This window comes from Meleagris gallopavo, chromosome 1 (assembly GCF_905368555.1).
Source record: "Meleagris gallopavo chromosome 1, MGAL_WU_HG_1.1, whole genome shotgun sequence".
NCBI classification, from domain to species: Eukaryota; Metazoa; Chordata; class Aves; order Galliformes; family Phasianidae; genus Meleagris; species Meleagris gallopavo.
The window spans coordinates 55,893,943-56,369,669 of record NC_139404.1 but is presented as its reverse complement, the minus strand read 5'-3'; the positions used below and the strand labels follow the sequence as shown (position 1 = coordinate 56,369,669).

Genomic DNA, 475,727 nt, shown 5'->3' with positions numbered 1-475,727 from the left:
TACAGCATGAGATAATAGTTTCAAGCATAAGATTTCAGAGTGAAGTTGATTATTGTGCATTACTGGAACCACCCCAGTGTCTCTTCTCCAAGAACAAACGAAGTAAGTTCAGATTCTCCTTGAAAGTGTCAATAAAAAGTGCCAATGGGCTAACTCTTCTTTCTGGATATACATTTGTCTTCTTGGGACAAAATAACAGAAGCTTGTGTTGCATTTTGTCAAAATCCTACTTTAAGGTTTCTAAATGCTCAATTATGACTAAAATCTATACATAGAATTGTCTCGCTCCAATTTATAGAAGGGAGAGGAGGTTCTTCTAATATCTGTATGCCCAGCGTGAGATTAAGAAACAACGATTCAAATGTTGGTCCAACCAGTTTATTACAGATCTTAATTAGGGAGATGGGGAAGGGGAGGATGGACACTATTATGAATGACGGTAATGGGGAAGGGAAGGAGGATGAAAAGATAGGAAAGAAGAAGCAAGGAGTCTTTATAGGAAGCAAGGAGATAGTCACCACCATGGACCCAGCATGGTTTGTAGTTCAGTCATTGATCTTCAGTAGTGGTGGGCCATCGGGCATTGTTGTTCCGTTGAACAATGATGGCCCCTTTTCAATGCTTTCAAAGTGGTCAAGTCAGCTGTCTTTGGAGTGACAGCTCAAATCCAAAGTGGTTGAGTCAGCTCTCTTTGGAGTGGCAGCTTCTGGCTCTAGGATCTTAGCAGAAACTCCTTTGTTCCTATCTTCCGGGCCTTGCCAGAAGATAAGAGGGAGCAGGGATGCCCATCTGCATCCTGTTTTTCACAGGACACAATGGTATCGTTCCCCAGTTTTCCCATACCAAGCTGGAGCTATTTAGTCACAGGCCAGATCTTCCACCAGTAAACACTCCTGAGCACTCTCTGCTGGAGGCAAACAGCTTTGGAGGAACGTGCTTTCAAATGTCCGCAAAGTGATGTCGATTGTCACACGGTAGCACGCATCACTTGCCTCCTCAACAAATCAATCAGAGTCTTATCACAAGAAATACTCAGGAAGCAAGCTTTGAGCCAAAAAACAAAGAAGGATTCTCATAAGGATGAATTAACCAGATAAGTAATTCCATACCGATCAAACAAAATAATTCCAGTCCAAATTATTACCAGCAATTTATAACAAGGTCTTCTGTGTACTTTATCACGAGCCCACTTCCTCTTTTTGCTGGTCTGCTGTGATCCACCCTGCTATTCCCTCCCTTGGTTTCTTTTTCTAATAACAGTCCCCATGCTCACAACACCCATTTTGCCTCTGAGCCCCACATCAACTCATTCTCTTTTAACTCTTTTCCAGAGTTTCAACATTTTAGCTCACCTGTCTGCCACTGATCTGCTTCTAAATAATTGCTGACGAGTCCAAACATTCTGCTCTACTTACAACAAAAACCTCGGGAGGCTCCAGCAATGCGTCCATGAAAGTCAGCTTATCAAGGCCCCTTCCTGCTGTCAACTCCTACTGCTTCCTTCCACTCCCTGTTATTATCATCCCTTAGCACGTCAAGTCTAATTTGGGCTGTGGAATCCTCAGAGCAGGGACATTTGCTTTATGAGTCCCAAAGACCCAAGGGATGCTTCCAGTACTACACAGGTATCATTAACTTGGTCTGATCAGACAGGTGGCTCTGTGCAGCAGTCTGTACAACTGGAGGCCTAGCTCTTATGCACCCCATTTCCACAGCCACCTCACTGTTCTGCACTAATACGATGGTGAATAAGCTGCACAGAGATGAAGGAGTGTAATACAAATGGCTCAGATGGGCGCCCAAGAACATCTATGGCTATGTAGGTTACAATCCAGACTGCGTTCACCTCTGCAAATTTGCAGATATGTTGAGTTGTGGCTTTGTTGCCTGTTGAATCCTTGATATACCTTTCCAAATGCATGTGTGGTGCCTTCCTGGCAAACATGCTAATCTTAGTTGTGTGCTTCTCATGCAATTCTCCTCAGAACCCCAATATTAACACTAGTGTTATAATGAACATACATACTGTGGGAGTACATTTTTATTTAAACCCCAGAGTTAATAATATTTGCATGTTTCTACACTGCTGACAAGAGGAATAACATAATTTTAAGGAAAAAAAGGCAGAAGAAACAAACTAATGCAGAGCTGTACATCTATGTTAGCCATGTTGGAGCACCACGCTTGTACAGTCAGAGGCGACAACACCGGATCTCTAAAGAATAACAGAATTAAAGGATTATAGGTGTTGAAAGGGACCTCTGGAGATAAGTGAGTCTAAATCCATGCTAAAGTGCCTGCTCCGCAGTACCTCACACAGGAAAGCGTCCAGAGGGATCTTACTTCTCCCCAGAGAAGGAGAATCTACAGCCTCTCTGGGCAGCTTGTTCCAGTGCTCCATCACTAAGAGCAAAGTTCTTCCTCCTATTTGTAAGGAAGTTCTTGTATTCCAGTTTTTATCGGTTGCTCCTGGTCCTGTCACTGAGTACAGACTGCCCCACCAATTTAACTCAAACAATTCAGATTTATAAACAGTGAGGCATTCACAGTGATTCTGTCTTTCTCAGGATGAACAGGATGAAGATATGCCGAACAGAGAGGAGCTGATAGACCTGATGTGGCCTGCGCTGGAGGACGAAACTGAGACGTTCATCCAGGGGCTCATCGACACCATCATGCTTCAATGCAGCGAGGAGGCCCACAGACTGCTGGGTCTGCAGGGCGCCCACGTGTCCGGGGCGCAGGAGGAGGGCCCTGCAGTCAGGGGGCAGGAGGACAGCCGTGCGGCCGCCCCTGGCCCCACAGCCTCCCCACAGGTGACCCCCACCTCAAGGCCCGGACTCTCTGGCAGCACTGCGACATCCCGCAGAGAGGAGCAGCCCAGCACGGCAGGGGCTGACATTCATGCGGGTCTCAGTCACGGCCCCGCTGCACACACGGCGACGGAAGCGGAGCGGCCCTGCGAGGAGATGGAGCAGGAGGCAGCAGCAGGTCCCTCTGCCCAGGGCAGCAGCCCCTCCGCTCCTGGTCACTCTCCTGAGAGGGCCCGGCGGCCCCCTAAGAGGAGCGCTGACAGTGACCAGGAACCACAGCCGCCCTGCAAGAGGCCACCGCCTCAGTGGGACTAGCAGGGTTACACTTCTCCTTTGTAATATGTAAATAAACAAATAATGATTGCAAAGAATCACAGAATCATTGTGGATTGGAAAGGCCCCAACCCTAAAGTACGTTCCCTACAGCGGGGCAGAGGGGAAGGATCAGCTCCCTCAATCTGTTTGACCTGTTTCGAGCAAAGCCTCACAGGGGTAGCAGAAGTGTCTCAGTGGAGTTTCTAAAACATATTTTACATAATATCTGTCATTTTATACGACATATTTTAGTTATTCATGTTTATATGGAATAAAATATTTTGGGATTCATTGAGTTTAAACAAGGTAATCATTGGACAGGAAAGTTGTAGGCGCTGATTAGAGAACTCACGCACCCCCCTCCGGGGCGGGATCAACACCGCGCGTGCGCAATGCCCTGAGTTCCGCTTTCCGGCCCGCTCTGCCCGCTGGTCATTGCGGGGCTGTGAGGGGTGAGCGGTTAATTGCTGCGCGGGAGATCCGCACCACGCGGAGCGCCTCCGGACACTGCAGCGTTCAAACCGTGCCCCCGCCCGAGCGAGGGGCCGCGGGGAGGAGGAGGGGCTGTGAGGGGCGGAGCGGCCGGGGCTTGCTGGGGGCTGGGCTGGGATGGCCGCGGTTCGTGGGGATAGCGCTCCCGGGGTGGGCTGTGTGTCACTGGTTGTGGGAGTGTGAGGCTGCTGTGGAGGTGGAAAGGGGTGGTTCTGGTCTGTGCTGAGCCGGAAGGAGGTGGTTTGAGGCAAGCTGGTGTGTTAGGAAGAAAAATCGTGTAGGACTAGAAATAGCAAGGCTTGCCTACCCAGCAGTGCATCAGAGTCTGAGGTCACCCCTGAGGTCACCCTGAAGCAGGGTGTTATGGAGTGTAGCCTTCACCTTCCTCATTTCTCACATGTTGGACTGGCAGTGATTAACCGAGGTCTCCAGCTCTGGTTGCACGGTCTGGATTCCTTTAGGGGTTCTCTTTTCTCTGGTGACAGGTGGCAGGACGAGGGGAAGTGGCCTCAAGGTGTTCCAGGATAAGTTTAGGGTGGATATCAGGAAACGTTTCTTTACAGAAAGGGTTGTTAAGCACTGGAATAGGCTCCCCAGGGAGGTGGTTGAGTCACCATCCCTGGTTTAAACGGTTTAAAAACCATTTGGATGTGGTGCTCAGGGACATGATTTAGCAGAGGGTTATTAGAGTTAGGCTTAGGTTGCAGTTGGACTTGATGATCATTGAGGTCTCTTCCAACCTGAGCAATTCTATGATTCTGAGTGAAAAGCAGGTCCCCAAACCACTGCTCTGCGTCATGTAGGGGCTCAAGGTATTTTAATCTTCAGGCTGCAATTGGAAGAGATTAAGCGAGCTTTGCATTTGAGTACAGTCTGGTAATACTTTCAGAGCGGTGATGTGATGTCAGTTTGGGGATGATTTGTTTTATCTCTATATGTAGGATTTAGGACTGGATTTGCTGAAATGATTGATTTAGCAAGTCAGCGATCATTCCCCTGTGTCATAGATACACAAGCTGAAGTGCCACCCTGCCGTCATTTGAAAGCTGTCTTTTTCTGTTAGGCCCGTTGCCTTATTTTGGAGGCTCTGACCTTGGCCTTCCCTTTTGTTGCTCTTGCCATTATTCTCTTTGGCTCAAAATACCTGCGTTGCTTTCGTGCTCTATTTTCTTCTTGCTCTTGTAATGCTTTGCTAACAGGAGTGACTGAAAGGAGGCAGTTGTACATCAGTACTCCAGGATAGATGTGTATAAGAGGGGTTACAAATATTTTGGATTTGTGTTATTAAGAAATAGTTCCCCATTACCATGCTAAAATGAACTTGGTCCTGTCCTGCTGATTACTGTAGTCCCAGCTCCATGCTCTCTCATTTTTTGTGCTTATCTTCTGGAATCAGCTGTGAAAACAAGAATTTAAAAATGTAAAGGAAGCATAGTGTGCATGAACAAACTCCACTTGATTTTTCTGGAGACTTATGTCGTCATTTATTCAAACAGACACAGTACAGACAGTGTACAGCTTCAAGTACAGGGTCATGGAAGTCTTATTCTTGTCCACTGCATCCCAAAAGTGAATTTTTCTAAAACTCCAGGAAAGGATTGCATTTTGTGCCTTACATCACTTTTCACAAGAGAGCTAACTAGCAGAGAGGAAACTCTTTTCCACCAGCCCTTTGAGAGACTGGGGATGCTGTCTCTGTGGGCCCAGTAACAGAGTTGCTTTTGCCTTCAGAGTGTTTCTGCTGCAAGATGTCTTTAGGTGGGAGACGGCTAAAAAGAATAAGAAGCTGCTGATGTGAGATTTTTATGGAGCAAAAAGAATTTGATGCGGAGAAATTATTTCTTTCCTTTTTTAAAATGAAAAGATGTAAGGAGATGTGCAAAGAGAATGGAGAGACAGCTGGTAGGAATAGTTGAGGAAATGGAATTGAGATGGGACAGATGTCTTTAATCAATTGGTAGTTCAGACTGATAGGGAGAAACGCTTCTTTCTTTGTGCTGGTAATAGGCTATTTTTGTAGCAGAGTTCATGCAGTGCTTTAAACAGAGTGAGAAATTTTCAAGAGCAAAACTTCCAGGCTGCTTTCCCAGTATATTTATGTTGTGCCTTGTGCTTTTGTGGCAGTCAGAAGCGTCACAGCTGGACATTGTTTTTCACAGAGTCCACTCTGTAATTGCTTCTGTGCCTAGAGTATAAAAGGTAGCCCTGAGCAGGCTGGTGAGAACTGCTGAGAAAAACTAGGCACGGTGTGAAGGTGATTCAGCATAGGTAATTCTGCAACGTCTGAGTTAGAGTGTAAAGTAGTGTTGGCATATTCTTTATACGTAAGACTGTGTGTACTGAAATTGGACCGATTTTTGTGGAAGGAATGTATTACTTCAGATGTGTGCAGTGTACAGTAAGTTGGTTTGATTGCCTTAATTATGGGATAGCTTGCAGTGCTCGATCATCTTAGAATTGTGGATCTCGTTTTTGTTTGCAGGAAGGTCCAGCTGTGTATGTGTGCCCACTCATCTTTGGGAAATGTCCAACGTTTCCAATTACGCCCTTCGAATGGCCCGTCTGAGTGCTCAGATATTTGGAGAAGTTGTCAGGCCAACTGACTCAAAATCCATGAAAGTTGTAAAGTTATTCAGTGAGCAGCCTATAGCCAGAAGGAAGGAGGTCTACAGCTGGTATCCTCCTCACAACACCTACTATGCCCTCATGAAGAAACTCCGTTTTCTTGGTCTCTACAGGTAAGTGCCCTGCTTATGGGATGGGAGCAGGACTGGAGATGGAAATGGTGGGGATGAATTCTGTTGCAATTTTTTCCTTATGGACAAGAGGAGTAGAAAAAATTCCATTTCAGAATGTGGTGCTTATGGAAATTGGCACTTGTACTGAGGGCAAGGAGAGCAAAATATATGAGTGCTGTCTAAATAACTTTTCGTGTCTGATTGATTAGAACTTCTATGAAAAAGACTTAAGATGTCACAATGGTCAACTCATTATTTAAGAAATAGTTCTAACTCTGTGTGAGGATGTCAGGAGAACTGCTCTGTAGAGAAAAGCTGGGTCTGGTTCTGAGTGTGCCAAAGCAATGTGCTTTAAAAAAGTGATAATCTTAAGATAGAAATTGCTCTGAGAAGTGTTAGCCTGTATTGATGAGTCATTCAAAAAATAAGTGAAATTTAGAAGAGAAGTCTGTGTTTGACTGGAGGAGCTTTTTATTCTTAAGTAAATTAAATTCAAATATGACTTAAGTACCCTTATTGATTTCATTTTCATCAAAAGCAGATGTGTACTTTCTTCATGAATTTCCACACTCTTGAGTTTAAAAAAAAACAAACAAACAAACTTCACTGCTAATGAACATCAGCAGGTGTCAAATGCAGTCCTTTGACTTCAGTCAGGTAGCACTGAAGAATTGCCTTTAAAAACCTGGCTACTAACCTTGTAAAATCAAAACAGATTAATTTCTATTGCTAGCGTTGCAGTTTGGCCTGTGAAGGACTGCCTCCAGGATACTCTTGGTTTTGGTGAGCACTTTATTGTGTATGGACACAGAAAGCCTAGTGACATAATAATGTACTTTTCCCTTCTTCCTTTCTAATCTCAGGGTTCCTTCTCTAGCTGCTATCTTTATAGAGAGCTTGTAAAGAATCACATTTCCTGCTTAGAAACTTGTGACAAAGGATTGTAGACTAAAAGGACCTGATAATAATTTATAAACGTTTTGTTTCTTGTTTAGAAACATTGTGTTTAAAAATAGCAGTGCAGCCATTTTAGGCCACTTTGAATGCAGTTGTCACTTTTGAAAAATAACTTTGCACAGAACAATATGGATTAAGAGATTAAATAGAATTTATTGTAACATTATTGAAGGTTAATTATCTCTGTCAGCACCTTCCTCCTCCTCTGTTTTATTTTCCCGTTAAAGTTCTACAGGAGCTGATGCTTTCTTCATAACTCATTGTTGAAGTCACCTGAGAGCGGTGTCATCTACTAATTATTGCTCCACGGGCCCCTCTCTTCTCAGAAGCTAATGACCTGAACTTAGTGTAGAGCATATAAAAGCAGTGTGCTATTGCTAGACTGCTGGGTTAGATGCTAAGAGGGAAATTCTCATCCTTGCTCATTTATTTGTTTTCCATTGTGTTTGAAGGAGTAAGTAAGAACACTGTAAGAAATGCATACGCGCTCAGGTGTGAATATGAGCACGCACACACCCTGTTTCTGGTTGAAAAGAGCAACTTTGTTAGTTCTGAAGGATGCAGAGCAATTCTTTCACATTATTTCAGTCAAAATTACTGTTAGCAGTAGCACAGTACATTGCATTGTGTTCCAGTATGGACTTTCTTGTTTGAGAAAGTTGACGTATATTTTTTTTCATTATCATGCAGTTCAAAGGAGCTTTTCCATCTAGATATTCCAAGAAATAGAGCAACTTTTTCTTTTCTTCCCCATTTAGAGATGAGCATCAAGACTTCAAAGAGGAGATGAGGCGGTTGAAAAAGCTTCGTGGAAAGGAAAAACCAAAGAAGGGCGAAGGAAAGAGAGCTCTCAAGAAGAAATAGTGCCCACTGGACAATATAACAACTGTGGAAACACTGAAGAACACCTATAACCCACAGTTTCTGTTCCTTGATGGAGGGGGCTTAGTATGTGAGCTTCGTTTGGAGCACAAGAAACATGTTGTGAAATACTGGAGTCCATCTTGGGAGTACATTTGGGTCTTAGTGTTTTGCTAGGTGTTATTAATTCCTGTATTTGAAATGTTCTGGATGCTGTAGCACATTTGTTTATCATGAGAGCCTTCCTGTACCCAAGTAGTAACAACGATAGTTGGAAAAGAAAAAAAGTCTCTGTGTTTTTCTTAGATACATCAGCAGCCATGTTCCAGTTTTTTTGGATCTGGAGAATGTCTATTTTTTCCTCTTTTACTTTCTTGCATTGCTATCAATGCCATTTTGCATTTGACCACGAAAAGAAAAAAAGTGTTTCCTACTTCTTCTGCTTACTATCTTGCCTATTAGGTTGAGTTTTGCTCCAGGTAGCTTTAACATTGATTATCTTTTTAAAGTTGCTGTTAGAATCTATGGTTCTGCACTGGATAATCCTTGATGTTCCGTTGCCTGCCTGCAGCACTCTCATTGTACCTTGAATATTTAGATACTGCCATAGAAGCAACTGAAAAACGAGGGCTGAAGCTGCTTTCAGGACCCTCTCCTAATTAAAATACATATTTAATATTTAACGTAATGTAGAAAGATTTTGAATATAGTTCAGTTGCCTATTGAACATGTGAAGTGCTTCAAAAGGTACAAAACAATTTTATAGATCTGCACTAAGTTTTGTTTTGTTTTTTTTTTTTCTTTTATAACTATGCTCCTTCAGTGTTGTTAATAATTACATGTATGTTCCATCTTTACCTGTCACTCACTGTCAGGGAACACAAAGTATAGAATGTAACTCTGCTGCTTTGTTTAGCCACACATGTATCCTGCCCGGAAGTGCCTTGAAGTTACATCTTTAATTTCCTGGCCCCAGAAACCTAGAGGAACAGCTGAACTACTGAAGGAGAGCTATTCAAATCTTAGAATGACTTGGGGCAGAAAGTTTTGCACAGTAAGCTTGAGGTGTGCTTAATTTTTGCATACGGAGTCATTCTGAAGTAGGTAACTACTAACCTGGGGCCACTTCTAAACCGAGCTTGTTGAAATGTGTTTTTAGAGGGGCTTTTCTGATGGGTGAAATTGATGGATTTACATAAATTTGTAACAGCTTCATATTTTTCCTTCACCAGTGTTATGAATTCAACTAGTGCCAATTGAATTAAAGGTTCTTGGAGATGCTGTAGGGTCAAATTAACCGTGATAGCTGTGGACTGCTGGTGCCTGTAGTAGCAGCAGCTATGTTGGCCAGGACTTGGCATCTTCAGAAATTAACCTGAAAATCAAACGTTTTCTCTGCATTTTAAAGAGGAAAACACCAACAGCAAGCTTTGTTTTCCTGTGAATGTATAAATATACACAATGAAGTGTGCACACAACAAAAATTGATTGTATTTCTGCTCCAGTAAAGTATACACAATCTTAAACTCTGGATGTGTGAGGAATCCTGTTTATTTGAGTATGATATATAAAATGCTTACGCAGCCTTCTGCTAAGTTTATCCTTCTGAATCTCCATTTAGTCTGTTTGAGGACTCAGCATCTACAGAGCCTACGGAGAGCAGTGAATGCCACAGCTGTCCTGTGTCTTTGCTAGACATAGGTGTGGATTCAGCAGTGTAATACTAATTGGAGCTGAGGATCAGATCTGTTCTTCCTTGTCTGCTCAAACCACCTGGCTACTTATGGATTGTAAGGAGCTCTTGTCATGCACAGGAAAGTGAAAGCCTTGATGGTCTAATCAGCAATAACGAGCCCTTTTGTCTGCAACCTGACAGAGAAAACCTGCCCTTGGAATCAAAGCATCACACTGGGAGTATACTTTAGGAAAAGGCAGCAAAGTATCCAAAAAGACTTGTGAAGTGAACAGCTGTGAAATAAACACAGGCAATGAATCGTTGGCGTTCATCCCCATTCCGCAGTGTTTATGAAAGCATGGTGGGTAGAGTGAAGTCATTTTAAAGAACAGTCAGAACTTTTAAAAGAAAAAGCTGTGTAAGTACAGAAGGAGTTTCCTTGCCTAATTGTTCATAATTTTTCTTCTGCAGTATTTATCTAGAACTACATCTTTTAAAAAATGGTTGTTTCCCCTCTTCTGAGACTATTGGAATAATGATGATTCAGCATTGTTGAGTTTGTTCCAGTATTAGAAAATCTCATTACTTGTTGGGAGTGCAACTATTCTGTTCCAGAACAGTTTTCTTCACTCCATGAGTGAGACAGAGATAGGCACTTTCCTAGCTAGCTTCTAACTATCACTCTATTATTTAATAATAGACATTGCCCTGAAAAGTACTACTTTTTGTGAATCACAGCACTTCCACAAATTGGAATTCAGTTTCGAAACATCGTGACAGATATTAACCCAGTGTGTGTATTTAGGAGGGGAAGTAGAGTTTTGCCCATATTCAGAGAAGTAAGGATGAGAAAACTTAACTTCTTAAAACTGTCAGTATAGTGTCATATCCGTTTTATGTACTAATAATAAAGCTCAGTTTTATTTTTATTTTCCCTTTACAATTATTCTTTTCTCCATTTGAACTCTATGTTTTGTTACAGAATTCACTCTTCTTGAGGTTATGAGCTGACTGTCCTTGGCAAATGTTTAGATGGATATTTTAATTCTCGATCGGAATAAATCCAGATAAGTGACCTCTGAGGGAGTAACTGAGAGCCCTACCCCTAACTTCTTCTGAATCCTGAACAGGTTAATTAATTGCCACTGCTGCCTTCTATTAAAGGTGAGCAAGAACAGGCAGAGGGTGTGCAAAGGCTTTAAGTTAAAAGTGGAGGCTTAGCTTAGATATTAGGGGGAAATTCTTTACTTGGAGGGTGGTGACGCACAGGAACCACAGAACAGTTGCCCAGAGAAGCTGTGGATACATCATTCCTGAGTTTTTGGGCAGCCTGATCTGGTGGGTGGTGGCCCTGCTCACAGCATGGGTTTGAGACTGGATGGGCTTTAAGGTCCCTTCCAACCCAAGCTGTTCTGTGGTTCTATGATTGCATGTTGTGTGCTCTATCTCACACGCCAGCTTAGCTCCCTCAGCTGCACTTGGTTTGTGACAGGAGTAGCAGTACTGAGTTTAGACAGGTATTGGCATTAGAAAACAAGGTATCTAAATACTAAGGTGTACTCTTCTGTATCATGTAAATAAATGCTGAAGGTTTGATTTATTTTTTAATTGTAACAGCTGGCTTTGTACTTCCTTATTTTATTGTGCTCTGTTTGTTTCTAGTTATAAAGTCTGTCTTCAGTATAGCATAGTCGTAGCTGCTGAGAACTTCCTTGATAATCAAAAGTTACTTTGTAAAAGAGCCAACCCAGTTGCTATATATCCTACAGAGAGTGCAGCTATTGCTGGACTTGTTAGTTTTGAAAGTCCTGCAGACAGCAGAAGTCAACACGTTTTATGATAGTGGAACAAACGAAAGCAGTGTTTTCTGTTACACTTAGTAGTGTGCTAAAATACAGACACGTGCTCTGCTCAGGAAAGTACTAACTTGAAGACAGTTTCTCCTAATGTGGAGTCCATTCTACCTACTAAACCAATGCACTAATTTTACTGAAATGCACCTGACTGCTACTAAGTTGTGCTGTGGTTACAATTATTAACAGTAAGACAAATGTATTGTTTTACTTGACAGCATTTCCTCAAGAGTAAATTTAGAATAATGATCACTTAGTCAGTGGTGTCATGATGGTAAGCTGCTTTTAGGATGGGAATTTACCCCAGGAGAACCCCGTGTAAAGAGCAGCTTAGTCTGGCCTTAGTAGGACTTGTGCCTCTGCATTTCAAGGCTTTCTTTCAGAGAGCTTTTTCATGAGAGTTGATGTACTTGATGACATTGTTGGCACTTGAAATAAGCTGTGGCAAATTAATGTGGTCACACAGTTTAAAAATAATTCTTCTTGAATTTAAATACTTACAAAATTTTAAAGCACGTGTGCATATTCCTCCACTACTTGAAGGCCATTTTAGCATCTTTTTTCTTAAAAGAAAGCAAACCAAACAAAAAATAACCCCACAACATTCAGTAATCTGTATGTTTTATAAAAGCTTCATGATTCTTAAAGGTTGTTTTGATAAGGGAAATGCTTTGGTTTTGGTTTTGTGGTTTGTTTTTTTTTTTAATTTTATTATTTTTTCTCTTGAAGCAGAAGGGGTAATATGCAAAGAAAACAAGTGCTATGAGGATGCCAGATTAGGTCCTTTAAAGATCAGTTCTCCTGCATAGCTATTCAGTTGTGACGTTTGTACAGTCCCTTGGGAGCAAATCATGGAAACAAAACCTGCAAGGAGACTCTCTGTCATCTTGATACTGAGACATGTGAGAGCAGAAACCTTTCCTGTTTAACCTCTGCTAGAGGCAGCTGCATTTCTTTAACCTGCCCAAACAACAATGGAAAAGTCAAGGGTTCTGATAATAAGACTTTTCCTTGAGAATGAAATAAGAATAATGATCACTTAGTCAATGGTGTCACGATGGTAAGCTGCTTTTAGGATGGGAGTTTACCCCATCCTAAAAGGGATGAGAACCCCGTGTAAAGAATAGCTTAGTCTTGCTACAGTAGGATTTGTGCCCCTGTGCATTTCAGGGTTTTCTTTCAGTGAGAATTTTCAATGAGAGAGTAGATGATATTGTTAAGATAAGACGTATTGGATATGTAAGAGGAAGCAGAAGAGGGGGGAAAAAAAAAAGCATTATCATAAATTCTAGAGGTGAGAATGAAATACTGCAAATGGGCCAGATATTTTAATTGGATCTTTCCATGCCTGCACATCTGGAATATCATGATAGCATGAAAGATATCTTACTCTTATTCTCCTCTTCAGTTTTCCTCCAATATAATAATAACGTCTTAAGAGCAGACAGGAAGGAACAGACTTGAAAACATTAGACAGAATTTTCTTATGAAGGCTCAGCAAGAGCAAAGCACAGCTCTAGTGTGCTTAAATGGTGAGGAACACTACAACAGACAGATACCTGAGGGCCATGACCAGCATAGTGGCTGAGGAATTACTTAGGGTTCTGCACGGTGCTAAATATGAAATCAACAGGATAACGATATTGACACTGAAGTATCTTTATAAATACCACGTTAAACTGTTCTGGGTGGGCTACTGCTAAAAACTCCACAAGGTAAGGTATTTGGAAAAACCTAGAGGTTCCCTAGAGGTAGGTTATGCTTTTCTTATCGGAGGCAGTCAGAGCTAGGCTGAGTGAAGTGTTACAAAACAGAGCCCAGGGACCACTTCCCTCTTGGAAGAAGAGGCAGCAGATGGGATGATCTCATACATTTTCTCATGCTGTAGCTAGATCTGTGAAAACAAATCTCACCAAGGGCTACGAAAGCATTTTGATATCCATTATGTTTTCTGCCTACACTTGAAAGTACTTTACTTCATCCTAGCACTCCTAAAGCTGTCTGTAAATATTTCATAGAGTTCAGGGGGTCTCTTGCACTTCAGTTGTTGTTTCTGCAAGGCTGATGTTTGTCTTATGGGCTCTTTCAGTAAATAGATCTTTGAATGGCATTAGGGACAAAAAAACAGCTGAGATCCAGAAAGACTGAAAAATATGACACTGCTACATGCGATGGTGTATCATTTCCAATACATAATTGGAAGTGCATCACATTCCTGAATTTTCATTGCAGTCTTGCCTGCATGAAAATGAATGTGGTCAGTTGAGCCCAGACTCAAAAGTGGATGTCTGCAATGTTATTTCAGATTCAAGCTCCAAAAGATGTGATCTAACTTTAGAAACTGTGTGAATACTATCTAACTACTACAAGATGTGCTTGCTTTTGTATAACTGCAAGGTAAATACTATGCCAGCATATAGTTGTAGTTGCCTTTTGCTTTTGATTTATAGTGGTCTCTACCAAACAGGACTGATTAAATATCTCTCTAGAGAGTCTGTCATGCCTACTAATGCAATAAATAGCTGTTTCTCCAGTGATGTTCAGTGTCGATCAGAAGCATATCAGGCTGTCTGGGCACCATACACTGACTTCCATGGAGAACTGCAGGTAGCTTAAAGAAAATCCAGTCCACTCTCAGACTGTATCAGTACAGTTGAAGAGAACTGTACTGACATCCAGGTGATGCTATCCTGCTTATCAGCAACCATTACAGAGAAAGTGCAGCAATTCTAATTTCTATAACTACGTGAAGGAGGCTATGTGTGACAAAGCAGCATCAAACTGCTGCTCAGAAAGCTTTTGGGGAAGCAGCAATCGATGACTGAGGTCATCCCAGTGGTGGAAGTGTATGCGTTCTATATGGGACTGCATGGCGTATGGAGCACATGTGTGCATGTGTACACACAGGGATTTCTGGGAGTCCAGAGTTTATGCTGACTCTGTATTTAAGAAATTGAGGTGAGGCTGCTGTTTCATCTGATGTTATTAAGCACTGTGTCTGCACAGTGTGATGCACAGGATCATCTATATGAAGATTCCAACCTGAAGCAGTATTAAGCTGGCACATTCGTATCAGAGAGGCAGTGACTGAGGCAGTGTAGAAATCACCTGGACAGAATGTGATGAATGGATGGGATGCTGGTGATACACGGGCTATGTGTGAGGTGTTGTGTATTCCTTCTTGGATTTCTAGACTCTGTCTGTTTTGGTGCAACTGACAGCAGTAAGCATTGTTGACAAGCTCTAAACTTCACAAACACTTTTAAAATTAACAACATGTACCACAAATAATTAATTGGGCTATGAAATGTTACATTTATTATTGACAGCTAGAAAGTAACACTCTGTGGCCTCTCTTTGTTTTGTTTTTTTCCTTTGGTTTTGCACTTGGTCACTTTTTAATATATACTATGATGTTCACCAAAATCCTACTCCATTGCCTGACACCAATACAGCCAACAGTGATGTCTCTGTATCTGCAAACTCAAATTGTTTGATAGTATCATCGGGTTTATTAATAAACATTAATGCCCTCTGAGGATAACAAGTAGGGTATTGACTAGGCATGCAAACCACTTAAAAATAAAAGGAAGATCTAAGCTGGATCTTTGCAGAAGTCTCCCAGAGGGGGTAGCAAAATTTGTGCTCATATTCCAAAAGAAACGTGTCTTCTGGAAACAGAAGTCATGTCATATTAAAAAGGAATAACTGTGCCCTATGGCCTTTAGCATAACCACAAGCTTTAGGCAATCCGTAGCATTAAAAACTTCAAAAAGTCACTGAATGCTGCGCCGGAATTTTTGCTTCTGGACAAGTGCACACTCACAGCAATGATGAGCATACAGCAATGCAGTTCAGAGACTGCCCTAATTCCCACAGGCTTGGAAGGCAACTCGCCTCTTTAAGAGAACCTAAATGTCTGTGAGGCTTGTAGTTTTCCAGTGGTACTGAGGATTAAAAGACAAACATGAGTTATTAACTCTGATATTCTGTCAGCAAAAGAAATTTCTGTTTAAATACCTAACTAAGATGTGTATATGTATATTCTAATGTAAGCTTTCTTTTTAAAAGGACGGCCTGTCTTGTTTGACCTATCTCAGATGAACAATAACTCCTAAAACTCATCAATGTGGGGTGTTGCCCTAGAAAAACAGGAAAGCATGAAGCCAGGATTGGGAACAGCAAAGATAGAACAATGCTAAGTTGTTTCACCTTTCTAGCAAAGGGCTTGCAATGTGTTGAGGAAATCTCAACTTGTGGTGGCGTGCTGTGGCACAAACATGTCCTGAACTCTGGATTTCTGCTGGTATTCTATGGGGAACACGGAGAGATTCTGCAGAAGAAACAACCTGCTGATGCAATGTGGCTCCTCCCTCACTGTGCTTCCCATTCACGCTCTGAAATTTAGAGCTTGTTAAAGACAGTGAAATTTCCCTGAAAAATCTGCCTTTGAAGGGTGTGTGTATTGCTTCTTTAAATCTGTAGCACCAAGGTGGGCAAGCAAGGTGCAACAACTGGGATGAGTTCAGCAATTAAACTGTTAAAAATAGAAAGGAAAGAAGGAAGAAAGGAGGAAGAAAACTTCACATTAGCATTGATTTGTGGTGTTTTTTTTTGTTGCTGTTGTTTTTTTCCCTAGTAAAAATCTATATTTACTCTCTGATAGATGGAAGAGTCTACTTGGTTTGCCGTTTTTATGCAACAACTTGTTACTCTAGAAGATTCTGATTATAAAACACGATGTGGAGAGAGGATCAGTGAGCCATCCAGAAGAAATGGTGAACTGGAAGAGAAATGCTCCCTCTCCTCCCCCAGAAATAGTAAAGGCAGTATCCAAACTGCTGCTTTAACAACCACACAGCAGCCACAGAGAAGTTCTCCCTTTCCAGCTGAGCTAGGAGAGCTTGCTGTAAAAACCACGTTCCCAGTATCTCTGATGGCAGTATTACAGAAATTCCTATTGGTAGGTCAACATATTTTCACTGTTCCCCAGCAAAGCTCTGCTCTCTATATTTGGTTCAAATAATTGATTCTGCCTTTTCAGACTCTCAAAGTTTCCTTACTCTGGGCTTGTACAAATCCTAATGGCCTTTTTTTCATCTCAGGGAAGATGCTAGACACCAAAAGAATAAACTGAGTGAGCAGGTGCATGTGCTAACTAACCTGTTATTAGATAAAAGATGTAGAGTTACCAACTTGTCTGCAAGGCATTGCAGAATCAAATTACAGCAGCTATTCAGGCTGGAAGTACTCAGCTGCCTGGGCATTATCTTAAGGCTGGAACATGATTGAATAGTCATTTTCTGAACAGCAAAATAACTTGCTTGACATGGGAGTCTTTTCTTCCTTCTCTTGGAACTCACTCAATCACATTAGCTTCTTTTGTGTCTAAATGGGATGGTTTTAGGTTATGAAATGTGATTGTTCACACTGGAATAATAACGCTAGGAATCTAAGTCTATTTAGTCTTTAAAGCTGATCAGCTTATCACTGTCCAACACAAAGGGCTCAGAAATCAGATATCTGAATGAGCTGAATACACTGAAGAAATGGTAAGAGATTCAAAGCTAACGGGATGGTCTTGACTAATTCTCTCAAACTTCAGATTTGGTCCTTCAGTAAATTATGTCAGGCAGGAAAATCAGCGTTCCCTATTCCCGTGTTTCCTAGGAGGGCAGCATCTCCTCCAGTGTCTATTTCATCTTCATTCTCCCTCCATTCGATCTTTTGTCCCATCCCTCCGTCTCCATTTTCAGTGACTGCTACTTCTGTTCTCGTAGCAGTGATTACAGGGCTCCTCTTCTCCTGTGATGATTCCTCCTCTGCTGCACCCATCAGTAGTTATGCTGCTGTTCAACAAAATGTGTCGTTTTCTCAGCTCCTCATGCCTGTATGCAAGCGAGGGCAGGAGGCCAGCAGAGAGAAAGGCAGAACACTGAGGTACATACAATTCTGGACCCTAATGTCGGCGCTAAGACAAGGAAGGAAGCAGGCTGTCATTTTGCTCTTGCAATGCTGAGCAGGATATGAAAAAGACCTGCATGCAAAGTCATTCCATTGCCCCAGTCCTCCCACCTGTCCCATGCCCCAGGCCCTCTCACACACTTGCTTCAAAGCAAAGTGTAATGACTCCATAAGAAAATATGCTAGAGTCAAATGAAAACTATGTAAATATGTCCAATATAATTACAAAAAAAAAAAAAAAGCCAAATATTTTATTTCTACACGAAAGAAAGTTTGCTATATCAACATTGCTTTTAATAGTAGGATGCAGACTGAGTTAAGAACCTTGTGGATTGGTATTTTCCTCTGCTCCTCCCTACCTTTTTTTCCTCCATTTCCACTCATCATTTCTGCTAATGTATTTCATTCAAAGGCAAAGAACCAAAAAAAGACACCAATGAAATTGTTCAGCTGCCAAATTTAAATCACCATCTGAATATAATCTGATTTTTCACTGAAGATATGAAAGCTTGAGGTTCAGCGGGGCTGTGGAATGGGAAATGTCCCAAACTAAAAGCTTGCAAGAGGCTACTAAAGGGAAAAATACATACTGTCTGTCCAGAAATAGTAAAAACATCAGCTGTGCATTCTCAGTTGCCTAATCTTGGAGCAATCAGACAGAATTCTCTTGAAATACCAAAAGATGCACAAAATATATTAAAATATAGCAGTAGCAAAATATGTTTAAATCGGTGCTAACGGCACCCATGAACAAAAATCGAGGTTCTTTCCTCAGTAAATCTTTTCAACATTCTTGTTCATTAAGTATATGTTGCTCTCAACAGTAATGAGGTAACAACAGAACTGTGGGCAATGAATGTTCTGTTTGAAATTTCCTGGCCCAGGTTACAGGGAACATGACTGCTGTCATTAGTATCTGTCTTCCATCAACATCTCTATTTTTTTTTTCTTTTTTTCTTTGTTGTTGCTGTTGTTTTGTCTGTTTTTGACATACTGTCCTCCATGAAAAGTAAATGACAAATAAGATCAGGACAAAGTTTCATCTAATAACCCTTTTGGTTATTCTTCTTTTGGGGCATCTCACTAAATGTAATGTGTTCTCGGGGGAAAGGATAATGATGTGTTCAAATGCTCCCAAGGAGATGGCTGCTGTCAGATAACGATCTGATTTTTCACTGACTCACTGAAACATTCTTTTCTGGAGGTTCAGGTGTTGATTAGATCAGAAGGATGTTCTGGAGGGCAAGGCAGCTGAACAGTCTTTGAACAGCCCTTTTTTTTTTCTGATCTGAACCAAATAATTCTGAAGATGATTAAACATCGATGCATAACTACAGAATTGATGGGAGGTGGCAGGTTTTGCATTTGCAAGTAAGAATCACTTGTTGCAACACTAGATAAACAGGCTACGCTGCATTGTAAAAGTCAACTAGACAGTGCCCTAGTGGCCTGTGAATTAGATAGCAAATAGCTTTTTAGATCTATAATGAGTTTGATTTGGATCTATGTAGGCAACAAAAACTAGTCCAGGTAAAACATTTAGATGGTATCAGTTCTCATCAGATAGGACTTCCTATCAACAAGAGATAGTCACAATTCAAAATGATTTTTCCTCCTTCACGGTGGATTAAGCATAGAGATCAAAGGTTCCGTCATGTAAAAGTGTAAGAAATTCTATTTACCATCAGGTATGGGTTCCACCAAACAAAGGAAAGCATAGAAAAAATAGAAATTTTGATAGTAACTCTTTGCCCTGGTCCTAGTTTTGGAAATCAACTTTCAATACCAGGGTTTAGAACATCAAATGTAACAACAAAGTTTAGCAAATGTGTTTTATATGAAAGCAAATCTTCTGAGAGAAAAATAAATAAATCAGAAGCTCAAGAATGAAGGGATGCAAGATTCCTAAAATCACAGGTAAAGGTACTGCAAGGTACAGGTTGATAGTAGCCTATGAATCGTACTGCTAGTTATGCTCCCCTGGACATGAACTGTTTTTGAAGAGTAAACCAAGGGATATGACTGTCATGCACATCAAGCCTAAATTATTCCTCAGTATAAATTTCACTGAAACAACAGCACTTCATTTGTTGGTTAAGCCTGATTAGTCTGTTAGCTTTTCCAATAACATTAGCAAGATGTGTACTTTGAGAGCCACTTCATATTGCCTTTGCCTTTTTTCCATGAAAAAGAGGCACTTGTCCCGAGGAAATGTGATCTCAGCACGTGTTATTTTCCTGAGTCTGTGCATGCTTTTCACTGCCATTGCTAACTCTCATCTGATAGCAAGAAGTGCTGATAATTACCCTGCTCAGTAATGTGTGTACCTGAGAGAAACTTCTCAACTTGGTGAGCTGCTAAGGTCATACATTTGGTTCTTAAAGATTTGTGCAGCCTTTTTGGTGACTGCATGGCTGGCCATGTGTCGTAAGAAATCCTAGGCTCCTTTATTAAGTGTTAACTGGATTATTTTATTTCTCATTTGAGTTCAGGATGTGTTCAGTATTGGGTAGCTCTGTGTAGGAAAGACCCACCATTAAATTCATGCCTCCTCTTCAAGACCTTGAGTATCGTAGGCTCCATGGTGTTTCTGCTGTGTCCACACATTACAAGAACGCTGCATTTATTGACCAGTCTGCACTACTGCCATTATTAAATTCAATTGTAAATGCTTTAACACACTGGTGGCCCCCGTGCAAAAGGTGAAATATAAACCTCACATCTATCATCAAGATTATTATCCTCCGTGGTTGTATGGTTAAATGTTCACAGCCGAAGCAAAACAAAGATAAGGGTGTTTGCACTTGTGTGTTCCAAGTTAGAGCAGTAATTGACTGCCACAAACTGTATCGGCTTGTGATACAACAGCCTTTACAAGCTTTGAGACTGTCCTCCTGTCTTGTAACCCGTTGGTCTGGTATTATCATAAAGACATTTTCACCAAGAGAGCGACTTGAAACGCCTGGTGGAGTTTCAGAAGCAGCATTCGATGGCTGTGGCACACAATAATAAGATATGGGGGATCGTTTTCTACTTCAGAGCACTGCCATTTTTGGGGAAGGGTCCTTGCACTCCCACCGCCACTTCGGGAGCAGCTGCTGGGCACAGCACTGCCTGCCGGCCCCGGCTCCTCAGCCGGCTGCTGGGCTGCAGGCAGTGGCATCTCCCCGCACACCACCTGCCATCCCTGCTCCTCTATCGCTGGCAGCAGAGAACAGGAGCGGCTCAGGGCACTCGCAGACCACGGCCTCGCAGCCAGACCCTCCCTCAGTTAACGCACGGTAGATAAAGCGTGAGGTGGCGGCAGGTCAAGACCCAAATACTGCCGTATTTCAGAAACAATTATTTTCACTTTAACAACGGTAGGCACGACTTTGTTGGGCGAAAATGTGACTTTTCATCCAGCAGCGGGTGTACCGGCGCAACTGTTGCTTTGTACACAGAGATCTCTCTCGAAGCCGCAGTAACATCGCCTCAGCTGAAGGAAGCGCCGGGGATACCGACGGCGGTACCCGCCGCTAGGGGGCGCTGCTGCGGCGTTGGGGCGGGGGGACGGGCCGCGAGCCCACGTCCGAGTTCCCAGGGCGACGGGCGGTCGCGCCGTGACGTCAGGGTGTTTCCCGGTGACGCCGCGGCGCAGGCGCGGCGAGCGCGGCGGCGATTCTGGGTGACGTCACGAGCCGGGCGTGACGTGCGGTGGCGCGGGCCGCCGGGAGCCGGCCGGGATCTGCGCTCGCCCCCCTCCCCCTCCCACTACGGGTCGCGGCTGGGGGCGTCCCGGCGGCGGGGACGCGGCTCCCCCCTCCCCCTCCCTCGCCCCAGCGCTTCGATCCAAGATGGCGGCGCTGAGCAGCGGCGGCAGCGCCGAGGGGGCCTCGCTCTTCAACGGGGACGCGGAGCCCGAGCCGCCGCCGCCCGTGCTGGGCGCCTGCTACGCCGGGAGCGGCAGCGGCGACCCGGCCATCCCGGAGGAGGTAAGGCCGAGCGGCGGCTGCCGCGGGTCCCCGCCCCCTCCCTCCTCGCCGGACCCGGCGGCCGCGGCCCGTACGGCGGCGGAGGGGATCCCCGCTCGGGGGAGGCCCCGGCCCTCCCCCTCCTCTCCGCTGGCGGGCAGAGCGCGGCGGTCGCGGGGCGGAGAGGCTCCGCGCCGCCGTCCCGCTCCGAGCGCTCGGGCTGGAGCTGGCTGTCGGAGCGGGGGTGGCGGGATGGGGCTTCCCCGGCCCTCGGCGGGGGCATCGCCCGGCCGACAGGCCGGCCGGTTCGGAGAAGGGCGGCGGGGGCACCGCTCCCCGTGCTGTCACACCGCGAGTTACCGACGGGATGGCGTTTGTGGAGCTATTTTGTAGTCGCTTGGCCCGGGCGATTTTGAAGCGCTTGAAAAAATAGGGTTCGGTGGGGTTTGTTGTTGGCTTGCGTCGCGATTTGTGCACGGGGAGCGTTAAGAAACGCCAACGGACAGCGGCCGTGTGGGCGCTGGGGGCGGTGGGCCCCCATCTGCGGCCCTGTGACGGGCTTCCTGTGCTGCGGGGCACCTCGCTTCGCTTCCCAACCCCGCACGGAGCAGCGCTGCCTGTTCCGCGGGGGTTAAAGCTTGAGGTGCTGGCAGTTCTGAAGCGTTTTTGGGAGGTGGGCTACGATGTGCAGTGGCAGTGCTGGCTGTTCTGCAGTTCTGAATGCTGTAGGCACCGAAGTCTCAGCTATTTGCCACATATCGTACATCAAGTCTGTTTTAGAGGTAAATACAGCTGCCGGAGACTCTGCCTCCTCGTTCGGGGCTTTGGTCGCTGAAGGCCATTTCAGCTCAGCCTTTCTGAGCGGGTTTGTGTGATCCGTACAGCTCTCTGAGCCCTGAGCAGTACTGCTGCCCTGGGACAGGCTGTTCTCTGCCCCTACCTCCGCTTGGAGAGGTGAGTAGGCCTTGGGCCTCGGCTCACCAAGAGGTCCTATTTGGCTCCAGCTCACTGGATAATAATGCCTTTTCTTTATTAATAGCGTTGTGGAATGGCGTGGAATTAATGAGTTGAGAAGTTTGGCAAGCACTAGAGCTCATGCTGAGTAGGTGGCTAGGGAGGAGAAAAGGGAAGGAGGCTTCCGCTGTTGATGCTGTTGAGAGGTAAGACTTGCCCATCTTAAGGAGCTACCTGCTCACCTTGCTGAAGGAAGGCAAAGCTCAGCACTGTGCTCATATTTTGCACCTCAACAGCAAGATGATTAAATGCTTTGTGTAATGTGAGTCCTCTCTTAACTTTCCTGAGTAAGGAGAAACTCTTTGCTGACTGAGAAAGCTAAATACCCAAAGACTGGACTTTAACAAATGCTTTCTTTTGGCAGCAAAATGAGTTTATAAAGCATCTCGCTGGCTTTTATTGCCCTGATCGTGCTGGTGCAGCTCTATGTGGAAGTGAATTGCTGTGTTATTTCCACCATAAAAAATAATGTAAATATCAGCGGAATCGTTAGAGTAACTGATTTATTTTGTGGCCCTGGATTCAGTTGTGGTAATACAGCTGAGCGGGGTAAATAAACTGCGGTGCGTGGGAGAGAAGAGAGGAAAACAGTGGCATGATAAAGGAATTATTCAAATCTATTTTTCATACCAGAAGAGATGTCACTTGAACTTCAAAACTGCTTCTGTGGGACATTAGATTTCACTCCAAATGCAAAATTACGCAGCGAGGTTTGTTTTTTTTTGTTGGTTTGTTTTTTGTTTTGTTTTTTGTTTTTCTCTTTTGTATGTTACATCTCTGTATGAAAAAGAAAATGAAGCAGCCCGCTGCCTCTCACACGTGCCAGCTAAGGGCTCAGTACCTCTCAAGTATATGGGTGCATAAAAGCACAGTTAAGGAGTGTGTGGTGGTGTTAATGTATTTTTTTTCAAGTTTTTGCTTTCTATACATTGGAAATAATGAAGCACACAGGTCTGAGGCAGAGCTCAGGTGCTAGAGTTTTTATTTTTTGATGTGGTTTTGTTCGTCAGTTAGCTAGCTCTTCCTCAAGTCGTAGGTAATTACCTTTTGTTTGCAGTATATATATTACGCCATCTAAAACCAGTTTTAATAAAGCTTAAGAGCAAATAATTGCTGATCAAGTTGAAGTGAAAACTATTCTTAATACAAAAACAAGTCAGCGTAACCATAATACAGATGCAAGGTGACATAAGTCAGAAAATTCTGAAGTACTTGTATCTGACTCATGTAAGTGTGTGTTTTGGTGTTCTGTTTCCCTTCAAGAGAATGTAAATCTAGGCTTTAAAAGTAACCTTGCTGTGAAAGCGCGTCAAGGAGCACAACTTCACGTATTTAGAGGAGGCACCTAGAAGGGTTTTAGTTCCATAGTTCCCTCTGCAGTCTTTAAGGAAACGCAGTCCTGATTTCCAGGAGGAAAACCTTCCATTCTGTGCTGTTTGTAGGTGAAAGAGGAGGGCGGACAAGGAGGATCTTTGATAGACCTTACAGCAGGAAAACACGAACGTGTCAGCTGAAATCCTATGGTAAAGGAGGTGTTCTCTGTCAAGATCATAAACGAATGTTGGTTAAGACTGCATCAGTATTGCTAACGAGTTCAAGGCTTGGAGTTCTGACAAACCAGTTTATGGCATATCATTCAGCTCGTGGCCAGTTTTGAATCGAATAATGAATCTAGTGCTTCAGGAGCTGCCCTTGCAGCATAACTGCTGATACTAAAATTCTTCAGATAATGAAGCTGTTACGTAAGAGTGTAGTAACTGCAAAGGCATTTTTTCTATATTGAATCCAAGTTTAGGAAGAATAGTTTCACACGCAGATGTAAGAACAGTATGTTTAGGAAATAAGTCCTTTGCAGGGCATAAGGATTTGATAAGAACAGGGGAAAGTGAATTGGGGGAAAGTGTCCTCTTCTGCTCACCATTCTCTGCCTGGGGGGAGCACTGGCACCCAGGGTGTGCAGCCTGGCTTTTACCCTGTGATTCTCAGGACAAGAGATTGTTTGGATGGAAAGCTTTTAGAGTGTTGTAGGGTTGTTGATACAGTAGTGTGCGTGACAGCTGGGAGAAAAGGTTCTGTTCTTGTTGCTAGAAATTATTTACACCGCTATTAAATAATTTAAATGGGATTTTCTGTACTCGGAGCTTTGTGCCCTGAAGTGCTTTTTGAAGACAAAAATGACTGAAAGTTGTGAAGTGAGGCTCTGAGCTGTTGGGCAACCGATGGCTTTCTAGGTGGCAGTGCTGGTGTTGATCCGGCATAAATATTAGTTATGTATGCAGAAACCTTAATCTGACAAAACAGATTTAAGAGGAAAAAGAAAATTTAGCATGAGAAGATACCTCTAATCTGAAATGAAATAACTGGTGGGCTCTCATGAAGCAATCCTGTTGGTACACTAAGAAAAGTCCATCTTCTTTTTCTCTCGTTGCTTTCATAGTTTTGAGAATATGTTTTCGGTTCGATCTCAGTTGTGTTTTGTTGCTTTTGTGTTCAGTGACAGATGTAACTTTATGGTAGGTGAATGGCATTCTATTTAATTGTGAGAACAGGTTAAACTTTGGCTACCAGATGCTTCATCTCCAGCCAATGTTGTGCAGGAATATATCTCAGAAGATAAGTGCGGTGGTTTTTTGCACAGCGGAAGCAAGTCCTTAGCTCAGTGTGCTGTCTGACGTTGGGCTGGAGCTTTGAGTAGATGGTGTAGCTGAGGAGAGCCTAGAGGAGGGTACCAAGGGAGATGCGAGGTCTAGCAGATCGGATCTTTGGGGAAAGACTGAAAAACAGAGGATTGTTTTTGTTTTTTTAAAGGAATGGGAATTGTCAAATTTGATGCAAAAAGGACTGCAAATAGTTTGTTCTCCAGACTCGTGGTTGTTACTGCCAGAAGTAGTGTGTTTAAATGGTGACAGAGGAGATCATTTTGAGTTACTAACACACTGTTTTCTTTACGGCTGGGGACAGAAGCATGAAAATAGACTTTCTTAGCTAACTTATACAAGTGCCATTAGTAGCTTCTGTCACCTGCGCAGGCAAATGTATTTCAGGAGTGATGGAGAATAGTTGATCCAGATGTAGGAAAGGCAGTGATTCTGATAACCTCTTCTTAGAAGATAAAAGTCTTCTTCTGTAGACTTTTATGGTTCACTCTTGGCAGGGCAGATTGAATGCTAGAATGTAACCTTGAAATACTTGAGTTTAGTGGGGATGTTAAAAAGATTTCTGCTGATGATGGGTTTTTTCCCCCCAGAAGGCAATGGGATTAACAGCTCTGTCCTGCGGTAGTTTGTTTGATTACATAGAACTTGCTTATTAGATGAGTATATTTAGAAAAGCTTTGGTGTCTCAGGGATTGCTTTCTGCCTGTGTGGATATCCACAATTTAGTTGGATACAAAGTGTGTGGCTGTGAGTATTTTTGTGAGTGTGTGTTAGTACCTGAGCTCTTAGGCTTTTTCTACTTGTAGTAGTTGTTAAACTGGAAAGTGTCTCATTTTTAATGCTGTTCTAATAATATCTTTCTTGATGCTTGTTGTAGCCAGGAAAGTCAGTTCTTTTGTTGCATGCAGTTGGCCAGATGAGAGAGCTCCCCTATTCTGCTTTGCTTTGTTATTTTTTAGCAAGCTTATAATTCAGTTTTATTAATTATTGCGTCGATAGAAAAGTTGCATGAAAGATTTGAAGGTGAATTTTGCTTAGGACGGAATACGATTTTGTATGTACTTGCAAAAGAGATAAAAGGGAGTTTCACAGTATGAAATGGATAGTTCAAGTCCAGCCTTACGTAGAAGCTACAGGTTTTTCTCAGAGACACTTTTTCAATTTTTATGTAGCACGTTTCAATCTGAACAACCTGCTTTTGAAGAGCAACGGTACAGTAGAAATGCCCTGTCAGAACGGTACTCCTGGATGACTAACGCTGCTCCCAGCGGCTGTGGTACATCAGGCAGTGCCCTGCCACCGAGAGGGGCACGCGTGGCCATTTTGTGTGCCTCCTCCCATGCGCTCAGCCAGATCCGTGCTGTGCCGCGTGAGCGCCACGTACAGCCTTCTGAAATCGATCCACTAATGCTGAAGAAAATAAGCATCGCTTTTGCTAGGTTTGTTTTCCGTAAGATTAATGAGCTCGGCAAGGCATCTGGTGAGCTCCAAGCCCCTTACAAAGGAGGTGACAAAAAGTATGTGGTTTGGTAGAAGAGTGCTAGTGTGGTGGGCTTGATTCTTGCTCCTCCCCACCTTGTTTTTTAAGGCCATCTTTGTCCCGGGAAATTACCACAGAGCGCCCTTCAGGTTTGGTTTTTGTTCTGTATATGAATGAGAACTCTCTACCTGACACCTTAAATCTTTGAGGTCTTAATTTTCCTGTTGCTCAGTTGTAACAATCTTACTTGATTTCTCTGGGTTGCTTCTGGGTGTACAGTTCATAGAAATGTATTGATGTGCCATAGTTTTCCCAGTGTGCCAACTATGTGAAGGTCCTCCATGGACTTCTTGTGTAGTAGGCATACTTTCCCTGCAAAGTTCTGGCTACACGATTTTGTTTTCTGATGTCCTTGATGGTTTTCATAATTTTTATCTGTTCACACATCTCTGTGTGCGTACACAGCTACTTTATCACAGCTAGTACAGAATATAGCAGTATGTGTACAATCAACATGTCTCTTTCTTTCAGTTGCTCTTGAGCTTTTGGGGCTTACAGTGCAATCCTCATCTATCCTCCTGCACACAGCATCTTTCCAAAATGATGAAATCTGTATTTATGCAACTGATTTCCTCTCCTGTGACCAGTACTGAAGTTATACGAGGCTGCTTGATGCAGAATTGCATGCCTTTTTTTCCTGTTTAAACTCCTTGCTGCAAGTATTGGGCTTGTTACCTCATTTAGTGTGTGTGTGTGTGTGTGTGTGTGTATTTATATTATAATTATATTTAGGCAGCAGTGACTTTTTCAGTTCTTTCTGATGACATTACATAATTGTGGCCCCTGGCAAAAGGGAAAAATGTGATGGCCTGGTCTGATTTTAACCCACCTCCGTTGTCCAAAGGTGCTGCCTGTGCAGGCAGGAGTTGTCAAGGATCAGTGCTGCCAGCTGTCAGCCTGCCTTAGGAACTCCGACCCGTATGAACAGGAAGGGTCAGAATACAGAACTTGTGCTTCCTTCAAAATGGAGCTTCTTGTACCATGCAGGTATAGTGCTTGGTGACAGTGAATTATCCACGCTATCAGGACTGTAGTTGAGATCATATGAGTGTCTTTGGGCACTGAAGGAAGTGTTTGTTCTCCTAAGTTTCATATCAAAGAGAGATACTGTCCCACTATTCTTGCACAACATATGCTATGAAAGGGAGATAGAATTTCTGTGTGAGAGTTACCAGCTTACTTGAAAATCTTGCAGGCAAGTTTGTTAGTGAACAATATTACTTACTGATTAAAACTCTGCTGCATAATGAGGTTACTAAGATGGTTTTTTCTTTCTGAAAGAAGGGGGATATCAGCAGTAATATCCTCATTGTTGTGTAGTGAGGTGCCTCAGACAGCATAGCCAGTAGTAAAGCTGCTGGTAAACCTGCTGCAAAGTTGGAAATACTTCTCAAGTGCAGTTACGTTGTGTTTAGTCGACATTTTTGGACCACTTTATTTTGGATAACAGGATTATTTTTGAGGGTAGATGTAGAATGCCTAGTTTCCTTCCCTCTTTAGCGCAAGTTACTTACTAATAATGCTTGAAAAGCACTGTAAAATCAACATGAAATAAAACGTGACTGACTTGAATAAGTTGGTAGTTGTAGGTAGGTATCTGGAAGATCTGTGTGCTTGTGGCCTCAGCCTTTGAACTGGTATTGTAAATTTACTCATTAAGTCTTAATAGGTCAAACCTTCTCTACAGTTTTTTATGTAATGTGGATTTCAATTGGAGTCTTTAGCATCATCTGAAGTAGTTTTCAGAAATAATTTCTTTCAGTATTCTCATAATTTGACTAGAATACTATTTGTTAGTGATAATAAATAATTGTGACTGATCTTAAGCTTTTGCTGCTAGTTAGAAATTGATATAACTTGTCTCAGTCTCTAGATTGAGCAGTCACAGGTTATAGATCTTGCAGCAGGTTTTATGTGATAAGTAGTTCACTGGTGTAACCAGCTAAAGTCTGACTGAATGAAATGAAAATCTTTCTGCATTTTTTCCTATTATTCTGAAGCAGACCTTTCTTTACCACTATTCCGTCACCACGTGTGTTCTATCTTGCTTATTTGTTTGTTTTTAAAACCTTCCAAACACTTTGTACAATGAATGGCACGGAGCCAATCCTATCTTGGAAGTTATTTCATTTTTCATGGTGCTGTTGGAGTTAGTAGGCAGTCTGGGCTGCTGAGCTGAACATTAAATGCCATCCAGGAAAATGTGGTTTCTATGGCAGTTTCTATTTGTGACTGTTTTCCAAGACTACGGGCAAATTACTTACACCTGTTTTGTGTTGTTTTTGTTTTGTTTTATAATTTTGATATCTGTTTAAGATAAAAACACGATGCCTCAGCTCCCTTATTGGATCACAGCCACACTTAACACAAATATACTCTAGTTTCAACTGACAATTTCAACTGTCTTTTACGTTCTCTAGCCAGCTAGTAGAAAGCACGTGCACCATGTAGTAACAGTTTAATGGTTGAATATTGTAAAGAGTATAGCAGATGATTTTTGTGGATTGATAACATGAACTTTTGAATAGGTGCTGTTTATCTTTTGTAGGCAGTCTAATGAATTGTGTGCTCTGGCAAGGAGAGAGCAGAATAGGTTCTGTAGTTCAGGAGAGACTATGTTTTGCCAGTTTAATTAATGTGACCCAGCCTGTGTAAGAGCCCTGCTTGGCTAGCATTTGCTTCTTAGATCCAATTATTGTAATTAGCTGGTTGTTGGCTGCTTGCTTTCCATCACAAATATGACTTGTCTTCAGTGCTAACATATGTGGAGCAATAGTCTGGTGGATGCACAATAGTTTAAGTTCACCGCTGTATGGGATTCTCATTTGTTGCGAGTCTGTGGTAGTTACCTTTCTAGAACAAAATTGCTTTCTTAAATTAGAATCTTAAAAATCCAGATTAGAATCATAGAATGGCCTGGGTTGAAAAGGACCACAATGATCATTTAGTTTCAACCCTCCCTGCTACGTGCAGGGTTGCCAACCAGCAGACCAGGCTGCCCAGAGCCATTAATAGATATATATAATTGTTCCCTGTGCCCCCTTTTTAATTTTAAGCCTTTGACAGTCTTGGGAGAAGTTATAAAATTCGTAAGTGTAAATACAGTGAATTGTGCTACAACTCGATCTGAGTGATCCTCATGACTACCACAAAAATACCAAGGGGAATGAATACAACTAATAGTAATTGCAGCACCGAAGTCTGCAGGAATGTGGAATAAGAGATTAAGTTTGATGAAAGACACCCAAAATTGACAGTTAACAGTTTAAATGTCGGCTACAAACACCTCTTGTTTTTCACACTCCTGTGTTCTGCTGTGGTAGAAAACATGTTGACTTTCCTTTTTGCAGTGCTTGGAGGCAAACGCTACTTAGCAGCGAGCAGCAAAGACTGTGATGTAGAAGGGGGGGACTGGCTGCGAGCTGGAGCTGAACAGGAAGGCTGCTGCTTCCTGCTAGCTCCATCCACTGACCTGTGGGTGCAGAGAGAGAAGGTAACTCTGCAGCAGCTGTAGCAGTCACAAGGTCCTCTGCCAAGCTATTTCAGCACGCTCGAGTGGCAGAAAACTTACCTCGATGCAGAGAAGAGTTGTTTTCCTCATTTAGCGTACTGAGATGGTTCAGGCATCTTGAACTCTGAATTCTTTTTGTTTAAGAGGAGGCAACCTGAAAGGGAAGGGCCTGACAGATTGAAAGGCTGCTTGTTCTGCTTTAAAAGTAGAGCTCAGTGGTAAGCGATGCCATTTGCCTTTAGAATTAAACTAAGGAAGAGACATGGAATGCCTGGATTGCAAATAAATAAGAGATGTCAGAATATTAAGTAAAAACTAAATGTTTATTATACCAGCATTTGATATGATAAAAGTTTCCTGGTAAGGAAAGAAAGTCTTTAGTGAGTGTGTTTGTCTTACAGGTGTGTAGTGGAAATGCTGAGTCAGGGCCTGAAGCAGTGATTGAGCACCTGGTGGGAAGTCAGGGCCAACCCTTGGAGCTCAGGGACATGCAGTGCACCTGAGTGAACTGAAGGGGTGGAGCCGGGATCCATCCCTTCAGAGACCTCAGGTAAGGGTTGGCAGTGGAGGCAAGGGGATCTTGCTGGAGATCTCTGTGTACCTCAGGTGTTCTAAGGGTAAGCAGATTCTTTCCTTAACTTCCGTGTCCACCGCTGCCGTGTTTGAGCATATCCTCACTTAGACCTAGGACTTTACTACTGCGCAGTCATTGCTGTGCTTACCATTGTGTTACAGCGTTACAAGGTGGAACAGTTACTCAGCAGTTCTAATGTTGATTGTTTCTTCTGTTAACTCCTCGCTAATGGTGAGACTGATACATGAGCATTAATGTGGTCAGATGTTTTCTGGGTTTTTTTGGAGCAGGGAGGGAGTTGTTGGGGGTTTGTTTACAGACATAGTGCTGTAATAAACACAGTTGGATATTTTTCCACTTTTGTGGAAAAAGAGACCTTTTCCCTTGGCTACAGTAACGTCTGTAGATATTAATGTCTGTAACTTGTTTACTGTCCTGTGAGTGTAAATTGCAACAGACTCATTCTGAACTATCTAGCTAACTGACAATTAAAATATACCGTCAAAGTTGATTTCTCAGACGTTTCATAGGAGTTACAGTGAAATAATTTGCAAATGTGAGTACTGAATTCGGTAAGATAAACTAGAAAAGGCAGTCTCTGTGTTAGCATTTGTCACTTCTATAAAATCCTATGTGAATCTCATCGCAAGATGGTTTTGATTCAGTGAATTTTTTCCTCTGCTCATGTTTTTCATCATGCTTGTTCTAGAAGATTATTTTTTTTTGCTACACCACAGAAAATATGATAAGCATAAGGAGCCGTCAGAGCAAGAAAAATGCAAAACTGAGCAGAGTGTGTGAGTTAAGAGAAGCTTCTCTTGAGAGATGGAGAAAAGCTAGAACCAGAGGGAAGATTATCTTGCCTACTCTATGTGCACGTTACATTCCGGTGTATGAGTGCAGAACATGGAAAGTGGGCTTCGTAAGAGGAAGGGAGAGTGCTGGCACTGCTCTGGGTTGATGAGTGGAGAAAAGATCTCAGGAGAAGATACCAAAATGTGAGAAAGGGGCAGCAGTGGTTTTTCATTGTCTGGGAAAATGCAAGTTCTCTTGTCGTGCACACCCTAAGGTGGGGTTCTGAGTTAGTCCCATTGCTGTGCCCCCTTGCCTGTCATACACTCCAACCCTTCATTTTCAAGCTGGTGAAGTCCAGCTAAGAATGACTTCAGACATGACAGCTTTCTAAAGCAGTTTCTGACAAAGTGAGCACTAGCCCAGCAGGCTAAACAATTGCGTGGATTCTGTGAGAAAGAAGCCTGAAGGGGCTGATTAGAACAGTACTGGATAGGTGTTAATGAATTCTGTCCTCATTGTAAAGCCATTTTGAAATCAAATTCTTCAATAGCTGCTTTGTCCCATGAAAGTAGTATCCAACATTGCTAACTGTGATAATCCAAGTGCAGGACATACCGTTTCTGTGCAAAGAATGACTTTTTTTTGTTGTTTATGGAATATATTCAAAATTCCAGGTGTCTTCTACCGAATATGGAGGATAGAGTTGGGATGTGCTGCAAGATTTGAGTTCTGATATCAGATGCAAAAGGTAGAGAAGACATTTCACTTTGTGCTTTCTCGGGCAGTGCATATTGTGACAAGCAGCAAAGAATGCAAAAATAACTTTATGGCTTATAGTCTTTCACATTGCAGAGCTGTCGCATTTGCTGAATAGAATGGATTTGGGCTCCTGCTGTATCTGACTTGCCTCTGGCTTGAAATAGGTTGTCATCTTTTCATTACATTGCAAGAGAGTGCTTATTTGTGAAATTAATGCACGGTTATCCACAATGGGCAGATACAAGCTGATGTATTCCAGAGTGTCTGGAATATCTCCAGTCTTCTATCTGTCTGTATCCCTGTCAGCCTCTGTCAGCTTCTTTCTGTCAGCAGCACTAAAAGGAGAATCAAATCTCATCTCATGATAGAGAATAACCTTAACCTAATGCTACCAAAAAAGACAGAGGCTTTAAAAAAAAAAAAAAAAATCAGGTTATCCTAGATGTAAAGGACTTTTTTGTGTGTGTGTGTGTGTGTGTGTGTGTGTAACTGTAATGAAACAGTGTGTCTGAAAAAAAAGCCATGCTGCTTCCCATGGATTGTGGCTGGACTTGTACATGGACAATACTGGGTGCACTGCAGATCTACTTCAGAATACATCAGTGTTTCTAGCAACTCTCTCTTAGGCTGGCATCAGGTTTTGTATTTCTGCAAGATACTGGGCAGTAATTTTCCTACAGTAATCCCTTTATCTGCATTTTATGCCTTCTCTCGAACTAGAAGAAAACAGCAGAAATCTGCTGGCCATTGAGAAAGAGTAGATGTTATTTTTCTCTTGCTCATGGTAAAACTCCACATCTGTGTGATATATATGCTGGGGACATGGTATGTGAAAGTCTCTTGTCTCTGACTGTGCATGATGCAGATTGAGTTGGGGCAGGATATCTGAGCAAGCAAGTTTGCGAGGAGGAAAGGAGAGTGCTGGCTGTGCAAGCACAGCCTTTAGTGGCTTAATTCCTGTGAGGAGGAAGTTTGGGGTGCTGTGTGCAGAAGCAGACATCTTGGTGTCACAGCAGGTAACTTGCACAGGGCTGAACTCCAGTCAGAGAAAGGTTTAAGTTCATTTAATTAAATTGGAGTTGTTGTAGGTCCTGCATAACAGAATGCAGTATGCATGCATGGGTGTTGAGTCTCAAGGAGAATTAGCTACCTAGATGACGGATGCTCTGGATGCAAATAACAGTATATAAATATATTCGCTGATACAGGATGCCAGAAGGTAGCTTTATGTAAGTAGTACTAGTTACCACGTGCAGGGAAGTTGTGAAGCTTGGAAATTTGCTATGTCCCATGCTCTTATGCATACCTGGTTACAGCTAGTGTATGCTGGTCAGAACGAGACTTGTGAGAGATTTTCAGCTTGTCAAAAGAGTGTTGATGTATAAGGCACTTAAGATAGGTTTTCCATTCCTGTGAGCAGCAAGTAATGATTCAGCGCTGCGGCTGACTTTGATAAATTTCAGTGTACTCCTAACTGTGAGTTTCCTTTCTAAGATAATAGAAATCCATGCTAAGTTTCCCTGCAGGATTCACTTGTGAAAGGCTCTTACTTCAGTGCTCAGGTAGGTAATACAATAGGTAATTCAGGGCACCATTTCCAGCCACTCTGAGCAATATATGTCTTAAACTTCAGCTTCTTCAGATGGTGCAGTCCAGTAGCTGGCAGGAAATTAAAAAAAAAAAAAAAAAAAAAAAAAAAAAAAAAAAAAAGAAGGAAAAAAATCATTAGTCATTAATTTTTTGCTCTTGTCCTGGTAATAATTTAACAGGAAAACTTCTGCCCTCTGTTTGAGGCTGTTGGACTTTCTTGCTGACTTCTCTTAAGTAACACACTTCCTATGTGCATTTTATTGTGGCTTTGTTACAATTATTTTTGTATTCAGTAGCTTCTCTGTGTGGGGGAACATTCTGATCATTTCACACAAAGTAGAAAATAGCCTATGAGCAAGGAAGTTGATTTTCAGTCTTCAAAAAAGGTATTTGAAAACTCATCTGCCAGGTGAAGCATCTTCTCTCCCTCTCATTACCAGACATTAAGTGTAGTAAGTTATTGATATTAAGGTATAGTAAATGTTGAGGATGACTTCTGTGGGTAGAGTTGCCGGAGTGAATAAGAAAAGTTGCATAAAATAGCAATGAACCTGTTTTCTGAAAGTAATCCTGAGATGTTTTTTCTTAGTTTGCCATAAATTTTCTGTATACACCACGAGGTTAACGGCATGTTAACATATATGCAGTAACCAAACATCAAAAACTCTTATATTGAACATGTTAATTGAAATGGGGAACTAATGCTAGCTCGTTCTCTTCACCAAGCATGTGCCTACCTCTTGCCATCTTAGGAAAAAAACATCAGCAAAATGCAAAAATTCTGCTGTTTGCTGCTGGTTAGCAATCCTAGCTTCAACATGATACACTGATTCTAAGTTGAGAAGGAGGCTGACTTCCACAGTTGCTTTAAGAGAATTTACCTACAGAGTATTTGAGTATCGCACTCTTTGTTTGATGTTCAGCTGTCCTAAATTAGGCCAGGAGTTATTCCAGACCGCGTGACATCATGCGGGAGGCTGTAAAGCCATGGGGAGTTGGCCTGGGGAGTGGCTGCTGCTAAAGGCTTGCTGGGCATCAGCCAGCAGGTGGTGAGACCTCGTGTTGCTAGCAGGCTGTTGGTTGGCAGGCAGTTCGTGTTGTTGAGCATTACCTTAATTACCCAGGTAACATATGAGTTCTGTATTTCGAGTGTCTTTGTGAACACCTCAAGCTACCTAATAAAACTTGTATTGATCCAACTTGAGTTGGACCCTGTTATTAGTACGTACTTGCATCTTCTTTTTGAAGAGGTAAGTTGTCATAATTTGTATGATCAGACCCAGTCTTGAGTATATATATATTATAATTCATGAAATAGTTATGAGTTAAACTAAAAGATATAGTAGGAATCCTTAAAATTGTTTTGGAAGAAGCACTGTATTTTTATTTTTATTTTTTTATTCTGGGTCTAATAATATTGACAATGTTTTTTTACTTTTTCTTTTTAATGAATTTTCTGACCAGCAGTAGCTGTGAGGAAGAAATCCTTCTCTTCTTCTCCCTCTTCCCCCCCCTAATAAATTTCTGAATTTGTTTGGGCTAAAATAGCTTCTTAAATATGTGTAATGTTTTGGTTTTTTGTTTTTTGTTTTACCTAATTTGAATATTGCATTGGTGCCCTTATAGGTGTTAGGATTAGAATTCATAGTGATATTTCCCTATACTAATCTCCAAGTCCTGAAATGGACTCTTTGAAGTCATTGAAAAATATGTAAAGACCTGAGTTATTTCATACTGCAATTCCATAAGTCTTCTCTGAGAACTGGAGGTAACCACCTCTTTCAAATCACATCCAAATTCTATTGGAAAAAAAAAAAAAACAACAAACAGACAACTTGCAAGGTGGAGGAATGTACAATTCACGTTATAGAAAGTGCTTATGATCAAGAAATAAAGCACTAGGTCTGGATTATGTGAATCTATTGATGCAGATTGCTTATGACTTAAAGTTTAGTGGAGTTCTTCTTTTATAACCCCACTTCTATCGTACTACAGAGTCTTGCAAGAAAAGTACTTAATATAGTTCTGATAAACAAAAAATAAAACATCAGAAATTATTTATTCAATGAATTTTGGTTTATGAATTTTAAAACCAAATTTATTTTATCAGGGAAGCAGGCTGTATGTTACTGACAGTGGGTGATCAAAATAGCATTGTACACTCTAACTGATATCCTAATATTTTTTATGGGCTTCTGTTATTAAATATGTAGGAAATATAGATTGTTTTTGTTTAGGGCTGATTCTGTAGACTGTCTATGATTTAATGAAGTTAAAATATTTAATTTTCTATTTTAGGTATGGAATATCAAACAGATGATTAAATTAACGCAGGAACATATAGAAGCGCTGTTAGACAAGTTTGGAGGAGAACATAACCCACCATCAATATATTTAGAGGTAAGTTTGTGCGCAGATGAATGCAGTTAGATTACTGGTGTGATATCTACATCTTTATATAAAGCATCCTATGTTAAATGTAAGTATAAATGTAGTGAGAGTACATTCTCCTCATCTTCTAGAAACCTAACTCTCTTTCTGTTGAAGTAGAGGGGAACTGTGTGGGATTTCTGGTATTTATCAATAAGGGAAGATCAGTACCGTGTTCTAGCAGTTATGCTTGTGTGACTGAATTGTAAGGCATCCTTTTTGGTGCGAGGGGGAAAAATTACGTGTGCTTGTGTGGTACTGACATGCATGTTCTGTTATTACAAGTCATACATGTAACTAGCAACAGGACTAGAGGGAATGGCCTCAAATTGCACTGGGGACATTTAGGTTGGATGTTAGGAATTGCTTCTCCAAGAGAGGGGTCAGGTGCTGGAGTTGCTGTCCCAGGAGGTATTCAGGAAACATTTAGATGTAATAATGAGGGACATGGTTAGTGGGAAATATTGGGCAGTGACAGGAGGACAGTTGGACTGAATGATCTTAGACGTCTTTTCCAACGTTGGTGATTCTGTGCTTTTGTACACACGTGAAGGCATAGGACTTTGCCTTTAAAGCAGTTGACTTCCTTTTTTTCCATTTGAAGTACAGTTATATAGAATCCAAAAATTGTTATTAGTAGAAGGAACCTTTCTTATAGAATTGTATGGAGGAAGAAATAGTTTTCAGCTGCACTTAATTTATAAACTAATTATAGAGTAAATCTTTTTTTTCATTACTCAAAATTCATTAAATTGTGTTGAATTTCATGACACACATGAAACAGTCCATTAAGGACCATAAAAAGCCTATTAAAGACTGTATGCACAAGTTACATCTATTAGGAAATGAATGAGTATCACTTGCTCCAAACCCTGTCCTCTTGTTTCTTTCAAGTATTGAAAGAACTGGAGGTCAAGAAGACTTACTTTGCAGTCTCTTCAATTGTAATTGCTGCCCAAAGGCACCGAGTAATTAAAGATCCCATTATTTGACATATTTCTAGCTTTTATTGTAATATGTGAGAGCAGGACAGTAACATGATTGTACAAATGTTGACAAAATGTCCTTGAAAGTTAAGGTCAAGTTAGACCCTCTGTACTCCCTTTATTTGATGTGAAATGGAAGTATTGAGTGAGTGTTAAGAGCTATTTTAACCACCCCGTGGTATGTAAATATGCTTGTTTTCACATGAACCTATTCATTCCATATCTTTAGATTCAATATTGCTGTGCATATATTGGTTTTATTTGATAATAGATCAAACTGGAGTAATAGTGAGTCTCATATCTACTAAGTCTGGATTTCAGGTATTGAAAAGATTAATTTGTTTACAGTCATTCTCTTTTTCTTGTAAAGAAATAAAAACTGAGATCCCTCTGCTGGAAGCCTTTAGATTGTTCCATAGCTCATTGATATGATAGAGGACATTTACAGTAGTAAGTCTTTACCCAGAAAATGTAGAGTCTAAGTCTGAAATGTTTCACGATAGCAAATCATCAAGCTTAAAGTAGGTTTTTGAATTCAATAGTTGCTTGTGTAGCTGAGACAAAGCTACACAGTTCAGGTTCATCAGTGGGGTATACAAACCTTGCAGAACAGGCCATGGTATTTCCTTGCCACAGTGAGTTGTGCTGGATCATGAAGTGAGTCTCATGACAAATAATGCTGGTACTTCTTCAGTTATTTTATCCCATGAAACAGCCAGTCCTATGAAAAAGAGCCTACCACCATTGAAATGAAAAGCCTTGGTTTTTCCCCAACTCTTTGTTCTATGGCTCCTCTGCTTCCTTTATTCAGATATTTGCAGTACTTAAGATATTTTGAAACAATCTAAGAGGAAAATGTTCTGGTTTTGCTGAATTTGCCAACCAGTTGTATACTGAATGTGATTATGGTGAAGTCCCATGAGTCCCAGATATGTGGTTGAAGTTAAGGGAAATCGTTTACAGCTGTGAGCCTAGAGGTGAGAGAGAGAGGAATGTAGAGGTATGGATGATCATGAATTTGGATAAAACTAGCTTCAGATTGATGGAAATGAATAGCTTTGAACGTGCAAACTAGTCATTTGTATAGTGCATAGATTTCCTGGAGTAGAACTCAAGTGTGAGGGAAGGAAAAGAAATACATTATGAGGTAATGTGATGCAGACAAACAAGATTACTGGGTGGTTGTTTTTTTTTTTTTGACAATTCATTTCAGCTGAGCAATGGTTACTTATCTGGTGTGTCCTTTCTGTGCCTTTCCAGTCTTTTTGACTGTTTTAGGCTTGACCAAGAACAAAGACTATTGCTTTTTTCAGAATTTGCTTTGCAGCCATTTATCTGAGTGTAGTCTGCTACTACTAGAGCTAATAGTTCAACTTTCTGCACTCATAACCAGACCAATCCTGGCTGCAGGATGGAAGGATGAAGTTGTATGTAAAAAGCTGTGAATGTAGTTTGATAAAGCAGTTAAGAACATGTTTCCTTCCAGAAATTGCAGAACTAAGAAAATACAGTAGTTTTTATATGCATAAAAAGAACAGGAAATTACGCAGAACACACGTGGGTAGCTTAAGCAGTTCAATTGCTAACTTATCCTTCTGACATCCATTAGAAATAGCAGACTACCTGTGCACAGAACTGCTGGGTGCTGTTGGGCTTTTTGCTCAGTTTCCATACCTGGGCATCACCACTGACTTCTGTGCGTGACTTCCACCTTCCCCCAGAGCTTCACACCTTGGACTTGTCACTGTCCAAGCATATACTCAAGTGTACGCTTCAACAGGAAGGCACTGTAACTTAAACTCTGTACAGCCTTTTCTGACTTGTTACTTATTGTTTTGCTGAAGTCTCTTTTTTTCTGTTCAACAGAATATTTACTTGCTTTCACCAAAATGTATTTGTATAATTTGTCATGTTGATGATGTCAGTTATGTTTCCTCCTACTGCTTGGATCATCTCAGTTCTTCATAAAATGTGAGCAGCCCTTAAGGACTTTGTGGGCTGTGCCTGTTGATCATCTCTGGTGGGGCTATCAGTAAAAATGTTGTCTGTTTTTCTTAGACAAAGATGGAATTATCCAAAGCTAATTGCTAGATAAGAACCTGCAACTGAACATTTCTTTCACCCACGTTGCCCGTGGTGTTGTGAACTAGATGTTTGTTATTGTATTGCTTTCTCCAAAACCATGGCTTCTTGATAGCTACTGAAGGTCTGATAGCTGATATTTTCTGATCAGTTCCATAGGATTCATTCAGTTCTTTTGAGTGCTCCTATGGCTTATCTTTTGTTTCTTATGCCTCTTAGCACCTGCTGAACTTTACAGGACTTAAAGCACCTGGTATAACGGCTCCTGGCCTGTAGCAGTACTGCCTCTATAGACCTGTCAAGTAAAGTTGTAATTGAGTCTGGTTACCAAAGAGCATTTCAGTTAAAAGAAATAAAAGGGGTAGAAAGTGGCCATAGAAAAGCTGAAGAAGGAAAGCTGAAGAATAAAAACATTCTGAAAACATACAAAGAATTTAAGTAAATTGTTTTGCATTGAATATAAGATCTACACCTTCTTTAAAAATAAAGATGAATTTGTGTTTTAGAGTTGCTCAAGAAAATAGGTGCTAATGAGATTTTAATTCTGTGCTTGTCTGAGCAAGCGAGGAGATGCACAAGAAGTGTGACAGGATTTTTTGAGTTTTACATAAGAAGATTTTAAAACTGACAGCTATTGTTGCAGCCATCACTTCAGGGTTTGTCAATTGACTATGAAAGGAGAATGGATTACCTGAAATACTGGAAGTAATTGACACTATGTTGAGTTCGGCATATATTTAATTACACCTGCAAGAGGCATACTCAGAATCACCCTGCTTTGATCTGTCACTCCTTACTGATGGAGTTAAGGAAAAAAAGGGACTCTTTGAGCACCTGGAGTAGGGCCTTCAAACCTGTGTGCATTACTCTGTGTCCAGCTGCCTGGAGTGGAAGAAATAGCCTGAAGCTCTAGGGTAGCACCTAACTTGTCTCCCTTCTCTCAGCACTGGAAAGAAGGAGCTGGGGAAGGAGAGCAAAACCAATGTGATACAGGGGTTGGGAACTAAGTGGACAGATGATAGAAAAGAATGCTCCTCATTAACCATACAATTTTCTTCTAATGGCTGTAATTAGTAATAGCTTTGGGCATCTTATCAAGGCTTTCTAGTCTGAGTACAAGAAAAACATTTCTGCTTGTTCTGGATGGAAGAAATAATTAATGGATTAAGCACTGGCTGTATTAAAAGCTAAGTATGGCTTCTGGAATGTAGATAAAATCCTTTCTTAGGTAATCATAGCTCTTAACGCCTTCCCCTGTGTGAGATGCTTCTCAGATCTTACAGACCCCTGGAAATCACTGTCAAACATTTGAAGTAACTGCTTGACTCAGTATGGGTAGAAATAGCGTTAATAACACTTTTCTTCTAGAAGAGAGGCTGTAGGGGCTCTTTCATAGATTCTACCACATTTTTGGAAGTACTCTGTATTGCAGCAGCTGAAAACATCAATGATTTTTATCTTCCCACATACTTTCTCACTGTGTTATATCTGTCCTTGAGATGATGTTTCCCAAAATATAGTTTGTGATTCACTGTGGAAAAACCCTTTTCCTAAAGATCTATCGAAGCACTGTAAATAGAGGAAATCTTTACTGCAAAGAACTCGAATACTATAACACTGGGAAGTCCTGGGTTGCAGTTGCAAACATTTTAGAACTGTGGGGTTTCACATTCTTCTGTAACGGCCATCAAATAAGCCTTTTTCATCCTTATCAACAAAATAGGGATGAAAAGGGCAACACGAGTTAGGAAAAAAAAAAATAAAGATCTGGATATTCCTAATGCTATATGAAAGTAAAAACTGTTTGTAAACTGAAACAACATACATAGATCCAAAGTGGCCAAAAGCAATTGGCTTTAATTTATAAAGGCAGGTATAGTAATTGGATAGACCAATGCAGTGAGAAAGGCATTATAACAAGGGTGTGAGGACAGAAGGACTAGTGCTATAGAAAGGTGCTATAAAGGAAGGAAAGAAAATTGCTCACCCATATCAGAAGGTTCTAGGTTCACAGGGGAAAGCTTCACCAAGGAGGGATCTCCAGAAAGAGATCCTTTCCCAGTGGCAGTCAGCCCTTAAATGAGATGTAGGAGAGGTGCAGCCAGGCTCCACCCCTTCCTGTCTCAGAGGTGAATTACCTTCACCTGTGCTCCCTGGGCTGACCTGGTCCTTTCCCCAGGTGATCAATCGGTGGTTCAGGCCGTGCCTCAACAGTTCCCACACAGAGGGAAGGAAAAGTTAACAAACAGGATTGTTCCAGACTCTCAATTATGGTTCGAGAGGCCTTATTTAAAATTCCAAAATGTCATGTCTTTCTTATCTTATTATATTTCAACATCACCTGTGACAAATTTCTCTGAGAACTTAATTTAGCAGTAGTGGCCCATTAAAATGGAAACAGCTGTTCACAAAATGAGGTCGCGTATTGTGCCTGTACTTTCCTTCAGCGCTCAGTGCAAGAGCAAGCCGCCTGACCTTCTGGCATTCAGGCGCTGTGCAAGAGAAAGCAGTGTACAAATGCATAGGTGCAATGACAGTGGTATAAAATAGGGTTCAAAGCTCAGTCAGCTTTTTAGTGTTACAGGAATTTTCTTCTTTCTTAGCCTTGCTATTAGAAGCAATTGAAAATGAGAATGATGGTACTAGAGAGGTGCTTATCTCTAACTGCTGTGGTTTTTCTAGTTTATGTCTAATACTCCAGGGAAAGTAAATTTGATCCAGAGGCCTTGCTGCTGCCATTTTTGAGAATTCAGCTGTTGAATTTTGAGAGGGTATTTCATTCCTTGTTGCTGTATTACTATAAATTTATTAAAGAAGATTGCTGATCTAAACTGTGTTTTATGCATCAGCGGACAGACACAGTCTGAAATGGATCATAACGATGACTCTGATTGATTCAAACTGCTTGTGGTATTCAAAGAAAATACTAATGCTAGGAAACTTAGTGGCTCCATGGAGAGATTCACATGAACTTTCACCAGGCTTCTAGCACAAGTTGGTCAAATATGTTAGACTCAAACTGGAGTGTCTAAAGTTAGTCTAAGAACAGATTTAGGCATCTTACTAATACAGAAATCCTGATCTACGTTGCTGTCTATCTTCAGCTCTTATTTAACTTCAGTGACATATGCATTTGATCAACAATCTAAAAGGCTGGACATCTTTTAAATAGAAATACGATCTTAGTTTCCAGAAGCCTGGAAACTGTCATTTTGACTTCTAAGATCCTTAAAATGTATGGACACTACCTAAAAAATGATTGAGGAAGAGAGAGAAAATGATAAAACCACTTGTTGTGCTTGAATTTAGACTAAATTTCTAATGATGTGGGCAGGAAGAAGGAGAAAACATGGTTTGCTGCCTGGCTTTGTCCTAGGTACATTTTTTTTTTTAAAATATTTGACTTGTTATTTTTACTTTTCTTAAATGTTTTAAATGGAATGTATAGCCTGGTTGCAGTCTGTGAAAGCAAATTTCAAACACAATATGAATAATAAGTAATGTAAAAATACTCATGTTTCTGAGGAAATCCCTTGCCTATATAATCTTGGCACAGCTGTGTATCATAATATGAATTCTGTTGAGTTCTGAAGTCAGTACTAATTCTATCAATATGTTGCAACATTTAAGTAGTAACTTCTATTTTTTTCAGCTCTGCTGCTTGTGAGCAAGCAGTTGTTATCCTATAGCACATATGTACATTGTGTATAGGAATTTCTTATGCTTCAGCTGAACTTGGCAGATTACCAGACCTGTCTACGTTTTATTTAAAGTTTCTGAAATATTCTCTCATGATTTGCATATATTCTGATACGCAATGTAATTAAAATCAACTTTTCCTTTTAGTTCAGATAACTGTAGAGTTGCTTGTAAATTTAAAAGATGCATCAATTTAAATCTAGTATTCAGCTTTTAGAATGTATCTTTTCTATAACTTAAAGAAATACTGCAAATTGGGAGCCTTCTAGTGATACAGTGCACAAACATGTTTGTTGTGGATAATATACATGATTAAAGACACTTTGTTTTTTGGAGTGAACCAACAGAATCCCAATGGCAGCAACAAGCACAACAGCAAAGATGAACTCAGAATTTTGTGCCTGGATGGAATGCCTGCATAGCACCTTTACTTCTGAAATGCCATCCCAAATTATGAGGATGTTCTGCGTAATTTTTTTTTTCTGTTGTAGATAAAATACAAAGTAACTAAATAAATTTGTATTTCAGAAACTAGTGATGTTAGAAATCAGCCTCAGGGTTGATCCGTAGGACCTTACCTGACTTGAAGACTTGATGTATGTCAGCTAATATGGCCTCTAATGTCAGTAGGTCAACTGTGTGGCACAAACTTCTTTCAAATACTTTGCCATAGATCATTTTTGCTTTTTTTACACTCCTTAAATTTAAGTCAGTCAGACAATTCTGTTTTGACTTGGTACTGTTCTCTCTGTCGTCAGCTGGTACTGATGTCTCACCAAAGTGCTTAATTTTTAAAAATGAGACACATTGGAGCTATTCTGTTTCTGCTACGTGAACTACTGCAGCTTCTATGTAAAAATAGTTGTTTTTTAAATAATAGAAAAACACATTTAAAGGCTAATAGTAGATTTCTGCTTTCTTGCTGTTCTATTGCTAGACCTTCTGCTGTGACATTGTGTTACAATATTTTGAAGAATTCACCCCCATTTAAAAAATAAAAAAAAAAAAAAGCTTTTCATGCAGAGTCCAATGGTATAGAATCCAAACCCAGTAACAGTTCCCAGTTTTCTATGCTCATTGTTTATGCATTTAAGAAAAATCATTTGACTTTTGAGTTTGCACTAGTGACAGATGAAGCTGCCGGTACCAACATTGTAGGATTGGGCATTTTGAAAGATGTGTGGAACTCTGTGAAGGAACTAAGCCCACAAGCATCCGGAAGTGGTGTAACGTTGCATGTGTTAGTTCAAACAATCTTTTGCAATGTTCATGAGAAAAGGAAGTAAGTATTTAGAAAAGTATTGGTGAAATGATAGTAGTTTATGACTCTTAATTTTTGTTTACTGAAAACAGTACTTGACACATGGAACTCTTACTGGAATTTACATGAAAAGTTGTTCCTGGAAGTAAGAGTGAGGTGCTTATGTTACTGTACTGCCAAAAAATGCCATTATTTATAATTGTGTAACTTTCAATTTACTTTTCACGGTAGGATGAAAATGTTTTGGCCTTATGTCACAGACCTTGTGGTCTATTCATGAAACTCTAGAGAATTTCAGTTCTTAAAAGGAATTGCAAGCAATTCTCAGTTTTCCTGCAACATTTAGGGTTCAGAATTGTGGTCTTCACCATTACCCTTTAAGCAGCTTTTTCTTTCTTAGTCCCCACTGTCAAATTAATGTTCTCTTTGTTAATGCAGTTGGGATTATAATGCAAATTTTGTAAGTAAGTCTATTCTGAGGGATCTTAAACCTTCTTAAAAAGAGAGAGGCCAATCACTGTTTACTTTCTATAAACTACCTGAGTTTGGTTAAAGCTGCACGTACACCCCTGGAGAAATAAATCCATAGTCAATGCAGTATTTGTGGCAGCATCGCTGAAAGTAGAAGCATAGTTATTTTTTCTCTTAAAAATAATATATTTTTTCCTGCAGGTGTTTTGGTCAGTTTAATTCTGTAACTTTAATTAGAAACAAGTTATGCACAGAGAACTGGAGGAAAGCAAGTAAATAGAAATGTACCTTACCCTGATGTAAATATCCCTTTTCACATCAGATATATGTGGCCTGACAAATCTCAGTCTTGCTGGAGGTCTATGTAGGAAATTCCCTTCATTGCTCTTCAGATATTACATTTGTGGCATCTTTGTTTCTTATCACTTATATAACATCCTCGGTTAGCACCAAAATGTTTATGTAGGATGAAACAAAAGTTTCCTAACTGATGCATGTTGTCAGATTCAGAATTTTGAAGATATGTAGGTCATTGATGGTAGTTCCTCCCATATGTTTTCGTGGAAACTACAACAGCTACAAAGAACACAATAACACTATTTGATAGAGCAAATTTGCAGCTATGAAACGCTATTTTTCAATGTAATCACCACCTTTAGTAATGCATTTTTGTCAGTGATGAGCAAGAGCTGCATGCTTATAAAAAATAATTCTGCACCAGTGGAGGTGACCCACTGTCACTGTCAGTACTGAAACATGCTTTCACTGCCTCACTGTGCTCATATCCCCTGTTTGGTTTCCAGAAATGTACAGTAAGTGTTGATGAATGTCAGTGGGTGCCATTTTTTCTGCACGGAGAAATTCATTGACACACCTTTGCTTCATGGATGCTTCTATGTCAGATGCTGTTGTGACAGTTTGCCCTTCATCTGCCATCTGTCACACAGCAACAACATGTAATGGCATTTGGTGGGAAGGTTCAGCCTCTCCTGCCATCCCACCAACCTCTGCCTCTAACGTGGGCAAAGGTCATAAACTCGGAGGCATTACCTTTGGAGCTGCCCTCGTAATACTTCTGGATACAGATTGAAATGGTCTTGTTACAAAGAAAGTTGATGGAAGCCATCTTTAAATGAAAATATCTACTCTTACAGATCTGTGTTCATGGCATATTTGTTTAAAACGTCATGGACAAATCGTGCTGAACTTTTTAAATTGATATGGACTTGCATAGACTTTACTTGTGAAAAGTCAAACTATATGTGATTATCACACATAGTTATGAAAAACAAAGCAAGGATCACTTTGACCTGTTTTTGTGCAAGTCTGTCATGGGGCAAGTTTAGTTGTTTTCTAATTTAAACATGTTTTTATACTCTGGTCAAAAAAAAAAAAAAAAAAAGGAAAGATAATGTAGTGCCAGAGGCGAATGGTGAGCAGTAAGTGAGGTAAGTTGTCAGATACTGATGGCAGAAAGCAGGCTTTTGCTTCTCTTAGTTATTGTGTTAGATGTGTTACATTCCAACAGAATGGTGCATTTAACTTCAGCTGACAACACTTGTTAAAGATTGCTGTTCTTTAAAGCAGTTCTAAATCAGACTGTACGGTGCAGGTGCTTTAAAACTATGATCTATTATTTCTTTTATTCACTCATCTGTTTCATGGATTAAAATTAGTTCAGAAAGTTTAACATGAGTTGAGAGCCATTAATTCTTTGCTTCCTGTCCTTGACCAGACAATTTTGTATTTATGAAAAGTGTGGATTAGTTCAGAATGTTTTTTGTTTCGCTTGTTCTCAGTTGACATTTCTGTTTTTATCTGAGGCTACTACATCATTAAAATAGCCATTCTTCCTTCACAGGCCTATGAAGAGTACACCAGCAAATTAGATGCTCTACAGCAGAGAGAACAGCAGTTATTGGAATCCATGGGAAATGGAACTGATTTCTCTGTCTCCAGTTCAGCTTCAACGGACACAGTTGCATCATCTTCCTCCTCTAGCCTCTCTGTAGCACCTTCATCCCTTTCAGTTTATCAAAACCCTACTGATATGTCACGGAATAACCCTAAGTCTCCACAGAAGCCTATTGTTAGAGTCTTCCTGCCCAACAAGCAAAGGACTGTGGTAAGTCAGTTTCTTTCAGCATACTTAGAACCTCAGTATTTCCTGTGTTCTTCTTCATGCAAAACTTAATTTAGTACCTGAAAAGATAGCTGTATTTGTGCTTTGCAGAACTCGGTTCTTTCGATGTGTTGGATATTTTCTACAGTGTTAATACAAAGATGTGTGCTGTATTGCAGAAGTGGACACACTTTCAGGAGTTCTGTAAGAATTGAAGCGACTCAAGTATTTGCCTAAAAACAGCTCTCTTAAATAAATAGTATTCTACCATTTTTCAACAGATAGGGGAGGCCAAGAAGCTCTGTTTCTTGTAATATGCAAAATTACTTATTGGTTTAAAAGGACAAGTTTGGGGAAGTTAATGTTTTCCGTATAGTCAAAGTTGCTAGCAACTGTGAATGCTTGATAGCTAGAAGCAACCTCTTGCAGTTAAGTAGGGCTGTGCAAAATACTCGTTGGCTTTTGTTGTCTTTTCCCTCCCAGCTCACTGTGATGAGTGCTTTATAATGGGAGCCTATCAGGTGCTGTGTAGAGAACTGACATTGGGGTGGACACTGCTGCTGTTAATAGGAGCCTGCAAGCGTTGCTGTGTTAGTGTTGCCTGCAAACTGCTCGAAAATTGCTGTTTATCAGTTTTGGCAGTGTTGCAGTGATTCCTGCAATTGCAGGAAAAGAGTTGACTTTTTGCAGGCTATCTAACTGTGCTTTTATAGGCATGATGGTTTCACAAGCACGATACCTACAGAACAGTCTCAGTATGTGCTTTTGAACAGTACGCTGACCAGCAAACAGTGATACATGACTGTCAGCAGTTTCTAAGCTCTTTTTTGCAAGTCCTTCCACTTACAAGGGAAGCTGTGGTCCCAGTAGAAGTGGAAATTGAGATGACTGCACAGCCAGTGTCTATGTGAAACCAGTGCTTTTCATAGCAGCCAGAAATTGGCTATCACTGAACTGTGACGGCACGTGGAAATTCATTGCCAGCAAAGAGGTGAAAACACAAATGACACTGGAAGACATGTTCTATCCCTCCCCTGCTACTTTCCCTTCTTCCCTCCCACAAAGCAAGAGAAATCAGACTTACTTTTTTTTTTTTTTAAAGGATAGCTTAATAATGCAGGATATTGCTAAAGCGTGAAAGTAGTTTTTGATTTTTTTAACCTGGAGAGAGGGGGATTTAATATAAACTACAGCCACTTTGTTGCACAGTGAAGATGTATACTGTTAAACAAGATGATTTTGTTGTGTGTATCAGCTTTGGCACCTAGTGCTACCTATATTTGAAATTTGGAGAGAAGATAGTGGACTTCGAAGGGACCCTGGTTTCTTCTTTGCGTGTTCTGTCCTAGTCTGTCTGGCTGTTAAAGCCCCAAACCCTGTGATCAAGCTGTCCATAAGTATATCATTTCCTGCATTATTCTGTGCATTTCTTCTTCCTGCATGTTCTTTTCTTCTTCTTCTGTAAGCTGTATAGAATGTTTCTACTCATTTTTTTCTCCTCACATGCAGTATTCTTCTGCTCTTTTCCTCCTCCTCTTTTTTAACTTCCTCCTCAATCCTTTTATTGGAGGAGTATTTTAAGGCTTTTTAAGTTTGAACTATTTTGCTTTTAAAGCAATCATTTCGTATGAAGAAGAGTCTATAGTTATGCAATACACTGCAGCAGTCTTGTAGGCATGTGTCATTTTTTTCTGTCTTTTATAAATATGTATTTCACCAAGTTTGAGTTAGACTACAAGTAGAATCACCAGAGAGTATTGTTGGCCTTTCTTTTAGGTGTCCTGTTTGCACAAACAAGTTCAGTCACTGTCTGAATCTGTGAATCTGATTACAGTTGAGGAATAAGAGGTATCACATAGCCCATACTGAAATTCAGTTACAAGCAGTTATTTAGGCCAGTACAGAAGTATCTTGCCTCATCTGAGAATGCGTTATGTGTGTTGCTAGCCCACTCTAATCAAAGTAAAATGAGCTGTCTTAAACCAATGCATCTTTAAGGTTTTAAGTAACAGTAGCAGACTAGCATGGCATGCTCTGGAGCACGTGAGACTCTTCTTCCTCAGACTCCTCTCACTTTAATCCCTAAGCTTTGAGTTTTATGATGAATGTAGTGATTCGGCAGTATTGGCCATGCTCATTTGGAGCTTACAGACTTAATTGCCCTAGTTAAGTGATCAAATTCAAGAATACCAGCTTGTCTATGACAATGTCTTAACCAGGAATTAACTTTCTAGCTTGAAGATGTGCTGTTGTTTGAGGGAATTGTGACCAGAACTTAGCAGTAATGCTCAGGAGAAGAAAAGCTTTTTCAGCACTGAACCTAAGTGCTTTTTCTGGTTATTGGAGGCAAATGAGGTTTAAGTTGGATATTTAATCAGGGAGAGGCCCTTGTTCTTATTTCCTGCTCTCTACTGGAGTCTAAGCACCATTTGCATTCCCAGAGTTGTTTTCAGCTTGCCAGCTGTGGGGCACTCAGCATAGAGCTTCATGAAAATGTGTAGTCTCATGTTGTTGCAGAATTTAAAAGCAAGCAAACAACTTCCCCCCCCCCAAAAGCACCACCACACACCAGTACCAACAAAAGAACAGGAGGCAGGCAAGTGGTAAAGTGGTAAAGGGAAGGTGTAGTTTCATATCTGGTGTGTGTCAGCAACTGTGCTTATGTAAAGCAACAGACATGTGCATGCAGATGCAAAGAGGAATGAGATGCACGTGTGGATTCATTGACTGGAAGCTCAGATTGACAAGATTCAGCAGGTACTTGTAGGGCACTGTCAACAGAAGGAGGCTAGACTTGAGAAATGTAACCAGGCTTTGTCTCTTGGGAGCAGTCTGGGGTGGTCCTCTTTGGTGGCGGGACAGACTTTAGGCCAGATTGTTTCCTGCCAGGTGTCTGTGGTGCAGAGGTTTCACCCTGCTTAATATGCTGTATAGCAAGGTGGGAGTCAGCTCCTGGTCTGCTTGGAGCAACTCATTTTTGGTTGAAAAATAAGCAATTAGAAATATATGCACAGATCTGAATCGTTAATTTGCAGTATCTGCTGACCAGAGAAAGAGCTGGCTTCTTAATTCAGTTTTGCACTCTGCTTGGATCTACATAAATTACTAAGTTGAAGGTGTATTTAGTAGACATAGTGAATTCTCTGTTTTAGAACTCTTAATGCAGTTGCTCTGTTTTCAATATTTATTGATCCTACCGTCTCTACTACCAATCACATATCTAATTGTAGAACTGGGAATCCACTCTTGAGAGAGCTTGTCAGATACAAGAGAGGCTTTGTTTTCTTATACCAAGGGACACAATGACACTTCTTAAACTGACTTGATAAAAACTGACTGTGATTAAGTCTGTAATGAAGAGCCAACCTTCTTATTTATCTTCGCTTATATTTTAAAACAACAGCAGACTTCTGTTATTTGTTTAGAGCTGCGAGAAATGCAGGAAATGGTGGAGGGGAGCTGCTTACATTTCTGACTAGCAACTGCCTCAATACTGAAGATGTTTCTACATTTGTGTTTATTAGTAGTACTGTTTGTGTGTAGGATCAAGCAAATACATCTGTTTTGTTTGGCTCCGACTAGAAATACAATGAGGAAACTGACAGAGTACAAAGAAACAAGACCATGTTGACCAGCGTAAGTAGTTTGTGTAGCTGATGTGAAGTTTCTTTGTATATGTCATGGTAAAGCTGAGCATTTGACAGAACTGTTATCCCAATGCAGGAAGAGGCTTGAAGTTGCTTCATTGAAAACTTAACCAGCAAGTGATGGAACCTACTTTTGCTGATTAATTAGCAGTTGAAGTCAGCATCTTGTTTCGGCTGACAGCACAGCAGAATTAGAATAGAAAGTTTGTGAAAGCAAAAACAAGTAGCTGGGTTGGTTAGTTGGAGGGGGAGCAACGCGTATGCAAGTGTCAGAAATAAGATTGTTTTCCTGCGTAGTCAGCTTGGGAGGAGACGAAATTTCCTTCTCTGGACAATCTCTCAGAAAAGTCACCAGATTGTTTGTGATTCTCTAGAGAAAGGAAGCGCTCATCCCCTGTGATGCAGGGAGATAAATGTCGGAGTGGAAGTCCTTCAAAGAAATACACATGCTTCCTCTGCTTTAGTGGCATGGTTCAACTTGCATCTTAAATATCTTTTGGAGAAGTGCTCTGCGGAAGTGTGACCAAGATAAGTTTCTGTGGGGTTTTTTTGTTAGTTTGTTTGTTTGCTTTCTAGGCCAGAGAGAGAGGATTCTGAAGTAATAAGAACATAAGATGGTATGAGAGTACCTGACATCATCAGTTGTTTTGTAGAAAAAAAAAAAAAAAAAAAAAAAAAGAAAAAATGATGGGACTTATCCAAACTTTGTATGAGAGAATTTAGGGAAAAATGAATTTAAGCTTGTTTTGGGTTTTAAGCTGATAGGGTTTGGATAAGGAAAAAATCCCAGTTCCCATTTGTTGGAGTTGTTGCATCACTTGCCTTTCTCTGTAAAAGCTGACAACCTACAGTTGCAACTGCTTAGGAATTTCACTGAAGAGATTGTGTGGTTACTGTAGAACTTAAGTTATTAGTAAGACTTCAGACAGGATTCCAGTGACACATCAGTTGTGGCTTGCAGGAATGTGCTCCGCGACCTTGAATGGAATAAACACACTGTGCACTGGAGCCTCTGGAGTCTCCCACTTATCTACAAGAGCTGTCAGCCTTGATGGGATGATTGGAACGTGTTTCTGTGAAGGGTCACAAAGGATCTACTGCAATATTCAGGGCAGTAACAGTAGCAAAACTAGAGAAAGGAACTGTCATTCTTGAGTTTATTGTAGCTTGTGGGGTCAGACTTGTGGCATGTAGTCAGTATTAAGAGCTGTGCAGGCATAGGCTTGGCAAGTATGTCAAACCTCTGTCTAGAGCAGAAGGGGTTATTGGGGCAGAAAATTGGGATTGAGCTACGACGTAGTTGTACACTTAATTTTGCTCAAGTTGCTGTTGGTCATTTCCTAGTAGTTCTTTCAGTCTAGCAGAATGTGTCTTTTTGGAATATCTTCATGCAATATGTAAGAGCCATAAGAACGTCTATAATGCGTCAGACTCAAGGTGTAGCCCTGTTTCTTCCATCAGTGGTCACAAATGGATGCCTATGGAAGAGTACAAGAACAGAGCAGGCATGTGTAATATTCTCCTGGAATGTTCTTTTGAGTACAAACTGTTTGTCGCACAGAAATCTTTAGTTGAAGTATTCTCTGTTTGCTAAACCAGTCTCCATTAAATCTGTGCTGCAGGTCCTGGAAATTTGTCTTGTGGCAAGGAATTCCACTGGCATGCTTGCACGTTGTGTGAATAATCGTAGTTAGTGTTGGACTTGGTTGCTGCATGCAGGATCTCTAGCTTTTGCACTTCGTACTGCAGGAGGTAAAGTTTTCCCAGAAAAGTTGTTTAATACAGGACCTTGTACAACAACAAATGGCTCAAACTCATCATAACTGCAGTGAGGATAGCATTAGGTTTCTGTCAGCATTCTGAATTCTAGTAGGAAAGAAGGAACGTGGTTAGGTCAGGGCTGTCTGTAACTCAAGTGCTTTATGGAAAAGTTTTAAGTTGCTTTTAAATTAACACTTTTGACTGATCTTGATTACTGACGGAAATCTCCTCCAGTTAAATACTAGTAGTGTGAGAAGGCAGTCTGAAAGCAGTTGTGCAGTCCTGAATGGTGGTGTGCTGGAGTGTGGAAAGTTAGAAGAATTGGTATGTAGGTGTGAGAAATAATGAGTCGTTGAAGTGTCTCAGGTGATGATGGTCCTTGCTCTTAATTTGTTTGTGGCCTGTTGCTGTCTGCACACTGCTAGCTTCCAGAAGAAATGTTTGTCTCATGCTATCTGACCTCCTTGGTGGAACTGTTACAAGGACAGTAAGGAGTCTCTGCTGCTGGGCTCTGAGTTTAGAGGTGGCCTTTCATTCAGTGTCTGCTCTTCTTCTGGGAGCAGGAGCAACTTGAGCTCAGTTCTTTGGAATTTCATTTCTGCCTGTAATGGTCTGAGTAGACCCAGTGAAACTACGGGGAAAAATGGGGTTGCAGATGCTCCTCCTGCTTTCAGAAAGTGGCCGTCAAGTAATGTAGCTGTCTGTACATGGTCAGTAGAGTCAAATCAGCATGTACGTTTTACCAAACCAATGGCAGCTTCTAAACCATATTAAGTTGTTCAAAAGAGTTTCCTTTTCTTCAGTGTTGTAGAATATTGTGTGGTCTTGCTTAACCGCAATTAGAGATTATTAGTGTAAAAAGTCAGCATAAATTTGGGCCAGAAAAGATCATTTCATTATTGTCTTGGTATGTATCATAAAAGAGTCACAAGTATATACGTATCTGAAAGTTCATGAGATTTGTACTTTTAAGTCTTACAGAAATTAAGCAGGATTGTGAATGCTGTACATGATGACAACTTTTAATTCAGGTTTCTCACTCTTGTCACGCCTTCATTAATTAGAACCATCTGCCTTTTAATTAGACGAGCAATCATATAGTCTTCTCTACAGTCATAAAGACTAGGAGAATCAGATAATTTATGCTAACAATTTTGGTAAGATAAAAATAATTTATCATGCATTCACAACTGGATTCCTTTGGATGCACTGAGTACCAGATTTACAAATATAACATTTCTTTTGAGTAAAGATTTGCACCTTACTTTCTGCAGGTAGTGGTGTGTGTTTGTGCCTCAAGCTTACAGACAAGTAAGCATTGGATTTCTGTAGGCATTCAAGCTGTCCTACCAGTTTCACCTGTCAAGTATAAGGATAATTCATAGAGGAGATCTTTAGGCAGCTGAATAAACTAGTTTTTGGCTTTTAATTACACACCTGCTTTAACATGATTAGGTTCTTCTAATCAAAAACAATTACAAATTCCCATGTCTTATCAAATGCACCAAAAGCAGAGTTTATGCAGCCTATGCTGGTGAATACTTTCTTAAGCATGTAAGTGCTTTGGGATTTTACACGTCTATGAACAAACTGGTAGAATGAATCGTTGACTTTCAACTAAAAATTACTGATAATATTTTTTAAAATATTTGGATCATCAGGGAGTGCGTTTGGCCTACCTCTCCTATTACTGAAAGGCAGAATCAAATGAGACATTAAATTACTTGTTTTTATTGGGAAGTAATTAAACCATGAAAGACTTCTTTTGGGTATAAATGCAAAAATGCAACCAAAATTTTACCACTGCCCAGGAGTTAGTTAGTCCTTTGTATCTAAGGAAGACAGAAGAATGCTTCTTTGAAGCTGGTTGGTGAGGCAACGTGAGCAGAGGTACAATAGCAGATTGCACTGGCTTTAGTTGCGATGGAGCTGCTTCTGCATTGCTTGAGAGGAATGTTTTGGTGTGGTTTTTAATTTTTCTTCATTTTTCTCTTCACTGAAAGGAAAAACAACCGTCTTTATATTGACCTGTGAGTTCTCTGACTTCTATTCTAGTTCTCTTCCCCCTTCTTACCTGGAATGAGCAAGCAGGCAGCTAGGTAGCGCTTGGCTGTCTGCTGGGGTTAACCTACCATGCAAATCAAGCTGTGTTGGATAAACTCAAAGTAGTTGAATTCAAAGAGAATAACTTAATCCACTTCAATTTTATTGACACAGTCTTATATTGCAAAGGCAAAAATAAAGAAAACTTCTCATTATAAAATCGATGGCTTGTCATCATCTGAAGTGCCTCGTGCAACATCAGTCATTGCTTTTCTTGAGGGTATTCCTCAAGTATGGATTGTTTGGTGTGTGGTGACAGCTGAGTGAAAGGCCAGTTATGGAATTAAGATTTTGTACTTTAAGAGATGGGAAGTCTGTCTGAATAAAGTAAATCAATGGTAGAAAAAACACTGTTTGGAGTATTTCTTTCAGCCCACAATGTAGTAGGCAGGTGTTTGGTGAAATGGAATGAAAATGACATGTCTGAAAAAAATCAGAAATGTTTCAGTTTCATTTCTGGTTAATCATACTTAGATGTGTGGCCTCAAGTGTCATTTAAGTAAACCAATCAACCAAAGCTTTAATAGTGTATGGTAGTATATATACTACTTTGATACGGACATACTCATTTTTAGGATCTGTTACAATCAATTTAGAGAAGGATGTGATTTCTAAGCTTTCCACGCTACGATATCTTTCCATTATCTTTGAAGTATTTCAAGTTGGATTGTTCAAGACAGGATGTTAGGACAAGTGGGCTCAGGGCCTGGCCTACTAGAAAGATTTAAATAATCTGATTTGTAACTTTAAACTTCTGATGCACCTAGGTTTTGGATTTGGGCGGGCTTTTTCATCACCTGAAGAGCAGAGACCTCAGGGTCTTTGAATCTCATACAGTGGCTATGGATATTTTCCTAAATAAGAACTTCTTTTTATTAGTGAGTCACTCAGCCTTCACATCTTCAGGCGCTGGCATTCAGCCTAACACAGCTTTTAAGGTGGTGATCCAGGTGTCTGCTATGATCTTCTTAGTGAGTGTTTTGAAGGGTAAATCCCATACTGTGTTCAGAAAAAGCTTGAAAACATTATAGTTGAAGGCTGCTGTTGAGAAGACACGCTGGATCTGACTCAGTATGATTTAGGCATGGTGTACTCTTGATCAAACATTTGTGTTGACATAATTCAGTTGTGTTCTATAAATGAGTACATTCTAATAACATTAGAGGTGCGGATGCTGGTAGCAAATGTCTACACAAGTTAAGCAGGATGTGTTTGATGGAATGGTAACAGCTTTGTAAATGGGTAAATTCTGTACAACTTCACTTGGAAGCAACATGTACTGCAATGCAGTTGTCTCCCATGTGTTTTATATGCTTAATACATTTAAGATAAGTATTCCTAAATGTTTTTTTTTTCCTCTGGAAGTTAGTCAGAGCATCATGCCCTGAGGTCAAGAACAGCAGTGTTTGAAAGCCATATTTTTCACTGCATTGAGAATATTCTGTTCAGCATCATCTTAAGTCCACTTTGCTGCAGAAGGGAGTTAATCTTATCTGTTAGTGCTGTAAAAGAGGACTGGCTGATTTGGCTAAGCATTTGTCCTTCATACGTAAGAAAAGAAACTAACTGTGAAATTCAGGCTTGGCTTTTTGAGACCCTTACATGTACAAGGGGAAAACTATCATTATTTGACAGAACAATAACTTAGTTCATTTCTCACCCAACACAATTGAATACTGTGAGCATGTGGCTGACGTATAATCATAAAGATAGGTAACAAGGAAAACAAAATGTGATCTTTGAAGGTGAGATAAGTACTCTGAAGTATATTTCAAAAGCTGAAGTATTGTAGTTACTATAGCTAGTGCTCCAGCTGTTGAGAATTTTTGTGAAACTCTAAGGTGCCATAATACATAACACTTGACGGGAGTGAACTGAACTACAGTGCAAACTGAGGGGAAAAAAACTGATTTGGCAAACTAGTTTTGAGAATTATAATGCTAGATATTCAGAGCTGCCCCGCCTGCCCGCTTTCAGAGAATACCTTTATTTTGATTTTGAAGTCTTGTTGGTCTCTGTTGGTATGAAATACTGGAAGCTGCACTAGAGTAAGGAAGCATTTTTAAGTTAGTGAGATTATGCCTTGAGTTTCTGCTCTGATGTTGGGTGAATGATGTAAGAGTTATTTAAGGATGTAGCCCTGAATTTCTTACTGAGTCAGGAATGACCTGATTTAGAAATCTATTATGCATTGCTTAAATGCTTGTGGATGCAGCATTAAATACATATCAGCAATATGTTTATGAATACCTACTGTCCACAGAAGTAGTTTACATGAGGAAAATAAAGGAAATTAAGTGTTATGGTTCTGTTTCATTTCCTTATGTGGTAAAATTGGCTTTAGAATTTTTGGAGGCACCAGAGTCATTTTTGTTCATTTCCTGGGGACTTCATATTTGCAAAATTGAGCATGTTTTGATGTCTCCCTGAATCACTGCTTGCCTTGCCTTGAATTACAAGGTGCATGAGTAGATCACTTTCTCTGGTGTATTAGTAAGCTATGCAGTTAATACATATTGCAGTCCATATTGGCAGCTTCATTGCTGTACCTTAGGTTTGTATAGCCTGTGGTGTTCATTTTTGAAAAACAGTTTTGCCAAATCAGCTGTTCAGCTTTTTATTAAAATAAATAAAACCTTTTCTGATTTACAAATATTAGAAGTGTGAGTAACTTAAGAAACAGTTAAAATTTGGACTCATGTCCCCTAACTAGAACTGGTGTGATTTTGTAAGAGGTAAATGTTGTGAAACATCTTGGTTCTCTTAGTTACAAAATAAAGGGATAAAAAGATAATGAATGGATGTGGACAAAAAAGGATTTGATGTATTAAGCATTCTTTATTTGATGCAACAAAACACAAACTTTGTCCAATTTACTGGATTGCAGTAATAAGGAAGTATATATTGGAACAGATCAAAAGCTTTCCCATGGGGAACATTAAAAAAAAAAAGTGCCACTGTGATTTGGCCAAAGCAGTCTATGGGAAGCCCATCAAATCCTTGACAGAACTGGAAGCCCACTGGGGCTACTTGACTGGCATGCAGATGGCCGCCGCCGCTCCCAAACAACCACTCTGAGTTGCCTGTCTGTCCATCAGGTGAAGGAAAGAGTTCTGCTGGTTTCTTAAAGTGAGTTGTATCACTTTCATGGTACAAGACTTTTCCCATTGGAGTGTGAGAAGAGAATGGGGGGGAAGAAAGGTTTAGATGTGTGTTCTTTTGCTGGGTGAGATTTCTACTTTGCTGCAGTCTGTGGTGTGGACTGAAGGAGGGGGCTGAAGGGCTACATACACAGATGGTGATGGACCACACTGTTCCAGTCTGGGAAAATGATTAATCAATACCAGAGAGATCTTTTCAATTACCTAGTTCTTTAGCCTTCTGTTTCTTTGCTCATGAGCTCTATAAGAGAATGTTCTAAATGTTATGCTGACTCAGGATCCTGATGGTTTTAAGAGTAATTAAAACACTGTTTTCTAGCTAGATCTTCTTGTAAATGGCAGTGAAGAGAACAAATGTTCTGGCTATGATTCTGACTGCAAGATGCCTAAATATGGTTCAGAATTTAATGAAAGGAACTTGGGACAGTGATACTGTGAGGAACGGTGAATGATAAGCAAGGGAAATAGTTAATGCGTATTTTCATCATCATCCTATTACACTTGCTTGGTTGTGGGCAACTTTTATGCTTCCTGAATTTTGATAGCTTACCTTTCTTCTCTTAATGATCTCTTAAAAGGAAGTCTGTAATGTCGTAATCTTATTTTCAACTCAAATTAATAAAAAGCTGCCTGGGGTGGTATTATTTACACCAGTGTAATTTATTGATATAGTTGGAGCTCTTCAAGTTCCTGATGCAGCCCTTTGTTTCCTCAGGTGCTGTAGCATGCTGTTCTTAATGTGGGATGGTTTTTATTTCCTCCAGTGCTGGAGGAGGAAAATGTGTTCTAATGAGCAGAAGATTCCTTCCCTGTTTCTCTTCCTCCTTTCTTTAATGTTAGTTGCCCTTCTGCTGCTTGGCCTTTCCTCCTTGTCCTGCTCCAGTTCCATATCCAGGTCTGCATTTTACTACCCTGGTTTCTTCTTACGCTTATTAAATTCTTTGAGGTTCTCTGCATAAGCTAGAGTTCTCCCCCCTCCTCCTCCTCCCCTCCCATGGTTGTTTCTAATGCTTCTTGTAGGCACTTTTTTTTTTTTTTTTTTTTGCAGCTGTACTCCTTCTCCAAACTGAGCTGTCTTTTTTTTTTTCTTAATCAATCACATCATGAAAGCTGCTGCTTCTGTATGTGTTTCCCCAGCTGTTTCAACCAGCTCTTCCCTACATAGTTGTTAATCTTATTTTTGTTTCTCTCCTTTTGCTTCTTAAGCCATTCAGTCTCTCTTCCTTCCATCCTACTTAGTTGTTTCCTACCAATCTACTGATGCCAATCCCATCTCCCACTTTATACGTGCTTTTCCTGGCAAGTTTCTGAGTTGTCCTGCCTCCCTTCTTCCATTTCTCTGTCATGATCAGTTGCTTTCCTGCCTCTAGGCATTCATAGAATCATAGAATGGCCTGGGTTGAAAAGAACCACAGTGATCATCAAGTTTCAACCCCCTGCTACGTGCAGGGTCACCAACCACCAGACCAGGCTGCCCAGAGCCACATCCAGCCTGGCCTTGAATGCCTCCAGGGATGGGGGCATCCACAACCTCCTTGTGCAACCTGTTCCAGTGCGTCACCACCCTCTGAGTGAAAAACTTCCTCCTAATATCTAACCTAAACCTCCTCTGTCTCCCCATTCCCCCTTTTCCTATCACTATCCACCCTCATAAACAGATTTCCCTTTTCTCTTTGTTGATTTGTCACCCTTCTCTGTATTTGTATTTCTTCTTTGACTGCTGTGGATATTTGTGGTGAAATAAGTGCAGGCGCAGGAAATATAAACTTGAAATTTCTGTGGAACTTCTACCTCAATCCAGAAAGAGCTGTATTTGCAGGGAGAGTATCCCTGACCTGAAGAACGCTCCTTTGTTCAGTGGAGATGGTTCTTGGTTGGTCCTGTTGTGTGGGAGGCTGGAGCATGCATCTGAAATCCTCTGAGATTTTTGTGAAGAATGTTTACTCTCTATTTGTAAATATGTATGTTGGAAGCAGAGAGAAATATGTTACAAGCAGTTAGTTTCAGTGTGAACAGTTAAGTTGGTGGACATATCAGTCCTAGTCCTCTGTTGCTTAAAATGGAAAATTGTTGACGATATTGACAGTAATAGCTGCTCCCAGGCTTCCTGTTATATCTGTGCTTAGTAACATCCACTGGTACTTTATACTGGAGAAGTGACCCATTTCTACAAGTGGTTGAGAGCCATAATGTTAATTTATAGGATGGGAAGGAGTTGTTTAGATGATGTCTTAATACATGGTTTTATTAATGGTATTCATAAAGCAAAGTCAGTTGAGGTTGAATATCAAAATAACGAAGCAGTGTGTTATAGGATGGTTTTTCCAATGAGTTGGTAGAAATTTTGTTTTAAACATTTACATGTTGATCATATGGAAGGCCCAAATACCGTGTAAGAATACTGTGACATTAATGGGAGGAAGAATGTGAAGCAAAATATTCCTGTAAGTTGTCTGTTCTGAGAAAGTGTTTGTTTGAGTTCTAAGAATGCAATATATCGCGTAACTCAAATGGTATTCACAAAGCTACTTGAAATAGACTGCTGCTTTTCACTGTCATCCTTAAGTAGGACATATGGTACCTAAATACTCATGGAAATCGAAGTGCAAGGAGCAGAATCTCGGCTCTGATCCAAAGCCAGCAGAAGCTGATTAAGAGCCTTCTTTTGGCTACCAAGGTTCTGGCTTAGACTTCTCTAAGCTATAATTGAGTCTCAGGTGTTCAGGCAGACTTTTTTGATTTGTCAGATCTGTGGGCTTTTCTTCAGGTATGTCACGCTGTGCATGAGTTTAGGAAAGGCTATAGGGTGTGTATGAACTGAAGTGTTACTTTCAGTTTATAGTTTTAGAGATGGTAACTGGGGACAACTAGTTAATCACCTGATTATGTATTGCTCTGTTTTTGTGGCTTGATGATATATTATGTTAATCAGACATGTGCTTAGAAATAATGTACCCAATTCCTATGAGAGATTCTTACAACTAAGAATAGAGACAAGAAAAAATATCTTTACTTTGCATAGTTTCCACTTCTTTCTTTGGCCAGCTCTAGTGCACATCTCCATCTACCCACTATTTTCAAATAGTGAAACGGAAGAGAGGAATGCTTTTCTTCAAGTAGAATCATAGAATCACCAAGGTTGGAAAAGACCTCCAAGATCATCCAGTCCAACCATCCACCTATCACTAATATTTCCCACTAAATCATGTCCCTCAGTACAACATCTAAGCGTTTCTTGAACACCTCCAGCAATGCTGACTCCACCACTTTCCTGAGCAGCCCATTCCAGCACCTGACTGCTCTTAAGGAGAACAGGTTTTTCCTGATGTCCAACCTGAACCTCCCTTTTGCTCTCATCCTCCTCATCATCAGTAGTTACACAGCAGAAGAGGCTGACCCCCACCTCACCACAACCTCCCTTCAGATCACTGTAGAGAGCGATAAGGTCTCCCCTGAGCCTCCTCTTCTCCAGACTTAAACCCAGTTCCCTCAGCCGCTTTCCCACAGACTTGTGCTTCAGACCCCTCACAGCTCTGTCTCCCATCTTTGAACATGCTTCAGGGCTTCGATGTCTTTCTTGCAGTGAGGCACCCAAAATTGAACACAGCACTCAAGGTGCAGCCACACCAGTGCCGAGTGCGGAAGGAAGGTCACTTCCTTGCTCCTGGTGGCAACACTGGGAATAATGAAGGAAAAAAAAACAGGAAATATCTGTAGAGTTGCAAATACAGAAGTATTAGTCTGCCTATCTCGGGTGATAGCTTTATCTTATTTGCATGCTTATCTTCTTTTTTAAAAATAAAATGTTCGCATCTCATAATGTTTTTTTGGAGAGCAGTCCAAGCTGTTAGTTCTTTCACTTTAACTCCCCTTTGGCATGTTGCCCTACTTAATCTTGCAGCTTGGCCTGAATTTTTTCGTACATATACATAGTTATTAGCTGTCTGTGTGCTGTCTCCGCTTTCTTCAAGGCAAAGAGAGTTGGAAAGTCACCTTTTAGAGCTGAGTCAAGGTTTCATTCAAAGCAGTAGTACAAATACAGAGCTTGTTTTCACTTCTGGCTGAGCTAGATTGCTTATATACTAGTCACCAGTAAAACAGTATGAAGAAGGTTGAGAAACTCTTACCTAACGTTCTATAAAACATAATAAAAGTCTATTCTAGCACTTGAGCATCAAAATGTTTGCATCAGTTTAAGGAGAGAAGATGGAATTTGTTTTAATTCCTTTCTTATTTATTTGGCGTGTAGGTTCCGGCAAGATGTGGGGTGACAGTACGAGACAGCCTGAAGAAAGCTCTGATGATGAGAGGTCTTATTCCAGAATGCTGTGCTGTTTACAGAATACAGGATGGGTATGGTTTGTGTGTGGTGGTTCTTGCTCTTAAAATTTCTTGTTGAAGTTATCCAGCATGGCCGCTTCTCTCCAACTTCATTGTAACTGTTTTCAAAGTTGAGAATTATATGATACTTTGCACTAAAATAAGATGTACCTTATGAACGTGTCTGAAAAGAATGACATACTCCTTGAAAATGATTTGATCCCTTCAAGGATAAATGTAATACAGTGTAATATGTCCTTATAGACTGACAGGACTCCAATTCATGCTAGCTGAAGTATAAAAGTTTCCAAGAATTTCCAACCCTATAAATTTAGATTGTTTTACTGTGCAAAATTAGTAATCTCTTCAGAACAGGTCGTTTCACACACACTTCATTTGATAAGAAAGGTATGTCATCCTGGAATTAAGTCAGCCACTACTGAATGTAGCTGGAAAAAGAAGTGAATTTCTTTTATGATCTTTGTCCAGAGAAGATATGCTTTCCTTGGTACGTGCTGAACTTAGTGTATTGTCTTTAAAATTTCCTGCAGTTAGAGAATGGATAGTAAACTTCCAAAGACCTGCAGGGATTTGTGTGCTAATGACAACCTTATTTATGCTTCAGAGAGAAGAAGCCAATCGGCTGGGACACTGACATTTCCTGGCTAACTGGAGAGGAGTTACATGTGGAGGTCTTGGAGAATGTGCCACTCACAACACACAATTTTGTATGTACCATTTTTTAAATGAAATGTTGAGTTGAATTAAGTCAACTCAAAAACTTCTAAGTTTTTAATCACAATAGCTTGGGTTTTGTAGCTATAATTGTAATTGAAATAAATGCTGATAAAGGGTACTTGATATCCCTTAGAACTTTCAAATTTGGATGGAATATACCCTCTAAAATGTATAAGTGTAGTGATTTTAAATCAGCACTGCATTGCAGAGCTGTAATAATAATCTACTATTTTCGTATTGCTGTATCTATAAAATGTATTCTGGGCTTCCCTGCTGACTCTGCAGCAGCAATTAACTAATGAACTAACTATTCCCAGAGCAGTGCTGACATCACCAGTGATGCTAGTGCACAAATATGTTTTGACCTGATAAGGCTCCAAGTAAATGGAAGGTGCTAGACAGAATCCATCTACATCATTCTGGCTCCATGCAAATATTGAAAATAATGTTTTTCACATTGAGAAGACCGACCTTTTATTTAAATAAGTGAATAATGGAAACTCTATTTGTGCAAGCACCTTAAACTATTTTACTCAAGCTAATTTGGCTTTGGCTAGCTAGATTAAACTCTAGAACATGTAATATCTCTGAATATCCTTCTAAAATCTAGATTATTATGTGTACTAGTATGACTAGAATATGTATGTTATATGTTAAATACTGCTAAATTTGAAAATGAAACTAAAGTTTGTTGGTTTTTTTTTCCCTGTATTTTCTCCCTCTTGCAATTTTAAATGTTTTCAACAAGAAGCCGTAGCTACAAGCCATCTGTGTCTTTCCAGTGCTGTAGATGTTAGATAGAAACGTTATTTGGCTCCTGGAGAAGTTAGAGGATAATCTTTCAGCAGCTTTTGTTGCTACAGGTTGTTTCCAATTAATTCTGAATGTTTGTCTCTAGCATGATAATATAGTTTTTCTTCAGATTTGTTGCTATTTTTCCTGGGGCTACTGACGTATTAATTCCAAGAACATTTTAAATGCATGAAGATAATCTCAAGAAAGACAACTTTTTTGTTTTAATATATAAAGCTTTAGTTTCATCATCAAAAAAAAAAAAAAAAAAAAAAGAGGTCTGTATTAGGCTTACAGAAGGATTTTATTTAATTATTGTTATTTTTGACAACATAGGTAAGAAAAACATTCTTCACGTTAGCGTTCTGCGACTTCTGTCGAAAGCTGCTTTTCCAGGGATTCCGATGCCAGACGTGTGGCTACAAATTTCACCAGCGCTGTAGTACGGAAGTGCCACTGATGTGTGTTAACTATGACCAACTCGAGTAAGTCATCATATTTTGTTTTCAAGTTGAGCCATCGATTAAGCTGATAGCTCTCAGTGATTTCTTATGTTAAATCTGTAATTCTGGAAGTCAGAGGAGGTGCCTGAAAATCTATAGGAGCTCGACTGTTCTTGGGAAACTGCTTAATTCATATTCTGTCAGTGCTGGTTCAGACAACCAGGTCAGATACATATTTTTTTTTTGCTGGACTATGAAATGCTTTCTTTGAAGCATGAGTAGAGTGGCTGTGCATTTGATTGTTTGAGACAGACTTCTCATTGTTCACAGTTGTAATTCTTAATCAAAACTGGTTCTTTTTTATGGGATGGCTAGGGCCTTGTTTAAGTGTTTAGATATGGGTTTATTTTCTTCACTCCGAAAAAAAATGTTGAGAGATGTGAATTTAACTTGGTCACATTGCAGTTGAATATAAATCCACATGCAAGTTTGCCTAAATAAGAAGCATAAAAGAACATGCCTCGAACGTTCATGTGTTCTTGAATTGATTTATTGATTTGTATAAGCCTTTGACAAAGTCTGAGCAGAGGCCAATAAATCTTTTCATTTAAAGAATCACTTAAAATGCTAGTTTTTCCCTCAAATATGTATTTAATGTTTTGCTTATGTTGATATTTACAGCTGTTTCTTTGGGCACCTTTGGGCTTGGATAACATAGTTTATCCATACTTATGTTTGATTGATTGTTTTTTTTGTTTGTTTTTTTTTTCTTTGTTTTGTTTTTTGGCATCTGATTTTGGCAATGCCTCAGTGCAAACATTCAAACTAGGTCCTCAGTGTATAAGTAAGTTGCATATTCTCAAGGAACTAGATATTTAGAATTTCAAGAAAGAGACTAAAAAATTACTTTCTGAAAATATATCCTTTGATCCTTTCTCTAGTAAATAATACTTTTTTAATAACTTTCAAGGTAAGGTGTAAGCATAGACTCCATTTTTAAAAATTAGGATTTAATCAGCGCTGGATTTTAGATTTTTTTTCCAGTCTCATGAGTGTTGTGGAATCTTCTGGGTTTTGCACAAGTTCGGTTGTTTTTGTTTTGTTTTTGCCTCACAGTTTGCTGTTTGTCTCCAAGTTCTTTGAACATCACCCCATATCGCAGGAGGAGACCACCTTAGGAGAGACCACCCCGGCATCGGGATCGTACCCCTCAGTGCCCCCATCAGATTCTGTTGGGTATGACCTTATTCCTGCTCTTTAATACCATAACACTTCAGTATTGTATGCTTAGAAACTTTCAAAATACTGCTCTGCAACCATCTCTACATTTCTTTTGTAATCTGGCTTGTCATGCAAGTACATCAACTTGTGCTTAACTTCAAAGAAGTGAATGTTTTCATTCACTTGAATGACATATATTAATATACAAACTAAAAATTAAGTGTGTGCTTAAGTGTTTGTAGAATTGGGGCCTTACCTGTTAAAGAGAATTCTTTTCTATGGTAGCACAGACCTGGTCTAAACTGGAAAGATTTTATTCTTCAAATCAGTGCAAACTAAAATGCTGTCTTTACAAATTTGTTTAGTTTGTGTAATGGAATGAAAATTTATTTGCCTTGGAGTGACAAACCTCTGTTTCAGAATAAGTCACAGCACTACAAGATTGATATGCGTAGATGCCAAGTCGAGGTGCTTTTTTACATACACACTGCTTTAGTATTGTCTGGGCCAGATGTCCTCCTATTTAGATGCTGGGATGTACCAACAGTATCTGTTTGCAGATCCAGATTTTGTAAAATCAGACTTCTCGAATTGATTACAACCTCCATCCCCTGTATTCCCAACAAAGATTCAGGCACTTTTCTCTGTGGAAAGGTAATGGATCACATTTAGATTGTGATCCTAGTAATTAAGAGATCATTGACAACTAACGTTAGAGAGTGGAACAAATCTGCAGGAAAGATGAATTCAAGGATGTGTATCAAAGTCAAGAATCATGATGCAAATTTATTAAAGCACCAAAGATAAAAGCCTTCAGGAAAATGCTCCTGGGACATGTGGTACTCTGTGGAGATGAACTGAATTTGGCAGAGAAGCTATCTTGGAATGCTGAGCATTGTGCCTGACTAAAGCAGAAACACAGTTGGAAGCTGCACAAGCGCTTGAGGACTCTGATTGGAAGAAAAATTCCCTGAACAGCTGAGACTATTTTATGAAAGCTCAAATATGATACATCCCAGGAAATAGATTGACAGTGCTTCATGGAGGAACTTCATTTGGTAAGTAGAAAGAAAGACAATACTCTTATTTGTAATAAGTTGTGAAGTTTCAGAAAAATTTTGGAATTGCTCTTCTGTATAGTGAATATTGTTCTTATATACTGTAGGTTAGTACAGCAGATTGTGGGCAAGCCTGCTGAGACAGTCTTGTAAGCTAAGCATGCTTTGGCACTGTCATGATACATCTGAAATTAAAACTAAGCCAGAATTATTAATCTGTGATGAAGCTTGCTTGCACCAAATGTGCTAAACACATGTGAAGACCAAAAGGGACCATACAGCACTAGTCCTAGTATTGTTGTATATAGTAAATTTTCCTGCTTTACAGTTGCCACTGCCCTCACAATTATGATTCTTACTGGTTCATGAGGACACAACAGAATGAATTATTTTAGTTTATACATGCAGTACATGGAGCAGTCTTAGTTTTGTGAAATGAAAACTGAAAGGAAAAACTGAAACAAATGATGGTTAATACCTTAAGGTTTTGAAATGTTTTTAGTTTTCTATTTGTGAAGTTAAATAAACTTGCTGATTTAGATTATAGAGGTGTTTTGTTGTGTTTGCTTTAAGGTATTTTGTTGTTTTCCTTAAGATTAATGTATCAGTTGCAGGAGCTGTTAAAGGTTTCTAGCTCCCCACGTTTTTGGTTTCTTTCCTCCGCTCTACACTTCGTTGTTAAAACATAAAAAGACATGCAGCATGCCTTCAAATTCTTTTGAAGATAGTTTATGGTTATGAGTTGTTCAAAAAGTAGTGTGCGTCTTACAAAGGCATGCATTTTTCCCCAATCATTTGTATTGGTACTGTTTTCTTTCCAGAAGCAACTCAGACACTATTGTATGAGCATATAGCACTGTCTGTGTATTTCTCCAGTTATCTTTTTTTTTTCCTTCTTTAATAATACTTCTCTGCTTTTTTGGGATGTCATTGTGAAAAAACTAATTTCAATGATTATTTTTGAGAGTAAATAAAAGATGCTGGCCTTCTCTACAAAATCATAGACATGCTTTTTGTTAAAGAGTACAATATGGGGCAGCAGCCAAACTGGAATCAAAAAGTCTGACATTGTAAGGTTGAGTAAATTAATGAAATTATTTAGAATTGGGCAATGGGACTGAAAATATGAAAAACTAGTGCTTTATTAACGCTGTTACTAGTTTAATAACTGCTCCTTCAATTTCTCTGTTCTTGTAGCATTTTGCATGGCGCTGCCCACAGAGGAAGGGACGTTACTAATTCTTTGGTAAAGAGGAGGCAAACATCCTTCATCTTTAGCCTTGTGAAGGGATTCCAACGGCAGGAAGGTGTCCAAAGAAAGGAAGAGTTCGTGTTGCAAGACAAGCTCAAGAGTAAAGCATGTTTGACATGCTGAGAAGTGGTCAAGGGATCAAATGGAGAAGTTGCAAAGAGAAAGGGACATACAGGAAAAGAACGTTGGACATGGTGCAAAAGCTGATAAATGTGCTGGAGAACTGTGTTGCACTTTGCTCACGTGTAACATCCTAAGTCAATCCAGTCCTGTAGCCTTCCATTCCTCCAACTGTAAGCAATAGGCAGTTCCTCCAGGTGTTCCACCCCAAGATAAGGGAGCATATGTAGTCTTGCTTGCACATTTCTGAACCCTTTACAAAAATGTGTCCAGCCTCCACATCGGGTCTTCTGTTCCATTTTTGCTCTTTCAATTTGCACTATTGTGTTGTGTCCAAGCAGACAGTTATAATCTGGACTTAACTGGAAAGAACTATTAAAGTGTAGGTGTCCCTAATGATAGCCATTTGTAATAAAACTGAAGTACATAAACTGTATAATACATTGTATTCATTTTATTCATTGCACTACCATAAAGTTTCTACTGCATCTATGCTCGTAAAACATGAGCACTGAATTTGACTGAATCCAGTTCACTGGATCTTATATACATATATATATACACATATATATACACATATATATACACATATATATACACATATATATACACATATATATACACATATATATACACATATATATACACATATATATACACATATATATACATATATATACATATATATACATATATATATACATATATATATACATACACATATATATACATATATATATATATACATATACATATACATATATATATATATGAAAAGGAGAGAGATTAGCTATTCAAAATATTCCAAAGTTGTCTTTTTCTACTTCTATCCATTCTCTCAGATGTTGTGAAGTTGGGCAAAACTCAGCAACAACCCATGAGGCAGATATTATGGCAGGGTAAGTAACATGTAGAATGAGGGGATGGGGGGCTGTATGATCAGACCTGAGTAGCACAGAGGCAGGCTGGATGTGATAAAAGCTGGAAGCTTCTGCTTTGCTTGAGGTAGGATGCTGCTGGTAAGCAGTTGGCAGAATCTTTGCTCCCTGATAAACAACATTTAATCATTAATGTTCTACATTTGAAGAAGGAAGAGGGGACTGTCTGGTGCACTGTTCTTGGAGGCTTGCCAGCTCCTGCCTTAAAGCAGGCTCTAACCTATGATTAAACACCTCTGCTTTCCTTTCTGTCTTCCAAATGTTCACTGATCCTTCTGCCTCAGCTGAAGATACTTAAATGTCTAGAAAAGCTTCTGAAAAGCCAACAAAACAAAGACATGTTCTTACAAGGTTGCACTTTAATATTACCATTTTGATCTGTTTTATTGTGCAAAACAATGGTTTTTGCCACCAGACCTTTTCTAAGCCAATCCATATAGCTGTTAGCAAACTTCCTATGTTGTCAAATGTGATATGCTGCCTTGATGAGCTGGAAAGGCTTGGCATTAGAATCCTTAAACATTTCATCTTTGTTCTGTACAGCAAGTGGGGGAAACCTGTTGATCTTCAAAATTTTATTTGCAAGAGCATGGAGACCTGAGACCTGGCTTGGAGGACTAGCGACAGCTCTGTGGGTCCTCTCAATAGCCTCTTGTATATGAAGCTGTCAGAAGTTTTACAAAAACCTTGCAAAGCTCTGATTTGGACTCAAAGACAAGTATGAATGTATACCATTGTGATAATCATATTTTACACCTACAAAGTGACATGCTTGAGGACAAGTTTACCATGATATTAAGAAGTGCACTAATCCAAATGAAGTTTTGCCTGTTGAAGATCTCTCTCTTGACTGTTGCTAGTGTAGCTGAAATATCATTTTATTCCAGATCATTACATCCACAGGAACTGTTTGAAAATGGAAGTGCACAGTGCTTCTTCTAACTGTTGTAACAAAAAGCAAAGCCTGTACTGTGATGTAAATGCAGTGGTAGTCCCACATGCACTTTGGCTCGTAACAGCTTCTGGTAAGGATGCAGTCTACTAGGTGTCCTGTTCTAGTAGCAGTGCTGTCATTCCACAAGGGAAGTGGCATATACACTATGACTGAAACAATGTTAATGTGAATTTTCAGTTAGGGTCTTTGTCTAACTACAGCAAAACAAAACTTCAAACAAAAATCTCTTTTGAGGAAAAATCTTTCCTGAGTAGACCAGCTCTTAAATACCTGGAAAGCAAGTTAAAGAAAATCAAGGGTAATTTGTATTAAAATTATCTTTCATATTCTTGAAGAACACTAGCTTGTAAGTTCTAAGATATAAGAGAGATGCTGTGCATAATAACACTATATGAGTTTGTTATATGTAAAGTAGTATGGGTGGGCACTTCTGAGTTAACCTTGTTTTTACCAGTGGACCCAGTTTTGTAGGATAGCGAATCTGTGGACGTATTGACATGTGCTCTCATTGACAAAGGGTAAAAAGCTGCACCTATCTGTAATTAGTAGCCCCAGTTAGGTAATTTAGGCTTACTTTCGTCTACTGACAAAACCTCTTTGTTCCCTCTTGATAAAAAGGAAGGGAACAATGTGCTTATCCCAAATCCACGTTCTAAGGAAAAGGTACGTTCTGTCATACTGCCAAGAAAGGTTATAATTTATTTTATAAAAATTGAGATTTGACAGCTCTATTAGCTTGTTGCCTGGGAAGCTGAGACTCATTTGTTGCAGGAATGCCCACACTTAAGAAGCTGGAAGAAAGTATGGTACAACCTTTCTAATAAGTCAGAATATTGACCTTCTTATTAGGTCTCTTCTAGCAAGGGAGTTGACTGCCAGCTGCTTCAAAGGCTGCAGGAGCAGCAGAAACTCAGATCCTCGTATTTAAACTTCTCTGCTTCTCTAAGCTGTAGCCTGCTTATGGTGAGCAGTACTTTGCAGAGCTTTGTTCCAGTTATCTTTCTGGTTGTTTTCTTTTTCCCCAGTTTGTTTGCTGGCACTTAGTCCTACAGCATAGCTTGCAGATTTAGTGTCATAACTTGTCTGGAGCAGGCAGTGCCATCCTTTTATAAATTAAAATAGCCATTCCTTTTTGCTTTGTTGTCCCTTCCATTCTCCTGCAGCAGTTAAGTTAGCCCATGTAAGCATAGGCTTATGATATGTAGGAGGATCACTGTATGCCTTGTGATGATGCCTCTCCTGTAGCATAGATCAAGATACTGCCTTTGCTACACACAGGAGGAGGCTGCTGGTAATCACTACTGAGCTTGTGGTCTCAGTAGGCCACCCTTGCTAGCAAGCTTTTCTGTCTTTCTCTTCACTAGTTACCTTTTTAAAGCAATGTCCACATTTAGCAAAAAATATTCTGCATTTTAGTGAGTGTCCCAAAAATACTATACAACCAAAAACCCTGGTTGTATACATAGCGTACATCACTATGCTTTGATTCTTTTGTGTCTTTCCTCTCGGTAACAGTAGAGCCAAAAAAGAGTGCTCTTTGTCAGACTGTAGGTTTTTTCCTAAAGATCTGACCTGCCTCCAGGATTCCATGAGTAGAAGAAGATATTCAGTTTGTTTTTAAAACATGACATGATGTAGCGTGCTGTGTTAGCAGCATGGTTGGCTTGATGATCTGTGTCCAGAAATACAGGCATATTTCTGGATTCTTTTAGTAGATGACCATTTATGAATCAGAGGAAGATTTAATTGAAACAACATTTCTGAAATTGTGTGGTGTTTTTTTTTTCTCCCTTGGCTAACTCACAATCACAGCAACTTCAATTATTTCTGTTCTAGTTGCATGGCAGAGCTTAAAAATTCTCTCATAGTCAACCCTAATGCAATGATTGGGTATTTCTTGTTACGTTTTCCTTGGTTTCACTATTTCAAACTCTTCAGGAGGTTTGGGCAGAAAACTGCTGTCCTGACAATGGCAGTTCTGGGCTGGCTGAGATGATTTTTATGCTTTTCTAAATTTTTGTGTGTTCCATCTCACATACTTGCCCTGACATGCAAATATGGTATCTTGGAATATCAGCCACATCCTGTGTATGCATCTGCAGTCTACTATCTCCTGATGTGAGTTCCAGTTGCATAATTTCCTTAAAAAAAATGTTTGGGAATCTTGAAAACTTCCTCATCTTCATCAGAAAAGTTTTACTCGGTTGACTTCTGAGCATCGTTCAGAAATACTAGGATGTGGAAAACACTTCCTCAGAAATCTGTCTGTTGGCAGTTTCAATTGCTTCCCATCATCTTCACAATAAATATATCCTTATGTGCTGTTAGGTAATTACTCTCTAATTTTTTATTTAGACGTTTTTTTTTTTTAGAGGAAGACTGTATGCCTTACCAGTTCTTCCCTCTATCTTATTTCACAAACATAATCTATGTATTTTATTGCAAGGCTTACTACACTGTCACCTGAATTCATTGGCAAGTGGTGTATTTGATTGATAGTGACCTTGAGAGCGAGACCGTTGTTGATAGTGAGACTGTAGGCTGGGAAGGAAAAAATGACAGGTACTAAGAATACTGATAGCACTGAGTTCTGAAATCAGTGCCAAACTATGTAAGATCTGTAATAGCAGATAAGTAATAGCATGTCTATTTTGGAATAAATATTAGAGATGCTGTTGAAAATGTTAGTTGCCCTTGAAAATCTTTGGTGAGGCCAGAGACCATGTAAATACAGAAGACAGCACCATGGCCTCTTGCTGCAGCAGGCTGCTCTATGGTTTATTTCTGAAGTTTTTCCCTGTGGGTATTGCCTTTGTGGACATGGTAACCCATGAGTAGTTTAATAGCTGGGGGACTACTCTGTTAGGAGTTGCATTTTGTATGAATTCTAAAACCTTGTTATCAACTATGAAATATATTTTAAGTATGGTTTTTTTCTGAAGAAGGTGACAGAGATTTCTTGTTCAACTTGTATCCATTGAATTGAATGATGGGACTTAACAGTGATTAACTTTGACTTGAGTAAGAAATAAATGCCTCTTTATTTTACTTTACCAAATTAGCAAGGTAACCAAATAAGTGACATTCTGCCTTCTTATGAACAACAACAACAAAGAGAGTGTGTAGATGTTTTGTCTGTTAATGTATTGGTTAATTATACTATGTAGACTTGTATCCACATTCATGACTGATAGCAGTTGTGTTACTGCAGAAAACTTGTCTGTATGATCTGAACACTTATCTTTGAAGTGAAAACTCTTCAGTTGCCTAACTGTAGCACTTGTAAATAATGTTGGGAATGTTTCACTATTCAAACTTATTTCCTACAAGCTGAGGTGAAGAGGTGATATATTTACTTTTAATATCAATTATTTTTAATATGTTGGCCATAATATCATTTATTTATTAACTATTTAATCAGCTTTCTTCATTGCACAGTAATCCCATGCATATGATTTTTATGACATAATTTGACTTTGATATTGGCGTGAGATGCTAAACATTTTTCTTTCTCAAAAAGATGCCGTTATGAAGATTGTATTGCATTAACTTTGAAGTGAAGAAACTTAGAGAGTGTCAATATCTGCAACGCATGTTGAGCTATATTAATTGTTTCAAATCAGGATTTAATATTACTAGTTAGATACGGTGTGTTAGGATTTGTTTTGTTTTTTGAACTCGGAACACTTTGCAGCCATGTAATTAGCTAGTTTGTGCAGCAGAGAGTTGTTGCGATTGATCCTAGGGGAGCAGAGACTGTTCATTATAAATTGTTTTTATGCAGGCCATTAGACCAGCTGTTTCTTATGTATGTGTTATTATAGTTGACAAGGATTTACCACACCCGCTATGCAGCATTTGAAGCCATTTGTAGACCTAAATCCTCTTTTTCCTTGACTTTGTTTCTCAGACCACCAATTCTCCCTAGTCCTTCTCCTTCAAAATCCATTCCAATCCCACAGCCCTTCCGACCAGCAGATGAAGACCATCGGAATCAGTTTGGGCAACGCGACCGATCCTCTTCAGCTCCCAATGTTCACATCAATACAATCGAGCCAGTCAATATTGATGTAAGTATTAACATTTGGATCGTGAACAGCAGATTTGGTGTTTCTCTTATGAATATCAAGGTGTTAAATATATCATGTGCACACACAGGTACTGTATTTCGAAGCTAATCCTTGGTCTGTCAGAACCTTTGTAGATTCCAAGAAAGAATTTTTTCTATTGAGAGCTGTAGGAATACAAATAACTATCTCAATAAGCAGAAGCTGCCTTTATACAGTTCAGTCCTTTAGCTTTCAAAAAAGCATTCTACCACAAACTACTGCTGTTCTCTGTTTTATGATTAGTCTTAAGGCCCATACTGCTACTATACAGCATTAAGAATGTAAAGGCCAGCAACCATACTTACAGACCATTGTATGCATTAAGCAAATTTCTTTGCGTACAGGGTAGTTTTGTTTTTTGCTGTGGTTTTTTTTAGAGTTCACTTTACAAGCAATATTTACAAGCATTGAAGGACATTATTGGAGTTATTTGAGCTCAGATTTAGTGAGTGTTGGTTAGCATTCCATGAACCCAGTATATATTAATGTGAATGTTCAGAAGCTCTTATGCTTAACTTGTTATCCACATTTTTGGGATCTGAATGCTGAATTGTAATGCTTAACAATAATAGTTGATAATAAACATAAGAGCAGTATATTTTTCCTTTGAATCCACTCTTCAGAAATCTGTCATTTGTCAGGTGAATGGTCTTGAAGTCTGTCTGGACATTGAGACGCAAAATCTGTTCTATATGTGAGCTGAGTGAAAGGTGAAATGTTAGCTGTGTATTAAGAAAGCAGCTTACTAGACATTTGCATATGGCAGCGGTGCAGCTGAGAGACAGGACTGGTGCTTTTCAGCAGTGCAAATGTATAAAGTAATCATGCAACCATTAAAAAAAACCAAAACCTTGATGGTGAAAATGCTTCTCAGGGAAGGAAGCCACTAGAATTTTCTTGTGCTAAGAACATCATTAATGTTGGTTACTTGTAGTCTGGATATATGGTAAAAGATAGTCTCAGTTAACAGTGGATTGAAGGTGAAGGAAATCTTTTGCAGTTAGTCATTTCTGAAAAGAGCAGAGTGCATCTGGGTATGCAAATGTGGTGCGTTGGTACAAGCATGAAGCAGAACTCGTTCGACTGACTTACCTCGGTACAGGAAATTGGTGTCCCAGCTTCTGATAAGACAGTTCAAATAATTTGTATCACGAACACTGTAACCAGAATGTTTGATTTGAAACTGCTTTGTACATTTTGGCCAACTGAATGCTTAAATCAATATTTTTATATCAGTATTGATTTGGGGAGCTATGAGTTTCAGTTTACTACTGGGAGATGCCATTCTAAAGCAAATGATTTGGAAAAGTTTAATGACTCTTATAGTTTGGAGTCGCTGATGTTAGTAAGCCAGAATAGGAAACAACTTCTGTTTTGTGACCAGCATACAAGTTCATGGATTATCAATTGGATCGCTCTCAGCTGATTCTGGAATGTAAATGTTAATACTTATATACTTTTTTTTTTTAATAGGACTTGATTAGAGACCAGGGTGTACGAGGAGAGGGAGGTAAGTAGTGTTTAAACTAGCTACTGTGCTATATTTAAATATACAATTTCTCTGTCCTTTCCCTTTGTTCTACTTCCTTCTATAAAACACGGGCACAAAGGAAAATATGACTAGAATTACAAAATGAATTTGCGTTTGCTTGTCCATTAAATTAGTATTTGTCTGACAAAGATTTGAGTCATTTGCCAGTCATTCTGGGAGTGGGGGAGACAGAAGGAGAAAAAGTTTTGAAGTGTTATCTGGTCTTTTAGTATTAAAATCATCTTGCACTCTTTTTTTTCCCCTCTTTCGCTCACGTACACACGCACACATACACAGTCACTCACTCACATGGCTGCATGCAGTTATGCTACAGCTTTCCATCTCTCTCAAAGATTTTTATGCCTATTGTTACCTTCCCACCTGTGGAAACTACAGTAGTTTCCTTTGAAGGTTATCAACACAGTAGATGGACCTTCCATATGAACTGCTGTATCCTAAAGCGGCATGATGTTCTCCAGTTCTTCTCCCCCTCTACCCCTGCTGAAGATGCTGCTTTGCTATACTGCATGCCTGTGCTAATCTTGGAACCAAGTTGTTAGGACCTTAAGTTGAAGCCAGCTTCCTTTATGTTTTCTTTGGTAAAACACAACCCTAATTGACAATTAAGCCAGAACTAGTGCCAGAAGATAGATTAATTTTTCTTCTTATGTTATGCACAAGCCTGCTAAGTTACTTTTCTCACTGGTTGTCAAGTCCTGAGAGGGCTTCTTATCTGCTGTATTTATTCCTATGAATATACTACTAATAAAGGAACAGTAAGTTTTGTAGACCTGTGGCAGTTTTTCCAACTCCAGATTATTGACTCAGCCATCTACTACTTATTGTAACTTGTTTCAGCCATGAGAAAATTGAGTTACCTCACTGCGGTCCACCCCGATCTCTAATGTTTTGTACCGTGGGCTATCACTTAATTGTTTCTCCCATCCATGACTGTTCATGGGTAGGATGGGGCCTACCTACCACTTTGTGGTTGAGGGAGCTGTTTTTTCTTATGCCACTGATAGTACACTTCTTAAACAGAAATTTTCTTTAGTATCCTGCAAGCAAATTAATTTCAAGTTTCCAGTTTTAGCTATTTTTGTATGTCTCAATAGGTGTGGCTCTCCACAGTTTTGCCCATTTCGTCCAGCATTTAAGTGTTGTGGTATCATGTTGGTTTTAACTTTTGATCATAAACTGTCTGCTTGGCATCTGAAAACAATTGGCAATTCCCATTCCTGAAACAGTGTTTTTAGTAATTGACGTTTTTGTCCTTCAAAGTACAGAAGCAAACTATGAATAGGAGTCAAAGCATCCTAGTTATTTCCCATGACTTCTTTCATTTCTTCTATGTGTCTGTCTTTCTGTCTCTGCCTGCCCGTCTCTTTCTCTCTAACAGCCCCTTTGAACCAGCTGATGCGCTGTCTTCGGAAATACCAATCCCGGACTCCCAGTCCCCTCCTTCATTCTGTCCCCAGTGAAATAGTGTTTGATTTTGAGCCTGGCCCAGTGTTCAGAGGTAGTTGGGCTCTTCTTTCTTGTTTTCACCCAAACAAAATAAGTAAAACCACAGATGCTGTTTGTGCCTCACCCTCACACCGTGTGTATGTAAGTGTGTGAGTTTATCAAAACACCTCTGTTTTTTGCTTGGCCTGGCTGGAATGCTTTGAATGTGCTTTCCACACATGTTCACTTTCACGTTTATATGCTTGAAGATGACTGTGAAGTCTGACTTAAAACTTCTAAAGCAAGGAATTTCATAGTTGAGGTATTTATATGGACCAAGATGTAATTTTTTCTAAACAGAGGTCCTTGGATTGCATTGCAGTGATTTTAAAGACAAAGTGATGTCCTTAACTTAGAATTTCCTTGACTGCTCAGTTTAAGTCAGTTCAGTGCTTTAACACTTTTATGTATTTAATAATCTTTATTTTGAAAAGTAATCTAGGAAATCAAATGTGAATTACAAACATTTCCATTGATATCTTGTCAGGTCGTAAGTTTTTCACACAGTGTGCCATGTCAACTTTGCACAAGAAATGCATTTTGAGGATTTTTTTTTATATTACACTGGGGCCCTGGATGGTTTAGACTATATAATTTTTATTTAGTACATATCCAGTGAAATAATACTTGCTTGTGTCCTGAACTATGTAAAATAATACTCCTTCATTTTCACACGTCACTGACTCTTCAGTATTTCAGGCCTAAAGCTGTCAATGGATCTGTTTTATTGCACAAAATCCCCATTGGGATTTCACATGCTGGAAAAACCTACTATTAAGTTATAGCATGAAATAAAAATATTTGTGTATCTATGTATACGTGTAGAAATGAATAGTCAAGTGCATGTAGCGTAGTTTTCAAATGCTACCACCTTGGCTGTTTCAAAGACTTTTGTTGCAGAACATATCAAGAACACTAAAATTGTTCCAGAAATTTTTGTGTGGAGAGGGGTATAAGGAGGCAAGCAAACTGTGTACAGAATGGAATACATTAAATACAACTGAAGAGTCCCTGCTAATGACTTAAGTCCAGCATTATCTAAAGTATTGCACGGTACTGACAACTTGGAAAACAGGTCCACTGGTGTTATTATGAACAGATTAACTGTAATGTCCTACCATGTGCTATAACCATATCCACCAAAGGGTAAATGTTGTGCTAGTGTTGCTATATCTCAGTATTAAAATTTAAGTAGGAGATTCCAGTTACTTCTAAAGGAGACATAATGTGTTCCCTTTAATATCTTAAAGTACAACTTCAATATTTAAGAGAAAATCTGTAAGCCAGTAGAATTTTGGAAAAAAGTTCTTGTTCTGGGAACATCATACATTTAATTTGATTTTTGTTTTGTTTTCAGACAAATAATGTAGTAAAAGCACAATAATATAGTAATCATAAAATGAAATTGACAGAGAATAGGAACAAAAGTCCCTCCATTAGGTCACTGGTTTCCATCTGCTTCTAAATTTAATTAGGTACCCAGTATGCATTATTGTTGCTTTAACATGTGGGGAAAAAGTTCACAATGCTGCATTCCATTTTTGATATTATTATTATGTGCTTCCACTTCTAAACATATGGATTTTAGCTCAATGAAGGAAAGCAGCGATGGATGGATACAATCTGGTAAATCAGTGCATAGAATAGCTGAACACAAGCAACAGTCACAAAAGCTACAAAATGGATTTTGAATTCAAGTTGGCATTAGGAGTCTTCTTTGCAGGTAGGAAAGGGGGTTCTGAAATAATAGGAGGACTATTGTCCTTCGCCACTGATGTTAGAGAAAACACTGGAATGTTGGAGGCCTTGTACAATGACGTACATCATTTATTAGAGCAGGGTGAATTTAATTAACAGTTGACCCTATTTTATGTCCTTTGCACTAAGAGAGGGTCAGCATAACCTTGCTAATTAAGATGTACTTTAAAAAGCAATGTCTAGTTTAAGTGTTCTATTTGTAAAGAGGCACTGGGGCCCTGAAACACAGCTCTGTGATTTTTCTATGAAGCTTTGTTTAGACAGCATATGTGTTAGAGATAAACTGTTCTAATTTGGATTTATTGGAATATGCCTCAAATAGGTAAATTAAGTACTTGTTCCTTTGTAAGCCTTTCTGCGGTCTAATATCTACTTTTCAATAAAAGTTCTTTACTAACAGATAGCTTTAAAACAGCCAAATGGTATTGAGGTGGCGCTTGAAGACTAAGCTAGAAACCATGAATTTTTTTTTGTATTTAGACTGTTTTGATTCCAAAATACAGTATCTCAGTTATTTATTGGGTCCCTAAAACGTTAGCTACAAGAAATCTGAGAGGCAGCTGCAGCTAACTAAATGCTACTACTTGTCAAAGATGCTGGCGGAATTAAAAACAACAAAACATTTTTTTTTTCTTCTTAAACATTATCCCTCTAATTCAAGAACAAAAGGCTGAGGACTAGCTGATACGCAGGGATGTTTGCTATAGACTCGTCTCTTTCTGTTACCTAAGACTTGAGCGCTAATCTAGTATTAATACAATATTCCTGAAGTGTATGTTTATTCCTTCTTAACATTTACATTGATGTTTGGAGATACTGCATCTTAAACAAAATTCTTGCACCTGACACCAGTATGTTCTTGTAAGCTGACTTCTTAAAGATAAAAATTACCTTGTTTCTGAAATTTAGGTTCAACTGCAGGTTTGTCTGCAACACCTCCCGCATCTTTGCCTGGGTCACTTACCAATGTGAAAGCATTACAGAAATCACCGGGCCCCCAACGGGAAAGGAAATCATCCTCATCCTCAGAAGACAGAAATAGAATGGTAAGATGAGTTATTTTCACACGCAGTAGACAGTGTGGTATACTCATAGTATAGAAATACCACACATCCGTGTTTTTCTCAATTTTCTTTCATCATAGCCATGTGAATTATTTTCAAGGTGATTATGTAATGGTCAAGGATTTTAAACCAATAAATAATGGAATATTGAAATCATGAGACTAGTATATTAATCATTAGCTGTGTTCACTTTTCCTCCATTGCACCCAAGTGTCTGGGTGCACTTTATATTATAATGCAGTTTCTCTTCAAAGATTATCTTAATCTTTTTCTCACCATGTTTCACGAACAGTGAAAGTTGTCTAAATTTAACAATGGATAAAATGACTGCATTCTTTTAATTCACAGTTTAACCTTATGACTGAATAAGAATTGAAAAATTCATAAATGAGACTTTCCCTTTGGGAGGAAATTCTCCATTTTTTACTGGTTTTAATACTGCCCGAAATCTGTGGCAAATATTTCCTGTCAGGAAATTACTTGTATACTTTTTGAAATGTCACTCGCAGTATTTGGAGAAAAAATATTTTAATTACATGAAATTTTGATACTGAATCTTTAATAAAGGACGTATTTTCACAAGTATTAATTGTTTTTTCTTCTTTCTTCCTTTTTATTATTTGTGTAAATATGTAAAGAAAACCCTTGGTCGACGAGATTCAAGTGATGATTGGGAAATACCAGATGGGCAGATCACAGTCGGACAAAGGATAGGATCTGGATCATTCGGAACAGTCTACAAAGGAAAGTGGCATGGTAAGTGGCTCCCAGGGCAAACAGTTGCTCTTAAGCAAGTGGCATTGCCTGCTGGGGGCCACCCAGCTGAAAAGCAGCTTTATAGAAAAAGATCTGTAGGTCCTCGTGGATGCCAACTTGAACATGATTAAGCAACATGGCCTTGTCACAAAGAAGGTTAATGGTATCTTGGGCTGCATTATAGACAAAGCATTACCAGAAGGTGGAGGGAGGTGATCCTTCCCCTATACCTCATTACTGGTGAGACTACACCTGGAGTGGCAGTTCCAGTCCTGGGCTCCCTACTACAAGAGAGATGTGGACATATACTGGAGAGACTCCAGCAAAGGCCCTCTGCTATGAGGAAAGGCTGAGAGCTGGGACTCTTAAGCCTGGAGAAGGGAAGACTCAGAGAGAGATCTTGTCTCTCTCTCTCTCTCTCTCTCTCTCTCTCTCTCTCTCTCTCTCTCTCTCTCTCTCTCTCTCTCTCTCTCTCTCTCTTAAAATACCTGAAGTAAGGCTGGAAAGAGGATGGACTCAGGCTCTTTTCAGTGGTGCGCAGTGACTGGATTAGAGGCAATGGCTGCCAACTCAAACAAAAGAGGCTCTGTTTGAGCATGAGGAAACACTTTATTGCAGCAAGGGTGACCGAACACTGCCACAGGTTGACCAGAGAGTTTGAGGAGACTTCCTCCTTGGATATGCTCAGAAGCATTCTGGGCATCACCCTGTGTGAACAGCTATAGGTGGTGCCTGCTTGAGCAGCAGGGTTGGGTGACATAGCCCCAAGAGGTCCCAACAACCTCAACCATTCTGTCACCTATGAATGCTATTTAAATCTAAGAATCATGGGTTAAGTAAGTTACATTAGAGCTTAAGCAGAGTGGAAACTTGACTCCTATGTGTTCTTCAGAAGTAATTATTAGGGTAAAGATGAAACATAATTACTAGAAAGGCTGAAGTAGCCACCTCGCTAAGCAAGAATCTCAAATGTATGCGTACACAGAAAGTTTAGATGTGGCTGGAATTTCTCAGAGTAAAATAAGAATAATACTTGTACGTGGTTACAGAATATATACTTATTTTAATATAGTAGTGGTTTATTTCATTAAAGCTAGAAAACAGTCTAAATATTTCTGATTTTCTATATAGCATTTTCTCAATTGAGGAATCTGTGTCAATGATACTTACTAAAGATTGCTATTTTGAAGGTGACGTGGCAGTGAAAATGTTGAATGTTACAGCACCCACACCTCAACAGTTACAGGCTTTCAAAAATGAAGTAGGAGTGCTCAGGTAAGAATATTTTTGGTATGAAATAATCTGTGTAGATATATGTTTCTGTAATGATTGAGTTTCATATTTCCATTACATCACAGTGGTCTTATTTCTTAATTATGATGATTTGGGTAGAAAATACAACTTACTATTTTAAAACATTTCTTTATATCCACTGCTTTGTATCCACGTGTTTTTGTCTGTAGACTGATGTTACTGAGTATATGGTATATATCCAAGCACTCAAGACAAGTCTGTGTTTTACTGTTGTAGTACCCATAGGACAGTAAACTTACGCATGAAGTTTTGGACCTTTGCTCTCTTCCAAGTTTTGAGATTGAAGGAGCGTATAACTGATTGTTCTTTTCTAGCCATAGCTCTGCCCATGTCTTCCGTTGTTTTGTAGCAGCATTGACTCATCCCTGATTTTTTTTTTAAATGTCTATTTCATAGTCACTTCTTGATTTTATTTTCTCTTGTCTACTGCTTGAAATTTCTTAGGTAAAGTATTTGTTTTGCGTTCAGTTCTTAACAGAGAATCTATCAACACTATACCATATTTACTGGGGAAGACCATTACCATCCAATTACAATCTTGAGTATAATTCTGTTTTAAGAAGCAAAATAGAAAGGAGCTTTTTGGCTTTGGTAAATTCACATGTTGAGATGGATGCCTGTCCTGGAGAAGGGTCCACATCACATCTATCTCCATCCTTATTTGTATGCTGGCTCCATAGAGAATAAAATGTTGTTATCAAACAAAGTGCTAATTAAAAATGAAGTCTTGCCAAAGAGGTGTGTTTGTTGGTGTCTGACTTTCTGGAAGTCTGTGAGTCTGAAATTTCATTTTGAAGGTCTCCCTGATGGGCAGCAACATCTCATAGCTGAACTAGTGTTACATGCCCAGACCTGCCTTCAAACAATCACTGTCCCACGTAGACTTCGTGGTGATGGCATCTTCTGAGCATTTCTATTCTAAGCTGCTTTCAAAATCAAGAAGAAGCAGTGCTTGCTCCAAAATAGCTATTCCATGTTGATGAAGGCTAAAGACTGAAATCATTCATTAGGCTCAATATAGAAACAGATTATCCTAAGGAGATAACACTGACCAAGAACTTCAATTTGGAAAGATGCATTTAGTTCTGTCTGGTTCTTGTTGTTTGTTTGCTTTTTATCAATTTCCTCCTGAGTTTTATATATATAACACACACATACACATACACATATATATATGTATCTTATATATACGTGTGGTTTTGTTTTTTTTTCCAATAGGAAAACACGGCATGTGAATATCCTACTTTTTATGGGTTATTCAACAAAACCTCAGTTGGCTATTGTTACACAGTGGTGTGAGGGGTCCAGCTTATATCACCATCTGCACATAATTGAGACCAAATTTGAAATGATCAAACTAATTGATATTGCACGACAGACTGCACAAGGCATGGAGTAAGTATCATATGATTTGTTTGCAAATGATTGTTGGGACCCTGTCCACATACTTCCTGCATTCTAGGCTGTCTGCTCAGTCTACCAAGCCCAGAATCTTGCAGTAATCAAAGTATTTGGTGAAGTGTTTAGACCAGTGGAATAGTTTTTGTGCTCTTTTCTCTGGAACATAGAGAAATACATGCCATCAAGTAATATGGTCTCTGAAAACAAAATGAAAGCTTAACCACGCTGTGATTATCTTTAATCTTGTGAGCAAAGATTTCTGCCCAAGTCTTTATGGTCTTCACAGTGCAAACAGTCTTAGGTTAGGAGATAAGACCCAGTTTAAAAAGAAACACTGTGTGAATGAAAGGGTAGAATGAAACATAAAATGAGGTTCTTCCAGCAGGTGTATGCCACTGATTGATTAAACAGAGCCATGGGAGACTCACTGCCTAATTTAGGCTTCGTCTATGCTGTGGGACAAGTACTCTTCTGCTGGAACTCTGCACTGCATTTATCTGACATGCAGTTTGGTCAATCTCTTTTCCAGTCCTATGCTAAAGAGCAGTCAGCTTCTTTCACAGGGGACACAGGCTGGAAAGCATGTATAGGTTCCACAATTTGGAAATACCTTGCCTGAGGTTGAGACTATCCCACAAAGTGTCATGACAGTCACCGTCAAGGCTAGGAAGCATGTCAACATGTCAAAAACTACTGAAATTCTTTTGTTTTGTTTCTGAATATTGACTTAATCAACTGAAAAGCAGAAGTTGGTGTGTAATTTGTTTCATTCTTCAGTAAGACCATGGTTAAGCTGGAAATCTAAGCTTTATTTTGTTTTTATTTTCTCCTGTGACTGTTGTAGGAATTGATGTGGGTACTGAAGCTTTCATGCCAAAAGTGTGCAGTTTGAATATCTACAGAATTTGTTTCAGCAACACAATAAACTTTGAGCTGTTGATTAGTGGAATAATATCTAACCCACCTGATCTGTCATGTTCTTTTTCAGTTATTTGCATGCCAAGTCAATCATCCACAGAGACCTCAAGAGTAATAGTATCCTTTTCCACAGATGTGATTGTAGAACCAGCATTCCTGGCTGTTTTTTTTTCCTGCCAGAAATGTTCTTATTGAAAAGAACAGCTCATCATGTGTGATTATTTGTTGAGTTGAAATTTGGATGAGGAGGTGTAATATGATTATTAGGAAAGTAATGCTTACATTAATCTGTTTTAAAGAACATAATTCCTGTAGAAATAATATATTTAATATAATATAGTGGATTTCAGAATGTAACATGATTAGCCTTTTCATTTTACTTTTAAATATTCTTTTCTTTTGTAAAAACATATTTTGCTGTCTGTACATTGCATCCCTTGGTTGTTTTGTTTGAGCACTAATGTATAGCAGAATTTCTTGATTTTTTTCTTCAGCATGCCAATGAACTATTCTAAGCAAGATACTGAAAGCAATTTCAAACTTCTGTTGGGAGCTATTGCATGTTTAGAATGCCTTTGCCTGTTGAACATCTGATAAATACTACTCTTAACTGCCAAAATAGCTTATACACTGGCTGGCTCAGCTTGTGCCTACCTGATTCCAGCAGGCACAGGTAACCCGTTGAACCCCATTTGTGCTGGTGATTGGGGGCTGCAATTATTCCTCATGAACAGGGAATTCCCACCAAGTGCGAGTCACAAACTCGTATTGACTTAAGTCCCTGTATGTTGCTGTGATTCCAAGAACATAGCAAGGTTTGTTGTAGTTTCAGAAAGATTTTTTACATTGTTGATTTCTGCCTGTGATGAAAGATTTCACCAGATTGACTAGTGGAGTATTTGCAGCTCCTAGTATTCGAGCATTTGGCATTTAAAGAAAGTCATCTGGGTGACAGTCTGTTCAACACCAGCTCAGTCATTACATGTATAACCCTGAACTACCATAATCCATTATCCCAACTGCCTAGAACTTGTACTGTATGATAACTTTATTTAATGGTGGTGAATGGTTAAAACTGTTGCATTTCAAATTGCACATTTGTAGCCGTTTATTGTTTTTTGTAGGACAGGACCAGTGTGGTTTGTTTGCTTTCCCTTAACATTTATCCCTTAGATATTTTTCTTCATGAAGACCTCACAGTGAAAATAGGTGACTTTGGTCTGGCTACAGTGAAATCACGATGGAGTGGATCTCATCAATTTGAACAGTTATCTGGATCGATTCTATGGATGGTAAGTAAAGGGGAAGTGGTATATTCATTGTAACTGATTTAATTGCCTTTGGTAAAGCTTCATAAGACTATCCTTCCCGTGCGTGGACACGTGCAAGCCATCTGAGGCTGGAAAGACCAGAAACACATAGTACTAAATAAGTTCTTGTCAATTTTTCTTTAACTATGTGTTTTCCAGGAGTCAGCAAAAAACCTTCAGTGTCTACTTTCATTGTTCTGAGGGCTAAACTGACAGGACAGTTTTGCGTAAGGAAAAAGGGCACGATCAATCCAGGGCTGAGGAGGATGTTCTGTCATAGTTCAATAAGGGGATCACCAAATTAAAAAGAACCAATGGACTCATGTCAGCAGACACTTTTGTAGAGCCCAGTAATGTGAACTCTAATACAGAAACCCAGCCATGAGGGGGGGCCTTGCAGCTGTTACACTCTGGAAATGTCCATATCATGTTTCCGCTATGCAAGGTACAGTCTGACGTGGTGAAATAAAACCTAACTGTTTCCTTTTTATGATACAGGCACCAGAAGTGATCAGGATGCAAGACAAAAACCCATATAGCTTTCAGTCAGATGTGTATGCGTTTGGGATTGTGCTTTATGAACTGATGACTGGACAGTTACCATACTCAAACATCAACAACAGAGACCAGGTAAAGAGAGCATGGGCTTGGGAAGAGACTGCTTGTAATCAGCAGTGGCCTGAACCAGACTGATGTAACTCTGTGAAGTGACTATTCTGTTGTTTCGTGTACTTCATTTATTGGTTGACTCTGATGTTCTGAGATGACGTTTCTACGTTATTTTTTTTTTTAGATCCGCCTCAGCCACACAGCACCAATTTACGCACTTTTCTTGTAGTTTTTTTTTTTTTCTTTTGTTCTTTTTTACTTCAAGTATAGATTTTCATATTCTGAGCTGGTTGCCAGGATACTTATTAGGAAGAGAGCAGGTTACTTAATAGTTAGTTTAGAATAGTTCTGCAAAGGAGAAATAATTCTCCGTATGTTCAGTTATTCCTCTTTCTTTTTTTGCCTCCTGAATTGCACTGAATAATAGTTCAGGAACAGGACTGACAAAATGGATTTAACTGAATGCTTTATATTCATTTCAATCTCAAGAAATGCATGAACCATCTAATTGAATTTCAGGGTATCAACATTTCTCAAAGTCTCCTTGATGAAGTGCATGACTTTCCAGAGTGTGAATCCTGTAAGAAGATTACTTAATTGTGAACAAATCTTCTATAAGTTTAATGATACTCCACACCTATTACATGTTTCAGTAGGCTAGACGTGTTTGGGAAGGCTTGTCTGATTTATTATTTCTCTGTCTAATCTGAAAATAAGATCTATGCATCAAGACCTTTGGTGTAAGCTATTCCTTAGCTGCCTAGTGATGTATTTATGTTTTATCTGTGTCCACATCCCTTGTTTTTTCACTGTCAGTACTTGAGAATTGCAACCATAGCAACATTCATGTGTGAATGCCATTTTATAAGGCTGCTTCCATATTTGTCAGAACACTTCATTCCAATTCGTCAGATTTGGAGCGACTCCCTTTTTTCTTTTCTTTTTTCTTTTCTTTTTTCTTTTTTCTTTTTTTTTTTTTCTTTTTTCTTTTTCTCTTTTTCTCTTTTTCTCTTTTTTCCTTTTTCTCTTTTTTCTCTTTTTTCTCTTTTCTCTTTTTCTCTCTTTTTCTCTTTTTCTCTTTTTTTCTCTTTTTTTCTTCTTTTTCTCTTTTTTCTCTCTTTTTTTCTCTTTTTTTTTTTTTTTCTCTTTTTTCTCTTTTTTTTTTTCTCTTTTTTCTCTTTTTTCTCTTTCTCTTTTTTCTCTTTTTCTCTTTTTCTCTTTTTTCTTTCTTTTTTTCTCTTTTTCCTTTTTTTCTTTTTTTCCTTTTTTCCTTTTTTCCCTTTTTTTCCTTTTTTCCTTTTTTTTTTCCTTTTTTCCTTTTTTCCTTTTTTTCCTTTTTTCCTTTTTTTTCTTTTTTCCTTTTTTTCCTTTTTTTTTTCCTTTTTTCCTTTTTTCCTTTTTTTCTTTTTTCTCTTTCTCTTTCTTTTTTTCCCTTTTAAACCAAGGGAAGCATTGAGATTCCTGGCTTACATGGTTGTAACCTTCTAGAAGCAATTTTTCTTTTACCTTTTGAGTCATGAACCCAATGATATGGGTACTTGCAGTTAAGAGCTGAAACAAATTTTAAATTGCAGGTGAAGCCAACATAAAAAATGCAATCTTGTTTCTTAATTTTTTTTCTCTATCTTTAAAAGAGATGCAAACATTGACTGCTCTCTGTTGGTGCTTTTACGTAGCAGATGCTATGTCACAACTGACATTCTTAATGAGCAAAGTATCATTCTTGTTGTGCCTTCTGGAGTTTTTCTGACTTTTATAGATTTTTATAGATGGGTTAGGTCTCTTACTGTTGTGATAATCTTTTTCTGATTACTAATAAAAATAAAAAAATAATCCCTACATTACATAAGCAGTGCATCAGAAACAAAAATGGCGATAATTTCTGAATAATTTTCAGTGAGGTAGTGTAATTATGTAGAAAACTGTACCTGCTATATGACAATAATTCTCACTGCAACAAGGTGAGGGATGAGGTAGAAAAACCTTTACTATTAACGTTTGCTCTGATACTTGGGAATTCCTGATGAAACCATATGGGAGATCTGTTCTCTCTCTTAATGCAAACACAGATGCATCTGAATCAGAAAGTTGAAAAAGGACTATGGTAGTGTTAGTATAAACAGCATATATATCTTGCTTGAGATTGTTTTTTATTGTTGTTTTGTTTTTTGCCACTGTCAAGATATGAAATAGTTATACTTTGTTAAAAAATAAGGCATAATACACCTGCTGGCTCTGTCTCACTGTTCAGAAAAGGTAGTGATTATCTCCTGCAGCATGAATGGATCTTTGAGAAGCTGGTTTGAAAGGGCTTTTTAGTCAGCATGACTGTAGCACTCAAACTGCATTCGTTTTTACCGTGGTTTGACATGATGATGTTTTGTGAGTTCTTAATGTGTCCAAAAGAACATGAACCAAATTTGTACTTTGTTTTCCTGCTTGCTATTAATTTACTTCATTCTATGCTTAAATTTTATCCTTAGGTGAAATGTAAGTCTTCTGCATTAGTTACTGTAAAAAATGTAAAGCCTGTGTCTACCTGAAACATCAAATAGGCCAGTAATACTTAGTTTTTGCAAAGGAGTGGGGCAGAGTCTTTGAGGGGGAGGGAGGAGGCTAAGGAGGGGTGAGAAGTTGGTCATTATTAATAAGCTTTCATGATGGAAAAGCAAATGAAGGAATTTATTCGCAGAAGGTAAGGGCTTTTTATTTTTTAATATCTTAAGTCCATGAGTTTCTTAAAATACCTTTCAGTGTGAACTTGCAGTTTACTTTTCTAGAATCATAAAACCACAGAATGGCTTAGGTTGGAAGGGACCTTAAAAGCCACCCATCCCCAACCCCCCTGCCATGGGCAGGGCTGCCACCCACAAGCTCAGGCTGCCCAGGGCCTAATCCAACCTGGCCTTGAGCTCCTCCAAGGATGGAGTGTTCAATGAATAAAACAGACTATTTATTTTTAGGAACTGTGTTCCAACCACAGTTGCTTATTCTTGTTTTATAACAGTTTTTGACTCCGAAGAACAGTTCTTTTGATGGTTATTGCTATAAATAGTAACCATTTAATAGCGCTCATGTTTCCTATCAATCTCCCATAGAAGAGAAGGAGGAGGAGAAGTCTAATTTCTTCTCTGTGCTGAGTAGGTTAGCTAACATTACTCGAACAAACTTGGCCATTTCAATTTCAGATCCTGTTCCTTGGGAGCAGAAAATTTGCTGCTGGAAATAAAATAGTCTAGCAAAAAATGTTCATCTTTTTTTGTTGTTGTTCTTACTGTTTACCTTATGAGCTTATCTTCTTCTCTCTTCATCTTTTTTCTTCTCTAAAATAAAGATAATTTTTATGGTGGGACGAGGATATCTATCTCCAGACCTCAGTAAAGTAAGAAGTAACTGTCCAAAAGCTATGAAGAGACTAATGGCGGAATGCTTGAAAAAGAAAAGAGATGAGAGACCTCTTTTTCCACAGGTGAGGAATGTTTCCCTTTTCTCAGTAGACTTTACAATCTGAATATGAAAAATGAAGATCACTTATGATTTCACTGATTAGTGCAGGATTATTTTTTTTTTAGTGCTACACTAAGATTTCATAAGAGTTCTAGTTAGTTAGAGCTGTTTAATTAGAAATGTTCATTTACAGTTCAAAAAGCAGGTATTAATATGACTTACAATTAGCATTTATTTGCTGGAGAAAATTTCCTGGGAAATAGTGAAATTAATGATTGCAATTAGACATGTGAATTAGAACTTGTTCTCTGAAATCTGTATGCTCCCTTCCTTCATGTCTCCTAGGCTTTATGAGAGGTGGCTGACATTTTTGTGATAAAACTTTATTTATCGTGCCTGCTGGGGAATTAAAAGCTTGGAACTGAAGGACCTTATTTTGTTGTGAATGTACCAAAGCACTTTAAAAAGAAAATTGAGCTCCACCTACTGGCTTTTTGGTGAATGGTTTTAGGGAGACAGCTTCCAAAGCTGTTTATTTGCAGTAATGATGAGTATGGGTACTAGTGCATGAAGAAGGAGGCACATAAAGGATAACTATGTTCCTAGCGCTTAAAGAGGAAAATCAGAATGTCCTTTTAGAGGAGAAAGAGGCAGTTTCTTCACAAAATGTCTTTTTCAGCTTATGAGAATATAAACACCAGAGTGAAATGCAGTCATCTATTTTTTAAAGTTTCTGTTTAAATTTGTGTATAATATATATATATATATATATATATTTTTTTTTTTTTTTTCTTCATTAGTTGATAGTACGTACTGCCTTTGGTTTTAAGGTATTAGAGCAACTTGAAAACCATGGATTCAACCACTTGTTTTCTGCTTGTTTTAGATTCTTGCCTCCATTGAGCTTCTGGCCCGGTCGTTGCCAAAAATTCACCGCAGTGCATCTGAGCCGTCACTAAACCGGGCTGGCTTCCAGACCGAGGATTTTAGTCTGTATGCTTGTGCTTCTCCAAAAACGCCCATCCAAGCAGGGGGATACGGTGGGTTTCCAGTACACTGAAAAGAAATGTGAAAGAATGTGCCTGTTTGCTCATGTGCTGGTGTGTTCCTGTGTGTGCAACACATATGTACGTTCTCAGTTCCTACCAGCGACTTTTTAAGGTTTACTGAGGGAATGAAGACTCATTTCCTTACATGGGGCATTGAATGTCCAGAGCACGTCTGTGCTGGTAAGGAATGTCTCGGGAACAGCTGGCACAAGAAGAATTAGAAGGTTACTTAGAAGAGAAATGGGGAAAGTCACTTCAAAATAAGCAAAACTCTTCTAAAGATCATTGGCTGTCATTTTTTCCTGGTTTATTGATTAGAATTAGTTACTTAAGAGTATATTTATTGTTAATCTAGTCAAAAAACATATTTTTTTTCCAATTGAGGTCATTATTTATGAGCATAAGGCTTTAGATTTTTTTGTTAATAAAGCTACTCATATGTGGGAAACAGTTGGAGAACTGAACTTAGCTGCAAGGCTGAGTACAGTTTAAACTTCTTGCTGTTAGCAGAATTGAAGAGAAGCACATAGCCTCCAAAGAAAGACCTTAGTGATGTGTGACTCTTCTGAAAGTTAAGGTTTTAAAATAGAGCTGTGTAGAGAATATCTCTTCTTGTAGAGGAGTGGTGGCTTGTTTTTTTTTTTTTTTTTTTGGAGGGGGGCTGGGTTTTTTGTTTTGTTTTAGTTTTTATTTTTTTCTTAATGCTCTGACTTGTCATAGTTTAGACCATCTCAAAGTGTTCTATTACAATGCAACACAGAAGAAATTCTGAATCTCTGCTTTTGCTGAGCTGCAAGAGTATTACTGGCAATGGCCCCTCTGCCTTTCAATTAGCAAGAACTTCACTTTTGAAATTAGAAAGAAAAAAAAAATCAAGTCTGGAGCATAACCAAGTACTTCAAGAGAAAAAAGCTGCGAACACCCATAGCAGGAAAAGAAAACTTGAAAATTAGTTGTTTTCATGGAAATCAGTATTATACCATAAATTCTACTAAGTTGAAATTTTTTAATACTGTTTATAATACTACAGCACGTACTTCAGTTCAGTGATTGTTTTTTTCACTTCCATATAAAGCTGCTAGTTTGACTAGAATTGAATCAGTTAGACTAGATATCTAACTGAGAAAGCTAGAAACCTTATCAAGATCCTGTCAGCTCACTTGAAAGATTTTATTTTTCTCTGGACCATTCCTGTGGAACAGATGAATCAGAGTACTGGTTCAGGTTACATCAGTTTTTGATGTCAGATACGAAAACAAGCAGTAATGTTATTAATGACTGTGTTCTTGCATATTTTGAAATTGTGTGGTTTTGTTTGTTTGAAACTGTTAAGCTGTTCATCTTTACAGATTCTTCTGCATCAGAAACAAGCTATTGCTGCTCTTGTTAGGACTTAAATGGCCAGAAATGTTCTTAATAGCTTCTGAATTGTGTACTTACAGGGGAAGCTTGCATGTTGCTGGAAATATGTTTTTGAAATGGATCAAGAAATTCCACAAAGGTTTTCCTTTCTGCTTCTTTTTGGAAACTGAGCCTTTTGAAATGGGAGAATTAAAGAGCTTACAGCAATGTAAGCAGTCTGTACGCTTTCTGGCCATGTTCTGATGGTCTTCTTAGCTTCTACTGTTACAACAGTTTTGGAACTAACTTTTCTCTTTATGTTAGCCAAGAAAATTCATCTGTTGAAATCTATCTCTTATGGAAATAGTTCTTAAGGATGCAAGTTGTTGCTGTTTTAGTAAATTTGTTTCCCAGCTTTCTGGTAACTTTGACAAGCCTATCTTAAAATGAAAACAGGATCTTTTTTATTTTTTATTTTGTCTTCTTACTATTTTTTTTATATTAGACAGTCCAGAGGAAGACTTCTCAATCTTTGGGATGTACTATTTAGTTCAGGCTGCAATGCTTATGTTAGTAAATAGCAAGAGGAGAGCTGCTGCATCTTCTGCAAAATCTAGAAATGCAGCATCCCATTTCACCACTCTGGGAGTAATAGAAAATGCATTGCTACCCTGCCCAGTCTGAATCTTTTTGTGTATGCCAGCTCAATTCAAGCAAATTATTCCTTGGGGTAGACTTAATTGTTAAAAACAGTTCTTCATTGCAATTCATATAATTTATGTCATCTTTGGACATGTTTTGTCCAATTTTCTTCTGTGTCATCACTGCATCAGAATTCTTCCTCTGTCACTTGCTTTTGTTACACATCAAGTATGCTTTGGGATCCATGATGATAACATAACCTTAGCTTCTTACTAAGCATTTTTTGAAGCCTAAAAAAAGTCTGGTTTTGTTGGTCATTATCTCAAATATAGGCTTTTAGGCATTTAACTTACGTAGTTTATGATTCTTGCTTCAATGAAATCCTAAGACATATATAGCATAGCAATATCTAAATACACCTGTGGATTTTGGTCATTGTTCTCAGAGTTGCAACTCAGTTCAGTTATGTTGTTTAGAAATGGATACCTATTGGTCCTGAAAACAGGTCTGTAATAAACCAGACTTGCTTGAACAGGTAATTTGTTCTATGCGGGATCCCTTTCTTCTTCTTCACATTGGAGTACTGAAACAAAATCTGTCTTGCTACCTTCTAGATGGACCAGATGTCTTAAATGCTGCTGCATTTAAGCTGCACCTTGCTTCATATGCACTTCCATGTCAGACACTATTGTGTCAGAGTGCCCCTGTGCTGCCATCTGTCACATGGCAACAACATGTAATGCAATATTGGTGGGAAGTTTCAACCTCTACCGCTGTATCACCAACATAAAATTGGAGGCATTGCTTCTGAAGCAACCCTTGAAGATAGATTTGGCCATCTATGTTCCTGATCTAGAGAAAGCTGTTACTGGTACCCACATTTTATATATGTTCAATGTACATAATCCCATTATTAGATGCACATGTTACCTATTTGGTCACATATCAATTTGAGAGCAGGTTAACACCTCAGTTTTGAAAGGAGAGATTAGTTTAGCATTAGCTTGTCTCAATATTTTTTGCTAAGTCTTTATTTAAATGGGAGAAAATTCTGAAAATCAACTTTTAAAGGTACTATCCTGTCTCAAATACTTCCTGACTTCTGTTTTTCCATTGCCCTTTACTAATTAATGGTTCATCTTTTATCTTCTGAAATCCCTGTACAACTATTAAAAGCTGAATTATTACCAGAAATGGGCAGAAGGACAAGATGAGTAATGAGGGAGCAATCTCTTATTTATAAATTGATCTTTCATCAGCAGTTTAGGAAAGCAGATTGAGAAAATAAGTAGAGCATGTTTTGAAAGTGTAGCTAAGCATGAATGTCCTTCTTAAGTATTAGCCTTACTCGATACTCGATGACTTTTTTGTCCTTCTCTTAAAAGAAGAGAAGGATGGGAGGGGAAGGGAAGTACAAAAATTGAGGCACTACTACAAAATACTGTGAAGAGAATTAGGCGATTGGTGAAATGTGCCAAAGAGAAGGAAGCAACAATATCAAATAGTAAGTGTATTTTAGAGCAAGGGTTTTATGTTTTGGTAGAACAATGTGTTTTTTTTTTATTTTAAACAAAACAGAACAGGAGGAGGGAGTGGATTAGACTCATCATGAAGGTGTTTTGTCTTGTTTTTTATGCTATAATTACCACCACAGACTATTAGGACACTCAGAGCTTGAGATTCATCACGGCTCTCTTACTTCAGACCTTGGTTGCGCTCCCTTCTCATCTCCTGTGAAGCATAGGGTCCTCTCCTCTCTCCCTACTTGCTTTCTCTTGCTTATATCTGCTATAACAGCTTTTCCTGCCAGACTCATAGATTCCCTTTCTTCCCTTTCCACATACAGGCTGCTGATCGTTTTCTTGATTCCCTTCTTTATAACATAAAACATTCCTTGGAATTAATGCTGCCACTCTAAGATTTTGTCTGTAGGTATGTTTCCAGTTTGTTTCCAGTATTCAAAATGAAACTCTTGAGAAAAATGAAAATAATTGCTCTTGAAAAAAGATGGAAGGACACCAAGCTATAGAGCAGTTGTTCGGATGTGATAGTGTTGCCACACTTCTGTTGGGTCTCTTGTGTCTGTTTCAGTCCTTTATTGTTAGATCTCTGAGGAGTCCTGTCAAGAAAGGGACATAAACTAACTTAAAATTTATGTGGAACCCAGCAAGAGGAAGTGATGTGTGCATTTCTTTTAATTCCACTGTAGAGTCCTTTTGTTGAGCATCTTTGCACACCCTGTAGAATGCAATTTCTGTGGGTGGCAGGGAGATTTTTTGGCTGAAGCACAGGATTAAGGAGATTACTATTACTTCTGTTCAAGATTCTGGTAACTTCTTAAGAACCTCAGACAGCAATTTTACTCTGTGCCGTATTCCTTCATCTCTGAAATGTGACTACCAGTCTGTTCAGTAGCGTGCTGAGACTAAAACTGCAGAGTTTTGTGAGATGACTGCATGTGAAAGAAACATGTAGAATTACAGCTTACTCAATAGTTCTGAAGTGAGCACAGGATTGTTTTATTTCTTGTGCTCCCTGTTTGTTAGTGAGGCCTAATTTCTGCTCTCAGAGTAAGTAGACACTCCTCACCAGTCTTCATTTTCCCATAGCAGTTTGCTATGTTGGTCTGTGTACCAGCTTCTAGCATCCTTTAGTGTGAGTTTAATTTTAAGGCACTTTACTATATATAGTCTTTAAAGGTTAATGGGTGTGTCAAACAGTTTTTTCTACTAAACCAGCTTTATACCAGGATGGAAAGTAGTTTGCAGTCTGATGCATTTATTGCAATTGTTGCTTCTCAGGAGGATATGTGCAATAGGGAGTTGAAAGTGAAATTTAATTGACATGTTTTACTTTTAAATGCATGATGAAGTTGTCTCTGCTTGATCTTACTGCCTCTGTCCTGGGAAGAATGGGTATAGCTTGCTTTCAGGAAACTCTTTTTCAGTAAAACATGTTGGGTCTGTATTCAATGTTCTTTCTACTATGTTTCTTTTATGCTTTAATTTTAACAGTTTGCATTTTTAACATCTTTTATATTCAACCTAATGTTCAACTAGTCTGGAGAAAATCTCTGACCACCTCGTAACAGAAATCACTTTTTAAACCAAGCTCTTGTCCTCCCTCTACAGGAGAATTTGCAGCGTTCAAGTAGCCACAGCACCATGGCAGCACCCACTCTGTTATTTAAGTCTTGTGTTCCTACCGTTTCTTAACATCAAAACTCTATTCTGCTCCGACAAACCTAAAGTAATTTAGAAAAGATATCCATAAGCTTAAAAGTGGAGCGGAATGGAACTGCCAGTCCAACACAATGGGAAAAAGTACCTTTTTAGGAACCAGAATACTCCGCTGCCAGTGTTCCTCCTTCAACACAAAACACCACGTGCATTCGGATACCCGCAGTGGCTGCCTGAGCCGTTGGCATCATTCCCAGGAGAGAGGAGAGGGCGCTCATGGTTTGACTTTGGTGCTCAGGCATGAGGGGATGGAGCTGCTGCTGCAAATTAGGAGACTTGCTTTGGATGGTCTGCCGGTCAGCTTTCTCCCTCTAACAACGTATCATCAGAGGCTGAATATCTGATGAGTGCTAATTAAAAGAATCATCCTTTGTTCTTATCTCTTTTCCTGGTGTACTCACTGGTTTGTGGACAATGCAGTATCCCCTTTTCATTGTATTAGAATGTCAAACGCCTAATTTTATCTAAATTTTTGGGTTCTATTCCAGTAAAATTGAAAAGTAAGGGGTAGTGGGAGCTGGAGATGGTGTTACTTTGAAGGCGAAGAGATTCATCTGAAGGAAAAGGGGATGCTGCTGCACTTTTTTTCAGATTTACTTTATCACTTCCTCAAAAAACAAACAACAACCACCAACCTTAACCTTTTCCTTTTCCATTATGTTCTTGGTGTGTGCATATATAACATCTTTTAGAAGGGTTACGTAGATCCTTCTTTTGTTGGTCCAGCAACAAACTGAAGTTAAAAAAAAAAAAAAAATGTAGCGAGATTGTCCTTTTTTTTTCTTTGTATCATATGATACAGTATATTTATCAAAGATGCTACCGCAGCATCTGAAGTCTGTAAATTCCTGATACAGGCTGTGAATGGTGTATGTACCTACTTTAAAAGTTTTATTTTAAATGAGGGTGCAGGTTAATGCCAGGTACCTTACCAATATGTAATGTTTTCATAATTGAGGAAAAAAGTTCTCAGGTTGAATTGAATACAAATACAGAACCCCCTAGAATTAGACATTCCATAAATTGTTTTGGTACTTTCAGGAGCTGTTTTTTTTTTGTTGTTGTTGTTGGTTTGTTTTGTTTTGTTTAAAAAAAAAAAAAAAAAGGATTTTTATCCTGTTAACTAAACGTCCTCTGATAAGTGTGTGTGTAAATGTGGAGCGTCTTGTCCTCATGGCAAGTTGTGCGATCAAAACAAAACGGTACTTGCTGGATCCACGCTGGTTACTTCTCACATTGCTTCCTTCCCTGTGATCTCCTTCCCTTCCGTTTGTCTTTCCCTTTTGTACTCTTTGCAAACTAGGATGATGGTGGCGGTATCTACTTCAGAGTGTTCTGTTTTCCTGTCCTCCAGTCCTGGTTTTCAAACGGTCGGTAGCTTTCTTACAAGTTACCCAGTCAGGGAAAATAACTCATCCAATTCTGCACATTGTTTACCTCTAGTAGAATATCTTGTGATGTGATCTGTTTGCGGAGTTCTCTGGTATGTGGTATTACATGTAAATTATTTGTACAAAGGCAAGTCAGACCACATTGGAAAGAAATTCAAGCTCAGAAGTTTTCAGGACTTGATTCCCGTCTGTCCTGTACCACCCCACCTGAGGCAGGAGAACTGACCCACCTCTAGCTGGGAGGTTCCTGGGGAGAGGAGGATGTTAGTCAAAATCACGGCAAATAAATGAAGGAGTTAAATGTGTATAATGTGGTGTCCGTACTAAACTGTGTAAAGGGCGAGGACGGTGTCCTTCCCTTGCAAGGAGTTGGACTGTTCCTGTCTGCACAGCGCTGCTTCCAGGCTATGGGAGAAACACACATCTATATTGGAATGTGTTTCTAAAGCCTTGGAGTTCTGCAGCGTTGCTGGTAGTCTGTTCTTTTTGTCAGTAAATATTTACTGGGGTTATAGGGACCCAACTAATCTGAAGTGGGAATTATAACTGAAATACTGTGTATTCATATTAATTCCACAAACATTAGCAAGACAGCAATAGTAAATGACTTAATAGTCACTACAAGAATGAAGCGATTCATGTTGATACATGAATAGAATCGACTTTGTGTACAGAATGCATTTAAAAAAAAAAAAAAGAAAAAGCACAATTTTTTTCTTGTCTGCTGTGGGTCTTCAGATGCTGTAAGGCTTTTCTCCTTATTGAGATTGGCAGGAACTTCCATAGTAGCAATAGCCACTTCCCGGTGCGGAGAAGCTGCTGAGGTGAGCGATGGTGAGGAGCCCAGGTGGAAGCGATGCAGGGCCGTGTGCTCAGCAGGCCGGGAGCATGCCCAGGTGTGAGCTCCAGGAGGGCAAAGCCACCCCGTGCGTTTTGTCAGCCCTTGTGTAAGCAGTGCCTGGTTTGTAAGCGTAGGGCATACTGGAAATTGATATTCTCTTGAAAGAAATTATTATCTGAGCGACTATGTACAGGTAGTTCAAGAGTCATTTGCTTCATAGAGCTTGTTAAAAGCCCTAGTTTCCTTCCACGAGGTCACGCTAGCAGAAAACTGCTAAAATATAACTGTTAGGAATTTCTTTGCTTAAAATGAACTTATTTTTGTGGAGATTCATTACCCATTAGTCTACAGTATGCTTCTTGAGCCCATAGGAAAAGCACAAGGAAAATTGCTCTCCTTGTCCATGCAAAGCACTTTATAAGTAACAGATGGTCTTTGTCTTGTTGGTTGTTTTTCTTTCTTGGGGTTTCTTTGTTTTGTTTCTCTGTTTTGTTTGTTTTTATTTTTCCCTGAGGAATGTGCAAGTTGTTTGGCTGCTGTGTAGAGAAGTCATTGCAGGATGCGTTTCTCCTGGTTTTCATGTTTGTTTCCCCGTAGATTTTGTTTTCTCTTTAAGAGGTCCCGCGTAACACTCATGGAAACCTTTGGAAGAAATTTGGTTTGTAAATAATTGTAATTTTTTTTTTTTAAATCTTTCAAGAGTTGTAATGGATGTCTTGCATGCCATCAGAATCAGACTTAAAGTTGCCCCGAAGATGTTTAGTGAATGGAGAGATGAGTAGACAAGAACTGGGGATCCTGTGTAGCAGTGGAATGCAGGAAATAAATTGAAATGAAATGACAAATAGATTCATGCCAATTGCACCAAATTTTTTCTGCTTTTCTATGGCGTCCCAAACACGAACACGTGCCGTAGTGTGGGAAATGATAGTGTGTATTTTGTGTGCATATGTTGGGACAAACATCTAGACAGTCGCGTTGCTTTCAGCACTGCAATATCTAATAAGTTTTCAAAACTACCAGTATCCAGTCCCAGCTACTCACAGGGTCTTTATTCACCACACACACCTTTCCCTCTGCCTTTCCAAACAGTTAGAAGAGACTTGTTACATCTCCCTTTTCAGCAAATGACTGTTTCCTATGGTGTATTTGCTGGAACTGGAACACTGGCGAGGCGTAAGCCAAAAAGTATCAGCAAAAGGCCTTGTTATTTTCAAAGTAATTTCTGCATGAATTAATCCTATATGTTTTTTTTTTAATTATTCTTTAAATTCATGCATTAAAAATTCAATTCATAAATTAAACCATTAAATGAATCCCCTCTATTTTTCAATTTATGCATACCAAAAAGTCTTTTCTTGTACTGGAATGCTTTAGTAGCTGATGGTGATGCAGAACATTTGAGGCCTCACAGAGCCATCTTGTTGTGGCCTCTCAGAATTGCCTGGACTAGTATGTGCTCATTGGAGGCAGAATTTGGCCTTTATGACATAAAATGAATGAAATGCTGGCTGTTGATAAATACCATGAATTCCACAAACAAGGGAGAGGAAAGAAACACCAGAGGTTGTTCATAAATAGGATTTTTTCTGTGTGTGCCTCCAGTGTTTTGCAGAGTATTTGGAGAAGCCAGATCCTCAGAAACCCTACAATCAGCTGTATGTTAAGGTTCTGATAACTGAAGGGGCTAGATTTAGGGAAGAAGCGTGTAGACATTTCACACCTTTACCGCCTATAAATGTAATTCCTTTCTTGACTGCGAGTACAACATGCGTAGCACAAACTATCCGTAGTACTGTAGGCAACATGTCTTCTGTCTGTTGAAAAACATTTCACCGGTAGCACAATATGGCAGGCAAAGCTTGTAGGTACAATCAAGTTCACTGAAAAATCAGTTGCATAAATGGACTGCTGTGGCATCACTTTGAAGGTGCTGGGTTTTCTGTTCTTCGTTTTATGTAGAAGTTCATGAAACAAACTCTTGTTTACTGCAGCCATGTTAAATGTGTGCTTGCACTCCACGTTTGTTTTGGCAGACATTTTAAATATCTTTTGGCATTGCTTCATTACTTCTTACCTAGAAAATGAAGTCATTGAAAAAGCAGAGCAATGATGCTAACATAAAAGCTACTAAGTCAGCATGAAGACAGCACTAAATAATTATGAAATTGTAGAGGATGCTTTTTAAAAACTGCAGAATATAGAGGATGCCAAGGGCAAATTCTATTTAAAACTGGCATGTACCTTTTCTTCAGAAAATAGAGCTACCGAGACCTTCTGTTAAATGGTTTACGTAAAGATCCCCCAGAAGAGTCTTTGCAGTTTGCCAAAATGATCATGTGCCTTCGCAACCTAAAAAGTACAACAGAATGTAAACCAGGTGCTTTGTAACTGGGGCAGTGGCTTTGGTTTACTTCTGATGCAGTAGTTTTGTATATAGCTGTTAATATAGATAGGCAGTTTGGAGTTGGTAAACTTCTATAAAGGAGCAAGGAGAGCAGGGAACATTCCCAAAAATGCCTACAATCATTTCGGAGCTAGGAGCTGAAGGATAGTAACTTGGTTTCAGAGATTTGAAATCTGCTCTACTAAAAGTTAAATGAGGTTAATTTAAATTAAAAAATAAAGAAGCCCTCCTTTCCCTCCAGAGACACAAGGATCCTGTTAAAGAGAAGTAATATAAAGATTTGGAGAGGGCTGAAGTTATTATATGGTCATAGTATCTTAGAATGAGACAATAGGTGGACAATGAGAACTAAATTAGGAGAAATTGATGGCTAGTACTCATGTAATGAAATACAGTGAATTCCCTGGCCCTGAAAGTGCAACTAATTTTGTTCTATGGAATAGCAGCAGGCTTCCTTAGCTCTTCCTCAGGCCTCTTGCAGTTTCACAATGCAAAGTGTCATTGTGCAGTGATGCTGGGAGAAGATAAGGTACCTTGAAAGCTGAGGGACGGCCAGTGTGTCTGAGTCTGAGCTGTTCAGATTGCAGCCTGCTGCTCACTGAGGCTTCTGGCAGTACCTACATACTGGTGTCCTATTTGACCTGTTTGTCCGTAAGGATGAAAGAATGGATTTTGCTCTTAGTGCTTTTTCTTTTGCAGATCTTTTCCTTCTGTTTTTTTTTTTTTGGTGTCAGACTTTGGGCCTAACTGTAAGTGACAGAGTTATGTCTGAATGCACAGCCCATACAAATATCAGGCTGATTTTAACTTGTTCTTTGTTCCCTTTAGAAATCAAAGTATAATTTAAAAAAATGTTTTACTAACACTGCAGGAACTATCTGAAATTCTTTTACTGACCCCAAGTTCTGCACTAAAAGTATACGCAGAGACAGTGTTTTGTCTTTCTTAATACAAAATCACAAGGAAGTTACTTCCCTATTTTTTCCAACAGAAGGGAAATGATGGGAGCGTTCAGAACTTCTAAACTGCCTAGGTGTTTGCTTTATAGAGCGGCAGTGTGCTCAGCTCCTCCAATCCCTTTAAGAGCCAGCCGAGGCCTGTCCAGTCCTTTTGTCCAGCTTATGGCATTTGCAGCAGCTGTACTTCAGAATAAGCCTTGTGTGACATTGGCTTTGGAGTATCACAGAAAAGCAAAGGATCGTGTTCTTTTTCGTTTGGGTTTGGAAAATGCTTAATTTTTGTTTTGCTGAATGTCATTCTGTGTTGCATTTGTGTAATCACCATAGTTGAAAAGAGAATCTGTTTGTGAGCTTAATGGAACATAAGAAACGAAGCCCGCTGTCTGGGCACAGATGTTGGGTATGGGGTGCAAAATGGACCAAACTGGGGTGTTGGGTTATTTTGGGATGGTGGGGGATTGTGAGGGCATAATTTAAATTAAATTAACTCTGTCTAAAATAAAATGTAAGTGCAATAAATGTGCTTTTTTATTCAAAGCTGTGAACCTTTAGGGGTAAAAAAAAGAAAACAAAAATGCACATCATTCCTTCGTGAGCCTTGTGTCCTACCTGTCTCCTCTTCCTTCCCCACTCCACCCTTCTCAACTGACAGATACCCAGCAGCGGCCAACTTGCATGTGTTGGCAACCCAAATCACACTGCTGCTTTTCTTCCCATCTCAGCTGCTGGGACTGGGGAAAAGTCCTGCTCCCTGCTGCTTGCCACCCTTGAGACTCCTCTGGGAGCCCGTGCTGCTAGAGCAGGTCTGCAAGTGTTCAGGTAAGGGAGCCGGCCCGTCTGCTCCGCAGTCCCCCCAGCTGCCCATAGGGTTCCCCTGCCAGCCCTTTGCCCATGACTCCCCACCCTCCCGAAGCTCTCCTGGCGGCCTCCCAGGGCTGGACAGATGACACGTTAGCACCTGCAAAAAGTCATCGGTCATCAGCTGCCTCATTGGATCCCTGTTTCCCTCTGTCAAAACACAAGTGCAGACTGGCCGCTGTTGCCTTCCGTGACTCTGCCTTGTTTTGAAGGAGCAGGACCAGTTGTGCACTGGTTGCACTGTCTCTTTCTTACTTGAGCATGTGCTGCTTTTCCTAGGTTAGAAAGGTGCAGCAGTCTCGCTCGGGGTTCTGCAGGAGGCTTACTGCATACTTTTATTAAACAGGGATGGAAGGTGTTGCACTCAGTCGTTGGACCCTGTGGGGAAGTAAGAAAGGACTGGCACGTTTAAAGTTTATAGATAGAGAGATCTATATCCTTTAAACTTGATTATTTTTATATATAGTCAAGACATTGGCATTACCTCATAATACAGAGGCTTGTTTATGGGAGGCAAACTAATAAGGAGAGGAAAGGGAAAATCGTATGCAGATCTGATTTCTTTGTTTCTTAGTGCAATGAAACGTACGTCCCACCCATTTGAACTGTGCTAACACAACATTCCTTTCAGCTGTGTTTTGTTGACCACCAGAGGTTTGTGAGGGGCTTACGACGACAAAATAAAAGGTCCAGTCCAGTTACTTAAAAAAAGCAATTGTGTTAGTAGATTTCCATAGCTGCTTTTTAAAAATCTTACAATGGAGTAATTGTTTGGAAACTTGTATTTATTTTCTAATTCATAACAAAATGTTTATTTTCAGTTTTCTGTTACATAGAAGGTCATGGCAACCCCCCCTTCTTTCCCTCTCGAGTCTCCCCTGTAATTGCCAATACAACTTATTTTTCTTGTTTGTTCCTTTCCCCTCTACTTTTGTTGTCCCTTCATTTGTATTTTGGAGTTTTTTCTCATGTAAATTTGTACAATGGGAAATATTGTCCAGTTTGGTTAGAGAGCATGGAGACTTAAAACATATTAAAATTTGATAGCTGAATTCAGATTAAAGAAAACTATTTCTGTGTAAAGTTATTTAAAGAACTCTGTATTATATAAAAGGCAAAAAGTTCTATGTACTTGATGTGAATATGAGAATACTGCTATAATAAAGATTGACTGCATGGAAAAGTCTGAAGGAGATTGTTTATCGGGTCATTCTCAAGTCACTCTCTTCACGGTGTTCCACAGGTAATTTAATAGAAGTTTATTTCTGTATGGTTAGTTTGGAACATAAATCTGGCCATATATGAAGGGGGGGACCTAGAGAGTAACCCACCTCCATTTGTTTTCCTTATGTGGGGGGGACACTGAGATGATCAGAGTGCTGGAGCATCTCTCCTATGAAGAAAGGTTGAGGGAACTGGAATTGTTTAGCTTGGAGAAAAGAAGGCTCCGGGGTGACCTCATTGTGGCCTTCCAGTACTTGAAGGGAGCGTATAAATAGGAGGGGCAATGGCTGTTTACATGGGTGGATAGTGATAGGACAAGGGGGAATGGTTTTAAACTGAGACAGGGTAGGTTTAGGTTAGATACTAGGAGGAAGTTTTTCACTCAGATGTTGGTGACGCACTGGAACAGGTTGCCCAGGGAAGTTGTGGATGCCCCATCCCTGGAGGCATTCAAGGCCAGGCTGGATGTGGCTCTGGGCTGCCTGGTGTGGTGACCACGCACACAGCAGGGGGGTTGAAACTAGATGATTATCGTGGTCCTTTTCAACTCAGGCCATTCTGTGGTTCTGTGATTCCTCAAATGCTGTTTTCAGCACATTTACTTCCCAGTATTAGTGCTGGATTTCTGTTACCTGAAGGAGATTCCCTCTCAACCTAAGGAGAGCTGGGCACACCTTCTCTTCTCCCTCGGGCAGCTGCACCTGCTCCTGAAGCAACTGCTACTACAAGCCTCAAGGTTGGTTTTTACGACAAGATTTCAATAAGAAATCTTCTAGAACTGTAGAAAAACTAATTTAAAGAATTTAGTTTTGCTGCCTCTTCTAGTGGCTGGCAGACACTCAGTGGTTAAATCCTTCCCTCCTGTGCATTCATGTGAGCTGTAAGTCACTGCCTGAACAAAAATGTATCACTTCAGTTAGAGGGGCACACTTTAAACGCTTCACAAGGATTAAATAGGCTCATTTGGACTCAAACACCCCAATTCTAGAGCTCTCAAAGAGAAGGAACGTGACATTTACAGCACTCAACAACACCACAGCTCAGCATTTGTCAACAGCTCACTTTATTGAGTCCAGGACAGCAGAGCAAAGCAGCAGTTCCAGGGCCTCCTTAGTTCCACACACCTGCAAGGAACTGAGTTGACTCCCGAGAACGTTCCGGCCAGTCCCTCCCACAGCCGAGAGCAGGGAAGACCCCAGCATCACCCCGCCGCCTTCAGCTGTAGCCGTTCAACACGGCACCTGGGAGAGACGGCGAGAGCGCAAAACCCGCCCCTACCTTCACCACTGCGACTGCGGCGCCTACTCGGCGTCGTCGGGCGGGATGCCGAGCTCCTCATCCGTCCAGGCCGAGGGGTCGGGGTACGGGAAATGGCCCTGCGCCACGACACGCCCTCAGATCCCGCCCCGGGCACGGACCCACCGCTCCCCGCCGCTACGCCGGGCCTTACCAGCACGCTGTCCGAGCTGTGCCAGAAGTGCCACAGGATCCAGAACCACATGAAACCGCTCAGTAGCTCGCTCCGCACCACCTGCGACCGCGTCAGCTCCGGGAACTGCCGGTATCGCGGCTCGATGTGCACGTCGCCTCCCGCACTGCAACAAACGCGCCGCCGCCGCCTCACTCCCGGCTCAGTCGTCCTCGCCCCGGCCCCGTCGCCCCCGTCCTCCCCGTTCCGCCCCACTCACTGCCGCCTCCCGGCCGCGCCGCCGCCGACCCGCAGCAGCCGTCCCGCCGAACGCCCGAGCGACGCCAGCATGGCGGCTCCCCAATGTCACAAGCCGACCGCCCGGCAACCCCCTGACTGGTGCGCTCTGCCTTTACCTACAACGGCCTCTCCGATTGGTCTGCTTCTCCTTACCAAGCAACGGCTTCCTCGATTGGTCTGTTCCGCCCCACCAAGCAACGGCTATCCCGATCGGTCCGATCCGCCTCACACAGAGCGGCGGCATCTCGCTGTGAAGAGCTGATATCTCCCACGGGGATACGTGGGAAGGAGCGAAGGGACCCTCCAGGCTCTGCAGCGAGCGTTTCACCCGAGGAGGAGGCGGCTTGAGAAGGGAGATGAAGAAAAAGCTCGCTCTTTTTTCCCCTCCAGGCGACGCAGTTGGTGCAGCCCACGGCGTCTAGTCGCGCAGCAACGGGGAGGGGACGCTCCGGTGCGGATCTGCCCAGGTGCGGGCCGGCCGCTGTCCCGACGGCCCTCAGCTGCATCTTGCGGGGCTTCCCGCCTGCTAGGCGGCCTGGGGCGCTCCCAGCACGGCGCAGCGAGGTGTGCGAGCAGAAGCGGCAGCGCAGTGCGCACAGCTGGTGCTGCTGCTGTGCGGAGGTGAACCGTAGGGTTCCTGCTGTACCGCTGAGCCCCGCCTCGGCTGCAGGGAGTTCCTTGCTGTGACCTGGCGAAGTACGGAAATGCCCTGTCAGGGAGTTCACATCTCGCCCAGGTGAGCACTTTCACATTAAGTTGTAAAAGCAACGCTATAGAGATTTCTAAGTTTCCTGGTGAAGCGCCAGTACGTGTCCTTGTGGAGGGAAGAGAGCCCTCAGCCCATCAGCTGATCCCAGAGCTATCCATCCTCCCTCTCTTAAGCCATTTCTGTACTATTATTTCTTTATTTTTCACGTGGACTTTAAATGACTCCACTTATACCTACCTTTGTTTATGAATGGTGTAAAATTCTCTCACCTCGCTTTTAAAGTTACGGAGAAATTCAGAGCGTGAGCTCAGTGAGCAGTGGTTGCACCTTGGAGGCAGGTTGCTTTTAGGGTGGAGGTGTGGTTTGGTTTCATAATGAGGGTACAGTGAACAAATTTCACCCAGAGGATGGTGTTTTGCCAAAGAATGGCATGCTGTTGGCTCAGGGTAGCAAAAGTGAGGCTTATTGGTCCCACAATACCATCAAGTTCCCATCCCGATCATGGTATTATAAAGCCTGGCCTCAGTGTCTTCACTCCACCTTCCTTGCTGTTTCTTTGAGTCAGCACATCCAGCTCCCCGGTGTTGCCAACTCCTAATGTTGCCTAAGGAACTTCTGCAGAATGGATTCCTTGTATACCTGCATTACCCTGAGCAGATATGGCTTACCTGCGGTGTTTGGAGCCCGCCCATCTGTGTAGCTGTTTACTGATGTACTTGCAGAATAGGAGGAAATCATCAACTTCTTATGGAGAACAGGCTGTGTCCAGTGCCCACGGGGTGCTCACTGGGAGATTCTGCCTGTGAAGGAGGCAAGCAACAGATCATGGAGGAAGTTGCCAGACAAAGTGGGGGGTCCTCTCAAGTGATCATGGCCCCCCCTGCTGCTCCTGCAAAGGTACAGTGCATACTGGTTATCCCTCCTGAACCTTTATTGATGGCATTTCATCTAGCAGAACTGGAGGGGAGCTCCAGTGGCCTTATTTTGCCTGATAATTTATAAACTAAGTAAATCTGGCATCTCTGTGGTGGCATAAGGCAATATGTTGACATAGCCACCCTTCTAATTGTACACTACTTGTACCTGAAGTCTTTGTCTGAGAGGAAAGGGAACATTCCCCATAGCTTCTAAGCAAAAGGCACTGTCACAGACACTTGTGGTCAAATCCAGGTTTAACTTGGCCTAGCAGTATTTGCTTCTGCAGTGGCTCCAGGGAACTCTGCCAACCAGCACATGCAAGAAGTTGCCACTGGCAGCTGGAGGTGCCAGAGGAAAGCACAGGTGCCAGGCCTTGGTTGTATGCTTTCTTTTCTGGGTGACTTGGCAGCTTTGTCTGCCTACTCTCATTCATAGACTTCGATATTGTTTTACCTATAGGCAGGGTGGCAGAATGCCATCTTTTAATTAAATATAAAGATAATATACGGATAGTATTTTTCTAAATGAGCCAACATCCCAAGCTGCTGCATCTAACAGTCCTCAGCTGACATAACATGAGCTTACATGTGCAAATCACAAAGATTTAAGGTACGTGTAGTTATGGGACTTTTACTTCCCTGCTCGTCAGTTTTGTTACAGACTTAATATGATTTCAGCAACACTTCACAGGGAATAGTGGCAAACTATTGAACTACTGTTTTTATTTAACACTTGATTAATACAATATAAGTTTGTTACATTTTGTTTCTTTTTCACAAAAACTGAATGCTGTGATATGGAGCTCATAGTTTGATTGTCCTCACAACTTCCCTACTTCCTTCTATTTTGTCTTTCACTCTTCTCATTGTCCCTGGCACTTCGTTACCTTTGTCATCATTCTCAAACATTTCACATGCCATCCTCCTCCCCAAGCCACATCGCTCCGCTACTTGGTTTCTTAAAATCAAGACAGTTTGTGATGAGAGTACAGCTAAAACAGCATTGCATGGCAAAAGAAATGATGTGATAATTAAATCAGAGAGAAGTACCACACTGGAAAGCAATTTCCATTTTATAAGTAACGTTGCTGCTTAAGGATTTAAGTGTTATTTAAGTGTTCATATTGTGCTTCCATCTTCTTCCCACTTCCAGATAATCTCCATGCCCACCTCACATGTCCCGTGTTGTCACACAGCCAGTAAAGCTCTCTATGGCTCTGTGCTGCCAGGATGTCTGTTAACACAGTAAGTTCAAAAGCTGTCTATTAGTCACATGCAGAGAAAGAAAAAAGCTAGGAAACAAAGGCAGCTATGAGGGACGGGGGCTGGAGAGATCCCATATGGGTTTGGTTTGTTTTCATTACAGGAAGCTGCAGAACTGTTACTGGGGTCTCCTTGTATTTGCTTTCTACAGCCTTCCTGTTTGCTCATGGAACCCAGATTCTATTTGTATGTCCTTGATATCCTCAGCAAGAAGGAACTTCATTCACTCATCCCCAGAGGCTTCCAGATTTATAAGGGGGGCTCGTGTGCTGGCAAGGAGGAAAGCTGATGGCTATTACTACCTGGGCCACATCGCACAACAAGTGAAGGTAGTTATTTATTGTTCAGTGAGTCTTTTTTTCTTGCCCTTGCCATGGCTTGCCAGTTCCATAGCCCTGGTGCAGAGTTGCTCTCCTGTGATACAGCACAGTTCTCTCCCGGTATCTTATTTTCATCTTTTTTTTCTTTTTTTTCTGATGATGACGGGATATTTACTGGAAGAGTTCTGCAAGCAGAAGCAGCCTGGAAATCAATCAATTTCCTTGGTTGTGAGACAGTCAAACTAAACAAGTCCTTCATTTCCCAATTGTCTACTAGTAATAGCAATTCAAAACGTCCACCTCCAGGAACTGATTTCTCCTGACTGAATTGAGGGCTTTCATTGATCTCTTCCTTCTGTGTTTCTGTGACATGATTTAGGATACCAGATAGAAAATGTCTCCTGCAGTCTTTCTTTAAAAATCCAATTCATTTTTCCAGTTCACTGTTTAGTTAAATAAATAGTGATCCCAGTACAGGGATGGAATAGCTTTTGGCCATCAGCATGTAAATGCACCCAGATCTGCAGAGAAGGCTGAGATTTTGGCAGTAGAATCTGCCCCACACCCATTGCTGGAAGCTTAAGTGAAAGCATTCGAATTTATGGTATCTATGACACTTCCCTCATTTCTTATCCTTTTGCTTTGCTTGTCACTAGCTGCATCATACCTAGTATTTTATTTTGGCTGCTCTTCTGATAGATGATTTTCCTGGTGAGCTTCTTCCTCAGAGTGCTAACTGTGTTCTTCTGAGCCAGGTAAACCTACTAAAATCTAAGTCCCCAAAGAAAGGAAGAGAAAGGCTGTCAAGCCCCTTAAGCCACAGCTTTTTAATTACTTTTAAAATCCAGTATGGATACAGTACAGTGAAAAACCTGGTGGTTGAGGATAACTACGTTCACAGATCACATTCTGCTTCCTGGGATTTCTACTATTTCCCTTTTAGCACTTGTGTTTGGCCGTTAATTGGACCCAGATGTCTGTCTTGCAAGCTGCGTGTTTTACTCTTGTAGGGCTCCAGGGAGTGTTTTTTAATTGAATTTGACAAAAGTTGCACGCTGAAAGGCAAGGTGCAGCTTCGTATGCAGGAAACACCTCTCTACGACATTCTGCACTACGAAGATGCCTCGCAGCGGTGCCTTGCTCCAGGAGACAGAGTCTTGGCCCCATGGGAGGCTAACACTGAGCGCTTTGGCCCGGGCACTGTGCTCAAGGTTATGGAGAACAAGAAGACACCTTTAGGTATGGGGTACTGCCTTCCTTCCTAGCACTAGTCTTGCCTCAGTTGATGGCCGCTATGTAGAAAAGATGGAACAGTCTCAACTGTGAAAAATTCTCCAACTGCTTCTTGGTTTCTCTTCCCGGTTGGTTTGTGGGTATTTTTTCCAGTGGCAAACTTTTTCAGCTCCTAGCACCAGCCTTTGCTTTCTTCTGTGAATGGAAACCTAAACTGAGGGTTTTTGTTGGGAGAGGGGGGGGGTCTTGGCAACACGAGGAGAAAAATATTCCTGGCCCTTATGAGTTTCACCTGATAAGCTGTTAGTCTGGTTTCCAGCTTTTCTGGAGGCTCACTGTGGCTAGTGGGAGTTTTGCTGTTGTACATCTTTTCTTAGGAAATTCAAGAGGTCAAATTCTAAACCTCTAAGTAAAAAACTCATATAAGTTGTAACAAAACTGTCTGTAACACAGGCAGTCATTTTTATCATCTGGTTTCTAAGAAGAGACATCACACAGGTTGATATGTTTCTAACACGTTCTTTGTCTTTTCTTTCTTTCTTTTTTTTTTTTTTTTAATGTGCTCAGCACACAATAGAAAAGGAGTGCTTGTGAATTTCTGGAATGGGCAAACTAAGGAGGTATCTTCTGACCAAGCTCTGTGGATCCCTCTGCCCTTAAGTGAGCGCATCATCCTAGAACTGCAGATGCCATTGGCAGCCAGGCAGATGGTGGTGGAGTCAAGCTTGGATTATCCATACATTGTGGCACCAGGTTACAGAGCTTCAGGCTGTTACAGACAGGGCCACTCAGGGTTGGACTGCTGGCCAGAGGGGCTGTGTTCACTTCGGCCATGCACTAAGTGCAGCTGTAGGTGTACCTTAGTTCCCCACTGCTGCCTTGCAGCCTGCGAAAGCCCACAGCCTACAGAGCACAAAGTGCAGCAAGAAAATTTCTTCATCCCAGGAACATCCTTGAGTAAAGAAGAGCTCAGCAAGAAAATAGAAGAGCAGCTGTCTGAAGTGAGGATTTCCCCTTCAGGTCGTATTTCCAGAGAGGAAGAAGAAAATGAAAAGAGCTTGATGACAGAAAATCTTCCAAAAGATGCTCAGTCTTGCTTGGAAGAGGACAGTGAGGTTTTAAGCCCTAAGAAGGTAAAAGGTATTTCATACTATCTCTTAACACGTAGTCTGCTATGTGCATAATTTCTTTTTTGTTAGCTTACATTTTCTGTTCTTGGTATCAGAAAATTACTAATTTCTTTGGATGTGACCCTTATATATGCCTCCTAAAGAATGGAGACTGACTTTATTATCAGTTGTATTCCTAATCCTTTGACCTGGGAAGGAGTTAAAAGCTGTTGTTATTTGTCACTGGATGTGTGGTGTTTAGCCCAGTTCTTCCACATTCTGCCTCTGTGTGAAAGAGGCACAAAGAAGTGTCAGATGAAAAACTTCATACCAGATAAGGATTATAGTAAGGATTCCTCCATACCAGGGCAGTCCTTGGCATAATTATATGAGAATATTTCATCACCCAGGGTGCAAGTATCACTTCTGTGAATCAGAGACCAAAAGTGAATTTTGTGATGTTAGTGGCTGATTTGGTGCCTGTGAATGGAGCACGAGGTGAGGATCAGGAAGGAGGAAGCTAACGTGCACCAACTGCCAAGCTTTGCCCCATTGCTCTGTGAGAGCTGGAATGCAGCTGCCTTCCAGTCAGAGCTTCTCTGGCTTGATCTATTTTGTGCCCCTCTACACAATTCCAGGCCAACGTTTAGATTGTTTGAAGATGATGAGAAATTAATCTATTTAAGAGTTCTTTGTTTCTTTAGTGAAGAACTCTACCCCACTTGTTTTAATTCTTCCCGAACTTCAGTTGCAAGGATCTTTCACTCTAAGTTCACAAAGCTAACTTATTTCTCATCAGATCAGATCATGATTGCATTTCTTCATATTTCTAGAGTCCTCAGAGGGAGATGGCTCATGCTACAATGGTTGATACTGCTGTCAACACAGACAGCTGGTTGATGAAGTCAGTCCACAAGGAAGAAGCAGGCAGCAGACAGCAGGATGCTGGAACTGAGGCTCATTTTAAACACAAACATGGTATGAATTCATAGCTGTTTTATCCAGACATAAGGCTTTCCACACAGAATCATTGTGGGGGGCCACAATGTTCTACTGCCGTAGTTCTCAATGAGTGAAAAGAAAATGTCAATGCCATCCTAGATGTAATGGTAGTTTGGCTTGAGATGTTTTTGGTTTTTTTTCTCAGGGTGAGACTATTTCCAGATGGAAGGTGGAGTGACTTGGGTTTGGTTTTCTTTTTCTTTTTTTTTTTTTTTTTTTTTGCCTTTGAAGCTACTACAGTAGCAGTTTTGGGGTTTTCTTAACTTTTACTGTAACATTTACTACAAATGTTATTTAAAAAAATGTCTTGCTTTAAAAAGTCATCTGTAGTATTAGCTATGACTGCATGTAGCAAAATGATTTCATCAGAGTCATTGTACAGGAAACACCCCTTTTCTTATTTGTGCTGAACATTTTTGCTTCACAATGTCACTGTTGTTCCCTTCTCATTCAAAAGATTTTGGATCATGATTTCAATCGAGTTGGTACTGTTGTCATTTAAGCTACTTTTGGGATAAATGCAAGCATTTCATTGAGGTTTCTGGAGGCTTAAAGCTTTCTCCAAGTACTACAGCTTTCATAGTGCTCAGTGTCAGTGCTGTTTGAGGGAGAATGCAGTCAAACATAAGGGTGTATTTCCTCCCAGCTGATGTTCCTGCATGGTTCCATGCAATAACTGCTGTCTCAATCTACACTGTCTTTATCAGAAAGATTCAAGCAAGCTCTGTGCACGTTCTTAGTTACCCAAAAGCTAGGGAACTGTGCTAGCAGTGTTGTGCAAGTGCTGATTTCTCCTGTCTCTCAGTAGGATTCATAGCTCAGGCTTTGCACTGTCAAGATATTTATCATTTTTGGCTATTTCAGAGCACTGGCAGAAGAATCTCATGCCTGTCCACGAAGTAACGTGTAGATAAACCCTTAAACTGAGTAGCTGTAAGTGTAGTCAATTATCTTGTTTTAAAGTGATCCTATAAAAATCATGCTTGACTGCAATGGCAAGTTTGTTCTTTGGAGCACTGGGACCTGTTCTGTGGAGGCTAAGAAACATCTCGTTTTGTCAGAGGAAAAACATTGATACTTGTTATAAAAGTCTTGCTTGAACATATCTCACGTGAAAAGACTTTTTAAATCTTCTTTCTTTTTATAAGCTGCCTATAACTTGATATGTCCCTGCTCTAATTTATTTAAAAGGTCTTTTTGAATCCAGAGTGGCAGATGCTCCAGTTCAACCTTCCCAAAGGAGCACTTCTGTGGGAGCCAGTGCCTTGTGTCCTTTCCAGCGACAAAGCTTCTTTGACCAAGTGCATCAGTCACTAAAGAAAGACAGCCTGGCCATCGAATCAGCCCTGCGTGTACAGAGACCACGCAGTACCTCCAGTGCACAAGCTGGGAGATTCACAAATCTAAGTCTTCTAAAAGACAAAAGCATTTCAGTAAGTATTTGGTCCAGTAGCTTTTAGCTATTAGGACTGGGTGATTTGTTTATGTCAAGATTATACTTCCATTTCATCTCCTTCCCAAAGATTTTTGCTGCAACAGAAAATATGCACATGTAGAATAATGTTTATGCATAAGGTGAAGGGTAAGGTTTCCACTTAGGATTCAGTAGTGTACAGGAACTGGGCACTTCTGCTATTTGTGCTCAGTATTTCTGAGAGCCTCTCCTAAATAATGAGACTGGCAGGGACAGTAATAACAGGGAGGCAGTGGACATGATTTGAAGGTCTTGTAGCATTTCCTAGCTGATGATATTAGAGATGTCTCCCTCCAGTTCTTTCTGGAGAACATTTGGTTTGCAGAAGAGTGCCTAGTGGCAGAAACATGCCAATTGCTGCTCGGAGTAGAAGGCAGAAAGCATTTGAGAGTAAGTATTTTGTGTAAACTTTATTTTAGCTTTTAACAGCCATAGTGTAGCAGAAATGCTAAGTCATGGCTTGAGACAGTGATTGAGCACCTGGTGGGAAGGCAGGGCCAACCCAGGGGAGCTCAGGTGCATGTAATGTACCTGAGTGACCAGAAGGGCTGGAGCCAGGATCCACTACTTCCCAGACCTCGTGTAAGGCTTGGCAGTGGAAGTAAGGGGATCTTGCTGGAGATCCCTGCCCACTCTGCTATTATTGCTGTACTTTTCATCACATTATAGCATTACACGTAGAAATGTAAACTAGAACACGTTTGAGTTTTGGTGGTTTCCTTGCTGTTTAGCTCAGGTAGGGCATTATAAGGATAACAGAAGTAAATATTGCACTGTATCTGTGAAGAGAAGCTTTGTGAGTGTTCCTTCACACAGCACAGTGTATTTCAAAGTTCAAATTAGGAACATTGCCCAGTACTGAAATGTGGCTACTATTGAAGAAAACAGCAAGATTTCTTGACTATGGGCAGAAATCTTGGGCAACAGAGAGTTAGAGCTGCAGGAGGATTTGTGTTTGCTCAAAGGAGGCAGATATTTCTCTTTCTAACAATATCTGATAAGGAATCTGTAATACCTTTTTTTTTTTCCTTAGAAATCTGTGCGTAACAGTGCATCTCAGGAGAGGTGGGAAGAGATGGACCTCAACAAGGCCAAGATTGAGCACAAAAGGCACCAAGAGGAAGAGAGGCAGTTGAAGAGGCAGCAGCAGCAAGAGGCAGATGCTGTCCGACGTCAGCTGCACAGGAACAACCAGAGGTAATAAACCAGAGCCAACTGTTTTTTTGGAAATAAATATCAAATGGTTGACAGTGCCCACTCCCTTGCATTTTCATTCAGTCTCTGAACATGGCATGTTATGCTAGTCTCTGCAGAGTGCTCAGGGAGATTCATTAATGGGAATGAATTGGTGCATGAGTGAGTAGGTGCAAACCAGCTGTAGTCTTTAGCATTAGCTTGAGGGCAAATTCCCTTTGATCTCATCTTCAGAGCTGGAGTCCTTTTGCCTCCCCTACCCCTTGCCCTTAGCAGGTCCTTGCCCCCATGGCCTACTTCTTTCCATCTCTTTTGTTGCTCCTGTGGCACCACCAGCAATACATGAAGCTACCCAGCTGCCTGGCTTTTCCCTATAGTTTGGTCCCTATGGTCTGTTTCCTTCACTCCTGGTCTTCAGGGCCAAGAACACACATCCCTACCAGGTTATGCATTCATGTGAATGTGACTGCAGTTAGCTGACAACATCAGGCACCAGCCCATTTGGGCAGTTTGCTGCCTCTGTTTAGGATACAGGTTTAACCTTCATAACTTAACAAAGAGTCCTGGAATATTTAAATCATAGAATAGTTGAGGTTGAAGAAAATTTTAAAGGTTGTCTAGTTCCAACTCCCTGCCATGGGCAGGGCTACACCCAGCAGCTCAGGCTGCCCAGAGCCCCATCCAACCTGGCCCTGAGCACCTCCAGGGATGGGGCACTGCAGTTTCTCTGGGCAGCTGTGCCAACACTTCACCATCCTCTTAGTAAAAACTTCTTCCTACCATCTAACCAAATCTCCCCTCTTTTAGGAATGCCTTTGTCCTATCACTATCAGACTATATATAAAAAAAAAATTGATCCCACTCCTGCTTATAAGCTCCCTTCATGTATTGGAAGGCTGTGATGAGGTCTCCCGAGACCCTCCTCTTCTCCAGTCTGAAAAAGTACAATTCCTTCAACTTTCTCCATAAGAGAGGTGCTTCAGCCCTCTGAACATCTTCATAGTCCTCCTCTGGACCTGCTCCAGCAGCTCCATGTCCTTCTCGTGCTGGGGCCCTAGGCCTCAACACAGTGCTTCAGATTGGGCCTCACCAAAGCAGAGAAAGAGGGGGAAGGAGGGACACGATCACCTCTTTCTACTGGCCAGAATGTCTGCTTAACATCTTATGCACTTTTTCTTTAATTGCTTTTATTTTCTGAGAAATTGTGTTTTGTAAACAGGCAGCGATTGTATCAGAGAATGTTGCAAGGGTTGGAGAAACAGCTGGAGCACAAAAACAGAGCTTTGCAGCACATGGCACTGCTGCAAGCTGCTCAATCAGAGAGGAGCAAGAAGGAATCCTTCTTGGCAGAGGAGGAGAACAGAAAGTTAAATCAGAGGCTGCAGTTCCTGCATACACAGCGACTGCAGAGAGAGAATCTTCTTGCAGAACTCAATGAGCGGAGCTTTGAACAAGAAAAAGGAAGGCTGCTAAGGGAAATCTCAAGGAAATACTGTACTGTATTTCCAGCAGTAGCACCATCTGGGGTATTTATCTTTCTCTCCTGTATATCCAGTATAATTGTATCATTTGGAGAGACGTACGTGAAAACTATTATTTCTTTAACGTGCATAAAGATTAAAGATAGGAATTTAATCTGTATCTGTGATGGGAGTAGTCTTCCTGCATATAAAGAATTATCATAGAATCATAGAATGGTTTCGGGTGGAAAGGACCTTCAAAAGTCATCTCGATCAACTTCCTGCCATGGCAGAGACATCTCTTACTAGATCAGGTTGCTCGAAGCACCATCCAGCCTTACCTTGAATACTTCTAAAGATGGGGCATCTACAATTTCTCTGGGCAGCCTGTGTCACTGTCCCCAGGCCTGGATGCAGTGCTGCAGATTGGGCCTCACGAGGGCAGTGTAGATAAGGACAATCACCTCCCTCCCCCTGCTGCCACCCATCTTTTGATGCAGCCCAGGACACAGTTGGCTTTCCAGGCTGCAATCAGGCAGTGCAGGCTTAAGCCCAATTTTTATTCCATCAGTGTTGCCAAGTCCTCTGTAGAGCTGCTGTCAGTCTGTTCAGCCTTCAGTTTCTACTGATGTTTGGGATTGCCCTGACACAAGTGCAGCACCTTGTATTTGGACTGGTTGAACTTCAGGAGGTGCACATCAGCCTAGTTTCTGAGCCCATCCAGATCCCTTTGAAGTATCAGCTGACAAATCAGCTTGATTTCATCCGCAGACTTGCTGACCCCTATGTCATTAATAAATATAAATGAATAAATGAATCAATTATGCCATTATTGCAGTGATAACTGTGGGTGAAATTCAGACTTAAAGCTGGCTGCACAATTGCAAGTGTTGTTTTTGTTAATGTAGGATTTTTTGAGGAACAGAATGCAGTCACGACAGACAATGCTGACACAAGACTTAGAGAAGCAAGACAGGCAACAAAAGCATCACCAGGCTGCCAAAAGGAAAGTGTTCCAGAACAGAGATCATTTACATGAGAAGATGCAAAAAGAAGACCAAAGACACTGTGATCTCCAGCAATACCTCAGAGAACAGAATCTTTTGATGTTCCGAGCATCACTACTAGAGTAAGAAAACTGTAGTGGGTAAGCAGGCACTTGATCAGTTCACAAACGTGTTCTACATATTGATGTGTGTGTGTGCTGCACTTTGAGTGCAAGAATGCAGTTGTGACAAATGGAAATCATGGAGAAATCATGTATTCCCCTTCCGTTGCAGCCAGCATGCGTTTTTGCTGCTCTGTCCCATACAAGTCTTTCTTCCTGGAGTAACTGCTCTGGTCCAGCTGTCTGTGGCATAGGCTCCATCTTGGTCAGACTGTTGTTCAGTTTTAGGCATAGGCAACAACTCCACTGACAGTCCCATCTCTGCAACCAAAAGCCACGGTGGTATTTAATAGCCAGAGTGCTGCCATCCTGCCCTAAAGGCATCTGAAAAGGGCCAGTTCTGTAGGAGCCCACAGAGTCAGCATCTGTACTGTTTAGTTTTGTAGTCTAGGACTGATGGCAGTATCATGGACAATACAGAGTAGAGCTACAAAAGAGCTGGAAGTTGGCAGAGGGATGTCAGGTTGTAAGTGCTTACAAGATGCAAATGACAGAGAAAGGAATTTCTTGAGTGAGAGCGCAGGCCACACAGTTTACTAAGTGAAAAACACGAAGGTCAGAAGGAGCTCCCTGGGAATGAGTTTCTCAAGTGGTAGAAGGCACAGATACAGATTATGTCCTGCTATAGCAGCTTGTAGAGGAATTAAATACAAGCGTGGAGAGGCTTCCGCTGCTGAATTCTGAACACTTTTTGCCCTTCTGTGTTTCTTCCAGAACAGGACCAGGAGAGCACATTTCTTAAAGGTCAAGGACAGCATTAAATAGTAAGTAAAGCCATGTGGTGCTGTCATGTGACTTACTTTGCAATCTTAGTGTTTTATGACGTACAGGGAAGGAGAACTTGGAGACCAGTTGGTTGGGGGAAAAAAAAAAGTGCAGCAATGTAAATGTACATGCTGAAATACAGCATAAATTGTCCACTGCTATTTCCATTATTGCAGCTGACACTTGCAAGTGTCCCACTGCATGTGATTTGCAGAGATCCATAGGAAAGAAGTCCATACATATGATGAAGTTGGGTTACCCCCAGCAACTGCTGTAGGTCCAGAACTGCTGTAGGAGGCAGGGCAGGAATCCAGTAATGTGAGATCTGCTCCCAAAAACCTGGTAAGGCAGCTTGGAACATCCAGCTTGTACTGCAAGTGAGTGTAGGTCCTTCCACTGTCAGTATTCTTCAGAAAATGTAGGCCATTTCCCTAGAGGAAGAGTGACTTAAAGAAAACCTAAGAGAAGACACAGTTTCTAGGCATTACAGTGAGAAAAATGTTAATTTTCTGAAATACCTGTCTTTGGAGAATCAACCCAAACCCAGTGGTGGGTTCTATTTTGCTATTATCTCATTTTTTGGCCCGCTTATCTCCAAAAGCTGGAAATCTTATGTCAGAAAGATAGGCATATCTATGCAGGTAGGGCACACGATCAGAATAAATAGGCTACACCACAAATAATTAGAAGGATGCTACAAAATGGTAAATTGAAAAATGGGTGAACAAATTGTGTAAGAAACCAGGGTAGCCAGCAGCATTACGCAAGTTTCCCCATTCCCACTGCAGGGCAAAACAGAGTTACCACCTGGAGTCCAGGGTGTAACTTGCTCCTGTTGGCCTCAGTTTAAGTGCATTGCTCACTTCTGATAGTGAGGCACGTAGTGTCAGATGCTCCCATGGATAAGCTGCCATCTTTTTCCCTCTCCGGGATAGAAAAAATAGGGCACACCAAGAGACGCTGTTACACAACGTTAAGGAGAGATGAGATGAGTTTGATGCATTGTGCTCTGTTCAGTAGCAGTGCCTTCATTCACAAAAGGGAGGAGGAAGTTATGGTTGTCACCATATAAAATGCGAGCGTCAAATATAGGTGTCACAGAATGCCATTATCATCAGCTTTGGGCAGTGAAATGATTTAATTCATATGGGTATTTAGGAAAAGAGAATGGACGTGGCACAGTTTGCTGGGGCACTCAGAGCTATATTAAAGGGACTTCTTATTTATCATAAATGTGTGCTAAGATCTGAAGTAATGGGAATAAAATATGTGAGATACCTTGTTTTATGTAGCACCCAGAGCCAAACTGGACACAAAATTGAAGTGCTGCAGCCTGACATTGTGTCCACTTGGAAACACGTAACACACTTTCTGGAATATCATTCAGCCAAGAGCACAGGTATTATAAAAATTCATCCCTGTTACAGGAATACGTTTTCATTTATAGTAGTTTCTAAAAATAAAAAGGTTAAGAAATCCCTTTTGCGAGTTCTTTTCTGAAATTCTGCTTAATCTGTTGCATGGCCAACAATTTCTTATCATTAAGTTTTGGACTGTGTTCCTGCAGAGATAACTGAGGGGTATGTGCTTTGCCTTCCCCCACAGAATGAAGGTTAAGGCATCCAGGCGGTTACAAAATATTCTGAGGTGTTCGTAGCTAAAAGGAGTGTTTGTTATTTCAGGATCCATAAGCATGAACCATCCTGAGGTTTGTGTGTTTAACAAATGCAGCAGGAAACAAAGATAAAGCCTTTACTTTATATTTAGGTTTAACTTTTTGTTATTTTTTTAAGTTCTTAAACCATTTGGTTTAAGCTTTATTTCACCTCAGGATAAAGTTGGCTGATATTTGCTGTTGGTGCAAATGCGGGTGGTTGTGCCTAAGAGCTGCATAACAGATGGGGATTGAGCCCAGGCTGCAACATGCTGCAGTGCTGTGCCTGGCACTCACTGGGTACAGACACACAGTAGGGCACACACACTGCTGGGTGATGGGGTGCTGGCAGCAAGCGGAGATTATCTTCAATGTGAAGTTCAGAGGTTGCTTGTTCTGCTTTTTTTTTTAATGAAGACAGAGTTATTTACTCAAAATCATGCACTATTTAGGACAATAGCATACTTAGTTTTGAGTCTGAGCCTGCTTAGACTCAAGCAGAAAGTTTGAAAGCTACCATTAAACTCTGCTGCTGCTTTTTATCCTCAAGCATTTGGAAATGGAGTATTTCATTATGGAAGCGCATGAAATACACTGAGCAGAACTCTAAATTAATTTTTCAGACTTCATTTATGTATCATTAATCATCGTTTTATAATCACCATTAAACAGATCATCTGCATATGTGCTTTCTCTTCATTGCTTAACCAGCTGAGAACAGGCAACTGCACAGAGCCGTGTGTGGCTGCAATTTCACATGAAGCATATCTGGAAATACATTTAGCATGACAATATTTCCAATCATTCATAGACGTATCTTACCATAAAAATAAGGCCATAAAATAACATTAAGAGTTTTATTAAAATAACTGACTGTAAAAGCTATGTGATGTAGCTCATTTGTTGGCTTTAATTTGATTTAAACATTCACAGTGTTTTCCATTCTGTAGGAAAATGTTTGGACTCCTTGTTTTGCAAACTGCCCAAGGAGAAAAACCACACCTCTACATATGAGTTAAGGCTGTGAGTTGCACAGGGTGAGGGCTGGGAGGCAGGAAGGACAGCACAGCAAGGAGAAAGCCTTCTTAAGCCTTTTTTAAAGCTTCAACAAAAACTGAGACCAGTACAAGTATTCCCAAAAGTTGTTTTTATTATGGAATTAGTTTTGCTGCCATACATACATTATTGTACAGTATAGTTGAAAAAAAAAAAAATCAATATACTGGTCTGTTTTTATCATCCAAAATGACCAAGAACAGGAGCTCAGGGCACTTCTACAATAAAAGTAGAAGTACAAAAGACAAAAAGGCTTACTGGCTTTTTTCAGCCTGAATTACTTGCTTAGGTGGCATTAGAGAATCATTTTTTTTTTTTTTATACCATATTGACAGATCAGCCAGCAAATTAATATTTAACCCAATTTATTTCAAAACAAATTTGATCACTGAACATCTTAAAGACTTTTAGACAATTAAGACTGGTTTCCTCATCAGCCCACAGTGATCTTTTGCACACAGGACACATGATATGTCAGTTAAAAGGTACCAGAGCATATTAGCTCATAGAACCGCAGAATTGTAAGAGTCAGAACTCTCCATCTGTGCAAAATCTTCCTGGAAAAGAAAGGCTTCTGAAACAGACCTCATGAAGATCCCATGCCTGCTGCTTGGCTGATAGGATTCAAGGCAGGGTATGGAGGGTTACCACCACGTGGCACTTCCCCGTGACACGTGGAAATGTTCTCACCTTCAGATTCCTCCTGTCAGTTTACAGGCACCAGAGGTAACCCTGCACCATGAGAGGGCAGCAGCCACGAATGTCTATTCCAGGACAGAAGCTGCAGTTCTGATGAGCAGTGGTTTAGCTGCCTCTAGAATGTCCAGTTCAGGGTCCAGTGAACGACCAAGACCTTCCAGAACCATGATGGCAAAGATGATAGAAGCAAAATTGCTCTCGAGCTTCACCTAGAAGCACAAGAGACAGCAGACCTTCTGAGCTCATTTCACAGAGGTATGAGCTCTGGCAAAGTGGGAGAGAAGTAGGGGAGAACTTAAGCAGGTGCTCAGGGGAAGCACCCTAAGACAACCCAAGAGTTTATTTCTCATTTCCATGTAATTTTCCATACTAGAGCAGCAGAAGGTTAGGATTACTCACTACTGCTAATGTGGTTTTAAACCATGGCAGTATCCAACCTGCTTGAACACATGCAGTTAGGTAAGGGGCAGCTCACCTTTTGAAGGGCCACAAAAGAGCTCTAGATACTACAGAGGAAACAGCCCCCTGCTCTGTCTGTATACAAACAGCTCCCGGTCAGATGCTATCACTGCATGAAGGTACACCAGGAGACTAAAAAATTATAGTTAGAGTCCCCCTCCTTGTCAGTCCCTTGCAATCCCAGTACTTCTCCCTCCCCAGTGAACTTCCAGTTGAAAGCAGACTGTGACAGCTCCTCACCTTATGCGTCATCAGTAATTTAAAGACACTGGAGAGGAGATTTGCCACCTGAAGCTGGAATACAAAAGGAAAAGTTAATGGCTGAGCCACATGCACGACAGGTAGGAGTCAAAGTGTTTGTTAGCCCTTAGTCTTAGTGGTGGGACAAGACTACTGGGCTGAGGATGGCCAACAAGGTGTGATCCTTTCCACTCTGCCTAGGATAAGGAGTTCAGCTCTGACCCGTGGTTCGGTTTATTTGCCAGCCCAATAAGGCTGAAAACATCTCACAGCAATACATGATAGGCATTAATTTCCTCAATACGTCTGTACTACATTCTATGAAGTGCCAGGCTGGCCTTTACCAAAAGGATACAAGCTGTAACATCAGGTTTATACAGAATCACAGAATCACACACAATTTAGTGACTCCTCAAAAAGGACTGCAGATGTTAGAGATCTAAAGAACAGAATTAAACACACATGGTTTCGTTTTTAGTTAGAGGGAATTAAGAAGAGATTTTAAAGACTTAACTTCATCTGAGACACTAAGTAGTGCATGGTACTGATGGAATCACAGCTGGCCTTTCCATCTGGACCACTTTAAAAGCCAAGCTGCACTGAAGTACACCTACATGAGGGTAGGATATGGTTTGTGGACTTGCCTTTCCTAGGGCAATGGTGTTCCTTCGAACTTTGGTCACTAGTTCTGCCATTTCAGCTTTGAATCGCTCAATATCCTGGCATTGGTTGGCCCGAGCATGATGAAGAATCAGTTCTGCCACTTTCTCCCCCTGTAAAACAAGTGGAAAAGAAGAATCAGCGGAACTAGATCACTGTTACCAGCAGGTCTGGAGCTGGAAATCAACCCTGAAAGACATCTGCTGCAAAGGTTCCTGGAGAAGGCAAACTGCAGGGAGAACTCCCAGGGCTGCGCTCTCCCATTCCAGCAAAACACCCAAGCAACCAACAGAAGCAGGTGCAGAAAGAGCAGAATTGGGCCAAAAGTTTTAATCAATATCTGGCAGAACCTTGCTCTATTTTTCTTGTAGGGGAAGATATAACAAAGATCATCTCTCAGTCAGAAGTTTCAGGGAGGAAAAGAAAGCCAGCAGGACTACAAGAGGAGATAACGGTGTAATGAAGAGCATCCTCTAACCTTTCCCTATGGGCCAAGTTCAGCCTTCCATTTACACACTTTGGAGGAAAGTGATGATGCCAGCACATTTGGTGAGAAAAGCATGGCAAGAGCAGCATCCGAGCTTCCCTTGTGAGAGAAATTACAGTTCTTCTTGGACGAGTTGTCTCACAGCAATGGACGGAGCCAGAGGCCCCAGGTTTGGCAATGAGATTTGGTGTACAAGTTTTTTCACCTGCATATTGTTTAATACATCCAACGTGAGGCACAAGGGATGGGTAATCAAATGATCACAGCTTTGGCTTAATGGCTGAGAAGTCTGGCAGCACAAGATGGGCCTGAATGCATGGGTTCTAGCACCAGCTCCTGGGTATGCCTCAGTAGATAAACAAACTGAGGTAAAATCTGTTCCTCCTATCCACTGGTAAGCCATCCAACCCACAGCTGAGAAACAGCAACATGCCATTATGAGTACTGCTTTATCACAAAATGAACAGGACACATCAGCACTGGATTCTCTAGCCCATCTGAGAGTGTATTTCAAATAAGTGGGAAGGGGGAGTTCCTCTTCCACAGAGAGGAGCCTCAGAGAGGTCAGACCCCTCTACCTCCTTTGCTGCCTCTTCTGGCCATGCACCAACACAACAGCAAAATGGAGGGTGGCATATGAGCTTTTGCAGAGCAAGGCACAGAAAGCTGCAGAAGGGAATGTGTAGGAGATTAAGATCTTAATTCATTCCTTTATCTCCAGCAAAAATAGTCTCCAAAATGAGAGCCTGAAACTGGAAGAATTGGAGGGAACCAGCTTCAGAGCAGAGACTGGCACTGGGGAACCTATCCCAGTGAGACAAAACTAAAATCCCAGCTAAAATCCCAGTCAGAAGTGCAGTGCCCCAGTGAGAGGCAGCTCTGAAACAGCACAGGTGGAGCCAGGAAGGATGGTGGAATCCCTCCACACGTACAAAGACAGCCCTTAAGGAGCGCAAGCAACCAGGAACATGGTACCCAGGATGGACAAACAGGGCATGGTGCAGCAGTTTGCACGGCCGTTCACGCAGGCAGGGTGAGCAGGGAGGGCAAGCACTCTGTAGGCTGCAGAGGTAAGGTTTGTAGGTGGTTTCATTTGAGTCTAAGTGCAGGATTAGCACCCACTGAGAATAGAGAGCCCAGTCATGGGATCCACCTGACAGAGAGATAGACTATCTGCACTCATCAAAAAGGATGTCAAAACCCAGGCTGAACTCCGAGGTAAACATTCAGCCATCCAGCTGCACAGAGTGCCTGAGCCTCTCTGGCACCATGTGGCAGAGGTGAAAACAGTTGTGTGAGATGCAAGCACGTGAATGATTTCCTCAGCCTCACAGCAAGGCTACAAGATGAAATATATAGGTTAAAGTGTGTTTTGAGGGGAAAAAAAAAGAAAAAAAAGACAAGCTCTACCGCAGAAGAAAGCACAAGATTCGTGGCAGCATGTATCCCCTCACTGCCAGCCTGAAGACAAGAACTTAAATGAGAAGAGTGGATGGAGGCAAGTCCCTGCTTGGGGCTCCTCGCCCATTCTGCTCCCCCGCTGCCTTCATACAATAGTTATGAGGCTGTGGGGGTGGAATGTTTGTCTGTGGGTGATAACAGCCCACCTACGCTAGAGGAACCAAAACTAAAACTAGAAAAGCCTTCCTTCCCCCAGTATCAAGGCTACATCCTCAAAAAAGAGACAGGTATTAGTTGTAGGTGACTCCTCCCTGCAGGGAACTGAACGCCCAATATTTCAGGCAGACCCCCTTAGAGAAGAAGGTCTCCCTGGAGCTCAGGTAAAGGAGAGACATCACCAGGAAACTCCCTAGCCTGGTACTGCCAACAGATCATTATGCAGTACTGCTTTTCCATGTGGGGAGCGATGAAGTAGCTACACACAGTTCAAAGCCATCAAAAGGGACTTCAGGGCCTTGGGACATCAGCTAAAGGAATTGAGGGCACAGATCATCTCCTCTGCTTCCTGTACTGGGTAAGGACATTGAAAGAACTGGAACGATCCAATCCATAAAACCTGGCTTCCTGGCTGGTGCTGCCACAAAAACTTGGGGTATTTTGACAATGGGATGGCCTAGATGACCAGGCTTACAGGAACCAGTTGAGATTCACCTCTCTCAAAGGTGCAAGGCAGTCCATGGGGAGAAGCTAGCTGGGCTCATTTGCAGGGTGTTAAACTAGGTTTGAAGGGAGCATGGGGATGATAGTGAGCCTACCTGCAATAAAGCATGGGATAGGTTAGCTAGGTTAGAGGAAGACAGTGCTAGTGGGGCCCTCAACCTGCTGCCCTGAGATGTACTGGCACCATTGCAGCACAGCTGAAATCTTAACAAGCCAGGGACCACTGAGACAATAGGAGAAGGCAACAGGGAAACTCAAGGGAAATACTTCAAAGGAATTAAGGAATTATCCTCCAAGAAAGCAACAAGACCAGCTGCCCAGCTGAAGTGCCTCTAAACTAATGCACACAGCTTGGGAAACAAACAGAAGGAGCTGGAATCCACCATGCTACTAGAAAATCATGATGTAATTACTGTCATTGGAACCTGGTGGGATGATTCCCATGACTGGAGTGTGGCTATTGATGGCTACGAGTTGTTCAGTAGAGACAGGTAATGAAGGAAGGGAGGAGGCACTGTCCTCTTTATCAAGAAAGGAGTAGAGTGTGGAGACCTGTCCTTGAAGAATAGCCATGAGCAAATCAAAAGTTACGGGTGAGAGTTAGAACAACAAGGACAACAACAAAGGGAGCCTTGTGGATAGGGTCTGCTACTGGCTGCCCAATCAAGTGGAGCCTGTTGATGAAGCCTTCTTCTTCCAGCTATAGGAGGCATCACAAAACTCAAATGATTGTATGAGCAACTCCGAAGTGGCCGTAAGTGGCACCAGAAGCACTCTAAACCAAGGAGGGGCAGTGGCTGCTTTCTGTCAAACACATTCAGTCTCCTGGGCAACTAAACCATTTCAGTAGCCTGTTGCTTCAGGCATGCATCTTTGTCTGGTAGGCTTTCCAAGCTAACAAGAGTGCTCTTCCCCCCTAGGGAGGACTGTAAAGGAAAACAGAAAGAGAACTACAGTTTGGCCACTGGGCTCTCCAGCTGTCTCCATTCCCCAACCTCAACTACCTAACCCCATGACAGAAGCCTCACCTGGCCCTGCACCACAGCTGTGAAAACTGCTCTGAAGTTCTGCATGTCAGCACTCTGCAGCTCCGCCACGATCCCTGCATCCAGCAGCACCAGGCAGAGCCGTCTGAAGGGTGGCTGCACTTCCAGGACGAGGGTGTCACACACATCCACGATGGCCGTCTGCTCTTTGCAGCTGCTGCTGACGCAGGCTGTGCCTTGCACCAGGATGTTCCCAGGGTGCAGATCGGCATGGACGAAGTTGTCAACAAAGACCTAGAAGATGAGCAAGTCTTAGAGCAGCTGATTCCAAACAAACTTGCCCGCACCAAGCCCCAGGCAGACAGCATGGATTCGTGCAGTCTGTTGTTCCCTGTTGTTGTTCATGTGTGACATTCGCAACAAAGCAAATGGTTTCTGGCAAAGATCAACTGTGTCGAAAGAGTGTGAGTGCTACTCACTCTAGGAGAGTCAGCAGAGCTGCGTGAAGCAATCCTGCCCATCTGTGAGAGGTAAGGTAGAACAGCGTGGAGTTCCAGCAGGCAGCTCTCTCCAGCGATTAGCCCTACGCTCAGTGTAGGGTGGTGGGCCTTGGCAACAAGTAACACAGTTACTTTGCCATTCACTGGTATGGGAATTAGTGCATGGCTACCTTTGTCTACTCCAGCACATCAACATACATTACAGCTGTATTGAAAAGTAAGGAAAATAGGTTAAAAATAAAGAAGTTAGAAAAGGAAAGAAATGTACACAGCACTTCTCTGTCTCCGACAGCAGTTAGCAGCAGAAAGGAACAGCAAGAGGGCAAGCATAAGGCAATACCTCTCCAATAACATCCCTGGCAATCTGAGGCTGCAAGACTTTCTACCCCAAGGAGGTTATTTTGCACCTGGTAGATTTCTTCACCTATGCATTTGTCTAATTCTCATGTAAATAATTACAGCAGTGCGAAAATAAGAGGGTTTGGGGGATATTGCTTAAAAAACAACCTCTGATAATTTTATGTCCATTTCATTGTTTTAAGGAAGTACAAACAATAGGTTCATATTTACAGTCCTATACTCGCGACTCAATACATCTTTATCAGAAGCTGCTGTAATTTCTCTGCTTTTCAGAGCTAATTAAATCTAACATTAGCATAAAACTATCTACTGTAGTTCTACCACTGCTCTTCTGAATGGTAAAAGCTGTTTGAGGCTACCACACTATGTGAAGTTATAACTGCAAGCCTCCCTTTTGCCTTAGCACAATATTGCAAGAACCAGCTGAATTTTACCTGACACTTGCTGCTCACTTGCTCAGCACTGAGGTTATTTGCACCTCTTCCCTGCATTATCTTGGCCATGAAAGAACTAGATAGTCAGAAGCTGAATTAAAAGCTGTATCTGGCCAGGTTTTTTCTTTACTTCGTATTTAGTTTTTCCCTATAAAAAGATAGTTTTGGGATAGGAGTGAATAACTGAATAATCTCTCTTTTCCCAGTGATTTGCACCCACAGCCCTCTGCAGAGAACGTGGCATCTACTAATTATGTGGCACTTTTCAGCACTTGGGCAATCTGTGAATATTCATTAAATGGATCAATGGGTTTGCTAAACAATACTCTGATCACATTTCACAGTGGGACCCTACCACATGCAAGCAGATCTCCCTTCTGCAGTTAAAGGTGCTCCACATCAAAGCCTGCAGAAGTGGTGTATGTAGTCCAGGCTTTACTCAGGTCATGTTTTACATCGCATGTGAAGCACAGACCCTCCCTCTGTCAGTTCAGGAGCTGCACAGTGCACCTGGCAGCCCAAGTCCTGGGTTATCACAATACCTGACATCCATGAGCTGGCTCCAAAAGGCACTGATGTGTCTTGAGTCCAGGGGGAGAAGATGTGGGAGTAAACAGGTTCTCTCCTTAGCCACAGTGTCTTATTACCCCAATAGAAAAGACTCTGCAGGAAAATAACCTTCACTTCCAGCCTCTGTCAAGTGCCTACCATCTTTAGGAGCATGTCCATGCCCATCTTTGCGAGTCTCTGCCTCAGCTCTGTGGCAACCTCTGCGTGTAGGTAGTGCGAAATAGGCTCACTCTCCTGAAGAAGAAAAAAAAAAAAAGACCTGGAATCAAATACACCCTGTGTCCCACGTGCAATCATAACTTTACCTGCGTGCTGAGAGATAAGGAAAGGAAGTAAGAATAACCTTGAAAGGACCAGCTCATTGGGACTGTACCTAACAAGATGGTAAACATGAGAACATCAAGGATTTGTTCTTTAGAAAACGTGTGCAACACAGCTTGGGGCAGAGACACCCTTATCAGGATTGCATGCACAAAAACTAGGGCTGAGAGTAGCTTTGGTCTGTGACTCAAACATTCGCAAGGAAAGTCAGGCAAGCATCAGATAGCGTTGGGTTGCTGAACTCCGTGCTTTGACCCACCCCAGAGGAGAGCTGGAGCGTTATGCTGGCTTGCAAAGCACAGGCAAGCACATGGTGGCTGCACACACTGCTGGTCTGCTTGGTTTCAGGCCAAGAGTTCACTTCTACATAGAGTTGTCCACCATCTATCTTCTGGGATGCACTGTTTACAAACAAAGTAGAAGAGGCACTGAAGAAGGACACCCATCTCTTTAAGCAAAAAAGAGCACCCTCCTGTCTGTGACTGCTACTTCTCAAAAGATGCATCTTTAGCACTCCCCTGAGGGCCTTCTCCCTGCTGCCACTGCTCCCAGACTGTGCAATTCTTACCTCAAATGTTTCCACGAGAACATCTGTTGTCACCAAAGGGCGAACAGGAGTTGGGAACTTCACAAAATCGACATCTAGGAAATTTTGACAGAAGCGCTCCAGATTTCTGGCTTCGTAGTGCAAGTCGATCTCAAAGGAGAAAAAGGAAAAGCAGATTGGGAGTTAGATGCAATTAGATCTTTGGGACCTTTTATTAGGATATGTCTGTAGAGCGCAATATACAATACCAACAAACACGGTCAGAAAGCCAGAATTAAAATAGAGTGATGCTTCTTACAAGCTTATAGCCTCCCTCATGGGAGAACAGAGTAACACACTGAGTAATGAGTGGCACATAACCCAGCATCTCAAAAATACCTGAGAAATGCTACAGGCATATTGTCTCAGAAAAGACCAGGACTGCCTTATTTTCAAGGGTGAGAAGGAACCAAAGATTACTGTCCAAATAGCGAGGTAGGCTGGCAGGCTAGAAGAACTGCAGCCCTAGCCTCAATTAACAGATGGATGGGCAGCTGGAGCAGAAGGAAATTTAATATAACACATACAAAATAATATACTATGAGAACCCCTAGCCTCAGCCCCACTGAGGGCTAGGGTGGACAGAACTTTCTCAACCTGTTCACCACCACTGCTCGAGATGTGGGAGGAAAGATAACCTCGCCTCATTTCCCTCACTGGGCAGTGGGAAATATCCCAGACATAATTCTTGTTCTTTCAAAGGGAAATGAAAAATGACAACAGGCCAATGAGATACTCTCCTTATCCCAAGTTTTCAGAGTCCAGCAAGAGTTCTGTCCCACTAAACTAGTCCTAATGACCGTCAGTCACATCTGAATATAGTTTACATGGATTTCTATTAGTGCAAGATTTCTCGTACTAATAGAAAACAGTTCAAATTTTCAGAGTTTAAAAGACTTCAGATTGCAATATCTAAACACAAAAAATGTAATCAGCAGATAACGTTCATTTTAACAAACATTGTTTTTAAACAATTAACTCTGTAGTGAAATCTTTGTGAATTTGGCAGTAAGGATATTTCAGCACATGTTTTCAGAGCTACTTGCAAAGTTTAACTTTGCTCACGCTATCAATCTGATGATGATACAATGCAGAATAATACCTCTTTTAAAAGGGGGTTAATTATGCTATTATGTATTCCTCAAGGCTAGGAAACATGACCGGCACAACCAGATTGTAAATTTAAATGTAGGATAATAGAGAAAAACACATGAGCACTTGTTTAGAGATTCTTTTCCTCTAGAGAGGTCTTTCACCAGTGTTCATCTTTCCTTCATAATACTGCAGAAGGGACTGCAGTTATGCTAACCTGCTGCTCCAATTTGTTAGAAAATACACTTCAAGTCATAAAACAAATTTTAAGTCTCTTAAAGATTGTTAAGCTTCTTTGTAGCTTTTCTTCCTTATGCTGTGAGCACATAAGTTGTCCTACAGTAATTTTATGTGCCTGATTACAGGAGATCATAATGAAAGAACAACCAAACCTCCATCTAATCTAAAAAGTAATAACACGGATGGAGTAGGAGTCAATCAATAGCAAGAAACAGTTTTATTTCAGTACGTGGCATTGCACACACCTGCTGAAGCATAAGTTTCTCAAATTCTTCTACAATCTCTGTCAAACTGAGCCACTTGAATCCAGGGAGAAGTCCAATGATGTGACTACCCAACTTCATGAGAAACAGATCCATCTGGACTTGGTGGACTAGCCCTGGGTGCAGAACCTGCGCAAGAAGAAATGGTGGCAAGGTCAACTCCCAAAACACTGTAAAAATGACAGTCCGTTTCTATCAGCTAAAATGATGTATTTGAAATGAACAGAACCTACCCTACAAAGCTGGGAGCTAACGAGGCTTCACAAGACACTCCAAAAAATAATTCTTATTTTGCCATGAATTAAGCTGTGAAGAAACACTTCATAATTTTGAAATGGAAAATTTCTGTCCCAGAGCCTGAAGTTTCACCCAATGCCATTTTCCCTTGCTTCCATTCTTCTGCCCCCTTCCTGTCATGAGTACAGACTAGTATTTGGAACAGCTCCAACATAAAATTTCTTTTAATAAGCTTTGCTGGAAAGAACATATCTGTTCCAGATTTCTCCATATGAGGAAAGAACGGGTCTCATTTTGTGAAAGGTGAAACAATTTATATTCATTCTTTTAATACATATAGGGCCCTGGCAGTTTCTGGTATCCAGGTGCCACGTCAAATGGTGCCACAGGGAGGGTGTGTATTGGTGCTGAAAAGAGCTGGGGCCACTGCTGCCTGGATTGCAGCTGGCTGGAACCAGAGCACCAAAACAGCATACGGAGGGAAGTGAGCATTGCTCCACTTGGTCATATCCAGCCAACTCTTCTCCATCGGAACCAGAATCTTCCTTGTCTTGTCCTGCACACTCTACATTTGCAGGTCTGCCAGGAGGACGTGTGACTTACTTTAACAGCTACAGGTGTGAGGTGTCTGGCTGATGACGGATTTGCATTTGGGAGCGGTGCGGCCATCTGCTCCACGTGGGGTGTTCCACTCACAGGACCTCTCAGGGAGCAGCCGAAGGGGCTCAGCTCAGCCCCACTCCTCTCTTCCCACATCCCCTCGCTCTTCCTCCTTCTCAGCCACCAGAAGAGGCCCCTGAGGCCTGACACCTCCCATGCCTCAGAGGCAGTCTGTAACTCGGAGCTCCGTGCCAGCCCCTTGGCTGGGGGTGCAGCGACAGCCGTGAGATCAGCATAGGCTTTATACACCTGTGCCACGCAGCCTGAGCCGACCGGCTCCTGGCTGGGAAACGTAAGGATGCTCCTCCAGTCCTCACCGAAGGCCTTCCTCAAGAGCTCATCGGTGTGACCCCAGGGGTGCGGGCTCACCTCGACGTGCAGCTTGGAAAACTCATCGCAGAAGGCCTCGGAGAAGAGGTCCCTGCGAGTGCTGGCCCATTGGCCCAGCTTGATGCAGGTGGGCCCTGCGGCCTCGGCCGCTCTCCGCAGCAGCCGCAGCCACAGGGCGGCCAGGCCGGGCCGCAGGCGGCTCAGCGGGTACAGCAAAAGCAGGGGCCCGAAGCGCAGTAGCAGCACGCAGGCCCGCAAGCCCAGCCGCAGCACCAGGCACAGCCGCTTCAGCAGCCCCAGGGCCGGCCGCTCCGGGCCGAGCTCCCCAGCCCACACCGGCTGGACGGCCGCCCGCCACGGCCCCGGCCCCTCCCGCCGCCCGGCCGCGGCTGGCACCGCCAAGGCCACGGCGGCCCAGCGCCCGGCCCGCAGCCCGCCGCGGCCCGCTGCCGCCCACACGGGCAGCGCCCCCCGTGCCCCGGCGGCCCGGCCCAAGCGGGGCAGGGGGAGCAGCCGCGCGGCGCAGCCCGCCACCATCGCCCGCCCGCCACCAACGGACGCCGGGGCGGGGGGCGGGGATCGCGGGCAGGGCCGACCGATCGCTGCAGGCGGGCTGTGCCGGCCCGCCCCTTAAAGAGGCAGCGCGGGGAAAAGTGCCGCTCCCCGCTCAGCAGCGTCCCGCTGTCTGCTGGGCACCGCCGTGGGTGCCGGGCCCAAGGTGAGAACGAAAGCAGAAAATTCAGCAATGCCAAACAAAAATAGTGCTGCTGAGATGCGGTCATTCCGTAGAGCTGGTGGATTACAGAAATGTAGAATCACAGTGTTGGAAATGACCACTGAGATCACCCAGTCCAACCACCATCCCATGCCCACCATGCCCACTGCCCACGTCCCTCAGTGCCACATCCACACGGTTCTGGAACACCTCCAGGGATGGTGACTGCATTACCTCCCTGGGCAGCCTGTGCCACTGCAGCACCGCTCTTTTTGAGAAGAAATGTTTCCTGAACCTCTCTTGGTGCAACTTAAGGCCCTTTCATCCTATTGCTGTTACCTGGGAGAAGAGGCTGACCCCCAGCTTGGGTCAGAAGGGATCTCAAACACCCACCCCCCCAGTTCCAACCCCTGCCAGCAGGGTTGCCAGTACACAACCCAGTGTGGAATGTATGTTATTAACTGCACACCTACTCAGGGAAGAAATCCCTTTGTATCATTTTTAATGTACCCTCGGAACTAAAACCCTGTAGGAAAAATGCATATGCTTTCCAAACCAGCTTTTTCCCTCACTTTAGTGAGTATCACAGATGTGTGCAAGCACACCCGTGTGCCGGTAGGGAGCTGATTACAGCCCTGTGCAGGTGAACGGATCGACTCACAGAGCCAGACTCTGCAGTGGTGTGCAGTGATCTTCCAGAGAGAGACCGCCAAGATGGTGAAGGGCCTGGAGCATCTCCCTTATGATGAATGGCTGAGAGCCCTGGGACTGTTCAGCCTGGAGAGGGGAAGGCTGAGGGGGGATCTTCCCAATGCTTATAAATATCCAACGGGTGACCGAGCACTGGGACGGGCTGCCCAGAGAGGTGGTGGAGTCTGCTTCTCCAGAGATATTCAGAATGCATCTGGATGCTCTCCTGTGGAACCTGCAGTAGGAAACGTGCTTTAGCAGGGGGTTGGACTAGATGAACCTCCTAGCCCAAGGAGGTTGCGGATGCCCCATCCCTGGAGGCATTCAAGGCCAGGCTGGATGTGGCTCTGGCAGCCTGGTATTGCAGTTGGTGGCCCTGCACACAGCAGGGGGTTAAAACTCGATGATCATCGTGGTTCTTTTCAACCCAGGCCATTCTATGATTCTATGATGAACTCCAGAGCTCCTTTCCAACCCCTGCGGTTCTGTAGCTCTGTGAAGCTATTCCCGAGGACGCCCTGGCTCCCTGGGCACATCAGCATTCTAAAGCTGCCAGAGGTTCCTCCAGCAATGGGAATCTGTAGGAGTAACTGGTGCCACTTTGGTAACAAGTAGGGACTTTCCTTTCCTTTCCTTTGCGTTTCTTTGCGTATTTCTGTTCGCAATCAGAAAACTATCCCGTGGGCCCCATTTCTTTTTAATCTGCCGGCCCTTTCTTTCTTCTTGTATGACCCTAGTGGAGTCCCTTCCAACCCGGGACACTCCGTAACGCACGCTGCAACTCGCAGCCCGCTCTCTGCCCGTCGCGATTGGCGCGGCGGGGGCGGATCGGGGCGGCGCTCGGGGCGGAGGGCGGGCGGCCGGGGCCGGGCTCGGGGCTGGTGCCGGCGGCGGGGGCAGCGGCAGCGGCTCGGCGCTGCATGGCGGGGCGGGCGGGGAACCTCCAGCCTCGCGTCCGCAGGCCGCCAGCACGGCGCCGGGCAACGCCGCCATGCCGGGGCACGGCCCCCCGCCGCCGCCGAGGAAGGTAGGGGACTTGGGTGGGCGGCCTCGGGGTGCGAGTGAGCTGCCGCTGCTGCCCGCGCAGGAGATGGGTCGTTTCGCGTTTTTGTTTTTGTTTTTCCCTGAGTCACCCGAAATGCCTTTTTTTCCCTCGGTGGTTCGCAGGAAGGGCAGGAGCCGGAGGGCCGAGCCGAAGCCCTCCACCATCTTAGCGAGGGTGGGGAAGTGAGGAACGAGCGCTCGCTGGGCTTTGGGAGAAACCTGCTCTGATAAGTGGCCAAACACTCTGTAGTATTAGCGATGTCCTGTTCCCTCCATCCTCTTGACTTTGTGTACTGCTCTGCTCTCTGGACAGCCCACCTTTCTCTTGCTTTCTCTAATTTGAGAGGAACATTCACACCCCTTGTGCCTTTATCCCACTTGGGATCCATGAGAACATCTCAGGAGAGAAGCGCCTTCCCACTGGGTATGGGGCAGTGCTGCTGATGGAGAAGGCATGGAGCCTGGGGGCTGGCAGGCAGACTGTACAGCAAGAGACCGTCTGCTGCTGTGGGCGGGGGGGTGAGAAGTAGACTGAAATGTCCCCTGGACAAGGTGCAGCTGGGCCGTGTGCGGAGGTGCTGCTCCTGGTGGTCTCTGGTGGAGATGGGGCTGTCTGGGAGCAGTGAGGCCTTGGGGTGCCCTGGGCTGTGCGTGAGTCCCACAGGAGCGGGTCATAACCATTGAGCATGGCATGCTTCATCATGCGCTGGTGTTTCAGTAGGGTGTGATTTATTTCCTGGCCAGGTCAGCAAACTGTACAGACCCCATTCCTGACCCAGAGGCATTTGCTGGCACCCTTTCCCTGGCCAAGGAGCAACAGCAAGCATCTCCTGCACTGAGCTCATTTGGGGCAGTGGAGAGAAGTGGAGGGATCTCCCTGGGGCCTTTGCACGGGCTGTACAGATGTTACTGGGAAGGCACTGGTGGATTAAAAAGCTGTTTTGTTTGTTGATTGCTACTTATCAAACGCCCACTTCTTGATTTGTGGTAGCAAAGTCCTGTAAAGCATGCTGGCTCCATTTCTGAACCGCCAGAAAGGAGTCATTACTGCATCCTGCCAGAGGAGGAATGCATTTCTTCGACCCTTGCACTGTGTTCTGGATTGTTGTCATCAGCGTAGTGTTTGTGGATTTGGGTTGTTTTTGTTTTTTAAGTAATCCAAACTGCTTCGGCATGTGGGATTGGATACTAACCACCTTGGGGTAGACTTGGACGGAGCTGAAAAATGTAAGGATGAAATTGAGAGGACAGCAACAAGATGTCCCAGTGCCTCTTTGTGGGTTTGAAGAGAACACTGAAAACAAAGGGCATTGGAGCAACTCGGGATGTTTAAAGCAGGATAGAGATTTATAGCTCAGCTGGGACCACTCTCTGCCTTTGGGCTAGAAGGTTGTGTGCAGGAGCCTGGGCAAGCCATTGGCACGTCCCCTGTCCCACTCATCAGCCTGTGCACAATCCTTGCAGACAAGCACAAGTTACGTGTCCCAAAGTGCTACTTTCTGTGGTGTCCCCAGCTCCCTGCCTTGGGAAATCTTTTAGGACATTTTGTCTGCAGAGTGAACCACGTGATGCTAGTTGTTCTCCAAAAACAAGGAGGGCATTTAGATCCCTTGTCAAGCGCTTACAGTATGCTTCTCTTTCTCTCATGCCTGGTGTTTTTATGTTAGAAGTTTTCTTTTCGACAAGGAGATGATAAAGACCATATCAGCTACAAGGCTGTGTGTGTGATGTTCAGGGGTGATCTAAACTTAAACTCAGTGGAAGCTTTGTGATGAGTTACTTTGGATATTGGCCATAGCAACCAATTTATCAGGACTGTAATTAAACCTCTGTTATGCTCTGCGAACACAGAGGCAGATGCAATCCTTGCCCTACATGTATTCTCCAGTGAGGGCCAGTGTTAAGCATGGGTGGATGCTGGACGTTTCGGAAGTGCCGGGTAAGGGTTCTGTTCTTTGGGTCCTCCGTAAATGTTTCATCCAAAACAGTTAATTCTCTCTTCTAGCACCTGACACTATTTCCTGTGCTGAAGCGGCTCCGTTCTAAGTGGGGGCCAAACCAAGGGGAGAAAAGCCTCTTTAGTGCACTTAAGTCCATGAGAATGGAGAAGAACCACTCGTAAGCTCTTGTAGAAGCTCTTTGATTTTGATGATCAGCTCTCTTAGGCATCCAGAACTGGGGTATAAGCTCTTTAGGGAAGCATTTTTTAGTGGAAGGATTTAAGTACTACTGGCTGATATGTCTGTTGGCAGGATCCCAAGAGCTGGCTGGAAGAGGCCTCTACTGCGAAGGAAATGCTGAAATAAGACTTTTAATTAACTTGCATGGCAGCTCCTTAAGGGCTGAGAAGACTCCACAGGGAAGAAGCAAGTGGGATGTAGCTAGGAGGAAATTCCTTGTTAGACTTGAGCTCTGAAAGTAAATGAATGAGCATGGTTTTATCTAGGCATGGCTTAAATAACATTGCATCTGGGCATTGTTTTACTCAGACAAGACCGGAAAGGGACAGTGTTCTCTCAATTGTTGCTATGAAGTACTGTGGAAAAGATAATAGAATGCTTATCGGATTTAGAGGATTTTTCTTTTTCACCTCTGAACAGCTTTACCAAATACTGGAAATAAAAGGAAAGGCTGAAATGTGTGAATATGAATGTAATTCTTGGTGGTTTCAGCCCAGGTCTTAGTGAAGGCCAAATAGGACTGCCTTCATTCTCTGTTTCCATGGTCAGCCCAGCATACTGCATGACTGAACTCCAGGTTCTTGGCTTCAGGCTACGCTTTTGCAGTGTTGATTTCAGCAGAGGCCATGATTGATCTTGGACCTGGGCCATTTCAAGGTCTTTGTTGTTGGTACGGCACTGAAAGGCACCATCACTTTGTTAAACAAGACAGTACTAGAAGTCCCTTAGCCAGTCCTACTGACAATCTATCCCAGCCTATCACCCTTTCACCAGTTAATTGGGTCAAGCACCCGGTATCTGTAGTTATAAGACTGAAGGTGCAACTTAGAAGAGATATGTCTGCCATCCCATGAGTAACTCCTGGGTCATGTACCGGCTCACCTGGGACCAGGGCAGTTCCCTGGGCCCTTTGTATTGCAGTAAGGTCCTTCTGGGCTGGGGACGGGCAGTGTTCATGCACCAAAAGGGAGCAGAAGATGGCTTTTCCTGAGCGCTGCCTTTGCCTGTACGTATGCTGGCCCACAGCCAGGATGGAAACTCTGTCCTCGTGAGCAGAGAGAGAGCTGGGAGGGGCGAGAGGCAGTGGGGCCCAGGAGCAGAGGGGTTGAAATAAAGGCAGTGACCTACACAGAGAGCAGCCCCTGGGTGCTTCACTTGTTGCTGACACTTGGGCATGGACACAGGTCATTCCTAGATGTGTGACAGAAGATGAGAGTAGAAGGCAAAAGGAAGGATGCTGGGCGACTACATTAGGTGCTGTTTGGCTCTGCAATGCCTGAAGTGGGATCTGTGAGTTCTGGCTAGGGCTGTGCTCTGGCAGTAGTAAGGCAGATACTGCTGCATGGGCAGTCAGAGGGGCATTACTTTATTTTTAACCATGCCATCCTTCAATGAAGCAGGTGTGGGCTCCTTTGTTAGTCAGTACTGCTAATGCTGATGGAGGTTTGTTTCGTGGGTCTTGCTCCTTTCAGCAGAGAGCTATCAATCTGGTTTGGAGGTGGTAGTAAGACAGGCTCTGTGCACAGATGCTTGCAGCCATCCCCAGTTATCCTCATTAGGCATCACAGTGTGGAATTGGATTTGCTGAACAATTCGGTATTTGAGGTGCCAATCTGGTTTTGGTTTTGTCTTGGTAAGGTGTCTGTGTAGAAGACTGCATGGTGGAAAACCTTGGGGAAGCACTCAGAAGAATCCCTTCTGGCGACTGGCAGCCCACTGGAAAGGCTGTTTCAGAGGACATGGATTTACTGCTGTTAATAGCCAGAATTGTTTTAAATGGCTGGGTACTCCAGCTTTTAACTAATTTTCCCTTTAGGAATAAATATGGTGAAGTATTTCTGTGATCCTTCCACATTTAAATATTCTGTGGATGCCCCCCATTTGTTAAGTCGTTTAGACAGACGCGTAGGTCTGTGTACAAGCTTCCATCTTTCCAGCACAGCCCTTTGGCTTCCAGTGCATCGTTTTCCTGGGGGAAGTCAGAGCGGGACTGTGTGCAACACAGCCTCACATCTAATTGAAGACAGTGGACTTTGAGCATACACTTAAAATTAAACACCTGCCTAGGTGTTTTCCTCATCACAAGCGGTCTCACACACACAGTTCTATTCTGTTGGATCATTTTTTATATCAGTGATATCCTTGAACAGCACTTTCCTCTTCATATCCTGTGAGACTCCTTGCCAAGCTCTTGCTGACGAGGCACAGTCCTGCGAGCAGTTCAGGTGATGCTTTCACCGCCCTGGTATTTTGCTAGCACCGTGAATAGGCATGCATCTGCGAATGATTAAATCAACCCATCAGGGTGTCATCTGGAGAGGAACAAATGCTGAGCTTGCTTTGTGGGTGGGGGGAGGATCAGATCCCCCTCTGTATTTTCTGCTGAAAGCTCTTCCCCTCTGCAGATGTGCAGCTGCCGGCGTTCCTTGCCAAAAGGCAGCCGTGACTTACAGAGCTGGGAACATGCACACATCTGTTTGCAGAGGAGAGCGGGGAAGAGGCCTGCTTCTCCTGTCCTGGGGGATTATGTTCTCATGATAGGGAACGCCAATTTTCGTGGAGGGAAACGGCAAGTTTCTCAGGGCAGCACAAGGGCACTTCATAAATACGAGTTCTGTTGCTAGTGTCAGCCACACAACACCTTCCTAAATTAAAAAGGAACGAATTCCCAAAGACTTCTCAGACAATTGGAGCTGCTTCTTTAAAAACACTAAGCCCCCCTGAAGATAGATATGTATTCCGCACACAAAACTTGGTATTTCAGCTGTTAAACATGCTGTGAGCATAGGCTGTGTTTCCTTGTAGGTAAGAGTTGAGTCTTGGATCATCCAGAGCTCGTAGGGTCTCTTCAGAAATTAGTATCTGGCCAAAACCAGAGATGAGATATCGTTCACTGTCTACTGAAGTCAGTGGGATCTTTTCCATGAATTCAGTGAGCTTGGGATCAGCGAGCTGTAACCGAAAATCTGTTTTTCCCTGCCCTAACATGTTAGGCTGTGTGCATAGCAATTTGTGGCCTGGTTCTGCAAGCATACTGAAAAGAGATGTGTAAGGCGTTGAGCTTTTTCCAGATGATGTAAGAAACCCTGATCTTGCTGGCTGCCCTTTTTCAGCTATGTCAAACTCGGAGAAAAGTTTTCTATTGGGAGATCGACACACGCTGTAGTTGGCTTTTTTGTTGTTGTTGTTTTTGGGTTTTTTTCATCAGATTTCTCTTTCCCCTGAGATTACTTTGAGTGACTCCAAAATTTTGCCTTGGTGTCACCTCTCACGTAAAACAATCCTGTACTTGTGTTGGTGAAAGGCACTGACACTTCTTCTGTGCTTAAGCTTGTCCTGTCGGTGTCCTCGTGTTTGTGCAGCAGGAAACCTTCCTTGTAGGATGACTGGTGGGAAACAAAGGTTTCCCCTGTGAAATTCCTAAATTTCTCCATTAGACAGAAAGAGGCACTTTGGGGCATGTTTCAAGGAAAAACAAGGCTGCCTCTACAAGCCTCACATTTTGTAAAACATTCAAGATTTGATGAGGTTACTTTTAAATAATATATTCTGGTCTGTATATTGTTTAATGTTCCATTTGCATAATACTTGCTTGCTTGGGGCAAAACTATTTTTCTCATCCAAAGGAATCTAGAAGCATTGTCTGAACAAGGGACTTGCCCTGCAGGAGCAGTGAAGCACTTCAGCTCCAAAGGGAGATCACCGCAGGAGCACAGATCTCAGCTTTTCTGTGCTTCATAGAATCAGGGAATGGTTTGGGTTGGAAGGGACCTTTAAGATCATGTTGGTCCAACCCACTGCTACAGGCAGGGACACCTCCCTCTAGACCAGATTGCTCAAAGCCCCATCCAGCCTGGCTTTGAATGCTTCCAGGGAGGGAGTATCCACAACCTTTCCGGGCAACATGTTCCAGTGTCTCACCACCCTCATAGTAAAGAGTTTCTTCCTAATATCTAGTCTAAATCTACCCTCTTCCAGTTTTCCCTTTGACCTGCTGGTCACACTCGATGCTACCCAGGATGCGGTTGGCCTTCTGTGCTTTGTACCAAACTGTTCACATGTTCTGATGACCGCAGTCCTGCTAATTCACACTCCATTTGGCCCTCTATTCAGGTTGTTGGTTGTTTTTTATAAACTTCAGGTTCCATGTAAAGATATTTTTTAGAGCAATCAAGCTTGATCTTGGACTACGTTACTTAAAAATAGAAAGAAAAAAGACATTTTCAAAAAGGGGCTGGAAACAGTTCATCACCAACCCGTTCTTTTTTTGCTGAAGGGCTTAAGTAGTTCAGCTGTTGTGCTGTTTCTCTTGCACACGTAACTCATTCTTTTTTAATTTGTGAACAGTATTTTGCAATAGAGGAGCTTTTGGTACAATTACCCATGAAATACTTGAATGCAGAATTAAGCAGAAGATTGTATAATGCAAGTTTTTCTTCGGCAGTTGCTTCAGTATGTCAGCAGGACTTGGTGATAGGCTGATGAAGCACAGCAGGATGTATCTGGATGAGGTCACCAGAAAAACAAATTTTGAAAGGAGAGCTTAAATTTTCAGAATCTAGCTACATTTTGCTAAGACGTGACATTTTAAAATCAAGAACCTAACTTTGTATGCTTCCTTCAGTGTGCATCAAATGCTTCTTTGAATCTCTTTTTCTCTCTCTGGGCATGCTGTTTTGTATTGAACTTCTCAAAATCAGTTTCAGTTGATCTGAAACCATAAGAAATGTATTCACCCAGCAAATCTATTTGTAATTTCTTAGTTTTACATGATAACTGTATTCTCAAGTACCGTGCACCTCTAATATTTCCTTTGCTCAGGAAGGTATGTTAAAAAAACAAAAAAACCCAACTTCTTGCTAGCCTGTTTTACTGCTGAAATTTCCCTTCTGCCATGTTTTTCTTTTTAATACAAATGGAACGAACCCGCTAAGAGAAGCAGACGGCAGATTTTTATTAAGTGAACGCTATCCAGTATGAATGTTTGAATTACATGTGGAAGAGATGGGAAGAAGAATGCCTAGTCGAATGCCAAACATTTTTCATACCAGCCAAGAAGTAAATCAAGTATAGCTTTGCATAAGCTCTTCTAGTTGAAGAAAATGTTTGGGGAATTTCCCCTAAAACATTGACTTTGGGCTTAGTTTGCCAATAATGTCCATAGCCATAATTTTCTCGGTAAATCTGGCCATTATTGAAAGATCTGTTTTGTTCAGCCATGGATAACTGAAGTAACACCTCTGTATAAAGAAGGTGGTTCCGGAGAGAGATACCTTCCTAAGCAGCCAGTTAGTAGGGTATCTAATCTAGTGGGGTGTGTTTATTTGTTAAACTTACTGTCTTCCGCAGGGAGATTTATGGGAGAGCCTCTTTCCTGGGCAGAGCCCTTCGAGCTGAGTTTGTAAAGCTTATATTTTTGGGGAGCAAAGAAAATGGGAACTTCACAGAGGAAGCTGTGGATCACTGGGGCATTACAGTGTTGTCCTAGAATGGCCACCTCTCTCCTAGTGGTGGTTATCTGCTTTGGGAGGCCTCATCTCTTGTGCTGCAGGAAACATTTAGACTTCCTGATGCTCCAGGGAAATCTGTAGGACTTGTTTCCCCCAGTAGAGGCTTAATGGGGCTGAGCTGAGGGGGCTTTGCTGGGGCTTCTGTGGACCTGTGCATGTTGGTGAGGAGCAGAAACAAGGTGAATGTGGAGGATTGGGTGCAGTACAAGCCATACCATTCTGGGACCACATCAGTGCCTTGAGCAGGGCTGATTTCACCTCGCATTGGGCTGGAACACCAAATGTTTATGACTGAAGGTGAAAAAGAATGGTATTTACTGAATTGTACAAGGGATTGGGGCTTCTGCTAAGGGTCTGGCTCCAGAATACTCCTACTTGGTATTTTGTTTTGGGTGCTGTAAAATACACTCTTGTGAAATGCATTCGGTGCTGGCTGCTCTGAAGAGATGTGCTTTTCCTGTGCACAATAAACAGCACTGGGGCCTCATCCAGGACAACACTGAAGCATCTTGGGTGGAGTATGCCCTTGCGGTTACCCTGGAATACAAAACTTGGATGCACTTTCTCTGGGTTGGAAGATTTTATTAGAAAAGTTCGCTTCAGTCATGAGATAAATGCTTAGTGGAGGAAGTTGTGCACGGGTTTCCTGCTTGTGCTGCTTTATCAAACAGTTTGGTGCACGTGAAAGAAAGTAAACAGTAGAAATTAAAAGTCTTCTAGAATACGTAGTGCCTTTAGCACATCCCTTTGAGGAGAGCGGTGAACAATATGTGCCCATTTGAGAAATTTCCAGTTTCTAGGTTTTCTATCTTGAGAAACCAAGAAGATGCTTTCACTAATTTTTAGTGTTTTTGAACCCTGATCTCCCTGAAAGTGAAATAAATTTGGGAAGAAAATATTTTCTTTTTCTGATACTGTAGTGAGAATGTACACCATCCATCAGTATTTGCCAAGGCAGTCTTCCTGGTGGCCTCCCTGATACCTTTCACTGAACTGCTGGAGTTGTTAGGCACTGCTACAGCGGAGGAGGAACAGTGTGAATGTGTTAGAAATAGTATCATTTTGTGTTTTGCTGTAGCAGACATTTTTTACTGCCCATTTGCTGATCAGTTGGAGGGTTTTTAAAAGATGAAAGGCAAAAAATAATCTACTGGAAAAACTGACTGCCTGTGGCAAGGGGGTTGGAACCTGTTGATCCTTGAAGTCTCTTCCAACCCAAACCTCTCAATGATTCTATGAAAGGTGATCAGTAATGGTGTTTTAAAAGGGAGAGAGTTTTGCAATTTTTCTCTCGTTTGTTTGATGTTTCACAAAGAAAATGAGAGTGAATTCTTTGTTTTGCTGTCACTGATGACTGATGATCAGTGCGGGCTGGGAGAGTCTGCAGGAGGTCTCTGTTTAGCCAGCTTGCTAAAGTGGGTTCAGCTCTGTGTTCAGAGTAGGTTTCTCATGTTGGGTCTTCAGAAAACTGCAGAGTTGGAGGCTGCAGTGCTGTTTCCATGCTTTATGATCCTCCTGGTGAAAAAAAAACACTTGTCTTAGGTCAGATCTGTCTTATTTCCAGCTGTGCACGTTGTCTCTCTTCCATCATGAGAAAGAAGCACCCAAGGATGTGGTTTCATGTAATGACCTGTTCTACACCAAGCTTTGCATTACAAGGGGTAATGCGTTTAGAAGGACGTTGCAGGCTCTGGGAACCTGGGTCTCAAAGAGTTTGGGACGTGTAGACAGCAGCGCAGCTCCCACTTGGACAAGCTCAGGTGCATCACAGGGTCAGTCTCTCCCCCTGCTGAGCTGCTGGGGCATGAGCAAGTCCTTTAGACTGTGTCTAAACGAACGGCTCTTCTGGAAGTGCCTTCTTCAGGACCATGCCCTGTTATCTCAGCCATCTCCATGGCAGCAAGCTCTGCCAGCTGAACTTGGCACTGAGCTGCACAGACGTGTCGACTGAGTGCAAGAGTCCTCAAGAAATGTCAGTGCATGAAGGTGCAGACAGATGTCTTCTTGGTTTTCCAGAGGTGCTTAGGCAGTGTCTCCTGTTGCAATTGGTGAGAAAGGAGTGAGTGCTTATGGGGGCAGCAAGCCACACAGAAAGCAGCAGGGCAGAGGAGGAAGAGCTGTTCTCCCCCAGGATTTGGGGTTGGCTTTTCCCCCTTTTATTGGCCAGGAGCGCAGTGACCCACGTAAGCACAGGGCTGGGGCCAGCTCCCTCCCCCTGCTTCCTTTCCCTGGCAGGGAACAGGCGCTCAGATTTCCTCCCTAGCGCAGGCGGATGGGGATGGCGGCTCTGGGCTACATTCCTTTTGGTACAAAAGAAAAGGAAAAACTGCTCTCCATGCAGGCAGATGGCTGACTGTTTCCTGGCAGCTCCACTGCACTGTCTTTTTTCCTATTGTCCTGACGCACACACATACACAGAGAGCGGTTTTCTTCCTGGAAAGATAAATAAATGCAAGAGGTTGGTGAGGGGTTTTTTTGTGTTGTTGTTGTTTTGGGGATGCTTTTTTTTTTTTTTTTTTAAAGCTGTGCAGATTTCCTCCTCGTGATGGGTCAGCTTTGGCAGCTTACCCTACACCTGGCCTGGGCCCTGCAAGGAAGGCTGAGTGGTGTGGTGATGTGTGCTGTGCTGCGCTTGGAAGGTCTCAGTAAGAAATGGGATCTGCAGTGAGCAGATCTGCGTTTGCAATGCCTTAGGTATGCGGGAGGGAGGCGAGGGGAAGTGGGGTCTCCAGAACCAAAAGACAATCCCTAGGCAGCTCTCTGAGCTGGGAGGGTGATGCTCAGAGGTCGCAGAGCTGTGGGCAGGTTGCAGATTTGGGAAGCTCTGAGGTCTGCTGGAGCACACAGCTGGTGAGCCAAGGCCAGGGTGATGGGCGCTGCAGGAAGCTGTGTGCTGGACCCTCCTCGGGAAGGGAAGCAGTCAGCATCCTGCAGGGTGAAGGCCACCGAAGGAGAGATTTGCCGACACTCGGTTTATCTTTCCCAATGATAACTTATTTTGGAAGAATTGTGAGTTCTTCATTTTAATGCTCTCATTTCCTTTCCCAATGTGAGACAATTTGTCTTCTTGCCAGGAAACTCTTTGCATAGTTGCTCCTCGAAGGGACCTCTTTGGATCTCGTTTGTGCTAAAATATCAGAGGTTATCTCACTGCACTAAAAATTAATTCCAGTGTGGTTCATGGTCTGAACGCTCTATTTTAGGGGCAGGTTGTTTCCTAAGCTGTCAAATGTTTGAGTTTCTTACAAGCTTAACGATAACTGAATTCTTTCCAGTTCTTTTTACACTAGAAGTGAAGTGATTTACTGTCATAGTAAGACTGGTGTATTTGTAAGATCTGTAGCATTACAATCAAAGGAATGAAAGAAGCTACACCAGTTGGCTACACAGGTAGAAATGTGCTATGCCACTAGAGTTTGGTCTTTGTTGGAGATGTTTCTACTGTATCTCTTAGGAATCCTGCCTGTCCTTGTGGCTGATGGGCTCTTCTGCTGGCAGATGTTTGCTTATGTAAATCTGGTCCGTATTTCTGTTGCTTTATTCCATGTTGACTGTGGTCGTCTCGTACGTGGGTCATTTCAAAGCCAAAGAAAACAGGTATGGAGTGCTGGCTGCACTGATGTCATCAGCAAGCTTGCGTTTGCTTCAGGAACACAGGATTCACACTAATGTCTTATTCAACCTTGGCTTAATGTAATTGGATTTTCTTTTGTGAGGATGTAAAGCAAAAGTAAATATGTTCAGCCTGGAGAAGAGAAGGTTTTGGGGAGACCTGATAGTGGCCTTTCACTATCTAAAGGGAGGCTGTAAGAAGGAAGGGGACAGACTGTTTAGCAGGGTCTGTTGTGACAGAGCAAGTGGAAATGGTTTTGAAGTAAAAGACGAGATTTAGATTGGATATGAGAAAAAAACAATTATAGTGGAGATGGTGAGGCACTGGCACAGGTTGCCCAGACATGTGGTGGATGCTCCATCCCTGGAGACACTGAAGATAAGACTGGAGGGGTTCTGAGCACCCTGATCTAGCTATGGGTGACCCTGTTCATTGTAGGGGAGTTGGACTAGATGGCCTTTAAGGGTACTTTCAAGCTCAGACCATTCTGTGATTCTGTGATTATCCCACTTTGAAATGGGCAAAGTGATTCCACCGTCTTCACGGATGCTCTTATGTGAAATCTGAAGTGCACAGAGGTGGACTTGTATTGCCAAGACCTGGCACAGCAGAGTCATCCTCTACTCCTGCCTTCATCTCCCAGGGTCTTGGTTTCTCCATCCGGATTTTTTTGTTTGTTTGTTTATGATTTTATTACAGAAAGCTGAGTTTGGAACATGTCATTCCACTAAACATTGTAATTAGAATTAGTTTTAGGAGCTAGAATGGCAATCACGGAATCATTGATAAAGTTGGAAAAGACCACTGAGATCATATAGTCCAAGTGCCAACCCATCCCCACCATGCCTCCTAACCATGTCCTTCAGAGCCACATCTACATGTTTCTTGAACATCTCCAGGGACAGTGACTCCACCACCTCCCTGGGCTAAATGCCAGATTAATCTCTTCCTTTCCATGTGTAGGGAACCTGCTGTAGGAGTAAAGATGTCTCTAAGCAGCAATAGAAACCATTCTTGCCACCAGAAGAAATAACATAATTTACCATTTATACATCCAAGGCTTAACTAAATCTATGAATTAGGGAGTGTTGCTGTCATGCTAGACATGGTCCTGTCCCATCCTACTGCTACCTCTGGAAATGCTGTGTTTCCAGCTGAGGGTGTGGTTGTCTGCAGGAAACTGGAGGGATGTTGAATTCCCTGAGCCTTTGAGCTTTTCTTCTGTTTGTTATGTGTTTAAAGGGAGGAACAAAGGGAAAATAAGACAATGGGAAGTGTGGGACAAGCTTAATAATAGAGGGTGCAACTAGCCCCACCTTTAATAGAGCACAATTCGTATTCTAAGACTGTTTTCAATTTCTGCCTTTAGGTCAATTGTATCATTTCAATCTGCTGTTTCCCTTCTGAGTATTTGCCTCTGGCTGAATTGCTTTCAAGCTTGCAACCCAAATGTTTCAGCTGTTTTAGAGAGTGAAGCTAGGGAAGAAAATATATTACTTTATCTGCATTTAGAATACATCAGGATTTTCTTTTGCTACGATTAATCTTGTGCTTATTAACAGAAGTGCTATCTGTAGGTGTTTGCATCTGATGCTGTTTGTATCAGGAATGCATCCTTTGCCACTCTGTCATCTTCAAATTTCCAAGGCTCTGTGGGAAGAAGATTTCAGTTTGCACATGTGGCATGGAAGGACATGGTTTAGTGATGGGACTCACAGGGTTGTGTTGATGATTGGACTTGGTGATCTTGAAGCTGTTATCCAACCCTGATGATTACATGTTCAGCAGATTTTTTTTTATTTTTGGTAGCAGAAATCTCCAGTGCCGTCCTTCCAGCTCCTTCCAGACAGAGGTGACACTCGTGATATCCGTGATATCCCTGTGGAGCATCACCTACAATCTTCAGCAAAGGGGTGGTGGACAGAAACAGTGGGTAGGAAGTGAGAGTAGTTTGTCAGGGGTTCCGCTGCTTTACTACAGAAGAAGGATGCTTTATTACAGAACTTATGGATATAGCTTATGGATGCATTTGAGACCTGAGGTGACCCACCAACATTACCCACAGCAGCTCCTGCTCCCTCCCCTCTGAGGGTTAGCTTCCTTTCAGAGCAGAGCCTTGTGCCAATGCAGCAGCAACTGTGATCCTATAATGAAATCTCAGCCTGGGAATCATATGGTAATGGATACATAACATCTCCATTTCAGAGCCAAAAGTTGGCCTCTTAACCAGAGGTACAAAATACATTGCTGTGATTTAGTAGGACTTCCCTATAAATCTCAGTCCAGAAATGGTAAAGTAGAAATGGCAGTTACTTGTTTTTTCTGTGCTGTCAATTATCCCTCTGGCACTATAATGGAAAAGAGGTAGAAACCACTTATTTTGCTGGTATCCAGGAAAGCTGAAGCCTGGATCAGAAAGGAAGGAAAAAAGCCTTAATCTCAGTCAAAGGCAATGACTTGGGCATAAAGGTGCCATCATTCTGCTTCTAAAGAAATGCGTGCTATGCTTTGCACGCATGAATATACAGTGGGAAATAGTCATGGGCATAAGGAGGGATGGAGAAGAGCAAAGAGACTGCTGATAGTGAGATGAGCATAAGATTAGCAGAAACTGGGGCTCAAGAAGTGACCTCAGAGAGTTTAACCATGTATGTCCAAGTGGACAGTTAGGGAGCAGAGTCTGATGCTGAGTACACAAGGATGATGGTGAGGAACAAGGTCCTAGTTGAGAACATGAGAAAACTAAAGTAGGGGAAGACCAGAGTAGGCTTCTGAAATACAAGCTGAGCTTAATGGCAGAATCAGAGAATCATGGAATGATTTGGATTGTGAGGGACCTTAAAGATCATCTAGTTTCAACCCCCACTAGGTCAGGCTGCCTATGACCCCCATAGCTGCTTTCTTCCAAACCTGGAATAGAGCCTATGATTCCTGAAGCTTCTGATACATACATACAAATCCCAGCAGTGTCTGTCCTGCCATCTTCCTGCAGTGACTCTTGTCTTGGCTCTTCCACTGTGTCAGGTGGCAGAGATCTGTGTGGGCCAGAGCACTGAACCGTTTTGGTAACTCCATGCCAGTTCTACTCTGATGCCATACTGTCCGAATTCAGTGTTTTGTTTCAGTTAGCCTTTAAAACAAGCAAACCTGAAGCTGAAACTTCTTGCAGTCTCTGAACGTAGTTTCCATATATGTGAAGCTGAGCACATTTGCAGTTGTCTGAGCAGTTCCTGTGGTGTCTTCCATGCATGTAGGCCACAGCACTTGGGCACTCCAGCTTAGCCACAGGTGTTGGATGGACACATCTGCAGCCTCACTTGGCACAGAAGGGGCCCGTTCTAGAGGTTAATCAGTGGTGGAACTGGTGCATGCAGGGATTCTTTGCTTTATTTGGCAGGGAATGAGGAAAAGTGGCTGAGAACCTCCTTGCCTGCCCTTCTCAAGGCTCACCATGCCGTCAGACAGTGCTTCAGTGCTCATCTGATTTTTCATGACAAGTGACTATGTCACTACCTGAGCAGAGAACCTTTCATTTTTTGTCAGTTCAGTGAGTTGTACTAGCCCAGCAATGGCTTTACAAGCATCAGGGCTTGTACAAAGGAAGCAGGAGGAGTGTGATGGAAGGAATATGAGGGAGCACTCTTAGTCAGTGACAGCTATGAGATCTAATCAGACACATCCTTTGTCAAGGACAAGGGTGAGACCACATTGCTGGCAGCCAAAGGAGGAGCAGGGGTCCAGGGCGAAGGAGAAGTAGGGCAGTTCTTTTCACCATAGCAATCTATTGAACCAGGTCAGTGACAGTATAAGCAGGCAGTTTGTTTTGTGGGCTTAGAGGGGGAAGAAAATCAGTTGAATTGCATGATAAAATTAAGGACATACCATAACACTGCTTTTCTGTGCGCAGGCTGAATGCCAACCCTGCCAGCTTCTGCATTCCTTGAACTGCAACACTGGCCCTCTGACATGGGGGTGCTGCACAAGAAGGGCTGTGGTACTACAAATCCTTTGGGGATTTTGAAAATAGCTTGTTTTATACACATGGGATTCTCCTGACTCCCTTGTAAGCACTGTGGTAAGTTATCATAGATCAAAGGGAACAGTTAGGACAGAGTGAGGCAAGAGGGATAGGAAACTATGTGGGATCCAGCTCTGAAATGTCCTCTGCAATGTACTGTAGGAGTATATCACTTCTCAGTCATTGGGTCTTCATGTTTATGTTTACATAACTTTATCCAACTTTTTCTCTTTTGCTTTTTTTTTTTTTTTTTTAAATAAATGGCTTGAGCCTGGCAACCCACAGTTAGGATCCCATTGTGAGTATGATGAACCAACAATCCTGTTGTAAGTGCCTTCAGTCCCTTGCAGAGGGCGAGCTGCTTCTGGGGACTTCACATGGCTCCCTGCACAGCCTGGAGATGCTGCTTGGTGCTGGCACCATGCACAGGGTGCACTCAGTGGCCCCGTGTGTGTGTTCGTGCACAAGAGCGCGTTTCCAAGCTTGCCTCTTCCCCCAAAGGGAAACAGGCTCCAAACAGAGTAAGAGCTGGGGGAGGGAGCGTGCAAGGCTTTAACTCATGGCGTAGCCTTACTCACGATTTTCCTGTTAGTGTTTTGTCTTCTTGGCATCCTTCCTGTTCTTTACATATGTACATTGTATATTGTTGTCACATTGTTCCTCCATGTATGTTGCATCCTTTGTTCTGCAGAGCGCTGGGTTGGGAGCGTTGCTTGCAGGCTGTATCTGGCTGCTGCAATTCACTGGCTCGAACGCAGAAGTTGTGAAAGTAACTGGAGAGGATATTTCAGTGAGCACCAAGGGGAAGAAAATGTGCGTGGGCTTTAAACGCAGCATGGCTTTATTCCTCTTGGATGAGCGCTTGACCAGCTGCGGGTTGCTTCTGGAGATGTGAAGCCTCATTGTTTGCATGCACCACCGTGGTGGCTGCGATCCCAGCTACAGGCTCGGATCCTATTTCTATCTGAGGTGTGGTATAATTGGAGCAAAGGAGATCTTGAGACGTGGCCTGCAGCGTATTGCAAGGGTGATACCCTTCCCCAAACCACAAGCCCTGCTGAAGTATGCTTGTTTCTTTCACTATAAAGGTAATAGCAAAACAGGGAGGCCTGGAAAGCTCCCCATGACCGTTGCCTGACCTTACTGGAGACAAGACCACGTGTGAGACCCACATGTAGGCTGCATACATTTCTGGTGAGGCAAACTGCAGGGTATTGGGTGCTTCCTAGGAAGTTTAGCTCATATCCCAGTGGAAGATCCCTCTGCCCTTTGAGGGTAGCAACATGCCCGCTGTCAGTGCTTCCTCTTCTTCCCCGGTTGCTTTGGAATTATGGTGTCCAGTGCTCTGCACCAGATGGGCTCACTCCTGACTGCCTTTTGATTGGAAGTGGGGAAGAAGGCATCTGGGGGCGGAGGTGGGGAGGAAAACTTAAATTAGCAGAAAGTCTAACAGCTCTTGCTGGAGACAGATGATTACAGCTCATTTTAAGGCTGCTTCCTGCATGCCAATGATAGATCAGTAAACAAACGCCTCTTTGCAAACACAAAGCAGGCAGGAACTCTGTTTGGAAGAGAGAGGTCGGGGTAGGTCTTGCTCTGCTCAGTGGCAGGAAGCCCTATCACATGGCCCTGGGAAACATGAGGCCGGCTGTGCGGAGAAGCTTCTGCTGGGAGCTTCACATCCTTCCCAGAGCCCGCCAGCAGGTTTGGGAGCTCCCTCCTTCCTCCCCTGCCCTTCCTTCCCCAGTTTAATTTTGAGACGGTATCTGATGACGGCTTTGTTCCCCCAAACAATGAGGATTACCAAACTAATTGCAGTGATGGAGCTCTCCAAATGGATCTTGGCATCTTCTCTCCCCTTTTATGGCCTGGCTGCTACGGGATCTACATGCCGGGCGCATGGCTCTGGGCTGTTGCTGCCGTGGGTCTGTGCTTTGCATTGCATGGCAGAAAGTTTGCATGCGGTTCATGCAGAATAGCAGTGGGTCAGGAGGGACCGGCTTGGTGTATGTCAGTTCTCCTTAGGTCATCTGCAAATCAGCTCTGCCTGCATGATCAATCTGAGCAGAGAGATGGGAGGCAGGAGAAATAGGAGCTCCCTTTGCAGTGGCCTGCCATGCTAGCTCAGGGGGCCATTGGAGCCAAACCTGGAGAGGAGGTCTACCCTTCATTTCCCACCGAAGGTGATTTTCCATCACTGCTCTCCCAGTTTCCTGCCGTCAGGCTTTGGGAGTGTCTATGGGTCAGGTCTGCAAGCTGGTTCTGGTAGCCTTATTAACTAAAGTCTCAGCCCCATCCCCTTTGCATCTCATTTGGACTTGGGAGTGTCCTCATGCTAATTATCTGACCTTTGAGCTAATCAGGAGGTATCTCATTTCTGCTCTTTTGTTCCAGAGTTGATTTTTTATTTTTTTTTTTCACATCTCCCAAGGTGTTTGGATATGTATACCTGGTGGTTGTGTTCATATTGCAGCATCTGATGCCTCGTTGCTTAGGAGACTCCTGGCCTCAGTCTCAGGAGGCGTTGAAGGCCAGGCTGGATGGGGCCCTGGGCAGCCTGACCTAGTGCTTGTTGTAGCAACTGGCAATCCTGCCTGCAGCAGAGGGGTTGGATCTAGGTCATCTCTGAGGCAAAACTTGGAGAGGGGCTGTATGTCCACTGCCTGCTGTTGGGAGGTTTCTTACTGCTAATGGCGGTGCCTGGGCATACTGATAAGTGACCCAGTGGTGCAGCACCAGGGCACTGTAAGGAAGCTGTAAGCCAGGTGCTATGCAGCCTCAGTTGCTGCTTTGCAGGAATCTGCTCTGGTTGCCTGGGTGAGTCATCCTTTGGATAGAGACACGGGCGATCATTAGTTTTCCATTATTCGCAATGCATAACAGTTAATGGATGCATGAATAGATTTTGTTTCTCTGGCTGGTAAATTTTCTTGACTATTTTGTAAGGCTGCTCTGTGTCTAGAAGTGAAATGGGTGTTTGTTCCAGTTCCTAATGGGGAAGAGAAGCCAAGGGGTTTATTGTCTGGGGAAAGAGAGTCTGCTAAATGGTTAGCCATGAGCTGCCCTGAATGTGTACACACTGAGTTGACCCAGAGTTCACTCCTCATCTTAGGAACACTGCCAGTGCGGGATAAAGGGAGGGAGAGAAAACTGGGAACAAACAAGACTGATTTTTTTCTTTCTTTCTCTCTGCCCAAAATACTCGAGCAGTGGAAATGAGAGATTCTTTTGTTCTTCAGTGTTGTTGGTATGCTTTTTTTAAAAGCTGCAAGAACTGACTAAACTTCCTGAAACACTCAGTCTTCCTGCCGGGTGCTGGGCATGGCAGGGTAGCATCAGGCAGAGCAGGTGAGTGGATAGACTGGGGAAGCCACAGATTTTCCAAGCATGATATCTGAGATGGCGAGCCCCTTCCTGCCCTGAGAGGTAGAGAGGGGACCAACAGCCTGTCATGGCCCAGCGGAGGGCACACTGCAACATAACTACATGCTTCAGTGCAGTGTCTCTTGGTCATAAAATGCTGAAGGGGTTGTTGTGACAACTGGAAGAGGTTACGTCATGTGGCCTGAGCACAGTTCTTGCTAAAATCATTTTTGTTTTCTTGTTCTGTGAGTAGAAAAAGCTTAAATCCTCTGAGATTTTCACAATAATAAGAGCATTCACAAAACATGCTGCGTATTCAAATCACGGTACTGCAGTTGATACTGAGTCTAAGATTGTTCTTGTTATGAAGACTTGTTAGCTCTTCCCTGGGCTTCTAAGGGCTGGTGCTGTCACCCTTCTTCCCATTTTGCAGGTGGTGAAACTGAGGCTATCCTCTGGGAGCTGTCACATTTTGCTCCTGTTAATTCTCCTGGACTTCAGGAAGAGATGTATGTGTGTGTGTTTGTTTGCAGCAGGGGGGGAGAGCTGAGCACAGAATGACAGCTCTTCCTTGTGTCTGTCTGCAGGTGAGCTGCTGCCCAGCTGTGTGCTGACATGATGACAGCTAGCAAGGCGGCCGATGTGAGCAGCAGGTCTGAGAGCAGTGTCTGCAAGTCTGCTGAGAGGTAGGAGCTTTCCAGGTTTCAGTGCTGGGCTGCTTTGCTTTCGTTTGTTATCCCCAGTAGAAAGAAAACCAAAAGAAGAAAATATTCTTTCAGCTTAACACTACCCTTCTCTACTCACATGTTAGATCACACCCCTGTATGTCTCGGGTGGTTTCATTGCCACCTCAAGGTTGCCATGTTATGGTTTTAGCATCCTGTCAGTATGATGTCCTAGAGGTACAGTGCTAAAAGAGCTCTACCCCAGGGCAGAACCATTGTGTTGATGATACCCCAGCTGCACTTGAAATCTTCAGCATGGAGACTCCTCAGACAAGCCTTACTGCCACCACCCCTAACAGGCTTTTCCTGGTGTCCACCCTTTGTTTCTGGTGCACAGTCCAGACACCAGTGTCATTGCCAAGTCTTGCTCCCAGGGAAAGGTCCGTGATGTTCACAGTGCCAGTTCTTGCCCTAAGCATGAAGTTGTCACTGAGACAGCTGGGAGTTAAATATCTGCGAGGCTAAGGAAGAACAGCATCTGGCTCAGGTTCTCCTGCTCAGAAACCCATCCCAGACTCAATTCGCACTACAACCGAGCCTGCAATGGCTGCCAGCATTGCATAGCTCCAGGACAAAGCACAAGGCCTGCCAGCACTCAGGGTATCCAAGTGGATGTTCTAAACAGAGTGCTTAAGCTCTGGAAAAGGCGCATTGATACATTTAGGTTGACAGCAATTTACAGAGTTGAATCTCAGTGTTGATACTGTGGTTAAATGGGACTCATGGTAAGGGCTTGCATCTCTTTAACTATCTTGTGTTGTGCTGGTATTCCTTTCCAAGCCCAAGCATTGCTAAGCACTGGAAAGTACTTCAGTTCAGAAGTATTTTGTGTTGGAGTAACTATTTGTCTGTCCAGCTGGAACTTTACTGTGTTGATATAATAACTCAGTATTGAAAAGAAAAAAAAAGCACTTGGAGGTCCCCCAGGCTAAAGATATTAGGGACTTTTTGATGTGGTTTGTACTCAAACAAACGCAAATGTTGAATCCCTTGCTCTGAGAATGCTGAGCCTAGTGCTTGGGTGCTATATCACATCCTCTGCACTGAGGGAGCATGCCTGGGTGTGTGGGAGCCCAATCCCACATGTAGCCTGGGATAGTAGGGATGTAGAAATGTAGTAATAGAAGTGCATGGCTTGAACATTAATGTGCACTTGGGAATATTTGAATGAATCCAGACAGACCCTCTGAGGTGGATCTAGAGGAATGTTGTCTCTGCCACACGGTGTCTTCTCTAACAGCAGTGATTTTGCTGTTGTTTGACTGACTAAACCAAGGGTGAACAATGGCAGTGAATGTCTCTTCTCTTCTTCTCTTCGGTGTATAGGATCAAACTTGCAGATAAAAACAGTACAGCGGCTGTGAAGGAATTAGGAAGACTTCTGTGTGGATCTTCAAGTGAGAGATGTTCTGAAGGTGCCTCAGTCACCCTGAGTTTAACACCTGAAGCTGAACCAGTTTCTTGCGTGGTGAAGAACCCTCTGGGAGCCTTGGAGAACTTGATGCTCGATCCAAGGCTAGACTGCTTTCAGCAGAACATGCTGAGTCCCAAAATGATCATCAGTGACCCATCTGTGGATCTGAACGTTAAAGAAACCAGTAGAATCATCAGGAAACAGATAGGAGGTACTCAGAGTACACGGACACCTGGAAAAATTGGCTTGAGGAATAAGTCCTTCAGCATCAAGGACAAAATTTCAGAGTGGGAAGGGAAAAAGGAAATGCAGTCTGCTCCTCGTCGAGAGGAGGAGCAAGGAACTAAAGAGGAGCACAAGATACCATGTGTAGTTGAGAAGACGAGTGGAGAAGCACTGACGTCTCGGAAAGTGGAGACCAAGAGACTTAAGAACTGGGAGCTGGAGTGCAAAGGGGCAGGCAAAGAGAATGAGCGGAAGGCAGGAACTCCGAAAGGCATGGGGCAGGGAGCACAGCGGAAAGGGGAAACAGAGAAGGATGAGGAAGTGCAGTCCAGCCTTGGAAAATGCAAAGAAGTGAAAGGTGGGAAGTGGGAGGTCCAGAAGGAGAATCTTTCGGTTCTTAGTCAGGTCAAGAAGCTGGAGCAGGCTTTGAAGGATGGCTCAGCAGAGCTGCAGCCACAGTTGCCTGGTACTTACTACTCCCCACAGTGCTTGCAGGAGAAGGCAGCACAAGGACACGCTGCTCCAGAGGGCCATGAGAGCATATGTGGAACTGAGCTCAACAAAAGGCTTCTTCGTTTGGACTCTGAAATCAGCGAGCCAATTTTTGGGACTCTAGAAGAGGTAAGAACTTCTCATGTGAAATCCAAGGACTGCACTACAGAAAATGTGTACACAGAACCAGGGGTGCCAGAGAAGAAACCTTTCATCAACCCACTGCCAAAGCCCCGGCGGACTTTCAAACATGAGGGGGAAGAGGACTGGGTGCCAGCAGCTAGGAATAAAAGAAACTTGCCCCCTCTGCCATCCATTCCTCCCCCTCCTCTCCCCTCCTCTCCTCCTCCATCAGCTGTCAGCAGGAGGCTTTGGAGCGGGAAGCACAAGAACAACGCTGACCACAGGTAATTGGGCTGTGTTTCACAAAGATGTTGGTCTTAGTGGTGGAGTACTCCCCCACTTCCCATATCTCATTGGAAGAGCTGCATCTTCCTTGGTCACATGTAATCCCCAGTAAATGAGAGCCTTGCTTGCCATGATCTGCACTAAGTCATGTAAAGATGGAGCACAGCCCTGCCAAAAAGAACTTGGGGGTACTGGTGGGTGGCGAGCTGGATATGAGCCAGCAACGTGCCCTTGCAGCCCAAAAAAAACAGCCATATCCTGGGCTGCTTCAAAAGCAATGTGGCTAGCAGGGCGAGGGAGGTGATCCTGTCCCTTTTCTCTGCACTGGTGAGATTGTTGTGTCCAGGTATGGAATCTTCTGTACAGGAGAGACATAGATCTGTGGAGTACATCCAGAGGAGGAACACAAAAATGGTCCAGGGAATGGAACACCTCTCCTACAAGGACAGGCTGAGAAAGCTGGAGTTCAGCATGGAAAAGAGAAGGCTCCAAGGACACTGGAGAGTGGCCTTGCAGTATCTGAAGGGGGGCTACAGGAAAGAAGGAGTCAGACTCTTTATCAGGAGCTTCTGTGTTGAGGCAAGGAGAAATGGTCTCAAATTAAAAGGGGAGGTTTAGATTGCATTTAAGGAAGACGTTTTCACAATAAGGGTTATGAAGCACTAGAACAGGTTGCCTAGAGAGGTGGTGGAAGCTCTGTCCTTGGAGACACTCAAGGTCAGGCTGGAGGAGCTCTGAGCAACCTGACCTAGTTGTAGTGTTCATTGCAGGGAAGTTGGACTAGATGGCATTTAAAATCCCTTCCAACTCTAAGGATTCTGTGATTCTAAGGTATCTCTGAGAACTCTGAACAGTCAGCATAACTTTGTGGGGTAATTTTGAAGAGATATGTCATGGTAGATTGGGCTTTAAGGTCACTGCATTACGTTGCTTAGCCTTCAAGCCCAAGATTGAGGGGGTTGTGTTATTTTTGTGTGTTTTGTTTTGTTTTTAGCAAAAACTGTGATTGTAAAATTAATACAGCTGATCTGGAAGCAGCTCTGAGATGATAATCTCTAGACTCTTCCACAACATTTTCACTGTTAATAGTAAACTTGTTCTTCTAACTGAATCTACTGTATATGTATTTTCCTGGAACGCTTTCTTGTCTTTCATCTCTACCCTCATGATTGTAGCACATTTTTGAGGCAAGGAGAATAGAACACACAGCTGCATGAAATGTCACATCAGAATTCCTGGTTTGACTGCTGGAGGGAAACTGAAACTCTCCAGGTTTGTCAGTGGAGGACTTGTTAGTTTTTATCCTTTTTAGCACTCAACACTTGAGTACTGCTGTCCTGTACTACTGAGAGACCTGATTTTGGGAACTCCTTACTACTGGTGAGAGTGGAAACTCCTGTGTCAGGCCTGTCATGGCCTAATGGTTCTATGTAGTATTGTGAGTGAATTACAAAATGCTTTGATTTGACTGTAAAAGCTGCATCACTCTCCTCTTTGTTCCTTTCCTCTCCCATCAACGTGCAGGAAGTCATACGAGTTTGAAGACTTGCTGCAGTCGTCATCAGAGAATGGAAGGGTGGATTGGTACGCGCAGACCAAGCTGGCCCTCACACGCACTTTATCGGAGGAGAACGTCTATGAAGACATACTGGGTAGGAGCTTTGGCCAGGGAGGGATTTGACTGCGAGCACTGAATAACACAGAGGACTGGTGGACAGCCCCGCGTTGGTGGTGCTGATTGAAGTTTGTTTGTTACCCACATGCAAAACAGATTTACGCAGATCATAGTTTACACGATTTACTGGCATAGTTATAAGAAAAACGGACCAAATGTTTCAAAATTCATTGGCTTCAAAGATGAACCTGAGGCATGTGGGGACCAGCTTTTAGTTTTTGCTGGTGTCTGTCCTCTATCTTCTTTGCATCCCATGGACAAGCTCTCACACCTCTGGTTTGTGCTTTGTTGTGAGTTCGTCACCAACGAACATCATGGTAGATCTCTGAACATAGAATAGAAGCATCCCTCTTGAAAAAGCCTTCGTAAGTTTTTGTAGCTGTAGGCTGGGTTGTGTAAGGCTCTTGGCTGAGTTTAGCAGAGTAGGAATAGAGTAGCTGCATCAGTTCTGATCATGCAGCTGTTACCTACAGAGGTGGTCTGTGCTGTTCAGCATGGGAGGCAGCTGCACTTTTGCAGGAGCAATCAGGACATTATTATTTTGATACTAATAAAATCTCATCATATTTGATTAGAAGGATCTCTGAAAGAAATGCTGTTCCTTTGGGACTGTTTGCAGAAAGGGTGATGCCAAATGGAAAGCTCTTTTGTGAAGCTAAGTAGCCATTTGTCTTTATCTTCCCTCTATTTGAGGGCCAAAGATCCAGGGGATGTCTGAACAGCTGGTAATTTTTTTTCATGTGTGTGTTTTGGGGCGTGGTGGGAGGTCTCAGAAATCACTATGTAGCTGTCACCTTGTCAGCTGGAATAACAAGGATAGCATTACCGAGTGGCTGTGTATGCAAATCCATCCATCCAAACACAAGCACACCCATGTGCCCCAAGCTTGCAGAGAACTTCAATACCAGGCTGAAATTCCTCTCCCCTCCTGCGTTCAGTTGCAAAGATTAGAAGAAAACAAAGTTACAGACAATTGTCAGCTAATGGGGCATGATTTGTTTTGTTTTGTTTTTGTTTGTTTTATTACTGCATATTTAGGCTTTGCCCAAAGTCAATGATCTTTAATTGGTTCCTGCAATCCTGGTTGCTCTTACCATGGGAGCTTGGGAAAAGAGATGGACGGGGCAACTTCAAAAAAGCCAGTTTTGTTCTTCACAAGACTACGGGTGGGCACAGTCCACAGAATATAAACAAAACGTGAAAACCACACCGGTGGAGGAGTAATGGGGACTCCTGGTAGCCCAGAGAGGTGGTGGATGCCCCATCCTTGGAAACACTCAAGGTCAGACTAGACAGGGCTCTGAGCACCCTGATCTAGCTGTAGGTGTCCCTGTTTATTGCAGGGCATTTGAACTAGATGACCTTAAAATGTCCCTTTCAACTCGGATGATTCTATGATTCTGTGTTAACTGCGTGCATCCATGGGGCATAGAAGCACACATGCACACCCCGTAGACATCTGCATGACTTGGGGAGGGTTCAGCTGCTGGTGGGAGATCTGTTGCCCTTTCCAGAAAGTCACACAGATTCTTTTCATATGCATCTTTTTACCTGTTTGCCATTGCTTAGGTGGAATACTGGAAGCTGTACTGGGCAGATGAATATCGAGATTTATGTGTCAAAAAGAGGCAAAACTGGACATGCTGGCAAGCAGTTTGAGGATGAGGTTGGCAGCAGGACACAACCTCATTCTTCTTTCTCCAGTCCACCCAACATGTGTCTGCTGAAATACATCCTCAGCTGTGAAGTGTGTCATTGGATTTAGAAGGTGGAACCACTTCCAGGGACTGGGGCATTTATGCAGAAAGAATGTTAGCACAGACTTACTTTGCCAGCATCGCACAGGTTTACCTTTTCCTTCTTGGTGAATTCAGGCCCGTCACTACAGTGGAAGTATCCCTAAACAACAGGCAGAAGTCAGTGTTGAAAAGGCTTGGGTTTCTGTCCTTGTCTGAAGACTTCAGTTGCACTCCCTTCCTGGCAGGGCAATCAGGTTGGAGCACACCAAATTGACAGATCCTGGAGCCATCCACAGCTCTTGCTCCCAGATGCCTGCAGTGTCTCTGGCCTCCAGTCTTAGCTCTCAGTCAAGCATTACACGAATGCAACAGAAAGGCAGTTGCTTTGCCCAGCTGTCCACTGGGATGTCATGAAAAGGTGCTGATGGAAAGAGAAGTCTCATAACCAGTTGCCTGCACTCGAAGGTGCTTGGACTGAGACTTCGTCATTGTTTTTTTAGGATGCTCAGTTGAACATAGCACAACCTGCTTTTTCAGAATGGTGTACTTTTCTTTGAAGATGCTTATGTTAGTGTTTTCCACACTGCTGAAGATTGGGGTGTAAGAAGTTCATTATATTTAATCTTGGGTATTTAAAACTCAAACTGGTCACATACCTCAAGGACGGGACACCTCTGAGTGGTCATTCAAGCTTAAGTTTTTGAGAGGCTCTCATATAAGAATGGACCAGATCTTACTTCAAATGGCCTTTTTCTTCCCTCCTTTTCTTTTTCTCTCTTTTTAGAGAGAGAGCATCTTGGCTTTGGATGGCCTGGATTAGGTGAATCCTTTCCTCTTTCTACAGTGGGGTTTGTGGGAACTGAGGCATTCGTGAATGGCAAATGTGTTCAAAAGCCTGTATTGTGTGCCAGTCGTCCATGCTGCGACAGTCAGTCCAAGAACAGTGCTGGCTCCATTAAATGATGACCAGAGGTCTCTCTAAATGTGGGGTTCAAATGGAAAGGGGACTGTTATGCTAGCTTTTGGCTGACAGTTTCATTCAGAAATAATTTTAAGCAGAAGACTGGAAAGATGGAAATATAATTATGGACCACTGTGCATGAGAAACTCACAGATCCTCTGAAGAGAAGGAAATGAACTTGAGGACTTGCTGCATCTTTTCCATCTGTAGTTTCTGTGATATGTTCCTATGGCTGAATACATCAGTGTCAGGGTTTGGACACTGTCCAGTGAGCAGCTGGACTTCTGGGACTGTGGAGAGAATGAAGCAATGGCAGGAATGCTTGAGAACAGGTCTTTATGTCTGATGTGGGAGGTGGGAGAAGTCCAGCAGATCCCCAAACAGATTTTTATGGCAAACCTCAAGGATTTTCTGCACTTACAGTCTCTTGTTTGTGGCTTTTTACTGCAGATCCACCATCTAAGGAAAACCCTTATGAAGACATTGAGACCAACAGCCGCTGTTTGGGGAAGAAATGTGTCCTGACCTTCCCAGCATCCCCCACTTCTTCAGTACCTGGGACTCCCACTAAGGTACTTTGTTTAAGATGGCCACCTCTCTTGCTCCAGAGGTCTTTGGGTGAAATCTTGTTTCTGTGTGGGATGGTGGAGTCTTGCCTCTGACTTTTATAGTAGGATTCGCTTCCTTTTTGTCTTTACCACTGATAAGAGTATGATGTAATAGAAAAGGATGTGTTGCCCTTTAGCAAAGTAGAAACATTCCTTTGCACAAATGTTTTCTTGGCTTTCATTTTTTTTCACACCTGGGCTCCTTCCCCTGGTACTTTGCATCTGCCATGCACTAAGGAGCAATTGGCCTGAAAAGGACTGAATTATTTGTTGTTACACTGGAATTTTACACAGCTGCAATCCAAGACTGATGTGATAAAAGGATGGGAAGAAATCCTCTTCTCAATCCAATTTGTATACAAACGTGTGTCCCCAGAAATTTTTTTCTGTGTCACTGTCCTCTGAGTGATTTTTGCAACTGTATAGCTAGAAAAGAGCAACAGTTCGTGTATGCAAAGAGTTCAGCAGTGACAGCTTGTGACTTCAGTCCCTCACCACTGGGAACCTGCCTCCAGATCTTTAATGAATTCCGAGTGACAGTGAACTGAGATCTCTACTTTCCTCGGGACAAATGAGTATAGGAGCAACAGATACAAAATGGGAATCCAGAAATGGGCATGTTCATATCATGAGATTGTTTGGATTTGGGAATTATCTCTGAATCCAAAGAAAAATCCCAATATCTTTTCTAGTGAGTGTTCGACCTCACTGGCAGAAGGGCTACATTGGCAGGGATGGGAGTGAAAATGAGCTGCTGTGTTTTTGCCTACCTGTACTGGGACAAAAGTTCAGTAGTAAATTTGTTCCAGATACTAAACGATGGGAGAAGAATCTAGTGCAGAAAAGCTCCTCCTTTCCTCCTTCACAGAGGGTGTTTTAGTGCTTGGGTAATCAAGCCCTGTGGTTGTCCTGGCTCTGTATCTGTGGACAGTATGAGTCTGTTCGTGCTGATGCCAAGATATCTCTGCAGACCTTTCCTTTGGGATGCCACTTTTGATCTCTGCTTGATGGGAAGGGTTGCTGGTAACCAATGCAATACTAGACCTGGGCTTAGGGAGCCCATCCTAAAAAGATGTCCCTGCTAGCAGCGCAGCTTACAGACAGATGCCACTTTCCTCCTTGGCAGTGAAACCAAGTGGAGAGGCAAAGTGTTAGTCTGCACATCATGCTCAGAGCTCATCGAGGCCAGTCCTGAGCTGGATTGAGTGCTTCCTGTTCCCTATTTAGATTGTCCATGCCTGGAACAGAAGGGGCAGCCTGATGGCAGAAATAATGTTGGCAACAACTGGGTACATTGCAGGTAGTAGGGATATAACCCTTCAGCCCCGACTGAAGGGTTTTCTCGTGCTCTCCAAGTTGCAGCTATTATTGGCTATTTGTTGGCTATTTGTTAGCCAACATTTTGAGAAGTCAGTGCAGCACTTCTGGATGTGCTCCTCTTTTCCAACCAGCTTAGCCAGCAACTGAAGTTTTCCTTGATAACTTAATGCTTCCAAATGAAAATTGCCCTGCAGTTATGAATCCATTCTTGTTGTACTAGTTAGGTCTAGAGCAACATGAGTCTGTACATGAGTGTTGGAATGAAGTTATTTTCTGTCAGACAGCTTTGCAATCACTTGTGTACCTATTTCTCACCCATACTGTGTAAGTGGTGCTGCAGTGTTACTCAGGAATGTCTTTCACCCTAAATATGTTTCCCAGCAGGACAGTTACTGAAGAACTGAATGGAAGTAATTATGTTGCAGTGATGCTTTGACATCCCAAAGCTGTGATTTGCATCAGTCAGAGCAGAAGTATTGCTGCTCTCTTGGCAATGATCTGGCTTGCAACTGCAGTATGAATCACACTGGAGAGCGTGCCCAGGATGGAGTCTGGACAGATTTCAGTAGTGGTTTATATCACTAGAGCAGGATGAGATTGCTCAGTGCAAAGATTCTTCCAAGAGTCATTTTCATGTGTGACTTCTCTGTGGGTGGTATGCCTTTTTGTGAGTGTTCTGCAAACCATTCAGAGACACCTGAGCTAGCCTGAATGAATGTGTCAGTCTAGCTAGTAAGTCTGCTGGGTATATCTGTTGAAGTAGACAGACCATTGTGCTACCTCAGATAGTGCTGGACTGACTTGATGAGAATAAGCTTAGATACCTCTTACTTTCACTTCCCAGTTCCATGTTGAGGTAACCTTTGGTATATACAGTGCCTGAAAAAAGCATGACTTAAACTTACCATAACCACTGGGAAATAGAAGACAAAAAAAAGTTCTTACTGAGCATTCTTTCTCGTGAGAAGCAGTTTGTCCTCCTTTATCTGGAGCTGAGCTTTCTGCTTTTCTGTGCTGTTTTTGGTCAGGGACTTTAAACTTCAGTCTGGTACTGGAATATCTACTGTTACGCTCCCACTGAACTTGCTGCTGGGATTAGGGGGAAACCAATTTCCCTCATTGTCCATCAGGACTTTTCTTGCATTGTCCTCTGAAATATTTAATTCTCTGTCCTGACAGAGACAGGATATTCAGCCACACTGGCCATGCTTTTCATCTGGCCTCACTACTCCTCTCTTCCTCCTGACCTTCTGCTCCTTAGCCCATGTACTTGTGGCTTTCTGGTTGTTTACCAGCCTCTGGATTGCACACTAGAGTAAGGCTTCTTGACCAGCCTCTGAGACTGTGTTATGTTCTGGAATGAACATGGGATGGTTAAATTGCTGTCCAGATAGTCATGGCCTAGCCTAGCAGCTGGATGAATTCCTTGTGTGTGCAGGAATCTGTGAGCTTTCTCAGAAATTAGGCTATTTTACCAACTGAGTGGTGTGGACTCCCCAGTGGATTTACTACTGTGACATTGTTAGCAATGAAGCAAAAGTACATGAAGTGCTGTGTTCAGTCATTCCTCCTCTTCCCTTTCCAGTTGCTTTCCAAGCCCACTTTTTTTCGACAAAACTCAGAGCGGCGGAGTTTCAAACTGCCAGACATAAGGAAACTGAGCCGTGATGGAACCGGGTCACCATCCAAAATCAGCCCTCCCTCAACTCCCAGCAGTCCAGATGACACCTTCTTCTCCTTGGGAGATCCTCAGAATGGCAAGAGGAGAAGGAAGATTCCCAAGGTAAATCTTGGTCTTTCTCTCTTTTACTAGTTTCTTCAAGATGGAATGCAAGTATGAAAGTTTTCTTCAGTTTCCAGTGTGATATCCCTGCATTACAGCCATTGTCCTTGCAGTTGACTTGACTTGTGTTTAACTCCCTTTCTGCCTGAAGGGGAAAGCGTACAAACATCTCTGCAAGTTTTGAAGAATATATTTTTTCATCTTGCCAAATCATGAGATATGTGAAAATCTGGCATTTGATTGTGATGAAGGGCATTTTCTGGAATGACATCTCCTAGTTTGTCTTTGGGTACAGCATGATTTGATTTTGTTTCAGAACTATCAGGAATTGTATTCAATCTAAATGAGGCTTGGCAGCAGGCCATCTTTTGAATATTCCAAAAGCACAGTTATAAAAACAAAGTTGCATGTCATAGTCTTCGCAGGACAAGCAGAGACTACCGGGGCCTATGTCTGGTGATTTTTTTCCTGAACCCATAGTTTTCATTTTGGGGGAAAAAGGGACATGTTTGTTTATCCTATTTGTTTCCTGATTGCCAGATCTGTATCCATATTTGCATATATGATTTTTGAGTGCCCTCTTGGAGTACCTCAGCTCTTCAGAAATTATTCCCAGACTGTGTGCAAATGCTTGAACTGTCAGTGGGTTTGCACACACACTTGTGTCAACTGAAGGGAAAGCTATGTTGTGTATTTACTGGGCACTGCCCCTGAGCAGACTTGGAGGGCAAGTTCAGAAGTGAGATTTTACTGTGTCAATGGCAAGACCAACCTGAGGCTTGAGCTGGGCAGCTGGATGGAGCAACACTTCTACATCAGATTATCCTGCCTTGTGTTTAAAAATTTGGATTGATCACTTGACCAGGTGTGTGTGGATCAGCAGATACCTTTTTAACTCAGAGCGTAAAGATGTTTGCTCTCATCCTGCTATGCCAGCACAACTGTGCTGTTCCTATATCAGGCAGAACACAGTTACTCTGTAGGTTACTGTGCAAGGCAGATGCTGATAACCACTGATTCTGGGGCATCTAGTGAATTGTTACTGTACAGCGAGGACTGGGAAATGAAACACTTTTCCTGAAATTCTAACATTCTTTCTTGCCTGGGAAGGAATATAACCTTTTTGTTTTGTTTTGTTTGTGTTTTTGATGAGCAGCTTGTGTTGAAAATCAATGCCATTTATGAGGCACGGAGGGGAAAGAAACGTGTCAAGAGACTATCTCAGTCTACAGAGAGCAATTCAGGAAAAGGTAAAGGAACTTTGAATCTTTGCATATTTAAGACTTTTTAAGAACTTGCCATAGAGTTTAGGCTGACTTGATGTGTCATGTGATGTTTTTTTAATGCTTCTTCCAGTCTGGCCTGACGCTGTGTTGGGACTTCCACCCCTTCTTTTGGAAAGACAAAGATTGTTCTGCTGCCCAGGGGCCTTTCATGACAAGGCACTCTTTTGTTTTCTTCTGCTTCATTTTCTTTTCATGGCTTTATGTGATGACCTCCTAGGTCATACCAGAAATGTTTCCACTTCTTGCTGTTTATTTCTGAAACTGGCAATAAGCTTTGGAGAAGGGTTTTCTGTCCAAAGACTCTTGATTTGTTGTGATCAAAATATTTTGCGGGAATGTGTCACTTTAATGAACTGTCCAATAGAAGATAGTGGATTTTGAAGCAGTTCTGCTTTCTTCAGCATTCCAGTAAATAAATAGACTCAGTTGGGAATCAGGGTTTCTAGACTGTGGACCGTAGAACCATCTCCATTATCTCAAGACTGAGATTTTCAGCCTCTCACTGTCAGTCAGCAGCTCACCACAAGTGTTCAGGTACTCCAAAGCAATTATTTTTAAACATCTAATCTCTGCAAAACTTTAAATTACATCGTTCCAACACAGTATTTTTTTTTTAACACCTTAATTTCTAGTAAAAGATGGCCTACAACTTGGTTTCTTTCCCACGATTACTTGTTACTGCTTATCCTGTTCTATTTATAAACTGGATGAGTGGGTGTGTTTAGGTGAACCTTCAAGGGAAGCATCCCAGACTGGTCTTTCCATTCATTTGTTCCTACCCTTTATCCCACATGCTACTGCATATTAATCAGTGTTTTGCCCTTGTGTCATGCTTATACAAACATGGATGGAAAGACTGTTCTGGCATTTTATTCTTTATGTAACTCTAATGGCTGTGCAAAATGGATTTTGTTGCATTTTTTTTTGGTTCCCCAAATGAATGAATGGGAAAATACTGAGGGTGGTGAGTTCAGCATGGATATATGTGTCCCTGAAAAGTTAGAGGCACTTGAGATTTGTGCTGTCTTCCCCCTGAGGTTGTTAGATCTAGCTTTCTCATGTCAGTGATAGGAAATGCACTGTTACAAATAGGCTTCACTTACTTTGTCTTCCCCTTTCTTATTTCCTAGTTACAGATGAAAATAGTGAATCAGACAGTGATACTGAAGAGAAGCTGAAAGGTAAGGGAAATGTGTGAAGAGAACAAATGACTCCTCATAAGCTCTCCTATGCATTCTTGGGTCAAGATCTTTCCTCTGTGTTCTGGCTTTGGAGAAAGAGCTTCTTTCTACTCAAAACACAGTAAGAGAACAAAGATCTGAAAACTGCAGGAGAAAACACGAGGGTAAAGGGCTGTAGGAGTCTAGAATAAATGTCTGTTCCAGTTTGCTTCAAAGCTCTTTGCACTGTCATAGGAGATGGTTTATATGCTGTGGAAATAAAATGAGGTTTTTCTAAGTGCACAGGCACCAACATGAGAACAAGCTGACAGAGGCAGTATGGCAGTGGGACAGGGTGTTCAGTAGCCACACTGCAAATTGATTAAGGAAGAAAACCAACTGGCCAGTCTGGCTACGAAAGTGGAATTGCACTATGTGATTTATTGCTATAAGAAAACTCTTCTGCATTGGCTAAATTAGGGTTAAGTGCTGCTTTCCTTGTTTCACTGCAGTAGAGCTTGTATATTGTATACTGGTCTCCATAATGCTTTTGAATCTTCTTGCACTATAATTAGCCTTGTAACGTGCTGGTAGCATTACATTCTCTTGGGAATTTGTAAAGCAAATTAAAAATCTTGATGGAGTTGGAATGCAAAACTGAATTTCATTCAGAATCCAAAGTTTCTTGATTTACACCTCATTGAGGTAACAGGTCAGTTCTTAAGCTGAAAAGAGGGATAAGCAGCAGTTCCCACTCCGTGTCAGCTGTAGCGTCATGTGCTTAAGAGTGCTCATCCTTCCCCTCTTTCAGTTTATTAGAACAGAAACCTCAGTCTGAGAGGGTTGGGCTTGGCTGTGATCACCACTCCTTTCTTTTCAAATTTGTAGGCCGTGCTTAACAGACCAAACACACCAGCCAGTTATCACTGCTTACTAAGTCCTTGTACGTCAGCTGAGACCCAGTAAATCATCAGGCAGCAGTTGTGAGACTGCACATCAGAGCCATAAGTACCGACCCTTGGGAAGGAAAAACATTTAAAGACAAGCTCTGCCATGATGACAGCAGTACAATCCCGGTATCTTTAGTAGGTTGCACAGAATATAAACAATGCAGAGCTTAAGTGAGCTTTTTAGAAGCACTCAGCATTGTTGTGGCAGTTCTTGTTTTGAAGTCTCTGGTAAAACAGAGACCACTTCTGAAAGCTTTTGAAGAGTTACGGCCTTACAGCAAATCGCATAATAGCTGATGAGAGAAAGGAGTCCGAGCCATCTTTCCAGTGCTATAACTGTCCAGGGACTGTGTCACTCTCTGATTTAAGAGGCACCTCAAGATTGCTTTGAGTTGTATTGTCTGGAATAGTCCATGAGCGGCACAGCTTTACCAGACAAAAGGTCAGTAGTCTGGACTGAATATATTCCATCTCCCAGAAAGCTCTATCTCCCAAGCAGATGTCCTGTGTATGTGGAGTTTCTGCGGTATCCCTGTGGTCGTTGTTTCTGTCAAAAATGTTGCTTTACCACCCACATTAGCAAAAAGCACATTTGTGAGAATGTGCTGGAGCCTCTGCTTGTAGTTAATTCTTTCTTTTGTAGTAAGACTAAAGGAGACTCACGGAGATTTAATTTGGATGCAACTGTAAAATGAAGCAGGGGGATAGTCTTAGGGAATCTCATCTGGTCTCTTCTCAGCAGGCAGCTTTTCATTACTTTCTATGCTGGAATGTTTATTGTCCCACAGCTCAGATGTGTTGCAGTTACAGCTTGCTTGGCTGCTTCTCTTGTTTTCCCATTCTCTTGGGAGAACTTGTAGAAATGCGGTCCTGAGAGATCAGGCAGAGATGAGCCAACCCTTTTCATTTGCACTTCCCTTGTTTTTGCTGTTGGCTTGCAGCCCAGCCCATGTTACCAAACCTGGGAGTCCCAAGCATTGCTGAGCCAGGGAAGCCATAGCCGTAGCCTGATCCAAGTACCGTGGAGGTTGCTACCCACAGTTTTCATAGAATCATATCAGAATCATAGAATGGCCTGGCTTGAAAAGAACCTCAAAGATCATCTAGTTTCAACCCCCCTGCTATGTGCAGGTCACCAACCACCAGACCAGGCTGCCCAGAGCCACATCCAGCGTGGCCTTCAATACCTCCAGGGCTTTCTGAGCAAAGGTGATCAGCCACCTGACTATGTTGCCTTCAGACAGTGCATACATGAGTGTGAGGAGGAGTGCCCAGGTATTACTGTTATACTGTTTCCTATGTAGATCTCAGTTTGGGTTGTCTGCAGCTGTAAAACTGTCTGTGAAATACTTCTGCTGCCAAAGATCTTCTGTGTGATAGTACTAACAAGATTATGTCCCCATCTCTGCCAGTATTCATAGGGCATCTTCCGCAAGGTTCCCTCCTCTTGCTCAGCCACTAACAAAATAAACGCAGTGAAGCAGTTTTAAGTCTCTGCAAAGTACTGTTGGTGCTCTGTGCAAAGCACTAGACAAAATGACAATCTCTGCTCTTCCTTGTCATAGCTCACAGCCAGCGCCTTGTCCATGTGAAATCTCGCCTGAAGCAAACGCCACGGTATCAAACCTTGGAACGGGACTTGATTGAGTATCAAGAGAGGCAGCTGTTTGAGTACTTCGTCGTGGTGTCACTGCACAAGAAGCAGGCTGGAGCTGCCTACGTCCCTGAGGTTACCCAGCAGTTCCCTTTGAAGGTGTGGTGCCTCTCAGGAAGCTCTGGGTAGCGTGTCTCAGAGTGCATGGTGCACCGCATAGCTGGAGAAGCCACAGCATTTCTGTTGGCCACATGTTGAATTAGTAACCCCTCTGCTATGGCACTGTTCAGTAACATGGAAGGTAGAGGGGCTGCAGTAACCTCTTGAGAATTGTCATGGCATTCAACATGCAGTTGAAAAAGCTGCTGAGTCAGATCTTTTGCTGCTTTTGGCTATGACTTTTATGTAGCTATTACTTTCTCCTCATTTTATTTTTTTCTTTAAGGAAGAATGACACTTGGGAGAAGATCCCTTCTTAAAGGGAAGGCACATATTTTGCCAGTAGTCTAGCTGAAAATATGGAATGAGAAATAAGAGAAACAGAGAGCCAGTGTGACAGCATGTTTGTAAAGATGATGTACCCAGAGTTTCCCTAGACTTCATGTATCTGGTCCCTTGCTGGAACATGTGTCCCAGAATGAAGTCACAGTTGAGCAGGGGAAGGTGCTGCAGACACAGAACTTGGTGGAATTGAGGGTACAGAGTGACTTTAAGATATCTAAAGATTAGGTGAGCCAGAATCACAGAAATTTTAATATCTTCCAGGCAGAAGCTTAGCCTCTGTCATCACCTCTTCATTTGTCACAGGAAAAATATTTGAAGTCATTCCATCCCCACATGACTAATTGGAAACATTCCTTCTCTCTGTTCTCAACTAGCTTGAGCGCTCGTTCAAATTCATGCGTGAGGCAGAAGATCAGTTGAAAGCTATTCCCCAGTTTTGCTTTCCCGATGCGAAGGACTGGGCCCCCATCCATCAGTTTGCCAGGTAAAAGTACTGTACTTTATATTCTGATTCATGAGAAATGGATTTATGTATTGAGCTAATTAAATGTGAGAGCTGTTGTGGTAGAAGGTTTGGCAGAGCCCTGAGAGGGCGTATTGGAAATGCAAAAAGATTGTGGGTTGAATGAATTCATCTCTATGTCAGAGAGTTTCTGTGTGGGTGACGAGTATCTTCTTATTCTGGTTTCTCTTTCTGCAGTGAGACATTCTCATTTGTCCTGACCGGTGAAGATGGAAGCAGGCGTTTTGGATACTGTAGGAGGCTGCTGGTAATTATCTCTTCTTTTTCTTCTAGCAGAACAGATGCAGCCTTCTCTGGAGCCAATATTACTGTCACCTGTTGTGGAAAGTAGAAAGCTGCTGCTCTTCTCTTTAAGTGTGGAAAGGGCGGCAGCAGAACAACTTTCTTCTCTTCTGCCCTGTTCAGTGCCAAGGTCCTTCACTAAATGTCATCCTCCTCTCTAGACATAGTACTTTTGTCATTTCCTTACACCAGTGCTTAACGCTATGATCATGGACTGTTTTTTTTACCACTGAACTGAAGACAGAGTTGCTCTTCCTTAGGCTTAGATAGCTAGTGAACAGTTGTCTAGAACAGTACTGGTCCGGCAGGCTCAGAGTTGTCCCTGTGGAGCAGCTTACCTTGCCTTGGTCACTTAGGAAGGTTTGTATCATACCATGGATGTGCCCCTTTCTCCTCTGTTTATAATTTATAGATTGCCAGTGTTTAGAGCAAGACTTAAGATATTGTCATCAGCAGCCTGCTGTCAAACGTGCTGGTTTCTGAGCCAGTCAGTGAGCTGCAGAGCTAAGAGACCAGGTGCTCTGTCTCTGCAGTAGCTACAACTCTGATGTTTTCTTGTTTTTTGTGTATTTGCATTTGTCTTGAAAGCCCAGTGGGAAAGGGAAGCGCCTCCCAGAAGTTTACTGCATTGTGAGTCGCCTCGGATGCTTCAATCTCTTTTCTAAGGTGAGCGGGGAATTTGTGCAGTAGGCCAAGAGGGTCCCAAAAATGACGTCCATGCCAGAAGAATGGAAATCAGGGAAGCTGATGGCTGGAGAAACACTAAAAATGGTGTTGGCAAGGCAACTGCATGCTAATTTCAGAACCTGTTAGATACAGTTAAATTCAGTACAGTTTAAAGGAAAAATAATTTGTCAGCTGTTGCCTTGTTTGTTCAGCAGAACTACCAGAATGTGAGCACTTAACTTCCTGGAGTCCTGACTCTAAAGGTCATAGGAAGTTTGGGAGTTGTAAGCCTTCCATTGACCTTGCTGGAGTTGGATTTCTTTTGCTGAGGAAGACAAAAGGCTTTCAATGCCATGTTACTTTCTTCCTTACGAGTTGAGGCTCTGTGTCAATGCTGGGCTAGGGATATAATGTAGGTGCTGCTGCATTCAATTCCGCTGTTACCTTCTTCCTATTTTACATAGCTTTTTTGTGGTTTCTTGGTTTGATCCCAGATCTTGGATGAGGTTGAGAAGAGACGAGGCATTTCCCCAGCCTTGGTGCAGCCTCTCATGAGGAGCGTCATGGAGGCACCTTTCCCAGCTTTGGGCCGGACAATTACAGTCAAGAACTTCTTGCCAGGCTCAGGAACAGAGGTAAAAACACCAGCCTAGAGGGAAGGAGAGTTGGGCCAGCAAATGGTGGCTGAGAGTTGGGACCAGAGATGCTCATGAATGGCGGATTGTCTGGCAACTGCATGGGAGGAAGCTAAGGAGTAAGACTGGGGACTGGAGAGGATGACATGGAGAGTTTTCCAATGGTTTCAGAATAGAAAAGGAAATTGTGGTAAAACTGAAGGTGTGGATACATCAGCTGTGTTATAAAATGAAGCAAGGCACTGGCCTTGAAGCCAGGTGGCACAGACTGGCAGACTCCACGCTACACAGTGTAAACATTTGGGTCTGCTCAAGATTACCCTACATGCTTAATTTCTTGATCAATAGCGTGTGCTCCAGCATCCTTGGCAACTCTGTCCATGGCAGGGGCACTGGAACCAGATGATGTTTAAGGTCCCTTCCGACCTAAGCCATTCTGTGATCCTTAATGCAGAATCACTATTTGTGTGGGACAGAACAGAAAGTTCCAGTAAAAAGTATCTGAAATCACACAAGGGCAATGCTATAGCCTTTGAAAACAGCATTTTCACAGCATGGAGATGAGGGTACATCTTGTATCTCCCACAACGTGATATTGTTGAGGGAAGGGTTTTAAGAGTTTAGAGATCTGGGGGATTGCACTGAAGGACTGTGGACAGATGGAGGTAGCTAAACTGAATGTGATCTTGGCCATGCTTCCTGTTAAGCCCTAAATATGAGCAAGGGGAAAGAGAGCTAGTTGATGGAGGTCCTGTCTAAGGGGTAACATTCCCAGTACAGACAGTCAACTGTCTCCTCAAGCAAACAAAAACAGCTGACTCTAGTTTATCTAGCAATATAGGTATACTTGTTGCTAAAATCTAATGTAAAGAACAGTAAACCACACAAGGACCAAACCAGAAATAAACAAAGGCTAAAATGAGTTGTAGCCAGTAGAGGACAGAAAAGAAAATATGAGTATCTGCAAACAGGGAAATTAGTGAAACTTGCTTCCTCACACTCCCTCTTCTCTATATATGAAGCAGTTTCCATGCCATCTATTCTGTCAGTGTGTAAGTGCCAATGCACAGAGAAACTATTGCAAAGCAGGATGTGTACAGGCTGTGCTCTGCACTGCCCCTCTTTCTCGGCAGGGATGCTGTGCCGTATGCATGCAACTCCCCTCTGTAGGCGGCTTTTTTCTGCAGACGTGCAGAATTTAGTTGTCTTTGGGACCCCTGCTCACTGAAATGGGAAACTGGCCAGCTGGGAATTCAGAAGTTACTGCAAACCGAAGGAATTAAGTGGGAGCATGACGACTAGGAATCTAATTTCCTTTGAAACATGGGCAAATAAGAGAGGATCTCTGAATACAGTGGAAGGATGAGAAAAATGGAGAAATACTGAATGCTAACTCTGGATTCATTTCTCCTTCTTAATATGAGAAAGCCTTTAATGCTTGGCAAGTGAAGACATACTGTCATATTCTGTGTGGTTTTTTATGCTTCAGTCTTCAGAAGGAATACATTAAGGTTGGAAAAGACCTCTAAGACCCAGTCCAACCACCAGCCATCCCCACCATGCCCACTGCCCACGTCCCTCAGTGCCACATCCACACGGTTCTGGAACACCTCCAGGGATGGTGACTGCACCACCTCCCTGGGCAGCCTGTGCCACTGCAGCACCGCTCTTTTTGAGAAGAAATGTTTCCTAATACCCAACCTGAACGTCCTCTGGTGCATACTGAGGCCATTACCTCTCATTTATCACTGTTACTTGAGAGAAGAGTAACCTCACCACAACCTCCTTTCAGGTCATTGTAGAGAGCAATAAGGTCTCCCCTGAGCCTCCTCTTCTCCTGACTGAACAACTCCAGTTCCCTCAACCACTGCCCATCAGACTTGTGCTCCAGATCCCTCACAGCTCCATTGCCCTTCTCTGGACATGCTGCAGGGCCTCAATGTCTTTCTTGTGGTGAAGGGCCCAGGAAGATTATTTACAATCACATAGTTAATGCTGTTAATAATAATGAAAGGTTGGTGATGCAGGACAGAATAGGAGGAAGTTAGCTAGAGACAACTTAGTTGTTTTAGAATAATTAGGAGCTGAGGACACTCAGGGTACAGCTTTGTGAAAAACAACTGCAGTGATGTGTTTTTTACTGTGTTGCAAAAGCAGCTGTTTTGCAAGCTCTGAGATCAGCAAGTCCCAGTAGAGCAGAGAAGGGTAAGCCTTTTGTCTGCATTCAAAAGTGAGAAGGATACATGGAAATCTAACAGGGACAACCTAACTTTGACTGCTGAAAGTATGTAGGAACAAAATACATAATCAGCTTATATGTGTGTAGAGGATCATGAAGTAGTGAGAAGTAGTCATTTTGAATTTGTGAAGAGAGTTGTGTTAAACTCACATTGTTTTCATCTCTGAAGTACCTGCTCCAGATAGGAGAATGTGGAATGCTTTTTAAGGAAATGTAGGAAGGCCTTCAGCATAGCAGGACATGTTGATATTCTTGTCAGCCAAACAGAATAGTGCAGACTAAATTAAATTACTGCAGAGCATACGCATAGCTGGTTAAAAATCTGCAATTGAGGAGTAAGTTCCCAGTTGTGTGCTTGACAGTCTGAGAACATTTCAACTGTTTTGTTTCTAGGATCCATACTGCTCATTAGTTATCTTGCTGATGGCATAAGCCCATATTTGTACAATTGGTAGATGACAGCACGGAGATGGGGTGCAGGCACTTTGGAGAGTTAGGGATTAAAACTCAAAATGACTGTGCTTAATGGGAGATTTGGTCTGAAATTCAATATGGATACAAATATGGAGCAAAATGCTATGAAGAAGAAATCAGTAGTCTGATACAATGTGCAATTAAGAATGAACAGCAGTACTTCAGAAAAGGAGCTTGTGCTGTAGGGACTCATAAAATGAGCAGAAATAACAATGTGATGTTATCAAGACAGATTCCTGTGTTGTGAAAGAAAGTGAAAGAATGATTAATGAAGGAGAGTGATTTTCCTACCCTCCAGCATCCAGGGAGATTCATTTAGAGTATCGCTTTCAAAACAAATGTAAACACTAGGAGAAAGCCCCAAAGGTGTAGTTCCAATTGCTAAGTGGTTTAGAAAATACAAAGCTTCAGAGAATGGTTTGCTTTATGCAGAAAACAAAGAACATAGGGGGACAGGTGTTAATAAACAGTATCTGAGAAGTTTCCTACAGACTGGAAGGTGACCTGTTGTTCTGAGTGCTTACAGAGAGTAAGACAACAAGCACCTGGCGGTGGTTTGTCACTGAGATAGACCAATTATAGGCTTGGTGTTGGTCAGGGTTATATAGAATTAGAGGAGATTTTATTGTGGGGTTTGTAAGATATCTGGCTTTGGGGGTTTTCAAGAACAACTTAGGAAGATCTGTCTAAGACAAGGAGTATGAAGGGCCAAGGTGCTGTGACAGAAATTATTGAAGTAGTTGTGAACAAAGGAAAATACTCACAGGTTACTCTTTTCTGTAATGGTATAGAAATTTATGGTCAGTAGGTCAGACATCCAGAAATAAAAAGCATCTATAAAAATAAGAGTGAAAATGGTAAAGGCTCTGTGCAACTCTGCTGCCAGAGTGAGAAAAAGCTTGGAAACCATTCCTAGCTGGACACAGACTGGTTTTCCTCCTTATGAAGAGCTTCCTGTCCTCAGCCCAATAGGGCATACTTGTGGGTGGTCCCATGCTGTGCACATTGGGGTGGACTCTGGATGGTCCTCAGCATCATCTGGAAGAACAATTTGTGGAAGCCTTTGGAAAGTTTGTGTTTGAGGGCTGAAGACCAAGTGGTGTTTGCCAGCACAGCCAGTAATGCTTGTTAGCTGCTTACATACCTGTCAGGGCCCTGCTCCCACAGCATCAGCGGATGGTGAGAGCTGACTGGCCTGTGGTCTTTCTCTCTCCAAAAGGTCATTGAGCTGCGGCGGCCTCTTGACTCCAGGCTTGAGCACGTTGATTTTGAGTCCTTGTTTGCATCCCTCAGCGTGCGGCACCTGAGCAGGGTCTTCGCCTCCCTGCTCCTGGAAAGAAGGGTGATCTTCATCGCAGACAAGCTCAGGTACCCTCTTGCATTATTTTCAACAAAATGCTGCTAAGGAAGGGAGGCTGAGAAGGCTGCAGCGTCTCTTTGCCCTGTTCTTTTTTCTTTTCTGCTCTTTTCCAACTTATATCTGATGTAAGTAGGGCTGTAACTCCCAGGAGTGGGGTGCTCACTGTAATTTTACTTGGCAGCTTACAAGAAGTGAGCAGTTTTCCATCTACGGGGAGAAACAAATTCCCTATTCTCTGCATGGTTTCAGGGTGGTGTACTGGTACCGAGAAAGCAAAACCTGTCTTCTTGCTCCACGGTTCTGCAGCGTTCCCCACTAAGCTGTGCTGGATTTCCAGAGAGAAGGCTTCAGGCAGGAATGGCTGTCCCTTCTGCTTTGTTCCCTGATGTCACAAGATTTGTTTCTGAAATCTTTTAAACTTCAGCTTGAATTTTAATATTGTTTTTTCCCTTAAGTTCTTTCTTGTGAAGGATGAAAGTAAAAGATGCAGCAAGGGAAAATGAGACAGAGGACTTTCCCCTTCTATTTTTAAGTGTGCTCAATTTGCTATTTTATTTTTTTTTTTAATTTACTCTCTTAATTTAGAAAAATCGGTCCAGGTTTCTTTAAGATCTTGTGCAGCTGGTAGCTGGCAGCTCTCCAGCCCTTGAAGCACTTGAGGATTTAGGCAGGGGAGTTCGCCAGGGCTGGAGAAGGAAAAGCTGCTTGGATGAATAATGACACTTAGGAGTAAGCTCGGGTTTCAGGAGCATACACTGCCCCTAAGCTGACTCTTTTCACAACTTACAGCCAGCAGGCTGCAGCCTTGGGACTGAGTGCCAGGGCAAAAGATGGGGAGGATACTTCTACAGGAAAGCTAAGGGGAAAAAATCATGCTGCAGGGCTCCTCAGGGCAGAGCTCAGACAGGACGGCTGCAGAGAGGGGTGCTGGAGCATCATGGCAGCACAGCCCATTGGCAGTTTTTTGGCAGCCGTCTTGGGCTGAGGGGGGGGTGGAATTTAGTTTTTTATGATCACTGATATATTGTATGCATAGATGTTTAGTGTTCTGGGTATTTAAGCCTCATAAGATATCAGAGCATTCAGGTTTGCGTTTGAAACAGAATTTACCCACTGTATATTTCTACAGAGTGTATATGATTTATGTTATAATTTATGATGACAGGCTTTGTTTTCTGAGGTTTTTCTCCTTCACTATAGGAAAATTTTACATTCTGGGAAAATCTATTAAGGACACAGATAACATTGTGATCTCTGTGAGAGACAGGATGCTAAGACTGTATGGTAGGGTGCATAGCATTTGACATTTTGGTGGTTTTTTGCATTTTAAATCATCACTTTAAAATGAACTTTCAGTCATCAGATCTCTTTGTACTGAATGCTTTTCTGACAGCATACGGTATTCTGAGCAATCTATGGTATGCGATTTCTTTCATTCACTTCTATGGATTTGGCTTTTTCCTCTATCTTCTGTCAGTATGTACAGGATCTTTAGTAATGAATCAAGCTTCCCAGGCCTGTAAAAAAGAACAGGAGAAAGCATTGGGATCATACTTTCTAGAAGTTTCCAAATATAACACAAACTGCAGTCTTCTGTGGGGAAAAAAAAAAAAGTCATATTTTAAAGATCTTGGGTATGGTAGGCCCAAATATTGATTGCTGTCTGCAAGGCTTTTAGTAAGTGATGTGTTTGAGAAGACCTTGCTCCTAACATAAAGCAATTTGGGGATGGTCATAATTTTTATTTTCCTTTCATAAAACAAGAATTCTCTTTGATTATTGTTGTGAAGAAAACCTTGAAAATAACCCCAAAGGACTGCGAAGGCTTGAAAAACAGAAAACAAAGGAAATAACCCAGAAAATGAAGTAAACTGTTGTGTTTTTAATCCAGCCAATGGCTTGAGTACGCAGGGGTGGAGAGTCTTTCGTAACTGAGAGGTCAACAATCTGTTGTATTTGTTGGTGGAAATTCCATGTTCTGAATGTTAATAGTTCTGTCGATACGAGGTCTTCTGTCCAAATGGTGCTTTTCCTGGGACAGGAACACATTGAACTCAATGATTACTAAATTGTATTTACTTTAAGGGTGAAAATGCTAATTTCAGGGGGAAGAAAAGAAACATTTTTTGGCAATAGCTTAAGGGAAGGAAAAAAAAAAAAAACAACGATAAAAGCAGCTGCTCGAAACTGTTCAGGGGTTTGGAATGCTAGAAGTAATCCAGCTGAGATGGATCAGCGGGGAGAGTGCAGGTGACATGGCGAAAGATGCGTGATAAATGTAATTTGCAGTTCTTCATGTAGGCACTATCAATAACTATCTGTACGTGGCTGTAAGGTATGTATGAGTGTGAGCGATGGGGAAAATAATGCGTGCAATGTATTTGTTTCTCTTAATTGCTATCGAATCAGTCTCTGGGAAAGAGAGCTGAAAGGTCTTTTGCCAAATACTGTGTGAACTGTGAAATGTTTTCAAGCTGAGCCAAAAAAATGCATCTAACAAGTGTACAGCAAGTGAAATACCTTGTCTTTTCCATCTTAAGAATGAACGTTGAGTGTTTTTTAAAGACCTGTCAGTCCAATGCTTGGCAGCGGAAAAGGAAAGAATTTGGTATATTAGTTGTTTTTTTTCTCTGTTGCTATAGAGACTGGAGTATACATTCCCTTGCAACCCAGGAAAAGTGACTGTTAAAACCTTGGTCTCTGTAGCTTTCCCTGCCTTCATTTGCACTCGTGCTTGAGGCATCAAAGGGCAGCATTTCAAAGGGCGTCTTCCAAACAAAAATAGGCCAGTGTTCCAAGGTGCTGGAGCTGGGCGGCTTTCAGTGCCCGAGGGAGATGTGCTAGATTCAGAGGACTTTGTAAATTGGAGAATGTACACGGGCTTCAAATCAAGGCATCCTTTTTCCAGATCTCCTCAAAAGCCTGTTGTGGATCTGAGCAACTCGAGCAATTGCATCCGCCCCTGCCAGAAACCACAGCTGTGTCAACAACACAAAGTGGCCATTGTTATCAAAGGCAGATTTGAAGTAGAGTAGACACTTTAAATGTGGTCATCCCAAGAAAAGATTAAAAGCAGCACTTTCCATGGGCTTCAAAAGTGGTCTGATCTGTGCCTGTCAGCACAGCCTCCTGGATTTCTTGGTTTTGTGTTGTAGTTGGGGAGAAGCAGAAGCCCAAGGAGGACATCTCCATGTCAGGTAATAGCACTCTCTTCAGAGACCCTTTCTGCTTGCTTCTTTGTGTGCATTAACCTCTCTTATTAATTAATCTCTGGGAGATGGTGGCCATCCCCACCCATAGTGGGACCCAGCATCGCCCTGGTGGGTTTCTCCAAGTCACGATGCGAGGTTTGGAAGCTCCTGGGTCTCTTAAACCCAGTTGTGAACCAGTTCTGTGATCCGACATAAGTAAATCCAGATGTTACGCAGCGTCAGAAATCCAAAGGTGTTTGTAAAGTAAATCCTACTGTAGCAAAGCTTATAAAGAAATAAAAATAAGGTAATTGAGCCGTGTTAAATCACAAAATGCCAGCCTATTTCCAGCAGTTTGGCTGGTGCAGGGACCAAAGGGCTTATTGGCATTAAGCTCCAAAAGGCTGACTGATTCAATAGCACTTTTCAGAAGTCTGTTAAGTATGCCAAACCCAAGGAAAGATCAGCTGGCTGGACTTTTTAGCAGATATCCTTGCTTTCGAAGCTGAAAAACTTGTATTCAGTCTGCAATTTGGGAAGAAAATAATCAAATCATTTGCTTCCATGTGCAGTACAGAATCAGAACTTTTTGGCTGTTACTTTATAGAGCCAGGAATTGGACTCGATGTTCCTTATGGGTCCCTTCCGGCTTGGGATGTTCTATCATTCTATCAAGCTGATCAGCTAACATTCTCCTTTAGAAGCTGTTTCATGTTGTCAGTGTCTTTTTAGAGCAAGTTAACCTAGTCTTGGAGCAAGTTTCCCCAGGAGAGGAAGAAGAGTTTCTGCATGGTTGCAGCTGTTTTGTTCAGGTTCCATATTGACCACCTCCATACAAGGTGGCTACTGAGAAAAGCAGCAGCTGTGTTTGCTTTTGCAAATGCACTTCTGTGTAGGATGCTGTGTGGTGGAAGGGCTTGTTGTGTAAGCAAACAAGTTGCTGTGGTATCTTTGGTCTGATCAAGGAAGCGCTCAGCCAGGGAATATCTGAATGTCAGTCAATATCCAAATCAGCCCTGTAGGGAGAGAGTATGACGTTTTTCTTTGTGTACTTGTGTCCTTTGACATTCTTTAGCTGCTGTACAAGCAATAACTCAGTCATTGTCTCCTGCAAGCTCCTGTGCAAGGAGCACCAGAAGTACAGCTCAGCCATGATCTGACAACCTGTGAACGGTCTTGACAGTGTTCTTTAGAACACTTCTGGAGTTTGGTGGTATTTTAAGGATTTGCTGTTGAAACCAGAGGCCTTAAAAATAGAGTCTGTTCCCCATTTTGAACAACTCTTAGTGAACTTCTGCAGCCTGAAATTAGTGCATGGCACCCACCCCCCAGACCACCCTGCTATCACACTGATAGACCTTTTAACTTCTGGTGGCACCTGGAGCGCTCCAAGCCCAACACATCACCCTGGATCAGTACTATTCAAATGGCAGCAGCCCTTGTGATGGTTGTAATGTGTATGTGCTGGGATTTCAGGATTTTTGGTGGGGGTTTTAGGAGCGGCACTGTAGCTACTCTAAGGCATTGCCTACCCATTTGGTGTAAGAGCACTGGGAGAAGAAGCTGAGAGCTTACTGATTTAAATAGTGCCTTGAGTGTGTTGAACTGTCACGGTTGAGTTGAGAGACAAGCACATGGCACAAAAAGAGGCATCCAGCCTCTTGAATGGTGCCCAGAACTTCAGTGGCCTTATTCACTTTCTACACAGACAGGTATGTGCCATGTTGTGACTGTGGTGTGGTTCAGTCTCGGCTATTGCTGATGGCTGGAAAACACACACAGATGGCATAAAAGGAATTTATCAGACTGAATTCTCTTGCGTGGATCAGCAATCTTGGCATGACTTGACAATCAGTTAGTGCTTTCTCAAATATCTTATGTAGGAGGAAGAAAGAGCTTAGATTTGAGTTATTCTGAAGGTCCAAGGGGGTGCTGGGCTCCTGGCAAGCTGCAGCTCCCTGAGACTTCTCGCAGAGGTCATCTGGCTGAATCACATGCAGAAGAGATGCTTCAGTGGTACCGCTCTGTGCCCGCGTCTGAACTGCTCTGCCTCCAAGGGAGGCTCACAGACCTCAACCCCAACAGTCCTCTGCAGTGGCAATTCCTTCTGTGCTGAGAAGCGTTTCAGAGAGAGTGAAGTAGGGTTTATCCTGGAGGAGAGGAGGCAACCACAGATGGAAAGTTGGAAGGGGAAGTGATCTGTTTTGCTTCCCACAGCACGTCACATACAACTTACACAGCTCTGTGACTTTCTCTAACTGGACCTCAGCCATCTTTCCTCCCACTTAAGCTCTCACGTACCATGTGTAATCTGGAACTTGAGAGCAGGGCTGGGGGAAGAGCAAGCCACCATAAATACACTGGGAGACAGCAGGCCATAGTATCTCATTGTGCCATCAATAATCACATATCTCAGCTGCACACTGTTCTTCCCTGGAGCTGTCTGGAACAAAGGCTCTCTCATTGTTTATGTGCTGTTAAGTGCCTTGTAGGCAGGTGAATCAAATGTGTCTTCAAGATCAAGGGTTTGTGACAAGGTGAAACTTGTAACACTTCCACTGGGGTGTACATATAGCACCACCTTGAAGAAGACAGTCTTTAAAGAGTGTCATTAATCTTGGGTGCACTCCTAAGATGGAATGTCTACTTTTGCTGCCGTTCCTTTCAGGTACAGCATGCATGAAAGCTACGAGAAAAGCAATCTGCTCTGATATTGGTCCCACATTTTTTCTGTGGGTGTTGGTTTGGGTTGGCTTTAATTTAGGTTTTTTTTGTGTGTGTTTGGTTGTTACACTGGGAAGGGAAAAGGATGCTCTGACAGCTTCCTGAGCAAGGATGGGAAACTGGCTTTGATGTTCCTCTTCAAAGGCTTAGAGATACTGGTCTGTGACACCAATTTTGAAGGGTTGTCCTTTGTTTTTATAGAGTACCACTTAAGACAAAACTCTGTGAGCAGAGAGAAAGTGGTGTCTATCTTGCAAAGAGATGTCCTCAGCACACACATCCCAGGGGTCCCTCCCAGGCACCCTCTCCTTACCTGCTGCAGTCCAATTCCCATGTGAGGCACATTCCAGCCCCTCATCTGGGATTTACTTATCTCTGAAAAGCGTCATGTGGTTAATGATGTTTACTGCCTGCATTCTGCTGATGTCCCAGCAATCATAATCATGTTCTGCTGAACTGAATGTATCTGCTGAAAGCCAGCCAGCTGCAGCCACAGCACTGCACTCAGCTCGTGTTAGCATTGCTGGGCAGGGATTTGCAGTCACCAGACTTCACTGGAGCAAGAGGAGCAAGCCCACACCCATCTCCCCCCTTCCCTCTCATTTCAAGTCAGCAAAAAACTGCCAGATCCAGGTTGCTTGATGTGAGTTCCCCCGTGGAGTTTAATGCAAACCAGCTGCTGGCGTTTCCCAGCCACATGGTTCCTCTAGGCTGCACCAGCCTTCTGCCCTCCTTCAGCCTTCAGGGCCTGGATGCTAGTAAAACAAGATTATGTTAGTTACATCATTTACAGTGGTGAGCCTTCCTCCTCCCTCAATGCGTGCAAGTGCTCCCAGAGCAAGGGCAGGTGGGTCACCGGTGCCCTGCAGGCAGCTCTGTCCCTGCAGTCAGCTGCTGGGGAGTCACTGGGGCTTCTGGCCAGGCCTTCCTGGGAGTTGACCACGGAGGCATTTAAAGCAGGGCTGCTGTGAGGGTTTGAAGGAGGAAGAAGGCATATTACAGTTCCATGAGCCACATGCAGCACTGCATGGAGCCTAGCCATGTGCTCCCCTCCTTGGGTTTCACTTTCCTGTTTGCTGTGATTCTGAGCAATCTTGGCGGGCTCTGCTGGCTGCAAACCTCCGTGTCCTCCTTCCTCTTTCAATCCAGCTCGGCACTGAGAACTGTCAGTGTGCCTAGGAGAGGTAGGAAAGCATGCCATTGGCGTGTAGAGGGTTGCCCAAAGGCAAAGCAGGTGCACTGTGCAAGCTGAGGGGCAGGCTGGAGCATCCTGTTCTGGACAGTGCAGCCCCTGTGTATTCAAACGTGGCAACAGTTGCAGAGGCATGCTGTGGGAGAACAAACTCATTTCTCAAATGAAGGGCAGTGGCACAGAAGACCCCACATCTGTGGGATATTTCCTATCAAGACTCTGGAGGGGCAAGGGCAGATGTTCAGTGGGGTGTGTCTCTTGTCATGTGTGCATGGGGCACAATTGTCCTTCCTAACTTGGGCTCCTGTCACAGGTCATTGCACCTGAAGTTGAAAATTGGGAACAGAAATCTGGGAATGTGCTTAGTAAATTATGGAGCTCGCTCAGAGAACGACTGAAAGAGCCCTCATTGCCAGTGGGTGCCACTCACCTCCTGATTGATGTGCTGTTGTTCTGGGTTGTGCTTTGTCTTCCAGCACCCTCTCCAAGTGCTGCCATGCTACAGTGGCACTCCTGTACCCCTTCACCTGGCAGCACACCTACATCCCTGTGCTGCCGCCTTCCATGATCGACATTGTGTGCTCGCCCACCCCGTTCCTCATCGGCCTGCTCTCCAGCTCGCTGCCCCGCCTGAAGGAGCTCCCGGTGGAGGAGGTGAGCCATGCTTAACAATGTTTCTTCCAGCAGGCTCAGCTGTCTTCTGGCCTAGAAAGGCTGCTGAGCGTGTATGATTTTTTTTTAAATGGCAGAGCTGAGGAGAGAGGAGTGCTGGACGGGGCTGGGATGGCAGGCTCTTTTGTCCATGCTGCTCTGTGGTTAGTGGGGAAGCTGCTAGAAACCACAAGGGCTTCTCTTGGCTCACCCTGGGTGCTCCCTCCAGCTGCTGCAGTGGTTAGGAGGAGCAGGGCCAGGGCTCAAGTGTTTCCTCTAGATCAGTTGTAGATCAAGATAAACTCTGATGACGGAAATAGTGATTTACCACTTTCATTCTTTCTCTCTCATTCTTAGGTCCTTGTTGTTGACCTTGTGAATAACCGGTTTCTGAGACAGGTGAGTGGAACTATTTCACATCTTCCATCTTCTGTTTCATTTCTCCATCACACCTTACCTTGATTGGATTTGCTGACCTGCCTGTCTGGCTGAATGCTTACTTCCCACAAAAAGCAGGATGGGATTTGTGGTTAGAAGTGTTACAGTGATTGCTGTGTCCTCAGCACAGTTCCAAACCACAGATGCTGAGAACCGAATCACTGTGCTTTCTCTCTCTCTCTTTTTAAAGAGGGAAGGATGGCACTTGAGCACTGCAGATCCTTCTCTGTCATCCTGAGGGCAGAGCTGAAAAGCGTCAACTCAGTACTTGAGGCTCCCAGAAGGCCATGGCTTTCCCAGTCTGTTTCTCACAGACCCTGGCTGAGCAGAGATGCAAAATTATCACCTGATTATTTATTTGTATCATTCTTGCTCCAGGAGTCTGTGATTTCTTGCTCCAGTCCTTGTACTGGGTGAGTCACAAGTCGGAAGCCGGTAAATAGGGATCTAGCTGCATGGGCAAGATTGCCTGCTGATTTTTGCTTCTCTTTGTCATGGAGTGGAAATGGGTATTTAAGAGGAGAGGACAGACAACAGAACATGCTCCTGGCCCTAGAAACTACCTTTGACCTTGAGCTCTTCCTCAAATGGCTGAGAATCACTGGCTGCGTAGGTCTAACCTGTGCCTCAGTGGAATGGGAGGAGAGCACCTCCTGCTGCAGGAAGCAGCACGTGGGCGAAGACCACCCCTTCAGTGCAGCGTTGGCTCACCAGCTCCCTGAGCTGCAGGAACTGCGTTTGCATCCCTTCAGCTGGCAGCAGATGTGGGGTCAAATGCTCCAGCTCACACCTCTTCTTGAGAAACATAAGCTGAGTCGCATTGTGTCAGCAGGAGCTGGTGAAAGCTCACACACACGGGCAGTTCCTGGCTTCGGTTGCTCTGCGGGAATTGTTGAGCCTCCGTAACGTGATCGGTGTCTGAGCACAGTCAGGAGAGTGGCTGCGCCTGCCTGGCTGCACGCCAGCATTGTTCAGCTCAGCCTTCTTCACGGTGCTGGGAGGGCTCACAGGCAGATGGATGAGCCCTGCCGGGTAGCCTCCGGGGTTGGACATCTGAATTCTCACAGGCTAGAGCAGTATTTGGGCAGAGAGACCCTCCTCTCCTGCTTCTTCACGTTTTGACAGGAAGGTGCTTGGAAAGTGCCCAGTGTATCATGAGTTTCTCCCTTTCCTTCTCCACACCGTTTGCTTTTAGTGCTCCCCCTGCCGTGTCAGGAACTAGATAGGACGTGACCCAGGAGCCGGCCGTGTCCTGGCCTCAGGCCCTCACGAGGTGGCTGTTTCTGTTTTGCAGATGGAGGATGAGGACTCCATCCTGCCCCGAAAGCTGCAGGTCGCCTTGGAGCACATTTTGGAGCAGAGGAACGAGCTGGCAAGCGACAAAGAGGAGGGCTCTGTGAATGGCAAGCAGGGTAAGGCACAGCGCTGTTCAGGTCAAACCACTTCTCTCCCTGCTCTTTTTGTTCACTTCATTCACTTCTTAGAGGAGAGCTGCGTTCATACTGAGTTTAGCTCCACAGAAATTAGAGGTAGGTCAGGATGTTGCTTGAAGCTTTATTAAATGTTCCATCTCACTGAAAACATTTATCATTGTGCAAAGATAAACAGTGCTTATCCCCTTCCTGGCTTTGTCCTTCCTTTTCGTGTGGCTTCAGGGAACATCACTCATCCTTCCTGGTGAGGATTACACAGGCTCTCTGCTGCTGACCACATGAAGGATGCAGACTCCTCCAATGAATGGTCTGCACACACAGCACAGGGCTGAGGCAGCTGTTTGGGGGGCATTGAGGGCATATCCTAGTGAGAAGGAGCTGAGACAAAGCTGGGTGACTTCCAAGCTAATAGCAACCCAGTCTGTTTGTACCCAAGGCTGGTATGGCTTTGTAATGAGTAACAGAGAACACATTTTTTCCTAGCACGTCCTTATGGTGTTGTCTTCACTGCTGCCTCTTGCTACTCTCCTCAGAGACCAGCCCTTTGAACGAGGTGGTATCCGAGGCCTTTGTCCGTTTCTTTGTGGAGATCGTGGGCCACTACTCCCTCTTCCTGACCCCCAACGAGCGAGAGGAGCGGACTCTGCAGCGTGAGGCTTTCCGCAAGTCCGTCTCTTCCAAGAGCCTCCGGCGCTTCCTGGAGGTCTTCATGGAGACTCAGATGTTTGGGGGCTTCATCCAGGAACGGGAGCTGCGGAAGCAGGGAGTCAGAGGTAAGGGGCTCTGCCAGGGCTCTGCATTCCTGGAACCTCTGCTGTCAGTCGCAGGAGGGGCAGGAGATGCTACCAGCTCCAGCAGCATGGGCTGAGGCTGCAGTGCTTGTGCAGGGGCAGTGCCAGTTTAGGTGGTGGGAAAGCTGTTAGAGTGGGTCCAGAGGTGGGCCAAGAAGTTGATTAGAGGGCTGGAGCACCTCTCCAATGAGGGTAGGGTGAGAGAGCTGGGGCTCTTCAGTGTGAAGAAGAGAATGCTCTTGGGGGGGACCTTATAGTGGCCTTCCAGTACCTGAAGGGAGCCTACAGGAAAGCTGGGGAGGGACTTCTTATAAGGGCATGTAGCAACAGGACGAGGGAAATGGCTGTAAACTGGAAGAGGATAGATTTAGACTAGATATGAGAAAGAAAATTTTTACTATGAGGATGGTGAGATACTGGAACAGGTTGCCCAGTGAGGTTTTGAGTGCCACCTCCATGGAAGGATTCAAGGCCAGGCTGGGTAGGGCTTTGAGCAGCCTGGTCTAGAGGGATCTGTCCCTCCCTATAGCAGGGAAGTTGGAACTACATGATCTTAAAGGTCCCTTCCAACCCAAACCATTCTATGATTCCATGATTCTTTAAGTGCTGGTGCAGGCTCTGTTTGTAGCAAAGTAAATGGAGGTTTTGTCTCTCCTTTGTAAGACAGAAAAATCAGTCAGCCTTACAGTGGTGGGGAGGGCTTATGTGCTGGGAGTCCTACAGCCAAGGACCAGAGCTCCTGTCCTATGTGTGCACTCAGTGAGCTGGGGAGGCTGGGTACATTGTTCCTTTGTACAAGTGTTTTGGTTAGTTAGGAGAGTATGTTTTCAGATGCACTCTCTTTTATTTATAGGATAGCAAAGTAAAAGTTGTTGACTTCCTTTTTCCTACAGGTCTGTTTGAGGTACGGGCTCAGGAGTACCTGGAAACACTTCCCAGTGGGGAGCAGAGTGGAGTCAATCGGTTCCTGAAAGGACTTGGTAAGGAACCAGCAAGACCACTGGCTTCTCACAGAGCTTATTCTTGTTGCCTTGTGATTTGGCAGTAAAGAAGCTGCTGACGGGTAGCAGGGCTCTGTTTACAACTGAGTCCTGAAGTGATTAGTGCCCAGCCACGTATCCCAGCTTTTGATGTGCTGTTGGTCTGCCTCCAGCCTGGAGGCTAGGGAGAAATCAAAATGTAGGCTCGAGCTATGTGTGTCCTAAAGGATACAGGTGGATGTGAGGTGGAAACTGAGTAAACAGTGACTCAGGAGAGGTAGACACAGTTTCTGCTGGGATGAGCAACACAATCTCCATAGACTTCAGGTTTTCTGTGGAGGATCAGTGGTGGGAATTGCCCAGGAGCATCCTAAGGCTGAATCATAGAATCATAAAATCCTTAGAGTTGGAAGGGATCTTTAATGGCCGTCTGGTCCAACTTCCCTGCAATGAACAGGGACACCTACAGCTAGATCAGGTGGCTCAGGGCCTGATCCAGCCTCACTTTGAAAGTCTCCAGGGACAAGGCATCAACTACATCTTCGGACAGCCCATTCCAGTGCCTCTCAATCCTTGCTGTAAAAAACTTTTTCCTTATATCCAACCTAAATCTCCACTCTTTAATCTTGAAGCCATTTCCCCTTGTTCTGTCACCATAGACCCTGCTAAAGAGTCTTTCCCTTCCTTCCTGTAGCTTCCCTTTAGATACTGAAAGGCCGCTCTCAGGTCAACTCGTTGCTTCTCTTCTCCAGGCTGAAAGTCCCAGATCTCCCAGTCTGTCCTCACAGGGGTGGTATTCCATCCCTTGGATCATTTTTCTGGTCCTCCTCTGGACACTCTCCAACAGGTCCATGTCTCTCCTGTACTGAGGACTCCACATCTGGACTCAGTACTCCAGGTGAGATCTCACTTGTGCAGAGAAGAGGAGCAGGATTGCCTCCCTTGCCCTACTCGTCGCACTTCTTTTGACACAGCCCAGGATATGGTTGACTTTCTTGGCTGTGAAGGCACATTGCCAGCTCATGTTCAGCTTGCCATCCACCAGTACCCCCAGATCTTTTTTGGCAGGGCTGTGCTTAATCCTTTCATCCCCCAGCTTGTATTGGTATTGGATGTTACCTTGACCCAAGTGCAAGTTCTTGTATTTGGAATTGTTGAACTTCATGAGGTTCACCTGAGCTCAGTGCTCAAGCCTGCCTAGGTCCCTCTAGATGGCATCTCATCCCTTTGGTGTGTTGACCTCATTTCACAGCTTGGTCTCATCAGCAAACTTGCTGAGGGTGCACTTGACCCCACTGTCAGTATCACTGATGAAGATATTAAAGAGTATCAGTCCCAGCACCGATCCCAGGGGGACTCCAGTCATCACTAATCTCCATCCAGACATTGTGTAGTGGACCACCACTCCTTGCACTCAATCCTGCAGCCATTTCTTCCTACATCAAACAGTACACCGATCAAATCCATATCTTTCCAATTTGGAGAGAAGATGCTGTGGGGTACTGCTTCAGGTCTTACTGAAGTCCAGATAGATGACATTGGTGACTTTTCCCTTGTCCACTGATGCAGTGATACTATCATAGAAGGCCACTAGGTTTTAGGATTTGCCTTTGGTGAAGCCACACTAATTCTCCCACATCACCTCCCTGCCTTCCATGTGCTTTAGCATAGCTTCCATGAGGATCTCCTCCATGATCTTTCCTGACACAGAAATGAGACTGACAGGTTGGTGGTTCCCAGGGTCATCTTTTTTACCCTCTTTAAAAATGGGTGCAATGTTGCCTTTATTCCAGTCACTAGGGACTTCACCTGATTGCCACAACTTTTCAAATATCATTGATAATGGCTTAGCAACTACAGCAGCCAATTCCCTCAGGACCCTGGGATGCATCTCATCGTGATGCATAGACTTGTGGATGTTCAGGTTCCTCTGGTGGTCATGAACCTGATCTTTTCTTACAGTGGGAGGAATGTTGCTTCTTGAATCCTTTCCTACCAAACCAAACATTTAAGGGCTGTGTAACAAGCAATTATCAGAGAAGACCAAGGCAAAAGAAGTTAAGTACTTCACCCTTCTCCTTGGCTGTTGCTACCAGCTTGCCTGTGTCACTCATTAGGAGGAGTATGCCCTCCTAGACTTCCTTTTCTGGTTGAGGTATTTGTAGGTATCTTTCTTGTTCTTGGTGTCCCTTGCCAAGTGTAGTTCAAGCTGGGCAACGGCTTTCCTGACCCGATCCCTGCACAGCCTAGCATCTTCCTTATACTGTTACCGCAGTACCTGTCCCTGTTTCCACTGCTTGTGCATCTTCTTCTTGCTTGAATCCATTTTGCATTGTAGAGGAGCTCTAATAATGAGGGCTCCAGACCAAGATTAGAAGTTCTTGGTTGAATACCATGGCTAAGAGAGCTGATCCCCAGACCTCGAGTGTTTCGTGACCATTTAAGCATTGTCTGTGAGACTGGTGGCCCTGCCTCTTAAGCATGTGATTTAGCTAAGTGAGTCAGTAATACCTTCGCCTTCCAAATCTGCTGGACAAATGGGGTCTGGGTGGTGTGCTTGGAGGCCTGCAGGGCCCCAGGCTGCAGTGCTGCTCCCAGGTCATGGTCAGGGCTGTGCCCTCTGCTGCAGGTACCTGCTTCCAGCTTTGCAGGGTGCGGGGCTGTAGGTAAGTACCTGGGGCTGGCAGCCGCAGCGTTTCTCTGTACAGGTTTGCTGGGACAGTAGTGGGGAGTGACACTTATTTTGCTTGTCACTGTGGGAAACCCTTTTTCCTTTCTCCATCTATTCAGGCAGCAAAATGAAATTCCTCCACAAAAAGTAAAGAGCGAAGCACATCCTCATTTCACAGAAGAGAATGGCTTTACCATTTAACATCAACAAATCAGATGTATCCACCATTCCTATTTGACCTGCTCCTAAGGGCCCACAGCCTTGGGCAAGCTGCCCAAGCTGCGGCCAGGACGCACTCACACAGGACGATGCGACAGCAGTGGAGCTGCTGGGACAGGTCTCTGGATATCGACAGTACTATGCACTGGACCAAGCACTCTGAACTCTGCATTAGCACGTTGCAGACAGCCCAGCAGATCGGATCCCTTAGCTAGTCAGTTCTTTGTTTTGCTGTATTTTTCTATTTATATTGGGGTTGGAACAAATATTAACCAATGCCTCTCGCCCTGCCTCCTCCCTGCCTGGTGCTGCAGGATGGCGGTGGGACTGCCACAGGACTGAGCTGGCAGAGCTTGAGCACTGAGGATGGGAGGAATGGAGTTGTGTGGACATGTCTCTGCAGAGCAAAGATGCTGAGAACTGCAGGGATGAGGTGGACTGATGAGGAGGAGCTTCTGAGGGTGAGGGGTAACCACTAAACCTACTGAGGATATGATCAGCCTGCCAGCTACCAGGCTGGCTGCATCGGGTCCTGGCACGAGGAGAGGCTTTTCCTTACGCAGCATAATTAAAAGTGAGTGGTTTAAAAGGTGTGCAGCCCCTGGGGTGTGTTTGTGGTGTGTCTGCCACCTGCCTGTATGGGCTGGAGGAGACATCTAGTGGCTGAGCCCTTGGCTTGGCCATGCGTGCATGCTCTGGAACCTGATGACCTTGTACCCTCACCCAAGCTGCGTGCCTAGGGAGCCTGAGGATGATCTCAGCTGTGGGGTCTGGCTGTGAAGACCCCCGTCAGGCCAGGCAGGTTCTCCTCTGGTGGCATTAGAAAGCATTCTAACACTGGGTAAGCTGCTGAGACAAAATGAGGATGTCAGCTCCCCTAGGGAGCCAGCTGCTGCTGCTCACTCACCTTCACTGGGACTCTCCACAGGCCTGGGGCTGGCTGAAGCTGAGAGGAAAGAAATCCCTCAATGGTCCTCAATGCAGGGCTGAATGGAGATCTCCTCCTCTGCTTTGGGAGTGTCGGGGTGGGCTGTGTGCTGGCACGCCTCACTGCAGGCAGCCCTGTTCTGCATTGTGCCATGCGCGGCTGCTGGAGGATTTGGAAGTGCCTCTTCCCCACATTTGAGGGCCATGGTGACCAATTATAGGGTCAACAGAGCCTAATTCCATCGCAAAAGAGTGGAGGGGATCTGTGGGTCCTGTCACTGCTGCTTCAGAAGGCTTCAGAAGCCAAAGCTTCCTACAGCAGCAGCCCCTTTCTTTGCTGGATATAAGGACCCAGCAAACAGTGGAAATGGATTGTGGTGGTGGTGGCAGAAATGGGCAGGTGGGCAGGATGGTGGAGGGGTGAGTGTCTTGTTGGCAGCAGTAAGGAATGTGGGGCTCAAACCCAGCATACAGTATCCGGGAGCGTCTAACAGCATGAAAAGCACAAAGAACCTTTTACAGCTGTTTAATGAAGGATTGAACATGAAACTCAAGCAGGAGACGTTGGTCTCAGTGGCAGGACAGCCCCTCCAGCTTCACGCTGAGCTGCGTTTCTCCAGGACGGCGTGTCACTGGATGCTCTGCAGGAACCCCCCTGAGAAGACAAAGCCCAGAGAGCAGCCATGCTAACTGAAGCCTTGCAGCCGCACAGAAACTACACAGTACCACAGGCACCGCTCACCTCTCTGCCGGGAGACAGCCTTCAGTCCACAGGTGCCGGGCGGCCTGCAGGTGTAAAGCCCCAAGCAGCCTCCGCAGTCTGAGGGCTTCTGGCAGGGCCGGCTCTGGATGCCGCGACAGGAGTGCTGCAGGGGAGGCAGCAAGCTCATCCTAATGCCAACAGCCCGGGGAGCAGCTCGTCCCCCCGGTGCAGGTTTTCCATCACTTTACAGGTTTAAAGGAGAACAACACCCAGCAGCATCCCCTTATGACCCAAGGCTGAGCCCTGGGGACACCCTGCTCTGTTGGAGAGGTGCTGCGAGGCTTACCTGCGCCATGGGCGATGAGCAGGCATGCCCTGTGCTTACCGTGTCGCTGTTGAACTTCCCGTAGCCCTTCAGGTGATGGCTCAGCCCCAGGCTCCTGCCGCGGAAGGGCTGTGGTGGGCTCCTGCGGGGCCTGCTGGGGGGGTCCCGTGCACCGTTGCCTGTGGCTTTGCAGGGAGCCCCAGAAGTGGGGCTGTGCTCTGCCAGAGCCTCCCACACTGCTTCCTGGGGGTGACTGCCATCCGCCTGGTTGTCCCCTCCATCTCCAGCTGGCCGATGATTTTCTGTGGGTTCCCCAGCTCCGAGCTGCCTTGCTGGGAGAGCTGCCCACTCCCCCAGTGCCTGTACGTGTGCTGGGGCCAGGGAGAGCTGTGCCAGCAGCAGGGCAGCAGCTATCAGCACCCGGACCTCCATCCTCAGGATCTGGATTGGCTCGGGGATGCTCTGCTCGGTGAGGCTGGGAACAGGAGCTGAAGCTGAGGCTGCCTCACTTCCCCAGCACTGGTTGGAAGTCACTTTTATAGCACCGGCGCACAGCTCTTTTCCCCCGCCCCTGCCGTGTCCCACCTCCCCTCCTGTGAGCTAACCAGGCTGCCTGTGGGGGCCTGTCCCCCTCCCTGCACTCCCAAACAGCCCAGCACCCTCCCACCAGGCCAGATCCTCTCAGTGATGGGTACGTGTGTGTGGTGTAAGCACAGCATTTCAGCTGAGCCCTTGATAAAGGGAGGCTGCTGGTCAGTGTGTGGATCCCTTTTGTCTCCATAAAGGCATCTGCTGTATTTTTGTCTTGGATACCCTGAGAAGGTATTACTGATGTAACAGAACTTTGTCATTGCACTGTCACAGACCTCAGACCCTCTCAGCTCTTTGCCCATCCGTAGCCAAATTTGATGGAAAGGTGTCAGACTCCAAGCTGATGAGTTGTTACAAGCCTGCTGGAACGGGTCTGACAAAGGAGAAAAACCCAATGAATCCTTCATTCATTGTCTTTTAAAGCCCTCACTTGGGCATTTGTAATTGCTCAGTAGGTGTTCCCTGTGGACCAAGGGTGAGTTCTTGTGACCGCTGTCCTCACCTCTGGATGGGAATGGCTCAGCCTCAGGCAAGTTTGCTCTGCCAGCTGCTTGTCAAAAGGCAGTGGCCAGACTTCCTACCAAACTGACCCAAGTAGAGCTGTCCTTAGTAATAAAGATGCTGGAGGTCTTAAAAGCAGAGGGATTGCTGTGCAGTCCTATCCTGGAGAGGGTCACTGCTCTGTTCCTGACTTTGCCACGGACTCGCTGTGAACTCGGCACAGTCATTTGAGCTACATAGCTTGTGTGGCCATCTGTAAACAGGGGTTGTGCTTCCCCTCCTCCCTGGAAATGACCAAGAAAATGCAAAACTTGCTGGCTAGCTTGTGAAGGCCTATGAGGTTGTCATACAGCATTATGTCCCTGTCGCTGTAGCTTAACACTGGTTGTGGTCCATGAGACCTCCTGGAGAGAAACAGGAGTGAGCAGCTGCTGGAACCGCCTGAAGACATGGTCCTGGAGATATGGGAGTCAGTGACAGAGGAGCTACCATGGTAATGAACAACGGTGATGTCAGGGAGTGTAACTTCAGGGAAATGGGAGATCTGAGGATCAGAAACCACTCTTTCTTTACAAAGAAGTTCCCTGGATTGGGGCCTCCTTCCCTGATGATTTACACCAAACCAAAACAGGTGAGTGTTCCCCATAGGAATGTGAGATAAACTATTGGCAGGCAGCAGACAGAAGACCAAAGCAGTGGTTGTAACTCATGAGAGAGAGGAAGCAACAACAGAAAAACGTGAATGTGAACAGTGCAATACAAGTTGATACCAGATGCACTCCATTGGGACTTCACCTCCTAAAAAGCAGTGTGTACCAGTAGCTCAAGTCCTCTAGTCAGCTTTTGAGCTTGAAACAGAAAACGTGGCCTAATTCCTGGAGACGGTACTGCTGGGTGCGTGAGGAGGTGATGGATGAGAAAGCGATGTCAATCTAGTCCAGCTTCCATACCTTCACCTCTGGCCAGGGTTTGCTCTGGACTTGTTCCAGGCTGATGGTGGATGTGCTGATTTCTGGGGAAATGGGCTCATAGGAACAGAGAGACAAGCGTGCAGCCAGCAGGCCCATCCGGACACAGGTGTCTGTGTCATGGTTGGCAAGCATCCCTGCAGCGATTCCTGCCATTAAACTGTGGAGAGAAAGAACAGCAATTTTGAGCCCTGGGAACAGCTTTGGCCTCAGGAACATGGCTGGCCGAATACAACTCATCTGAGGGACGTGGTTAGTGGGCATGGTGGTGGTGGGTTGATGGTTGGATGCAATGATTTTTGTGGTCTTTTCCAACCTTAATGATTCTGTGAATCCAGATCAACGCTTACAGAAGCAGAGTAGGAATGAGGTGAGAACAAGTTTGTGGGGGTTTATTATATTTATTTTAAAATTTGGAGGAACAAATAATGCCATTGATTTGCATCTTATTTGCTTTTCATCTGAGAAGTTGAATTCACACCTCATTCCACCACATTTTCTTTTCTCCCCAGTTCTCCAAGACAGGCTGGAGAAAGGAAAGAGGGTCTACAGAGGGAAGAACCTATTTTTCCCTTTCTCTTTAATTATTTTGTCACTTCTCTGCTCCTTGGTGAAACCTTGTTACATTCCCCATTGGGAAGTGTAGATGGGCAGAGAGGTAAATTTCCCTATGTAATGTGAGAGGGGATGGGAAAAAAAAATCCAAAGCTGAAATGAGATTTTGGATTCAGACTTCTGCCAGCTTCATCTGTGGTTGTCCCTTTGAGATTAGCCAGTAAGAATTCTGCAAGTGCTTGAACAACAGGTGTCACCCACAGGCAGCAAGGAGGTATCAGAAGTGATGTTATCACTTGCCTGTCTTGCAGAAGACAGCTCTGCTGAGGCATGGGGACATGCAAGGTGCTGCTGGTGGTCAGCTGGGAACAGCCAGCATTTGTCTGTAGCTAAACTCAGAGTGATGCTAGGAAACTGGGGAAGGACAAAGGAGAAGGGAAGGTGAAGGAAGAAAATAATGACATTTGAGAGGAGGAAGCAAGGGCGGGAAAACATGGCAGCAGGGAGGATTAATGAGCTAATCTATGTGAAAGGGAAAACGACTGCTTTTCTGCACTCTCACTAATTACCTCAATATCATTCTTTTTTCTTTTATTTTTTTTTCTCCTTAACAAAAGATTGTGGTTTCCAAAACCATTCAATCTCTCAGCAGCTCCAGAGACTGAGAGTAAACATTTGGGGGTGCATCCCCTAGTGATGCCGTGTACAGGCAGGCAGTGTTATGTTGCCAGGGCAGCTGGGTGCAGGCAGCAAACAACCACAGAGCAGCACCTCCAAGGGCAGGAGAGCCTTGGGATCGGAGCAGGGCTGGGGCCTCCTGGATCAGCATCCTCGACACAGTGCTTTGGAAGGAGTAGGGCTCTCAAGGCTGAGCTGTGTGTCTAGCCCTGGATTGCAGCCCACTGCATGGTCCCTTGGAGGTGGCAGCAGGTCAGGCTGTTTCATCTGCTTATATGCCAAAAAGAGAGCACTTCTGGCCCATTCTGGCACTGTTCAATGCAACAGGAGCTCTGAGAAGCTGCCAAGGGCTGCCAGAAGGACGCTCCTGGACAAACAAGAGTGCTTTGAAAACTCCTGCATGAACCTGGGGACTCTGAGGAATGGGATTTCTGGAGAAGAAATCAATATGGGATTCATTTCCCAATATTCAGAGACCCCTTGAACTTCCCCCACTGCTGTGTTTGGGTCTACAGCATTGCACAATATGGCAGCCTCCTTCATAGTGCTGTGCTGAATGCAGCCAACTTGCCTTAGAAGCAGTTTGGGATATGAGGAGTAAAGAAGGATTCTGGTGTTAAATGGATGAATTAGCTTGGCAAGAAGATACTGATCGATCCTGGCTAAAATATTGAGTTATCACAAAAATGACTTTTTATTCTCCTCACCTAAATAAGAAAAAAGGAGAGGTACTGCTATGTTGAGTTACTGATAGGTAAGAGAAGAAAACTGAAAGGAAATGTCTGTCAGATGTGGCCTTTTGGTCTAGCCCAAGGCAATGAAAGGAGAGAATCAATTATTGTAGCACACAAAGCAAAATAAACAAACAAATAAATAAATAATCCACCAGAAACCTGACTGCTACATAGAGTTTGACAAGTTAACAAGGAGCATAATGAAATACTTCCCTGACAAACAGAGAATTGATCGCTGAGGCTAGGAATAGTATGTGTCATTTCCTATCCCTATGTGCAGCAGTGTGTACAGGCAGGCCAGTTGCACAGCAGACTCTTCTGAAGCACAAGCTATTGCAAGAGGTGAGTGCAGAGCTTGATGGAGTGCTTTCATAGGACAACTCCAGCTCCTGAACATCAGTCCCACTTCCACTGGAGGTAAATTAGTTAGCTGGTAAGGGTGCTTTGATGTACAGTGGTTTACTCGGCTTTCAGCAGCTCAGCCCAGAGTAATCCAGAAATACTAGATGGCCATGGAGGGCTTGGATCTTAAACAAAAGCAAAGCTAATAAGAGCAAAGCTGGCTTCAAGATGCTCAGTGAGACATTTCTAGTGAGCATTGCAAGGAATCACATAACCAGTCCTGTTCTTGTGCCTCCTCAAGCAGCAGAACATAGTTGATCTTTGTAGTAGAATTTAAAAGAAATCATGTTAGGATGGTTCCACATGTAGCTGGGGAATACAGAGAGGTTAGCAATGTACCTGTCACCAGCTCCTGAGACGTTGACTATCTCCTCCCTGCTGACAGGGATGGTGGGGTAGTGGGCGGCACAGAGGCTGGCAGCAGCAGTCTGTATGGGGAGAGAGGAAGGGCAGTGAGCACTGCTGATGTGGCCTGGTGGGGCTGGTGTCATCCAAGCATGCATAGACGCCAAAGAAGGGGGACAAAAATAAGCCAATAATCTTAATAATCTTTTTTTTCACACTTCAAAGGAAATCAGCGATTTCAGTTCCTGAAAATGAAGCTTGCAGTCATGAATATTCAGGGAAAGCACATGTAAAATGAGCTGGCTATAAGCACTGCTGCCAGGAGCCAGGACAGACAACTCAGTTTTCTTTGCTAATCCTCAGAGCTGTGCATTCCACCCACAAACACGAACATTTGCCAGCACTGATGCCATGTTTCCCAGCATCATTGCTTCACCACCAGAAATAGCAATCATGCTCTGCAGTCCCAAACAGAAGCTGCTGAGAGACCTGTGTTAGTTTTCCATGCCCTTACCTGCTCGTGGGGTGCTGGACGAAGAGAGACTCCCTCCCAGGCTCCTGCCACACAGGAGAACACCATGAGCACCGAGGGTCACGACCACACAGCACAGGTGGGGCAGCAAAGGGCGGGCCAAGGCTGCTGCCATCTTGATAATGTCCTCCAGCCTGGATGGTGCCTCTTTAGACAGAGAAGAGGAAAAGCTAGGGTGTAACTTTGAAGGATCTCAGTGGGTCCCTCTGTGGGCTGGCAGCCTGTAAATAGGAGCAGCCCACACGGTGCTCCTATTTATGAGCACGACTGAAAATGTGATATTTTTTCCTTTCATTCATGGGAAACGTGATTTTCCAGCGATTTCCATACTGTCAATCCTATGCTTCCCTGGAACTACACATGTCTATAGAGGTCAAAAACACCGTCCTGAAGCATGACTTCCATGTTTTAATGTTTTTGGGATCCCGCTTGCATACAGTATGGTATTTCATTTTCCCAAAAAATGGTAGTGTGGGGGCAGGTGCCCTCAGAACATCTTATGTCACTGAGATATTTATAAACCAGAGATTGCTTTTATTTGGGTGATAAAGTGAGGAAAACAGACCTCTTGTTTTGCAGAAGGAAACACACTAGGCTGTGCTCTTTGATTGATCATCAGTCTGGCCTGGGCCAAGCGACCCACACAGAGATGACTGAAAGGCGGGAGATGCCAAGACTGCTTATGAATTCCCGCTGTGTTATAACCCAGTGTGATTGAAATGGGAGATGGGAGGAAAATGCTCTCTCCTGATCTATGTGAAATAAGCAAAGTCAGCACGACTGACTCTTCTGAGTGTTCAATACCTGCTGGCAGAGGATTCCCAAGAGTCCGGTTTATTGCTTTTAGCTCTTGCAGGTTGGGGGAAATGTACGTGAGTGCTTTCCAGCTGTCTGAGAGGAATGGCTTAGAGGCCTTGTTCTCATCTGTTGGCTCATAGCACACTTTAAAGAAAGATTGCAATTGGTTAATTAACTGACGAACCAGTGTTTTTTTTCTGTATTTGAGCAGGACGCACTGCAGAAGGCTTAATGTGATCTGTACAGCTGGGGCTGTTTCTGCAGTGTATCAGAAACCTAAATATGATTTCCCCCACGCCGGTGTCCAGGGTTTCCCAGTTTTCCTCTTTGCTGCTCAGCAATGACAAAGTTGTTTCTGGCTCTGGAATGATATAATCAGTCTTTGGGTCTGTTACTCCCTTTTATCTGCTTTGGGAGCCTCTGCCACATATTAAGAACATCATCTCCTTCTTCTTCAGGATTTGCTCTTAAAAATGAAGGTGAAACTGCAGAGGTTTGGGAAGCCTTGTGAAGGGTCCTCAGCATGCCAGCGAGGAGCTCTGTATTTTAGGAAGTGGAAGAGAAATCCTCCCAAATGATGCTTCAGCACTTGTTCTGAGAAGAAAACTCCATCACTGCTTGGAGTGGCAGAAGCACGTACATCTGTGCTTGCCTTGAGATTAAAGGCAAAGAGAACAGCTTTTTTTGGCTTTCTGGCAGTGCCAAAGGGCTCTAGCTCCTACGTTACAGCAGATGTGACACCTGCAGAATGAGACAAACTCAGAGAAAGCAGAAGTGTTTCATCCATTTCAAATAGAGTAGCAGTGTATAGAAAGGAGCACTGGGTAACACAGCATGTCAGGCAAGAGCTGGATAACTCCAGAAGGGAGTGGAGAGTGCTTAGAGCACGTGGAGCATCCTGGTGCACATACCCATAGGAGCCATGGGGCAAGGGCTGGGCGGGTTCTCCTTACCTGCTAGCTGATGATCTCTAGCGAGTTGGCAGATGTATTGGATAGTGGAAAGAGGCACGTTTCCATCAATGCAAACCAGTGGGGCCTGGCACAGATTCTCCTTGAACTGGGACACCTAGTTAAAATCCAAGACACAGAGCAGAGGCAGGCTGAGTCATTGCAGAGAGACAAAATGATTCCTAGTCATACTCAGAATGCGGGGTTTTCACTTGTATTGCAGCTCTTAAACACAGGAATGAACAGAAAAAAGTGATTCCCTAAGGAAGCTGGATGTCTCCATTTATCTCATCTCTTCCCCTTCTTGTTCTCTGCTCCCCATCATTAAAAGGTGGACTTGACAGGCAGAGCCCCTTCTGAACAGCCCCAGAGCTAACAGCTGCAGTGAGATGAGGGCTTTTGGCCTGTAGCTCCCTTTTTAGGTGGAGGAAGACAAGTTAAGTCATTCTCTTGTGAAGGCACACAGATTGGCTGTTTATTTTTGTATCACGTTAAATTTCCTTTGGTCTGCTCGTGCCTTGTCCAATTGTATATCTAGTGGCCACAGTACTTTTCTAGACAGCAGGCTGAGGATGGAGTGAGGAGCTGCGGCTCATTCTCTTGCCTCTCTGAGGTTCACGACCACTGCCTAAACGCTAGGCCAGCACTACAGGCACTCTTGCAGCCTCCCTCCTGTGTTTCTGCTAATCCTAGCTGAAAGAAGGGCTGCCAAAATGCACTTTGCAGCAGAAGATTGGATCAGAATTTCCACTGGCCACAACTGGTTCGTAAAGCTCAGGAGAACTAATCTGTCATGTAATGGTTTACTGCGCCAGGGCTTGGGAGAGGCAGGGTGGGGATGGAAGTGGGAACAGTGACCATATTTTTCCCTCACTAAAAGCCCACCAATAAGTAAATTGCACTTAACTTTCAGGTCACTGCCAGTCAGGAAGTACAGGATTTGTTCTGTTGACAGCAGAACGAGTAGGGAGGAGGGTGCAGTGACGGGGGTTTTACCGGATCAATCTGCAATTACTGCTTCCATTAGCCCTGATGTTTCCAAGGGTTGGACGTGCTGAGGAGCAGCGCCTGTTTGTATAACTCAGCATGGAGAAACAACAGGGATGGTGGGGTGGGAGTGGAACAGGAAAACTTACTTTAGGCATTGTTCTGTCTACTTTTGGTTGTTTTATTAAAAGGGGGAAATATAATTTCTGCAGGTGGGCTGGATTTACTGCTGAACTTAAGAAGCCAAAAATGATAAGTTAATTGAAATTCATCAGTGCAGGGGATTCTGGCCTACATCTCATGAGATGATAGCAATGGTGACTTCTTATGGAACAGAAATATGAAGACGTTCCATCTTGGTAAGCAGTAACAGGTACCTCTGGTAGCTTGCCACGCTGCAATCTCAGTGGCCAATATCTGGGGTTAACTTCAGGAATTCCCATGTTCCCTCTGCACACCCACTCCCTCCTGGTACAACTTTACTAGCTGGTTTTTGTCACACCTCCACACTGCTTCTCACAAGCAGAAGGTTGCAAATCAGCTGGCATGCATACGTATTGCTCTGTTATCTGCTGGTGGATGTCCATATCTCCCAAGCCGATGCTCAGCTCCCCAGCACTGGTGATCATAGCACTGTAAGTAGCTGTGCTCTTCCCCTCTAGCTGCAGGATGGCACTCATGTCCTAAAACAGGGAGAACAGTTATAAAAGGAGCATGTTCCTCCTCTCTGTTACACTTGGCTCAACTTCAGTATTCTTTCTCTGCACCCACCCAATTTGTAGCAGTAGCCTAGCTTGCTGTTCTCCCTTCATCCTCCCTTCTCCCTTCAGACAAGCAATATTCAAGAGATATCTTGGTCTAGGCAGTGCAGGCAAATGGCTAATTATTAATATTGTAAAGCAACAGGAGCCACAGCAAAGATTTAAGAAATTGTTTAGTAAATGAGCATGACAGGCCTCTGCGATGCAGTTCAATACATCGTGTCGCTCTGCTGTGATGGCAGAGCATCCTGCAGAGCACTGCTTGCCCCAGCTATCCACTCCTACAGCTTGTGTGACACATCTGATGGCATACTGGGCACATCTTGGTGCATGGTCCAGCTAGTGCTTACAGTAGCCATCTCAGTGATTGCACAGCAGGGAGGCTGACTTTGATGGTAGCCTTAGAACCATTTTTACAACAGTTAAAGGTATAGCTGTGAGGTGTCCTTCCTCTATGGGCCTTCGAATGATCTGCTATGAGAACCCATGGCATTGCTTGGAATATACATTCCAGGATGGAGAAGTGCTTCTCCCCACTTATTTCACAGGGAATATTGAGGTTTTAAGAGCAAGGTCATCACCAACACTGTTGGTAAGGCTTCTTGCAGACCAGGATTTCTTGGCAAATAGTCCTACTCCACCTTCTCTTGAGAGGCTGTTCACTGAGATAGCTCAAATTGTTCTGTGCTCAGATAGAAGAAGGATTATAAATCTGCAGCTTTAAAGCCTCTATATACTAAAAGAGAGTTCTTGTTCTTATTGCTATTTTCATTGAGCTGCTCAAATTACCAGTACTAAGGCCTCAGGTGCTCTTTCTGTCTGTATAACAGGGCCCTGAAGGCACCAATAGGCCTTAATGGCCCTGACCAGCCTCAGCTGGGGTCTCCACCCATAGCCCTGGCCTGCCCTCAGCTCTGCCATTTTCCCAGAAGAGTGCCTGATGCTCTGGTTTGGGGTTGCTCCTGGCTTCCTGGTGTCAGAGGACAAACTGCTGCTGAAGTTGGGTATTCCTCTGGTGTACAGTTGTGTGTGTACGCAGCTGTAAGATTCTGTGCCTCCAAACCTGGGAGGTACCTAGCCTTGGCTCCCAGTTCTAGGCTTTCTCTGTCTCGTAGCCCAAATCAGGCTGGTTTTGGCATTGCTTTGTTTATCCCGAGGATCAGGCTTTGCATATTTCTGGCTGTGCTTAGGCCTTCCTACTTGTTTTTGCAGTTCCTCCTTATTTACTTCTCTTTTTCCTTCAAGCAGCGCTCCCTGGAGCTGAATTAAGACCATGTGGTTCAGACTTAAAGCTCTGTGTACATCTAGTCTGCGTTCTGGGGGTAGCTCCTTGGCTTTTAATGATGTGTATCTAAGCAACATTGAATTTTTCTTCCTCTTAGTGATGAGATGAGATGGAAGGAAGCTTTTATGTTTGCCAGGGTTACAAGTACTTTTCCCTTTACGTAATGCCATCACCTCCATGCTTCTGAAACGTACCATGTGGTGACAGTAGTGCAGGATGGATTCTGAATGTTCATCCTTCCCCACAGCTGACAGAAGGAGAGGGGTCAGCCCAAGACGGCTTAAGCAGTCTAAAAGCAAATGAAAAGACGTTCACAGGTCTGTCAGAGGAAACTTGTGCACTTCCCTGGCAACATTTCCTGTACCCATCACAAGCACTCAGGCCAGCCGACATCACTTCTGTGTGTGGCCTTGCTGTGCGGCTGTCCTGCAACACTGTTTTACTAATGGGTTCATGGGAAACCCTTCCTCTTCTCCCTTCAGGTTACCACAATTCATTCCTCAGCGAATGCATTTTTCCTCAAACGTTCCCCATCTGTGATCTGATGTGATAGCAGATTTGTGTTAAGAAGACTTGAGAAAGGTCAAAAAAACAGAGTAATCCTAAGGTCTTCAACTTATGCCCCCTGCTAATTTCAGCACTCAAACACTGGTCTGCTCCTGCCTGTGCTAAAGCACAAGGCATGCTATGGTCCTTTGCTGTTGCCAGTGACTGTAGCCCTTTCTCTCCTACAGTAACTTCTGTGCTCCAGTTCCTCTCGTCCTTGGTGCATAGTCAATCACCTTTGAATAGGTATATTCATTTAAAATCCTTCCTTGAAACATACTCCTATTGAAACCACAACCTGGCGTTAATTCAACACTGAGGACTGGGCTGTTCAGCAGTCAGTGCAGAACAGTGGTGCTTATTTAACCTCAGTTTGGGGCCACTGTGCTACAGACTAGTTAACTTCATATTTGAGGTTCTTTATTTTTCAGAGCTCTGCCTGGCTCCTTTCCTTCTCAGTTTTTGGATCATCCCTTGCCTTTTCCAGGCAGTCTGTCCCCTGATGTATTGCCTAATGTGTCCCAGATCTGAACGGTGCTCAAGAGCTTCTGCTGTTGAAGGAGTACCAAAGGACAAGTCACAGCTAGCAGGCACCCAGAGGCAAACCCAAGCACAAGGCACCTGCCAAGTTTCTTCCAACGCCGCCAAAAGTTCGTCTTACTCTTCCAGCGTTTGTCTGCCCGCCACCCTGGAGGAATAAATTATTTATAAGCAAAGTTGGAAGAGCTACTTGGTATAGATGCCATGCCTCCATTAACATCTGAAGTGAAATCGATATTGCTGAAACATACGGCAGCAAATAGAGACCATCTAGGTTTGCAAGCACTGCAAACTCCCACAGCCCATCTAAACACATCAGCTCTGGTGATAAAAAGCCCGTTGCCTAGAAGGCGAGATCATTTTGGTCTCTCCATGCATAACTATCTTGATTTTATTGACTACAACCTCTTTGAACCAAAGAGCGTTTTGGTTGAAGAGCAACCTTCTGAATTTACTTGCTCACATCAGCGCTGGGATTCTGGAGCTACTGACCCAGACCTGATGGGCTCTGGAACTGTTTTCCTGGCCACCTAGCTCCCACCTGTAAGCAATTGTTTGTTTGTTTGCTTGGTTTTATTTTTTTCACTTTGAAGATAAAACAGGTTTTGTTGCCTTTGCCAGTATTGCCTCTGCAGTACTTTATTTATTTCAACTTATTGTTCTCTTCCCACACATCTCTCTCTCCAAAAACCTTTCTCCACTTTTGTGGTTATCAGCTTCTCCTTTTTCTTGCCTCTGTCCATCTGTCACAAATGGTAGAACTGCCAGAGCACAGACAGTTCCTCGTCCCTCCTCCCAGCTCTCCTGCCAGAAGAATTACCTCAGTAAATGTCCAGATCTCTCTGGGCTTCATCACTGACTATCAAATTGCTCTAAAGCTCTTGATTCATAAAATCCTGAAACATATTTTCCATTTCTGAAGACAGCTTGCCACTGGCATTCCTAATAATCTTCTGGATAATCCAGAGCTTTTCAAGAGTAGGTTGTGACATGAAAGAAGAAAGGATAAGATGTCCTTGCAATATAAGATCTGAGAAGAAGAACAAGTTAAACAAACTTATCTTGCAGGTATATGGCAGGAGATACTAGCTTAGCACCTGCGTGTAAATCTTGTGTGCTGGACAGAACAGAGTGATAGACTTTAGAGGAGACAAAGATAGTTCTAGTTGGGCAAAACAACAAACTCTGAATCCAGGTTAGAAAGTATGTATAAACAAAGGTGGGGGGTACCTACTGGGGAGGATGAGCGTGCAATAGGTGAACTGAGACAAATATCAACCCAAGACAGTGGGGAAAGGGGGAACGGCTCACTAGCATTGGGTACAGAGATAAAAGTTTCCCCTGATAATTTGAGAGACCCCATAGGTGCATACCCCAGTGGATTCTCCCTTTGTTCAAATAAAGAAAGCTAACAACTCCTCTGTCTCTTTTTGGGATAAAGATAATGAAGCAAGCCTGTTGGAACAAAAATTTTCCCAACAAGTGTTTGGGTTGCGAGTTCTGAAGCATGTGTGTACCCACGCAGTGCTGCTCCAGGTCCAGACTCTTTGTGCCCTGTGTCACCCCAGGTGCACAAGAATACCTCTGTACATGCTCATTTTTCTTGCTTGTAAACATTCTATCCTTCCTAACCAAGCAGATGTATTGCCATCTCAGGGTACAAGATAGTCTTCCTCCCTCCTCTCACTGTTCTTGGACATTCTTTGAACTTGCATCCAAGCTGTCCAGTGACCCTTCTTCCCCTGTACTGAGCCTTGAAATTACAGACAATACATCTGTCCTTAGCACACAATACTGTCCTCATCCAGTCCTGTAACTGTAAGAGGCTGGTTTTTTTTTTTGTTTTTTTTTTTTTAAACCTCCAGGCTGCTTTTGTTTCCCTTGGCTTTCCCCAGTTGTGAAGTCTGTAAGACACACAGTGCTAATTCTCCACCCCTTTGCTCTTCTGCCTGGCAGTTCTCCAAGCCCTGAACTGTTTGGACAACCTGAGTAGAATGCCATGTAAGCAACCTATCGCCTCTGTCCACCTTTCCACTACTTGTCACTCCTCATTAACCCAAATGCCTCTCTGTTACATTTGCTTATGCTCCCCTTGAATTGCCACTGGCACTGCCAGGACTAAGGCTGTTTCCATCTGTGACAGTCTCCTACTGAGCGTTGCAGATTTCCAAAGCGCTGAGCCTATCTATTTTAGCTCTGCAACTTACTATGCATAATAGAAGAAGCCAAGTGAAAATACATATATATATTCTGAATCAAAAAGCAAGGATGCTTGTTTGGGCAAGTCAAACAATACAGCTTTGAACACGGTCCTCTATTTCAATATTAAAAGAGGATACTAACTGTCACTGGTAATGAGCACAAACCCTACTTAATGCAGCACCATCATCTATTTTTCAAAGCTGATGCCATCAGGAATGTTGAAAATACACGAGTTCCTTTCTTTGCCTGGCATGCTGCTCTTCTCTTTCGGTTTGCCCCCGCATCCCAGTGGCACAGCTTCAGGTTTTTTAAGCCCAGCTTTACCCTAACAGCGGATGTACCAGCCTGCCACGCAGGCATCCAGCCGTGGGTGCTCCCTGCTGTTGTACAACCCCACAAGATCTAAAAGAAATGAAGCTGCTAAATTACTTTAGAGTGGGTGCGATGAGAGATGAAATAGCAGCTTGCTTGTAAAGGCAAAGAGATGATGACTGTGATCACACCTTGCCAGCTCAGCTGTGCTGAGCTCAATCTGTAGCAGTACTTGAATATCTATTCTCTGTTGCATTCAGGGGAAAGAAAGATGAAAACGGGCTGAGATGGTTTGAAATATGACTGAGCTGATGCTTTCTGGCAAGGCTTCAAGGAATTGAAAGAGTTTCTAGGACCTCTTTCTGCATCCTAAGAAGCTTGAATTCCTAATGTAAAGATAACACTCTGCTCTTCCTGAAGTTGAGGATGTTCCATCCCTCGACCTGTTGAAGACCAGGCTGGATGGGGCCCTGGGCAGCCTGATGCAGTGGGTTGGAACTAGATGATCTCTGAGGTCCCTTCCAGGCCAAGCCATTCTATGATTCTTCTGGATATTCTAAAACCATTATAGCCATAGTTACTTGTCCAGCACCCTTCCCAAACCTAGGCAACTTGCATCTTTCTCTGCTGGTTACTTACTTGCAAATAGTTACTTAAAGGCACTTCACTTCTGGGTAGCCTTGAAAGCCACTTGCAAGTTAAAACTAGTACAGAATACTACTGGTTTTTTGCTAAAGGGGACATCATGTGTTGCAAGTCTCTACAACAAACACAGCATGCATAAGGGTGGGACCTGCTGGGTGCTAAGCAATTTGGAAAAATCCTTAAAAGCCAAAGCAGAGCAATAGCATTGAGCCTGCTTTCTCTTCTGTGCCTAACCATAGAGGCTGTAAGTTCCCAAATCTTCCTGCAGCTTAGCATTTGATTAGCTGCTATGATGAGCCTTCAGCTCCAGGACTCGCTACTATACAACATTAAAAATCTTCCTTTTCCCTTACCAGCTGCTCCCAATGGGGTTTGTCACTGCCCTCAGCCCCTCACCACACCACGTATGGCCCAGGGGTCTGCTGCAAACAGGTGGTTTGCCTACCTTTGATTGCACCTTGCCTTATTAGCTTAGTGCAGGGTATGTGTGCTCTCAGTTTGAGCACAGCTGAAGCTGCTGGACTTCTGATTTTGAAAGCCTGCACAGCTGACGCTACAGCACATGTCACCCTTAACCATTATGATAGTTTCATCTTTGCTTCCATATCATTTAATTTCCAACTTCCTTAGCAATAGCTTCACCAGCTGGTCTTCTATCTGACTGAGAGGTCTTCACAGGTGGCCCCATTTGAAGGCAGGAGTTTGTTACAGGTTTATTGCTTCAGCAATCAGCATAAAGATTTTAGACACTAAACAACTTACAAGCAAGCTCTACCACCTCAATCTCAATAAAATAAAATAAAATAAATTGTATAGATCATATAATGACTGCTGTTTGCAATTGGAAAGTCTGCAACTCTTTAGCTTCTTGGTCAAACCACACTGAAACGCAAAAGGTCTCGTAATGCTTAAAATGCCTATTTTTTAAAAGCAATCTTTTTTTTTTTTTTCTTGTTATGTCTTAAATTTCTTATGATTGAGGAAGATGGCTCTCATTTAGCTGTGACTGCTACTTTTCTCAAAGGCTTCTTACTACTCTGGGTACTTTGCATGTAGTCTGGCTCCTATTCAGGCTGTTAAGACAGATCTGGCTCTTATCTGGGGATTTCCTCAGTATAGGATCTAATCTTGAATTACGTATAGGTTAGCACAGTGAGGGTTTTCATCCATTGCTTCTAGCTCTTTGCATATATATTTTGTGAGTGACTTGGGCAGCACTTCTACTAAAACAGCTCTTTGGGTTTTTGGCATCAAAGAATTGCATTGAGGTACCAGTTGAGGCCAGTGATATGTGGAGGTTGTAAGGACGATATGTTGCTCTGCTCCTTGAGAGGCAGTGACTCTCAGCACGTGAACACAGCAGATCAATATGTGTGTGTCCACCTAGACAACACACCAAATACACAGCACTGCGCTTCCTGTGTGTGTGCTTGTGTATTCATACAGACACAAAGATAACATGCACTAACATCATCTTTCCCCCACCGCCCTTCTTTGGCCTGGCAATTCTGTAAAACTAGCTAGAAACGGCAGCAGTGACAAGCAAGCTACTATAGATACTATACCAGGATGACAGAGTTCTGCGCCTTGGCTATAAAGTCAACGTTGATACCTCCAATCACCACCTTTAAAAGGAAAAAAGAGGTAGAAAGTGGTTGGAAGGACATAAGGGAAAAGTTCCAATTTTCATTTGCTTTTTTTCCACCGTCTTGAAAAGCCTTCTGATTTACAGACTGAAGGCCTGTGCTTTTTTTGGCTGGCAAGACACAGGTCTGTGCACTTCCAGTCTGAAAGAATGGAAATCTCTCCTCAGCGTTGTTTTGTGAATTATACCTGCTGATGTGCAGCCCCAGCATGGCAGGCAGGACTTACGGAGTACATACAGAGGTGCTGCCAGTTTTATTGAGTGGTCACAGAGTATAACAATTTTTGACATACTAACCCTCAGAAAGATTCAAGCAGTGCTGTTTAACAGGAGTGAGAGGAAGGAAGGATAGGGAAGAAATGGATAAAAATGGGCAGAAAAACGCAGTCATGTCTTGCAAGCTCCCAGAAGAAATTATCCTAACCAGTGCAACTTCATGGATCACTGTCTTACTGTTCCACAAAGCCAGAAAAAGCAGCACAGCTCCACAAACAGAAAGTTCCCAGATTCTTTGGGGACATAGGTTACTGCCTCTGGAGTCACTGCACCCTTTTATGTTGACAAATCCTACTGCAAATGGGTTTTAGAAACTTTTTTCAGCTCTCTAAAGTCTACCTAAAATAGATTTGCTGTAAATCATGTAGCACACATGAAATCTAAGATCGTGAATGGAGTATTAGAGTTATAATGGATCATATTTGGAATAAGCGGCACATTTTGTAATTCTGGCAGTCATGAGAAGGAGGCCAAAGAAAGAAGATATTTATAAAATGTGTGTGACTCAGCAGCTCAAAATATCCTCTGCCAACACCCTCTTCCAAGTCTACTCCTGCAGTCACATAAATTCCCTGGCACTGAGAGAAACAGAGTTGAAGTTGTACATAAGGTCACAATAAAAGGTGAAAAAGTGATGAAAGTTTTAGTGGATACGATCGTCTAAGATTTAATGAGATTAGGCCATTGTCACAGTTCATCCTCTGTACGTAGAATGGGAGAGAATATTTAGCTGCAAATAATAAAAAAAATTAAAGAGTGTCTGCCAGCATAAAGGAGAACGACTGGTCTCTGGCTGAATCACCTTATGCTTTTGGAAACAGATAAAAAAACTATCTTCAGTGCTGTTAGCAAACAGGTGTTATGTGGAGGACAGCAGGGGACTCACTGGCTGAGGCAGGGCTGTGTCCCCTCTGCGAGGCAAGCTCCCCTTCCTCGTGGTTTTCCGTAGTTTGCTCAGAGCCACTGCAATGCAGCTGCCCACTCTGGCATTGTTTTGGATCAGAGCAAGGTCTGTATGGCATTTTTTGAGGAAAAGAGAAAATATCAGCATGACTGGCCCAACAGAAGCCTATGTAGGAACAGCCCAGAGGGAGAAAATAGGAAATGCATGCTGTGAGACTTGGTAGATTTGATTCCCAGAAGCCAAAATCCATTGGAACAGATATGCTGGGTTACAGTACTCTATGAGCATGCTGAAATTTTAAGTATTCACCTTCCTCTGTATCCATGGAGAGTAAAGCTAACATCTACATTTTACAGACAGAAAATAGAAGAAAAGGCCTCACAGAAGATGAGGTGAAGTGCCTAAACTGGAGCTAAGAGTGTAACAATCTTTGAGGATCTTGGCCACCTTTCCAGAACTGGATGCCTACTGAGATTTTTGCCAAGTCTCTCCATGCCCAATTTTCATTAATTCCACTGGAAGCAGAGTATCAGAGGCTTTGAAAGCCCTGTTTTGTGGCTGCATACAACTCCAGTATCCTCAAACCAGTCTGCCAGCCACGAGGTTTCCCAAGGAACTGGTAACAGAGCCTGGGGTTGAATCTATCTTTATCAGACCCTACACCAGTATCCTAGCCAGTAGATCTGCCTTCCTCTTGCCTGTGCAAGAGGATTCATGCTATACAGGAGTGTTTCTTCCAAGTTTCTCAGTGCTCTGGGAAGCCCAGACATCTTCCAGTGTACAACTCTCCTCTGAGGGCAAGAGTGTCCTGAGATTCCATCACAGAGCAGGCAAGCTCAGGGATCACATGTGAAGGATCTCTTTGACTATCTGCTGTCTGTGTTGGCATCTAATTTTTAATGCAAAAGTGGAGGACAGTAAGGATGCTACTGAAAAATCAGGATGCAGCTACTGAGCTTTCATCTGTTTGTAGGTAATGAAGTGTTTGCCCCTTGCTGAACTGTCAATAAAATGGCAGCATTTTCCAGCAAACATCATTGGAGGAGATAGGAAGTATACTATTCCTTTATTCAGTCCATTTAGTAAAAGGATACTGGAGTCCAGTGATTTCCCGTTAGTTAATTCATTGATCTTCCGTAACAAGAAAGGGGTCAGTTCTTTGCCTATAATCCCTTTGGACCTGCAAATGTAAAGAAAATTACTGAGAAAACTAAGCTGAAATGGCATCAGAGTAGAAGCACTGTTGCAAGCAGATTAATTTATCGCCATAGCCACATAGCATAAAAAGTCCTGTAAACAAGCTTCAGGTTAGATAAAACCATGGTGAAAGCCTTGTTATGGGCTCATCCACACCCAAGATTAAGCTGTGCTACAACCCCTCTAGCAGTGTCCCTGAAGTCATTTATTTCCCCAAAACTACGGAGCAAACAGAGGTTAGGGCCTAGGTTACTTCTCACCTGGCTTCGCTGAGAGCTTGCTGGATGGCATCTTCAATAAGCTGGCCTGAGGCAGCTTGCTTCTGGGGACAGGGCACTGCTATCAGCACACCGCTGCTCAGGCCTAGACCCAGAGTGCTGGCTGGGAAAAGGACAGGCAAATGGTTAGAGGAGGCCAGCAGGGACAGGGAGGTGATTGTCCCCCTCTACTCTGCTCTTGTGAGGCCCCATCTGGAGTACTGTGTCCACGTCTGGAGCCCCCAGGACAAGAAAGACAGAGAGCTGTTGGAGAGAATCCAGAGGAGAGCCACAAAGATGAACAGGGGGCTGGAGCACCTCCCCTACGAAGATAGGCTGAGGGAGCTGGGCTTGTTCAGCCTGGAGGAAAGAAGGCTACGGGGTGACCTCACTGCAGCCTTTCAGTACCTAAAGGGAGCCTACAAACAGGAGGGGAGTCAACTCTTTGAAAGGGTAGATAACTGCAGGACAAGGGGAAATGGTTTTAAGTTGAGGGAGGAAAGATTTAGGTTGGATTTAAGGGGAAGTTCTTTACTATGAGAGTGGTGAGGTGCAGGAACGGGCTGCCCAGAGAGGTTGTGGATACCCCGTCCCTGGAGGTGTTGAAGGCGAGGTTGGATGGGGCCCTGGGCCTCCTGTTCTAGAATTAGATATGGAGGTTGGTGGCCCTGGATGTGGTTGGAGATTCATGATCCTTGAGATTCATGATCCTTGAGGTCCCTTCCAACCCTGGTCATTCTGTGATTCTGTGATAGAGGTTCTCTTTGGACAAACTGAAGGCTGAAGGAGAAGGACGGAGAGTGGGTGCAGAGTATGTGAATCCACAGTGCTGGAGCTCCTGTTCTTAGCTCACCCAAGGATGGGTTCTTGTTCAGCTAGAAAGCAGCTTATATTCTCCGATTTCTTTGGAGGCTGTTTGTACAATAAGAGGCAAAGACTTTTTAAAAAAACAAACCAACCAAAAATGACTCTACTTTTTGACCCTCTGTTCCAGGGCTTACACAAGCCTTTCCCTGCTGAAACATACCAATAAGTTTAGCTGCCTCCTCTTCGTCCTGGACATGATACGGTGCCTGGAAGCCACTCTGGCTTGAGAAGAAGGCTGGGAACATCCTTGACTCTCCAAAGGCAGCCACACAGACCCCCTGAGTTTCCTGTAGTAATGGAGGTGAGGTAATCAGTGGAGGGAAATGGGACCCACAGAGAGATAAGACTTTTCCCTTCTAACCAGCTAGAAACCGTCTTTCTTTAGAATCAGAGAATTAGCACAGGGTTTGATTATTTTTGCATTTTTAATACATCCCATTCTATTCTGTTCTGTCACCAACATTTTTCAAAGCAAAGAGCCAGACATGGTAACTATTCAGACAGAATCTGGCATATTGAAACATGCGAGACACACACGTCCTTTGCTCAGAGCTGATCAAAAGCAGGGCAGCTGTCACTAGCACAATGCTGAGTCCAAGGTAACAAGCTGTGACCTGAAGTTATGCCATGAGCTGACAGGAATTTAAATGAGTTCTATTTGTGATTGGAAAGTATTGACTCTGGCTGTCACCTGAAGTACTGACCCTGGTGGTTTGCAATATAACAAACCTTAAGAATGGACCCTACTAAAAATCATATTGTTTCTTAATTTAATTATGGCTTTCTTTTAGTGTCTGCTGGATCTAGCTTGCCTGATCCATCAGTGTGGGAGCATTCTCCCAGTAGACAGAAAAGTGAGTGACTCTCAACCCGGAGAAGAGGCTGTAGCTTGGGCTGCCTTTGGCTCAGTTGGAGCAGTTGCTGCAACAGCCTGTCGGGCACAGACAGGATGATGCTGGGGGGCAGCCCAGTGCCCGAATAGTCCCAGAACTAGAGAACTGAAAAGACAGGCCTCACATCCTCTAAATAGTTATTCATCAAAATCTTAGGCTTAATAACTGCCCCAGCATCACTGGGCCCACTTAGTGCTGCTGGATGCAGTACACCAAGTACATAATCACCTGCTTTCATGCTCAGCAGCCCATGATACCTACCAGATACTCCAATGTCCTGCCAATATCAAGGATAGACTTGACTCCTGCAGATACAACGGCAACTGGAGTTCGTCCTAGCTCTGTCAAGTCAGCACTCACATCCAGAGCTGTTAAGGGACAAGCAGCTGTTGTTTGTGATAGTGCTGATGTGATCTGCCCTCTTAAAAAGCCATATCTGCCTCCTTTTGTAAACATTCTGATCCACACACAAATATTACAATTTTAAAGCATACTTTTAGGTGCTAAGGTTGTAAGAAAGACTGGAAACAAAGAAGTCGCTTGATTAAGGGCAGAGGTGCAGCCTTGCACTGACTGTCTCAGTTGTTAGTTCATGTCAGTAAATAGCGTGCAAAAATTGAGTTGGAAAAAAGAAAGGACAAAGTTCAAGAAAACGAAATATAAGAAGATTTTTATATCAATATTGACACAACTGGCAGAGAAACACCACATAAGCTTTGCTGACCTCTGGAAACCCCCAGTCTGGAATTTACACCAGAAAGAGATAGCACTCAGCGGAGTGGTGTGTTTACACTGTACTATGAGTATATATAGCTAAAAGAAAAGTATGTACTTAAAGGTCACAAGCTGCACTGCCAAAGCTGTGCCATATCCCAGGTTCCCAGAGAGCAACACGGACTAGGGCATAAACCTCATTTGTGGTGAGACCCACTTCCTCCTCAGCTCATAGCTGAACGTAGTATGTATTAATTTTCTTACTGTTCTCTCCTCCTCGATGGACACCTCCAATGCCTCCTGTCACAAACACAGGGATTCCTGCTTTGTGTGCTGCAATCATGGTTCCGGATACAGTAGTTCCACCAGACAAACCCTACATGGGAAAGCAGGTCACAGGCAGCCCCCAGTGTGACCCAGCAAATGCCACATGCAGACAGCTGTGGTTGTGTTCTGACAAACAGCAGTGTCACAACAGCCTGTTGACACAATTAAGTGAAATTCTGACACAAATATTCTTTGCAAAAAGGCAGAGGATTCATCATCCCTGCTACATAAGCTGTTCTTGGTCTGATAATAGCAAAAGCCTTCATTCTCCAGGGCTTTTCGACCAGCAGGCTTCTTGGGCAGCTAATGTGATCATTAGCACTATGTGCATACGTTGGGGTGACTTGCTGTCACATAGTTCATGTGTAACATGATGATGCCCTATCATGCCAAAATGAATATTCTTTGCTTAGCCAGCCAATCCTGAGTGAATTTTCAGGAGCCCTATTTCAGGTCTGCTATTCCCTGACTCAGATATATTTTGACTCTGGATACATGTGGTATCTCAGTGAGGCTTAAAGCTACTTGGCTTAAAGCTGGAGATCCTGTTGCTGTATTGAAAACACCACAGTAGAAAGTCTGCATATCATACCTGGCTGAGGACATAGGGAAGATCTCTCCGAGACACTTTAATTACATTTTTACTGCTTGCCAAGAACTGAAGTTCCTCATCTGTGAGTCCCACGTGGATTTGACCCCTTAAAATTCCTATAGTGGCTGGCACTGCTCCATTTCTCATTACAATTTTTTCTACCTCTCTGGCCATGCTAGAAGAAAATAGATGAGACAACAATTACAAAATTAGTGAGGCAAACAATCAGACAAGAAACCTGCCGAGATTCATGGCTGGCATTCCCAGTTTCCAGTTTTGGGCAGTTCTTGGGATTTCAGCTAAGTCCAGTTCTGCATCTCTATCTTCCTATTGGCAAACTTTACACCTGATTTTGAGCAGTGCAGAACTACTCAGAGCTCCTGTTTTAAGGACAGCAATGGATAGGCTTTATGCTTCATTTCTGAGGCAGGAGCTGTAAAATGACCTGGCTTACAGGCAAACCTATTTGTACAATGTACTACTAAATATTAAGGATCTTCTCATATTGGAACCTTTCTGTATCTAATCCTTGTTATTTCTGAGATCACAAATCTTCACAAAAACCCCGGATAATTCAATTCTACTCAAATGACCAGGATATATTTTTCACAGTATAGCAGTTAGATACGGGGTACCAACAGTATTGAAAAGCTGCAAATTGAGGATATTCTGAAGTTAAAAACTAGGCCTTTCTAAGCTTTGCAGGCTTTATACTTGATCATTTGTGGGATATTCTATCTTTTTTAGCAGGTATATTTACATATGTTAGGCAATCTCCAACTACTAAAACTGTGCATAGGGCACAGAAGGCACTGAGAGGGACCATCAGTTCTCACAGCAGCTGCTCTGAGTGGTGCCAATGAGCAGATTTCAATGTTGTGTTCCAATCCTTTTTGTATCACAAAAGGTATACCAAAAGAAACTACGTGGGAGTTTTCAGTGTCTGTCATTGTGCATCATTAATGGTAGTATCTCTGTCTTAGAGCAAATGATGACATTATCTGCTGCCACATTTCAAAAGAAGCCAGAAATGTAAGGTGTTGGGTAAGGAGATAAACAGGTATGAATATGTGTGTCCTATGATTCTGCTCTACTTAGAAAGTCCAAATACAACTTTTTTTACACCAGAGCTCAAATTCTGTATCCCTAGTAACCTGACATTTCCCCTCACTTCGTTCTTACAACTTTGTTGAACAAGGAACATAAACCTACAACCTCAGATTCTGAGGATAGGCCATGCCATGTGTAATGATGGTGCTCTCCAAGGCTACGACCGGTCTCCCCTCCATCAGGGCTTCCTGTATGGAGGGCTGAATCCTGAAATAAGCACCTGGAGATAAACATAAAGAAATCAATTATTTACAGGGGTATTTGCAGTTACTACTGAGCTATTTATAAAAGGCAATTTGTCATAATCACAATAAATTCATTCCTCTCTTCAGTTCTTCTTTTGAGAGGTTTGCAAGTAACTTCATGAAGACTAAAACTGTGTTTTATGTGATTGAACTATTTACAAAAAAAAAAAAAAGAAAGAAAGAAATTATTGTAATGAATACAAATAATGCTCCTCTTATGATCTGAATGTTACTCTCCCACTGTTATTACTGCTGCATTGCTACTGGCTCCAATAATATTTCTTTGATATTACTTTAAATTAATGTTTCTGTGAATGAACTGAGCACTGTAATTGTGCCTGAATAATGCTATATTTTAAAAGAGTGCAAGCACCAAGAGTAAATATATAATAAGACTATTGTGCATCAAAATGTCACCTATTTTTAGTATTATTATCAAACACTGATAATAGTGTTTGATAAACTGAAAGCTGAAAAAGCAGCTTTTTGCTTTGCTCCCAAAACATTGCCAGCGAGGTCTCTGCTGTGTTCAGATGAGGAAGATGCTTTCCATCCAGGGTCTGTTCTGGAATACACTACTCACCATGCAGAAATCTTCTCACCTGCGTGGTTCTATGTGCCTCAGTGGACACATGTCTTGCCAGCCTATAAGTTATCTTCGCAATCATCTTGCACAGAAGGATGGTCCTAAGATTACAAAAGTCGGGTAAAAATGGAAGTAGTAATTTAGCAATGATGTGACCATGTGAAGTTAAATCTGCCATCTCTCACCCTGATCTCGAAAAGTGAATAATCCTGGGCTTGCCCAGAAGACTGCCTGGAAAATTCTTGTGTTTCAAGCATGAGTTGGGGTACCAAATCAAAATGTTAAGCTGAAGAAATGGAGTTGAAAGAGTTCAGCTAGCCCGCTGCTGAAATCAAGGTAGAGCTGAGGAAAGGATGAGGAGTAACAAAGTAGAAAGACTTCTGAAGTTCCTATTTTGATTTCCAAAGCTACTTGTTCATGACAAATTGTAGGCTCAGCTGCTGTCACCTCCAACCCAAAAGATCACAAGGTGAAAACTGTAGGAATACTATAGAGAAATGTAACTATTTTTTGCTGGTGTCTCAGAGGAAACAAGCAGTTCTCTAAAATAAAGAAAGACGCTGAGGACTGGGAAGCCAGATTGTAACTGTAAGGAGGGAAGAGCAGCTCTTCCTAGAGCCAACAGTGCTTTATGTATGCTCATGTTACATCATCTTTTTTAGCATGAAGTGTTGGAAGCAGAGGCACAATTCAGCCCCAGCAAGAACTCCAGAACTCCTCCTGTCTCTTAGCAACTCCTATTCACTTTAATTAAATTCATTTCAGGACAGAGAAAGAGGAGGAGAGAATTGAAAACGTTAAGCTGGTCTGGTCTGGGCCCCAGGGCAGTCTCGCTCAACTCCAGGCTGCTAAACGTATTTTTGCTGGGCAATTGGCCATATCTCTCAAGCTTTCCTATTCCTCACCCCTTAACTGTGAGGAAAGGATTTATTTCTTCAGTCCTTTGTACCTATTGTTAATTTAGATAGGAAATTAATTAGAGTACAGTACTCTGTGTTACATTTCTGGCTCTGATCTCTGCACAATGTGTGGCATTACAGCCAAAGAACCACAGTACACCCAGTAAATGTGTTTTGTTTTGATTTGTTTTTCTTCAGAATCTAAAGGCTTCAGCTACATAGAGCAGTTTGGGCTATGTAACAGGGAGAGACGGGCTGATTCTGTGGGACATCTCCCAAACCATCAAGCCGTACATCATCATGACATACAATACACACCCAACCAAAACCAGGAGATTTTTTTTCTACATTCAAAATCCATTTTTAAGACAAAAATCCAAACAAAGCTTACAAAATCCTATTGTTGCACGGACATGGCACAAGCTTTGCTTCATGCTTACAGCCCCTGCTTGTGCAGTGCTAAGCTCACAGCCAGCAGCCTGAAAAGTTCATGTAAATGAAATGCTCTGCTCTCGCTGAGGGTGTGTACACACCCCTCGCTCTCTCGGCAAAATCAGCTTTGGAATCTATTCATTGAGCCACAAAGGTTACGCCGAGGATCAGTTGGGCTGCTCTAGCAGTGCTCTGAATTTTAACAAACCCCCGGACTCTGAAGCGCAGCAGCCAGGAGTGCCCAAGCCGTGCTGGGCTGTGGATACAAACCAGCTGTCCCCACCTGCAACCCTAGAGTAATGAGCCGGTGTCCGCTGGAAAGGCAGCCAGCCAGCTGGAAGTTTTGAAGCTTGGCAAGCTTAGCAGTGAGACCTGTCCGACCTTAGGCCCCGTAACAAACCTGTGCACACCCCTAGCACAGGTTTTGTACAGCTCTCACGCAGAGTGGCCTTCCTCCCACCTCCAGACGCTGCTTACCTCCCCTCACCATCGCCCCACGCACCTGCCTTGGTGCGTTACTGCCTGATGTGCCTCTTACCTCCGGGTGCTGTCGTAGCGTGTACAAGGCTGGGTGGGCTCTGGAGCTGTGCCGGGGCAGCCCTGGCAGAAGGCGTGACGGAAGGGCCGGAGCTGTGGGGCTGACAGCCATTTATTATTAACCACGGACGCGCTCAGCGCTGCGGCCACTTTGTTGCCTGGGGCAAAGGGGAGATTTAGCTGCAGGGCAAGGATTGTTTCTGGGGTTATTTTTGTTCATGTGGTGCCACATTTTTCCCTCACTCTATAATTCAGATTCTCTTGCTGCTAATTTTTTATTTTTTTTTTAATCAATGAATTCAGGAATCATTAAAACAGTGTCTCTGTAGATTGGTTTCCTTTGTACATATTCATAAAACGTAGAGAAACTGCAGTCATGCTTCCCCTGCAGGTTTGCCAAACGCAGCTCTCAGCCTCCCAGAGAAAAATCACAGAATCACAGAATGGCAGAGGTTAGAAGGGACCACAAGACATCATTGAGTCCAATTCCCTACTAAAGCAGGTATCCTACAATAGAATCACAGAATCACAGAATGAAGGGTTGGAAGGGACCTCAAGGATCATGAATCTCCAACCCCCCTGCCACATGCAGGGCCACCAACCTCCCCATTTAATACTAGACCAGGCTGCCCAGGGCCCCATCCAACCTCGCCTTCAACACCTCCAGGGACAGGGTATCCACAACCTCTCTGGGCAGCCTGTTCCAGCACCTCACCACTCTCATAGTAAAGAACTTCCCCTTAAATCCAACCTAAATCTTTCCTCCCTCAACTTAAAACCAATTTCCCTTGTCTTGCAGTTATCAAACCTTTCAAAGAATCAATTCCCCTCCTGTTTGTAGGCTCTCTTTAGATATTGAAAGGCTGTAGTGAGGTCATCCCGCAGCCTCCACAATCTGTCTGGGCAGCTTGTTCCAGTGCTGTAGGTTTCATGCTGGCAGAACTCCTCATGATGCAGAGAAATACTGAGCACAGTATAGTCTCCTACTACAAGGACATCGTATTCTAACAGATGTAGGGTGATTTCAAACAAGAACTTTGAATCTAGAAAATTTTTGTTGCATCATAAAAAGCCAAGACACTTTGAGATCTAATGCACTGACATTATGCACGTGTAGATTTTGTATTCTGCAGAAAATGTCATGTTTCAGAGCTAGATGGTTATCCCAAAAGGCACTGACTTACTGGATGGAAGGCATGATTCTATGCAACTTCCACGCATAACATAAAACTATCAAAAGCAATTAGTAACATATTTCTTTTATGTTAAAGTAAACAGTGTCTGATTTTACTGTGATCCACCAGTTTGGAAGCTGTAAAACAGAGGTTTTTAAAGCTGCGTTCATATTTTATGCTCATCCCTTTCTAAAGAAGTTTTCTGTAACTTTTATTTAGTTTGGTGATAAAGAATGACTTTATTTTCTACATGAAGAAACATACTCAGGGAGAGTTCAAAGTTTGCTAAGTTACAAACAAAATCCACCCCTGACTTCTGCTACATGGTCTACAGGGAATTCAACTGAAGGAATGGCACAACCAATGGATGCTAAGGATTTTGTGATTGGTACTGTTTTCTTGTGAGGATGGGTGGCCAGAGGTACTGAAAACCAGATGTGGAGGCAAAATTACATTTATGAAAAATACCAACAAATTCTCACAACATCATTTTAATCTCAATTAGGTGGATTTAGAAATACTGCAGTACTGTAGGAACTTATCTGGGCTATTAGCTCTTTTGGCATGCTATCAGACGAGGTGATCTGGTAATCAAGCTGGTCTCTGAGTCTTAATCTTTCCCTTAAAATCAAGATCATCTTAATATGATCTTAGGCCATGGATACCAATTTCATTCTGTGGTATCAGTAAGTCATGGTAACAGTGTGTTTCTTCAGTTTTTCTCTTCAAACAAAGTGGAAAATCAGCCCTTCAACTTGCTGGATGTCTAGCTCAGCTTTCCACTTGGAACCTGCAGATTTCAGAGACCAAATATGGCCACTCAGGCAGTTCTTTGATGGCACTCCAGGCCAGCAGTCAGGACCAAGGTGTGCAGATGATGAGGAGGAAAAGGCCACAGAGAAGTGCTGGGGAAAGCTTTTGAAACTATGGGGCTGTGCATAACATGCTCCTCTGTTTGCCATGCATTGCTGACTTTTTTAGTACTGTCCGTCTGCAGCACTCAAAGCTTCCTGCTCGTACTTCCTCCTACCAGCCTCGGGAGCAGGGGTTAATATTAAACTGGTTGCTGGGTGACATGGGAGAGGCTGGGAATACAGATAGGCATTGCAAACTCCTGCCGTCTGCTGGGAACTGCACCCTCAGGCCCCAGCCACTCTCATGCCACCCTTGCATTCTCATATGTGCTGAATTGTTCCCCATCTGGCTTTTGATGAGCAAGTAGACTACAGACAAGAAAGTCTGAAAGAAAGAGAATTAGAATGTTGTTTAAAACAAAGGTACAATTTTCTTTTACACAGCCCAACAGTTTTCTTCCTGTTCTACCAACGACATGGACTGCTTCCTCTCAAAGGTTTTCAACTTTGTTGTGGTTAAAAAGGGATACATCATGGAGGATGGGGAGGTGGGAATGCACACCACCACGTTCACCAGAATTAAAATAAATAAGTAGAATATGAAGTTAAGATCGGGTCAGGTTTTATAGATAGAATGCCTGCATACGAAGAAGTGAGTTGTAATTTTAATTTCAGCTCTGGGAGAACTGACAGTTTATTGTAACGTACTGCTGAAATACACAGGGGCAGCACCAGCAGGCTGAGCGTCTGTTGAGATAAAAACCTATGCATCATAAAATGCAGCTGTCATTTTCTTTACCAGCAGGAACTACAACAGAGGAGCAAATACATGAGGAAAGAAAAAAACAGAAATCTCCCAATCTCCTAGAGATGAAGGAGATGACCAGCAAAGCATTAGTTTTGTTAGAAGACCGCTCAGCCCGCCATCATGCCGCCCCCGCTCTCCCTTCCCCCCACGGTGGGCGGGTGAAGGCCGCACCGCGCGGCGGGAACGTTCTGGAGCGAGTGGGCGTTCCCCCGCCGGCTCCTCCAATCAGAGCCTTCGCCGGGCGGGGGGGGCGGCCCTTCTCCCGTCCCCGCCCCGCCGCCGCCCGCCCGGAAGGATGCCCTCCCGGAAGTTCCGGTGCTGTCGCCGTGTGTGGGATAAACAGTAATGGCTGAGGCGGTGGCTCTGGGAACAACGGCGGATGCCGCGGCGGCGGCGGTCCTGGGGCCGAGCGCCGCCGCGGGAGCCACGGGTACCATTTTCGGACCCGCGGCCGTGCCGCCCATCGCCCTGGGGCCGGGCGGCGGCTGGACCAAGCAGGTCACTTGCAGGTAGGCGCTGCCCACGGCGGAGGGCGGGGGCGGCGGTGGCCCTTCGTCCCCATCATCTCCTTGCATTCTCCCCGCATTCTCCCCTCCCCCTTCCTCCCCCCACGCGGCCGTTCCTCGGGTCGCCGCGCCCCTCCCCCCTCGCTCACGTAGGCACCGCGGCGCCCCGCGCCCTCTGAAGGGGGGGGCCGGGGGCGGAGGGCGGCGCGGGGCCGCGCCCTGGGCAGCCCGCGCTGCGGGGCCGGGGCGGGAGGCCCCGCGGGCAACGAGGTCGCCGCCAGGGCCCGTACTTCCGGTGCGGCCTTGCGCCGCCCTCTGGAGCCGGCCTCGCGCTGCGGCCCGCGCCCGCCTCGCCCTTGGGACTGGGCCGCGCTGTCCTCGAGGCCTGCGGGGCTCCTGAGTCACGGCGATCGCCGCGAAAAAGGCTATGGGGGAAGTGTCGGGCCATCGAGGTCGAATCGGGCTTTGGATGTCTCAATAACGCGGGTGTCGCTGAGGCCTTTCTCGGGACGCGGCCCGCCGTGACCCGTCCCCGCAGCGCCGGGAGCGCCGCTGCCCGCCTTACATCATGGCTCGGAGCGCTGCGTCATTTTGCATCTGCATTTCCCTGCAGAATGCGTTTCCGATAAATCTCTTCGCGATGAGCGTGCAGATCTTGCCGCATGTTGCAGCGCTGCCAGAGGGACTATTTTTAAACTGGGACTGCAGGCTGAAAGGAGCATAAAGCAGTTTTTGCGAAGATAAAATAGAGGAGTTCCTATGACACGGATGATCGAAGCCGAGGTTCAAGAAGCATTTCCTTTTTTTTTTTTTTTTTTTTTTTTTTTTTAAGTCTCTTAAGTCTCTATATTCCATTTAACATAACACGTTCCCGATCAAAATACTTTCCAAATCCAAAATATTTTCCGGTTTTCTTTTGGGAAGGAAAGAAGGCTCTAGATTCTAACGTGAGGTCTTTTGTACACCATTTCCCCTTGGTGCCAAGGGCGGCCCCGAGAGCCGGTGCTTGGCTCTCACGGCAGCCTGCTTGCTGCATCCCTTTGTGCTGCTGCGGGGGCCCTGCAGTGTCTGAGGCATCCCTGCTAACCCTGAGTATTGTTTGCATTGCCTCAAGTTAAGCACGTTAACGGTGCTCATCTGGAAAACACCATTTCTCAATTCTGAGTACTTCTCTGCGTGCAAAGAGCTTTTGCAGTGAATAGCCAGGTTAATGTTTGCTGCAAGGCCGTTAAGCACAGGGCGGAGATGAGGAAATGGCTGGGAATGGTGCTTAGCTCAGCTCTCCAGTGGGCTGCGAGGGCAGAGGTCGGTGCTTCTGCTTGAGTTTGCTGTGTGTTTCTGAAGACCAGAAAGCCTAATTAGGGGAAGTATGTTGATGAGCTTTGTGTACTTGCTCAGGCACAGCGAATCGCTTGATTGCAAACAGTGACTGCAGAGCAGTCGAGCTGATCTGTGCCTGTACCGGCCAGTGAGTGTGTCGAACAAATGCATTTATTTCAAAACGCTCAGGAAAGCTTGATCATCGCAGGAGAACACATTCGTGTGCTGTAATGTGAGCTTAAACAAAAATGAGATCTCAGCTTTCGACCTAATGAGCCTCTCCATTGTTCTTTTTGACTAATCCTCTTAGCTGCCCCGGTGCTTGTTTGTTCCTTTCTTTGTTTGTTTGTTTTCAGTGGGCCCCTTCCAGTTGCAGGCAGCAGAGCTTTCCTCAGGCTTTGAAGTGAAATCAATGATTCAACCTGATCTTCTGGGGCTGTGTTATAAGAATTCGGTTTTTCTAAGTTAAGTTTCAGTGGGGTGGAGTTCCTGATAGCTGGTTAAGAGAACACACTCTTGAGTCTTGTTTTACCTTTGTAAATGAGCTGGAGGATTTAACTGTGAAATGAAGGGGTTAGTAACATTTCAGAATCGAGGTGTTTTGGTTTTTTTTTTTTCACTGCAGTGTCTAAAGCAGCTTCAGTTCTGAGTAATGCTGCAGAGTTGCTTTCGTCTGTAACTTTATCTGAATCATCGTATGGGTAACAGCAGGCACTACCTGAGAAACTTCAGACAAACAGGAGTATCTTCGATATGAATACTTGCATTTCATGGTTGGTGAAGGCATACAGCTGTTTTACCAAAATGGGAAGTTGTAGAATTAGAGGATGTTCTTGCTGCTTGTTATGTCAGGGTGATGCCCTTGGCTGGGTGTCTTAAAGTGAGACACAGGGACTGAGAGGAAGGGCTTTGATTTCTCCTAGGCTTGTGGTTTTGCAATTGCTGCCCTTCTGCTTTTTCTGCAGGTTTAGTTTAGGGCTCAGGGTGAAAACGAAATTCATCTTGTTCCTCAGTAGGTTATGAGGACTTATTTCATATTCAGATCCTTTCATTATTGATAGATTTAAAATAAGAAAAAAGAACGGTAGTCCTTATCAAGTGTCTCTGTCCTTCCTGTTTTAGACAGACAGGAAACTTTACTGAGTGGTGGTATAGCTGACACTTAAACCAAAGATAATGGTGTTATCTCCAGAGAATTGAGTTTTCCAGTTCTCATGCAGCAGTACTTCAGCCCATCAAGTTGATGTAAACAGATTGCATTCAGTAACTGAACAGAAATAAAACCCTTTAGCAACTAGATGGTGTGGTTTGAGAGTTGTCTGGCGTGTGTAACTTTGCTTTTCTTTCTGAGAACCTAGGTCAGGTATTGTGTTCTTAAATGAAACAGAAAAGGGAATCTGAAGCACACAGGTAGGCCTCCTTAATTTGGTGTAACAGTAGTGATAAGGTGTGGCTCACAAGCCTCTTTAAAACCTGGACGCATTGCCCCTTTTTAGCAGCTCTCTTCTAGACACCTCCCACTACCTTCTTGCTGAAGAAGGTTATGGGAAGGAAAGGACAAGCAGGTAAATGCAATTAAGACTCGCTTTTGTCTTTTCTTTCCATTTTTATAAGGTTGCTGACTCCTGTAAAACTTTGCCAGCTGCTCATAGCTAAATATACACGTGCTGTGCTAGAGCAGCGTGCCTGGCCTCTGCTCAGCTGCTTCCCTTGTTAGGAGCTCTCAGCCTCTATTGCTCCTGAAGGAGCCAGCGGCTGCAGCTGGCTGTTCCTCAGAGGTTCCCATCTGCCAGCAATGGCAGTGCTTCTTGTTCTTGTTGGAAACTCAGCTCTGTTGCTGGGTGTAACATTCTCAATGAAACCAGTGGTTTAATAAACATATGCGGTTGACTGATAGCAATTTAAGTGGGTCTGAAGAAAAGGACAAGCCACACCTGAGAAGGCAAACTCGTTGCAACCTTCTAAAGCTGTGGGGAGAGATCTTGCATAGTGATTTCACTAGTAGGATTGTACATGCGAAGACTCATATGAAGGAGATGATCTGAAAGCAGCTAGTACATGCTAAGGTTCTAGAATGCAGCTGTCTGTGTTTTAAACTGTGTTGTTTTTTTAATGAAGTCATTATACGTGCTTTTGCTCTAGCTTATGGCAGGTAGTAGAAGTAATATCCTTCTGACAGTGGAAAACAAAATGTTTAAAAGATGCTATTTTAAGGCATCTAGCTTTATGGCCCTGGGTGATTGCTTTCTCTATGCATTTCCAAAAAAATGCCCATGAGATTCTGGTTACAGATCAGATGCTTTTTGGATGTGCAAAGCCTGATTTCACAGAATCACAGAGTTTGAAGGGACCTCAAGGATGATGAATCTCCAACCCCCCTGCCACAGGCAGGGCCACCAACCTTCACATTTAATACTGGACCAGGCTGCCCAGGGCTCCATCCAGTCTGGCCTTGAACACCTCCAGGGACGGGGAATTCTCTGGCTTTTCTAAGCACCCCATGAAAGACAGGATTTGCTGTACTGGTTAAAGGATACATAATTAGGTATTAGTTGCAATGTTTTTCAATGCTTAAATGTCACTGCCTGCAGTTAGTACCTCCTGGATGGGTTGTGCCATGTGTTAGTACAACACAGCTTTGCACAGTCTTGCAGTGAACTGAGCGGGGGGCACGTGGCATGGTCTCAACCTGTGCAGTCTCACCACTTTGTATTCCTGTATCTCAACAGAAAAGACAGTGCATTGCTGTGTGAAAGCACCCAGGGAGCATGCAGTTATTTACTTATCCTGCTCCAGTTTAACTTTTTCAGATCACGTGATGCATGTTCCCTGCGTGTTTGACAGAAAGCAAAGTTTGGATGCCCTTCTGCATGTCACTGAATGAGGCAGGTAGCCTGTCCAGTTTTCAGTTTTTAGAATCCTTTTGTCCTGTATCCAGAAACAAGAGGCTGGAATTGCTAGGATGTAATGTTACAATTATATCTGAGTGTGTAGAGAAGTTCTTCCACATTTTTACATGCCAAGCCAAAAATAAAGCACTCTGTGCTTTAACGTACCCACTTCTCAAGTATGACCAAAGCACATTTTAGCCAAATGCAGCAATTTCACATGGAAAATGTTAATTTCTTTGTGATGTTGAAGTCAAAACTTCCCTTCTTTGGGCAAGAAGTGGAGTTGGTGTAATCCTTAGAGACTTTTTCCCTCCCCTCACTTGAGTTATTGAATGGAGCTGAGCTTGCTGCATGGGAATGCAGTGCAAAAGTGATGAAAATTAAATGAAGCTCATGAGTGCTTCAGGTTTTTTTTCCCCTTCCCCTTTATAATGTACTGTCTTGATGTAATGCACTGTGGCTAGTTTCAGAATTCTAGAGGATCTGTGCTTACAAAGGAACCTCTTGATGTAGAGTTGGAAAGGGCCTTAGACTTCCATTTCCTCTGAGTAACCAGCAGTGGGAGAGCCTCGTTCCGAGGCTTCAGTATTTAGAGTAAGTTACATCGATCAGCTGCTTCTCAGCCAAAGTGCTCACTGTAGCTGTTGCCTTCCCCTTAGTTGCTTATTTCAGCCCTGTGGCTGGAGTAGCAGGGTGGTTGTGCACGGGTCTGAACCGTGATCTGAACTGCACTAAAAATAACCGCAGGGGTGGCAGAAGGAATGTCAGGTTACATCTGAGCAGCTCCTTGATCTGAGTCAGCAGGTGGCTGTGGATCTGCGTGCCCTGACACATGGGAGAAGCAGTGCTGTGCTGAAACAAGCAAAGGGTGGAGATAAATGTTCCTAGCTTGTTCTTCGGTAACTTAACAGCCTGAATTAATTTTGACTTGTTGGTGTAAATCTCATTCCTTAAAGGAATCCAGAAGTTCCAGTTAGATTCTGGTTCCATGGGTCTGTGAGTTGCTAAATCTTGGCTTTGAGGTGTTTGTGTGTGGACAAGCGTGTTGTGGTGTTTGTGTGCTTGTGGAGGAGAGGAGGATGGAATGAATTATTCTTTGTAGTGAGGAATGCTGGAGAGTTCTGGTGTAGTACCCGGTTCCTGCGGTGTGCTGGCATGGTGGTCGGTGCAGCCACCTGGCAAACCTGACTAGAGTACTGATGTCTCTGGGGAGAATAGCCTGCAGAGTGTCATCTGGTCGTTTTATTATTTATTTCTGTGCAGGATCACGTTTCTTATCAGGTTTGCTGTGTAGCCACAGTGTACAGACAGATGGTACCTTGAAAGCGAGAATTGCAGCCTGGCAGTTAGTGTCAGCTGGTGGCTTATAAAACCACTTGAGCTCTCCTGCTCTTAGTAAGTATCTTGAGTACACCACTGGCTTTGCAGGTCCTCTGTCAGCCTTCTTCAGACTTGCTTCAAGTTACAGCATTTCCCTAGTCTTGGCACTACAAATGTAGCTTTGCTTATGTAACTTGGTGAATCGTTTGCTCTGATTTATGATCCCTTACCTTACAGCAGTCTTAAGTACTTGTCCAGATTTTGACACCCTTTGTTTAGGAGTATGACTTCAAATGCTGCTCTGTGAAGAGCCCTCCTCCTCTTTGTTGGTGCTGCAGAAGATCCAGCTGTCCTTCCTGCTGGCTGCACTGCAGGATGCCTGTGCAGTCACCTCCTTGGAGGGCCTGGTTCTGCTGGCTGTGTGGGTGGCAGCGTGGAGCAGGAAGGCAGAGCTACTCCTTTCAGCAGAAGGATGGGCTTAAAGGGTATAATGGGCTTCTGAATCTTTGCTCAGGCTGTGTTTTATAGTCTACCTGAGAGTTTGTGTGAAATCTGAACTCTAACAATTTTTCTTGTGTGGTAGGTATTGATAAATTAATTCAGAGATTGTAATTTACTTTGTATTTGAGGGCCAGTGCTTCTTTCTGTAAGCTGAATTGTTGTTAAGGAGTTGTTAAGGGGGAGAAGTTGGTTAATGCTTCTCTAGTGGTCAAGTGTTCTTTAATATGTTCAGTTGTGGCTCTCATACGAAGTCAGAATAGTTATAATGCCGTGCATTTAAAGAAGTTTGCATTTTCTAGGTTAACATTTATAAGAATGGGGGGAAAAAAAATGCTTTCAGTGTTTTTTGCAGTTCATTGGGGTAGAAAAGGCTTTGTCCTTTTTCAGACTTTCTCATTTATACGTTTATACTGGGATGTGGTCCCATGAGCTGTTAGTTATGTCTTTAATTCAGCATACCTTGATTTATAAAACAACATGTCTTCTTATACTGTGCTTACAGCTTCAGTACTTTTAAATTCACAGTAATCCCCTGTATTACAGGTATTTCATGCATGGAGTCTGCAAGGAGGGAGACAACTGTCGCTACTCTCATGACCTGTCCACCAGTCAGTCTGCCATGGTGTGCAGGTATTATCAGCGTGGATGCTGTGCTTACGGAGATCACTGCAGGTAAAGAAATGCTAATCACTGTGCCGTAGGGGTAACTTCACTTAAAGTTCCTGAGTAGAGAGCTCAGAGAAAGGCAAAAGAAATCCTCCTTGCATTGAAACTTCATAATTCTACAGAAATTAGTCCATTTCACTGATGGTTTTCTCTTACTAAGAATGATAGTGTTTACTTTGTTTTGAGAACCAATAAGAAGAGGTGATGTGAAGAGAGAACCAGTCTTCAGAAAAGCAATGGTTGTCAAGGTGTGTTTTTGTTTGTGGTTTGTTTTGTTAATAGTATGAGTAGATGAAATGAAATCTGGGACTAGCTGAACTGATGACTGAGAAACAATTATGATAAAACAGGTATGATTTTTTGTATTGCATCTCTCTTCAGAAATTGCTGTTCTAACAATTAAACTGTCACTTTTGAAGAAGTAACTGGACTGTAGTCATATATTTTTAAAATGCCAGTATAAATCAGCCCTGTGTTGAGAGGACATAAATTAACCTACACTGTTGAAAAAGAGAAGAAAAACTAAAAGAACGAACAAAGGAAAGTTATGCTTTCCTAGCGTAGCAAAGCTTTATAAAGGCTTAGGGATCTTTTTTTGTCGCTGAAGTTCTCTATATTACAACTTATCAGAGTTTTAACACTGTATTGTTGTAGCTCCTATGTGTGATAAATATTTGCATCATGACCTCATGTGTAGCTATAGTTTGCTTTTTTTACATGTTTAGTATTCAGTAACTATGTATAAGATAGATAATGGAACATTAGTCTCTAGCCTTTTGTATATCTGCCAGTGCTACATTCAAGGTCATGTACATCAGTGGTCTCCAAACTTTTGTTGCTTGTAGATGGAATAAAAAAGTGACTCTTTTTAGCACACACCCCTACCAAATGTATATTTGCTGATAAATTATACAGATGTACTACTTTACTATTACATTACACACATTCTAAAACATGGATAAAATTAATCACAGAACTACAGGGGTTGGAAGGAGCCTCGAGATCAGTGAGTCCAACCCCCTGATGAAGCAGGTACTCTACAATAGGACGTACAGGTGGGTGTCCAGATGATCTTGTGGAGTCTCCTGTGAAGATATTCAACTGCTCTGGGCAACCTGAATGCTCTGTTGCTCTGATGGAAAAGAATTTCTTCTGCATGTTAGTATGAAACTTCAAGTTTTAGGCCATTACTGCTTTTCCTACCGCTACATACTGCTGAGAAGAGCATGGCCTCATCCATTTGCCTTCCACCTCCCTTTAGATATTAATAACATTAATCAGATCATCTCTCAGTCTTCTTTTCCCCAGGCTGAACAGACCCAGGTTACTCAGCTTCTCTTGGTACGGAGATGCACCAGGCCCTTTACCATCCTTGTGGCCCTCCACTGGAATCCTTCTGCGAGATCCCTGTCTTTTTAGATTGGGGGAGCCCAGAACTGGACACAGCACTCCAGATGTGGCCTCAGCCCGGAAGAGTAGAGGGGGAGGATCATCTCCCTGGACTGGCTGGCCACACTGTTTTCAGTGCACCCAGGATACCATTGGCCTTCTTGGCCACGAGGGCAACATAAGATTAGATTAAGATAAAGAATAAAATATTTTGAAAACATTGGTTTTATTTATTAACTGTACAGAAAACTTATTACTCTCACTAAAATCATAGCTTTACGGAGAGCGCTGTGGTTCCGTGTGCTTTATTGTCTTTCAAAGTTACCAGTTTAGCGCTTGGGTACGGCAACTGGAAGGTCAGGTTCCTAGTTCAGTCTGTGGGTACTTGGGCTTAATGGTTGTCCAAGTTTTTAACAAATTTAAGGCCTACTGAAAGTCTTTTGAAGTTTCAGTAGAAGATTCTTAAATGTGTTATAAAACCACTTCCAAATTTTTTTTCGATGTACGGATGCAAGAATATAGGTAACACGCTTGCGTTGTTTTTGACAACAAAATCATCTCGCAATGGTAGTGTTTCCCAACAGCCACTTACAAAATGTGATCTCCATAGCACAAGCTTCTTTCAAAAAGCAATTGCTCTTACTCCAAAAACATCATTTCTAATTTGAAGGGATTAAGTGTGCTTATTTTTTGAAAATGTGTACTGGGTAGGGTAGCATACTAGTCACAGCTACCTCTCATCACAGAATAGGTCAACAAATTTGCAGCACTTGTATTGTGAAAGAAAAGTGTGCAACTTGTCTTTTACAAGAATTGTTAAGCAATTTAACATGAAATAACCAGCAAACCACTGAGTGGTACTGAAGGTTTTCATCATCATTCTACTTCTCATTACGAAATATTGAAAGATTTTACTATTGAAATGTTTTAGTTTTATGGAGTTAACCATACTGATGATGTGGTAGCATTTTGTCTGCTTCTGGTTCCAGCTTTTTTGCTGCAGTATCTTTCCTATTTATGATGCAGTGAATGAATTTCACTTGCACTATCCCTGTAATCTTAACTGGAAATAGTTTATTATATTTAACGTAGCTGCTCCATCAGCGGTTAAACTCACCCAGCCTTTCTTGTAAGGCATTATTTTTAATGGAGAAGTCACTTACTGTTGAGAATACATCTTCTCTAGTGTATCTCCTCAGTGGCTCACAGAAATGTAGTTCATGTATTTCATTGTTGCAACATAATCTAGGGAATGCGGTAAGCTGAAGCATTGTTAGTAACATACTTCCAGTTGCCTCTGTTGTGAACCTTGAACACTGCATAGTTTGTTCTAGTACTTGTTTCTTTGAATCTTCAGCAGAGTTCTATCTCCCAGCAGTATTTGCTGACAAAGAGAAGTACTTTTGTTGCTATATTGCTTTCCATGTGTTATTTCTGCCATCAGGAAGAACAAGCGTTCTGATTTATATGTAGCTTTTTTGTCGTTTGCTATTATCTAAGAAACATCGAAGATGCTTTTCAGCATTTGTCACCAACCTTTGCACTACTCAACCCGAATTTTCCATGATCTGAAACATCTCTAGGGAAAAAAAAAAACAGCTATAGAAGTTCGTCGTCTTGCTGGGGAAGCTTAGATCAAGTCTTGTCACTGTGATGGTTTCATACTGCCATTGGCTAATATCTCAAGACATAACATACGTTTAGGGCAAGAATCACAATAGTGAATCTGTGTTTCAAATCCTCCTCTCAGTTATTTTGATTGCCTCCCTTTTCCCTCCTCCGCACTCCCCCCACAATTCCTGTCAGACCTGACTCTTCCTCAGTCTCAGCTCTTCCTCAGCCACATTACAAAGGTAAAAAACAACTACAACCTAATCAGATCTGACATTGTATCGATGTTTTTTGTTCACATTATCGGGATTCTCTTAAATCCACAATTACTTTGCAGGAATGTTGTTTAACCTCTTGTTTGTTTTGTGAGAATTTAACTTAAAACTGGATAATGTAATCTAAACTCCGTTTAGTGGGCAGATGTGAATTGCAGTATCAATGCACTGAAAGCAAACAAGCAAGGGCACTGCTGTTAATCCCTGCACATTGTGGCACACCTGCTCTTCCTTCAGGACACATTGTGTACTGTGTGTGACAGAAGACCCTTTGGCATACAGACTGAGTAAGAGCACCAACCTTGGTCCATATATTTAATATGAAAAGCTTAAGTTCTTTCTTATAATTTTAGATATGAAAAAATCCTACAGTTTTCTTCCTGAATTCTGGTGGATTATCTTGAATAATGCATGGGGTGCACGTGCCTTGCTTTGGAAACCACTGTCAAAGAGGACTGGAGGCTTGCCTTTTAATTTGTGCTTCATAGCTTCATTGAGATTTTAAAGCTGACGTTTGGTCGGGTGTGTTTCTTTCATATGCAAGATCTGTAATGCTTAATTATTTTCAACCTGACACAAGCAAGTGAATCACAGTCGCTTAAAGGTTGTATATAATCTCCAAGAATTCCCTCCTTTCATCCTTTAAATTAGTCAGCAGATATCTAAGACTTTGTGGGGGGAAATGAATTATGTCTTTTAGTGTACTAGCTGCGGGAAGGCAGATCTCTGAGAGAAATTATCTGTTGTTTGTGGGTGGCAGGGATCAATGTGTTCTGAGCATCGTTTTCCACAGTAAATTGAAGGACTTAGAAATAATTACTAAAGCCAACATAACATCTGATTGAGGCAAAGTAGGTCAGTTTAGGTCACGTTGTCTGGGACACTGTCCACTCAAGTTTTGAGTATCTGCAAGAACAGAGGTTGTGTAGCCTCTCTGGGCATCTCCTTCAGTGCTTAACTAATTTCATGGTAAACTTACGGTAATTTCCCACTTTTAGCTTGTCTGCTGGCCTTTAAATACCACTGAGTTTCTCAGAAGAGTGGCTCACTCTTTTTCTGTGCCTTCTCATTTGATGGTTGAAGACAGCAGTATCTGTCTTTAGTCTTTTTAAAGCTAAATTAACTCACTTTATTCACTAATAGTGCATGTATGTAGTAGGTATGTGAGTGATTTTGGATGTAATTGAAGTTCATTTTTTTGTAATTTAAGTGAAAATTGCACACATCACTCCATTTCTTACCAAATGGAATAGGGTTGGGTTCCTTAGGCAGTGCTGACATGTTATACAAGTGGATGCGTTTCTCTTAAAGGGTCATCTGGCATTTTCTTCCAAGCCTTTTCTTCAGTATAGTGTGTTAACATCTAAATTGGTTTGCTTCCAGTTTTTCAGGCAGTTTTGTGGAGGAGTTTTCTTGTGAGGAGTTGATATTATGTTTTTTTTCATTTGTTAGATATGAACACACCAAGCCGCTGATGCAGGAAGAAGAAGAAGAAGAAGAAGAGACTACTGTGAATCCAGCTGCAAAAATGTATCCCTCAGTATCAGACCTCGTATCACTCCCTGAAATTGTTGAAGAAGATATTATTGAGATAGAAGATGAAAATATAGATCTGGCAGCTGCTGGAGTAGGTGCTGAAGACTGGGTGAATGCTGTAGAGTTTGTTCCTGGGCAGCCATACTGCGGACGTGGTAAGCTGATCATGGGATAATGGTAAATTTCTGTCATGGGTCAACAGTTTCTGCATAGTGCATTTATTTTAATACTTCTGGTTTAGCTGAGTACAGCTGTTCGTATTTATGAATCACTTCAACTGTTCTGTTGTTCTACTTGATTTTTTTTCTGCATAAATAGTAGGATCATTTCAAATCCATTCCTACTGCTGTAACGGTGTTCTAAAACCAGGTATATATGCAGAGACTCTGAGTACTGTGAAAGATGTCTAGAGGAGGTGCTGATTCCTGTAGAATGACTTCTAACCAAGTATTTGCTTTCATGACTCCTGTAGCAATTCAGACTAGAAACTGAAGATCATTCATTCCAGTTACTTTTCTGAGACTTGATTTTATAGTACTGTGATGGCTCATGAGGGGAATGGGATTGGAAGAGCTCATTGTATGGGACCAGACAGTTTAAGTATACCATACCTATCATTTACTTTCCTTGCAGAAAGGTAGCACAAAGATATCAAAAAGTAGGTGCATACGTTTAGTCTCTCTTCAGGCTCTCTAAAACTAAAGATGTATAACCATGAATGATCAAATAATGATTGTATCAAAAACCGATATTTTTATGCCCAGAATAATTTGAAGTTTGTTACATAGTGCTCAGATTTTACTATTTAGCAGTATCTGTCTTTTACTATTAGACCTTCTGTTAATGCAAATGATTCTGATTTGGACTAAGTGTTGTGTCTTGACAGTGAGCTCAGCAAAGAAAATAGTGGCAATTCTTCAGATACTCAATTTTTGAGGTTCAGGTGCACCATGTTTCCATGTTTGTTCTGCTGCTACTGCTGCTAGATGTTCTGGAGTAACTGAAGGCAGTAGGATGGCAGAGATATAAGCAACACTGAATTGTGTTGCTCCTTTCTACTGCTATGAGAATAAAAGATGATAATTCAACTGGAAGGGATCTACAAGAATCTAGTCCAGCTGCCTTACTGCTTCAGGGCTAACCAGAGTGTGCTCAGCTTCTCATAGAACATGCCTTCCAGCCCTTTCATTAGCTTTGGTGCCCTCCTCTGGATGCATTCAAGTATCTTAACACCCCTTTTATATTGTGGAGTCCCAAACTGCACTCAGTATTTGAGGTGATGCTGCACCAATGGTGAATGCGGTGGGAGGCTGCCTTTTTTTTTGTCTGGCTGGTTAAATGAAGGCAGCCCAAAATGCAGTTTGCCTTTTGGACTACCAGATGTATGTACTTGTTAATACATCGTTCCAACGTGTAGGTAAGTATATGAATTGAAGATAATTAACTGGTCTACACTGAATTACTTTCCTTCAGTATCTTTAGAACTTCAGGCATCTGACATCTGTCTTGCAACAGTTTTTCCTAACTAATGATTTATTAGGGCATAGATCTTTTCTCTAGAGTTTTGGAAGTCTGAAATGTGTTGCATCAAGTTGAGATATACAGAAGAGAATCTTTCTATATATATCTTCCTGGGATTTTTAGGAAAGTGGTCTGGAGGACTATGGGTCTGGAGTCAAAGAGAAAAGAGGGAAAAGAAGTGGAACTCAAATATTCAGGAATGTTACTCTAGGTATTTTTTGTAAAGATTTTAATCTAAAAACATTGAGGAGAGAGGGGGGAAGGTTGAGGATGCTCTTGTTGAGTTTCGTATTAATTGCTGGATTATGTTTGGGTTTTGAGAGGTATCTACTTATATAATTCCTGCAGAGAATTGTAGAATGGTTTGGGTTGAAAGGGAACTTAACTCTCACCCAGTCCCAACCTTCTGCTGTGACAGCACTGCCACCCAGCAGCTCAGGCTGCCCAGGGCCTCATCCAGCCTGGCCCTGAGTGCCTCCACGGGTGGTATCCACAAGGGCTGATGAGGAGGTGAGTTTACCCTTTAATACCACAAGTTAGAGTTTTTGAGCAGTGTCACTAAAGGAATGGAAGATTCTGCTTTGTAGCTGGTCTAAGGCCTAATAAGTTTCTTAAATAACGATACTGTAGAGTTTAAGGATTGTCTGGAAGTGCTTATGTTCAGAGTCTCGTTGGTGTTTGAAGTGTAGTACTGGTTGTCAGACTGAATTCTTGGTTTTCCTTATTTTCTGAGGCAAGCAACACACAATTGAAACAATTCTTTTCCAATTCAGATTCTGTTTATTGAATTCCCGCAGAATGAGGACATCCTTGCTGTCTTTCATTGCCGAGAAACTTATGTTTTTCCTTGTAAATGGTGGACCTGCCAGCAGTAAGGAGTGTCTTAGTTTTATTGAAAATATCTTCTAATAGAATATTCTAATCAAATATATAGCTTTCCTGCTTTATAAATTGAAGACTGGGAAATTTTGTGTGGAAAATACTTTGTTAAACTATTTGGGTTGGATTTAAGTAGACTAGAGTGCTTTTGTTCTGTATGCCTATTAAGGGAAACAGAAGTAATCAGGATAATCCTACTGAGAGCTGAGCATTTGAATGCGGTGTAGATTGAAGCTGGAGAATGCAAGCTCTTGAAAGTAAATACTACTTACTTCATCTTGACAGAGTAGATGATATCTTAATGCCTTAATTGAGTTTTTCAGAACTTGAGATATATTCCTCAGCTCAGAAATTCTGTTATCACGCACTTCAGTAGGAGCTAGCAACCTCATTATTTTCCATATATTTGGGCTCTAAAAAGCCGTGTTATTAAAGAGTCCTTCTAAAACTTGCAACAAGTGGATCTGTTGAAACTGCTGGCAGAGGCAGCAACATTGCACTCTTCAGTGCAGCTGTTTCTTGGCTCGGTTTTCATTTTGGCTTAGCTATGGTCTGGTTCTGTGGGCTGAAAATCTCTTTGCAGCTCAAGCATCAGATGTGTTCTTAGCATTGTTCGTTTGGTCCAAAACTTGTCTGGTTCATATTTTGAGATTACTGTGTAATGAGAGCCAAATTGTGAAAAATAGGAGTTGTTTGTAGGGAGACTGTTTTCAAAGGTGCACTCCATTACATGCTAAAGTACTGAAGTGAGATTTGCATGTAGTATTGCTCTGAGTTTTGAAACTGGCTTCAGTGTTGGAAGTAGGTTGCACGCAAGTCAATGAGATGCTATATTATCTTTGTACCATAGTCATGACTTAATCCCTAGAATGATTTAGTCACCCATGTGGGCTGTGAAATGAAACTAGATGATTTTGCGGGTCCCTTCCGAGCCAAATGGAGAATGGGAAGATAGCTTTCTGGGATCTAACCTACTGAAGAGTAATGGCTTTGAAAATAGCGGGCAGAATTATAGAGAATAAGTGTTACTCTGAGGAGTGTTGGAAGTGGAACTGCTGAGGCAGTGACTGAGTTTCCACAATTGGAATTTCAGAGTTGGAGCAAAACAGTGCAGTAGGTTCAGGAGTTGCACATGTAGAGCTTCGGACTGTGGGAAAGGTAAGGCAGTAAGAAAAAATACTGATTTTGTTTTTATTTCATAGAAATATAGCTCTAGCTGAGAGGAAGTGCTGGGATAGCATGGAAGACTGAGACTGAAGAATTAGGTCAATTTCAGCATGTTCTTCCCCTCCTGTACTGTCATACTATAGAAGTGCCTGAAGTTGTTATTAAAGACTGACATTCACAGAGCTGTATCTTAATGTCTTGACCTCTAGATGACAAGAACTGGTTGTGCTTTGGACACAAGAATGGTAGTGTGGACTTAGCTAGAATTTTACTAGCTACACTGAATATTCTACTTGTTGCTTTTAGTCTTTGGTGGTGTTGCATTCTTTGTTGTTGTTTAAATAATTCAGTGTACTCGTTTTTGCCAAGATTTGAAGCTCTTCTCTCTCCTTTTGTGGCCCAGCATAGAAAATGAATGGGATTGTAAGTCAGTCTTTGGGGGATAAGACTTCAGAACCTTTATTCTCAAAAGAGCCTCAGCTAAGAAGCTCTTTGTCAAAACTTTATCAAGGAAAGGCTTTATAAAGGATATCCTTCAGAGGAGTACAGGTGACTCTGGAAACTTTCTCCGTTAAGAAAAGCTTCAAGCGTACTTCTGCTTCAAAGTATACATTTTCCAGGGATATAGGATTGCCTTGAGCAAAAGATAATCTTGCCAGCCCCATTTCAAAGAGATGCTGTATCAATAGATTCCTTTGAAACTCAGCTGCATTTATCTGGTTAGTAGACTTCTATCTGTGAATCCTGTGATCTGTTAAACTCTCCCTCCTCACAAAGCTAAAAATAATAATAATAAAAAATCTGGCAAAAATGACAACCAGGGGAATGGAAACAGACTGGTACTTTTGAGTCTTTTTTTGTTGCTGCTGTTTGAGGAGACCATGGTTGTTAAGCTCCAGAAAAAGGGGCTGGAGAGGAGGGAAGGAACTTCAATCAGTGAGTGCAGATTTTCCTATTGTGTTCAGCTGGATGGAAAACTAAGTAGGTCTAAGTAAATGGGTACTTGAGTTAGCACCAAAGAAGAGCAACTAGAACTGGTAGGGAAGAGGAGGTAATGAAGGCTTATTTCATTTTTGTTTGGGAACCTCTGAAAATCAGCACGTTAAGGGTTGGCTTGTTACTTAATCAATTACTTGCTGTTGAAAAGTATCTGAGAGCAGTGTGAGTAACCTCTGAAGTCAGATGGTTGTTCTTAAGTGGGAGCCAACAGGAAGCAGACTTGTACTCTTGAGTGCTCGTATTTTCCTGCTCTGTTTTTTCATATTCGTCTTCTCCCCTGAAACTATGAGCTTTCTAGAACGTGCTTTTTCTTTGTATCTCTAAGGGCCATTGGGCTTTAGATCCTTGCTGTGCATCTTTGCTTCGTGGGAATAAAAGCTGTGAGTGTGTGGCCCCTGATTCTTTTTTGAGAAAGTCTTTTACTGTTCCAAGTACCCTTTTAGTTGTATTTACTAGCTTCTCCAAACTTAGTGCTCAAAAGATTTATAAAGCTCCACTTTCTTATGGCACAGATGACTTCTCACTCCTCTGTCAGCTGCTGGTTATGTAAATGGAATCCAGTTGCTCTTCTTCCTTGTGCATGTTCTGGATGTAGCACTGCTTTGTCATTTTTCCGCTTTTAGTGCATCTTCCAGCTGTCTGCTTTTGTCTTGTAACATAATCATCCTGCTTGATGTCACAGCCTCAAAAGACTGTTTGGCTCATGGTGGCGCAGATGAGCGGATTTATGGGAGAAATAGAAGTCTTAAACAGAACCTGTCTGTGTCGGAAAGAGAAGCTGTACAGATTTCGGTTCAATTTAGGATTAGGTGGGGGAATTTTTTTAGTGGGATTTCTTTTTGCAAAACTGGTAGCTAGTCTAGAATGAAGTGAGAGTACCCTGAAAATGACAGATTTTCTTACCGCTGGGATTGTTCTCTTGATAAGGGCAGATTGGATGTCTGTTTTGGATGGCTTTTATTTATTTTTTTTGCAGTTGTCTAGAATAGACTTGGAGCCACGTGAAGGTATGGTCATCAACACACTGATTAACCTGCATTTGAGAAACTGCTGGTGTGGTGTTTCTGTGCTGGCATTACTTTGTGCTGGATACACCTCTATTGCTTCAGCAATGTAATTGTGGTGGGGAAAAATTGAGAATCATTTCTAGCTGGAGTGGAACTGATTCTCAAAGCAGCGAGAGATTTTTAACCTTAATTGTTGCTGAACCGTAGTTAGCATAAAAATATAGTTAGTGAGACTTTCTAGTGCAGACTGAACCTGTAAACAGAGTTTGCTTTGACTGTTGAAGCCTTTATAGCTTTAGTCTTGTCTGAATTGAATGATGAACAAATGACACTAGAAATCAGTCTTGCTTTCTTGAGTCAGTAAATAACTTAGTTCAAATTGAGGGTACGTGGAACTTGGACTGAAGTGAGCCTTATTTTCTTATAATCCATTTGAATGACTTGAGCAGGGTCACCCGAAGGGTTTTTTAAAACTTTTTTTCATTCAATCTCCTTTCTTGCTCCTTAATTTTGTACCCAGCTGCCCCTTCCTGCACTGAAGTACCCTTGGAGGAAATGGTGATTGAGGAAGAATATGAAAAGCAGGAAGTAGACGTGGAGATGAAGAAGGAGCTGTGCCCCTACGCTGCAGTGGGAGAGTGTCGTTACGGAGAAAACTGCGTGTATATCCATGGGGACATCTGTGATATGTGTGGACTGCAGGTCTTGCATCCAATTGATGCTGCACAGAGATCCCAGCACATAAAGGTAGGCAGACAGCTGTCTGGCGTTAAATAGCTTGAAGTTATTGCTTCCTAGCTCCCTGAAGTCACTTGTCATTTATTCCCTTTTATTTGAAGGTGCATGCGGGTTGGGCAGTGAATGAAATTCCTGTTGTAAAATAGACTGTTTCCTGTCAGAGCTGTATTCAGAAGCAGCTGGGCTTCCTTGTCTGCGCTGGGGGAGCAGTCTGTGTGAAGATACTAAAGCTTTGTTCTTAGCCTAGTAAAACTGGATGGTCTTCCAGATTGCCTTTCTGATGTTTAAAGCAATGTCTGAAGGAAGGAATTTGAGCTCTGAATTGATTGTTTCCCACTGTTTAAGCAACACTCTTTGAGGATAAAGACTCTGCAGCTTAATCATTTTCCATTCCTTATGTAAAATAGTAGAGTGAAACTGAGCTTAAAAACCTGTTTAGATTTCCCCAGGTGACCAGTTGTCTCTGCAGTTGTTTTCTCTTTCCTTTCCAGTCTTGCATTGAAGCTCACGAGAAGGACATGGAGCTTTCATTTGCCGTCCAGCGTAGTAAAGACATGGTGTGCGGGATATGCATGGAGGTGGTGTATGAAAAAGCTAATCCTAGTGAGCGCCGCTTTGGGATCCTCTCCAACTGCAACCACACTTACTGTCTCAAGTGCATCCGCAAGTGGAGGAGTGCTAAACAATTTGAGAGCAAGATTATAAAGTGAGACACTTTCCCATTTTGATTGTGCTTTCTTACTGTGGAAGAACTCAGTAACTTGTGACAACTTGCAACAGGCTTCCCCACTCCCCCTTTCCCCCGTGCAGAGACTTTTAATACATACTAACTTCAGTTTGGAAGCAAAATAATTGTTAGGGATGATGTTTACACCCTGATCTGGTTAATGTGGATTAAGTTTTCAAAACTCTCTTCATGGTAGAAAATGACTTTCACTTATTTAGTTGGCATGTTATCTGATGGTTACTGTTTATGTCTTGGGCGCCCAGCCAGAAATCTGATAACATATTAACCAGTTCAGAATGTATGCTGCTTAGTTCTTTGCTGCCCTAATGCATTAATCAGTTGGCAAACCATTTCTCCATTTAAAGGCTGTTATTAAAAAAAAAAAAAAAAAGCCAGTCAAATATATATAGAAATCAAACCAAAATAAATGTATTTAATTCTAAAGAAAAAGGATTATGTGTGAAGGGTTTTTTTAAGGTTTGATACAACCTTAGGTTTGATATGACCAGCTGCCATTAACATTAAGTTCTTGAAGTCATTGAGCTTAGATTATCTTTGTATTTAAGACAGAATATAGATTGAAAAGCACATATAGCAAGTATGTTCAAAATGTCTTTTAAGGTGGATATATGCCATGACTTGTTAACATAGGTGGGAGCATCCTGTAATGTGGAGTCTGTTCCTTCCCCAGGTCCTGCCCAGAGTGTCGGATCACATCTAACTTTGTCATTCCAAGTGAGTACTGGGTGGAGGAGAAGGAAGAGAAGCAGAAACTCATTCAGAAATACAAGGAGGCAATGAGGTATGAGCACTGCAGCTTTTTCTCAGGCTGTGAGGCTGGAGAAGTAACGCACACCTGGAGAAGAAGGGTATCAATGTAAAGCCTTTCCCTTTCCAGTCCAGTGTGTGATGTACTTCCTTACCTTTCCACCCACAGATGCATGCAGCCACGCAGTCACTAAGCTGCTCCTATGTACTTCGACCTCAGTCTTTCCTTTAGTACTCTGAACACTGGTGACCTAGTCATTAAGTAATACAAGCTTGTGCTGTGGAAGCCATCAGTGCACCTATGCATGCATCAGCCCACACACGTCTTGGGTATGAACGCTGTGTAATGCATCCCTTTTTTGCATAGGCATTGTGTTGACCGTCTTGACATGGTGCTTAGATCTTTTTGGTCTGTAAGTAAATGCAATTCTGAAGTCTAGTTGGATCTGCTGTGAATAAGAGTTGTGATATTTTCCTTTCCAGCAACAAGCCATGCAGGTATTTTGATGAAGGCCGTGGGAGCTGTCCATTTGGAGGGAACTGCTTTTACAAACATGCGTATCCTGATGGCCGCCAAGAGGAGCCACAGCGACCCAAAGTGGGTACAGCAAGTAGATATAGGATCAGTTTTGGATTCTGTACTTTCTGTGCAGGGAGTGCAGAAGAGAGATGTGCTTTAAGTCAGCTGCCTTGAGGATAGGGGAACTTTGTCTTTTCTAACTTCTGACAGGTCTGTATAGTAGTGAATTTGAAGGAGAGGGCGGTCTAAATTTTCTAAGTGATGGAAGCAAATAAGGAAGGAATGAATTTTTCAAACTTTTGTACCAACATACTGAGGTAAAATGCTGGGCAGCACTAATAAGAGTGTGTGAGGATAAGTTCTACTGGGAGTCAGTATATCCCTGAAGGAGAAGCACAGAAAGTACACGGGAGCTAAACTTTGTCAGCTTGTGGGAAGGCTCTTTCCTTGCACGCTTGATCACCTGGTAAATGCTCGTGTTCTGCTTGCAGGCCCAGCGGAGGAATCGGTTCTGGGAGTTCATTGAGGAGCGAGAGAATGGTGACCCATTTGAGACCGATGAGGACGAAGTGGTGACCTTTGAGCTCGGTGAGATGTTGCTCATGCTGTTGGCAGCAGGAGGTGATGATGAGCTTACGGATTCTGAGGATGAGTGGGACTTGTTTCATGATGAGCTGGAAGATTATTATGACCTGGATCTATAGCACCTGACAGTGGAGTGTGGACTGTCGTCTTGGCTTCAGGCAGTAGCTATTACTTACCTGTGGTGTTGTGGCAGTGCCTGTGTTTCTCCTAGGCAGGCCTATCAATTCCAGGTGCTGTTGTAATAACTTTTACCCAGGGTCTGTCTTCTCCCATCCCCTCCCACCCCAAGAGTGTTGTTTCTCCTCTGTTCAAACAAATAACAAGAAATCTTTAAAATCTTAGTTTTTGTAAAAATGAATTTAACTGTCAAACAGTTAGCTTAGGTTTGTTGCTTCATCTATGTACCCAACAGAGCTCACCCAGTTCCAGGGTTAAAGTGTTTACAGGACTTCCACACTCATTTTGAAGAGCCCAGATACAAAAATGAGCGGTGGCCATGCAGTGGGGATGTAAATTGGCTGATGGCCTCTTTTCTGTCTCTGTATCAATATTTCTGACGTCAGGCCAGACAAATAATCCTTTTCTGGCATCAGTTCCGTTCCAGCCCCCTCGTGTACACATCTTCATTTGTGATTTTGGACTCTTGTTTACTTGCACATTACTATTACTACTGTGTAACCAGAACCAGGTGTGAATGTTCCGGGTTTTTACTGTGTCTAGCATGAAAGGATAATGTCTTAGTGAAAGGAGAACTTTCTATGTGTATATACAGATAAATGTAGAGTTGGACCTCGAGGATGGGGAGACTCTGTGTAAGTTAAGTAACAAGGCCACCTTTATCCCCTCTTGGTGCATGAAGTCTAGCCTCCAATTGGACATGAAACTGGTTTAGTGGTCTCAGCTCAACTCCCTGATACACCAGCTCTCTGTCATGTATTTCGTTAGGGTTGTCCAGGAGCAGAAGTCCGGTTAGCTGAGTGGGGGCAGAGGAACACGAGAGGCCCCTTTAGCTGCTTTGCTCTTTAAGTTTTAGTACTTGGTGTGACCACGTAAGCCGTGAGCTTTGCTAGGAAATCTCTGTGCCTCTCAGCTGGTTCAAGGTACGTTGCCTTTCAGCATCTGAGTTGGGCAGGTTGCCTGGTCAAGCTGTTCAGCTTACGTGAGTTACTGCTTAGGAAGTTGGTCATGCAGTTTCTGGCTGTAATTTGCATTGAGAAATTACATTGCCACCAAAGCTTCAGTACAGGAATTTTAACCTTGCATTACATTATTGCTGTTTTTTTTTTTTTTATTGACTTGTGGATGCCCCGTGATCTGTTTTCCTGCTGCTCTTGTCCCCTAGACTGCCTCTCCTTTCACTTTTAATTGGAATGAGAAATTGTTCTGAGGTCTATAATGTAATGTTTTGCAGCTGCCTTTTGTAAGAAGCACTTTTCCCAAATAAAAAAATACAAAAAAATGAAAAAAACAAAAACCCCAAAAAATCAAGTGAGGTCTGTCTGTTCTTTTACGTTTGAAGCCTCTGTATTTTTTATTTCAGGAGGAGGGGGGAGTTGGGGGAGAGGGTGTTTGGTTTGTACAAAAGCATTTGTCGCTTAGCTCCTGCAGAATTGTGTCATGCTAAAAGGAGGTTTTAACTTTCTTATAACTTTTCCAACAAAGATTTTGTGATGGAAGGAACACATTCTGAATGGACAGCTGAGATGATTGAACTGCTGAAGGAACATTTGCAGGTGTTACTGGGAACAGAAGTGGCTTCCTCAGAAATTATTCCCATGCTGTGGTACTGTTTCTGTTTGTCCTCAACAGAAGTCAACTGCAGTACATTTTCTATTAAGATTCCTGTTGTAATGCTGCCTGGACAGCAAGTTTAAGCATTGCTACAGGCTGCTTTCTGGGAATCCACATGCTTATTTAAATCAGTGTTCAGAAAGAACACAGATTTCTGTCTTCTACAGAAATGCATAAAGATGGAAGTTAACTACTAGAAGCATATTTTGCCTTGCTCAGGAATATGAGAAAAGGTGAGCTGAGCAGTCTAAAATCATTGTCAGATCTTCTTTTTCCAGAGGCAAGCAGCAGAGGGAGAAATGCAAATGTAAATGAAATGGAGGTAGGGAGAACCAGTAAAAAATTAGGGCTGTGGAGTAGAACAAGGCTTCCACACAGTGAAGGTAGGTTGCCAGCTTCTTACTGGAGAGCTGTGTTCAAAGTGTAATGAAGATGTGACCCATGAAGATGGAGAATGGTAATGGGCTTAGAAGCATGTGGATCAGTTCTCCTTCCCAAAGAGTCAGAAATAGCACGCTTTGCTTTTGGTTTGCACGTGCTAGGTATTGCTGCTTCTAAACCTTGCTTGTGTATGATTTCAGGCAAGTTGGGAATATTTGAATAATTGATTTAATGAGGAGGTGGCTCTGTCCACTTGCAAGGTGACTGGTGTAATCCAGCTCATCGTGGCGAGGTGTTTTAGTTCTCTTGCTTTGAAGAGTGCTGCTGGTTCTTGCTCTGCAGGTAGAGGAGCTGCATGTGTTTGTCTTTGAGCAGCACTGTGTGTTTATTCCCGTGTGAATCCAGCTGTCGGCAGGCCTGTTCTGAAGTGTGCTGTTGTGCTGTCATTCCCTATCAAGGGGAATGACTGTAAAGTGTGGGGCCTTTGGAGTGAGTGAAGAATGGTGGTAGGCTGCTGTGGTTTTTCTTCTTAAGAACAAATAAATTTGTGAGAATGAAGATCAACCTTTAATGTGAAAACAAGGAGAGTAAAGCTTAAAAAGAAAATGTAGTACATTGTAAGTAAGTTCCCAAGATACAGAAACTGAATAGACTGAGAGAACAATGAGAGTATTCGTGGCAGTGTTGAGATGAAAAAGGTTGATGGAAATTTGTGGAGTCTTTATACAAAATCTTGATTTCAAAACCAAAATATTCAGGAGGAGAAAAAGATGCATGCTGTCATTTGAAGTGCCTTGGCTTCGGTCCCTGTGCAGGAAAATATACTTCTGATTTCATTTGAAATTTTGCATTGTATGGTAACTGTGAAATAAGTGTTTGCATGTTCTGGTTGGTCTGACAGCAATTGTAAAAGCAAAGGGCACTTCTTAACAGCTTAACTGCTGCCTCAGGGCCTCTGCTTCTTTACAGTCCTTTTAAGTGCTGCTCTTTCCTGCTTGCAACAATGTGTATTGTAATCTTGCTGCCGAGAGGCCTGGTTCATTTAAGGAAATGCTTAGTAACTCTTTCCTGTTACGGAAGGCACAACATGAATTTCTGTTTGGAGCGTGACTTGAGGTACAGAGTGTCTCTTCTTTGGAATGGAACTTGTCTACATGGCGTTATTAATGCTGCAGCAGCTTAAAGGGAGGGAATCCACGCAGTTCTTGGGATTGAGATAGAATACAGGACTGTGCTGTATGGATCAAATAGCAGCAAAGGAGCTACAAAGGCAACTTAAGTCAGCTGTAGAATTAGAGGCATTATTTAACTCTGTGTACGTGTACAATTGAGGTAAGCCTTATGTCTGGTGAGGAAATCTAGCCAGACTTGGCAGTGATAACTAATAAGCAGTAATGTTTATGGATACAGCTGTTATCAAGGAAATAAGAGTCGCAAGTATCTTAAATTTCTGCCCCTAACTTGTTGCTGTTACCCATGGGTATGCTATTTGTCATTTGCAGTCCAGCCACTGTCCACACCTCCTTGCCAGCAGCTTAATGTGATCCCATAGACAAAGCCTTTGTGGGCAGCTAAGCTGAGGCTGGTTTTCAAGCATCACTGAAGTGCAGTAAATGACTTTAAAGGACCTAACTGCCTTAAGCTAACAGCAAAATGCTCCCGTGTGCAATTCCCTATTAAAAGTTGATGTACTTCTCAGTGAAAGAGGTTCTCGTTCTGAATAAAGCAGCTCTACTTGTATATCCTAGCATTGTCTGTTGTGGTTGTGGTCCTTACGCTTGAGAGAGGTGTTGGAAAATGGCTTCAGGAGTTGGTAGAAAGGGTGCTGAGTACTAAATCTCCCTTTGCCTTGAGTTGAATGTGTTTTGCATATGTAGACCTCAACTTCATTAGTAACTCTCCTCCATATATGAGAGCTGGGGAGGAGCAGCTATGGTTAGAACACTTGCCTACTGGGGAAAGGAGGTAGAACCAGCATGCATTTGCTTCGTGAAGGGAGGCTCCAGAACAGAGTCTATTCCAGGTGTGGGCCTGAGATGTGTCTTCTTGGTCTCCTTTCCAACTATACTTAACCAGAATGATTAGGTAAGAACCTCAGCTTTTGCTATTAAGAGCCTGTACCTTATGTATGTAGAAAAGTGTGACCACACAAGCAGTGCCACATGCCTTCCACATCACTGGGTTGTAATTACGTTTATTTTTAAGCCAGTCAGCTTCTGAGGGGCTTCAGTGCATGCTCCATTTCAGAATTCTTTCAGTTCTTTGCCCTGCCACATGGGAGGTGCTGCCTGTTTCATGTGACATGGGTGTGGGTATCAGTGCAAAGAATGCACAGCAGCAAATTCAGACAGCTAAGGTTTGAATACTTCTTCCAGGTAGGTAAAAACAAATGAGCATCTCTTCCAGCTGGATGCACAGCTCTTACAACTGTGAGACAGTAGTAATTAGTAGCATAGCATTGTAAACAACATTTATAGAAGAGCTACCTTTCTACAAGCATGTTAATGATGCCATCAGGAACTACACCGGATCTGTGTAAGATGCTGGAAGAGCAAAAATGGTAACATAAGGTTCTGCAGCAGTTAACCTGTTTCTTGGTTAACTTGCATGGACAGCAGCTGCACACTTCCATTTGCTGTGATGGAGAAAGGCACTGACAAAAGCTACAAATTTAATGGTTGCTATTATACACTGTAGAACAACGGAATAAAGCTTGTTAACAGACTTAGTACCTGACAAAAAGAAAACAGTCACTCCATAATGAATTAATCTATTAATCTACACTGTGAAAAACTCAGCAACTGCTGCAGCTCACTCTAAGCTCCTTCTGTGAATGAAGAGTGACCCTGTGGGAACCATTCACTATGACTGCTTAGAGGGCTTCTGAAAGGCACCAGGCAGAAGCAACCAAAGGAGAGCACAAACTCCTGCTTGAGTTGCACAAGGGTGAATGGCAGGGTAGGTATTTTAGACCAGACTCTTGAAAAAAAGACAGGGAGGCCATTACACCCATCAAATGAAAGGGAACAGTGCAGAATAAAGCACTGCAGTTCAACTGCAAGCCTGAGCTGTGCAGCTTTCTGCTCTATTTACAGGCAGCTGAATTAACCACTGTTCTTACTGTGCGCTAGCAAAGAGCCTGGCCAGAGCAAACAATAATAATGAAATTATGTTCAAGACTAAAGCAATGATTTACTCTATTTTGTGCTTTTCAGACAAGCTTTTCCAGAAGGATTTGCTACATGTTTTTCTCCTCTTTTCAGGAACTTGTGGAACATCATAGGTAAAATGCCATCTTGTGAAGTGGCAGCTTGCCAACCCTCCCAGGGCTTCTTTCCATATAACCCAGACTGTATTTTATCATTACGGAGTATGATTTCTAGTTCAAAGCTTAAACGTTAACAGCTTCAGTGATACACTTCAGTAGGTGTGGACTGTGGCATCTGAAGGCTTCTGTATATTATTTCTTCCCCCCCTTCTCCTCCACTGTTCATATCTACTGAAAAAGTCAACAAAACTCCCACCTGCTTTCAGTTCCTGTGCATAGAATTGAGTCCTCCAGTAGCACAGCTTGCACTTGGGAGGGACGAGACAAAATCTTCCACTGCTTACGAAGATGTTTAATTATGTCTCCCAGGCAATAGCATACGTACCTGTATGCTCAACACCCATCCCTTAACTGCTCTAAGACGAGGTTGTATTATTAAACCATACTCTTTGTTGCTATTTTACACAGACTCGAATCCCTTCTTTCACACACCTTTGAAAATCTCCAGGCACACTCTACCATTGCACTTTCATGCAAACTAACAGTCAGCTTCTGATTAAAATCAGTACATCAAAAGCAAGGCAGGCTCAGGAAAGCAAAGTAGTCCTATCATCTCAGCATTAATGGAAGCTATTGTGGCCTTGGAAGCTTCAGTGCTCCTAATAACTGTGTAACAAGACAGCTCACTACTAGTTACAATTCCTATAGTTAAAGAACAAAATGAAAGACAGGAGTTCTCACTCCCAGGAGAAAATTGGGACCCTAACATATCATATTCTGCCTGCTTTGAAGCACCAAGGATGACTCCAGGTTTGCCTAGTGAGAAAACAATACAGTTGTAAAATTGCCCCCTCTTACAAATGTTGGTATTTAATAGCTTGGTACGGGTGGCTCTGTGCCTTCCATCAGGCCCTCCCCTAAATGAAAGGTAAGGCAGAAGTGGGTTAGTGCTGTCCAATCAGACATTTTAAGCTGAAGAGCTTGCACTACAACAGACTGCACATCTCAGAAGAATCAACTCAATGCAAGCTCTAGTGCAAATTTATCTCCTGACATAGCCAGAAAAATGTCTTAAAGATATAGTTAAAGGCAATCTTGGTGGTGGGTTTTTTTTTTTTTTTCCTCTTTGGTTAAGGCTGGCAACTTCCTGAGCTCTCTCAGCTTACAAGTTCATGTTAAGGTATCAGTTGCTATGCTCAAAGCAACCTGTGCTGCCAACAGCAACAGTGATCTCTGAGGATATTTACACACCAAACTGCAAGGTAGAAACATGAGAGATGGCTCGAGGCCATGTAGCAAACTTTCATCATCTGAATTAAACTGAGATCAAACATAGCCTCAGAAAAATGATGACTTCCAATTTTTTGTTCCTGAAAAGAGCATTCAACAAAGGCACTGGGTCTTCTCTGCACTTGGACTGGCAATAACTGGCTTGGAATCAAGGTAGACGCTGTTTGGAGGACTCTCTCCATGAAGCTGCAAGGTATTTCGGGCTATCAGCTCCTTAGCCATCAACACAAACACCTCTTCAACATTTTGAGCTTCTTTTGCTGACGTCTCCAACACAGCTAGGAGCCCGTGCTTCTCAGCCAGTGTGCAGGCATCTTCAAACAGGACTTGTCGCTTGTCCACTGAGTCCGATTTGTTCCCTTAAAAGAAGGCAAATTTAGTCTAATTTAGTCTCTCACATTTGTGTCTCCTTTCAGTCCAATGCATTACTTCAGTTTTGTTAAATAATAGAATTACAATGGAAACAAATTACTGGCAAAGCAAGATGTGAGCACGTCAGAGCCATCATCACGGAACATTGATCAAAACCATAGCTAATCAAATGAGTTTAAGAAAAGACCCACAAAAAACAGTATTTATCTAGTTATTTGCTCTAGATAGCAGTGCCAGAGGATTCTTTGGAAGTACACAGATGAAAACTCTACTCAAAACAACAATCATGATCTGATAGAAGTTACAAATATACAAAGATATTTTATTTTAAGTGTTTTAAGTAGTTGCAGTACCAGTCCTGGTACATGCAGTGCCTGGTTTAGACCTACCTTCTTAGCTCCAAGACAATAATTCATCACATGCAGATCTCAATACCACAGTATGTATAATCTAGCTGCCCTTCCCCTGTAAGTCACTTCTAGCTTTTCCAAAAGGGAACAAACAATATCAGCAAAGCACAAGCCCCTAAAGCTGCCTTACTTGATGTTTGTTTGCCATCTTAAAGAAGCCCTGCCCTGGCCCTTTCCTCCTCCAGTTCCAGGTGTGAAAGGTTGAAGACTCCTAACTGTCCCACTGGAAAGGTGTAGAAAATAGCTACAACTAATTCAGTGTTCCTGCTAAGGTAAGTAAAATAGCACCAGAAGAAAGTATCACACCAGCTCTTTGACAAAAGCTTGATTGTTACTAATTTCAGAGTTTAAGAGAAAAAATAAACAAAAAAGACCCCACCATACACACTAATAGATCTTGTTCTTTGCAGTCATTAAGAGAGTCAGAAAAACCCTACCACCAAGGTTTGTGGGTTGTTGTGGTTCCCTCCCCCCCCCCCCCCGCCTCTCTTCCTTTCTTCCTTCCTCCTCCCAACTCATAAGCAGGTCAGAATTTGTTGTTCTCCCTCTGAGGAAACAAACAGGAAGAACCACAACACCAGAAGCGCATAGTTTGCTAGAGGCACCAGCAGCAGCTTAAATCCCATGCCTGCTGTGCTCCAGGGCTCAGTGCTGCCTATCCTCAAAAGCCAGTTTGGGCTGCTGTGGCTGCGTGCGTTGCTCTCAGCACCGTGCTGCAGTGGAAAAGGCAGAAGCAGTGGAAAGTAGATAAAGGCTCTATCACTTGAGCATGTCAGGGCTCTCATTTGCAGCTTCTTCATTGGGGGAGGGAAAGAGCAGTAACAATCTGAAACCCAAAGGGAAAAGAACCATCCTGCTTCCTCTCATCTCCAACCTCAGCAGTTTCTACTCATTCCTTTCCACGAGAGGCAAAGTTTCTTGAATGCTAGCGGAATAAAGGAGGTAGAGAAATGCAAGCAGACTTCTTAGTGCTTTGCAGAAGCTGTGTACAGTCTTACCCAGTCAGAGTCACATTACAGAACAACGGACAGGCATTATCACAAGAACAGGGAGGAAAAACAAGAAGGAGGAGTTGTGTTGCTTTGTGCATCCCTCTTCTTCTTATCAAACTTCAGGAGCACAGGGTCAGGTTTACTGCCATTCTAACATCAATAGGGTTGTGTTTGCTTGCTAAGCTGCTAGCAAGTTCCTTGCACTATTCCTGCAGGAAAGGAACATGTGAAGAGATTTCACTGCCTGCAACAGGCCTGGTCATGCCAGGGTCAGGCTGTGACTTTCTTTTTGTTTGAAATAAACTGATATATATTTTCATTATTTTAATTAAAACTGTATTCCCTTTTAATTCATAGATTTATAGATGCTTTAAGCAGCAGTAGGGAAGTGAGGGGGATTTTACACATATATTAGAAAAGCTATATAATGTATTATTTGAATTTAGATTCCTACCAATTAACATCACGACCAAGTTTGCAGCGCCATACTTTTCAACTTCATGAATCCAGTGAGGAATAGACTCAAATGTGGACCTCCTAGTAAGGTCATAAGCAAGGATGGCTCCATGGGCACTCCTGTAATAGGACTGGGTTATTGTCCGGAAGCGCTCTTGACCAGCTGTATCCCACACTTGGATCTGCAAGAAAAAGGATTCAAGTTGTGAAGATCAGTAGAGCCAGGCTGGATGTGGCTCTGGGCAGCCTGGTCTGGTGGTTGGCGACCCTGCACATAGCAGCAGGGGTGAAACTAGGTGATCACTGTGGTCCTTTTCAACCCAGGCTGTTTTACAATTCTATGATCTGAAAAGGTACTTGTATGTATACAACCAACCTACACAGACTAAAGAGCAATCTGTTAGATTAATGCAGGCTTTATAAATAGACCAACATTCCCACTTTCAACAAGTGGACTGAGAGACAAGGAGCATGGCAGCTTTCTAATAGGAAAGGGAAAAGCAGATGAACCTGCTGCAGGACTATGCAGAGGAAAGGAGTTTGCTACCTGACCTTCCACGGAATCATTTGAGTTGGATGGGACCCTTAAAGGCCATCTAGTCCAACTGTCCTGCAATGAACAGGGACGCCCACAGCTACATCGGGGTGCTCAGAGCCCCTCCAGCCTGATCTTGAGTGTCTCCAGGGATGGGGCACCCACTATTGATCTGGGCAACCTCCTCCTGTGCCTCACTACGCTTATCATAAAACACCATTTCCTTATGCTTGGTCTAAATCTCCCCTCTTTTCGTTTGAAACCACTTCCCCTCGTCCTATCGCAGCAGACCCCACTAAAGAGCCTGTCCCCTCCTTTCTTACATCCCCTTTCACACACCACCCCGGGGTCCCCCCGGAGCCGCGCTCGCTATGCGGTAATGGAGGCACGGCCGCAGTCCCGCCCCGAGGCGCCTCCCAGCCCGCTCCCATCACCCACCTTCACTTTCTTGCCGTCGATATCCATCGAGCGCACGGTGAAGTCCACTCCGATGGTGTTCTGCTGCTTCTCGTAGAACTGCCCCGTCTTGAAGCGGTGCACCACGCACGTCTTCCCCACGTTGGAATCCCCGATCAGGATGATTTTGAAGAGATAATCGAAGGCATCGTCCGTGCTGGAGCTGGAGAACGGCATCCCGCAGCCCGGGCCTGGAGCGAGGGGAGAGCACAGGGTGAGGGACCGCGTCCCGACCCGGGGATGCCCGCACCTGCAGGGGCAGCGCGACCCGGACAAGAGCCGCCCCACCCACACCCACACCCACCTGTACGACTCACCTGCCGGCCAGGTAGCGCCGCTTTATACCCCGCCCCGCCGCCCTGGGCCCGGCGGGAAATGTAGTCCCGGCTCTTCTTCCTCCTCTTTCTCCACCCCTCGGCTTGGGGGCGGCGCTGCTCCCTTCCCTTCCTTCCCCTCTGCGCCGGCTGCGAGGCGGGATCCCTGGAAGCCTCCCCGGGGCGGGCGCTGAGCCGACTCCCGGACTACAAGTCCCGCCGTGCCCGTGGGCCGCCACCGCCGGAAGAGCCGCCCGAGCCGCCACTTCCTGAGCGCCGCGGCGGTGCGGTACGTGGGGCTGCGGGGCCGCGCCCGGGTTCTGCCCGGTGAATGGCGGCTGGGCGGGGGATGGCTTTACGTTGAAGCCTGGGGACGTTCGGGCTGGGTGTAAGGGAACGTTTCTTCTCGGTGCTGCAGTGGCACAGGCTGCCCAGGGAGGTGGCGCAGTCACCGTGCTGGAGGTGTTCCAGAACCGTGTGGATGTGGCACTGAGGGACGTGGGCAGTGGGCATGGTGGGGATGGGATGGTGGTTGGACTGGCTGATCTCAGTGCTCCTTTCTAACCTTAATGATTCTGTGATTCTATACAAAGATAATATCTCTGAGATCAGACCCAGCACTCAGCCCTACAGGCGCTGGGTGTCGTGGGTAAACAGATCTGTGTGTGTGTGTGTGCTGGCACAAGGATAGCAATAAATCTCTGTGCAGGCAGGTTGCGCGGGGAAGGAACTTCTCCCTCAGTGTTGCACAAGGTGCGGTGTGTTGCTGTCCTCTGGAGACCTCTGTTATCTGCTGCAGCATGCAGGAGAGGGAGGAGCAGCAGAGGGCTGCTGGAAAAAAATGGCACCCACTGACATTCATCGGCACTTGCTGAACGCTTGTGCAGACCACACAGTGAATGTGAGCACAGAGAGGCTGTGAGTGGTGTGTTTCAGCAGTGACATGAAGGACAAGTAGCATTCCAGACTGCTATGCACAGCTGTTGCACCACAAAGTGAAGAGTGTCTCCATCAGCTCATCCATATGAATTGGTGGATTATGACTAGGGAATGGTGTACAAAGCTGAATATCTGCTTCAGTGCGTTGGAAATGACAGTGACAACGATGGAATATTGCAATGTTTGCACAAAGTAGGTCCAGTGAATGCTGATGTGGGAGCAGAAAGAACAGCACATGCAAGTTTGTCAGGACCTATTGAACCAATATGAGGCTGAAGGTGACACTTTTCTGGATCACATCATTACCAGTGTCACCATTGTGAGCTGGAGTCAAAACAACAGTCCAAGGAGTGATGACATACAAATTCCTCATTGAAGGAAAAGCTTAAGACACAGCCCTCCGTGGATAAAGTGATGTGCACTGTCTTATGGGATAGGAAAAGGGTGATTCTTCTGGATTTTCCGGAACCCAGACAGACCATCAACTCTGACCACTGCATCACGATGCTGACTAAGCTGAAGGCTTAAGCTTCCAGAGTCAGGCCTGAGAAGAAGACAACCTTTCTCTTGCAGCACAGGGGCCATACCAATTTGAAGATTGTGGAGCACATTGCCAGTCTTGGCTGGACTGTCCTACCACAACCACTGTATAGTCCTGATTTGATGCCTTTTGTCTTCCATGTGTTCAGACCAGGGGAAGGTGAACTGCATGGCTAACAATTTTCCAGCTACAATACCATCGTAGCTGCTGTGAAATAGTAGGTCACATCAGCAAGTGTAGATCTTTATGAGTGCAGCGTGCAGGCATTTGATCATCAATGGTGAAATTGCGCAGCTAATAATGGTGACTATGTTGAAAAATAATGTTGCTGCTGACAATTTGCTCTATCAAATAGTGTTATTGTGCTCTTTGTGTCTGTTGTAGTTTCCGTGGAAATAAATAGGAGGCATTACTTTCAGAGCAACTTACGTATGACGTATGACCACTCTGTAGCCTACCAAATATGTAAATAGTGCACAGTGATCATTGACATGGGAAGAGAATCATAGAATCACAGGGTTGGAAACGACTTGCAAGATCATCTAGTCCAACAGTCCTCCCATTACCACTGCTACCACAAGCACTAAACCATCTCTCATAGCTCCTCATCCAGGTCCCTGTTGAACACTGCCAGGAACAGTGACTCCACCACCTCCCTGGGCAGGCCATTCCAGTGCTGACCACTCTCTGAGAGAAAAAGTTCTTCTTTATGTCTAACCTAAACCTCCTCTGGTACAACTTGTGGCCATTTCCTCGGGTCCTGTTCATTGCCTGGGAGAAGAGGCCAAACCCCTCCTTATCACAACCTCCTTTCAGGAAGTTGTAGAGTGCAATAAGGTCTCCTCTGAGCCTCCTCTACTCCAGACTAAATAATTCCAGCTCCCTCATAAAACTTGTAAGAGCTGCAGTTGGTAGATCCTGGAGGGACTCCTCTGGTGATGGGCACTGAGGAGTGCAAGAAAGAAGTGGGTTGGAGGATGACCACAGGGTGCTTGGAGAATGAGAATAAAAAAATGCAAGTTGTCAAGGAATGTACGGCTGCTGAGATGAATAGAAATGTGAACTGAATTGGGAAGGAATAGCAGAGTCATTCCTACTAAATTCTAGCTGTTTGGTGAACATCACTGTATTTTATACTTGTATTTTAATTCGTATCCTTTCTTCTTTTCTCCCTTCCCACCTTCTTCTTTTTAAGCAAGAAGACAAAATGACCTAAGCACCGACAAACCTTTGCTGCTTGGGCAGGAGCAGGGCCATGGCTGTGCCTGGAAGCTCACGGAGACAGCCTGCAAACAGAGGCCTGGTGTCCCATTGCACTCACCATCATGTTATTGTGTTCCTGCTGACCTTCTTCAGGTAGGCTGAGTGTCTTTCTGCAGAGAGGTGTTCGTTTCACTGAATCTGGGGGAGGTACAGAGCTTGTCTGAAGAAGGAGAGCAAAAGTAGGGAAGTACTCTTAATTTTGGCTCTGAGCCTTGAAAACAAACTCAAAAGTCAATAGTAACAGCCAATCTGGGAGTTCTGTGATAGCAAAGTGAAGTGTGCTGAGCCCTTGGGGAATCCAGCCACCAGCGGAGCTCTCAGCAAAGATGAGACTGACTGCCAGGAACTCAGCCCATGGCAGAAAGGTTGGCCTGGGTGGATACACAAGGCAGATTCTCCCCCTTTAAAATCAGTATCTGCCCATGATTTTGTGGTTCCCATTGCTAGCAACCATCTCTAAAATGTCAGTTCTCTGGTACTCAGAGCATATGTCTGAATTTTGAGCCTTACCCTTTCCCACGTGATTTGCAGAGAAGATTTGGCCAACCCGTGCTTGTGTTTTTTCTGGCAGTTATTCCTTGCTCCATGCTTCCAGAAAGACGTTCAGTAATGTCAAAGTCAGCATTTCAAGCCAGTGGACTCCATCCTGCCTAAACAGCACAACCTTTGAGCTCCGGCCAAATGAGGTAACTGTCAGGCAGTAAGAAAGATGAGTAACTTCCAGTGTGCTTGGGTTGTGGTGCTGAAGAGGCTCTTTTATTTCTTTTTGTCAGGGTTGCTTCTCTGAATATGTGTGGGAACTTCAGGTTTCTGAACTGTAGTTTTCTGGATCACCAGCTGGTGTTGAACTCTTTCCTAATGGTTCCCAGAGATAAATTTGTTAGGAAGTTGGTGTTCTGATGGAGATTGGGACACCTTCCCTGCTGATATAGCCAGCAGAACAGAGAAGGTAAGGGAGGGGGAAGGAGAGATCCTGCTTTGCAGTGCCAGAGACAATAAAAGAGAGCAGTAAATGGGATTACAGTGCTTTAATGTCCTGGCTCTGGCTTTCTGGTGCAGATTTTATTAGATCTGTACTTTTCAGTCTTTACAGATTTGTAAGTCCTCTAGAGGTTTATAATGAATTTAAACCTAGTGACTGGAGATTTGATTCTCTTATCTTTCTAAGACACTTAGTAGCTTGTGGAAGTCCAGGAATCTGTTAAAAGTTGAGATCTACTGCTGTAAGTAGGTGTTGGTGGCATCAAGTGGCAAACGTTTTTCAAGGGCTTTATTAGTTTTCTTTGACACATGAGACTTAAGCAGAAGCTGTGTTGGTTGGCCATATCGAAGTTAAGTCTCTTAAACTAAGCAGATGTGTAATTGGTGCTGTCTGTATAGGATGTTTCCTCTGGGGAGACAGAATCAAACAAAAACTGACTATAGTTGAGTTAGTTGCATTTGTAGGTCAGGTTTGGATTGTTTGCTTGTTTTTCTAATAGGGATAAAGTGTGGGGGAAGCATTGTCCTAATAAACTTTATTCATTCTTCAAGTCGTCCTCAAAGCTTGCTTTTTTTCCAGTGATGTCTCTAATGCTAGTTTGGGGACAATTAAACCTTTTCCTTTGTTTGATCATACTGAATATAGGTTAACACAAAAATGAAAGAATCAGCAACTGAAGTTCATTGTGCATAGTTTCTATCTGGTCTGTTTCTTCCCTGGCTTCCTTTTGTGTTCTCACTTTTCTGTTTGTGGTCTGTCATGCCTTATTATGGTTGCTGCCACAAAGGCTTTAAGGGAATTATTCATTTAGAGAAGACAGATATCTACAGGTGAGGCATTGCACATAAAACAGAATATGCCTTTATTGTATTATTCATTAAGATACTCATCAGTGTTTGCATGTAAGAAACTGTCTACCTGTTGTGTGCTTGTTAGAAGCAGTGTTTGTTTTCCGGTCATTTGTCTTGATCCAGGTGGAAGTTGCATTTCTCACTTGGCTTGCTATTATGTCATTTAGAAGTGAAACAAAATGGCAGTGGGCATTTTCTGCAGGGAATAATGTGAGAGTTGTTCTTGATTTGTTAATTAAAGTGTTGGAAGAATAGGAGGTTGCTGGGGCCAGATGCTTTTCTGCTTTGGAGTTGGGGTATATATCAAAAGGAATGTAGTGAGCTGTGCTTCTCCCTGTTTACCTGTTACAATTTTCTCTCTGTAGCTATGGAACAGCAACCATCTATTTCCAAATGCAGAAGAAGCAACTCTCTTCTTGGGAACATTGGACACTATTTTTTTGTTTTCCTATGCTGTGGTGAGTAAAACTAACCCAATGCTGCTTAGCTTTGGTTAAATCTGATGCACTTACGTTTGGACAGGACCTTCTTGGACTTGCCTAGCACTAATGCAGTTAAAAAGCTTGGTTCAGGAGCAGTTTTTTTTTTCTTTGGTTGTATTCATTCCGTCTATGCCTGTGTCCCTTGTGAACATGGTTGTTGACAAATGCAAGAGAAGTACTGTCACTTCAACATTTCTTATACCCTTTTCATGAGTGAGTGAGAGGAGTAGTTCGAGCTCTCCAAAAACACTGTTGAAATTTTTAAACGTAAGAAATTGAATGAACAACTTAGGAAAAGCAACTCTCTTCAAATACCTGAAAGGTGATTGCAGTGAGAGTGGGGTTGGTCTCTTGTCAGTTGTGACAGGTGATAGGATGAGGGGAAATGGCCTCAAGTCGCACCAGGGGAGGTTTAGGTTGGATATCAGGAAACACTTCTTTACAGAAAGGGTTGTTAAGCACCAGAATAGTCTCCCCAGGAAGGTGGTTGAGCCACCATCCCTGGATGTGTTTAAAAAATGCTTGGATGTGGTGCTCAGGGACATGATTTAGTGGTAGTTGTTAGTTAGGGTAATACGATTGGATTGCAGTTGGACTTGATGATCTTTAAGGTCTTTTCCAACCTGAACAATTCCATGATTTTTGGTGGCAGAAGAAGTGTTAGAACCAACCTGTAAGCTGATATAGAAGCATTTGGATCAGCTTGCCCCTTCTACTCCATTTTAATGCTGCAGATCACTAGTGCTCATTTTGTGGATTTATTTGTTGTTGTGTTTTGTTCTCAGGGTCTCTTTGTGAGTGGCATTGTTGGAGACCGCCTGAATTTACGTTGGGTTTTGTCTTTTGGCATGTGTTCATCTGCTCTGGTGGTAAGTCGGAATGTACTGGTGTGATTTAGAAATAGCTCTGTTAGGGGATCTGGATAGGGATCTATTTTAGGAGAAGAGACTATTTCTGTGTGAACCCTGCCTTGAGCTGTAGCTGTACCTCAGTGGTCTGAGTGTACTTACTGGATGACTCAGCTCTTCCTAAAATATCTATTTATGGATTCTGTGTCAGAAGGAATTTCCTATGTTTGAGGCACTGTCTAGAGACTTGATGAATAGCTTTTGTACGAAATCAGTGTATTTGGACTTTTTGGGACCACCTCGTGTTATAACGGTATTCCAAACACATGTATGTTGGCATCATTTTTTTTGGCCTGCAAATGCTGCCATCCTTAAAGGGCATACTAACAGTACTAAGCATTCATCTGCTTATTTTGTAATTGACAACAGGGTGTACGTCAAAAATGAATAACTGCATAAAACAAAACCATTCTTTGAGTTCAAGCCATTGCAGATGAGCGTGCATCAGTTTTATTTCTTTGTGGTTTTCTAGCAACTGAAGCAATGCAAACCATGTAGAGTGCTTTTGATTTACCCGTAGGCTGTGAAGCCCTCTGTGGGCTGTTGCATTTTGCAAGCACGTGATCAGAGGCAGACGTGTATCCAACACAGTGTGTTTATTTTGGCTAGTTTGGATTAGAGCTTGTGGCAATTTGAAACCTGGCTGCAATATTTATGTTAATTTTTGCAAAGATAAAGAGCTACTGGAGGCTTTGTGTTTGCATGGAGACCTGTGGTTTCAGATGTCAGTACAGTAAGAAATCAAGAGGCCGCTGGGTTTTTAGCATTGTTATTGAAAGTGTTTGTCTTTCTTTGGCTATGAATGAGTTGTTTACAAAAATAGGTCTTTTGGAGTGGAAGTGCTGAAAAGATGTTTTTCTCTCCCGAGCTGTTTGGGCTCCAGAGTCGGTGTTGTGGTGGCTCAGCAGAGGGTGCTGTTAGCTCTGAGCCATTTCTCAAACAATACCACGCCTGCCTCTGGCCTGGGCTCTGCCAGGAACCTTCCCCCTGAATTGCCTTTACTTCTCACTCTCAGCTTCCAAGAGTAGCCTCATGGTTTCTTTTCTGTTTTATTATCATCTCTTACTAATTCTACTTATTCTTCCCTAGGTATTCTTTTTTGGCACACTCACAGAGTGGTTGCATTTCTACAACAAGTGGTTCTACTGCTGTCTCTGGGTTGTGAACGGCTTGCTGCAGTCCACTGGTTGGCCCTGTGTGGTTGCTGTCATGGGCAATTGGTTTGGAAAAGCTGGGTAAGCTGAGATTCCTACAGTGACTCACTTCTCTGACCTGCTGAGTAGCTGGCTGAGCTTGAAGTCTCAAACCAAAAAGGCACAACTCTGTTTTGCCAACACAACTCTCTTTTGCCAACATTTCAGTCAGAATTAAAGTTGTGTGGGATGCCTTACTTTCTTCTGTTATCTCTTCTGGAGCCATGGAACAGTTTGGTATGAACACGTTTGTGTGTGCTAAAGACACAAGGTCAAACTTGAAAAGTTTTGTAGTGCAAAGTGACTGAATTCAATTTGTCTTGACACTGGATTACCTGGTTCTGACCACTTATCACTAAAGAGTTCATGTGGAGAGTGACTTATCTGAGTGTTGAGTCTGTCACTGGGGGATACTTGTAGCCATAGCTTGTAAGCCAGTTTATCTCTGCTGTAATGCGAGTGTTTCAGGACAGAACATTTCTTGCTTATTTATTTGGTGCCCCCAAGTTGCTCTGTGTTTTTTTTTGCTTTAAGAGACCTTTGATTCTCTTTGGAGCGGGCCAGAGAATGTTGTAACTTTATAAGTAAATTAAAGTTCATTCTAATGTTGTCTGTTTGTCTTGCTCCTAATATCACCTCTCCTGCATCCTCTCCCCCAAATTCTCTTTTATTTCTGCAGGAGAGGTTTTGTGTTTGGCCTATGGAGTGCCTGTGCATCTGTGGGAAATATCCTTGGGGCGTTCCTTGCCTCCTGTGTTCTCAAGTATGGCTATGAGGTAGGTATTGCTGTCTGGCTTCTAGCTAGGCCTGCATGTCTGATTGGGTTATGCAGAGTCAGTTTCTTGTCTTGAAAAATAATAGGAATATTTTTCTTGTTATCTGAACATCCAGTTTCATCTTCTGTACTTCTGTGGTAGGAAGCAGGGGGCAGAACAGAATGTTATTCCTTTCCTAACCCTTCAGACTTGGGAGGAATGAACTTGAGACTTCTTGGCAATGTGGTTGGTGTTTTTGAAGAGTCTTAATGCTGTAGTGTATTCTCTTCTGGTCCAAGTGGCTTAAAATACTCTTCGAATCACGTCCATCACAGGTTCTCAGTAAAGTGAGTTCATTGCTGCTAAGTAGTGGTGTAGTTTTGACAGATACAGAAATACAGCTTCTTGCTGGTAAGAGGCCAGGCGTGCTTTATATTGCTGTAATATGCCAGGCAGGCAATTGAACACAGAATCAAGGCATGTTGGAGCACATGACATGCATAGGCAAACAGGGCTGAGAAGAGAAGCCTTATTGGGCACCAAATAGCCTTTCAATGCTTGTATGGAGATTGATGAAAATCAGGATCAGGTTCTTTTCTGGGTTGCACAGTAAGAGACCAAAAAACAGCGGCTATAAAGTGAATCAGGGAAGGTGTCAACTGGAATTTGGAAAAACATTTCATTGTGAAATTAGTTAAGTACTGGAAGAGGGTCCCTGAGCCTGGGGAGTCTGCTTTTGGAGGGTTTTGAGACCCAATTGAACAGACCCCTGAACAAGCTGGTCTGAATTTGGTGTTTGCCACTGCTTCAAGCAGTGCCTACCAGTGTAGCTAGATCTGTGATTGTGTTGGGTGAGCTCCTTCCTCCATCGCCTAGATAGAACCAAATTTATTCAGGAGATGCAGAGGTCACTTGTTTCCAAGTTTTATGGATGTAGTCTGAGTTGTTGCAGCTATATTTACTCTCTGATAAGGTCAGGATGTTGAAAGATCCTTGTGGATCAAAGAAGCCCATGTGACTGAAAGCCTTTTAAAAATAATATCTTTTTTATTTATCTTCAGTATGCCTTCTTGGTGACTGCCTCAGTCCAGTTTGCTGGAGGAATAATCGTCTTCTGTGGGCTCCTAACTTCGCCAAAGGAAGTGGGTAAGTAGCAGAGGGCTGTAGTATTTCAGTTCTTTCATGGGAAGCGGATTTGCAGCTTTCCATGTAGTACTAAAAGTGCTGATTGTTCTGACAGCACACTAATCCTCAGGATTCTTACAAAATGGTGTTGCACTTTAAAATAGAAATTGCTTTTACCAAAATCACACTGAATGTCATTATGCATCATCTGTATAGAGTCTGGATATTTTTAAAGTACAAGATATAACAGCCTACCTGTAATCCTTCCATTTAGCATATGCCTAATTTTGAGTTTTTGTTCACCTGGAAAACCAATAGTTTTTTTAAGAAACCGTAAGCAAACTATTAGTGGGCTACTGTAGGAAAAAGAACTGTGGCAAGCCTTAGCTGTAGGTTAGGAAGGGAAAGTGCTTTCAGTATGTAGGCTTCCAGCAGCCAGTTAAACAGCTCTCAGACAGGATGTAGTCCTTCTCCAAGAAGATTGTAGACAAGCCAAAGTATAACAGGAAAACAAAAGACTCTTCAGGCTTTGACAGGGACATGGAGGAGGTTTCCCAGCTGCCTGTAAGGGCTGTAAAGTTGGTAGCACAAAAAGAGTCTGCATAAAAGTGTTCAGCAGCCCTGAAAGCTCAGTGCAGTTCCTAAGCACTCCATTCCAGAGGAAGCATTAACAGGCAGCAGCTGTCAGTGTAGGTGGTGGTACACTCAGCCTCCATGCACAGTGAGTGGAGGTGGTAACCAGGAGCCAGGTGAAAGGATCCCAACCACCAAATAGGAGGGAAATGCACTAATTTGGTGTATCTTCAAACTAATGGCCAGACACTCAGAGCAGACAAAGTCAATACCAGGATCAGACAGAATACTTTCAAGAGCGCTAGAAGACAAAGGCTAGAACCTGTTGACGTTGCAGGACACCATCTAGAAATGTTTCTAAGCCAAAGGAGGATGGAGGTATGGGAGATCAAGGGAACTTCTCAAAGAGAGAACTGCTTAAAAGAACAGAGTGTAGCTTTAAACTGGGGAGAGTGTGAACAGCCTGTGGTCCATTGTTCCTGTTGCATATCCCTTGTATAACTTAGGCCTTCCTGAGCTTGGAGCAGATGAAGAAGGCAGTGTTGAGGAAGATGCCAACAGACCTTTAATGGGCGATGATGATGCAGATGACGATGATGGCAATTACTCTATTCAAGCAGCTGATACTGACAGCCAGCCGAAGGCCATCAGCTTTTTCCAGGCTTGTTGTCTTCCAGGTGTAGTACTGGTGAGAACACAGATTCTTGAATGGGATCTGACTTCTTATTTTTTAAATATAAATATGGCTTTTTGTGTTGTCTGCTCTTGTTGATGTGATTGTTGATTTATTGACTGTGTATTTCAATTGCCAACATTTGATGACTTATCCTGTTAAAATCTTGGGATTGGGGTAATTATCTCTGTGTGCATGCATTGTAATACTGTCCTGATACGGGGTTGCATGTTGCTCTTCCCATTGTACTGCTGCTTCATGTAGTGAACGTGGTGAGCCAACTAGGGCCGTGGAGATCCTGCCCTTTTTGCTGGTGAATTTAGAAGGGAGGCAATGAGTAAAGCTACCTTTCTTGCTGAAGTAACCGGCCTACCCCAAGAAGTTGAATTTTTACTGCTAGCAGAGCATTACACTAAACTCTGTGATACTGATATTTGGCTGTGCTTTTTTTAGTTGCTTTGGAACAGAAGGTTGGCCTGAAAAAGCCTTAGTCAATGTGATGGTGATGTAATGAGCCAAAGTAGGTATTTTTAAAAAGATGACTGGAAACAAGGCATGGTGATGCAATTTCCCCATGTCCTCATCCTGTCCCCTGCATGAGAACTTGTACTTCTGCATCAGCAGTATTGTGCAATTCATGAATTTGATCCAGCTGAAAAAATTAAACAGCCATTAAAAATAATCTTAGTTTTCTGTGCAGGTGGACTCTGTACCCTCTGAATACTAGAGTCAGTACAGTGAAGTGCAAGGAGTGGCTGACTCACTAATAAGTGTGAACCATTTGGATTTGATCATGCAGTAGAACTACTGAAAGGGTGATACTGTCAGGTACCCTTAGTAAGGGGCTAAGCAGTTGGCTGTTGTGATTAAGGAACACAAGATCTAGAAGGAGTGAGTGGATGGATATCAGTGTTTTTGTAGCCATGGTTTCATTGGTAAGACCTTGACTGAGGGATGGCAAAAGAAAATGTAGTCCTCTTGAGTTCCTGCCTAATATGGCTGAATGCCATATAAGCTGTGGCTTGACTTTGGTGGTGCTAAGAATGGGATGGTAGAAAACAAAACCTTCATTTCTTAGCAATGGTTTTTCATTGATCAGAACATAAGGAAGCACTCTACAACTGATGTTGCTTCTGTGCTTGGGGTTTTGAGAGCATGTTGTATCTGTTAACCCAGCAGTACAAACACCTCTGAGTCTGAGTTTTATCTTATGTCAGAGTTCTATGTCAGATCAGTGAGTGAGAAAACAAATGCTGAGAGAACCTCCAGAGATCTGTTAAAATCCTACAAAGATTTCACTTGCTTTTCTGTAGTTCCTTTCTTCTCCTGCTGCGTCAAGTGGTTGGAAGAGTTTCAGCATAGACAGTTTTGCCTTGGACCTCCTGAAATCAATGTCAAATTTGTCAATCTATTTGACAGTTTCTACGCATGTTGTAATAAATACCTCTGTACAGCGTGATTCTTCACAGTCAGAGACAGAACTCTTAACATCTCTGTCTCATACATATGTGGTAAAGGTTAGTTTGTGTCCTATAAAAGAGCAGAGCTGGTAACATGACGTATTAAGAGAATTTCAGAAGAGCTGATTTTGTGTCAGAATAATCTGCTTTTTACCATTTGAGCACACATGTTCTCAAAAGCTGTGATCTGAGCAGGTAATTTTTTCCACCTTCATCCTCATTTACCTCTTCAAATGCAGATCCCTTAAACCCCTCTGTCAGTGTATATCAGGAAGTGTTACAGAAATAATGTGCCTCATCCTGCTGCATGCTGGGCCAGTGATCCCAGAGAAAGATCCTGTTCTACATAGGAAAGATCTACGGAATGAGATTTCCTGTTGGCTAAGGAGAAGTTGAGCTCAGCAGCCAAATGCAAAAGCTTGTCTCAGCTGCTGCATGTGGAGGGTTAGCTTTGGCCAAACCTTTCCTGAAATAAACCCGTCCTGGAATACTTACCTGGTAGAAACTTTATCTCTCCTGGTGCTGTAGAAAGGTGAGCCTTCTGAAGAACAAAAAGTAGCACAGAGGAACTACTTCACATAATTTTGCTCAGCAATATGTGCAGGTGACTAAATTTCAAGCTTGTTTCATGTCATATGGTTAATTCTCCTCTCCTTAGAAGGCAAATTAAATATTGAATTTCCCTTTTTTTTTTTTTTTTTTTTTTAAGGCTTGTGTCAGTTCCTCTCAAGATTGCACTGGAAGCATTTTAACCCATTGCATTTAGTGAAAAGAAAATAACCTTCTTGACAGTGATTTTTGAGTTCCCGGGTTCCCTTTGATGTTCAGCATTAAGCTTTCATGATGCTGTCTTCTTATATGAAATGCAGAAGCACTTCCCCTGAAAGCTTCTGCTAGATACAGAGCTTTATGGGAAGTAGCAGAAATGCTTTTTACTTTTCTCAAGTGCTAACTGCTTTCTGGCCCACTCTTTGTTCCAGTATTCTTTGGCCTATGCCTGCCTGAAGCTGGTGAATTACTCATTCTTCTTCTGGCTGCCCTTCTACCTCAGCAACAACTTTGGATGGAAAGAAGCAGAAGCTGACCAGCTTTCCATCTGGTATGATGTGGGAGGAATCATAGGTGAGTGAGCAAGGGAATGGTGACATCTTCTGCATCTGCCCTGCTAGCGTTTGAAAATGAAAGACAGCAAATGCAGCTCAGAGCAGTCACATTCATTGCAATCTAGCTGTTTGATGAATATATAAATTGGCTTCTTATGTATGTGTGTGCTTGGCCATTTTATAAAATGCAGAGTATATTAGCTTCCCAGATTGTTCACATATGATTTAGAGGATGCTGTTGTATTCTTGGACACTACCCCCAGCAGGTATTTCTCTTTATTTGCTCGGGCTTCCTGAAAAGTGCCAGGCACAAAAAACAGCATCCCAACTGCTTGCTGCTTCCTTTCTGACAGGAACCCTCGAGGGAGTGGTGAAGTCTGGGCTGTGAAGTGCTGTATGATACCTTCTGTCCTGTATTTATAAGAACAGACTCAGCACAAAGCTCAGTAGAGCAGGCACAGCTCTGTTATCTTCAGTGAGATAAAATGGAATGGTATTTTTTCTGCTGACTGCAAAATTTTCCTCTAACCCTCCAGAATAAAGAACCTACCGTCTTTGTGATTAGGCTTCCACACTCCTGTGTTCAATTTCTTGAACCTAGAGCCAGTTTGCTTTCCTAGAGCATACATCCTTGTTTGGGTCTTTTCAGTGTCAGTTTTTCTGCCTCTGTGCCTTCTCTAAATTAGGCTTTCTCAAACACTGTAGTTCTTACCAGTGTAGCAGTTCCTATGGAGGCAGTGGGGATGCATAGGTGATTTGTGTCAGCTAGCAACATTTGTTGCAATTAGCTGCGTCTACCCTAAGTAGGTGAGACAGCAGGGAACGTGAGCCCCCTGGGTGCTTAATACTTTCCCTGTGAAAAAGAACTGTGCTTCCAGTTAACCAGCCACAATGTTAAGCTTGCTCACGTTCAGAGCTGTGTTTGGTGCTATAGGGGAAGGAAGAGGAAAGCAGGAACACTGGCTAGTTGTGTGCTTGAGGGGGAAGAAAAAAAGTAACAAATTCTTGAGAAAGCAGCATGAGTAATTTTCCCTGCTCTTTTTGGGCCAGTTAGGTGTACTGTTGTCTCTGTGTCTGAGGTGTAAGGGCAGGAGGCATACCTTTCTGGATTGTAGAGAAAATGCACATTAATAAGAAGGCAAGAGACCACTGCACTCAGTAAAACAACTTGGTTTTGTTCAAGTGTTAGCATCCTAAGCCTGATGATGACTTATGTTTTTGCAGGTGGAACAATCCAGGGCTTGATTTCTGACATGCTACAAAAGAGAGCCCCAGTGCTAGCAATCAGCCTGCTCTTTGCTGTAGGCTCTCTCTTTGGATACAGCCGTGAGTATGGTTTGTTTGCACAGTGATTGGACATCCATTTGGTGCTTCTTAGAGAAAGACAGAGTGCCCCCTGTTCTAATTATGTTTTCTGCTCTTGAAGCTGCTCCTGAACCAGGATGGTGCCTTTTGGTGTATTTTACTTCATGTGTGGCACTGCATGGGAAGAAATCCATTATCTGATTTATGAGATGGAAGAGAATTTTCTGAGTGGTTGGATTTCTCTATGCTGACAATTTGTGGTACTAATCCCTCTCTAGTGTCAGTGAGGTTTCTGGCATTGTCAACTGTATCAAAAACCACAACTGGCAGAGCAGGAAGTGTAAGGCATGTCTCTATAGTAAGAGGAAAGAGAATCTGGGGAAGATCTGTGCTGACAAATATATATGTATATACTACAAAAAGGTAGAAACTCTTAAGCTTTACCTCTTACTTTTCTGAAAGTGCTAAAATCAAAATGTTCCTGCCTCCTTTATAGTAGATCCATCTCTTGGTGGCTGCTATTAGAAAAACTGTGTCAGGAAAATTGATATAGGCAGATCTCATTTCAGTGAAACATCTATGAAGCTCTTCTAAGAGCATTGGGTTTGTACCTTGAGATGTATTCTTTAGTGGTTCCAGAGTGCTTTGACTCACTTTTATGTCATTTCATTCCTTTGTGTTTTCCTCTAAAATGAAGTGGCATTGCAGGCCAGCTTTTATAGAGCACTTTGAGGTCTGTGGACGAAAATCACTGCCAGAGCTGGACATGACCTGTGAAGTGTACCTTTCCAGAGGCATGCTGGCTTGCTCAAATGGTCTCAAATTAAAGGCAGTGATGTATAACCATTAGATAGCAAAGATTGCATTTGGTGGAGTTGTGCCACAACTTTTGCTACCTCATTACTGTCAAAAGTGAGTTGGAAGCAAATACAGTATTATTGCTAAAGAAGTTTGAAGCTTGTACTAGATAGCAGAGCAGCCGAAAGTCCAGGTGTCTGGTGCTCAACTCAAAAAGTACAGTTGAGCAAGATATGCAGAAGTCTCAGACTTGCAACACAAAGTTATTGCAGTGATAATTACGTTTCTATCATCCAAACTGATGGAAATGTGTGTTGCACATAAGAATGATAATGGACTGAGAAAATATCAGCAGGGCTGCAACTTGTCTTACGCGTGGTAACTTAATCATGTGGGGGCTCAGAGTTGTGGTAGTGAGTAAGGAGTTCAGATTATGCCTAGAACTGAGGTTTTGGGGAAAAGAATGTCTGAGAAGCACCGAGGAATTGTGATGGAAAAGCAGCTGCGTGTACCTAATAATGCTGTTCCTGTAAAGGCATAAATAAATGATGTTCTCAAGTTCATTTGTTTTACTTAAGACTTGATCTTTCTCCTTCAGGTTCTCCTAATAGCAAACCTATCAATGCTGTGATCATGGCAATTACAGGTATTGTCTAATATGCCACTGTTATGCCAATAGACACTTATACATTTATAATGTGCGTATATATACACTGTGGAAAAATCAGGCTTAAGTAGTGGTAATGCGTTTGTTTGTGCTGTCATCTCTACTAGCTTTGCAGAAAGAATAAAATATGAGGCCCAAATTATGTTACTTTTGTAGAAAAATAGCTTAACAGAGGGAAGTATGGAATATATACTACATGGAAGAGTGGATTGGAACTATAGCGGTCTGCCTTGGCACAGTACGATGGAGCTGGATTTCTACCAAAATATCTGGCAGTGAACTGCAGTTCAGCTTTGAGGGTGTTTGCCAGGACCCCGAATGCCCTGTGTTCTGTGAAGGGTCACGAGCTTTTTGTGCACCAGATGTATGATGTTGTGTTATGGAATTAAGATCAGCCTGCATGAATAGAGCCTTTGTTTTCCAACACTCCTACTCAGAACTCGCTGTCCCATGGAGATTTTTTCTTCCATCTTTCCACCAACCCTTGGATGATGAGGCTGTAGCATGGGGGACATACCTGTGCTGTATGTACTTCATGTTGAGGGTTTGTATATGCACACTGTTAAACAGTAGCTTTTTCAATCTGTTGCATCTCGACTTCTTGCAGTGTGCCACATCTTGTGCTGTTGAATGAAGATGTGCTTGCTGACAATTTGTGTGTGCATACTCCAGGTGTGTCGGAACTGTGTTCCTCATCTGTGGTCAACTTCTACCTGCAGTTAGTCTGTGATCACTGGTCCTAGAATTAATCCTTCTCCCGAGCTGTGCCTGTTGGAATCTGTGTTTTGAAGACGTTCTGTTGAGAATCTGTCCCCTTCATTTGTACCAAGACTGTTTTCTTGGCTATTTCAGGATTTTTCGTTGGTGGCCCTTCTAACATGATCAGTTCTGCAATTTCTGCTGACCTGGGGCGTCAGGATTTGGTGAGAGGCAGCAGTGAAGCTCTGGCAACGGTCACAGGGATTGTGGATGGAACTGGCAGCATTGGTGCTGCAGTGGGCCAGGTGAGGCTACAAAGGAAAATGAGCAGTGGGAATGAGGCAGAGGGTCTGTTGTGGTTACAGATGCTAGTTCACTCCTCTGTGCATGGAGTGTGGGGGTATGTGTGTATGTATGGTATTTGTTTAACAAACAACCATGCGAATGTGTTCTGCGATCCAGTGGCTGAAGTTTAACTAAGACCCAGACTAAGTATTTCTAGCCCTATCGTTATAGCAATTTCATAAATCCAGTGAGTCTGAGACATTCATACCCTGAACTGGAAAAAGCAAGAAAAGGTCAGCTTCAAAAAGAGGGAGAAAAAAATGTTTTGAAGTTTGTTTGGGATTTTTGCTCAAATGTAATAGCAAAATCTTTGCTTACAGAAAACTTTATCTACAGGACTGAGTAAAATTAGAACACCCATTATGAATGTTACAGTGTTTACAAAGCAATTTCACTTTTGCTCTTATTTGTGGTTCCCCTTTTTATTTGCAAATGTCTCTTACACCCTGTAAATCTGGCACCACTTACTTTGATAGTCCTTACAGTCTGCTGCCAGGGGCCTGAAGAGTAGACTGCTGCAGAAGAGGAAGCAGACAGAGTGCCCACTGGGGGCATTTTTACTTCTCAAATACAAGCGTTAACTTTGTGGGAGAACACAGTGGTGCTTTGGGATGGGAGGACTTAGCAGGAGGATCGGAGCCAGTTCTATTCCAGGCATTCTGTAGTGCTGGTGAAATACCAATGGTTTAGGCAAGGCGTGCAAGTTTCTTTTCTCTGAAGAGATTTGGATTTGTACTTGTCATTTATTGCCGGATGAATACAATCGTTCTGTCTCATAGGAAAGATGCCACTTAGCTCCATTAAGCTTGGAAAATTACAAGTGCCTGGTGGGCGTATTAAAGAGCACTGCCGCACTCAGTTTTCTTACTACATTGTCTTCAGTGTTTCTGTCTTCCCCCACGCATACCGTTGGAACTTACGTCGTCATAAAAATTGGGCCTTTAGTTCTGAAAAATTCTACCTGCCTCCCATTCTAACATGGCGTTTATTTCAGCCGAAACAAGCATGATGTCATTCTGGGGGTGTGTGAGTAACAGCAAATGCACAATGAACGTGTTGGAAACTCACATCCTGCTTTGTGCTAATATGTGGTGAAGAGGGGAAGCCCTTGTGCAGCAATTGAGTATAAATCTGCTAATAGGAAATACATTTTCTTTTACACACTGTGTAGTCCTGTAGAAGAAGGATGCAGTTCAGAACAGACTCAAGTGCCTCGCCTCTGATGAAGAGTTAAGTAGTTAGTAGTTGCACAGCTCTTAAAAATGTGTCCTGTCTAATTTATAAGCCATTCTAGAGCTTTTAGCTCTTCTGAGAGTACTTACATCCACTTATGTCCTGGTGTTCTGTGCAAAAACCCTGTATTCAGCGGAGTCAATTTGTCACCCTTGAAGCTGTAGTTCATTTCTGTCTCTGTGCTGCTGTGAGTTACTGTAAAGCTTCAGGATGATGTCTCTGTTTTGCTGAGATGGGATTTTACACAGAAAGGCTGCTGTCCTGAGTCATCTATCTTGACAGGAAAAGATCAGCTGGAAGGTTTTGTGATCAGCTCTTTATGGCGTGTTAACGGCCCACAAATTCTGGAAGAGTGATGTCTGAATGTCATGCTTATCTTCCCAATTTGAATCATTTTCTCCTCTTCTGTTTCAGTATCTAGTGTCTTTGATCCAAGAGAACCTGGGATGGATGTGGGTTTTCTATTTTTTCATTCTTATGGTAAGAAAGCCCCCCTTTTTTATTCAATTTGCAATGGAAAGTTTTTATGAGAGCTGAAACATGGTGACCTAGACCTGCAGTCTACTTCTGTAGTAGCTGCAGGCTCTGATGCAGTTATCAGAATGGTCTGTGGTGTGCCTTTGCCTCAGGGTGTGTAAATCAGCTGGGTTCATTCTGGATCCTTTAAAGTCACATTGCTCAACAGGAATGGGGATTTTGGCAGACGTACAAAAATACTTACCTAAAAATACCTATATGCATTTCCCAAAGTTCATTCTGCCTGTCTGACTTCCAAGGCAGAACACTTTCCTCATTCATCTCCACGCTAGTAATTCCTAATGTTTTCAGAGAGCTGCTCTTTTGTCAGCCCTTGAAGGTTAGTGAGACAAGCAACGAGGGTCTTGAAACTAAAATTAAAATGCCTTGTCCTGATACAGCAACTGAAGACGGGACGGTTCAAACCCTGATCTCCTCAGCATTGCCACAGTGTTGAATACTGTTCGTTTCCTACTGGAAGTGGCAGGGGTTGTCTCTGCGTCTCTGCTGACAATGGAAGTTGATGGATAACTAGCAGAGAAAGCTGGGAGGAAGGCTGTTGAGGAGGTGAAGGGTTCAGCTCCTTCCTGGAAGGAAAATCATGCTAGCTGAAGTCGTAGCAGCCTCCTTGCAAACTCGGGCACTTTGCTGCGCATCTTGTTGTAGCGGCTTTTAGCTTGAATCTCTCAGTGGAGCCCTTGAGCACCCTCTGGATTGCAGGATGGCTGCAGCTATTGTTGCTCTGTGCTGATTGTCCTGGATATGCTTCTTTCCACAGACGAGTTCAACCATCCTGTTCATTTCACCATTAATAGTGAGGGAGATCAGACTGCTTCTGCACGAGTGGCGCCTGCGGATGCTGGCTGAGTGACTTCTGCTTTCCTCCAGAAGGACTGTTGTCTGGACCTGATGGCTGGGACACTAATCAGATCCCTGGGAGACTTGTTGGTTACACCTTCCAGGTTTGGACTAGTTCAAAATGGCTCTGTGAGCTGTGCTTCGCCTCCCTTTGCGAGCTCAGTGTCACAATACCAAATACCTGTCTTGAGACCATCCGCATCGTGGAGCTGCTGCTCAGAGCTGGGCAATCCGCAGGGCTGGTGGGTTGTCCCAGCTGACCAGGCTTCTCCATGCCAGCAGTCACTTCGGGGTCTGCTGTTGGGTGCTCTCGCTGCTATTCCCTTATTTATTTCTAGATGTCCTGACTACAGGTCAGGCGTTTAAAACTGACATTAGAGAGGCTGTCTCGCAATGAATTTTGATGCTTCGTTGTGCTGGTGAAAGCATACAGTGTATTTCATGGGTAGTTTCAATTTACAATCACTGTAGCTTTTAGAAAGGGCAAAAATATTTGGAATTTGTGCCGTCCATTTGTTTCAAAAATCTTGTTGCTAAATTTCTGCACAGATGGACCTCTGTTGTCCCTGGCTAATAACTGTCTCATATTCCAGCAGATTTGCATGGAGAGGTTAACTCCATATTTTATTTTCTTTTTTAGCATTTTTTATTAATAATATTACTACTAATCTCTGGGAAATGAGATTTTGTTTTTTAAATATTTAAGCAGACAAATAGTGTGCAATATTTAGGTAATATTTTACAGTGATCTCTGAGAAAAAGCCTTAACAGATCCTTTGCCTCTAAAGGAACTTTCAACGGCTTTGGGGATCAGCAATGGGACACAAATACTTTCACTACCAGGTTGTGTTTTGTACTTTGATCAATACTGACCAAAATGGGATTGTGCAGTGCCCCTCTGAAGGAAGCGAGTGTCGCTGATTGTGTCCTTATGGGGCAACTACTTTCAACTCCAGCAAGGGATAAATTGGATGAATTTAAGGGACCTGGCTGCTCTCAGACAAGGGCTTCCAGACAGAGACTGAAGCTTCCTCCAGCAGTACCAAGAAGCAAATGCAGTTGTCTCTCCTGTGCTCCCCTCCATGTGGCTGCATAGGGGAGCTTATACTCCAGGGTTCTGAAGTTGAGTTGTACGTTGGAGTTTAGATGCAAGTGAGCTCTAAAATCATGTGGCTGCACTTAGGATGGGAGAATTTGAGCATTTTGCAGTACTGCAGCCAGCAGGATGGCTGACTGACACCTCTGACATCTGATGGTGATATTCATGGGATCACTGAATAAGTTCTCAACAAATTATCTTCTGCTTTTGCCTTGGGATGTTTGTGTGGTAGATATGTGTTAACCAGCAGAACTTTGATCAAACACTCAACCTAACTGAATGGTGATGCCATGTGGGTGCCAGGGGCAGGAAAATTCTTGAAACTGGGAAGTGGGAACTGTTTTTAATGGGAAAATTGCCTTTTTAACATGTACAGTGATTTGGGTTTTTTTGTTTTTTTGTTTTTAATTTATGAATGTCAATTTTTAGTCATGTGATGATTGTAACGAGCGGAATGTGATTAGTGCCTTATGGTTTTACTGTATGGAACGGTTGCTTGGTGATTGCTGCTCTTGCAGTGACAGCTCCAGGCACAGCTTTCCTAACGCGGAAGCTCGGCTACTTCATTTTTATACTTCTTTTTAAAGTCTTTTTCTTTCTTGGTGGAGGTGATTGTTGCCTTCTTTGCTAATCCTCAAAAGGTGTCGGTGCTTGGGAAAATGATAGCATTAATCTGACGGGGGACCTGAAATTCTGTTCTTGTCTATTCTCATTCCCATTCCAATTTTGCCTGTATAATTAGAGCAGGGGACCGAGAATCTATCATCAGGCTCTCACAATTATGCCCTGGGGTTGCTGTTCACGTCCCAAGCTACTCATTAGCTCCTGTACAAATAGAATCAAAACTCCCTGAAACCGAGTTCCAAAATTGATGGTGGCACCATTTGCCCTAGCCGTGCTGTCTGAGACGCTTGGTTTCAAATTCCAGCCTGGATGGGCTCTCTGACCGCTGCCCGGGAGCAAAATAAGCTGTGATGAAAGGTGGGGTGGGAAGGGGACGTCGCCGGGGGCGGGGGGTGGCAGCCCCTGGAACAAATGGTTTCCTGTAAACAGCTCGGTCCCCTTTCCAGAAGTGACAGAAGTGCTGTGAGCAGGCACAAGCTGCCCTGCAGCTCACGTGTACGTGCGGTGCTGCTCTGAGGCCCTGCCCTTAGCAAGGCCTTCCCTTGTCTTCAGCATTTTGGTTGTAGTTGTCATCCTGCCTTTGTGTCCTGTGTATTTCTTCAAGGTGCTCAGAAGGAGAAAAGTTTTCAATCTGATAGTGCCCAAACTGATCTCTCACCAATAAACTCGCTTTGACTTGAGCTGGGCTAAGCTGTGTGTGCGCTCTGTGCCTCCCCTCTCAGCGCCATGCTCCTTTTCCTTATTACACGTGTGGATCCCACAGCTGCTGTGCACCCGGGTTGTCAGCCTTGCTGCTCCCTCATAGTTCAGCAAAGCCTCACATCCCCATGTGCTGAGCTCTGGCACTCTTCCTCCTCAATCTCGTAAGCAGCTGTGTGAGATCCCCATAGCAGAGATGCTTATAATGATGTGCTTAATGGTTTTGAGTTTAAGTTCCAGCCTCTTTATTCATGGGTTGTTTATTTATTTTTTTTCAATTATTTATTGATCAGGATGTAGAAGTCAGGTGTTCTTCCTTTGAAAAGAACCTTGCCATGTGGCAGCCGGCCCCGCTGTGCCTTCCCTTCCGTGGCTTGTTTCTTTACACACAAATCCACACCCACACTTAACTGCTTAAATGGACACAGTGGGGGATTGTGTAATTGTGTGTGTGTTTTATAGTTGACTGTAAATTGAGAGTTCAGCACAATACCCAGTTGCTGGGGAGAAAGAAAAAAAGCACACGTTTGCACATTCTGGTCGCTCAACCCCAAGTGGCTCGGGGGGCTCTGAGACTGTTCTTCAAGAAAAATAACTATTCCTATTTTACCCCTATTCTGTCTATTGATAAATTGGCTTAGAGATTTCAAACCTGCTCTGAAAATACTTTAAGAAGTAGAGTTTTCCTTGAATTTGTATTGGACACACCTGTAGCAGCAATCCCATCCCACCACCATTCCTGGGATCTTCTGATGCTGGGTAAGTGGAAAAATGGGAATTGCATTAGGAAATGATCTCTGGACATCTAGCTGTAGCCTGGGATGTGACGGACTGTCTGACCAAATTGGTTGTGAAGGAAAAGATACGCTTCAGCCCCCTGATACTTATCAGTAGCGAGGAAGGTCTTTGCAGTAGGTATCATCCAAGCAACGCTTCCAAGTTCCTGGTTTCCTCAGAAGTGTGGAACCAAATGGCAGTGAGCCTGCATGGTGGCAGTTATCACAGCAGTTATCTCCAGAGGGGGAGGAATAGGACTCTTGCCCTAAGAGCTGGACAGCAACAGAGAGCACATATCTTTGTCCAGACCAATCCCAGAGCAGCAGCAGCATTCCCTTCTGCAGGAAAACAGGAGGAGAAGCAGGGGTGTGTTCTGAGAGTTCTGTCTTTTTTCCTCTCTGACATAAAAGAACCTATTTTTAAAGAGCCCCACTTCTCTCGCAAGCGGTAGCAACTCAGGTATGTCTCAGACATGCCACTGGTCAACTATTCTTGTGTACTTTTGCCCTTTTTCCAATGGTAGCCAGACCAAGCCTATATGCAGTTTCTCCCCTTTTCTATCTAAGCGTCAACTAAAAGTGCCTCTTGGAGCATGAGAGAAGCTTTGTGACTCTTTTATTAGGCTTAAAATAACCGAAAGATAAAGAAGATTTCAGCCTGTGGTTATGGAAGTCCAGCTAAAGCTGTTTAGGGCCAACCTGTCTTTTTTCTAAATGCTTTTAAATCAGCAGTTGGCAGCTGTTGGACCTGCAGGCTAACTGGTGAAGTTTGTGCTTGGGATGCTGGTGTTCCTGCTCAGCTGTAAAGGACAGGGAATCCATCCACCAGTGCCTCTTGTCCCTGCAGACCACAGAAGTAACAATATAATCCAGGGTATACAAGTGTGAAATGATGGCAGATCAGGATAAGCTTATCCAGGTGTGTGCTATTTCAATCTTCTTATAATGTAGTAAGCAAAGTGCTGGGGATTTGGGATGGCTTGATTTCCCCAGCCTCTAGATTCCAGCATGAATGCAGAGAAATCTTACACCTGGAGACCTACATCCTCACTGTTTTCAGTTTGTCAGGTGGGACAGAAACACCCTCATCTTCTCTGGAGAGCCTGGCTGAGAAAAACAACGTTGGGCTAACCAAGGTTGTGCTTTCCTGCAGTGAATGCCAAAGGTGACAAACAAGTTGTCTCTGTTCCTCGGCCAGGAGGGTGGGAGTATCAGAGACACACAGGTGGGAGCACTGCCTGCACTCATGGGCTTGTATCAGCACTGTACCCAACATGTACCCACAGAAGCAATGCCTGTGTCAGTGTGCATCACTGAAGCATCAGGTGAGCGTGCAGTGTGTGCAGAACTGATGGCGTCTTCTGCTGGAGATGTCTTTTATCTGCTTCGTTTTGTTTCTGCGCACATCTGTGATGCTGCTGTGGGTTCCTGGTGCTATTGGGCCCCTTTTAAAAGCAGCATCTTGGTTGAGTGTGCTCAGGCAGTGCCAGGGCTGGCTTCAAGGGGGTTGGAGTAAGGTGTCAGGTGAATGCAGAGCCAGTACACCAGCAGCTGGATGTCACCCCAGTTCTTTGAGTCTGGCCTTTGCTTCCAGTCAAGAAACGTGGGTCACTTCATACTCCTGGTTCTGCTGTGCTTTGGCTGTGGTCTTGCTGTCAGCTGGATGAGGATATTTGGCAGTCTTTTGCACATCACCCATACTACCTCGGTTGTCTTCATTCCTTAGGCTAAAAGGGAGCAGGGGTTGTTTTAGGAGTTCTCTATAAAACTAGGACTTGGTTTGCCAGGCTTGCTCTTTCCTTCCTACTTCCACTGCTTCACCCCAGGTTACCTGTTCATCTTCGAATGTGCAGGACCAGATTGCTCTCTCCAGTCCCCAGTCCATTTGCTTTGCTTCTGCCTTTGTGGCAGTTTGTCCCAACAACAAGGAAGGGAGCTGGTATTTTCTGTGCTAACAAAGTGAGCATTGTTATGCAGTTGTGGAGTGGGTGGATGTGATTGCCGACAGACATATTCCTTCTGCTAGGGTGTGGATTAAAGCTCAAGGTGACTTTGTTCCTGCATAAATTCACTAACTTCCCCATGGGAACTGAAGGGGCAGGGGCGGGAGAGGAGAAGTATGATAAATGGAAGTGTCGAGAGGAAATGCACTCACGTAGCAAGTACTGCCAAAGCATAAATGTGTGCTCTGTGAGGAGCTTTCAACATAGCTTAAGGTAGCACTCCATGAATTAAACAAACAAACAAAAAATAGCCAATATTTAGCTGGGAACTTGCTCTGCAGGCCACCGTTCCGGTGTAATTGCCTGGGTTAAGTGGATTAACAAGCAGCAGTGTGGCTTGTTTGGGGTTAGGCAGACATCGAGGAGCAGCCTTTGCTGCAGGCAGCAGCCTTGTTCTCCATCAGTTGGACCTGTTTGGTGCTGAACACACTCTGGCAGAGTGCTGAGTTGTCACTGCATTCTCTCTTGGAAGGATCCCATGGAAACAGTTACTTCCAGAGCTGTGACTTGGCCCTATCTGCAGCAATGTGGGTATCGTTACAGCAAATCACATCTTGGGACACTTCTCTGCCTTTGTTGCCATGGAATCTGTCTTCTGCAGCTTTGTCGTCGGTGAAAAAAGAGAAGTATCATTACCTCCTGCTGTACATCCACCAAAATGCGCTGAGGTTGAGAAGGCTGTGGTCAGCCATGGAGCATGTGGAGCAAATTGCTTGCACCGGTGACAAGGCTGGGAGGTCCTTTGTTTTGTTTTGTCTCAAATCTCATCACAGCTCACACATAGAATCATAGAATCGTAGAATGGTTTGGGTTGAAAGGGACCTTTAGATCATGTTGTTCCAACCCCCTGCCATAGGCAGGGACAGATCCCTCTAGACCAGGCTGCTCAAAGTCCCATCCAGCCTGGCCTTGAATGCCTCGGGGGAGTGAGGGGGAGGGCATCCACAACCTCTCTGGGCAACCTGTCCCAGTGTCTCACCGCCCTCACAGTAAAGAATTTCTTTCTGATATCTCATCTAAGTCTACCTTCTTCCAGTTTAAAGCCATTTCCCCTCATTCTGTTGCCAAAAACCCTTATAAAAAGTCCCTCCCCAGCTTTCCTGTAGGCCTCCTTCAGGTACTGGTTGGCTACTATAAGGTCCCTCTGGAGCATTCTCTTTTCCAGGCTGAACAGCCTCAGCTCTCTCAGCCTGTCCCCATAGGGGAGGTGCTCCAGCCCTCTCATCATCTTCACTGCCCTCCTCTGGACCTGCTGTAACAGTCTTCTGCTGGGGGAAACATCCCTTAGGTAGTTACTATGTCTGTGTTACAGAGTGGCAATGCAAAGCAGAAAGTGAGCAGGCATCCCAGGTGGGATCCCCACTTAACCTGGGGTATCTGACCAGAGCTATCTCACCTTGCCAGTACAACAGGACTGGCACCTGTCCTACACCTACTTTACATTGCAGACAGAGGGACAGGCAGAGATAGAGGAGCTGCAGAGCCAGTCCTTCATGACTGGGAGGCGGTGGCAGCACCACCACTCCTTTGAAAGGGTGCAAAGGGTGCTGGGGAGCAGGATCCTGACCAGGGCACCTGGCACAGTCAGTGCTGTGGTTCTCCTGTAATTCATGACCAAGCCCTTAAGTCTGGTACAGAGAGAATAGAAACAGTATTTACCAAGTGAGCTTCTTTTCTTACGGGAAACATTTTGATTGCTGGAATTTTTCACCTTGCGAACGGAGCCAGGTCTCTCACTCTGGAGGTGCACTGAGGTGATGATAACAAGAAATCAGCTTGTTTTGGGGAGATGTCCTCACTTACCGTGTGTGTTGTGTCACTTCCTTTGGCCTTTGCTTGTGACTTTTCATCAGATTGTAACTGATCTCTGCTTTCGTTACAATTCTCAAGTAGGTTCCGATACCGCAGCAAAAGATTTTTATCTGTACACAACTCCTACGAAGTAAAGAACTTGTGTCATTTCCACTGTATGAATGAGGAACTGAGTCATAGGGAACTGAATGACACATCTGAGGTTACCCGAGGAGGCTGAGCGCTGCTGGGAACAGAGCCTGGGTGTTCCTGGCCCAGGCGGAGGGCTCGCCCACTGCGTGGCGGTGTTGTCCTGTGGGGCATCGCTGCGCCCTGCTCTGCCCTTTGATCTCAGCCTGGGCCCTTGGACTCTGAAACGAGTCATAAATGCAATAGTAAACCTCTTTCAAGAGGAAAGGGTGATTTATCTGGAGCCCTAAACGTTTGGCACTAGAAGAAAAAGCAGAATTTGAACTGGGTCGTGTAAACAACACTACAATTACATTCAAGTGCTTTTGCTTAGGCTTTGGTGTTTGTGGTACCGCATACCCCTGGGGAGGTGGGTGGCTATTGTGCCTGCAATTGACAAAATGTTCACATTTGTGCCTAAGCTGATGCAGGTTTTGTAGCTATTTTGAACTGTGCTGCTGTGAGCTGAGCAAAGAATCATCTTCTCCATGCTGTCATTCAAATTAAAAGTGTCTAAATGCAGGAATGTAAATGAGAAACGTGGAATTTTGGAGCAGTGAGAGAAAAACATGGCACAGTGGTTTAACCTGGGGTAGAATAAACCTCACCATTCTCTCTCAAAATGTGTGCAAGTTCTGTATTTCTCAAAATAAAAATCTCCATGTAACAAGCTGGTTTCAGTGAGTCATTCAGGAACAACTCAGTGCCGAGGAAGTTTCAATTCCTTGTCTCGTAGATGTGTTTGTGTATACCTTTTTGCATATATATGAGCTTGTATATACACGCATGAGTACATGAAATGCTCACGTTGTTTTGGCTTGAGCAGTTTTTCCATATTTCCCCATCTTTAACTGCTGATATTCAGCACAAAACCCACTTTAACTCACACACTGCTAATTTTACAGACTGGCCTTTCAGTGCCAGCCTGAAGCTGTTCTCATTGACCTCTGACCATGAATTTTCCTGAAGTTGCCAAGAATGTCACCACGAAATGCCCGGCTAACAGCAATGAGTGGCTGAGCGCAGGCAATTAATGAGTCGAAGTACAGCCACCGGAATATGCTGAGCTCAGTTCAGATTGGTGTGGCTGCCTCTGCGTCACTGCCGACTTCTTAGAAATGTTCCAGCGCACGCGGAGGATTTAGTCATCTGGCTGCAAAGAAGTGGTACAGCTCCAGCACTGTGTGAGTAACTAAAAGTCCTGTCTGCCACTGTCTGCTTACTCACCCTGGAAGGAAGCCGGTCCGAAAGCAGCAGAGAGCAAGTTGGCCTCACAACCCAAGTGAATCAGGCTGTGATGTGTTAGGAGTGAGTCACATTTTGCTCTCCGTGCCTGGTTTTCCTCAGCAGCCTCAACAACATCCTGGTCTTTATCTGCTGCCCCGCAGTCTGCACAGGAATGGGCAGTGCTCTGTGCGGGGGCTGAGGGGCTGCCTGAGATCCTCCCAGGTGCTTGGAAGGGAAGAGCCAAATCCCACAGCTCCCTTTGCCCCAGCAGGGTTGTGTCCTGGCCCACAACAGGGCTTGCACAAGGACCTGCTGCAGGGCTGGTGCTCACCTGCATTCACAACAAGGTGCAGGTCAGGAGGTCAAGACCCTGCAGGCACAAAGCCGCTTTATGGGCTCGGACTCCAGCAAAGCATTGGATGCTGCTTCCCACAGCCTCCTGGAGACACTGGCTGCTCATGGCTCAGATAGATGTGCTGTTTTGAGGGTGAAAACTGGTCATGAGTAGCATTTCCCAGGGCTCCATTGTTGGGCTGTTTTGCTTAACGCTTGTATGGTGTTCAGTGAGGCTGAATGCTGGCTGCTGCACTTGGGTCATAACAACCCCATGCAACAATTTGGGCTGGGGAAGAGCGGCAGGAAAGTGTCCAGCAGAAATGGATGTGGGGGTGGTGGCAGACTGCTGAAGATGGGCCAGTCCAGGTGCAGCAAGTCCAGGTGGCCAAGAAGGTCAATGGCATCCTAGGTTGCATCAGAAAAAGTGCATCCAGCAGACCCTTTGTAGTCAGCAATGGTTAGATCACACCTCTAGCACATTCTGTTTTGGGTCTCTCGCTACCAAAAGGACATGGAGTTGCTGGAATGTGTGCAGAGAAGACCAGTGAAACTGGTGAAGGAACTAGAAAATGAGCTGTGGGGAATGGCTGAGACAACTGGGGCTGGTTAGTCTGGAGAAGAGGAGGCTCAGGGGAGATCTCATCACTCTACAGCTACCTAAAAGGAGGATGTAGCAAGGTGGGAGACAGCCTCTTCTCCCAGGTAACAGTGACAGGACGTGAGAAAACATGTGCCAGGGAAGGTTTAGACTGGATATCAGGAATAATTTTGTAGAAAGAGTGGTGATGCATTGGAACACGCTGCCCATGGAAGTGGCAGAACTTCCATCTCTGGAGGTATTTAGGAGTCATGTGGATGTGACACTGAGGTTTGGTAGGGAGCTTGGTAGTGTTAGGTTTGAACTTGATTACGTTGAAGATCTTTTACAACCCAAATGATTCTGTGGTTTGGCTTTTCTGAAGCAGCATAGCCCAGCTTGAGCAAAACGTTCTGGAGGCCGCGGGGGTTGCAGATATTGGCCTAGCAATTAACACAGAGTATTTTATCCATTAAAGTGCTGGGCAAACATTAACTAATCCTCTCAACCCCCTTCTGGGGTAGGTAAATATTACTGTCTCGCAGGTGCAGAAACTGAGGAGGGAAAGTGATATGATTTGCTTAAAGCCACAGAGGGCACCAGGTGGGGATAAAAACAGGGGAGGTGTTTTATGGCCTGTGCCTGTGCTTAGGCTGCTTGTGCTCACTGCCTCCCGGCCAGCATTGTTTTATAAGAACTCGGTGCTGGTGTCCCCCTGCTGCCACGAGGTACAGCCAGTGATGCAGGGGCTCAGCCCAATGCATGCACAACACTAAGGGCTCAGGCAGGGCTCCCAGGAACCACACAGCAAAAGCCCTCCTGTTTTGAAGGTGATGAAGCCTGAGCCAGTGGCTTCAGGCAGGGGCGAATGCCATGAAATCTGTGTCGCGTCCAGACCCAGGGGGGCCTCTCAGGGGGCACAGCCCCAGCCTCCCTGCTTTCAGACGGGTGATAAATGTTGTCTGCAGCACTGGACTTGTTTACCTTTGGGATTTACACAGCAGATAGAGCAGCGAGGCCTGTGACACAGACCTGTGTCTGGCCAGCCTGGCTCTGCTCCTGCTGTCCAGCACCGCCTTGCCCTGGGCATGCAGGGCAGCAAAGCCACCGCCTGGCACTTCAGGACACTGCCTTCCCTTCGTGGCAGAAAGGATTTCCAGCTCCCTGGCAGCTAGGGGGGTTCTCATTGTGCCTTACTGTGCTGTTCTGCAGCACAGCAGCCCAGTTCCTTGCTCTGCCCAGGCTGAGCTGCAGACCCCAGGTGATCAGATAAAATGCAAAAGGAAAGTCTGTACGCCATGGGGCTGGGCTCTGCCCAAGATAAAGTTTGCTTCTGGCCTCCGAGGTGGTGTTGGGAGTTTCTGTCTACCTCATGTCACACCCGGTGTCTTTAATTAGAGATACGTGCTTTATTATTCAGAAGAATATGCTTTCCCAGCCGTTTGTTAGGGTCTCTCATCCAAGAGCGCAGCAGACTGTCAGCCCTAAATTAGGCCGTACTGGGCATGCTGAGCACCTCGGAGAGGGACTGGCACAGGGTGGAAGCCATTGTCCTCACCCTGCATTGTGGGAAGCCCCTTCCCAAGGCGGTCCTTTCAGTAGTGAGCCAATTCTTAAGACTGAGGTTTGTTTCTGTCTCCATCTGTTCAAACTTCATCTCATTCACAGTGCTGTAGGTATTGTATGCTGTGTTGCTTGCTTTTTTTTGTGGATGGGAAGAGACTCCCCTTTTCATGGTTCACTTATTCATTTCGTAGGTCCCCAGCTTCCTTGTCAAGTTTCCTCTTTTGTTGTATTAATTGGCCTTAAATCTACAGTCAGGTGCTGCGTGCGTGCTTCCCGTGTGCACCTTGGCCATCTGCTGCCTTTCATCTCCATGGCACCCAGGCCAAATTCCAGCTCTGGCAGTGGCTTCCCACCTCCCCATGTTCATCCTGCAGTGCTGATTGCCCCAGTGCCCATCCTACTGTACACCTCCATGTGGAGCCAGGGCCAAGATGCCTGCTGCTCCTCTGAGAGGAGCAGGCACTAGGGGTTGGAGATGTCCCCTTGGAAAGAAGGTGTATGTTAGCACCGAAAGCAGTTGCTTAGTTTTTAAAGGCAAGTGGTGAAATGTGTGCTACAGAGCCAGACTGTCCTGTCCAAAAGAAGATGACTAGCTCATGACAGAGTACATATGGATGGCATTTATATCTCCCTTACTCCTTTTGATGTGTTCATAGTAAAACCTGACTTGCTCAGTTGGTGATTGCAATGAAACTCCTGGAGTTTCACTGGGGCTTTTATGCTCAGTTCACTTTCTGCCTTGGCTCATCATACAGTCCTGTGTGCATGTTATGACATGGATTGAGGCTCTGTCACTCTTAAACATACGATAAATTTATAAAATCCCCCTGTACTCAGCACTGGTAAGGCCGCACCTTGAGTATTGTGCTCAGTTTTGGGCCCCTCACTACAGGAAAGATGTTGAGGCCCTGGAGTGTGTCCAGAGAAGGGCAATGAAACGGGTGAGGGGTCTGGAGCACAAGTCTTATGAGGAGCGGCTGAGGGAGCTGGGATTGTTTAGTCTGGAGAAGAGGAGGCTCAGGGGAGACCTTATTGCACTCTACAACTTTCTGAAGGTTGGGGTGAAGAGGGGTTTGGCCTCTTCTCCCAGGCAATGGACAGGACCCAGGGAAATGGCCGCAAGTTGTATCAGAGGAGGTTTAGGTTAGACATAAGGAAGAAATTTTTCTCTCAGAGAGTGGTCAGGCAGTGGAATGGTCTGCCCAGGGAGGTGGTGGAGTCGCTGTCCCTGGAAGTGTTCAAGAGGTGTCTGGACGAGGAGCTGCGAGATATGGTTTAGTAGCTTGTGGTAGCAGTGGTAATGAGAAGACAGTTGGACTAGATGATCTTGCAGGTCGTTTCCAAACCTTGTGATTCTATGATTCTATAAAATGAGCTACCAGCATGCTCTAGATACTGAAGCTAGGGAGAAAGACTAGTCTTCAGCACTTTGTTGTTCAAAGCAGTGCAACTAGGAATCAAGTTGGTGGTGAATAAACCTGCAGGCCTGCAACCCTTCAGACATCCCTGGAAACATTACGCATCATCTGTCTTGTGTCTAAAGGTTTCTGTGGAGATGGTGGCCCATGTGGCAAGACATGCAGCATACACACACACACAAGGGAAAGTGTCTGTCTTGGAGGATCTGGAGCTTGAGGAATCCAGATGGATGGACAAGGCAAGGAGAACAAAGGGCTGTGGGTCCTATGCCCTTCAGTGGGCTGGGAGCAGGTTGATTATGGGAGAGATCTTTTCAGTAGTATTTGGAAGCACAGAAATGCGGGGAGGTGTTCTTCCTAATAAGTTGCTTGTTGCTTACTTCACAGAATAGTCCTTGGTGCATCTCTAAGTGTCCTCGGGAGTTCAGTCTTGGATGTGCTGAACATGGGAATTCAGCACAAAGTGCCTGAGGTCAGCATGTGACAGCATCCTCCAGTTGCAAGAAGACAGGACCTCTAGATCAGCAACACGTTGGGTCAGATTTGATGGTTTGAAGTGCACGGGTTTGTTTACCAGTGCAGTGGGTTAATATTGTCATTGTGTCCCCATACCCCTGCCATAGCTGGAACAGGCTGTGGCTGCAGTGAATTTAGCCCTGCCATCAGTCCTGAGAGGTTCTCACTTTACAAGTAAATAATAACTGGAAAAAAATCTAGCAAAAAGCTTTCTCCTGAGCACTGCAAAATAAAGCATCGGTGCATGGTTAACATCAGCCCTGGGGAGGAGTGCCATGCATAACCCCAGGGGGGCTTGGGGCAGGGAGCAGTGACCCTCTGGTAAAGGATGCAGCCTGTGCCCCCTTCTCCTGTCCCGTTCCTCATTCGTGCAGATCAGAGCAGCCCTCTCCCTCTGCTGCAGCATGTCCTGGATTTATGGGAGCCATAAACCACAAAGCAGAAAGAAATAAAAATACTAAACACTTAGGTTTTTAAAAGGCCAACCGTGCATTGATGCCTTGGCGATAATTTGATCGTAAAGAAATATTATGCTTGAAATCATAATGCCAGGCTGCAGATGGAGGCTGAGATGAGAGTTGCTCCCACTCCGGCTGTAGGATGGCAATGATCACTTCACCTTGGTCATGCCATCTCCAAGGTTGCCCAGCACATGGTTGGTGGTGTGTGCAAGAAAAGCAGCTGCTGACCCCATATACATTGCATCCTAACTCCTGCTCAGCTGGCAGTCACTCAGCCACTCTGTCCCCAGCATTTGCTGGTGCTTCTGCTGCTCTTACCTAGGTGAGGAGCTCTGGGCTCCCCTTCTCGTACTTCAGGAGGCTCCTCTTGGCCCAGTGGTCAAGTTTCTCAGGGTTTGGATCCCCACATTTGCTGAAAGTATGCTCATAATACATCTAAAAGGTTTTTATCGCTCCTCAAACTACTGAGTTCAGGCAGGTTGAATCTGAAAGGCTTGTGGTAGGTGAGCAGAGCCACATAACTGTATCCAGAAGCAGGGCACTGCACCTCAGCAAAGACTTTATTAGTTAAAAAAAGGTGTTAGCAAAAACAAATGCAGAGCTGAAGCAGCCCAGCTGGAAGGGGGACTTGGAGCAGTTAACTTCTCATGCAAAGCTGCCACTTGGTGCTGCAATGATCCCTGCCCAGAGCTGCACCTGCCCTCTCTTACAGGCAGAAGGGCTTCACATGCCCTGCATCTGCCACAGAGGACTGAGGACATGTATTCAGTGCAGCTCTGTTGGGGAGAAATCGCCTTTATCTTTCACATTAATCTAGCCAACAGAATGCTCCCTCCTCTCCAGTCCTGTGCAAGATCCTCTCCAGGAGGGGGGCTCTGAGGCTATTTCTTTGGCTAGAACAGGCAGCTCATGCTCTCAGAGCAATCAGAACTTTCAGAGGCCCCTGGCTTCCCCCATCTTTTCCTTAGTGCTTCCTGAAGTGTTTCACGACATCCTTTTTGTCCATTTCCCAGAGACTGAGTTCTCCTTTGTGGTTAAGCTTTCTTCTTCCCTCCTCCACCATCGCTGAGAAGCACAGTCCTTGACAGGACTTCTCTGCTAGGAAACAAATCATTGCAATGGCCCAAACGCCCCATTGCTTCCACTTAGTGATTGCTCAAGTGCCACTCAGTTTCTCTGCATTGTATGTATCATAGAATCATAGAATGGCTTGGGTTGGAAGGGCCCTTAAAGCCCCCTCAGTCCTCCTGCCATGGGCAGGCAGCTACCATCCAACCTGGCCCTGGGTACCTCCAGGGATGGGGCACCCACAGCTTGGGTGATTTGGACAACCAAATCTACCTCTATGATTGTGAGGGAGCAGGGCTGTCCCGTCAGGCTGAAGTGCACCTGGGAAGCATGAAGGCCAAAGCTGAGCCAGAGTTGGTGTGTGCCCAGAAGGCTGCAGACAATTCTCTCTTGTAGGGTTGGCAGGAGACACTGTCACTGCCCAACCGATAGCCACCTCGTGGCTCTTTGGCACAGGGGTGCCAGCAGGGAGACAGCTGCCATTGCTGCCACCGTTCTCACTGGATGACTCCACTGTTACAAGTGCTGTGCATCAGGAGCAATGGTTTCAGTCTCAGATCACGTGGGATGCAATGCCTGCTGCCTTTCCAGATACACTTTTTGCTTTGTTTTTCTGGGCATAGCTGGGGATGTGGCTAAGGGTAGTGTCTGGTGGTCATCAGATATGCAGTGGGCTCTCTAGGCTGCTTGTTTTAGGAGTCTTCCTAGAAATTCTGTGCCACGGGCTTTGCAAATGGTCATTCCAAGAGAGCAAAACCACATGCTGAACTTTGCTCACGGGAGTGCTTCCATCAATGATTTACCTGCTGAGCTCAGCACCCTGTGGGAACCACGATCAGCCTCTGGCCAGCCCCTTGCTGCCCCACATCCTTTATTACACACTGCCTGCCTTCACCAGCCCCATTGGCTCAGTCTTTGGCTCCAAAACAGCACCATTAACCTGCTGCATAACACTGATCTTTGCCCATTCTTTTTATAGACTAAGGTGAAGGCCTTCTGTTTCACCTGGCTTTATCCAGCCTTGGAAGGTCCCATCTTGGTGGCTTTAGAGATGTCTATCACCTGGCCATGGCTGGGAGTCTCCTGTCCCCTGTGCTCACTGGGAGTGCTGCTCATAAGGTGAAGCTTCTCAGTGAAGCATAAGGCTTGAAGGAAGGAGATGATGGTGTTCAGACATCACAGTTTCTAGGATTTATTTTTAAATTGGAATTTTACAGTTGCTTCTTTAGATTTGTTTCTGAGTAATGCTTATTTAGACACCCATAGGAGCTGTTTTTGGCAACGATTGCATAGAATTTTTTTTAAATATACGTAATATAATGTAAAACAGGAAGAGAAACTGAACTTTGGATAGAGCCTTCCTCTTTAATAAGCAACTCTTACTACCAGAAAGTGTTGGGACTTTTTTTTTTTTCAAGCACAAAGCTGAAAAGTGGCATCCAGCTGGATGTATTCACCTGCCTCCTCACCACCCCTGTTCCTATAGGGACCTTCAGGCTTTGCCCAGCTTCACTAACAGCCTCAGTGCCCTAAACCCTTGCTTGGCCATTGCTGCACATCCTGGACCCAGAGCTGTCTGCAGGAGGGCAGGGACCAATGAGGGGCTGCCCCTAACAAAAGCCCTTTCTGTCCTGCTTCCAACACACTGTTGGTGCAGTTTGGGACCAGAGCAGCTCAGAAGCACAAAAGAAACCAAACAATAGGCAGGGGGAGCCTCCTGCCCCATCCAGGCAGCTTTGTTCCAGTGGCCACCTGCATGTTCCTGGCCTCCTCCACTTCCTTTGTCCCAGGGCAGGTGAGCAGCAGGGAGGGCAGATGCACAATAATAGGCTTGTCCCTGGGTGCTGGATGTGGTTGGTACATGAGGCTGCTCAGTCTTTGGGGCTGTGGATCTGGACAGGAACAGCTCTCATCTGGCTGCTCCCAGGCACAGCCAGCACAGCTCCTGCCATCCTTCCTGCCCCATGTTGTGCTTCTGGGGCGATGCCAGGGCCCCACGTCTTGCAACTGATCAGCGGGGTCAGAAATGGTTCTTTTGTGTTCTAAATAGCAGCTGTAGTTTTTACGCTTCGATTTTATGAGTGGTTGTAATGTTTGAACAAAATAAAGCCGCAGCTGGCGGGCAGATATTAGCCAAGCAGCAATCAGCCCGTGCCCTGACAAGGCTGACACTGGTACAGGGTTTGATAAGGCATATATGGGAGGGGTGTGTCTGATAATACCAGGAAAGGAAAACAGGCAGCATGCTCCATCGCGGTGACAAAGACCTTGCACACGGTGCAAACAGGATTGTTTGCATATTCATCTGCTTCCCTCTTCCCTGTCCCCCTGCACCAGCGGGGCCAGGCCCTTGGGGAGCAGCCAGGCTCTGGCAGCGGATGTGCTGGGGGGGCACAGAGGGGCCACTCGCGGGGACCAGAGCCACTGGGCTGGCTTTATGGCCAAGGGTAGGCAGCGACAGCTGAGCTCCTCCGGCTGCTTTCCCTTAGATTCTTAGCATGCAGCTCATCCCACCCTGAACCTGACATCTAAAACCACATCTAAACTGTACACCAAAGCTAAATAAAGGTCCTGGGTCTGATTTTCTTTTCTTTCTTTCTTTCTTTCTTTGAATATATTTTCTTAGCTGTCAAGGAATTAAGCTGAAGCAAGATGTGAATGGCAGTGCTTATTCCCAGCGGCCAAACGGAGGAAGGCTGAAATTAAAGATTATTCTACAGAAATAGCACTTCCTGGGCAGCAAGCTGCACCTCTTTTTTTTTTTTTTTTTTTTTTTTTTCATATTATGCAATTAAAAAAACGTATTAAGCAATTGTTGCATTTTGAGCAAGTTGCTTCTTAGACTGTTGCTACATAGTATGTTGCCTTCCTGAACAATAAAGGAAATGCTGAGAAATGGGGTGTAGAAGATTTTGTCTTTCCTTCCCATTCAGTGTTCCATCCCACTGCCATAGCTGCTATGTAAACTAGTCCCAGCTTCCAGCATAAAACCCAACTGGTTGCTTTTTGCTCCAATTACAGCCATGCTGTGTAAAAAGAAACACAAATTAGGTACGGCCTTTGGGCTCCTAACACATCTCCCGCATCGCTACCAGCACCACGGCAACTGCAAGACTGCATCTTGTGTGTGGTGATGCCCCTGCTCCATCTTCATAGAATCATAGGTTGGAAAAGACCATTAAGATCATCTTGTCCAACGCCAGCCCATCCCCACCATGCTCACTAACCATGTCCCTCAGTGCCACAGCCACACAGTTCTTCAACACCTCCAGTGGTGATGACTCCACCACCTCCCTGGCAGCCTCTGCCAGTGCTGCACCACTCTTTCTGAGAATAACTTTCTCTTAACATCCAACTTGAATATCCCCTGGTGCAACTTGAGGCCATTACCTCCCATCACCCGCCAGGCAGCTCCATACTCATCCACTAGTGCTTCCACCAGCACCACCACCAAAGGGGAAAGAGAGCTTTTCAGCAGCAGGATGGAACATAGAGACTTGCTTTTTCTTGCTAGGGCACAATGTCAGATAGGGGAAGGGGTAATTCCCCAGGTCCTGTTATGTATACAAATGTCTCCATTCTCCTACGTGCTGAGTGCCTTCAAATCCAGTGAGCCTAGCACAGGGAGAGCCAATGTCCCCATGCAGGATTAACTCTTGCAGGAAAAGAGCTCTTTGGCATCTCATAGAAATCATGGTTTAAATTTGCTACTTCATCTACGCAATGAAGTACAAGACTCATTGCTGCCTTTGCTTTGGACTCGAGCGATGTACAGTGTGTTGCAACATTTCAACACTCCTAGCTTGAGTTCTGTGGTGTTTAACATAAGCTGTGATGTTTAGTTTCAACAGAAACCTTTAAGCCTTTGCAACTTCCTGCATGGACGCTAAACCAAGTGCTGTCACAACAGGCTGGTGAATGGGTTGAGAACGCTGTCGCCGGTTTGGAATGGTGTGTGGGTGCTGCGGGGGCGAATGTTCCCTGCACCGGGTGTTTTCTAAAGGTCTCCGATGCACGAGGCATGGTTGAATGACTTGTGCTTTCTTTACGTGGTGAGGGGGTGAATCTTGAATCGTTGGGCTGCTTTTATTTTTGTTAGATGTGTGTGGGCTGACAACATGACTCAGTATTTTCTCTGCAGATGCGAAGATCATACTGCCAATTCTGGGTAGACTCTGGGCAGTTTCATGCGGAGAAATGGAACGCTTTTTATTCCAGAGCTTTGGTTTTTGGCAGCTTGCATCCTCTTGATGTGGAAATAAAGAAAAAAAAACTAGAAAGGAGTCCTCTTGCAAAATGGACAAAAATATAGTGAAAAAACGTCCGAGGATGGGGAAAGTACCTCTTACCACTGTGTTTTCCCACCAACTTATCTGATTCTTTTCTTGCTCTCTGAAAACACCATTAATGTCTGATTTCTTTTTTTGATCTTTCCTGGTCCCGACTGCTTGCAGGCTATGCTTTCATCTGCTGAAGCAGCTTCTGTGTCTGTACAGCCAGCCCAGAGTGCCACCAGCCCCCAAATGATGGGTGTGAGTTCTGTCCCCTGCTCCCAGGAGACACATGGTCTACAGAAGCATATGTATGCATGCTTCAGCCAGTACCCAGGAACGACAAAGAAGTCTTGGAAAATAGGACACCTCCCTTTTTCCCTTTCAGCAGCCTCCCTGCCCTGCTCCCTCTTCTCTATCCTCCCTGAAAGTTTCCTGTGCCACACATCCCAAGCAGTGTGTGGCACATACTTAGGGAGACATGTGAGGCCAGGCACGGACTGTGGGTGCCTGTAGTGTGTGGTGATGGATGCTCTCTCCACCCACTGGCCAAAATGTGGCGTGAAGTCACTGCCTCTGAGCATTGGAACTTGTCACCTGTCAGCGCTCACAGACGTGCTTTTAGGGTCTTTGCTGGAGTCTGGGCACGGGGCTGGGGACAGCTGGGGCTGGCTGGGTACACAGGGTGAAAGCTGGGTTTGTCTGTGGCTGTGCCAGGCACAGCACGTTCTGGTGGAGCTGAGGATAGAAGGATCAAAGAATTACAGCAAATCCTGAGTTGAAAGGATCATCAAGTCAAATTCCTGACTCCGCACAGCACCACCCAAAATCAAACACTTATGTCTGAGATCATTGTCCAAACACTGCTTGAACTCTGGCACTCAGGGCCATGCCCACCGCCCTCTGGTGCAGACCCTGTCCCTAACCCCCAGCCGCCCCTCCCCTGACACAGCTCAGTGCCGTTCCCTCGGGCCCTGTCGCTGTCACACAGAGCAGAGCTCAGCGCTGCCCTCCGCTCCCTGTGAGGAGCTGCAGCCGCCATCAGGCCTCCCCTCAGCTCCTCTGCTCTAGGCTGAGCCAACCCAAGGCCCTCAGCCATTCCTCACACACCTTGCCCTCCAGACCCTTCTTCGCAGCCCCCCTTTGGGCACTCTGTAATAGCTTTGTGTCCTGCTGATATTGTGGCACCCAAACCTGCGCCCAGTACTTGAGGTGAGGCTGCACAGCACAGAGCAGAGCAGGAAAACCCTTTCCCTCATGTTTCAGGGAGCATGCTCTAACCAGACTTATCTGATTTATGTATGTTCAAGGCTGATATTGCCATTTTTGCTTCTAAACTGTATGTAATGAGGCTACCCATATTTCTGAGAAGAATACTTATTAAAAGTGGTTTTGTAATTCTCTTTCAGTGAGTGTGTGGTCTTTTTGCTCTTCTGAACTTTTGTTGTGCCACATTCAAGTACAGCTTAATGGATTTGTGCTTGGAAAGGAATCTTGAGCAGAGAAGAGCTGACAAGAGAGGATCCGACAGGGAGCATGATGGAGCTGTTTTATGTTATGTTTTTGCAGCAGATAAAGCAGACATTCCCCACCTGCTCAAAGAGTGCCCACAGCAGACTGTGCCGCTGGTACAGCTTTCTCTGTCAGAAATCACAACAGCAAAGGGATGTTGTTTGTGGTAGCAAAGAAAGTGCTTGTTAAATATTGAGTTTAGCTCTGCGTGATTGAGGCTGTAACTTCTTCTTTCTCCCTGAAACCTGCGCTTGCTGCAGTATGCAAGGCTGGTAAAGGGAAAGTCCCTGCAGGGGACCTGCTTCATCCTGCTTCCTCATTCTTGGCACTCTCACTGCTGGACAGTCAGCACTCAACTGAAATTGAACGAAGCAACACCGGGCCAACCCTGAACAGAGGAACACAAGGCAACTCAGGCAGCCTCATGCATCTCTTGTGGGAATACCCAATGTGTGCTTTACCAAGGTGATTACAGGTTTCGTCACTTACAGAGACCTCCTGAAACACGTGTGCATTTTTATGGCCAATTTGGGTAAAGTTACCACTGCAGCTGGTGAGCTCAGCTTCAAGATAAAATTCAGCATGTGACGATTCAAGAAACAGCAACTAAGGAGCAGGGAGCTGTTTGCTTTCAGGCTGCAGTGTGGTTGTGTGTACGACTGTAAGGTGAATGGTTCCTGGAACCATAGAATGGCCTGAGTTGAAAAGGACCTCAAAGATCATCTAGTTTCAAGCCCTGCTATGTGCAGGATTGCCAACCACCAGACCAGGCTGCCCAGAGCCACATCCAGCCTGGCCTTGAATGCCTCCAGGGATGAGGTTCCATCATTCACAATCTCCTTGGACACAGTGATACAATAAGAGGTAATAGCCTTATGGCACCAGAGGAGGTTCAGGTTGGATATTAGGAAACATTTCTTCTCAGTAAGAGCAGTGCTGCAGTGGCACAGGCTGCCCAGGGAAGTGGTGCAGTTGCTGTCCTGGAGGTGTTCCAGAACCGCATGGATGTGGCACTGAGGGACGTGGGCAGTGGGCATGGTGGGGATGGGATGGTGGTTGGACTGGGTGATCTCAGTGGTTTTCTCCAGCCTTAATAATTCCATGATACTGTGAAGATGCCCTGATACATACTATTTCCAGACACCTTGAAACCACCATTTATAACTTATCAGACCTTTCAACTGCTGTTAAACTCAGTACTAGCTCTTTGGATTGGTGGTGGGTCTGTGGTTGTATTCCGAGTTGTGGAAATACAGGGACGCATTAGGAAACAGGACGGTCCCTTGCTGCTGGTTAGGGGCAGGGGAGCGACCACGGCAATGCTGTCGGCGCGGACAGTCTGTCAGGGTAAGGCACTGGCCCACTAAACCTTGACAGCACCGTCCACAGAAACCTCCGTCTCCGTGCCTAGCCTGTATGCGCTCGTACGCCTTTGAGCCTGCGCGGGCAGCCCGACCTTCGGGTGTCTTCGGCGCTGCTCGGCTACTTCCGCCGCGGTTACGTAAGAAGGGGAAGGAGGGGGGGGGAGGGAGGGAGGCGCGCGCCGTGGCCCGCGCTCTTTCTCTCCGTGTCCTCGCGGCACCCTGCCCCTCCCCCACCGCCTCCCCGCGTGACACGGCCCGGGGGAGGGGGGAGGGCCAGCGCGTGCCTCCCCTCTCCCCGCCCCCCGAGGGGAGGGGCGGGCGGGCGGCACGTGCGCTCCCCCTCCCGGCAACCAATGGGAACCCGCTCCTCGCGCACGATCAGTGGGAAGTGCGGGGCGGCCCGCGGGGCGCAGGCGCGGGGCTTGCTCCCCCCTTCTCCCCCCCCGCCCCGCGGGGGCCGGGTGACGCACGTGCGCGCGTCCCCGCGCGCTGTTGTCCGCTCGCTCCCGCGCCGCCTGCCTCTGGGCGGCGGGGCGCGCGCGGCGTGTGGGGCTGGCACGCGCGCTGTTGTTATTGGTGCCGGCGGCGGCGGGCGGGGGAGGAGCGGCGGGCGCCTCAGTCAGGGAGTTCTTTAAAGATGGCCGGAGCGGCGGCGGCCGCCGCCACCCCCGTGTACTGCGTGTGTCGGGAGCCCTACGATGTGAGTCGCTTCATGATCGAGTGCGACATCTGCAAGGACTGGTTCCACGGCAGGTAAGCGCCGGCGGGCGGCGGCGCGCGGCGGGGCGAGGCGAGGCGGCGGGCACCCCCCGCCCGGTACCGGCCGGCGGACAATGGCCACGACCCCACCGGCCCAGCCGCCCTTCGCCCCGCGGTCGGGTCGCTCCCGGCGCGGTGCCAGCACCGGGCACGCGGTGCGAGCGAGCGGCGGCGGCCGCGGGCCCCCGTCCCCAAAGTTGCGGCGGCTTGGGGGACGCGTCTCCGTGGCTCCGCACCGGGACGCGGGGGCTGCGCGCCGGGGACTGCGGCTCTCCGCGGGTTTTGTTCGCGCGGTGACGGCCGAAGCCCGGTGCCGAGCGGCCGTCTGGCGTGCGCGTGTCTGCGTGCGGATAATAGCGGGCTGCCGGCCGGGGGGGCGGCCGAACAAAGGAGCAAGTTGGGGGCCCGCTGCGCGGGGCTCGGCGGGGCCCGGCGGCCGTCCCCATTATGCGGGGAGCCCCGGCGGCGGCGTAGGAAGTGCGCGGTGATTGACAGCGGACATTTAAATACCCCGTCACAAAAACGGGCGGCTGGCGGTTGTGGCGCCCCCTGCCGGCGCGGCGCGGCACCGAGCGGGGCCCCCGCACGGAGCGGGGTCGGGAGCGGGCGGAGAGCCCCGGCTGAAGCGGGGTGCGTGCCTCGCTGCTATCGGGTTGCGGTCACCGCGCTTCGAGGCTTCCGTGCCGTAAAGAGAGAGGAGCGCTTCCAGTTTTTCGGGTGCTGACTTGCTCTGGTTGCTTTTTTGCGCTTAGGTTTCTCTCAACTTAATGCACAGTATAAGAAAATATATTCAGGCAGCTCGGTAACTGTAAAAACGGGCAAAACGCGGTTGTCACGCCTTTAAGGACAGCGTCTCGCTGTTTAGAGCTGGAAGCACAGCGGCTTGTTTGGATTATGGGAGCTCTGTGTAAGTTTGTCAGAACTTGCTCCTTGCAGTAAAGGTGCAGGTCTGAGGCTCACCATGTCTCTGTATACGTCTCTAACTCTGAACTGGCAATTGCTCTGATCGCCTGAACCAAAACGCCACTCCCATGTACTGATATCACTCAGTTCCAGCCACGCTGGTTACTGAAGTTGTTCATAGAAGAAGAGTATTGACTGTCTGATAATAAGCTGCGGTGGACCGCTCCACAGCTCTGCAATGTCTGGGGCTGCAATAAAGATCACAGCAGTCGCTGTGCTGCCGCACAGTCAGTAGGGCAGTGATACCGAGCTGCTGGGGAGCCCCAGGTGTGTGGAGGAGGCTGCTCGGAGGAGCTGGGGGCCGCCGTGCTGGGCTCTGGCTGCGTGCTGCCGGCCGGTGACAAAGGGACGGGCCGTGGGAGGTCTCTGTCCTCTCCCAGCTGCGCTCTACTCCGAGGACTCCTTCCATTGGTTGGAGCGATGGGAGGCTGCTGCCGGGTTTCTGAAGGAAAATGCCACAACCTGAGATCTTAAAGTTCTGCGTGAATTGGCTTCTTGCTCATCAATTCCAGCCTGTGCGTTGAAATTGTTGTGACTTCGTTAGGAAGCGTAAAACCATACTTGGTGGAGGCTGTGTTGTGTGGCAGTACGCACTACCGTGTTAGAGGCTCTTTGCTGCCTTCCCGTGTGTAGTCAGGAGAGTGCCTCAGTGCTGTGCAGCCCGCAGCTCTGACAGATGTGTGCCAGCCCCATTATGCTCTGTGTGATGCTGGAGCATTCATCCTGCACTGTCCATCTCCAAATGACCACTTTGGCTTACTCGTGTCCATATATTAATGCTAGCGAATGTGCGTTTCCTTTCTTCTGGCAAACGTTGTGATGCGATGTGCCTTACAAGGTTATGAGCCCGCAGTCTGGGTTTAGTTGCTTTGTATATAGGCTGAGCACTTGGCCACAACCTTGTGCAGTTACAATCTCCTGAACAGAAGACTGTAATGTGTGCTTGTGTGCTGTGTGCTTCATAGTTTCCTTGGTGCTCTGCACAAGACAGACAAACCATTAGTCCCTTTATTTTGGTATCTATCTATTCATTTGTTTTTTAAATGCCCCCCTAAGCCGCCTGTCCCTTTCTGCCTTGTATGGAATATACTCTAGCAGAAAAACTCCTTTACCTTGCTGTGTGTTCAACTTTTCCTTGAGGCTATCCAGTAGCTCCTTGCACCTGTGTAAGCTCTGGGCTTTGTCTTCTGATGTTACCCGGTGTCCTTGCCTAACCCTTGGCATTTCTCTGGATGTGGCTCTGGGCAGCCTGGTCTGGTGGTTGGCGACCCTGCGCGTAGCAGGGGGGTTGAAACTCGATGACCACTGTAGTCCTTTTCAACCCAGGCCATTCTGTGATTCTTCTCCGCCTCCAATTTTTGATGCTCTTTCACAGTTATGAAGTCAGCCATGTCCTGCCTTCTTTTTATCACAATGATATGTATTGTCTGTGTAAGGTTAAAGGTGTGTGGTGCGGGCAGGCACGTGGTCCTGATGTACAGCTAACTATTCTTAGAACGTGTCTGGACTGCGCAGAAATCCTATTGTCAGCATGGAAGTCTTTGTCCTTTTTTAACCTATCCATGACTTGTATACTCAACTAGATCTGGGGGCATCACATAGATATCACTTATTCTTGTGTACTGGGTTTGAAGTAGATCTGAATGAACTTATGTTTTTTTAAGCATGTGATGCAGCTTTTGTTTGCACAATGTAATGTTGTCTGAAATGCTTGAGAAATAAATAATCACGGAGTTAGCTTTCTGAGGCTGTGTGCTTTGTGAAGCTGCGCTGGTAGGACGCTGGCAATAACGAAGCATGGAGAAGTCAGTCAAACTGACAATTAAAAACTGTAAGTGTCTCTGTGCAGCTTTCTGTGTGGCACTTCTCCAGCGATGTTTTGTCTGTCAGCGAGCGTATGCTGAGCTTCCAACATGTCTCAGTGGCAGGTAGGGTAAGAAATTATCCAGTGATTTATGCAGTTTGCCTATTATGTCAAGTGTAGGAATCCTGCTCCCCAAACAGTCTTTGCCATTTAAAATGCATGCAACCTTTTTTGATTTTTTTTTTTAACATTAAAAATTATATTGTTTTTTTTTTTTTTAAATGAAGGGAATGTATTATTCTTCAAAGCCAGAACGGTGGGGGGAAGAGAAGGAGCATCTCTTTTGTTCAAAATTAAGAGTTCTTCTTAATACTTCATCATTATGTCAGCAGAGCCGTGCCCTCTCCAATTCCTCATGAAGAGGAAAGAAATGCCCATCTACCTTAGTGCAGCTTTACATGCATTTGGATCTTCAGTGATTTGTAAATGAAACTTGGTAGCTTAGAAATCAGCGTTTTATTTGGGCAGGTTGGGGGGGAATAAAGGAAATTCTGCTCTCAGCTATGTGTAATGTACGTATCATAGAATCACAGAATCATAGAATGGCCTGGGTTGAAAAGGACTACAGTGGTCATTGAGTTTCAATCCCCCCGCTATGTGCAGAGGCCAGAGGCCACCAGACCAGGCTGCTCAGAGCCACATCCAGCCTGGCTTTGAATGCCTCCATGGATGGGGCATCCACACCCTCCTTGGGCAACCTGTTCCAGAACATATGTATGTATGTACTTCTGTTTCTACACGAAACCCAACTGATCGCATTTCTATGTAATCATTTTTAAATTGATGATTCTTGCTCTCAAGATTAATTGTTTTGTGAGGTCGTCTTGAAAGAACTTTTTTCCCTTATCCTGGAGCAGCTCACTGATGGTAGATGTACAAGTTTGCCATTTTAGCTTTTGATGTTTTTTACAACTCTGCCATGAAGTAGCATCATTTGAAAAGTAAGGTGACTCATGTACTTTCTGAGAATGATTATTTAAATTGCAAGTACCTTGAGGTATAAATTCCTGGAGAACATAGTTTTTCTGCTGTTTGTATAGATTTGAACATGTTCGTCCTTTAGTCTCTGAAGAAACATTTCTTGGTTGCTCCTCAGCCTGATCTCCACTCCGAAGTCAGAGTTCCCTCTTGCAGCTGGTGCCACGTATCCCACTGCCCTGCTTTGTACTCCAGGGGCTGGCTGACTCCTCAAGGAAAGAAAGAAAAGTATATGCTATAGAAGCTACCTTCCCTGAATTGGTTCTTTGTTTTGAGGCTGTACACAAGGTTCTGCACGATGCGCTCCACCAACCCTTTGCTGCTCAGAGGCCGGCCTGTTCCTGACTGCCGGCTCCTGTAATTTCTCTTTTGCTGGGTCAGTGCTTGTCTGATTGCTTGATAAGTCAGCTCTGCTCAGAAAAAGTCTGCTCAGAAAACTGACCAAAACCATTCTTTTGGTGGGCTGCTGAGCACAACAGGCTCATGGTGGGCTGGGATAAGTGTCAGACAGTTACGGTGCACCGCTCAGAGCTGTGTTGCTGGAGGGGATGACAGTGGGTGAGGAGAGATGAGGCAGCTGTCCTGTTGGGATAAGTGGAACATTCGTGTGTTCTCAGTCCGCAGATGCAAGGCTGCCTTGTGATGAGCCCTGATGTGCTCGGCCCAGAACCGTGCACTCATTGACTGGGGTCCTCGGTGGGTGAAATGCCTCCTGGGCAGCTGCGGTGTGCGGCCCAGAGATCTCCCAGCTGCAGAGATGCGTGAAACTCCTGAGCCTCTCTTACAGTGGGCAAGAGATGGGTGCAGAGACTGTTACAAACGCCTTTTGGTGTGGATCTTCTGTTTAGAGAAAATTAACACCTTGTAACTGTGAGACACATCTACATGTGTTCAGGAGCTTGAGCTGAATCAACAAATCGTTGTCTGGTCACTAGAGCTTTCATCTGGCACCAGGGGCTGTTGTGCTGATTTGCTGGCTTCTATGATATGCAAGCTTTAAATTCTTCTCCTGGAGAGTAGGAGTATGTTTTAGACCTCAGGAGAAGTCAACACTCTGCTGTTCTTGTCTTTGGTTTTTGCCTTGTTTACTTACAGTGAGGTGGAGGCTTGAGCTCAAGTCCTGTGAGCTGTGTTCTCTACCAAAGAATTAAGGAATTTCAAGTGACTTTAACAGTACCAAAGCTGAAGTGGTTTGGGTTAAACTGAGAAGAAACTAGTAGTAATAAAGATCCCAGACTAGCACTTGTGTTTCAAATGCTTTTATATGCTTTTTTATTTTTTTATATGCTTTAAATGCTTTCATAGTCTTAATTTGAGTAAGCCATGTTTCCTCCCCCCTCTGTTCCCATCTGTGAAGTGGGAAAGCTTATTAATATATATTAAAGTAGATGTATTCTACCATAATAAGCACTATAAACTAGTAAGTATTCAAATTTCTTCGTTTTTGAAGCTGCAATAACATGTAGTATTATCTGTATGAAGTTTCTCCTTTCCAGTTTTCTTGCAAAACCGGCTTTGTTTGAAGTATGTGTGCATCTGCAAGTTAACGCTGCTTTCCTTTAGACCTGTAACTTGGTTTGTGTTTTTTTTGTTTGTTTGTTTGTTTTTTTATTTGATGTCCTGGGATAAAACATAGCAGCTAGTTTAGGATATGCATTCTGGCATAATAACAGGAACAGGAGAAAAAAGCAAAAAATTGTCCAATCAACATTTCTAAGAGAAATGTTGGGGGGATCCATAGCTGAGCTTTTAGAATTAGGGTTGTGACAGGATTTTAGGGAGCTTCTAAACAGTGCATAGAATGCTACTGGTTTTAATTTCCAGTGTAAAAATTCGTTGCCTATTAAATATTGTTAAATATGCAAAGATTCAGCATTTGTGACTTAAACAGTACCTTCTGATTTCTTGTAATGCTGTGGTTGATCAACATCAGCCTTACTGATACCACTGTTTTCATTTTAGCCATTCTTCATAGTGTAAACACGATCATGGTTTTGTGGTGTTTAACTAGCAAATAGTGAATTTGTATCGGTCAATTAATTGATGATGATCTTGTCTATCAGAATGTCATTTATTGATGTTTACGTAGCCCTTCTATATCTTCTTTTCCTATACTTTATTAAATACGTGCTTAATTTGACCGAGGAATTAAAATATTTCCAAAAGGCTCAGTTTTGTGACACGTATGCCTGCAAACTGCAGAGGTGAGAGAGGTGTGGGTAGGAGGCGGCTGCTTGGTGCGCTGATGTCTCTGTTCTTCTCTGTGGCACCCATCAAAAATGAAATATATTCCTTTTTCTTTCAACTTATCTCGATCTGTTGATTTGTTTATAATGCTGAGCTCTCTTAGGGAAACACAGTGGTAATAAAACGAATTAAGCCTCGCAATGGAGTTTCATTCTGTTAACTGCCAGTGGGCAAAAAAATCACATTAATTTTGTTTTCACTGTTCATTTGTGGTTTCTAGCTTTTTGTGGACGGTTACGGTATTCGTTAGCAGCTTTCATGAGCTCGGTTCAGTTTCATGTGCACTTCCTATATCATCCTTTGAAAGGCCATGCGATAATGTCTGCGCTCTGTTTGCATGACAGTTGGCACAAATTGAAGATGAACTCATACTCTTCACATAAATATTTATACTTGCCCTACATAATTTTAAAACAAAACACCATTGTCTCAGAACAGCTCTGAGTAATCAGTGAATGCTTTCACAGGTACAGCGTGCTTGCTTAAAAAACAGCAAAATGCTCCAAGCTTTACGGTTGTCTCATTGCTAAAGTATGAACATCCGATTAGCAATATCACTGTGGCCTTACTGGTAATGTAGAAGGGAGATTCTAGTGAAATGTACAGCTTTTAAAAAGGCAAAGCTATTTCTCATCTGCTAGTCCTTCCTAATGTATTGTAGCATTAGCTCATGAATGCATAGAAATAGCAGTCTGTGGGGTATGAATAGCCTTCAGAAGTCTGCTATATGTGGTGATGTGGGCTTATGTGGCTAGTTACATTTCCTCAGGTCAATTCTGCTTTTGAATGGAATTAATATTTAATACTGTTTTCTCCATTACTTCAGCATTAACTAAAGCAGAATTTAAAATTGGTCTTTCTCATTGAAAATACTGAAGTGGCTGTTGCTCAGGCAGCTGTAAATGCTGACATTTGCTACAAAAGTAAGAAAGCTTCCTTAAAACTCTTCAGCATCATTCTGTCTGAAAATCCAACCGGAGTGAGGATGACTGCTATAAATTTTTAATGTGTTGCGGTATGAAGAAGTATAATTATTTTCATTTGAGTCTGAGCTGATATCGTGCGTAGCCTGGCAAATTCATTTCATAAATTTAATTGTTTGTTCCATTTACGTTAGTGCTTTATTCACTTAAAAGCTCTTAAAGCACTTCTCATGAAAATGATGCAAGGAGAGGTGACGTTCTGAGAAATGAAGCCTTTGATATTCAGGATGTAGGATTGATCTGATCTGTCATTCTTACCAGCAATCAGGCAGTATTTTCTGAACAGACTGACATTTTCCTTTTGGGATATTGATGTTTGGGGATGGATAGACAGAGGCCAAATTGTGTAAATGAAAAGCAGCCAAACAAATTGCTGTGTCTTACTATGCCAAACCACTTGTAAAACTTCTGCTTGGCTTGCCAGTGGTATGGGTTTCTAGTTTTGTTTCAATAACATCACTCAGAGCTATTGGGTAGATGACTACATCACGCAGTTGGCTTGCAGAGTGCGGTGTTGGGAACAACAGAGGTGGGATGAGTCACTGCAGAGCCAACGTGTGCCTTGCAGGAGTGCTGGGGGCAGAGCTGTGAGCGGTGGCTTGGAGCAGCACCAGGACAGGCATGCTGATGTGATGTTGTGCCCGCGCAAATGTTGCCCCTCGACCTCTGAGGATAATGCTTTCTAACTTCACCATGGCGTGCCACGTTGGCATGCCGCAGCCTCAGGGCCAAATGAACTGTCCTTTTAGGCATTTCACTCTGCTCTGTTTATGAAGGAGAGGACCAAAAGCTTGTTAACAAAAATGATGTCTGCGTGTGATCTGTTAAATCTCAAACCGAGTTCTTACTTCAGTGCTCGTCTGCACTGAGGGTACATCAACGTGATGGGAAAATGAGCGGCAACTTGCTGCTGCTGTGCTCTCCTGTGTCAGTTTCTGGGACCTCTGGGGACACTGTTTGAAGTCTCTTAGTGCTTCAGTAAAATGTGTTGCTCTTGTAATGAGCATGAAGAAGTAGCTTTGAATGCTGCTCTTATTTTTGCTAAAAAGGTGACTTTTAGCTGTCAGTATTGAGTGATAGCAATCTTGTTGAAAAGTGGGGGTCTTAAAGAAAGCTGAAACCCTCTATAGATGTGTAAAAACTCTTACTTCTTGCTAGTTCTAGTAATGGGTACTGTACAGACTCATTTAGGTAAGAGAAGTTGAAGTTTTGTCTATTGGAGAAAGGAAGTTATCTCCGTTTGTGCCAGTGCTTGACTTGTTTATGTGAGGTACTCTTATCTGCTTCTCACAAAACTGGATACGTGCCTCTGGTGCAACTGGTATTTTTCTCAAAAGTGTCTTCCTTACATTAAGAAATAGATAGGAGAACTCTACAGTGCTGTTCCCTGCATGTCAGTGCCCTCGTGGCACTTCTTTCTTTTCCTAGTATGAGTGTCAGTGCATGTCTGTGACTTGAATGCCTGTGAACTTCATTGGTAACTGCCAAATCTTCATTTTTAATGCAGTAGCACTGCATCTAATTTCATTTTGTCTTTGATACAACCTTACCTAGTGATGTAATGTGGGAGGGGGACGAGGAAAAAAGGCAAAATCATGAGAAAGTTGTACAAGTTGGGAAATAAAGCTCTGGCTTTTAAATATGGTCCGATGATCAGTCTTGTAAATTTGAACATTACTTTCTTGATGTAAAACAAACAAAGAAAAATAACAACAACAACAACAAAACAAGAGAACCAAGCCTGTTAAAATATCTGCTACTGGGACCGAGCTCTGCTGAGTGACATGTAGAAGACCTGTTCTGTTGCAGCCATTGGGCTTGTTGATGCTGGCACAAATACGTGGTTGGGATTTTATGGCAACAATTTTAAGGTGTACAGAAAATAAGTGATGTTCAATGTGAATTTAATTTTAAACACAAATTTCTGTATCTTTACAATATAAAGTGTACTATATATACAGAATATATATTTTTGTATTCTTTCCTGTTCTGCGTGGAATCTGACCTGAACTGGCTTCATCATGTATGGTCTTAATTCTTGTGTTTTCTGAAGATGAATATTCAGTTTGAGGTTATCTTATGCAACTCAAGGTTTTAATTGCTGCAAGTAAGAAAACTTCCTTTTTGAGAAAGCTTACTCTGGGTGTATTTAAACAGATGTACAACAAATTATATTGTAAAGTTAGGGAGTTGTCACTCTTCAAACAGCTTGAAGAGTCAGGTGTTGGGCACATTTAAAATCCTTCTCACCAGTTCCTGAAATTGTTGTTTTTTTTTTTTTCTTCTCCCAACAAATGCATTCATAAATGGGATGCACTGTCCTGTACTTACAGGAAGCAAGATTAAATTGATCAATAGACTTAAGAAAAAGCATTAGTATGTTTTAGGACACAAAAAAGCTTGTGCGGTAACATGTGCTCACTTGTTTGTGTTCAAGAAGGACAGGAGCAGGACTGAAGATAATCTTGGCTATGTCTGAGTGCCCTAACCAGGGTTGTTTGGGTTACGTTACATTCTTTTCTGGCTGTAATTCTTGGACCCTTTTCTGCAGAGAAAGAGCCCTCAGTGGGGAGATAAGGTGAATCTGTAATCAAAAGTAGCCCTGAGATGACATTCCCTGGAGATGTGTGGGTTTCAGCTGTAACAACCAGAGTGAACTCTGCTGTCCACCTCTCTTGAAGGAACAAAGTAATTTGTCCCTTTCTAATCCCTAAACTGTACTCTGTAATCTTAGTGCCCCGTTGTGGGAAACTGTGCTTTGCTTGGCTTCCTTGCCAGTGTGCTTGGCGTGCACTAGCAGGTGAGTGGGAATAGACAGAGCTCTGGGAATTCTCAGGTCAAGCAGTGAAATGTGAGAGGAGTTCAGATACCTCTGCGGTTGGCTGTCCTGAATGTAGGTAGTCATTAGGGGGTCTACACCCTAACTTTGATATTGCCCTGATGCCTTCATGCAGGTATAGCCTTTTTCCCTGTTCTTACAATTTCCCCTAGTTTTTCTCTATTATGAATTTGGAAGTATTCCTTTCTTACAGCTTTTTATTCCAAGCTAAATCCTATAGCACACTTCTTTTTAACTAATCCACTATTAACATTGTGGAGCAAATCTAGCAGTCAGATTATTTTTTGGCTTAAACAGATATATAAGAGTAGTGATAGACCCAGAAAACTTGCACAGGATCACTGAACTATTGAGGTTAGAAAGAATCATCTAGTCCACCCCACTACCCAAACAAGATCAGTTAGAACAGAAAAACGTCCAGATGGATTCAGAGCATCTCCACAGCCACAGACTCCACAGCATCCTTGCTGTGGCAATGTCTTCCAGTGTTTGGCTGACCTCACAGTAACAAAGAAAAATTAAAAAATGAACAGAAAAAATAATTGTGTTCAAATGGGACCGTGTGCACTTCAGTTTGTGACTGTTGCCTCTTGTCCCATCACTGCTGTGAAAAGTCTGCCTCTTCCCTCCACGTGGTTGTTCCCCTGCACCTTCTCCTTTGTCAAAGCTGAAGATCCATAGCTCTCAGTGCTCCTCATCTGAAGGCTGACTTAGTTCTTCGCTCTCTCAGTGGCACTTGGCTGGACTTGTTTCAATGACTCTTTGTCACTCTTGTACTGAGGATCCCAGAACTGGATCCAGCCCTGCAGGTGTGGCCATGTTGGTGCTGAGCAGAGGGGAACGTTGCCTCCCTCTACCTGTGGGCAGTCAGGGTGATGCAGCCCAAGATGCTTTCAGCCCTCTGCTGCGGTTGCTTTACTGGGTCACGGTCAGCTCGCTGATTGCCAGAGCCGTGAGCTCCTTCCACAGAGCTGCATTCCAGCCCGTTGGTCTCCTGTGTATATCAGTGCAGACAAAGCTGACGACCTGTAATAACGTATGTTTTCATTCTTGAATTGCAAATACTTCATTTACTTAATTTATATCAAAACATTTTCATATAATCACTGCTTGTTGTATTGACGCCCAAGATAAAATGCTTGGATGTGTTGCTTTTTTTGGCAGACTTCCTGTCTTCTCTCACAATCAAATTAAGCAAAATTTGAGCTAGGAATCTTCTCTTGAAGAATTAACTTCTTGTTTGTTCCTCTCCTCCCCCCAGAAATAAGTGAATCTTAATGTCATTTGTAAATTTTACAGGAATAGTAAATGTCTGCACTTACTTTCAGGGGACCTCTTGTATTAGATCTCTGCTTCCTGCTTTATGTCTTCCCGTGTGCTTTTCTATTCCAATGTTATCTCAGTTTCTCCTGCTGTGAAGAAAAAGGAGGCATTATAAGAGTTATATGTATGTGTGCCAGACTAATATCTATATATGTGGTTTTTTTTTCCCCTTCTGAAGGTGTAGAACTGGGTTGCATAGACTGTGATGTAAAGATTACCTCTGAAAGTGTTTGTGTGCTAAATCTAGAGTAAAGGAGCGATTTGTCCTTTTGCAATTAATGTAGACAACTATAAATAGTTTATGATAGAGTGAAGCTGGTTTCACTAACCTGGATCTGAACTGTTTAGAGTTTTAGATTAAAATCAGTGTGTCAAATCATAACCAGAATAAAAATAATCGATGCAGATAAAATTAAACCTTAGTGTTGATGTAACTCAACTCCCAATCTCTGTTCAGCTTGCTTCTGTGCTATTTGAAGTTTCCACGTGGCCTGAAAATAACTATGCTTCATTAGATCCATCTGAGAAGGATTGAGCAGTTAGATTACTGTAGATAGAATAATGTGTAGAAACAACTTCTTGATACGTTATGGACTACACAGATGCAGTTTTGCCAGTAGGCCCCTCTGGACCTCTATAAGCAGCTGAAAATCCAATAAAGATCCCTAAATGATGGGCATTATCCAATTGATTGAAGGAGCTTATTCTACTTACAGCTCTGCCCGCCAGCCAAAGTAACATCTGATATTTAAACTCATTATTTGTGTATCTGAAACAGTTTGCTTGTATCATAGCTTAAATAGAAGTTAATGTAATCAGCTACTCCATCTGCGTTTGAAATGAGGATGGCGAGCTAGAGATGATGAGCCAGTTTGCTCTCGGATTTCTTCAGAAATGAAGCATCTGTCTCTGCTTGCTATTGACTGCAACTCTATTTGCCATGTAAAAGTCAGGTATTTCAATGCTATAGAGGACATCATATACTCTTTTGTGGCTGGAAGGTGAAGAAATGATTCTGTTAACAAAAAAGCTTGATCAAGGGACAAGAGTTCTTGGCAGTATCTGAAGAGGATTGCAGTTTGGGGGGGGGGGAGGGAGGGAGTGAATTGCACAGCTGAGAAGCAGAGGAGGTTAAAAATATCTTTAAGCCTTTTTCCTTAAAGGAAGAGAGATATTTCATGATGTAAATTTTGAAGGAAATAAATTCATTTTAGGTACAACTGCAGAGACCAAGTGTTCTGGTGAGTGTTAGGAGGCCTTTTAAAACCGATCACCATCTGTTTCAGAAACTTTAAAAGCAGTTAGGTGATATGGTGTATTCGGTTTAAGGTCCCAATTAAGAGGTGTGTAAAGCAGGCTGAAGGCAAATTTGCTGTTGCTGCCTTCTGTAAAAATAGCCACAGTAAGTAACCCAGGAAGAAGGGATTTGCAGCAGTGGAGTATTAAGGTTGTGCTAATACTGGTTAATGGTGCTAGACTGGGGGAGATAGGAGCAGGTATTGCCTCACTGCGAACTGAACGTTGTGTTCTCAAAGCATGCCTGAAATTGCCCAATGCAGGGGCACAGTTCTTGCTTCTTTTTTTTTTTTTTTGTACTTCTGTCAAAAAGTGACATTTTTGGCATTTCTGTCAGTGGCTGAGGGGAACCTTTGTGGGTTTGTTACCTATTTGCCTCCAAAACTTTTATTATGATTGAGCTTGAGAACGAGACATCTGATAGTATCTACTGACAGCATTGCTCAAGATGTTGAAAGATTTACAGAATGTGCATTGCATGAAATAACAAAGTACTGGTACTACTTGTCATGCATCACAACCTTTCTAAATAGCTCATCTTTATTAGGCAACCTGGTCTTTCTAAATACCTCATCTTCATTAGGGAAGCTGAATAACCAGGCAATGCTCTGTAGGATGTACAGCCCAGGCCCTTCATTGCTGCGGAGCAGTCAGCTCTTCTAGGTGTTGGGAAGGAAGTGGAACAGCTGAAGGTACTCCAACAGTGTCCCAAACGAATCAAAAAACACTTTTAATATGTAGTGCAGATCACCTGACTGTTGATTGGCCTGATGCCCCTTGTTAGAGGTTTGTTACATAAGGGTACAATATTACGTGATTTTTCGTGAGGCTTGGGTGTAGGTAGCTCTGGAGTTGAAAGACTGTTACAAGTGAGTGTGCAAGATCTGTTAGTTTTTGGGTTTTTTTTTTAATTCAATCTCTTGAAACAAATGAAAAACACCCCCAAGAGCCACACCTGAAGAAACAACTACAAAAACAAACAAACAAACAAAAAAAAACAAACAAACCAGTCAAACAAAGCCAGCACTTGCAGCAGCTGTTCTTGCAGCTGAACATACTGGTACCTGGAAATGTCAAGGAACTGATAAAGCTAAATATCTCTTCAAAGAAGGGGTCAGGATACCTGAGGGTAGTCAGACTGAGACCACCTTAGATGCTGTGCTGTCCAAAAAAGTTTGCTTCACCTGGCAGTCACTTTGCACCCAGCAGCAGTTTGCGCATCTCTGCACGTGATAATATCTTCTCTGTTGTGCAGAAAATATGGCTAAATTCTAGGCAGCTTTTCAGATCGATTTCAGAAGAGCATCTCTGCCTGCCATCTGGTTGTGTAAGCCGTTGGCAGTCTACTAACTCGTTCTAGTTCTGAGTGTTAGTGACTAATGAGGGCAGAGCTATGCAGCAAGCCTGACTGAGTCTGGCGACTTTCATTGTCAAACGAGGCAGTTCTGCTTCTTACAGATTACGCAGTCCCACTGCCTTTCATAGATTGCCTCTGATAGTTGTCTGACTGTGCTGCGAACTAGCTTGGTAAACAGGGACTGAACTGGTTAGGTCAGTTTCTGTCAGATAGACAGGTGAAAACAGGCGGCTTCGTCATCATGCAAGTACTGGGGCCATTGCAGAGATGGGAGAGTGTTGGAACTGAGTAAATAAATCGCCTCTTCTAGTGGCTGCCAGCTGTTAAATCAAAGCAAGCTACATCATGTCACTTCTTCCTAATTTGTCATTTTGAGCTGAACCTCAGTTTCTCTTCAAAGACTGCTTGTGATTCAACTAATTTCTCTCCTTTCTTCCTCTTCTAGTGGTCTCTCTCCTAGAACCAAATAACTGGTATGTCTGCTTGTTGTACAAAAGGGCACTGCCACTGAGCAGGAGTACTAAATGCTGCAGACTGTGCACTGTGACCACCACTGACATTTGTATTGGCTGTGCTCAAATGATTTGGACCCCTCTATTCTTAGAACTACTCTAAATTCAATGTTAAGCCTTTTTTTCCACATCACTTGTGGGGAAAATAGGATAGCTTTCATTTACTTCAGTATGTATCTAGTAGTTAAGACAGTCTGTTAAGACATTATCTAAAGATTGGGCAACTGATTTTTCCCCTTCCCTGGTGTTCCCAGCTCCTTCAGACTGGGAAAATAGTGGAGGGTGATGAGAATGTGAGCTGCAGCAGAGAGACTGAATTCCTGAGAGGAGCACTTTGCTTCACATTATTGTGCTGATTATTAGTTTTAAAGGGCTAAGGAAATTTCCTTCAGGTCAGATTGATATAGTTTTGTTGTTGTTGTTGTTGTTGTTTTTTCTTTAAATAATATGCCGTGATTTGCTTGCTGGTGTCATCCTGTTTTGTCTTAGCTAATCATTTTCACACCAAAACAAGTCCTTCAAATACAATTTCAGCTTTTAAAAGCCTTTTTCTCTCTGCTCTCACTGACACACTGTTGAGTTTTCAGGTCTGCTGTATTTAAATGTGATTTTTCTGATCTTCTTGAGGCAGCTTATTTTGATAGCAATGTACAGTAAATGGTCTAGGTTCCTTCAGACCTTCATTTCTGTAAAACAATGATTTTAGAAGGAGAGGGACAAGAAGCAATTGTAAATGTTCTTTTAAAGCAGCTTAATGCAATCAGTATAGTTGGGAAGAATAAGCAGAAACGTCAGCTTATGTAGGAAGGAGAGAGAAGTTTTGTGTGTGCTTAATGGATGATGCTAAGCAGAAGTACTTCAGTGAGGTTAACTCTGCCTTGTCATGAAACCATTACCAGCATAATTACTTCTCTCATTAAACTGCCGCATGTAATCCATGATGGTTAATGCTATTATGAATTAAACTGGACTGTGTCTGTTCCTGACACTCTTACGTGCTAGTGAGAAGGTTATTTGCCTTCCGAGGGCATTACTGAATGTAAAGCTCTTTGGATAACCTGAGCTTGGTCTTGAACTGCAGTTTGAAAAGTTATGCCCCCTCCAATTTGTATAATTTGTAGTAGTTATAATACTATGTAATAATAATATAAAATAATAGGTTTTTCACTGTGTGAAAAACCAGCTTTCCACATAACATTTTCATCATATAATTGCGCTGATTGTACCAGTTGTCAAAATAATTAGTAAAAGTAATGGTCCTTTCTCTCTTCATTCTAGGAATGTATTTAAATTCTAGCAGTCACATGGTACTGATAATTTATGTATTTGGATAAAAGTGTAGATACATTCTCAGAAACTTAGCAGCTCATGCTCCAAGTGGACTGGAATTACAGAATGAAAGAATCAAGTGCAAAAAAATATATGTCAGTGTTGTTTTCCTGAGATTTTAGATACTGCAGTGATTATATTGAATACATCCCTATATCCCTAAATGTAGGGAGGTTGTGTGTAACTCTAACTGAACCTTTAGCATTATCTAACTTACCAGCTTTGTCCCACTGCTCCTTCCTTTCTTACTAAGTTTCTTCTTTTCAGAACCCATTCTATGAAGTTGAGCTTTCAAACGCTGCTTGCGTAACTTGTGACTTCTATTTAATTTTGGCAATAGAGGCCATAGTATTTTGGCTTTTGTTGTTAAGCTTAAACAGATACAAAACTGGAAGTAGCAATGGCAGACCAACATTGTTGACAGGTAAACTGAAAAGTTTACTGCAGTACTTGCCTATTTTTTACACAGATATTTGCTCAGTATTTTAATAGAAACATCTCCCATCTGTGATTATCTGAAATTTAATAATAAGGTCTAGATACTTAGAAGGCATAACTCAGTCATCTTCTTGTATGCATGTATTGTCAGCATTAGATGGTTAAACTGACATTTTTTTTCCTGTAACGGAGCAGACATTTATAGAAAGGTAAAATAGCGTAGAAGTGAAATAAACCAAAATATTTCCAAATAATATGTTGAAAATACCACCAACTTTTATATTTGGTAAATAATTAGGTATTACTTAACTTTCTACATTTGAGCTATTCATGACTTCAGAAACCCTAACAGTAAAATCCTGCCTTAAAAAAAGTGAGTCGTGCCTGGTTGGTTTTTTTTTTTTTCTTCTTTTTCTTTTTTTCTTTTTACTGTGGTTTGACTTGCTGAGCTGATTTACCGCATGGTGCTCATGTATTAGGTCTGGTGGGAGACACGAGAGGCAGTGGTCAGGTAGGTGCAGCAGGGAGGGTGGGACATCTCTGTAGCAACAGCAACTTTGCTGAGTGGAACTGCACCCCGAGGTGTGAAGTATTTTGGAAAAGATATGTGGTGTTGTCTAATTAAACATACTATCAAGAATCCTGAGCCTTCCTTTCTGTCAGTAAAAAAAAAAAAAGTCAGTTTGGATCAGACTGTTGAAAACCAAGAGATCTTTTGGGCTGGACCTTGTATGTCCTAAGAAGAAGGTAAGAGACTTGAAGGAAAAAAACTTCTGAGCTGTAAACCTATGTGTAAGCTGTTGAGGTGACAGTAGGTATTCCTACGATGGTGCCTCTGGAATTATATACAAGCAGAGTTTTGAAGCAGAATGATCTGGGCATGGGTATCTGTAAAGAGTAATGAGGTGAAAATTAGCCAAATAGTGCTTGTCAGAGTAGGAAGAGCAATCTGAGCAGTATCAGATCTGCCACAGTTACTGGTTGAAATTAAAAAGAAAATGAGAGCACTCAAAGAAGAAGATGAGAGAATTGAATTGAACAAGATGTGAGAGGAGGCAGTAGCTAAAATTCTTTCAGGGGCATAGAGCTAATTGCAAACGTATTTCAAAACTGATTGAAGGAAAGACTTTCAAGAGTCCCTTTTGTTTAAATATACATCATTTGGCTTGAGAATTATTGGCAATTTACTGCGGGAATGAATATGCTATGGAAATGCTAAGACGTGTCAATCCAAAGCAACATGAGAGAAGAATGTATCTGTTTGTCAAAGGAGAAATCCTTCCTTGCAAGGAAGCACAAGTGAAGCTGTTTCTCTGCTTCCTCAGATTGAGAAAGGAGTGAAGGGAAGTAATGCCCCTTCAGATCCACAGATCTGCTCCACTTGAGCAACAGTGAATCTTTACAACTACAGGTACTCAGGTGAGTGTGCTCTTCTGGTAGGATTAACAGTGTGGCTGTTTGATGATAGAATGGCTCATCCCATCCCAATCCCCTGCCATGTGCAGGGCTGCCACCCAGCAGCTCAGGCTGCCCAGGGCCCCATCCAACCTGGCCTTGAGCACCTCCAGGGACGGGGCACCACAGCTTCTCTGAGCAGCTGTGTGAGTGCCTCACCACTCTGAGTGAAAAATTTTCTCCTAATGTATAATCTGAATCTCCCCTCTTTTAGTTTAGAACCATTCCCTCTTGTGCGATCACTATCAGAGTATGTAAGAAAAATGGTTTCCCTCCTGTTTTTGAGCTCCCATTAACTACTGGAAGGCCACAATGAGATCGCCCCAAAGCTTTCTCTTCTCCAGGCTGAATGAGTTCAGTTCCCTATGCCTTTCTTCACAGGGGAGGAGCTCCAGCCCTCTGATATCCTTGTAGTCCTCCTCTGGACTTCTTCTAACAGCTCCGTGTCTCTCTAGTGCTGGAGTTCTTCGGTCTGGACACAGTACTGTCAATTCAAGATGTGGATAGGTTGGACAATGTCCAAAGGCATGACACAAAGATGATCTCAAAGGGGGCTGGAGAAACTATCCTACAAGGAAAAAATGGAAGGGGGTGGATCTTTCTGCCATGGAAAAGAGAAGGCTTGGAGAGATCTCATCGTAGTATTCCAGCATCTAAAGGGCAGCTACAAAGATGACGGAGGCTCACTTCTCCAGGAGCATCATGGAGAAGACAGTGGACAGTGGGTACAAAGTTACACTGGGAGAGTTTTTGTCTGATTTAGATGATCCTTTGAGGTATCTTTCAGTGTGAACGTTGAATGAAATAATGGAGGAAAGAAATAGGAGACTGAGTCAAGGAAAATGGTGTCTTGTGTAGGAACTGGCTTTTTAATGCATTCACTCATTTTTTCCATGTTGAGGATGATCCATCTGATTTCTGCAGTCCTTTGACTAGATCATTATGAGTTGCTTGCATTTCTCAATTTAAGATTCTTATTTTCAATATGCATTGCATATAGGAAATATCAGGAGTTGTCTAGGAGGAATATCTTGCTATCAGTGGATAATCTGGACTATTAATCTCTTAATCACTTTGTGATGATTAAACTGTGCAGTTGGTCCTCTAAACTTCTTGTATCTTGACAACTGTTATCTTTGTAGTGCAGTGTTTGTATTCATTCCCATTTATATACCTGGAATTTTATATAACAGTAGTGTATATAGACTATTTGTTTTAATAAAGTGAAACAACGTTTCAAGTAATGTTGCCTTCTTAAGGATATGGAAAAATAAAGGTTTTAATCGAGAGTGCTTTGTTTTTATTTTTTCCCCTTGAACCTGGATTCTTTCAGTCAGCCCAACAGAAGCAGTTCAACACTCTCAAATATTTCACGCCCATAGGTAGTCCATCGTGCTTCCTCGCTTTCCCTTTGAAACAGAAGAAAGAGAAAATGCAGTGAAAACAGCTCATGAGTTAAGGACAGGGTGCTCATTCACCAATTACCATGACAAGTGAAACACTCAGCATAAGAGAGATTAATTTATTGCCTGGTGATAACAGACTAGAGCTGTGAGAATGAAAAGCAAAGTGAAAACACCTTCCCTTGCCCATCCTTTTCTATCTTCTCCTGAGCAGTGCAGACAAATGAGGAATGGAGGCTGCTGTCAGTCCATAATTTGTCTCCACCACTCCTTTGTGGTCACTCTATACCTGCTGTACCCTGGACTTCTCCAGAAGCTGCGCATGGACAAATGCTCTGTGTAGATCTGCTCAAGCTGCTGCTGTGGGCAGCAAAGATACAGCCTGCTCCACTGTGGTCCTCTCCTGGTCTGCAGAGAACTTCTGCTCTGGCCCGGAGCACCTCCTGCCCTCCTTCTGCATTGACCTTGCTGGCTGCAGGGCTGTTTCTCTCTTGTTTTTTCACTCCTCTCCCTGAGCTGCAGTTTGCAGCTATTTTGCCTTTTCTTTAGTCTGCTCTCCCAGAGTTGCAACCAGTGTCTCTCCATGGCTCAGCTCTAGGCACATTGGGTCCCTTTTGGAGCAGCTGGAGTTGGCTCTGATCTGACGTGGGGCAGCTGCTGGGCTGTTCTCACAGAGGCTTCCCCCTGCAGCCCCCTACTACCAAAATTTTGCTTCATAAACTCAATATAAAAATTTTTGGACTTCTGAATTGCACTAAACATAACCTAAATGTGAAGTTGTTTAATTGACATACTGAAATTATCTGTACTATCCTTATCTACCAACATCTAAATTAATAGCATTGCTGCAGTGGAAAACAGCCTTTGTAAGGGTTTTGATTTATTTATTTATTTATTTATTTATTTATTTATTTATTGTTTTCTGTGAAAGAAGAGTTCTTTTTCCTTCAAGTAAAAGCTGGCATCTGTCAGTATCTATCACATATATTAAATAGTACTCTTCTGGTTGTTTTACATGCCCACCTTCTGCATGTCTACAATTTGAAGAATCAAATGGAAACTTCAGACTAAAGCAAAACCACTTTCTCCTGAGACTGTAATCTGGAGAACTGTTTTTTTGAACTTTGAATAGCAAAGGATTTCTCCACTTGCCAGGAATGGGCATGTTGTTGTGTGTGAAAAAACATAGCACATCCCGAATTCTTGTCCTGCCTCTTGCTGACCTTGCCTTGATACTACAGGATTAGTCTGCAGCTACCCTGCAGGAGATGAGCAATTCAGAAATGAGGTAATATATACTGCAGACGGTTCAGCCCAAATGGGTGGAGAGGTGAAGGATAATAATGATACTTCATTCAGGAAAACAACCGGTGTATTGGGAGCATTGCTGGGTTTGAGTATGTTAATGCTTTCCAGGCTCTCTACCATCTCCCAGTGACCTTGCTTTGATGCAGGAGGTCCAACGTTGTACTTATCACAGTAACTGATTGTTCGCTTGTAGCTGGAATGATTTATGTCACATTTGTCTCTGTATGTTGCAGAAAGAGACTCAGGAAAGTGACTGGTAGTGGTGCTGTGTGTGATTGATAGACTCCATGGCTTTCTTTTGTCAGTGCTTGTTCTTGCAGGTGCTGGAACCTCATGTGCCCTTTGTATCAGTCAGGCATCTGCTGGTATTTCCCCTTCCTACGTCTCCGTTAGCGTTTTACCTCTCTGGTTCCGAGCTTAGAGTATAAATTGTAGACTGAAAACTTTTGCTTTCTTTATAGAGCAGTTACCAACTACTGAATTCCATTCCAGTGTCACCCATTTCTGTATGCAAAGCCTTTGGTGCTTTTATAAAAGGCTACAGGGTTAATCAAGCCAGAAAATGTGTACAGTAGTTAAAAGATTTTATCTGCTTTTATTTTCAGGTTATCTGCGATGTTTTATAAGAGAATAAAATTAGTGATGTTATGCAGAATATGACAAACAGTTGTCAGAGCTCGAAGGAACTGTTGCTGAGCTTTTCAGTGTTCTTGCCATTAGTCAGTTAATCTGGCTGAGATGACAAATGGGTTAGATAGATACCAAGACAGAGGAATAAAGGCAGTAAATGAAATTTTTGCATGGAACACTGTGTCCCATTGAACAGTTGTGCAAACTTGAGCAAAATAGATTCCAGTATGAATATTTGCAGCTGTTCAAAATTTAGCTAAAATATGGGGATTCTCTTGTATGTCTATAAACCAGCCTTCCGATTTGGGACTTTTGGAGTGTATCTTTAAAACAGTTTTCGTACAAAATTAGGATTGAGATACTGATCTCTAAAAAGAGAATAGAGTATATAAGCAGAAAGAGATGGGATGTGCATTTTTAAAGAGCGCTTTTGCCTTCGTTTCTGTTTATACATCAGCTGAATTGTCATGCAATAACAATTTCTATAGTTGTGGTCTTAAAAAGAGAAATGAAATATTGCAGGAATTACAAGGAAACTTATTTGGCAGCTGAGTTTTATATTTAGATTTTAGAACAGTGTATGTATAAAAAGCTGTGCAACTTAATTTACGTGTGGCATTTCGTGACTGGAGAAGTGGAAGAAATAGCTGAAGCTGTTGATAGAGAATTCAAAGTGCTGTACTTCTCTTTGAGAGGTACTTCTCAGATTTGACTGGCTCATTGGTACCCTTTGAATGCTTGACTTGTGTGTTGTATTAGTAGTATCTCCTGATGTTTATTGGATCTGTCAGCAGTTTTGGCACTGTGCAGCTAGAGAGAAGATTACTTGGGGATAGAGTGTTTCAAAGCTTCAGTATGTTGGCTGTCATTACACTTTTGATATGACGTGGCTACCTGAATATAGTAATGTTCAAGTTCTCACGTTTCTTGAATACTTTAAATAGAAATGTGTAAATATGGTGTAAATATTCAATGTAGTCTTGTTTTCCTATTATAAAGTCAGCAATTTTCTAAGCTTCAATTAACTTTTTAGAGAAGCAACTCTGTCAGAATTCAGATTCTACGAGTAAGTAGGGATTTTTTTTCTTGAGAGCTCTCTGCAAGAGCCTGGCTTCTCCACTTAATCTCCAGCATTTCATCTTCCAAAAGATTGTCTCTCTTCTGGCTTTAAAAGTAGTGTTGTTCAGAAAGTAGATTAGAAGTTTTATTGTGACTACTAGGGATGTCTTGAATCCCTCTTTGACTGTTTAAACAGGCAAAAATTTCACCAGAAAAAATATTACTATGAATGGTATTTTTAAAATTACAGAACTGTTACTACTGTATGATTTGTGTGATCACTCGTGTAAGTACTACCTAGTACTGGTAGGGTAGACATTTCAGGGTGCATACTAAAGTGTTATTTGGCTGTCATGGAGGTAGGAGTCAGTTAGGTACTTTTTGTAGAAAAAAGAAAAAAATATAGAAGAAAACCCTCATGATATTTTCTACAAATTGACAGCATGTAGGCTTCCTGTTTTTATGAAGAAAGAATTGATTGAGTGATTCTGTGTACACTGTTTGCTGTAATCAGGATCAAAGATTTTTGTGGGAACAGAGGGTATTGATATATATCGTGTACTCATTTTTAAAGCAACTTAATTCCTGTTTCCTTTCTGTTATTTTAAATGGCATTCTCTTTTCAGTGAAGAACAAATTATTACTCAAAATTTATGTGGCAACCCAGTAGTTGAGATAGTTTGGTAGCTCATTACGATTTTGTAAACTAAGCATGTTCTAGTAAAGACTTGAGATGTAATTATTTTTTAGCCTGAAAAAAGAAATCTTGCATGTATTCTCATTAACATTTAAAAAATATCGTTGCAGCTGTGTTGGGGTAGAGGAGCATCATGCTGTTGACATTGATCTGTACCATTGTCCCAACTGCGCAGTTCTTCATGGACCTTCTCTAAGTGAGTATGCATTATTCAGATTTTATTTTCCAGTTTTAATGTTTTCACTCCAAGTACAGTTGAAAAAAAGACCGTTCAGAGGAACATTCAAGATGAGTTTGATTATTTAGGAGTTACTGGTTCTGTGACTAACTTTGAACTGATAAAAAACAACGATGATAACAACAACAAAACCTACAAGGTGTCTTTTCTTGAGAGAGTCTCCTTGATCTAAAGATGCAGATAGAATAAAATATAAGCCACAGCTATAGATTAGAGAAATCAAAGGGTACAGAGCTAGGAGAAAGCAATCTGTACTTGGCTGAGAGAGAGACAAAAATTAGGAATTCATCATCAAAAGAAAAAAAAAAAAAAAGAAAAATCAATTGCAGGTAGTGATGCTTTCTCCTGCTGCATGTATGATATGCTATTTAAAAAAAAAAAAAGTTCCAAAAGACTGCTTAAGATTTTTGTATTTTAATCATCAAAATTCCCAGGAAGGCAACCTTGAGAAAATTAAGTTGCAAGTTAGCTTTCTTTGTTTTCTTGATGTTTAAGGGCAGTATTCCATAACAGTTCAGAGAAGTTTGAGAATTGGAGCTGGAATTGCTGTCTGTTTTTCCTTTGTGTCCTTGAGAATTACACAGCTTGTATTCCAGGTATCTGGTTTGTGAATATGATTCCCCCAAATCCCTTGTGGAATTTTATGAGTTGCCAGCAGTGAATGTGGAGTCAGGAGGGACCTCTCTGGTTCTCCTTTCAGTAGGTACCTTTGCTGAAGAGATCTGAAGTAGAAAGATTGTAAGACTGGACCTAGAAAGAAAATATTTTTGTCTTTCTGTAACTACTGAGGGATGCTTTTTTATCTGACTCCTTAGGTTTCCCCCACAACTTCAGTTCTCAAATGAAGTAACGTGATAGTGAGTTTCACCTGTCTAGTTTCTATGTTCAAACCTGAAAAATATCTTTGTATGCTTAGTGTGCCCACACACTGTGGGCATTTGTGTTTCTTTAATACATGTTTTTTCTTTGCTTGAAGACCTTGTAACAATTTATGGCCAGCAAAAGATCTAGAATTTATACAAAGCTGAATTTAGCATTTAGAAATAATAATTTTAAATCACTGCTCTATCACTGGTAGTCTTGTGGAGTATAAACAAAGTGATTTATTTCAATTATTGGCGTAATTAAAATATGTTAAATATCCTGTACGTGGGTTATATCCAGTGCCTTCAGTATTAGCTACCTTCATGTTAGGGGCTAAAAGGTAAGTTGAACACTCTTTTACATGCTTGACGTTTTAATATTTCGATTGTCTTTTTCAGTTACAAATCCGTATCTGTCTTCTGTAAATAAGAATACAGATATGAGCCATTTAGTTTTCCACCTTTCTGCCTGTTTCTTTTTGGGGGGGGAGGGGGGTAAGGGTAGGGCTGGGTGTGTATGTGTGCATGCGTATGCATATGGAATACTGGGGCTGGGAGGAACAATAAAAGGAGGGGTTCATATCGACTTAAAAAATACTAAAATTCTTGGAAGTTTGGAACTTTATCCTTTTGGTTTGGCAGAACTAGTATGGTTCATCGTCCTCTTGATGCCTGTGAATAGCCTGTCTTGTAATGCAGAGACTTTCAGCTCTCATGCTAGCTCTGTTTCACCTGTGGCAATCTGAGAGTGAAATACTGTGTTGGATGGCTTCTTCAAAAGACAAGAATCTGTAGTAAAAATTATTCTTACTACTTCATATTGCCTCAAGTGAGTAGATAGTCTAGATTTAGTAGAAAGATTGAGACATATCACTTATCTACCCGAGCAGAAGTGATATGTTGAAATATGTCTTCATCTGCAATTTCATTAATTGTACTCAGCTAGTCTGTCAGAATCAAATCTTTGATAGTTTGTGGTTTGGACATCGGCATGCTTTAGAGTTGGGAGAGGCTGATGTTTTATGACTTCAAATGCTGCAGTAATGCTTCATTGCTTGAAACGTATGAAATTATGTATGTAAGTAGAAAGCACATCTTTTATTTACTACTTCATGTTCTAGACTCTGTTTAAAGGAGTTCTGAAGAAGAACAGAATTCAGCTGTATTCAATTCAAGAGGACAAGTGCATCTATGATTTTGACAAGTATATGTGTATACAACCCAATGTAATCAGATGGCATTGTGCAAAAAAAAAAACCAACAACCTTACTAAAAACATACAAGAAACGTACATTTTATATTACCAAGTGGATTTTCATTCAGTATCGAACAAAATTAATTATGTTAGCTCCAGTAATGAAAAGAAAGCTACTGTGTGCTCCTTAAAATTTTCCACTCTTCTCATGCTAACATTTCTCTTGCCTTTTCCATTAGTGGGTTTCACATAAAGGAACTCACAAGACTGGGGCCTGGTTGTACAGATGTGAGTGCTTCTTGGTGGTTCCCTTTTCAAGTCTTTGTATGATGTCTGAGACAAACAGACAAGTGCAGGCAGGCAAGGAATAGAGTTTGCCTAAGCTAGATACAGTTATCAGCCCACTATTTTGAATGTATAAGGAACATAATTTAAAAATAAATTCCTGCTTGCTTTTCTTGAAAAATTTCCACACACCCCTATCCTTTTCTCAATCCCTCTGTAACTCTGTGGTGTGCTTTTGGTGCATATTTATAGCGTTGTCATTGCAGGTTGTGCCTCATTTTTTAGGAACACCAAGGGTTAATGCTTTCCTTCCACTAGTTTTGAGGGATTTGGGAGTGAGGGAAGGCAGTTCTTTATGTCTTTTAACAACATTTCTTTTTAATATATTTTAATGTGAGCACAGGGATTCATTCAGTTAGATATTTTTTCTTGCAACTGTTATTATAATATCTTAAGAAATTATAAAGCTGCAACATAAGAGAAAGTTTTCATTATTGTTCTATGTTTTTTAGCATTCTCTTATTTATAGAAGCATGATATATGCTACAAGTACTAAGTAGAGGAAGTTTAATTTCTGTTTTTCAAGTGTTGGAAGGTCAGACTTTAAAAAGTTTGTTTTGTGCTATAAAATCTCTTAACCAGCTGTATCATCTTACAGACTTAATGAGCTGTTACAACAGCAGTGAATTTATGAGAAGCTACTCTGTTGCAAATTAACATTAGCCACTAATTTCTTGCATTATTATTTATGAATGAGAAAATGGCTTTGAAAACTTAATAAACTTGGCTCGGTTATTTATGAAGTTTTACTGTGTTTGGATAGTTGGCTCATTAGCAGTCTCTTCAGCACTGATTGTGAGGGTAGCAAACAGCTATAAATGTCACTTTATTCTCTTAAATGTCTTCCAAGGGGTACATTTTGTCACTTTTGTGGAAAACAGCTTATCAGTAGGAATAACTGTCGTGCAGTGGCTGTAAGGTGTTAGTTATTCCTATATAAGCAACTGATATTTCTGCAGAAGCAGCATTAAAGTTTTGGGTTTTTTTCCCCCCCTTTTGAAATCCTTTGCTATTTGCTATCCTTCATTCTGTTGTTAGTTGTGTTTTTGGTATGGTGCTAACTACTTGTGAGTTTGGTTTATTGTGACTTTGATATGTTTAAGGATGAGCTCTTCTTTAACTTAAAGTTCAGATTTGTATTAATATAATTGTTTAGCTGAGGTATATTAGTGTTGCATGGTGGTTTGTACATGGCCTGCAAGAGACCATTTGTGCTGACAAATGACAATAGCTTCCTCCTCTTCTGTGTTTCTTCTGCAGATGGAAATAAATTTGCATAGTATTAGTCGTTGCATTCTAGATCTAGTCACAGTAAATATACTTGGGGTGGACTTCCAGTAGCAACCATCAGATGCTGTGGAACAGAGTTTGGCTTAATTTTGGTGGCTTATTTTGGGGAAAACCAAAACACAGCCACCTAATAATTATGTTTATTATGTTTCTTAGTGTAGTAAGTGGGGTACACTGGTAAGTCAATAGCAAAGTTGCAAGCTGAGGACTGTCAGAGATCCTTTCTGCTTAGGCATCTGTTGGGAATTTAAGAGAGCTTTTGCTAACAGATAGATGGTATGACTGAACACTTCCTTTTGAGGTAGTGAGTTTCTGTTCTTTATAGATGAAGCTATAAATTGAGTGCTTGATTGATTAAGATGAATTAATTACGTATTTGGAATGAAAGAATTTGTTATTAAACAATGGAAATTTGAAGATAGGTGGTAAATTTACCAAATCGTAAATCGCTTTTTCTTCTGGTGCACTTAAAGCCAAAAAATGCAAATGGAAAGATTCCATGGAGCCCTACTATGCTTTACAATAGCTTTTTCTTGTTTTGAGTATCTGTTGTTTTTTTTTTCAATGGGAGTCCACCACCACAGTTTTTTATGAGAACGCTGAGTTATTCATTTTCATTGGCCCTGTAAATAGAAGGAGCTGTTAAAAATGCAGTTTAGTTACTTCTGGATTATCAGACTTCCAAAATTATGATATAACATTGATTTATTATTTGTTCTTTATGGATATTTTGCCATAGTGAATAACAGCTTGAAGCAACTCAGAAGTTCATTGTTTTGGGGCATAATGCTTGCATTATAAGTATTGTACTTGCAGAGTGAAGACTGCGCCTGCTAGGATAGCTTATGCCCAAAAGTGTTATGGAAACATAAGTAGAGGATAAAAGAAAGGTGTTTTTGTTTCAAACAGATTGCAGAGGTGAATAATGGTATTATCAGATCGTATGTAAATATGTTCCTATGGTCAGATAGCACAATGAGATAAGGTCATATTAACTTTATGTTACTGCATGAGAGGAAGAAGCGTAAGGATCTTGAGGAGATAGGATTCTTCTCTTCATTTAAAAAAGTGAGATTTAGGAAATTGAAATTGTAGTTTCATTGACTTGAGATTTGGATGAATTTCAGGCTGTTACTGTATATTTTCATTATGCTGCGCTGAGTACAGAATTTTGAATCATTGTGTTTAACATGCACTGGTGTTCTCTGATGGAAGAGGCTCCAGAAGTGTAACTGATTATTATCAGGTGTTCTGAAGGTTTCATTTTTTTGCAGATGGATAGTTTCACCTGTATAAACAATAAAGTTTGTTAATCTTGTGTGATAGGGTTGAGGCATGCCTGGTTCACTGACAGAGTGACTGTTAATCTGGCCATCTGATTTAACTAATTCAAAGTTTAATCCTTTTGAAACTTGTAGTGAAAAAGAGAAGGAACTGGCACAGACATGACTACACTGAGTTGGATGATGGCTCCAAACCGGTGCAGGCTGGAACACGGACCTTTGTTAAACAGCTGCGGGCTCGCTCTTTCCCAAGGTACAGAAGCTCACTTTAACATTTTGGTGAAAAAACAAAGACCTAAGACTTCCTCCTTTAGAATTCTCCCCCTTCCACTGTTCTTATCAGTCCCTGATCCCTTCCTCAGGGCTGCTCTCCAGCCATTTCATCTCCTTGTCTATACCTGTGCCCAGCATTACTCTGTTCCAGCTGCAGCACCTGGCATTCTTCTTTGTTGAACCTCAGCTGTTGCTAGTCACCCAGTGCTCCAATTGTCAGTGTCCCTCTGCAAGGCAGAGTGGATGTGGCAGAGTGACTGGCTTTTTTTTTTTTTTTTTTTTCACCTGAAATATCAGAACATTGTCTATCTCTGTAGTCCAGGTAAGGAGAGAATGGGAAATTACTCCTCAATTGTTTCATTCCAGATAACGTAGAACACTTCTGTGTGCTAGTAGTATACCCATTCTCTCGTGCTTTAAAGGAAAGTAGAGAAACTTGTTTGTAGCAGAATCATCCCGGTCTGTTTGTGGTTGTTTTTCATGCTTATAAATATGGTAGCTTATATTTCTTGAAAGATCTTTCTGTTGTTGTTATCAAAATGTATTTTAATATTTTCTTTTTCCTCATCCTTTTAAATTACTACGTTAGATTACATAGAAATACAGTGAGTTACCAGGTTATGTGTAACACTTAATATTTCATTAGGGGGTTATATTGGTTTATTTGTCTTACAGTCAAATGTTTAATTTGATAGTAGCATGGGTTTTTGTGGGGGTTCAAATGCAGCCATTTCAACCAATCCTTGAAATTGTGACTTTTTTTTCCCAGTAGTGTTTGGAGGATGTTCTTCTGCTAATATTCCGTAATTTCTTGTTTGTTAGTGCTGATGAAGTCATTTTGAAAATGCATGGAAGCCAACTGACACAAAGATACTTGGAGAAACATGGGTTTGATGTACCTATTATGGTTCCTAAATTAGATGGCCTGGGGCTCAGACTTCCTCCACCAACTTTCTCTGTTTTAGATGTGGAACGCTATGTAGGTAAGGGTCACTGTGGAATAAGTGCAAATGATCAGCTCTGTAAAGTAAAACAAATATTTACATGATTCTAAGAGCTCCTGGGGTGCTAAATATGTATTATAAACTAAGCTCTCCTAACCAGAACAGTACAATTAAGCTACCAATTTGAATTTTGTTTATGTGGATATGTGAAGGGAGAACACCATTATTTTTCAACTTCCAAGTGTGTTGACTTGGGTGCAAGATGAATGTGGAGTGATATTTTTGTTATGCAACAGGATTGTCCATTTTGTGAGAATTGAATGAATCACCCTTCAGATTGATGAAGATGAATCATTGGTCAGAATATTACAAAACATGATGTTTTGAGCTCAGTGAATTGGCTTTTTCAAACTAAATAAATCTTTCTGGAAACCTTCCCACCATGGCCTCCTTTGGTGATAGAGCCAGAGCTCCCAACAATTTGTTTCTTGCCTGATCTCTTGATAGTCTTTAATCATTTCAACTTCATGCAAGTGTGCAGTACATAGACCAAATCATTTTGAGCATGAAGTTTGCTGTAGTAAACAGCACTGTTGAGAAGTCTGTGTATGGGTCTTTGTTCTTGTGAGAACTTCATATAATTCTGAGTACTAAAAGTAGAACGTCTGTCTATCAGAATTTTACCATGGCAACAGAATAAAGGAAATACGTAGTGTAAGAAATACTGTTGCTGTTATGATGACTATAAACAGTAATGTATTCTGCATCAAAGTGTAATTGTTGTTTTGATATTTCTGAAGCTTATCTTTTGGAAAACTGTCAGTTCAGATTCAGAGGAAAGTTTGATCATCTCATTACTATGAATGTATTTTGCCCTGCCGGGTTCTGTGTTTAGGGAAAAAGCGAAAATGCAGATTTACCTTTTTGTTACTGAAATTAAAAATAAGAATTCTGAATAAATACTATTCCAAATAGGATTTGTCAGGATTATGCTAATTTTTAATTTTAAAGTGAATGTATTTATAAACGTGCATCTAGATGCATTTCTGAATTAATTTTCAGATATGACCCCTGTATAACTAAATGCACATAATACAATTACTATTATAATTTTGTCATTACTCCTTTATTTTGGCTAAGGATTACTTCTTGCTTGTCTAGTTCTACATATTTAACTTGAAATATCTGATGTATATATTTGTGTTACCTTTGCAAATGAAGCTTGCCTTATTAATTTTATTGAATTACTAAGGCGTGTGTGCTTAAAAGCTATGTGTACGAAAGGGTGAGAGTGTAGGATGTTTTTGAGTATCTGCATAGTTTTCAACATAAAAAAGCTGTTAGTAAACTATGTCAGAAGTTCAGTGCAGCTTGCTAAAAACTACAAGCTGTGAGCAGTAAAATCTGTTATTTGTAAAGAATTCTTTGTGGTCATTGTGTTAAATATTCAATTGAGTTAAATATTCAAAATTCAAGCTCTTTGTACTGTTTTTGCTAGTGAAAGCCACAGACCCAATTGTTATTATTTTAACCAACTGCAGTGATTCTGTATTATTCCTTTTATTTTTTGTTGACCATGGGTAAAGAGGATTTATTTGTACACTGTTCTCAGTTGTGTCCTTAGTTGACAATAACAATTAAAGCTTGATTTAGTTAAAAGTTGGTTTATACCAATCTTTGTTCTGCAAGAATGCTGATAGTAGCAGAGGTTTTGTGCAGAAATACATTGATTAAAGCTAGAAAAAAGTAAAATTGCTCTTGAACACATTAAATAATTCTTTTTACCTGTGATAGGATTAAGAAAGTAATCCTATTTTTACAGGTGGTGACAAAGTGATAGATGTAATAGATGTAGCAAGACAAGCAGACAGTAAAATGAAGCTCCATAATTATATTAAATATTTCACAAATCCTGACCGACCAAAAGTGTTGAACGTGATCAGCCTGGAATTCTCGGACACAAAGTGAGTATTGACTGCAATTTCTTGAATGTAGGAAGTGGTTTTCACAAAGGTGAACAGTATGTATGCAGATGTAATGTCTTTAGCACTAAAGTTAAGAGGCTGCATATTTTATGTAGACAGTTACTGTGATGTAATATGGGTATAAAACAGTTTTACTAATTCATAAGTAATAACTTTGTAGGAAATGTGCATTTAATGCTGTTGTTTGGAAAAAAAAACAAAAACAAAAACAAAAACTAGAGGCACTTGCACTTGATCTTATTTATGTATTTATTTTTTTTCTTAAAGGATGTCTGAGTTAGTGGAAGTACCAGATATTGCCAGAAAGCTTTCATGGGTGGAAAATTATTGGCCAGATGATTCTGTCTTCCCTAAGCCTTTTGTTCAGAAGTATTGCTTGATGGGTGTCCAGGACAGCTATACTGATTTTCATATTGATTTTGGAGGAACTTCAGTTTGGTACCACGTTCTCTGGGTATGAAAGCTTTTTGGTTTATGATTGTATGAAAAAAAAAAAAAATTATTCAGTATGCAGCTTTCTGTCATGGCATTATCACCTTTTCAGAGTGAAATTCTGTACTTAGAAAGACAGGTGAGGAGTTTGAAAGTGAATTAGTGATCGTTGGTGTCTCATTTTCATGCTTCTATTTTAGCACACTGTTGGTGACTCCAGAACTATAATTGGTTTGCTGACCATTTTAATTGATTGGTGGGTTTTACAGTAAAGTTTTAGTATTTATTAAAAAATGAATTAAATGAGAATCAGTGACAGTGTTGAGTGTTTTTTACATTACAAGACGCATACCCCTTCTTCCCCTTACCCTTATTGGTTACTGTCCTATTGACTAAGCTTTTGGGCAACTACAGTTGTGAAACACTGAGTTAGGAAACACCAGTGTCCCCTAGTAGAACTATGGAATTCTACCATTTAAATGGGTGCATTTAGTGCAAATGACTCAGAGGTTGTACTGTCTGCCCAGGAGGACGTGCATTTATTTACTTGATGTTTTTGTTGAATAGGGTGAAAAGATATTCTATTTGATCAAGCCCACTGATGAAAATTTGGCTCTGTATGAGTCTTGGAGCTCATCTGTCACCCAAAGCGAAGTATATTTTGGAGACAAAGTTGACAAATGTTACAAATGTGTTGTAAAGCAAGGACACACTTTATTTGTTCCAACAGGTAAGATATTACTCTTATTGTTAGGACTTAACATGCTTAATTACCAGGAATTAAGGATATCCTAAAATGACACATTACGTTATCAATATTTGTTTTATCCTGGAATTTTGAATGGGGAAAAAAAAAACCAAACAAAAACAAACACCGTGAGAACTGGAGTATGGCATAAGACTCACTAGACGGTGCTTGTTTTAAGCAACCCTTGGTGCTGAGGCAGTAATGACAAGAGTTTATTGTTAGTTTAGTCAGTGTCTGGGGAGGTGTGCATGTGATGGAATTGAAATACACATCTTCCTTGATCCTTCATTGCAGTGATGAGTGAAAAAGTGAAACTATAATGATAAAGGCAAAATGCAGTTGGAAAAACAAGGAAGTCTTCATTGTGCTGCGCTTTGCAAAGAACAGAAATAAAAACAAAGCAAGTTATAATATTAATTAAAAACAAACAAACACAACAAAACCAACACACACCAACCCATACGTCACTTGTGCCGCTGTACTCTATAGAATGGTGTATGAAAGGCTGAAATTTCCTCCACAGGCAATATAGCAGATGTGGTGCTTACTCAGCATAATTGCTAGTTTCAGGTCTTTCTCTCTTTGTGTGGTACCCAAAAACTAAAATTGGTTGGTTTTAGCTGAATGAGGGCATGGATTTAGTGCTAGCTAGCAATATATAGTTGTGATTTGGTCTGACCTTGCATCAAGCTGAGAAGCTTTCTCAGTTTATACATGTTGCCTATTCTCAATCAAAACACAAAGTAATCTGCAAATCTGTGACCAACTGCTCTTTTGAAAGATCTGTATGCATGTTAAATAAGAACAAGTCTGTGTGCATATTTTTAGCTTATTTACATTAAAAAGCACAGTATAAATCTTCAGTGCAAATTTTTAATTAGGAAGCTAATATGTTCTTTTGTACACTTAATTGAAATTATCCAGTAGCAATCAGCTGGATTGATAGTGTAGTGTTGGTCATGCTTTGCCATATTGAATGGTAGTGTTTATAGGGACAGTATTTCAATTATGTGACAAATTAGTATTCTTAGAATATCTAGACTAAGTCTTAAATTAATCATAATTTCACTGGAATTGTGAGGGCTGTATTTATTAATAATGTATAGAACTACTTCTGGATTCTTACGGTATTACTAGATGATGGGTTTTTTTTGTGTTGTGCTAATAGTTGAGTTACGTAAGCAACATGTGAACATGAATACAATTTTTATTTGTCTTACTTTGTCTTTTGCTCAATATGGTTTTTCTATAGTAATTCCATTATTGTTTGTTGGAAGGAGAACTTTGGGGAATCTTTTACTTGAGAAATTAGTGCTGTTTTGTCCCCTCAACTTCCATCCAGTCAAAATGTCTTGAAGACCCTCTTAGGTTCACAACTCCTTTACTAAACTGCAGTTCAGCTAGATTTCTGAAACATATTGTAATCTGTATGTTGTTAAAAACAGGACTATTTGTTCCTTTTCCATCTCTTTTTCTCTTTTTTTTCCCTTTTCCCCTAACTTTTTTCTTCTTCCTCTCCCCTTCCCCCCCCCCTTTTTCCTATCTATTTTAGTATGTATGTGCAAGTATTTAAAAATAGTCTTTCTTAAAGTAATCTGTATGTATGTACTAAGTTTCTGAATCTTTTGTATCAGGCTGGATTCACGCTGTGCTCACATCTCAGGATTGTATGGCTTTTGGAGGAAACTTTTTACACAACCTCAATATTGGCATGCAGCTCAGGTTAGTCTCAACTCTTACTATACCTTTTCCTCAGTAAATAGGATATGCTTTTAATAGATATTTTTCTTTGTGCTTGTAACCAGGATCAAATGGGTACAGGCTCTCAAAGCAGACGATAATGGCATTTTCAATTAGACTGTATCCACCACATACTCTTATTTCATTTCTACAAAGTTCGTTTCAAAACTGAAGGGTATGCATAATTTAATTAAAAACAAAGTAAACCTCACCCCCCAACCCCATTACTTTGGAGGTTAATATGAATAAATAAACCAAAACTGAGCAAGCCCAGGTGTGCAACACTGAGTTGAAATGAGCATCCTCAAGTCAGCATTGCTCAAAGGGCAGCTGTGTTTAGATTTTGTCCAAGATGTGGAGCTGTCTTCTAAACATATTGTTTTTATTTATTACAGTGGAATCCTGATAAAATTCCATCTGTTAAAAGATCACACACTGGGTTTGTATCCTAGTTTTATGAAGTCCAACTTTATTCTTAGAAGTGCAGCAGTCAAACTTGATAAGGTCAGAGCCTGGATGAGACCAGAGTTGAATCTTGTCTGTGGTCTTGTTGGGGTTTAACTATGTTGTACTTGACTTTTTTTATTTAACATGGCCGTGCTTATTTTATTTTATTTTGGACATTATATCAATTTGAATAATTACATAGTTAAAAAATAAGTTGGATGACATGAATGCTTTTAGTTAATATTTCTATTTGTTCAGGTGTTATGAAATGGAGAAGAGGCTAAAAACTCCAGATCTTTTCAAATTTCCTTTCTTTGAAGCCATCTGTTGGTTTGTGGCCAAAAACTTACTGGAAACATTAAAAGGTAATCCTTGTCTTACTTTTTATGGTATACATGTGTCTGCTTTTATGTTTCATTGACAGTGGAAGAAATTATGTTGCTGCTGTTTGAACAGATTAAATGTTTTGAGCTGAAAAGCCAGATAATAATTTGTGGTGGGTTTTTTCTTGGGGGGGGAGGAAAGGGGGCAGTGGTGTTTATTTTTTTTTTTCTTCCAAGTCACATTTTTTTAAACCATATTGTAGTAAATACTGCACTGTTTCAATTGTAGATTTAACAAGTCGTAATACAGGCTTTAGTACAAGATCTTTCTGAGAATGTCTTTAGGGTTTAAAGCTTTCTAGGGTAACTAGAGCTGTGCAGAATTTGCGTTGTACAAGATGATGTGTGTAACTGGCATTTTATAGCAAGCTACTGGAACATTTAAATTGTTTATTAGTGTTTTTTTATCCAATGCTCATAGTGTATCTGACTAATGAAGATACTCTGGTAATCTAGAGTATCTGAGATTCTGGCACAGTGCAATTATAGTACCAGATAGGATTAATCTCCCATTTCCTGAAAAGACCTTGTTAAGGCAGATATGATTTCAACATTGTCACTTTTTACAGTAGACTTCTCCCATATCATTTTAGATATTCAAATATCCTTTGGAAGCCTTTCTCTCCTTTCAATAGATGACTCTCTAAGCGATGCCACTGATTTATATCCCTGGGCTGCTTCATGATGGCTTTACTGTTGAATGTAAAGGCTTTCTTGCATTTCTGTGATTTTCTTTGACCTTTTCAGTCAAGCCACCTGTTGTCTTCTGCTTCTTCTTGTCCAAGGAAAGGCATCCATAAGAGTTTTTGGAGGAAAGATGTACCAGTTCCTGTGAGCAGTGTTAAGTGACTTATATTGGTGTTTAACAGTAGACACCTCAAAAGGCACCGATTCTTGACCATTTCCAGTCCTTTCCAAACTTCTTTATCTAGTCCATTAATTTTTGTTATCTATACCCATGTGTAATTGAGCCTGAGTGCTGACCTCACCTTCTTTTTATCAAATGTCTCACCTCTCTAACTGCTCTGTTTAATCTTATTAATAAATATCATGTTTCAAATGATGTATTTCAAATAAATGTGCCTTCATAGGAGACTGCTGAATTTAGCCTCTGTTCTGGAAGAGATCACTTACATAACCTTTTTATAAGCTGAAAACAGTACTGAAAATTACCTGTTACCCTTTCAGCCATGAAATTTAGAAAGCTTTTAGAAATTTTACCAAATACAGATTTTAACTTCCAAAAAAATTTTCTTCTTGAAAGCTTTCTTTGGTAGGTCTCACATTTGTGTAATTAAAATTTACAAATGTGTCAGAAAACGTACGAGTTGTATTCCTGCTGGAAAATCAGTGGGATATATGTTCCTGAGTAACCTAGAGATAAAGCTATGTGTTTCATCTCTTCCCCTCTTTTATCATTTGACTCCTTGCTTGAGTGGGTAGACTAGGAGCCTCTTGTGACACATGGCTCTTATCTTAAGTGAGGATTATGAAGCTTTTTTCCATGTTAATTTTAATCTGTGACTTATTGTGAAAATTCAGAATTTAGTCTTTCATTGCTAGAGTGATGGTTAAGTTGGGCTTTGGCATCATGTTTCCTGTCTGCTAAATGTTTACCAGTCAGAATCCTTTATTTTTAAATGAGGATTCTGACCAGTTCCGTTGTGAAATATAATTACAAATACCAGTTTGTAATACACTGAGCACATGACTTTTAACTGTACTTTGTGAAGTTCAGGCTAGTAAGCAAAATTGGCACACTCTATCTTTCTGATTCTTTTAATGAAAGGATAACAAAAAGTCATGCAACTTTTGGTTTTGTCTTTTCATGGGCAAGGAGTATATTCTGATGCTGTGAGTTTTATGGCATTCGCCTAAATTTTTCTCTGCAGTTCTTGGGACTTAAGAAGAAGTGATTTGTCCATCAATACAGTGCTGAGTAGTTTTGATTAGTCTTATATAACACAGTCGATTTTTTCAGCTGCAGTAAAAAAATAAAAAATATTTTAAAAAATCTAGTGCTAAAAAATGTAGTGCTGCGTTGTATTCTCAAATTTTTATCAAGTCAGCCAGTAGGCAGTTGGACTCATGCTGCAGCTCAGCTCAAAGGCCTTGCTATTCTTCTCACACCCTTTAAGAAGTAGGAACTCCACTGGAGAACTGTGGTTTGGAAGTAGAACTTTGTTGTTTTTTTTTTTTTATTGAGTATTCATGCAAATACAGAATGTAGTATTGCACAATTATTTGCACAATTTTTTTTTTTTTTTTGCATTGTTGCATAATAGCAACTTTATTGGCTGAAGGATAGGTATCATTCTACTGTTTTCACTTAGTGTGTTTTTGTTGGTATCTGTGTCCTTCTTAGAACTGAGAGAAGATGGTTTTCAGCCTCCAAGCTATTTAGTGCAAGGAGTGAAGGCTTTACTTACTGCTTTAAAATTATGGATGAAAAAAGAGGTAAGTACAAGTAGTTTTATTTACTGTTTTGGTGAACTCTGACTTTGTTTAGAAGTAATTGAAGATACTTAAGATTATTTTTCTGTTAATGAGTAATGAAAGGCTATGGAGAGTATGTGCTGCTGACCTGGGGAAGAGTCATGAAAATTTTATATTGTGTGACGCTAATGATGTCTTAGCCCAGCGAGTGAGTTCTTGTATGATGGCTGGTAGAAACAGAATCTTGCTTCATCTCAGCATGGGATAAGAATTCTAGAAAGGTCATTGAGCCTTTTGTTTATAGTGTCAATTCATCCTTGTCTGAGGCAATGGAGGTATGAAATGCTGTGATATTTAGGATTTTCCATCAACGTGAGTGCTTTAGAGAGTACATCTCAGGTATATCTAAATTGCTGAAAAGTCGGTTTCGATTGAGGAGGATATTAACTTCACTAGAGTACTGTCCCTGATGAGGATTTGCTGGCTTGTAAAATCGTTAGTGTGTTGTCAACATTGGCTTTGCTGCTACTCTCTAGGAAGGCTTATTTGCTTTGGCACAGCACTGGACTCATCTTCACCAAAGCGGCGTTATCCTCATTTCTGCAATGTTTTAATACTGCCTAGAGTTACATAATGCTGAGAATAGAGATTGAGTGATGCTAAAATATTTTTACCTGTCATGTCTTGATTTGAATTCAGTTTATGAAAGGTTTTTATTGGTATATGTATCTTCTGATTTCTCTGGTGCAGAGCGTCAGTCTGCAAGTTGGTTAATATGCACAATAAAGATGATGACTTATCCAGTCATCTGATCTTTTGGATTGTAGCTCTGGCTTCCTTCCAACTTACATAAGCAACAGGCCTCAGATTCTATTTTTAAGATGTTTGATCCATGTACCAGTAAGATTATTTGGGGTAACTGTACTGTTGTGGGCTTTTTTTTTTTTTTTTTTTTTTTTTTTTTAAATAGCTCTTTATAAAATTAATTTTATTTATTTTTTTTTTTCAAAGGATTGTGTTTTTACGTTATCAGAACGCTTAACTGTGATGGTAATTTATAAATATTGGTGGATTCATGTGCCTACCAGGACTATTTGAATATATGTATATTCTTGATCACCTGTTGTTTTTTTTTTCCCCAGCATTTATAAGTGGCTCTGGGCAGCCTGGTCGAGTGGTTGGCGACCCTGCCCATGGCAGGGGGGTTGAAACTAGGTGATCCTTGGGGTCCTTTTCAACCCAGGCCATTCTGTGGTTATACGATTCTATGAAATGATTTCTTGACTTCAATGTATCGCAGTTTTTTTCCACCATTTACTTTACCTGCTTAAGTATCAGTTTGAGTTTATTGACATATTTTAAGTTGCTTGGTTGGATTTTTTTCCCATAATTATTCTGATGCAGCTTAGTAGTTAGAAAGTTTTGATGTAAAGAGATACCTTTTATAGTAGCAAACAAGTGAGCTTGCAGATGGAACTTCCCTGGCTCAAAGTACTTGCACTTTACCTGTGAAATAATCCATTTCTTCTGATACAAACTGTGTTTGCTTTAGAGAGGCTTGTCAGTATTTTTAAACCAAGTGAAACTTTCCAGTCAGTGTTTTGGAAGATTGTATCAGAGTTGCTTCCTCTTGCAGTCATCATGGACAGGAAGGCTCTTTGGGACAGTCCTTATGTTGAAAGGACTGAGTGGTCCTAAAATTATCATTAAGTTACTGGAAAACTTATCTGATGTCAGAGATGCTGTGTTCCCAAGTATGAAGCAGAATATAAAGGTGATGCACTTGAGAATGAACAGTGGTAAATAATAGCAGCAGATTTTATCTTGCCTGTAGCATTAATGATACTGAAATGAATATAATGACCTAGGAAGCCAGATGCAGTGAAGTATGTTTACAGTATCAGTTTGCTTCTAGCAATAATTGTTGAATAGCAATAATTTTTGAAGTGCCGATAGCTGAAAGTGTCTGTGGGACATTTTTCCATTTAAATAGTTAATTCAGGGGATACCAGAGTTCATGTTAGACACTCTGTTCTATGTGTGAGTGTTTTGTCTGCTTCATTTTAACTAAGTGTGTCTTGGGGCAAATTTAAACTAGATACAAAATACAAAACTTGTTTTCCTAGGTCTAAATGTAGAAACTTTGGGCTTGCTCAGATTGGTAATAAATGTATAGTAGATCTGTCTGTGCTCTGCTACTATTTCAGAGGATTAAAAGGAGCAAACTCTTACAGCTTTCCAAGTTGTTTTCATAGGGAATGATATTGAATTGCTTTCTCCAACCTACCACATTTTACACAGGCTGAGAAGGTCATTTAAAAAATGAGATATGAGGCAGATGTCTAAAATTTGCTTGTTGGTTACTCGTTCTTCATTTGCTATTTAGGATATATTATTTCATAGCGAAATTCAGTTTTTTGAAAGTCTTTAATTATTTTCCTAAGTGTGTCTCTATACTGACTGTGCTGAAAGGGAAGTAAAAAAAGTTAATTATGGAAGAAGAAAATGAAGCAACTATCAGAATGGCTTTGTATTAACACTTCTTTGGAGTTTCTTGGATAAACTGTGAGATGTCTAACCTTGAGCTCTTGTATATCTTGAACATCACACGCTGGGGAGTATCTGCTCCCTTCTAAATCTTGGACTTGAAGCTTTGGTTTGTGTATTTCTGCCCTGGCAATTTGCTGTAATAATTAAATTAATCAGGTCTCTTCCTTCAATTTCTTTTTCCTGTAGTTTTGTTTATTTTATACTACCTCTGCTTAATTAATTATCTTCATCCTTTGCATGCAGCTTGTAACAGAACATGCCTTTGAAATTCCAGACAACATTAGGCCTGGACATCTCATAAAAGAGCTCTCAAAAGTGATTCGTTCCGTAGAGGTAAGAATGGAGGCAACCCTAAACTCTGTAGAAAAGTCTTTGAATCAGGGCCTTTGCTGATTATATTCACCTTTGTATTTATCTTAATGTTCGTTTTCTAATAGAAGATTAAGAGAAAACTGTTGGAAATACCATGAAGTTTGTATTTCAGATAAAGTATGGTGAGGATGTTTTATGTAATTGTTAAAAAAGCTCACACAATCGTAATGGTGAAGTTATCTGTAAATTTGTATTTCTAAACTGAACCCACACATATTTTATTATCATAAATTTATATATTGCTTATATATTATTATAACATAGAATATATTATATAATATATATTATATATATTGCAATAATTATGGATGTTGTGAGTTCCTTTGAAATTCTGTCTGTATTCTATTCTTCCAGCCCCTTGTCTGTTACTTGTTGTCCAGCTGCCATCTCATTTTTTTATGCTTTGTCCCTGTTTGTTGTATAGTCAGTGTTTTAGGGTTTTTTGCTCCTCCTACCCTCCATTGTAGCAGAGTTTTGCTCCTTTATTCCTTAATATCAGTTCTTGAAACTACATTTGCATGTGGAAAGAGTTCTGAAAACTGAAGGCAATACTAATCTATTGGCTGTAGTACCCTGCCTTCACAAATAAAACCCTGTATGTTGGTGCTGAGTTCTGTTATGGGAAAGCTTAAAAGCCCCACGTGGGGATGAAGAAGTATATAATTAAACCTTGTACAGCAAATAATAGCAAATATATAATACTTCTCTAAAAGTTCTTAAAATTTTATTGATATAACTTGTATTTTATTAGAGGAATGGGTAGCAGCACTTAATTTTTATTTTTTATTTTTTAAATTAAAGGAGGAAAACAACAAACCAGTGAAAACTCAGGGAATTCTTGGTGTGTGTTCAGCTTCACGGTCTTCACATGAAACAGCTTCTCCTCACCACTCGAGACGAAGGGTGAGGAAACTGCGAGACCATGCTACCAAAACTCCTTCTAATCTGGATATCTTAGAACTCCACACAAGAGAGGTACTGAAAAGGCTGGAGATGTCACCGTGGGAGGAGGCAAGTATTGTGTTACATAAAAGAAAAACAAAGCCAGAATAGAATAATTTCTAACATATTTTCAAAGGGAAAAGGTTTTAATGTGCATAAAGAAAGCAGCCTACTAATCTTTGCTGTATGAGCTATGGGTAGATAGTTCTCCTCATAGAACTTTCTCTCTTCCTTGGTGCTTTTTTGTGGACCTTCCTTCAACATTTTTTCCAAAAACGCCCTGAATCCATCACCTACTACATGCATAGTTTTTGAACTAAGGCTGCTGTAACTATTAGGTGCTACTTTGAATCTGCTCTGTGCAGAAAGTGGAAAGCTTTCAAACCTTTGGTTTCAAAGGTTTGCGTCTGTGAAGCTCTGTGCCAGACCTACTTCTCTTTTAGGTGAGCTTTTAGGTAACTGTTTACTATAGTTCAGTTACTGTAATTTGATGAGCTTCATTTTTTCTTTATGTTTCTGTTTTCTCTATGACTGTGTCTTCCTTCCAGTAAGCCTAAGATTGCCTTGGTCTCTAGCGTGGTTTTAACTGATTAGTTGTATTTACAACACCATCACAGACTGTATGAGAAAGATGTAGTCTCTTGATATATTATCTTTTCAGATTTGATGGCCTCGTTTCAAAAAATAGAAGCAGAAATGGGAGAAAGAGCATGAATATGGAAATAAGTAACCTTCTGCAAGGAAATAAGTAGTTTTCTGAGAATGAGAAATGCAGACAACTGTGTCGGGACCTATTGACCTTTATAAGACAAAAACAAGAGACATACATTTAGCTCCCAAAGAAAAGAAGCTGAGCTTCAGTTTTAGCACGAATAATAGACCTGTGCATTTGTGTATTTAAAATGTTTAGGAGTATCAGTCATTGTCACTTAACATAGAAAAATACTGTTCTCGTTTTTAAAAAAAAAAACAACAAAACAAAACTATTGTCTTCATTCCTTGTTTAGTACATAAACCTGTTATTTGATTCTGTAAGAGTTTGTGTCAAACATAAATTTCTTTTGTCCTAGAAAGTTTTTCTTTAGATGGGTTACTTTCCATTATGAACGTTTTGCTGTACTCTGAGTAAATTCTGGAATACTAATTCTAGAGAACAGACAGCTAATCCAGGAGTTGCTTTATCAATTCCCAGCCCAGCTTCTCAAAAAGAAATCCAAAAAGAGTATTGTAGAGATTTTGCAGGTATTACAGATGCTTCAGGAAACTGTAGATGATTCGAGGAAAAGGAAGAAACAGCTAACTGCATCTTCTGTGTAAACATGTTTTGTCTGAGCTTTCTTCAGTTGGTTATCAGAAAAGTAGAACCATCCTGGTGTTGAGTTGAAGCTTTTGTCATGTGCAGAAAAAGTGATAGAAACTAATACTAATCAATAGTGTTTTTACTTCTTTAGGACATAGCAAACTCAAAACTGAATGGGAGATTTAACAAGCCCTTTCAACCGTCTTCTACAGTACCTGACTGGCGAACAAAGGACAACGATCTTCGCCTTGTGCTGTCAAATGGAAGAATCATTAGGTACAAATAGTTGATTGGGAATCACTTATTCCTAGTCACTATGGACCAAGAACATGCTATTTTTATAATAATAGTGTTTATTTTTTGTTTCTGTAGCTCTAGGTTTCCTTTTAAGATTCACGTGAAAAATATAGAAGAAATATGTTGACTGTTGTGTTTGCTGTCCCCTAGTGGAATCACAGTTATGGAGTGAAGAGTAGGAGATGCTTTGCAAGCTCCTTTCCTATGACGTTTCATTCAGTTGCTCAGTTGGGTCACTGTATTAGAGTAATTTTAATTAAAGATATTTTGGTGTAAAGCTTTGCACCTGGTTGTTAGTTACAATTGCCTAGGGTGCAAAACGGGAGTATATGCAGTTCAGAACCAAGAGGTGAATATAAGAGAATGTTCCTGTTATTGTCTCAGTGACGTCCTGTAAATAATTAAGTAAAAGAAAACAATTGCTTTGCATTTGTAAGAATAATATGTTATTTTTCTTGTGAGACAGAGATGAAAGACGTCCGTTTACAGATCGAAGTCTTTACACGGCAGATAGTGAAGACGAAGATGACAGGACAAGGTCGAAAAAGGTGACTGTTAAGAGAGAAGATCAGACCTCAGGATTTGAAGGAGAAGGGAACGCAGATGCCCAAAAACCACTGAACAGTAAGCTTGTCTCTAAGCCCTATCAATTCAACATTTTGATGGTCTTAAGGAGGGTCTAATATTGTGATATCTGACTGCTGTTTTACTGAAGTATAGAGAGGATAGACTAACAGATCGAATAAATTAGTATTAAAAATTGCAATAATGGGTTTATCAAGTGTTACTGGATATTTTTATTCTCCTGAAGAAGCTAACAGCAGTTGAAACAACAGTAGAGTTGAAAGCAAAGCTAATCATTTTACATTGGTGCCATTTTGGATACTTTCGTCATCTTTCAGAGTGGAGGTTTAATTGGTGTTTTAGGTATTATTTGAAAGTAAGGTATTTGTTAATGTTGGTCAGTTCCATAACGTAGGAATGCTGATTTATTTATTTATTTATTTAATCAAAATTTATCATATAATTCACTCGAGAGAATTAAAATTCATCTGGTACCAACCCCATCTTATCTTTCTTCTTTTGTGTTCCATTTGGTGGCTACTTATTTGATGGTACAATTTTGTACACTTTGCCTAATGAACAGGTTTATTCCATACAGGCAAAGAATAGAACTTAGCATTAATGAAATCTTAATGCTTTCAGTGTTTTCAGTTATGTGCAAGGTTGAGGAGGAATTCATTATTGTCCATAAAACACTCCTCTTTCCAGTACTTTGTATCTAAATCATCTATCACTAGGAGTTTGTCTTTGTTGGCCTTTCTGTAACCTCAAGTCTTTCTGCTAGGTGTTCAGCAGTGCTGATCACAAAGTCTGTTAGTGAATTACCAATAGAAAATGCCTGTTTTCTGTACTTTTTTTTCAGTAGCACTGCCTGAGTATGGTGAAAATTCAGCACTTGTTTAACTCTCTGTTTAGTTATGAAATTCACATACTTTCACTGTAGGGCTTACCAGAGGCTGAGAGGATGTGTATTATGAAACTAAGGTCAATGTTTATAAGATAAATAATTAAAAAAAAAAACAACCTCTAGAGACTTTCAGTTCCCTTGGTTTCCTGCACATCTGTAACAACGTTTATGAGTCCATTGTCAGCCTGGTAAAATATTTAATTATTTTTGCTAACAAAGTGGTTTGTAATCTCTGTGGACTTGTGAAGGGTCACAGAGGACAATGTTTAAAAATCTGCACAAGAATGAGATCCTCCTATGTACTTAAGAACAAAAAAGGCAAATGCTTATTGGGTAAAGGTTAGGCATAATGTTGCGTTTATCCACTTAAAAAAATTAAACTAAGTTTTACACTTGAATTGAAGATCAAATCATACATAGAAATGGTATATTTTCTTAAAAATTGTTGTTTTTACTTGATACCTCAATAATTTGGCAGAGGGCATCTAAATCTAAGAAACATTTAGAACTATAAGTGAATGTTGAGATTCTTCCAGAGGTTGAGCACTCAAGGCTTTCACTAGTTTGTAATTCAATGGTAAGAGTCTGCAGACCTCTCTGTTAAGAATCACCTACTTCTGGTTATGTTATTTTGCCTAACCTGAAGGCTTATAGAGAGGGAGAATTTTTTCTTCGGCTGAGAATTCCATAAATGAACTACCTGTTTCTATAAACAGGCTGCTGCCTTCCATTGTTCTTACTGGGCTTTTGGCCAAGAGATAATGTTTGTAGAGAGATGCCTTTAAATAGGTCAAGTTATACAACTTTGCGTATCATGCCAAGATTTGGGTTCTAAATGGTGACCAAGGCTTAGGAGAGATCTGGTATAGAAAACAGAAAAAAAGGAAACTAGACACTTGTTCATTGCTTTGCTCATGGCTTGCAAAATAAACAAGAGTTAGAAATGGACAGTGGTTTGGCTGCTTGTAGGTATATTTGCACAGCCAAACTGTGCAGACCAAACCTGAGACTCATACAATGTTATGTCATATATGGCAGTACCCAGCCCCAGATGAAACAGAAAATATGAGGTTCTACATTAGCATTGCTTGTCTTACATCTTACATCTTCACTATTTTGGTACTTAACTAGTTATGTGCATGTCTTGTCAAACCATTCACCTTCTCATATATTTTGGTAAAGGCTTACATTTCTTCTTAGAAGTTTTGTTGATTAAATATTAGGAATTTCGAGTTTCCTAGGATTGAAATGAGAGTAGTTCTTGAGGATCCTTTATCAGTGTTATTTTTTCTAATTGTGGCTCACTATTCACACACAAATTTTTGCCACTTCTAACTTTGGAGAAGGGTTTTTCTTGAAAAAGGCATGATATAGTATTCTAAAGGAGAATTCAGTTGAGTTGTATGATAGTGTTATTTTCTGTATTGTCTGTTTTATTACTTATCCTGGGAATCTTTTTCTTTCCTTTTTTTCCTTAGGCCAAAGGTTTAAATTATCATCAGAAATCTTCCCCTCTTCTCTTCCCTCTTTTTTGATCTACATTCATTCAGAATATGTACTTTATTGTCATATGTTGAATATTTTGGCCTAAATTCGTTTACAGTTTTGTTGCTCATTTACTGTATTGGGACATCCCTCACAGTTCTTTGTACTGCTGTTTTAAGTTTAGTTATAATTTGGTGTCAGGCTTATTCCCTTTTTGATAATCGGTCTTATTCTTAGCTTTCTTCTAACTCTTAAAATTTCAGAACTTATTACTATTCCTTGGAATATATTTGATGCCTATTTATGAGTCTTGCCACAGTCCACAGTAGAAACAAAATCCTACTGGAAATAGGTTACCAACTATCTCTCTAATGCTTGTATAATTAATTAGCTACAAAGATTGCATTCTTTTTATGTTTCATATAAGTCTGTCAAAAGAAAGACAGCATTCTAACACTACTTGTCTTTGTTTCATAGCTGATTTCTGATCTGTGTTAGTACTTAATATATGGTACTTGTTTCAGTTTCCTATCAGAGACTTTGTAAAAAGCACTTCAGAATTTTTATGCTGCTTTCTTTTCACACTACTTTCTTGACATACATTCAAAAGTTCTTGATTCTGTTATTGATACATGTCTTTTCTCCAAAACATACTTGCCAGGTAATCTGTGTATTGTAGTCTTCCGTTAATTTGTACTTAACCAAAATTTCAGCCAGCAGCCTGGATATAGATACACAGCCTTAGATGATTCTGAACCCTTAAAATTTGATATTTGGAACACAGGCTGTCCTAAGAGGTGAATGCTTCTGAGAGCATCTTAGCTTTGTATTTGAGTTCCTTCAGGATTATAAAAGTAAATCAGGTGGACTAGATGGCTGATTTAATTGATTATTTTGTCACATGCCAGTGTTTTTGATGTCTGTTTTGACAGGTCATTCTCTGATTGTACTTTATCTTACTATTAGCAAAACTTCTCCTCTTCACCCCTTTCTTTACAGATCTTGATGTGATGAAAACCAATGAAAGAACATTGTGAATCATCACAATAATATTTTAATCTTCTGTAACAAATCGTCATTGTAACCTCTGTTTGGCAGCTCTGCAGTAGCACAAAGCATTCAGAATATCTGAATTGTGATTGTAAAATTGCAAGTAACACAATGTTTTGTTGTTTTGCTTTTTTTTTTCCTTTGCCTTTGTCATTGAGTATTTTCTGACTTCTGTGAGTAGTGTTTCTCTGTGACCACTCTTATTTTTACAACAAGGAAATCTCAGGCTTAGAGTCTAAGAGTGAATTGCATCTAGTGCTAGCCTACTCCACGCTTTCTGGGACCCACTCCTGACTTTAGCATATATACAAAAGTGACAGTTGTCTGAACTGTCATTGTTGCCACCTGTGCAGTTTGTGTTCTTTGGGCAATAAAAGGTGCATGTGATTTCTGTTCCTCTGCCCTCATCCCGTGAGCCACTTTACAAGTCCGCTTGTCAACAGTGGTTGATTCAGAACTTTGAGGAAACTTGACTTGTGAACCAGATCAGTGAATAGTTATGTTTTTGTTATTGTTGAAAACAGATTGTTAACACAGAACTGTTAATTTTTTACATTCCTCATAATTGTTAAATATTCCGTTTAATAAATATTGACCTTTATATTTTAATTTTTCTCTTCACAGTGTTCTTTGAAAGTGTGAAATCAGAACTCAGGAAAGGATCCTCAGTGTACTCTGATATTTCTGATTCAGAAGAATCTGAGCCTGATTGCACTACACAGGTAGGGCTAGAAAAAGTTAACAAAGCAATTCAGGATAGTTTTGTTCACTTCAAATTTATCTGGGAAATAAAATATTTAATGCTTGTTCAAGGCAATATTTCAAACTCTACACTTTTGCCTCATTCTTAATTTATTCTTGTACTGAGGAAAGTGGCAAGATGTGCCATCTTGAGCCAAATACTATGATCTCATTTGCCATTAAGATGGGATTGGCAAAGGAGGACTCTGCTCTGGATCATACAAAGGCTGGGAAAGGATAAATAACAGTTACTGTGTTCATTTCTTCTATAATGAAGCTAAATTTAATCATTTGAGTTATGAGTGTCTGCCATGCTGTTTCATTTTAAAGCATGGTTAAATGAAAACAATCCTATAAATATCCAATTTATTTTTAATAGCCTTAAGTGGCTAACCCCTAATGAGGCATTTCAGACTACTCAAAATAAATGGAGATCCTCCTTTTGAATGCCTAGGCTTTAAATGGTATCTTTACAATTAAATTAAATACTTTATACAAGCATGTAACCACCCTTGGATCACTTTGTCATGGAATGAAATGTTTTGTATTAAATGCCACCGATTCCTTAGTTGCACTATGTTCTTCAGCTTCCTAATTTCTAATAGTATTTAATGTTTGTATTTTTTTGTTGTAATGATGTATCCAAAATGAATTATCTCAGTAGTTCCTGTAAATCTTTCAAATGTTTTTATATTGCAGAGAAGATCTTAACAAGACAGTAGCTTTCTTACTAATGTCGAATTGTAGTTATAACATCATTACCCATTTGTGTCACTTCAGAAGTGTCGAAGATTAAAGAGCTTCTTCTGAGAAAGAAGCTATTGTTTAAAAACATCCCCTGGTGATCTGCTGCATTGACTTGCAGTTATTGTGGTTGGTGGTGGCAGTCTTGAAGGGCTATGATCTTCCATTTTCTGATCTTCCACTCTGAAGCCTATTATTGAGTTATCACCTATAGTCTTTGGCTTGAATTAAAATGTGTTGTTGTCTGTACTTGTTGAAAATAATTAGTCTGAATTACTGAGCTGAATGTATCTATGGTAGCCCTTTCTTCACTTAAAGGCATGTTAAGATGCATATTGTTACTTCACCTTTGAGAAGGTTTTGCTCATACAAGCTGTAATCTCGTCAGGAGTTGACAAGCACTTTCATTCAAGAAATTAGGCTTTTCCAGTATAAGTGAGGCAACACCTGCTGTGTCCCTGTTCTTGCTGTGTTCTGGGTTTACCTGAGAGCTATCACTTGTAGATATGCTGCTGATGGAAGTTATCTTGCATTTGTGAGAGTGGGAGTGAGAAACTGTTAACTGTGGCAGCACATGTCTCATTATAAGTAGCAGGAATAATTCTGGGCTGCTCCTTGGAACTCTTGTTCCATATTTTTTTCCTCTACTTTGAATACTGAAGAAAAAATAGTAATTAGTCTTTAAAAATGAATGCTGTCATTTGTGCATGCTTTAATGTTTGTAGAGTTCTCTGTAAGAAAAAAAGTATTTGAAGATGCTTGCTGCAATATTTGGATAGATAATATCTTAGTTGTTCATTCAAGTTAACTGCATTCTGGATACTATATGTATATGTGCCTACATGTATCACATATATACACACATGTATATCAAAATGTTATACTTAGAAGCTCTAGATTGGGTGTTTTTTTGTTTTGTTTTGTTTTTTTGTTGCTTTTTTAATAAATTAAAGTAGCATCTCTATTTTAGATGGCATGATGACAATTCTGTATACTGTTTGCTTTTGTTTCAGCAAAAGGATTCCTCCACAGAGGAGTCGGAAAGCTCAGGTGATGAAGAGAAACAGGAAGTAACATCAAATTTCAAGGAGGAATCTAAGGTCATGAGAGACCTTTGTCAAACTACCCAGAAGCCATCCAGAAATGAAACTCCCAGTAAAAAGTAAGCACATTGTTGGCATTTGTTTATAAATTAGTACTGGGCTTTTTCACACTAATATTTATGTTTCTGCTTTATATGAACATAAAAACAATTCATTCAGGGAGATTTACTGTTCTATTTTGAACTGTTTCATATTTACATATTTTTCTAGGGAATGTCCTACCTCGACAAGTACAGAAGAAGAAGCTATTCAGGGCATGCTTTCTATGGCAGGATTGCACTATACCACATGTTTACCAGATCATACTCAAAGCACAGACTGCACAGATAAAAGAACCTCTCTTCAGGAACAAAGAAGCTATCCTAGAAGTAGGCATAAAGACAGACAGCCTTCTCAGAGCCACAAAACAATAGAATGTGGTAAGTATCTGAATTAATGACACCACTGCTCTCTGCTGTGTTGAAGGAACTGCTTAGAATAAGTACTCAAAGATTTAAGAACTGTAGTCAAGCTTTTAAGTAAATTGGAGCAACTTTTTAAAAGATGGGAGCTTTTAGTTTTCTTCTGCTGTAAAAGCTAAAAGTTGCTTTGTAAAGCAAGGGCAAACTTAGCTTGAGAAGTCATCAAAACACATCTTCTAAGTGTTGTCACATATAAGTTTTGTGACATTTTAATAAGAATGACAAAGTTATGGTTAGATTGACAGTGTATTCTCCTTCAAAAAAGATTGACAGAACCTACATAGTTACAGCTTTCATGACATGTGTGTTACACAGATATCCATAGGAATGTGCTTGAGTTCTTTCATGTAACTTTAGAAAGCACATTCAGGTTTACTCCTGAAATTCTGCTATGAAAGCAGTTCATTAAAGGGGATTTTAATCTTGAAGAGGAGAATTCAGAGATTTGGTGTTGTTTTTTTTTTTCCTTTATGTTTTTGTCAGAGGCATTTTAACATCTGTGGAAAACAGGCATTTGTTAAATACATTTTGGGAATGACAGACAACAGAGCATTTAACACTAATTTCCTCAGAGGAATCAAAATCAGTTTTTGAAACAGAGAGGATAGGTCAATATGTGTGAAAATTCTTTGCATGAGAATGAAATTAAAGAGGCTTATAATTGAGGAAAAAAAAAAAAAAAGAACCTCGGTAGCAAAAGGGTGCTAATTCAAAGAACTAACAGTACCTTGAGTTTGAGCACAAAACAGAAAAGCCTGGTATCATGGGCTATGTTTCAATAACTTTAGCTGTAGGTCCTTAAAAACCTACCAACCAGCCATCTAAATGAATAAAACCAAAATAAGCAAAAAAACCCCAAATAACAAAAAGAAAAACACATGCAAAAATCCTCCACCCCAGCAAACCACACAGACATACACATCACACTACAATCACTGTGCCTTTATTAAAAATGTGACCCCCTGGTTAGTTAGCATGATGGATTGACTCAGGCCTGCAGTTAAGCGTCCACGCGGCTCCTTGTTCCCTTCCCCTGCCCTGCCTGCCCTGTGGGATGGAGGAGAGAATGAGAAGAGCATAAGAGGGAGGACTCATAGGGTGGCATGAGGATAGTTTAATAAATGAAAGAAAGATGAAAAGGAACAAGTGGTACAAAGACGATCGCTCACCACCTCCCCTACACAGAATGTTGCCCAGCCAGTCTCTGAGCCACAGGTGTATTTGTATACAGCCTTCCTCCTTGCTCCCCTTCTCTGCCCCGGCCTTCATTGCCAAGCAGGATGTGATGTGATAGGGAATATCCCTTTGACCAGTTCAAGACAGCTCTTCAGGTTATATCTCCCCAATAGTCTTCTCATTGTGTGAAGGCAAAGTGGTAAAAATAGAGAACTGTGACTGTGTCCAAGCGCTGCCCAGCATAGCCAAAACTTTGATGTGCTACCAACATCATTTTAGCCACTAATCTAAAATGTAGCTCCACATAGATTTTTATGGGAAAAAAAGTTCCAGCTGACCCAATATATTATCAGACCTCACATTAAAGAAGTTAACTGTGTTGTAAATGTTTTCGATGTGGAAACTCCTACGGTAGGCCTGGTAGCTTAGACCTTGTTCCATATATTCTACCCAAGCAGCAAATCAGTGCTTAGAAAGAAAACAAAAGACAAGATTGGTGGGAGCTAAGTATAGGCAAAGTCATGGCGGAAAACTGAAAACTGTGGTGTAACAGAGAAAGTAAGATATCCTCAGTATCGGTATTTTCAAACGTGTACAGTTGTGTTTATCTGATCTTCTTATGGAGATATATGAGTCTAATTAATCCTTTTTATACTGCAAGATTGCTTTCCTGATTTTAGTATGTGGAACCAAACCAGTCTGACAATTTTTTTTTAATATCTAGGGAAAATTTTCCATTGTAGTTTTCTTTCTTTCCTGAACTCATTTTTGATGCTGCTCAAATATATAATAAATTTTATATTCCTGATTACTGATTTCAAAGTTTAAGCTTGTTGAACTTCTCTTCAGGTAGGTCTGTGAAGGAAGAAGAAAGACACTTGGGGGCTTCAGCGTGGGCTAGACACCTAAATGAAGCTTCAAGAACTACCCCTCAGGTAAAACAATCTTCTAAAACTTTTGAACACATTTTTATTAAAAAAAAAAAAAAAACACATGAAGTTGTAAGCACCTAAATGGGTAGGTGCTTACATACTGAAAATCTGATAGCAGTTCTGGTGCTGGTAACCTAGGACTGTATTTCTGTCATGCTTTTTTTTTTCCCCATTCTTTTGTTTGTTTTATTTCCTTTTGAACTCCCTGCTGTCATAGTGACTACTATTAAGATGCTTAGTGCAGTATCTTGAAAAAGAAAATATATTTTACAAAAAACGTGAATTCAGTCTGTCTGGGGAAGCACTGTATTGTTTGCTTGCTGCTTTCAATTAGAGCTCCAGAACAAATTCATTAAAAAAAAAAAAAAAAAATCCCCAAAATTTATACAGTGAAACTGATGAAAACCTTTCAATAACCAATGGTAGGAATAGCATTCCAGGTCTAGGTGGAATCCAGGAAGGAATACGTAAATGAAAAACTAATTTTCTTACTCTCTAAAGTTTTTGATGGTTTTTTGATAGGTTTGTCTCTTTCTATGCTAAATGTTTCTAATATTTTTCTAATATATAGAAATATAAAATATTTCTAACAGTTTTATATGCTAAAAATATTAGGAACAATTCAAATTACAAGATAAGTGCTGTTTAATAATTGTATAATAAATGCATGCTTTGTAGGTTTTTTTATAATAAAGTCTAACTACATTGTATTCTTTACAATGTGTGTATAACATTGCCTTTAAGTGCGTATGAATTACTCTGATTATTATATTGTATACCTGATTTCTAAGAGGAACCTGTACTCGTGGAAATGATGAAGTGGTTGAAGACTGGTGCAGTTGCATCCTCTTTTTTTAAAGATGTAGTAGTGTAATTAGAAAAACTGTAGTGAATTTGAATCCAGGAGCTATTAACTTCCACTTTTTCTTATCTTTCTCCTCCTCATTTCCACACCAGGATACGAGTAAAACACAAAAATATATCAAGAAAGAGGGTGCATCAGAGGCTAATCATAAGGTTCAGGAAAACAGGAGCATCGTCCACAGCAGTGGCTTGAGTTTTCAGCATGGCAAGTATATGCGAGACTCCAGTCTAATTCAAGGAGAGTGCCGGCTGAGCGACGGCAGCCTCAGCCCTGACAGGCCGTATGGTGAAACATCTTTGTCTGTTCCACTTCATCCAACGAAGAGGCCAGCATCAAATCCACCCCCTATCAGCAACCAGGCGACAAAAGGTACTACTTATCTCTCTTGCCCTTTTGCCGGGGAAAGAAGGCAGGGGAAAAGTTAACGATAAACACCTAAAGTAGAGGAGCCTGTAAACATCAAAGAGTGTGGAGGAGGAAGTAAGGGAGATCAGACTGGCCGCTTGGCTTTAATTGGAGTTTGTAATCAGGAGGGAGACCAACTTTTTACATGGTCTGATAGTGACAGGACAAAAGAGAATGGTTTTAAAGTAAGAGAGGGGAGATTTAGGTGAGATATTAGTGGGAACGCTTTCACTCAAGGGTTGGTGAGGCAATGGCACAGGCTGCCTGAAGAAGCTGTGAATGCTCTATGGCTGGATGCGTTCAAGGCCCTGGGCAGCTTGATCTCGTGGGTGACAACCCTGTCCACAACATGGAATGTAAATGGAAGGGCTTTAAGGTCCCTTCCAACAAGCCATTCTGTGACTGTTACCACTCCGTCTGCAGTTGTATCTGTTGTGTGTTCATCACAGGGAGCAGAACAAACTGAACCACAGCTGTACTCTGAAACAGTGGCCTGAGTCAGGTTTGTTTATCTAAGGAAAGGTTGGAAAACTGTGCCAATTGAAAAAGAGATAATTAAAAATTCTGATGACCATACTGCTTGCTAGTTTATTTTGCATTTACTCAAGGGTATGATTTATGTGAGCAGAATTCAGGGAGCTCAGCATAAGTTTTCCCCTGTCACACTCATTGCCCTGCGATAGGCCAGAACTATTTGGAAATAGTAATATCACTTTATTTATGCTAATGCTAGCCAGTGTTAAGGGAAAACAACTCCTGCTGTTGTTAGAATTCTGATGCCCCGTTTGATTGCTCCGAAGCAGATGGACGAAGAGCACTTATTGAAAAGTGTTTCCACGTGAAAATTTTACCTGCTTTCAGCTTGGAAGTTGGATTTCGTTTTTTTTTCTATGGCGACTTAAATTTTAAAAAAGAAAATTGTTTTAAAATTCCCAATTGAAGTGTTTGATTTCATTTTTCAGGCAAACGTCCAAAGAAAGGAATGGCAACTGCTAAACAGCGCCTTGGGAAGATCTTGAAGCTGAACCGCAATGGCCACGCACGCTTCTTTGTTTAATGTAGCTGCTACTTCTACTACTGCTGTCTTTCCTATACAGACCAGTATTGAGGTCGACAGAGCCTGGAGCTGCTGTTTTTCCTCTGCTTGAAGCAGACTTGCATGTACCATACAAAACACTGCCTGATGAACAAAAACAACAACAACAAAAAAAAAACCCAACCCACAACCCAATGCTGCATTTTCACTGTGCCACACCTGCTCAGCAATAACCATTTGGGAATGGGGAAATCTTCGGAGAGACGTGGACTGTGAGAATTAGTCTCTCATCAGGGCATGAATATCATTTGTTGCTGGTAGTTTCTGACCTAATCCATGAGGGGAAGATGATGAAGGTGGTTTATCAATAATTTATTTCTGATAGATTTTGACGACTTTAAAATTCATTTTAAAAACTATTTATTTGGAAGACTTTTTTTTTTTTTTTTTTGGTGGGAATTATTAATTTAGATTTAAGAATGTGAAAGCTTTTAATTGTTTTGATAATGTATGTTTGGTGCAGTGGAGAGCCACATTAATGGTGATTATTCTGGACTCCTAAACTTGTTATTCAGGTTATAGTCTTAAGTAGGAATGAGATGCATTATTAATTATTTTTAAATTAAGGCTTATGGAATCTTATTATTTTTTTTTCTGCTCTTGATAAGCTATTGTCTGGGCTTCTGTTGACTTGCAAGGTGCATATTTTCTGCCAGCTTGATTATTTTTTGATCTCTCTTTTTTATACAGATTTATTTATTTGATGGAGTAGAATAGACTGTCTAAGACACAAGATTCTTCTTATGTCAGTCCAGTAGCTAACTTGTTTTAAGCTGCACCCCTTTCCTCCAAGTTGGAGTGCATCTTTTTCCTCCTGATGTGATGTTTGATCTGTCTGTGATGATTTTCTTCTGCAAAAGCTCCCTGAAAGTTGTGTTTGCATAGGTGATTTGGAATCTGGTGCAAGGGAGGAAAACATCGTGCATCTTCTTAGAGGAAGCGGGAGCTCAGTTAAGATACATGTTTCTTCACAATTACTCAGAAATAACTCATAAGACACATTGCAGTCTTAAGATTGGACATAGTGCTTAATGTAGCATGAAAGAAGCATTAAAATATTATTGTCTTTTAAGCAGCTTAGTGAAGAATCAGGAAGGTAGGAGAATCTGTGTTACCTTTAAAGCTGGACAACCAATTGGAAGTCTTAACTGGTGCACGTACATGTGTTAAGTAGCTTACTGGTATCAGAATGGCCATTTCTGTCAGGCTACATACAGAGCCGATGGTAAATGCTGATTCTGAATTACTGTAAATAACTTTGATTTAGAATTTGTATTTTTTTCTGTAATATAAAATTAAATATTTAACTTTCGGGGTATTGGGATGAAGGCTTAAAGGGGAATACTTGATTCTGGAAAAAGGGCATTTTGCAGGGTCCAGCCAAATGTTAGTGACAACAGTATTGTGGATTTTTTTGTTTTATTTTGTTTGTGTGTTTTTTGAGTCATTTCTAAGCGTAAAATACTCAAGCATAGCTATCCAATTTGTTGATGTAACTTTCCATAACCAGTTTTTCCTTCCTCCATATTCTATACTGAAATAGTTTTCTTATATTGTAATCTAAAAGCAGGTTGACTTGGACTTTTCAGAGTATTTGTGCAGGGTTATTTTTCCTCTAGACTAGTTTATTAATATCTTTGCAAAATTATGGAAATAGTTCTGATGTCAGGTGTTTTTGATTGTTGCAGGGTCAAAACTATTCAGCACTATGTTATCCTGTTTCTGACTTGAGAAACATCAAAACATAATGCAATTGCAAATAAATCAGGTAGCTTTCATGGCCTGACTTCCTTGAAAATTTGAAAGTGACAACTTAAGTGTGTTTTGCAGCCCTGCTTTTACATTATATTGACTTGACTTCGGAGTTGTGTGTGTATGCGTGTGTGAGTGCATGTATGAATGAATTTTTTAAAAGCTTTTTTTTTGTGTGTGTGTTGTTTGCTAATTATAGTTCCACTAAAAATAGGTATCTCTCTCACACCCACCTCCAGAAAGAGAAGACCACTGGCTGCATTCAGGCTGTTCCAGGTTTTTTATTTGTTTGTTTGTTTAAATAAATAATTATTTTTTTATTTAATGCAAGCTATCAACCTTGTTTAGTAAACTGTTGGGAATGGAGATAACAGAAGATTGCTAAAAAAGCAGAAGCTATGCCAAGAGGTACTCTACGGTGCTGAAAGTGACAATAATTACTTGCTGTTCTCAGGTGCTATGTTTTCCAGATAGAAATAGTCAAAAGAGAGTATTTTAACTATCTTCTAATATGTTCTTACCAAAGTAGTAAGTGAAAGAAATAAAATATGTTGTCAATATTAGTTAAAATTGTATACCCATGTAAGTATTCCTTGTGCTTGAGCTTGAGCGAATGGATTAATGGCTGCCAAGCTCTGAAATCTGTTTTAGCTTTAGTGTATTGAACCATACTGCTTCCTTCTAGCTAGCTGTATAATTTTTAAGAACAGAAAATTCCAGTTTAGGGCAGCAAGCAGATTCAGAACAGAAAGATGAATGAGCCATCTCTCCGTGAAAGCAGATTTCTGAAAACACTAATTGGAAATACAAGTATGCCAGAATAGAATCTGGAGTAAGGAATTTTGAAATATGGAATACACATTCTTATATACATGACAGGTTTATACGAAGTCTGTTTTCTGACCACCCACATTATTTATCTTGCATCTTACTATTAGAACACAGATATGGCTGGACCCATATATATTATTTCTTCTTCTTTTTGTTCTATCTTTATTCTACTTTCAACCTTTTTTTTTTTCTTCCCAAAGTGGCTCTCCGCTGTTGTTGCTGTTGTGAGTTTATGTAATAGTCTCTTCACAGACTGTCAACAGGCAGAGGTTCATTCCCATTTTCTTCAGATATCTGTGCTTCCAACAGAAATTGTCTCTGATATTCCACCTCAGAAGAAGTATTTTAAAATTAATTGCCGTGACGATCCATGTTTAAAACAAAACAAAGTCTCCTGGTAGCTTATGAAGAGGATGTGGTGACCTCACTTGTTTTGTGTACATGTTTGTAGGGATATTTTTGTGGTGTTCTAGGTGAAAACACTACTGCACCAATCTTTTTGTAGATGGACTGAACTGTGTGTTGTAGTAGCGGAGAAAAAGCCCTGGTTTTTTTTTGTTTTTTTTTCTTTTTTTCCTTGCTATTTCACTCGAGATGGAGAAGATATGGGGAGTGGGTAGCACTGACTGAACAATTCAGAGAATTAAGCCTGGTATGATAACTTGTTCTGAAGGAGAACCTTTTTTGAAAAGTCAAAAAAGGATTTGGATTTGACATAAAACTTAATTTTCTTTTTATAGGCAGACAGAACAATAAGAAAAGAAATATTGCAGGGGTTTTCCCATTCTCTCAAGTTCTCACATTCCTACAACTAGGAAAAAACAAAACCACGAAAAGAAAACCAAAACCAAAACATGAAAATGGAAAGACCACCCGGAACTGTTAACAATGACCCTTCCAGCAACTTTCCCTTTTCTCCTCCTGCTAGACTTGTTAATAAACCCTGGCTACAAGGTAGCCTTTGATGACCTCTGAGGTAGATTACCTATGCAACCTATAATACTCTTCATGAATCCATTCTTAAATACAATTTTGAAAGGGTTAGATGTTGAGAGTTAATACTGTTGCTTTCTGATCACATGGGGGATTTTGAGGGGGTTGGGTGTTATTATTTGGTAGTTGAAGTGCTATTATTTGGTAGTTGAAGTGCTTGTGTTACCTTTAGTGGTGATGTAAGAGTACAGTGTCATCATCACCGTTTAGAAGCTTCAGCTTTACCTGGGCTTTACTATATGCCATAAGCTACCTTCATGCTCAAAGCCATAAAATTTAAAGTGTTGAAAATTTTGCAGGGCTTCAAAGTCACAGCTGGCACGAATCTTGCTGATTGCTTTCTGGCAACTGTGGACACTAAGCAGAGCTGAAGCTGAAATTACCTAGTACTACGACACTACAACTACTGCCCTATTTAGGCTTCACATGCCCAACTCTCCTTCCAGACCCCCTCACAACCTCCAAATCTAGCATCTTTTCAGAATTTCATTCTTGTAATACTTCCAGACCATTAAAAGCTGTTCGTACCTATGGGATTGAGTGAGCCTAGAGCTACTCTGTTTCACAGATGAAATATAAATGGAACCCAGGGCCTTACTACTTGTGATTAAATGAAAATAAAAGCTGCAACATCCATGTTTCCAAAAAACAACCCCCAACAAAAACCACCCTAGTAACACTCTGTGGGAGCACGAGAGTGATGAATCATGCAGTGGATGGGAAATACAAGTAGCACTGATAAGGAAATGCATCTTCCTCATAGGATGCATTTCCGTTTGGATAAAAGACTTTTTGTACTTTTAATATAAACTAAGCCATATGCGTTTCATGCTGTGGGAAGGGAACGAAAGGGATCACTTTAAGAGATTATATTGATATGTATCGTCACTTCTGCTGGGAAATGTCTATTGCTGCCAATGCTTTGGTGAATCTTTTTTTAAAAAACATGAAATTTGAGGGGAAAAAAAAAGGGGGGTGGGGGAGGGAGGGGGCTAGTTCCTGGCTATATTTACTAGTTTTGTAGTAATGTTTTGCTGGCCCGTTTGTCTCTTCCTCTCCTTTTTGTACTCTGATAGTCTAATTTCTGTCTTTCCTTCTGCTGTCTCTGAAAATACTAGCTTGTCTGCTCAGTAGGAGTCGGTGTATGTGTGTCTTCCTTTTTACAGAAACGCACTACTGTGTTAAGTATTTGGCTGGGAAAGGGATGCTGCAGCTTTAAGAGCATTTTTTCAATTCATAACAGTATTTCCCATCCTCTTTTGCCTGCAGGCAGGGAAAGTGTATGTACAGTATTTATTTTGTTTCGATTTTACGTTAAATTTGTAAGTTTCTATGAGTAGTTCACATTGATTCTTCTAGGGGAGGATAAGTGGCTTTGTTTAAATTTGTATTTGATATTCATAGTTTCCACTTTCTGTACTTTAAAATACTGAAATTAAAAACTTGTATTGCTTATGTTTTGATTTTAGCACTCTAAAGCGTTTAATTTCTTCAGACTTTTGCTCATTTGCTTCAGTGTAAATACAGAAAACAAAACAGAAAATGCTTTTCTAGGTCCAGACTCTGTGCCCTTTACTCATTGCATTTTTAAGGAGATATTTTCTGCAGAAATTTGAGATGGAATATTCTCATACTGTTCTCTAATTTTTCAAAGTGCAAATCTCGTTTCAATCAAAGTATGTTAAATGGCAACCAAATGCATTTTGTGAAGATGTGTATATTCTTCTTGGATCTTAATATAAAAGGGAGGTGGAAGTGTTCTGTGATCTGTCCTATTAGCAAATCTAGGGGCATAGATGTAAACTGTAAGCAGGATGTAAAAAGAAATGCTATTTTCCTGGTCTCCTTGCTCATGTTTTTTGTTAAGTTTTGCCTCATGCTACTGATGATTGGTTCCTGAATTTCTTTTTCCTTTAAGTGGCGTGGTGTTTCTGGAAGATTTCTCTTGCCCACGTCCACGTAGTTTGTCATACTTTCATCCTGGATTACTTCTCTGCTAACTTCTCCCTCCACATTATTTTGTGTTTCACAGTTGTTTGTGCTCCTCTTTTTTTTTTTACTGCATATGGCAGTACAGTGTTGGCATGTGGGTATTCTATCTGGGGGTTATGGAAGCATTACTGTGTTGCACTCAATGTAGTGCATTTTCTTCCCCTTCTCACAGTGCTCTGTGCTACTGAACAACTAGAACATTGTGCCTGGACAGATGCCCAGATTCCAGTGATGGTCATTTTATGAGACCCTTAGACAAATGATGCAGCAACGGGCTTGGAAAGGTCAGGTGGTAAAAGGTGTTTAGTTGTTGGCATCCTCTGCAGCTACACAAGTTTATTTCTTGAGTTGGCTTTTAGTTTACAGAGGATTTATGGTTGTCTGTGATGACTGGGAGGTCTCTTCATGGACCACATGCATGACAGGCAAAGAGCAAGAAGGCTGTTCTCATCAAACCATATCCTGCTCAAGTGTAAGACTGAAAGAGTTTTAATAAATAACACAGCTGTGTTCTGTAGCCTAACGTGTAAAACGTGGTAATCATGTAAATGTTGGGGGTAGAAACTTCTAGGCTGTTTCAAAACCAGATTTTATTTGCACTGAGTAAGAGATCACAAGGAAAAGTTATGGTTTAAGTAGAGGGTGAAAATGAAGTCCAGAAAATAGTTCCTTTTGTGTTGGCATGTCTTCTACATTTTTTTTTTAAATTAATGTGTTAAAATTCATTAACAGTTTGGTTAGCCAAAGATTTGCCAGAGATCTGAAAGAGCTGTTTCTCTGTCAGAGCAGCCACGTATTTTTTAAAGAAGCAATCTCTGTGATTGGCCAAGCACAGTGCTGCAACCCAGGCACTTCCATCAGGCACTCATCTGGACTTGTCACACACAACTCACTGCTCATACCCATGTTTTGGTATTACAGTGGTAGGTTTGAGAGGACATTAGTGGAACACAATCTTTCATATGCGTATAAGAACTTATATAAGCATGTTTACTATTTGTCCTTATGTTCTTGCCAGCTACTCCAGTGCTTTTTCCTTCGACTTCTTGACTTGTATCATGATCATAAATAGGATAATACAGTGGAAAACATTGAAATACCTCAAAAGTGCTGCTTTAAGTGATGCTAGGTAGCCTTTGGCACCTGGAAATGGATTTCCCTTATAAGTTAGGGTTACTGGTTTTCTGTTTCCTGTTTAGGGAAGATAGAGAAATACTTAATCTGGATTGTTCTTACCTAATGGACAGGTGAATGTAAAGGCTTTAATTCTACTAAATACAGCAAAAGAATTGCAAGTTAAGGAATAGGCAAGGTACCATTTCTTTGGTATCTGAAGACTGAAGATTGGTTGTGTGTGTGTGTGTGTGTGTGTGTGTGTGTGTGTGTGTGTGAGTGTGTGTGTGTCAACAGTATACTGCTGAATTTGAGGTAGAATTGTGGTGATGTAGCACCTCCTCCCCCTGTAAGGTGCCTACCAGGTTACTTTTGGGTGCACTTTGTGGAGGTCAATTCTTTCCCTGAAAGGCTTTACATCTCCTGCTCAAGTTATGAAGCTATTGTGTTAGCCAATTAGAGAACACAACCAGTCCTCCTTCTTGTTTATTTTCCACTTTGGGTTGTTAGTGGAAATGTGGGTAGTCGAACGGATATGGCGAAGTCAGTCATGCTGAGTGTTTTTTTCTTTGTGTGGGCATGTTTCTTCTGGGAGCCCATAACATGCTTTTACTGCTGGTAAGTAGTCTCAACTGTCTCAAGCCAAAAGTTAATGAAGACTGAAACTGTAAAAACAGAATGTTATTACTCATTCTGATATGACCCCGAGTTTCAAATGCCTTTGTTTCTACAGCAGCCAGTGACTGAAATGCTCACCTGCAGAAGAAGTACCTGGTGATCGAGATGGTGAATAGTTTCTCATTACCAGAGCTTGTAGTATTCCACCTAACAGGCTCGCTTTGTCTAGGCTGAGGTCTGTTCTCTCTGAAGCCAGTTATATTCACTCTTTAGAATAAGTGCTACAAACATCTAAATTGTTTGGCTTAATAGATCTACTTATCTGTGCTGATACTGCTGTATTTACTTTGGTCTTGGAAAAATATTATTTGGAACGTGTGAGTCAACTAAAAGAACAGTATACAAAGAGTCTGCTTCTTTGTGGTGCTTTGCTTGAAAGTTTTCTCATAAGGAATGTTTTATTTGCTGCAATGAATGTGAGTAAATAATAATGTTATTATTATACAATTACTATAATAATATTAATACATACTATTATATATAATTTATATACATATATAATATGTATATTATATATATATATTACAAATAATGATAATGTTCTGCTTATCGGGAAGAAACATTTGCTCTTGAACCACACACTTTGGTGGTAAGTGGTAAAGATCTAAGTCAGCTTTCTGTTCTGGAAGATGTAAAAGCCAACCAAACTGTAGGAACTGCTGCACAAGTCTGCTGAAATAGGACCCATGCTGTGGAAACGTGGTTTGATGAGGTTGCCTTTTCATACTAGTGTTTATTTGAAAATGATGGTGGGTCACATGCTTTGTTCTCAGGTTGTTGATTTGTGTTAGGGAGTTTTTGCAGTTCTACAGAGGATCTTTGAATATATAATGTTACAGTAAGTCTTGTCTTGTAAGGAACGTCTTGTGCTCAACTTACACATGTAGAAATTGTTTCACATTCTGGCATGTGGCAGGCACTGGACAGAGCCCTTTCTGTACGGTTGATGTGCTTCTCCCCAGGAGACAGCTGACTGCCTGTGGGATCATACAGACCTATGTCTACTGAGGAAGGAGGGGATTCAGAGTGAATTCCACTTGAAGAGTTGAATTTGTACAGAAAGCAGAGAGATTTCATGTTAATATCACATAGGTCCCATGTGAGTGAAATTTGTAGGGGGAATTGATCCTGTACCTGTCTAACTGATGTATTGGGAGGGTGTGAAATACATGTAGAGCAGTGCGTGTAGGACTCCTCCTCTCCTCACAGATTTTCCTGTGCTCATGTCCTCGCCCCAGGGCTGCTGCTCTGAACTGGTAACTTACAGACTGTGTTCAGCAGTGTTGCCCTCAATAGCTTTATTCTTTTAAAGTGTTTTATATGGCACTTATAGTGCCACTAATAAGTGTAGTAGAAGGAGGGGAAAAATGATGTGTTCTTTGTTTCTGTCCCACGTTTTCTCATGGCTCTGGTTCCACAGGTTTTTATACAATAGAGAAAATCGGTTACCAAACTCCAACCATGTTAGCATTTATACCGTTACTATGAGAGAAGGATTGTCCTCACAGCTCCTTTCATTATCTGTTACACATTTAATTGAGAGCAGAACAGCTCTGTCAATAGTCTTTAAATTCTTTATCATTTCCAGTTGGTTGGGACAAGCAGAGATTTCTAAAATAATATATGTTTTTGCATTCATGCCATCTCACACTGTATTTTCCAGTTCAATTTTTAATTTTACATCTTTAAGAAAAACCTGAATATCATTCTGTGCCAAACTGTTGTGACTCTTTTCAAAGAGGGTAACTGGAGGTGTCAAAGACGCTCTGTGACGATTTAGACCAAAACATGCTTTGTGGTAGAAAACAGGAAGGAAACCATACCTATAAAGGAAGGTGCTTTTTGCCTGACTAGTTAGAAGAATGCTAGATGATTATCATGGTATTCATTAAGCAAATACTTCGGTGGTAGTTGCTTCACTTGTGTGGAGGAGTTGCACCAAAGTGGGGTTGGACAAGGTGATCTGTGGAGGTCCCTTCCAACCCCTGCAATTCTGTGAATGAACTTATTACCCAAAATACCTAATCAGGCTGTCAGGTGATAGAAAAGGCTGCAAGTAATAAGACACAAATAGGGTTGACTTGCTGCTAGAAGCACTAAGGTTTTGTCTAGGGAAGAGTCTGCTTAGATTTGCACAATTTGCTTCAGTCCCATCTGTGATTTCTTAGAAGCTGGTGAACCTGCACGCACTGATTTGGTGGGGTCAGAATTAGTGCTGATGTGGTGATGCGTCCTTAAACGTGTTACAGTGTGAACGTTCTTTGGATGGTGCTGCAGGTCACTCCTTTTAGAGCCCTTCTGAAGCCTTCTAATAACTCAGAGATGCCCACAGTTGTCTCAGCAGTTGCCCAGCCCTGCTGCCTGGGAGCTGCCATCTTATGCAGGAATTCTTCCCAAGGGAAGGCCTTTGTTTTGCTGATGTGATTGAGGGCCTCTGGGGTGTCATGGTGGGGGGGAATGCCAGGTTCAGAGCAAATGGCCAGGCAGGCAGCAGAGGGAAGCACGTCCTTCAGGAGGCAGGAGGAGCAGCCTGCAGCACTGCCAAACCCTGCAAAAGGCAGAAGGGACGTCCTTGTCCCAGCTGGTTGGCATGCTGGCTGGTCTCACTACAGTTGGCTTACAGGAAGGCTCCCATCCCCATCCACTGCCCTCTGGGGGCTGCTTCCAGCAGGGGGAGGGTCTTTCAATTGCACCACTGGCATAACGTGAAACAAACATCTCCAGTTTGCAATGCAGGAAAAGCTTTTTCTAAGGAGTGTTCACTTTGCTTTATTTCATACCCGCATTGTTTCAGTAAAATGGAGTGGGATGGAGCCTTGTCTGGTGTTCCTGTCACCTAGCTCTGCTTGGAAAGCCATGTTGTTGCTGCAGTGCTTGATTATCAGCAGTCGTGTCTCTGTTATACTGGGATAGAAGAAGATTCGGGGCAGATGAACAACTTCATGTTGAATTTGAGCTAATTTGTGATTCCTCCTTCTCTTGCTTACATGGCCTCACTGAGGTTATTACTGATGATCTGTGGATGCCTTAGCTTAAATTTCTTTATCAGCTGCCAGGAAGATTGAACTGGGACATCTAGATTCTGATAACCTTTGCAAAGGATCTGACCTGGAGAATATTAAGAGAGGATCATTTTCTGACATAGAACCTGCAATTACTAATTTCTAGTACTTAATGCATCTCATAGGCATGCAGAAAGTAATAGTATGTAGATCACTCCAAAAGTAATGCCTCCTATTTATTTCCATGGGCACAACTACAAAGAGTACACTACTCTTATAGACCAAATTCTCAACTACAAAACTATTTTTCAGCCTAGTCACCACCAGTAACTGTACATTTTCAACAGTGATGAATGGAGCCTCCATGCCACATTCGTAAATATCTGCACCAGTGGAGTGACCCACTGTCAACACAACTGAAACACATCAGCCACTGCCTCACTGTGCTCATATCCACTGATTGATCTCCATGAACATTCAGCAACTGCTGATGAATGTTTGTGGGTGCCATTTTTTTATTCTGCATGAAGGAATTGAATGACACACCTTTGCCTCATACTCACTTCCATGTCAGGTGCCATCGTGTCGGAGTGCCCCTCTGCTGCCATGTGTCACACAGCAACATGTGATTGTATGGCAGGAAGGTTCAGCCTTTACTTCCATACCACCAACAGCTGTCTCTGACATTGAGAGCCAACATCATGCTTCTAAACTGAGCCTTTCTGGTGCAAGTTGCTGGGTTCAGTAGTTCTTACACGGGAGGTTTTGCCCATGTTCTGTTCTCTTACCTGGATAGCAGCATTCATGTGGAGAAAACCAAATCCATGTTACAAAGAGATGAAAAGACCCTCTGCAATGCCATAATACCATATACAAATAGCCAGCCAGAGGGGAGTAGAGACCATTGCTAGAGAACAGTATGTGCAAAAACTGTGGTACTGTGTTCTTTTCCACCTTTTGTTTTGTCTGCGTGTTACTGCTGCTGCTTTGTAATGTAACTTTTCTGAGAGAGCAGCCCTTGGGTGCTAGGTGCTTGTGCAGGTTTGGTTTTAACCAAAAATGCTGGCCTCAAGCCAGCATTAGTTACAATTTAGCTTCTGATGGGAATCTTTGTCCATTCATTTTGGGTAGAATAGAATTTTCCATTCTGCCCCAATCTCAAAAAATGATGTGGATAACTCTCCTTTCTCTTTCCCATTCCTGCCCTGCAGACCCTGTATGGAATCTGTGGAGTTTATGGACTGAGGGTGGATAGTAATAGGACAAGGAGGAATGGTTTTAAACTGAGACAGGGGAGGTTTAGGTTAGATAACAGAAGGAAATTTTTCACTCAGAGGGTGGTGACGCACTGGAACAGGTTGCCCAGGGAAGTTGTGGATGCCCCATCCCTGGAGGCATTCAAGGCCAGGCTGGATGTGGCTCTGGGCAGCCTGGTCTGGTGGTTGGTGACCCTGCACGTAGCAGGGGCATTGAGACTAGATGGTCATTGTGGTCCCTTTCAACCCAGGCCATTCTATAATTCTCTGATTCTATAAGTCTTCAGCAGACGTGAACAGGTAGGAAGGATGTCTGCTTTTGGCTGTGGGTCACAGAGTCACAGAATGGCTTGGGCTCTATCTAAGGGACCTCAAAGCCCACCCACTCCTACCTTCCTTCCATGGGCAGGGCTGCCCCCCAGCAGCTCAGGCTGCCCAGGGCCCCAAACAAGCTGGCCCTGAGCGCCTCCAGGGATGGAATACACCCAGGATGAATAAGGAAGAGTTTTCTGTTCTTCCTTTGAAGCTACAATCGAAATTATTTCTTCTGCTAAGAGGAAAATGTGCACTGCGCATGCTACGTTCCGAGTGGAACTCCTGATTTTTATAGGAAAATCAAAGCGAGGAGAAAGGATGTGTGGCTGCTTAGCCACATCTGCAACCAGCAAGGAATGCAAGATATGTGCTTTGTTTTCTGTTTAAAATTATGCTTCTTCAGGTTAAGAAGAAAGGAGCAGAACCGCGGCCAGAAGAGGTGCTTTCCCTGCGGGCTCAGGGCGCGGGAAGGTCGGTACGGCAGCAGTGACCGCCAGGCGGAGCTCACGGTGCTCCGTTGCGCTGCGAGCGGCCTCATCTGGGCAGGGAACGTGACGGTGTCAAACGCCGCTTCTGAAATCCCAGTCTTCCCTTCGCACCGAACGCGAGCTGGGCCGGAGCGAAGGCCAGCTGGCAGCCAGAAGCGGGAGCGCTCCCATGGAGCGGTGCTTTTGAAAGCCTTGCTAAAGCTCTTGACGGGCCGCTCGGTCACTGCGCTCCACCGATGTGAATGCTCTCAGCAGAACAAATTTGTAAGTAAAATGCCCGGAGTTTCATTGTGGAGGAGAGGCTGCCCTTCTGAAAGCACAGGTCCCCATCTTGCAGCTGCAGAGCTGCCCCTGCCTGGGACAAAGCGGGATGGAGACCCCAAAAGGCCGAGGAAATGATTTTAACAACTTTCATCACGACTGCAGGGTGAATTGAGAAGAACCCATCTGTCACCTCTGCGCCTATTTCTGTGCCGGCGTTCAACATCGCCCCCAGTCTGACCGGTTCCCATTTCGTTGAGGCGTGAGTCTGTAACATCTGTAACGCAGTGACTGTGGGCACATTTCTTCTTGCTCAAATAAATGAATACTGAACAGAGTCCTTTTATCACAGCTGTGCTCTTATCAGACCATCTCCTCTTCTATTCCTTCCTTCCCCAGCCATTGTGGAAGCAGACATCCTGCTTCCAGGCATCAAACCCCACAATCTGCCGCTTCTTCTACGGAGCCTCTGGATTTTTGCCAGCAGCCCCTTGAGAGGGTCCCAGATGTGACTGCTTTTCTATGCTGCCCTGAACATATCCGGTGAAAACAAAGGGCCGCACTCAGCACGGTTGCCGCTTCGGAGGCCAACACTTCCTCCACTGTCAGGGCTGTACGGTGGGAGACGTTGGTGCTGAGGTACCCCAGGGTAAGCGGGCTGAACTGGAGGGTCACACACAGCCAAAGGGATGCCCCCACTGTAGGAAGAAGCCAATCTCTTGAGTGCACCTCTCAGCTGCTCTCTGGGTTCACCGGCAATTCCCACAAAGCCGGGAGGTGGCCTGTGTGAAAAGGCGTTGGGTTTTGATGCCGCTTCTGCTTAGGGAAAAAAAGATTCCAAACAGTTATTCTACTTTTATTTTAACGTAACTCAGACTCGGGGCATTGCTTGTCTTGCTGTTTGTAAAACCAAAATGTTTTGACTAATATTTCTGGGGGAAGTTTTGGGGAGAGAGAAGGGAAGTGAAAATAGCAATCTGTTCCAGGTCTGTAGTTTTGGTTTGTGATGGTTTTGTGCTACTTGGGTAGGTTTGGGAATTTCTGGTAGTAAGATCAGAAACACAACATCACGGGCTGCCATTTTATGTAGTCGGAGATGCCTGTGAGGAGACGTGGGAATGAAGCAAACGTGCATCACTGCTGGGTTTCTTTGTGCCTTCATCTTGTAACCCTCCTCTTCTTCTTGTAGCTTAGTTCTTCAGTGTCACTTCCCTACCTTGACACACGCTGCCTAGCTGCCAGAGTTCCTGTAGCCTTTGTGCACTTTTCTGTTTTCTTAAGCATTTCTGCACACAATAAAACATTCAGAAGGGTTTTTGCCAATTCATCAGTTTTTAGGCACCGAGGGTGAGAATTCAATGTGATTTCATCTGTGAGGCTTTGCTTTGTTTGTTAAAAGCTTTACTTCAGTGTCACAGCAAAGAAAGTCTTCAAATGTCTCTCCATTGGGATCCATTTTGCAACCTGTCTTCCACTGAAATGAAGAGATTGGAGAAGAGTAAAGGGGGAAGAATAGATCTCAATAAAACACAGATTGTTCTACATCCAAGAAGAGAAGCGTGTGAAGCAGATCGAGGGAGGTGATTCTGCCCCTCTACTGTGCTCTTGTGTAGACCCCACTTGGAGTACTGCATCCAGTTCTGGAGTCCCCAACACAAGAATGACACCGAGCTGTTGGAATGGGTCCAGTGGAGAACCAAGAAGATGATCAGAGTGCTAGAGCACCTCATCTACAAGGGCAGGCTGAGAGAGCTGGGGCTGTTCAGACTGGAGAAGAGAAGGCTCCAAGGAGACCTGATAGCAGCCTTCCAGTACCTGAAGGGGGCCTGCAGGAAAGCTGGGGAGGGACTTTTTAATAAGGGTGTGTAGCAACAGGATGAGGGGAAATGGCTTTAAAGTAGAAGAAGGTGGATTTAGCCTACGTAACAGGAAGAAATTCTTCACTGTGAGGATGGTGAGACACTGGAACAGGCTGCTCAGCGAGGTTGTGGATGCTCTCCCCCTGGAAGCATTCAAGGCCAGGCTGGATGGGGCTTTGAGAAGCCTGGTCTAGAGGGATCTGTCCCTGCCTACAGCTGGGAGTTGGAACTACATGATCTTAAAGGTCCCTCCCAACCCAAACCATTCTATGATTCTGTGTTTCAGTCTGGAAAACTGCGTGCTGTTGACTTGGGCAGATCAGTTGTTACCCTTGAAGGTATTCTATTGCTATGTTGAATTAGGCAATAAAGCTCATGGGTATTTGCAGGGCAGTTCCATGTCCTGTTAGACTGTTTTTGATTTAGGTGAATTGGGACAGAAGTGGCTTTTGAAACATCCCTTCATATGTGGCAGGCACAGTGTTTTAACAAAACACAAGGACTGATAATTCATCCTTTGTGTGCAAAGCTGATGAAGAAAAGTGCCTCAGTCACTGGTGACTTGAGGTCCATTTTAAGTGGCGTTTTCTTTTTTGTTACTGTTTTCAGAAATATCCCGGCCAAGCAGATTGACAAGCAAATTTTCCTTAACAAAATATGTGACGTCAGCAGCAACCAGAAACATATCTCCCTCCGTAAGCAAGTGTCCTGAAATAAAGGGTTGAAGGAACATCAGTCCAACGTATGATGAAAACATTTGTAGGAGAAGAAGGTATGACAGGAGGATGATAACTGATGAAAACACCTGAATAGCTGCTCCATCAAGAAGGGTGTAAGTATATTCAAGACTTTTGCAAACACTGTAGTGCAAAAATCCAGTCCATCATAATTCCATGTGGCAGGGGCTGGACTCTTGTCTTGTCAGAAGGAAGACTGGAACTCACAGAATCACAGAATGGCCAAGGTTGGAAGGGACCTCAAGGATCATGAAGCTCCAACCCCCCTGCCACATGCAGGGCCATCACCCTCCCCATTTAATTCTAGACCAGGCTGCCCAGGGCCCCATCCAACCTGGCCTTGAACACCTCCAGGGATGGGGCATCCACAACCTCTCTGGGCAGTCTGTTCCAGTATCTCACCACTCTCTCTGTAAAGAACTTCCCCCTGACATCCAACCTAAATCTTCCCTCTCTCAATTTAAAACCATTTCACCTGGGGTTCTGAGCAACACTAAAATGCCACAAGGTGACCTCGTGTGCCTACTGTGTGCCTACTGTATGCCTACAGCACATTCATCTCCTAAGAAGTTTTATTGATTGGGAGTCCAGTGCTGAGGATGTCGCTTGGCTGTGTGACAGCCAGTAGCTCTTGCTAGTGTGATGCTGTGAAGTCTTCAATCTGTGAGCCTGGACCTGTGTAGCTGTGCATGAGCCTGGGTGCTTACTGATGTGAGTCCTTGAGGCACATAAAGGAAGCCGGAGCTGGCTGCAGAGATTTTTCTGTGCACAGTATGAAAAATTTATGCTGATACTTTCGGCAAGTTTGAGTAATTAGACTGTGAGAGGAAACACAGTAGAGATATTTGGCAATTGACTGCTTCTACAGAAAGTTTATTTTTCCAAGAGCAGGGAGAACATTTTGAGGAATGGCTGTGCATATAAACAGCAGTGTACTGCAATGCCGTGTCTGAGAGTGTATCATGCAGAAAGGGAGCTGGAGCACCTTGCTCTTAGGTTTCTGCCTGCAGAACCTGGCCTGCCTAGCATGTTGGTGCTGAGCTGGGTGCAGCATTCATGAAGCAAAAGCAGTGGGCAGCCCCTGGGTTTGATCGATGCAAGCCAGGCCTTTGTATATCATCATAAGGAAGCACTGTGAGGGCAGCTTTGTCTCTGTGCTCATCCTCCCACTGAATGGCAGGCGAGAGCTCAGTAAGTTTGCATCCTCCAGCGAGCTCTGGGGGTGAGGGGGTGTCTTCGCAGGGCTGAGCTCTGCGTGGCCATAAGTCATGCTGTGCCTGCAGAGCTTTCCATTGTGCTGAGCTGCTTCTTCTCTTGTTTCAGGTACTTTAGTACTGAAGGCATGCATCAGTCTGATAACTCTGAAAGCTGTAATCTCTAGGAAAGAAAATGAATCAACTTCAATTGGACTTCTTTCTGGCTTCTCTTGTTTAGACAAACACACTGTGGGGTCTATGTTAGGGGTGCTTAACCCACTGCCCATTTGTTACTGAGAACTTCTGCCAAGAAGAAACCCAGTATGTTGTTGGTTTTGTTCCCACCCCATCTAACATGCAATATTATCCCAAACCGCAGCCCAGAAGAGACGTGCTGTTGCTCTCTGCCACAAAAAGTGCCGTGCTGCAGGCAACGAAAGCAGCTGACTGCACCCCCAGATCTCCCACTTAGTAGTCTGGCTGCTGGCTCCGACTGCTGCAGTTCTAGGAAAGAGGGTGCAGCTATTGACCCCGAGCTGTTATTTGCCTATTGAAATACAGGGAACTGGGGGCTGGGTGTGAGGAACTGCAGCATGCCGCCTTTCGCCTTTCTCCATCCATCCCTGGGAGAGCTTTGCCCGCTCCACCAGTGATTTCTGGGTAGCATGGGCTCTTTTTTCTGTCAGAAAACCCAACTAGGTGTTGGGCAGATCGCAAGGGAAATGCTGTGTGCCTCATTATGGAGCTGCAATCTGTTCCTTCTCCACCCCTCCCCCGCTTATATTCTTCTCTGGGGAATTACGCTTCCTTTTCAATCTGATGGTTTAATCTCTCACTGCTCTCTGCCTGTGTCCCCCTCATTTCCTTTTCCAAAGCTACTGCTCTCACTTTCCCCTCTCCTTGCTGCCAGGATGAGGCACTCCCATGGCACTGTGCTCAGAGATGTATTTGCCCACCTCAGGCCCCTCACAGCTGGAGGAAAAGAGAGACCCTACCAGTGCATGGCAAATGCGAATGCTGCCACAAGACTGAACGCCTCCTTCCCTTCCACAGTGCTCTGTGAAGCTGGCACCCCGTGGTTTGGACAGGTACACTCTAAGTTGGGTAAGAAGCTGGCTGGAGGGCTGGGTCCAGAGAGTGCTGGTGAATGGAGTAAAATCCAGCCGCGAATGGTCATGAGTTGGTATTGGGTCCTGTCCTGTTCAATATCTTTATTGATGACCTGGATGAGGGCATTGAGTGCACCCTCAATAAGTTTGCAGATGACATCAAGTTGGGAGGAAATGTTGATCTGCCTGGGGGAAGGAAGGCACTACAGAGGGATCTGCACAAGATGGATAGTTGGGCTGAGGACAATGGGATGACAAGATCAAGGGGGCAGAATGGCCAGCAAGCAGCACGAAGGAAAATGATCTGGACATGTTAGTCGATAGTCAGCTGAATGTGAGCCAACAGTGTGATCAGCTGGCCAAGAAGGCCAAGGGCATCCTAGCTTGTATCGAAAATAGCATTGCCAGCAGGAGCTGGTTGATGATTGTCCCTCTGCAGTGGACTGAACTCTGTTCAGTTTTGGGCCTCTCACTACAAGAAAGATTCTGAGGCCCTTCAGCATGTCCAGAGAAGGGAAGTGGAACTGTGAGGGGTTTGGAGCACAAGTCTGATGGGAAGTGGCTGAGGGAACTGGGGTTGTTTTGTCTGGAGACAAGAAGCTCAGGGGAGACCTTATTGCTCTCTGCAACCTGAAAGGCAGTTGTGGCAAGGTGGAGGTTGGCCTCTTCTCCCAGGTAACAGTGATAGGACAAGAAGTAAGGGCCTCGTTTTGTACTGGGGAGGTTTGGGTTGGATACTAGGAAACATTTCTTCTCACGGGCACGGGCTGCCCAGGGAGGTGGTGGAGTCACCATCCTTGGAGATGTACAAGAACCACATGGATCTGGCACTGAGGGACATGGTCAGTGGGCATGGTGGAGATGCACTGATGGTTTTACTGGGTGAGCTTAGTGGTCTTTTCTAATGTTAATGATTCTATGATTACAAAACCCAAAGCAGCACAAGCTCTCCTTATGGGAAGGTAATGCAGTAAGCCTGTGGGTGCTGACTGTGGGCTTTTAGGAGACAACAGAGCTTGGGGACCACCATGTCTGTGCCTCCCCATGAGCCTGTGCAAGACAGCACTTCACAGCTAAGCAGAAGGATGCTTTAACCCAGAGCCTTGCTAAGTGCAGAGTCCCAGTCTGTGGCTGGAGGTCTCGTGTCCCTGAAGCCCACCTGTGCATGGCAGGGCAGCCCATAGGGCTCACCAGTGCTGTGACAGGGAGTGAGGGCTTGGCCATGGCTGCGTGGCCACTCCCTTTGGAAATGTTTTTCTGTCTCCAGAAGCAGTGTTCAGCTGGTGCAGATCGCACTGGTTCCAGTGACATGTGGAGGCTGTTGTGTGCTTACATCAAGCACAGCATGCTAGTTTATTTTCTTTGTACTTAGCTGTTTTGCAATGCCTTCACAATTCAATTGCTAATATTTTTTACATTTTACATTTGAGCAGCTGCGTTGGTATGAAATTCATACAGAGGCCCGGAGTTTTGTAACACTCTCCATCATGCAGGACACCTTTGGGAAACCACCCATACTGCAGGGAGGATCCTGCCAGCACCACTGGAAATGCCAGGGCAGCCATCTGCTGCAGGTGACCATCCTCCTCTGCTGCTAATCCCTGGTGAGCACTGCTCTCCTCATTCTCTCTGTCCTCTGAGAAGGGCTGGGGGTGTTTTGGTCAGTATGGTTTCAAGGCACCCAGGAAAGGTGCTGACCTCAGTTCTTCCATGTTCAGGATGGTGAACCTTGGTGCTGGCCAAAGGGGCCCCAAATCACAGTGCCTCTTGTGGCTATGGCCCTGTCCTGCAATGGAAGTTCCTTTCTTGTCTCTGTGTGTAAGCTACATTCATGCTGAATCACAGCAGCATTCCTTCCTTTGGGCAGCAGGCACTCAGAGCCTTGTTGGGCTGTGCGCAAAGGAAATGTCCTCCTGAGGTTCCCTGCTGGGCTCAGATCTGCTCCCGAAGTAGGAGATGTAGTGATCTCAACTTCAACACGGATAATTACCAATTGTAGTTCCTGCCCCTTCAGTGATGCAGGTCTCTATTCAACCTGACCGAGGTCTGTAACCTCTGCTGGCTGCAAGTGCTCTCAGCCACTGGGCCTGCGTGTTGTGTGAAGTGCTGTTTGTTTTTCCTTCTATTCTTGCTAATGTTACCTGCAGTGGATGATGCAACCATGCCGACAGCCTGCTGTGGATGATGCAATCAGGCTGACAACCTGCTGTGGATGATGCAATCAGGCTGACAACCTGCTGTGGATGATGCAATCAGGCTGACAAGCAGAGATCATGGAGAGGTTCTAAGTCCAGGATGGAAAAAGGAGGGAAAACCTAAAACTACAACAAAATCGAATAGTGCACCCTAAAAACAGGCAGGCACTTGTTTGGATGTGGAGCTCGGGGGCACTGTGGATGAGCTACCCATGCTGGAGCCTGCATGCTGGGGAACATCCACTTGGCACCTTTCTCTAGGCTGTAGCCTTCTGTGCTTCAGCCATCTCAGCCCACAGTTCTGCTGAGTCCGAGGGCTTCAGGGAAATGTGGAGGAGTGAGTCTCTGGAGTTGGTTTGACAAGGGATGGCAAGAAGCAATACCAAAGATAAGTAGAAGTATATCCGTGCAGGAAGACATGAAGCTGAGCTGCTATAGGTGCCCGTAGTGGCAGATGATGTGGCTGTGGATGATGGGTGGCTTGGGAGGTTCAGGGTGGAATCTGGGAGAGGATTCTTCCAGGAAGGCGGTGCAGCACTGCACCTGGAACAGAGACTCCCCATCCTTGGGGGTTTTTAAAACTGAGCTAGAGAAATCCATGGCTGATCCGAGTTAGCACTGGTAACAGCCCTGCTTCTCATGGGGCACAGGACCAGCAGTGTCCAGAGATCTGTTCCAGCTGACACTTCTGTGACTGTACTTACATTAAAACTAAATAAACATGGTCTGATGTTGACTTAACCTTCCCAGTGAGCATGTTGATCTACTGTTATTGACATGCTTCTTCCTAGAATCTGATTCTCACTAAAAATGAGTGAAAATGGGAGGTGTCCTTCACGTTACCTGGAAAGGCACACGAGTTGGGTTTTTGGTTCTGTTCTTCAGGTGGAGGGAAAGCTGGCACAGGCAGCACACTCATTCCTATGATAACTCAGTGACACAATGCCATCCCTTACCAAGATCTGTAGATGCAATTGTTGGGATAAGGTTTTTGAGAGAATGATGTCTCCTTGCAGTCATGATCTGAATGGCCCTTCAGCACATGCTTCTGATGTGCCTTTGCACTTCAGCATCTGCTTTAGCAGGCTATAGTTAGTGAATGCTTAGGGAATCTGATGCCAGATGTTCATTCCCTAAAACATAAGTTGTAATAACATATTTCTGTTTCACTGCAGTCACAAAGCAGGACCTCTGTGTGCACAGCCTGGTGGACTCCTTCCAGACCTGGGGTTAAAGCTCTGCCTGAGCTGCTTCCTGTCGTTATCCTGTCCCTTTTGGTAACCACCACCCTTAACAAGTCCTCTCCCACCCCTTGCTCCCTGTTACCTGGGATGGATGGTCAGAAACCAAAGATGTGCATTCCTGTTTCATGGGGGATGAGGTAGTGTTTCTGGTCAGAGAAATCCTACTCATGCTCCTCCGCTCCATCAGAGGCACAGGGAATGGTGAGCAATTAATCTGAAACTCTGTGCAGTAAAACACAAATCTCCATAGCTTGAGAAATTCTGGATGAAAGCCAGTAAAGTTTAACAAGGAAATGTGTTCCCTCCAGCGTAATTGTGCGTTTGGCTTCTATTTTAATAAATGAGCAACAGCTGAACAGAGGCCAAAAGGAGAGTCCCACATCCTGAGGTATGTTCGATGCAGAGTCTGGGCCATGCATGCTTCAGGTACTGCAGTGGAACAGTTAGCACAAAATACTGAGGATTAACCATCAGTTAGACAGCTACATCAAAGATGAATAGCAATCATGAGTGTGTGGATAATCCCAGTGTGAAAGATTTCCTTTTTTTTTTTATGTTTAAATTTTCTTTTGAATTTCCTCAAGACAGGAAGAGAAAGAAGAAAGCCAGGCACTGTGATAGAGCCTTAGGGGAGCTGGAGGCCTGGAGTGATAAATCAGCAGCATTTCAGTGAGATTAAGGAAGAACGTAGCATAATATACGAGGCAATATGGAAAGAGGCATTTTATTACAATCAGTCCTGGAAGGATTCAGTTCCAGATGGTTAAAGTGGGGTTAGTTCAGGAACCTCCGTCAGATGGGGCTCGCCGTCCAACAATGTGCAGCATAGCAGGAGCAGGGGAAGGTTTCCTCTGCATCAACAAAACGTCTTGAGAAGGGAGAACTGTCTCCATGGCTGGATAAAGCAGCTTGAATTAGTGGGGAATGTCCTCTTTGTGAGTGCAGGCGGTGATGAGTGGGGCCACTTTGGCATTTCATAAGATGTGTCCTGTTCTTGTAGAACATTTCTAAGAGGATTTTGATGTTGGATTGTCATCCGAAAGCAGATGGAGGATAATGGAGGATGACAGGGCTGTTGTCCTAGCACTGATGGGGACGTTGGCCTTGATGAACTGCCCCCCCCCCATAGCAGCTCCTGGGCTGTGTGGCAGTCATAGAATAGAATCACAGACTCATAAATGTTTGAGGAGACCACTGAGATCATCCAGTCCAACCATCAACCCATCACCACCACATCCACCAAACCATGTCCCTCTGTACTAGACAGCACCTCTAACCCTTATGGGGACCTGTTTCCCCAGGGAACAGCCTGCAGCTTTCTTCTGGATAATCACAGAGTAGTAGTAGGAAGGAAGAATTTTTATAGCTCCCAGCTAGGGTAGGAGGTAAAGCAAAGACTTGGTTAATGGAGAAATTTCTCCTGCAAGAGCTAGGACTAGTTCCCTGTCAAAGACAGAACAGAACTCAGACCACAGCACTGATGAAGCACAACAAATCATCAGGAAGGGCAGGAATGTTGCTGTATTTCAGGATTATTATTATTTTTTTTAATTTTGAATGGTTGAAAGGAATTCTCATTTTGGGAAAAATTGGCCATGCTTTGCTACAGCATTAGACTTTTCTGTTAGATCTCTTCTACCAGATTGAAAAATTTAGATTTATTTTTGTTTGTGTTCCATCTTACACAGCTAAGAAAACAATTTCAAATAGGACAAACTGTCTTGTTCCAGGGAGGAGGTCTGATTTGGAGAGTGAAAACAGCTTGCTACTTGGAGTGCAGACTGCAAAAGAACAAAGCTCTAAGGACTGTTCCCTATGCTGTGCCCCACAAGAGAGGTTACTGAGCCAAGACGTTGGCCTCACAGAGCATCCTGCTATGCGTGACAGTTTCCTTGTGAAATCCTTTTTATCTGTGCCCCAGAGCCTGGTTTTCTGGGTGCTGGCCCTTTGGGAATGATGGGCAGGGAGGCAAGCGTTTGGGGGTATTTACTTCTTCTGTTTGCAAGGAGTACTGTGTTAGTTCTTTCCACAGGGATGCTGGTGCATCCTTCTGATAGACTTTAATAGCTGTTGCTGTGGAAGAAGAGTAGAGTCTGTTTTAGTCAGGTGCACGTCAGTCACGTATTTATGTTTTGCATATGTCACAGGTGACATGAAAGGAAGAAATCCTCATGAGCCAATGCTCCTGCGTGACTTTCATGGGAAATTAGTTCTGGCTGCACAGAAGCATGTTTCTTGTGGCAGCTGAGTGAAGAGTTACACTCAGATGCTCAGAAAAGTGGGATGACATCATGTAATCTGTACATCTTGTGAAGATAAATCAATGCTGCTATTTATTAAAATATATGCACTTGCAATGGCCTCTTTGGCAGACTGATTGTAATAAAGAATCTTAAAGTGAAGGTCAGAAATTCTGGTAGGAAGGAGCTCTGTAACAACATGAATGTTGCTGCTCGAAAACCAGGCTCAGTTGGAATAATTTCTAGCAAAAGAGTGGAAGGGTGGGTTCAACATTTTTAGGTTCTCAATTAAAAGATGATCATCACATCAGCAACGTGTCAGACTCATCAGTCTGTTTTCCAGAAATCGTCACTCTTGTCCAAAGGACAGCAGGAAGCCCCTAAATAATGTGACAGAGGTGGTAAGTGTGACCCAGGCCAAAAACCATTTTCCTGTCAGAGCTTAACAAAATGTTTTCATTAAGAAAGGAACATGAGGACATTCCACCATTCCACACTTCTCATAGATAACTCTCAAGGCTAAATTTGTGAAATAGAGAGGAGATATTGGAAATGATCCTTATGCTTACACCTATAGCAATCACCCTGCATTTATTGCTACAGCTCAGGCTGCAAGGATGAGCTGATTTATTAACTACTGTCCCTTTGGATTTCTTATCCAGGGTGGTAAAACAGCTGTAGAAAGCTGAAAAGAAGTCTAGGCGCACATCTTGTCTTTTCAGCCAGTTTCTTGTGTTCATTATGGTCTATAAACAAATATCTCTCACGTCTCCTAAATAGATTTGCTGATCGTGTTCCCAGAACAGACCACCACCAGCCTCATTAAAGCTTATTTATGCTACTTTCATGCATGAATAAAAAAACTCCCATTCACTGCTGATTTTATTTAGTTAGATCCTGTGCCTTGTGGCAGACATTGAATCAGAGTGACATTTATTGGCTCAAATAAAAAAAAAAGCAAGAACAGTGGGACCGCAGCGAACAGTTTGACACCTCTGTCGTTCGCGATGTGAAAAGGAAGGGGTTAACCTGTTCTTGGCTGTATTGTATTGATTGAGGCCCACGCAAAGAAAATACAGCTGTAAACAGTTAGGAGTGTTCCCTGGTAGGGGCTTTTTTTTGGTAAGTCATTGAACTGGGACTTTGGAGGTAGGAACTGTTGTTTCCCAGGGATGCCACCCGCTTCCTGCATGATAGGAGAGGAGGGAGGTCACTGCTTGCTCCAGATCCCAGCTGGGGATGGTGCTTTCTCTCTCTAATTTTTCTAACTTGCTTGTTTGTGTGGATAACTTCCCAGAAGAGTGACATCTCTCTGTGTGCTCATGGCTATGGGTCCTTCTTTCAGCTGGGGCCTCTAGGAACCACTACAGATAGCAAACACGGCTTCCCCTTTACGTTGATCTCCTTCATCTCCATCCATGCTACAGTGTCTGCAAGGTAAGATTAATGGCTTGGAAAGAGAAAAATCGATAAAAACAAAGAACAACGGAGTAAACTTGCAGCAGGTAGGAAGCTGTGAGATGGCTCTGTTTTCCTCCGGTCCCACTGGCTGCTGATTTCCAGCAAAGGTATTTTTGCACGAGAAGGATGTGAGCCTGTAGTTTAAGTCACAGGGTGAACAAAAAGCAGCTTTGTGCGTTTACTTCGGGCTAAGCACACTGTGAATATTCTTAAGCATCGCAACCAGGATTAACATCCCTGCATGTTAATGTGCCTGGAATTCAGCGAGAAGCAGAGCAGGAGAGCGGGTTCCCTGGGCACACTGCTAGGTGTCTCTTTGAACTGCTGTTAAACAGCTTTCTATTACTCTTGCTTGCTTCCCCCCTCTTCCTTCTTTTTTTTTCTTCTTTTTTTTTTTCTTTCCTTCAATAGCTCCTGGAAAAAGTCCTGATAGATTTCACCTTTCTGAAATTTACTGTGCTGTTTTGTCTCCAAGTACCCCCACATGGCAATAGTATGTATATAAAGAAAAGAGAAACACCATGTGGACAGAAGTAGAGAGTTTGTTATTTACAGTGGATCATTAACCTGGTGTGCAAATTTGACTTGATCTCTCCTTTTTTTATGCTCCCCCCTCTCTGTTGAATTTCAGAGCCCGTGAGGAGCTGCTGCCTTTTGCCGCCCCGGGATCCCAGCAAGGAATGGGAATCTGATGGATTGCAAATGCGCCCGCTTGGTTTAACCCCCAGCCAACCAGATAAGTGGCCTTTTAATTTTCTCACAGTCATTCTTTAGCCATATCTGTGCACAAAACATCTCTCTTTACACTGATTTCAATTCGCCCTCACAAACGAACGCTCTGTGCTTCTCTCTTCTGCTCAGAAATCCCAATAGCAGACAGCGGTGTTCGATGCGTGCTATTAATTGCCAGGAGCTGCTGCAGCCCGGGGAGCTGCGGGTCGGTGCCAGCCCCAGCCTCGGGCAGCCCCATGATGTTGTGGGCACCGGTTCCATGGTGCTGCTGCCATGACCCATCAGCCCGTGCAGTCCTCTGGGGCTCATTAGGGGCTTAATAACCAGACTTGGCTGGCTTGATAGGAAAGATGCTTGTGCAGGCTTGGCACGATCTCAGAGAAAGCAGCTAACGCCACTGGAAGGAGAGGGCTTTGTGCATGTGCTGTTCATCTGTGTGATGGGGGCGAAGCGATAGCCCCTGCTTCTTCCAGCAGGGAGATGAGCAAGGATGTGGGGCAGAAGCCCTCAGTTACACTGGGATTGTATGGGGAATGCAGAGCGGTGTCGTGAGTGAGCAGCAGCAGGAAACGTCCCCTCAGAACTGCGGGGACAGAGAATGCGGTCTGTCAGGAAAATGACTTTGGGTTTCTGTAGGTGACTGCTGCCTGCTCACAAACATGCTGATACAATTATTAAATAAGTTAAGAAAATGAGAAGATGTGGTTCTTTTGTAAAGTCTCTCTTTGCAATAGCATACAGTCGTGAGGCTGAGACAAATGTTTGCCATAACTGTGACTGACAGCATTAGAACAAAAAAACACAGAGGCAGAGCGTGCAAGGGAGGGGATGTGTGGCAGGCAGGAGAACATGACCCAATTCACTCCATGTCTGTCTCGTCTGCTCTAGCAGGGTTGATTAGTATCATAAAACACCCCTCTTGCTGCTGGGATAACTACAAACATGCTTGCTATAGCAAATTAGGCTGTGCTACTTGATATGAATTTGCCTTACCTACCTAAGTGGTTAGAGAGTTTCCTGGGGAAGACATCAGCCCAGAACAGAGGGAAAGTGGAGAACGATTCCTGCCACAAACTGACCCTGAGCACAGCCTGTGGACTCCATGTTCTGTCACTGATAGCCTGGAAACGAGGCTCATAACACTGCTGTCCTGGCAGCCAAGGGCCACTGAGTTGTGGGGAGAACAAGGGCTGGAGGGATGGAGTGGGAGTTCGCTGCAGCACAAGAGCTGGATCAAAGTCAGCCTACTTGATCCCTGGAGTGTATGCAGTTCTCTCTTTTCTTGGAAAAGCTCCTTGTTCCTGCTGTTGTTACCCAGAAAGGTTTTCATATTAATAGTACCAAAAGCATCTCTGGTATCAGTGACTGTCTGCCCTTTATCTTGCAATTGATAGCAGTAGTTATCCTTGGCTCTTCAGTGATCTGATAATAAAAGGGCTTGACATTATATTAAGAAACACTGATGAAACAAAGGCTTTGTGGTAAAGCTGCAGTCAGGGCTTCTTCGTGCATCAAAGATGAATAGGAAATTGAAACATATCATTTGTGTACCTCAATTAACAGGGCTGTTTTTCTCCTCTGAAAAAAAGAATAACATAAAAAAAAAAAAAAAAAAAAAAAACACAAGTGATTTCCAAGGTCTTGATTGCTAAGTTTGCAACTTGAAATATCCTTTCTGCCGCTGTGCAAATATCGGTGCTCACCCAAATTAGGCCCCATTAAATCAACCTGCAGTTTGTTTGCTGGGTGGATCTTGAGGTAGAGGAGGACTCCACAGATCTTGACAAATTGCTGCAAAAAGTCTTGTCCTGAACGGAAGAGCCCCAGATCCCTCACTCTCTCCTTGTCTTACAGGTGAACCTTGAAGACGGCTGAGGCGCTCCGTATCTCCTAAATGCATGCCCTTCCCCTGGGGGTAGAAGAGCAGTCATGGGGAAAGACAAGAAAAAAGAGGAGGCTGTCTTTCTGAGGAAAAAGATAACTTTGCTGAGGGCTTTCTCGCTTCTCATCGGCAGCATGGTTGGCAGTGGCATCTTCATCTCCCCCAAAGGAGTGCTGAAAAACTCAGGCACTGTGGGGTTTTCCCTGGTGGTGTGGTTTGCCTGTGGGCTCCTCTCCATGTTCGGTGAGTGGGAAGTGGGAAGTTGGGTTGGCCTTTGCTCGAGCACCCATCAGGTGAGGGGAGACAGCAAGATTGGAAGTGTAAGAAGTTGGGAGTGGAATAGAGCAAAATTTCCCTGTTCTGAGTGCCACAGAAGTAAAGGCTTGATAAGGCCGGGGGTTACCAGCACCTCTGCTGGGGCAGGCGAATGTCTGTTTGTCTGAAATGTTTTGGGTGAGTCTGGTGCTACCTCAGAGTGAGGAGATGGAACAGATATCAGTGCTCTCTGTTTGCTCTGCTGGTGGCTTTTAATGCCAGTCTTGTCTCACAAAGGGTTGACTTTTTGATGACATGTTAATTTCAGCTCCTCTGAAATAATGTAACTCTTACAGTTACCATGCAAAAAAAAGCCGTGGCTTTTAGTTTTCTTCATTAACTGTATACAAGCACCTTCTCAGCAATCCTGCAACAGTGCTGCTGGGAGAAGTGCAAGATCTCACAGCTCTGGGGAGAAAGCTGGTATTTATTTCAGAGGGTAACTTTAAAGTTCTTCCTCTTTCACCACTCGAAAAAAAACAAAAACAAAAGAAGAAAGGAAAAATACTCCATGTGGACAAAACACCCCGGAATGAGACATTTTTAAATGTGGCATTTAGAAACTGAGATGTTCAATTATTTACCTGGGAGTGATTGTGGTTCTTTCTCTTTGCTATGCCTTCCAGTATTTCAAGTTCCATGTGCTGCTGAGCATAGGCTGCCTTTACTACACATGTGTGATACAGCTTGTGTTGATTGGGGAAAGATCTATTTTTGCCTGAAGAAAAATCACAGATGCTCTTTTAACTGAGCTGAACAAAAAGTGATCAGGTGTGTGCTGGTCATGTAGCCCAACCCCTGCATGAGGAGGCATCCTTTGGTCTCCTCTTGTGACCTGGCTGCCTCTTTGTCAAGTTGCTGCTAAATTTTGTAGCTAAATTTGTTGTTTTGTTCTTCTAGCCCAACTTCAACAAAACACTTAAACACAAGCTTGAAGCATAGGAGACCCGCTGGGTTAAATGTGAGGGTCTGTCTACACTCAAGACTTTGGGCAGGGATTTGGCACAAATTCACAGAGAGGCAGAAAAGTCTGAGGTCTTTGCCATTGGCGTGACCATGAATGATCTATGTGGGAGAGGGGGGGCACAGCTGTACAACTCTGGGGCTCCTGCAGGGCTGCCCGAGCTGGGACAAGCAGGTGGGGTATCTCACCCTGTGGGTCATACCCCGATAGCACTCAGCTCCTTCGCGTGGGCATCGTGCTCAAAGACATGAAGCATTTATGATCTCTTGTAAAACATCCCCTGTCCACCGTATAGCATAGGAGAGAGGGGGCAACACAAACCTCCAGAGGTCAAAAGGGGTCTCTTGTAGTTTAGTGCAATGGTTCTTTCTCCTACCTTTCCACATGACTTCCCTGGAAAGTTGTATCATTAAACAAATTAGCAGAAAATTTCCTTCCTCCTGACAGAAGAGTGAACTGACTTCTAAACATCGTAACACACAAAAATGTGGAAAGGAATGGTTCTGCTAAAAACTGTTTTTCTTCCTCTGCTTCACTGCTTATTTTAAGCAGACTCCTTCAGGCCCTGAAAGGCACAGAGAAAAGAGGAAATCCAAAGGATGATTTACTAAGTTCATTTATACTCTAACTTTGCCAGGTGCCTTGTGTTATGCGGAGCTTGGAACAAGGATCACCAAATCTGGAGGACATTACATCTATATTTTGGAGACCCTGGGGCCTCTGCCAAGTTTCTTGTTTCTGTGGGCAGAGTTTTTTGCTATCAGGTAAGAGATTTTGTTTGTTTGATTTTTGCTGGGTGCTCTCTAGTTTGCTGCTGTGGTTTTTTTTGGTTTGCTGTTCAGTTATGGTGCCAGGTAACAGTCTAAGTAGTTTGTAAAGGAAATGGGGAAAAAAAACCCAACCAACTGGATAACTTTAAAGGCTGTCAGTGATAAAAGGAAGAAGACAGAACGAGCAAATAGTTGCATGTGTTCATTGTGATCTGTGCTTGAGGAATCTCTTTCTTCTCTCTTGGCAGCTGGTATCCTTCAAGAGCTGTGGTATTTTTTGGCCACTGAGAGCAAATGACAAGTTAGTTTCTGATTTTCTGCTTCCACTGTGAAGCTTCTCACATTCTTCTGTGGAAAAAAAAAAAAGCTTTCTGGCTTAGTCCCAAGTTAAATACCAAGTTAGAAATTTGTAAATTGCTTTTTTTTTTTCCACCTGAAAAAGCTAATCCTCCTCTCCCAACGGCCTGTCCTCCATGTGCGCTGAGATGAAGCAGGACACATGAACCATGCAGCACTGCCGTGTGTGATTAATCTCAACTTTTGTTTTTGAGTTAAGAATTAATCTTCTTGCATCTGTGCCTCTTAACCTATTTACTGAGAAAAGCTGTGAAAAAGATGACAGGATCCGCGTGCTAGGGTGGGTCTAAGCACTACAAGGAAGCTTTGCTCCCTCTGTCCCACCATGTTGAGGCCATCCACAGAGCCAAGTGTGACCCTGCCTGGTTCCCTTCCCCAGGCCCGCCAACAGTGCTGTGGTCTCTCTGGCATTTGGTCGCTACCTGCTGGAGCCATTTTTTGCCCCCTGTGCAGCACCTGTCCCTGCTGTGAAGCTCGTCTCTCTCCTGGGCTACTGTAAGTACAACCCTCCATGCCACATCTCAGGGCCTCTCTGCCTCAGCCTTCCTATGTGGTGTTATCTTCTGGGATTGGGGCCCAAGACCTGAAGGCATTCTGTCTGCTTCTCTTGCTCCAAACACCCTCTCTGGGAAGATGCACTTTTGTCCCCACCACCCTCAACGCAAGAGCATTTCCTCCTGCATGTGCCAAGCATGGGCTGCAGCATGGTCTCCTCTCCAGACGCAGTCCTCACCCTCAATTCCTGGAGCGTCACCTGGAGCGCACGGCTGCAGACGGCCCTCTCCTTCGTCAAGCTGCTGGCCCTCATGCTCATCATCGTGCCAGGGATGATGCTGCTGGCCCAGGGTAGGTGGTGTCTGGATGTACACAGCTCAGGGCTGAGTGTGGGATACTTGGCCCACGTCTGTGGGCCTGGTGTTCCCGGCTCAGCTTTCTCAGCAGGTTTTTCACAGAATCACAGAATGGCCTGGGTTGGAAGGGACCTGAATGATCGTGAATCTCCAACCTCCCTGCCACATGCAGGGCCACCAACCTTCCCATTCAATACTAGACCAGGCTGCCCAGGGCCCCATCCAACCTGGCCTTGAACACCTCCAGGGATGGAGCATCCACAGCCTCTTGGGCAGCCTGTTCCAGCACCTCACCACTCTCATAGTAAACAACTGCCCCCTGACATCCAACCTAAATCTCCCCTCCCTCAATCTAAAACCATTTCCCCTTGTCCTGCAGTTATCTACCCTTTCAAAGAGTTGACTCCCCTCCCGTTTGTAGGCTCCCTTTATGTACTGAAAGGCTGCAATGAGGTCACCCTGCAGCCTTCCTTTCTCCAGGCTGAACAAACCCAGCTCTCTCAGCCTGTCTTCGTAGGGGAAGAGCTCCAGCCCTCTGATCATCTTTGTGGCCCTCCTCTGGACCCTCTCCAACAGCTCTCTGTCTTTCTTGTACTGGGGGCTCCAGACCTGGACACAGTACTCCAGTGTTTTTTGGGAATGAGTGGGGCTGTATGAGCCCACTTGGGCTGACAGAGGCACACTCCTCTGCTGACCCCTTCCTTTGGGGTACCCACTGTCAGCATGTCTTGAAACCCTTTCAAAGCAGTGCAGATGCCATGGACACGGGGGACATGTGACAGCATCCCCTGGTGTACTGAGCCTTTCACAGCCCTGTAAGGAGTTACCAGCCCCCAGCTGAGCCCTGGTAACTGCATTTCTACCCTTCCAATGGCTTCAGCTGATGCTTTTTACCCCCTAGTGGAAATAGGCAGTAACGTAGTAAACTTACAATGGACTTATGCACGATTGTGTGCTCATATCCAGAGGAAAAGAAAACATAAGATAAAACCTCCCAACGATATCTTCTGGGATTGATACAAGAGTACTGGCTTTAATCCAAGTCTCAGTTTATAGAAAAGCCCATGGCATTCACACTCAGGGGATGAAGCCGGCTCTGTCTCCACACTATTTCCTTCCTCTGCAGAGGAAACAACAAAGGCAGGAGGATCAACATTCATGTTTCTTTCTGATGTCTGGTGCTGGCTCCTTTGAATGCACAAAAACCCCCTTGGGCAGGCAGCACTTTTGAACTGAAGGTCTGCCCTGCAGCTAGAAATCCAGAGCCATTATTGTTAGGAATGCCTTCAAATGGCAATCTGGATCCCTGGCACAGTCTTCCAGTGAGGAGGATAAGTGCCGGTGACATCTGGAGAGAGAATCCACCGAGAGACTCCGGGATGACAGGTTGTGTTTAATGTGACTCATGGGGGACTCTAAATCACTCATTAATATATTGCAGACAATAAATCCTTTTTATGTGCCATCACTTATAAGCAGTCAGTTTAGAGTATAAAAAGACTACCCCAATAGGCTCATTCCATTTTCTACATTTGTTTTCTTCAAATCCATTTATTTTTTTTTTTAACTTCATTTTTGTTCTTGTTTTTAAATGAGTCTTCCTTGCTCCCCAGCCTCTCCCTGCTCTCTTTGCTTACACTCTTGTTCTTCCCCCTGCCATTACCCTCCCCTTCGACTGGGATTTGTTTCAAAGCCTTGCTGGACCAGTGCTCCACACCCCATGCCCAACTGAGGTGCCTCACTGGGAGGAACAACCACACAAACTTTGTGCCTCTTTCTTTTAAAGACATTTTGAAATGGAAAACAAACACAGACATGGAACCCAAACTTAGGGCCACTTGGATTTGAAAATGTTGGAAATACAACTCCTTTTGGCTATGCTCTTGCTGCTCTTCCTTCAGATAAGAGGCTGCTCCATGCTCTTGCCTGCATCTCCTTATTTTTCTGAGGTCTGATAAAATCTGCCCCATAACCAAAATCCTGACTTTGATCTGTACATTTTTTTTTTTCTTTTCTGAAGAATGGCTTTGTAAAACTGACCATTCCTCTTCCACTTCTTGGTGCTGGCCCAGATTTATTTCAAGCAGAGCACTTTTAGGAAAACTGGAGGAGCTGGTAAAATGCACTTTGATCCAATCACCTCTACTTTTTATTACTGCATTTGTTTCGCCCCCTGTGTCCCCACTTCCCCTCCTGCAGGGCCATTCCCACGCCAGTAACCCCTCTACTTGGTTCCCATGCTCTGCACAGCGTGGGGCCAGGGGAGCTGCATTAGCTGCCTTGCTGGCTGCACAACATCAAACAGAGCCAACATCCGGCTGTCAGTAGATGGGGAGACGGGTCAGCCCAGGGAATCAGAGCTGGGCTGTAAGAAAGGATGGGAGAACTCAGATTTTCTTCTCTCCATGATCTCCCACTTCCAGACAGTGCCTTTCCTGACTTATCTCTTGTAGCTGAACAGGAGAGGATAGTTTTCTTCTGTCCCTGTCTATGCCAACACAGCACTGCAAATTAAAACAATGCAACAAATCTGAATACCTGGCCCCCGTGATGTCACACACACCTCTCCCAGGTTTGGGCAGATAGTACGCAGCCCGCGGGAAGGATGTCCATATCTGATGCATCTGTTGTTTTTTTCTCCTCTGTAGGCCACACCAAAAACTTCCAGGATGCTTTTGACAGGCAGTCGCTGGTTCCAGATAAGCTGCCCTTGGCTTTTTATGCAGGCATGTTCGCATATTCAGGCTGGTAGGTGTGATGGGGGGGCAACTCACTGACGGTGCGTCACTGTCCGAGAGCTGCTTCAAAGCCTCTCCTTGTTTCTGCACAGGTTCCAGACCAGCTTTGTGCGTGAGGAGTTGGTCAGACCCGAACGGTAAGGCTGGAGAAGTAGATGGCTTCTGTGCCTCAGTCCTGGGCTACCACTGCGTCCCTAAACACCAGCAAACAAAACAGGAGGAAATAAGTCTGTGGGTTCACCAAACCAACAGCAGCTGCAGTCTACAGTAACATGATGAGAAATGAAGAGATAACAGCTTGTTCACTGCGTGTCTCTCTTCCCCTTTCTTACAGAAACATCCCCCTGGCTGTCATTGTGTCTGTGATCACCGTCATTATGGGGTATATGCTCACCAACATCTCCTATTACACTGCGCTGGGAACACAAGATGTTCTGGCTTCTCCAGCTGTGGCTGTGGTGAGTTGTCACCCTACTGATAGTTGTCTTTAGTGTGGTCGGTTTATACTGAAGGGGGTGGTGTTGACAAGGGTCTAGGAGATAGTTTTCCTCATAGAAGTCTTTTGTTTTTCTTTGTTGTTTCTCTGAATTATTGGAAAACATTATCTTCTAGTCTTTCCTAAAAGATAATGAAAAAGAACCCGCAGATAAAGGGCTGGAGGGCTGGAACACCTCTCTTAGGAAAGGTTGAAGGAGCTGGGATTGTTCAGCCTGGATAAGAGAAAGCTCCAGGAGACCTCACTGAGGCCTTCCAGTACTTGAAAGGAGCTTATAAGCAGAAGGGGAGCTGACTTCTTACATAGGCTAATAGGGATAGGACAAGGGAGAGTAGCTTTAAACTAAAAGAGCAGAGATATAGGTTAGACGTTAGGAAGAAATTCTTTACTAGAGGGCAGTGAGGCACTGGCACAGCTGCCCAGAGAAGCTGCGGTGCCCATCCCTGGATGCACTCAAAGCCAGGTTGGATGGAGCCTTGGGCAGCCTGAGCTGCTGGGTGGCAGCCCTGTCCATGACAAGGGGTTGGGGCTGGGTGGGCTTTAAGGTCCCTTCCAACCTAAGCTGTTCTATGAAGAGATAACAGTAGAAAAGGCAAGATTTTGAGTTGTATTTTACTCCTTCATTGGAGGAAGTTTTTTCTGCTTGAATCTGATCTTACCTAGAGATCACTACATGTTCCTGCAGTCATGATTGCTCTTCTTCCAGAGTTTTGTGCAGCAAGCCTGCACAAACCTTATCTCAGTGGTCCCTGTCCTCGTTGCACTGTCCTGCTTTGGCACTATGAATGGAGGAATCCTCACATTTTCAAGGTCAGATCCCGCAAAATGTATTGCATTTTGGCTTAATGTTTTGGAGGGAAGCACCAATAACCTGTGTACGTGACAATCATTTGAATGGCATTTTGTGAGAAAACCAAGGCCTTTGACTCCCAACACATAAGCTGCAGGACACTGCTGGCTGTCTAGAGGTGTCTTCCTCCCTTTCCTGGCCAGGTCTACACTCTCTCTGGGTGGCCAAAAAACCAAGATTTTTACCTGCCCCCACACTTTATACTTCAGCTTGAAGTAAAATTTCAACGTGAACTACAAGCTTTGTTGACATGGCAGCTGCTCAGTGAAGCAAAGTCATTGTCTGCTGGCTTCATCCAGCGCCTTTGCTGCAGGGCACAAGTCTGAATGTTATGAGGACCTCTGGCTAAAACAAGCGCTCCCTGGAGAACTTTGCTTTGAGTTTGGTGAAACATTATCAGGGCCAGGTCATTCCCAAAGCAATAGCTGAGGCTCAACAAGCCTTGTTGGAACAATAATAAGAACTTTGTTCCGTGGAAAAGTTATCTTGCCAACTCCACTGGCGACTATACTGTGTCCTTGGGGGAGCCTTGAAATTGGAGAGGAGGGCAGAGCTCATGGAAAAGTGCGTCCTCCTGGTCCTGAGGAGCTGAGCAAACTCTCTGGAGCCAGCTCCATTTCACAGCTTTGATTGCAAAAGGAAAGATCATTTGATATGAAAGGGATGTTTCAAAGCACAAGAGCTACTGAGTTATTTGATCTGCTACCCTCAAGCCTTGTATTAAACGTGGTGAGGAGAATCCCCCTGCTTAATGTCCCTAGCTAGTGATTTTCTTTGAGATGGGAAGTCCCTGGAGAGCGCAGAGGTTCTACATGTTTCTGTCATCCTTCTCTCCCCCTTCCTGGCATCATTAACATAATCACTGCAGAAGGGACATATAAACAGTGATGGGGCCTCCCTGGCTGATGGCCAGCCACACCCCAGCAAAACCACAGAGACAGCAATAAACCAGTTACACACTTGTGCCCCAGCTGCTTTGGGCTCTGTTCCAGCCCAGCTGATGCTCTGGCATGGTGTGTTTGTGGATATTAAGTTTATAAAATGCAATGCTCTCTCCTTAATTACCCTTTCACAATTCAGAGGAGGAATGGAGGCAAGAAGCTCTCTGCTGTTGTTTCGTAGCTTGCCCTTTTTGTACAGTCATCTCTGTAATACACAAAACTACTTTCTAACAATTGGCAAGAGACTTTCTCTGCTCTTTGAGGAACTTGTGCTTTATTTATCTCTCTCTCTAGTTTATGTATATCTCTATGTAGTTTATATTTATAGACAGAGACATATATATTATCCCTGGTATATAGCTGCTCCTGTGGCACAGCCAAGCAGGCTTTCCTTGATCTTAAGCCTAGTCTCCTTTTGGGATGAGCATCAGGACTGACAACCCCTCTTCATGAACTTGCCAACCTCGCTTCTAAAGACTTGAGGTTTGTGGCCCCTCCACTTCCTACTGGCTTGTTTCTACTTCCAGCCTCAACACATTCATTTTCATGCTGTGCTCAACTAAAGGTCACTACTAACTAGTTACCTACAGGGACACTACCAGTGGTGGGCTCTGCATCATGCCGATATAAATGGTCCTTGAAGAACTATGCAAATCTTTGGAGATTTTTTTCCCAAATCCACTGAAAAGTGATGCTAAATGCAGCACTGTGGCCTTACAGAGCAGATTTGGAAAGATGAGATCAGTCCAGCTATTGATCTTTTCATTTCTAGTGCAGATGTGGGATAGTGATGCACAGAGCTCCCTGTCTTTTCCTAGGACACTGTTTGTGGCCTCCAGGGAAGGGCAATGGCCTCCTCTCTTCTCCATGATCCACATTCGAAGACATACACCCCTTCCTGCTGTCATGCTGATGGTAAGGAGAACTGCCTATCTCACTTCTTGCAGTCTTGGCTTTCTTGTTTTACATGGCAATCTGCAGAGCCTGGAGAATCTGAGAAGTTTTAAAGGATGTTGAGACACTGTCAGTTTGCAAAAAAACAAGTCCTCTCGTGTCAGTAGTAGGACTCAAACCCACTGTCTCCACCTTGTTTTCTTGAACAAATTCTTTCAAAGTACTGTCCCTACCATCTGCCATAGTTGCCGCCTGATATTTTCTATGGGAACTTCTCGGCCAGCCTTTGGTTACTTGAAAAACTGAAATTCCTAGGTTAGTGGAAATGCAGGGAATGCACATTTGTGGAGAGGCTCTCAGATTTGGGTTGTTCCTCCTCTGCTTCATCTTTTTTTCCTAGCAATGGTCCATCATAACACTGCCTCTTGCATCTTGGTTGACCTGCTAGAAGCTTAGCAAATACTTCTGTGTGAAGCCTTTGTACCACAGGCTTTTGGGTCATGCATGTTTGAATTGCCACGCCTAGGACATAGAGCACCAACAATGCTGTTGGTCTTCATCCTTTCTGTAGCACCATAATTTTGTATTTAGAACTTTGACCAGCACTCTTCAGTCTGTGAGAGTGCTTTGCAACATGTTTGGTGACCTGTGAAATGTTGGATCTGTGAAGTAGCTACCTGTGATTGCAGGGGGCTGGAGGAGGTGATCTGTATCACCCTTCCCTGTCTGAGGACAATAGCAAGGTTTAATTGACCGTATTTCATCTTCACAATGCTCAGTTCCCTTTGGTTACTGCCATGGTGTGTATTGGAGATATCTACCATCTACTGAACTTCTTCAGCTTCTCCCGATGGCTCTTCATAGGCTTAGCCACTCTTGGGCTCATTGTCCATCGCTACCGTCACCCGGAGCTGCAAAGTCCATTCAAGGTAATTTGTGGCTTGTATCTAACAGCCTGGAACACATGCCTGTCATTTTTCTCTCTATTTATGTATCCTTTTTCAAAGAATTAGAGCATTATGTGGCTGTGATTGCCTTTAGGCTCTGAGGGCTCTAAATCCCTATTTCTCTGTAAGGCATGTAGGAAAATCCCAAGGTTGATTGATGTGCCCAAACAACTAGATGTGGTAAATTCTATTAAAACCAGTTCTACGTGGGGCCAGCAGTTGCAGCTGAAGAGTGACAGCTTGCTCCAGGGGACAAGGTAACAGGCTGGGAACTGCAGAAGGCAATTCTCATGCTCTCCTCTCTGAGGCTGCAGGGAAGGACCTTTGCCTGGGTGTGATGTCAGTATCAGGTATGTCTTAGCCCTAGTGAGGAGCGGAATGTGTCATGAGGAAAAGAGCATTGCCAGATGGAACATGGGAGCAAACCTGACTTATAGGAAATCATCTCCCAGTACAAAACTATCGTACAGTGTTAAACAGCTTGAGCACAGCTCGCTGAATCCCCTGCCACACACAGCCTCTATGGGATATTGGCTGAACTACAAGTACAGGCAGCCCAAGGGGTTTGAGAAACTGCCTCATGCATGGTGGTGCTTCCGTGTGCACAGCTCCAGCACATTTGGAATGCATGAAACCTGTGGCCATAAGCAATGAAAAGCATTAGAAGAGGACAGAGGGGAAGCGAGTAGCCGAGGGAGTTCAGTTTCCCACTCCTCAAGGGGAAGCTGGAGGACGCCCTGTCCCCTTTCTCCATTCCTGGACCTCTTTGCTGGCCGCTGGGGTCCTGCTCGTGGGGAGTGCTCAGTCCCTAAAGCTGGCATGGCTTTTAGAGCCCCTGCTCGAGGCAACTCTCCCCCTGCCAGATAATCTGCAGGCAGCATTTGGCTGGGGCCATGCACAATGTGTTCCCCTCTCCAGTCACGCCTGCATGCTGCCTCCAGCCTGTTCCTGCAGAGGAGAGGAGACCTCTGAGGCCACAGGCACTGGGCAGCTGATCAGCCAGAAACTCAGGGAAAAGAAGCACTTTCCACCACTCCCAGGGCTCCTCCCCAAGCTGAGTGAGGCCTGATGCAGAATTTGGAGTAGTTTTTCTTCTTGGTGTTTGCTAGAGACAGCATATTTAGCACAGACCTTGAGGCTTCTGAGCTTGCTCACTGGCTGACTCATGCAGTCACCCAGATTCAGATTTTTAATAAGTTTGATTTTTTTTCTTTTAAAATAGTATTCTTGGGAGAGATGTATCACTGAGTAGCGCTGGTGATGTTTTTACTTGCTAAGAATCTGTTTGAGATAGAGCTTTGAGTTTTTAATAATTCCTAAGAATGGGAGTGAGGAAGATGATGGCATTTTGGTCAGCTTGGTGGTCTCTTCCTCTCTCTCCCCATTTTTTAGGCCCACCTCAAACCCAAAGTATGGTTATCTGCAAGAGCAAAGAACAGTGCGGATGTGATGTGTGCGTGTGCTGCTCTCCAGTGGTCAGAAATATTTCTTCGTCCAACAGCAGTTTGCTTACAGAGAACAAATAATAAGATAAATATAAGAAATTGTGCTGGTACTTTTCTCCTGCAGAATTTTAGTTGAAAATGGTAAGAAAGCACCAGCAAGGGGAGAGAGCAGTCCCCTCATGCATCTTCCAGACAGATGTGCTGTGTGAATATGTGCACGTAGGAGATGCTGGCAAAGGATGCTCAGGCTGGAAAGGCAGTGAGAGCATGCAAGTTTGGCAACTGGACAGCTGCCATCACTAGAGCAACTGATCTCCCCCAGCTCAGTATGGTCAGCATCCAAAATATGATCTGTGTTACAAAGAAAAGAGATTGTCACCCTAGGTGAGGTAAGCAGCTCCTTTACTCTATCAGATGTGGTGAGGAGTAATTTGGCTGAGGTCAGATCTAAAGAAGAAGGAAATGTTTCACAGCTTCTCACTTCAGTTTTACCCTCCAAATAACACAGATGAATTGACTCACCCAAAAGAATGAGGCTGAAGCACTGAGTGCTGTTCTGGTCTTTCAGCAGAGTGTCACTGAAAACCGCATTCTTGGCACAGGTGCTGCAGAGCTGGGTGTCTGGTTTATCCTGTGTTGGTTGCCATAGGCCTCAGGCAGGCTGGAGGCAGCTCAAAGTGAGTCACGAGTGTTATGACCAAAGATCGGCTTGTTTCAAAGGGATTTTGCTCTTGGCATCAGATTTTCCATCAGCAGTTGCCACAGGTGACGAGTTTAGGGGTGTGTGTGTGTGCACATGCACACGTGCTGTACACAGAATGAGCTGCTGCAGTTGACTTCCCCCCAGCATGATGTGTGGTTGCAAATGAGGTGAGGCTTCTGTCTGTGCACATGGAGGGAGGCATGCACCTTGCAGGGCACTCTGGGCTCCAAGGGTGGCATGAGAACACTTTTGTTCTCTGCATCCTACTTGTTCACAAAAGACTGTACAGAAATAGTGTGCAGGACAGATTTTTCTCATCTTTAAAATGGATACATGACTATAGCTTGTGCTGGCTGGTACGATCAGTTTTGCCTGTGCTCTTTTCCCCAGGTCCCCCTGTTTGTTCCAGTCTCTTTTACCATCATCTGCCTCTTCACAGTGGCAATGTCTATCTACTCAGACCCTGTAAACATTGGCATTGGATGCACCATAGTTTTAAGCGGCTTTCCAGTCTACTACCTTGTAATCCATAGGAAAATGTCAAATCGCTGCCACAGACTGCTCTGTAAGTATGCTCTTGGGTTTCAGTATTCTTGACCTAAGCACGCTCAGGGGTTGGGTGGTCGCTTGGGATCATACTAATAATCCAGCCTAATCTTTGTAGAAAAGCTAGGGTTGAGGTCTAGATCCAAGCAGATTGGCACTGTCATATCTTCATCATATCTGTGGGATGAGTATTTCTATCAAATTTGGATGAAACTGAACAAAAAATCAAAAGCTGATGTGGACAGAGTGAGGGGCTGACACTGTAGCCTCTTGTAAAAACATTTCCTGAAAGGCTGGGGAGGGGAGTAGTAGGAAAAGATGGTGCAGGCTGCCTGGTGGGAGGGCCACGTGTTTAATGGTATGGGTTTAGGTTAGATGTGGGTATGGAAATGAAGTACCTTTCCTCCCATGCAGTGCATGGCACAGGCTTAGGTGTAGCTCTGGTGGCACAAGAACAGTGATTTATTCTAAAACAAGAGCCTGGTTTCGATTTTAACTTCTAATTTCAATTATGAATCTTGAATTTTTTTGATTTGGTGTTGGGCTGAGATATATTGGTAACTAGTGAACAGAAAAAAGCGTACAGCAAAAAAAAGAAAACAGATTCAGTCATCTGCTAACATAAAATACTTCATCCATCCTGTGCCAAGTTCTGATTTTTACCATAGCGTAGGATATTGTCCAGATTAAACTTTCTTTTTTTTTCCCCTTCAGATTACCTTACACACAAACTGCAGCTACTGTTGGAAGTAGTCCAACAAGAAATCAAGACGTACTGAGGAAACCATCAGAACTTACAGGAGAAGATATAATCTACTTGCTACACGCCTGATGCCTTTGATCCTTCCAAACACAAGCCATGCTCTTATTCATTTAATCACTGCAAATGAGGATGAGCCTGAGCCAAAACCTTGCTGCAAGCAGCCCTAAGCTTGCCATTTGGGATCTGATGAGCAAGTCACAGCTGCTTCTGTCCTTTTCTTTTTTAGCAGAACAATCTAATTCTCTGAAATAAGCTTTCTTTGCTTTCAGAGTGTCTTTGAAACAAAGATCCAGATTCTGCAGTCTAGCCCAATCCTCAGCAAATTATATATTATTTTTTAATTTCCTAACTTGGCAAATAGAGAGCCTACAGCAGAACTAGAAACTGGCTACATGGAAGTCAAGCACAGGATTTAAATTGAAGTCTAGGTCAGGCTGAACGGGGCTCTGAGCAATCTGATCTCACTGTAGGTGTCCTTGTTCACTGCAGGGGCATTGGACTAGATGACCTTTAAGGGTCCCCTCCAACACAAGCAATTCTATGGTTCTATGACTCTATGAAATGTGTAGCAGCCATGTGCAATGATGCTGTGGGGAAAGATTATAGAGGGAAATGGGCAAGGAGTGCAAACCGGAGGTGAAGTACATGCGGATGAAAGCAGGAGGTGGGTGGGATAAAACTTCACTCACCAGGAAGCAAAGATTTGGGTTAGTGGGAAGATATTTGAAAATCATTTGAAATTCAAATCATGAGCTAAGAAAACTCAGAATGTTTTATTTATTATTGTATAAGTGAAATAACTCTATTTTGCTTCGAAATAATACTTCAATTTTGAATTTTATTGCTTTGAAATGATATTTCAGAATGTACTGACACAGTAAAAAATATATATTAAAAAAATAGCTAAATACCCCAAAGCAGAGTTCAGAATAGGCTTTGATTCTTTCCCCAGGCCCCCACCTCACCTGGTACCACCAGTGAAGCTGGAAATTCAGCTTTTGTCCCAACAGCAGTGAAATATGATTCTCCTTTTGTTAGACAAAAGCAGTAATGAGTCGTGGGCAGATTCCTTATTAAGTGTACCTTTTGGTGCTGTAGGAAGACATGAAAGACTTCAGGTCTGAGCTTTAACTTCAAATCTACAGCTAAAAGATTTGCTGAATCAATACAGAAATGCTCATTTGAACTACTGGCATCAGAAAGGTTTCTGTTGTTGGATTACTTCAGTTTACATTATGAATATTGTGAAGTTAAAAAGATAAAAGAACAATTAGCTATTTCCAATCACTTAAGTGTTAATCTTTTCCTAAAAGATTGGAAGCAGCATCCTGAGCCTCATCTGATGGCCCTAGAGAGAGGAAGAGCAGAATGTGAAGCATTTGTAATCTACCAAGCATTCATGCACTTAGAGTAATGCCAAAGTAGCATTTATTCACCAAAACATGTAAAATGCACAGTCAAGGACTAGAAATAAATAAAGGCTTTGGTTTTTTTCTTCCTTTTCTTCTTTTTCTTCTTCTTCCTCTTCTTTTTCCTTTTTTTTCTTTTTCCATTTAAAAAAAAATCATTTTTTCTTTCCTTCCTCCCCCCCCCCTTTTTTATTTTCCTCCAAAGCAACTTAGAATTGCTTTTTCTTGTTGAGACTATTTCCTGTTATTGTGTGAAACGGAGCTGAGAGAGGAACACCATGGCTACGGGGCTCATCCTCCCCCTCTGACAAGTTAATGTACAACAGGAATTACTGGAGAAGCCATCACAGCTAGGGAAGAAGGTGCTGCCTTCAAGTGGCAGTGGGGTTTGCAGCGAGATTTGGGGTATTTTCCTGCATCATGAGGTGCTGTCAGTCTGTTCCCATGCTGTAAGCTTGCACTGTAGCATCAGTATACGCACGCCAAACCTTGGAATGGTCTGAAACTGTGACAGAGTTAATTTGTGTCTGCAGAAACACACTTAGAAAAGGTGAAACATCACTTTTTTTTTTTTTTATCTGTTTCCTCTGAAGCAAAAGCAACCATGAGACTTGAAACTTGTGGGGAGAAAATGAAGACTGTGCTTTTTTCATGTGCGTAATAAGTAAATTTCACAAATGCAGAGAAACCACGTGTGGGTGCCTCTGCTGAGCACGCAGGAAAAGGCAGAGACATGGAATGTCTATTCAGAGACCTGTCAGACCCTGGAAATGCAGACAGTTCTGGTGTCACTATTTCAGTGACAGCAGAAATCAGAGGTTCAACATCCCCCCAGCCATCATTGCAACTAAAAGTGATAAAAAGGAAAAATACAATGTCACAATGTACCAGTTTACAGTGAACGTACGTCTCCAGCTTGCGGCACGTTGTTTGTTTTATGGAGGATGCTGTCCCCAGAAAGCTATGTAAACATTCTGTACCAAGCAGAATGTTTTTCCTAAAGCTGGTATCTCTGTCTGCTGAAACTCTTGGCTTCGGTTCAGAAGAGTATTTTAGCAGAGAATTCCCATATGCAGAAATGAACCTGCGGGATCTGAGCTGATAAATCTCATCAGTCAAAGAGAGCATAAAAGTTGCACAACTATGGAGATGAGAAGCAGATATGATACGAAAGGTCAAAAGGCAGTCAGAAAGGGCCGGATAGGGAAGAAGCAAGGTTCAACTTCACACTCACAGCTCTGTTTCTTTTTTTATCCTGTATTTATAAGGAACACTCAGGAGGCAGCCTTTCCAGAAACTAGAACTGAGCTCTCTGTGGTTCTGTCACCACCGATCTGGTTTGACCAGATTATCAGAGGATAAAACTGTTCTGGGCAATTCAACTGAACATAATTTGTGCAACTAAAACAACCTACTCAAATGCAAGTATTTTATGGGTTAGTACTGCTTGACCTATCGTTAAGCTTTATGCTTCACAGCTCTTCTGGGAGACACTGTCAGTCTTCTGCGGGGCTGCAAATCAGATAGGAAATCTCATCCTGCTCCGATTTCAACAGGGAAGAGCAGAGAACAGCTTAGATTTGAAGGTAAAGGAGTAAAAAAGAGAGTAAGTAGCTCAGTGTGGGTTGATTCAGCTCTGCACTGCAGAGTCCCATGCTTGCTTTGCACTATTGTGGGTCTGTCTGTGCAACACTGCCTACTGCATTTACTAGCCCAGGTGCACGCCGAGGGGTGTGCCCACTTCATGCATTGAGATAGGGGTTTCGCTTTGCAAGGCAATGGAAGCTTTGGGTTTTCAAAGAATGATTTTCAGCAGAAGCTGAATGGCAGGAGAAGATCTGGAGCATTCCTGACCACGTGAGGGGCAGGAGGGAAAAGGTGCGAGTCAGGTGTTGGTGCCCAGTGTGAGAAGTTAAGCAAAAAGGACAAGCTATGCCGGCTCACAGGGATGTTGACTTTTCTGATACGCCTGCCAGAACCATTAGCTCCGCCTGGCTGTTCTGCTCATGCCTGGCAGATGCGCGTGCGTATGGCGCAATAACCAGAAGGAAACGCTGCTCAGCTCCACTCCTTATGGGCCTGTGGCTAGTGGGAAGGCATCCCTGACGTCCAGCAGCGGCGCTCCAGCTGGCCATTTGTATTTTATTTCTGAAGGTCTTATTGCGTGCTAGGGTCCTCTCCCATGTGGACATAGGGTTCAAAGGGCTGTGGTGACGCAGAGGCACGTGACTGACACCCGTCCGTCACGGGAGGTGGCTGGGCAGCCCGCTGGCAGCACTGTGAGTAGGGGACCCTGGGGAGGCAGCACGCGTGGGGCTCTGACACCTCTCCTGGGGTGCAGCCAAGCTGGGGAGGGAGGCGGAGGAAGTTGGGGATTTCACAGTTCGTAGGTTTTGCTTTTAGCTCTGCTGGAAGGACACCTGCTTGCTGTTAGTCAGGCCATAAACCATGGTTGTCTTCGTTAATACCTCCATTCTGAGAGCGGAGGCAATGTGGAAGGCGGTGTGAGGTTGCTTTTCATCTGTGCAGGCTATTGCTTCATGGATGTGAAGGCAAATTTATGGGGTATGCGTTACACAAGAGCAGATAGTGACATCTTCGGCAAAAGGTGGAGGACACTGAATCCTGAAAATGAAATATGTCTGTCTGCTATATTAAGAGCTTTACCTTCATTTCTTTTTCCTTGGGATTAGCTGCTGAGTGGGAAAAAAACTGTCCGGGAGCACAAGCGTTGGGAAGTGAAAGTGAAAGCAGGTCTGAAGTGCACCCTTTTGGAGAGAGGGTGGCGTTAGAGCAGAGCAGGGGTCCCAGATCTATATAGGGGTAGCAGTGGTCTGTGGAGTAGGGGGAGAGGGAACAGGGATGGGGGGAGCAGGGGGAAGAGCTGCTGGAAACTTCATCTGATTCTTCCCAGCCTCCTTGCCCATTTTCCTCTGTTGCTTCTCCACCCCCTCCAAATCCCACACTCTATCCAAGAACTCACAGTTCTGCCACGGCAGCTGCATACCGCTGTGCAGAGGGGAAAGAAGGGGCGAAAGCATCCAAAAAAAGCTCCCAGGAGCATTGGATCTCATGAATGTCCTGCAATGGGGTTTGAAAGAAAATGAATCAGGAGCGTTTTTCTAGGAAAAGCCTGGCTAGTGTTACTCTGTATAAAGAGCACAGCAGTCTGAAGACAGCAGTGGAACAAGCTAAGGCTGGGAAGGGGACTTGTGTCCTTCCTTGCTCTTTGTTCTGGCAGGCCAAGGGGCTGCCAGGCCTTTGTTCATGGGTCTTTGTACTGCAACCAACCCTAGAAGGGAACTCCTTGTTTGTTTTCCCCTGATTAGCTTGCTTTGAATAGCACCGATCCCTGCCAAAGCATGAAGGATGTCAGAACCAGATGAATGATCATTTCCCGTTTCCCCTTGCACAGCCTGTTGAAATTCCTTGGGCTGCTGTGAGCATCTCCACCACAGACCCTTGCAAATTCCACAGCAAATTCAGGTAGGCAACTCTTGGCTGCATTTGTGCGCCCTGTGATGAGGTCATGATGCAGGGGTAGAGAAAAATATTAGCTGGGCTGCAATCCAAAGCTGGGACAACCGAAGGAGGAGGAGGGAGAGTAGAAAGCAAAGGGAAATTTGTATTTGAATTGCTGGTTGCCACCTGCTGTGTCCTCAGAGGTGGCATATCTTAAGGTGGAGCATGGGACAGGCACCTTGAATTGACATGGGGAAATTCTAGGAAGAAATTATTCTCTCAGAAGGTAGCGAAGCACCAGTACAGACTGCCCAGAGAAATTGTGAATGTCCCATCCCACAGCAAGCTGTGTCTGGCATGAGGAAGCCCAGCCTCTCCTCACTGGGGCCCCTATCCTCACACAGCCCCTTTTTTCTTTCCTCATCAGTAAAGGAGGAGTGGTGCTGCTGGTGCTTTCTGAAGGCAGTGAGATTTCTACTTAACAGCCGTGTCTTGCTGCTGTTATCCAGGTGGCACCACTGACCTTCATCTAAGAAGCCAAGTTCATTGCGCCAGTTGTGTTTTCTCCCAATACATGTTTTAGAAAAAAAATGCTGACCCAAGCCACAGAACCACAGAACTCAGGGTTATTCCTCTGACACGTGACATGTCAAATATAATATAAAACATGTAAAATATATTAATATCAGTTCCTCGGTTCTGCACTTCCCAGCCCAAGATGTCTCCTTTTCTGAGATGTCATTAGACTTCATTAGACTTCTGAGATCACCAAGGATACTGTATAGATTGAAAGTTTTGGGAAAGACTGACTCTGGATTTCTCTTTCTGTGCTAGGGGTGAGGACGCAGCCAGGCACTGACCAGTTCTCCTGTGCTTGTGGTGCCTTCAGACCCTTCTGTTCATCCTCAGAATGACGTGTGCCTGGTATTGGCTTGATGACTTGGGGCAGTGGATTGAATATGGGAAAGAGGTGAGATCCATGGTTTGATGCTGAAAGCTCCTGCTCAGCCATCTTTGGAGAGTTGCTTAGGACATATTGTTTGGCAGCTGATGTGTTTTACATGTCCTGCTGGTCCATTGTAGTTCTGCTTTGATGCCCTGATGGATTTGTCTTACAAAGTGTCCATCAAAGCAGTACTGAGTCTCTGTGAAAGCTTCCATAGGACTGCCTTTAGAAATGGGTGTATTTTCCAGAGATGATGCAGGCTGAAGCTGACCTCACAGGGTAAACACTTCGGTTGCTGTTGTATCAAGCAGTTGTTCTCTGTGAGGTACCTTCCCCAAAGAACAAAATGCTGGAAGCCTTTGAGACTAGTTCCACATAGCATCTCATCACAGGGACCTGAGGAAACACTGGTATGTCCCCACAGTGCCACTTACACCGCAGGCTTATTTCTAACATGTATAATTTCCTTGTTCTATCTGTAGCACCCGATTTACCCCCGTGCCACAGTAAATTCTGCAGATCTGGAGGAGGCATTTCTAGCTGACCAGAGAGGCACTCTGACATTTTGGGCTGGTTCTCAGATATATGAATTAAACTTCAAAGGTAAAGTATTTCTTTGCTTAATGTTCATTACATTGTGTTGCTGATTCTAAGGTAGCCTTTTTCATACGAAGAATTGTCAACCTGTGGGTATCTGGATTTCTTTGAACATGCCTTTTTTCCTCCAAGCAGAGCTTGAACATTATGTACTTTTCTCTGTAGTTCTGAGATGTTCTGATCAAACTTCTAGATTTTTGCATCTGTAGTCAATGCTGTATATTGAGAATAACTGAAATAAAATACTTCATGGTATTTGACTTAGGCATTTTGGTTTATATAACTAAAGAGGAAACAAGAAAGGAAAAAAAAAAGATCAGAAAAGTCAAATGGTGAAGCAAGCTCTAGTAGACATCTTATAAGCTAGTTATGAGAAGAGAAAACGCAGTGCAGCGAAGGAAAATTATGGGCTAGTTACAGAGAAAGAGAATGGAAAAATAAGAAACGCTTATCTGTTTCTAAATTATTTGTATTTTTTTAAACCATTTTAAGGTTTCTGTTAGCTTTCGAAAATTAAAATCTGTTTCCTGGCATGAATAGAAAGTGTGATGTTTGAAGGAAGAAACAATGGCTGGTTAGCAATGTCACACCGCGTGTGCTCTGTGATACCGTTACAGGATGAAAAAGAAAAGACAGGCTTTCCTCTAAGCACCAAGTAACAATCCTGTACTGCCAGGAAAGTTAGGCTTAGGGACTCCATCACACTGAAAACCCTTCCCTGCTGCAGGCCAGACATCAGATGTGGTTTTCTCTGGCTGGCAGCCCAGGTGTGAGTACATCTGCGGGTGCAGTAGTTGGTGGTTGCCTTTGAGCTTCACAGCCCACACTAGCAGGTTGTTGACCTTGGTGATCTCCAAGCAGAAGCTGCCCAAGTAGGGACGGTCTCAAGCTATTAAGTAGGGAATGGGGTGAATGTGATAGCAAGAATGTCACCCTGCAGCATCCTCAGCTATCTGCTTTTAAAACTTTTCCTACGTGCATTCCCTGGGTAATAAATTGCATAGTAGTGAGTCATTGTGTTTTTCTTTCAAGACATGGTCCAAAGAAATGTGGTCTATTCAACTCAAAGAAAAGTTATGCGGCTGCCAAAAAATTTGTACTCTCAACGTGAGCAGGACAAAAGGTACTATACTTGCATTATTTAATAATGTAGAGACATTAGATGATGGCATTTTTCTACTAAGAAATTCCTCTTTTCTCTCTAGAGTTCAATTTTAGATTTCTTAAATTCAGTTTTAGAAATGAAATTTGCTGACTGGTTTAACATTAATTTTTGCTGTGACATTATTTGTAAATTATGCAATACTTCTGTGAAGTGTGCTTGAGGGATGTTTGGTGGCAATCTTGGCAGCCATTGGAGACTGGAGACCTCTAGGGTAGATTTGTTCCTCTGTGAGAGCAAGATCATATAGGGTTGACACGACTGTGCCAGGAATTTTTGTTCCTTGATTTATAGACCAACAGTGCTAAACCATACACAGGGCGGGAACAGGGGAGTGCCAGTCCCAAGACTGTAGATAGATGCCATTTCCTGGAGAGCTGAAATATTAAATAAAATAGAAGCAAATTCCTGTAAATGAAGTGTCCTGGATGCAATCATTTTTAGTTTGTATTTTCATAGAAGTTTGGTCTGACAGCATTTGGGCACGTTTGCTTTAAAAGTTAGTTGTGCTATTGCTTTATTTCAAAAAGAGCCATCTCGACTTTCAGAAACTTACTGGCAGGCAGTGCATAAGAAGCCAAGGGTTCAATTTAAGAGCTAGTTCAACCAAAGGCTGGCTGATTTAAAAATAAAGCAAACTGGAACTTCTGAGTTGATGGTAATGCCCCTATTGCGTGGGGCAAAACATTCATGCCAGGTGGATGAGGGAGAACTTCTGTTGGAAGTTATTAAGGACTAACTAATGCAGCATTGCATGGGGACATTACTGCCCACCCATGTCCTCTGCCAGGCTGGTCCTGGGAACAGGGAAAGTGGGCTGCTTGTCTGGCCAGTGACTTTGAGATGAGTAGGCATCTGGAGGGAAAGGGCTCTCACCCCAGCTCACTAGAGGTTCAAGCAGCTCACATGGAGGTCTATTGGAGAGCAGTTGTATAAACTATGGTAATTCTTGACTGAAGGTCTCCTATAAATGCCTGCCAAGAAATTCATTAACATCACTAGGATGTGTACAGAAATTTAAACTGGAGAGAAAGGTAACTGGAAGGTTAAAAAAAAAAAAAGAAAAAGAAAAAAAGAAAATCTGGAGATGCCTGAAAGCTGCTGTAGAGCTAGGTGAATTCTCCAGAAAGGGGATTTAGTGAGAAGAGTTGTGGATTGACTTGCTCTTTCTTCTTTTTCACAGCCTGTGTACAGAGCCATCACGTTCACTTTATCCTCTGGAATGGGACCAATCAGCACTGCCTGAAATTGGGTACAAGGTATGAGTTTTCACATCTCCAGTGGAGTGGGTGAATTGTGTTTATTTATTGGTCTATGTTTCTTGGTCTATTTGACGTAAATGTCATTTGCTGTGGTAAAATTAGAGTTGGACCTGTAAGGAAGTATCTAGAGGGACCTCAGGTATCAAATTAAGGTGAAGCTGATATTCACTCTTCTCCGCCTTGGATACTGCTGTGATTTCAGATCTAGGTTATTTCTACTTTGAAGTAGAAATAATCTAGATGCATAAGAAGTGTGTACAGTGAGGGAAGCTTGTGTTAGATTGCATTCATTTCCCTGTGCAGCAGCACCTCAGCGCCTGCGCTTCCAGCCTGGCAAGAGAGTGAAAGTGGGGATAGAATATTTGACTGGAAAGACGAAGAAGAAACTAACGATTTTAATGGTAGGGTTTTCCTTTTAATGTGAGCAAGTTGATAATGCCTTTGGAAGGACTGGGAGTTGTTACTATTAGAAATACCTTATTTCTGGTCTTTTTAAATTTTTCAGTTGGTAGATGTTGGCAACACTTCCAGTGAATATAGAAGAATTGAGAGTCTGTTTCAGAAGACAATGAAAGATTACAGCATCTGCCGGCTGCAGAGGATCCAGAACCCAACACTTTGGCAAATTTTTCAGTGGTTTGTTTCTATTTTGTTTCATTATTCCGATGGTAGCAGAGCGTATGGGTGTTTCCTGATCTATTGTCCTCCACAGTCTGTGATAGGAGTTGCCAAAGGCAGTAGCCTAACAGAGGTTCGATTGCCACGTTTCTGTGTGCACAGATCCTGCTGGTAGTGAGTTTCACAATAGGCGCATAAGCACAAACATGTGCATACACACAAAATGGGCTTTTATATATATGTACACATTCAGTTAAACAAAAAATCAATACAGACAGCACAGCACTCATGAAATGATAAATAGTGCCAACAGCCTCATGCTGTTCTCTTCTCTGGCTAATCAGGATGAAAGCCTGTTCATGGAAAATAGATACACACACACACCTGTACTTGTCTCTTCAGGGGCTGGACTTAGACACTCAGCCTACACGTATGCTGGCCATGGGATCCTCCCATCTCCAGCTGCATTCTGCACAGACATATACATGTACAAATGGATCTCTCAGTAGACTCTTATACTTCGTGCTGCCATCAGGTAGTTTTCCTGAGCCTCACTGTTCCTCTGGTAGGCAAGCTAGAAACTGTTCTCTCTGGCATCTGGCCCAGAGATATGACTGCTCTGATACCCATGTCCCAGGTTACTTGCTCTCCCACTGGCTGTCCAGCTTGACATTCACTAGCAATCATGAACTCACATGCATAACCTTCCTTGCTTCAATTGCTGTTACCCTGAGGCTCCAGTTAAATTGCGGCACTGAGATCCCTCATATGCGCTCCAGCACACTGGCTGTAGAGTTCACCATCCAGCATATGAGCTAGAAATGAAGTCTGATGAAGAGATAGGTCAGACTGCTTGGATCAGTCACAGGGCATGGCTAGACAAGCCTATGGACAAGTCAGTCACCTGTCCATGCATGATAGGGGCCTTCCTTATCTCCTTTTCCATCTGTCTTGTTATATGTGTAATCTCCAAATCATATGCCCTTCCCCTGCATCCCATAATGAGTTCTATGCTCCTGAAGGTAATACCCACCTCAGTCAACAAGCCATGCCCCAGAACCTTTTCATTGCTTGTGGTGCTAGGTGTCACCCCAGCCCCTAAGGGCCCCTTGGGATGGACTGGGGCTTCTTGCTGTCTGAGCATGTTATTGAGGATCCCTCACTTGTCACTGCCTCCACACTCCTATGCATGTGTGTAAACTAGACTTTTACCACATAACCCAACAGGTTGTACATGTGAATCTTGCTAATGTTATTCAAAAAGAAATATTCTCCTTCACTGTGACTGAGCTGTGGAATCTCAAATTTATTCTTCTCATGGGGTTTAAAAAAATATATTTTTGTTAATGTGATAAAGCTAGATGTAGAGTTTACACAGTTTTTACTGTGGCTTCATGCTGTTCATTTCATAACCATACTCATTCATTCAGGATTATACAACCTGGGAACTGGGAACAATTCCCTCTTGAGAGATGTTTGTCTCTTTACTCTCTAATGTGACATGTGAAGCTGTATGCAACATGGTCCGTGAGGATGTGAGAGCTTTCTGTTTTGCTGTAAGGAGCCAGCTGTGCTGCAGAGTACCAACAGAAGGGCACAGCAGGCAGTATCCCCACTGACAGTGGTTTGTGCCACTCTTCCTCCACAACCCCAAAATATGAGGAGTTGGGTTGGGAAGTTGTCCTCATTTGAATCAGGGCAAAATGTCATTCATTTTTTGTCACTAGGCAGAAGGAGCAGATGAAGAAGCTCCATAAATCAAACTGGGTGGATGAGCGGCTTCTGTTCCACGGGACAAACCCATCTCATGTGCCAGCCATCTGTGAGCAGAATTTTGACTGGAGGATTTGTGGCACTCATGGGACAATGTATGGAAAAGGTACAAGCACATGAGCTGGACTTGCCTCGAAATTCTTAGGGTGTTTCTAGAACTCAGGGAAAAGCCCAGCACGAGCTGTGTTTTCTACTTATCCTATTTCTTTAGACTTTCTGTTATTGGTGAAACAGCACAAAGCTGTTTCTGCTATTGGTGAGAGCAGCCACGTCAACTTATGTAGCTCTACCATGGATCCACTCCCAGCTGCGGTGGGGACTCCATAGGCAATGGCAGGCTTGGTGGGAGGGAGTTCATGGCATAGCATGACGGGCTGCACGTGTGGCCAGAGTCTGTGTGAGGTGGCTGCCCCTGATGCCCACACACCTGCCCTTAGTGCAATCTCATCTGTTCATGTCTGCATCACTGCAAGCCGTGTCAGCAGCCTTCAGGAGGGACGGAAAGCATTTCTCTTTGCCTCAAGTACTTGCTGTTTAGCAAAGCTTTTAGACAGATGGGACAGAGAGGTTGATGGAGAAATATGGCTAGCTTCTGTCGGCTTTAAAAAAAGCCCACATGAAAACACTTGATAAGGATATGTTCAGAGCTATTTGGGGCTGTTGGATCACTGGCTGCCAAAGAGCTGATAGCAGATGTTTGTTCCTTGGTTGATGCATTCTCTTACCTGTGGCTTTTCCTGGTCCTAGGAAGCTACTTCGCCAGAGATGCCAGTTATTCTCATGAGTATTGTTCCTCTAAGATCAGCCGCTACAGCATGTTTGTAGCTCAGGTTCTTGTTGGAAAATTTGTTCAAGGGGACTCTGAATACCTTCGTCCTCCACCCACACCAAACAATCGCAACAGACTTTATGACAGCTGTGTGGATAATCCAGAAAACCCTTCCATCTTTGTCATCTTTGAGAAGCTCCAAATTTACCCTGCCTATATCTTGGAGTACAGCAGTAGTTCTCTATGTGTGATCCTTTAATGAATGGCAGAATATTCTTTGTATTTACACTGAAACATTTTAATAAATCTTTTTGTTCATGTTTGTACAGTTTTAGAACTTGCTAATGCTAAAATTTCCTTTAAGATACTAAAGAACATTTTGTAATGCAAAATAGTATCAGTCTCCCAAGGCTCTTGGAGGCATAGTTTTTGTTGCAGGACCTATTCTTTTGCCAACAGAAGGTGCTAACGTTCCACCTTATCTCTTGCATAGGGTGGGATCGTACATACATACTGGGGTGGCTCTGCATACTCTAATGCAGTCGTGTTCTGATGTTGGAAGCAGCACTGCTGAATGTATGATTAACTTTGCTTTGTTTCACAATCAAGTCAGTGTTGGCACTTCTCACCCTATTCTTCCACATGCAGTCTGCCCATTCTGCCGGGGATGCCATATCTTGAGTGTCCTCATCCTATCCCCATCCTGCTGATGGTGTCCTCATCTGGTGCCCATGGGAAGAATCCCTTCCTCACTGCAAAATTTCCCTGGATTTAGGCCAGGAGAACCAGAGGTATGGCAGCTACTGGAGTCAGATCACCACCTTGCCATGACATTCACAGTGAGGAAGTTTGTGGTGAGCTGAATAATGCTGTGTGGTAGCGTACCACTGGGTCTGCAAAGGAGCCATACTATTTCAGGATTACTGTGTGCAACCCTCAGTTTATATCATTCCTAGCAGCAGTCCCACCTCCAGGTAAGGTTTGCTGCTCTTCTCCCAGTGCCAGTGCTGGTGACTACTAGGGTGAGCAGGGTCAAATGCAGTGCATTCACCTACTTGAAAGGTGACTTAACCAAAATAAACAAACAGACCACTTGAAATAAACAATTGCAAAATATCAATAAGAACAATTCCCAGTTTAGCTTGTGCCAGGACTGATAAAGAAGAGGTGAAGCTGCAGCACTGACTGGCAAAGGATGATACTTGAACCTAGAGCCCAGGCAGGGCTTTGTACAGTAAAAGATTTGGGAATACTTTGGTCAGTAAGGTGTTGAAACCACTTTTAAAAACGAAAAGCAACTCCATCTGCAAATACTTCCTCGTAGGGGTTTTTCCTTGATATTACAAATCTGCTAGAACTTCTTGCAGACCGGAAATTCCTGCTGTCTCTGGAGCACCTGCACACCTCCCAAGTTCTGCAGCTGTGAACGAAAGCATTCCTCAGTGCCCTTTCAGGTAAGAAATGCTTGCAGATAGGCAGCAGCATGTGCAGTTGTCAGCAGGCACTGAACATGGACCTGACAGGTTCGTGGGCTTTTCTTTTCTTCCCCTGGGTAAAAGACAAAAACAAAAACAAACACAAACAAACAAACAAAAAAAAGCATGAGAATTTCTCTATTCTGTTGAGAGCAGGTTAAATGACTTCTGACTCAGACACAAGTGAGTACAGCTTCAGAGTCATTGAGATAGTGATGGAGAAGGCCTGACTGGGAAACACAGTGAGTAGCCAGGTTGCTTTCTGTGGAGTTTGCTGCTTTCTGTGCCATCTGGGTTGTTGCTGGGTGGGCAAGTGTTAAGGTGGGCTTGTCCATGGTTTGTGGAGCTCACTCTGTTGATGGGTATGGAAGAAAGCTTCTCTCAGCATGAAATTAAATAATTAGTTGGGATCTCAACTAATTACTTCTTTATGTTTCCAAAACATTGCCTGTTTGCAGGATGCTGTGGGAGTACTTTACCTGTGCATGATGGAGAGGTTTACAGACCGTTGCAGAAGAGAGGAAAGGGAGAGGGCTCTGCTGAGAGGTCAGCCCATCTCATTGGGAATCTCCAAATAGGAGCTTTTGGTTTGTTTTAGGGAAAAATAAACAAATCCAAATATGCACTCACAAAACTTACCTACTTGTAAGCAAGAAGGAGGAAGCAGAGAAAAAGCAAGCTGGAAGTGCAGAGCTGCTCTTTCAGCTGGTGGCACTGGCTGTAGAGGAGAATTTAAGATGGTAGTGTCTGGGACCAGGGCTGACTCATCCACCAGGAATGGGGCAAAGGGAGACAGTTCTGACAGGAAAGGTTGGTTTTGGCGCAGGTGGCTTCTCTGCTCCACCTGGGAAATCTGAGCTGGCCTGGGCTCCATCAGGAAGGGCTGCGGGTGGTGACGTGCAGCCAGAGCTTCTTCCTCCGCCTCTGTGGGGGCACCCTGTCTTCTTCGTCTGTACTTGATCTCCTGAAGATCTCCTGTCTCTGTATTGGCATCTTCTTCAGTTATTCCTTTAACAATTGCCTTGCAGGAACCAGCAACAACTTCAGAAGAATCAATTGTTTTACACTCACATAAATAAGACACTTCTTCCACATACAGAGAAATACATACTTTTCTCTGCCTGCAAAGATATTAGTCAAGTGATTATTTCATTATAATTTATTTCTAATTGATGTCCTGGTGGTAGTGCTCTAAGGCCTTCACAGTGTCCCTGGTTTTAATATTGTTGGTTACATATTTATGCACCTGTTCCAGGCTTTCTATTAAATGACACCTCAGCAAGTTTTAAGGCCTTCTTTTAATTTAGTGATGCCAAGTTTCACTTTACAGCATTTTTTAAGAATTCTTTTAACAGTTTCAGGAGGATTTATTACAGGGTGATTAAACTATAGAAACCTAATTCTTGACTGAACATGCTGAACAGCATGTTGTTTTCCAGAGCACTTAAACTCCTAAAAGTCAATCTGAGCCCCATAACCTGGCACTACTGCTGCATGGGGGCCAGGTGGAGAAAACACAGATATTGTTCTTGGCATGACATGCTTAACAATTGCATTATTTAACAAGGCTCTTTCTGGACTGAGGGAATAACAGTCCAGAATTAATGTGTGGTTGAGGTAATGATGTGGGACCAAGGGTTTGTAGGATTGCAGAAGGCATTATCGGCTGGAAGCAGAGTTTCAGAGCTCAGGGAATAACTTTAATTGCTCCTGTTCTTTTGCAGTCCTGCTTTTTTTGATGAAGTCTGTTGTCTGATGTATTGAGTCCTAGACACAGTTTCCATTCAAACTAGCTTTCCAAAATTACTTTTACATCTAGCTTACAAATATGTGCACTAGAGAAGGCTGACCTGGACCACATCCATCTGTTCTTAATAAGTTTTGATTTTTATTCCAGATGCTTTACTGCATTTTCAAAGGACCCATTAATCAGTGTGCCAGAGCTCAACCTGTAAATACTTGGCAAGTGTCTGCATATGATATTCTAACCACTGGAGGAAGCTATGTCTTTACTCATTCCCAAAGAGAAGTATTATTTCACTGTGTGTTCTCTGAATCATTTTTCTTGGGCTGTATCTTCAGCTCTGGACTCCTAAAAATTCTTTTCCAAAATTATTTTCCCTTTACTAAGTCCAAAGAAGATGTTAGAAGTCACGTTGTTCTCTGTTTTCTTTAACATTCTGTGCACTCTTTCACTCTTGCTTTCTGTAAATCATAGAGTCATAGAAGGGCTTGGGTTGGAAGGGACCTTAAAGCCCACTCAGCAGCTCAGGCTGCCCAGGGCCCCATTCAACCTGGCCCTGAGCACCTCCAGGGACGGAGAACCCATAGCTTTTCTGGGGAGCCGTGCCAGTGCCTCACCTCTAGGACAGATTATTATTTTCTTTATCAATGACCTACATAGTGGGATCAGGGGCACCCTCAGAGAGTTTAGATGACCGCAAGCTGAGTAGTGAAGTTGATATGACTAAAAGAAGAGATACCATCGAATGGAACAGAAGGATCCAATGCACAAAACTGTAAGTACTAATCAGGTTTTGCATATGAACTCTGGGAGAATCAGGAATATTGACTTCTACAGTTGAAACATTGATAAGAACCAAATAATATTATTGCCAACTACTCGGAGTCAGGCATCTGTTCATATATGAGGGGCTGGCATGCAAGCAGCAGAAAATGGCATGTTTGGGTTCAAGCATAGCCCTGTCAAAGAAGAAAATCAAAAACCTTTTAGGACTTGTTCACTTCTGTGAGGATTTGGAAACCAGACTATTTTCTGGGCTGTGAAGTGACTACAACAGTCCAGGAATTCCTGCTGAGCCTGGGCTTCTCCCCCAAGACTACTTTTAAGCAACCTGCCAGAAGCTGATCCTTTCCTTCTCCCTTGTGTGGTTGGTTTTTTTGGTTTCTTTTTTTTTATTTAAATCAGTTCTGCACTTTTGGTCTTTCCTTACTTTCATTCATTCATGCTGGTTGGTTCTGGCTGGATGATTCTCTACATTGGACCAGGTATGGGAAGCAGGTAAAATCCATGGCAGCCCTGACACCCAGCTCCAAGTCCTAGCCCCTAGCAGAGGAAAAAGTGCTTAAACTATTAAATACTTCATTTCTGATTCTATGCTGAAAACTTACAAAGACTCTCTTTTTAAAGCATTCAGAGCAAAAGTATTAGCATGATACTTTCAAACCAAAACCTAAGTCATGATGCATGTCAAATCACGAGTAAAGTCTTGAGCAGTTGTGAAAGAGGAAAAGCGAGGAAGAAGACCAGGGTCTGCTGAGGCTGCTGTGGGAAGAGAGCTGTGTGAGAGATTCTTTTGGTTCTCCATTGCTCTGGAGTGCCTGTTCAACTACGTGGTGACATTTGAAGAAGAGAAGACCTAATCATGAACATGTACCATTTGAAGCACACACATTTGTACAGAGGAGTGGGACAGCAACAGTTGGAAAATTGCTGTCTGATGGGATCAAAAGAGGAGCCATCACAGGTGGCCAAGAGGATGTCTGCGTTGCTTATGCTGCCAGTTCAAGCAGGTGCAGAATTACAGAAAATGGCCCCATGTTGTGGAGATAATACAGTGAAAAAGCCATGGATAAGGCACTGTAGGGCTATGTTAGTATTCTTTCATATGTATGGTATGCCCTTCTGCATGGGATTGGCTGAACAGGGGCATGCCAGCGTGTCCCAGCCTGGCTCCAGTCTCCAGCAGCAGCTGGTGCTGGATCTCTGGAAAAGGAGTAGTTAGGTAGTATGGTGTGCAGCTCAGGGACTTCCTAAGCCTCAGACAACACCTTTGTATTTAACAGCCCTTGTCAGATTTCTTTTCTCCAGTGAGTTTGTTCAGCCTTACTTGAATTGCTGCAAATCTCTAACACTGGCATCATGTTGCAGCGGTGGGATCTGCGGTAGAGTGGTTATTGAATAACTGCATCCAGCAACCAGCTTCAGGGCTGGGGTGAACCTCTGCACCGAGGAACCCCAGCTCGTAGGCAATTAACCCACAAGCGCCTTCGCCCGCGCTGCACCAGGCCCCTTGGTTTCCGTGAGGAAACAGCCCCTCAGCGGCGGCCCCGCTGCGGGTCCCTAGGTGGCGGTGCCCGCCCGCGCTCGGCGGCAGCACCGGGCTGTGAGGGGCCGGGGAGGGCGGGAAGCTGCCAGAGGCTGCTCTGCCTCCTTTGTGGCTTCATTTGCCGCCTTTGTGGCTCGTGGTTGTCTCTGTGTATGTAAACAAGCCAGGGTGCATTCTTCCTTCAGTAGTTATTCCATCGGTTTTCAAACCTATATGAACTTTTGGTATCCTCGACGTCTTGTAAATATTCAGAGCTGAGCTGTAAGCCACTTGAAAGGAGAATCTCCTTTTCTTTGCTTTGAACTCATTACCTGCTGGCTTTATTTAATAAAGGTGGCTCAGGTATTCTCCCGGTGCTTTCATCTCACACATTTCTTTCAGTGTTGCTGATTTTCCCCAATGCTCCACAGAAACCTAGCTCTGTAAACAGGCTACCCTTGCAGGTGGCTGACACCTAACTCAAAAGCCCTGAGTATGTGAGAAGGGTCTGCTTTCTCAGTACTTGGGATAAAAAGGAAAGAGAGCAAGTGAAAACTGCCTGCTTTTCCCATCAAGGCCCCTGGGAACCGTCCCTTCCCATAAGCTTTCTGAGAAATAACTCAGAAGTTTGGGATCGAACCTTCTCCTTGAGAGCTGCTGTGCTCTCATCCTGGGGCATAGGAGAGAGTAGAGGTGCCAGGAGCGAGGTGGGCAGCACTGCACCACAGCAGCGCAGGCAAGTGATGGGCACAGATAGCGTGCACTGCAGGCACCTTGGAGGTAGGGAAGCGGGGTGGAAAGGGTCAGAAGAGGCCCCTTCCAGTATGCAGGGTGGAGGGGATGGCAAAGACAGAGGGAGAGCCTGGCACAATGATGGCTCTGTGATCTGACAAGTTTGTGTCACTTACTCTTCCTCGTGACTTGACAGATGCTAAATCCAGGTCTGCTAAGTATGCCGCGCCAGTGTGGCCCTGAACCCATTGCTAACAAATATTCCTCTCCACAGCACCCAGGGAGGGATGGTGCCTCTACAATTTCTGCAGATGTGGGCTTTCAAACTCACCAGGAAGGCCTGTTTGAATTTCAGCAAGGTTCGCGGAAATAAGAGAGAGATTTCAAAGGTAAAAGATCTGTGTGCTTAACTCTTGACATACTTAGAGTTAGTCCAACTGTCATGCAGTTTCTTTTCCAAAATGTCATTGTAGTACTTTTGGCTGGATGTGGCTCTGGTCAGCTTGGTCTAGTGGTTGGCAACCCTGCACATAGCAGGGGGATTAAAACTAGGTGATCTTTGAGGTCCTTCCAACCCAGACCATTCTGTGATTCTGTGATTATATGACTTTGGTACTTGAGTGCATGAGCAATGAGGGTACATTTCATGGAGTTCTAAGCAGCCACTCTTAGTACAGTAAGAAGGGGAAAGAAGTTAAACATAAGACAAAGAAAACTGAAGCAGTTTGGATAATAATTGAAACTGGAGGTGGCGCTGGTCTAAATTGCCATTTTAGAGTGACCTCTCTGTCTATACATTATACTGTGTTAAAATTGCAATACTGGAATTTTTTTTATGTATTTACAATCAGCGAATAAGGGGGTGAAATAAAGATGTAAGCACAGCCAAGGCTTTTCCAATTAGAAAACAACAACAACAAAGTAACATAAACTTTTGTGCCCACCGTCTTGAGAAGAAAGACAAGTAAGAGGAAAGTTCAGGGGCACAACAACTCAAGTTGACTATGCATTGTATGCAAGTTCCTGTGGCATACGAATGTACGGAGTCTTGATGGGAGGCAGTGCATTGCACTAGTGGAAAGCAGAAATGATGAAGATGGGCTAAGCAGAGCCCAGATCCCCAGAATACGACCACATAGTTTCGAGAGGCGTTTTTTGTGGTAAAGATCATGACATAAATGCAATGAAGAACATGATGTGTATTGCCCAACTTTAACCACACTGAGTGAGGCACAGTCAAAAAGACCTCCACAAACTTCCCAGAACTTGAACAGGCAATGCTTAAGTACCTTTGAGTATTTCCTCTGTGCTGTTACAAGAGGTTGGAGAGGAGTGGGACCCTTCTTTCAGCACCTCAAGATGATCCAGATTAGTGACGTCCAGGTCTCGGTGGGTTTGGGGACAGACCCTATTTGAAGGAAAGAAATGGTGAAATTGGGTAATGACAATAAACAACTCCTTAGCCAGCTGCTACATTGAGAAAGTTCTATGCAGATGCCTTCTGAGTGACAGTGAAGTGCCTAAAGCAGAAATGACAGGGAGCAGAACAGGGGCTTGATTCAGGGGAGTGTGAGTAATGCTAATCCCTCTGAATTGCACAATGGCATGGGCTCTCCTGGGCAGTGTTTCCAGATGGCAAAGGTCTTCTCTCTCATTCTTTGTGTGTTTGTTTTTTCTTTCAAGAAATTGTCCAGAGAAATATGAATAATTTCATGTGAAAAGTGTGAGTGCTGCAGACAGAGGCAATGAGAACCAGGACAAAGGAAGGCGTGTAATGTTAGCTTGTTATTTTCCTGCCCGTAGAAGACAATGTCTGCTCATCGAGTCCTCTGCTGTTTCAGGATGGCTCATTTATTCACTGATGCAGCTCAGGTGTGGGTAGGCTAGTTGATGAATTTGGCACTGCTGACTGGTGAAGGAAGGCACATTGCAAGGAGAATGCACCAAGGAGAAATCCTAGAGGTTTGGAGACTGCAAGGCAGCTTTTCATTTTCTGCTAATGTGAAGTTACTTTGATGTTGAAGGAAATCTGATGGAATCAGAAAAACCTTACCAGAATGGTGTTTCTAGGGTGATGTTCTACATTTTTCTCTCAAGGCTGATGGTGGTGACTATGAAACAGTGTTACACTTGAGCTTGTATAGCCTAGGGAAAACACACTTTTGCTCTGCCAAACTGACTAATAGTGAACTGGAAAGCTCAGGGAAGATGTGTTCAGTTTTGTGCCCCTTGCTACATGAAGGACATTGAATTGCTTGAATGTGTGCAGAGAAGGCTAGTGAAGCTGGAGAAGGGACTAGAAAATGCGTTATGACGAGTGGTGAGGAAACTGGGGCTGTTTAATCTGGAGAGGAGTCTTAGTGGAGACCTCCTTGCTCTACCTTGTTCTACAGCTGTCTGAAAGGAGGTTGTAATGAAGTGTGGCTTGGCCTCTTTTTCCAGGTAACAGTGATAGAATGTGAGAAAATGGTCCCAAGAAGGTTTAGATGGGATATTTGGAGGAATTTCTTCATGAAGAGAGTGGCTAGGCATTGAAACAATCTGCCCAAGGAATTCCCCATCTCTGGAGGTTTTTTGAAATGTGTGGCAGTAAGAGATATGGTTTAGTGGTGCTACTTGGTAGGTCAGGTTGATGATTGAACTTGATGATCTTAAAGGTCTTTTCCAACCTAAGTATTTCTCTGTTTCTCTGTCAGGGAAGATAGTCTGATTCCTTCTCTGATTTCCTTTCCAATAGGTTGAATTTTCTAGGGTCTTCCCATAGACATCTAGGCAAAATCAGGAAAAGGAGAGTTCTCATGGTTTCTTAGGATATCAGTAGTTACAGTGTGAACTGTTTGTGGCATTGCATGTTGGGTTTTGTTTTTTGTTTGTAGCTTATTGGCAGAAAAGGCCAATATGGCCTGGAGGTGGTAAGGAGAAGTGATACAGGGATTCTGCTTGAAAACCTGTCCTTCAGGTAGAACTATGTCAGGTTGTTGCTAGACGTGTTATAAGTATGTAGCCAAATGAAGAAGGAAAAGGTTTGTTGAATTCTTTTCGTGATGCATCTTTCTGCAGTGCATCACCATAGCATATATGGAACATCTCTACTTGTAGCTTGTGTTAGTAAGGAAGAAGAGTTGTTGTAAATTAATGAGATGCTTTTTTTCTGAGGTATCCTGAAAGGTAGTTTACATCTCATGACCAGGAAACTGTTTCATAGAAGTCCCTTAAGTCTGGTAATCTTTTTTAAACTTGCTTTAAACAGGCAATCAGATTTTGCAGACACACATCATGTTTCCTTCAGACTGGGATCATTCAGTCTGAAGGACTGAAATAGGATATGAGGTATATAACTTTTCACATCTGTTCACTCCTTTGGGAAAACTAATAGTTTTCTTGTGCTTGTGTTGAGCAAATCTAAAAGACGTGCCCAAGTCCAGGTGCCGTTTTTGTTAGTTTTCAGCCTGCAAATGTGTCACTTCAGAATGTACGGTGACAAGAGGGACAAGGATGACAGTGCAGCAGATTTTCCCAGAGGACACAGGTTTCATTAAAACTGTCCATTTATCATAGGTCGGTGCACAGAAATGTTGCTTTATCCATTGTGCTTTTGGTTTGACCCGGATTAGAGCTGATGGTCTGCAGTTTGAGCTTCAGTGCTCTCTATACACGGAGCTGTTTCTGCTTTAAAGCTCAGTCATGCTCTAGAATTTCAAGTCAAAGCATGTGCTTTAGGAGGATCATAGACTCATTTCATTTTGCTATTATGAGATTTATGTCTTGTGTATTTTTGAAACATCAGGCAGTATGATTATAAATAAAGCTGCTTTGATGGCTCACTACAGTAACGTTAGGGCTCCTCTATATGGAGGAGTTAGTGCACAAGCAAGATAATTATGCACTTTGTACTGAAGAACTACTTCATGCTCACTTTTCCACCTGGGCACCAATTCTGAAGCTCCCAGTGTTTTTGCAAAGCTTCGTTTCAGCTTGCTTAGGAGTGCAGATGCTCTCTGGGCAGAATAAACATGCTCTACAGAGAGCAGTAACTCCTTTGTATCACAGACAAGTCTTTGGAGTATGAGCTTAGGGTGCACTGGGACAGGAGTGAGAGGAGGGAAGGATTCTAAGTAAAGGAATGCTTCAGAAAATCCCAGCCTGTGATTTCACCTGTGTTGGGTTGTGGATAGGTCCTCTGGGAGAGATTAGGGAGGTGTAGCTGAAAGAGTTGTAACATGTTGGTCTCTGTTGCCTTAACATTTTTCAGCTGGTGGAAGTGAGCCATGCTGATGGCAGATACAGGGAAATTAAAGACTTATGTCAGCAGACAGTAAAAGTTATTGCATCCTTAGACTGTAGAGGATTCAGAATCTCAGAGGTCTGAACCGTTGTGAGTATGGGAATATTCCTTGTGAGTGAACTGCTCCCATTCTCTGTTTTATGATGGAAAAATAACCCAATACACGAATGGGGAGGGAGGGTGCCGAAAAGGTTAAGGTCCTGTGGAGTTAGACTTAGAATTTATATAATATTTTAAATTATTATCTGAAAAACCAACTAATTTAAAATCATTTAATTACGAGATGGCTTTTATAAATCTGGGTTCTAAATTTGGGGTTCATACAAATCTTGTTTTGTGAGTTATTTTAAAGCCATTCCATTCCATTACCTTTTTTAGGTTAAAACAATCCAGGGCATTATGATCCTGGTATATAACCGCCCTAAAGGGAGAACAACATGGGGAAGTGCTTTCTTTACTGTTTGGCTTCTCACAAAGACAATGTTTCCATTCAAAATGGAGAAGGCCAGAGTTTTGTTTTCACACAAAATCTGAGAGGTTGATTGACCACAGCTAGAGGAGAGGGTGACCTGTTTCCGCAGGATATGGGATACCTACTCTTAATCCTAAATTTGAACTGAACCTGAGGCTCCCTGTCTTGGATACTGGCCTTATCATTTCACAAATGGAGCATGAGATAAGGATCACTTGGGCTTGAATATAGTAACCAGAGATGCCAACATGAGGCTGGGGTTTTCCAATAATTAACAGCACTGAAACTGGATGTTCTTGCAAAAAAAAAAAAAAAGTGGTGATTCCAGTTGGTATTAGCATTTCTTGCAAATGCAGCAAAAACATCTAGTCAGAACTCTGATGGAGGGAACTCTTTGTCCTGTAAGTGTAACATTTCCTTGTGGTAAACACTGCTATGACTGAACAGAGCCTGAGAAAGTAGTAGCTGGGTTTAATTTAATGAGCAGGGAGGGGATGGGGGTAACAGTCTGAATGAATGTTACCCCTCTGATAGAAAGAGGAATTGAAAACTTTTCAGTGTAACTAAAGGAGTGACCGCTTCAGTTGTTCTCTGAGGATAGACGTATTGAATTTATAGACAGGGTGGTCTGCTTACTAGCCAGTGTTTTCTTAGAAAAATTGAAACCCGAGATCAAAACTTAGTGTTCACTCTCTCAGGAATTGGAGTTCAAGGATGCAGAGGAAGAGAAACAGTGCACTGGTTGGCTTGTGATCTTTTGTCTTTATCCCTCTTTGAGGTCTGAAGAGCAGCTATTTGCTAAATATCAGACTAAATTTCTGAATTTCTTGTTTTGTTCCTCTTCACCCTCACCAAGACAACCTTGTATTTCTAAAATATCTTCTGTCATACTACAAGAGTTTCTTTTAAAATTATCAGAAGTTTACTGTGAATATTTCTGTTCGTACACAGTACATGGATTCCTCTTAGCTCCAGCTCAGAATCTTCTTGATTCTTCTGCTGGTCTTGCAAGAAAGACTTAGACAGTTTTCTTAGGGTGAATGCTGGAGAAGGAAAAAGCGTGACTGGCCATAATCTGCTCAGATCAGATCTAACACCACAAAAGAAATATACGTTCCCCTTTCCATCTCCAGTCTGCATACCTTTTTTAGCAGAGCCTTGCAAAAGCAATGCTGAACAGACAGTGGTGCGGGCATTTGTCTTACCTGCCTCCCCTTGGTATGTTGAAAACCATCATGCAGTTTGTTTTCAGGTGAAAGGCTTTGTCGTGTGTTTCATTGTGCAGTGGAGGGCAGGTCATATAGTAGTACAATTTTTTTTGTTCCATCCCCCATGCTATTTGGATTTGGGTGGTAAAGGCAGGAGGCCCATAAAAACAAAAAGAGCTTGTGCATGTCATATGTGTGTACTAAGTATCTGATATGTTTTTCTGTAGGCAAAAGAGCATATGAAAAAAGCCTGAGACGGGTGGGTGAGTGGCTTCTGTTTCATGGGATGAGTCCATCCCACGTGGCAGACATCTGCATGCAAAATTTTCACTGGAGGATTTGTGGCATTCATGAGACAATGTATGGCAAAGGTACAACACATGGGCTGGACTTGCATCAAAACTCTTGGAGTGTTTCTAGAGCTGAAGGAAGAGCACAGCACAAGCTGCACTTCCTACTGTGTGGGCCTGATCCTATTTACTTAGACCTTTTGTAACCAGTGAACCAGAAAAATGCAGCAGTCAAAGCTGCCAGATCAGCCTTATGTATTAATGCTTTAAAATAAACCAATGTGGAAACACCTGGCAAGGATGTGTTTAGAGCTACCTGTGGGGAAGAGAGAGAACAAGGCACTTGAGTTGTTGGCTGCCAGATTACTGGCAGCAGATGTTTGTTCCTTTAGTTTAAATGTTTTCTTATCTGTAGCTTTTTCTCATTCCAAGGAAAATTTGCCAGAGATGCCAGTTATTGTCATAAATACTGCCCATCCAACACAGGCTACTGCACCACGTTCATAGCTCGAACTCTTGGAAAAAGTCTACCTTGCCTTCCACCCAAACCTGGGATTTCAAACAGACTTTTGAACGACTGTGTAGCTGATTGAAAAAACCCTTCCATCTTTGTCATCTTCAAGAAGCACCGGATTTACCCTGCCTGTGTCTTAGAGTATACATGCTCACCCCAGTCAGGATCCTTCAAGAGGTGACGATACCTCATACCTTGTCTAAAAATGCCACTTGAACCTCAGATATTTTTTTTTAAACTCTATGTTGCATGTAAGTACTTCGCAGCTGACTTTCAGCCACACTGCAGTTTTGTTTCGAGTTGCAAGAGTGAAACTACAAGCGTGGTAACTTAAGGAAAGGCTGGGTCCTCTATGAGTGTTGTTATCCTCCTAAACAGTCTGGTGGCAGTTAAACTGTAATAAATAATACAATCATGACAATGTGATGATGATTTGGATGTAAATGTCAAGATTTAAGTGTGCATAATGAGTATAGAACTAATTGCTTCCATGTCTAATATGGTACATAACTGGATATTGTTTAGGACACGTTTGGGGAAATGAAGACAGAAAATGAGGGAAATGGAGTACTAAAAAGCATGTTTGAGGAGTGATTCTTTGGAGTTGTTTTTCCACAGAGTGAAGATCATCAGCATCATGTCAGTATAGAAAAAGTAGACAATGGGCTCCGAGCTGTTTTTGTCCTGTGGTTTGGCTGCTTTGAGTTTTGTGGCAAAAAAAGGCCGTTAGATCATATCCTAGTGGAGGGTTACATCATGTTTCCTAATTTCTCTACTGGTCCCATTTGGTTGTCTTGCACTAAGAGTCAGAAGGGCTCCAGTTCAAGCAGAAGAAAAATGTCCTGGGTAACAGCAAAGCACATGTTTTGTTGGTCTTCCTCAGCTTGCCTTGACCATTGCTAAAGCTGGAGTAGACAACATGCTGAACATCTAGTGAAGGGACGTGTCTTCATGTAACACCTTTCAGAGAATGGATTGCTGCTAGAGGCTATACTGAAGTTCAGTCATACCACAAATCAAAACAGCAGTAATTTCATGCTCCCCTAGAAAGAGCTAAGTTGTTATTTTGAGCTGTTTGTGCCCTCCCGGACAGTGGGCTGGGCTGGTCTCTCTCTGAGGGGTTTACTTAACCTCTCAAAACTTGGAGGAGGCCTCTAAAATGTTCCTTGGATTCACACCAGAACGTCATAGTGGATTTCTACCATCTGTTTCCACACAGGTGTAGAGGAGCATGCTGTGTGCCTGGCACTCTTGTGCTGATGGCAGCACCTCTAGATGTTAAATTTGGGCTGGGAGGAGGTGGAGTGGTGATGGGATTTCAGGCAGCTGCTTCTCAGTTTTTGCTCTTGGTGAGGGAAGAGCAGGCTCTCACTTGCTCACATGGAGACTGATCTTTCCCACAGACCAGCTGGAAGCAACCTTGAGCTCTGACCTGGTGCCAGCCCTTTCTCCCTTTCTCTCAGGTGTCCTTGGTGGGCCCCTATGGGATGGGATGAGGGTCTCACAGCAGACCTGTAAGGGGGCTGAGGGTGTAGGGTGTTGAGGGTGTTTTGAACGACCTCCTCTTGTGGGAGTTCTGTCTTTGCCCAGAACTGCATGTTGGAAATGCCTGAGAGATTGTAGTGGTATCCCAGCCGTCCTTGAGGGGATACCATGAGGAGGAGTCCTGTAGCTTCTGTCAGTGGGAAATCCCTCCCTGGGGGCTGTGGGAAATCAACGGGAGTCCCATAATGAACACTGGGGATATGGTTTGCTTTGTTTCCCAATCAAGTCACTGATAGCACTTCTCACTACATTCTTCCTCATTGAGTCTGTCCATCCCACTGGTGACGCCATGACGCCATACCTTGAACGTTGTTGTCCTGTCACCAAAGGGAAACTTCCTACACTGCTGCAGAGCTTCTCTGGGTTTAGTCTGGGAGAACCAGGGGTATGGCAGCTGCTGGAGCCAGATCACCACTGTGCCATGACATTCCCAGTGAGGAAGTCTGCAGTGAGCTGAATAATGGGGTATGGCAGTGTCCCATTGGGGCTGCAGAACAAGGCTTGCAATGGTGACTGGTGTGGCAAAGGGGCTTTGCACAGCCATCTCCTTCCAACCCTGCAGACTGAACTTGGTTGTTGCTGTTTGGGATTGCGTTTTGATGCCTGGCACACTTCTCCAGGTGATTGCTAAGTGTCCAGTGATGTGTGTTCTGACTGAGACGGACAGGGATTGTTCTGACATCCCAACTTGTGGCTTACATCTGTAGGAAATCCCATAAATAAATTCAGCTCTGGAGTGAGCTGCTGCATTTGGTTTACTTCCACTTTCTTATCCTTTCGTGGGGAATAGAGGGATTTTACCAAAAGCTGAAAGTTTTCATAAGCAAACTGGTAATCTCATCAGGAGCTTCATGAACTCAGTGGATGTGGATATAGTTAGCTATGGATAAGCACAGTTTAACAAAACCAGAAGGTAAAAGATGCATTGGAAGGGGTAACACATCCAGTTAGCGCTAAGACTTTTCTTTTAACTCTCTTTCCCTTTCTCTCTCAAATTCAGATCAGTTCTGGCTCCCTCAGACCACCAGTACTGCTAGGTGTCGTTGGGATTTGCTGGGATGTATGTGCTTTTTGTTGAGCATTTGTCAAATCTCACATTCCTTAACCCTGAAGTGTTCCTGTCTGGTTAGTGAAATCTATCTGAATTAATTCTACTGATAAGACTGGGGTATGAATTTCCTCTCTGAATAACAGTCTGAGGATCTCATCTTATTGAATCACAAGTTTCTGACTTGGGAGTGGAGGCACACATGTGTGCGGGCGTCTGAGATGGACTCTTGCCATCACTGGGCATAAATATTTCCTCTATAATGCAGAATGCCCCTAAGGGTTTCAAATGAACTGCATCCTGTCTCCATCTACACATGGATACAGGGGTCTGCCATTATACCTTTTGCGGAAACCACATTTCCAATTTGCTGTTTAAAAAAAGACACAGCACATCAACTGGTTTATAACAGAGCAAACACTGTTTGTTAAATCATATGCAGGTAAACAGCTCATTTCCTTCCTGCTGTATTGTTTAACTTCGTAACCCAAAATCCGGTCGTCTTATTTCACATGTTTTTGGAGGTTGGAGGTAGGTGCCTGTTCTTTAATGTAAAAAAAATGCTATTGCTTAGAACATTTTATATTTTTGAATGCTTGCAGACTTCTTTGCTAACAAATGCTGGCAAACTGAATGTAATGTATTTTCTTGCTGTTTGCAGTGCATCTTCCTCAGCTGTCCAGCAAGCTTTCATGTCAGGGGTGCCACAAAATAAAAGCACTCTGTCTCCTTGGATAGTAAAGTTCAAAGGGAAAATCACCCTAGAACACTGCTATAAATTCATTCTTATATTTTGACTCTATTGCCATATGATAAAGGACTGTCCACTGATATGCAGTAGGAAATGAGGAAGATGGTGGACATTGATCTATACAGAGGAATTCCTACTGGCCATAGTCAGCACTGCTGGCTACAGTGCATTTACTGGAAAGAGGTTTTGGTGTCTGCCAAGTAGATGAAGTTGATGTCTAGGCATCCAAAAAGCCCCATGTGGCTTGAACTGAATACTTATTTACTCACCCCACAAACAAACAAACGGTATCCCTACATACAGGGAGAAGAGTCTGATAAATGTAGCTATTTTCACTGCATGAGATTTGTAACTCTTATGGAAAGCAATGGTTTTTGCTTCCTGCAGGTCTAGATAAGAGTTCATAGGAAGTGCTTCAATATAGCATTGGTAACTGTAGTCTGTTCTGACAGTAGGAAGCAATGGTTAATTAATACTGAATCAAAAGATGGTTATGGAAGGGCTGCTGACAATCATGTAATTTTCTAATGCATCAACATCTTTTTTTCTCTGATTGGGCCAAGCCTTCCCATTTCTTTATTAACTCGTGGGTTGAGTCAGTCCAAGTGAGTTGCATAAAATTTTGCCCAGTGAGTTTTCTAACACAATTACTTAACTGTGGTTAGCAATAGCCTTAGTATATTTTTCCTTAAAAATCATTATGTTCCAGTATGGCAGGAAGATTTTCTGTCCAAGTGAAAAGTGTTTGAAGGAAATGCTGTTGAGACATGCTAAGAACTGACTACTACATCATTGTGGAGGGAAGAGCGACAACTGGAGGAGGACCGAGTTTCTTTGGGTTAAAATCACAGATGTTATATGGGAAGGGGGGACAGAAATATTTAAGGAGGGATGAAAATGAAAGTTTGGTTTTGAGTTAGAAACCAGAGGAAGAACCGAACCTGAGGGTAAGTCTAAGGGCTGTAGTTCCAGACAGGTACTCAACTAGAAAGCCATACCACAGTAAGGCAGGCAATATCCCTTAAGGCTGCATCGTGCTCACACCAGGTTATGCAGTCAAGGTTTTTTTTGCCTTATCAGCGACTCACAAAATGAACTTCTTGTCTGTGCTGTTTTCCCCTTGCAGAGTTGCATGACTTTCTGCAGAGTCCTGCAGCTCCCGTAGGCGAGATGCCAATCTGTCTGTCTGCAGGTATTCAATGGTTTGAAAAGGAAAGAAGGACTGCTTTGTAGCTAAGTATTTAACATTAGCTCTATAACTACTTCTGCCATTGCTTTCCTGTCCTTGGCCTCAAAATAGCAGAGGTTAGTGCCCACCCAGAGCTGTGGGCATCCCACTGCCTTACAGCCTTACAACCAGCAGCTCAGATTACGTCTGTCTCCTCAAAAACTGCTAGAGCTACCAAATGCAATGCTTTCAGCTTACTTTTGGCCATGGCAAGAGTTTTCCAAGGTCTACAGACTGTCAGAAGCCCCTGTAATCCTAAAAAGCTGGCCTTTCTTTTGGAAGCGGTATGCAAAATGTTGAGCTCTAACAGAGAAAACTGCTGCCATTTAGGACCTTCGTAACTAATGCCACTTAAAACATCCCAGCTAGAAAAGCTATTGATGTGATAACTAGGAAAGACCTCTTGTCAGTACCTAAATATAAGTTGCAGTCTATTCAGCCCCAAGTTCACAGCTGAGAAAAATGTGACTCAAGAGCCCTCAATTGGCTGACAAATAATCAACACTGCTAGAACCAGGGGAGCCAGGTTGGATATGGCAACAGATGGATCAAGTGGATGGACTTGCTGATCAGTGGGGCAGCAGCAAACTCTACAACCCAACAAAAACTGTTTCCCCATCTTATTAATGAAGGATACTTAGGCATAAAATGTCAGGTGGCCTGATTTTGAATGTTAAACAGATGTTTCTCGTAGGGAAAAGTCTTTGAGAGAGTGATTTGTAGCATTTACTGACCGTAGTACAAGGTGTTCCTCACCTCCTGCCACCAGCAGTCCTAAGTTGGGAGTGTGCCACAGGGCTCGAGTTGTACTATCACTATACTGACACTGAGTATAGCTTGGGAGTTCAAAATACAGCAATTAAAATTCCTTTTGACATATTTGTGAAAAAAATGAAGGCACTTGAGGAACCAAGCAAGGCAGAATGAGAAAGGAAAAAAAAAATAGTCTTTCTATGGTTTTTGGAGTAAACTTTTCAGTCTTCAGATCACCTTCATTTACATTGTATAGCAGAGCTCAATTGCAAATCCAGATGATTAACAATTCCCTAATTATCTGTTATAGTCAAGTGGGAGCCAGAGCAAAGTAAAGGAAATTTAATCCTATTCCCTTCCATTTTTATTAAGATTGATTATCAAATACTTTATTGCATAAAACAGAATTACAACTCCAGTTCAACTCAGAGAAAGTGAACTGCTCAGGGTGAAATTAAGCTTCGCCAATAGTCTTGTACTTTATATTAAAGCATAATTCAAATCTATGAATGTTATACAGAAGGGAGCAACATTAAATCTCCTTAACCCTCTGTCCCTCAAAATCACTGGCAGCTTAGAAAACCGACTCAAATATTGCTTTTGGTTTTTTTTGTTTTTTTTTTTTCCCCACAGAGAACTGATTCAGATGAAATTTTGAAATGATAAAACCTTTGCCAGGATGCTGTTGGCGTGAGTAATAATTAGAACAAGTAGCTGCAGTTAGTGCATTATTTAACCTTTCATTTACTGGTACTAAAATGTAGGTGTGGAGATGGCCATCCCTGATAGCACCTCTATGAAAAATATTCTTTGAAGAAAAAGGCAGGATCTGGAAAAATTGAAATTTACAGAAGAAAATTTTAGATTTTTGACAACTTCTTCCCTCCTTCCCCAGTTTTCAAGAAACAAGAAATCTGATGTTTAAAAGCCAAATTTGAAAAGAAAAATATATATATATTGTGTCCAGAAATCAGAAACCATAAACATTTAGCTGCATTGTGCCTTGAAACTTAATAATTCACATTTGGTCCCCTTCAAAGGTTCTTGGAGACAGCAACTACACAAGTGTAAGCTGGGCTCTGAAGACTGAGGTACATCGGGTACATCAGTTCCTCTGCCATTTTGGTGCTTTTGGCTGTTCTTTACAAATTTGCTTTGCCATCAAATGAGTACCCCTCATGTGGATTATAGTATGAGGAAAACCCTCATACTATAATATAATATAAGGAGTAGAACCTGGGATTTGTTTAACCAGTGTGCAGGGTTGATATGAATCTCAAATCCTTTTATAATAGCTCTGGGATCTAATCATGCTTAACTTTCTTTCATACATGCATTTAGTTTTCTTTCTTCTCCCTTTTTTTTTTTTTTTTCCTGGTAGGTTTCTCTGTAATTGATGTAAATTTCTTCTGTTACTTATTCCTTTCTTGTATAGGGCACAAATGTGTCTTTTTGTACAACTTCTGCTACAGCATCCTTATTGTCAGAAGGAAAAGAAAGGACGTCAGCATACTTTTTTTTTTTTTTTTGTCAAAAGACGTCTGTGTTACTAATAAAGTATCAAATCACTTTACTTTCATGTTAGCATACACAAACATTCAGAATTCTTCAAAACTAACCCTGACTGGACAAAATACCTTTCATCCAATGAAATCAATCATTGCATTTTTTTTCCCTCATTCTAGCAGCAGAATGTTTAACAACATGTAAGCCTGAATGAGTGCCATACACAGACATCTGTCCTAATATACAACAAGTCCACCTACTGATCAAATTGCTTCTGTTGCCCCTCGTTGGTCTTCATGTTCACATTGTTTGGAGGAGCGAGCAGATGACAGCACATAGAAAGATCCCCATTTATTGTGACTGGGGATTAACATCTGGTTTTCTGCTTCCATTAGAAACTGAGCCCTAATAATAGTAGGGGTTGTGTGCGTGCTCAGAGAAAAATTGACACAGTGCTCCTTCTACAGCTGAGCAGCTAATTTTTTTTAAGTATTTTCAATTACTCAATTCCTTCTAAGAGAACCTCCATTCTTTACCTTATTAATTGCTCTTATTTTTTTTCAAAGCTGAGTGAGAACAAGTCCTGTGGCTTAGGTCATGCTCAGAAGGATCTTATTTACTAATGCTCCTGACAAACAAATTAGTGGGTGCCAGTTTACTGAATGAATTGATAAGGATTCCCAGTTCGCTATACAGTTATTGAGCTTGTGGCTATGTCTGGTTTTCTTTTATGTGCGCAGGGTTCACAGAAGTGATACCGCTGATCCGTATTCTTCCACGTGCTATTGAAACAATGCTCTGGCCACTTTGCTTACAACTCTTTTCAGCTGCTTGGCAACACGAGTCCATCAAACAGCTTTGGAGAGCACTGAAAGCTCTGTAGTTCATGCTTGGTGCCCATACCAGACATACCGTAGTTCCTACTGATGCTTCTGGTTTCAGTGAGCCTTAAAAATAGATATCTCTGTGCTTCAAAAAGACTAGCCTGTCATGCACTTAAGTGTATTTAACATGTCATGGGCATGGTTTGAATTTTAGTACTTTAGCACTCTGTGGTTCCTTTTCTTTTAGCTCTGACCATTAAAATCAGATCCTTCTTTAACTTCCCTCCCTCCCTCCCATCCTGGTTTTCAGTATTTCCTTACCTTTAAAAATACAGATTTTATTACACTGATTCTGAAGTAGTGTAGTAGGCATTTTTTTTCCTGAGTGCCTGTAAGTGGATGTTCATGAAGCTGTGCACATGTATGGTTTGCCTGTGAGTACACTGTAGTGAGGACTTTCACTGTAGCCAAATTAAACCAGAGCATCTTTGATTTTGTTTCATTATCAAAAAACACATTGTTACAAATGACATTTCAGTGTGAATGAACCTGAAAGCATTAGGGAACTTAGAATAAATCTTGAGATAAGGAGAGAAGACAGAATGCAGTGGTTAACTCATCTCTTTCAAAACCTACAAGGAAGGGACTGGAGCGTGTAATTACATGGAGACTACTTGTATATATTTTCCAAACACACTTAACGTCTTATGTTTCTCCATTTGAATAAATGAGTATCCAAAGATGAGTAAGGGATCTGTTACATCCGCTTCATCTCCTGATTTTGGAAGCTGAAAGTTTGTTTACTGCTTGGGGATACAGAAGGAGTATTTTCCATCCAGTATCCCCCTTTGCTCCTCCATCTTTCCCAGAAAATGTTGGGATTCCCAGAAGAAGTTCATAATTGTGGAGCAGCTCTCACAATGCAACCATCTGCCTGCAGCTGATTTTCTTGGTCAGAGGCTGATCTGTACAGGGGCTGTCTTTGTAGACATGCCCATCCACAGCAGTCCGGTGGAGCAGGACAGGTTACTGGAGAAAATGCAGCAAAAATCTGAACCATCACCCATCAATCCTCTGCTTTGCTTTGGGGCAGCTAATGGGGGCCTTGCAGGTATGTTTGGAAGGAAAACCCCTAGCTAATGGTTATTAGGGAAGCTGACTGAGGAAGGTTGCTTGTTCCCATACATCTTTGTGTCATTCCTACCCCAGACAGAAACCACCTCACCCTCCCTCCTGCCATTCAGTTATCTCGGTGTCTCCTCAAATCTCTGCAGCCATGGGTTTGCTTCCTGGAAGCAGGAGAAAGAGAGTGCACCGGGGGGTTGCCCTGCTGCAGTGTGTTCCATGGAAATAGATTAAGACAAAGCAGTCAACAATAATTGCAAAATAACCCTGCTCTGAAATCAGGCAATCTGCCAAAGAGCATTTATGGAAAAAAAAAAAAAAAAGAAAAAAAAAGTAGGAGAATCAGTACTCCCAAACAAGCAGCTTCCTTTCAAAGTCAGAGTCCAGTGGAGCTGCCACAAACTCAGACACGCTGCTCTTCTTCAGCAGGCTTGAGATCTCAAAGGCATGATACCCTTTTGGTGTTAGCACTGTCATTGTCACTGGCAGGACCATGAGATGGTGCAGATCTGAAATTTGGCACCGTGGGAGATGTGCTATGTTTGGGTCATTAAACTGTCTTCTCTGGGTCTGCCCTCCCAGACAAGAGGGAAGGCGATGTTATCAGGAGGTGCTGCCTGCTGGAGCACAGGGTGCCCTCTGGATGGCAGGACCTTGGCTCTACCAAACAGCCCCACACCCTCAGAACAGAAAACTCAATGTTCTGTATTCATATGGCTTGGAACAAGCAGATATTTCATCACAAACTATACATTTCTAAATGGATCTGTCTTGCACAACATCACTATGCATTCAGCAATTCACTCTAATTATCACTTTATGACATTTTACATCTGCTTCTGTTAAGGCAGTGAAGTTACTGTATGTTTTCTTTGTGTTGTTTCATTTTAAAACAAATTGTTTCTATGTCTGGCTGTCAACAGCTGCATTTCTCATTTTATGCATTTAATGTATGCTCATTTTCTGCAGTGTGTCCTAATACTACAGCTCAGCTTCTAACTTGAGACCACAGAAATCTTTCAATTAGGCTCTTCAAGGTTTTTACTCAGATTCATGGAATTTAGTCTTGATTAACAAATAATGCATCGTAACCCCTGGTAAAAGTGTTGCAGCTATTAGGGGATTTTCAGAGGATTTTCTCAGCATGCCCAAGAGCTTTGCCCAGAAGAACTGGAACCTGTGGGTGACACAGAGGTCTCCTGAGAGTCAGCTGGTGTCACGCTGTCCATCCTTTACTCAGACACTATTGTCAGCAGCCGACCTCAGGTGGGATCACAGTTGACCACAAAGTTTCTGATGTTGGTAGTTTCCAAGTTTCTTTTTCCATGGTTCATCAGCTCACTTTCTTAAGTGTGAAACTGGTGATCTCTTGTTTATTTTTCTCTCAAAGTTGTAACTCTAGTAATTTAACCTGGCCCTGGCTGCTATTGTACAGTGCTACACACCTGGACTGGCTGGCATCCTTTGACAGTGATGTGCAATGACTCAGCTGCTAAACGACTGAGCATTCTTCTATCCTCTTCTGCTGCTTTAACAACATTCAACGCAGTACTTAACAATTAGCCATATGCTGATATCTGATTGCTTCAAACATCCTGAAAAAATGCCTGGGCAACTATTATCAGTTTTGACAAAGTCAAAGCTTTAAGTACCTTGGGTAGAAAAGTTGAAATGTGTCTATGTGAAATGCTGAAGTTTTCTCACATTGCTGCATGTGCCAGCAACGTATGGCAGCTGACAGGCTGCTGCTAACAGCAGTGACTTGCTTCACCAACCAGCACCAATACAATACTCTATGCAGAAAGGCTTGTGCAAAACACCAGTAATGTGTAATTTTCAGTACCAAGGAGGACATGGGCACTTCAGTTTTAAAATTTGAGCTTGTTAAAGTATTGTTTTGAGACTAGAAACCAGCAAAGGCATATGTTGTCCTATAGAAGAGATGCAACGCTGTGAATGAATGTGGGGGTGACAAGTCATGCTGGTCCTTGAATGGTGTTGTGTCAGGAGAGCTGTGCTGACTCTGGCCCATGGTGTGGTGCGGGTTGAGCCTTGTAGGCTGTTGGTTGGAACAAAGGCTTTGTTCATGTTTTTTCTTCCTCGAAGGGAGCAAGAGAAAGAAACATAAGTAAAATGTAGCAAATACTGTTGTGAAACAAGCCGTTGCTGTTCTCTAAAAAACGAGTGGGTGAGGACTCATTTTTGGAGATCTTTTCAGAGCAGCAGCATGGTCACCAGCTCTGTTGCCCCAGGGCGGTCGCTGCCTCAGGAACACTGAGGACTGGAATCAGCTGCCTTCTTAGAAGAGGACGTGGTGCTGACCGTGTGCCACAAAACATGGCTGCTGTACAAAACCACAAGCTATTTCCCACTCAGAAGCAAAATGCTTAATAGTAGCTGTTCTTGCAGTAATTGGAAAAGTTATTCCAATTCCCGTTTTTCTGGAAAAAATATCCCTGTCTGCAACTTGTCTTCTTGAAGAGGAGTTTGGAAATCAGGCCAGCTGATCTGACAAAAGCTCAGAAGCCATTGCAATGAAACTTATTCTTCGCTCAGCTGGAGTCAGAACAACACGGTCTATTACTGAGTGCTGGTTAGCGAAAAATCAAATTATACCACTTATTCTAATTTATTATATTACACTTGAGATTTTATTGTCAAATTTTATTTCAAAGACCTCTCCCTCACCAATGGTACTAAGTGAAACACTTGGACATGTTAAGGTTGACATGAGAAATGTTACAAACTGATGTGACAAGACAAGAAACGCAACAAAATATTGTACCTGTAGCCATTATGTATATTAAATTGTGGCTAAATCTTAAAATGCTTTGTCTACAGTGCAAGAACAGATCCACTGTCATCTGAAATCTTATATAGTCATCCAAAGAAGTGGAAAAATAGATGTGTCTATTATATATTTCTGGGAAATTACCAGTGATACCTAAAAGCAGTGGCAGCAACTCCATAGTCTCCTGTGAAAGTGAGGTCTCTGCTGCTCTAGGGGCAAGAAGCACATGCAGGAAAAGAGATTTCTGGTCAAAACCTTGCAGTCTAAAGGAGTCTCCTTGTACAAATCTGCAGCAGACTCATGTCACTACAGTGGTGCAGCGTGACAGATGTTATTTGGCCAAATCACCCACTCTCTCTGCCTCCTCTGCTGTGAAGTTGTACTTTGGCAGTTCCTTTGCCAATGTCCATGAGCAGAAACCATGTGGGAGGATTGGAGGCACTGACCCGATGTCACTGTTCACTGTATGGGTAATGCAGGAGATCCCTGACCTAAAAGTTTACAAAGACAGGCCTGTAATGGGTTGAGATGAACCAGACAAAGGTGTGACATGGCAGCCATAGCATTTTTCAGCTGTATTCTCTGTCAAAACAGCAGTGGACGCAGTTGTCTGAGAGCACCGAGGAAGTTGGCCTGTACTGACTTGAGCATTGCAAAAAAGGGAACTGGGAGAAGGACGGATCGAGCCCAGAGGAGGCAAAGCAACAAGCTTCTTTTCTCTACTTTCTCTTATGGACAGTATCTACTTCCTTTTATGGACAACATCTGTTTCTTCTTATGGTCAAAAAACATCAGCTTGAGTGAAAACATCATCTTGAGTAACACTACTGGTTGAAAAACACTGATTTGAGTAATTCACCGAGGAGGAGGCATGATCGCCAGAGATCCTTGCTGAAAACTCCTGGATCTTCTAGAACACCCTAGCTGCACAGACACGAGGGGGTTGCAACCCCAAGTGTGGTCTTGGGCCAACTGCACTATGTAATGGTGAGCAGGCACATGTACCTCTGTACCACCCATAGACCCAAGACCCCTGACTCAAGACAATGCTGGATCCAAGGAGTGGCAAAATCTCTTTTTTTTCTCTTTCTTCTTTCAGTTTTCTTGTACTTCCTTTTCTTTGGTAGCTGTTGCCTAATTTTACCATAAAGTAGTTGATAAGGAAATAGCACTTGCACCAAGGTATTCTTATTTGTAACACTGTCCTAGTTTCAGCTGGGGCAGAATTTTTTTTCTTCAGAGTGTCTGGTATGATTCCATGTTTTGGTTTTAGGAGAAAAACAATGTTGATAACGCACCGATGTTTCTAATTGTTGCTGAGCAGTGTTGTACAGAGCAAAGGCCATTCCACTTTCTCAGCTGCTACTAGCAAAGGGCTGGGAGAGCCCAAGGAGCTGGGAGGGGACAGAATCAGGACAGATGACTTTAACTAGTGAAAGGAATATTCCGTACCATATGATATGATGCAGAGAGAGAGAAGGGGATTGGGAGTTCATCTCTTCCTCTTCCACTGCTTGGAGGCTAGCTGGATATTGGTCAGTTGGTGATGAGCAACTGCTAGTGCATCACTTGTTATATACATTTTATATATATATATATGTATAAATATATATGTGTGTGTGTGTGTGTATAGTCGTAACTGTTATCCTTTTTCTTTTATAGAAATTTTATAGAAATTTTATAGAAATTTTATATTAGAAAATAATTTTATCTCAACCAATGGGTTCTACTTTTTTTTTTTTTTTTGCTTTCTGATTCTCTCCCCCATCCCACTGAGTGAATGACAGCATGGTGCTTAGCTACCTGACAGGTTAAACCGCAACAAACTCTTATTGACTGTTGTTAAAAAGTTATCCAGTTTTGCCTCAAAGTTCTTGATTATTGTCAGAAAGCTCAGTAAATTGCCTTGTATTTTTTCTCAGTCATTGTTGTGACCCCATCACTCCAGCAACCCTGCTGAGTAGAGAGTGCCCAGTGGGGGGGTTCACCTCTCTCACCAGCCACTGGGTGGGACGAGAGAACAGTCAAGGCTAGATTTGCACTAATGCTTATTCCAGAGGTGCACTCGCATTGAAGAAGTTTGGTTTGTGGATTCAAACAGCTGCTAGAATTGTCAAGCTGACTTCAGAGACAACTGCAGTGCACAGAGCACTCCTTGTTGTCAGCATATGTGGGCTTGAGGAGTTCTAGAGGGTGCCTGTGATCTCAGATGTGAAAATGAACATTCATTTAGTGTCCAATTGAAATGTTAACTCCAGTTGACCAACCAAACATATCCATCAGTAGAAAACAACTGATAATGTTTTCTATGGTTCATAGCAGCAGCACTGACAAATTTCACCACAGAGAACAGTTCTGTTGATTTTGGCAGTGCTCTTTAACCATCGAGAAAGTAGTTATTGCAGTAATTTTTAGTGCTGATTTATTTTAGGGTGGTTAGTCCAATATTTTGGAGCTCAGTAGTTAAAATAGTGGGAAAAGCATGGGAGTGCACTTCTTGCAACTGGATGAACTGTATAGAACTTCGCTGTATTGCTCATACCTGCCTATGTGGTTGTTACTGCAGGTGCCTTAGCATACAGTTCCAGTGGTTTCTTACAAGAGCATCAGAACAAAATTATAAATGGAAATCAGGAAGCAATATCTGAATGTCAAATAGCCTTAAGTAAGGTCACAAAAATAATTAGGAATATGCAGAGTTACGGACTTCAGGTTTTCTTAATATGTATATATCTGTGTACATGTGTATTCTTTTATTTTATATGTATATATATATATACATACATATATACGTATGACATTGAAAGTAATGCCTCCTATTTATTTTCATGGAAATAACACATATAAAGAGCACAATAGCACTGTTTGATAGAGTGAATTCTCAACTACAAAACGCTATTTTTCAACATGGTCACCACCACTAGCTGTGCATTTTCACCAGTGATGAACAAGAGCCTGCTTGTGAAAGTCTGCACCAGTGGAGGTTACCAACTGTTGCTGTCGCTACTGCTGAAACACACCACCCACCATCTCACTGTGTTGACATGTACAGTTTGGTCTTCATAAATATTCAGCAAATGTCAGTGAATGTCAATAGGTGCCATTTTTTTCTGTGCGTGGAGGGATTTATTGATGCATCTTTGCTTCATATGCGCTTTCGTGTCATGCTCCATTCTGTTAGACTGCCCCTCCGCTGTCATCGGTCACACAGCAACATAATGTAATGTAATACTGATGGGAAGGTTCATCCTCTACTGTCATATATCCAACATCTATCTCTGACATTGCAGGCAACTAATTAAAATAGGAGGCATTAGTTCTGGAACAGTCCTTCTATACATATATACATATGTACCATAGAAAGCCACTAGAGGAAATCGTACTATGTTAATATAAATTCTGTAAGAAAATGGAGGAATTTCTGTTTTCGTATTTTGCAAAAATGTTTTTGTTAGACTGCTGCATCATATCTTTAGAAGTGACTTTTATTCTGAATGTGCCAAAGCCCATTAACTTTTCATGAGGCTTTTCAAAACAGGATTTAAATTTTTCAATCCAATTGCGACATATTTTATTTGAATGCACATGCTGAAACATAAAATGATGAAAACAATTATTCCTGGAAGGTATTAAAAGGTTGATCCATATGCATAAATTAAATTAGGGCTCTGGCAAAGGTGCATTACAAGCAAACAGATGCAGTATAAACATTCCTTCGTACTCCTCTAGCATCTAGTGCCAAGGTCCTCTAATCATTTTAAGTCTTTTCAGACTGTTGCTGTGAGATAGCCTGCCTGTACTCAATTACACAAATATTGGAAGGTTAAAGAAATCATTCAGAGTGCAAAAGTGAACGCTTGAGAAAGTCAGAAAAAGAAGGTCACCACAGAAGACAGTCAAGGCTGCAAGAGCTGTGGTCCCAGGGACTGGCTGTTTAAATGCATGAGCAACAAGGAGAAACCTTAGGGGAACTTCACTGCCAAGAAGTCTAAAGGCATTTCAACAGCACATTTGTGGAGAATAATTTTGCAAAGACTTATAAACTGATCAAATTGGGAAGGTTTTCCTGGGATTAGCAAAAGATTCAGCCTTGCCATGAAAACTGCTTCTTTGCCAGACTTGATGTTCTGCTACAAAGCATACTTTTCCTAATGGAATAAATGTTACCAGTGTTTCTTGGATATTAATGTTGTTAAATAACAACAATAACCACACCGAAACAGCTCTCCAACATGGAAAATTTCTATATTTACACAGGGCAATGCCAGCTGAAAATCAAGGTGTCAAAACAGGAGGAATGAGGCAACCCATCAGTGGTCAGCACTACCTACCTACTATGCTGTGGACATATAAGTATGTATATACTGGAGTAGGTTGCCCAGAGAAACAGTGGAAGCCCTGTCCCTGGAGACTGGATGGGAGTAGTTCTCACCCTGGTGCTCAGTCCAGCAGTACACACTCACATGTCTAAGCCTCTCCCTGAGACACCATTGGATACAGAGCTAGCTGTCCCAGGGCAGACAACAGCATGAAAACCATGCAGGGGCATCCAGCAGCAGGGACAGGCACACAGCTTTCCCTCCCATCATCTCCTCCTCTGTGATAGGCAGAGAGCACCACCACCAAACATGGGTGATAGAGCCATGAAGCTCTCATCAGTGCATGTAGGCTCTTACAGCAAATATAGGAGGAGTCTGAAGTTCTTGAGTGGGGACTCAGTGCATGTTTTGCCCAATGTTTTTGGCATCTCTCTCTGGAGCACATCCTCCACACATTTTAGAATCATTAGGTTGGAAAGAACTCTAAGATCAACCGGTCCAATCACCAACCCTCCCCCATACACATTAGTGCCACATCCACATGTTTCTTGAACACTGCTGGGGAGAGTGACTCCATCACTTCTCTGGAAAACCTGTTCCAACACCTCACCACTCTTCAAAAAGTAAATCTTTCCTAATACCCATCCTGAACCTCCCCTGGCACAACTTAAGGCCATTACATCTTGTCCTGTTGCTGTTAGCTGGGAGAAGAAGCTGTCCCACACCTTGTGACGACCTCTTTTCAGGTAAGAATCATGTCCAGAGTGCTAACTGCATGAAGAAGAAGCAGGGTGCTTGGAAACCATATGAAGATATAAACTGAACCGACAAGAAATGAGGCAAGAGAAAACATGGACAGCCTAAGTAGTGGGTGGACCGTGTGCTCTGCAAATCTGGATTGGCATAAACTAAAGCAAACAAAGGAAGCTGTGGAAAGTTAAATGTTTTAGATTTTCAAAATACAACTCTTTTATTTCTTTGTTTTGTTGTGAAACAATTTCCCCTTACGGACTCTTCCTTCATTTTAATTTGCAGAAGGCTGACAACTCATCTGATTAAAATTTTTTCCTTTTGCTGGAAATAATTTATTTTTATTTTTTGCCTAGTCCAAAGTGATCTCTCATATTCATTAAACTCATTTTAGTGTAACTTTCCCTCACCATTTCAGGGCATGACCCAGCCTAATATCTAATGGGAGTTTAGAATAAAATTTCTCCAATACGTAAATTTTCCCATAGTTGTTCCCTTTCATTATTTTTGCTGGATGACCTGATCTGATCTAACCGGTGGTTTGTGTACTTTGGGAGCGTAGGCATCCTGCTTTCTCTAGTGCTCAGGCTGTGCCCTCAGATGACACAAAGTGGAAATGGTGTCCAACTCGAGCTGCTCATCACCAAAACATGGTGCTGGAAGCAACCAGGTGAGTCACTGAGACCAGAATCCCTGTATGGGCTGGCAACATCTGCCACAGATGTTTAGTTCAAAGGACTTGGTAGACCGTGTATGCCAAAAGACTCAAAAATCTTCCCAAAGGCCTCATGACAACTCGGAGGTCTGTGGCAAAAGACCCAGCCCGGCAGCTGCTGTGTGTTATTTGAGGGCAACGAGAGGGAATGAGGGCACCAGGATGGCTGAGTCTGTGTTGGACAGAGGAAGAGGCATAGACTGAATGGCAGCAGGGGAAGATTTAGTTTAGACCTCAGAAAAAACATTTTCTACCAACTAAGCCTTGCTGCAAATCGCTGAGATTCTCAGAAATCTTGCATTTACTAATATTTCTCAGAAACTCATGGGGACCTGTGAGTTAGTGTTGCAGGAGTGGCTTCTGTAGGACACTGACATCTATGTGGTTGTTGGTGCAGGCAGGTACTGCTGTTGAACGCAGCCCTGAGAGTCTGTACAGGGGCATTACAGTGTTTGGCTATCCTGACACCAGCAAAATAAATCACTCAGAGTTAGCAATCCATCTGTGTGTGTGGCTGGGAACGGGAAAAGGAGCTAGTAAATAAGACTGGATATGTTATGGCTAGCTGTCTTTTGTTCTATTTGATTACTTGAACAGATAGATGGCTGCTTACTTTAGGCTATTAGGCATGTTTGGTATACATACAGATTCATGGGCTTTGTTATCTGATTTAAAAAAAAAATGCTAGGATTACACTGAGTATTAATTAATATTACGGGACTCTGCTTAATGGGGAATGAAAATAGAAGTGAATACCAAAGTTCCAGGCATATGCAGTCCCCTTTGCACTGTGATATGATGCTTCCTTAAATTGAAAGACAACATAGACTCACAAAAGATAAATGAGGATAAGTGAAGTGATAAAGAGAATGGCAACGTATAAGAACATACATAAAGAAATAAACATTTATAACTTTATTGTACATGAATTACCAAAGCTGAAAAGTTTCCAGACCGCTAATTGTCCTTTGAAGGATAAAACTCTTTTGTGGAGCTGTAGCACTGTAACAACATCCTCACCACCTTGTTTGGAAGAGGAAGGTTTTATTGAAGTACTGAGGGACAAGTAATTTTATTTCACAAATTACTAGAAATGCAGAAAACAACTAAATATAGGCAAGTCCTGGGAAAGAGCTCTTCTCAGTGATTGTTCAGAGACATACACTGTTCTATTCACAGGAGGTTCATACAAAACATTGCACTAACTAGCAAAATACAACTTTTAATGATGTTTACATAAGATACAGGAGATGCAAAAAAATCAGTGAAAGGAAAGAAAAAGAATGAGGTTGCTTTGCACATTAATTTCTTCTGCATAACTCTCAGCCAAGAGCTTTCAACAAGGAGCAGCTCAGAAGAGAGACTGATCCCAGCAGGACTGCAGTCTATGGGAAATTACATCAAAGCATGGTGTTCCCCGGGCAGGTGGAAAGTCCCATCTTAGTGTGCCATAGTAGTTATAAATAGGCAAGAGCAATTGCACGTGGGATCCTGGAAATGCTCTTTGGGTTTCCTGTTATAAACAGTAGGCAGTTAAAGACAAGCAAACGTTAACCCTGATTATGAACTGAAGTGCTGAAAGTAATTGTTCTGAAGGCTGCAAGAGTTGTCCAGCACAGACTGCTGTGATTTTTTTAAACTTACCACATAGCCTAAAGAAGCAGTGCGAAGAAGGCTTCAGGAGATTTTCTGAAAACTCGTTCTAGGACACAGAAAGTGTCAAGGAGATATTTTAGGGCAGGAAGAAGTGAAAACTGTGGTCTTCTATGATTTTATCTTACACTCTGCTTAAAAACTGTGGAAAAGAGAGCTGGTTAAAGAGTGGTGGAAATTACTTTTATTTTTCTTGCTGTGTTTCAAAAGACCAAATATCCATTGTCCAGATTTTTGGAAGTAAAGCCTCCATGCTTTTCTTCAGGAGAGACGTCACTTGGAAATGAGAGCCTTCCTACAACCAAAACTTCGATGTTTAATTCGCAGATCAAATAGGCTGAGGATCACGTCTCATCTCTGAACTTTCTTCTGACGCTTGTGCCCTTTGCAGGCCCTCTGAGGTTCTGCTGCCCACCAGAGCCCTAAGTGCAGCCTTAGAGACACAGATATTGCTGGACCAAAGCTTGATGCTGTGGTGGTGGACACTGCACCATCCAAAGCCTCCACACTGCAAAGCAGCCATACAGTAGTGGAACAGCTTCTACCTACTGCTCTCACACCTGCTCTCACACATCGGGTAAGATGATTTCCAAAATAACACCGAAACAGCCCACTACAGACTATGCATTCAAGCCCGCTCAAGAAACTTGGAGTGTTGAATGTTATTTATCTCAGACTTCTCTTTGTGCTTTTTATTAGCTGTCTGCTTTCATTTTTAAAACCTAAGGCAACTGCAAATTCAAAGACATCTCACCACCAAAAGCAGGGGAAGCGTGAGGGCTGTTCCTATACAATACTACCCTAAGGGCACGGATTCATTCGCTGTCTCCTGGTGCCACAGGGGCACATCCAGGGCCCTGGCCAGGCACTGGGGTTGATGCAGCCCACTCAGAGCAAGCTGCCTCCAGAGCAGCAGTAGCAGAGCTATGCAGAGGTTTCTTTCTGTAAGGCCACCCTGGGACAAACTCAATGGCTAAAGCACGCTGTTTCGGCTTCCTCCACTTGGGTAGCACGTGAAAGTTGGGGGGGATAAATTTATTTCGTAGTGATGCCTGTAAAGGGCATGATTCATTTATTATTCCTTCTGTGAATATCCCGGCCAGGTGACTAAAGCAGATATATCTACTAATGACCCAGAAGGAGTTGCGATAAATTTCACGAATAGGGGAAAGAAGAAAATGAGTCAAAAGCATATATGGACTTTTACTTTCCATGTTCACTTGTTCACATCACAGCCTGAGCTCCAGCCAACCCAGAATTTGCTTTGGGGCTTTTTTCCACCTCTTTCCTTTCTCAGGTCAGGGTAACTGAGTATAGCTGCACCTGTGACTTCTTAAATTAGCAGAACATAAGCTCCCTGTAGCCTCTGGGTCTCTCATGTGTGAGGGCTTGGGTGGCCTGTTTGCTTTCCAGTATTTTTCTTGTCCTTGTTCCAGTTCAAGCTGCTAAGGCATGGTTTTGCTGGCTTTACTACACCTTTTCATTCCCTCAGGTAAAACGTTTGCACTTTGTGCTTGCTGGGGCACAGAGGTGGAAAGAGGAAGGAGGAAAGTGCTGGCTGAAGCAAGCCCGCCTCAGAGGTATGGGCCTGCTGAGCTCCTCTGGGGGAAGACAGGAGACCTTCTGCTCCCTGCTCAGAGGATGGGCCTATGAGACTGGAGGCTGAGCTGTTTTCTGAAGAAGGGCTGGGTGACTCCAGTAGTAAAAATATCCGTTGATTTTGAAAAAAAATCTTTTGGAGACAGCCAGTAAAGCTGTGGCTAATGCAGGGCTAATGCAGAGGACTTGGGTGCACTGTTTTATTGTTTAAGCCCCACTGAGTTTCCCTGTCAGGTCGTATCTGCTGTGCAAGTCTTTGGCTACTTAGTGCTCTCTGCTTGGATGCCTGAGGGGTGCTGTGCATGTCTGTGGCAGATGAGATGTCTTCTCATCACCCTCTTGGTGATGAGCAGTGGGCCTCTGCAGAAGGCTGGATTGTGCAGTCCTAAGTGTCCTCTGCCTCCTGGCTGAAAAGCTCAAAATCTGTTTTCTTGTATTATTATGACTCTGGGCTTACCTTCTTAGAAATGTTCTTTTATTGAATGTGACTGCACAATATTAAGTCTAAGCAGCCTGTGGTCCTGGCCCCAAGCAAATCCCTCTGAGAGTTCAGTCATCTAATCCCATGCGCAGCATGCAGAGTGAGGTGGGAAAGTTCTCATTTTCCCACAGCGTTCCTGCATAGCTGCCTCAGCAGTATCAGATACAGTGGTATCGTGCACCAGCCTATATACAAGCTGCTAGGATAAAACTCCAACAACCTTATTCAGCTTGTAGCCATGAATTCTGGAGAGTGGCCCTGCATAGTTAAAAAGTCATATCTTGACTGATCTTAATGCCCTTTGATTTCTCCAAATAGTTCATCATTCCTGTACTGCGATAAAAGTTGTAAATAGAGAGGTGAATATATATCCCTAATTATATAGTTTGAAAAATGAGAATTTTGCCTCTTGCCTTACCATCCTTAAGAAGCCAGTCTTTGGAGCTCTCAGATGCCTTCCTTGGCTTCCCCACCACTGTTTTTACCCCTTTCTTTGCATTGGCTCTGCCAGAAGCTATATTCTGTGGGATATGTCTTGCCTTTACATGGAATAAAGTTAATCCTTCACAGGGTCAAAATGACTGAGAGATGTACAACATTATTTCTCATGCTTCCTCTCTCTTAAATAAGTAGAAAGTTTAGTTTGAAATTTACATTGTCTAGAACAGCCTATCAGAGTTTCCAAGGCAAAAGCTACAAGGAATAAATACTTCACATGCAATGTTCTTTTTAAGTGCTGAGTTTTAATGGAGTTGGGAAATAGCTTGGAAGAGTGACCTTTTCCTGGAAATGGTCTGTACTAAGGCCTTTTTCTTCACAGGGTGGGAAGAAAACAGAAGAATGGGAACAAGTGGCTGAGAGAGCTTTGCAGGGAGCGACTGCATGTGAAGGAAAAGTCTTGCTTGGCACGTAAGTTTCACCAAACTTGTTATTTGGGCAAGGTATAACTATTGCAAAATAAACTTGGGAAAGAGCAGAGAGTCAGGGTGGATGTGTTTTGCTGGAAAGAAGGTCAAAGGAATGAGGTTTGAAGGGGGCAAGGTTAATTACGCAAGGTCAACGGCTAACAAGAGTGCTGGAGCATTTGGGTGAAAGATACTTATTCGGTGGGTGAAAATCAATGCCTTAATTCAGACAATCAATGCCTCTGCAGCCTGTTGGGAAGAAGTGTTTGGCTACTCCAAGCTATAGAGTTTGTTTTCATTATGGTAATAACTTATAGGCATGCAGAGAACAGAGATTCACGTTTACACATACAGTGATGGACGGGGTATGTACATCATCTTTTCCAGTACACAGAATTCTCTTTGATAATATAAATGGTACTGTGTCCAAAAGAAACAGCAAAGAGAACAACTTGCATAGCATAGGAATGAGCTATAGCACAAGGGGGAGGAGGAGGGAGGAAATCTTGATTCTTTTTCTGTGGGAGTGTTTCTCAGCCAGTAGTGGGAGAGTAGAGGGAGGATTGCACTACGTATCTCCTTCTTCTCAAGTGAACACATTATATTTATCAGTTACCGAGTCCTTCCTGTTTTTGCCTTGATGAATTTCTTATGCAGTGTTGAAAAGCTTAATGTGGTCAATAGAGAAAGATCCCATCCAAAAGTTTATACAGCTTGGTAATTGAATGAGATGAGACATGTAGGTTTAAGCCTCCATAACGAACCTGACTTGCTGCATCAGTTCTGTGCTCTAACTGTTGAGTGAATGGAGCTATGATGTTGCCCTCACTCCCAGCCTTTCAGCCACCCTCTGACAACACTTTTATTGCCTCCGAGTCTTGCATGCCAAGTAGACCAATTCTTGAGCATGGGCATGAGGCTAGCAACTTGATGGTCTCTGAAGTTGGAGAGTGCTAGTTTGCCAGGGAAGATTTAGTGTTGCTTTGCTTTAAATGCTAGGCCTAGGAAAAAAAAATACAAAAATAGTAAAGCAGAAATCCTGAATGGCATGGATATTTCTAGTATGTGACAAACTAAACTGTTTACTTTCCTTCTACATTGTTTCTTCCACTCATCTTGTGATGACTATACCTCCCAGGGGACCAGAGGGCAGCACTGGCTTGTTGTCTAGGGGTATCAGTTTCTGATCTGTGACTTAAAAGAACCTTTCCAAATGTTGGAGATTCATTTTCAAAGTTTCTTAAGTACAGATCAATGAAGAACAAAGGAGAGTTCTGAAGACTAAGTGCTCTGCAAGCTTTCCCCAGGGTCTGCTCTGTCTTGGGAGGACTATGCTTGTTGGACTTAACTGTGAAAATGTAAAAGGAAGGATTTTCTTGCATCAAGAGCCTGGGGCCTCTGTTTTGTTTTCCTGTACTGATGTGAGCCTTGAGTCAGCAGAGTGACTCCTGACTTTCGTGTGCTTAAATTTTAGCAGGATCCTATCCAGTGTCTTAAGCACCCTGCACTAGCAAAGCTGCCTTTTTCTTACATACAAGGCTACTATGAAACTTGTTCTAGACCATCGTGAGTTCTCATGCCACTTGTAGTTGAGTGCAGATTTGTCCTGAAGCATTTTGACTTTGCTATATTCAGTGAATTTGGACTGATCTGAGCCCTCCATCCAGGTAATTTTGTAGTCTACAGAGCAAAAATGGAGTAGCTTTGAGTGGTGCCTTTGCTGCGTGTTTGTACACATGTGTGTTTTTATTTCCACCTCTTTCTTCGCCTTTTTTTTTTTTTTTTTTTTTTTCATTTGGTTCTGCTTTGCATTTTATTTGCAGTGTGTTGTCCTGTTGTGACTATTGCTCATGCATGTTGAGTTAAGGTTCCCTGAGGAGTCTGTCTGGCACTGAAAAATTAAAACGAACTCTTTTGGTTTTTGGACTCTCAAAGCCCTTTATAAGCTGGGGTTTTTGCTCTAGGGGAGTAGGAAGTTGGTAAGGACTAAAATATGGCACTGCTGAGAAACGATTAATAGAAAACTTGCGCTAGTACCTAACTGTGTGCTGATTACTCCACTCTAAAAGGCAAATGTGTTTTCTGTTTAGGTCATGAGTGAAATGAGCATTTTGAATCTTATTCCAACTTGTCACTTTCTTTTCCACCTTCATGTTTTCCTCTAGCTTTATGAAGTATATCCTGTTTTAGTCTTCCTTGACCTGGATTTCATTTCACTTTGCAGCTACAGGAAGAGTCACTAACTATTCAGGTTACTTATGGTAACAGCAAGTGAGTTTTTCCAGTGTATGTTTTGATCTACTCTTGCCATGTGCAATTACTATTAGAGCAGCAGAGGCTTGAGCCCCCCCATGCTTGGCTTTCTGGTTGGAGCTGAGCAGTGGGCAGCACTGAGTGATGTGATTTACACCACACAGTATGCTCAGTATGCCTCAACATGCCAGATGGGAGCAGATTGGATGTGGGGCTTGTCTTTTTTTTCTTTTTTTTTTCTCTTTCTTTTTGTGCCCTGGCTGGTGGAATGTGTTTCCCAAGCCCCCATCTGCAGGCTTGTTTATTTTCCCTCCTTTGAGCCTTTTATTTGTAGAGTAAGATGGAGAACAATGGGAATCAATGGTCTGAAACTGAGCAAAATGAAGGGAAAAACTAGGCTACACGTCAGAAGCAGTTTCATAACCAGTGGGAATGAATATGGGAGCATGTGCCCCTGGGAAGAAGCTGAATATTTGTCGTTGGATTCAAACTAGACAATGTGGAGGAGAGCCCTATTAAAATAGAGGCAGGGGAGGCAGAGGGAAAAGGGATTTGCTGGCATTGCTTGGGCCAGACAAGCTCTCACACTCCATTCTGCCTGTTCACTCAGTACAGATTGATGACCTGACTGTGGGGCTTTTCCTGAAGTCTCTCTGTCTTTACTCACATTTACAAGGTTACATGAAGGAGCTCTGTTAGAACCCAGAGCCATGCCTCAGTTTTGGGAGAGGATGTCTGGAGGGGTAGATAGCAGAGAAAAAGCCAGTATGATCATTTAAGCTGGACATTGGCTGACATTTGCAGTGTACAAAACAAGACCTGTGCCAAAGCTGGCCTGAATGTTGGCTGTGGCCAGACACCTGCATCTGGTCAGGTTACAGTGCAAAAATCTGTACAGTGCTACTGTTCGGTAGTTGAGCCTTGATAGCTCTATTTAAGGTTTGTTCTTATGAAGTAACTTAATAATGAAGCAACTGGAATAACGTTACGTGTGGTGGTTACCTGTTCCCTTTTGGCACTTTACATTTTTTGCTTGGATTTTGACCAGGCTCTCATCTCTTCTGGGTGGCAAAGCTGGGCTGTGATGGTGCTTCATCCTGCAGAGCTCCATCTGACCTTGGGTATGATGTAACACCAGAAGACTGAATGTATCTGTTCCTTCTCCTCTTAAGATCTATCCTCTCACTCTCTATGGTATAAGTATGTAATGGAATAAAATGGGAATTGTCCTTGGGTAACCTCAAGCATACAGAATATGCCTCTGCTGTCACAGCTTTATAAATGGATCTGTAAATGATATGTAAAGGCTATCACCCTATGAGGGGTCTGGCTTCTCTAGAGGCACCCACTGAACTTGTTGGGCTGGCCTGGCACGAGATCCATTTGGAAGAGCTGTCTGTTCTTTCTGGGAACTAGTGTAGCAAAGAGCTGTTCTGAAAGAATTCCATGTTGTAGGAGTTAGTTGTCATCATGCTGGTGTCCATGCTTTTGTCCATATGTTGCAGACAGCCAGGTACAAGATGGAAGGAAATGTCTAGGCTTCAAACTACTTCCTTCTGTCTTATATTTACCTCTTTCCAGGATCAGCTTGTTCTCTATGATCTCAAAGCATGGTCAAGTGTGGTATTTAACAAAGACAATATTCTCCTCATTTGAAAATTAGTTTACGAATTCAGAATATTCTTGCCTAAAAGCTAAAGGACTGCAAGTACTCCAAAGTAGAAATTTTCTTTTGTGAATCACAGTTTATGGAACAAGAAAGAAAGTTTAGGGATTTTTATTTTAAGGAGACAAGGCTTTTGCAAAGTATTTATGATAGGTTCAGGATGGCTGTAACATGCATATGCAGCATGCTGTGCAATACCATCCTTGCATAGCAGCTCACATGTAAAACCACAGGCTGGTCTGTGATTCAGTGATGCTCCTCAGCTGAGGTAGAAGGGAAATAAACGTGCTTATGTGTTTGGGCCTGAACTAGCTGAATGGAGTGTCAGCAAATACTCTGGTCAGGGTAAAATAGACTTCATTCCATTCATGAATGGGTACTTATATTCACACACGCACAGACTTGAAATCCAATTAGCTCCCTGCCTTTAACTTTTACCTGAACTGTGGAAAAAATATGATGCTGTTTTACATCTACTGAAGTAGAAACTCTTGTTTCACATTTGATGAAGAATGTGCCCTTGAATGAAGACTTTGGTTTGAATGAATAAGTTTGTTCTCGAGAGATATTCAGTTTTATTTGTTGTCAGCATTGCAAATTCAGTGTTCATGGTGTTGAAGCCTCTTAGGTCAAAAACCTACACTCATCAGCTTACACAGATCTGCTCTTCAGCATAAAAAAGCAACTCATAAGACAACAAGAGGTAGATTTCATAGTTTTAATGCTGATTTGAACAGTCTCCCAGAAAAAGGAAGCACCAAACATTGGGTTTCTTTCAGCCAAATCTCGTCTTGGATTAGGAACCTGCCTGGACGCTTTGTTTTCAGTATTCATCATTGAAGGGATATTCTGGATGGTCACGCCACCTGTGGAGAGGTCAGATTGAACAAGTGAGTCTCCTGGGATATCACCTCACTGATGTATTCATGCTGTGCTGAGCAAAGCTCTTCTCTCTCCTGAAGAGAGGAAGCCTTACTGAAAGACCATTCTGTGATTCTGATACTGTCTGCCCTGAAAATCATCCCTGCAGAGCTGACAGTACACCTGTGCATTTAAGGAGAAGATAATGAAGGACTGTTTTTTCAGGTCTATAGATCACATTTCAGATCTAGGTCTAGTTGGTCATTTCTTTGAGTGGCTGCCATATCCAGACTAAGTCTGGCTGTCCCTGTTCCTCAAAACCCACTAGCTCAGCTGAGGTGCAGATGCACTGCCGGATTAATAGCACCAGTAACAGAGTGTACGAAGAAGCTTTAGGATGACTCTTTTCAGGAATGAAAGGGATATTCATGTAGACAGTTCAGGCTCCATCTTAAATACTGCATTATCAAGGAAGATGCATGGTCCAGGAACACTATAAAAGGGAAGAGGTAAGTTCTGAGGGTAAAATGCAGGTGAAAAATAACACTGGTTGTCTGCTAATGGCCAATGCAAGAGAAAGGTATTTGAGTGAGGAAGTGTGGGTTTTAATGTTTTTTATTTTTATTTATTTTAGAAGATGGTGCTAAACCACAAGTCCTGGCTTGACAAACGTTTTCCGCTAGCAAAACCTAGAATTTCTGAAGAACTCTGTCAGGTGCACCATGGCAGCTGGGTTGCCTTGCCTTACAACAGAGCACAACAAATACTGGCATTTATCCCATACGTGAATCGTTCCAATTTGGGAAGGATACATTTCACAATATTGAATTAACTGACTGGAAGACATCAAGTATTTTGAATTGGTTGTGTCAAAACACTTCATTCTGATATTCGGCCAAGATGAATTGTTTACACATTAACAGATTGAGATGGCTCAAAAAAACACTTTATGCTGAAACCAAAACATGACAATTTGACAGTCTGTTAGCCACCACTGTCATAATATCTAGTTTCCATCTATGGAGCATGCTTTCTACTCAGATCACATATATTCAAAGATCAGAGTCCTCTTGTGTACCAAAATGATTCATTCAAAGGAGATAATGTAGCTTGGAATAACTGGTAAGGAAGAATGTCCTCCCTGTCTCTGCTATAAACAAGGTAAATTCAGCAGATTAACAAAAATCTTGTCAAAATAGTACTTCTAGATTTCTTAAGGGATGAAGAAACCATTTCAGACTAAGACTTTCTGGACTACACCTATCTCATGATTTTTTTTTCTTGCTCAGATGTCTAACTTGCTAACTCATTCCAATTTATGTAATATCCTGTTCCAATGGGCTTACTCACACCATCAGAACAAAAGGTTTGCACATGGTAGCTGATAACTGGAAGAGTTACAGGAAAGTTGTATTTTTCCATTTGCTGGTGTTTGAATTGCAACAGTGGAAGGTTTTTCACAAAGCTGGCTAACCAGAAATTTTTCTATATGTGGTTTGACCTCCTCAAATACCTATTTCTGGATGAAATAAGGCATCTGTCTAGGCTTGTAAGTCATCACTGCAGCATCAATTCCAGATGCTTTAGTTCAAGAACATATTACTGAGTAGATATAGGTTTAATTGTTCCTTACATAGCAAAGTTACTTTTCCAATAAGTTATGTTTTTGATTGAGGCCAGACTGTACTGTAGCACTTTCCCCAAACATGGCACTTCTGTGAAACAGAGAGTTGCCTGTGTCTATCCCATACATGCTGCATTCCTTGTCCTAAGTAGCCTCCTGTGACTAAATTTAGTCTAATAAAGCAAAACACTTCATTTGTTGGCTTTGGATTAGTGACCTTGTAAGATTCTCTTCCCATGGGCATTTATCTCCTCTAATTTTGCTTCTGGAAAAAGCTCTTTCTGCACCAGGGTTACTTTTAATGTATATTCTCACTAACAAAGGTTAAATGATGTTCTAACTTAACCTGGGCTTGTAAAATCAAATGATTTCCAGTACCAAAACTCGCATAAGTATTTGCTAGGCCATTTGTGAGAAGCTTTTTGGAACTAAGTGCTGCTAATTAATTGAAGGCTAATTTAAGTTGTAAGAAACTAAAGCTTCAGAGCGCATTGCAGAGCTTAAATATGAAAGATGAACTCTATTACGATGCTTTTAACTTAGTTAATATTTCCTGTTGTGTTTATCACAGTAAGTGGTTTATTTTTTCCTTTGCACATTTTCCCTATCTTTTGAGCAACAGTCAACATTTTAGAGGGCTATTGATGCTGCTCTCCTGGTTTTCATTATTATTAGTGCTTGAGCATACTGGCAAGATGTAGATAACCCAGGCTAACAAGAGAAATATATGAACATGAATTGCTTTAGTGTTTGGCTACACACTGAATGCCTTGAAAAGGGGAAAGCATAGTTTGGTCATAAATTATAAGTACACTTAAGCTCGAGGTAAAACTAATGGCCTCTTTCTCCAAAAGAGATTTGGATCAGCCTGAGCCTTCTAGGGCAGTGCAGCCTTTAGGTGGAGATAAACCACTTTTGGATTTTAAGATTTAGAGCAAGCAGCAAGAAATGAATTAGAAAGTGGCTTTCTCCTTTTCATACAAGAGGATAGAACTCAACATGAGAACAGGAGAGATGCCTGAAGACTGGAGGAAATTCAAGGCAAGGCAAAAAAGGGCAAGAAGGGGGAGCTGGGAAACTACAGGAGATTCAGCCTCACCTATGTCCTTGGTAAGGTGATAGAACAACTTATTCTGGATGTCATCTCCAAGCAAGTGGAAGAAGAAAAGGTTAAGAGTAGTAGTTAACATGGATTTGCCAAAGGGAAATCCTGCTTGACTGATCTAGTAGCCTTCTATGACACTGTGACCAGCTGGGTAGATGAGGGGAGAACAGTGGATGTTGTGTACCTTGACTTTAGCGAAGCTTTTAACTCTGTCTCCCATAACATCCTTTTAGGTAAGGTTAGGAAGTATGGGATATGAGTGAACAATGAGACGAACTGAGAATTGGCTGACTGGCAGAGCTCAGAGATTTGTGATCAATGGTTCAGAGTTTAGTTGGAGACCTATAGCTAGTGGTGTTTCCCAGGGATCAGTACTAGATCCCATCTTGTTTAACATCTTCATCAATGATCAAGATAAAGGGATAGAATGTAAACTCAGCAGCATGAAACTGGGAGGAACGGCTGACACACCAGAAGGCTGTGTGCCATTCAGCAAGACCTGGACAAGTTAGAGAGTTGGGCAGAGGATCCTTGTGAAGTTCCAAAAGTGCAATTTAGAGTCCTACACCTGGGGAGTAATAACCGTCTGCATAAGTACGGGTTGGGGCTGATCTGCTTGAAAGGATCTCTGTGGAGAATGACTTGGGTATCCTGATGGACAGCAGGTTGATCATGAGCCGATGGTGTGGTCTTATGGCCAAGAAGGCTAATGGTATCCTGGGAAGCTACTAAGGGAGAAGGAGCAGAGCTCTTCTTAAACTAGCTGTATACTGCATATTTTTATTTTTTATGGTATTGCTCTTAATTATTCTTCTCTGTATCATTTTAGGATAAATTGTCTCTGGAAACAGTAGGGCTACAATTCATAAGCAATAATACTTAAATACTTGAATGCTAGCTGAGCTCTGAGAAAGAAGCTGGGAAGGAGGAGAAGGACAAGAAAGTACTCCTATTTGAATATCAGAGCTGGTATTCACACTGGTGGTTAAAGAAGGTCAATACTACAGCTTGTGACTGACTGAGATAGCTATCATAACACATAGTGATCAAGGAGTTGTAGAGATGGAATAGCCAGAAACAGACATCATCTTTTAGGTGGGCATTTGAAATTTGAGCTTTCAGAAGTGTTGCAAGCTTATTTTTGTGAATGATCTGAGACATATTCAGACTGCATTAAAAAGCTCCTACTTCCGAGTTCTATCATAATATAAGGTTGATTATACAAAAATTAATATTAATAGAAGATTTAAAAAGAAAACGCTTCCTCAAAAAAGCAAGAATGTTTGGTGAGAACTTCAGACTCATCCTGGACTTACATTAAAAGTTCCACGTAACGAACGTTTTTGTTCAGGGCTTCAATTTCTTTCATCTCTTTCTCAGTGAGAGAGAAGTCAAAGATCTATGGGAAGGAAATGTTGAGAATGAGTTACAATATCTTGTCACAGATAACATTTAATATGCTCCAGATTTCAGAAGTCCAGAAAAATGTTTCCCCTTTCTTCTTCCCAAATCCATACCTGCTTGCATTTATATGGACATCTTGAGGACATACATAATCGAATGTGACTGAACTTATTCACTTTTCCAAGAAGAGAGAACTAGTCTGGCATGTACTGGGCCATTAGCTTTGAAAGGAATACATTGCCAGAGAAAGTGGATAGCAGTGTAGGTAGAGTGCTGCACACTCTACTACACAGGAAAAAATACTTCCACTTATTTGGAGTGGATGGAGTGGTCAAGCCAGTTGTTTTCAAATAGTATGGTTATAAGCCTTTTTGGCATGCCTGTATACAGCACTATCCCTGTGTAATTCTACCCCATAGCTGAAGATAAGTCAGAACAGGGCAGTGATCCCTGAATACCTCCAGCCAGCAATTCTTGGGCTATGGATCTAACAAATGATTTTGTTTCGCTTGTGCTGCTCAGTGCAGTAGTGGGTATCAGAATTCTTTCTCTGTTCTGCTCTGTTATTATCATACTATAGTGTTATTAAGTGATGGTGTCAAAAAGAATCAAACTAACAATGGTCAAGTTTTCCATCTATGGAAGTAGATGGGAAAACTGCCTTTTGTAGCGGCTAAATCAGAGTAAATGGATTATTTTCTGTACCATTAGAGTGCAAATTTACCTGAAAATTCTCTCTGATGCGTTGTGGATTGAAGCTTTTTGGGATGACCACCACTCCTCGCTGGATGCTGAAACGCAATGCAACCTGTGCTGCTGTCTTACTGTACTTTTTGCCAATGGCATTCAGCACGGGATCCTCCAGTAAAGGAGGGGAGGACACATTTACCCTGGAAGAGAATTGAGGAAAAACATAGTCTTGCTATTTTTTAATATTAAAACATACAAGTATCTACTCATTCATGGGCAGAATATTGCACCTTTGGATAATACTGTGAAGGATGGAAGAGAAGCTTTGACTGTCAAAGGAAACTTCCTATGTCATATCCTAACATAGGCTTATTTTCTACTTTCTCGGTGGAGACCTCCACAGCCTCTTTCTGGCAGAGGAGTTGTAAGGAGACCTCCCATACAGGCACCTGGCACTTTTGATGAAAACATGCATCAGGAATGTTATAAGTTTACATTCGCCACTGTAATATTTAGACACTCAAATTCAAAACTACTCTGAAAAGGCATTTCACACAGATCCGTCAGTGGAGATTTATTATTTCTTTCCAGGATGATGGCCCTGCTATTTGGGAAAAACATGGGCACTTACCATGTTTCATCCCTCGAGGTTCCCAATGGGCTGTACCCAACCATAACAATGTCGTGTTGCCTGCAAAATTCTAAGAGTTTGGGTTGGGTGAAATAGGGATGGCATTCAACCTACAAAAGTAACATAAAAAGAATGTTTAATCAGTAAGACTAGATATGGAAGCAGATGATGTTGCAGTATTTGTAAGTGCTACAGATTGAAGATGACTTCTTGGCTTTCATGAGAGGATATATGTATGTTAATGAATATGGGAATTTGATTACAGTACTAATGGTATACTGCTGGGTGATGGATTTTTTTTTATTTTTATTTTTTTGGTGGGCAGCAGATCAACATCTATGATTATAATTTGGTTGTAGGGCATTTGTATTGGTCTCAGTGGAAAGGTGGCAATAAGTGGGGAGGTGGAGGTGAGGGAGACTGACTAGGCTGAGAAGGCAACCCATCTCGTATGGGTCAGATCGTTGGTTCTCTGCCTTATCAGGATGACTAATCTGATGTTGTTTTTAGGGTAAGTGTTGGCAGAAGCTGTCCTGTATAGAAAGGTGAGCAGGTATATGCAAAAAGTGAGATATTTCCACAATGGGTATGATCTCATTATGAGCCCTGCCCTCTCAATATTGCAAATACTGTCCCTAATTCCTTTACAGGAAGGGATTTTCTGGAGGTGCTCTCTGTCTCTGGGAAAGGGTTATCTACAAGGTGACAGAGAAACATCTGTTTGAAAGCAGTCTGGAGCTGGCTGGCACATCTATGCTTTCTGGCTGCCTGCCGTAATCTGGGTTTAATATTTTGCCCAGTTTTTCTTGACCCCATGAAGCAGCAGGAATGCTCAGTGCGGTCCTAGGGGCACTCAGTGAGCAGCAACTGAATTTTGCAGCCACTGGAAATGTTAGTACCAATGAAGGGTGCTGGAACTTCCTCCTCTTTTAGGCTGCTCTGCCCTGTGCCATTTCCAGCCCTCCAGACCATGCACTGGGGATAGGAAGATGGTCTCAGCTGGTCTCTGACCTCTTCTCTGATACTGCTAATGTGGATGATCATCTGTGCCAGATGAGTCTGAAAAGTTTCCCAGTGACTTCTAGAAAATACAGTGAGCTGCTAAATGCCTGTCAAAGGTACTGAGCATTTGGATGGGTCACTGCCACCTCTCTCCAGCTCTGAGCCCTGCTACTATGATTAACTTGGATGTCATCTATCATCTTCATAAGCTTGTTCAGCTCCAGTTGATTGCTTTATTATTTATTTTTTTTCCCTTTTAATTCATGTTTTTCTCCAATTCTTACTGAAAATCTTACAGGAAAGGCAGAAGAGAGAAAGGAATTACGTCTAATAGCTGTTAACACGGGAAACTTAGAGTGTCCCAGAGTCTCTGAAATTTAGGGTTGTTTAGGCTTAGTGTCAGCTGAGGTAAATGTGGCTTCACTGAGGACTGGTTAACCCCAAATGGTTTGTCTTGGGAACTTTTTGGATGCAAAGTAAAGTACATGGCAGAGATTTAACCTGGCTATGGAGCTTGACATAGAAGCATGAATTTTATAATCCTGAAACAGGAACTGAGAAGAGTGGTTGCTCTAGTACCTTCAAGTTTTATCTTGAGCTTAGATAAGATGAGTAAAATTTTCAAGCTAGAAAGTGTCACTATATAGAGGGCAGCAGCTGTGGCAAAGCATCACCCTGCTGCATAGGCATCGTGTTGCCTCTATCTTCCCTACTGGGCAGTGGTACCACAGCAGGCACTGCCCTTGGCTTGAGGACATACCTGGTTGCTGACAGGCTTGTGCTTTAGTCCTGGCTTGTTCAGGATCATCTCCAGCTGCCTGCGGTTGAAATTGGATACTCCAATAGACTTTGCCAAGCCTGCGTCTTTACATGCTTCCATAGCCTGCAAAGACAGCAAAGATTAGTGGAGTCTCAAATGCTGGCTTGATTCCTTGAAGCGTGTGTTTTGGAGGAGTAGAAGCCACTCCATTCTTGAAAGTGCAGAAAACTTACAGCTGCAGAGCTAGCAGCTCTGTTATCGTGAAGGCTGGTGCTATCCCACTGTTTTAAACTTTGGTCTCATGTAGACTTGCTTTCCAGACCAAACCCTAATGTTTTCCCATGAAGGTAGAATTTGTCTGGAAAGCAGACAGGTTAATTTGAGAATACAAAGTAGGAGAAAAAGATGGAAGAAGGGAATTCTAGGTTTTGTATGTCTCAAATCCTAATAGCTGAAAAACTTTATGAATGCTGTATATATGAACACATGCTTCTTCATTCAACTTTATCTGCTAAGTTGTTAGGAGGAAAGAGGCTCCTTCCCTACAGTCTTCCTACAGTCTTCTGTTTGCTCCCAGAAACTGCTTAAAGATGATTTAGGGGCTGTTCAAAGCAGCACAGCTGGTTGCCCCTCCTGCAGGTTTTGTTATTCCTTTCTGTCTCACAGGAGCTGAAAGCAGGGAGGTAAGAGGCACCAGGTATTTGACGACCTCTACTTGGCCCCATACGCTTTGTATCACTCAGTGACAAGTCAGCAGTCATCTGGAGACATTTTTCTTGCTGACACCATGCTGAAAGAGTGAAATTTTCTGGATTGAGTTTAGCCAGGTTTATTTAGATTGAGGCTCTTATTTGCAAGCAGTCACCACTACCTATTCTTACCTCAGCCTTTTAGCTGAAAAGAGAGACCTCCTACAATATATCCTTTACAATAAAGAACCAGCTTGAAGTGTTTGGACAGCTACTGTTTTGAGCAATTATTTGTGAAAAAGAGAAATTAATCACCTCAGCCTCAGATGGGGAAATAAACAGCTAATATGGGAGTCCTCAGCCCCATGAGATTCTGCCTGGATGTCTTTGCTGCCAGAAAAGGTCCTGGGCTCTCTTCTACTCTGAACTTTTGCTCAGGATTTCATCCATTCTCTATTTATCTTCATCTACCAGACTGCGAGTAGAGCTTAACTGGGATGTGACTATTCAGTTCTGGACAGTACAAGCTGAAGTGGAATGTCGAATATCCCATGTTGACTCTCTTGGTGTGAACTGTGCTGAGTTAGCAATGCTTTTGCAGCTCATTTCGTGTGGAAGGAATGTTGAACATCTTTGGCTATGAATTAAAGGCTATTTAAGGCTTCCAAAGGCAGAAACATTAGGAAATCACCAATCTCACTTTCTGCCTCACCTGAGACCAAGTGGCAGTAGGACATCTTAACTAACACACCTCACAAAAAATTTTAGGATGCAGTCTTCTGAGGAAATGCTGTTTTCCTGCAGGCTTCTTTAGCAGAATATTCTTACGTTCTTATCTTATAACTCAATTTACAAGGGAGTGAACTTATTTTGATGGCAACTTTTAAAATTAATATAATTATTATTACATTATTATTATTTTTAATTGAGGAGCTTTAGGGAGAAATTTGGTTTATGTTGATGGAAAAACATTTCCTTTTTGAGGAAGATCCAGTTGCTTACTCCTTCAGGGCTTCAATTTTCTGCTATTGTAAGGGTCTGATAAAAAGGAGAGGCAATGGGGGGGGAGGAGAGGGGGAACTACAGGTATATCAACTAGCAAATGTGTGCTCTCTGAAAGAAGTACAGACATCAGATACCTTAATAATATTTTGTTTTGTTATAAAAATAATTAAATGATGAAAAGAAGAACTGTTTCTAGAAACAGGAGTCAAATTTATCCATGAAACTAGTAGAATTTGATTTATTTGTTCTGTCAGTATGTCTCAGCTCTGCTTATGAAGACCACAAGTAAAACTGAGAATGAGGACCTGGTTTGCTTTTTGGTGGTTTTTTTTTTTCTGTTTTTTAAGCATATATAGATATTGTGTTTGCTTACCTCCCATGTGGCACATAAATTTGTCTCGTGGTAGATAAATTTTCCATTTTCATCTCTTGGGTAGATTGCATCTCCAGGCTGAAAAGTAAAAATAGATTTCTTTTTTTATTAAAAAAAAGGGGGGGGGGGGGAAGAAGGGAGAGGAAAAAGAAAAACTTTCACTCCTCAGAGCAAAGATTTTTTTTTTTTTTCCAGTCTTTCTACCAGCAAACATACAAAAATAAGTACACTCGAAAGCTTTCTGAAACACCCGAAGTTCAACAGGTCATTCATGCTGGGCTTACCACATCCTCCACTGCGAGACAGTCCTTGGATACACTTCTGGACTGTCACATGAATGCATGCTTAGGAACTCCAGGATGGCCTTATTTTTCAATAAACTTTTGACCCTTACAGTAAGGCAAACAAAGAATGAATATGCTTCCAAAGAGCTGAGCTAGAGTGCCAGTCTGTATTCCTTCCCCCTTTCTTTCTGTCCCTTCTTTCTTCTCAGCCTTTCTCTGATCCTGTTTTTGTCCCGAGTGTCTGAGAAGGGTACCATCTCAGTCCAGCTCCAGCTGGAGTGATCGTTTCCAAGATTTACTACTTTACTATTTTATTTACTATTATAACAATCTAAGTGCACAGCTATTGTATATGCTGCACAATTTTAAGTGCATTATCTGCATTTTCTGGGGCACTCCTTGGAACTCTTCCTGTCTCTATGCTCTGCAAGCAAGATTTCAGGGATGAGTTATGAGCTGATACCTCACAATATGAGCTTTGTCTTACTTCCTGCAATTAATATTGCAGGCAATGCATTAATATCACCTTTCCTTTTGTCTGAATGTAATTCCACTTTTTTTCATGAAAGTCCTTCGGTGATGTTTAACATTTGGTCTGTCTGCAAACTGCTACATTTCTAAAGACTGAATGCAAGCTGTTGAATTATGAAAAGGATTCTTGAGTTCAAATTCAAGGCATTTCATGGGACAAGTAGCCTAAGGAAAACACAGCCTTAGATTACAGGCACCAAGTTACAATCACGAGCCTGTCTCCTTCAAATGTGCTGGCTTTCCTCAATGAATTCCCTGAAGATGACTTATTGCCTTTGTTGCTGTGTCTTGCTGGAAAAACAACTTGCCTAGAAAGAGGCAGGTGGTTATTGAAAATATTTTTCTACTTGAAGGAAAACTATTTGTCATTGTAATTTGAAATGGAGAGAATTTATTTACAAAACCATACTGATGTATTTTGGAACAGACCATTTATCCCCATGATATTCCAACAAGCTATTCACAGACTATGAGCTCAGGGCACACAGACACAATGTATGGATTTCATGGAGTTCTGGGGATGGCTCTGAATTCAAGAGTTTTTACTCTGTTTCAATCCATTAAATTCTGTTTGTCTTCTCTTACTGAAGTTCAAATTCTGTTACTTCCTTTATAGTAGTCGATATTGCATTACATATAAGAGTGAGCAATTACACTAGTTCAAACATGCAGCATTTTTCTCTATTGCTAGCCCTTGTGTTCTAAAAAGCCAACAAAGCTGGGATAAAGGTAGCTTGAAGGTTGAGTTTGGTGCCAGCTACTCTGAATTTTCACAAGAATAAATCCTTGCTTCTGCTTCCAGGGGTCTACAAAAGGTTTCTGCTCAGTAGTTTTCAGGCAGTACTTCCTCTGTCAAGCTACGTTTTTTTTAAGCAACAGGTCCCTGAATGACAGAACTGATGGATAGGGAGGGATAACATGCTGACAGCGTTTTGCAGGTAACATGATGGTGGTTGCTAAGTCTTCGAAGTCTCTCAGCAGTTTAGCATGTTTCTCACCTTGAATTCTTATGGACTATAATCACCAGTCATTGGCACAAATGTTCATCTTCTCTTGCAGTTGTCTTGGAGACAGCCACACACCTTAGACTGAATACAAGGTGGTTTTCTACCATGTTATTATGTAAGCATTGAAACAGTTGGGACAACACTGCACAACCTCTGCTGCTATGCAGTGCTCACTTAGTTCTTAAAGTCAGGGACACCCCAAAAGCTACCAGACAATTTGCATATTTAAAGCACAGCAGTTGGTAATAATGAGAGGAAAAGCCTCCTCCCATGGTAATTTCCTCACCAACACAAATGTAGGGAGACAGGTCTGCACCTCCCATCGCCTTCTCAAAATGTTCTTTGATACACGCACTTTCTCAGGAAGGCAATCTAACAAATTGTAAATGCCTACTGTGCAAACAGAAGGCCATAAGAAGTCAAGTAGCAAGCTATTAATGTTTTGATTTATTATTTTAAAATCACAAAAAGATACTTAAATTGAGCTTGTTCAATTTAAGGCTAAAATATCTCTTTTTCTGGTAGTTGGGAGGGATCTAGAGATTGTTTAGTGCATGGGTACCTGCTTACTAACCATCTGACTAGAGGCATCTGAAAAACCTTCCAGTGGATACAAGCTGCTGAGGGAGAGGGCATGTGATGACCTGGAGAAGGCCTGTGAGTGCTGGAGTGTGCCCAGAGAAGGACAGTGAAGCTTTGAGGGGTCTGGAGCACAAGTCTTATATGGGGAGAAGCTGAGGGAACTGGGGTTGTTCAAGTCTGGAGAAGAGGACTCGAGGGAGACTTCATTGCTCTCTGCAGTGACCTGAAAGGAAGTTGTGGTGAGGTGGGGGTCAGCCTCTTCTCCCAGTAATGAGAGGTAACAGCTTTAAGTGTGCCAGTGGAGGTTCAGGTTGGATATCAGGAAAAATTTCTCAGAAGGAGCGGTGATGCATTGGAACAGGCTGCCTGGTGAGGTGGTGGAGTCACCATACCTCAAGGTGTCCAAGAACTGTGTGGGACATGGTTTCATAGGGAAATATTAGTGGTAGGTGGAGGGTTGAACTAGATGATCTTAGAGGTCTTTTCCAGTCTTTATGATTCTATGGTATCTGTCTTACCAGGGAAGAGGGGCTGAGCACCACTGCTGGGCTAAGAGGAGGAAGGACAGAAGTACTGAATTGAGAATCCCTATAAGGGGGAGAACAAAAAGGAAAGGGAGACTCAGGCTCAGGCTCAGTTAATAGGTCAGTGATTAATGTTTCCCCAGATATCAGCCATTCTTGGTGCACAAGTACTGGCATAGTAGGGCTTTCTTCCTATGAGTGGTACTCTCAGCAAATAAATTCCTTTCTACCTGAAAGTCCCTGTGAGAACTTGCACCAGTTGGCTGTATCGAGGCATTTTCCTTTCTGATTTCAGAATGGGACTGTGAGTTTTGGCTCAAGTTCTTCACTGATTCCAAGGAAAAAGTAGTTTTGTTAGAAGGCATTTAAAGAGACAGATAAGTGTCAGCTTTTGCAGAGCAGGACAGAGAAGGAGTCTATTAGCATGTTATACCTGTGCAGTTCTCAGCAAAGGCAAGTGTCGCATTTGGGATGGGTGTATTTTGTGAGGGAGGTAGCAAAAAAAGGAAACATCTGGCATACTTTAAAAACGTGTATTTTTTAAGTAGAAGGTGACTTCTTTTTCAATCTCCTTTCAAAAGGGGCACGAGTAAATCTGGGACTGCTAGTCTTTTAATAGCAGAGCTTGTTGATACAAGCCTCATGGAGTCAGATGTACATTACTTTAAAGCCAGCTGTCTATATCTTTATGTTGTGAGACAATGACCTTCACTATGTGGGAGAGTGAACTACCAGAGAATACAAACACAAGAAAGGGGAAGCAGGAAATTGCAAGTGGTGGGAAATTTTTAAAAATGCACCCAAAAGGATTCCATACGTGGGACTGGATAAATAAAGTTTTGATGTGTAAGTCCAATACTGCTGTGGAGGTCTTAACAGGAAAAAGGAACTACAGGTCCAAGGTGATTGCTCCATTGCTAAATTGCTTCCTATCTCATGCTTCTGGCAATTTGGAATCTGTGATACAATATGATTTTAGTAATTAAAGAACTACCTTCCTTGCAAGAAAAAAAAAAGGTATGGCCAATTTAGCACTTTAACACCCCCACAGAAACAATTAGGTAGATAATTTCCTGGCCTTAGTCTCTTTAAGAAAAAGGGCTTACTTGGTTGAAAAATCTCTAAAAGTTTTTTGAATCTCAATTTCCTAATTTCAGTATTACTTAATTTACCTTCATGTCACGTACTTACAAGTGAAAATTTTAGAGCAAAGAGTCTGTGAAACCAGGAGATTTACAAGAGCTGGTTGCAGGGGAGGGATACAACTCTGATGTGAGCTCCTCACTTTCAAAGGTTATGTGACTGCAGGAAGAAGTTGCCAAGAGGCAGCAGAATGAAGAAATACGACGCTTTAACTTTTCAGACATTTGGGAACAAGAAATAAACAACCCTTACTTGGGGCCAGCTGTCACCTACTAAAGCAGTCTGAGAGGATCACTACATTTAAGGAGATTAAGATCACAGCTATGATTTGATCATTGGTTTTAGTGCTCCTGAGGCTGTTCTATTTTTGAGATAGAGTAAGGGACACCAGCTCTTGTCCCATCTTCTCCCTCCCCACTCCCTGCCCCTGGCTTTGTACAACACCTGTGTTACTTCACCTAAAGTAGTTCTTCAGCAAAATTAGTCTTCTACCTCAGTTAGGAGTCCTGTCCTTTCCGTGCAGAGACTTGATGCTACAGCTGTTAGTAGTGAATCTCACACACCTGTAAATCTCTCTGTGTGGGTAATGCAGAGAAATATGTGCAGGCACAGTATAAAGAACATCATCTTGTATAAGTGCTATTCTCAATGTGGACTGGAAGCTAGAAGGATGATGCTAGATGGAAACCTTGGTTCAAGCCAAACATGTACTTTGTAGGGCAATTTTTCTTTTTACCTTGAAAGCCATTGGCAGCTCAATAATGTAGAGGTCAACATAATCCAGCTGCAGGATCTTCAGGGTTTTCTCCAGTGTGGGACGTACCAGCTCTGGTGGATGGCAGGTGTTCCACAGCTGGGGAAACAAGCACAGGCTCTTTTTAGGGTGCCATGAGTGACAGTGAGCATCCTCCAGCCAATTCCCTCCATCTCACACATTCTTGTACTTCTGACACAGCTCATTATACACAGTACAAAGACATCGTGGTATACATTGCTGCAAGAAAAATGCAAAGGGCCTTATCCATCTTATGTCACGGGAATTTGTAGAAGTTAAGACAGGAATCCTTGCTCAGGACTGTCTGTGTGTTGACCCAGTAAAGCTACCTGCTTGTTACAAGACAGGTTATTCAGAGTTGTGTTTATTACAAACTCTTGCTCAATGAACTTAGGCAGATTCCTTTTGTTTTATGAGCTTTCCAAGCATATGCTTTCACTGGAAAACTTTGTTTCCACAAGAAATCTGTGGTCAGGTTTATGCTTGAAGGCTGAAGCTCAGATCATGTGAGCTGGCTATTGAATTGCCAAGCACCTGGCACAAAGAGGATCTTTTGGTTTTTTTCCTGTGGCCATGGAGTCTGAATGACTGCCGACAAAGCAAAGTTTTAACTTACTCCCCCATCCTCACTGAAAGAAGTATTATTGTTTAGTTACTGTAACACAGGTGTGATTAGTTAAAGGATAGCTTTGCAACCTCTTTAATCATAACCAGTACTATGGCCTGATGTTGCTATGGAGTGTGCTCAGTTGATTAGCTTGCAATGCTACCTCTAACAGAACTCTGCTGATGTAAATCTCTTGCAAGAATAGAACCATAGCATTGCAATTAGTAACCAAGAACTCTTTGTAAACCATTCTCTGAAGCTAAAATCTACAAAAAGTGAAATTAACATACAATTGAAGGTTAAAAGTACCATCTGGTTGCATAGAATAAGTTGGGCTATTCTATCTTTATTGGGGGAATGATGGGGAGGGCTGGGTGTTTGGTTTTTTTTTTGTTTTTCAATGCACCAAACTGACATTTGGAGTCATGTTGAGAATTTTGGCACCTTCATTGGCTGGAAAAGAACTGATGTTTGTTAGTATAGTTATTGTCTAGCCAATTCTGCTACCAGTGCAGACAGTCACAGCATGCCAAATTGTAGAATGAAACCATTTTTGAGACATGAAACACTCAAACTAAATTTTCAAAAGATAAGGATTATAGGTGTCAAGACATAGCCTGAGTAAGTTTTGAAGTATTTTAATTATTATTTACTTAGAGTGTAAACTACTTAATTGTTCCAACAAAGGCAAGAATGTTATCTTGAAGCTTAGCTGTCCTAAGAGCAGTGCATATCTTCCTGCCCTAAGCTGATGCACCAAAGTGGCACCAACACAAAGTTCACACTGGATCTTAATCCTGTTGCAAAGAATGAAGTATTTAAGATCAGTGAAATGCTGACTACATGGGTTGAGGTGTTGCACAGTACAAGGCTCAAGGTCCTGCTCTCAGTTTTAAGCTGTTATGCTGGATTTCCTGAAAGCCTTTGGTCTGGGTGCTTGTTTGGCAAATGCTGGTTTGAGCATTTGCCAATCTTTGATTTTCATTTTACAAGTAAAATGAAGTTCTTTTGAACTTCACATAGGTAAGGAAGTGAATCTTCATATCCTTCATGTGTAGTTTGTTTTGTTACTTTGATTTAGAAATTTAGTAACTGAAGGTATATTGACAGCTTGGGAGCTGTTTTTCCGAGTGCCCTTAGTAGCTCAGTGCTGTTGAACTAAGTTCTTGCCAGTGAATATCCATCACTTTTAAAAAATGCAGAGATTCTAAGGAAACAGCCTTTAGAAATAGCAAACATTTGTATTGCCTTAATACACAAATGCCATGGAAACTTAAGAGTTTCACAACTGTTTTCATGATTTGTACAAGTTATTGTATTATCTACCTAAGTAGAACCCATGTAGACATTTGAGAAGTCAAAGCTGCCAGCTGGCTTTGGCATTTCAGGACACCATATTTCCTGGAAATACTTTTATTTTAATGAAAGAAATATCCTGGGATGAAAGAGGAGACCAAAAAAGGTCTTGCTATATAAGCCAAGAGTGCTGCTGGCAATTGATAGAAAACCTCTAAAATTTCTGGATGCTGAGCTGCTGTGCCTGACCAGCCAGCCAGCAGCGAGAGCCAAATGCAAGTGCCGATGATTTCAACTGGCAGTTGCAGCATGGTTGCACCACTCACTATTCCAGTAGCACTGCCACTCAGTGGAGACATTCTTGTTAGTCCCTGCTGATTGTCCAGCCTTTGATTCGCATCATCTTTGTTTAACAAAAGGCCTGTATGAAGGAGTTGCATGTGCAGAATCTTGTATATTTATTTACAGGACTTCTGAGTCAGTGAGATTGAAAACAAGCACAACTTTTGTTGTGCCTGCTACTTTCAAGAATGTTCTATTACCACATTTTCCAGAAGATGCAACAGTTAATGTTGGTCAGTTATCTATGAAGGTCTGATGTATTTACTGGTTTGATATTCGCCTATAGTTTGTTCAGTGCATAAACGCATAAGCTACACAAAGCTATGTAAGCTCATTAGACAAAGGCCATCCAGTCCCGCTCTTTCTGGGAGGCTCAGAGTGGCTATTAAAATGTCCAGTGAAACCTGTGAAAATCCTGGACTGATGGATTGATTTTTTGCAGTATATTTTCCACTTCTGCCTTTGATCACTTTAAAGACTACAGAGGTGCTCTAATCAACATGTCCACCTAAAATTAAACCCTCATTTTGTCAAGCACAAGCAGGACACAAAAGAAAGATAAATCCATGTATCCTATCTCACAGTCACAAGGAAGGCTGGAACTACAGGCATTGACTACCACGGTACTGCAAGTTGCAACTTTGATACTAGCAGGAGACTTGCAATTTAGGGAACAACTGAACTCATAATCAAGAAACAGAAGGTGAAATTTCACAGCTCAATGTTTAAGTAGTGGATAAATATATCTAGTGAATCGATCAGACAACTGAACATAGAAAGGCTTAATAAATAAAGTTTGGATAATAAAATTTTGCCAAGAGGTGCTCTTTTGGAGATGCTGAAGGGGGAAGCAGTTGGGAAAGCAGTTATCCAGTTCTAACATTTATGTACAATTTTGTTTTTTCTTTTTAATTTGAAATATTACTAGTAATTTGCAGTAATGACACTACGAAACAATTGAAACAAAATATTTTAACTAATTGAAATAAATGTATTGGCATATGAGAAACTGAGAGATTACCCTGATCAAAGTGGAAACTCTGAGGACTTGAAGCTTTTCTCAGGATGGCACAATTGTGACTGTAACCAGTAGTGCTGAGCAGGGAACTAGGAGAAGAGTTGCATACTTCACAGACTGGAAATTGCTTTACTTGGAAGTTGCTCTATAGTTGTTGAAAATCCTCTTGGTCTGCAAACTACACAATCTAAAGCTTATTTTCCCAGATCATAAAGCTTAACTAAATTGCTCGTAGTAAAACAGGCCTTTTATCCCATCAGAACTTTCGCTCTAGGAACTGTATATTTATTTCCAAGGCTGTTGAGTAATTCCTGTGGATTACGTCTTATTTGGGAAAGGAGAAAGGGAAAATATTAGGCTATATTAGGTTATATTCAAAGAAGCATTGCCGGAAGGGGAACTTCAGGCCATAAAGTCCATTAGAAACTGGACAGGAACCTTGGACTTTCTGGGAGTCATCTGATCTTTTTTTAGAAATGTGCTTTCTCTTATGCCCACAGTCTGGTCACTGTATTTGTAGCAACTTCTATCATATGTTTTATTGGACAGCGGATTTCTTTCTTCTAGCAGAGAGCCTGCTCTTACAGCTGGGATTTTAAAACAATAACTTACTCGTGCACTACTCCAGTCTTGTTACTGTAAAGCGAAAGTGTGATGACCTCTTTTCTCCCAGTGTGTTGATTCACGATCATAGAAGTCTTTAATGACAGACGATACAGTAACTAGGGTGTAGCTTGATTAGTAATTCTTTGGCAGCAGTACCGACACAAGCACTTGCTGTTCTCCTGTACATAGACACTTGCATGAATGTGTTTGCTCCCACCCCTTTCATTGTGCAATCTCAGGGCAAATCTTTATGGGGAATTGCTCTAACAGAAAGTAACTCATTTGCAAGATCATTGTCCGGATTTGGCTCAATATGTGACTATACAAATGCTTGTGCCAGCACAACATGTGTGACAGTAACAGCCCAGGTAGCACCACTGAGTGTAGCAATGGTCTAAACTTGCAGGTACCTACAGTACCAGGCAGAATATGTACTGCATTGTTCCCATTGCTAACTCACCTTTAAACCGAGAACAGTGATTACTGTGCTTTATAGCAAATCTAATGCTGAAAATACACTGATTTCATGATAAAAAGAGGAAAGAAATACAAAGAATGTTGGATCTAGAAGTACACTGGATGTTGACCACTGGCGTTTTTAAGAAAGTCCATTCACATAAATCCCAGACTTAGTGTAAATAATATGAGCGTAACTTCTAACCTTGCCACAGTAAAAGATGTCTTCTCTCTTGATCTTTCCTTCAGCAATCTTCTCCCGGATGGCTTGTCCCACTTCATGCTCATTGTAATAGACAAAGGCACCATCGATATGGCGATAACCGGTATCAATGGCAATCTTCACTGACTCCAAACAAGTGCCTTTGGGAGTCTAGTGGGAGAAGAACAAGAATAAATATCGTTCCAGCCTCCTGCTCGCTTCTTGTGCAATGCTATATTCATCGAGATAGGCACAAAGTTTATGCTGGTGTTCACCCATTCTAATTATCCGTCTTGTTGTCTGGAACTGGCTCAGTATGTGACTATACAAATCCTTATGTCAGCACAACACGTGGGACAGTAACAGCTCAGGTAGCACCACTGAGTGTAACAATGGTCTAAACGTGCAGGTACCTACAGTATCAAGCAGAATGTGTATTGCATTGTTCCCATTGCTAACTCAGTGTTAAACTGAGAAACATAGAATCGTCAAGGTTGGAAAAGACATTCTAGTCCAGCTGCCCACCTACTACCAATATTTCCAAACTAAACCATGTCCCTAAGTACAACATTTAAACATTTCTTGAACTCCTCCAGGGACTGTGACTCAGCCACATCCCTGGCAGCCTGTTCCAGTGCCTGACCAATCTTTTGGAGATGAAATGTTTCCTAACATCCAACCTGAACCTCCCCTGGTGCAACTTGAGGCTATTCCATGTAGTCCTATTGCTAGTTACATGAGAAGAAGCTGACCCCCACCTCAGCACAACCTCCTTTCAGGTCATTGTAGAGAGCAATAAGGTCTTCTTCTGAGCCTTCTCTTCTCCAGACTGAACAATCCCAGTTCCCTCAGCCACTCCCCATAAAACTTGTGTTCCAGATCCTTCCCAGCTTTGCAGCACTTCTCTAGACAAACTCCAGGGCCTCAATGTCTTTCTTGTAGTGAGGGGCCCAAATCTGAACTGAACTGAGGTGTGGCCTCACTGAGTGAGTATAGGAACCTCCCCACTCCTGCTGGCTACACTTTCTCATACAAGCCAGGATGCCATTGGCCTTTTTGTCTATTTGGGCATACTGCTGACTCGTTTAGCTGTGTTTCAGCATCTGAACAAAAATATGCTGTGTTCTTTTCTTTAAAAATCATACATATGGAATTGGATTGGAAAAATGAGCTAGAAAAAACAGAATATTTGCTATATGTCTGGGAAAGAAAAGTATAAGAGTCTTCAGAAAGTAAGAACTAAATGTACTTCAGATATAAATTATTTCAGAATTTCTCATCTAGAGAATAAATATTTTCTTGCAACAGCTGTTTAATAAAACTCATTCCTCTAATGGAAGAAGGCTTTTTGGTTGAGCAGAGCTGGTCAGCCTTCTGTCTGGTTAGAAACTGCATGAATATCGTATGACCCAGCAGAGCAGGAAGGAGGAGTTTGGATGTGTCTTCTTTCTTTTCAAACCAATTTACCTTTAGAGGTATTACAGTTCAAAGGGTGATAGTTTAGGGGGGTTTACTGGTATTCCCAGTTGTGGATGGACAGTTGCTTTGCTGTGTGGCTAAGAATCAGCAGGCTATTTAGTGTATGTTTATATGCCTCTTGGCACATCCAAGAGACATTTCTTTATTTTGTGCTGCACTTTCGATTACTTGTCTTTGCTGAAATTCAAAGTGAGCTAGTTTTGTTGTTTTTTAAAATATTTTAAAAATATTTTCTAAAAGCTGATGTGGCAAGTAAAATATGTGCTGGGCAAAGCAAGGAAAAAAGGTAAGTGGTCACAAAAAGTATTTGACTGATCATTGGACCAAAAACCATCTTATTGTTGCCACAGTTTGCTTAATGAGTGGGCAGCTCTAAGCAGCGATGGCCAAGAGTGCTCAGTGATGCATGGCAACACTTTTCTCCCACTTTTTCATTGACATTGCTCTGGTGAGACAAGGACATCTGATTCACTTAAAGATGCCATGGGATGTTGAAGCTTCCTAGGACAATGATCTTTTTCACACCCACGGAAGAAAGGTTGATGAAGGCTTCTTGAAGACATGTGGGTTCAACATCTCTGTCTTTAAATCACAGAGCTGCAGCTGGTGGTAGGTTATTTGGGAGTAACAGGAGTGTATCCCTGTGTGCTCTCTTTGCTTCTCAGCATCCCATCCAGGCTGACTGTGTTGGATGGGACTGAGCTGGCTTCTGTTCAGATTAAGGGGGGAGCTGTCTGCCTAAACGTTACTTAAAACACAAAGCTGCTCATGCTTGCCCTTATTTACTGCAGACCTGACTGAGGACTGAGAGGCAGAAAGACACAATTTGACAAGCTAAAATAATTAGAACAGTCACGATGCAATATTGTCTGCTTAATTAAGGGAAACAACGAAACACTTGTTAGAATGCTTTGCTGCTTTCACCGTGGAAGCCCACGGGAGCATGCTCAGCCCCACCAGGGTCCTTGCCGAGCTGTTAATAGGATGTAATGAAGATCAGGGCAGCAAAAAGCCTTTCAGAATAGTCAATGGCTAGTTTTCTAATTTTCACTTGGGACATGTTAGGAGCATGAGGCATCGTGCGCTGACAACCTCCATCACATTCATTGCTTGTCCCTACCTGAACCTGATAGAGCCAGATTTGAGGAAGGTGAGAGACTAAAAGCTCCAAACCGGATGCTATGAGTCTGCAGTTACTGATGGCAGCAACATCAGGCTTGTCACAGCTATGAGCTGCATAGGGCTGGATGTATGGGTGTATGGCGTGGCTTGACCAGAAAAGCTAGCAAGCTCAGCTTAAGGCTCTTGTGAACTCATGACCAAGTAATGGGTAGTTATCCAAAACAGAAATATATTTTTTAAAGTGCAGTCTATTTTCCCTATTAAACCTGATTTTTCAAACACTATGATTTTTAGACATTTTCAGCCTATTTGACTGCTGTCATTAATGTGTGTATAAGCAGAACATTTAGAATACAGTGACACGTTACCTAAATACAGATTAAAAAGTGCCTGATTTTTGTTTGTTCGTTTGTTTGTTTGTTTTCCTCTTTGTTGAAGAGACTAAAAATGGAGTGTGGATCTGACCCCAAGATTTCCTCTCTCTTTTCTCCTTGCACTCTTATAGGATTGCACGAGCACAGCTCCCAGTTGTTTCCTCAAACTATAAACTAAACTCCACAAAGCAGGGAAATGTTGATTACTGAGTTCCATCATTTCTGAGACATCAGGGCTGTTTTGATCAGTGATGAAAGCAGAAGAAACATGGAATGAAGAGCAGAGCCTCTCAGACTGGGAAACGGTATCACTGCAGACCTGGGAGGAGAGGGTAACAAAGGGAAATGAGAAAGCTTGCAGCTACTTCAGTTGGCTTTGCCTGAATAGGCTAACTTATATTAGTGCTGAACTCCTATGTATTTCTTAGTTTTTTTGCATGGGACTTGTACACATCTGTATAAATAATCTTGTGAAATACTCCTCATCTCAAGGATTAATCTTATTCCTTGGGGACTGAAGGAGGTTTTTTTTGGATCAGGACTTGATTACCAAGGGCTGGAGATGGGTTTGCATTAAATACAAGTGTTTTCATTGCACTAGTTCATTTCATCTGATGTGGTGTATTAGCTCTGACAGATTCTGGCTTAAGGTGCTTCAGATAAAAATGCAAGGGGGAACCTAGGGAACAGTTTTTGGAAAATCCTGCCTTTATTGAATCCTCTGAGCTGAAGGCCTGGGACATCTGCGAGTCTGGAAACTTTATACCATATGTTTATTTTCGTTCTGATGGAGAAACTATCATCTCTAGCATTTCACATATCTAATCCTTCCAAATCCTGCAGTAATGAGCTGTGGTAAACTGTGCTGATGAGTTGCACAGGCTCGTCGTGTTGTGGTTTTGCCACTTTTTAGAAGCGCTGCCTTAAGTGTTGTATCTTATTCCATTGTTCCTGACAGACCGTATTAAAACAGGGTGACTCAGATCAACACTGCTCATCTGTCTTTCCAACAGAGAAGGAACAAGCTTAGATCTCTCCTTTCTACCCAGGCTGAGATGTTTTATTCTTTTCAGCCTTTCATGGAGATAAAATCCCTCACGAGAAAACACGGTGCTGTGTAAGGTCTGGCATTTACACCAGGACAGCTAGGCCTCGTTGGCCTTGCTGCAGGCAATGCAAAAAGTGGCTGTCCTATTCTCTTTAGGCAGCCCTCTATATGTTCTTCTCTATATGTTCTTGCTCCGTTTCCCTACTAAGCAGGGGTCATGCGTAGAGCAATACAAATGCATGCTGAGATACCGAAATGTCCCAGCACGCTGCTATGAACCTTTGTGCTTTGTCAGTAGTCATTCAGGAAGCACTGACCTTAAGACAAATCTTTTACTTCTTTATTACTTTTTATTTAATCGTAGATAAGAGGTGTGCTTGTCTCTTACCTGTAATTAATGCTTCAGCTTCTAATCAGTGTGCCCTGCACCCATGCTACTTTGATCAAGGGCTGTTATTTTAGAACCAGAATTTTATAACCGCTTGTACATTGTAGGTCAGATTTTATCTGTGGTGCTCTTACATTCATCACTAATGTGTGCCAAAATAGGCATTTATTTATTACATCTATTCTGATAAGAGAGGAACCAGTAAGTTGAGTAGAACCCCTCACTGTATCGCTAATAACTCCTTTAATAGCACCTAAGTTATTTTTAAAATCATACAGTTAAAAGAAATAACACACAGGTTTTTTTTTCCCTCCGTCAGTCAATAGTGTGTAAACCTACTGATTTACCAGCATGCATGAGGATTTAAACCTGCAATCACTTCCTTCAGATCCATGATAAATAAATCTGGCAGAAAGGTGAGGGAAGCAGACTCAAATCTGCAACTTCATTGAAAGAGAAAGAAGCAATTTGGCTCCTTCTCCGTAGATGAAGTAGCCAACTGGCCAGTTACCACATTTTATGAGTCTGAAAAAGCAATGTGCTTCATCAGGTCTGCCTGTCTGAAAGGGTCTGCTCTCTTTTCCTCTGAGACCATCAACTTTTTTTTTTAATGTTTGTTCCAGACACCTTCCATCACATCCCATTCTGTCAAAAGCTATTCTCCCTACCATGGAAAATGTACAGCTTCAAATTTGCTCAGGATTACATGTGATCAAACCACTGGAGAATATTCTATTGTGCAGACATACCCACAAATTTTGCTGTTGCCTGTCCAGCAGAATAGTATTTACTTAGCAGTGTTCATGGTAGTCCTACTCATTACTGCAATTTAGTCTTGCATTTCAGCTTCCTGCCATGCATTCCGCTTCTTCTATGGCATCCTTTTCTGATCAGCAATTTCCATCAGCTTTCCAGCTGTTTAAAAGGGATTACAGTTACCTCTAAAGACAAAGCTAGTGGGACACATCAGTGACAGCAATCTTGCATGCAACAGCTGCCACAAGCAGTGCTTTTAAATGTCTTAATATCGCTGTTGTAATTTATTCCTCATTAGTGCATATGGCAAAAAGTTACAGTCTGACTCAGGCTCTCACGCTCTGCTTTGCTTTGCTTCATGCATGCAGCTTTGCAGTTGCCCCAGCCTCTGCAGTGCATGGGAGCTGAGGCAGCAGCAATGAAGGGAATGAGTAATTTGCCTTAGTGCTGAATATCTCATCTGGTTAGTGGTATCCAGTCCCCCAGCTGGGACTGGTGAGCCTGGGAGGAAGAGTTGGAGGTGTTGGGAAAGAGGGCTATCTCCTGGAAAAATCTGACTTGAGCTGCAGCTGAGTTACACGAGGGATCCAAACTGTGGGCTGTGTGCTCCAGTGCTAACCTATAATTTAAGATGTGAAGCTGCTGTTTAGGAATCTTAGTCAGCTAAATACAGGAAGCAGAAAGTAGGTACATTCCTGGGCTCAGCGCCTCTGTTGCCAGAGCTCGGCACTCACACAGAGATTCTTATGCAAGTTTCTTGAAGCCCAATTGCTTATTTCCATTTGCCTGTTTTCCGGACAAGCTGGAAAAGAGGACTAGCTTAAGATGTCAGGAGGAGAGCGTAGAAAACGTGTACTGAAGGCATTACAGGAAAGCGCAGGTTGAGTTTACAAAGCCAGAGGATATAAGCCACACAAGGGTACATTCTTAGAATTGTTTAATCTTGTAAAGGAGAAGCTGTACTGTACACCTCTTTCTTGGAAAATGCAACTGCCAGCACATCTCTCTCGTACACAGGAAAATCTGGCTTTCCTCCCCCGGAAGTATTGGCAGCCACCATCCGGGAAGCAAAATTCGGAGAAGGGATCTTTGCAAAAGCAGGGCTGAGAACGGAGGCAGAGAGCACAGCTGAGAGCCAGGAGCTACTGTGTTGACCTGGGTTTGCTGTGGAAGAGAGTGCATTGCCTTAGAAAGTGGAGGGTAGCAAATGTGCCCACAGTAGATGTGGTGAACGGTGATGCTCTCTTTCTCCAGTCACACAGATGAGCATTGATGAAGGGAGCCTTTGTCTCTAGCATGATGTCCCATCAGTGGTTGGAAGCCTGAGGTCTGATTGCCCAAACAGCAGCAACTTAGATTGCATAACTACAGACTTAGCATTTCTAGAATTCCTCTGACTTTGTTATTCTGGGATTTACTCAAAGCTGTGTTCAGGAAAGCCTTATTATTGTAGCTGGCAGAGGCTGCTGGAGCTTTTCTTACCACTTGATTGCAGAATCCTCTGTTTTAGGATCGCTGCAGCTTTTCAGTTAATGCAAACCTGGGCTGAAGGGCTGCCATGCCTCAATTTTAAGCAGGTAGAGCATTAAAGCAAACCAAGCAAATGGTGTGCACACCTGGGTCCCCTGCTCTCAGCATCAATTAATTGGGTTGGGGCAATTTTCTGTAGAGCTGGAGCATACCGTATCCAAACAGCCCTAAAAAGCACATATCTAATTGCAAGGGTGGGTGCTATCAAAACACCCTTCAAACAAGAAACATGATCCCAAGGATGCGAGAGGCACAAGGGAAGGATGAAGCACCAGCTTGTGCAACAGCAGAGGGGAAAGAAAAGGTTGCCAGTAGTTCTTCCACTTCATTCCTTAGAGTTAAAGGGGAGAGGTTTCTGGCACCAGTTGGCATAAGCATTTGCAAAGGCAGATGTAAAGCTTGGGGAATTCCACCACCTAGTTAGCTGAACCAACAAAAGTTGGCGTTGTTGAAGCTTAGAGAGGCATTTTCTGCACAATGTTTTCAAGTTTTGACAAATGTGGCCTCCCAGGTCAACTGAAGACGCAGGCCAGATGTTGGCTTCCCGCGTGAACCGCAGGAACATGTTTATGCTGTTCTTCGGGGAACTGCGGGGAATCAGGGACACTTGGGAGCACACAGCACATTTAACGTATGGAGTCACTCAGGGACGTTTTAGAAAATGGAGCAGGTCTGTCTGGAAAATTGGGTTCTAAGTGTTCTTGCCAAAAAGTATATCTTTCAGTTGTGTTAATTCAGATGACTCACTTGTAGGGGTTCAGTTTTTCCATGCTCTTCAACAATGCCGGCAATTCCCTGTCTCTTCTTCCGCAGAACAGTCTTCGTAACTTTGATTTACAGTGAAGGGCTTTCCCTGAGGTACTTGAGTAGAGTTAAAAATTCAACATCTTTAGAATGCCAGAGAAAGAGGAAAAAATACTCTTTTTTTTGTCAATATTTGGGCTGCACATTATTGCATTGGTAACAGCTAACTTTGTAGTTTTTGGAAGAGGGATATATTGAAACAGCTAGTTCTCGTCGCTGCAGTGCACAGCTATGGAACGGAAAAGGTCTGCTTCCCATTTGGTTACTCTTCAAACAAATATCCTTAAGACTGTTTTTGGGTAGTGCTACTGTCCTAAAAGCTTATCTGGATTAACCTGCTATTAGATTTGCATCTGGACCTATTAAATGCAATCCCAACCTCCGTCACAGTCAGACAGCCAGCTCAGTGGGTGATATTAGCATCTGATATCCACCATCCAAAAACCATACCAGCACCCAGCCAATACTGTCATCTCTAAATGTCGCCTTGCTCCGGGAACGCTTCCCTCTGGAGCTCTCAGGCGGTGTCCAGCTCCGTGTGTGTCAGTGCTGTGTTTGGGAGCCAAGGGAAGCTGTGCCAGGCTGGCTGTGAGAGCTGGCTCCTCAGCTTGGATTACACAGGCACCGCTGCACAGGAGCCAGGAGATTATCTGGCTGTCATCAGCTCCATCAGCTGAGGTCCTCCCCTCTGCAGCAGGGGGTATGTCTCCTGCTCCTGGAGGAGCGTGGAGACGTTTTCACACAGCAGCTCTGGTGTCAGTAATGACTACAAGGCTTATCGTTTTAAGAAGGGTGTATTTAGTTTAATGCATGCTCAGGTTTGGGGCTGAGGGGTAAGCCACTCTAACTAACCAATGATACAATCTACTCATCAGGGCAAAGTAAGGAATCTACTGTTTTCTGCAACTAGCAATTTTGTGGCTGCTTTGCTCATAAATTCTTCATAGGTGGACGAACCTTGTAGCTACAAAGTTACTCCTTCATTCACCCTCATCTGTGAGGCTGGGCCCATCCTCATTGGGCATTTCACATGTTGATCATTTCAGTGAATACAGCTTCTAATGCGCCCCATATGATGAGACACTAATCGTGTTGAGAGCTAGAAACACCACTCTGCTGGCATGAAGCAGAGGTTAGTCATACTATCAATTTGTTTTCTCTTAAGCTTCATGATTCATAGAAATGAAGAGCCACAAAGATCTCAGCAGAGAAGATACAGGAAAGTAAACAGGCATCTCTGTGAATTCAGCAGTGTCTTAGAGTCACAGTTTTGTGCAAATAAAAGGCATAAGAACAAAGCTTACATCCTCAAGAAATTTGCATGCAAGAATCTTTCCTTCCACTTGATGGAGGGCGATGAATCATTTTGTCAAATCCAATCTTACCAGTAAAAGAACGGTTTCTACACAACAGATAGGAGTTTCTGAGCTTGCCACATATCAGAAAAAAAAAAAAAAAAAAAAAAGGCTTCCTTTCCTGATTACCTCTTTTTTTCTAATTACATGACTTAATTTTCTTTTCTTAATGAGTTAAAGATGCAATCTTGCATTTATGCAAGCTGTAAGCATTCCATTGTTTAACATGAGGCTACAAGGAGTTAGCAGAAACAGAGGCGTCATAAGGTGGTTGCAGACAGGGGAGGAGAGGTCATGGCTGAGCACCAAGGAGAACACGTTGAAGTCACAGAAATGCAGAAAGGCTGTTCCAGCTAGAGTTGATGTATGGCAGAGCAGGAAAGGCTCTGATTGTCTGCCAGATAAATTAACTCTGCTTTTCACTGGTGGCAAATATTGAAAGCATACATGATAGGGAACTCTAATATGTGTCATGCAACTAAGGTTTTTAGCAAAAGTTGATGATGAAAGCAGGATTTTGTTGAGAGCCATCTGATGATGGGAAGGATGAGCTGTGAAAGCAGTACCTGAAGTGTTCCTGTGGTCATCCCTCGTCCTTTGGTATACTTGCCATCTCTGTAGCAAACAGTAGGAATGGCTTCAGGCAATAATAAGAGCCAGAGTCACTGCAGCTCCTCAAAGCCTCATGCAGGCTCTTTCTCCTGTCACTTCTTACTTATGGTGCTTTTGATCGCGCTTCCAAGCCAACAGCCACTCTTCTGCCTGAGAGCCTGTTATCCTGTTGCCTGCTAAAAGCTGGCATTTGTTCCTGTCTCTGCAGCATCTGGAGACCAAATACTAAGAAATACTAAGAAGAGCCTTCATCTGCTCTTGGCAACAAGGTCTTGCCAGTGACTGTGACTTAGTTGAGGAATAAGCATTGAAATCTGAGAGACTGAGCAGCAATGGCATCATTCAGCAATTTTTTTTTTATTTTTATTTTTTTTCTGGAAGATTACTTTGCTTCTTAAATTCAGGGCATAAATACGAGGCTCTATAGCCAACTATCTCAGCTGACTCCCCCCCAGCCCCTTTTCACTCTGGATTCCCAATATCATTGTTAAGAACGAAAATGGTAACATACTTCCCTGGCCTACACCTGCTGTAGGTGGTGATTTTGTGTAGGCTCCCTGCAGACCTAACTCCAGGCTCTCAGTACTTGCTGATCTCACATACAATTCTGGGTGTAACTGTTCATATTAAGAGTACTGTGATATTTTTTATTTTTTTATAGTGTGTTGTGGGAAGTGAGCTGAGGCTGTTAGGACGTGTGCATGTTACAGCAGTTCCTTCTCATGCCTTTATTATCTCTTTCAAGTAAAATCTAGCAGCAGAGTGGGAGGTTTACCTCAGGATGAAGACCAAAGGCGGTTTGGATTTACGAAGGAGAAATTCACAGAGAGGAGATTGGCAAATGGAAGCCTTTGAGATTCAGCCCTCTCTCCAGAGCTCTCGGGTATTGCTCCTGCCTGGGATGTTCAATACCTGCTCAGTCTGATAGCTTTGGGTCAAGCCAGGTGGCTTTCCTGTGAGTCACCTGAAATCTTTGCTGTCTCCATTTGATCATGTTTCAGAAATTGGTGATGTCCGGGAGGGAAAAAAGGCAAATTAAATGGTATGTAATCCCCCATACTGCAGCTCAGGGATTTCTCTGTGGTCACAAATCAGCTGTTGCTTCTTTTGCCCTCAGGGTAGCCTATGCCCAGCAGCACTGAAGGGCAGTCTGCACCAGAGATGCACCATTAATGGTGATCATGTGCCCTTGTGTGAGGAAGTTTTGGCATAAAAGGTCCTACAAAAGCACTAGAGGCTGTTAGTACTGAACAGCAAAAGCTTACTTTGTGCAGCTTCTAGCTTGGGTGCAAAAAGCAATTCAGGGTGCCAAAACAGTATTTTTACTTATGCAAAACAGATTTTTGACGTGGTCACAAAGATAGGATGTGGGAGCCCTGGGTGATCTTCTCTCTGATTTAAAACAGCCACTTCTTTTTAAACAGAACCCGGGCTCACACCCACATGGGTGACTTTGTGGCAGGCAAGGACTTGGGGCATAGCCCTCTCCTACCTAGTAGAAATCACACAGAGCTGTACAGTAACCAAACTGTAGGATTAGTGGGAAGAGCGCTTTCCTGCAGGGCATGTGCAGTACTTCTTACTCCTCCCAGACTATCACGCATCCCCAAGATTATGTTATATCTGTGTGACATGAATTTGGTTCTCAGAGATAGAGAATAAGATCAAATCTGGTTTCCCACCACCCATGTGGGTTCCCTAACCAGTAGGGTATTCAGGCTATTTATCAGGCAACCACTACCTCCAACTACTTTAATAATCTTTTGATTCCTCAGCTTGTACTGCCAGTGCCCAAAATGAAATGCTTTGCCATTTGTTTTGCCTGAAACTGTTCCACAAAACTTCTTCCAATTCATAAATGGATTTGGCTACCTCAGAACCTCATTTTCAGCAAAGAAGTCGCAACTTGCCAGAAGCCCTCACCCAGTGCTATACTTCAGCGCTTTGCCCAATCTTATGTTTCAGAAGCAATGCCTGTTGTACAGTTTGGTTGCCACAACCTTCCCTCCAAACCCTCTCCTCCCTCAGTAAAAACAGGAAGGCAAGAGAGGGTCCGTGGCCAAGGCCCCTTGACCTTCCAGGGAGACAGTGAGAATTTATGTGGAGGCACCGTGCTGGTGATCCTAGCTGCGCTGAAAGGGATGAGTTACGAAGTGGGCGTAAGTGTAGTTTTAATGAAGTGTAGGATTTCCAGGATTTAGGAGCATTTTTCACACCTTTCTCCTCTATTCCTCTTCAGCTCCATTCCCCATTTGCTCCCTGCCGGGTTCAGATCCCGCTCACTGGCCTCACTGGGAACTGAGTTCTTGTGCAGGGGATGACTCAGCTCTGCAGCTACACAAGGTTTGCCCTATCTCTTGTATCCTTCCCTCCCCCCACACTTGGGGCTTTCCTCTCCCTCTCACCCCTCCAGCCTCTCTGTTCCCCCAGGAATTGTGTTGGCTGCCTGGGTGTCTCTGAGGAGGGAAAGAGGGATGTGCAGCCCTGGCAAAACCACTCCTGCATGTGTGGAGCTTTGTTAGGAGGATCCGCGCAGTCAGAAAGAAGCAGGATTGGCCCCACCTTGTAGAGCCTTTTGGAGGGTTTGATAGCCCAGACTCACTGGTCCCACTGTGGTTCCCTCCCAAAACCATCAAGAGAAGGGACACGGGAGAGTAAAAGAGAGAAAAGCAGGAGTCAACGATGGATTTTCCATGCTGGGATTTATTGGTAGGCAAGACTACTCATTTCCTTCCCTGTGAGAGCAGAGAAGGAGAACACAGAGCCAACCTTAATGCACTAGAATCATGCATCATCAAATACGTTGTTGATACTGATATTAGGAAACACCAATTTAAGAAGCAAAAGTGATTTCTTTCTTTCTTTCTTTCTTTCTTTCTTTCTTTCTTTCTTTCTTTCTTTCTTTCTTTCTTTCTTTCTTTCTTTCTTTCTCTCTTAATATGAACTTATCACTAGCTGTTAGAGTCAGTGAATATTCTTCACTTTTTGCTGAGAGATGTGTTGATGGCAAGTGGAGTCATTGCATTTTCCTGCTGTGCTGGGAGAATAAAATAGAAAGAATCCCCCCCTCCCCCAGACTGCCAGTCTCAAGGAATTAGCTCAACATCTGGCCAGAAGAAAAGCTCTCCTGTACCTGGGGGGAAGGAGCTTTCTGTAAAAGTAATGTGATCATCAAACAGACCCTTTCTCAGCGATGCAGTGCTGCTGCAGCCAAGCGATGTGCTTCACTGAATCAGTAAACTTACACACAGGACCGAATACTGGCCAAAGATTTTTTTTTTTTTTTTTTTTTTTTTTTGCTTGATGTTTCACAACTGCAGAAGTGTGACTTATCTTCCAAAAGAGTATTTATGAGAACAATAAAGTCATTTAAGATGAGTGAGGCGAGCTGCTGACACATTTCAATTCTGAAGGCACTGCTGTGCAGTGCAGTTTATCCAAACAAAGCCTGAAACACGAAAGCTGTCCTCCTGCCCATTTTCTTATGACTGGCTGTCGGAAGAGCCCATTTCCCCACTCTGTGGCTAATGAGATACGCCTGGTTTGCTCAACCAGTGTAAGCACTCCTGCACTTCAGGAAGGGCGCTCTGGGCTCATTACAAGCTACAAGGCTGCGGCTCAAGATTGAGAAAACAGATTTATTTTGGACCAGGCAGTTTGACACAGAGGTGCCAGGGTGAATAACCTTTGGAAGAAGTCTGCCTCCAAGAGCAAGATGAATAAGCTGACAAGCAAGCGGCTCCGCGCTCTGTATCAAAGCACAGAACTGCAGCGTGTCACAGAGATCTGACTCACAAGCAGAAATAGCATGCTGATTACCACTGGCACCATCGCTGCCACCCGCTGCCTGCCTCCGCTGCAGTGAGCTGGTGGCTCAGAGGCTGCTGCTTAAGTAATTCAGCCAGGAAAGGCTGCAGCTGAGTATTTTAAGGGAGATGCTCCAGTGCTAGCTCATAGCCTTGCTTGCTAAGGTAAATCCTGTGGGGTTCCTCACTGCCACAGCTCCTTTCAGCTCTCTAAGCAGGAGGCACAGGATGGGAGCACAACTAGGCACCCCGCTGGAAGCTGTGCTGGGCACAATCAGAGCTTAGCAGAGCAGCTTGTCCCAGCTCAGCCACACTTCATCACTGTGGCAGGATGCTGACAGGAGCCCTACTACCAGCAAGGCAGCCTTTTTGAGCCACGACCCTACGCTCAGCAGCTGCAAACACTTCTGCAGCACATCCTGTGGCACCCTGCTACTGCGCTTCCCCAGCTGCCCTCCCTGGCACCTTCCCATGTCCAACACCCTATCCCAACCCTGGCGCCAGGCTGCAGCCCAGCACTGTGGATCAGCGTGTCGTGCTTCACCTGGTCTGCTGGGAAAGTGGGTTTTCTGCAATGCCTTAGCATCTCCTACTCCCACCCATAACTTTCTATCGTGTTTATCCCGTGCAAAGATACAGCTCAGAGAATCAAACTCCTACAAGTGCCGGGGAAGGGAGAATGGGTGCTGGGATGCACCCCCATCCCCCACCGGAAGTGCAGCCACCAGCAGCTGCAATTGCTCCAAATGGGGCTTGCCATAGCAGTGCCCTGCTTTGTTGTCCCAACCCTCATTCTGCCATGAAGGCACGTGCAAAAAGCCAGCACTCTGGGGCTGGAACCCCCTTACCTACAAATGATTCATTTGCCGGCTCTGCTGGGGCACCTCTCCTGCCAGCAGCCTCACCCATCAGCTTCAAACCCACAAGACTGCAAGCGTAGGGCTTGGGGGTATGCCGATGCGCAGGACTGGAGCCAGATGCTTTAAGTTTACTCAGAGCTATTTTGTCACCAAATTATGCAACATGCTCCTCTGCTACACAAAAGCTCCCGCTGGAGAGCTTAATTTTGTTTCGCTAACCCTTGTTCAAGGAACACCACTTGCTAAAAATATCCCCAGAAACCTCAGGGATGCAGGGGAAGAATGGTGCCCAGCGTCTGAAATCACAGACTCCCACTGGTTCTCCCCGTGTGAGCCCGTGGTGCTCAGCGGGGAAATCGGCAGCTCTGGGACCTCTCACAGCCCTCTGCTCCACTCCTGCGCTGCCTGCAGCAGTTTTTGTTGAATCCTCTGACATTATTGGTAACGCACAACGGTGTGTTTACTTGTTGCTGATTAAGAGCTGTCTTTAGGAAGGCATTTTTAAATACACTGCGGCGTGTGGAGTCACACAGAATATTGCATCTCGACGCTGGTACTGTTACACAAGAAGGGCTCTGGCCAGGCTCACTGTTTCTACTCTTTAAACAAAGAAACAAACAGAAGGGAACGAAAGGCTCGATCCTTCGGAAGCGAGACAAGCGAGCTGCCTTCATGCTCCCAGGTGCGAAGAGGGAAGAAGCATCAGGTGTTCTCCCACCGCCTCGACGCAGCGCCAAATGCGACGCACAGCACCGAGGGATGCAGAATATTTGAGAGTGGTTTGGCCGCTGGCACTCAGCTGTGGGAGCTGCAGGAATCAAGATGCAGGAATTTGGGGCTTTGTTTTAGGAACATTCCTTGGAAAGTGTCGGGGCCAGCTGCGAGACGCTCCGAAATCCCTCATCTTATCTGCAGCGCGGCCGGCCTGGGGGACCCGAAACTCGACGTGCCCGCCTGAGGCGGGGTGTGGATCGGAACACCGGGATCGGGGTCCCCTGCCCGGGGCTGCGCGTCCCCATCGCCCCGTTCTGCGGGGAGAGGCACCGCGCAGCGCGAACTCGACGGGATTTTTATTTTCCCACCTTTTTCTCCTTTGCGCGCCGCGCACTGTCGGCACTCTTAACGGGCGCAATCGGGCTTTTTAAGTTTGCGGAGGAAAGGAGCGGAAAGAAAAACCGAGCTGGGAAGGGGAAGAGAAGAAGGGGAACGCAGCCCCGGCTCGGGACTGTGCAGCGGGGGCTGCCGTCACCTGCGGGGGAGGCCCGGACTCGGACTTACTTTCTGGGGGTCGGCGTAGGTGCCCAGCCCCAGCAGCGGGATGCTGTTCCCGTCGCTCAGCGGGACGCGGTGGCTCTCGGCCGTCAGACTCATCTTGCCGCCAGGTAGAGCCGCCCCAAGCCCGGGGCCGCCTCCGCAGCCACCCCGCGGATCTCTCCGCACCGCGCTGTACCGACGGCTGTCGTGCAAGACCCGAGGTGCGAACTGCCCTCTGCCGCCGGCGGGGAGCGTCTTTTTGGGGGGCCGAGCCACGTGTGCCCGCCGCGGCCCTGCACCGCGCCCCGTCGCGCACCGCCCCGCGCCCCGCCCCGGCTCCGCGGCCACCGGCGGCCCCCGCGCACCGCCCCGGACCGGAGCTCCCGCGGCTGCTGCGGCCGGGGGCCCCTGGATACCCCTAACCCCACTAACCCGTCCGGAGCCCCGAGGGAGGCTGCCAGTTCCCCTCTCCCCTCCCCCCCCCGGTCTGCGAGTCAAAGGGAGCGTCTATCACGCTAAGCGATCTTCCCGGGGTCCTGGAGATCTCTAGGTGCACGCTAGCTTGCATTTGGGGAAATGGTAGTGGCTCACAAGGCTGAGATGTGAGCGAAGAACTCCCTTCTGGGAGAGTCCCTTACATCAGTTAGGACACCTGCGCATTGGAGATGGAAAAAATTACACTTTTGCTGATAGGGACCTGCCAAGCAGCTGGTGACCAAGTGCAAAGCTGAGGCTGAAGGTACTGCCGGCAGTGTGGACCTGCTGAGCAGGCGTCTTGTGGTTTCTCGGGCTGTGGGTACCTGTGTGCAGGCATTTCCTTGTGGCAGGAGGAAAGGAACCGGGTGAACCCTCCTCAGTGCTCCCATGTAACTGGCTGCTATGGGCAGGCTACAGGAGAAGCTCTGAACTCATTTAATACTCACTGTGCTTGAGTACAATGATTATAGGGCATGCCGATGCCAGCTGCAGCTCTTAGCCACAGTCCTACTTCTGCTGTGTTCCTAGCAGAGAAAAGCATTAAGTGAGATAGAAGTAGGATGAGATGAGGAGAATGTGATGTGGCAGAGGGCATTCAGGGCACTATCCAACTCCGGGTATCCCATGAGGAGGCTCCACTGCCCCTGCACTCCCACACTCCATCTCGTCCCAGAACCCCATTTTCCAAATACTCCCCCTATTCCAGCACAGCTTGCTCATTTGCTCAGCACAACCAGCTCATCATCTGGTCTGGCACTGGAGCTGCACGCGATCCCAGTAAAGCCCAGCACTGCCCTGCCCAGGGTGCCTGGCATGGGCATGTGCGCAAAGAGCCATGACAGCTGAGAAAGCAGACGAAGAGCTTTTCTCCCATTTATGTCT

The 475,727-nt window shown here is 42.9% G+C and overlaps 14 protein-coding genes across 53 annotated transcripts; 9 read left to right on the top strand and 5 right to left on the bottom strand.

The window, feature by feature from the left end:
• Window positions 1–3,500: 3,500 nt before the first annotated feature.
• On the top strand, window positions 3,501–9,707 carry MRPS33 (mitochondrial ribosomal protein S33). 2 transcript variants are annotated; one of them, XM_003202415.5, is made up of 3 exons: window positions 3,501–3,580; window positions 6,103–6,358; window positions 8,074–9,707. In XM_003202415.5, the coding sequence occupies exons 2-3, from the start codon at window positions 6,144–6,146 to the stop codon at window positions 8,177–8,179; spliced, it is 321 nt and encodes a 106-aa protein (XP_003202463.1). In that variant the 5' UTR covers window positions 3,501–3,580; window positions 6,103–6,143; the 3' UTR covers window positions 8,180–9,707. The 2 variants fall into 2 exon arrangements, with proteins under 2 accessions (XP_003202463.1, XP_085085044.1); XM_085228918.1 differs by lacking the exon at window positions 3,501–3,580 and adding an exon at window positions 3,682–3,701.
• An 11,592-nt stretch (window positions 9,708–21,299) lies between these two features.
• On the top strand, window positions 21,300–103,254 carry BRAF (B-Raf proto-oncogene, serine/threonine kinase). 8 transcript variants are annotated; one of them, XM_085228707.1, is made up of 21 exons: window positions 21,300–21,642; window positions 36,360–36,461; window positions 46,852–47,115; window positions 62,034–62,137; window positions 62,730–62,832; window positions 63,971–64,119; window positions 65,194–65,313; window positions 68,571–68,627; window positions 73,532–73,691; window positions 75,204–75,240; window positions 76,661–76,780; window positions 79,435–79,571; window positions 80,228–80,345; window positions 81,536–81,620; window positions 82,878–83,054; window positions 84,049–84,095; window positions 85,152–85,270; window positions 85,787–85,918; window positions 89,232–89,366; window positions 90,231–90,384; window positions 101,936–103,254. In XM_085228707.1, the coding sequence occupies exons 1-21, from the start codon at window positions 21,505–21,507 to the stop codon at window positions 102,034–102,036; spliced, it is 2,559 nt and encodes an 852-aa protein (XP_085084833.1). In that variant the 5' UTR covers window positions 21,300–21,504; the 3' UTR covers window positions 102,037–103,254. The 8 variants fall into 8 exon arrangements, with proteins under 8 accessions (XP_085084833.1, XP_085084851.1, XP_085084842.1 ...); XM_085228725.1 differs by having other exon boundaries at window positions 95,508–103,254; XM_085228740.1 differs by lacking the exon at window positions 21,300–21,642 and adding an exon at window positions 28,682–32,460.
• Window positions 103,255–104,341: 1,087 nt separating this feature from the next.
• Window positions 104,342–105,144, bottom strand: NDUFB2 (NADH:ubiquinone oxidoreductase subunit B2). The gene is made up of 4 exons (XM_085228900.1): window positions 104,984–105,144; window positions 104,746–104,890; window positions 104,574–104,671; window positions 104,342–104,419 (listed from the first exon to the last, which is right to left on the bottom strand). The coding sequence occupies exons 1-3, from the start codon at window positions 105,052–105,054 to the stop codon at window positions 104,597–104,599; spliced, it is 291 nt and encodes a 96-aa protein (XP_085085026.1). The 5' UTR covers window positions 105,055–105,144; the 3' UTR covers window positions 104,342–104,419; window positions 104,574–104,596.
• A 22-nt stretch (window positions 105,145–105,166) lies between these two features.
• Window positions 105,167–127,141, top strand: LOC104911508 (uncharacterized). 18 transcript variants are annotated; one of them, XM_085228789.1, is made up of 16 exons: window positions 105,167–105,739; window positions 106,435–106,609; window positions 107,783–107,874; window positions 107,996–108,221; window positions 109,223–109,451; window positions 110,013–110,578; window positions 111,388–111,532; window positions 112,748–112,989; window positions 114,064–114,227; window positions 115,444–115,693; window positions 116,593–116,813; window positions 117,567–117,616; window positions 118,910–119,016; window positions 122,757–123,041; window positions 125,914–126,509; window positions 126,772–127,141. In XM_085228789.1, the coding sequence occupies exons 1-12, from the start codon at window positions 105,708–105,710 to the stop codon at window positions 117,592–117,594; spliced, it is 2,370 nt and encodes a 789-aa protein (XP_085084915.1). In that variant the 5' UTR covers window positions 105,167–105,707; the 3' UTR covers window positions 117,595–117,616; window positions 118,910–119,016; window positions 122,757–123,041; window positions 125,914–126,509; window positions 126,772–127,141. The 18 variants fall into 18 exon arrangements, with proteins under 18 accessions (XP_085084915.1, XP_085084969.1, XP_085084897.1 ...); XM_085228843.1 differs by having other exon boundaries at window positions 106,440–106,609; window positions 125,914–127,141; XM_085228771.1 differs by having other exon boundaries at window positions 125,914–127,141.
• ADCK2 (aarF domain containing kinase 2) lies at window positions 120,404–132,188 on the bottom strand. The gene is made up of 8 exons (XM_010713319.4): window positions 131,186–132,188; window positions 130,328–130,474; window positions 128,733–128,861; window positions 127,982–128,077; window positions 126,022–126,273; window positions 122,370–122,498; window positions 121,726–121,779; window positions 120,404–121,235 (listed from the first exon to the last, which is right to left on the bottom strand). The coding sequence occupies exons 1-8, from the start codon at window positions 132,107–132,109 to the stop codon at window positions 121,092–121,094; spliced, it is 1,875 nt and encodes a 624-aa protein (XP_010711621.2). The 5' UTR covers window positions 132,110–132,188; the 3' UTR covers window positions 120,404–121,091.
• A 1,630-nt stretch (window positions 132,189–133,818) lies between these two features.
• On the top strand, window positions 133,819–190,607 carry DENND2A (DENN domain containing 2A). Of its 4 annotated transcripts, none has more exons than XM_085228619.1 (20): window positions 133,866–134,004; window positions 153,293–153,391; window positions 154,757–155,968; window positions 157,494–157,621; window positions 160,795–160,916; window positions 163,858–164,055; window positions 165,212–165,305; window positions 166,472–166,522; window positions 169,017–169,204; window positions 169,924–170,033; window positions 170,250–170,319; window positions 170,943–171,020; window positions 171,515–171,655; window positions 175,588–175,736; window positions 183,312–183,489; window positions 183,844–183,885; window positions 185,219–185,336; window positions 185,891–186,130; window positions 187,042–187,128; window positions 189,919–190,607. In XM_085228619.1, exons 2-20 carry the CDS (start codon window positions 153,321–153,323, stop codon window positions 189,948–189,950), a joined length of 3,309 nt encoding a protein of 1,102 aa, XP_085084745.1. In that variant the 5' UTR covers window positions 133,866–134,004; window positions 153,293–153,320; the 3' UTR covers window positions 189,951–190,607. The 4 variants fall into 4 exon arrangements, with proteins under 4 accessions (XP_085084738.1, XP_085084745.1, XP_085084752.1 ...); XM_085228626.1 differs by lacking the exon at window positions 133,866–134,004 and adding an exon at window positions 149,247–149,399; XM_085228635.1 differs by lacking the exon at window positions 133,866–134,004 and adding an exon at window positions 153,190–153,214.
• Window positions 190,608–193,744: 3,137 nt separating this feature from the next.
• On the bottom strand, window positions 193,745–217,916 carry LOC100549193 (uncharacterized). The gene is given in 20 exon segments (XM_010712871.4): window positions 193,745–194,193; window positions 196,742–196,830; window positions 197,262–197,289; window positions 197,291–197,426; window positions 198,084–198,221; window positions 199,031–199,145; window positions 200,569–200,697; window positions 202,255–202,349; window positions 203,228–203,294; window positions 207,871–207,930; window positions 209,113–209,237; window positions 210,225–210,310; window positions 210,588–210,708; window positions 211,612–211,738; window positions 212,606–212,712; window positions 213,323–213,434; window positions 213,978–214,152; window positions 215,193–215,307; window positions 215,916–216,019; window positions 217,788–217,916. Coding segments are annotated over 19 exon segments (2,106 nt in total). The 5' UTR covers window positions 216,001–216,019; window positions 217,788–217,916; the 3' UTR covers window positions 193,745–193,997.
• A 2,994-nt stretch (window positions 217,917–220,910) lies between these two features.
• MKRN1 (makorin ring finger protein 1) lies at window positions 220,911–242,816 on the top strand. Its single transcript, XM_085228674.1, has 8 exons — window positions 220,911–221,132; window positions 227,705–227,833; window positions 232,555–232,793; window positions 238,732–238,958; window positions 239,441–239,655; window positions 240,368–240,478; window positions 240,928–241,042; window positions 241,456–242,816. Exons 1-8 carry the CDS (start codon window positions 220,969–220,971, stop codon window positions 241,666–241,668), a joined length of 1,413 nt encoding a protein of 470 aa, XP_085084800.1. The 5' UTR covers window positions 220,911–220,968; the 3' UTR covers window positions 241,669–242,816.
• Window positions 242,817–246,178: 3,362 nt separating this feature from the next.
• Window positions 246,179–251,954, bottom strand: RAB19 (RAB19, member RAS oncogene family). 2 transcript variants are annotated; one of them, XM_003202412.5, is made up of 4 exons: window positions 251,818–251,954; window positions 251,483–251,691; window positions 250,508–250,691; window positions 246,179–248,638 (listed from the first exon to the last, which is right to left on the bottom strand). In XM_003202412.5, the coding sequence occupies exons 2-4, from the start codon at window positions 251,675–251,677 to the stop codon at window positions 248,373–248,375; spliced, it is 645 nt and encodes a 214-aa protein (XP_003202460.1). In that variant the 5' UTR covers window positions 251,678–251,691; window positions 251,818–251,954; the 3' UTR covers window positions 246,179–248,372. The 2 variants fall into 2 exon arrangements, with proteins under 2 accessions (XP_003202460.1, XP_085084815.1); XM_085228689.1 differs by having other exon boundaries at window positions 251,805–251,913.
• Window positions 251,955–251,966: 12 nt separating this feature from the next.
• Window positions 251,967–273,486, top strand: SLC37A3 (solute carrier family 37 member 3). 2 transcript variants are annotated; one of them, XM_085228663.1, is made up of 15 exons: window positions 251,967–252,103; window positions 254,494–254,650; window positions 255,129–255,243; window positions 256,756–256,848; window positions 257,658–257,741; window positions 258,870–259,015; window positions 259,653–259,749; window positions 260,790–260,874; window positions 261,933–262,114; window positions 264,540–264,681; window positions 265,887–265,988; window positions 267,364–267,411; window positions 268,285–268,436; window positions 270,124–270,189; window positions 271,004–273,486. In XM_085228663.1, exons 2-15 carry the CDS (start codon window positions 254,550–254,552, stop codon window positions 271,094–271,096), a joined length of 1,506 nt encoding a protein of 501 aa, XP_085084789.1. In that variant the 5' UTR covers window positions 251,967–252,103; window positions 254,494–254,549; the 3' UTR covers window positions 271,097–273,486. The 2 variants fall into 2 exon arrangements, with proteins under 2 accessions (XP_085084789.1, XP_085084782.1); XM_085228656.1 differs by having other exon boundaries at window positions 251,969–252,103; window positions 254,490–254,650.
• Window positions 273,487–292,988: 19,502 nt separating this feature from the next.
• KDM7A (lysine demethylase 7A) lies at window positions 292,989–352,656 on the top strand. Its single transcript, XM_085228603.1, has 20 exons — window positions 292,989–293,333; window positions 316,131–316,216; window positions 321,370–321,487; window positions 322,330–322,490; window positions 324,274–324,415; window positions 324,704–324,890; window positions 325,436–325,598; window positions 327,251–327,338; window positions 328,062–328,168; window positions 330,552–330,643; window positions 333,416–333,505; window positions 334,346–334,555; window positions 335,938–336,062; window positions 336,550–336,707; window positions 340,714–340,811; window positions 342,588–342,736; window positions 342,888–343,096; window positions 345,164–345,249; window positions 346,204–346,480; window positions 347,479–352,656. The coding sequence occupies exons 1-20, from the start codon at window positions 293,218–293,220 to the stop codon at window positions 347,571–347,573; spliced, it is 2,757 nt and encodes a 918-aa protein (XP_085084729.1). The 5' UTR covers window positions 292,989–293,217; the 3' UTR covers window positions 347,574–352,656.
• Window positions 352,657–371,976: 19,320 nt separating this feature from the next.
• LOC100548731 (cystine/glutamate transporter-like) lies at window positions 371,977–390,019 on the top strand. 9 transcript variants are annotated; one of them, XM_085228557.1, is made up of 14 exons: window positions 371,977–371,995; window positions 372,219–372,310; window positions 372,966–375,191; window positions 376,865–376,991; window positions 377,734–377,849; window positions 377,988–378,200; window positions 380,854–380,953; window positions 381,036–381,080; window positions 381,278–381,401; window positions 382,146–382,249; window positions 384,049–384,145; window positions 384,904–385,053; window positions 387,610–387,784; window positions 388,480–390,019. In XM_085228557.1, the coding sequence occupies exons 3-14, from the start codon at window positions 374,996–374,998 to the stop codon at window positions 388,542–388,544; spliced, it is 1,512 nt and encodes a 503-aa protein (XP_085084683.1). In that variant the 5' UTR covers window positions 371,977–371,995; window positions 372,219–372,310; window positions 372,966–374,995; the 3' UTR covers window positions 388,545–390,019. The 9 variants fall into 9 exon arrangements, with proteins under 9 accessions (XP_085084683.1, XP_085084674.1, XP_085084666.1 ...); XM_085228548.1 differs by lacking the exon at window positions 371,977–371,995 and adding an exon at window positions 372,006–372,022; XM_085228540.1 differs by lacking the exon at window positions 371,977–371,995 and adding an exon at window positions 372,053–372,115.
• Window positions 390,020–391,931: 1,912 nt separating this feature from the next.
• PARP12 (poly(ADP-ribose) polymerase family member 12) lies at window positions 391,932–400,863 on the top strand. 2 transcript variants are annotated; one of them, XM_010712944.4, is made up of 9 exons: window positions 391,932–392,216; window positions 393,353–393,423; window positions 394,234–394,369; window positions 394,828–394,948; window positions 395,975–396,065; window positions 397,288–397,363; window positions 397,872–398,002; window positions 399,712–399,863; window positions 400,505–400,863. In XM_010712944.4, the coding sequence occupies exons 3-9, from the start codon at window positions 394,310–394,312 to the stop codon at window positions 400,783–400,785; spliced, it is 912 nt and encodes a 303-aa protein (XP_010711246.1). In that variant the 5' UTR covers window positions 391,932–392,216; window positions 393,353–393,423; window positions 394,234–394,309; the 3' UTR covers window positions 400,786–400,863. The 2 variants fall into 2 exon arrangements, with proteins under 2 accessions (XP_010711246.1, XP_003202453.1); XM_003202405.5 differs by lacking the exon at window positions 393,353–393,423.
• Window positions 400,864–440,014: 39,151 nt separating this feature from the next.
• Window positions 440,015–474,676, bottom strand: AKR1D1 (aldo-keto reductase family 1 member D1). The gene is made up of 9 exons (XM_010712931.3): window positions 474,393–474,676; window positions 458,984–459,151; window positions 454,415–454,531; window positions 449,608–449,685; window positions 447,541–447,663; window positions 445,779–445,888; window positions 445,182–445,347; window positions 444,370–444,452; window positions 440,015–440,329 (listed from the first exon to the last, which is right to left on the bottom strand). Exons 1-9 carry the CDS (start codon window positions 474,483–474,485, stop codon window positions 440,287–440,289), a joined length of 981 nt encoding a protein of 326 aa, XP_010711233.1. The 5' UTR covers window positions 474,486–474,676; the 3' UTR covers window positions 440,015–440,286.
• Window positions 474,677–475,727: the final 1,051 nt, after the last annotated feature.

What these genes read in the sequence shown, in the direction of transcription:
- MRPS33 (XM_003202415.5), top strand. Translation starts at nt 6,144, where the DNA reads ATGTCCAACGTTTCCAATTACGCCCTTCGAATGGCCCGTCTGAGTGCT. An exon ending in CGTTTTCTTGGTCTCTACAG is followed by an intron (nt 6,359 to 8,073) that starts GTAAGTGCCCTG and finishes TTCCCCATTTAG; the next exon opens with AGATGAGCATCAAGACTTCA.
- BRAF (XM_085228707.1), top strand. Translation starts at nt 21,505, where the DNA reads ATGGCGGCGCTGAGCAGCGGCGGCAGCGCCGAGGGGGCCTCGCTCTTC. An exon ending in CACTCACAACACACAATTTT is followed by an intron (nt 62,833 to 63,970) that starts GTATGTACCATT and finishes TTGACAACATAG; the next exon opens with GTAAGAAAAACATTCTTCAC. An exon ending in CTGGATCGATTCTATGGATG is followed by an intron (nt 85,271 to 85,786) that starts GTAAGTAAAGGG and finishes TTTATGATACAG; the next exon opens with GCACCAGAAGTGATCAGGAT.
- NDUFB2 (XM_085228900.1), bottom strand. Translation starts at nt 105,054, where the DNA reads ATGCTGGCGTCGCTCGGGCGTTCGGCGGGACGGCTGCTGCGGGTCGGC. An exon ending in GGCGCGGCCGGGAGGCGGCA is followed by an intron (nt 104,891 to 104,983) that starts GTGAGTGGGGCG and finishes CGTTTGTTGCAG; the next exon opens with TGCGGGAGGCGACGTGCACA. An exon ending in ACAGCTCGGACAGCGTGCTG is followed by an intron (nt 104,672 to 104,745) that starts GTAAGGCCCGGC and finishes GTCGTGGCGCAG; the next exon opens with GGCCATTTCCCGTACCCCGA.
- LOC104911508 (XM_085228804.1), top strand. Translation starts at nt 105,708, where the DNA reads ATGCCCTGTCAGGGAGTTCACATCTCGCCCAG. An exon ending in CCCCTGCTGCTCCTGCAAAG is followed by an intron (nt 106,610 to 107,782) that starts GTACAGTGCATA and finishes TCCCACTTCCAG; the next exon opens with ATAATCTCCATGCCCACCTC. An exon ending in CCAGGATGTCTGTTAACACA is followed by an intron (nt 107,875 to 107,995) that starts GTAAGTTCAAAA and finishes TTTTCATTACAG; the next exon opens with GAAGCTGCAGAACTGTTACT.
- ADCK2 (XM_010713319.4), bottom strand. Translation starts at nt 132,109, where the DNA reads ATGGTGGCGGGCTGCGCCGCGCGGCTGCTCCCCCTGCCCCGCTTGGGC. An exon ending in TCACACCTGTAGCTGTTAAA is followed by an intron (nt 130,475 to 131,185) that starts GTAAGTCACACG and finishes CTTCTTGCGCAG; the next exon opens with GTTCTGCACCCAGGGCTAGT. An exon ending in CAGCTGTGGTGCAGGGCCAG is followed by an intron (nt 122,499 to 126,021) that starts GTGAGGCTTCTG and finishes CTTGTTTTACAG; the next exon opens with GGGGAGAAAGTGGCAGAACT.
- DENND2A (XM_085228612.1), top strand. Translation starts at nt 133,898, where the DNA reads ATGGCGGGGCGGGCGGGGAACCTCCAGCCTCGCGTCCGCAGGCCGCCA. An exon ending in AGAGAGCAATTCAGGAAAAG is followed by an intron (nt 165,306 to 166,471) that starts GTAAAGGAACTT and finishes CTTATTTCCTAG; the next exon opens with TTACAGATGAAAATAGTGAA. An exon ending in CCCATCCATCAGTTTGCCAG is followed by an intron (nt 170,034 to 170,249) that starts GTAAAAGTACTG and finishes CTCTTTCTGCAG; the next exon opens with TGAGACATTCTCATTTGTCC.
- MKRN1 (XM_085228674.1), top strand. Translation starts at nt 220,969, where the DNA reads ATGGCTGAGGCGGTGGCTCTGGGAACAACGGCGGATGCCGCGGCGGCG. An exon ending in AGAGATCCCAGCACATAAAG is followed by an intron (nt 238,959 to 239,440) that starts GTAGGCAGACAG and finishes TTTCCTTTCCAG; the next exon opens with TCTTGCATTGAAGCTCACGA. An exon ending in AGGAGCCACAGCGACCCAAA is followed by an intron (nt 241,043 to 241,455) that starts GTGGGTACAGCA and finishes TTCTGCTTGCAG; the next exon opens with GCCCAGCGGAGGAATCGGTT.
- RAB19 (XM_003202412.5), bottom strand. Translation starts at nt 251,677, where the DNA reads ATGCCGTTCTCCAGCTCCAGCACGGACGATGCCTTCGATTATCTCTTC. An exon ending in TCGACGGCAAGAAAGTGAAG is followed by an intron (nt 250,692 to 251,482) that starts GTGGGTGATGGG and finishes TTTTTCTTGCAG; the next exon opens with ATCCAAGTGTGGGATACAGC. An exon ending in CTTGGTCGTGATGTTAATTG is followed by an intron (nt 248,639 to 250,507) that starts GTAGGAATCTAA and finishes CCTTCTTTTAAG; the next exon opens with GGAACAAATCGGACTCAGTG.
- SLC37A3 (XM_085228663.1), top strand. Translation starts at nt 254,550, where the DNA reads ATGGCTGTGCCTGGAAGCTCACGGAGACAGCCTGCAAACAGAGGCCTG. An exon ending in TGATGTGGGAGGAATCATAG is followed by an intron (nt 264,682 to 265,886) that starts GTGAGTGAGCAA and finishes ATGTTTTTGCAG; the next exon opens with GTGGAACAATCCAGGGCTTG. An exon ending in TCTATTTTTTCATTCTTATG is followed by an intron (nt 270,190 to 271,003) that starts GTAAGAAAGCCC and finishes TTCTTTCCACAG; the next exon opens with ACGAGTTCAACCATCCTGTT.
- KDM7A (XM_085228603.1), top strand. Translation starts at nt 293,218, where the DNA reads ATGGCCGGAGCGGCGGCGGCCGCCGCCACCCCCGTGTACTGCGTGTGT. An exon ending in AGATGTCACCGTGGGAGGAG is followed by an intron (nt 334,556 to 335,937) that starts GCAAGTATTGTG and finishes TTACTTCTTTAG; the next exon opens with GACATAGCAAACTCAAAACT. An exon ending in CCACAAAACAATAGAATGTG is followed by an intron (nt 343,097 to 345,163) that starts GTAAGTATCTGA and finishes ACTTCTCTTCAG; the next exon opens with GTAGGTCTGTGAAGGAAGAA.
- LOC100548731 (XM_085228557.1), top strand. Translation starts at nt 374,996, where the DNA reads ATGGGGAAAGACAAGAAAAAAGAGGAGGCTGTCTTTCTGAGGAAAAAG. An exon ending in GCAGAGTTTTTTGCTATCAG is followed by an intron (nt 376,992 to 377,733) that starts GTAAGAGATTTT and finishes TCCCTTCCCCAG; the next exon opens with GCCCGCCAACAGTGCTGTGG. An exon ending in CTTCTCCAGCTGTGGCTGTG is followed by an intron (nt 381,402 to 382,145) that starts GTGAGTTGTCAC and finishes CTCTTCTTCCAG; the next exon opens with AGTTTTGTGCAGCAAGCCTG.
- PARP12 (XM_003202405.5), top strand. Translation starts at nt 394,310, where the DNA reads ATGACGTGTGCCTGGTATTGGCTTGATGACTTGGGGCAGTGGATTGAA. An exon ending in TGCCTGAAATTGGGTACAAG is followed by an intron (nt 397,364 to 397,871) that starts GTATGAGTTTTC and finishes TAAATTTTTCAG; the next exon opens with TTGGTAGATGTTGGCAACAC. An exon ending in TGGGACAATGTATGGAAAAG is followed by an intron (nt 399,864 to 400,504) that starts GTACAAGCACAT and finishes TCCTGGTCCTAG; the next exon opens with GAAGCTACTTCGCCAGAGAT.
- AKR1D1 (XM_010712931.3), bottom strand. Translation starts at nt 474,485, where the DNA reads ATGAGTCTGACGGCCGAGAGCCACCGCGTCCCGCTGAGCGACGGGAAC. An exon ending in ACAAGCCTGTCAGCAACCAG is followed by an intron (nt 445,889 to 447,540) that starts GTATGTCCTCAA and finishes TTACTTTTGTAG; the next exon opens with GTTGAATGCCATCCCTATTT. An exon ending in CGTTACGTGGAACTTTTAAT is followed by an intron (nt 440,330 to 444,369) that starts GTAAGTCCAGGA and finishes ACCTCTCCACAG; the next exon opens with GTGGCGTGACCATCCAGAAT.